This window comes from Bufo bufo, chromosome 2 (genome assembly GCF_905171765.1).
Source record: "Bufo bufo chromosome 2, aBufBuf1.1, whole genome shotgun sequence".
Taxonomy (NCBI): Eukaryota; Metazoa; Chordata; class Amphibia; order Anura; family Bufonidae; genus Bufo; species Bufo bufo.
In genome coordinates, this window is record NC_053390.1 from 107,458,221 (window position 1) to 108,034,936 (window position 576,716).

The window sequence follows — 576,716 nt, forward strand, 5'->3', positions numbered from 1 at the left end:
CCTCCAAAAATCAATGAAGACCCAAGGACGAAAAAACGGTCACGGATCACGGACCTACGGACCCCATTTTTGCGGACCTTAAAAAAAAACGGTCGTGTGCATGAGGCCTTAAGCACATTATCTAATGGAGCAGAAGATATCAAGACCGGCGTACAAAATACTGGTCTTGATAAATCACCCCCATTGTGTCTTTTTCAACCACAGCATGACCATTGCCTATTGAATTGAAGCTGTTTTGCGGACAGTCAGATGCGGATCGCGGACCCCATTCAAGTGAATGGGTCCGCGATCCGAATGCGACAGCCCCATGGTCGGTGCTCGTGCATTGCGGACTGCAATTTGCGGTCCGCGGTACAGGCCTGGCCGGCACGCGTTTATGTGCATGAGGCCTTAGACAGTTCTATACAAGAGAACTAAACTCATGGGGTAAAGGACATACATTGTATATGGAATTTACATTCATTTTTAGAGATATTATTGAATCAAATGGATTGATTTGTTTAAAGTTCAAAAAACTAGGGTGCTTAAAAGTGGATATCAAGTTTAAAAGGGGTGTCCGGCCAATAAGCAGGCAACCTCAGTGGTCATAACCCGTGTCCAAAAGTAAAAAAACAACTCACCAGTCCATGGTCATGTGGCTCTGCCCTGTTCCTGGTCACCTCCTTTCCCTGCCAGAAAGGGAAGGAACTGTAGAAAGGTTACAACCAGGATTTAGGGTGCATTCAAATGAACGTTTGCATTTTGCGGATCCACATAAAATACAGATGACGTCCGTGTTGCATCCGCTTTTTTTTTTGCAGATCCACCGTAACAATGCCTATCCTTGTCCACAAAATATACGGGTTTACTACAACAATACACAGGGTAGTGCAGAACATCTGAGAGTCCCAAAAATGTCCCAGAGCCATAATCGCAGCACCAACTATCCGGGCAGAATTAGTAGTAGTATGCCACAGTTGTCCCTGCTGGCTTCGGAAAGGCGCAACATTATAGTTGAGGAGAAAAAGGATAAGATTGTAGATTGGATGACTCACTCTTCTCAGTTGCAGCAGGATGACGTGGAGATGACTTCAGAGCCAGGAGCCATGGAGCCAGGGGTCACAGCGTTCCTCCTGCTCCTCCTCCTTGCAGCCCCAAAGAAGGCTTTTAGTGGAGTCCTCCCAGTCTTCACTGCCCCTTCCTAGAAGGGCACCTTCCTTTTTCCTAAGAAGTGGCAAGAAAACCCCACCAAGCCTTATGGCAGATAGTCAAGACAGTCTCCCTGTTGATGACTTGAGTGAGAGCAGTTAGCATTTGTGCTGCCCTGAGGAGGAGGTGGAGGCTTCAGACACCAGGCATAGTCATGTTGGTGGTGATAGTAGTGACCCCCATAGCGACGCTATTGGCATTGGGGGCAGTGACAGTGGCAGTCTGGGAAGAGCAGGGGAGTGGGCCAAAGAACCCACCATGGTATCCCATAATCTGATAAAAGAGAAAGGAAGGGTGAGGACTCCAATGACGATTGTGTGCTGGACATGACCTGGGAGACGGATTAGGGTGCTCTTATAGGCAGGGACAGTACATGTCTTTCACGGCCCCCTGGGTCAATGTTTTTTTCTGGCAGCTGCGAAGGAGCACCCCGGCAATGACACCAGGTCCTTTTGACCCCCCTTCCCCCCCACCAATTGCGTTATCCTGGCTCCAACAACAGAGACTTATCTGCCTCCTCCTCCATGGATATGTTCCTGTCCCCAACAGCAGATGGGCACAGGGTTGCTCGCACTCCCTCTCCTTCCTATCACATGTGTCAGGTCAAGCTTTGCCACGCCGTGTTGGACGTGATCGGCCTGGGAAAGAGTAGCCACACCAGGTGAGCAGTTGCTCAAGTACATCAAGCAGCAAACATCTCGCTGGATGTCACCCCACCGACTCCAACTGGGCAACGTGGTCAGCGACAATGGGCGCAACATCATGGCCTCCCTGAACCTGGGCAAAATAACACATGCTTCCTGCATGGTGCATGTCATCAATCTAGTGGTGCAGTGCTTTCTAAATAAATACACTGGTTTGCACAAGGTGCTAGGCAATTCAGCCACTCTTACGTGGTGAGGGACGCTCTCCCGGACCTGTAGCGACATACGGCCTGCTGCTACATCACTTAATCCACGACATGACATCTCGCTGGAATTCATCATTGCACATGCTCGAATGTCTGTACCGAGCAACGGAAAGCCGTGAATGATTTTGTCATGCACCAGACAGCCTCAGCAGCAGGGTGCAAGAAAGAAGTGGCGCCTTGGGCACGCTGGCCAGAATGGCGACCTGTATGCTTGCTTGCTTATACAGTGACCGGCGTATTGTTAACATGAAGCAGTCTGATGATGACTGGATAGCCATGCTTTTAGACCCTTGTTACCAAGGCAAAATGGGGGAATGTTTTCCTCTGGTAGAAAGGGAGGACAAATTACATTACTACCAGCAAACACTGTGTACGCAGCTTGCCATAGCTGCAGCCTGCATGTCGGAAAGGGAGCCCCCCTCCGGCACTCACAGTCACCCCCCTCCCCTCCCACCACCACAAGCAACAGAAGCTGCAGCAGGCATTTCAATCTCCTCAACATGATGGAGCAGTTTTTCCACGTGCCGCACCAGCCAAAGGACAGTCAGCAAGCCAACAGCTCCAGTCTCAATGCCCAGGCTCAGGCCTACCAAATCTATGGCCAGTCTGTCACATACTCTGTTCCCTGACCCTATGGATTTCTGGGCAGGTGGACTGGAACAGTGGGCCAAACTGGCATGGCATGCTCTCTATCTTCTTTCTTGCCAAGCATCCAGTGTAATGTCAGAGAAGGTTTTCAGTGCCGCGAGAGGCGTGGTAACACCCAAACGGACCAAGTTATCCCTTGCTAGTGTCCAAAACATCACTCTTGTCAAAATGAACCAAGCATGGATTCAGGAGGATTTTCACACTCCTCCGGCTAATTCTGATGAATAGACCTTGCAACGTGCCAGACCGCAGGGGCGATATGTGAGTGTAACGATGTGCCGAATGGGTGTAGTAGTTGTACTCACTTTTGCCGTAGCTAACTGGGCCGGCCTTGCAGTGGAGGGGAAGACAGCACTCTCTGTTTCAGGGAACACCAGCCAGATGGAAGTTGAGTTGCCCTTGATGGTAGTGGGTATGCTTAGGGTGCTTTGGTGGCTGGGCCCCTGTGTTGTTCGTGACGCCAGCACCATTAGTTGAACCAAACTACTATAGTATAGCAGCACTTTGTCATAAATACAGATGGTAAAGCTGTAAATTCCAAAAACAGGCTGAGTGAGGTGGTGTATGTAGGTTTCCAGCTCAACTGTGTAGGAGTGATGATCTTACTTGCACTTGGTTCCTGATCTTGCTCTGGTTACTCAGCCTTTCAATAATAGTTTGGATCCTCTGTAAGTTCTATTCCACAATTCAGCAATATTCAGTGATTCAGTAATTCAGCAACCCAAGGGCGGTCTCCCTCATGGCAGGCAAACTCTCTGCTCCATTCTTTGAAAAGATTGCACAAGATACAGCAATTATTCTCTTAATCCCTGGAAGGGGTATTAAAGTAAAGGATCAATAAGTCCTTGGACTACAAAGGTTGCAGTACTATGGTCCCCTTGGCTAGGCCCAGGAGAGCAGAGACAAGTCTGTCTCCTCTCCTCCTAACTCCTCACTCCTAATCTCCCCCTAACTTCCTGTGGCTGACCTATATAAATGGTGTTAAAGTGACACCTAGAGGTGGATAGGTGTAGTGCATTGAACCAGCCTGAAATGAGAATTTAACAGCATTGACAAAGGAAAATACAATAAATAGTGCAAAATGACATAGGATGGCACAAACAATTTTGGAGTGTTCCCATCCACCTGGAGTGGGACACTACAACCTCGCCTTGCTGGCGGTGCCCCTTCTTACCACTGTTATTGTCTGCCTGCCTACCATCATGTTCTGCTGTGGCCTGCATCATGCAACTTTCTAACCATCACGGTCTGTACGGCTGCTGCTGTGGCCTGCATCATGCCACTAATGCTACTTTTCAACCATCACATTCTGTACAACTGCTGTGGCCTGCATCATGATACTTATACCGCTTTACAACCATCACGTTCTGTATGGCTGCTGCCTCCATCATGCCACTGCCACCATCTTGCCACTGTTGTGACCTGCTGACCATCACTTTCCGTAAGGCTGCTGCTGCCTCCATCATGCTGCTACCTTTCTGTCAACATGTACCATATGGCTGCTGCTGCTCCTCGCTATTAATCGCCTACTGCCACCACCACTACTATTGCCATTACTGCCCATAGACAGCCTTGTATGTTCCATGCTATACTGTTCCTGCTGCTGCCACTATTGCGGCCGCATGCCACTATATCTGTACCATACCCTATCCACTTTCATACTGCACTGCTGCTGCTCCCAGTTAGGCCTCTTGCACATGAACATTATGCATACATTCTGTGTATTGGGGAACGCAATTTGCGAGCTGGGGAGGTTCGGCGTGAAGCAGCAGCTAAGCTGGGCAAGTATGCCCATAATGCAGCCCCAACCCCAGCAAAAAATATCTGCGATAACAGGCACAATCCTCCCACAGATGACGGCCCTGATTCGGAGGAAGAAGATACTGCTGTAGGCGCTGCAGCCAGGCGTGTCTCTGCCATAAGTGAACCACTGCTGACCTATAAGGCCAGAGCTGAGATGGATGCTTTGGATCCAGAGCCAGAGGAACCTACTCTTAAGGATGTCCTGCGAGCCATCACTAAATATGCAGTAAGTCCTTAACTGCTCTTACAATGCAAGTGGGTACTATTAAAGAGGACGTGTCTATAGTGCGCCATGATTTAAAACGGTTGGCGGAACGTACCACTGCTCTAGAAGGCCGCATGGGGGATCTGGAAGACGCCATACCACCTCTCAGAAGGGAAACGAGTGAGCATGCCCGCAAGCTAGATGTTATTGTGGCTAAACAGGATGATTTGGAGAACCGCCTACGCAGAAATAATGTGCGAATTGTGGGAGTACCGAAAAAAGTGGAGGAGCCGAACCCTACTGATTTCTTTGAAAATTGAATTAACCACCTCAGCCCCCAGTGCTTAAACACCCTGAAAGACCAGGCCACTTTTTACACTTCTGACCTACACTACTTTCACCGTTTATTGCTCGGTCATGCAACTTACCACCCAAATGAATTTTACCTCCTTTTCTTCTCACTAATAGAGCTTTCATTTGGTGGTATTTCATTGCTGCTGACATTTTTACTTTTTTTGTTATGAATCGAAATTTAACGATTTTTTTGCAAAAAAATGACATTTTTCACTTTCAGTTGTAAAATTTTGCAAAAAAAACGACATCCATATATAAATTTTGCTCTAAATTTATTGTTCTACATGTCTTTGATTAAAAAAAAATGTTTGGGTAAAAAAAAAATGGTTTGGGTAAAAGTTATAGCGTTTACAAACTATGGTACAAAAATGTGAATTTCCGCTTTTTGAAGCAGCTCTGACTTTCTGAGCACCTGTCATGTTTCCTGAGGTTCTACAATGGCCAGACAGTACAAACACCCCACAAATGACCCCATTTCGGAAAATACACACCCTAAGGTATTCGCTGATGGGCATAGTGAGTTCATAGAACTTTTTATTTTTTGTCACAAGTTAGCGGAAAATGATGATTTTTTTCTTTTTTTTTTTTTTTCTTACAAAGTCTCATATTCCACTAACTTGTGACAAAAAATAAAAACTTCCATGAACTCACTATGCCCATCACGAAATACCTTGGGGTCTCTTCTTTCCAAAATGGGGTCACTTGTGGGGTAGTTATACTGCCCTGGCATTCTAGGGGCCCAAATGTGTGGTAAGGAGTTTGAAATCAAATTCTGTAAAAAATGACGAGTGAAATCCGAAAGGTGCTCTTTGGAATGTGGGCCCCTTTGCCCACCTAGGCTGCAAAAAAGTGTCACACATCTGGTATCTCCGTATTCAGTAGAAGTTGGGGAATGTGTTTTGGGGTGTCTTTTTACATATACCCATGCTGGGTGAGATAAATATCTTGGTCAAATGCCAACTTTGTATAAAAAAATGGGAAAAGTTGTCTTTTGCCAAGATATTTCTCTCACCCAGCATGGGTATATGTAAAAAGACACCCCAAAACACATTCCCCACCTTCTCCTGAGTACGGAGATACCAGATGTGTGACACTTTTTTGCAGCCTAGATGGGCAAAGGGGCCCACATTCCAAAGAGCACCTTTCGAATTTCACTCGTCATTTTTTACAGAATTTGATTTCAAACTCCTTACCACACATTTGGGCCCCTAGAATGCCAGGGCAGTATAACTACACCACAAGTGACCCCATTTTGGAAAGAAGAGACCCCAGGGTATTCGCTGATGGGCATAGTGAGTTCATGGAAGTTTTTATTTTTTGTCACAAGTTAGTGGAATATGAGACTTTGTATGAAAAAAAAATAAAAAAAAAAAATCATCATTTTCCACTAACTTGTGACAAAAAATAAAAAATTCTAGGAACTCGCCATGCCCCTCAAGGAATACCTTGGGGTGTCTTCTTTCCAAAATGGGGTCACTTGTGGGGTAGTTATACTGCCCTGGCATTTTCCAGGGGCCCTAATGTGTGGTAAGTAGGTAAATGACCAGTGAAATCCGAAAGGTGCTCTTTGGAATGTGGGCCCCTTTGCCCACCTAGGCTGCAAAAAAGTGTCACACATCTGGTATCGCCGTATTCAGGAGACGTTGGGGAATGTGTTTTGGGGTGTCTTTTTACATATACCCATGCTGGGTGAGAGAAATATCTTGGCAAAAGACAACTTTTTCCATTTTTTTATACAAAGTTGGCATTTGACCAAGATATTTATCTCACCCAGCATGGGTATATGTAAAATGACACCCCAAAACACATTCCCCAACTTCTCCTGAGTACGGCGATACCAGATGTGTGACACTTTTTTGCAGCCTAGATGCGCAAAGGGGCCCAAATTCCTTTTAGGAGGGCATTTTTAGACATTTGGATACCAGACTTCTTCTCACGCTTTGGGGCCCCTAGAATGCCAGGGCAGTATAAATACCCCACATGTGACCCCATTTTGGAAAGAAGACACCCCAAGGTATTCAATGAGGGGCATGGCGAGTTCATAGAAATTTTTTTTTTTTGGCACAAGTTAGCGGAAATTGATATTTTTTATTTTTTTCTCACAAAGTCTCCCGTTCCACTAACTTGGGACAAAAATTTCAATCTTTCATGGACTCAATATGCCCCTCACGGAATACCTGGGGGTGTCTTCTTTCCGAAATGGGGTCACATGTGGGGTATTTATACTGCCCTGGCATTCTAGGGGCCCTAAAGCGTGAGAAGAAGTCTGGAATATAAATGTCTAAAAAATTTTACGCATTTGGATTCCGTGAGGGGTATGGTGAGTTCATGTGAGATTTTATTTTTTGTCACAAGTTAGTGGAATATGTGACTTTGTAAGAAAAAAAAAAAAATTCCGCTAACTTGGGCCAAAAAAAAGACTGAATGCAGCCTTACAGAGGGGGGGGGGGGATCAATGACAGGGGGGTGATCAATGACAGGGGGGGTAATCAATGACAGGGGGGTGATCAGGGAGTCTATATGGGGTGATCACCCAACTGTCATTGATCACCCCCCTGTAAGGCTGCATTCAGACGTCCGTATGATTTTTACGGATCCGATCAGTCTATCAGTGGATCCGTAAAAATCATGCGGACATCTGAATGGAGCTTTACAGGGGGGTGATCAATGACAGAGGGGTAATCAATGACAGGGGGGTGATCAGGGAGTCTATATGGGGTGATCACCACAGTCATTGATCACTCCCCTGTAAGGCTGCATTCAGACGTCCGTATGATTTTTACGGATCCGATCAGTCTATCAGTGGATCCGTAAAAATCATGCGGACATCTGAATGGAGCTTTACAGGGGGGTGATCAATGACAGAGGGGTAATCAATGACAGGGGGGTGATCAGGGAGTCTATATGGGGTGATCACCACAGTCATTGATCACTCCCCTGTAAGGCTGCATTCAGACGTCCGTATGATTTTTACGGATCCGATCAGTCTATCAGTGGATCCGTAAAAATCATGCGGACATCTGAATGGAGCTTTACAGGGGGGTGATCAATGACAGAGGGGTAATCAATGACAGGGGGGTGATCAGGGAGTCTATATGGGGTGATCACCACAGTCATTGATCACTCCCCTGTAAGGCTGCATTCAGACGTCCGTATGATTTTTACGGATCCGATCAGTCTATCAGTGGATCCGTAAAAATCATGCGGACATCTGAATGGAGCTTTACAGGGGGGTGATCAATGACAGGGGGGTAATCAATGACAGGGGGGTGATCAGGGAGTCTATATGGGGTGATCACCACAGTCATTGATCACTCCCCTGTAAGGCTCCATTCAGACGTCCGTATGATTTTTACGGATCCGATCAGTCTATCAGTGGATCCGTAAAAATCATGCGGACATCTGAATGGAGCTTTACAGGGGGGTGATCAATGACAGAGGGGTAATCAATGACAGGGGGGTGATCAGGGAGTCTATATGGGGTGATCACCACAGTCATTGATCACTCCCCTGTAAGGCTGCATTCAGACGTCCGTATGATTTTTACGGATCCGATCAGTCTATCAGTGGATCCGTAAAAATCATGCGGACATCTGAATGGAGCTTTACAGGGGGGTGATCAATGACAGGGGGGTAATCAATGACAGGGGGGTGATCAGGGAGTCTATATGGGGTGATCAGGGGTGATCAAGGGCTAATAAGGGGTTAATAAGTGACGGGGGGGGGTGTAGTGTAGTGGTGCTTGGTGCAACATATTACTGAGCTGCCTGTGTCCTCTGGTGGTCGATCCAAACAAAGGGGACCACCAGAGGACCAGGTAGCAGGTATATTAGACGCTGTTATCAAAACAGCGTCTAATATACCTGTTAGGGGTTAAAAAAAATCACATCTCCAGCCTGCCAGCGAACGATCGCCGCTGGCAGGCTGGAGATCCACTCGCTTACCTTCCGATCCTGTGAACGCGCGCGCCTGTGTGCGCGCGTTCACAGGAAATCTCGCGTCTCGCGAGAGGACGCACCGGCGCGTCCACCCAGAACAACAGGACCGCCGCAAAGACGCAATCCTGCGTACGGCGGTCCTGAGGTGGTTAAAGAGCAATTTGGGACAGAATCATTGACTCCACTTTTCGCAATACACTGCGTGCAGAATTATTAGGCAAATGAGTATTTTGACCACATCATCCTCTTTATGCATGTTGTCTTACTCCAAGCTGTATAGGCTCGAAAGCCTACTACCAATTAAGCATATTAGGTGATGTGCATCTCTGTAATGAGAAGGGGTGTGGTCTAATGACATCAACACCCTATATTAGGTGTGCATAATTATTAGGCAACTTCCTTTCCTTTGGCAAAATGGGTCAAAAGAAGGACTTGACAGGCTCAGAAAAGTCAAAAATAGTGAGATATCTTGCAGAGGGATGCAGCACTCTTAAAATTGCAAAGCTTCTGAAGCGTGATCATCGAACAATCAAGCGTTTCATTCAAAATAGTCAACAGGGTCGCAAGAAGCGTGGGGAAAAACCAAGGCACAAAATAACTGCCCATGAACTGAGAAAAGTCAAGCGTGCAGCTGCCAAGATGCCACTTGCCACCAGTTTGGCCATATTTCAGAGCTGCAACATCACTGGAGTGCCCAAAAGCACAAGGTGTGCAATACTCAGAGACATGGCCAAGGTAAGAAAGGCTGAAAGAAGACCACCACTGAACAAGACACACAAGCTGAAACGTCAAGACTGGGCCAAGAAATATCTCAAGACTGATTTTTCTAAGGTTTTATGGACTGATGAAATGAGAGTGAGTCTTGATGGGCCAGATGGATGGGCCCGTGGCTGGATTGGTAAAGGGCAGAGAGCTCCAGTCCGACTCAGACGCCAGCAAGGTGGAGGTGGAGTACTGGTTTCGGCTGGTATCATCAAAGATGAGCTTGTGGGGCCTTTTCGGGTTGAGGATGGAGTCAAGCTCAACTCCCAGTCCTACTGCCAGTTTCTGGAAGACACCTTCTTCAAGCAGTGGTACAGGAAGAAGTCTGCATCCTTCAAGAAAAACATGATTTTCATGCAGGACAATGCTCCATCACACGCGTCCAAGTACTCCACAGCGTGGCTGGCAAGAAAGGGTATAAAAGAAGAAAATCTAATGACATGGCCTCCTTGTTCACCTGATCTGAACCCCATTGAGAACCTGTGGTCCATCATCAAATGTGAGATTTACAAGGAGGGAAAACAGTACACCTCTCTGAACAGTGTCTGGGAGGCTGTGGTTGCTGCTGCACGCAATGTTGATGGTGAACAGATCAAAACACTGACAGAATCCATGGATGGCAGGCTTTTGAGTGTCCTTGCAAAGAAAGGTGGCTATATTGGTCACTGATTTGTTTTTGTTTTGTTTTTGAATATCAGAAATGTATATTTGAGAATGTTGAGATGTTATATTGGTTTCACTGGTAAAAATAAATAATTGAAATGGGTATATATTTGTTTTTTGTTAAGTTGCCTAATATTTATACACAGTAATAGTCACCTGCACACACAGATATCCCCCTAAAATAGCTAAAACAAAAAACAAACTAAAAACTACTTCCAAAAATATTCAGCTTTGATATTAATGAGTCTTTTGGGTTCATTGAGAACATGGTTGTTGTTCAATAATAAAATTAATCCTCAAAAATACAACTTGCCTAATAATTCTGCACTCCCTGTAGAAAGAGCGCACCGGGTTCCGACCCGCCCTTACCACCAGGTGCTCCACCCAGACCTGTGCTTATGAAAATACTTCACTATAAAGACCGAGACATTATCCTCAGAAAAACTTGTGAAATGCCTGCAATGTCCATCAACGGCCAGAAGGTGTCACTCTTTCCTGATTATTCTCTGGATGTTCAGAAAAGAAGGGGGAAATTCCTGGATATAAAGCGCCGCCTGCGAGGTCTCAGCGTGTCTTACGCTACTTTCACACTGGCGTTTCTGGGTCCGCCTGTGAGATCCGTTTCAAGGCTCTCACAAGCGGCCCCAAACGGATCAGTTTAGCCCCAATGCATTCTGAATGGAGGCGTTCCGCCTCCATTCTGCTCTGGCAGTGCGGAGCCAAACGGATCCGTCCTGACTTACAATGTAAGTCAATGGGGACGGATCCGTTTACAGTGACACAAATATGGTGCAATTGTAAACGGATCCGTTCCCCATTGACTTTCAATGTAAAGTCAGGACGGATCCGTTTGACTTACACTTAGATTTTTTTTTTTTACGAAGTTATGCAGACGGATCCATACTGAACGGATACCAACGTTTGCATTTATAGGTGCGGATCCGTCTGTGCTGATACCAGACGGATCCGCACCTTACGCAGGTGTGAAAGTAGCCATATTCGATGCTCTATCTGGCAAAATTGAGAGTAGTTGCCTTTGGGACTACAAAATTTTTTGAAGACCCAAGAGAAGCGATGTAATGGCTGGATCGTCATGAGCGACAACTCCGTGCGACGGAACCACAGGCAGACGGGGATTGACTCATCTCTTCTTCTGATTGCAGCTGAATACTTGAGAATATTGTACTGAAAGCATGCATGAGAATGTGTTCCTGAATGTTTATGCTGCTGTGTACTACAGTTTCCATTTTGATTGCACTGTTTTCCCTTCCTAACAAAAGATATAAGGGATCCATAGAAGATATATGATATAGCTGGTTTGAGATTATTTTGAAATTGCATAGTCCGAGGGGGTGATAGCGGTGTGTCCAAGGACTCTACAGGCCCTGTGGCGAAACCAACCTCGCCACTGGGTGCTGGAGAAGCCTGGTTGCCAGCCTCTTGCCCCAGGATTATGGGCCCTCTCATCACCCATGCTAAACTTAAACCTCATGGCGATTTGACTATGTTTGTGGCATCTGAGCGCTGTTTGGATATATTGAGCGCTCAGATCCAAGCCATCTGGGGATAAGTTGAATGTGGGGGTTCTGTTCAGTTTGATAGGAGTTATGTATTTTTGTGTAGTTTTGCTGTTGTGAATAGAGGTATTTTCTGTACCTAGTTGGCTTACCACACCCAGTTAAGCTAATTATCTCACACAGCCTAAGGCTGAGTTCACATGGGCGAGATTTCCACGCGGGTGCAATGCGGGAGGTGAACGCATTGCACCCGCACTTAATCTGGACCCATTAATTTCTATGGGACTGTGCACATGAGCTGTGATTTTCACGCATCACTTATGCATTGCGTGAAAATCGCAGCAAGCTCTATATTGTGCGTTTATCACGCAACGCAGGCCCCATAGAAGTGAATGGGGCTTAGTGAAAATCGCAAGCATCCGCAATCAAGTGCGGATGCGGTGCAATTTTCACGCATGGTTGCTAGGATGAAATTCTATTCACTGTATTATTTTCCCTTATAACATGGTCATAAGGGAAAATAATAGCATTCTTTAATACAGAATGCATAGTAGGTGATCAATTGAGGGTTAAAAAAAATAAAATAATTAACTCACCTTCTCCTCTTGATCGCGTAGCTGCCGGTCTCTTCTTACTTCTTTAATCATGAGCTGCCGGCTAAAGGACCTGTGGTGACATCATATCACATGGTCCAATCACATGGTCAATCAGTTAAATATTCTTCTGTCTTTTATGGTCTTTTGCTACCATGTAGCTAATGGAGTTTTGCCTCTGCCCTTGGAGATAAATTGGATTACTTCCCAATTATCTCTAGGACAGAAGACATTGTGTAAAACTGTGTATTCTCCTGCCTGTGATAATTACATTAACCCATTGTGTAAGGTAATTGTGTCACAGGAGAGGGGAGGATTTTGTGTGGGAGTGTTTATTGGTTGTTTTTACAAAACCCTGTGGGTGGTACTAATGTGTAAGAATGTGTATATAAGAACAATAAACACACAGCTCTGGCTGTCCACTGCTTTACCCTCAACACGGAGCTTGGTCTCGTTCTTGGGGGGATTCACTGTATGCTGTTAGAGACTGATTGCTAGGAGTGTAAGCCGCTTGGGTGCGTTTCCTATTTGTCTGCTAGCAGCTATTCGTGAGGTTCCGTTCGGAGTTTAGAGCATTCCCTTGTATGCCGTTACAGGCCCCAATGATTGTGGATTCTATTTTCATTGTTTCGTGTTACATGGTTCAGGGTTTGCTTTTGTATTTTACTACCACTCCCCTCACAGGGTAGCTAACTTTGGGGCTGGGCCCGGTGGTGCTGACAGGTTTTTGTTATTGACCCCGCGGTCCTGTCATGGGAGTTTTTGCGGGGACCTGTTGGTGCGGCCGGTATCTGTCCTTTGGTTCCAGTTGTTTACATGGGGTAGGGGTATGGGGGGTTCCAAGGGTCGTGGTCAGGGAAGATTGGGTTCCTAAGAGGTACGCTCTAACTAGATATTTGATGACTATGGCTATCTCCGTAAATCTTCTGAGCTGGAATGTGAGGGGGATTAAGGACGCCAACAAAAGAAAAGCAGTTTTAGACAGTGTACGACAACACCAGCCCTTAATATGTTGTTTGCAGTAAACACACTTGCTCCCCTCTGACACTCATTTGCTCACTCCTTCCTGGGCTGGGCATAGCTTCCACGCCACATACTCGTCATACGCCAGGGGAGTGAGCATTGTGGTTCATAAAAATATTCAGTTTACCTGCATCACCAAACGAATTGATGAGGAATGGAGGTATATATGTAACATCCCAGAGTTATGTTACTAAACTCTTTCCCGCTACTATTTGTTGGTAACATGTGCCTTGTCATCTAATGTGATTTTATTTAATATCCCTCACAAATGTGCATTTTCTAAGCCTGTTACATGTATTTGCTGTAATTTCCATGTACACCAGCAGGTGGCAGCAACGTTACCAGGGCCTTAGTAACAGTTTAGCATATCTAGACTGGAATAGTACATTCCAGTTTAGCTCCCCCCTCTTTGAGCAGAGTGGGCTCACCCATGTCCTGCCTCATGGGGAGAGAAGGAAGTTAGTGTGAGTGTGCCAGCCACCCCGGCTAGGGGAAGGCTGTGCTGGTAGGAGCTCCCAGAAATAGGGATCCCAAACCAGGATCGTGTCTCGGTTGAGACCAAAGATCACCCTTCCCAGTCTGAGCCCTTCAGCCTTAACTGGTGACCAGCAAGCAGCCACCTCCAGAACTCCAGGAAGAGCCATTCCCTGTGAGCTAACTATGAGTACTATCCAGAGACCAGGAGAAGCCAAATTCCTCCTCAGCTAGTCAGTCCCATACACAGCAGAAGATAGACAGAGCAGAAGATACAGATTCCTGCCACATATTACAGAGCCATAAGCAGACGACTAATCCTGCGAGAAAACTCCAGGCACATGATAGAAGCAGAAGAGATATTGATCCCTGCCATACATTGCCAATACCTGCTGGGACCCAAGACTATTGCTGTAACTCATATGGATTAATGCTGCCTCCAGTAAAGACGAGTTGAATTATATTCCAAGTCTGGATCTCATTTACTGCTACCAAAACCCTCAATTACTCCTACTAGCAACACTCATTTATTGCAAGTGAGCCAGGATCCAGGAGTCCAGCCGTACCCAGGTAGGAGACACCGTTGACACTATTACTACTACCACACAGAGACATTACACCACTCTGACATTCCTCACCTGGTACGTGAGTTGCAACACTTTAAAGGGCCCTGAGACTGTACCCTGCGCACGCTGCAATTGGCGTCACGAACAAAAACTATAGACTTCTATACCCATATCCGGACCCATTGCATTTTCGGCGTCCGTGTAACCGTACCACGGTCCGGCTCATTGCATATATACTTGCACTGCACTTTATTTAATGTTGAATGCGTTCTTATGGGGATCTATATCCCTCCACCCTATTCACCATTGCTGATAAGGAAGATGATTTCCTTTATTGCAGACTTGCCACAGGTTCCCACCTTACTTTTTGGTGACTTTAATACTGTACCCTGTCAAAAATTGGGCAAGCTCAGCCGGTCCTCTAGTGTGATCAATGAGGGTATTACTCCCTTTAGATGTTTAATACAGGAGGCGGCGCTCTTTGATTTCCGGAGAATGAGAAATCCAGATGTACGGCAGTATTCCTGCCATTCTAGCTCGTATGGCTCATTATCCAGAATTGATTTGGTGTTAGGAAATGAAGCTATGGGCCGCTTTGTACGTGATATTGCACACCTCCCCAGGAGGTTGTCTGATCACTCTCCGCTATTGACAATTGTTACTTTGCAGCCGCGCTTGAAGCAGGGAGATAGGTGTTGGAAATTCAACCTGAATTGGCTACATATACTAGTAGATGTAGCGGATGTTAAGGAACAACTAACTGCATTTTTTCGCTTTTAATTTACCTACTGCCTCGCGGATGATAGTTTGGGACGCGTTGAAAGCCTTTCTACGCGGCCTCCTAATAGCGAGGGTTAATGGGAGGATAAAGGAGAGTAGAGAAAAAGTGAGAAGGCTGACACAAGAAGTAGCGGAAACAGATGCTGAGTTTATATTAAGTCCACCTGTAGATTCTGAAAATAAATGGAAAGAGGCCCAAAGGGCGCTGAATGATAGATTATTGGTGAATGCGCAGAATAGGAGATTTTTTCAACGGTACTATGAGGAGGGAGAAAAGACAGGGAGACTATTGGATCTTTTAACCAAGGCCCAATATCAGTCCAGCTTTATACCAGCTCTGCGTAATTCAGATGGGTTGATATGTACTTCCCCGGAGCAGGTGGTAGAGGTCATGTATTCCTTTTATTCCAATTTATACTCCTCAAAAATGACTGCCTCTGAAGCTCAGATGGAGGACTTTCTTGCCCCACTTAGTCTCCCTGCTATTACACAAGATCAGCAATCCCAATTGGATGCCCCCATTTCCCTTATGGAATTGGAAATAGCGCTGCGAGACATGTCCAATAATAAAGCACCTGGGGGGGATGGACTACCAGCTGAAATATACAAAACTTACTCCTCAGTACTCCTGCCCCAGTTGTTAGAGGTATTTAAGGAGGCTCAAACTAGAAATGCCCTTCCAGCTTCTATGAATAAGGCCATTATTGTGGTTATCCCAAAACCAAGGAAAGACGTCCTAGAGGCAGAATCTTACCGACCCATTTCCTTGTTGCAGGTGAACGTCAAACTGTTAGCGAAGGTATTGGCTAACCGCTTGAACTCTGTGATCAAGTCCGTGATCCACTCTGATCAAGCTGGATTCATACCTAACATGTCGACGGCGGTGAATATTAGACGACTGTACCTGAATATTCAGGTGGGCCAAATCCATGCGTCGGATGCGTCTTTGGACGTGGCCAGAGCATTCGATAGTGTGGAGTGGCAATACCTCATTACTGTACTAAAGGCCATGGGATTCGGATCAGGGTTTATTAATTGGATCCAGTTATTGTATGCACGCCCTACTGCTAGACTACAGGTGAATGGCAATCTTTCTGACTCCTTTGAACTGCACAGGGGGACTAGGCAAGGGTGTCCTCTTTCACCACTATTGTTCGCAATCGCGGTGGAACCTTTGGCAGAGGCTCTCCGGAGGGCAGAGGCGGTGAGGGGTATCACTTGTGGGTCGGTAACAGAGAAGGTCACTCTCTATGCGGACAAAATTTTGCTGTTTCTCGATAACTGGACTTCCTCTCTACCGGCAGCTATGCAAATTATTAATGCTTTTGGGCATCTCTCTGGCTTGACCATTAATTGGGAAAAGTCAATGCTAATGCCTTTGGGAAGTGCGGGATTGCAGATAGTATCCTCCTTTAAGTATCTGGGTATTCAGGTATCGACGGATCCTCAGGATTTTATCCGTTTGAATTTATTGCCGCTATTGGATACGTTTAGACGGAAGATACAAGTGTGGATTAAGCTCCCCTTGTCGCTTATTGGCCGCACCAATTTGTTGAAAATGATTCTTATGCCACAACTCTTGTACATGTTACATAACTCCCCGTCCTGGATCCCCTTACAAATATTTCATACTATTAACGCAATATTTCGAGACCTCATCTGGAAGAAAAAAATACCTCAAATTAAACTTGCGGTGTTGTGTAGATCCAAAACCCAAGGGGGGCTGAGCGTCCCTGACCCACGGATGTATTATATGGCGGCCCAATTGCAACACCTTCGGGGATGGGGAGAGGTAGATAAGTTGAGCACTGCTGGGCAAGTTGTGCAGCAACTTATACATACTAAGAATATAATGGCGGCTCTGGAGGGCGGAGTTTTTTATGATAAGGGTAGGCAATATGGTATTCTGCGTACTATGCACACAGTACAGGGAGTGCAGAATTATTAGGCAAGTTGTATTTTTGAGGATTAATTTTATTATTGAACAACAACCATGTTCTCAATGAACCCAAAAAACTCATTAATATCAAAGCTGAATATTTTTGGAAGTAGTTTTTAGTTTGTTTTTAGTTTTAGCTATTTTAGGGGGATATCTGTGTGTGCAGGTGACTATTACTGTGCATAATTATTAGGCAACTTAACAAAAAACAAATATATACCCATTTCAATTATTTATTTTTACCAGTGAAACCAATATAACATCTCAACATTCACAAATATACATTTCTGACATTCAAAAACAAAACAAAAACAAATCAGTGACCAATATAGCCACCTTTCTTTGCAAGGACACTCAAAAGCCTGCCATCCATGGATTCTGTCAGTGTTTTGATCTGTTCGCCATCAACATTGCGTGCAGCAGCAACCACAGCCTCTCAGACACTGTTCAGAGAGGTGTACTGTTTTCCCTCCTTGTAAATCTCACATTTGATGATGGACCACAGGTTCTCAATGGGGTTCAGATCAGGTGAACAAGGAGGCCATGTCATTAGATTTTCTTCTTTTATACCCTTTCTTGCCAGCCACGCTGTGGAGTACTTGGACGCTTGTGATGGAGCATTGTCCTGCATGAAAATCATGTTTTTCTTGAAGGATGCAGACTTCTTCCTGTACCACTGCTTGAAGAAGGTGTCTTCCAGAAACTGGCAGTAGGACTGGGAGTTGAGCTTGACTCCATCCTCAACCCGAAAAGGCCCCACAAGCTCATCTTTGATGATACCAGCCCAAACCAGTACTCCACCTCCACCTTGCTGGCGTCTGAGTCGGACTGGAGCTCTCTGCCCTTTACCAATCCAGCCACGGGCCCATCCATCTGCCCCATCAAGACTCACTCTCATTTCATCAGTCCATAAAACCTTAGAGAAATCAGTCTTGAGATATTTCTTGGCCCAGTCTTGACGTTTCAGCTTGTGTGTCTTGTTCAGTGGTGGTCGTCTTTCAGCCTTTCTTACCTTGGCCATGTCTCTGAGTATTGCACACCTTGTGCTTTTGGGCACTCCAGTGATGTTGCAGCTCTGAAATATGGCCAAACTGGTGGCAAGTGGCATCTTGGCAGCTGCACGCTTGACTTTTCTCAGTTCATTGGCAGTTATTTTGCGCCTTGGTTTTTCCACACGCTTCTTGCGACCCTGTTGACTATTTTGAATGAAACGCTTGATTGTTCGATGATCACGCTTCAGAAGCTTTGCAATTTTAAGAGTGCTGCATCCCTCTGCAAGATATCTCACTATTTTAGACTTTTCTGAGCCTGTCAAGTCATTCTTTTGACCCATTTTGCCTAATAATTATGCACACCTGATATAGGGTGTTGATGTCATTAGACCACACCCCTTCTCATTACAGAGATGCACATCACCTAATATGCTTAATTGGTAGTAGGCTTTCGAGCCTATACAGCTTGGAGTAAGACAACATGCATAAAGAGGATGATGTGGTCAAAATACTCATTTGCCTAATAATTCTGCACGCAGTGTATGGTGGAAGGCTAAAGAGATTGTAGGAATTCAAGGGCATACACAATTTACCCCAATCTGGCCTAACTATCTGTATAAGGAGCTAAACACGGTAACTAACGCGAAACTTTGGGGCGTCTATGGTCTTAATCGAATGTGTCAGCTATATGAGAATAACTTAAGTCCTTCAATATGCTACAGCAAGAGTTTGGATTGCCTAAAACGTTATTTTATGTCTACCTTAAGGTACGACATGCTGTGTAAATACAGGACCGTAAGGAGAAAATAGTCCCTGCTGATACGCATTTGATTATCACTCATACGGCCTCCCTGGGGGATACAAGGGGTGTGATCTCCTCGTTATATCTGAGCTTAATAGAGGCATTGCACAAGACCCATCCGCTGCAGTTATATTCCAAATGGCAGCAAGATATCGCTGACTTAACAACGGAACAATGGGAGGAGGTCTTGGAGGATTTCCCTGTGGTATCGGTGAGTGAGACCCATAGAGTTCCCAGGGTTCTGGCCTCCCCCCGGAGCAAGGCCGCTCTGCTGGGGTTACCCCTGTCTCATGGGTATCAGTCATTTCCGTAGCAGGCCACAGTGCAGGGAAACCCGGGAAGTCTCTCCCGATTATAAGTTCGTAGTGTAAGTTTGCGGCAACTGCCACTTTGTGAGTCCACCTGCCGGCCCCCTTGGTTAGAGACACCAGGGCGGTGAGATAGTCTTTTAAGTCCCCATGAATGCACATAACCCCGACTTTCAGGCCAGTATACTCAGCGGACCATACCAGGGGAGCCCTTACTAGGGACACCAGACTCCCTGAGTCCAGCAGGGCCTCCGCTGGAGTGTCTCCCACTTCCACCTGGAACAAGTGATTTAGAGATTCTGGGGTACCCGCTGCACACAGCTTCCTAGCATAAATAACGACTGACGGAAGCCATAGTTCGTGTCCATGGGTTCCACCTGATGTGGACAGTCAGCTCGTACATGGCCAGACTCCCGACACCGCCAGCAGACTATCGGAGCCGGGTCGACACGGGGTACATCCCGGGCGGATTTGGTTGGCATAAGTCGCCGGGTCTGGGGTGGCGATTTACGGGATTTCACTGCCCCCTCCCAAAAGAACCCCCCTGTAGATTCCGGGTAGCCTCATAGCGTTCCACTAGGTCGACCATCTCAAGGTCATTTCCTGGAGAGAGCTGGCGGATCCATTGCTGAGAGGGGGTGGCAAAGCCCTCCAGAACATATCAGCCAATATTCTGTCCAGCATAGCCATGGGACTCAGCACATCAGGCTGTAGCCACTTTTGCAAAAAGTAGAGTAAGTCATAATACCGGGGTCTCGCGGGCTCAGCCGGCTTAAACCTCCACTGATGTACCCGATGGGCCTGGACCAACACATTCATCCCCAGTCTTGCCAAAATCTCACCCTTTACTTTGTGGCAGTCGACCGCTTGATCGTCCGGCAAATCGAAATACACCCGCTGGGAATCGGATGCCAGAAACTGAGCGACAACCTCAGCCCACTGGTCTCGGGGTAGCTTCTCCCTTATGGCCACTTTCTCGTACATCGCCAGGTAGGTTTCGATGTCGTCTGTGGGTGTCATCTTAGGAATTGCCGCACGGACTGCCTTCCGGGCATCGTGGACGCTCGGGGTTGCTCCTGCTGTCTGCAAAGCCATCACGTGTTGTAGCAGCAACTGGTTGGTCTCTTGCTGCTGCTTGTTAGCCTCCCGTTGTTGCAGGTTTGTCTCTCGCTGCTGGAGATTAGCCTCCATGAGGGCCTTCACAACAGCCTCCATTTTGTCGTGGGACATGGGTTGTAATACCGCTAGTTTGATGTATGACATACAACCGTGCCCAAAAATGCAAACCAAAAAATATTTTGGCGTTCACGCCAGCCACACTACTCTTGCTCACAGGGTCGTTGCTAGAGTCTCAAAAGATCTGGGGCCCAAGCCCCAATGCATATGGCCCAATTCTCTGAGTCGACCGACCGCCCCATACACTAACACTGAAGACATTTTACTGTATTTGCTATACAGCTATACAACAGCACATACCTGTTACATCAAGTGCCTCCAGGTGACATCTCCATTGATCTTCTCTGTCATCATCTTCTCCATTCGGTCCGGATAACTTCTCTCAGCCGCACCTCGTCTCTGCAGAGTGTGACACACAGACATCTTGGCTTCCTCACTTTTCTGTACCCCCAAATACTATACTGAAGAAAAATGAGTGCCCCCCATAGTAACAGTACTCCTCATAGTTCCACCAATAGTAATTCCCTTCTAGAATGCCCTCATTAGTAATACTGCCCTCTACAGTGTCCCAACAGTGATAGTGCTCCCCAAGAGTGCCCTCCAGTATTAATAATGCCCTTACAGAGCCCCCAGTAGAAAAAGGGCCCCTATTGTTTCCTCACTGGTAATAAAGCTCTCTACAGACCCCTCAGTAGTAATAAGTCCCCCATAGTGCTCTTAGTAGAAATAATGCAGATCTATAAGTCCCTCCTATAGAACCCCAGGTAATAATAAGAATGCCTAATGTCCCCTGGATTTAAAATGCCCCAAGTATTTATAATGCTCCCTACTGTTATAATGCCCCCACAGTGCCGCCAGTATTTATATTGCCTCTGTAACGGCACCCCGTGCATAAAAGTTGTTAAAACCTACGGGCACACAGTAGGGCGTAGAGGGAAAGGTGCGCCGTATGGTTTTTGGAAGCCAGATTTTGCTGGACTGGTTTTTTGACACCATGTCCCATTTGAAGCCCCCCTGATGCACCCCTAGAGTAGAAACTCCATAAAAGTGACCCCATCTAAGAAACTACACCCCTCAAGGTATTCAAAACTGATTTTACAAACTTTGTTAACCCTTTAGGTGTTGCACAAGATTTCATGGAAAATAGAGATACAATTTCAAAATTTCACTTTTTTGGCAGATTTTCCATTTAATTATTTTTTTTCAAGTTACAAAGCAAGGGTTAACAGCCAAACAAAACTCATTATTTATGGCCCTGATTCTGTAGTTTACAGAAACACCCCATATGTGGTCGTAAACTGCTGTACGGGCACACGGCAGGGCGCAGAAGGAAAGGAATGCCATACGGTTTTTGGAAGGCAGATTTTGCTGGACTGTTTTTTTTTACACCATGTCCCATTTGAAGCCCCCATGATGCACCCCTAGAGTAGAAACTCCAAAAAAGTGACCCCATTTTAGAAACTATGGGATAGGGTGGCAGTTTTGTTGGTACTAGTTTAGGGTACATATGATTTTTGGTTGCTCTATATTACACTTTTTGTGAGGCAAGGTAACAAGAAATAGCTTTTTTGGCACCGTTTTTTTTTTGTTATTTACAACATTCATCTGACAGGTTAGATCATGTGGTATTTTTATAGAGCAGGTTGTCACGGACGCGGCGATACCTAATATGTATACAATTTTTTTATTTATGTAAGTTTTACACAATGATTTCATTTTTGAAACAAAAAAAATCATGTTTTAGTGTCTCCATAGTCTGAGAGCCATAGTTTTTTCAGTTTTTGGGCGATTATCTTAGGTAGGGTCTCATTTTTTGTGGGATGAGATGACGGTTTGATTGGCACTATTTTGGGGTGCGTGTGACTTTTTGATCGCTTGCTATTACACTTTTTGTGACGTAAGATGACAAAAAATTGCTTTTTTTACACCGTTTTTTTTTTTTTTTTTTTACGGTGGTCACCTGAGGGGTTAGGTCATGTGATATTTTTATAGAGTCGGTCGATACGGACACGGTGATACCTAATGTGTATACTTTTTTTTATTTATGAAAGTTTTACACAATGATTTCATTTTTGAAACAAAAAAATCATGTTTTAGTGTTTCCATAGTCTAAGAGCCATAGTTTTTTAAATTTTTGGGCGATTATCTTGGGTAGGGTATGATTTTTGCGGGATGAGATGACGGTTTGATTGGTACTATTTTGGCGTACATGCAACTTTTTTGATCACTTTTATTACCTTTTTTGGGAAGTAAGGTGGGCAAAATTTAAATTTCCTCATAGTTTTTATTTTTTTATTTTTATGGCGTTCACCGTGCGGGGAAAGTAACATGACCGTTTTATAGATCAGGTCGTTACGGACGCGGCAATACCTAATATGTGTAGTGTATTTTATTTTTTTTATTTTTATTTAGTGATAAATGTGTTTTTATCTTTACTTTTTTCACTTTTTTTTGACCCAGACCCACTTGGTTCTTGAAGATCCAGTGGGTCTGATGTCTGTATAATAAAGTACAGTACACTATATAGTGTATTGTACTGTATTTTACTTAAATTTTGTCTGAACAGATCTATGCCTTTAGCACAGATCTGTTCAGCACCATGGACAGCAGGATGCCTGAGAAGGCGTCCTGTTGCCATGGGAACCTTCCCCGTCTGCTCAGTTGTGGCCACAACTGAGCAAACGGGGAAGGGTAAGGAGGGGGGCTCCCTCCCTCTGTGACCCCATCCTATCTGGGGGCTGCAAAGGCACAGCAGAGGGAGGGAGCTCCCTGACTGTTAACCTTTTCCATACAGCGGTCCGTACGAACCGCGGTATGGAAAGGGTTAAACGGCTGACATCACAGCACAGATGTCAGCCGTTTTGTATACCAGAGTGTCAGCAATGTGCTGACACTCTGGTATAACCACTGGACGCCAATGAATATTCAAGAGGAGGCGGGCGGGGGATCGCGATCCCGTCTGCCGCACCGCCTGCAACCCCCCCCTCCTGCACCACCCGCAGGCATAAAATCATTCAGGGGTGCAGGGGGGGGTGTAAAATCTATATTTTCGGCATGTTAAAGTTTCTGATCCCCGCGATCATAAACTGCAGAAAACGCAGCAAACCGCAGGTCTGAATTGACCTGTGGTTTGCTGCGATCGCCGACACGACCCCCCCGCGCATTTAGCCGAGGTGCCTGCTCAATGATTTGAGCAGGCACCTTGTTCCGATCACCGCCCGCCGGGCGGCAGTGATCGGAACAACACATGTGTCCTTGATAGGTAATCAATATTTGATTGGTGGGCGCCGGACACCCGCCTATCAGCTGTATCAGAAGGCACTGGCTCTCCTAGGAGTATTGCGGCTCACCATCCACAGCACCGTACACTGTGTAGCGGCTGTGCTTGGTATCACAGCTCAGTCCCATTCACTTGAACGGGACTGAGCTGCGTCTAGGCCATGTGACCGATGAACGCAACATCACAGGCCTAGGGTAAGTTGCAAGAAGGCCGCAGCACTCACAGGAGTAGCGGTGCCCTCTCAAACAGCTAATAGGGATCCTGGGTGTTAGACCTCCACCGATACTTAGTTAAAAGTGTCAGAAAACCCCCTTTAATAGGCAAAAAACATATCCCTTGCATAAGCTACCAAGTTTCAGAAAGGTGGGAGTCCAAACTCCAGGAACACCACCAGAGCACTACGCCCCCTTCATTGCTTACACTTCTCGTAGTGGTTGCGCCTGGTATTGCAGCTTCATCCCATTCACTTGGATTGAACTGAGCTGCAGCAAATTGCAATACCAGACACGGCCACTACAAAATGTATGGCGCTGTGCCTCCTATGCTGGAGTGCCATGGCCCCTTCCATCAACTAATGGGTGAGGATACAGGGAGACGGATCCTCATTGATATTTCGTTGATGGCCTATCCTACAAATAGATCATCAACATAATAGTCCCAGAAAACCATCTATAGAAAAATCATATTGTCGCTAGCGGTACATTAGTCAGTGATGCTCATCTGGGTGTGGCCGGCCTTCCACAATTTCATAAAGTGACCTGTAAATCACGTGGATAAAATCTGTGGCCTTACACACATCGTTGCATGTTCAAGCTGGACCTCTGCTCTTTTTTCGGGACTTTGTCTTCACGCTATGTTCCCGGCGTGCTCCGTGCTTCCGCCATTATTCATAGCCAGGTGAGCGCACCTCCATATACCATGCAATCTTGTGCATAGAGAGGAACTCCACATCTTTTCCTCGCAGGCCTCCTTGCCAAATGCTTTTTTTTTTTTTTTTTTGTGAGTGGGGAGAATTTTTACCAAAAATGGCAACAACAAAAAAAAAATCACAGGTATTATAGGCCCCACTGTTTCAGCCCTGCTCTCCACTTCCTGTCCTGGCGACTCAGCACACAGGAAATGCCTGCCACCCAATCACAGGTAGAGGCGGGTGACCTGACCTCTTCAGTCTAAGCCATTTTCGGCATGTCGGCCCCGGATCAAGAAGTAGAGAGCGGCGGTAACCAGGGCAGCAGTGACGATGAACTAGTGAAGTGTGTAATGATTATTACCTTTTTTTTCCAACCGTTTCTGGAGCCCCCCCCCCCCCCCCTACAAACTTCTTCCTATTTGTCACAGCAGGATGGTAGTTATCCATTTGTTTTTTTGAGGCAGATCCATTGTAACAATGCCTGTCCTTGTCCACAAAACGGACGTTCTATTTTTTTGCGGAACGGACTTGCAGACCTATGGATACTGAATGCACAAGTCAACCCTGGATCCCAGTGGTTTAACCGCCTAGATTTCACGGTCAATGCTGACTGTGGCATCTAAATGTTTAGTGAAAGTACCCTAAGGCCCCTTGCGGCAATGTGATCTCATGGTGCCGAGGGGTTGCCCCTGGGGCTGTCATGTACAGGTGCCAATTAGGGCCTACCTTTGGCAGCCTGTCAGTATGCAGTATGGGTGAGCAGAGGTTGGTGGGGTCAAGTGTAAAAAAAAAAGTACATTAAAAAAAACAAAAAATACATTCTTATAAATGGCTTTATTTACATGAAAAAAACTATACATAATTGATGTTTCGGTGTAACGGCTCATGTTCTGTCCTCATTATGTGTGAGTGGGGCATAAGTTTACGTGAATAAGGACAATTTGTCCTGCAAAAGATAAGCCCTCATATGGCGACAGAAAATGTATAAACGCAGTGCCCGGGATTTTGATGGCATATCCTGAGGATCTGATTGGAGGGGTCCGACACCCTGCTCCCCCCCGGTCAGCTGCTCTGCAGTAGCACCCCTGTCCACTGTGTAGGGGCCGGTTACTGCAGCACTGACCCCACTGAAGTCACCGGCGCCCTCCGCTGCACAGTGATCTGAGCCATGGACCTCACGTGCCGGAGCTGCTGCAGAACGGCTGATCGTGAATCATACCGCCACTGATCTGATATTGATGGCCAATCCTGAGGGTCGGACATCAATATCAAAATCCTGGTCAATCCCTTTTAAGGGGGTTAATAAATTCATAGACTGATGGCATATGAAGGGAAAACCACTGAAGGGGACACCGTTCTACCCCTCATTCTTAGGAGCAGTGCGGGTCTGAAAGGGCACCCATATCTCCCTGCTGAACATTGCACCCAGAATCCCCAGTCCATGCAGAGCATTGCATCCCAATGTGCCCAGTGCCCCCATAGCATTACATCCTGGTGCACCCAGTCCATGCAGAGCATCGCATCCCAATGTGCCCAGTGCCCCCATAGCATTACATCCTGGTGCACCCAGTCCATGCAGAGCAGAGCATTGCAACAAATTGCACCCAAAGTCCCCAGCCATACAGAGCATTGCATCCCAATGTGCCCAATCCACCCAGAGCATTACATCCTGGTGCACCAAGTCCAGGCAGAGCATTGCAACAAGGTGCACCTACAGTCCCCAGTCGATGCAGAGCATTGCATTCCAATGTGCCCAGTCCCTCCATACCGTCCCTCCATACCATTACATCCTGGCGCACCCACAGCCCCCAGTCCACGCAGAGCATTGCATCCCAATGTGCCCAGTGCCCCCATAGCATTACATCCTAGTGCACCCAGTCCATGCAGAGCACTGCATCCCAATGTGCCACCCCAGAACATTACATCCCAGTGCCTCTAATCCATGCAGAGCATTACACGTCTCCTCCTGCTGATGACAGCGTACAGACTAGTGCACGGCTCCAGCAGCTGCTCAGAAACCGTCCAGCTTCCCAGCATTGCTCCGCCCCCAGGAAAGCCTGGTCACATGGGCATGACGTCATCTCAGGTCCTTTAGCTCCCCAGGAAATAGAATCTACCGGCTGTAAACCCCGGAGCCAGGAGACCCTGTGCGGAGAACCGCCGCTATGTTCCGGTGGCTGCTGGGCAGCAGAGAGCCGCAGGCCGGGGCCGAGGTAATATGGCTGTAGTGCTGGTGTGTGCTGGGAGTGATATCATGTGTGTGTGTATATATATATATATATATATACCTACCTGTCTCTGTGTATGTGTATATTATGTATCTGTCTCTGTGTGTATTTATGTGTCTATATATGTGTGTTTTGTGCGTTTTTTGTATTGTGTGTGTATATGCATTTTTTGCATGTTTTCTCATACATTTTTTTACCTGTGGTTTTTTTTTGTTTTTTTTTTTACATCTTTTTTTAAGTAATGTTTTTTTAATGCGAAACTGCATTTTTTTTAGCTTGAGGGTTTTGGTGCAGATCTGCGCCAAATAATACATGGACACACGGAGAAAGTGCTGCTTCCCACTGAGATGAATGGGAGTCTGGTTTGAGGCAGAAACGCTCCAAAATCAGCACCAAAAAACTCAGTGTGAACTGGCCTTTAGGAAGCTGAAGTCTTATTCACATGATTTGTATTTTTTGGTTCTCGTTAATGAATTATGGGAACATTTCTCCAGTAATGAAATACGTTGCACTGGGCTGTCCTGACGTAATATCAGTTGAGGTCGGCATGAAAACAGAAAGGACTGGCGCACAAATGGGCATCAATGTGTGCAAGAAAAAGTGTGATTTAAAGGGTTAAATGAATTCTGGCCACTGATCTTACCATGTCAACCTCAAGAACTGGCGCCATAGTGGTCAGACAGCCCGTGACCAGGCATGTCCCTCCTCACTCTGTCCAATCAGCGCTCTGATTGTGGGACTGATGTGCAAGTTCGGACCTGGCGAAATTTGCCTCGCTGCAGCACATACATTTTAATGCTGTGTGGAAACAGGTCTCCGTACAGCGTGAGAACGGATCAGCTTGGGATCTTGGATCCGCAGCTCAGTTTGCCCACCCCTGACGTGCAGCGTTGTGTCATTGTACCCCTTGCCTCAGAAATACAATGTTTCCTTTTTTTGTAGAAGTCGGCCATATTAAACATCGGCGAGGAGCAGAGCCAGAATCCATATACAGAGCTTACAGCCCTAAAAGCCCACACGGACATTGTGCGCTTCCTAGTGCAAGTAGACGACAACAGGTGAGAGGACGCCTAGCATATAAAAACCAATATTAATATATTTGGGGGGGGGGGGGGGGGCTCATGTACTAACATTTAACACCATGTTTTGGTGAAAGTGCTGTTTTGTGACGAAATGTGTAACTTTCTGGCCTCTTGTGGCACTTTTTCAAAAAGTTGTTGGGATATGGTCATTAGGAGGTGGCCCTTTAACAACGACTCCTTTAACAACATGCATGCCCGAAAACTGGCACACAGTACATCGCCTCCTGACTGGCAGAGGATGCAACCAGTTTCTTAAGAGGCATGCATGCATGCGACTGGTTGGATCTTACATCAGCAGGGTCTTTTTTTTTTGTTTGTTTTTTCCTAAGACCGATATGTGAAGCATTGGTCTTTAGTCTCCCATTGTTTTATTTGACTGAACGGTATGTTTGATGCCAACGTGCTCTTTTTGACAACATACACTTATGATGGCCACACTCCAAGCAGCCCATTGGTCAGTGTTGACTTCTAGCATGACTTGCAGATGTTCATGGCATCCTTCAGGAAAAAAAACAGACCTCAGCTTTTAAAAAAATCGAAGATAACATATTGGCCTATACAGTTTTTATCACATGGATCCATATTAGCTTTGAGTTGCCAGGGGTGTGGAAACTTAAAAAAATAAAAATATATACTTGTCGAAGGACTAAAGCGGGGGCTCGATCTACTTGTCCTGATACAAAAAATAATTTTAAATCAAAACCCTATTTCAATGCACCGCCGCGCTTCCTTATGCCGGGAGGTGGCCGGCTTGCGTTCCAGTCTTTGTGGTGTGAAATGACTCCTAAGTTCAGTCCTCGTTCACACCAGAGGATTCTGTCCAGAATGCGCTACATGGCGGCCGGCTCACTATGTTGCAGGGCAGGAGGGGGCGTGACGATCCATTGAAGTGAATGGCACCGTAGCCACAGCCGCAGGCGATCGGATGCACGGGATCGCAAGGCACAATTATGCCTGAGGTGCGATCACAAGGCTGCTCGCAGCGTTTTGTTTGGACTGGACCGCAGGCATAATGTGCCTTGCCATCCTGTGCAGCCGATCGCATTGAAGCCGTTGGGCATGCTTGCAGCAGGGCTAAGCTACTGAACAAACTACCTGCCCGGCGCCCGGAACTGCATGTCCCAGGCGTCGGGCGATACGATTTCCACACCCCTGGTTCTTAAATGCTGTTGTACCATGCATTGTGCATAGTGTCAACCATGTACTGAATGTGTCCAGGGACCCTTGGGCAAAAAATAACCATAGAGAAATGGTATCTAATCTACTCCCAGTACCACACAAAATGTCCAAAATCATATAAATATATACACACAGTTTTGAGGCTGGCACAAATTTTGGTTTTCACAAAGTTTGCTGTTTCCGTATTTTTAGATCCTTTTTGTCGGATGTTTCAATAGTATTGTGTTCCACAGGTAATTATAGACCAGTAAGCTTAAGGCCTCATACACACGACTGTGCCGTTGTTTTTTTTGTGGTCCGCAAAAACAGAAGCAGCCGTGTGCCTTCCGCAATTTGCGGAACGGGCGGCCCATTGTAGAAAGGCCTATTCTTGTCCGCAAAACCGACAAGAATAGGACATGCTATTTATTTATTTTTTTGCGGGGCCTCGGAACGGAGCAACGGATGCGGACGCCACACGGAGTGCTGTTCACATCTTTTGCGGCCCCATTGAAGTGAATGGGTCCGCATCCGAGCCACAGAAACTGCGGCTCGGATGCGGACCATAACTACGGTCATGTGCATGAGGCCTAACTACTGTTGTGGGGAAAAATGTTTGAAGGACTCTTAGGTCCCTTTCACACGGGCGAGTTTTCCGCGCGTGTGCAATGCTTGACCCGCACTGAATCCGGACCCATTCATTTCAGTGGGGCTGTGTACATGAGCGAAGTTTTTCACACATCACTTGTGCGTTTGCGTGAAAATTGCAGCATGTTCTATATTCTGCGTTTTTCACGCAACGCAGGCCCCATAGAAATGAATGGGGCTGCGTGAAAATCGCATAGCATCCGCAAGCAACTGCAGATGCAATGTGGTTTTCACGGATGGTTGCTAAAGAGATGATGTTAATAAATAGGGATGAGCCCCGGGACCCCATTAAAGTCCATAGCCTTCATTTTTTTCCCCATTATAACATGGTTATAATGGAAAATAATAGCATTCTTAATACAGAATGCATAGTAAAATGTCCATCGAGGGTTAAAAAATAATAAAAAAATTACTCACCTTATCCACTTGATCGCGCAGCCGTTATCGTCTTCTTTCGTCTATCTTCATTCAGCAGGACCTGCGCTGACTTCACCACGTGGTGAGCGCGATGACGTCAGCGCAGGTCCTGACGATAACGGCTGCGCGATCAAGTGGATGAGGTGAGTAATTTTTTATTATTTTTTAACCCTCAATGGACATTTTACTAAGCATTCTGTATTAAGAATTTAACCATGTTATAATGGGAAAAAAAAAAAATCTACAGAGCACCAAACCCGAACTTCAGTGAAGAGGTTCGGGTCTGGGTACCACATTCAGTTTTTTATCACGCGTGCAAAACACATTAAAACACTTTGCACTTGCGCTGAAAAAAACGGAACAACGCAATCGCAGACAAATTGCGTGCAAACTCCTTTTTTTTTTTTTTTCCCATTTCTACATTCACTATATGGGATATTTTTATATTTTAATAGTACGGGTGTTTTCGGGCACAGCGATGCCTATGATGTTTACTTAAAATTTTTTTTTTTTTTTTTTTAAGGGAAAGGGGGTGATCTGAATTTTTATTTTTTTATAAAATTAAAAAAATATTTTGGCTTTTCTTAACGCCTTCACGAAATCTGCCTGAGCGGCGCCAACGCCATAGCCACCAGGTGTGGACATTTAACCCATCAGATGCCGTGGTCAAATGTGACCACAGCCTCTGAGAGGGCTAAAACCGAGAAGCATGCACTGCCAGGTGAGGAATGGCTGCTCCCGGAGATTGGGAAAGGCGCTCCATGTAAGTAATGAGCATGTGTCTGTACTAGGCTTGCAAGCTCATTACTTGTATATTACAGTTCAGGCCAGCAGGTGGCAGCACTGAACTGTAATATAGTGATTTCTGTGTAGAATAATGGAGCAAGTTCCATTAGTCTATACAAATTGCAATCTGATAATTGCAAGTTGTGGTCCAATTGGGGACCTAACAAAAAGTGGGGGGGAAAAAAGTTTGAAAAAAAAGTTTTGAAAAATATAAAAAGATATAATAATTCAAATCACCCCAATTTCCCCAAATTAAAATAAAAAACAATTAAAAAAATAACATCATGGACATCGCCGCGTGCAAAAACAACCATACTATTAAAATATAAAAAAACAAAAACATATGGTGAATGGTGCAATAGAAAAAAAAATGTCTGATTCGCCGTTTTTTTTCATCACTTTACTGCTCAAGAAAATTCAATAAAAAGTGATCAAAAAGTCATACACATCAGTATTAGCAAAAACTACAGACCTTACCACAAAAATTAGCCCTCAAACTTCTCCATAGACAAAACTATAGAAAACTTATGGGGGTCAGAACACGGTGATGACAAGAAAAAAATTATTTTTTCAAGTTTTTAATTTTTTTTTCTGTATTAAAAGGCAAGAAAAACAAAGTATACAAGTGTGATATCGCCGTAATAGTATTGACCTGGAGAATGAAGAGCACAAGTCAGTTTTACCGCATAGTGAACAACGTAATAACCAAGCCCATGAAACTGTGTCGGAATTAGGTTTTTTTCCAATTCCAACCCATTTGGAAATTTATTTCCAGCTTCCATCTACAATGTATGCCATAATCAATGATAGTTACTTGTCCCGCAAAAAACAAGCCCTCATACGGCTATGTGAATGGAAAAATAAAAAGATTACGAATGCAGGGAGCGAAAAACAAAAACCGAAAATCGCTGCGTCAGGAAGGGGTTAAGTCCTTCATTAGATTGCATCTTGTAATTTGTAATTCATATCCATGTATTACAGAGTACAATATTCAGTATGTTCCTATGCTATGCTGTGCTGCCACCTGCAGGCCGCCATCGTCTGAACATACTACTAATCGGCCTCTAAGCCTTGTACAAGCTTAGGCCTATTACTAGTACGGGCCACCTTCCTCGCTGTCAGCCAGTGGAAGGCACACTGATCCGGAAAGAGCAGAGTTCCCCGTTTTAGCGCTTCCAGATTCCATGAGCAAGCTCTCCACTGGTGTTAAGCCTATCCCATAGCTGAATCCTCCTTATGAGACAATCTTATTACTTGCTGGACTTTCTTGGGCACCCTGAAGCCTTCTTTACAGCAATTGAACCTCTCTCCTTAAGTTCTTGATGATCGATCGGATCAGTGGTTAATTTATACAAGAAATGTCATTGCCTGTGAAGGCCTTTTGATGCAAAATAATGATGACTGCATGTGTTTCCTTGGAGGTAACCATGGTTAACAGAAGAAGACAATGATTACAAGCACTCCTCCCCCTTTTTAAAGCAACCAGTCTGCTCTTTTAATTCAGTCTGCATGTCGGTGATAACAGCAGCCTTGTCCTTGTTAACTCTTTCTCCTGAGCTAACGAGATCACTGAAATGATGTATGCAGGTCATTTTGTGGCAGGGTTGAAATGCAAGGGAAATGGGGATTTTGTGATTAAATTAATATTCATGTCAAACAATGACTTTGCACTTGGTTACAATTCATCTGGTCATAAAAATCTAGAGTTAAGGGCTCATTCAGACGGCGGTATGCTGTTTACCAGCCGACTCCTTCACTTCTATGGGGCCCTTTTTCTTCCATTTTATTTTTCCGCAAAACAAATAAAACATGTCCTATGCTTGTCAGTGAAAATCGGGACGTGGCCCCATTGAAGTCCGTGGGTCCACAAAAGTGCGGAATGCAATCAGTTTTTTTTGTGGACATGCTGAACTGTCTGCAAAAAAAAAACGGATCCGCATCTGAATGAGCCTTAATGCCAATTGCCACCATAAAAACAACATTTTTGTCAGCGACTGGACCACGTCACTGATGCCTCATCTTTGTATGTGCACCTCTGCTTCAGCCTACATAATTTTAAAATGTAAAGTGCCTGCACCCAGTCCCAGTGTGGAATTGCTAAGTACTGCTGGAGTGATCTTGCCTCTGTAGGTTAGAAACAATAGAATTATCAGAAGTAGCTGCTCGAGATAGTGTTTTATAGGAAAAGATTCAGTTCTGAGCTTAAGGGCTCATGCACACAAACGTATTTTTTTTCTGTTTCTGTTCGTTTTTGTTTTTTTTGCAGCCCGTATGCCGAGCCATTCACTTTAATCTGCCCGCAAAAATAAAAGGAAATTACTTCATGTGCATTCCGTTTTCGTATGTCCGCATGACCGTTCCGCAAAAAAGATAGAACATTTTCTATTCTTATCCATTTTGCGGACAAGGATAGGCATTGTTACAATGGATCCGCCAAAAGAAAACGGATGAAATAGGGATGTCACACAGACGTCATCTGTATTTTTGCGCGTCTTTGTTTTGCGCACCGCAAAATACATACGGTTGTGTGCATGAGTCCTTAACATCATACAGGCTGGTTTATCAGTGATTGACATCTTTGTCTGTCTGTCCATCTATCTGTATACAGAGATGTCAGTCACCGGATGACTGCCCACAGGACTCAAAATCCCAGAATCTGCAGAGATTTAAAAGTATAAATCACAAGTTTTACTGAATCTTTTCCCATAAAACGATTCCTGCTCATCTCTTCCTGCTCTATAACATGCTGCCTGCAGATTGTACTGCATTTTTATCGTGACAGGTCCCGTTTAATGACTAGCTAAATATTCTGATTTTTAACTCGTTACATTTCATAACTTTTTTTTTTCATTTCATTTTTTAAAAAATCTTCTGGTTATTATGGTCATATAGATGCTTAAACTGGTTGTGTCACGTTCAGGATAGGGGATAAGTGACTGATCACAGGATCTGACTGCTGGGACCCCTACCGATCTTAAGAATAGGGTTCAGGTTCCCTTGATCCAATAGAGCAGTTGGTGTGGGTATGCTGGAGATAGACTGTATGTAGCGGCAGGGCGCATGCCCGACCTACCAATCAATCAGATCAAGGGGAACAGGAACCCGTACTTGGGATCCCAGAGATAACCCTTTCTTCCCCCACTCAGCCTCTCTGAGTTGATCATCGGAGCATTTCATAGTCTGATGCTCCCCCTTGCCCTGCACTGCACTGCATTTTGCAGTGCAAGGGCTGTTTGTTTAGCTTTTTACACTGCTAGGCAGAGACTTCTGCCTAGCAGTGATCCCGAAGATATCACTGGCACTAATGGGTGGCCTGTTTTACAAGCTAGGGCAGTGCTAAAGAGCACCCATTAGTGCAGGTGACGTCACCGGGATCACTGCTAGGCGGAAGCCTCTGCCTAGCCTGGCACAGTACGTCACCGGATCTTAAGAAAAAGCCCTTTCTATACAGCGCAGGGCAAGAGAGCATCGAAGGGACTGAATGGGGAAAGAAGGGGTTATGTCCGGGTACAACTCCTTAAACTGATCCCTGGGACCCCAACCGATTCCAAGAATGGGTTCCCGTTCCCTTTGATGATGGAGTGGTAGGTCGGGCATGCGTGGATAGGCGATAACTTCTAAACTTGGCGCAACCCCTTTAATTAGGGTAGGTATTTTATTTTTATGTAATGTATGCACAAGAAATTATTTATTTTTTATGTCCTATCATTTGTTTTGTGTATTATTATTATTATTATTATTATTATTTAATTTTTTTACATTTTTAAGGATTTACTATTTGAGATCTTTAGTTTATACTTATAATGTATTCGCAACCGAGGGTCTTTTCGAGGTTCCCACTTATGGCTTTGGAAAACCTGGATAACACATTTTAGCCACAGCAAGTATTATAATAGTTATTATTTTATTATTTCTGACTTGGGTAGTTTGTCTCGAGCGGCGATGAATGAGTCAAGCCTGTTCAATATGTACACTAGTGTGTTTTCGTCAGCCTCTGTAAATGGTTTCATGCTTCAAGTGCTTTGATAATATCTTATTGCGAGCTTTGAAAAGGGATTTTCATGTTCTCATTGTAGACGGGTAAAAAAGTCAGTGATTGGAACATTTACTTTGATTGGTTTTCAAGATACTAAATGAATCCTGTGCAAAACTTTACAATGACATCTTTTTGTCTCACGACTTCTGTCGCCAGACATTACAAAGGTCAGAATGACTGTGTGGCCCATTATAATTGTATCGACAACAAAAAAATCCAATGATAATTAAAGTATAACTAAACTTTTGAATATACTTTATGTGAAAAACCAAATCTAAATGTCCGACAATGAGTTTTTGTAATATACTTTATATTTTTCACCCGTTTTCCTAGCACTTTGGAATTTGTACGTTTTGTAAAACACTCCAGAAAAACTGCAAAAGTGCAGAAAAGCACTAGCAAAAACCTACGTGTGAAAGCATCCTAATGGTGGATTTAGACAAACCGATAATCTGGCCATCTAAATGTGCCGCTGATTACCCGATAAAGGAGAAAAGCGCTCGATCATTAGGTGATCCTGTCGTTAGTGCAGGTACATCGATCATCATCATTTTTGGGCAGCAGATCACGTGGTCTAAACAGTGATCTGCTGACCGGAAACAGTGCAGCTGTATCAGGACAAGCTATGGCAATAGCAATCCCTCTTCCTCATACTGTGGTGGAGATCGATGCATATAAATGCAGTGATTTCCTTCACTGGACGAGCAGCCGACTGTTCCTTCCCGACAATCAGCCGCTCCATCTGTCAAAACCTTCCTTAAGGGTCTATGTACACGGTGGGTATTACACGTGGACTTTCCACACAGTTCTGTACGAAAAATCTGCAGCATATGGGCTCATGCACGCGAACATGTGCGCCCCGTGCTGCAGACCACAGATGGTGGTCCGCAATGCACAAGCACCAGCCGTGTGACCCCCCCCCGTTTGCAGATGTGGACCCATTCACTCAAATGGGTCTGCGATCTGCAAGATTCAGTCCACACTGCAAAAAAATAGAACATATATAATATATTTTTTTCAGTGACATGGACCGCAATCCCACGGAAGCGCAGCGTAGGGATTCCGTGGGCTTCTGCTGTGTTCCTCCACACCATCTTACGGATTGCTGACCCTTTCACGTGAATGGGTCCACATCCATGATGCGGACTCGCCGCACATGTTCGTATGCATGAGCCCTAATACAGTACCAGCTAAATAGGAGAGACTTTCAAAATCTCATGTACACAGTATGCAAAGAGTGAGATCTCGGGCAAATCAAGCAAGATTTTGGTGTGGAAATGCATGGAAAACCGCACAAAAAAATTGCATAAACTACACTGCTGTGTGCATGTAACCTTAAGGTTGATTCTGTGAATGTCCTTTCATCTCTCTAGCTTTGAGAAATGTTTCCAGAATAAATGCTGATTTATGGAAGGCATAGACGGGATGCACAACAAGGTGTGACTGTAACCTACTTGTAGACCACATCATACGCTTGGCAATGGATTTTAGGAAACATATCCATCTTTCTAAGCAGCAAATCCAATAAGAGTTGATTCACTACACCAGGTTCTGGCTGCCACCTTGACAAATGTGGACGCTGACAAACAAAAATAGGCTTTTTTTTCCCCCCGTTTTGTGAAAACTGCAAATTTAGTGTAGAGAATAGCTGTTTTTCAAAAGAAAAAAGCAATTACAAAGGCTTAAAAGATCAATAGAAATGATGCCGGCGTGCAAAAGAAAATGCAAAATATGGAGACTTGCGTTCTTGCAGCCCTCACCTGTCAATCCAGGAGTAAACGAGGAAATCAATAGCCGGGAGAGAAGGCATTAGGAGGTGTACTTCCAGCGAGCAATGTGTATCATCAGCACTGCTTCTGCTTTTAATAGGAGCAGAAAGGGGATATGATAAAAGCAATCCTATTCCCTGAGGGCGGCCACGGCCAGAACAGAGAGAAAATGACATGCTTCACCGATCCTTAACCACTGCCCCCCATAGCCGTCTAATCAGATCAAAATGACCTGGAATAGGGGTCGCCGATAATGGATTCATAGTATGGGTTTAACGGGCTCAATAACTTGGAAAACTGTACACAGATGTGGCAGCAAAGCCACTCTCAGCCAGTTACACCGTGGTTAACCCTTGTAGGGATTTGCTCTGGTAGGCAGGGTAAGCAGACGCAGTACGGAGGCAAGAACACGGAAATAAAGCAAAAGTTCAGTGTTTATTCACACAAGAAGCAATAAAGCAAAAACAACACTGTGCAGAGTCCTTGTGTTAATTCACACCACATAAAGTCCACAGCACAAACGTGTCACCTGGCGGACTGTTTTGTCCATGGCAATCCACAGCCGTCCACAGCAGGCTTTAGGGCGCCTGATTTTCAGCATGCGGCTCTCCAGCACACTACCAACTGGTAGGAACCCAAGACCACAGTATTTCACCGATCCAGCTGTGACTTCTGGCTGGGTTTTTATTCCCAGCCCAAACCCTGGCCTGGAACGTGGGGAACAGCCACCCACCCTGCTCTTTGGCTGCTCCCAATAAGAACTGGCCCGGATCGGCTTTACAGCCACACTAAGTAAAAACACCGTGTCAGCCAGCCTAGCTGCTGCTGACACACTAAACTACCGGTTCCTATCTCACCGGGGCCAGGAACCTCGGGGACACGTACCTTCCGTCAATGACGGACCCCTGCACCTTCCTACACCCTTAATGTGTTTAATATAAAGCTCTGTAATGTGATTGTTCTAGGTTTACAAATGTTATTCTCCACCATTGCCCCGCACTTTCATCATAGCTGCTGTGGTCCATAGAGGGAATACATACCACGTCAGCAGAATCCTCTATTAGGGTTGTTGTACATGTAGGTATTTTATTTTATTTTTTTTAGCAAATGACGTGGCCAAATGTTATGCCCTACATAGTAAGGTTTTTTTTTTTTTTCTAGTCGTGGTGTTTCCTGCCATTTTTGGTCCCTTGCATTTTTAGTTTTACTATTTTCCTGTAGACCTCTTTTTAAGGAAACAAAACACAAAATGTTGTGACTAAAAAGCACCACCCCAAACAAGCCTGTAAAAAAAAAAAAAAAAAACTATATACGGTAGTAAGCAATTCTGATTATGATTCCCCAATATAATAGATAATGTGGCTCCAAACCGGAGTTTCCCTTTACATTTCAATTTCGTGGAATTTCAGAGGCTCAGAAGCAAAAGGATTTTGCAATTCCTTATGACGGACAAGGGTATGGGCAAAGGAGGAAGCTGGTGACATGGCGTAGAGATCTGTGTGGACAGGACATTCTTCTTATGTTGAGTCACTTTCTTTCTCTTCTAGGTTTGCTTCAGCTTGTGATGATGGCTCCGTCATTGTATGGGATGTTCAGGTAGGAGACCTCTATATGTTGTTATTATTTTTAATGGGAATAATGTAATGTAGTAAACCAGCTCTGTCCATGGCACAGAATAGGTGATTGGTGGGGAGTGCATTGTGTGCTCTGTAATCTATTCTCCAACTATCTATCCATTACTGTGTGTATTAGCATAAAGTTGGGTTTGTTTGTCTGCTACCATGGAGACACATAGGTCTGTATAGGAACTGTAGAAACAAAACGGCAGGACATTTTTTATTAAGGCCTATTGTAAAGTTGCTTCATTCTTCGTTTGGTTGGGCCAAAAGGTGCTACCGCTCCTGAAACCCCCATGCATTTACATGCTCGGCCAAGTATGTATGGGTTTTTAATTTGAAGACATATGGAAGCAGCTGCTAGTCACCTCAGAGGCTTAACTCGCAGGAAAACAAAAGGTTCTGGCATTGAAATTTGGGGGAAGAGTAGAGTGTCCTCTTGTCCCACCTAAAATAGGCCTGTTTCCTTTACTTGTACAGCAGATGTCAGGTCTTTAAAGGGGTTGTCTCACTTCAGCAAACGGCATTTGTCATGTAGAGACAGTTAATACAAGGCACTTACTAATGTATTGTGATTCTCCATATTGCCTCCTTTGCTGGCTAAGCTCATTTTTCCATCAAATTATACACGGCTTGTTTCCATGGTTACGACCACCCTGCAGTCTATCAGTGGTGGTCGTGTTTAACACTATAGAAAAAGCACTGGCCACTCTGGTGGCCGGGACCATAGAAGTGCACATAGGCCAGCACTTTTTCCTATAGTGTGCAAGCTAGGGTTGTTGCGTTACCAAAATTTTTATTCGATTTTCGATATCATAAAAAAATAAAACTCCAGAAAAGCAGCGTGCATTCCGGATTTTATGGAACGACCGGCCCATAATCAAACAGTCCGATCCTATTTTTTGGGGGGACAAGGTGACCAAAAAATGGCATATCGCGCAGTTTTTATTTATTTTATTTTAGGAGATTTTTTTTTTTATATTTTAATAGTTCGCACTTTTTTGGGCGTGGCGATTTATGGAATATGTTTATTTATTGTTTATCTATTTTATATGTAAAATTGGGAAAGGGGGTGATTTAAACTTTTTAATATTTTTTATTTTTTTAATTTAATAACTATTAGCCCGCTTAGGTGCTAGAACCATTGTCCTGTTCACCCGAATAGAGCTCTATTAGGGTGAATAGGACTTCACACTCTCCCTGCTGTTCTGTGCATAGTACACACAGCAGCAGGGAGATTACCATGGCAGCCAGGGCTTCATCAGAAGCTACCACTGCACCACCAGCGAATGAAGAGAAGGGGACCCTGTGGCCCCTGCCACCAATGATTATAATACTGGGGGGGTTGGGGGGCGCTCTGCGCCACCAATGTTTTTAGTACTGGGGGAAGGGGAGGGGCGCACTGCGCCACCAATAAAGATAAGTAACCTTTTAATACAAATACAGGAGGCATGTTCCGGCGGCAGAATCGCATAGCCGACACCCAGCTTCTATGACAGGGCGCTGCGATCCACGGCAGTTAACCCCTCAGGTGCCACACTGATGCTGGATTTATGGGGAAATGATTGCTGCTGGAAAGAGGAGGGAGAGTCAGTGGAACTGCAGCTTCCAGCCTGTACTTGATATCAGTTCATGTTGAAGTTGAAGAAACCTTTACTGTCGAACGTCTTTCTTTCAGACTGGTGAAGTGCTTTTCGAGCTTCATGGACACACACAGAAGATCACCGCTATCATTGTGTTTCCAAGCAATGAAATGCACGGCGAAAGGGTTGACCTAATGCTGACGGCGTCTTCTGATAGGACCGTCATTGTATCCTTATGTTGTGATGTCTTCATACCACAGAATAGTCAATCAATCGGCTGCAGACCACATTGCAGCAATGTGTATTAGGCTACTTTCACACTCGCGTTTTGGCTTTCCGTTTGCGGTCCAAAACGGATCAGTTTTGCCCTAATGCCTTCTGAATGGAAAAGGATCTGCTCAGAATGCAGCAGTTTGTCTCCAATCGGTCTCCACTCTGCTCTGGAGGCGGACACCAGAACACTGTCTGCAGCGTTTTGCTGTCCGCTGTTTCCATTCCGTTTTTTTTTTTTGTTTGTTTTGTTTTTTTTCTTTACAGGTCCTTATACAGAACCCCCATGGGGGCTTGAATAAATGGAAATGACTGAATGTGCTTTCCGTGTCCATATGTCCGTTACGCAAAAAAATAGAACTCGTCCTATTCTTGTCTGTTTTGCGGACGTGGACAGACATTGTTACATTGGAACCACAAAAAAAATATGGATGCAACACGGATTTCACACTGATGTCATCTATTTATTTTTAAATTTTTTTGCCGTTCCCATAGTAATATTGTGACTTCTATTTCACACACTTGCATGGTAAATTATTTTCCAAAGTTGTCTACAGAATTGTTCCTTAATAGCTGAAGTTAGGCTTGGGATTGTGAAAGCGGCCAGGTAGTTTATAAAGCCTCCGACTTCCTCTCTACTGTAAAGGTACAAACTAGCCGTACTTGTTTTCTGCACACGCCCTTAAAGTGGTGTCCATCTCCTACGTTAGTGGCATTTCGCTAGGCTGAGATGTGAATATCCCTTTAAACCAAAGTCTATACTTAATTATGTTTTATTTTCTCCTTTTAAAGGTATTTTGTCGCCAGAATTAAACTAGCTGACATTAGTGATGTGCTAATGTCTGCTGAACCTATTTAGCCTATTCCTACTGTTATCTATGCCCCCGTTACTCCAGAAATCTAACGTTTATAATATGCTAATTAGCCTCTAGGTGCAGGGGGGGCGTGGCCCCTGCTCCTAGCGGCTCCGTTCTCCAACCTCTGGCCTCGCCCTGCTACACTAGATTGACAGGGCCAGGCAGACTTCACCTCCAACTGCCAGCCCTGTGCGCTGGGGAAATCTAGCGTCGTTCCGTATTCGGCGCAGGTGCAGTGAGGAAGCCAGCGAGTGCCCTTCACTCACTGCGCCGAATACTGAACGGGGCGGCGCAGGCGCGAGATTTACACGGCAGACAGGGCCGGCAGTATGAGACCAACGCTGCCTGGCCCTGTCATAGATAAAAGTAGGAATTAGCTAGTTAGGTTCAGCTGACATTAGCACATCGCTAATGTCGGCTAGTTTAATAGGGTTAATTCTGGTGACAGAAACCCTTTAATAACAATATTTATATAGGGATACAAGATTGGAGGTCGTCATATGTTAAAGATGGCGGGTATTTTTATTTTTTTACTTCACATGACAATCTGATCACTTATCTGTGGACTTGCCTAGAACTGTAGTTACATCTGCGGAGTTAGGTTGGCCATATACCGTATATTCCCCTACCCCACATACACATGCACACTCTGTTCTGGACAGATGAGTGGATGCACCACCAAGGTACAGACAACCATTGCCCCATATGTATAGTGCACTGTGTTGCTCTGCCCTTCCCTCCAAATGAAATAAATGCGCCGGCGCGTGTACGCCATGGCTGCAACACATTAGGAGACACACAATGCAACAGCACTGTGCAAGCATTGAATATATGGTTTTTGAATTGTATTACTGATCTATTCATTCTACACATAAATTTGAGGTTCTTATTGCACATTTTGATCAAAGTGTTAGAGCCCACGTGTCCCATCAAGCTGACCTCTTACAGATGGGACCCTACACTAAATCGACTTGCCTGTCTTGGGCCTAGACCTCCAAATGAAATCACACACTTTGATCAAAATATACACTAAGATCCTCAACTTTTCATGTATAATGAATATATCAGTCCTGCGATTCAGAATCCATATCATCAGTGTTTGCAGAGCTAGAATCCTAGTTTCCCCCATTTTGGCAGATGTTGAAGGGGTTGTCTCACTCCAGCAAATTACATTTATCATGTAGAGAAAGTTAATACAAGGCACTTACTAATGTTTTGTGATTGTCCATGTTGTCTCCTTTGTTGACTGGATTCATTTTTCCATCAAATTATACACGGCTCGTTTCCATGGTTACGAGCACACTGTAATCCAGCCGCAGTGGTTGTGCTTGCACACTATAGGAATAGGCATCGGCTTATGCGCACTCCCGAGGTCCCGGCCACCTGTGCTTTTTTCCTGTAATGTGCAAGCACAACCAACGCTGCTGGATTGTGGGGTGGTCATAACCGCTCGAAACGAGCAGCAAAGAAGGTAATATGGACAATCACATTACATTAGTAAGGGCCTTGTATTAACTTTCTCTACATGATACATGCCATTTGCTGAGGTGAGACAACTCCTTTAACCCATAGGATCCTAGCGCTGTATATGTATGGCACTCTGATCAGGCGGGTGCAGAAGCTGCGCTCGCTCAATCAGCAGCAGGGGTCTGGCTATTACAGACAGCCGGGCCCCTGCTGTAAATGCCGTATTAACCCTTTGTATGCCGCAGTCAGCGCTGTGGTGACTGGGACCAAATGGCAGGAATGGCAGTTCAATGCTGTACGCAGGCATCAGGCTTCCGTAGGAGGCAAGCCCTATGGTCGGCTCTATAAAAAAAAATTACATGATCCACCCAATCAGGTGTACACCATAAATAAATTTAAAAAAAGTGTGCCAAAACCTTGCCTCAAAAAATTTCCTATGTACCCCAAAATGGTACCTGTCAAACCGTCACTTCATCCTGCAAGAAATGAGCCCCTACATAAGACAATCACTCAAAAAATAAATAAGAAATGGCTTTCAGAAAATGGCAACACAAAACAAGATATTTTCTTTTCAAAAATGCTTTTAAAATGTGTGTGTGTGTATATGTGTATATATGTATGTATGTATGTGTGTATATATATATATATATATATATATATATATTGTACCAAAACGGCCATTTTTTGGTCACTTTGCCCAAAAAAAGTGTAATATTGAATAATCAAACAATCATATGTACCCAAAAATGGTACTATTAAAAATGTCCCCACTGCTCCCACAAAAAATGAGCCCCTACATAAAATGATCAACAGAAAAAAAAAATATGGCTTTCAAAAAATGGAGACCCAAAAACATGATTTTTTTTCAAAAATACATTTTAAGAAGTTGACATATTCGGTATCGCTGCATCCGTAACGACCTGCTATATAAAAATATAGCTTGATCTACCCCCTCAGATGAATGCTGTAAAAACAATAAAAGAAAAACCGCCAAAACTGCCATATTTTATTTTTTGTCACTTTGCCCCAAAAAGTGTAATATTAAACAATCAAAAAAATCCAAGTACCCCAAAATAGTACCAATAAAACTGTCACCTTATCCTGTAGTTTCCAAAATAGGGTTTTTAATTATTGTGGAACACCTAAAGGGTTAACAAAGTTTGTAAAATCTATTTTGAATAACTTGAGGGGTGTAGTTTCTAAAATGGGGTCATTGATGAGCGGTTTCTACTATTCAAGCCCCGCAAAGTGACTTCATAACTGAACCGGTCCTTTAAAAAAGTGGGTTTTGGAAATTTTCTTTTACGAATTCCTTCTAATGTCGTAAAAAATTATAAAATCACATTTACAAAATTATGCAAACATAAAGTAGACCTATGGTAAATGTAAAGTAAATATCTGCCTTAGCAGATAAATTCAGATTTCGAAAATTGTGCATTTTTTTCCAAATTTTCTGTAAAAATTATTATTATTTTTTTTAAATAAATAAATTGAATAAAGGTAAAACATATTGACTCAGATTTGTCACTAACATGAAGTACAATGTGTCACGAGAAAACGGTCTCAGAACGGCTTGGATAAGTAAAAACTTTCCAAAGTAATTACCAGATAAAGTGAGACGTCAGATTAGCAAAAATCAGCCTGGAATTTAAAAGTAAAAAATGGCTTGTTACTGAAGGGGTTAATCTAACATGTATAGGCAGCAAAACTCTGCATTGAGCTCCTGTCATCTCCACTTATAAATGTAGGTCACGTAACAGAGGAAATACTGGTTTAATATTACCATAGCATTATTTCAATTCAAAATCTATTATAAGTACAATTCCCCATGTTAAAGGGGTGGCTACCAGATATAGGGGTACATTGATTAAGACTGGCGTTTTAGACGCCTGTCATAATTAAGCACCTATGCTGGCGGTGGATCCGCTGGAGTTATGAAGAGGCGCAGGCCTCTCCATAACTTCGGTGGATCCTCCACCAGTTCTACATGTAAGACCGCTTCCGAGCTGTTACATTTAGAGTTTTTTTTCTACGCCTAAAACAGGCATAGAAAATGTTAAATGAGATGGGCCTGCCCGTCCCCACCCACAATTTTAGACCTGGCATCAGCGGGGCAAAGTTGCAGATAGCAGCGCCACCTTCTGCTCCTGAAATACGCCTAGTTTAGGTGTATTTCAGATTAGTAAATGACCCCGATAGTGTACATGAAAAAGGTGTTATAAATAATTGTACAGAAATAACTTACTATGGCCTAATGCAGATTTCCATCTGCCCAAAATGGACAAATGCATACGGACGGCCACACAGAATGTCATAAGCGGGACTTTTATTTTATTTTTTTCCTGCACCCATACACTTTAATAAATGAGTCCTGAATAGAAAAGTCTTGACCACAGCCAGACCATGTGCAGTACGTGTTGTCATGATGCAGCGGATACAGGTTATTAGAAATGACTTCTCGTACACACGCCATCACTAGTGGTAAATTCTGACAAAGCAGCAGCTTCTATTCTGTTGACCACCTGTCTTTATTTTTATTTTTTTCTTATTTGATGGTCTTTCTCTTGTTTGACAGAATCTAATAGTCCTTCAGAGCTTAGATGTCTGGCTCTCCGGCGGAGGAGAGATCCGTATATGGAGTCGTGATTTTAAGGTTCTGGGTGAGATTGGCTCCTTTTCTGATGGAGGTGAGTTAGAGAAATAGATGTTATCTTCTGTAATTGAAAGTATATGTATACTATACTGTGTGTGTATATATGTGTGTGTGTGTGTATATATATATATATATATATATATATATATAATATATACTCGAGTATAAGCAGAGGCCCCTAATTTTACAAAAAAATGGGAAAAATTATTGACTCGAGTATAAGACTAGGGTGGGAAATGCAGCTATAATGCAGAGTGTATGTGTATATAATGCACACACTCTACATTATATACACACATCTGCAAGAGGGTGACTCAGATTGATGGGAGTCTGACTCCCTGTATTTAATGAAGTGTGTGTGCATTATATACACACACACTCTGCATTAAATACAGGGAGTCAGACTCCCATCAACTGGGCATTTATTTATTAATTAATTATTTTTTAGTTTTTTTATATTTATCAGGTTGTTTATTTTTTATTTCCCCCCCCCCCCCCCCCCTCCGTTCTTCATACTTGGCCAGGGAGGGGGGGGGATGTCCAGGGGGAGGGGAGGCTGTGCAGGGGCCGGTACTTACTGCCGGTGTAAATCTCGCGGTCTGCTCCCAGTCTAAATCTCGCGGCCCGTGTGTCTCGCGAGATTTACACTGGGAGCTTAACAGAGGTGCCGCGCGGACGTGCTGGGAGCTGACCGGAGCAGCTGTAAAGGTAAGTAACAGCTTCTCCGGCCCCCAACATGTCATGGTCTGTATTATGGCAATGTAAGTTGCCATAATACAGACCTAGACTCGAGTATAAGACGAGTCTAAAAAAAAAAGTCGCCACCAAAAAAAGCCTTTAGCTTTGATTACGGCACGCATTCGCTGTGGCATTGTTTCGATAAGCTTCTGCAATGTCACAAGATTTATTTCCATCCAGTGTTGCATTATTTTTTCACCAAGATCTTGCATTGATGATGGTAGAGTCTGACTGCTGCACAAAGCCTTCGCCAGCACATCCCAAAGATTCTCAATGGGGTTCAGGTCTGGACTCTGTGGTGGCCAATCCATGTGTGAAAATTATGTCTCATGCTCCCTGAACCACTCTTTCACAATTTGAGCCCGATGAATCCTGACATTGTCATCTTGGAATATGCATGTGCCATCAGGGAAGTACAAACCCATTGATGGAATAACCTGGTAATTCAATATGTTCATGTAGTCAGCTGACCTCATTCTTGGAGCACATACTGTTGCTGAACCTAGACCTGACCAACGCAACCCCAGATCATAGCACTGCCCCCACAGGCTTGTACAGTAGGCACTAGGTATGACGGGTGCATCACTTCATCTGCCTCTCTTCTTACCCTGATGCGCCCATCACTCTGGAACAGGGTAAATCTGGACTCATCAGACCACATGACCTTCCTCCATTGCTCCAGAGTCCAATCTTTATGCTCCCTAGCAAAATTGAAGCCTTTTTTTCTGGTTTGCCTCACTGATTAGTGGTTTTCTTACGGCTACACAGCTGTTCAGTCCCAACCCCTTGAGTTCCCTTCACATTGTGCGTGTGGAAATTCTCTTACTTTCACTATTAAACATAGCCCTGAGTTCTACTGTTGTTTTTCTTCGATTTGATTTCACCAAACGTTTAAGTGATCACCGATCACGATCATTCAGGATTTTTTTCCTGCCACATTTGTTCCTCGAATACGATGGGTCCCCACTATCCTTCCTGTTTTTAATAATGCGTTGGACAGTTCTTAACCCAATTTTAGTAGTTTCTGCAATCTCCTTAGATGTTTTCTCTGCTTGATGCATGCCAATGATTTGACCCTTCTCAAACAGACTAACATATTTTCCAAGACCACGAGATGTGTCTTTCGACATGGTTGTTTAACCACCTCAGCCCCCAGTGCTTAAACACCCTGAAAGACCAGGCCACTTTTTACACTTCTGACCTACACTACTTTCACCGTTTATTGCTCGGTCATGCAACTTACCACCCAAATGAATTTTACCTCCTTTTCTTCTCACTAATAGAGCTTTCATTTGGTGGTATTTCATTGCTGCTGACATTTTTACTTTTTTTGTTATTAATCGAAATTTAACGATTTTTTTGCAAAAAAATGACATTTTTCACTTTCAGTTGTAAAATTTTGCAAAAAAAACGACATCCATATAGAAATTTTGCTCTAAATTTATAGTTCTACATGTCTTTGATAAAAAAAAAATGTTTGGGTAAAAAAAAAATGGTTTGGGTAAAAGTTATAGCGTTTACAAACTATGGTACAAAAATGTGAATTTCCGCTTTTTGAAGCAGCTCTGACTTTCTGAGCACCTGTCATGTTTCCTGAGGTTCTGCAATGCCCAGACAGTACAAACACCCCACAAATGATCCCATTTCGGAAAGTACACACCCTAAGGTATTCGCTGATGGGCATAGTGAGTTCATAGAACTTTTTATTTTTTGTCACAAGTTAGCGGAAAATGATGATTTTTTTTTTTTTTTTTTTTTTTTTTTCTTACAAAGTCTCATATTCCACTAACTTGTGACAAAAAATAAAAACTTCTATGAACTCACTATGCCCATAACGAAATACCTTGGGGTCTCTTCTTTCCAAAATGGGGTCACTTGTGGGGTAGTTATACTGCCCTGGCATTCTAGGGGCCCAAATGTGTGGTAAGGAGTTTGAAATCAAATTCTGAAAAAAATGACCTGTCAAATCCGAAAGGTGCTCTTTGGAATATGGGCCCCTTTGCCCACCTAGGCTGCAAAAAAGTGTCACACATCTGGTATCTCCGTACTCAGGAGAAGGTGGGGAATGTGTTTTGGGGTGTCATTTTATATATACCCATGCTGGGTGAGAGAAATATCTTGGCAAAAGACAACTTTGTATAAAAAAATGGGAAAAGTTGTCTTTTGCCAAGATATTTATCTCACCCAGCATGGGTATATATAAAATGACACCCCAAAACACATTCCCCACCTTCTCCTGAGTACGGAGATACCAGATGTGTGACACTTTTTTGCAGCCTAGGTGGGCAAAGGGGCCCATATTCCAAAGAGCACCTTTCGGATTTCACTCATCATTTTTTACAGAATTTGATTTCAAACTCCTTACCACACATTTGGGCCCCTAGAATGACAGGGCAGTATAACTACCCCACAAGTGACCCCATTTTGGAAAGAAGACACCCCAAGGTATTCCGTGAGGGGCATGGCGAGTTCCTAGAATTTTTTATTTTTTGTCACAAGTTAGTGGAAAATTATGATTTTTTTTTTTTTTTTTTTTTTTTCATACAAAGTCTCATATTCCACTAACTTGTGACAAAAAATAAAAACTTCCATGAACTCACTATGCCCATCAGCGAATACCTTGGGGTCTCTTCTTTCCAAAATGGGGTCACTTGTGGGGTAGTTATACTGCCCTGGCATTCTAGGGGCCCAAATGTGTGGTAAGGAGTTTGAAATCAAATTCAGTAAAAAATGACCTATGAAATCCAAAAGGTGCTCTTTGGAATGTGGGCCCCTTTGCCCACCTAGGCTGCAAAAAAGTGTCACACATCTGGTATCCCCGTACTCAGGAGAAGTTGAGGAATGTGTTTTGGGGTGTCTTTTTACATATACCCATGCTGGGTGAGATAAATATCTTGGTCAAATGCCAACTTTGTATAAAAAAATGGGAAAAGTTGTCTTTTGCCAAGATATTTCTCTCACCCAGCATGGGTATATGTAAAATGACACCCCAAAACACATTCCCCACCTTCTCCTGAGTACGGAGATACCAGATGTGTGACACTTTTTTGCAGCCTAGGTGGGCAAAGGGGCCCATATTCCAAAGAGCACCTTTCGGATTTGACAGGTCATTTTTTTCAGAATTTGATTTCAAACTCCTTACCACACATTTGGGCCCCTAGAATGCCAGGGCAGTATAACTACCCCACAAGTGACCCCATTTTGGAAAGAAGACACCCCAAGGTATTCGCTGATGGGCATAGTGAGTTCATGGAAGTTTTTATTTTTTGTCACAAGTTAGTGGAATATGAGACTTTGTATGAAAAAAAAAAAAAAAAAAAAAATCATCATTTTCCACTAACTTGTGACAAAAAATAAAAAATTCTAGGAACTTGCCATGCCCCTCACGGAATACCTTGGGGTGTCTTCTTTCCAAAATGGGGTCACTTGTGGGGTAGTTATACTGCCCTGGCATTCTAGGGGCCCAAATGTGTGGTAAGGAGTTTGAAATCAAATTCTGAAAAAAATGACCTGTCAAATCCGAAAGGTGCTCTTTGGAATATGGGCCCCTTTGCCCACCTAGGCTGCAAAAAAGTGTCACACATCTGGTATCTCCGTACTCAGGAGAAGGTGGGGAATGTGTTTTGGGGTGTCATTTTACATATACCCATGCTGGGTGAGAGAAATATCTTGGCAAAAGACAACTTTTCCCATTTTTTTATACAAAGTTGGCATTTGACCAAGATATTTATCTCACCCAGCATGGGTATATGTAAAAAGACACCCCAAAACACATTCCTCAACTTCTCCTGAGTACGGGGATACCAGATGTGTGACACTTTTTTGCAGCCTAGGTGGGCAAAGGGGCCCACATTCCAAAGAGCACCTTTTGGATTTCATAGGTCATTTTTTACTGAATTTGATTTCAAACTCCTTACCACACATTTGGGCCCCTAGAATGCCAGGGCAGTATAACTACCCCACAAGTGACCCCATTTTGGAAAGAAGAGACCCCAAGGTATTCGCTGATAGGCATAGTGAGTTCATGGAAATTTTTATTTTTTGTCACAAGTTAGTGGAATATGAGACTTTGTATGAAAAAAAAATAAAAAATAAAAATCATCATTTTCCACTAACTTGTGACAAAAAATAAAAAATTCTAGGAACTTGCCATGCCCCTCACGGAATACCTTGGGGTGTCTTCTTTCCAAAATGGGGTCACTTGTGGGGTAGTTATACTGCCCTGGCATTTTCCAGGGGCCCTAATGTCTGGTAAGTAGGTAAATGACCTGTGAAATCCGAAAGGTGCTCTTTGGAATGTGGGCCCCTTTGCCCACCTAGGCTGCAAAAAAGTGTCACACATCTGGTATCTCCGTACTCAGGAGAAGGTGGGGAATGTGTTTTGGGGTGTCTTTTTACATATACCCATGCTGGGTGAGAGAAATATCTTGGCAAAAGACAACTTTTCCCATTTTTTTTATACAAAGTTGGCATTTGACCAAGATATTTATCTCACCCAGCATGGGTATATGTAAAATGACACCCCAAAACATATTCCCCAACTTCTGCTGAATACGGAGATACCACATGTGTGACACTTTTTTGCAGCCTAGGTGGGCAAAGGTGCCCAAATTCCTTTTAGGAGGGCATTTTTAGACATTTGGATACCAGACTTCTTCTCACGCTTTGGGGCCCCTAAAATGCCAGGGCAGTATAAATACCCCACATGTGACCCCATTTTGGAAAGAAGACACCCCAAGGTATTCAATGAGGGGCATGGCGAGTTCATTGAAAAAAAAAAAATTTGGCACAAGTTAGCGGAAATTGATTTTTTTGATTTTGTTCTCACAAAGTCTCCCTTTCCGCTAACTTGGGACAAAAATTTCAATCTTTCATGGACTCAATATGCCCCTCAGCGAATACCTTGGGGTGTCTTCTTTCCAAAATGGTGTTATTTGTGGGGTGTTTGTACTGCCCTGGCATTTGAGGGTCTCCGCAATCATTACATGTATGCCCAGCATTAGGAGTTTCTGCTATTCTCCTTATATTGAGCATACGGGTAATGAGATTTTTTTTTTCCGTTCAGCCTCTGGGCTGAAAGAAAAAAATGAACGGCACAGATTTCTTCATTCGCATCGATCAATGTGGATGAAAAAATCTCTGCCAAAAAAAGAAAAAGGAGGGGAAAGGCGTCTGCCAGGACATAGGAGCTCCGCCCAACATCCATACCCACTTCAGCTCGTATGCCCTGGCAAACCAGATTTCTCCATTCACATCAATCGATGTGGATGAATAAATCATTGCCGGGATTTTTTTTTTATATATACAAAGTGTTTGCCAAAGTATATGAACACCGCCACCTCCTCAGCTCATATGCCTCGGCAAACGTATCTTTTACTGCAGAGGAGAAATCTCGTCTTGCAGCGCCGCATACACCGACTTGCGTGTAATCTGACAGCAGCGCAATGCTTCTGTCCGAATGCACATCAGTGCTGCAGCTAGTCGATCGGTTGGTCCACCTGAAAGGTAAAAAAAACAAAACAAAAAAGAAAAAACCAGGCCGCAAAGCAATAACTTTATTAACTGTTGAACAGAACATAGAAACTTTTTTTAAACTTTTTTAACTGAACATTTAACTTTTTTACTTACCGGTATTTTTTTTTTTGTTTAGTTTTTTTTACCTTTTATAGAACAAACCTCTCCTTCCCCATGGGACAATGTGCAAAGCGCAAATCGCCCAAAGATGTGGCGAAGTACATTATGCACTTTATCCCAGGTGAAAGGAGAGGTTTGCAGCAGCTGTGAGTGAATGGGCCCTAATAGCCCTGTGTGCCTGTCCTGGTGAGATGTGATCCCTATGCTAAGTGTACCTGTGTGTGGTACTTCCGGAAACACTCTCCATAGCATAGGGCAGGGTGGTCAGCACAGTCAGGACAGAAATAGCGGGTGTCACGCCTTATTCCACTCCTGCTACAGACACGACATCTTTTTCGGGGTGACGGTTGGGTTGAGGTACCAGGAACGACACTGGGGAAATGTCGCTCGTGTAGACGGCTAACTACACTGGTGGATGGGGCCACGGAACCTCCTGGGTAAAGGAGGTTCTCGATGATCTCTTCCTGGAATTTGAGGAAGGATCCTGTTCTCCCAGCCTTACTGTAGAGAACAAAACTATTGTAGAGCGCCAATTGAATTAAATATACAGACACCTTCTTATACCAGCGTCTGGTTCTGCGGGAAACTAAATACGGAGACAACATCTGGTCATTGAAGTCCACCGCTCCCATGAGCGCATTATAGTCGTGGACACAGAGGGGCTTTTCAATGACACGGGTTGCTCGCTCAATTTGGATTGTCGTGTCTGCGTGAATGGAGGAGAGCATGTAAACGTCACGCTTGTCTCTCCATTTCACCGCGAGCAGTTCTTCGTTACACAAGGCAGCCCTCTGCCCCCTTGCAAGACGGGTGGTTACAAGCCGTTGGGGGAAGCCCACGCGACTAGTTCGCATGGTGCCACAGGCGCAAATCCGTTCTAGAAACAAATGCCTAAAGAGGGCCACACTTGTGTAGAAATTGTCCACATAAAGATGGTACCCCTTGCCGAATAAGGGTGACACCAAGTCCCAGACTGTCTTCCCACTGCTCCCCAGGTAGTCAGGGCAACCGACCGGCTCCAGGGTCTGATCTTTTCCCTCATAGATCCGAAATTTGTGGGTATAGCCTGTGGCCCTTTCCCAGAGCTTATACAATTTGACCCCATACCGGGCACGCTTGCTTGGGATGTATTGTTTGAAGCCAAGGCGCCCGGTAAAATGTATTAGGGACTCGTCTACGCAGATGTTTTGCTCAGGGGTATACAAATCTGCAAATTTCAGGTTGAAATGGTCTATGAGGGGCCGAATTTTGTGGAGCCGGTCAAAAGCAGGGTGGCCTCTGGGACGGGAGGTGGTATTGTCGCTAAAATGCAGAAAACGTAGGATGGTCTCAAATCGTGTCCTGGACATAGCAGCAGAGAACATGGGCATGTGATGAATTGGGTGCGTTGACCAATATGACCGCAATTCATGCTTTTTTGTCAGGCCCATGTTGAGGAGAAGGCCCAAAAAAATTTTAAGCTCGGAAACTTGGACTGGTTTCCACCGGAAAGGCTGGGCATAATAGCTTCCCGGGTTAGCGGTTATAAATTGTGTGGCATACTGGTTGGTCTCTGCCACGACTAAGTCCAAGAGCTCCGCAGTCAAGAACAGCTCAAAAAATCCCAGGGCCGAACCGATTTGAGCCGTCTCAACCCGAACTCCAGACTGGGCGGTGAAAGGGGGAACTACTGGTGCGGCTGAAGTTGGTGACTGCCAATCAGGATTTGCCAGCACCTCAGGGACTCTAGGGGCTCTACGGGCCCGTCTTTGCGGTGGCTGCGACGGGGTAACTATTGCACGTGCCACCGTACCAGCTTCAACTGCCCTTCTGGTGCTCGCTACTTCACCAGGTTGTACGGCAGTGCTGGTACTAGGTCCAGGAAGGGCTGCGCTGCTGGTGTATGCCTCACCACGTGATCCGGCAGCGACAGCCCCACTCTGCTGCTCTTGAAGCGGATCCTGCGTAACCTGTGGTCTAGCGACATGGGGCCGGGTACGCCTGGTGCTGCCAGGGACCTCCACCTCCTCGTCCGAACTTTGGGTCAGAGAGCCACTGCTTTCCACAGGTTCATATTCTGACCCGCTAGATTCGTCAGATGAGGGTTCCCACTCCTCATCCGACTGGGTCAGAATCCTGTAGGCCTCTTCAGAAGAATACCCCCTGTTTGACATTTTGGACTACTAAATTTAGGGGTATTCCCTGAGACTACCCAAGAAAAAAAGCAAACCTGTCTTACAAAGGGGAGGCTAGCGAAGTACCGGAGGCTGCTGCGGTTGATAAAAAATATCAAAACTGATTTTTTTATCGCCGCAGTGCGTGTAAAATGAATGTGCAGTGATCAAAAAATAATAATTTTTTGTCACTGCGGTGGGGCGGGCGTGGGTGAACGCACGTGTGGGCGACCGATCAGGCCTGATCGGGCAAACACTGCGTTTTGGGTGGAGGGCGAGCTAAGGTGACACTAATACTATTATAGATCTGACCGTGATCAGTTTTGATCACTTACAGATACTATAAAAGTACAAATGCTGATTAGCGATACGCTAAACAGCGAATAAAAGTGACTGCGGTGCGGTGGGGTGGGCGCTAACTGACGCTAACTACCTAACCAAGGGGCCTAAACTATCCCTAAAACCTAACAGCCAATACCAGTGAAAAAAAAAAAGTGACAGTTTACACTGATCACTTTTTTTCCTTTCACTAGTGATTGACAGGGGCGATCAAAGGGGTGATCAAAGGGTTAATTGGGGTGCAGGTGGGTGATCTGGGGCTAAGGTGTAGTGTTTGGTGTACTCACAGTTCAGTCTGCTCCTGTGCTGGATCCAACCGACGAAAAGGACCAGCACAGGAGCAGACAAGCCATATAACAGATCATATTTACTAATATGATCTGTTATATGACTTTGGATTGGATTTTTTGAAAATCGCCAGCCTGCCAGCCAATGATCGTTGCTGGCAGGCTGGTGACGAAATACTTCTTTTAATTTTGCCGGCCCGCGATGCGCATGCGCGGGCCGGCTTTGAGCGAAATCTCGCGTCTCGCGAGATGACGCGTATATGCGTGACTCTGCGCAGCGCTGCCACCTCCGGAACGCAATCCTGCGTTAGGCGGTCCGGAGGTGGTTAAGAAATGAGAAGCAACTCATTGCACCAGTTGGGGTTAAATAACTTATTGCCAGCTGAAAGATAAATCGCCCATGCAGTAATTATCCAATAGGAGGCTCATAACTATTTGCTTAGTTAAATCCAGGTGGAGACTTTTTTTTTTGGACAGGCAGTGTATATATATAATATATATATGTGTGTGTGTATGTGTAAAAATAAATAGTAACTTATTGGTGCATAAATTATCTAGAATGGTTTTCAGGCAATGCTTTTCTTTAAAAAAATAAATAAGGCAAAATGGCTTAACCACTTCCCGCAACTGTAACGCCGAAAGGCGTCATTGCGGCGGCTCCCCCAGGCTACGCTAACGCCAATAGGCGTCATCTCGCGTGAGCCGAGATTTCCTGTGAACGCGCGCACACAGGCGCGCGCGCTCACAGGAACGGAAGGTAAGAGAGTTGATCTCCAGCCTGCCAGCGGCGATCGTTCGCTGGCAGGCTGGAGATGTGTTTTTTTTAACCCCTAACAGGTATATTAGACGCTGTTTTGATAACAGCGTCTAATATACCTGCTACCTGGTCCTCTGGTGGTCCCCTTTGTTTGGATCGACCACCAGAGGACACAGGTAGCTCAGTAAAGTAGCACCAAGCACCACTACACTACACTACACCCCCCCCCCGTCACTTATTAACCCCTTATTAGCCCCTGATCACCCCTGATCACCCCCCTGTCATTGATCACCCCCCTGTCATTGATCACCCCCCTGTAAAGCTCCATTCAGACGTCCGCATGATTTTTACGGATCCACTGATAGATGGATCGGATCCGCAAAACGCATCCGGACGTCTGAATGAAGCCTTACAGGGGCATGATCAATGACTGTGGTGATCACCCCATATAGACTCCCTGATCACCCCCCTGTCATTGATTACCCCCCTGTAAAGCTCCATTCAGATGTCCGCATGATTTTTACGGATGCACTGATAGATGGATCGGATCCGCAAAACGCATACGGACGTCTGAATGAAGCCTTACAGGGGCATGATCAATGACTGTGGTGATCACCCCATATAGACTCCCTGATCACCCCCCTGTCATTGATCACCCCCCCTGTCATTGATCACCCCTCTGTAAGGCTCCATTCAGACATTTTTTTGGCCCAAGTTAGCGGAATTATTATTTTTTTTTCTTACAAAGTCTCATATTCCACTAACTTGTGTCAAAAAATAAAATCTCACATGAACTCACCATACCCCTCAAGGAAAACCAAATGCGTAAAAATTTTTAGACATTTATATTCCAGACTTCTTCTCACGCTTTAGGGCCCCTAGAATGCCAGGGCAGTATAAATACCCCACATGTGACCCCATTTCGGAAAGAAGACACCCCCAGGTATTCCGTGAGGGGCATATTGAGTCCATGAAAGATTGAAATTTTTGTCCCAAGTTAGCGGAACGGGAGACTTTGTGAGAAAAAAATTAAAAATATCAATTTCCGCTAACTTGTGCCAAAAAAAAAAAATTTCTATGAACTCGCCATGCCCCTCATTGAATACCTTGGGGTGTCTTCTTTCCAAAATGGGGTCACATGTGGGGTATTTATACTGCCCTGGCATTCTAGGGGCCCCAAAGCGTGAGAAGAAGTCTGGTATCCAAATGTCTAAAAATGCCCTCCTAAAAGGAATTTGGGCACCTTTGCGCATCTAGGCTGCAATAAAGTGTCACACATCTGGTATCGCCGTACTCAGGAGAAGTTGGGGAATGTGTTTTGGGGTGTCATTTTACATATACCCATGCTGGGTGAGAGAAATATCTTGGTCAAATGCCAACTTTGTATAAAAAAATGGTAAAAGTTGTCTTTTGCCAAGATATTTCTCTCACCCAGCAAGGGTATATGTAAAATGACACCCCAAAACACATTCCCCAACTTCTCCTGAATACGGCGATACCACATGTGTGACACTTTTTTGCAGCCTAGGTGGGCAAAGGGGCCCATATTCCAAAGAGCACCTTTAGGATTTCACAGGTCATTTACCTACTTACCACACATTAGGGCCCCTGGAAAATGCCAGGGCAGTATAACTACCCCACAAGTGACCCCATTTTGGAAAGAAGACACCCCAAGGTATTCCGTGAGGGGCATGGCAAGTTCCTAGAATTTTTTATTTTTTGTCACAAGTTAGTGGAAAATGCTGATTTTTTTTTTTTTTTTTTTTTTTTCATACAAAGTCTCATATTCCACTAACTTGTGACAAAAAATAAAAACTTCCATGAACTCACTATGCCCATCAGCGAATACCTTGGGGTCTCTTCTTTCCAAAATGGGGTCACTTGTGGGGTAGTTATACTGCCCTGGCATTCTAGGGGCCCAAATGTGTGGTAAGGAGTTTGAAATCAAATTCTGTAAAAAATGACCTGTGAAATCCGAAAGGTGCTCTTTGGAATATGGGCCCCTTTGCCCACCTAGGCTGCAAAAAAGTGTCACACATCTGGTATCCCCGTACTCAGGAGAAGGTGGGGAATGTGTTTTGGGGTGTCTTTTTACATATACCCCTGCTGGGTGAGAGAAATATCTTGGCAAAAGACAACTTTTCCCATTTTTTTATACAAAGTTGGCATTTGACCAAGATATTTATCTCACCCAGCATGGGTATATGTAAAAAGACACCCCAAAACACATTCCTCAACTTCTCCTGAATACAGAGATACCAGATGTGTGACACTTTTTTGCAGCCTAGGTGGGCAAAGGGGCCCATATTCCAAAGAGCACCTTTCGGATTTCACAGGTCATTTTTTACAGAATTTGATTTCAAACTCCTTACCACACATTTGGGCCCCTAGAATGCCAGGGCAGTATAACTACCCCACAAGTGACCCCATTTTGGAAAGAAGAGACCCCAAGGTATTTCGTGATGGGCATAGTGAGTTCATAGAAGTTTTTATTTTTTGTCACAAGTTAGTGGAATATGAGACTTTGTAGGAAAAAAAATAAAATAAAAAAAAATCATCATTTTCCGCTAACTTGTGACAAAAAATAAAAAGTTCTATGAACTCACTATGCCCATCAGCGAATACCTTAGGGTGTCTACTTTCTAAAATGGGGTCATTTGTGGGGTGTTTGTACTGTCTGGGCATTGTAGAACCTCAGGAAACATGACAGGTGCTCAGAAAGTCAGAGCTGCTTCAAAAAGCGGAAATTCACATTTTTGTACCATAGTTTGTAAACGCTATAACTTTTACCCAAACCATTTTTTTTTTACCCAAACATTTTTTTTTTATCAAAGACATGTAGAACTATAAATTTAGAGCAAAATTTCTATATGGATCTCGTTTTTTTTGCAAAATTTTACAACTGAAAGTGAAAAATGTCATTTTTTTGCAAAAAAATCGTTAAATTTCGATTAATAACAAAAAAAGTAAAAATGTCAGCAGCAATGAAATACCACCAAATGAAAGCTCTATTAGTGAGAAGAAAAGGAGGTAAAATTCATTTGGGTGGTAAGTTGCATGACCGAGCAATAAATGGTGAAAGTAGTGTAGTGCCGATTTGTAAAAAAGGGCCTGGTCTTTAGGGGGGTATAAACCTGTGGTCCTTAAGTGGTTAAAATGGACAAAAAAAATCTATATTTATCTGCACCGATCCACTGCCATTGCAACACTGCATATGTCCCCACTGCTCTCCCTGTCCTGTTTCTGGGCTCGACACACAGGAAATGGCTTGGTCTGCCTTCTCAAGTAGTCACTGACGGAAGCGGGTCACCACTGCAGCCAGTGATTGGCTGGGCAGGTAGCTCAAGCCATTTCTTGTGTGTTGAGCCCTGGACCATGAGGTGGAGCTGAGCCGGTACTGGAGCAGCATCCGAATGGCAGCGTCAAAACATCAATGGAGGGGGAGTTGTGATTGTTTTCTAATTTTAACCCATTCTGTCCCATTTTATAAAGAAAAAGTAGTCCCTGGAAAACCCCTTTCAATCTAGAGATCAGTTTATGGTAATTAGACCAAATACCCAGACACAGTATATGTGCACCTTTAATCTCTGTATTTTTGTGGGTTGTTTGTTTCATTTAACAATACTGTAAGTTTTATTACATGGTTTAAATACCAAATTTATACAATTATTAAATGGATCTGTTTTTCTTTTAAGGCATTGCAGCACTGGTTGAACTACCTAAGAACTGCGTGGCTGCCGCAGTCGGAAGAGATTTGCGTAAGTTCATCCTTCTTATCACTAAGTAAGAGCTGTCTTTATAACTATATCCTTCTATAGGAAAGCCACAACTACAGAAGAATTTTTCTATCTAATAGAAATGTATTGAATTCTAAATTATTAATTAAACAGAAAAGCCAAGGGTGTCAACAGGGGGGTAAACGGGTTACTAAAGGTGTTTTCTGGGTGTAAAAGGTCATCAACATCAGATTGATGGGAGTCTGACTCCCGACACCCCTGCAATCAGCTATTTGAAGATGCTGCAATGCTTTGGTGAGCACCGCAACCATTTCTTAGGCCAATGATGTCACAATCATTGGTCACATGACCGCTCATTCCCATTCAAGTGAATGGGCCTGGGCTGTAATAAGTGCAGCCACTATACGATGTACGCTGCAAGGAGGCTGCACAGCTTGTCCAAGCGCTGCATCCCTTTCAAAAAGCTGATCGGTGGGGGTTTGGACTCCCACCGATCTGATATGGTTGACCTATCCTAAGGATAGGCCATCAATATGGTACTCCTGGAAAAACCCTTTAAAGCAGGAATCTAAGTACTGGCACCCCCACTGATCAGCTGTTCCAGGGAGCCACCAGAGCTCTCGTGAGTGTGGCGGGCTACACGCAGCTCACCAAGAACAGCACCATACATGGCAGTTATGCTTGGTATTGTAGCTGCAACTAGGTCATGTGACCAATGTACTGTGACAGGTGATCGGTGGAGGTCTCGGGTTTTGGAACCCCACCAATCTGATATTGACCTCCTATCCTGAGGATAGTTCATCGATCTTTTTTCCATGCATCCTGGCCACCTAGTTGTCCAGAGAACTTCAGCCTGTCCTATTCCCTTGACTAGAGCTGTAGTGCTGTAGCCTTATACAGCGGGTGACGAAGATGCTGCCACTCAGGGAAACAATAGATCTAGGCCGCAGTGCTGATTCTTAGGATTGTGGGGGGCCAGAGGTTGGAATAACCATTTCACTGCTGGTTTTGCTTTTAATAGGCATCTATAAACTTGGTGCAGGAGCTGCAGGGTCTGACAAGTGGAGCATTTCTGAAGTCAGATGTCTTTCTACTCACCAAGATGTTATTCGAACACTTGCAAATGTGAACGGTAAGAATTGTGTCCTATTTAGGTGTCTTTTCTTTAGACTGCTGTATGTTTGACTTTCTGATTGAAGAAACTCTCAGGCATGATTTATGCATTCATATAGATGTGTACTTATTTGAATTGCAAATTCAGTGCACAGAAAAATGACCCAAATGAACATCGCTGCTTAAAAATATACAATCCTATCTGCTACTATTTATATCAATTACTAAAATATGGAATTCACTTTTTCACTGAAATGTATTTTATATAATGTTTGTTTCTTTTAAATGGTTATGTCCATCGTGGGCATTTATGGCAGTGTTCAGCTATTCCCATAGACAATGGAGAGAGCCTCATGTAAGTTTGGCCCACCTTTTGATCCCCTGTGGATATGCTGTAAATGCCCACGATAAATATACCAACGTTTACTGGTTTATTGGGAATTGTGGTAGAAGCAGTTATTTATTGCACATAGATTGTGGTACTTTAAAGGCTATATTTTTTATTATTGCATTCTACTAATTTTGGGCTCAGTCATTTTTTTGAATTGGTCTTTATTAAAAGATTTCAGCAGTTTTTCTTCTATAGCCTTTAATTTCAGTGCATTTGCAGACTAGCAGGCTTTCTGTTTTACACTGAATCCATCAGAGAGCTGCTATGACAGCTCAATCTGTAGCCCTTATCTCTGAACTTCTGACAGCTCATAAACACTCATTTAGCTATCCTGATAAGAATTTAGCTAGAATGAGTGTTTGAGCTGTTACGAGATCAGACAGAACAGTTCCCTTGAAGCAGAGACCAAAAGTTTGCCAACATACAGTAACTGAAAGCTGTAGGGAAAAAAAAAAAAATTGAAAATTTAGAAGAAATACTAATTGAATGCAATAATAAAAATTGCCCCAAAGGTGTCCATAGCCTTTAAATCCCTCCCTTAATAGTAGAGTATAAGCAGGGGAATTTCAGTTCAAAACTGGCGCTATTCGCAGAATACAGATGACTTGTATGGATCCGGTTTTTCCTGTGTCCAGGGAGAAGCTGCTCGATATCTAAATTCCTGTTCATAAAGGGATTGCTGTTCCTGCACTTGTCCTATATATTCAAGTGACTCCAAAGCTTTACTTGCGTATTTCAAACTATTTTCCTACAAAATTGGTCTCCATTGTGCAATAGGGATCGGTCCATGTTTATGTGCAGCCCATTCGTGTCTATAATCTGTGCTGAATAGTTAACATTTTATAGTCACCCAAAATATATTTGTGCAATAGCGACTTTACCAGCAAGCACAGTGCGTTAATATATTATGCAAACATTTATGCACTAATAAAGCATAAATTTTATGGAAGCACCATTAACGGACAAGAGCAATCAAGTTACGTTGTAAAATCTTTCAGGTAATATAGAGTAAGCGTGACAGGATATTATCGTGATTAGTGACTAGTAGTAAAGTTTCGCCCAGCGTTTCCAGAGTGTCAGAAGTATCCGTTGCAGTTAAATGTGCGCTTTATTTCAAGAGGAGGACTTAAAGGAGGCCTAGAATTGCTGCAAATAAAAGGACACTATTACCACAAAACATTGTAAAAATGTTTTTTTAAACCATTTTTCTGCAGGAATCATTTTTTATTGTGTTTTGTATTTCGTGGAGTCTTTTTGTGTAAACGGATGAAATTCTGTAGTTTTCACATTCGCCACTAGATGTCGCTACCACAAATTGGTAAGATAGGATTTTTTTGTACTTGCCTGTAAAATCCTATTCTTGCTGAGTTCATTGGGGGACACAGAAGTCCATGGGTATAGCTGCTGTCACTAGGAGGCGTCACTAAGCAAAAAAGTGTTAGCTCCTCCTCTCAGCTATACCCCTCCTGCAGACACTGAGCTGATCAGTTTGTACAAAAGCAGTAGAAGCAGCCAGGAGAAGCCAACAGAACACAATAAAAAGGAAGAAAACCGCAGATGGGTCATCAAGAACCAGAAGGACCCATATAGGAGAACCAGCAATGTACATACAGGGTGGGAGCTGTGTCCCCCAATGAACTCGGCGAGAAAAGGATTTTACAGGTGAGCACAAAAAATCCTATTTTCTCGCTCGTATCATTGGGGGACACAGAAGACCATGGAATGTTAAAGAGCAGTACCATGGGGAGGGAACAAGAACAGAACGAATCCCAGGCCGGTCATAAGGCCCCGCACAGAAATGCAGGGGAAAGACACACCAGGAACCCTGAAAAGGGACAGGAAGACTCATTCCCCGGAAGGCCAGCCATAGAGCGGCTGAATACGCAGAGGCTCTGGCTGGGCAGAAGAAAGAACAGCCTAGTGAATATAAGTCATGGCTTAGAACACTTCAGAAGAAGTGGAGAGAACGCAGAATATCCACAAGGTGGACAAGAATGAAAACAAGACGGTCACCAAAAGCAACTGAGCGATTGTGGAAGATACAGCAGATAATTACGTAGCCTGGATCCAGAGGATGAAGACGAACTGAAAATGGCATCTGGATATAAAGGGCCAAAGAACTGCAGATGTAACAAAACTTGCCCCCCATGGGGGAAAAAGTAGAGGTGCCCGAAGGCAAAGGCCCCACACACCATACTGGACTGCCAGAAGAGAAGAACACTCCAGCGGGACCATGACGAACAAGTCGGTGCTAGAGAACCTGGAAGTCAGGCATGAGAATGGCCCACAAGAAAAATTCCAGAACAAGCTAGGAGAGAAGGCTGCCTGAACTGGCAGACCTAATCAGAAGCTGCAGACAGGAACCAGAGATAGGAAAAATATTGCGCCAGGAAGGGAGTGTGGACCCCGAACGCCACAAAGTCCCATAAAAAAAAGCTGGTAACAGAACCAACACCACCCGCGCAGGCATATGAAAACCCAATGGCTATGAACACTGGCCGAGCAGGCAGTAACAGTATGTGGGGGAGCGCAACTACTTGCCCTAAGGAAGGGGAGACGTAGAAGCAGCCGATGCAGCTTAGTAAAAAAACAGCACTTAGGGGCAGTACGACCGGTCGACCCGGTGAGGGGAGCCATGTAGACAACTCGCATATGCAAACTGAATAAGTGCATGCCCAAACTCCACACGGAGGGAACGCTGATGCTGTCACCGTAGTAGATTGTAGAGGCAATGCGATACATGTAAAGGGAACAAGGCACTAAGCCAGCACCATAGAAATCAGTAGGTTATACCAGGTACAGAAAACGTCCAGCAGAAGTAAGCAAACCCCTTAGCCACAGGGTGTAATGGCAGAACATAATCAAAGTGCCCCCTGTGGAAGAAGGAAATGTAGACACGATCACAACTACATCTAGCGAGAAGGCACCAGGAGGAGTGCTGTGTAGATGCCGCCGGAATGCCAGGGCCGATGCTCCACATGGAGGAAGGGGATGAGGAGAAAACCATAAATGTAGTGTCCCCGCCCATGCGTCATGTAAGCCGCAGTTGAAGGATGAATGCAAAAATTCCCCCTGGGAAGGATTCACGCAGTAGTAGCCATGGAACCGGAGTAGCCAGAATATCTATGGGCATCGCAAAGACTGCCTCACAGGGGGGAGGCGATAGCAACAACCATGGCCTCTAGGGTCAGAGGAGAGACAACAACCTGAAAATGAGGACAACTGCAATAGCCACCAAGAATTGGTGCTAGCGCAACACTCCACCTGAGAAGGAAGAAAAATGGCAATCGGAGCAGACGTTCCACCTACGGAAGGAGTGTGGACGCCGGGCATGCCAATGACAATCAACCAAATGAGATTGCCCCCCACAGGGACTCAAGGCACCAGAAAAGGTATGAGGTACGCCAACGCCCTGTTTGAGCTACAGGCTGTCCTGGAAGACCAAGGCTGCCACATAGGCGCCAGACACCAATCCAAACTAAGACTACCTGAGGAAGAGGGTAGTGTGAAGCAGTCACCGTATCCAGCAGTAGTGCCAAAATACCACCTATGACGTGGGATAAGGCTATTGTAGGTACGGTATCTAGCCAATAGGCCACCCATGCAACAAGGAACAAATGAGAGTAGTCGCAGTAGACCATGTTGAAGCAATTACTCTACCCGAGAAAGACAGACTGATAATATAATAGGAGGAACAGTTTCCAGTGGTAGTGTAATTACTCCGATGACGTAAAGAGGGGAACTGAAAAGATGTACAGGGTTCACTGGTAGTGCAATCACTACTGGTTGTGTAACTACTCTGTCAATGGGGGGAGGGTAATGCTACAGGATCTCTACTACGCAATTGTGGTGCAACTAATTCCCCAATAGAAGGGGGAAAACAGGCAGGACAGATGATATCCAGTATGAGAGTAATTACTCCGCCTGCGGAGGGGGTTAATGCAACCGGACGTATGGTATCCAATGGAAGTGCAATACTCCACCTAAGTAATAAGGGTAATGCAACAGTCTGTCCAGGATCCAGTGATTTGTGCAATTTACTCTATAGAAGCAGCGGGATAATGCTACAGGATATACAGTATGCGACTGCGGTGCAACGAAACCACTTATATAAGGGGGAAAACCGACAGGACGGATGACATCCAGCATTAATGCAATCACTCCACCTGTGTAGAGAGCAATGCAACAGGACGTATAGTATCTGGTGGAAGTGCAATTACTCCGTCTAAGGAAGAAGGGTAATTCAATCGTCTGTACAGGATCCAGTGGTAGTGCAATTACTCTGGGTACTGTACATTCTGTAGCATTACCCTCCTTCTATAGAGTAAGTGCAAATACAATAAATATTCCGCCCATGGAAAGAGGGCAATGCTACCGGACGTATAGGAACCAATGGGATGTAAACACTCCGCCGATAGGATTGATCTGCCCATAGAAAGAAGATAATGCTACGAGCCATACAGTACCCAGTGGAAGTTCAATTACTTCGCCTAAGGAAGGAGGGCAATGCTACAGGCCATACAGAACCCAGCGGGGGTGCAATTACTCCTCCTACAGAAGGAAGGTAATGGCATAGTCTGTACAGTATCCAGTGATAGAGCAGGTACCCCGCCTATGGAAGGGGGGTAATGCTACAGTCTTTACGGTATCCAGAGCAAGGGCAATTACTCCGCCTGTGGAAGGAGGGTAATGCTACAGGCCGTATGGTATCCATTGCAAGGGCAATTACTCCGCCTGTGGAAGGAGGGTATGCTACAGAATGTATGGGATCCAGTGCAAGGGCAATTATTCCACCTATGGAAGTAGGGTAATGCTACAGGCTGTATGGGATCAAGTGCAAGGGCAATTATTCCGCCTATGGAAGGAGGGTATGCTACAGAATGTACAAGGACCAGTGGTGAGCGCACATATTCTGCCTTGGAGGGAAGGGGATGTGACGGGACTCACGGAATTCAGTGGTGGTGTAACTACTCCGCCTATAGAAGGAGGGTAAGCTACAGAGAGTGCGGTATCCAGCGGTAGTGCCAGGATAGCTTACGCTATAGGACGTATCTATCCAGCGGTAAGGTAAAGAAACTTTGCCTACAGAATGGCGTGGGAACTAGGTTCAGAAGGACCAGATGGCTCCAAGGGTTAATAATATATGTGTGTGTATGTGTGTGTATATATATATATATATATATATAATATTTTTTTTTTTAGCTCGATTCTAACAAAACAGAGCTAGGGAAACTGCACCCACATCCACCTGTACTAATGACCAGCACTGTAAGCCTCAGCAGAGAGCCCAGTAAGCACTTTCCTCAGCACAGTAGTACTGAGGCAAGGAAGGGGTTAAGCAGAAAGCAGGGGCGGAGCTTATTGGGCAGCTGGTGGGGATTAAAGGGATTCTGTCACCAGGATTAACGATATAGCGATATTTATATGTGCCCATTAGTCTCCATGCAGTGTTTAAAATGATCCCACTGTTTATGCTCTGTGTGTGTTAGATTCTTGTAAAAATCGATCTTATTGATATGTAAATCACCTCTGTCAGGAGCCCAAGAGGTTGTCCCACGATCTCCTGGAGCCCAGCCGCACCCATCGATCCGGAGCCCAGCACCGCCTACCACTTAATTTATTCACTGCACTATCCCTGACGTCAGTTCTCCGCACGGGTGCAGACTACAGTGTCCACTGCGCCTGCGCTATATTAGGGCACTGAGAAGAACTGACGTCAGGGATAGTGCAGTGAATAAATTAAGTGGTAGGTGGTGCTTGGCTCCAGGAGATCGTGGGACAACCCCTTGGGCTCCTGACAGAGGTGATTTACATATCAATAAGATCTATTTTTACAAGAATCTAACACACACACAGCATAAACAGAGGGATCATTTTAAACACTGCATGGAGACGAATGGGCACATATAAATATCGCTATATCGTTAATCCTGGTGACACAGAATCCCTTTAAAGAAAAGCCAGGGGTATTTTTTTTTTTTGTTGTTGTTTTTTTTCTTAATGCATGTGCAATGTTTCAGCTGAGTAGCCTTTTTCCTACAGCTACTCCAATGGCTTTTGAGGTCCTGCCTCTCCATACCAAGGGGGTGAGTTGGACCAAGCCCTCAGAAGGCGCTCACACAATTATGCTACCTTCTGTTTACATCTCTGGGAGTAAGCAGAAGGTGGCCTGACATGAAGTCTCCCCTCCGGGGGAGGGACGCCTGCTGAAACTAAAGCCTCAGGTGGAGGTAAGCAGGCCTCCTTGGGGAATATTCACATGGGAAAACCTGAGAAGGGGAATTGGAGGAATGGAGCCTTGGGCACTGAGAGAATACTCAACCGTCTGGTGTTTTCTGACCTCTGGTTTCAGCCAGGTCACCAGCTTCCGTGTGTTACCCCTTGGTGAGGATAACTCCACCGGTAACAGAGGGGACTTGGCGGAGGCCGGACCTGGTGACCCGAAAGCTGGCGGGATACAGAGAGTTTAGGAACCTCTGGTCCATTCCCTTTCAGAATCTCCCCAGGTCCCACTTCTGGCACCTCCTGCAGTGGTGGCCATATAGGTGAATGGCCGTCCATGCAATACAAGGACAATTTAGAGCGTCTCTCCATTCTAGCTCATAGCGTTCCTGCACAGAGCGTATAGAAAGGGGCGGTCATCATAAGATAAGTTCTTTTTAACCATTTTGAATGAGCTGAGTATAGTCTTTTTTAGCGGTAAGAATATTTTTGTCTGTGTAGAAACGTTTAGCTCCCATTTTACTACTACTTTCCATCTAATTAATTGCAGATCATTTTTTAGTTGCTGAAAATACTACTCTTGGCCATTAAAACCATATAGCATGGTCTCCTAAAGGCTGGTGACCTTCAGCATTCCAACAAAACTCCACCAAGAGTGGTGCTCCGCAATGAAAGACTGGCGCAAACCTAAGGCAAAGATCCCAGGGTTGCTGCTTGTTGTCTATGATGTCTTTGCATATATAATTATGTATGCCACTTCTGTAAATTCTGAGGAAAATAATGCATGTGTTTGTTTCCCTCCCACTTTAGAGGTAACGTTTGTAAGCGGCTCCCATGCTGGGGAATTGATCGTGTGGGATGCTTTAGATTGGTCGGTTCAAGCTTTTGAAAGGAATCTTTCTTGCGTTGCTTCACCACAAGATGTGCCCCCAGAGAATAACCTTCTGCCTCTGCAAGAGGAGGTTTCAATCCAGTGCATTGCATCGGATGGAGAGGTGGGTAGTCTACAAACAATCAGTGGGTTTTTGTATGCCAGGCATAATCGGAAGTGGCTAGGAGCTGGCATAGATTTGTTCTATGATTTGCATCAACTATGGCATAAATTATAATAACTCTGTCAAGCAGTGGGAAGTCCCACCCCATCCTGCTCAGCGGCATCATGGCCATAGTGGTGTAACGATGAAAAAAAAATCTGGTGGGAGCCAAAATCTGTTACTTTTAATCTGATACTGGTAGCATTATATATTCCCCCGCCGTTTGCGTCGACCCTGTTGAGAGTGATCCTTGAGTTTGTGGTAGAATATCCTGGAATTCCGTGGATGCTAGTGGGAGACTACAACTGTACACCAGATGACCGGATGGATAGATGTAGAGTGGAGGGATCTGGTAGATCCCAAGGAAGTTTGGCGTTCTATAACATTACGACAGAGATGGGTTTAATGGATGTATGGAGATTGAGGCACCCGACAGAACGGAAATACTCTTGTAGCTCGTCCACGTATTGTTCTCTATCTCGAATAAATTTAGCACTGGTGAACGATGGAATGTTTAATTCCTCCGATTTATCTTCCCAGGTCGATATCAGACCATTCCATACTAAAGATAAAGCTGGACATGGGGAGGGCTAGAGTGGGGCCGAAATTATGGAAGTGCAATGCAATTTTGTTACAAATTCTGGGGGACCTGACAAGCCCTCAAAGAATATTTTACTTAAAATACTGGTACGACTTCTCCCCATGCCCTCTGGGATGCTATGAAAGCATATCTAAGGGGGCTACTGATAAAGTCTATTAGTGTATATAAAACTAACGTCGGATGTTAAGTTGTTAGTCTTTTTGCCAGAACCTTGGCTATCTAAGGCCATACTCGGCATAATCCACCCAGACCAAACGGGCTTTATGCCTCAAAAATCGACAGCTATTCACATTCGTAGAGTATATACCAGCTTACAAATCCCAGCAGATAATTGGTGGGCATAGGGCCGTTCTGTCGATAGATGCTGCTAAGGCCTTTGACAGTGTGGAGGGGGTGTATCTCTGGGGTACATTGAGATGTATGGGCTTTGGTCAGCGGTTCATTAAGTGGGTGCAGGTCCTGTACACTAATCCAAGGGCGCATATTAGAGCCAATGGGAGTGTGTCTAACTACATCCAGCTAGCTAGGGGAACTAGGCAGGGGTGTCCATTATCCCCCCTCCTCTTTGCTATAGCTATTGAGTCTTTAGCGGCAGCAGTGCATAAGTCCCCAGACATTAAGGGTTTCCAATACGGGCAGATAAATAACAAAATTGCGCTATACCCTGATGATACTCTTCTTTTTCTGGGGGATACGACATCTTCCCTATCGGCAGCTATGTCTCCGATGAACAAGTTTGGCAGTTTGTCGGGCCTCACTGTTAATTGGCAAAAATCAGCGACAATGCCTATTGATGGTCGATACGGGCTAACTATCAGATCCTACTGCTGGGACCCCCACTGATTACTTATCTCATGGCTCCTCTTCTCATGGAGACCTGAGATTTGCTTATAAGGTTCCATCAGGATAACAAGTCTATGTAAAAAATTGTCACCCCAGTCCTGCTCCCTCATGGAGTGTAACACCCCGTAGTTTAACTTGGAGCTTGTAAGTAGTGAAAGTGCGGTTGGATAAATTTAAATTGCCACAAGCTTGAGAGAACTGAAGTCCTGTACTTATGGGGCAGTCAGCTGGGTCTTTTACCATTGATATGCACTGTAGTACCCATTTATGGAAGACATGACGCGCTCTAGTTTTTGTACTTTGGTTTGATGCACATATTTTGAATATATAAATCCAGATTTTCATAGATGTAAATTTATATCCAGTATTTGTTGTTTTATCCTTTCCAGTGTGTCTTTGTGGCTGTATGTAGAAGTATTTGTGTGTACAACCTGCAAACAAAGCGAGTGATTGCTTATCATAAGAACGCCCATGATTCTGATATTCAGCACATGGCAACTCTTCCTAACAGGTAACTTTTCTAAATCCTATATTTTAGGGTTCCCCTACAGCCCTGGTAATGTGTTGTCCATCTTTTGTGTGATGGTAGAGCTACCTTTCATTGAATAACACAGTAGGACATTTTTAGGCCAAGACTTATCAGGCATTTTCTCCTGGCTCAGCAAAACCATAGTAATGTTTGACATTCACTAGCAAGTACCTTCTTGCCCAGGAGTGATGCGGGAAACTTTGTGTCCCATAGCGCCAGCTTCAGTGCCTCCATTGTCTTTTCCATGCTCTTGCTTCTTCTGCTAAGTAGTTGTAAGAAGTTACAAGTACACTTCCCCCTCACTTGTAACGTTGTGTTAGGCCTCTTGCACACGACCATATGCCCAACCGTGACATACGGTCCCGAAGCGGCATTGATCGGGAGCACACAGCATCATAGATTACAATGATGCTGTGGACGTCGGGCCACCCGCGGGACTATTGTCCCGCACTCATAAGATCATGAATGCGGGACAATAGTCCCGCAGGCGGCCCGACGTCCACAGCATCATTGTAATCTATGATGCTGTGCGCTCCCGTACGCACTATCAATGCCGCGCCGGGACATATGGCCCGCTCATGAACCATATGTCACGGAGGGCATACCGTCGTGTGAGAGAGGCCTTAGTTTGCATTGGAGAATGACCTCATGGCTGAAGATTTGTGATCTTTTATGTTGGGAAAACATCCTCAAACATATGAGTGTCATGGTATCTTTTATCAAGGGCTAGAAAGTGCTTTACACCATTTGTTTTTCCTAGAAGTGTAAATTTTAAAGCATTTTTGTTTCCTGGAAATATATATTGATGACCTATCCTCATGCTTAGGTCATCAATAAATGATCCGACTCTCTGCACCCCACAGATCCTCTGTTTGAATAGGCAGCTGCTCTTGGACGAGAGCAGCGAAGTGAAGTGAAAAGGGCGCAGCAGTTGCAGAAAGAGCTGAGCCTCTAGGAGTAACAGCAACGCCCCCGTTGCGCCTAGAGGCTCATTTGCCTATATTAAAACATTTTTCAAAGCAATGCGGGCATATATGTAACATGTCAGCCAGTTTCCTAGGTACAAATCTGCTGACAGGTGCCCTTTAAGTGTCTCTATGGATGTGCCTTAGCTATAAATGAGTGTGCTGGGCTTTGTGTTCACTAATATGCAGTTTATCAGGAATCAGCATTTGACACTTTGTCTTCCAGACAGTTGGTGTCGTGCTCAGAAGATGGTAGCGTTCGCATTTGGGAGTTAAGGTCAAAACCACAATTTCAGGCGGAGTCTGTTGCTGCAGGTAAGCACAGCATATGGATTATTTCTCTAACCTGTTCTGCATCTAATTTAGGGCTCATTCAAACATAGTGTTTTGCAGTCCGCAAACAGCAGGTCCGCAAAACACGGACACCGGCCGTGTGTGTGTGTGTGTGTGTTCCGCATTTTGCGGACCGCACATGGCCGGCACTATGATAGAAATTACTATTCTTGTCCAATTGCAGACAAGAATAGGACATGCTCTATCTTTCTTGCAGGGCCGGATTGAAATGAATGTGTCCGCATCTGTTCTGCAAAATTGCGGGACTGATGCGGACCCATTCTTACGGTCGTCTGAATGAGCCCTAAAGGTCAAGCTATAGGTATCCTAGGTTCAGACTGGCCCACAGGGGAACAAAAGAAGTCCCCGGTGTGCCACTAGTCCACCCTCCCCCCGGCACAAGTGGCACATGGCACAGTACACTGACTGCACAACATACAGAATCTCAACAAGCCCATGTTCATTTCAAAACTGGGCAGATTATCTAACAGACTACCTAGTTCATTATAGACACATTGGGTGGCTGAGACGTTTTCTAGGCACAGAAGGAAGTCAGCCAGTATTCTCCTTCATCAGGGACCGGCCTTCTTGAAATCGCACCTGTGTGTCCATCACACGATGAGGACAGATATTGGTCGAATAGAAGTAAACATTGAAAGTTTCTATTGAGGAATTGATACAGAAATGATATTTGAAAATTGCATAAAAGCACATTGACAATGTAGGACTAGTTCAGCTGAAACTAATGGTACTTTTCACTTGTTGATATGTTGGCTCATTCTGGAAGAAAAGTACTTTTAATCCATATGCAAGTGAGCAGTTAAGTGCACCGAGGGTGTGCCCAGTACAATCTGTGCACCCTTGCTCCTCCTCCTTACTCTGCCAGCCCCTCCCACTCAATTGACAGGGCCAGGTTCCTGCACAGTCTTCTTGTTTGGCCCTGTCGATCAAGAAAGAGAGGTAGCGGCTGGCAGATGAAGCAGGAGGAGCAATGGTGCACAGAATACATTGGGCCTGCTTTCAGTGCACTTAACTGTTCATTTGCATATGAATGAAAAGTAAATTTTCTCCAGAATGAAGCAATGGACCAATCTCGCCACATTGCATTGGAGAAGCCTGGTTGCCCGCCTTCTTCCTTTAGACAATGGCCCCATGTTGAAACGCTTGATTTTCCCCTGCAAAGACATGAAAGCCGGGTCATTTGGTACTTGCCCTATTTGCATATGCCATGGAGCCCATTCGGATAACGAAAGACTATGTGAAAGACTTTGGCTCCATGGCGATTCTACTGTATTAGTTTAGTCTGAGTGCCATTCACCTAATAATATGCGCTCAGATCCAAGCTATCTGGGGATATGTTAAACGTCTATGTTTTATGCAATAGCTGCACAGTTAAATATTATTATGTCTTTTATTGTCTTTTGCTACCATGTGGCTAATGGGGCTTTGCCTCTGCCCTTGGAGATAAATTGGATTACTTCCCAATTATCTCTAGGACAGAAGACATTGTGTAAAACTGTGTATTCTCCTGCCTGTGATAATTACATTAACCCATTGTGTAAGGTAATTGTATCACAGGCAGAGGGGAGGATTTTGTGTGGGAGTGTCTGAGTGTATTGTACGTGGTTATTGGTTGTTTTACAAAACCCTGTGGGTGGTACTAATGTGTAAGAATGTGTATATAAGAACAATAATCCCACAGCTCTGGCTGTCCACTGCTTTACCCTCAACGCAGAGCTTGGTCTCGTTCTTGGGGGGGATTTATTGTATGCTGTTCCAGTTCCAGTGCTGTTCATATGGTTTTTCCTATTTGGCTGTATGCAGCATTCATTTCGTTTCCAGTTCGGGAGATTGGTGTCTTTAGTAGCATTTACCTTTGCATCTGGAAAGGGAATATCTCTTAAACGGCTTTTACCCCCTTTTATGCCCGGGGTGCCGTTACAATTACATTTTTGTGCTAGTCAATCAGTGCACAGCTTTTAAATAGTCGCCATGATAGGTTATCCAATATACTGTAGTATCTGACCCACACCTAAAGGGTCCAAATAAGAGCAAAGCAAACATTATACATTAGAACAGTGAGGATTCCCATGGGGTATTACTTATTTTGTCTTAACCAGAAGATGGCTGGTGCAAAACAAGCAGTTTAACCATGTATTCCAGTCCTATTTTCTCATAGCTTAGGCCCTCACTCTTTGTTTGTCTCTGTCTGTACATGAAGTGCTGCGGAATATGTTATTGATACATTAATAAAGATAATTCTGGAAGGTGTTTTCCAGCACTTAAATATTGATGGTCTATGCTCAGAATGTGTCCATGCTCTGTATTGCAGCTCAGTCCTATTCACTTGAATGGGACAGAGCTGCAGGAAGGGTGCGTGACCAATGGACATGACGTCACAGGCTGGGGAAGAGGCCACAGCGCTCGCTCAAGCACCGCATCTCCTACCAACAGCTGATTGGCGGGTATTAGCAATCACGCCACCAATCTGATATTTATGACCTATCCTTAGGACAGTATAATAAAGCACTCTTCCAATTCATGTGATTTATTTAATAATCTCCATCAAACATGGCATTGCATAGCCATGTTTGATGCAGATTGAATAAATCGCATGAATTGGAAGAGCGCTGCAGATTTCCTTTATTATACTGTCTGGGATTCCAAGCCAGAAATCAAAGGCTGCGTGCACCAGGCTATCCCATTCCTGGCCCATAACAAGTTTGGTAATACGTTGTGCTGCTTGTTCTCCTATCCTTAGGACAGGTCATCAATTTCTAAGTCCTGGGAAACCCCTTTAATTCTGCCCAAAAGTCTCAAAATATATTTCACCTATAGATCCAGAGATGGAATTAGCTTGTCTGCATATTTGGTATTTCACAATTTTTTTTTTTTATTTTTTTTTTAAATTCTACTCCTTGTATTAGGCTTCTTCAGTATGTGGGCATTTGGGAAACCAAGCAAACAGTCTAATCATACAGCGAAGAGGGCTGCAGAAAGTGGAATTATAGCCTCGCTGGAGCTCATCGGTGATCTGATTGGACATTCTTCTTCTGTACAGGTAAAGGCAGATGTTGTCAATTTAGGGAAGGCAGCGACGTGTAGGGTACTGTTTGGTATATAAAAGCTAAAATGCAATAGAGGAGATTTATTAATACGGTCTTAAATTTAGACCGTATAAATCTTGATGAGAGGCAGAAACTATTGTACATTTGTCACATTTGGTGAATGCTGCTAGACTTATCCTCTGGATTAGGTCTTCATCAATATCAGATCGGGACACCCGGGACCCCTTCTTTCTAGGCCATGTGACATCACCATACATGGGTCACATGTCCTAGTTGCAGCTCAGCCCCGTTCAAGTCAATGGGGCTGAGCTGCAATACCAAGAACTGCCTCTATAAAGTGTGCGGTGCTGTGCTTGGTGAGCTGCCGGGAGCGGACTGCGCTTAGCAGAGCACCTGTCTGTGAAGGGACTCTCTGAAACAGATGATTGGCGGGGGTGCTGGGACTCGGGCCCACAACTTTCTGAATAATTCCCTGATCATCAGGGAGGTGAGAGCTGCATTTACAGGCAGTAATCATCTCCTCTGTATGGGACAAACAGTCACTACAGCAATTGAGTCTTTGTTTCTGGGCAGCAGATCCCTCTTTACACAGGACAATCCGCCGCACAGAAATAATGATTTTAGATCTATAAATGAGCGATTTAAACCAGAGTTTTGGAGTGTTTTACTTAGTAAATCTCCATCCATATGGTACTTTTTATGCCTTGTAGAAATAGGGGATCTAATTCTAGACTGAGCCCTTTAAGGCTAGGTTCACATCTGCTGCAGAATTCCAGCTTTCTGTTCTGGCATATGAACAAAAAATCGGAATCGCTGGATCTGGTATACACCAGACACCACCGGCGCCCAACAGATCCCATTGACTATAATGGAGTCCATTGGTTCTCTGGCATTCTGCTAGACAGCTGTACTTTATCCTGGTACTGCATTTAAAAACTTTAAGGTGGTAACAAAACATGGTGGACAAATTTGCCACACGCAAATCCGCATCATATCTGTCCCACGTGGACATACCTTAAATTGTCTAGCTAGACATATAAGACATGCTGTCTGAATGCTATACTTTTCAACAAAAAAACACCCACAAAAAACGCTACACAAACTTAACAATGCAGATTGTGTTTGCGCCGTTATCTTAGGACTTTATGGACTGATACTATGATTCCCTCTAAAACTTAAAAAAAAAAAAAAATACTTATTTGAAATAAAGGAGCAATGTGCAGGAAGAGCCCAAGTACTGATATTCCACTTCTAATGCCAGGGCTCAGGTGCTTTCTGCTGACATTGTGATTTTCTGCAAGCATTCACTCAGTCTGCTGATCCGGTCTTCGGTGTACGCAGCCTAACATTTAGTAAATAGTCTGTAGAGAATATCAGGGCCCATGATCGTGAAAATAAAATAATTCAGGATATTTTTGTAATAAAAACATTGAAAAGAAAAACTTAAAGGGGTTCTGCAGGCCTATTCTCCCACCCACTGAGATTGCACTGCGTTCTGAGCAGAAGAGTTGTCCAATCCCGGCGCGTATCGCGCTCTGGTCCCGTTCTGATGGAGACCTGTGGACGATACTTGCTGGGCGATGAATCTCGGAACTGGAGGGAGATTCTGCCTGCACAACCTCTTTGAAAATTATTTTGGCATAAAATTTGGTTTCAGTGGTAATATTTTAGCAACCGATATTTACATGTGAGCATATGATCTAAAAACGGTTCATGTTTTGTGTCTATAACTAGATAATTTGCTTCTCTTTCTCCATTCAGCTTTTTTTTATTGTTTCCTGCTACGTTTTATTTTTTTCTAGATGTTTCTGTATCTTCAAGATCATGGTCTGGTGACGTGTTCTGCTGATCACCTAATTATCCTTTGGAAGGAGGGAAAGCGAGAGTCCAGACTGCGCAGCCTGATGCTCTTTCAAAAACTGGAACAAAATGGAGACTTACAGGCGAGGCTCTCCCTACACTAAACCATGTAGTTACTGTGTCGCCCAGTGTGGAGCAAAGAGCAAAGCTTGTTTTTATTTTCAGTGTTAATTTATTTTAAAAAAAAGAACTTCTTAAAGGCTGGTTTCACACAGGCATTGCGGGAAAAGGTGCGGGTGTGTTGCGGGAACATGCGCGATTTTTCCGCGCGAGTCCAGAACATTGTAATGCGTTTTGCACTCGCGTGAGAAAAATCACGCATGTTTGGTACCCAAACCTGAACTTCTTCACAGAAGTTCGGGCTTGGGATCGGTGTTCTGTAGACTGTGTTCTGTTCTGTAACATGGTTATAAGGGAAAATAATAGCATTCTGAATACAGAATGCATAGTAAAATTGCGCTGGAGGGGTTAAAAAATAAATAAATTATTTAACTCCCCTTAATCCACTTGCTCGCGCAGCCGGGCATCTCTTCTGTCTTCTTCTTAGCTGTGTGCAGCAACAGGACCTGTGGTGACGTCACTCTGGTCATCACATGGTCCGTCACATGATCTTTTACCATGGTGACGGACCATGTGATGACCGGAGTGACGTCACCACAGGTCCTTTTCCTGCACACAGCTAAGATTAAGACAGAAGAGATGCCGGCTGCGCGAGCAAGTGGATTAAGGTGAGTTAAATAATTTTTATTTTTTTAAACCCCTCCAGCGCTATTGTACTATGCATTCTGTATTCAGAATGCTATTATTTTCCCTTATAACCATGTTATAAGGGAAAATAATAATGATCGGGTCTCCATCCCGATCGTCTCCTAGCAACCGCGCGTGAAAATCGCACCGCATCCGCACTTGCTTGCGGATGCTTGAGATTTTCACGCAGCCCTATTCATTTCCATTGGGCCTGCGTTGCGTGAAAAACGCAGAATATAGAACATGCTGCGATTTTCACGCAAAGCACAAGTGATGCGTGAAAATCACCGCTCGTGTGCACAGCCCCATAGAAATGAATGGGTCCGGATTCAGTGCGAGTGCAATGCGTTCACCTCACGCATCGCATCCGCGCGGAATACTCGCCCGTGTGAAAGAGGCCAAAGGCATTCTCTGGAGCTTTGACTAAATTCTAGCTTTCAGACAACCTGTGATGGGAGATTCTTTCACAGTTACTTTCAGATTTTGTGGTCTGAGCTGTGCTCACGTCACCACCTGACTGGCAGCGGGCTCTTAGGGATCATTCATATGGCCTTATGAATGAGTCCGCATCCGTTCCGCAATTTTGCGGAACGGGTGCGGACCCATTAATTTCAATCGAGCTGCAAAAGATGCAGACAACACACCGTGTTCCGTTCTGCGGCCCCGCAAAGAAAAATAATAAAGCATGTCCTATTTTTGTCCGCAATTGCAGACAAGAATAGGTATTTTCTATTATAGTTGCGGTCATGTGCAGTCCGCAAATTGCAAAAAGCACATGGCCGGTATCCGTGCTTTGCGGATCCGCAAAACACTAGTTGTGTGAATGCGCCCTTACACTGATGCCTCGACCGCATCTTCTCATGTGCCTTCCTGTTCAGCTGCATATACCATATACATTGACCAAGAAGACAAAGGATCGTATCTGGTTGAGACATTAGTGGAAGAGCCGCCAGTCAGGGGGTGACGGGCGTACAGCCCAGACTGCAGAATCCGCATTGTAACAGAATGGGAAGTAATCCTTTCACATATTGCCTGAAGGTTAGAATTTAGTCAAAGCCGCGGAGAACCCCTTTGGGATTAGAAGATGATGCTGCCAATGAAGGCCTTGGGCATTTGGCTTTCGCAATAATTTTATTTAGATAAAAGTATTTTATTTTTTACCTTTTTTCTGTTAAAGGGGTTGTCTTTCTCCAGTAAATGACATTTATCATGTAGACAAAGTTAATACAAGGCTCTTACTAATGTATTGTCATTTAAATTTTTCCATCGTATTGTACACTGGAGTGATGGCCACCGCTGCAGCGTAGATACCACCGGAGCTGCTGCGCATGCGTCCCTATGTGCACTCCCATGGTCTTGGCTACTAGAGACCAGCTCTCTTTTCCATAGTGTACAAGCACGACCACCACCAATGGATTACAGGGTGGTTATAAGCCCTGGAAACTAGCACTGTATAATGTGATGGAAAATGAATCCAGCCAGCAAAGGAGGCAATATGGACAATCACAATACATTAGTAAGTGCCTTGTATTAACTTTGTCTACGTGATAAAAGCAATTTGCTGTGAGACATTCCCTTTAAAATTTGTTTTTGATTGTATAATGCTATTACACTGTAGCTACAATGTCCGTAACCAGCGTAGAATGAGTGGAAAGTGTGCAGTCTGAGGCTATTTTCTCATTTGCATTGTGTTTTTTTATTAGGGCAACAAGTGCAATGCAGTATGTGACACGTATGTGAACACAGTCTTACATCTGCTTTTGGCCCTGGTTAAGCCCTGATTCTTCTTGTAGAATAAAGAGAGCCTTAGGCCTCATGCACACGACCATAGTTCTGGTCCGCATCCGAGCCGCAGTTTTTGCAGCTCAGGTGCAGACCCATTCACTTCAATGGGGCCGCAAAAGATGCGGACAGCACCCCGTGTGCTGTCCGAATCCGTTGCTCCGTTCCGTGGCCCTGCAAAAAAAATAGAACATGTCTGTTTTGCGGACAAGAATAGGCATTTCTACAATGGGCCACCCGTTCCGCGAATTGCAGAAGGCACATAGGATGCCTCCGTTTTTTTAGGATCCGCGATTTGCGGAACGCAAAAAACGGAACGGTTGTGTGCATGAGGCCTTAGGGAGATGTCCTGCCATGGTTGAGAAATACAGCCAGAAAACTTTCCAACAGCTAATGGAAGTTACAGGAGATCAAATAGTCTGATGGTATAACACCAATTTATTATGTTCAATATGACACAGAGCTGTGCGACCTGAGCATTAAATATGAAAGGACAACTGCAGCCAAATCTAAAGTTACCCCAATACACCAGTCCACAAAACTAAGATTTAGGCCTCGTTCACACTTCAGTGACTTGGTCAGTTTCACAACAGGTCAATTTCCACACAGGTACAATCTGTGTGAAAACGCACGCTTTGCTGGTACAGTATTACTCTGTGGTTTTTCTGCACAAGAACCCACATGGTAAAAATGTGCGTAATCCAACACGTGTGCAGATACCCTTTAGGTGTGTTTAGATGGAGGATTTTTGTCCCCTTTGTGTTCCATGGCAGAAACCGCTGTGCTGTTCTGCGGGTTCTGTCATAGATTTTCATGTGGTCCCTCTGTAGGTTTAGCTCCATTCAAAACAATGGCAAGTGGTTTTGGTGCAGATCCTGCCCAGTTTTCAGCGCCGAATTTGCGCAAAAAAATACAGTGTCTGAACATACCCTTAGGGTGATCTTGTCATTGATCTGATGGTGCACCATCTAGTGGTTTCAAAAGAGCATTACAATATTATTAGAACAACCTGTATGGAATACTTACCAAATGCCACTGTCGACCTTATCCACTCCAGTGTTTTTTTCAAAAATGATCAGCATAAAGCATACATGAGGCATACCCACAGGCTCCAATGCAGTCTCTTCTGTATATAAATCTTGTTTTAGGAGTCGAGGTATAGTCATCAGCTTTGTAGCTTTACCTACATTTTATGTTTGTTCTAAAGAGGAACATTTTTACATGTATGCACTGCTGATAACCACTCATTCTCTATGTGCCACATGTTCTTGTGATAAATTCATTAATGTATTAATGCTTCCACATTTCAGTGGTTTCTGACAAGTGGGGTTTTCTGTTTCAGATGTCCTTATGCTCATTTTACTGATATGTGACATTGAATTAAATCTTTTTTTACAAAAATCCTTGTCTGGTTTGTGTGCCACTATTAATTACCTATACATAATATAACTTGATATACAGTACACATAACAGCACATTTCTGTGTGCTATAGGTTCTGTCAGTGGAGTCTCCGGAGTGGTGGGTGTTTTCAGATTTCAGATCCAGTATTAGGCCGAATGCACACGGCCGTGTTCCGCGGCCGAGAGTGGTCCGTAGTATGCCGGGCTGGATTCCTGTTCAGAGCAGGAGCGCACGGCGTCATTGGTTGCTATGACGCCGTGCGCTTCATGCCGCCGTTGCTGTACAGTAATACACTCTTATAGATCATACGAGTGTATTACTGTACAGCAGCGGCGGCATGAAGCGCACAGCGTCATAGCAACCAATGACGCCGTGCGCTCCTGCTCTGAACAGGAATCCAGCCCGGCATACCACGGACCGTTCTCGGCCGCGGAACACGGCCGTGTGCATTCGGCCTTATACAATGTCTATGGTCACAGCTGCTTCAGAAAGCCTCCATAGTTCAATACCCACCCTTCCAGGAGATTTAAAGAGTCATTGTACTTTCACACAATTTCATTTAATAGAGAATGGTGTAATTAGCACCATTCTCTATTTAAAAAAATAAATAATCTGCCTGCATCCACCTGAAAAAGCTGTAAAATAGTGGCCCCCTAGGGGTCTCACTTCCACCTAACTTGTAGTCCACTACGTGTTGACAGGCAAGATCCGTCCCTAGTGACAGAGACACAGAGGAGAAACCTCAGCCGTATACAACAACTGCTTCTAAAGATCACAGGAGCCTCCCATTCTTAATAACGAATGCTAAGTAAATTTAGGGATGGAGGGGTTAAAAAATAATAAACAAATTTAACTCACCCCATCCACTTGGTCGCGTATCGGATCTCCTCTTCTTTCTTCAGGACCTGGGTAAAGGACCTTTGATGACGTCACTGCGCTAATCACATGGTCCATCACCATGGTGATGGACCATGTGATGAGCGCAGTGATGTCACCACAGGTCCTTTTCCTCCTGGTCAACAAAGAAGACAATAGAGAAGCCGGGCTGCACAAACAAGTGGATGAGGTGAGTTAAATTATTATTTATTTTTTAACCCCTCCATCCCTATTTTACTATGCATTCTGTATTAAGAATGCTATTATTTTCCCTTTATAACCATGTTATACGGGAAAATAATAAAATCTACACAACACCTAACCCAAACCCAAACTTCTGTGAATTTTTCTCACGCGTGCGCAAAACGCATTAAAATGCTTTGCACTCACACGGAAAAATTGTGCATTTTCCCGAGACGCACCCGCATCTCATCCGGCCCTCACACGCGACGCCCGTATGAAAGAGGCCCAAGTGTTTGACGGGTCTCCTGTGCAAAGGGGAGCAGGGGCACAACTCTCACAAAACGGCCATGCTCCTGATCCAACGGCCCAGAACGGCAGGAGCGCCGATCTGGGCCATTTAACCCCTTACATGCTGTTATCGCCAGCAGTATGTAAGCGGTTACAGAGGGAACGGATTCCCTCTGTCTCCCATCAGCACCCTTCAAATGAGATTGCGGGGTGATGATGACAGTGCAGGCAGACCAGGTCCTAGTGAAAACCTCAGGCCTGACTCTAGAGTGTCCCAGCATGTGGCGCAGCCTGCTGGTGATTGGCACTGTAGCACCGACATTAAAATACGCGTACTACAGGAATTGTAAAAGTAAAAAAATAAATAGAATTCCAAGTAAAGAAAAAACAAACAAACCTTTTTTTTTCCATTGAAAAAGCGCTTTTCAATGAAAAAAATTGCAAAAATAAAATCTCCACTACGGAGTTATGTAATTTATCCTGTATGGTGAATGCAGTAAATAAATAAATAAATGAATTCCTGCTTTTTGCTTATTCACTTCCTAAAAAACTGAATAAAAGTGATAAAAAAATGTTATGTAACCCAATATGATACCAATGAAAACTATAAGACGTGCCACAAAATAAAGTCCCCATACAGCTCCATAGAAAGAAAGATAAAAAAATTGTGGTTCTTGGGATGTGGCAATGCAAATACTATTTTTAAAACTTTGTGCAAAAGTTGTAAAAAATAAAAACAAAACTATTTATTTGGTGTCACTAATTGAATTGACACAGAGATTAAAGCCATTGTGTTATTGAAAAATGTTTGCCGCAAAATTTATCACGTAAAAACTTAGTGGCAGTATAGCTGTTTTATCCTATCCCCCTTCCTAGAAAGAGTTTAATAAAATCTGTAAGTTATGTGTACCTCCAAAATGGCAGCATTAAAAACTACAACTTGTTCCACAAAAAAAAATGCCTTCATACAGCTACATCGATGGTAAAATAAAAATGTTATAGGTCTTGGAAGGTGATGATGAAAAACTGAAAATACAAATCGCCTGGTCATTAAGGCACAAAACAGGTCACTAAGGGGTTAAACAGTTAGGTCCTGTTCACACAGCTGGTAGAGGAATCCAGAGAAGCAAAGATGCACAAAGCGTCTTGGGTCCGCCCTTCGTGCACTTAAAGGGATTGCCCCTCAAAAAATATTGTACAGTTTTGAAATCAGCACCTGGATCTGAATACTTTTGTAATTGCATGTAATAAAAAAAATGTGTATAGCTACTGAGTTATTCAATAATATTTATCTGTATAGTTCACCCTGCTGTATGTTCTTTTTCTTATTTTTCTGTCCTGCTCACTGAGAAGGCCGCACATGCTCAGTTTCATCCATCAACTGCCTCCTGAGCTGTGATAGGGCAAGAGCTCCAGCAGAAAGGACACGCTCCCTGAGCTGCAGCAATAAAGACACTCCCCTTGAGCTGTCAGCTTGATATAAATCTAGCAGAGCAATGAATGGGGAGATCTCTGGATACAGGTGAGGTACAGGGCTGCTTCTAGCTTTGTTTGAAAGAGATTGTCATGTACTATATTATATAGAATTTTCATTTTTTACAGTAATAATGGGATAACCCCTTTAACTACTCATCAGCTCAATGATTTTAGTTAGACTTGTGTAATGGTTCATTTTACCTTAGGTGGCGCTGCAAGGTAATGGAACACCTGCTGCACACATCATCCAACAGATTACAGCTGAATGCCTAGCAGCAGGTCACATTGTGATCAGGAACCCCTTCTGGTTCACAGTAAAAATGTAACTGTACATACAGCAAAAATATAGTTAATCTACCTGTTGCCCTCCACTGTAATGTTGCTGTTGTGGTTAGCCCTGTTCTCAGTCCCGTCTTCATGTATGTAAAACGGCCACCACTCTCAGACTACCCTATGCACAATGTGCTTTAGTAGTCTGATGCATGCCCCTGCTCAGGTACATTCTATACAGATACATATTGTAAATATACACTCACCTAAAGAATTATTAGGAACACCTGTTCTATTTCTCATTAATGCAATTATCTAGTCAACCAATCACATGGCAGTTGCTTCAATGCATTTAGGGGGGTGGTCCTGGTCAAGACAATCTCCTGAACTCCAAACTGAATGTCAGAATGGGAAAGAAAGGTGATTTAAGCAATTTTGAGCGTGGCATGGTTGTTGGTGACAGACGGGCCGGTCTGAGTATTTTTTACAATCTGCTCAGTTACTGGGATTTTCACGCACAACCATTTCTAGGGTTTACAAAGAATGGTGTGAAAAGGGAAAAAACATCCAGTATGCGGCAGTCCTGTGGACAAAAATGCCTTGTGGATGCTAGAGGTCAGAGGAGAATGGGCCGACTGATTCAAGCTGATAGAAGAGCAACGTTTCTGAAATAACCACTCGTTACAACCGAGGTATGCAGCAAAGCATTTGTGAAGCCACAACACGCACAACCTTGAGGCGGATGGGCTACAACAGCAGAAGACCCCACCGGGTACCACTCATCTCCACTACAAATAGGAAAAAGAGGCTACAATTTGCACGAGCTCACCAAAATTGGACTGTTGAAGACTGGAAAAATGTTGCCTGGTCTGATGAGTCTCTATTTCTGTTGAGACATTCAAATGGTAGAGTCCGAATTTGGCGTAAACAGAATGAGAACATGTATCCATCATGCCTTGTTACCACTGTGCAGGCTGGTGGTGGTGGTGTAATGGTGTGGGGGATGTTTTCTGGGCACACTTTAGGCCCCTTAGTGCCAATTGGGCATCGTTTAAATGCCACGGGCTACCTGAGCATTGTTTCTGACCATGTCCATCCCTTCATGACCACCATGTACCCATCCTCTGACGGCTACTTCCAGCAGGATAATGCACCATGTCACAAAGCTCGAATCATTTCAAATTGGTTTCTTGAACATGACAATGAGTTCACTGTACTAAAATGGCCCCCACAGTCACCAGATCTCAACCCAATAGAGCATCTTTGGGATGTGGTGGAACGGGAGCTTCGTGCCCTGGATGTGCATCCATCAAATCTCCATCAACTGCAAGATGCTATCCTATCAATATGGGCCAACATTTCTAAAGAATGCTATCAGCACCTTGTGGAATCAATGCCACGTAGAATTAAGGCAGTTCTGAAAGCAAAAGGGGGTCCAACACCGTATTAGTATGGTGTTCCTAATAATTCTTTAGGTGAGTGTGTGTGTGTATATATGTATATATATATATATATATATATATATATATATATATATATATATAGTAACTTGAAATAATATTCATACCCCTTGAACTTTTCTACATTTTCTCACGTTATACACACAAACATTTTAACTTTGTGGCTATAACGTGAAAAAATGTAGAAAAGTTGGGATTTTATGTGATAGACCTGTGATGGCTAACCTCTGGCACTCCAGCTGTGGTACAACTACGACTCCTAAGATTTACATTTGCTTGGCTGTTCTCCATAGAAATGAATGGAGCATGCTGGGAGTCGTAGTTTCATCACAGCTGGAGTGCTGGAGGTTAGCCATCACTGTAACAGACCAACACAAAGTATCAAGTATGTGTGAAGTGAAAAGAAAAAGATACATGGTTTTCAAAGTTTTAAACGAATAAAAAATCTGAAATCCTCCAGATTGACCATGAGCCTCTTGGCTGTTTCTCGAATTAGTGTTCTCATTGCCTGAGCTGTTAGTTTAGCTGGACGGCTATGTCTTGGTAGGTTTGCAGTTGTGCCATACTCCTTCCATTTTCGGATGATGGATTGAACAGTGATCCGTGAGATGCTCAGATGGTCAGAGCTTGGGATATTTTTTTTTATAACCTAACCCTGCTTTACACTTCTCCACAACTTTATCCATAACCTTTCTGGTGTGTTCCTTGGTTTTCATGATGCTATTTGATCACTAATGTTCTCTAAGAAACTTCTAAGGCCTTCACAGAACAGCTGTAGTTATAGGGAGAATAAATTACACACAGATGGACTCTATTTACTAATTTAAGTGACTTCTGAAGTCAATTGTTCACACTGGATTTTATTTAGGGGTATTAGAGTACAGGGGGCTGAATACAAATACACACCACACTTTTCAGATTCTTATTTATTAAAAATTTTGAAAACCATGTATCGTTTTCTTTTCACTTTACACATACTATTTTGTGTTGGTCTATCACATAAAATCCCAATAAAATACATTTAAGTTTGTGGGTGTACAGTAAAAAAAAAAAAAAGTGGAAAAGTTGAAGGGGTATGAATATTTTTTCAAAGCACTAAGTATAGTGAAACTCTTAGGCCTCTTTCACACGGGCGTTGCGGGAAAAGGTGCGGGTGCGTTGCGGGAACATGCACGATTTTTCAGCGCGAGTGCAAAACATTGTAATGCATTTTGCACTCGCGTGAGAAAAATCGCGCATGTTTGGTACCCAAACCTGAACTTCTTCACAGAAGTTCGGGCTTGGGATCGGTGTTCTATAGATTGTATCGTTTTCCCTTATAACATGGTTATAAGGGAAAATAATAGCATTCTGAATACAGAATGCATAATAAAATAGCACTGGAGGGGTTAATTTTTTTTATTATTATTATTATTTAACTCACCTTGGCATCTCTTCTGTCTTCATCTTAGCTGTGTGCAGGAAAAGGACCTGTGGTGACGTCACTCCGGTCATCACATGGTCTTTTACCATGGTGATGGATCATGTGATGACCGGAGTGACGTCACCACAGGTCCTTTTCCTGCACAAAGCTAAGATAAAGACAGAAGAGATGCCGGCTGCGCGAGCAAGTGGATTAAGGTGAGTTAAATTATAATTTATTTATTTTTAACCCCTCCAGCGCTATTTTACTATGCATTCTCTATTCAGAATGCTATTATCTTCCCTTATAACCATGTTATAAGGGAAAATAATAATGATCGGGTCCCCATCCCGATCGTCTCCTAGCAACCATGCGTGAAAATCGCACCGCATCCGCACTTGCTTGCGATTTTCACGCAACCCCATTAATTTCTATGGGGCCTGCGTTACGTGAAAAACGCACAAAGAAGAGCATGCTGCGATTTTCACACAACGCACAAGTGATGCTTGAAAATCACCGCTCGTGTGCACAGCCCATAGAAATGAATGGGTTGGTATTCAGTGCGGGTGCAATGCGTTCAACTCACGCATCACATCCGCGCGGAATACTCGCCCGTGTGAAAGGGGCCTTACTGTTAACCAGAGGGTTGCTTCAGAGTTAAATTGACCTATTAAAATAAGTACTCCTGGGGTTAAGACTACTTATTTTTAAATATGTGTTTGAAAGACATCCCCCATCCAATAAAAAAAATAAAAAATTATATATATATATATATATATATATATATATATATATATAATTTTTATTTATTTTTTTTATATATATATATATATATATTTTTTTTTAATTCCGCGGCACTTCCAAATGGTGAAAAAATGTGTAGTCCTTTATTCACCCGTGCGACATTTCAGTCCGCTTACTGGGACCGTTCTCAAGCAGATGAATACAGAATTGTACTGCATATATAAGGGGTATCAAAACATTTGCATACTTAATCATCAATCAACAATTGTATAAAATATTATATTTCATCATGTATAAAACACATTGCAAAAGTAAATTTCATATTCACATATTGCACTTTATACTTATGTGAACATGAAATTTACGTTTACAATTAGAGATGAGCGAATTTCTCAAAAATTCGGTCAGTTCGCCAAATTCTCTGAAACAATTCGATCCAAATAAATTTGTGGCGAATCGCTTTAAAAAAAAACAGCTCTTTCCTGGCTGCAGAGATCCTTTATAGTGGTGTAGAACACTGTGCCTTGCAGCAACACGCATAGTGAGTCTGCTGTGGTAATAAAACAATACTGTGAGTCAGTATGACATGCAGATGACTGGCGTCGCAATCACTGCACACTTCACTTCTTTGGGGAGTTACGGGGCCAAAACTGACCAAATAACTCAAGTGTGAACTCAGCCTTACAGGTTGATGTTAAGGTCAGGTATAAAGAACCGTGCAGAGGCCCAGGATCCTACTATAGTGTGAAAAAGCGCACTTCTTTTACACCGTCGTCAGCTGAATTCACATAGATGTCTACAGAACCTGTTCTATTAAACGCTTATACAAGTAGAGCTCCCCCGACAGAGTGGAGAGGGTGTCAGCAGTAAGTTTGTGTAGACGTCACTGATTATTTTGCCCTTCATCTGATCCATCAGAACAATAATCCCCAAAAAAACGGATCCTGTCTGTTGAGCATCCACCTTTTCTCGTTCAGCATTTGGTCAGTAATCCATCAGTATTGCTAATGCCAAAAAAACAGGAGATGACACATGAATATTTGCATGTCTTCTGTGTTTTGTACCCGCTCCTGCTTTTGGCTACCAAATCATAAGCCAATTCTGATGGGACCATGCAGGCCTTACAGCTGCTACACAGACAGGATCCGTTGGGCGTCTCATTTTTCCTTCCTTCTGACAGAAGGGTCAAATAAATAATGATGTCAACCAGGCCAAAAAGTCAAAATAGTGGCCCAGTCATGGAGTGGGGAGGGTGGGAACAGCATGAGAAGTAAGCAGAGTGGCCCAATGACATAGTGTGGAGGTGGCAGAAGCATCAGGAGACCACAGAGTGGCAAGGTGACATAGTGTGGAGGCATAGGCGTCGCTACAGGGGGGAAAGGGGGGGCAATTACCCCCTGCTGATGCTGGCTGATGCTTGGGTGACGGTCTGTACTAGTAACAGTAGTTAGGGTGGCCACAGCAACTCTTGGCGATGGCGAGACTACTGTAAGGTAAAGGGCACTTTAAGTATACTCACGTGATCCGAAGTCACTGTACAGAGCGCACTGACATCACACGCTGTCTGCAGATTCCCCTGGCCCCTCCACAAGTTCTTCTCTTTCCTCCACCCGTTACCCTCCCCCATAACAGTATCATCAACAGATCCCTCATAACGGTGTCATCCGCAGATCCCCCATAACAGTGTCATCCGCAGATCCCCCATAACAGTGTCATCCGCAGATCCCCATAACAGTGTCATCCACAGATCCCTCATAAGAGTGTGTCATCCACAGATCCCCCATAAGAGTGTGTCATCCACAGATCCCCCATAAGAGTGTCATCCACAGATCCCCCATAAGAGTGTCACCCACAGATCCCCCATAACAGTGTGTCATCCACAGATTCCCCATAACAGTGTGTCATCCACAGATTCCCCATAACAGTGTGTCATCCACAGATCCCCCATAACAGTGTCATCCACAGATCCCCCATAACAGTGTGTCATCCACAGATCCCCCATAAAAGTGTGTCATCCACTGATCCCCCATAACAGTGTGTCATCCACAGATCCCCCATAACAGTGTGTCATCCACAGATGCCCATAACAGTGTCATCCACAGATCCCCCATAACAGTGTCATCCACTGATGCCCATAACAGTGTCATCTACTGATGCCCATACCAGTGTCATCTACTGATGCCCATACCAGTGTCATCCACTGATGCCCATACCAGTGTCATCCACTGATGCCCATACCAGTGTCATCCACTGATGCCCATACCAGTGTCATCCACTGATGCCCATACCAGTGTCATCCACTGATGCCCATACCAGTATCATCCACTGATGCCTATACCAGTGTCATCCACTGATGCCCATACCAGTGTCACCCACAGATCCCCATACCAGTCCAGTGTCATCCACAGATCCCCCATAACAGTGTGTCATCCAGAGATCCCCCATAAGTGTGTCATCCACAGATCCCCCATAAGTGTGTCATCCACAGATCCCCCATAACAGTGTGTCATCCACAGATCCCCCATAACAGTGTGTCATCCACAGATCCCCCATAACAGTGTGTCATCCACAGATCCCCCATAACAGTGTGTCATCCACAGATCCCCCTTAAGTGTGTCATCCACAGATCCCCCATAACAGTGTGTCATCCACAGGTCACCCATACCAGTGTGTCATCCACAGATACCCCATAACAGTGTCATCCACAGATGCCCATAACATTGTGAAATACACAGATACCCCATAACAGTGTCATCCACAGATACCCCATAACAGTGTGTCATCCACAGATACCCCATAACAGTGTGTCATCCACAGATACCCCATAACAGTGTCATTCACAGAAGTCCCATAACAGTGTCATCCACAGAAGCCCCATAACAGTGTCATCCACAGATGCCCATAACATTGTCATCCACAGATACCCCATAACAGTGTGTCATCCACAGATGCCCAGAGGAGAGACAGAAAGGAGGGGAAAGAATCAGCGGAAGCAAGCAGAGGACTGAATAGCTTCTTTTGTAAGTAAATTGTTTTATTATAAATGTAGTTTAATGTCTGTTTTTGTCTTTTACCATATTCTGGCTTTTGCTTAGAGGGAAAGTAAAACATGTTTTTTTGTTTGTTATGTATGATGCATTTTGATAATAAATGTAAATGTAGTGGTGCTATAATAATGTCCTGCAGGCTGGGCTGGCGCTGTGGCAGCATACGGTTTTTAGTGCCCCCCCATTTTGGACTGTGGTATCTTATGTGCCCCCCCCCCTATATATTGTTCCTAGAATCGCCACCGTGTGGAAATGGCAGTAGCATCAGAAGAACACAGAGTGGCAAGGTGACATAGTGTGGAGGTGGCAGCAGCATCAGGAGACCATAGAGTGGCAAGGTGACATAGTGTTGAGGTAGCAGCAGCATCAGAAGACCACAGAGTGCCAAGGAGACATAGTTTGGAGTTAGCAGCATCAGGAGACCACAGAGTGGCAAAGTAACATGGTGTGGAGGTGGCATCAGCATCAGGAGACCACAGAGTGGCAAGGTGACATAGTGTGGAGGTGGCAGCAGCATGAGGAGGCCACAGAGTGGCACAATGACAAAGTGTAGATGTGGAAGCAGCATCAGGAGACCACAGAGTCGCAAGGTGACATAGTGTGGAGGTGGCAGCAGGATCAGGAGACCAGAGTGACCCGGTGACAGAGTGGGGAGGTGGGTGGCACTAACAGTACCAGCTGACAATGGTGGGTGTAAGAAGGAGCACTTGGCATCAGATTTGTGGTATCAGGTGGGTGGCAGCATCAGAATAGTAGCCAGAAGAAACCGGTCTCTTTTGTCAAAGTGTTGGTGTGGCACCATGTAAGATCTAGTCTGATGCATCAGGCATTGGTGGGTGGAAATCCTGGCTGATCCGCGCCTGATTCATCTTGACAAAGGTCAGTCTCTCCACATTTTGGGTGGACAGGCAAGTTCTTGTTGGGATAACTATGGTCCCCGCCGCACTAAACACCCGCTCTGATACCACACTACTGGCCGGGTTGGACAGCTTTTCCAGGGCAAACTCGGCCAGTTGCAGCCACAAATCCAGTTTGGCTGCCCAGTAGTCCAGCGGATCTTCAATGACGGCTGGCAGGGTGCACTCCAAGTATGCCACCACCTGCTGGTTCAGGTTCTGCTCTATGTCTAGCTGCTGGTGAGTAGTTTTTTCACTATGCCGGTGAAGAAAGCTGCTCATCAGCGACTCTAGACTCAGGCTGCTGCTGATGGAGCTGGTACTGCTCCTGCCACCCCCCCATCCTCCAGCAGCCATGACAGTGGAACAGTGGAACGTGAGCGCAGAGGGCCCCCCAGTCAGACATGCGAGAGGATGGATGATGGCGCAGATGGGCAGCGGCTAACTGACTACATAGGATGTCTCTAGTAGTTCAGTTTGTCCTCAGCGGTTGTAAAAAAAAGGTCCCCATTTTGGACTGGTAGCAAGGGTCTAACATGGTGGAGAGCCAGTAGACATTCCTCTGCCGAATGTTGACAATTCGGCTGTCACTACACAAGCAAGTGAGCATGCATTGGGCCATTTGCGCAAGTGACTCGGAGGGATTCCCTGCCTCCATCTCCACTGCATAACTGCCACGGTGTGTCTAGGTCATCTGCCTCATCTTCCTTATCTCCCTCTTGCTCCTCCGGCTGCTCCTCCTCTCCTATCACCTGTGTAGAAAAACCACCCATTTCGCTACACATTGCTTGTGCTCCAATGTGCTCCTCCTCCTCCAGTTCAGCCCCCACAGGGCTCATGTGGCCGTGAGATGTAGGCGCCACGTCTCCAGTCCCCTGACCAGCCAGATTTACCAGCATCTTTTCCAGGATATGAATCAGTGGAATGAAGTTGTCCTGGCGACTGACAAATAAAGTGGCCTCCTTAAAGGGCATGAGCAAACGGCAGGTGTCACGCATGAGCTGCCACTGGCTAACATCGAAGTTACACAGGGGAGTGCATCTGTCCGCCTGTATCATCAAGAAATTGTTTATGGCCTTTCTTTGTTCGTACAGTCGGTTCAACATATGGAGGGTGGAATTCCAAAGGGTGGAAACGTCGCAAATCAGCCTATGTTGGGGGATGCCGTTCTGCCGCTGTAGCTCAAGGAGGGTGTGGCAGTGTAGGAGTTGCTGAAGTGCATGCAAAGTTTCCTGATTATTTTTAGGATGTCTTGCAGATGGGTGGAAGACTTCAGGAAACGTTTGACAACCAGATTGAACACGTGCGCCATACAGGGCGCATGGCTCAGCCCTCCTTGACGCAGTGCTGACACCATGTTCTTCCCGTTATCAGTCACCATGGTTCCGATTCTGAATTGTCGCGGAGAAAGCCAGGATTCGATTTCTTGATGAAGGACGCGGAGCAGTTCCCTGTGTGACTCAGTTCGCCCAGGCAAACTAGGTGCAGAACAGCGTGACACTGCCGTGCCTTGCACATGTAGTATGCTGGTGGGGCACTGTGAATTGTCCCTGCAGTGGAGGCTGAGGACAAGGTGGAGGATGAGGAGGCAGAGGCGGACATTGTCGCAGGACCAACAGCGTGAGAACGTAGAGGCGGAAGCAGCGTCACCTGGCCAAGTTTCTGGTTTGGCTGGGCAGGAACCACATTTACCCAGTGGACCGTAAAGGACATATATTGTCCTTGACCAAAGTTACAGCTCCACATGTCGGCGCTGCCATGCACTTTGGCAGACACTGACAGGCTCAAGGACTGGCCCACCTTCTGTTCTACATATGTGCGCAGGTCTGGTACTGCCTTTTTGGCAAATGAATGACTGCTTGGGACTCTCCACCTCTGCTCGGCACAAGCCATCAGTTCTCTGAAAAGTGCAGAGTCTACCACTTGGAAAGGGAGGGACTGCAGTACCAGCAACTTGGCCAGGAGCACGTTCAGCTTCTGCGCCTTTGGATAAGTGCTTTGGTGATCGATTGCTGACGGAATGACTGACTAGGAGGAGGAGGAGCAGGAGCATCAGGACCAGCAGATGATGGTAAGGACAGACAGCTTCCTTCGGCAGAAGTGGTGGAGCCTTGACTTCCTGAAATCAGGTGCGTGCCACTGGGTGATGTAGCAGTTGATGCGGCAGGCTAGACCACCACATTGGAGCCACGATTTTCCCAGGCCACTTTATGGTGATGCTGCATATGTTGATGCATCCTGGCCACGCTTCACCTTCTGCCCACAGATTCGACAAATGGCCATGTTCACCTCCTCCGGCGGCTTAACAAAAAGCTGCTACACCGCTGAGTAGGTGATTTTTACCCCCAACATTTCGCACTGACTGACTGCTACCGTCACTGCCTCCGTGAACCCCTGCACTACTAATTTCTGGGCCCGTAGGCTCCTGCGAAGTGGGTGGTCTACCCCGGGCACGTTTGGCTCCCGACCTCCCACTGCTGCCACCCTGCTGACTCCCGGCCATGCTACCGACTTGCTGGCTCCACCGCTGCCTCACGCGCAAGCTGCCACCCTCTTCTCCAGATGATGATGAAGCCCCTGTGTCATCCGGCTCCCAATTGCGATCGGCTACATCATCATCGAGTACTGTCTGCACGTCACTAATGTCCTCCTCAATGGTCTCTGAGCCAGGAGCCTCACTGCTCGCAACACCAGCTCCCACGCCACTCTCCTCATCACTACTTGCCCGCCTACCGGAGGAAGCGTTGGATGTCTCCTCCGGATCTTGGCTGGGCAGTAGCTGCTGACTGTCCTCTAGTAGCTCATCCTTGCTGTATAGTGGAGCTGAGCCCACAGCATATAATACTTCTCTGGCTGAGGGAACAGAAAAGGACAGAGGCAGGTTGAGGACAGGTGAGGGCACAGGGCCTGCTCCCTGGCCATGCCAACTAAGGGTTGTGTCTGATGAACCCACTGACTCTTGACTGGGGGGTGTCTGATGTCACTTGTGACGAAGTCCAATATTGAGTCAACCATTCAAGAACCGCTGGGTTGCTGGTCAAGAAATGACCGCTAGCTGACACTGGGAGCTGAGACCTCTCGAAGTGACCCCTGCTGCCACGCCCCCTGACTCTGCTGCGACCTGTGCCTGCACCAGAAACATTTAGGCCTGTGCCCCTCCCCTATGCAGGGCCTGGCACTTCTCTGTCTGACATACTGTTAGATCAAATAATTAAGTAAAAAGGAAATTAATACACGCCAAAAAAAAAAGGCTTTAGAACATATAACTACGAACGTGAACAGCAAATAAAGTTTTTTTTTGCCACTAATACACGCCAAAAAGGGCTTTCATTTTCTCACTTCACCACACAACGGTTAATAAGCCCTTTTTCTTTTTCCCCCACTAATAAACGCCAAAAAAAGCTTTAGAACATATAACTGCGGCCGTGAACGGCAAATAATACTTTTTTTTGCCACTAATACACGCCAAAAAGGGCTGTAATTTTCTCACTTCACCACACAATGGCTAATAAGCCATTGTTCTTTTTCCCGACTAATACACGCCAAAAAAGTGTCTTTAGAACATATAACTGCGGCCGTCAATGGGTATAATAATACTTTTTCTTCCCACTAATACATGCCAAAAAGGGCTTTAATTTTCTCACTTCACCACACAACAGGTAATAAGCCCTTTTTCTTTCCCCCCACTAATACACACCAAAAAAAGGCTTTAGAACATATACAGTTGCAAGAAAAAGTATGTGAACCCTTTGGAATGATATGGATTTCTGCACAAATTGGTCATAAAATGAGATCTAATCTTTATCTAAGTCACAACAATAGACAATCACAGTCTGCTTAAACTAATAACACACAAAGAATTAAATGTTACCATGTTTTTATTGAACACACCATGTAAACACTCACAGTGCCGGTGGAAAAAGTATGTGAACCCCTAGACTAATGACATCTCCAAGAGCTAATTGGAGTGAGGTGTCAGCCAACTGGAGTCCTATCAATGAGATGAGATTGGAGAACTGGTGTGTGCCCTGCCCTATAAAAAACACACACCAGTTCTCTGTTTGCTTTTCACAAGAAGCATTGCCTAATGTGAATGATGCCTCGCACAAAAGAGCTCTCAGAAGACCTACGATTAAGAATTGTTGACTTGCATAAAGCTGGAAAGGGTTATAAAAGTACCTCCAAAAGCCTTGCCTATTCTGTGGACAGATGAAACCAAAGTTGAGTTGTTTGGAAGAAACACACAACACTAGGTGTGGAGAAAAAGAGGCACAGCACACCAACATCAAAACCTCATCCCAACTGTGAAGTATGTTGGTGGGGGCATCATGGTTTGGGGCTGCTTTGCTGCATCAGGGCCTGGACGGATTGCTATCATCGAAGGAAAAATGAATTCCCAAGTTTATCAAGACATTTTGCAGGAGAACTTAAGGCCATCTGTCCACCAGCTGAAGCTCAACAGAAGATGGGTGCTGCAACAGGACAACGACCCAAAGCATAGAAGTAAATCAACAACAGAATGGCTTAAACAGAAGAAAATACACCTTCTGGAGTGGCCCAGTCAGAGTCCTGACCTCAACCCGATTGAGATGCTGTGGCATGACCTCAAGAAAGTGCACACCAGACATCCCAAGAATATTGCTGAACTGAAACAGTTCTGTAAAGAGGAATGGTCAAGAATTACTCCTGACCGTTGTGCACGTCTGATCTGCAACTACAGGAAACGTTTGGTTGAAGTTATTGCTGCCAAAGGAGGTTCAACCAGTTATTAAATCCAAGGGTTCACATACTTTTTCCACCTGCACTGTGAATGTTTAGATGGTGTGTTTAATAAAAACATGGCAACATTTAATTCTTTGTGTGTTATTAGTTTAAGCAGACTGTGATTGTCTATTGTTGTGACTTAGATGAAGATCAGATCACATTTTATGACCAATTTGTGAAGAAATCCATATCATTCCAAAAGGGTTCACATACTTTTTCTTGCAACTGTATATAACTGCACCGCACAAGGGCTAATAAGTAGAGATGGCCTTGCGGTTCGCCCGGCGGTCGTTTCGCGGCAAACTTTGCGTGTTCGCGATTCGCCGAACATGCGAACATATGGAGAAATTCGCGCCCGCCATATTCTTTTACATTATGAAGAACTTTGACCCATGACACATCCATCAGGTGGTACAGGACAGCCAATTCAGACATTTCAGCACATGGACATACCCCCTACCTTATAAATAATCCTGATCTGGCCGCCATTTTACATTCAGTGTTTTGCCAGTGTAGAGAGAGGTTGCTGTGTGGAGCAGGGACAGGCTGTTAGGGACACCAAACGCTATCTAATAGGGCCACAAAAGTCCTTTTAAGGACTGGTATAGGTGTGCTATCGATAGGTGTGATACACAGAGGGGTGCGATATACTTATACTTTTATAATGAGTCAAAAACACATAGCTCTATATAGTGATCACCTGGAAGTCAGGGGGCTAGGAGCTTACTAGGGCCATTTTTATATAGGGTAAGGTTCCGGACGGGGTTGCTCTTATCAGGGCGGGTGGTCTGTGGTTAGGCTATCAGGGCCAGAATAGCACCCCCCTGTAGGGCAATATCAGGGACAGTTCTTTGCCCACCCTGTCCTTCAATACCACATCATCATCTAGCCCAGGGATAGATGGTTTTTGCTTTCCCTCCGGGATTCATGGATGTGCACTGGAACCCCCCGGATTGTGGTAGGACATATGGTTTCTGATTTGCCGCCGAGCACTTGTTATTGCCTACCACATCTATGCTTTTTGCTTAAAGGGGTTCTGCACTTTGTTTTAACTGATGGGATAGATCATCAGTTAAAACAAAGTGCAGAAGCCTTTAACTTTAATAATTTATTTTCTTTTCATTTTGAGGGATATCTTTTCCATTCACACGTCCGAAAAATGGGTCCTCATCCGTTCCGCAATTTTGCGGAACGGGTGCAGACCAATTCATGTTCAATGGGGCCGGAATGTGCTGTCCGCATCCGCATTTGCGGATCCGCACTTCCGCATCTGTGCTTCCGTTTCCGTAAAAAAATAGAACATGTCCTTTTCTTGTCCACAATTGCAGACAAGATTAGGCATTTTCAATTATAGTGCCGGCGATGTGTGGTCCACAAATTGCGGAATGCACATTGCTGGTGTCCGTGTTTTGCGGATCCGCAAAACACTTACGGACGTGTGAATGGACCCTCATAGTAACATTATTAAAGGTTACGTTTTATCTTTATGTATATTCTAATGGATTGCCTTCCTTGTACAATGTTATAATATACTTTCTATGTTAGAAAGTATATTATAGTGCATTTGTATTGTGCGGCAGTTGTGTGCGGTTCTGCTGCGATACTGCAGGTATATAGAGGGACAAGCGTTATTGGAACAAATAATTTCTACTGGTGCGATATACCAGTTGTCCCCCCCAAAAACTGATTGAAGCGGGGTGTTATATACCAATATACTTTCTTTATAGTGCATTTGGGTACTGTATAGTGCATTTGCGCATGCGCGTACGCGAAAAATATATTGCCGATATTTTGCATTGAAAAAAATAATAAATGGAGATCGCAAATTCGAATAATACATCTGGTATGTCACTGTCCATGTTGTGGGACTATTTGTGCACTTCTGGTAATTATTTCTTGGCTGCAAATGTGAGCTGAAGGTTTTTCAGGTTCGCCTGCCATTAAAATAAACTTGCGGTTCGCGAACATTTGATCGCGTTCGCGAACCGTCCCGGCAGATGTTCGTCCATCACTACTAAGACCCCAATAACAAGAACGGTTTGCTGGAATTACAGAGGTATTGCAAACCTGAAATGAGCAGCAGTATAATGGCAATTTGGATCCCCAGTCAGTGAAGCAAGGTGTAATAGGATTGCTCTTATTACCCAGGCTGTAAACACCCCTATTGGACCCTGTTCTGCTTCAATACTGTGGAATAGTTCCTCCCTATCCTTTCCCTACACTTTTAATGCTCTTTCCTTGAACTTCTATTGAGCAAAATATAAGTTTTCAAGTCTTTCCTAGCACTGTCCTTAGCGCCTGCTGACGTCTCTCCCTACACTAAGTACACTGGAAAATGGCTGAATCCAAGATGGCTGAGGCTATTTATAGGGCTGTGACATCACAGCGCTGGCTGCTGATTGGCTGCATGCATGGCATTGTGGGTGATCCCTCGTTCTCAGAGTTCCTTGCTCCATGTCCTAACATGTGCAGCAGCCATTTTAGGAAAAAATGCGATTCGTTACCACAAAGTGTGAGGAAATTTAGATTCGGTGCGAATCTAATAATTCCTGAAATTCAGGTTGAATTCCACTTCGTCAGCTTTGATTCGCTCATCTCTATTTACAATGTGTTTTATACATTATGAAATATCATATTTTATACAATTGTTGATTGATGATTAAGTATGCAAATATTTTGATACCCCTTAGGCCTCTTTCACACGGGCGTGTCCGGATGCGTCCCGGTGCATTGCGGAAAACCCGCGCGAGTACGAACGCAATTGCAGTCAGTTTTGACTGCGATTGCGTTCCGATGTTCAGTTTTTATCGCACGGGTGCAATGTGTAACATGGTTATAAGGGAAAATAATAGCATTCTGAATACAGAATGCATAGTACAATAGGGCTGGAGGAAGAGGTCTGAGACCTTAAAACGCGTATAGCGGATGAGATCCTTATAACTGAAAAGACACCTTACTACACTGGAAAGATCAGCTGATTAATACGAAAAGTTACGGAAAAGTAACGAAAAATCGCATAGACGGGAGTTGACACCACCCCCGATTCATTACAGGAACTCTAAACCAATCAAAGAAACCTCAGGTCACAAGGGTTCCTCTGACGTCCTGATCACGTGGAACGCTGGTAAGACGCAGAACGCCAGCAACACGTGGGACATACATCTGAAAGTCGCAAGGAGGTTGTCAACCACTATAGCGGTATCGCAAAATTTCAGTACCGGAGGGTACTCGCTATTAAACAAAAGAAGTCGGGTGAGTGCACTGACTTGTGGTGGGACGCCGCCACAGGCAGAGACAAGCAGACCGGACTCCAAACAGTGAGTACAATCAAATCACTGCAACCCACTGATGCACTATAGGATTTAGACTGTGGATCATATTACCTCATAGTGAATATCACGTCTGAGACTTTTTCCAACACAAGCGCTTATGATATCATACGGGAATTATATAGAATAATTTTAAAGGATTGAATATATGAATGTATGTTATCACCTATGAATATTCATAGGCAGATTGCACTATTATAGGAATATAGGATTTGATTTGAAGTGCATTGTTTTAGATTCATTATGTTGATTGTTGAAGAAATGTGTTGTAACAATACGCTGTATACTTGATGTGTAGCGCCAGATACTGAGTGCCCACTATATAATTTTACACAGTCTCTGGGAATACTCCCTAAATTTAGTTGACCAAATGGCAAGGAAGGGGTATTCTTCTGAAGAGGCCTACAGGCTTCTGACCCAGTCGGATGAGGAATGGGAACCCTCATCTGACGAATCCAGCGGGTCAGAATACGAACCTGTAGAAAGCAGTGGCAGTCTGACCCAAAGTTCGGACGATGAGGTTGAGGTCCCTGATACCACCAGGCGTACCCGGCCCCGTGTTGCTAGACCACAGGTTGCGCAGGATCCGCTTCAAGGGCAGCAGAGTGGGGCTGTCGGATTACGTGGCGAGGCATACACCAGCAGCGCAGCCCATCCTGGACCTAGTACCAGCACTGCCGTAGAACATGGTGAAGTGGCGAGCATCAGAAGGGCAGTTGAAGCTGGTACGGTGGCACGTGCAGTAGTTCCCCCGTCACAGCCACCGCACAGACAGGCCCGTAGAGCCCCTAGAGTCCCTGAGGTGCTGGCAAACCCTGATTGGCAGCCCCATCTTCAGCCGCACCAGTAGTTCCCCCTTTCACCGCCCAGTCTGGAGTTTGGGTTGACATCTCAGATCGGTTCGGCACTGGGGTTTTTTGAGCTGTTCTTCACTGCGGAGCTCTTTGACTTAGTCGTGGCAGAAACAAACCGGTATGCCACTCAATTTATAGCCGCCAACTCGGGAAGCTTTTATGCCTAGTCTTTCCGGTGGAAACCCGTCCAAGTTTCCGAACTTAAGACTTTTCTTGGCCTTCTCCTCAACATGGGCCTGACAAAAAAGCATGAATTGTGGTCATATTGGTCCACGAACCCAATTCATCACATGCCCATGTTCTCTGCTGCCATGTCCAGGACACGATTTGAGACCATCCTGGGTTTCCTGCACTTTAGTGATAACAGCACCTCTCGTCCCAGAGGCCACCCAGCTTTTGACCGGCTCCACAAAATTCGGCCCCTCATAGACCACTTTAACACCAAATTTGCAGATTTGTATACCCCTGAGCAAAACATCTGCATAGACCAGTCCCTGATACATTTTACCGGGCGCCTTAGCTTCAAACAATACATCCCAAGCAAGCGCGCCCGGTATGGGGTCAAATTGTATAAGCTCTGTGAAAGGGCCACAGGCTATACGCACAAATTTTGTGTCTATGAGGGTAAAGATCAGACCCTGGAGCCGGTCGGTTGCCCTGACTACCTGGGGAGCAGTGGGAAGACAGTCTGGGACTTGGTGTCACCCTTATTTGGCAAGGGGTACCACCTTTATGTGGACAATTTCTATACAAGTGTGCCCCTCTTCAGGCATTTGTTTCTAGAACAGATTGGCTGCTGTGGCACCGCGCAACCTAGTCGCCAGGGCTTCACCCAATGGCTCGTTACCACCCGTCTTGCAAGGGGGAGAGGGCTGCCTTGTGTAACGAAGAACTGCTCGCGGTGAAATGGAGAGACAAGCGTGACGTTTACATGCTCCCCTCCATTCACGCAGACACGACGATCATTGAAAAGCCCCTCTCGGTCCACGACTTTAATTTGCTCATGGGAGGGGTGGACTTCAATGACCAGATGTTGGCTCCTTATTTACTCTCCCGCAGGACCAGATGCTTGTATAAGAAGGTGTCTGTATACATAATTCAATTGGCTATGTACAATAGTTTTGTTCTCTACAGTAAGGCTGGGAGAACAGGATCCTTCCTCAAATTTCAGGACGAGATCATCGAGAACCTCCTGTATCCAGAAGGTTCCGTGGCCCCAACCACCAGTGTAGTGAGCCGTCTACACGAGCGACATTTCCCCAATGTCGTTGCTGGTACCTCAAACCAAGCGTCACCCCGAAAAAGATGTCGTGTCTGTAGCAGGAGTGGAATAAGGCGTGACAACCGCTATTTCTGTCCTGACTGCCCTGACCACCCTGCCCTATGCACAGGTACACAGGTAAACTGCTGGCTGCTGGCACTCCTTTCTTTGGTTAATGATCGTGCTGCCCTGGACTTTGTATACATATACACTACTCACAAAAAGATATTTGGCTTTCGGGTGATAATACGACCTCGATGAGCTGGCGCAGTGTCTTCCATGAAGATGAAATGAGGCCTGTGTTGTTCATGCAGACACACAATGACTGGATTAATGATGCTATTCAAGTAGTATGGGCTTGTCACTGGACCATTCACAAAGTGTACGGCAGTTCTGTCCACCTGCCCACACTGTAACTCCACCACCACTAAAGGCTCATCTGGTGACAACAGTGGCTGATGCATAGTACTTTCTGCTCAGCGTGAATCGTCTTTCATCAGTGAACAGCACTGAGGCCCACTGGTCCCTGGTCCAGCGTAGATGCTCCCTCGCCCATGTAAGACAATGACGCCTGTGGTCACGTACCCTTGCAGGATGTCTAGCACTCAAACCACTCTGTTGTAAACGGTTTCAAATGGTCTGACATGACACTTGGGTGCCTCTCTCTCTTAAATGTGCCTGGAGTTGTGTGGCATACATCATTTGGTTTCGCAGGGCATTGTTCACAATAAATCAGTGTGGGATGTGGCCAAAGGATGTCCAGTTCCATGCCTTTCTGTGACTCTTCCAGTCTTTCTGTATCTCTGTTGCAACCTGCTGATGACAATCAAGTTCAGTGGTCATTTCCATCTGAGAACATCCTGCTTGAAGCCTCGCAAAGCCGAGGTACTGTTGATCAATTTGGTCTCATGATGTCAAAATGTGAACAGCATGATGAGGAGGACTGTTTAAATACCAATTCTAATTGAACCAGGAAATGTATTGGGCGATTCATGGATCAAACACCTGTGGTGAATTTTGCCGTTAGGCTCCTTGTTACAGAACAGGAAGTTGTGCAGAAAGTACTGAAACATTGAACAGTTGGACACGTGCATGCAAAAGTTTAGAGAAGGTCACATTAAGTTCACCTTCATCACTAACTTTTTGTGAGTAGTGTGTGTCTGTGTATATATATATATATATATATATATATAACCCTGGATTAAATAAAGCTGAATATCCTGACTACACACTGGTGATTGCCGCTACTTTCTTCTGTTCTACATTACCTCGTATATATATATATATAACCATTACATCTCCTCAAGAGTTTGCTTACCTGATTATATAATAGGTCCATGTAGCCTTCTGTATTTATTTTTTTGTATTGGATACCAATACAGACATTTAATTAAGTGGATCAAATGAACACTAAACATAGAGAATCCTTTTCCTTGAACCTAATTGTCTCATATAACATGGACAGAAATGTAAAGAAAACTATGGGTCCTAGGAGATGATCCTTGTCCTCCCTCGTCTATCCTGTGACAAGCTGTAAGACAAACGGCTGGAGAAGGAGCCTTCTGGCTGCATTTTATTTGTAATAGGGAAAAAAAATATTATTCTCCAGTAATTAACCCTTAGAGGATGTTGTGATTTTCCATTTTTGCTTTTCACTCCCCGCGTTCCCAGAGTCTTTACTTTTTTATTTCTCCATTCACATAGCCTTATGAAGGCTTATTTTTTGCAGGACAAGTTGTACATTCTAATGGCACCTTTTAGGGTTGCATACAATGTAGTGGGAAGCGGGAATAAAATTCCAAATGGGGTGGAATTGGGAAAAAACACAATTCTGACAGAGGTTTTTTTGTTTGTTTTTTTTTTTTTTTAACACCGTTCACTATGCGGTAAAGTTGATCTGTGACCTTTATTCTCCAGGTCAGTATGATTACAACAATACCACACTTGTATAGTTTTTCTTGTGCTTTAATACAGATTTTTTTTTTTTTTTAAAGCCTTGAGAAAAATACTAATTTTCATCACCATATTCTGACCCCTATAACTTTTTTGTAGTTATGTGTACGGAGCTGTGTGAGATGGCTAATTTTTTGTGGGGCGATCTGTATATTTCAGTGATAGCATTTTGAAGTTTGTGTGACTTTATGATCACTTTTTATAAAAAATTATTGGAGAGTTGAATTGACATAAAATGGAGAACTGGCTGTTTTTTTTATTTTTTTATTTCCCATTACGCCATTGTTATATTTTAATTGTATGGGCATTTTCACATGAAGCGATGTCCATGATGTTTATTTTTTTATTTGTTAAGTATTTTTATTTTAAGGAAAGTGGGGTAATTTAAACTTTTATATATATAATATATATAATATTTTTTTTTTTGTCCATTGTGTTCATTGATGGCTGCATAGCCATCATTGAACACTTTATTTTCAATATAACAATACAGTGCTGCCACCTAGTGGCCTGTATTGGTATATTCCTCTATTAGCCGCCGAAGCCTGCTTTGATCTCAGACGTGGAACGCTGTTACCCGGCGGCTATGGCACCAACTGCACGTGCGAGCGGGCGCAATGTCTAAAGACACGACTTCCGCTGTACATGTGCGGTGGAGGTCATGAAGGGGTCAAGATTCATAGACTTTCTATTGAGTCCATCTTGTTTCTATATCAGCACTTCTCTCTCCTTGTTCTAGTGATTCATTGACGTCTCAGAGCTCGGACCCCCACTGTTCAAAACTTTTAATATGTTTCCATGACATATCAAACATTTACAAAAAAATGAGTGACTCTTTAAGCCGCATCCCTTGGCTAAGCCCTACCCTCTCATTTGGTCTCTATCCAAAGATGGAACAGATCAGCAGGATTTCTACAAGACAAAAATACATCGATTACTCTTACCGGTAATACGTTTTCCATGAGCCCATGACAGCACCTGTGAGAGATCCTCCCCCTTCCAGACAGGAAACAGGAACTTCCCGGATCTTTAAAAGGGTCCTCTGTATTCCACTGCTCAGTTTGTGACAAGATTCTTAGGACCGCCAAAACACCTGTATACAGTGAAACTTAGTACATCATACATAAATATCCTAAATATATGCGCCTTCAGCATATCTCTTCTTTAAGATAACCTCTATGAAACTAAATATATATGTAAGTATACAGTCAGGTCCATAAATATTGGGACATGTGGGAGGTACATATGCAAACTGTTGTAATTCCTACACTGTTCACCAGATTTGGATGTAAATACCCTCAAATTAAAGCTGACAGTCTGCAGGTAAAGCACATCTTGTTCGTTTCATTTCAAATCCATTGTGGTGGTGTATAGAGCCAAAAATGTTAGACTTGTGTCCATGTCCCAATATTTATGGACCTGACATATATATATATATATATAAAATTATTATTTTTTTTTTTTTGGGAGGGGAATAATGTAGGTGTTGTCATGTGCTCATGGAAAACGTATTACCAGTAAAAGTAATCGATGTACAGGTGAAACTCGAAAAATTAGAATATCATCCAAAAGTCCATTTATTTCAGTAATGCAAAGTAAAAAAATGCATTAATGCAGCTTAAAATTAGAATTTTGTGAAAAGGTTCAATATTCTAGGCTCAAAGTGTCACACTCTAGTCAGCTAATTAATCCATATCCCCTGAGCAAAGGGGACCTCAAAATTGTGACTTTGAGGTTTCATAAGCTTTAAGCCACAATCATCCAAATTATAACAAATAAAGGCTTGAAATATCTCGCTTTGCATGTAATGTGTCTCTTATATGTTATATTAAAAAAAGAAGAAATGAATCGCACATCCTGCTACTATGCTTAGATCTCATCCCTGCTACTTTAGCAGAAGACAGCACTAAATAGCGCATGTGTACCGCCTCCTATGCAACATGCTAAATGAGCCATTAGTGTACATTTTGATCAAAAGTTTGTTAGTTTCACCTTTTAAGTTGCATTACTGAAATAAATGAACTTTTCTAATTTTTCGAGTTTCACCTGTATTTCCATTACGCCCCATGACAGCACTTGTCAGAGATTAGACTAGATAATTTTAGGGTAGGACTACCGCAGGGCCATTTCTACAGCCGGGCGAAGGGTGCGACCGCACGGGGCGCATCACTCAGGACAGAAGAGGGGGGTGCCGTCAGCAGGGCCCAGCACCGGAGGGGGGCCCTTTCTGTCCGGAGTGGAGATGAGCGCTTTCATTGTGGAAGCGCTCATCTCCATATTCATCTGTATCGCCGTCCTCAGGACAGCGATACAGATGAACGGTGCGGAGCAGGGGAGAGGCGTCTCCCTTGCCCGTTCCTCTAATAGGCTGCAGGCCTAGTGCCTGCAGCCTATCAGAGGCCAGTGCAGGTGGTGCGATGATGTCATCGCGCCGCCTGAGCCGTACAGCGCGGGACACAGGCCGGAAGAGGCCTGCATCGCATCACTGACAGCAGCATAAGGTAAGTATATGTGTTTATGGAGTATATGTGTCTATGGAGAAGAGGGGGAAGCACTATGGGGGCCCTATATACTGCCACAATATGCGGGGGGCACTATAGAGAAGAGGGGAAGCACTATGGGGGCCCTATATACTGCCAAAATATGGGGGGGCACTATGGGGGCCCTATATACTGCCACAATATGGAGGGGCACTATGGAGAAGAGGGGGAAGCACTTTGGGGGCCACTATGGAGAAAAGGGGAAGCACTATGGGGGCCCTATATACTGGCACAATATGGGGGGGCACTATGGAGAAGAAGGGAAGCACTATGGGGGCCACTATGGAGAAGAGGGGAAGCACTATGGTGGCCCTATATACTGGCACAATATGGGGGGGGGGCACTATGGAGAAGAGGGAAAGCACTATGGGGGCCCTATATACTGCCAAAATATGGGGGGGCACCATGGAGATGAGGGGGAAGCACTATGGGGGCCCTATATACTGGCACATTATAGGGGGCACTATGGGGTCCCTATATACTGGCACATTATGGGGGGCACTTTGGAGAAGAGGGAAAGGAGCACTATGGGGGCATCTACTGGGGGCCCTATGTACTGGCACGCATTATTGGGGGCTCTATGGAGGGGTGGGGGGAAAAGGAGAACTATGGGGGCATTTACTGGGGTACCTATTTACTGGCACGCATTATGGGGGGAACTATGGAGAAGTGGGGGAGAAGAGCACTATGGGGGCAATATATAGGGGCATTTAATACTGGCACCCATTTTGGTGCCACTATGGGGAAGGGGGGGAGAGGAGCATTATGAAGGCATATATGTGGGGCAGTCTATAGGGGCATTTTATACTGGTACATTATGGAGGACACTATGGGGACGGGGGAGGAGCACTATGGGGCATCTTCTGTGGGCAGTATATAGGAGTATTTTATACTGGCACAAATTATAGGGGCACTATGGGCACCTAAGCTTAACTGGGAGCACTAAGTGTTTTTATCTAGTGGCACACAGTACGGGTCATTGGAACACATGAGAGCATTCTGGGGACATTGGCTCTACTGGGGGCATTAAGAGATTTATTAATTTTTTTACTGACACACAACGGGGCATTTTTTTGTACTGGCGCACACTATACGGGGGTGTTTTTCTACTGTCACACATTATAAAGAGAATTATTACTACCAGGGGCATTATGGTGGGCTTTATTACAACTGGAGGACTATGGGAGCATTATTACCATACTTCTGGGACACAATTACTGTTGGGGGCACTGTAGGAGCACTATTAGTACTAAGTGCACTCTGGCACAGAATTATTACTATTGTTGGGATTTTGGGGAGCACTATTACTGTGGGGGCACCCTGGCACAGCATATTACCAGTAAGAGTAATCAATGTATTTCCATTACGCCCCAGGACAGCACCTGTTAGAGATTAAACTAGATAATTTTAGGGCGGGAATACCACAGGGCCGTTTCTACAGCCGGGCGAAGGGTGCGACCGCACGGGGGGCTCCGTCAGCAGGGCCCAGTGCCAGAGGGGGGCCCTTTCTGTCCGGAGGAAGCAGGAGTGGAGATGAGCGCTTCCATTGTGGAAGCGCTCATCTCTATAGTCATCTGTATCGCCGTCCTCAGGACAGCGATACAGATAAGTTGTGCGGGGCAGGGGAGAGGCGTCTCCCTTGCCCGTTCCTCTGATAGGCTGCAGGCACTAGGCCTGTAGCCTATCAGAGGCCAGTGCAGGGGCCCTATGTACTGGCATGCATTATTGGGGGGCTCTATGGAGAAGTGGGGGGGGGGAAAGGAGAACTATGGGGGCATCTACTGGGGGCCCTATATACTGTCACTCATTATGGGGGGCTCTATGGAGAAGTGGGGGGTAAAGGAGCACTATGGGGCATTATATAGGGGCATTTAATACTGGCTCCCATTTTGGTGCCACTAAGGGGCGTTTTTCTACTGTCACACATTATAAAGAGAATTATTACTGCCGGAAGCATTATGGTGGGCTTTATTACAACTGGGGGACTATGAGAGCATTATTACCATACTTCTGGGACACAATTACTGTTGGGGGCACTGTATGAGCACTATTACTACTAAGTGCACTCTGGCACAGAATTACTACTATTGTTGGGATTTTGGGGAGCACTATTACTGTGGGGGCACTGTGGCACAGTATCAGCTTAGCACAGTTATTTTTGGGAGACATTATGGTTACACTATTAGTTTCAGGGACACTATTTGCTGGGTGCAGTTATTTTTTAGAGTATTGTGTTCCAATAATTATTGAAGGGGGCGCTGTCACGGATGATGTTGCAGATAGCTGGAACTTATGAATAAACGTCCGACTGGCTTGATCCCAAACTAAGGAGCATATAGGTGAGCCCTATAAAACCCTAAGAGCTCTCCCTGACTGCTATGCCCATGCAAGGGTCTCAATGGTAGACGATTGTATGCCCGACGTACCTAAGACTGTGTGACACCTGAAAACCCTATAATAGTGAGGGGACACGACCACTGGCTCCCTGCACTTAATACAGACGGAGTCAGGGTCACCTAGAATCAAGCCAGCAAGGAAACACAATACATGAAAAGACTTATCTGAGTAAACAGCAGCAGCAGCCTCCAGCAGTGAACACTTCATCCAGGAAGTAGTATAAACCGCAAAGTGAGGCAGTATGGGAGGGAATATAAAGGGAGACGATTAGTCTAAATAGGTGACACCTGGGAGAAGGAAAGGAGATGACAAAGTGAAACCAAAACAAAGAACATCATGCAAAAGGTAGAGAAGGATGTCTGTCAGACCTTCTCACAGAACTGGCGGTGACAGTACCCCTCCCTCTACGGGTGGACTCCGGACACTCAGAGACCGCCTTCTCAGGATGAGACCTATGGAATGCCCTGATGAGACGAGTGGCCTTAATATCCGCCACTGGGACCCACATCCTCTCCTCAGGACCATAACCCTCCCAATGAACGAGGTACTGGAGAGAACCGCGGATAATGCGAGAATCCACAATCCTAGAGACCTGAAATTCAAGATTACCATCAGCAACAATCGGAGGAGGAGGCAAAGAGGAGGGTACAGTGGGTTGGACATAAGGTTTTAATAGGGACCTGTGAAAAACATTATGGATCTTCCAAGTCTGAGGAAGATCAAGACAGAAGACAACGGGATTGATGACGGACAAGATCTTGTAAGGCCCAATAAACTTAGGACCCAATTTACAGGAGGGAACCTTCAGTTTGATATTCTTTGTAGACAACCACACCAGGTTCGGACCAGGCACACGTCTCTTATCCGCCACACGCTTATATCTCTCACTCATCCTCTTCAGATTACCCTGAATCTTTTGCCAAATAAATGACAAAGACGAGGAAAATCTCTCCTCATCAGGTAAACCAGAAGACCCCTCTCCAGAGAATGTTCCAAACTGCGGATGAAACCCATATGCACCAAAAATGGTGACTTATCAGAGGACTTCTGGCGACGGTTATTTAAAGCAAACTCAGCAAGGGACAAAAAAGAATACCAATCCTCCTGATTCTCCGCCACAAAACAGTGCAGATATGTCTCCAGATTCTGATTGACGCGTTCGGTCTGACCATTGGACTGCGGGTGAAAAGCAGAAGAGAACGACAACCGAATCCCCAAGCGAGAACAGAAAGCCTTCCAGAATCTGGAAACAAATTGTGTGCCCCTATCAGAAACGATGTCTGAAGGAATGCCATGCAATTTAACAATGTGATCAACAAACGCTTGCGCCAACGTCTTAGCATTGGATAACCCAGGAAAGGGAATGAAATGCTCCATTTTGCTAAAACAGTCCACTACCACCAGAATCACAGTCTTCCAAAAGGAACGGGGCAGGTCCGTAATGAAGTCCATGGACAGATGCGTCCAAGGACGGGAAGGAATGGGTAACGTGAGGAGAGAACCCGATGGCCGTGAATGAGGGACCTTGGCACGAGCGCAGGTCTCGCAGGCTGCCACAAAACCCTCAACTGTCTTACGAAGAGCCGGCCACCAGAATCTCCGAGCAATGAGATCCACTGTGGCTCTACTCCCCGGGTGCCCAGCAAGGACAGTATCGTGGTGCTCCTTAAAAACCTTGTGTCGTAAAGCGAGAGGCACAAACAAAGATCAGGAGCCTCTGCCTGGGCTGCCTGAACCTCTGCCTCCAAATCAGGATAAAGAGCAGAGACGACCATCCCTTCAGCCAAAATGGGACCCGGGTCTTCAAAGTTCCCCCCTCCCGGAAAACAACGTGACAGGGCATCCGCCTTCACATTTTTAACCCCAGGGTGGAACGTGACAACAAAATTAAACCATCTGGCCTGTCTCGGGTTCAGACGCTTGGCCGATTCCAAGTAGGCCAGATTCTTATGGTCGGTAAACACGGGAATAGGGGGTCTGGCTCCCTCTAACCAATGGCGCCATTCCTCAAAAGCTAATTTGATGGCCAACAACTCCCTATCTCCCACATCGTAATTTCTTTCTGCAGAGGAGAGTTTCCTTGAGAAAAAGGCACACGGTCGCCATTTGGCTGGAGAGGGACCCTGAGATAAGACCGCAACCACTTCCACCTCAGAAGCGTCCACCTCAACAATAAAAGGTAGAGAGACATCAGGTTGTACCAAAATGGGAGCGGAAGCAAAACTCTCTTTGATACTAGAAAAGGCTTTAAGCGCATCTACCGACCATGAGGAAAAATCTACCCCCTTTTTAGTCATATCAGTGAGTGGCTTAACAGAGGAATAATTCAAAATTAACTTTCTGTAATAATTGGCAAAACCCAAAAACCACATCAGCGCCTTCTGATTCTCAGGAAGCTCCCAATCAAGCACAGCGCGGACCTTCTCAGAGTCCATGCGAAAACCAGAAGCGGAGAAAAGAAAACCAAGAAATTGAATCTCCGGAACCACAAGCACACATTTTTCCAGTTTAGCGTACAATTTATTCTCCCGCAGAATCAGCAAGACCTGACGTAGGTGGTCCCGATGAGTCTTGAAATCAGGAGAAAAAATCAAAATGTCATCTAGATACACCAGAACAAATTTCCCCATTAAATGATAAAAAAAATGCTGTTCACAGAATGTTGGAAGACGGCCGGAGCATTCATCAAACCAAAGGGCATAACCAAATTCTCGAAATGACCCTCAGGGGTATTGAAGGCCGTCTTCCATTCGTCCCCTTCCCTGACCCTGACTAGGTTGTATGCCCCTCTTAAATCCAGCTTAGAAAAAACTTTAGCCCCAACCATCTGGTTAAACAGGTCTGGGATCAGAGGAAGCGGATATGGGTCACAAATTGTGATACGGTTACGCTCCCTGAAATCCAGACATGGTCTTAAAGAACCATCTTTTTTCTTAACAAAAAAAAAAACTGCGGCAACAGGTGACTTCGAGGGTCGGATGTGTCCCTTTCTCAGGCTCTCAGAGATATAAGTACGCATAGCGACTCTTTCAGGTTGGGAGAGATTGTATAAACGTGATTTTGGCAGCTTGGCGCCTGGGATGAGATTAATAGGGCAGTCGTACTCCCGGTGAGGGGGCAACTCCTGGACACCACTCTCAGAAAACACATCTGAAAATTCAGAGAGAAAAGATGGTACAGTCTTGGTAGAAACCTCTAAAAAAGACGCCGTGAGGCAATTCTCTCTGCAAAACTCACTCCAACCATTTATTTGCCTTGCTTGCCAATCAGTGGTCGGTTTATGTTTAGTGAGCCAGGGTAGCCCCAACACTAGAGGAGTAGGTAATCCGCTTAGGACGAAACATGACATATCCTCAACATGAGCGTCACCCACAGTCAAACGGATATTGTGAACTATGCCCTTTAACGATCTTTGAGAAAGTGGAGCAGAATCGATAGCAAAAACAGGTATATCCTTTTCCAAAGTGCATACCTGGAAACCATGCGTTATTGCAAATTGATTATCAATGAGATTGACAGCTGCTCCACTATCTACAAAAATCTCACAAACAATGTTCTTGCTGTCTAGCGCCACCCTGGCAGGTAGGATAAAACGGGAACTACAAGCAAACGGCAAACCTTCAATTCACGCATCAACCTTGCCAATAGTAGCAAATGGAAAGTTTTTAGAGGGATTTTTTCTTCTTTTTTTTTTTTATTACCCTCAGAAAACTCCATGAATCTCCTAGAGGGGCAAACATTAGCCAAATGATTTATACCCCCACAACAGAAACAAACCCTCCTCTGAGAGCTGAATCCTCTACTATCAGAGGCAAGCAAACCCAGCTGCATGGCCTCCTCCTCAGAGGGGATTGAGAGTGACTGAGACCCCTGCGCACTGAATGAGACAGCCCCACTGTCCTTGGGCTGTATATGACAGGAAGGAGTAGACTCCTCTCTCTCTCTCTAAGACGCCTGTCAATACGAACAGCTAGAGACATGGCAGATTCTAACGAGGCTGGTCTCTCATGAAAAGCAAATGCATCTTTCAATCTTTCCGAAAGACCATGGCAAAATTGACTTCGGAGTGCAGCATCATTCCAACCAGTATCAGCTGCCCATCTCCGAAATTCAGAACAATATATCTCTGCGGACTGTTTACCCTGGCATAAAAGACGATCCGGGTCATCATATATCTGCCCCAGGGATTCAAAAATTCATCCACCGATAGGAGGGGCCGTGCCCCCACCGGCAGCGAAAAGGCCCAAGACTGAGCGTTATCCCTGAGCAGCGAGATGATGATCCCCACACTCTGCTCCTCATCACCAGAGGAATGGGGAAGTAGGCGAAAATGGAGTTTGCAAGCCTCTCTAAAGCGAACAAAATTCTCACTACCCCCGGAGAACGTATCCGGAAGCGAGATCTTAGGCTCGGAACGAACTCCATGAACACCAGCAGAACCGGTCACCTGAAACTGTGACACAGTTTTACGGAGATCTGCTACCTCCAGCGAAAGATCTTGCATGCGGTCAATCAAGGCTGAAACCAGATCCATGCTTAAAACGGTTATGGCGGTTTATAATGTCACGGATGATGTTGCAGATAGCTGGAACTTATGAATAAACGTCCGACTGGCTTGATCCCAAACTAAGAAGCATATAGGTGAGCCCTATAAAACCCTAAGAGCTCTCCCTGACTGCTATGCCCATGCAAGGGTCTCAGTGGTAGATGATTGCATGCCCCACGTACCTAAGACTGTGTGACACCCGAAAACCCTATAATAGTGAGGGGACACGACCACTGGCTCCCTGCACTTAATACGGACGGAGTCAGGGTCACCTAGAATCAAGCCAGCAAGGAAACACAATACATGAAAAGACTTATCTGAGTAAACAGCAGCAGCAGCAGCCTCCAGCAGTGAACACTTCATCCAGGAAGTAGTATAAACCGCAAAGTGAGGCAGTATGGGAGGGAATATAAAGGGAGACGATTAGTCTAAATAGGTGACACCTGGGAGAAGGAAAGGAGATGACAAAGTGAAACCAAAACAAAGAACATCATGCAAGAGGTAGAGAAGGACGTCTGCCAGACCTTCTCACAGAACTGGCGGTGACAGGCGCTATCTGTGTGTAACTAGTATTTTCAGGGGGTTTATCTGTTTCTGCAGTATAGTTTTGGGGGTGCATGATGGGATGTTGAGAAGGTGGGAGGATGATGGAAAAGTAGGAAACTAAGATGTCTGTCAAACTGCAGAGAGAAAAGATGGCTGAAAGAAATCATCATGGCGGTCTGGTCTGAATGGAGAAGATAAAGAGAACATCTACATCAAAGGAGACGTCACTGGATGTAAGAGGTATGTGGCACTGTATTAGGCTACTTTCACAACTGCGTTAGTGATTCTGGCAGGCTGTTCCAGCAGAGAACAGCCTGCCAGAATTCACTGGATCTGGCACTGCTGAATGCTCGCCGCCCCCATGATTTACAATGGGGTACGGCAGAAATCCTATTTTGGATTTTGATGTTAGCCCTGTTGGTAATTTTCTCTAGAAACTGCCCTGGACTACTGCCTGTAGCACCTTTCTCCCAAAGGACAGGTCCTGAACAGACAATAAGTCAAATCTGTAATGTTTGTAAAACGTGGGCGGAGAGCTCCAAGTTGCAGCTCTACAAATTTGGTCAATAGTAGCGCATCCCTTCTCTGCCCAAGATGAAGCTACTGCTCTCATAGAATGTGCCGAGAATCCCGTAGGAACCCGGAGACCTGCTAGAGAATAGACCTAGACCCTGAAACTGAACAAAAAGTTGGAGAGGCTTTCCTACATTCCCTCATTGACTCTAAGTATCTACAGACACATCTCCTCACATCAAGTGTATGAAAAGTCTCCTGCCCTTCATTTTTAGGATTTTGACAAAAAGAGGGGGGAACTATTTCCTGGGATCAATGCAAATCAGAGACAACTTTTGGCAGAAAAGCATGATCTGGTTTAAACACTATCCTATCTTCTAGTACCAAGGTGTAAGGTGGAGAGGCAGATAAGGCGGAAAGTTCCCCTACTTGTCTAGCAGATGTAACCGCTACCAGAAATGCAGTTTTGTAAGACAACATATTCAAGGAAATAGAATCTAGGGTCTCAAATGGACTTTTGGTTAACATAGCCAGTACTAAATTAAGATCCCAGGGAGCTACCTTGGCCTTAACAGAAGGAAATAACCTGGATGACTCCTTAAAGCGAACCTTTCACCTCATTTTCACTTTATAAACTAGCCACAGTACCTTATAGATTATATTGAATGTGTTGTTATCCATGTTAGTGCCGCTTTCCTGCGCTTTTTATTCATAAAAAAACCGTCTTATAAAGTTCTGATTTCTGCTCCAACAGTCAGGCAACAAGTCAAGGGGGTAGCCCTTCCCTCTCCTCTGGCCGTACCTCCCCTGCCCTAACGCCGCCTCTATGCTTTGTGATTGACAGCCGGCTCAGTCGCCGGGACGGCGCTTCTGAATCCTGCGCATGCGCCGTCCTCCTCATTCGCCGCGCGATCCCGTCTTTCTGGCGGACAGAAGCGCGACCATGTAACAGGATCGCGCATGCGCCGTACGCGATGCCTGCCTGTCTGCTCTCCCTCCCGTGCGCTCCACTATCTTCAGGCTCCAAGTGCCCCACGTGATCACTGTAGACTTGCAGCAGATTGCAAGCCAGTGATCATCGTGAGCGCCAGAAAGACGGGATCGCGCGGCGAATGAGGAGGACGGCGCATGCGCAGGATTCAGAAGCGCCGTCCCGGCGACTGAGCCGGCTGTCAATCACAAAGCATAGAGGCGGCGTTAGGGCAGGGGAGGTACGGCCAGAGGAGAGGGAAGGGCTACCCCCTTGACTTGTTGCCTGACTGTTGGAGCAGAAATCAGAACTTTATAAGACGTTTTTTTTATGAATAAAAAGCGCAGGAAAGCGGCACTAACATGGATAACAACACATTCAATATAATCTATAAGGTACTGTGGCTAGTTTATAAAGTGAAAATGAGGTGAAAGGTTCGCTTTAAGACTCCTTTTAACCCAGGGATGGGTAGCCAACCTGCAGTCAAGTAGCGCACTGAAGGCAGAGATCTGGACTTTTAAAGTGCTGGGTTTTAATTTCTTGTTGAGACCCTTTAGTAGAAAATCTAAAATAATGGAATTTTGGGCGAGCCCAGATCTAGGCCTGAACCTGCAAATTGAATAAAGGTCTTACAAACCCTCAAATAAATGTTAGAGGTAACCTTCTTTCTACTAGCTAGTAGAGTTTCTACCACTTGTTCTGATAGACCCCTGGCCTTAAAGAATTGCCTCTCAAAATCTAGGCCGTTAATGTGTAACTTCTTCACTTCTGGATGACGTAGAGGGCCCTGATATAGAAAGTCCTCCCTCTCTTGCAGTATCCATGGATCCGAAAGAGAGAGCCTCCTTAATCAGGCAAACCATACTCTTTTTGGCCAGAATGGAGCTATTAAGATCACTGTTGCCTCCTCACTCCTGATCTTCCAAATTACTCTGGGTAACAGGCCGAGAGGCGGAAAAGCATAAACCAGATCCCTGCCCCAAGGTTGAGACAGGGCATCTATCCCCAAGGACTGATCTGACCGACTGAGAGAAATTTTTTTTTTGGCATTTCTTGTTTTCTCTGGATGCAAAAAGGTCCAGTGTTGGGGATCCCCACAGAGCTTCTATCTGATGAAACACTTCCTGGTTTAGACACCAGTTCCCTTGGCTGAATTTGTGCCTGCTCAGAAAGTCCGCTTTGCAGTTCTCTGAGCCTTTCAGGTGTACTGCTGAGAAGGATAGAATCTTCCCCTCCATCAGTTGGAAAATTAAGGATGTTAGCCTCAATAGTTGAGGAGACCTTGTCCCCCCTTGCCTGTTGATATAGGCCACCCCCGTCCCGCTGTCGGATAAGATTCTGATGTGTCTGCGTATTAGAAAGGGAAGACTCTCCCTCAAGGTACAAAGAACTGCCCTCAGTTCTCTGGAGTTTTTGGATTGTAGACTCTGAGATTTTGACCACTGACCTTGGAAAAAACCCAAAACTAAGTGGGCACCCCACCCCTTGGGGCTGGCGTCTGTCGTAATTATTAAAGGATCTTCTTTCACCCATTCTACTCCTTGATTCAAGTTCCTCTCCTTCATTCACCATATAAGGGAATTCGTCACTGATCTGGGGATTACACATTTGGCATCTAGGGATGACATTCCCCTGTCCCAATGCGAATGTATGACTGCAGTATTCTGGACCTGAACTGGGCCCACTTCACCGCTGGTACACATGCCGTCATTAGACCTAAAAGGGACATGGCCTCTCTCAGTGTAGATATTCTGGTTTTGCTGAACTTCCTCATCCTCTGTAGTAATGCCAGTCTCTTTTCTACAGGAAGAAAGGATTTTTGGGCTAGTGAATCTAGTTGGATTCCTAGAAAAACACAGCAGTGAGTTGGTGTTAGACATGACTTGTCCCAATTTATGATCCAACCTAGTTTTGTCAGAGTCTCCAACACTTCCTGTATTTGGCTCATCGAGACCTCTGGCGACTGCCCTACTATTAGGAGGTGGTCTAGATAAGGGATTATGATAATGTCCAAACTCCTTACTTGTGCCATCACCTCTGCGATTAGCTTTGTTAATACTCTTGGCGCTTGTGATATTCCAAATGGGAGTGCTCTGAATTACAGATAAATTATCGATTCCCCTATCCTTACTGCCACCATGAGAAATTTTTGAGATGAAGGATGAATGGGTACATGATAATAGGCGTCATTTATGTCTATAGAGGCCATCACGCAGTTGGGGAACAGGTGAAGTACTTTAGATGATATTGATTCCATTCTGAATTTTTGGTATGTTAAATACTGATTGAGTTCTTTTAGATTTATTATCGTCCGATAAGTCCCGTTGGGTTTGGGAACCAGGAAGAGAGTTGAGTAAAATCCTTCCCCTATCTCTTCTGCGGGAACCGGTACTAGAGCCGACCTGTTTAGTAGATTTTTCACTTCTTCTATCAATGCTGCTTGCTTTGGTGAGTGTTGATTTAAAGTAGTGATTTTTAATCTTTTTGGTCAAAGCTTTTTGAAATCTAGGCGGTAACCCTCCTTTATAATATTTTTTACCCAGGCACTTGATGTAATAATTTGCCAGACTTGAGAAAATAAAGAAAAACAACCGCCCACCTGAGGCCTGGTGTCATTGCTGAGACACATTTGGGGTCTGAGGCTTGGATTTGAACAATAGACTTTTTGATTTTTTACTTTTCCAATCGTTACCTTTCTTTTGATCTCCAAAGCCCCTTCTCTCCACCTCGAAATGGCTTTCTTTGTTTGGGAAAGGCTGGTACCGGAAAACCCTTTTTCTTATCCGACGCCTTGTCCAGTATGTCATCCAGAGCTGACCTGAACAAGAAATTTCCCCGAGAAGGGAAGGCGCATAACTTAGATTTGGATGCTACATCACCCTCCCATCCTTTCAACCATAGGGATCTTCTGGCAGAGTTAGATAATGCGGCTGCTCTGGCTGGCAACCTTAGTGCATCCGCCGAGGCGTCAGAAATAGAATCTACAGCCTTTAGCATGGTAGGTATCGCCTCCAGTAACTGCTCTCTTGGGGTTTTATTTGCTATATGTGATTCTAATTCTCCTACCCATACTTTAAGCGATCTTGCCACAGAGGTCGTTGCAATATTAGGTTTAAAGGATGACATGGATGCCTCCCAATTTTTCCTTAGATAGGTGTCCGCTCTCTTATCCATCGGATCTTCAAGGGACCCTAGATCTTCAAATGGAAGTGCAGATTTTTTATTTACTTTTGCCACTGGGGCATCTACCCTAGGGACATCCTGCCAGACCGCAATATCTTCATCGTTAAATGAGTATTTTCTCTTAACAGCTCTAGGTATAAAAAAAGTTTTATCTGGTTTATCCCATTCACGTTTAACCACTGTATTTTTCGCCCCATAAGGCGCACTCCCCCCCCCCCCCCCCCCCCCGAAAGTGGGGGGAAAATGCCCCTGCTTCTTATGGGGCGAATGCTTCCATTTTACATTGCAGACTGCGATGTATGAGCCGAGAGAGAGGAGGGGCTGGAGTCCGGAACTAGGGGCGGGGCCCGGTGCAGTCACTGTCCTCTTACACCGGGCCCCGCCGCTCACCGCAGTATTTATAAACATGAATCCTTATCTTGTTAATAAGTTTAACTAACGCTGCGCTCTCCCCTGTTCCCCTGTATCCCCTGTATCCCTACAGCACTTACGAACAAGCTTCCATAGCAGGCAGAGCGGACGGCAGCAGTAACGTCACTCACTGACGTTGTGCGCCTGCTCCTCCCACTTTATGAATGAAGCAGGCGTGCAATGTCAGTGAGTGACGTTACTGCTGCCGTCCGCTCTGCCTGCTATGGAAGCTTGTTCATAAGTGCTGTACTGATACAGAGGATACAGAGGAACAGGGGAGAGCGCAGCTTTAGTTAAACTTATTAACAGGATAAGAAATTTATGTTTATAAATACTGCGGTGAGCAGAGGGCCGGTGTATTGGGGGACACTGTTATGAGGGGGATCTGTGGATGACATATAGCAGTGTCATCCACAGATCCCCCACCCCATAACAATGCCATCCACAGATCCCCCACCCTATAACAATGCCATCCACAGATCCCCCACCCTATAACAATGCCATCCACAGATCCCCCACCCCATAGCAGTATCATCCATAGATGCCCCATAACAGTGCCATCCACAGATCCCCCATAACAGTGCCATCCACAGATCCCCCATAACAGTGCCATCCACAGATCCCCCATAACAGTGCCATCCACAGATCCCCCATAACAGTGCCATCCACAGATCCCCCATAACAGTGCCATCCACAGATCCCCCATAACAGTGCCATCCACAGATCCCTTATAACAGTGCTATCCACAGGTCCCCCATAACAGTGCCATACACAGATCCCCCACATGACAGTGCGTCATCCACAGATCCCCCCATAATAGTATCATGCACAGACCACCATTAATTCAAAACCCACCAAAAGCACACCTTTTGGTTAAAATTTTTTTTTTCTTATTTTCCTCCTCAAAAACCGTGCGTCTTATAGGGCAAGAAATACGGTAAATCTTTAATACAATCCTGAATGGGAAATACTCTTGCTTTTCTCGGCCTCAGACTGTCAAACATAAGTTCTTGTCTGGATCTAGCCTCTTTCTCTTCCTCTACCTCCATTGTGGATCTTACTGCTTTTAGTAATAAATCCATGTCCTCCACTTTCAACAAGTGCTTCCCCGTTAGATCTTCAGAGGAAGAATCTGAGCTTGTAACTGCCCCTTCTTCTTCTGACTCGGACTCAGTAGTGTTACCTTCAATTACCTGAGCCTTTCTATATCTGGATGAGCCTGGAAGTGACTTTTTAAAATGTTCCACAGAGGAACGAACCTCAATTTTGACTAACTCCTGAATATTTTGGAATAAGGATGGGGATTCCTCCGCTATAAATTTATCCAGACAGGGTTGGCAACAAGTTTTGGGGTAAGATGGGTTCAATTTTCTTTTGAAAATTCCACATTCACGGACCATAGTCTTGGCGGTAGCTTTTCTTGGGGCTTCCTTAACCTGCATTAACACATAGCCCAAAATCAGTTACCAAAAGGAGAAAAATAATCTCCTAAAAAGGAAATAGTGGGGATAACCCCTCTTACCCCCAGGAGTACCATGCTGGATTCGGAGTGTAGCACCTGTCTCTCCGTGCGCTGTTGCATCTCCCCTTCTTGCATTTTGTATGCCTTCAGGGGGTATAGAGGGAAGATCTGGCCGTCCTGTCAAAATCTGCTGCTGTGCTGCTGCTGCTCCCTCCATGTTGGCTGGCCGGCGTCCCCCCTTGAATAGGCCGCGCACCGCCTGCCATGTTTCTTAGCTCCTCCCCTTCCTGTTTGGGTGGAATGCAGGCGTCACTTCCGGCGTGTGCGCCCCGGAACAGGCCTGCCGATAGCACGAGGAGAGGATGACTCCTCCCCGTGCCGAACTTTGCCGGCCGCAGACCAAAGGGTACGAGGTGGCCACCAGGGATCCCCCCCATAGCTTACGTGATGAGGGAACGACCGGGATTTACTTCAGCTCCTAGTGGAGACTTACGCCGACAAGTACCTCCAATAGGTTTTTAGGCAATTACCCTAGAGGTCCTGCAGCCCCCTCATAGACCTGGGAAAGAACCATCCCCCTGTCCTACAGACAGGAAACAGAAAGAAACAGAGCAGTGGAATACAGAGAACCCTTTTAAAGATCCGGGAAATTCCTGTTTCCTGTCCGGAAGGGGGAGGATCTCTCACAGGTGCTGTCATGGGGCGTAATGGAAAAAGTGATGTAGACAAGAAGTGAGCTACATGATCAATATTTTACTGTTTATGTTTTTCATTTCTAGGTTTAGTTAGTTTGTTTTTAAGGGATTGTCCAGGATCATCTAGTCCATGGATAATGCCTGATGATGTCTAGTACTGTAGCTAAGCTCTATTCACTTCATTTGGGACGAGCTACAGTACCAGAAATAGCCATGGGGCAAGAGTGGCAAAAAACAAACAAAAAATAAAAAACAGCAAACTTTTTTTGCAATCTCAGACAATCCCTTTAAAGCCTCATTCACACGTCAGTGCTCCACGGACAGCACATGTCCCCATTCATTTAAATGTGTGTATTCAGAGATCAGTGTGTCATCACGGTACCGTGTTTTTTTCGCACGGATGTATGCTAATTTTTTCGTGTTCATGGATCCATTATTGTCTATGGGTTTGTGAAAGCCACGGATGCAAAACAGATGCCATCCGTGTTGCATCCATGTGTCACAGATCATTAGGAAGAGATGCTTTGAAAATCATTTTTCAACTGTGCAGTGTCAGTGAAACACAGATGGCACATGGACAGCAAAAACTTCACACACAGACCACATACAGATTCTTTACGGACAGCTTCACGGATGCATTACTGACCACCTTCTCACGGATTTGAGCGCGGACAGACGTGTGAATGAGGCTTAAGGCTTTAAGCAGATGGCAATGATAACATAAAAATGTGTTGTTAAATGTCAGGGGCATAGCTATAGGGGGTACAGAGGTAGCAGTCGCTACCGGGTCCAGGAGCCTGAGGGGGCCCAAAGACCCTTGTGCCGCATAAGAAGACACCGGTATTATAGAAAGTGCTTGCTGGTCAAGTTACACCTCTGGCTGGAGGGAAGGGGTTAGGTCAAGAATTTGGATTGGGGGGGGGGGGGGGGGGGTGATGTTTCAATTTTTGCCTCAGACAGCACAAAGGCAATGTGCTTCCCTGCCCCTGGCCACAAAGCACTGAGGGAAGGGGCCCAAGCTGAACTCTTGCACCAGGGCCCATGAACCTTTAGCTACACCCCTGCCTGAGAGGCCCATGTTTCTTCCTGGTTTAGTGAATTGCAGACCATGCACTGACTATACTGACAACACAATCCAGTAAATGAGAGAAAAGAATCTTTATATTCATACTTTTAAGATTTTACGTTTATGGTGCAGCTGGAAAAATTGTTCATAATAAATGTTTAGCCCTTATAACACTGAATACAGATTATGTGTCCTCCATATAGAAAACCACACCGTAGGGTGGCGTATACATCTATACTAGCAAGCGTAACAATGTCAGTCCCTGCAAAAAGAATCCAGAAAGGCTCTAGAATTTTACAGGTCACTGTGACAATATAAATGGAGCTCTAGATTTTGCCAGGAAAATAAACATTAGCTTAAATATATCTATATATACTGCAATCTTCCCTCTACAAAACTAAAGTAAAGGTACATTTTTACAAAAAAAATTGACCTCAGCAGTCCCATGGGGAAACGTAGTCTAGTAACCAGATTGAATGTTGTTTTCATGGTATAATGATCTGTAATGATATAATATACCTCTCATCACATTAAACTAACCTATAAGGATTATTTGCTGTAGAATCAGCAATGGCATTGACAGTAAAGTCATATTTCACATCCTTTTGAATTTATTAATTAAAGCCTAACTCTATTAAAAAATGTGACATTTCAGGTCAGGTGCTACTAGCTCCACTATCCTGCTCCATCCCCTACATGTATAGTAGGCTAGAAAGCTTAGCTATAGGAGCTGATTTACAGGGTGGCTTGCTGGACTGCCTGTGAGGGGCTATGGGATATTCTGGGTAACTGCGGCCACATCTAACTGGGGATGTATGGGGAGTTTTTGTAGCACTACTTTCCAATTTTTAACTACTGAGTGACAACTGCACAACGCCGATTGCAGCGAGTTTCTTGCAGCATAAAGTATTCCACTGTACTGCTACAAAAATTCTCCATGCCGCCGCTTTCAGCAGGGCGTAGATTAAAGGGGTTGGCCACTTTATCATTATTTTCACCGAAGTGTTAGAAACCCACTCACTAATATAATGTTACATCAGCCTCACTATCCTCTGAGCCCCTTGTTTAGTGCCGATTGCTGCAGGACTGCACAGCGCTCTAGTTCTTAACATGGCTGCTGATGAACAAGTAAGTAACCAGACTGGTCCATCAGTGGCCTCCATGAATAATGCTGTGCACTGCCTCAGTGGAGGCCGCCGATGGATGAGTAAACTGCAATCCACTGTACTAAACAAGGGGATGGCTCTTATCATTGGAGAGCAATGGGACAGATGTGTGGGACAGTACTTCTGTGAAAATAAAGGTGAGATAGATGTCTGGCTAACAGCAATTTAAAGTGTATGGCCAGCCTGAAAGGGGTTGTGTCATCTCAAACATTGGTGGCATATCGTGTCACTTTGCAGGCTCCATTTAAGAGGTGGGACCCACAACTATCAGTTATTGGAGGCATATCCTAGCCATATGTCACCGATGCTTGAGATGGCACATCCTCCTTAAGGTCCCCCCATACACATTAAACTATCTTCTCCCGCAAATGCCATTTTCGGTGGGACCGTCCGACCAACTAGGAATGCCTTTACATGTACATTTTGGTGCAGAAATTTCTGGGACTGAAAATCAGTTCCATTCATCAGAAGGAGGCTTGCAGAAATCCATGTGCTTGATGGCAAAGCAACCCTATTCAGATGACTAGAACTGATTTTCAGCCACAGAGCTTTCCACAACAAAATCTTTCGTATGTGAAGGCACCCTAATGAGTAGGGGAAACTCTGACACTTCCGATATGATGAATTTCAACATCTGATCTGTCTGTTCTCTGGGGAGATAATCTGCTACCAGAGATGTATGTCAGCAGCTTTCTTCTCTCCTCCCCATTGAAAACACATACTGTACATGCTCAACCGGAGAGTCGGGGGATATTGTGAATGAACGAGCATTTGGCCTACAGCTATTGAAGGTGTTTAGGCACCTTGTAGTGAACAAAGAATTAAATTGATAAGAAAATAGAGAGTGAACTCATGGCTCCCATATGGCAAGTGTAAGAAGTCTTCCTGAGTCACGGATTACACCCCTGAATATAGACCTGTACAAACACAGTAGATCAGAAGTAATTCAGGAAAACATCACACATTTTTCCTTTCTCCATGATATATATGTAGCAACAGCTGGCATTAAAAAAATCTGAATGAAGTAGTCTTTAGTTCTTGTCCAATGTAATATCCCTTAATAATTAGTCAACAATAAAGCAATAAAAATGCAACTGGGTAGTCCAAAAGTGATGATAAGCTGGTGAAGATGTCAAAAGGATGGCAGTTAACGTAGATGTTGGTGCCGGTGTCAAATCCTAGAGAACAGCTTGGCTTCCAATGTTTGTCAGTATTTCCCTTTTATTTGATGTCCATGTCATCATGTGGTCAACCATTAGCATGTCTGTTGTACGTGCTTCATCCAGTCTTCAGAATACAGCTTTCCCTTATTCTGGATTACACCACCAGTAAATGGGTCACAGTGCAGGTAGGTCGGGAGGTCACCGATCGCCCGTTATTTGTTGATGTCAGATGAGTACCTGAGGCTCTTGCAATTTAAATCATCTAACGATTTCCAATACTTGTAGTTTTCAGTCAGGTGTTGTATAAGGTTGGGCAAATGTGCGAAAGCTGAAAACAAGCAGGACACCATTAGTGGGGAGGCTAGAAGCTGGATGAGATGTTATGAGCACCCTACTCCTTGACACCATATGCTCTATAGATCGAAGATTATAATAGAACACATTCAAGCTTTCCTATTATAGGAGAATGTAGCGTCTTCCGCTCCTTCTGGCAGCCTTTAGTTACTGTCTCCTTGTCTACAGGCTCTGTGTAAAGCCAGGTTCACACAAGCGTATTCAGTCCCGGAAACATGCTTTGTGGGGGATTGAACACTGCTTCTCTGAAGTAAACTTGCAGTATCATAATGATTTATGATGCTATGAATTCCTGTCTCACCATGGGTCTACAGTACTGTAGTCACACATCATGTGAGTGAAATTCAGTAGACCCATGATGAGATGGGAATTCACAGCATTATAACTCATTATGATGCTGCGAGTTCACTTCAGAGGAGCAGTATTCAGTTCGGTAAATACAGCTCCCACAAAAAAATGTGTTTCCCAGGCTGAGTATGCTTGTATGAAACTGGCCTAAATGTTCAGAAACATTCTCAGTCTTCAAAAATCCATCTAGTGTAATACAGTAAATGCTAGAGAGGGAGGAGGGGGATGTAGCTGCAGTATTTCTACCTCAATTTTATTAGTGAATCGGCTTGGGGAGTTCTGGCTGTACGACATCTAATATGTTTTTACAGATGCCTAGAGAATTATAGTAATTGTTTTGTAATGACAAGTACCTGTTAAAGAAACAGTGCCACACCTGTCCACAGGTTGTGTCTAGCATTGTAGCTCGACTCCATTAAGATGAACGGGGTTCAGCTGCAATACTGCATACAACCTGTGGACAAGTCTTGTAAGCAGGAGACACATTCTAAGTGTTGCCAACCTTTCTGATCCTTTGGAGGAGGAGGACACTTTATAATCGGCTCTCATAGTTAAGGGACCCTTCTAAAAAGTAGGGTTAACTCATTGTGGAAAACCTCATTAAAGGGGTTTTCCGAGTGTTTCATACTGATTGATTGGTGGAGGTCCAACTCCCTGCACCCTGGTCGATCAGCTCTTTGAAGAGGCCTCAGTACTCTGGTGAGTACAGCTGCCTCTTCGCAGCTTATCAAGCACAGAGCCGTCCATTGGATAGTGGCTGTGCTTGGTAATTCAGCTCATCCCCATTCATTTGAATGGGACTGAGCATAGGCCACGTAACCAATGAACATGACATCACTGGCCTAGGTTAAGCTGCGAGGAAGCCACGGCATTCACAGGAGCACTCCAGCCTCTCTGAGCAGCTGATTGGTGGGGGTGCTCAACGTGAAATCCCCATTGATTAGATCCTGATGATAGGTCATCATTATGAAACACTCAGAAAACACCTTTAAGCTAAAGAACCTGTAGAAGTATATTTTACATGCAGAATACATATATTATAGTCTCTGTTCTTACCGTCCCATGCATCAAACATGTCTGTGATAAAATAGTCTATGAATGATATTTGAGATTTTGGTATGCTACATGTGTTCCGGTCGAATACTGGCATGACTACTGGCAAACATTGTCTCTTCTCTTCATCGGTCTGTAAAAAAATGACATAATTTATCAGGAACGTTGTTTAGTTCTATGTACACAGAAACCTACCCGTTAACTTTTTAACTAATTATGAAAGAATAGATTCCTAGATTTTATAGCAGGCACTCTGCAATCAACGTGATTGTGTTTACTGATACATAATAAGAAACCCCAAGCAGTAAGGAGTATTAGGTCTTATGGGTTTTAGGTGGAAGCAAGAATCGTGAAAATCGTGAGGACTTTAAAACACCAGGGCAGACATACTAAGGCCTCCTGCACACGACCGTTGTGTGCACCCGTGGCCGTTGTGCCGTTTTCCCAGGCAGCAGGGGGAAGACCCCCCCCCCCTCCCCAGTTTGAATATCATTGATGGCCAGTGCGGCCCCCCCCCTCTATTGTAATTATTCGTTGGTGGCACAGTGTGCGCCCCCCCCTCCCTCCCTCCCTCCCTCCCTCCCTCTATTGTAATAATTCGTTGGTGGCACAGTGTGCGCCCCCCATCGGCCCCCCCTCCCTCTATAGCATTAACAATATTGGTGGCCAGTGTGCGGCCTCCCATCTCCCCCCCCCCCCCCATCATCATTGGTGGCAGCGGAGTTCCGATCGGAGTCCCAGTTTAATCGCTGGGGCTCCGATCGGTAACCATGGCAACCAGGACGCTACTACAGTCCTGGTTGCCATGGTTACATAGCAATAGTACAATAGTAGAAGATTCATACTTACCGGCTGCTGCGATGTTCGTGTCCGGCCGGGAGCTCCACCTACTGGTAAGTGACAGCCTCAGGTCTGTGCGGCGCATTGCTAAATGAACTGTCACTTACCAGTAGGAGGAGCTCCCGGCCGGACACGAACATCGCAGCTCCCAGGTAAGTATGAATCTTTTACTATTGTACTATTGCTAGTAACCCGCTGCCACCAATGATCGGGGGGGGGGGAGATGGGAGGCCGCACACTGGCCACCAATGTTGTTAATGCTATAGAGGGAGGGGGGGGGGGCGATGGGGGGCGCACACTGTGCCACCAACGATTTATTACAATAGAGGGAGGAAGGGGGGGGCGGGGGGGCGCACACTGTGCCACCAACGATTTATTACAATAGAGGGAGGAGGGGGGGGGGGGGCGGGGGGGCGCACACTGTGCCACCAACGATTTATTACAATAGAGGGAGGAAGGGGGGGGGGGGGGCGCACACTGCCACCAACGAATTATTACAATAGAGGGAGGAAGGGGGGGGGGGGGCGCACTGGCCACCAATGATATTCAAACTGGGGAGGGGGGGGGGGGGTCTGCCCCCGGCTGCCTGGCAGCCCTGATCTCTTACAGGGGGATATGATAGTACAATTAACCCCTTCAGGTGCGGCACTTGAGGGGTTAATTGTGCTGATCACGGCCCCCTGTAAGAGATCGGATGCTGCTAGGCAGCAGGGGGCAGTCATGTACACAGTTTGTAGTATATTCTAACTAGAAGCGTCCCCATCACCATGGGAACGCCTCTGTGTTAGAATATACTGTCGGAAATGAGGTTTCACGATCTAACTCATATCCGACAGTATATTCTAACATAGGGGCGTTCCCATGGTGATGGGGACGCTTCAAGTTAAAATATACCATCGGATTGGAGAAAACTCCGATCCGATGGTATAAAAGGGACTCCAGACTTTACATTGAAAGTCAATAGGGACGGATCCGTTTGAAATGGCACCATATTGTGTCAACGTCAAACGGATCCGTCCCCATTGACTTGCATTGTAATTCAGGACGGATCCGTTTGGCTCCGCACGGCCAGGCGGACACCAAAACGACTTTTTTTTCATGTCCGTGGATCCTCCAAAAATCAAGGAAGACCCACGGATGAAAAAACGGTCACGGATCACGGAAAAACGGGACCCGTCTTTGCGGACCGCAAAAAAATACGTTCGTGTGCAGGAGGCCTAAGACTGGTGTTAGAAATGGCAGTGGAAGCCCCATCCATGAGAGAAGTGGCAAATTACGGCACAAATATGGTGTGCTCTATAATTTCCGACTTTTTAAGAGCCAGAATGCTGGACTCCATTATTACAATTCCCACTGCCTCATAATGGCTTGCCCACCGTAATGGAGTCTAAATGGGGGGTCCAACAATGAAGGCTCCATTCCATGGAGGGAATTTATCACATCCTGCACCTCAGAATTCTGGCTTTACAAAGTCATGAAATAAGAACTATGACTTTTTTGGGTTACTTGTGCAAATGTTTTTTAAACTAATTTTTATTTTTATGACACTTATTCCAGTTTTAAAGTGGTTTGCTATGTTAATTAGTTTCACTCCAGATTTATCACAGAAAAAAAAAATATATATACAAACTGACTCCAGTAGTGGGGTGGTGCAGAAAATCTGGTGCAACAGTTGGACCTTTGATCAACACAAACTCACATGAAAATTACTTCAAATATTACTTTCATGATAAATTCTCCCCTCTTTACCATGTGTGTCAAAATAGCAAGATATTCTCCCTTTCTAGGAATGCTTTTACAGGACAATACATCTGTACATCTATGAAGCATGGCACCAGTTTCGGACTGGGCTGTCTAGGGCCCACCAGTAAAATTTATTTTGGGGGCCCACCATACAGATACATCCAAATATTACCTGCTCACACAGCAGCAGAAAGCAGCAAAACGCCACATAATAATTGATTATGGAGTCCCTGCAGTAACTTTGAGAGTGCAGGTCCCTGAAAAAGGAGTAGACTGGCTGTCCTGCCTCTGTACCTACAGTATAAGTCATCTCAGCCACATGATCATGTCTATAATAAACTGGGTAGCTTCTTAAATATTCTACCCAGTTTTTTACATGAACTTAGGCTGGTTGAGGTGCTGTACACTGCCTATCTATATGTAGTGCATTAGGTCTACTGTGTGCCACTTGTGCAGGGGGTGGGAGACTAGGGGCCCACCTTGCTCAGGGTACCACCGGGGGATTCACCAGTACCCCTGTGGGCCAGTCCAAGCCTACATGGCACAATATTTTTTTCTGGCAGATTTTGAAAATCAGAATTAAAGTGCCGGGCTCCTGCACCTCTATGGCAGCCCTGTAATACAGCTGTTGTGCGCAAGCCTTAATGCAAGTATGATTCATTCTTATAACTCAGAAGCAGATGATTCCACATGTTGACACTGTTTTCTTGAGGTATTATACCTGAGCAAAATACTCCTCTGAGATCCTTCCAGCCCATTCAATGCACAAATCCAATGGACGACAAGGGTTGGCCACATCTGCACATTTTATCAGCATGCGTTTGATAAGGATGCGATTCTCTGGTGAATTTTTGATACTGGGGGAACACTCGCAGTCACTGCCTTCACTCTGCAGAAAAATCATGAGAAACCTTAGGAAATACATTGAAAAAAAGATTACCATAATTCCATCTCTGGGACATAGCCAATAGAGATGAGCGAAGTTTCGGAAAATTTCACGAAGCAAATATTTTGTAGCGGGTGCAATGACAGGGAGCTGCGATAGCTCCGCTCCCCATCATTGTACCCCTTAGATGCCGTGTTCATACATGAACGAGGCATCTGAGAGTAATAATTCAGTGTAAAATTAACATAAAAAAAAAATTCAATCATACTTACCTCCTCCATTTGCTCGCAACGGGCCAGCCGCTGCCATCTTGCTTGAAGATCTTGCATGAAATCTCGCGCGGCCCGAGATGACGTTGTCGCGCTGGCCAGCTTGGTGATCACGCATGGCCCGTCGCGAGCAAATGGAGGAGGTAAGTATGATTTTTTTTTTTTTTTTTTTACACTATTTCAGGTTAAATCGATTCGCTACCACAAAGCGCAAGGAAATTTAATTTATCCTGAAATTTGGATCGAATTCCACTTCGTTGGATTCGATTCGCTCAACTCTAATAGCCAATTTTATTTTTTTTCTTCCCATAGGCCACAGCCAGCTATTTTGGCATACCAAAAGTATGCCCTAAAGCCAGCACTACAAATGAGATTAAAGCTGGATGAAATGTCCCATCGTGGCCCAACACTGTTTGAAAAACTGTTGTTGGTAATATCAGATGAAAATGTGATCAGACAAAATGTAAAATTTTTGCCGTTGTTGGCCGAAACTACTTCTGTATGGCATGATTGGCGAAATTCAGCTGTCACTGGCTTTGTACTCAAGGGTGATATATCTACAGTGTTGAACAGAGTCAATCACTTGCAGTATAGACCCCAAGGACAAAATGAGGCAAAAAGAGCGCCAAACCCCGTTTCAAAGTACAGTTAGAAATGTAGAAGAAGGGGAATTGTTGTCCCTGAAACGCGTCGAGCCACATATGTGTATTAAAGGTAATTGATCAGAAGCACAGGATTTTTGCTGCCTTCCATCACTAAGACTCTACATGCGATCCCGGCCGGGGGGGTTCAAGTCACAGGTGTTTTATGCTTATCCTGATGACTACCCCCCAGTGAAGTGAGTGTTATTTGTGTGAAATTGCCCTGAGGGGCACTTCACATTTTTATCATTACTAACTATACCATCTATATTATTTTTATTATTTCTATATAGTTCTAGTCGGTCCTTTCTCTATAGCTGTGTGTATTCAGGGTCTTCTACCCAGAGTACCCACTATTTTTACTCCACGCTATTGTTTTATGATACATTTTGTGCAATATAGTAGTTATCACTGCGAGTGGTGCTTTCTATTCCAATTCTATTTAATTTCTAACTGTACTTTGAAACGGGGTTTGACGCTCTTTTTCCCTCATTTTGTCCTTGGGGTCTATACTGCAAGTGATTGACTTTGTTCAACACTGTAGATATATCACCCTGCACACTTATATACTATCCTGTTAAGTGTCTGTAATCACAAACACTTCTTGGAGCTGCCTCCCCCTCCCTTCTTTCTTCTCTCTTCTTTTCCTTATCCCAACCACCCCTGTCGGCGCCCAGATTTTTTCATTCCTTTGGGATACGTCGTGATCCCTACGGGTCTGAATTAACTTCCGCTTTTTTTCTCTGTTCTATATTTGTACTCAAAGACCAGGGAGTCCGTTTTTGTGATTAGCAAGTTTAGTCTGCCATGGTGATGATGGTCCCACGGATGACACAATGCGGCAGACCACTGTCTCATGGTTGGCCCGCTTAACAATATCTGTTTTAATATGGCCCTGGGGCCATTTCTTAGGCCTTAGCTGTTGCTATTTGGGGGTTCAAAGTAGGAAGACAAGCAAAGCCACTGAGGTTTCTCCAATCCCAGCTGTTACTGCAGCAGTGTACCTAAAAATCACAGCTACTGTACTCAAGGATAACTGCGTGGTTATTTAGGCTATTTGCTTGCCTCACCTTACATCAGAACATTTAGAGGTTTGCTCATCCCCAATGTTTCTTGGCAGTGGCAATATCAGACACGTGTATACATTACGTCTCATCATCACCACACTTCACCATATTACAGGATTTGCAGTTTATTAGTCCGGTGTGTAAAAACAAGAAGTGTCACATAATGAACTGCCGACCTCAATATCATCTTATATAAAGATTATTAATAGTGTTGTCATTATTATCTTACATTTGAGTTGTTCTCTTCAGCAGCAATGGGCTTGTTGATACTATTCACAAACTTGTTCACATGCTCAAAGTGTCTGGTCATCTCCGTGGCTAAAACCATATCAATTATGGCTTGACGAAGGGTTCGATACTGAGTTCTGAAGAAGGGTAAAGAAGAGCGGTATTCAAAAGAGTGCACCTTGACAAAATGATGGAGCTCACTACCCCAGCACATCAGACTCCCCCCCCCCCCCCCCCACCACCACCATCCAAACTTTCAAAAGCAACCTAATAACCCACCTCTACAGGAAAACCTACCACCTGCAATAAGCCTGCTGTCAGTACACTATGAAATAAGCAGCCTTGTAGATTGTAAGACCTTTCTGCAAGGTGTTCTGCTCTATAATAGTCTGTTTTGTATTACGTATGTAAACCCTTTTTATCGATTCCTGCAATATTCCCATCCACTGCAATGGTAAACCACAGCACCCTAATAATTGCATGTTCAAACCCCCTGAAGGAGAGGTGGGAGCGGATCTAAACAAAGTTTTAAAAAATATTAAGAAAAAAAAGAATAACATAAAAGTGATCAAAAAGTGGTATCCATAAAAATAGCTTACCAGCAAAAAAAAAAAAAGCGTCCTCACACAGCTCAGTAAATGGATTTTTTTTTTACCAATTCCAACCCATTCATAATTTTCTCAGTCCCTCATAAGCCATGTTTTGGTCTGCGGCTCATCCATGAGCATATTTGGGGTCAGGGTTCTCATAACACACATCTTTAGTGTGAAAGTGAATATTAAAGGGAGTTTTCATAAAGCTTTTGATATGTCATAGAGACATATCAAAACTTCTCCGCGAGGGTGCTGAGAACCTCACTGATCACTAGAACGAGAGAGAAGCGCTCGTATATCGTACTCCCTCTCCTCGCTGTAGGAGACGCCCTGATAGAAGTCTGTGAGCCTGTCTCAATTCCATCCTCTGCAGTGAGGAGAGCGTGTGATTTGGAGCATTTCTTTCTCCTCGTTCTTGTGATCAGTGGAGCACTCAGACCCCCCCGAACAAAACTTTTGATATGTTTCTATGACATATCAAACATTTTTTGGAAAACTCAAGGAGTCTTTAATAGTTTTGAACCTCTCTTTGTGTTGATTTATGACATCTATAACAAAATATTTTGTATTTCTTTGCATTTATGCTTGAGGTTGTTCAATTCTAAACACTTATCCCACCCATTTCACCCTTTCTTGTAAATGCACATTTTCTTGAACATGGGGACAGTTGGGTACTTAGGTTGGTCAGCAATATTGTATGTAGCTTTTGAGCTTCAGGTCGACAGTGATTGCAGTTCTTGCTCAGTTTCGGTTTATACATGCAAAACACAGTAACATATAGAGTAACATACCGATCCATGTTCTTGAAAATATTGCTTTTGCCGTCTTTTGCTGTGAGCTGGAATGCTAATGCAGAGTGATGACTTTCTAAGACAGCGGTGTCATTGTAAAGAAGGGCTAATTCACTGCCGGCATTGCAAAGAAAAGAGTTGGTGCGACCGGGGTGATCAATATCATGAACCGTGGCAGCAATTAAAGCAGCTACATTGTCCAGTTCATCAAGATTTGCCTAGGAAGAAGCATGAAGAGTCAGATGAATAAAAATTTAAAATCGGCCATTTAGATTTTTTTCCGTTATGGCATTCACCACATTTATACACTGCTCAAAAAAATAAAGGGAACACAAAAATAACACATCCTAGATCTGAGTTAATTAAATATTCTTCTGAAATACTTTGTTCTTTACATAGTTGAATGTGCTGACAACAAAATCACACAGAAATAAAAAAATGGAAATCAAATTTTTTAACCCATGGAGGTCTGCATTTGGAGTCAAACTCAAAATTAAAGTGGAAGAACACACTGCAGGCTGATCCAACTTTGATGTAATGTTCTTAAAACAAGTCAAAATGAGGCTCAGTAGTGTGTGTGGCCTCCACGTGCCTGTATGACCTCCCTGCAACGCCTGTGCATGCTCCTGATGAGGTGGCTAACGGTCTCCTGAGGGATCTCCTCCCAGACCTGGACTAAAGCATCTGCCAACTCCTGGACAGTCTGTGGTGCAACGTGACGTTGGTGGATAGAGCGAGACATGATGTCCCAGATGTGCTCAATTGGATTCAGGTCTGGGGAATGGGCGGGCCAGTCCATAGCATCATTGCCTTTGTCTTGCAGGAACTGCTGACACACTCCAGCCACATGAGGTCTAGCATTGTCTTGCATTAGGAGGAACCCAGGGCCAACCGCACCAGCATATGGTCTCACAAGGGGTCTGAGGATCTCATCTCGGTACCTAATGGCAGTCAGGCTACCTCTGGCGAGCACATGGAGGGCTGTGCGGCCCTCCAAAGAAATGCCACCCTAAACCATTACTGACCCAATGCCAAACCGGTCATGCTGGAGGATGTTGCAGGCAGCAGAACGTTCTCCACGGCGTCTCCAGACTCTGTCATGTCTGTCACATGTGCTCAGTGTGAACCTGCTTTCATCTGTGAAGAGCACAGGGCGCCAGTGGCGAATTTGCCAATTTCGGTGTTCTCTGTCAAATGCCAAACGTCCTGCACAGTGTTGGGCTGTAAGCACAACCCCCACCTGTGGACATCGGGCCCTCATATCACCCTCATGGAGTCTGTTTCTGACAGTTTGAGCAGACACATGCACATTTGCGGCCTGCTGGAGGTCATTTTGCAGGGTTCTGGCAGTGCTCCTCCTGTTCCTCCTTGCACAAAGGCGGAGGTAGCGGTCCTGCTGCTGGGTTGTTGCCCTCCTATGGCCTCCTCCACGTCTCCTGATGTACTGGCCTGTCTCCTGGTAGCGCCTCCATGCTCTGGACACTACACTGACAGACACAGCAAACCTTCTTGCCACAGCTCGCATTGATGTGCCATCCTGGATAAGCTGCACTACCTGAGCCACTTGTGTGGGTTGTAGACTCCGTCTCATGCTACCACTAGAGTGAAATCACCGCCAGCATTCAATAGTGACCAAAACATCAGCCAGGAAGCATAGGAACTAAGAAGTGATCTGTGGTCACCACATCCAGAACCACTCCTTTATTGGGGGTGTCTTGCTAATTGCCTATAATTTCCACCTGTTGTCTATCCCATTTGCACAACAGCATGTGAAATTGATTCTCACTCAGTGTTGCTTCCTAAGTGGACAGTTTGATTTCACAGAAGTGTGATTGACTTGGAGTTACATTGTGTTGTTTAAGTGTTCCCTTTATTTTTTTGAGCAGTGTATTTTAATAGTATGGGTGTTTGCAACATGGAGATACCTATGATTTTTTTTTATTCTAATTTTTAATATGGCAAAAAAGGGGCTGATTTTAATTTTTATATATTTTTAAACATTTATTTTACACTTATTTTAAAGTCTCCCTAGGGGACCTGAACATGCAATCGTCTGATCGTTTGTCCCATAGACTGCAATAAATTATTATTGCAGTGTATGTTAGATTCAGTGCATTCCTATGGTGTCCTACCGCAGGGAATGAACAGCTCCCCCAAGTTCAGTGTCGGGGGAGCCATTCGGGCCCTGAGTGCACTGTTCTATCAGGGAATAGCCTCTCAGATCTATGGGGCTATGTGTCTGTGATCAGCCAATCACAGTCATTGGCTCTGGCTGTCTGCTGTGTAAAAGAGAAGGCACCCGGCGGCTATGCTGCCCAATCAGCTTCTAAGTTGACGCCATGTTTACTTACAGGAATTCCGCTGTACATGCATGGCGGAGGTCTGGAAAGGGTTAAAATATGTATATAATATAACAATTTTGTATCATTACCACTTGTAGGAAGTCACATGATTAGTGTTTATTTTCTCCTGGTACTCTGTGCTGGGGTTTCCCAACCCGGGTTCCCAGGAATCCTGGGGTTCCTTGAGCGCTGATCAGGGGATCCCCAGAACATAGCAACAATAAGACCCATCACCTTTACAATGGGGAAAGTAAACTGATTTCAGCATCTCAAAGACAGGAAACATATCTTAGCCAAATTATAGTATTGGACTTCTTTGAGACAGGCTTGGCACTAGGGGTTCCCCAGTAGTGGAAACATTTTTCATGGGTTCTCCATTGTAATAAGGTTTGGAATCACTTCTGTCACTGCTCTCGGATCTTCTTTGGTCACGCCCCTCCCACAGTACTATTTTAGGGCCACACAATCAGACTGAAGACAATACCGCTTGAAATCTAAATACCTTCACGTTCTCTTGCTGAAGGAAATAGGCCGTGGCATGAAGAACATCAGCTGCGTGGGTAGAGTTGTGGTAGGCATTAGACGCATGATAGTTGGCCTCAATTATTTGGAGCCAGGAGCGCAGAGTGGCTTCTGAGCAGTTCAGAAATTCACAGACACCAAAACAAGCAAATATTTTCAGACCAAGGTAAACTAGTGGCCTAAAAAAGCATAAAAAGATATATAAAACATTTTGTTATATCACGCAACTTATAATTTAAAGGGCATCTGTCAGCAGATGAAAACTATGAAACTCGTTGACGTGTTACATGTGCTTTTGGCAGCTGAAGGCATCTGTGTTGGCCCCATGTTCATATGTGCCTGCATTACTGAGAAAAGTGAAGTTTTAATATATGCAAATGAGACTCTAGGAGCAATGGGGGCGTTACCATTACACCTAGAGGCTCTGATCTCTCTGCAACTGGTGCGCCCTCTGCACTTTGAGTGACATGGCCAGGCGATGTTTTCACTGTCTGTCAATCAGAGGCTGCAGCTGTTGCAGAGAGAGAGATGCATATATTATATCAAACAGGTACAAATCTGCTGACAGATGCCTTTTAAAGACAATGACTCAGATCTACTATGAGTTAGACATCTAGACAGGGAGTCTTTAAATGCACAATTATCACAGTGGCTCAGGCTGTATGATAAATCTGGTGCAGCTTTAACCACTTCCCGCAACTGTAACGCCGAAAGGCGTCATTGCGGCGGCTCCCCCAGGCTACGCTAACGCCAATAGGCGTCATCTCGCGTGAGCCGAGATTTCCTGTGAACGCGCGCACACAGGCGCGCGCGCTCACAGGAACGGAAGGTAGGAGAGTTGATCTCCAGCCTGCCAGCGGCGATCGTTCGCTGGCAGGCTGGAGATGTGTTTTTTTTAACCCCTAACAGGTATATTAGACGCTGTTTTGATAACAGCGTCTAATATACCTGCTACCTGGTCCTCTGGTGGTCCCCTTTGTTTGGATCGACCACCAGAGGACACAGGTAGCTCAGTAAAGTAGCACCAAGCACCACTACACTACACTACACCCCCCCCCCCGTCACTTATTAACCCCTTATTAGCCCTTGATCACCCCTGATCACCCCATATAGACTCCCTGATCACCCCCCTGTCATTGATCACCCCCCTGTCATTGATCACCCCCCTGTAAAGCTCCATTCAGACATCCGCATGATTTTTACGGATCCACTGATAGATGGATCGGATCCGCAAAACGCATCCGGACGTCTGAATGAAGCCTTACAGGGGCGTGATCAATGACTGTGGTGATCACCCCATATAGACTCCCTGATCACCCCCCTGTCATTGATTACCCCCCTGTCATTGATCACCCCCCTGTAAAGCTCCATTCAGACGTCCGCATGATTTTTACGGATCCACTGATAGATGGATCGGATCCGCAAAACGCATCCGGACGTCTGAATGAAGCCTTACAGGGGCATGATCAATGACTGTGGTGATCACCCCATATAGACTCCCTGATCACCCCCCTGTAAAGCTCCATTCAGATGTCCGCATGATTTTTACGGATGCACTGATAGATGGATCGGATCCGCAAAACGCATCCGGACGTCTGAATGAAGCCTTACAGGGGCATGATCAATGATTGTGGTGATCACCCCATATAGACTCCCTGATCACCCCCCTGTCATTGATCACCCCCCTGTAAAGCTCCATTCAGATGTCCGCATGATTTTTACGGATGCACTGATAGATGGATCGGATCCGCAAAACGCATACGGACGTCTGAATGAAGCCTTACAGGGGCATGATCAATGACTGTGGTGATCACCCCCCTGTCATTGATTACCCCCCTGTAAAGCTCCATTCAGATGTCCGCATGATTTTTACGGATGCACTGATAGATGGATCGGATCCGCAAAACGCATCCGGACGTCTGAATGAAGCCTTACAGGGGCATGATCAATGACTGTGGTGATCACCCCCCTGTCATTGATTACCCCCCTGTAAAGCTCCATTCAGATGTCCGCATGATTTTTACGGATGCACTGATAGATGGATCGGATCCGCAAAACGCATCCGGACGTCTGAATGAAGCCTTACAGGGGCATGATCAATGACTGTGGTGATCACCCCCCTGTCATTGATTACCCCCCTGTAAAGCTCCATTCAGATGTCCGCATGATTTTTACGGATGCACTGATAGATGGATCGGATCCGCAAAACGCATCCGGACGTCTGAATGAAGCCTTACAGGGGCGTGATCAATGACTGTGGTTATCACCCCATATAGACTCCCTGATCACCCCCCTGTCATTGATTACACCCCTGTCATTGATCACCCCCCTGTAAAGCTCCATTCAGATGTCCGCATGATTTTTACGGATCCACTGATAGATGGATCGGATCCGCAAAACGCATCCGGACGTCTGAATGAAGCCTTACAGGGGCGTGATCAATGACTGTGGTGATCACCCCATATAGACTCCCTGATCACCCCCCTGTCATTGATTACCCCCCTGTCATTGATTACCCCCCTGTAAAGCTCCATTCAGACGTCCGCATGATTTTTACGGATCCACTGATAGATGGATCGGATCCGCAAAACGCATCCGGACGTCTGAATGAAGCCTTACAGGGGCATGATCAATGACTGTGGTGATCACCCCATATAGACTCCCTGATCACCCCCCTGTCATTGATTACCCCCCTGTAAAGCTCCATTCAGATGTCCGCATGATTTTTACGGATGCACTGATAGATGGATCGGATCCGCAAAACGCATACGGACGTCTGAATGAAGCCTTACACGGGCGTGATCAATGACTGTGGTTATCACCCCATATAGACTCCCTGATCACCCCCCTGTCATTGATCACCCCCCCTGTCATTGATCACCCCCCCTGTCATTGATCACCCCTCTGTAAGGCTCCATTCAGACATTTTTTTGGCCCAAGTTAGCGGAATTATTATTTTTTTTTTCTTACAAAGTCTCATATTCCACTAACTTGTGTCAAAAAATAAAATCTCACATGAACTCACCATACCCCTCACGGAAACCAAATGCGTAAATTTTTTTAGACATTTATATTCCAGACTTCTTCTCACGCTTTAGGGCCCCTAGAATGCCAGGGCAGTATAAATACCCCACATGTGACCCCATTTCGGAAAGAAGACACCCCCAGGTATTCCGTGAGGGGCATATTGAGTCCATGAAAGATTGAAATTTTTGTCCCAAGTTAGCGGAACGGGAGACTTTGTGAGAAAAAAATTAAAAATATCAATTTCCGCTAACTTGTGCCAAAAAAAAAAAATTCTATGAACTCGCCATGCCCCTCATTGAATACCTTGGGGTGTCTTCTTTCCAAAATGGGGTCACATGTGGGGTATTTATACTGCCCTGGCATTCTAGGGGCCCCAAAGCGTGAGAAGAAGCCTGGTATCCAAATGTCTAAAAATGCCCTCCTAAAAGGAATTTGGGCACCTTTGCGCATCTAGGCTGCAATAAAGTGTCACACATCTGGTATCGCCGTACTCAGGTGAAGTTGGGGAATGTGTTTTGGGGTGTCATTTTACATATACCCATGCTGGGTGAGAGAAATATCTTGGTCAAATGCCAACTTTGTATAAAAAAATGGTAAAAGTTGTCTTTTGCCAAGATATTTCTCTCACCCAGCAAGGGTATATGTAAAATGACACCCCAAAACACATTCCCCAACTTCTCCTGAATACGGCGATACCACATGTGTGACACTTTTTTGCAGCCTAGGTGGGCAAAGGGGCCCATATTCCAAAGAGCACCTTTAGGATTTCACAGGTCATTTACCTACTTACCACACATTAGGGCCCCTGGAAAATGCCAGGGCAGTATAACTACCCCACAAGTGACCCCATTTTGGAAAGAAGACACCCCAAGTTATTCCGTGAGGGGCATGGCAAGTTCCTAGAATTTTTTATTTTTTGTCACAAGTTAGTGGAAAATGCTGATTTTTTTTTTTTTTTTTTTTTTTTTTTTCATACAAAGTCTCATATTCCACTAACTTGTGACAAAAAATAAAAACTTCCATGAACTCACTATGCCCATCAGCGAATACCTTGGGGTCTCTTCTTTCCAAAATGGGGTCACTTGTGGGGTAGTTATACTGCCCTGGCATTCTAGGGGCCCAAATGTGTGGTAAGGAGTTTGAAATCAAATTCTGTAAAAAATGACCTGTGAAATCCGAAAGGTGCTCTTTGGAATATGGGCCCCTTTGCCCACCTAGGCTGCAAAAAAGTGTCACACATCTGGTATCCCCGTACTCAGGAGAAGGTGGGGAATGTGTTTTGGGGTGTCATTTTACATATACCCCTGCTGGGTGAGAGAAATATCTTGGCAAAAGACAACTTTTCCCATTTCTTTATACAAAGTTGGCATTTGACCAAGATATTTATCTCACCCAGCATGGGTATATGTAAAAAGACACCCCAAAACACATTACTCAACTTCTCCTGAATACAGAGATACCAGATGTGTGACACTTTTTTGCAGCCTAGGTGGGCAAAGGGGCCCATATTCCAAAGAGCACCTTTCGGATTTCACAGGTCATTTTTTACAGAATTTGATTTCAAACTCCTTACCACACATTCGGGCCCCTAGAATGCCAGGGCAGTATAACTACCCCACAAGTGACCCCATTTTGGAAAGAAGAGACCCCAAGGTATTCGCTGATGGGCATAGTGAGTTCATGGAAGTTTTTATTTTTTGTCACAAGTTAGTGGAATATGAGACTTTGTATGAAAAAAAAAAAAAAATAATAAAATCATCATTTTCCACTAACTTGTGACAAAAAATAAAAAATTCTGGGAACTTGCCATGCCCCTCACGGAATACCTTGGGGTGTCTTCTTTCCAAAATGGGGTCACTTGTGGGGTAGTTATACTGCCCTGGCATTCTAGGGGCCCGAATGTGTGGTAAGGAGTTTGAAATCAAATTCTGTAAAAAATGACCTGTGAAATCCGAAAGGTGCTCTTTAGAATATGGGCCCCTTTGCCCACCTAGGCTGCAAAAAAGTGTCACACATCTGGTATTGCCGTACTCAGGAGAAGGTGGGGAATGTGTTTTGGGGTGTCATTTTACATATACCCATGCTGGGTGAGAGAAATATCTTGGCAAAAGACAACTTTTCCCATTTTTTTATACAAAGTTGGCATTTGACCAAGATATTTATCTCACCCAGCATGGGTATATGTAAAATGACACCCCAAAACACATTCCTCAACTTCTCCTGAGTACGTAGATACCAGATGTGTGACACTTTTTTGCAGCCTAGGTGGGCAAAGGGGCCCACATTCCAAAAGCACCTTTCGGATTTCACTGGTCATTTTTTACAGAATTTGATTTCAAACTCCTTACCACACATTTGGGCCCCTAGAATGCCAGGGCAGTATAACTACCCCACAAGTGACCCCATTTTGGAAAGAAGAGACCCCAAGGTATTTCGTGATGGGCATAGTGAGTTCATAGAAGTTTTTATTTTTTGTCACAAGTTAGTGGAATATGAGACTTTGTAGGAAAAAAAATAAAATAAAAAAAAATCATCATTTTCCGCTAACTTGTGACAAAAAATAAAAAGTTCTATGAACTCACTATGCCCATCAGCGAATACCTTAGGGTGTGTACTTTCCGAAATGGGGTCATTTGTGGGGTGTTTGTACTGTCTGGGCATTGTAGAACCTCAGGAAACATGACAGGTGCTCAGAAAGTCAGAGCTGCTTCAAAAAGCGGAAATTCACATTTTTGTACCATAGTTTGTAAACGCTATAACTTTTACCCAAACCATTTTTTTTTTACCCAAACATTTTTTTTTTATCAAAGACATGTAGAACTATAAATTTAGAGCAAAATTTCTATATGGATCTCGTTTTTTTTGCAAAATTTTACAACTGAAAGTGAAAAATGTCATTTTTTTGCAAAAAAATCGTTAAATTTCGATTAATAACAAAAAAAGTAAAAATGTCAGCAGCAATGAAATACCACCAAATGAAAGCTCTATTAGTGAGAAGAAAAGGAGGTAAAATTCATTTGGGTGGTAAGTTGCATGACCGAGCAATAAACGGTGAAAGTAGTGTAGTGCCGATTTGTAAAAAAGGGCCTGGTCTTTAGGGGGGTATAAACCTGTGGTCCTTAAGTGGATAAACTACCTTTTTAAAAGTTTACATCAACTTTTATCCCTTGGTTGAGCTTGGTAGACATATGTCTTTTTACAGCCATATTATGTACTTTGTTTTGCATCTTGACAACAGAAATTCTGGTGTATTTTGGTGCAAAGAGTCACATTTTAAATCTACCAAGCCCTAACCCTGATCAAGCATGGCAAAAAACTGCCTAAAACATCAGACGCAACATTTTGCAACGATATGCAAGAAAATGTTGCAGAGTCAGTAATGAATCTGGGTCAATGAATCTGAAGTCAGTGCCAGACTTTACCAGCATCTAAACCGAACAAATGCTTGGTGCCTCAGACATCAGGGGCTCCCCTGTTGGCCACAAGCTGCTGGCTGAAAAAAACAAAGGAGCAGACACACCACCTGCACAGGGACCCAGCTGTAGAGCAATAGCAGAACTGCCCATCCCTGAAGCAAGAGGGTCAGCGCTGGTCAGCACCATGGACAGTATGAACGTGTGCAGGGTTCCTACTGTCCACAGGAGCATGGGAGGAGGGAGAAGAATTTTAGGCTGTCCTGTTACTTTGATGGTATAGTGCAGGGGTACTCAACTGGCGGACCGCGGTCCAAATACGGACCGCGGTCCAAATACGGACCGCGGCCGCCAGTTGTCCGGACCCCGGCCATCCTTCAGAGCGCTCCTCCTCTCCTGCACACTGTACCGTGCAGGAGGAGGAGCTTACCGGCACACTTCCTCCTGTCCCACTCCCAGAGCGCTGAGCGCAGTGAGACATGTAGCGCTCCTCCTCTCCTGCACACTCTGGTACATGCAGGAGGAGGAGCTTACCGGCGCACTTCCTCCTTCCCAGGGGCGCAGTGAGAGACGGCTCCCTCCACATGCAGGCACCGGCGCTTTCATCCGGCACCTGCAGGTGGAGGGAGCTTTCTCCCTCAGTGCGCTCACAGGTCCCTCCTCCCTTGCAGCAGCGGCAGCACATAAGGGAGCTTCAAGCTCCAACGGACATTTACGTGCTGCTGGAGAGGGGAGGGACATCACCGCTGCCACCAATTAAATAAATGTCACATTTGGGAAGGAAGGGGGGCGTGGAGAGGGCTACAGAGAGGTGGGAACACGTCACTGACTGCAGGAAAGGACTCCAGTCAGTGTCGTGTTCCCATCTCTCTTGGGCCATCTTCTTTAAAATTAAAGGTAACCTGATTAAATAAAGTGATTAAGCCCCATCAAACCATGATAGTTTTGTTCCGCATCCAATTCCCATTATTGGGGCATTGGATGCGGACCCCTTAGTTTCAATGGAGCGGAAAAAGATGCAGACAGCACACAGTGTGCTGTCTGCATCTCTTGTGGCCCCATTGTAATTAAGGGGCCGCATCTAATCCCCCAATAATGGGAATTGGATGCGGAACAAAACTATCATATGTCTGTTCTGTGGCTTGGGTTGCCACCCGGCCAGTAGTTCACCAGCAAGGCTGGTATTTTAGTTCCCTTTCCTGTAAGGACTGTTAGACTACTTTCACACTTGCGGCAGGACGGATCCGACAGGCTGTTCACCCTGTCAGATCCATCCTGCCGCTATTTCGCCGGACTGCCACTCCCCATTGACTATAGCGGGAGTGGAGCTAGGGTGCAGCATGGCAGTGCACGGCGTGAGGCCGCCAGACGAAAAAGTCGGACATGTAGTACTTTTAGTCTGGCGGCCTCTCACCGTGCTGCGCCGTAGATTTGCCCCCATCCCCATTATAGTCGATGGGCACAGAGCAGCGGCACGGCAAAGTAGTGGCAAGATGGATCTGACAGGGTGAGCAGCCTGTCGGATCCGTCCTGCTGCAAGTGTGAAAGTACCCTTACTAATGAGCGCTTCCATCATGGAACGCCCATTAGTACAGCCTTTACCTCCACCGCTACTTGTGCTAGTAAAAAAATAAATAAAATTACGGTACCTCCACCTCCATTTGCTCACGCTGTGGAGAGCACTCCCTGCTGACTAGAAGCTCAGGACAGGACCTACAAGACGCCATCACGTTAGAGCACCGGTCCTGAGCTTGCAGTCAGCAGCGAATGTTCACCGCAGCCAGGTGAATGCTAATTTTTTTTAATTTTTTTTGCAAAAGCAGAGAAGGGGGGCACTAATGGGGGCATTACTCTCACTGGGGGCACTAATGGGGACATTATTCTTACTGGGGGCATTATTCTTACTGGCCACTAATGTGGCCATTACTAATTCTGGGACTTACCCGGGGCGCTCCACTATAACTTCAGAGCGCCCCACGCGCATGGATCACATGATCGCATGGCATCTTTACTATTGGCGTTCAGCTCGGACCTTCACCTGACTGCAGACCCAGGTATGTGGACCTTTAATAAAACTAGTTGAGTACCCCTGGTATAGTGGCTTGAACTGGCACCAGATGTGGTCTAATTTTGTTCTTGCTGTGGGGTTCCTGCTCCCCTATGTTTATCCACCAAGTAAATGAATAACTATATATATATAATTTTTTTTTTGTGAAGTATAATAAAATTATGTTGTGATAATTCAGCCCAAATGTTCAACTTGCACAGATTCCTTGACAAACAGACTTAGGGCTCATGCACACAAACGTATTTTCTTTCTGCTTCCGTTCCGTTTTTCCGTTCCGTATGCAGAACCATTCACTTCAATGGGGCTGTAGAAAATACAAAAGTTACTCCGTGTGCATTCCGTCGACGTTTGTCCGCTCCGCAAAAAAGTAGTGCATGTCCTATTATTGTCCGCAAATCACGGTCCGAGGCCCCATTCAAGTTAATGGGTCCGCAAAAAATACAGAACGCACACGGAACACATCTGTATGTCATCCGTATTTTCCGGATCCATACTGTAGAAATGCTATGCCCAGCCCATATTGCTCATGTATTTGATGATTAATAAGTTACTATTTCTGTATACGATACGCAATAAAAACTGCTCAAATACGGAAACCATACAGATATGTTTTGTGCAGTAACGGAACGGAAGAGGACTTAAATCAGAGAGAAAAAAAAACTCAGATACGGAACAACGTATCCGTGAAGAACGGACCGCAAAACAACAACGGTCGTGTGCATGAGCCCTAAGTCACATGTCTGTGACCGTGCTGACAAGATGGTCAGTGTTTCATGCGTGAAGATGACTATAAAGGGTCGGTTGTTGGTCTGTGTGTTTATTTCCGAGCATTTCATACCAACGGTTAGTGGGAAAACACTGACAGAACACAGATGCATGTTCACATTGTACACACGTTCTGTCAGTGTTTTTCAAGGACCCTTAGACTTCAATGTTTGGTCCGCATCATGGGCCAAAACAGTCCATATGATTCTTTCACTGACTCCCTGTCAGTGAAAAAATCAGTGATGTGTAAATAAACACATTAAAATCTATGGATCTATGCTCCATGATTTACTGATGTGTGTAAAAAGTGAGTCATTTCTAATTGTTTTATTATATCTATCTAGGTACAGATTACGTCAATGATGTGTTGCTACCATTTACCTTTTATGTGTAACAGCTTCTAATTCCAATATGTTAAAGTCCCAGGAATCCTCATTGTCCAGTAACTGTGCTATTCGAGGAGGAATGTCATTAATGGTTATCGGCAAAGAAAGGTGACTATGGCTGTGGTGGATATCTGGAACAGTGAAGAGAAGAAGTAAAACTTGGTAAAACTATTATGTATCTAAAGCATGTGTATTTTTATTTATAAATATGATACAGTGTTTATAAATATGATAAATTGTACACCTGATACTACAAATATAGCGCTATTCTGCACTGATTCATTATCAGTTCATTAAAGGCTATGTACACCTTCGGGGGCAATTTTTCTATGATTGGATTTAACTTATTTTTGGCTAAAGATCTTTTTTTTCAATTGGTCTTTATTAAAAATATTGAGCTGTTCTGTCACAAAGGGTTTAAAAAATGTTCTAGCTGTGTGAATTGTTCTTTTGTACTTTGTGCTAATAACCCTTCTCTCTAAATGACTAAAAAGTCATAAACACTTATTTAAGCCACATTGTTATAAGTAAGATAATAACTGAGCTATAATGAGTGTTTATAAGGTCAAATATCAGAGATAAGGAGCCTGTCAGCTGAGCTGCCTGATGGTACAGAGAGAAAATTCAGATCCTGCTACTAGAGAAACTCAAGGCTGCACATTGAAAGTGACTCAATATTTTTAATAAAGACCAAATGAAAAAACAAGATTTTTTAGCTCAAAATGGGTATAGTGCTATAATATTTTTTTTTTAAAATGCCCCCAAAGGTGTACATAGCCTTTACATTACCCTGCTTAATAATCAGAATGTATATATATCAGCTACAGCAGAACACTTCTGAAAAAGGGAAACTGTAGATCACTAAAGCCTCCTATTCTTTCCAGGGCATTTTTTTATCATCAGAAATGGCATATACAGTATAATACGTATATAGCACCAGTTGCTGCAAAACTTCGAAACACAGCAGAATATGTTTGAAGTGTTCTGCAGAAGCTGTGTATTCTACAGTACATTTTTCCTTAGAGTCCTGTTTAAAATTTTCCACTGAACTCCTTGGTGACCTAATATTTTTCTCATTTACAGAAGCGATCGCATGCTGAGCATAATCCCTAAATATATAAATTCCTGTTTCTGTGCTTATCTTTTAACTGACCACTAGGTGGCACAGTTGCTTTCTGCCATGAAGTGCTTCTTAGATTCTAGCTCGGCGCCCAGCCAAAATACAGCCCCATGCAAAACTTACTTTTTGAGAAAACGTATTCATTTTCTGATAGTCTTCGCAAACCATCCTGAAATAATCAAATGTTTCAATTATTGCACATTTACATCCGTTGTGATAAGTTCTATAGCCATGATTTATCAAATGGGTTTTGTCTTTATTTTGGAATAAATTGCAACTTTCCTGTCATTTTACTTGAAAGACACTTTTATCAATAGCCTGCAACAGACCAAAGTTATTTCTTTGCTCCTGCTTAAGTGAACTTCAGGAATCCAGCTGTTTGTGGGCGCTGGCCTCTTCGAAACTTCGGCATATCCAGCGCTGGTCTAAATGTAAGACAGCTTCCTTTCTATGCCTAAAACACGCGTAGAAAACGATGAATAAGACAGGCCTGACGGCCCGTCCCCTTCCTCGCCCACTTTTTTTAGACTTGATGTGAGCAGGGAAGAGTCGCAATCTGGGCCAGAAATATGCCTGATATAGGTGTATTTCTGATTGTAAATGACCCCCTATGTATTCACATTCTTAAAGGCATTGTGTCATGAAAGATATTCTAAATTTTTCAAACCAGCATCTGGACCTGAATAGTTTTGTAATTGTATGTAATTAAAAATGTAGTATAGTCAGTGAGCTATTCAGTAAAATGTTTCTGTATAGCGCCGCCTGCTAATTGTTCTCCTTATTTTTTGTCCATCTCACTGAGCTGGTCGTATGCGCTCAGTTTGAATCTTCAACTGTCATCAGCTATATGTTCTGTCAGAAGCTCTGGCTGTTACAGGGAGAGAGCTGCAGCAGAAAGGACATGCCCCCTGTGCTGCCAGGCTGAAGATAATCTATTAGAGCAATCGGAGCAGTGAATGTGGAGAATGTGCAGAGCAGGGCTGGTTCTATCATTGTTAGGGCTCTATCAGAATACCATATATTTGTGTCCTCATCCGTTCCTCTATTTTGCGAAACAGATGCGGACCCATTCATTTCAATGGTGCCACAAAAGATGCAGACAGCACACCATGTGCTGTCCGCATCCGTACCTCCGTTCCATAACCACACAAAAAGATGTCCTATTCTTGTCTGCAATTCCGTACAAGAATACGCATTTCTGTCATAGGTCTGTTGGTTCCATTCTACAAAATGCGGAACACACACGGCCGGTATCCATGTTTTACGGATCCGCAATATGTGGACCGAAAAACAGATACAGACTGAGTGAGACCTTAGAAAGAGACGGTCATGTACTATATAATGTCTGATTTTAATTATTTGCATCAATCATGGAATAACCCCTTTAAGTAAAACATTCTTTGTGAGCTGACCGTACAAGGGCCTGAACATAGAGTACGGGCTGTGCATGGGGATTGAGGAAGGCAATGAACTCTACATACAGACATCAGACCTCCTACAAGGTCACTGGTGTGGGGATCTTCGTCTTTGGTTCCCAGCTGTGGAGAATAGAGCTCTGTTGTCCTCAGTATTTCTAAAACTCTGTCCAAGGCCTCTGCCACAGTCACAGGACTGTTCTCCTGAGCCGCGTTTATTATATTGATGACCTGTAAAGCAAAAGCAGATAGGAAGATGCTATATTTCCTTACCTGTCAGTATATTATTCTTCATTACTAGGTTCAGCATGTCAATGTCATGACATATATGTCAACATACTATAATGACCTTGTGTCATGGGCCCACAGATCACTATCCCTTGCCAAGATAATGGACCTTTCTTCATCCACCTTACTTCAATGATTGGCATCTACTCTAGCACCTTCACGTCAAAACTCTTGATCTTTTTTTTTAACAGTAAAAGATGATTATTTTTGGTTATACTGAAAATCTAGATAAATTTCCATTTTTTTACATCAGTTCCTCAAGATTTTCAAGATCCCTACTAGCTATCATTCACGGACACATAGGTGCACAGAGCGTTACAAGACAATCCCCGATCACTGTAACAAGAAACCACACTATACTAAACTATATTTTATATATATATATATATATATATATATATATATATATAAAATAAAACAGGAAATGTGGGCAGCACCACTATCTGTATAGTACAGTCGGAGTGCCAGCGGCTGAGTAGGCGATCCACCTCCAAAAAATGTAGAATAAAAGAAATCCGCAGCACATCCAAGTAGTGAAAAAGTAAAAGAAGCTTTAATCACCAAGCATGCGACGTTTCAATCCTCTCAATGGGATTTTTCTCAAGCAGTGACATAGTGGGCAGTGCATTGTACATATTTAAACACATTGACATAGTTAAACAATCAATGGGTGAATTACATTCATTTAGGATAATACATTAAAAATCGTAATACCAGCAGTGCTATCGATACAATCATCTCATGTCCCAGAACTACGTGCAGTGTTACAGTGCAAATAATACCCATAACCGATCCGACATACAATGTACAAAGAAAAATACTTTATTAACAATCATAATTGATTCAGGTGTCTATCATCCCAAATAACCAGAGTGTGCAGGTGTACCTCAGTAGAATGATGAACTGGATCACAGGAGTGTGCGATGGAGTCCATGCACATGGGTCCCGGCGTCTCAGACATACCAATGCGCATGTCAAAGGACCTTCTTGGGGAATCAATTATGATTGTTAATAAAGTATTTTTCTTTGTACATTGTATGTCGGATCGGTTATGGGTATTATTTGCACTGTAACACTGCACGTAGTTCTGAGACATGAGATGATTGTATCGATAGCACTGCTGGTATTACGATTTTTAATGTATTATCCTAAATGAATGTAATTTACCCATTGATTGTTTAACTATGTCAATGTGTTTAAATATGTACCCACTGGGGGGCGTGGCCTGGTCGGGCATGTGAGCGGACGTGCCTGAGGGGAGCTCCTGACCTGCCGCCGGCTATCCTGAGGAATCCTGTCTCTGCAGCAAGCACAGCTGCTTTAACTCTTACTGGGGGGCTCAGCAGAGTGTGCGGGCCGTGTACAGAGCGCCATGACTCGTACCGGCAGAAAGGAGAGGGAGCTGAAGGAGGCCGGCATGTCCACGCCGGTCAAGCAAGATGGCGCCGCATCGGAGGTGCGGTCCGCAGACCTGGCGACCCGCTTGGGCAAATATGCCCGCTCAGCCACAAGCCTACCTCCATCTGAGACGCCTGCATCGTCCACAGATACATCAGGGCAGACAGATGAGAGGCTGAATGCCTCAGAATGGCCGACACTGGGACAAAATCGCAAGCAGTTACACTTACAAGCAGAGGAGATTGCTGGAGCTGCAGCCTCTGATCCAACAGCTCCACCTAGTGGCCTTGCATCGCTATGTCCTCAGCCTACACAGTTGGGACAGCCTGATGAACTTACTGGTGAGCCTACTTTTAAAGATATATTCAAGGCAGTCCAGCAAAGCAATAACTCACTTGCTCTTCTCACCGCTAACATGGGAAGTTTGCAAGAAAGTGTCTCCTTTCTCCGCCAAGACCTTAAAAAAGTCACGGATAGGATGACTGAGGTTGAAGCCAGAGTGAGCACAGTGGAGGATCAACTGCCTCCTGTTAAAAGAGATCTGGGCAAGGTTATTCACAATATAACCCTGTTGATGTCAAAAGCGGACGACCTAGAGAATCGTTCAAGAAGGAACAATCTCCGGTTGGTGGGGGTCCCCGAGAAAGCTGAAGGTCCTGATCCAGTATCCTTTTTTGAAGATTGGATTACAATTAAATTTGGCAAGGACTTGTTGTCCAGGATGTTTGCTATTGAAAGGGCGCACAGAGTGCCGTTTCGCGCTCCGCCACCAGGGGCCCCACCGCGTCCAGTTCTAATGAAGCTGCTACACTTCAGGGACAGGGACACTATCCTTAAAAAAGCAAGAGATCATCCGGAGCTACTGATCAATGGAAGCAAAATTTCAATTTATCCAGACTTCTCGGCAGAGGTCCAACGGAAGAGAGTCAAGTTCATGGATGTGAAAAGACGCCTTCGGAATCTACAAATCCCGTACTCCATGATGTATCCGGCCAAGCTTCGTGTAGTGGCGCATGGAGAAGTTTGCTTCTTTGACACCCCCCTGGAGGCGGCGCAGTGGATTGATACCAATGAGCCTTTGTTGAAGAACTCTGCATCTGTGGGATGAGCGTCCTGCTTATTCTAGTGTTGGAGCACGTGAGATATGCCAGATGTGTTTAGGGACATGTTTGATATGTTCTGTATATCAATGCTTTGTGTAATGGTCGATCCTTATTACTATCTACTGTTATTATGACCATCTGTTTATACTATCTGAGTTTTATCTGTAGGGTCCGCGGATCCTTACGTTACTATGGTGACGAGTTGCGGGTGTCGCCGTAAAATGTTTAACTATGTCTATGCACTTTGGTTATGTTCAATAAGCTGCAGATTCACCTACATATGGGCAGGTCAGCGTAGGTGACCCGTTCTGTGTGTACATACTTACACGGGTTTTCCTGTGGCAATTATTCCGCCATATATATGGCCGACCGTAGGGAAATTTTTTCGCCCTGCCGGTGGGTTTTTGCTGGGTAGGGATTATGTCCTTGCCGCTAGTTGTTTTGTTTTGGGGTTAGTTTTAGGGGGTGGGATGGGGTGGGCTAAGCGATGGAGTGGGGTCCGAATACTTCTATGGTGTACAGGAAGCAAAGAGCAAATGTGGGTGATGGCTGCGGTGTACATGGATGGTAAATACACTATATGGTATTATGGCAAATAATCTTAAGATAATAGGATGGAATGTTAGGGGTTTAGGTGATTCAAATAAACGCACTGCGATGTTTATGGCACTACAACACTTTCATCCTGCTATAATTTGTCTGTCAGAGACTCATTTATCTACTAACACTATTTCGGTCTTGCAAAGGCCGTGGATTGGTCAGGCATTTCACTCCATATTCTCTTCTCATTCCAGGGGTGTAAGTGTTCTAGTGCATAAATCTCTGCCATTTATGTGTCATTCGTCTCGCTTAGACGATAGTGGAAGATATGTTTGTCTCCATTGTACTTGTTATCATTGGACCTTTATATTAGTGGCGGTATACATTCCCCCTCCCTACAGTAGTGAGGTATTAAAGGAAATTATGAGATATGTTGAGGATCAGCCTCAGTGCCCTATCCTGATCATAGGTGATTTTAATACCTGCCCTTCAGTGACACTGGATAGGGGAGGGATGACGGCAACTAATAGGGACTCTAACTTTGCAAGTGTACTGCGGGAGCTGGACCTACATGACATTTGGCGGGTGAGGAATCCGAGTGCGCGTCAGTTTTCGTGTTTCTCTAGTTCTCATCATTCACTGTCACGGATTGATCTAGCGATAGGTTCGCCTGATGTGTTGTCGTTGGTAGCGGAAATTAAATACTTACCTAGAAGTCTCTCCGACCATTCCCCGATTTTTATAGAATTACATCCGAGCACTAGGCGCCTCCCTGGGATCGGGATGTGGAAACTTAACCCGTTTTGGCTACAATTAGTGGATGGGGAGAATGGCATGGTGGAGGAATTAAAAGAGTTCTACGCGCAAAATGCTGGGTCGGCAAGTGTGGGTGTGGTGTGGGATACTTGCAAAGCGTACGTTAGAGGCCTATATATTCAGAAAATTAGCAGACATAAAACTAAATCTCGCGAAACCTTGAGAAAGTTGCAAGCGGTAGTAGTGGAGGCGGAGGAAAGGTTTGTGGTTGCTCCTGACAGGGCAAGTGAGGACTCCCTTATAGCAGCTCAGGCGGGATTGAAGCAGCATTTAATGAAAACGGCAGAAAATCGTAGGTTTTTTGTAAAACAAAAATACTTTGAGGCGGGGGAAAGTTCTGGCAGGCTACTGGCAAGGGTTATTAGAGCCCAGGAGGGACCGTCCAAAATCTTATCTATTCAGAGGGCTGATGGTTCTCTGGCCACGGCAGATGAGGAGATTCTGTCAGTTTTCCACACTTACTATGAATCCCTGTATAGCACTAAATTAAAGGTGGATTCTACTAATATAGCTGAGTATCTTGCAGAGATTGAGGTTCCGAGACTATCCGCGACGTGTGCAGCAGGGCTAGAAGGTCCTTTAACACTCAAGGAGATGGAATTAGCTTTACAATCATTTCCCAATGAGAAAGCTCCAGGGGTAGACGGTTTACCGATGGAATTTTTTAAAAAGTATAGTAGTGTCTTAATGCCCCACTTAATGTCAGTCTTTACTGAATCCCTTCAAACAGGAAACCTTCCCGCTTCTATGAAAGAGGCTATTGTAGTGGTACTGCCCAAACCTGGTAAGGATCCCAAATCCCCTGACTCGTACAGACCAATTTCACTGTTAACCTCTGATATTAAGATTCTGGCGAAGGTTTTAGCGAATCGTCTGCAGTCTGTCATTTCCACTATTATTCATAGTGATCAGGCGGGTTTCATGCCGGACAAATCTACTTCGGTGAATCTTAGACGCCTTTTTCTTAATACTCAGAGAAGAGATGAGTCTGTCGGAGGGCGTGTCATCCTCTCACTGGATGCGGCTAAAGCCTTTGATAGTGTTGAATGGTGTTATCTATGGGAGGTGTCGCGAGTCATGGGGTTTGGGAAGACCTTTATCTCCTGGGTTCGATTGTTATATAATGGCCCCACTGCTAGGATACGGGCGAATGGGGGAACGTCGGATTCGTTCAGTCTGGGTAGAGGGACTCGTCAGGGGTGCCCATTGTCTCCCCTTCTGTTCGCTATCGCGATTGAGCCGCTTGCCTGCGTATTGCGCTCATCTGACAAGATTGTGGGATTTCCCTGCGGGACTTGGGAGGAGAGGGTGTCCCTTTACGCTGATGACATGTTAATATATTTGGGCAATGTGAAACAGTCATTAGGTCCTGTCATGGCACTTATACGGGAGTTTGGGGATAGGTCTGGTCTCCGTATCAATTGGGACAAATCTACTCTCCTACCGATGGATGAATCTGCTGTAACTCTTGTCCCGAATTCTTGTCCATTGCAGATTGTGCATCAGGTCAAATATCTGGGGATAGTGGTTACAGCACATCCTAACAGTTATATTAAACTGAATGTTGAGCCGTTATTAATCGCAATGTTGGATAAAATCAAGGCATGGTGCAAGCTACCGCTATCTGAAATTGGGAGGAGTAACCTTCTTAAAATGATTCTCATGCCCAAACTCATGTATATATTACATAATTCCCCGGTATGGATTCCTCGCAGAATATTCATAAGGATTGATAGGTTGTTTAGAGATTTGATTTGGCGCCATAAAAAAGCACGGATTGGGCTGGACACTCTGCAGAGGGGAAAAGAGGAGGGAGGTCTAGCAGTACCGAATGCATGGTTGTATTACATCTCGGCCCAGCTGCAACAGTTGAGGGGATGGGGGAGAACTCCTGGAGATGTTGCCTCGGCCAGATTGGTGGCACATATTATTGGGCACAGTTCTCCGGTGGCTCTATTGGAAAATAGCGGAATTGTAGGTAAGCTGTCGGGGCACCCCACACTTTTTATGATGTATAAGGTTTGGCAAAAAACCCGGGCGCTGTTATCAGTACAGGGGTTTACACAGTTTTCTCCTATCTGGAGGAATCCGCACCTTCCTGAAATATTCCAGTTAGATGGCTTTTCACCCTGGGAGCGCAAAGGAGTGAGATATCTATGTCAACTTCAGAGTGCTGCTGTTTTCAAGTCCTTTGAACAGCTGAGAAATGAATTTGGTCTCCCGCATTCGGCCTTCTATCAATTTTTACAACTTCGTCATGCCTTTCAGACACAGGCTAAATCTGTGTCGTTGAAATGCACTGTGGTCCCGTTGTTTCAGCAACTCCTCACAAACAGCTCCTCGAGCGGTCTGATATCCTCTATCTATAGGAACTTGTATGTGAAGTCATTGAAGCAAGGGGTCTTAGCAGTCAAATCTAAATGGGAAAGGGAGGTCGGGCCGATCTCAGAAGAGCAGTGGAAATCGCTTTTGGCGCTCACTCCACAATTGTCAGTTTGTGAGGGGCAGCGTATGTCCCAGTTGTTTTTAATACACCGGGTGTATAGGACGCCAGAGTTTTTATGTCGGATAGGTGTTCGGGAAGGCGCGGATTGTCCTAGATGTGGCAGGAGTCCTGCATCCTTGTTACACATGTTCTGGGATTGTGCGGAGCTCAGGAACTTTTGGTCCGCGGTTTTAGCCCTAATAAAAGACGCATATAATATTGCAGTCCCGCCTGGTCCGAGAACGTGTGTGGTCGGGATATTAGACATCAAAAATCGTCATCATCGTTTGGGAGTACAGCGTCTACTATTTCAAGCTAGGAAACTCATAGCTAGATTTTGGCTTAGACCTCAATCTCCGACTAGGGGAGAATTCCTCAATAGAATGTCAGAGATATTACGCTTAGAGAAAAGTGTGTATGTTAAAAGAAACTGTGCTGGGAAGTATGACAAAATATGGGATAACTGGGAGAAATGCAGGCTACAGTGTCCGGTTTAGCCTTTCCTCGAAGTTGGACTACGGGGTAGGAAGAGGCGCAGTATTGGTTTGGGTAGGCTCTCTATCTCCTCTATCCTAATTTACTCTGGATGTATGCTGTATGCTGTATGAAGGTGTGTAGTACTATGCAGGTCGGGTGTGCAGAGGTCTGATACACAGACAGGAGGTGTACACCAATGGATGTGCCTTTGACATGTTAAAAAGATGTCCAATCTTGGAGTTTGGACCCGCTCCATCGCTTGGGTAGGGAGGGGGGGGGGTACTGGGCTTTAGTTGGGTAGGGAGGGTGGGTTTCCTGTTGATAAATTATTGAATGGGAAATGTGGTTCTGTACCAGATATACTTTGTAACCAGAATACGTGATTTTATGTGCTTCTTGTATCATGGTTTATGTTACTTGTGATACTTATGTAAGTAACTATCTGTCCGATCGTGTAATGCTATGGTATTTTTGTCATCTACTGTTGCATATATGCTATACAGACTGTCTTCCTTTGTTTTGTTATGATTTTTTGAAAAACCAAATAAAAATTATCTGATTCAAAAAAAAAAAAAAATATGTACCCACTGCCCACTATGTCACTGCTTGAGAAAAATCCCATTGAGAGGATTGAAACGTCGCATGCTTGGTGATTAAAGCTTCTTTTACTTTTTCACTACTTGGATGTGCTGCGGATTTCTTTTATTCTATATATATATATATATATATATATATATATAACTATGCTATATATAACTATACTATATATATATATATATATATATATATATATACAGTACAGATCAAAGGTTTGGACACACCTTCTCATTCAAAGAGTTTTCTTTATTTTTATGACTATGAAGGCATCAAAACTATGAATTAACACATGTGGAATTATATACATAACAAACAAGTGTGAAACAACTGAAAATATGTCATATTCTAGGTTCTTCAAAGTAGCCACCTTTTGCTTTGATTACTGCTTTGCACACTCCTGGCATTCTCTTGATGAGTTTCAAGAGGTAGTCCCCTGAAATGGTCTTCCAACAGTCTTGAAGGAGTTCCCAGAGATGCTTAGCACTTGTTGGCCCTTTTGCCTTCACTCTGCGGTCCAGCTCACCCCAAACCATCTCGATTGGGTTCAGGTCCGGTGACTGTGGAGGCCAGGTCATCTGGCGCAGCACCCCATCACTCTCCTTCATGGTCAAATAGCCCTTACTTTCAAAGTTTTCCCAATTTTTCGGCTGACTGACTGACCTTCATTTCTTAAAGTAATGATGGCCACTCGTTTTTCTTTACTTAGCTGCTTTTTTCTTGCCATAATACCAATTCTAACAGTCTATTCAGTAGGACTATCAGCTGTGTATCCACCTGACTTCTCCTCAACGCAACTGATGGTCCCAACCCCATTTATAAGGCAAGAAATCCCACTTATTAAACCTGACAGGGCACACCTGTGAAGTGAAAACCATTTCAGGGGACTACCTCTTGAAGCTCATCAAGAGAATGCCAAGAGTGTGCAAAACAGTAATCAAAGCAAAAGGTGGCTACTTTGAAGAACCTAGAATATGACATATTTTCAGTTGTTTCACACTTGTTTATGTATATAATTCCACATGTTAATTCATAGTTTTGATGCCTTCAGTGTGAATCTACAATTTTCATAGTCATGAAAATAAAGAAAACTCTTTGAATGAGAAGGTGTGTCCAAACTTTTGGTCTGTACTGTATATATATATACTAGCTGAAGGACCCGGCTTCGCTCGGGATCTATTTCATTTAATGTTTGTGTGTGTCGTTAAAATATATCAACACTATCCACTATAACAGTGACATCTACAGCCCCCCACCCCTTAACACTGACCCCCCCACAGTTCCCTGTCCCTTAAAATTGGACCTCCGCAGCAGCCCACCCCCTTAACTTTGACCTTTACAGCAGCCTTCCCCTTTAACAGTGACTTTCACAGCATACCACCCCCTTGACAGTGACCTCCACAGGGGCACGCCCCCTTAACAGTGGCCTTTACTGGATCGGGGGCGTATCCTTTTGAACAGCTCACTCTAAGACAGCAGCACTGTATTGTCTGAGTGTGAGCTGCAGGGAGAAAGTCACCCTCCCTCCCTCCCTCGCAGCTGACAGAAGTTGATTTTGACCTTCATTTTTTCATTTCCCGTCGGCCTTAGGAGTGGGAGGGGGCATGGCCTAACCAGATCAAGGGCGTGGCTTAGCGGACCTGGGGGTGGGGTTTTAAGTCTTTTGAGGGTGGACACATTGTGGCAGGGGGCGTGTCTGGGCTCCTTCCTGCAAGAGTGACACCCCTCTGGGCACCTTACTGGCTCATTTGCATGTCAAATAAACTGGATTTTCAGAGGATAAAAACATCTATTGCTGGAACAAAGGCAGATCTGGGAATAAGGTACCAAGTGCTATTAGGCCATGGCTTTACTTCAATAGCAATTATCCTGGTGACAGATTTCCTTTAAAGAGGACCTTTCATGGGTCCGAACATTGCACGATAACTATCTGGACATGTAGAGCGGCGCCCAGGAATCTCACTGCACTTACTATTATCCCTGGGCGCCACTCCGTTCGCCCGCTGTGGCCCCATTACCTTCTCCCGCACTGTATGGTAATTGCTACTATCAGTAAACCAGGGAGGAGTCTGCCCTGTTTCTCCCTGGCTGTAGCGCTGTCCAATCGCAACGCAGAGCTCACAGCCATGGAGAATAAAACCTCCCAAACTATAATATATATAACACACTATACCTTTTTTTGTTTAATACTTATTTATAACATTTTTCACTTTTTGCGGACTTGTTTAATTATTCTCCACTGTGGTCTATGGGTGCGATGTGAAGTCTATTACATATTTTTTACTTGACAATGGAGCATGTACAGAATTACCTTTGTTATTGGAGCCTCTATGGTCATGGTGTGAATCCGCGCCATTGAGGAGTATCTGTTATTCTGTAAACTTGCTGCTGTAAGATGTAAAATGTAAAGGTTAGTATGAGATATACTGTAGTATAATATAATGCATACAGCGTAATTCATTCTGCCTTTAGCTATTAGACAACAATGGTCTACTGGGGAGGGGAGATTTATCAAAACTGGTGTAAAAGAAAACTGGCCTAGTTGCCCCTAGCAACCAATCAAATTCCACCTTTCATTTTACAAAGGCTCTCTGAAAAATGAAAGGTGGAATCTGATTGGTTTATATGGGAAACTAGGCCAGTTTTCCTTTACACCAGTTTTGATAAATCAAAGCCAAGGTATTTTTTAGGACAACTTTTGCACTAAATTTTTGTCTGTGCCTTTTTTTGGCACAGTTTTCGTTTTAGAGTCAAAAACTGATTGGTTGCTATGGGCAAATAAGCCACTTTTCCTTTACTCCAGTTTTGATAAATCTACCCCATTGTGTCGCATCTTCCCTTCATCACTTTGTAAAACAAACCACAGAGTTAGGCCTCTTTTCACACTACCGTATGGCTATTTCAGTGTTTTGCGGTCCGTTTTTCACGGATCCATTGTTCCATTTCTTGGTTTCCGTTTGCGTTCCGTTTTTCCGTTCCGTTTTTTCCGTATGGCATATACAGTATACAGTAATTACATACAAAAATTGGGCTGGGCATAACATTTTCAATAGATGGTTCCGCAAAAACAGAACGGATACGGAAGACATACGGATGCATTTCCGTATGTGTTCTGTTTTTTTTGTGGACCTATTGACTTGAATGGAGCCACGGAACAAGATTTGAAGGCAATAATAAGACATGTTCTATCTTTCGGAAAAACGGAAAGCATACGGAGTACATTCCGTTTTTGTGGCGGAACCATTGAAATGAATGGTTCCGTATACGGACCGTATACGGAACGCAAAAAATGGCCCGCAAAACGGAAAGAAAACCCGGTAGTGTGAAAGAGGCCTTAGTGGGGGAAGAAATACAAATTAGCTCTTAACAAGCTTTGCCTCTAATGCCAGCAGATGTAAGGCAGCTATCCTATACGTCAATGTTCAGCTCTTAAAATCAGCCTTGAGACATGACTTGGCTTAACTGGGTAGGAAGCCTGTGTCCGAGCAAGGGGGGAACTAACTCTCCTTAGGGAGAGAGCACCTTAATCAGTGTGAGGAGACTTATAGGCCATACATGCTCCTCTGGATTTCTGGGACGGAAGAAATGCAAATGAGCTCTTAACAAGCTTTGCTCATGAGAGGCCTTAGTGACATGGAACAATACCAATCATATATTTGGTGCAAAATACACCTATCTTAATATATCTGCTCCATTATCTTTATGTCAAATTACTATTGCTAATTTTATCAGTTTTCCTCTTAATAAGAATACTTTGGGAGATTTAAAATATATTTTAGTACACATTGAAAAACACTTTCCTGGTTTAAAGGGCTTCTGTCACCCCACAAAAGTCTTCTTTTTTTTTTTTTTGGATAGTTACATTCCTTATAGCGCGATATAGGAGAATATAATCTTGTCACTTACTTTCATGCGGCCGTTTCTTTAGAAAACGAAGTTTTATAATATGTAAATCCGGTCTCTACCAGCAAGTAGGGCGTCTACTTGCTGGTAGCCGCAGCAGAAAACCGCCCCCTCGCCGTGTTGATTGACAGGGCCAGCCGTGATCTCCTCCTCCGGCCGGCCCTGTCAGTATTTCAAAAATCGCGAGCCTCTGTTCATTCGGCGCAGGCGCTCTGAGATGAGGAGGCTCGTCTCCTCAGAACTCCCTCAGTGCGCCTGCGCCGATGACGTCTTCTCTTTCGGTGATGTCATCGCGCAGGCGCACTGAGGGAGTTCTGAGGAGACGAGCCTCCTCATCTCAGAGCGCCTGTGCCGAATGAACAGAGGCGCGCGATTTTTGAAATACTGACAGGGCCGGCCGGAGGAGGAGATCACGGCTGGCCCTGTCAATCAACACGGCGAGGGGGCGGTTTTCTGCTGCGGCTACCAGCAAGTAGACGCCCTACTTGCTGGTAGAGCCCTCATTTACATATTATAAAACTTTGTTTTCTAAAGAAACGGCCGCATGAAAGTAAGTGACAAGATTATATTCTCCTATATCGCGCTATAAGGAATGTAACTATCAAAAAAAAAAAAAAAAGACTTTTGTGGGGTGACAGAAGCCCTTTAAGCATTTATACAATTTACAAATACAGGGGTAAATTTATGAAGACTGGTGCCACCATGCGCAATGCCAGCATAGTGTTCCTTCTCTGTGCTGGCATCAGCCTCAGGGAAGGAACTGCGCATGCGCGAGCTTGCACATCGCGAGATTACTGCAATCTGACTTTGTGAGCAAGGAGGAGATTCGTGGATACAGGCGGTGCTGGGCTCCTTCACAGGGGGGCATGGCTGGGCTCCAGAACGGTTAGTGCAGCCCCTTGGGCTCCTTACTAGGCTGATTTACATATAAATATAAAACCACTCAGAGATATGGGACAGGTTTATTGCGGACATGTTAGCGGCGATCTAGCCGTGCATATCCGCTTCTCTATAGGGTAAAAAGAGGTGACAGAATCCCTTTAAGTCATTTTCTAAGCCAAAAACAGTCGCAGAAAATGATAAATGAGACAGGCCGATCTGCCCCCTTCCTCACCCACACCACGCCCCCCTTTTCCTGCCACCTCGGAAAAGTGGCACAAGTGGGGAAAAGTTGCAGACTCCGCCGCAAATGCGACCGAATCTGCGACAAAACTACTCCAAAAAGTGGCGTACTTCGCTTCATAAATGACCCACTATATCTGTATTCCGCCTATAATGCAAAACAGTGAATGCAGCTCTGAACTATAATGCAGGCTAAAACAGTCCAAGTAATACAACATATTTATAAAGTGATTCCGCCTTCCGTGTAGATTATATCTATATATATATGTATGTATGTATGGTAAAGGTAAATTGTGTTCCACCGTGACAATGCCCTTTAAGAGAACTATAGGTTTTCTTGCAAGACCGATTAAAATCTCCATACACTACGAAATGAGTGACATTTTATATTTCTTACCATCACTGCTTCGTGACGTGATTGACCTTACATCTACTGACTCTTTCCTTCTATTTTTATGCCTGAAGGAATGAGAATGGGACTCTGCAAGAGAATGTTAAGAGCACTTTAATAGAAAGCCGCCATCAGTGATAAGCAGACACTCAGTTTATTCCTAGACGCTGGGTATTATTATAACGGCCTGTATACATTTCTCAGAAACGCGCAGAAGATTCTCCAGCATCTTAAGAAGTTGTATACAGAACTGATAAAAAATGATTGTCTGGCAGATAACCTGTAAGTGCATTGTCTCCTGGGAATTTTTCATCTCGACTTATCTTGTATATCTGAAAATATACAAAAGAGAACCTTGAATCAGTACAAGGGCATGTGATGCTCTCGCAGCCCTTGCATTCACACAACACAGAATTCATATAATTTGCATCCACACATGTTAACAATGAATTTCACAGAAGCAGAACACGAATGTGTGAAGAAGACCTTGTAGAAGGAAATAAAAAATTTACATTAACTGGGGAATGAACAGAACACTTTCCGGTGACCTCCTTTTTTCTTTTTCTTTTTTTGAAAATCGGCTAATGCTAGGGCTCCTCTTCCGCCATCCAAGAGGGCTGAACCGCTTCTCAGACTACCTGATACACTGTGCACCAGTAGCCCAAGACACCTCCTACTTGTCCAGCCCTGCTCTTGGATTGGCCAGCATTGTTCACATGAGCAATGCTGGCCAATCCAAGAGCAGCAAGAATTGTTTTGGTCTGTAAAATGCGCACTATACTACAAGGAAATTTAGACTAGCACATTCATAAAGGTGTACATCCATAAAGCAAACAAAAAACTTGTGGCAGCACACCATTAAACATGCAAACAATAAAACTGGGTAGAATGAATTATTCTGAATTAATATGGTATTATACCTACTATACATGAAAAAAATAGAAGCTCTTTGTGCACATTTTCTATCAAACGTGGGTCAGGCAGTTCTGTTAGTGTTAGGTACCCACCTGCAGAAGCCACCTTGACGCTGGTAGATGGGCCCAACAAACGTTTGATAAAAAATGTGCGCAAAGAGCTTCTATTTTTTCATGCATAGTAGGTATAATACCACTTTAATTCGGAATAATCCCTATTCCCAGTTTTATTGTTTGTATGAGTAATGTTATGCTGTCAAAATGCACACTATGCAACAGGTGGTCAGTGCGGCAATCTTGGATGGCAGAAGAGGAGCCAGGAAACTGGCAGATCTGCAGCTTAAGACAAAAATGAGGGTCCCCATATAAGTGTTCTGTACGTTCCCCTGATTTTTTTTTCTTGAACTGGAGGGTCGCATTAACATTTTATTTACTTTCTCAGGAAGTCTCCGAAAGGTCTAAAATAGTTGTGTGATAGCAGATTGCAAACATTTGGTGGTGGAACTATTTTAGAGCAATTATTTGGCTGTAAAAACACAGTAAAGATTCAGAAGAGTCATAGGCAAATAGCCTGAGAATTGCACTGTAGTCTACAATGGAAAAGCCGCATGCGACTTGCAATAGGCGATTAAAAAAACAACAGTATTGGATTTTTGTGGGATGTCACTCATTGCCTCATAACCCTATTGACAATCATTAGGTGCATGGTTGCAATACGCCGTGTAGCCCCAGCCTATTTCCTTCTAACAACATGTACATGGGTGGCCTGCCTCTATGACATTACGATTTATAGTGGCTAGGCAACAGGGATGTCTGTAGTCTGTAGACTGAATGAAATACATGCTACACATTTACTTTATGCACTAATATATCGGGGTGAATACACCGAATTAGGAACCATTCCACATTTTGCAGCTAGAATACATTCGAATACTCCATAAAACTACAAGATAACTGATTCTTCCCAGAACTCCAGAAGAGTATGTATGGCCTATAAGTCTCCTCACGCCGATTAAGGCGCTCTCCCCAAGGTGAGATAGTACCCCCAAAATCCTAGGCCTCTTACCCAGTTAAGCCTCTGCTCTGCACTGATTTGGGGCAATCACCTCGAAACAGCTGTCTGCAGATGAGGTTCTGGCTTATTTAAAGGGCTTCTGTCACCCCACTAAAGTGATATTTTTTTTTTGGGCTAGTTAAATTAGTTATATAGCGATATATTAAAATATAATAGTGTTCCTTACTTTGATCCAGCAGTTTAGTCAAAAAACGAAGTTTTATCATATGCAAATCCGGTCTCTACCAGCAAGTAGGGCGTCTACTTGCTGGTAGCTACTGCAGAAATCCGCCCCCTCCTCTTGTTGATTGACAGGGCCAGCCGGGATCTCCTCCTCCGGCCAGCCCTGTTGGCATTTCAAAAATCGCGCGCCCGTGTTGAATCTGCGCAGGCGCTCTGAGATGAGGAGGCTCGTCTCCTCTGAACTCCCTCAGTGCGCCTGCGCCGATGACGTCTTCTATTTCGATGATGCAGTACCTGTTTATTGTTGTCAGAAGAACTGCACAGCTTCTTGATAGACACAAAATGTCTAATTTTCCTAGTAACATAAAGACATGCAATAATTAACCAACCATATCAATCACTTCTCAAAACACCAAATATGCAATATAGACAAAATACATTTAAATTTTATTTATGTATGTCTACAATACAGTAAGACCCTCATATCTGCTTGGGAATAGGTTCCAAGCCCCCCCCCTCCCCAACAGGGGCCTGAAACCACGGATAGTAGTGAACGCCATCTGCTGTACATATCGATGATAAAGGAACTTTTTTTTGCCACATCAATATTGCCAGCACCACTGCTCTTCAACTTTTGGGCCTTTATTTAGGGCTAATGCACACAACCGTATGTAATTTGCGGTCCGCAAAAAACGGATGACGTCCATGTGCATTCCGTATTTTGCGGAATGGAACAGCTGTCCCCTAATAGAACAGTCCTATCCTTGTCAGTAATGTGGACCATAATAGGACATGTTCTATTTTTTTGCGGAACGGAAATATGGATATACTGAAACGGAATTAACACCGAGTGCGGAACCATTCACTTCAATGGGTCCGCCAAAAAAAACGGAAGTTACTTTGTGTGCATTCCGTTTTCGTATGCCCGCATGTCCATTCCGGAAAAAATAGAACATGTCCTATTATTGTCCGAATTACGGACAAGGATAGTACTGTTCTATTAGGGGCCAGCTGTTCCGTTCTGCAAAATAAGGAATGCACACGGACGTCATCCGTATTTTTTACATACGGTCGTGTGCATGAGCCCTAGGAGTGTGGATACACTGATTGACATCCTGGGTGGGACCGCATGAGATTCTGTCAGGGTACTGGTACACAGCACATCATTTAAATTCTTCATGTCTATGGAATGGCAGTCAACATGGTTAAGTAAAACCAAGGAAATTGAATCAGAGGATATGGGGGTCTTACTATGCAATATGCCTGAAGGGATTCTTTGAAATTAGAAATAAGGATTCATTCATAGGAAAGCTCGTTCCTGATAATTGACCTGTGTTAAGGTGCCGTTGACACCTGACAAACAAGCAAACAATTTATTGGGTGATCGCATCTTTTATATGACACCAAATATCTCATTTGTGGGCAGCAAACAGGGGGTGGGCTTCTGACAATATGCTAATTGAACGGGGGACAAACAATTGTAATAAAGATAATTCATCATCCTTTCACTATGTGTATGATAAGCCCTTTAAACGAGCAATGATTTGTATGTTGTCAATCAGTGCTTGTTATTGGCCCAGAAGCAGGACCCCAAGATTCCTTATAGTGTATGGACACCTTTGGGGCACGTTTTAGTGCATTGGTTGTATTATGGGATTTAAAAAAACAAAGCAAAACTTTTTCAACTGTATTTTTATAAAAAAATAATTGTTCCATACATTTCAGGCTCCTCAGTCCCATCCAGTGTGAAATCCATCAAACAAGCTCTCTGACAATTCAGTCAGCCCCTCTCTCTGTTTCCTTCAACTAACATCCATTTTGATTTAAAGTGTGCATAAAAGTTTAAACATATTTTTAAACTGTTACAAATGCCCAAAAATTAAAGGGGTTGTGCAGCCTGCTTGTATTGATGACCTCCAGCACCCCCACCAATGAGCTGTTTGAAGAGGAGGTGGCGCTCGATGAGAGCACTGCTTCCTGCCCGTCCTCTCGGAAGCGCAGTGTCATTACAAGGGAAGGTAGCGCGTGCTTGTAATTACACTACGCTGCCACTGCTACGGGGGAGACGACGCATAGTATAATGAAGACGAAGTAGCGCTCAAATGGAGCTCTGCCTCTTTTTCAAACAGCTGAATGGCGGAGGTCCCAGGTGTCAGACCCTGCCGATCAGATATTGATGATCTACCCTGAGGATAAACAGGGCGCCAAGCCCCTTAAATTTCTGTAATATATTTTATTTATAGATTATATTGTTTTACTAGCAAAAGAGGCCCCTGAAGTGTGGTCTTTTAACTGTAGCGAATACAGAATCTGTACAAAGTAGCCATATATGGCGTGTACATTTTATGGATGTGCTGCAGTGTAGTGCACTGTACTGGCAGGAGGACACATCACTGCTTCTTCCTGTGCCCGCTCCGCTGAAACATCAACATAGCACGTACAGTACAGACCAAAAGTTTGGACACACCTTCTCATTCAAAGAGTTTTCTTTATTTTCATGACTATGAAAATTGTAGATTCACACTGAAGGCATAAAAACTATGAATTAACACATGTGGAATTATATACATAGCAAACAAGTGTGAAACAACTGAAAATATGTCATATTCTAGGTTCTTCAAAGTAGACACCTTTTGCTTTGATTACTGCTTTGCACACTCTTGGCATTCTCTTGATGAGCTTCAAGAGGTAGTCCCCTGAAATGGTTTTCACTTCACAGGTGTGCCCTGTCAGGTTTAATAAGTGGGATTTCTTGCCTTATAAATGGGGTTGGGACCATCAGTTGCGTTGAGGAGAAGTCAGGTGGATACACAGCTGATAGTCCTACTGAATAGACTGTTAGAATTGGTATTATGGCAAGAAAAAAGCAGCTAAGTAAAGAAAAACGAGTGGCCATCATTACTTTAAGAAATGAAGGTCAGTCAGCCGAAAAATTGGGAAAACTTTGAAAGTAAGGGCTATTTGACCATGAAGGAGAGTGATGGGGTGCTGCGCCAGATGACCTGGCCTCCACAGTCACCGGACCTGAACCCAATCAAGATGGTTTGGGGTGAGCTGGACCGCAGAGTGAAGGCAAAAGGGCCAACAAGTGCTAAGCATCTCTGGGAACTCCTTCAAGACTGTTGGAACACCATTTCAGGGGACTACCTCTTGAAGCTCATCAAGAGAATGGCAAGAGTGTGCAAAGCAGTAATCAAAGCAAAAGGTGGCTACTTTGAAGAACCTAGAATATGACATATTTTCAGTTGTTTCACACTTGTTTGTTATGTATATAATTCCACATGTGTTAATTCATAGTTTTGATGCCTTCATAGTCATGAAAATAAAGAAAACTCTTTGAATGAGAAGGTGTGTCCAAACTTTTGGTCTGTACTGTAGTTGCAGGATATGTGATGGTGAATTACCAGTGCAGTCCTCGGAGATTCTCGGAGTTAAAAGTCTGTAATTGATGTTATCGCCGATTACAGACTTTACCTCCAGGTGTCTACTGTGCAAAAGAGCAGGCACCCAGGGTGCATGGCGCCCAGTCAGCATATGAACATGCATCATCTTTAAAGACCCGACATGCGCCATACATATACGCCAAATGTTAGGAAGAAACAGCACCTGGACAGAAACCTCAATAGCTGAAAAAAACACTTCCGTTTTTGTCCCCATCATTGTCAATGGGGACAAAACGTAACTGAACAGAACGGAATGCTCCAAAATGCATTCCGTTCCGTTCTCATACCGGAGAGCAGCATGCTGCGGTTTGCTTCCCGTCCTGGGATGCGGAGCAAGATGGATCCCACAATGCAAGTCATGGGGGACGGATCCGTTTTCTCTGACACAATCTGACACAATAGAAAACTGATCCGCCCCCCATTGACTTTCAATGGAGTTCATGACGGATCCCTCCTTGCTATGTTAAAGATAATACAACCGGATCCGTTCATAACGGATGCAGATGGTTGTATTATCAGTAATGGAAGCGCTTTTGCTGAACTCTGCTGGATCCAGCAAAAACGCTAGTGTGAAAGTAGCCTAATAAAAGTTTCCAACCTGTCATTTCTGAAAATTAACCTAGGAAAAATTTGGATTTTCAAATGTCATTTTTACTGATGATATTGTATGTAGCAAAAATTGTGCAGTACCATGTTAGCCAGAATTTTTTTTGGGATGTAGAATACTTTTGTGTTAATGAATACAAAAGCATTATATGAGTGATACTTTTAATAGCTAACAAGAAAAAATCATATTGCAAGCACAGCATTTAGAGGCTGTTATATCAAGATATGCATAGGGAGTAGCATAATTAAGATAATTTTTACTGTAACTCTAGTCAACACATTTAGAAGCACTTTGGAAGTGACTCCTGAAATGTAAAGGTTCTTGTACTCACCCCCCTTGTCCAATAACAGGAGTGACTTTCACATGTTGCTGGATACTGTCTCCTGATTTCCTTCTTGCATAATATATTCCTTGCCATTCCTTTAATTGAGAAAATAAAACATATCAGCATAAGGCCTTATGCACACAACCGTGCAGTTTTTTGGCGGCTCGGATGCGGACCCAAACAACGGTCATGTGCATGAGGCCTAAACTGAATAGAACCTGGAATGTCCCTGGACTAGAAATTGCTATAATATAAAAGAGTATTCATCGTTCCAAAAAAATCACAATTAGTTAAAGAAGTATGTTTGATGTAGTAACATAGTAACATAGTACATAAGGCCGAAAAAAGACATTTGTAGTGAAGCCATTTAACCTACAGACTGTGCATTGTATCCTTTCCTATGCTGTTTTTTGAAAATTAACAGTTTTTCTTGGGCTCTTCCTGAAATGAATTATTCACTGTGCTCAGGTCCTGATATGATGTATCCACTGTGCTCAGGTCCTGATATGATGTATTTGCTGTGCTCAGGTCCTGATATGATGTATTTGCTGTGCTCAGGTCCTGATATGATGTATTTGCTGTTCTCAGGTCCTGATATGATGTATCTACGGTGCTCAGGTCCTGATATGATGTATCTACGGTGCTCAGGTCCTGATATGATGTATTTGCTGTGCTCAGGTCCTGATATGATGTATCCACTGTGCTCAGGTCCTGATATGATGTATTTGCTGTGCTCATGTCCTGATATGATGTATCCACTGTGCTCAGGTCCTGATATGATGTATCCACTGTGCTCAGGTCCTGATATGATGTATTTGTTGTGCTCAGGTCTAGTGCTGCTATGCAGTGTACAAAAAACGATACCATACAGTGCCTATATATTGTACAGTGCCCTACTGTGTCAAAATCACATTTTAATACAAATGTCTAAATAACTATACAGTTCCGCTTCCGCAACACACTGCAAAGTTAAACTAATCTGAGTATTTTACTAATATAAGGCAAAAAAATATACACCCCTCCCAACAATTCAGTCAAGGAGACCATGGTAAAGTTTAGTTCAACTTTTTAAGTCAGAGAGTTATATATTAGAAATTGCAAACGAACACAAAAAAACCTGGAATGTTCAGTACCTTTCCCTTTTTGATACAAGTGTTGATCGTGTCTAATAGATCTGCACGGTTTTTGTCACTTTTTGGAAAGTCTGTGAGTTCCTTGCCCAGGAGTTCTTCCTTGTGGTAGCCCATCATCCGCTCGAAAGCTGGATTAACATACTGACAAGTTAAAAGTAGTTAGAACTGTGAGGTTATTCCCAGATTATCAAAAATACCAAAATAATATTACCAAATATCCCAAAAAAACTAGTCACTAATGAAATAGGTGCTATTTTGCATCAATCTGAAGTTATCTCATGTTTTATTCTCTATTCTTATATACAGCTGCTTAGATCTCACTGTGTGACTGTGATATGAGCGCCATTGGATATGATAACATGTTTTTCAAGAGAAGATATTTCCTTTATATTATTGAAAGCAAATCTCCAAGCAAAAACTTGCAGCTCTTTAAATGTGAAACCTTTAACTCTCATTTAGGACTAAGTTAATTTTTATTTCTAAAAAGGTTGTCCCTCGAAAAATATTCCAGTTTTTAAAACCTGCACCTAGATCTGAATACTTTTATAATTACATGTAATTAAAAATTTAATATAACCACTGAGTTATTCAAAGCAATCTATCTGTCACGATCTCTCCCGTAACAGGGGTCAGAAGATCTAAGAGACTGGCTGCATGTGATGTGATCTGACAGCCTCTTTGGTTTCCCTTGTTTCTGTGTTGTTGATGGTTATGACCACACCTCTTGTCTCAGGTGTAGCTTAAGTGGTCATTCCAACTCCTCTATTTAGTCTGGTCTCACCTATCATGCTATGCGGTTGATAGCTCCTTTCTGGTTGTGGAAGTGCTGGTGTTTGGTTCTCCTCTGAGTTCCTGCTCATCCATGTACTTCGGCGTTAAGTGTCTTTTTCCTATTTCTAGTTTGTTGTATTCCCCTATCTTTTGGTATTAGGCCTGAGGGAGTTTCCTGTTCCTTAAGCTGGGAAGGAACAGGTCATCTTTTGTCCTGACACTATTTCCAGGGCCCTTTATGGTCAGATAGGGCTCTAGGTTCCTGCGTATGAACATTCCTACCATCTGCTCATACTAATAGTAATCAGGGCTCAGTTTAGGGATTCACTAGGTGGTGACTTTCCCCTTTCCCTAGTTTCCAGGCCTAGTACCTTTTCCCTTCCCTCCTGTGTTCGGTGTAGAGTTCACCACCCACACCGCGCCGTGACATTATCAACCGCCACAAACCGTCATTTCTTTTTGTGTCAGTGAGGCTATGGATCCAATCGCTGCACTGGCTAGACAATTGCAGGGTCTGTCTATAGAGGTAGCTGACCTTTGCACGCAGATCCAGGCATCACAGGCTGCTGGTGCCAGTAGTAGTTACCAGGCCTGTCCTGAACCTAAGGTTGCACTTCCGGACAGATTTTCAGGGGGGAAGCGATAATTTCTTTCGGTTCAGAGAGTCGTGTAAATTGTACGTCCGCTCTCATCTGGGGTTGAGACTCAAAGAATGGGTATTATCTTGTCGGTGCTTAAAGAGGACGCTCAGTCTTGGGCTTTTTCTCTACCGACCAGATCACAGTCCCTCCGGTCGGTAGATGATTTTTTTAGAGCTCTGGGTCTTATCTATGATGACCCGGATCTCCCTGGCCGAGACCAAGTTACGTGGTTTACAACAGGGAGAACGTTCTGCGGAGATCTATTGCTCTGAATTTAGGAGATGGGCTACGGATACGGAGTTGAATGATCCAGCTCTCCGTAGCCAATTCTGTCAGGGATTATCCAAAAGGCTAAAGGACGCGTTCTGAGTCATTGGAAGTGGCTATGTCCCTTGCTGTACGTATGGATAGACGCCTGAGAGAGAGAGATCTAAGGTCCCTCACTCTCAGGGCAAACTATCATATAACGTGGCGGCTTCCTCTGACACCTTGGGTGGAGAGACTCCTAAGTTTATGCCTGGTGACGAACCTTTGCAGCTAGGGGGAGCTACCCCTAGGCCTGCTTGCAAGAGTTTTAGTCATAAGAAGGGAGTATGTTTTTTCCTGTGGAAAAACAGGACATTTTGTTAATGTTTGTCCTTACTTTCAGCGTCAAGGTGAAAACAAAACAAAAAATCCCATCTTACTCTTGGTGGTGTGAGTTGGGAGTCAGAGAACTTACTTTTGTCATTTACTGGTAGTACCAGATTTCTCCTGTCTGCTTTGGTGGCGCTAGAGTCCAAAACTGTGGGAATTGAGGTGTTTATTGACAGTGGGGCAGGGGTTTACCTAGTTGATGGTCAGTTCGTTCGTTTTCATGGGTTAACAACAAGTTCATTAGAGAAAAATATTTCGGTGTTTGCAATAGACTCCGCACCACTTACTCAGAAATGTTTGTCACAGATGGTGCAGGACATCCGTCTAAGAGTGGGTGATTTTCATCAGGAATCCATTTCGTGCTTTGTGCTGCAGGGTCTGCCTGCTCCGTTGGTTCTGGGTTTACCATGGTTGAGCAAACATAATCCTACCATTGACTGGCAAGTGAGACAGATTCTCGATTGGAGTGATTATTGCATGGACAACTGTCTTAATACATCTCTTTCTGTCTTGACCACTAAAGCTGTTCCCACTTTAATTTCAGATTTTTCTGATGTATTTTCTGAGAGTGGTTGCCAGGGTTTACCTCCACACCGGGAATAGGATTGTCCTATCAATCTCATTTCCGGAGCGAAGTTGCCCAAATCTAGGTTATATAACCTTTCTGAACCCGAAAGAGCAAGAGAGTTTTGCTAAGGGACATATTAGACCTTCCAAGTCCCCAGTGGCAGCAGGGTTTTTCTTTGTAAAGAAGAAAGACGGAACTCTTAGGCCATGTCTGGACTTCCATGAGCTCAATCGGATTACGGTGCATGATCCTTACCCCCTTCCTTTGATTCCTGACTTGTTTAATCAGATTGTTTGTGTCAAGGTGTTCTCCAAGTTAGACCTAAGGGGGGAATATAATCTGGTCAGGATCAAGGAAGGGGATGAATGGAAGATGGCGTTTAATACCCCAAAGGGGCCTTTTGAGAGTCTGGTCATGCCGTTTGAGTTAACTAATGCTCCTGTGGTTTTCCAGCATTTTGTTAATGATACCTTTCATCATCTGGTGGGGAGGTTTGTTGCTGTGTATCTGCATGACATCCTAATTTATTCTCCAGATATGGAAACTCATCAGGATCACGTGAGACAGGTGTTACAGATCCTAAGAGAGAATAAATTGTATGCTAAGATGGAGAAATGTGTATTTGCAGTTCAGGAAGTGCAATTCCTGTGTTACCTACTCTCATCTTCAGGTTTTGGTATGGATCCAGAGAAGGTCCGTGCTGTGTTTGACTGGGATCGACCCAAAAATCTGAAAGCGCTTATGCGTTTTTTGGGGTTCCCCAACTACTACTGTAAATTCATTTTTGAACTACTTGACTGTGGTTAAACCTTTAACGGACATGACTAGGCAAGGTTTGGTTGTCTCAGTCTGGTCTGATGCGGCATTATAAACTTTTTCTACGGTGAAGGAATGTTTTTCTTCTGTTCCTATACTGGTGCAACCGGATGTGTCACAGCCATTCATTGTGGAAATTGACGCATCCGATGTAGGGGTAGGAGCAGTCTTGTCGCAGGGTCCTTCACCTAGTAAATGGCGCCCATGTGCATTCTTCTCTAAGAAAATCTCAGCTGCAGAAAGGAATTATGACGTAGGTAATAGAGATTTGGTGGCCATTAAGTTGGCTTTTGAGGAGTGGCGTCATTGGTTGGAAGCAGCAATTCATCCTATTACTGTGCTTACTGATCACAAAAATCTGGCTCACCTGGAGTCGGCTAAATGACCGATCCCAAGGCAGGTCAGATGGTCATTTTTTTACCAGATTTAATTTCATCGTCACCTATCGCCCTGGGGTTAAGAACATCAAGGCTGATGCTTTGTCGCATACAGTAGCTTTCCTGGGGGGGTGATTCGGAAGATCCTGGTCCGATATTGTCTGAAAGGGTAGTTATATCCGCCCTATATCCTGACCTTGAGGCAGAGGTGTTGGAGGCCTAGGGAGATGCACTGGATTCTTGTCCTCCAGGGAAGTTGTTTGTTCCTTCTAAATTACATCACAAGGTGTTCGAGGAATATCACTGTACGGTTCTCACAGGACACCCTGGGAGCAGATCAACTGTCGATCTTATCTCTCTTAGATTCTGGTGGCCGGAGTTGCGTAAGTGTGTTGAGGACTATGTGTCTGCTTGTAATACTTGTGCACGTGCTAAGGTGACACATACTCGGTCTTCCGGATCTTTACTCTTGTTGCCCATCCCGGCCCGACCTTGGACTCATTTAATCATGAATTTTATCACAAATTTACCTTATTCTTCAGGAAAAACTGATTTTGGTGTTTGTTGATCGCTTTAGTAAGATGGCTCACTTTATAGCATTGCCAGGTCTACCTAATGCTAAAACTCTTGCATAAGTGTTTGTCGATAACATCGTGAAATTACATGGTATTCCTTCTGATGTGGTGTCTGATAGGGGGACTCAGTTTGTTTCCAAATTCTGGAAGGCATTCTTTTGATTGGAAGCAATGGTCAACTGAACAGCATGCAAGCGCTGAAGGTCCCGTGAGAATCGAAGAAGTTAAGACTGAGAGACATTTAAAAGGTGAATCTTTTTTTTAAAATTTATTTCATACAGGCCCCTGCTCTCTGTCACTTAAATAAATCTTACACAACACCTTCAAAAAAAAATTCTTTTACTACACAATAACTGATGGACATGAAATAAAAACTTTCTATATACTTATCTTACAGTTTCTCATCTGTTCGCATCGGGAGGATGCTCTCTATATACCATTATGCATTGTGCCTATTAAAGCCCCCTTTACACAGGCTGACACAACAGGCAATTATCAGAAACGATCTGTTAGTTCCTGAGAATTTGCCTGTTGCCAGGAGAGGTAAGAACTGCATTTACAAGCAGCAATCACCTCCGATTTATGGGGATAAGGGATTGCTGCTGCGATTGCTCATCCCCATGAAGAATCATCATTTCTGGGCAGCAGATCCCTGTTTGCAAAGGACAATCTGCTGTTCAGAAATGATGACTTAGGGGACTGCACCAGTAATACTTTCACCTGATGAACAAGCGTTTGGTCATTGATCAGGTAATTGGTGGTGCCTTTACACAGGGCAATTATTGGGAACATGCATTCCTAGGAATGCTCCTTCCTGATAATTGCCCAAAAAATTGACCCATGTAAAGAGGACTTTACTTCTCAACCTGTAGGCTACTTTATCTGTCCTCATGCTGTGAATTTAATGCATTGAAATGTGTATGATCACCGCCGTGGGGGTTCTTTCTTATCACTGAGTAAAGCGAACGTGGACTACTGGCATAGTCCACAGTGATAAATCACTTGATTGTAACAGCCAGACAAGCAGACCATTTTATATGGGGACTGTGACAAATGACGAGCAGAGGTGCAGGAACAGGCAAGAATCAGTAAAGTCATACTTTTGCTTAAATGGCTTCTGTCACCCCACTAAACTCATATATATTTTTTTGTGTACTTATAATCCCTATCCTGCGATATATCTATACATTATGTTATTAATCATTTTCGTTCAGTAGATATGTCAAAAAACGGACTTTTATAATATGCTAATTACCTGTCTACCAGCAAGTAGACGCCCTACTTGCTGGTAGCAGCCGCAAAAAAACACCCCTCCTCCTGTTGATTGACAGGGCCAGCCGCGATCTCCTCCTCCGACTGGCCCTGTCAGCATTTCAAAAATCGCGCGCCTGTGTTGATTCGGCGCAGGCGCTCTGAGATAAGGAGGCTCGCCTCCTCAGCACTGAAATGCTGACAGGGCCAGTCGGAGGAGGAGAAGATCGCAGGCTGGCCCTGTCAATCAACAGGAGGAGAGGCAGTTTTTTGCGGCTTCTATCAGCAAGTACGTTTTTTGACATATCTACTGAACGAAAATGATTAATAACATAATGTATAGATATATCGCAGGATAGGGATTATAAGTACACAAAAAAAAATTAAAATGAGTTTAGTGGGGTGACAGAAGCCCTTTAAGCAATTGAGGCCTATACAGAGGTTACTGCTGGATGTCTCGTTACACTCCATCCACTAATTACACTTCCTTATGGAGGGACAAGCTGATGCCGATCTAGCTGCTGAACGTGGACAATCACAATGATACTATAAGCACATTAATATCTAGAAAGGAATCTGTTGTCTGTACCTGGATGATATGTTCTTCACTTGTGATTTCTATGGCTTCCTGACAATGATCCAGCGCTGTAAATATTGAATTGCAGGATCTGCAACACATCCGTATAAAAGGGACATATGCTGTCAAATAGCTGCAGAAAGGTGGATGCAGAAGGCTCCAGGGGGCCGAATGCACTCAGTCACAATTCACTTAAGCATAGATCAATGATAGTTCAGTTTTAGAATAAACGGCCGTAGGGACAAGTAATGGCACTTAATTTGAGGCAGTTTATATTGTCTCGTTCTAGCTGATTGATGTTCAGTACGAATCATTACTCAGACTTCACAGCGGCACAATGTCAACCACAGTAGCATTATATAATCATAGGAAACATAATAGTAATAATACAAATAAATGTATTCTATCTATGTCTGCACACAGGGATGACTCCAAACATGTGGACCCATTCACTTCAATGGGGCACCAAAAGATTCGGACAGCACACCCATGTTCCACGGCCCAGCAAGAAACAGAACATGTCCTATTCTTGTCTGTTTTACGGACAAGGATAGGACAGTTCTATAGAGGGCAGGATGTTCCGGAAAATGCGGAACATGTGCCTGGTATCCGTGTTTTGCAGATCCGCAATTTGCAGCCTGCAAAACATGGTACGGCCGTGTACATGAGGCCTAAGAGTCTTTTTACTTTAGCCCCTTTCAGGCTGTAACGACTGCCGATCTAAGCTATGGCAAGTCAATAAGCACTCATTTAAAGGGTCTTATACACAGTCCGTCCACAATGTATGGGGTATTGGGGGGCATCATATCCCTCTCCACGGGAGAAATATGCTGCAGACAAAGGTTTATTCTTATGTGAACATAAAATATGTCATCAGCTTAAAAACTTAAGTTTGTCTCTCATCGTTGGGCTGTTTAGAGGGTCTGATGATCGGCCGAGCCAACATCGTATGCCATAAAATTAATTAGCTCAATCCGTTACTAAGAGGCTGATGATAATGTAATGGTGGCACTGTTTGCTGATTGGGACTCTATGTAATCACATGAATTGCACATATGTTATAACTTCTTTTCATGCCAATATGAAAACCCTATTAAAGGCTATGAACACCTTCAGGGGGGTGTTGTGTAATTTTTTTTATGATTGCATTTTACTGATTTTGGGATTAAAAAAAACTTTTTTTTTTACATGGTCTTTATTAAAAATTGTCAGCAGTTTTTGTCATAAAGGGTTAACTCTCTGCCCACCTGTGAACATCTAATTTTCACTTTCACTCTGAGCGGTTATCTGCCTGCTATGTAAATCCCTTATGTGGCGAAACTAACCTCGCCACTGGGTTTTGGAGGGGCCTGGTTGCCAGCCTCTTGCCCAAGGATTATGGGCCCTCTCATCAGCCCATGCTAAACTAAAACCCCATGGCGATTTGACTGTGTTTGTGGCATCTGAGTGCTGTTTGGATATTTTGAGCGCTCAGATCCAAGCCATCTGGGGATATGTTAAATGTCTATGTTACTGTAATGGTTGGGACATTGTATATTTAAATAGTGATGTCTGTCCTATTGTCCCCACGTGTGTATTTCCTTTTGTCCTGAGAGATAATTGAATTACTCCTCGGTTGTCTCCAGGACAGAAGACATTGTGTATTCTCCTGCCTGTGATAATTACATCAACCCATTGTGTAAGGTAATTGTATAATAGTCAGAGGGGAGGATTTTGTGTGGGAGTGTTTTACTGTATTGTACGTGTTTATTGGTTGTTTTTGCAAAACCCTGTGGGTGGTACTGATGTGTACCAATGTTATATAAGATCAATAAACGCACAGCTCTGGGTGACCACTGCTTGACCCTCAACACGGAGCCTCGTCTCGTTCTTGGGGGGATTCACTGTATGCTGTTAGAGACTGATTGCTAGGAGTGTAAGCCGCTTGGGTGCGTTTCCTATTCGTCTGCTAGCAGCTATTCGTGAGGTTCCGTTCGGAGTTTGGGACATTCCCTTGTATGCCGTTACACCTTATCTACTAACAGCTCATAAACACTTATGTAAGCCATATTCTTATCAGTAAGGTAAGAATTGAGCTACAATGAGTGTTTATGAGGTCAGGAGACCAGAGAAAGGAGGGAAACAGTATAAACATAGATCCTGGTACCAGAGAATCTCATGTCTGTACAGAGTATGTAAGGGGCTATAATTTTTTTAATAAAGGCCAATTAAAACAAACAGTTAATTTTAAGTTCAAAATGAGTACAATAATAAATAAATAAATAAACATCTCCCTCACAGGTATCCATAGCCTTAGATTTACATACTAGTTCTAGTTAAACCTGAGCACAGAAAAGAATAGGGACTGGCGCTGCTGCATGAGAGGGTGAATTTCAGATTGAGTACATTTCTCTTGATCTCAGTTGAGGACTGGATCAGTCCTTTCGTCAGGACAGTACATCCAACAAGTCTTCCGATCCCTCATGCAGCAGCTCCGGCTAATAGAACCCCCTTTCATTTCTTCCTGACAGAGATGTCCCATGAAGCCCTATCCCTTTTTTTCTCCTTAAAGGGGTTGTCCGACCCCCTAACTAAAATGAATTACTGCCAGGAATATGGGCAAAATAAAGAAATAAAAGCCACTCACCTCTTTAAAGCATCTCCATTCCAGCGACGAGGGTCCCAGTCAGAGGTTTGATGTCCTGTCCATGGTCATGTGCACTGCTGCAGCCATTTACTGGCCTCAGTGGTGATCTGTCCCTTTAGTGGCACATGATCACTGAGCCTCTGCGGTTATGGACAGCTCGGGAACATGTCACTGCTGGGAGTGTAGATGACCACAGATGAGACGCCACACTTCCAGCCAACAGGGGACTGTCAGCAGAGGGAATAGGAACAAGATTCAAGAGGTGAGTGGCTGTTTTCTTTATTTTACACACATTCCCAGTGGTCATTTATTTTGGTTTGAGGGCTGGACAAGCAATACATTATGTAAACACACTGCAGCCATTAGTTAGTAGTATTTGGCTAGAGATTGCTGATTGAACAGACCAGAACATAAAGGTGGATTTAGACAGGCCGACTGATTGTCGGGAAGGAAGCGTTCCTTTCCGACACTCGGCTGCTTGTTCAACGCAGTGATCTCCTTCACTGTATGAAGACAAGGGATAGCTATAGCGATCCCTCGTCCTCATACAGAATCATGGCTTCTGAGCAGCAGATCGCTGTTTAGACCACACAATCTGCTGCCCAGAAACTATGATCGATGGTGCCTGGATGAACGACAGGATCACTAGATGAACAAGCGTTTCACTCATTCATCAGGTGATCGGCGGCACATTTAGACGGCCAGATGATCGGGAACGACTGATAATTTGGACAATTATTGGCACGTCTAAATGCAGCTTAACCCCACATTGCCATTTTTGTTTGATACTATTGAACAGCTATTAGTCTCAAAAATGAAGTAAATTCATTCACCTACCTTAGCTTGAACTGAGATCGCACCTCTCCATGCTCTATCTGGATTAATTCATTGTAACAAGCAATCATACTAAAATTCTCCATAAATCTCTGAAAAATATATAGTATGCCTATCAGTCCACAGGCAAATGTTGGCTTTCATGAGCTCATGATCCTATTGTTTTGCTGGGAGGGTAGAAGGTGGCTGGCAGCGCCAAGCATTCAGAGCAGAACACATACACACAGTCGCTATATTGGTCTGCAACTCTGAATGCTGTAATTAACTTGTTATTACTTCCATCATTTTCATTCATTTAAAAGAGCTGTCTCTCTAGGACAGTGATGGGGAACCTTGTAGAGGCCGAGTGCCCAAACTGCAACCCAAATCCCACTTATTTATCGCAAAGTGCCAACACAGCAATTTAACCTGAATATTACAATCCAATATAGTATATCTTCCATGTACTTTATCATTTAGTTATAATATCCTGCCGACATCCAATGCGCTGTCTGTGCTGTTCATAGCGCGCCCTACGCTGATGAATGGCAGGGAAAGTCTAAGGCATATTTGTACACCATAGTCTTTTTTCAGAGTGTGGGTGCCAACAGAGAGGGCTCTGAGTGCCACCTCTGCCATAGGTTTGCAACCACTGCTCTAGGACAATCCCATCTATGTTCCCTATCAGGGACTTCATAGAGAGGAGTCTTCTGCATGGGACCCCAATATAAGCCACATCAGAGAGCTACTGTCACCCCTCCTGACATGTCTGAGTAACTACACGCATTCCCCATGTAATAACAATTCCAGAGAATCTACTGTACTGACTCTATGTTGTGTTGTTCCTTTGTTATTCCTGCCAGAAGTTTAGGAATAAATTGCCAGCAGCCTGTGTGTCTCTGCACAGTCTGCCACTGGCAGCACCGACTGGATAGTGTCCGACTGTGCAGGATAACACCCAGCTGGATCATTATAGCAGAGTGCTGACAAACTTCTAACATGAATAATTGAGGAATGACACAAAATAGAGTAATTAGAGTAGATTCTACATAATTGTTATTACATAGAGAATGCAAGTTGTTACTAAAACAGACATGTCAGGAGAGGTGACAGGTCCTCTTTAAGAGTGGGCACCATGTAACACCAAATCTCTCCTGTAGTGGCCGCCCTCAGCTTCTGGGCTCCATCCGGGGCCTCTGTCACAGAGTTTGTCAAAAATAGTGGAGAGAAAAGTCCTGCTGCAGGACTTTTTTTTTCCTCTACGAAAACGTTCTCTTAAAGGGAGTCTGTCACCAGATTTTGACCTTATAGACCGCTTACATAGCGCTCTAGCATAGCAGTCTATGATTCTAATGGTACCCTTGATGTTTTCTTCTGAAGTTCCCCCAAGGCAAAAACAGACTTTTATTCATATGTAAATTAGGGCTCGCAAGTGCCCAGGGGCGGCGTTCACCTCGTTGGTGCCCAGGCTGTTCTGCCTCTTTTCGTCATATCCCCGCCCCAGCCTCTTCCTCTGCCCGCCCCGCTCTTCCTTTGCGTCCTTCTTCTCTGCAGCGAGATCCCGCGCCTGCGATATCCATTGCTTGGCCGGGGCATGCGCACTGCGATGCCCATTGTGGGTGTCTCTGGTCCGCCTCATCGCGGCTGTTTCTCACCGTTGGCTGGCGCATGCGCAGTATCTACTGCGATGCCGTGCCCACAATGGGCATCGCAGTGCGCATGCCCCGGCCAAGCAATGGATAGCGCAGGCGCGGGATCTTGCTGCAGAGAAGGAGGACGCAAAGGAAGAGCGAACTTGCGAGCCCAAATTTACATATGAATAAAAGTCCGTTTTTGCCTTGGGGGACTTCACAAGAAAACATCAAAGGTACCATTAGAATCATAGACTGCTATGCTAGAGCGCTATGTAAGCGGTCTATAAGGTCAAAATCTGGTGACAAAATGGATCCCATTATAGTCAATAGGATCTGTTAGGCTCCGCTCCTGTCAGTTATGGGCCGAATCCACGACTTCCGTCATTTTCGTTAGAAGTAGAAGAACAGAAATAATAAGCGCTGATGTAAAAGTGCCCTTACCCTATTGAATCCTGCATGGAGAATAGGGAGGACTGACATCTCCTCTTGATCGAGTCCCCTGAGGTAAAACACAGATATCATTGTCATATTACTACATACTTTCATATATATTGGGAGTTAGGAGGGGGAGGGGCACACACTTGGCTAGATTCTCGATGTGTGCAGCATGTAATCGAGAATTTGTACTTTTCTAGAAAAATCCATCACCATCCACTTCATCATTGCAATTCTGAATCATTTTGGAGCATATATTCTGTAACAGGCTCCATTCAATTGTATGTGGATGACTGAAATATTTATAGCAATCTGTTCTCCACAAAAATACAAAATTTAACCCAAAAAGGAAATTAAATGGTGGCTAATTTGGAAAAAGTAGATGACAGGCAGATAGATAGAAAGGATTGTCACTTGGAAAAAGGGATTTGAAACAGATTTGAAACTCACCTATCAGAAGAATGAATGGGTCACGATCATTAAAGTGGTTGGCCACCTCATGGACAGGCCTGCAAAGGGAAGCATACTTACCTGCTCCCCGCCACTTTTACTCCCCGGCCTCGGCTGCCTCGCCAGACTCCCCCACAGTCGCTATCTGCTTTATTTGACCAACTGACATGATGCAAGGCGAGCAGGTCACTGGTAAGCAGGTAAGTATGCTTCCTTTGTAGGTCTGCCCAGGAGGAACGGTTGCCAAAAAACCCAAAAAGATGGCTAACCGCTTTAAAGGTGTCCAGATGTTGAGACCAGGTTCACTGTCCAGATGTTGAGACCAGGGGCGGACACAGACAGCAGAGAGCCCCTGTGCAAGGAATGTACCTGGGCCTCCCAACCCCCCGCCCCCTTCCCCAAAACAGTAGGTTTACGGTATGTATATATATTTTTCATACTACACCATGCCTCTAACTTTGCCCAAAGCATAACTGTACACACTCAGTCCCCTTAATGCCCCCACATAGTAATTATTCCCCCTTTGTACCTTCACATAGTAGTAATGCCCAAATGTGCCCCCTTCACAGTAGTTATGCCAAGAGATGCCCACTTCACAACAGTTATGCCCAGATATGTGCCCCTTCACAGTAGTTATGCCCAATGATGTGCCCCTTCACAGTAGTTATGCCTAATTATGTGCCTCCTTCACAGCACTTATGCCCAGATATGCGCCCCTTCACAGCAGTTATGCACAAATCTGTGCCCATTTCACAGCAGTTATGCCCAGATATGTGCCCCTTCACAGTAGCTGTGCTCAGATGTGCCCCTTCACAGTAGTTATGCCCAGATATGCCCCTCCACAGTATCTATGCCCAGATATGTTCCCCTTTACAGTAGCTATGCCCAGATATGTGCCCCCTTCACAGTAGCTATGCACAGATATGTGCCCCCTTCACAGTAGCTATGCCAAGATATGTGCCCCTTCACAGTAGTTATGCCCAATGATGTGCCCCTTCACAGTAGTTATGCCTAATTATGTGCCTCCTTCACAATAGTTTTGTCAAGATATGTGCTCCCTTCACAATAGTTATGTCCAGATATGCGCCCACTTCACAGTAGTTATGTCCAGATATGTGCCCATTTCACAGTAGCTATGCCCAGATATTGTCCCCGCTTCACAGTAGCAGTGTGATGTTTGACACTACATCGTGCTGCTGCTGTGGAGCCAGGGCCATATTTAGATATTATACTGCCTTAGGCACTTTAGAGCCGGCTCCCCCCCCCCCCCCCCCCACTGAAGTCCATATTTTTTAAATAGCGGATGGTAAATTGCTCCCTAGGCCTTCAGCTATCCCTCAGGACTCCCTCATAAGCTTGCACAATTAAAGGGCTCACCTGTTCCATGTGCGCTTGGCAGCTGAAGACATCTGTGTTGGTCCCATGTTCATATGTTCCCGCATTGCTGAGAAAAATGATGTTTTATTATATGCAAACAAGGGCGTTACGATTACTCCTAGAGGCTCCGCTCTCTCTGTAGCTGCCACGCCCCTCTGCACTTTGACATGACCAGTTGTGATGACATTTTCACTGCCAGGCCCTGTCAAAGTAGACAGGGAGCGGCAGTTGAAAATAAATCAGATCCTCTAGGTGTAATGGCAACACCCCTGTTGCTCCTAGAGGATCATTTGCATAAATGAAAACATCATTTTTCTCAGCAATGCGGGCACATATGAACATGGGACCAACACAGATGTCTTCATCTGCCAAGCACACATGGAACAAGTCAGACAGTTTTGTAGGTTCAAAACTGATGACAGATGCCCTTTAAAGCAGCTGTCTGGGTTCAGAGCTGAACCCGGACATATCTCCTTCTCCCCCCACTCAGCCCCTCTGACATTTCATACTCTGATGCTCTCCCTTGGCCTGTGCTGTAAAGCATAGGACAAGGGCTGTTTTGTTTACAGCCCTAGCAGTGTTCCCGGTACCCCTACAGTGCCCTCAGTACTAATAAAGCACCCCTAATAGAAATAAGACCAATCTATAAGGCACTCATATGGAGCCCTCAGTACTAAGGCCCGCCACCACTGCCCATAGTATTTGTAATGTTCCCTGCAGTGCCCCCTATAATTATTATGCCTTCTGCAGTACCCCCTGGAGTTATAATCTTCTCTGTAGTGCCTCCATAAATTATAATGACTGTCCTCTCTCTACAGTCTTCTATACAATACAGTGCCATGTAAATAACATCACTCCTCTCCCTCCAGTCTTCTATACCATGCAGTCCCATGTAAATAACACCAGTCCTCTCCCACCAGTCTTCTATATGATACAGTCCCATGTAAATAACCTCTCTTCCTTACAGTCTTCCGTAATATACAGTCCCATTTAAATAACACCAGTCCTCTCCCTCCAGTCCCATGTAAATAATCTCTTCCTTATAGTCTTCTATAACATATAGTCCCATGTAAATAAGTTAAATCCCCTCTTTCATCCCCTCCAACACATAGTCCCATATAAATAACATTACTCCTTATCCTCAAGTCCTCTCTAATATTCAGTCCCATGTAAATAACACCAGTCATCTCCCCCTAATCATCTGTAACATACAGTCCCATGTAAATAACACCCATCCCCTCCCTTCAGCCCCAGGCCAGTTAAATAACATATTTCCCTCCCACTAAGCAGGGAGGAGGTTTAATAGGGGAGAACCACATCTCCCAGCATTTCACAGGTCTCCACTGCTGAGCGCTGCCTTTTTCTGTACTGGTCACATGATGGTGACCTCATCACAGGTCCTATCACCACTTCCAGTGTTGAAAATATCACATGACTATGATGTCATCACAGGTCCTTCAGCTATGGAGTATAGGCAGAACAGGCAGCAGATTCACAGTAAGTCCTAATCAGGGCCCCCCCTCCCTCTCTGGGCCCCTGTGCAGCTGAACCAGCTACATAGGCGATATAAAAGCGAGGATCCTGACCTTATCAAGAGTTGTCCTGATTATACTGCCCCTTAAGAATATATTATATACAATGCATAGTCTTTCTTCACTGAAGAGTGAATACTTCTTTAACATTTGTTGTAGACTAAATGTATAAGTAACCATTAAAAATGGTGTTCAAATGCTGACACAATTTGCCTGATACATCATCAGGCCTTGTCCAGTGATCATTAACACCTTTCTCTAGATAAAACCATATTCATTTTGGATCCTGTTTTCTCAGGTAAATGCAAAAAAAAATATTAAATAAAATGTAAAATCTAAACCACGTTTAGTAACTTACACACGTGGAACCACAGCCAGGATTGTAGTGTGCTCTGATGGCTTTGTAGCTCGTATTGACCTGTCAAAAGAGGACAATAAAAAAACTCAAATGTTGGGTGCACACAGCAGAGGGATACAGATTAAAAATTACTACAAATGTTAATAATGATAATAGTAAGGTACTTAAATACCCCCTGGACTTACTGTAGAATAGTCACAAGAATTATATTCTAAAGCATGTATTAACTCTGGCAGGCCGAAATATATAGAGATAAACTCAGTAGTAGATGACAGGAACCAAATGAGGATTCACAGCCACTGCCCCAAACAATGTCAGTAAACAGGAGAAGATGAGACAATGGGAAAGCCCTGATGTCTGCAACATAATTCTCCCTTCAGGACTGGCAGAAGAGGTCTTAATCCTGAATTTACCTGGATTTGTTGCATAAATGGCTCTTATCAATCTCTCAGCACAGATGTTTCTACAGGAGCTGTTACCCAGAACTTTCCTTCAACCCTTTCATTGAACAAGTTACTCAAGGATCTTCTGAACTACATACTACAACCTTGTTCACCTTTCCATGTCTGCTTGATATTTGTGGAAAATACATCCATAGTTCAATCCCTAAAAAAAAAAATCGGTGTTTTGCCCGTGTGTCCGTTTTTTGCCTTTGCTGAAAATTAATTTCCAGAGCATCTCTTACTAATTGTCCATGAAAAACCACTGCCAGAACATGGATTGTGTCAGTGGTTTTTCATGGACCCATAAACTCCAATGGGCGTGTTTAGACAGCATCACAGACCAAAGTCTAATGTATGAACAAACACATTAAGTCAATGGGTATATGTGCTGTCTGTAGGGAACATGGACTGCACATGTCTGAGTCAACTGAAGTGTGAACGAAGCCTGAGGCTGACCAGAGACAAGAACAGGTTGGATATCTATGAACAGACCTTAAAGGGAGACACATGCTTAAAATGGGAACAATTAAAGACAAATCCAACATAAAAAAATAAAAAATTGTATTTTGAAAGGGCCATAAACCGAGAACCCAACTTTCCACATATTTTTCTCGTGCTGGGTTCACATCTACATTTGATTTTCTGTTTTTATTTTCTGGCTCAGGGACAGAAAAACAGAAAATAATGTTTCCAAAGACAACATTACATGAGCAGAAAGCACCTTCATTGCAACTAGTGGGTTCAGGTTGTACAGTGTGTCTGGAATGAGAACTCTTTATGTTTCATTTATATCCTTCGGAAACACATTTCGGGAAGAGGAGGGGGGGAGTTAATTAAATGAAAAAATAATTAACATAATTAAAAAAACACAATTTGGTGCGTTAAAACCGGAACAAAAAGGATGTAAACCGAAACAAATTTGTCCATTTTTTTGCCTGGTCCGTCAAAAAACAGATGTAAGGGTACTTTCACACTAGCGGCAAGGAACTCCGGCAGGCTGTTCCGGCGGGTAAACAGCCTGTCGGATCCGTGCTGCTGCTAGTGCACGCGTGCCCCCAGACTACCGCTCCGGCCCCATTGACTATAATGGGGGCGGGCCGGAGTTCCGGCGTACTTGTATTCCGTCCGCCTCTCGGCATGTTTGCCGTGCTGCCGCCGGAACTACGGCCCGCCCCCATTATATTCCATGGGGTCGGAGCGGTAGTCCGGGGTCACACGTGCACTAGCGGCAACACGGATCCGACAGGCTGTAAACCCGCCGAAACAGCCTGCCGGAGTTCCTTGCCGCTAGTGTAAAACTAGCCTAAAATTAATACTTTGATCAGTTAAAACACTGGATAATGTCCATCCATTTAGACGGATCCTGAAAAAAACCAGATAATGTCCATCTGTTTAAATCCTTTTTAAGCTTTACGGTGTAAAAAAAAACCCCACTAAACTGATCTGTTTAAAACGAATCTGTCAGCGCAGATGTGAACCCAGCCTTATTAGCCTGATGTTCTTGGTAGACAACCACTCTTAGCTCCTACATGTATCTCCTACTTTAAACTTATGTGGCCGTGGTGGAGATCGGACTTGAATTTAGAACAAACAGCAGTTGGGCTTACAGCCCCATGGACCTTCCTCCGACTTTGGCTTCTTGATCCTCTCTCTGAATTTCAAAAACCCAGAAACTGAAGATGCTTTGGAATGAAAACCACAATTACAAAATAATAGAGACATTAGTAGATGCACGACACGTTATTAGAAGCAAACTCTGCCCACAGCAGCAACTGAGACTAATCAATACTGGAGATATTGCATTAATGGTTCATTTACTAAATCTGACTGTTAGTCTGTGGGTGATACAGTAAGTGGCGGACAAGTAAAGTGCAATACTTAAATGAACACACAAAACTTTCCAAAACTTAACTACAAACTGTGTACAATACTGTCAGTCATAATGTTTTCTCTGGTATACCATAAATTCTCTGCACTTGTTAGCCTGCATATCAGCAGAGGATAATCCAGACAAAGGCATAAGTCACATTTGTGGCCCATGCTTTCTCCTTCCCACTCTCCCCTGGGGGGCTGCTTTATTAACCTGTCTTCTCCACTGGTCCGGACCTGCCATTTATCTTCTGCACCCTTGCAGCGGGCCCAGTCACCTGAGTCATCTCAGCAGGCAGCAGTCTGCTTCTTGCTGCAAGGCCTGTATTGTGCTTCTTGGCTACTAAAGGGCCAGTGCACGTGCATTCTAATTCACACCAGCCAATGGCTGGTCACCTTTGGGTACTAAGGCGGTTTATCGGATTGCTCATACTCTGCCTGCCCTGATCTTGGCCTGTCCCTGACTACAGTTTTGCCTGATCACTTGGTGTCCCCCTGGGTCAGGTGTCAGTCATACAAATAATGCTCCAGGAGATAGCGGCCTGGAGGCTCGCTTGCAGCAAAGTCCAGATCCCTTTATAAGGATTAAAGGGTGAATACTAGGGCACTGCCAGGATAACGCCCTTAGGCTAAACCCAAAGCCAAACCTGTTTAACATACTCACTGCTGAACTTGTCAACAACTACCTAAATTGTATCTCGGCCCCTGATTTGGGCAACTTAACAATAAAGTCCATTAATGTGTGCATCAATGGTCCCTTGGGGTCTTAAGTAACCAAAGGGTAAGGCCACAATTACCACCTTGGTACCACCTTACCACCTTGGTGTCTTATTCCCGTCTTTCCTCATGGCTGGCCACCAAACAGATCAAGATCAGGTCTTATACATCTTAGAGATACCTAGATCACCAGCCATCTTGCTACCATGACATTCTAAAACAACAGGGGACTTAATATTTGTAGGAACAAACAACACTTGAGATACTGTCTCTGGAGGTGCCTAAGACTTGGCCTGAAAGAGTAAATCAGAAATGTCCTGCATTAACCCACAATCCACAATTTTATCAGGAGTAATGAGAGGAAAAGGTACAGGAGTCTCCACATGGTGTTGCAGAAAACTTTGAGAAAGGGTGCCAGCTTTTCGGTTTTTGAAACCTGGATTTAAGGTAATGACAAAATCAAAACTGGCCAAGCCTGGCTCACTGTTTGGAACAGGGATTCCAGATAACGAATGCACTCTCTTCAAAACTTAAAGGGGTTATCCGACTTAAATAAATCTATTCTAATTGCATTTATTGTAGACCAGTGAAAGATTCTTAAAATCACTTTCATCACCTATCTATCACTGTTTGGCCAGTTCAGTTCAGGGTCATGTTACACCTGACGTCCCGTTTACAAGCGTCTCTCTGCTTGAGGGAGTGTCCAGGCTGTGTAAACGGAACGTCAGAGCCTCTGGTGCCCTTCCCCCTCCAGCTCTTGTCACCGCCTCAGCTCTGCTATGCGATCGAGGCAGTACAAACCAGAGGTGATCTCCAGCAGCACAGGGTATGTTTGTCCCTCCTGCATTCACTGGGGCTAGAGGTGGCAGTTTGTAAACGTTCCCCTCTGCATCTGGGGATCGTTATTACAGCCCTGGGTCGTCCCCGTACCCCCCCACACTAGTACACATTCAACACCCCCTGGGAAATATAAATAAATTATTGGCCATCATTATTATCATCATCATCATCATTATTCAGCTATATAAAATCCTTATCTGCCACCAATATATGGATTTATCTAAGCAATATCCATATTGAATATATATTTGAATAATATAGATATTGCTTAGATACAGATAATGCTAATGATATTTTCACACTAGTGGCAGGACGTATCCGACAGGCTGTTCACCCTGTCGGATCCGCCCTGCCGCTATTTGACGGTGCCGCTGGACGGATCCGTTATTGCAATTCATTTCTAGACGGATCCGCACCTGGATCCGTCTACAAATGCTGTCAGTTGTCACACTGATTGGCGGATCCAGCAGGCACACAGCTCCGATGACGGAGATGCCGTGCGGATCCGGCGTTGCAAAACAACTGAAGGACGGATCCGCCCTTCCGGTCTGCGCATGCGCAGAACATGAAAAATGAGGGATCCGTCCATCCGCATGACAAGCGGATAGACGGATCCGTTATTGCAATGCATTTCTAGACGGATCCGCACCTGGATCCGTCTACAAATGCTGTCAGTTGTCACACTGAATGGCGGATCCGGCGGGCTGCTCCGACGATGGAACTGCCTGCCGGATCACACTAACGCTAGTGTGAAAGTACCATAAAAAGTCGAAAATCCATAGCTCCACCACCGTCCCCTTTATAGTCAATGGGGACAGAGCGGCAGTCCAGCGGCACGGCAAAATAGCAGCAGGGCAGATCCGACAGGGTGAACAGCCTGTTGGATAGATCCTGCCTCTAGTGTGAAAGTAGCCTTAGGCTCCATTCACACATCCGCAAATGGGTCCGCATTTGTTCTGCAATTTTGCGGAACGGGTGCGGACCCATTCATTTTCTATGGTGACGGAATTTGGAATTAGTGCAAATACGTCCTCCTTGATATACTGTAATAACAGAAAGAAAATTTTTAGACTAGAAACAAAACCAAACATGAAAGAAATGTATGTAAAATAACATAACTGTGCAGCTGCAATGTGACAGGAAGATCTTCTGCCCTGTGTGTGTATTTATTTATTTTTATGCAAAGTGCAGAGCAGGGGGCGGGGAAGGTCAGGTTGTTCACGCCCAGAAATATTCATGAGGCAGAGCTCAGGCTTTGTTGGTACACGCCCCCTCAGCATGTACTGCAGCATGTAAACAAACAATGACAGGACCATGAAAAGGTGCAAATATGGGTTTTAACTTGATGAAATCAAGCTTAACCAAATTATATGTATATCCTGATGGATTTTAAGTGTTTTTTTTATTTTTTTTATTAACTCGGATAACCCCTTTAATAAATGCTAAGAATAAAAATATACTGACACTCAAGTAACCCACAGCATCAATCTATAATACTAATTTATTTAAAAAAAACTAATCACTGTCTAAGACAATCATCCAAATAAAACCCACAATAAAACATTGAAAACATACATTTTCTAAATTGTATGGTCCTGGTCTGGTCAATTCATTCATATGTTGTGTGCCGCACAAGATGCTTATACTCTGTATGTTTATAAGTGGGACACACCAGCTGGATACATTTATATACAGCTATGCAATTTGCTACTGTTTCAAATCATCAGAGACCTGATCAATATAATGGCAGTAACTCACTAGTGACTTTATGTTGGACATGGTGGGGTGCTATCTCTACTTGGGGAGAGAGCGCCTTAAACGGCGTGAGGAGACTTATAGGCCATACATGCTCCTCTGGGAAGAAAGGAATGCAAATGAGCTCTTAACAAGCTCTGCCTCTAATGCCACCAGATGTTTTATGGTGGACACAAACGCATCAGGTGTGAATTAAGGTTTAGTGTGCACTTGAGGGCCCCACGGCATACAATATATGTAGCAGTGATAAAAACATAGCAGTGAGTTTAAAAAAGCAAATCTCAAAATCATTATAATAACTTTTATTTCCATAAATGTAAATTGCACTGGAAATACTACACAAACCCAAATCAAAACAGAAACACAATTTGTCCAGTAGCAGTGCCAGCGTTTTTCTTTAAAAACTAAAAAATTATTGTATAAACTGGCCTAACCATTGTTTCTGAGAACTGCTTGACATCTGTGTTGAATGAAGTTGGCCAACTTCTGGCACTTCTGAACAGGTTTTTCAGTCCAGGACAATTGGACACTTACTGGTGTGTTTTGGGTCATTGATGTGTTGAAACATCTATTTCAAGGGCGTTTCTTCTTTGGCATAGGGCAACATGATCTCCTCAAGTATTTTGCTATATTGAAACTCATCCATGATCCCTCGTATGACATAAATAGGCCCAACACTATGGTATGAGAAACATCCCCATATAACATCTGTATATATGTATACATCAGTACATCTGGAAATACTTCTGATTGGATGCAAACTGTATTTCGTTACCCTGTATTATACATGATGACAATAAAGTTGAATCAAATCAAAATAATAATTTTTGCACCAGCATGCTTTACTGTCTTCACGGTGTATTGCGGCTTGAATTCAGTGTTTGGGGGTCATCTGACATACTATCTGCAGCCACTAGACCCAAAAAGAACAATTTTGCTTTCATCAGTCCACAACATGTTGCTCCATTTCTCTTTGGGTAAGTCAATGTGTACCGTGGTAAATTTTAACCTGTTCAACAATGGGACTTTGCGGGGAGCTCTTGCTGGTAACAGATTGTAACAGAACTCACTGGTAACTTCAGATCTTTGATCTTTCTGGAGGTGCTCATTGGCTGAGCCTTTGCCATTTTGGCTTTTCTTTGATCCACTCGAACTGTAGTGCCCCCGCTTTCTTCCACCTCTTTCAGGCTTTGGTTGCCACTTCAAGACATTTGAGAGCATTTTAGCAGAGCAACCTATAATTTGCTGCACTCCCCTATATGTTTTTCCCTGTTGTGACACAGTGAGGGGAATGGTCTGGGAAAACAGCTATTTTCCTCCCAGCATGTGCTGCTGGGCTGATTTGCAGCCAGGTGTGGTCAAATACCGGACTGGATTTTAATTGCCGGTCCGGGTTTTTGGCAGCACCTGGCTGTCCTTAAATAGGCAGCTGGGCTCAGCAGAGATGTCTCTGTGTTGGGATCTGAGGCTTGGTGCCAGGTTGGAGGGCTGAGACCCATGGGCCGAGGAAACAGGCCCCTAAAGCTTGCCGTGGACTGCTGGAGGCAGAACTGACATCAAGGTGACTTGTCTTATATTAACTTTCCAATTTGTGTGAAGTAAAACCAAGGTGTACTTTCCATTGTGTGTGAAGTAAACACCAAGACTGCAAAGTAAAGCATTGTTTTGTGCATTTGCCTCAAATGTGAATGAACACTGAAGTTTTGCGTTAAGAACTTGTCTTTTGCCTCTGTACTGCGTCCGCTTACCCTATCTACCAGAGTGAAACCCCATAATTAGTGTCCATGGGCTCAACCCGATGAGGACAGTCAGCCCTTACATGGCCAGGCTCCTGACACTGCCAGCCAGGTGCTGCCAAAAACCCAGACCAGCAAATAAAATCCAGTCCGGTATTTGACCCCACCTGGCTGCAAATCAGTCCAGCAGCACACGCTGAGAGGAAAATACCTGTTTTCCCAGACCATTACTCTCACTGTGTCACACTGTCCAATCAAATTTTTAATCAGAGATGTTCTTCATCAGAAAAATGTCTGGAACAACCCATTTTCTCCAGTATTTCAAAAAGAAAATAACTATAACCAACATGGGCAACATTTGCCATCATCTTACCTTAACCCTTTTACTACCAGCGCTGTACATGTACGGCGCTGGAGCAATAGGCAAACGCTGTGCCGGCTCGCTCGTGCAGCGGGCGTCACGGCCGACATGTCTCTGCTGTATTGCCAGTCGCGGTAATTAAAGGCTTTAGATGCCATGATCAAGTGAGATCACGGCATCTAAAGTATCAAAAACTAGGAAGTAGTGTTACCGACATTCCCTGCGGCCAATGGGGACGTTGGTAATTGCTTTGACGAGACCCAGAACATTCATGCTGCAATTCTTATTTTAGCCACCAGATGGCAGGCCAACATAAGAAATAAGCAATAGACAGTAATAAACTCATTTTAAAAATACATGATTGTTCAAAATGAGAAATTAAAAAACATTTTATAGGCTCATATATGAGCTTCAAAATCATTACAAAAAATGTAAAAAAAAGTTTAAAAATATATAAGTTTAAATCACCCCCCTTTCAGTATAATAAAAAAATAAATACCTAAAAAACAAAAAATATAAACATGATGGGTATCACCGCGACCAAAAACGCCCGTACTATTAAAATATAAAAATATTTTTCCAATATGGAAAATGGTGTAATGGAAAAAAGGGTCAAAATGGCCAATTTGCCATGTTTTCATTGCTTCTCTTACCTAAATTTTTTTTATAAAATGTTATCAAAAAGTCACACACACTCCAAAATGGTATCAATAAAAACTCCACATTGTCCTGCGAACAATGAGTCCCCACACAGCTTAGTACATATAACTATAGAAAAAGTTATGGGGGTCAGAATATGGTGATGTAAAAAAAATATGTTCATTTTTTAAAGTTTAGCCCCTTCTAACTTATGACGTAATAGTACGTCATGGCGGCAAGTGACTTGCCGCATTTTGACGTACTATTACGTCATGGTGATCGGGCGTGCCGAGCCCCTGCTGTATCCGCCGGCATCTCTGTAAAAGCAGATGCCGGCGGATTAACCCCTTCTATGCTGCGGTCAGCACTGACCGCGGCATAGAAGGTGCATGCGGCGGGAGAGAGAGCCCATTGTGTCCCCTCGTGCTGTAGCGGGGACCCGATGGGTGACAAGGCAGCCCGATGCCATGCACAGGCTGTCCAATGTCTTGCACGGCATTGGGACCTGCCTTCTACGGGGGTCGAGGAGATCCATCCCCAGGAGGCGTCTCCTAGGCAACCTGTTAGTGTATTACTCAGTGTAATACACTAACAGGCAATGCATTACAATACAGATGTATTGTAATGCATTGCAGAGGGGATCAGACACTCAAAAGTTGAAGTTCCAGAGTGGGACAGAAATAAAGTAAAAAAAAAAAGGGGTTTTAATTAAAAAAAAAGTAAAGTTTCAAGTAAAAAAAAACCAAAAAAAAGCTGTCATCGGGCCCCCGAAGCCATGGGGCCAAAGCTGTCATCGGGCCCCCGAAGCCATGGGGCCGAAGCTGTCATCGGGCCCCCGAAGCCATGGGCCGAAGCTGTCATCGGGCCCCCGAAGCCATGGGGCCGAAGCTGTCATTGGGCCCCCGAAGCCATGGGGCCGAAGCTGTCATCGGGCCCCCGAAGCCATGGGGCCGAAGCTGTCATCGGGCCCCCGAAGCCATGGGGCCGAAGCTGTCATCGGGCCCCTGAAGCAATGCGGCTGAAGCTGTCATCGGGCCCCGAAGCCATGGGGCCAAATCTGTCATCGGGCCCCCGAAGCCATGGGGCTGAATCTGTCATCGGGCCCCCGAAGCCATGGGGCCGATTTTTATTTTATTTTATGAAGAATTATAACTATAATAAGTTATAATTTAATAAGGTGCAGGTGAAATTAAACCATGAGCCTGACCGATGTGGCAGGCGATACCTAAGATAAACTACGTGGCCTGAATAACATGCAAGGCAAAATATTGTTAGGAACAAGACCTGACCGACGTGGAAGGTGACCCCCAACATGAGTTCAACTGCATGACCTGAAAAGACGAAGGGAAACGTGACAGAAAATGGAGATAATAACGGACATTAACTAAAATGAAACCTAAATAACATAAGCTGGCAAGCAGGTAAAGATGTGAGTCATTCAAAACCAAAAGCATAGCTGCACAGGTGGACAGACAACCATTGGTCGGACCCCTGAAGCCATGGGGCCGAAGCAACCACCAGGGGCCCATGGGGCCGGGCAGCCGCCGGGATGCGAACCTTAAGAATTATGGACGGCTGGGGAAAAGATTGGGGCTTAACCCAACGGGTTTAGTAATCAACCAGGACTCGATAACCTAGAAAGACAAAGACATGGGGTAAAGCTTCTTAATGAAATGAGGCTGAAATGAACCGCAAGTACTAATCTGTAAAATATAAATGAACAAAAGAAAACTTCTGAAAGGTGTGCCATGGAAAATAGTATCAGATGGCCTTATGACCTACCAATGTCAATGACAATTGTGAAATCCTCTAAGCCAAGAGCCCCTCCAGCAAGCCTCTTATGGCGGAGCCATGCGTGCGAGGCTCTTACGGCGGAGCCATGCGTGCGAGGCTCTTACGGCGGAGCCATGCGTGCGAGGCTCTTACGGCGGAGCCATGCGTGCGAGTCCCTTATGGCGGGAGCCATGCGTGCGAGCCTCTTATGGCGGGAGCCATGCGTGCGAGTCTCTTATGGCGGGAGCCATGCGTGCGAGTCTCTTATGGCGGGAGCCATGCGTGCGAGTCTCTTATGGCGGGAGCCATGCGTGCGAGCCTCTTATGGCGGAACAAGTATGAGATGACCATGCGAACTACGAATGACGATGCCAGTCGTGAGGTCCTATAAGCGAAGAGCCACTCGTGCGAGCCTCTTATGATAAATTTTTTTTTTTTTTTAAATAAACCACTTATGCAGCACCAGAATGCCTTGGGGACTCGCATAACCATGACCCCCTCCAACAGCAAAGCTGGAAAACTAACCAGCCTACAACCATGTCGTACCCCTAACAAACAAAACATGAAAAACGGTCATGGGGCCCTCGGAGCCATGAGGCTGGATCAGTCATAGGGCCCCCGAAGCCAGAGGGATGACGTTGCGGTGACGATAAGTAATTAAAATGTAAGCCGGACCTGATGGGATATGCAGCGACTTGAATGATTAGATTGGCTAGAAGGTGGCCTAAGGAACATAACTGCCAACAGGTGTTGAAAATATAGACATTAGTAATCTGAAGCACGTGCATACATAAAACACTAACCACCGCAAACCATAAAACGTAAACATGAAATTGAAACAGAGATGGGAGAAAAACAAGAGCCTGAGGCATTGCAAGTTTGCTAAGAGAAGTCTCTTATCGTGACAAACAAATGAACAGCTTGTGAAAACATAGCAGGAAACTTACTCCTATTGGCCCACTGACCTCCGCTGAGGAGCTGTTTGGTGAACTGAGGCAGGAGACCAATCTGAGTGAATACGAACCAGAAGTAAAAGGAGACCAGTCTTAATGATTATGAACCAGGATTAAACAGAAAAGTAGGCCTATGGAATGTAACAGACCACAGAGGAAGGGAACGTAAGCCTGAAAAGAACGCAGTTATGTTTGTCGGGAGAGAGGTACCAGAGCGGTGGGTGCAGACTGCCCCGGTGAGATTATTGAGTAAAACCATGACGTAGAAATGAACAGGAGAAAGGAAAAAAACCACATGTATTAAGGCTGATTTCAGCCTGTATTTGTGGGCAGGGCGTTAGCTCCCTATATATACCTGCCAATTCCTTCCCTCAGGTGGTGTGTCTCACTTGCATCTGTAGGAAGAGCCACACCTAGCTGCCCAGCAAGCCTTACGTCTGTTTTTTTCTCTTCAGTACGATTCTCTGCACAGTGCGACATTCCTGAGAGAAGTTTTCGTTCTCAAGAGGAGCCACATCCAGCTGCCGGCACGTGCAAGCATCACGGTTGTTTCAAAAGTTTCGGTTCGCTACACGGTATAGTGCAATACTTAAACTGTTTTTCCGGTCTGTCACCAGGTAAGTACTTGTCCAATGGAGCGTGCCGTATACTTGCGGCCACGGGTCGGTCTCCCCTTCTCGCGGATGGCGTGCGGTTCACGGTGGAACGCACACGTGACCGCCGGGCCTCCACAGGCATGTTCAGCCGAGCGCCGAAGAAATGACCCTCCTGTACACGTCCACCGCTCGCTCTGCCTTCCGGAGCTCCTACGGTGGCAGGAAATGGGCAGTCGGGGGTAGCTATGTTTAGTTAGGGAAAGAGTACAAGTCTAGGTTCCCCTTGAAAGGCACACACGTCCGTCCACTCCAGGCTCGCACTTGGGGACCGCACATCCCAGTCCTAGCAGGGTCGCAGGCACGGGGGTCCCCCTTCCCCTCCCTGCAGCGGCCATGAGCGCGCCACATGTCCATTCGGAAATATCCGCCCCAGTTTAAAAAAAAAAAAAAAAAGGGATAATTAAATCATTGCCCCAGCAGAGACGCTATATAGCAGAGGCGGCACAGGTGGGAAGCAGTGGGCATTGTTGCCGGCGTTACGCCAAGCTGCGGCAGCCCAGCTTCCAGCCTGTGTCAGGGGCAATTTTGGTGTGCGTATTTACATATATTAATCAACAGCACATGGGCCAGTAAGCTACTTGGTCCCTGCAGGTCAGAATTGTGTCTCGGCATGGAGGCAGGGATTCACTCTGCCAGCAGGTGCCAGGGGTACAAAATTGCGCGTGGCAGGCTCCCCGTTTTCCAGACGCAGATTTGGCTGGGAAGATTCGTCAGTGGCGCGCGATCAGTTTAGTTACCACATATACTGCGTAATTAAATTATCTGTCGCCTGGACCACTCAGGCCAAGATCAATGTTGTACGTCACCTGGATCGTCCAGGCCGTGTTTAATGTTGTATGTCACCTGGATCGTCCAGGCCGTGTTTAATGTTGTATGTCACCTGGATCGTCCAGGCCAACTTTAGCGTTGTATGTCACCTGGATCGTCCAGGCCAACTTTAGCGTTGTATGTCACCTGGATCGTCCAGGCCAACTTTAGCGTTGTATGTCACCTGGATCGTCCAGGCCGAGTTTAACGTTGTATGTCACCTGGATCGTCCAGGCCGAGTTTAACGTTGTATGTCACCTGGATCGTCCAGGCCGAGTTTAACGTTGTATGTCACCTGGATCGTCCAGGCCGAGTTCAGTGTTGTATGTCACCTGGATCGTCCAGGCCGAGTTTAACGTTGTATGTCACCTGGATCGTCCAGGCCGAGTTCAGTGTTGTATGTCACCTGGATCGTCCAGGCCAACTTAACAGTGTATGTCACCTAGATCGTCCAGGTTCAGCTACCACTGATACCATGTCACATCATTTATCTTGCCTCTGGGTCCCGCCAGGATGAGCCAAATGCTGGGCGACAACTGGACCTTCAATTTAGCCATTGTTGTTTCCACGCCATATGTCATATTGAGTCCGCCACACCCCACTCCAGGCCATCCGGGCTCGGTTCTTAGTTAGGAGTCTCCCGGATGGTCAAGGGGTCTCACGGTCCTTATCCTATCCCCACGGGTACGTTATTCAGTTTACTTTATGTTTCCCCCAGATTCCTAGAAGCGTCTCCGGCCATTATCATTCTAAAAGCAGGCAAAGCCCCGCAAGGAGATGCCCGACGCGGACCCCACGGGTGCCACAATCCCAGCATACAACACCCCAGTGATGGATTAGAATCTCTGATCTCAACAGCAAAACACCTCATAACACAATCATTAGCCCCAAATATGTCCAGGAATTATAAAGCGGGGTTGAAAGCGTTTGAGAGATTTAGACTTCTCTATTCTCAGGGCGGCCGCGACGAAATATCTTACTTACTGGCGTTCATAGCCTTCTGCCATTCCCAACAAAAGCTCTCATATAATACTATCAAATTATACCTAGCAGGCCTTCAACTCCATTTTATGCTCAGTAATCCGGGTTGTTCTTCTATCTTGTCCAACCAGGTCATCAAGGCGGCCCTCAGGGGAATACAGGAAAATGCAAAACAGGCTGCCACCCGCAGACAGCCGGTGTTCGGCAAGCTGTTCAGGGATTTGTCTTCTGCCCTGGACGGCGATCCTTTTTGGCCCTTGACCAGCACGGTCATCCAAGCGGCCATGTTCTAAGTTTTTACGGCTTCCTCCTGCCAGGAGAGTTCACTGGCAGCTCTCCGAGACCCGGCGGTCTTCGCAAAGAACAACTGTCGTGGCACTATAACTATTATGTACTCAGCATTCCGTCAACCAAAACAAACCAGACAGGGCCATCCACGGAAATTAAATATTTCCCTACCCGGAATAATTGGTGTCCAGTCCAGATCCTCAATAAATTATTGTCCCTGTTGCAGACAGCGCCTCCTGACAGTCTGCTCCTGCCCTTCAAGAACAAACCCCTCACTTCAAACCAATTCACGTCCCACATCCGCTCTCTGGCGGCAGGTCTGGGGTACGACCCAGGAGCCATTTCGGGTCACTCGTTCCGTATTGGGACGGCATCGTCAGCTTCGAAACACCAAGTCCCCGCTCACGTTATTCGATCCATGGGGCGCTGGAGGTCATCTTGCTTCAACAGATACATTCCGAATCCACACCGGGAAATTTCTCAAGCTTTTCAGTCGTTGGCGTTATAGGTCATGCGGGCTGGAAGAATATGAATAAACCAGTGTAGACAACATAGCGTACTTGTCTTTTTGCCCTCTCCAGGCTTACCCACGCCCGTGGCTTCCGGCACAACTCAGCCATAGTTCAGGTTCGGCATGCCTTACCCACGTCCAAGACGCATTTAGCCCTGCCCATAAGTATTAAGGCTGATTTCAGCCTGTATTTGTGGGCAGGGCGTTAGCTCCCTATATATACCTGCCAATTCCTTCCCTCAGGTGGTGTGTCTCACTTGCCCCTCCCTCCCACCCCTTTTTTCACACACTCCAATAGGGTACGCCCTCTCCAGGCTTACCCACGCCCGTGGCTTCCGGCACAACTCAGCCATAGTTCAGGTTCGGCATGCCTTACCCACGTCCAAGATGCATTTAGCCCTGCCCATAAGTATTAGTTATCACCGGGTCCGTAACGACCGGCTCTAAAAATATATCACATGATCCACCCCGTCTGATAAAAAGTGCAACACCAAGCGATCAAAAAGGCATATGTCCCACAAAATGGTACCAATAAAACCGTCACCTCATCCCGCAAAAAATGAGCCCCTAAATAAGAAAATCGCTCAAAAAAAGAAAAAAAACTATAACTCTCAGAACATGGAGACACAAACATTTTTTGTTTCAAATATGCTATTATTGTGTTAAGTGAAATAAATAAATAAAAAGTAGACATATTGCCGCTCTATAAAAATATGACATAACCTAACCCCTCAGATGAACTCCCTAAAAAAATAAAATAAAAACAGTGCCAAAAAAGCCATTTTTTGTCACCTAACATCACATAAAGTGCAACACGAAGCAATCAAAAAGGCATATGCCCCCCAAGATAGTACCAATCAAAATGTCACCTCATCCCACAAAAAATTAGACCCTACCTAAGAATCTGTAAAAAAAATAAAAAAGCTATGGCTCTCAAACAATAGAGATACATAGTTTTTTGGTTTCAAAAATGCTATTACAGTATTTTGTAAAACTTTCACACTTGCGTTTGGTGCGGATCCAACATGGATCTGCACAGACGGATCAGTTCAGATAATACAACCGTCTGCATCCGTTCAGAACGGATACGTTTGTATTATCTTTAACATAGCCAAGACGGATACGTCTTGAACACCATTGAAAGTCAATGGAGGACGGATCCGTTTTCTATCGTGCCAGATTGTGTCATAGAAAGAGGAAAGCCAGTGTGAAAACAAGTTAGGAAAAAGTATACATATTAGGTTTTGCCACATCCGTAATGATCTGCTCTATAAAAACGTCACATGACCTAACCCCTCAGGTGAACGCTGTGAAAATAAATAAATAAAAACTGTGCCAAAAAAGTGTAATAATGAATAATAAAAAAAATCATATGTACCCAAAAATGGTACCAATAAAAAACGTCAACTCTTCCTTAAAAAAACGAGCCCCCGCACAAGGCGATGGGCAGAAAAATAAAAAATATATAATTTTTTTAAATGCTTTATTATGCAAAACTGAAACAAACAAACAAAAGTAGACATATTTGATATCATTGCGTCCATAACAACCTGCTCTATAAAAGTAGCACATGATCTACCCTGTCAGATGAATGTTGTAAAAAATAAAAACAATGCAAAAATGGTGCAATTTTTTGGTTACCTTGCCTCACAAAAAACTTAATATAGAGCAATAAAAAATCATATGTAGCCCAAAATAGTACCAATAAAACTGACACCTTATCCCCTAGTTTCCAAAATGGGGTCACTTTTTGGGAGTTTCTACTGTAGGGGTGCATCAGGGGGGCTTCAAATGGGACATGGCATCTAAAAGCCAGTCCAGCAAAATCTGCCTTCCAAAAACCATATGGCGCTCCTTTTCTTCTGCGCCCTGCCGTGTGCCCTTACATTAGTTTATGACCACAAATGGGGTGTTTCTGTAAACCGCAGAATCAGGGTCATAAATATTGACTTTTGTTTGGCTGTTAACACTTGATGTGTTAAAGAAAAAAATGGATTAAAATGGTAAATTTGCCCAAAAAGTTAAATTTAGAAATTTCATCTCCATTTCCCTTTAATTCTTGTGAAACACCTAAAGGGTTAACAAAGTTTGTAAAATAAGTTTTAAGTAACTTGCGGGGTGTAGTTTCTACAATGGGGTAAGTTATGGGGGGTTTCCACTATGTAAGCCCCACAAAGTGACTTCAGACCGGAATTGATCCTTAAAAAGTGGATTTTGGAAATTTTCTTAAAAATTTTAAGAACTGCTTCTAAAATGCTAAACCTTCTAATGTCCTAAAAATAAAATGACATTTACAAAATGATGCCAACATGAAGTAGACATATGGGGAATGTTAAGTAATAAATATTTTATGAGGTATCACTTTCTGTTTTCAAAAGCAGAGAAATTAAAATTGAGAATTGCAAATTTTTCAAACTTTTTGGTAAATTTGGGATTTTTTCATAAATAAAGGTGAAATATATTGACTCAAATTTATGACCATCATGAAGTACATTGTGTCACGAGAAAACAATCTCAGAATGGCTTGGATAAATAAAAGTGTTCCAAAGCTATTACCACATAAAGTGACACATGTCAGATTTGCAAAAAATGGCCTGGGCAGAAGGGTGAAAACTGGCCCGGGGTAGAAGGGGTTAAATTTATTTTTACACTATTTAGACATTAAAAAACTATACGTATGTGGTATCGTTGTAATTGCAATGACCCAGAGAATGAAGGTCATCGGTCAGTTTTGCTGCAAACGAAATGTTGTGGGAACAAAACCGGGGTTACTTTAGTGCCAGCTCATTTTTTATTCTTAATGACAAATAAGCCTAGCCTGCCTGGAGTTACAGGAAATGTGTCCCCAAAATTTTTATCTGCTAGTTAAACCCAGATAGCGACACACATCCTTTTTTCTAATCTGTTTTATTTTCTGATTGCAGGTTATGTCCTGAACATGATTATGGGGTGGCCATCTTGCCTGAGCTGTTCTTAATAGCATATACACAGCATTAAAAAAATTGCTTTACGGCAGTCCCATGGTCTATAGACACAATGGTCAGAAGGAGATCTCTGTGACCTGTGCAGAGGTCATTGTACAAGGGAAGAAAACATTTTACAATCACCTACTGTGAATGGTGGATCCTGTCTTATCTATACACAGTATGTGTGTGATATCATTACAGGTAGGATTAGAATGACTGATAAGCAGATAACTGCAGTAAAGCGATCTGTACAGACAAGAAGTGACGCCTATTATTAGGCTTAATTGTCAGTGTGAATACTGCAGGATTTTAAGGTTTTTAACTATATATGTTGCCATGGAAAATTAAAAAAATTAAAATAAATATTTAACAATATATTAAACAAAACATGACTTAAACAATAGGTCATTTTCTGATGACATTCCCTTTAAGCCTCCTAGTAGACTCTATATACAAAAGGTTCTTATGCTCTGCATACACAATAATTAAGAACTTGGCTCCCTCTAACCAGTGCCTCCAATCTTCAAAAACCCATTTTATTGCCAATAACTCATGATTACCCACATTGTAATTTAATTCAATAGTAGAAAACTTCTGGGAGAAGGAGGCACATGGATGTAACTTATGGTCCGTCCTGAGGAAGCTCTTGTGAAAGTATAGCCCCTGGGTCCGAATTAGAGGTGTTCACCTCAACAATAAAGGTGGATTTAGTCGAGCAGATAATCGTTACGATTACGATTCAAACGCGAGCGATGAAAGATCGATGAGAATCGTGGCATGTAAATGATTGAGTGATCTGACCAAAAACACTTGTTCAACGTCTGTGAAATTGTTCATGCGAACAAGTACAATCATCGTTTGCCGTTAATGAATTGCGTTATGTAAATGTGTATCATGTACATTCTTGACGATAGAGAGCCCTGCGTAGGCAGGCATATCAACGATTACACGGTTGCTACGGTAGTTGCCTGCTAGAAAGTTTGGTCAGTAGCCACTCGAACGTTTGGCCAGTAGCCGCTTGTGTCGGTGATCGCTTAAACAATTGTTTGCTTGTCTAAATTGCGGCCAGCAAACAGTGTGTCCGCAATATGCGGGCACCGGCCGCTTGCTCCCCGCATCAAGGATGCGGACCCATTCACTTGAACGGAGGCATGGAACCCCACGGAAGCACTACAGAGGGCTTCTGTGGTGTTTCTGTCCGTGCCTCCGCACCTCAAAAAAATAAAACATGTTCTATTTTTTTACGGTGCGGACGGATCACGGACCCATTCAAGTTCAATGGGTCTCAATCTGTCCTAGTCGCCGCACGGATGTTGCCCGTGCATTGGGGACCATAAATTGCGGTCGCACAACAACCGTGTGCATGAGGCCTCAAGCTGCTGTTTTGAGGACAGAAAATGCCTTAACAGCTTCAGGAGACAAATCTGCTGGATTGGCCTCATTTTACGCTGGGTTCACACCAGAGCGTACTAAACGTATGCTCTGTATGCGCAATTGTATGGGCGTTTACAATCTCGCCGCGGAGACAAGCAAACGCTCATTGTCGCGCGTTCCCGGAAGTCTATGTACGGGAACGCACGACACTACGCCCCAAAGAAGCTCCTGAACTTCTTGGGGCGTCGGGCGTTTTACAGCGCGATCGTACGCGCTGTAAAACGCCCAGGTGAGAACCATGCCGATAGGGAAGCATTGGTTTCTCCTTGTTGAGCGTTTTACAGCGCGTAGGAACGCTCTGTAAAACGCTCAGGTCTGAACCGGCTGTTATAGCTGTCATGGGAGCCGCTATAGAAGAAAAGGATTTAATAATCTCCTCTAGTAATTGGCAAATCCTAAAAATATCTGCAGTCTTGACAGTAGGAAGTAGGAGTAGGAACTGGATACACAGAAAACCCTTTAAAGGAAATGATGTCCCCCCTAAGGCCTCACGTACTTTTGTGCATCCTGCAAAACATGGATGACGTCCGTATGATGTCAGTTTTTTTTTTTTTTGCTGACCCATTGACTACAATGGGTCCGTGGTCTGCATTATACAGCCAAGTATAGGACATGTTCTATCTTTTTGCAGAACCGACATATGGATGCCGAAAGGACAAGGATGATCAACGCATTCTCCCCCTCCCCTAATGGATCAATTACTATATGTACTATGTAATGATTAATACTTGGTGCATGAGATTGTATTATAGTTGTTCCCTGAACTATCTATTCATGATCTATCAGTCTAAGAACATTAAAGGGTATTCTGGTTGTTAAAAGTTATTCCCTATCCAGAGGATATGGGATAACCATTACATTGGTGGGGGTACCCTGTATACCTTGGAGCCCCCCAAAATGAACGGAGCAGCAGGTCGGGCATACAAACTGACGCTCCATTCATCTCTATGGGAGTTCCGGAAACAGCTGTTGTACGTGGCTATCTTCAGAACTCCCATAGAGACGAATAGAGCAGCAGTGTGCCTCCCGACCTGCCACTCCGCTCATTTTGAGGGGCTCCAAAGGGTGCGGGGTACCCATTTTCATGATCAGTGGGTGTCCTAGCCTTTGGATAGGGGATCATTTTTGACAACTGGAATACCCCTTTAATCAGTATAGCTGAAGTGCTTTGTTTTGCAACATTAGGTTTGTATGTTTGAAAATAATATTTACACATTTGGAAACATATTCATTTGTACATATACCGTGGGATGTCAGGGCATAATTATACCTGTAGTTCTATAAGAGCTGCAATTTGTGTATTGTGATGTCATTACCCTGTCCGCTTGTGCTATCTATAAACATGCAACCTATGTTGCACGTCATGAAGGTTCGAGAAAGACTCAAGTTGACGATTATGCAATGCAGCAGTGGCATCCCTTGAATGGAGACAGACCACGCGACTACAAGCGGCCAGCTTTGTGGTCTGTTATGGGAAGCAGTGATTTAGAGTTGTATGGTGGAGATCTATCAATGTATGTATGCCAGTTTTCTGATATACAGTACCATATTTTGAAGCACCTGTTCCACTTTTTATGATGAAGAAGTTGGATACCTTGGGTGAGGCCGAGGACGACTTATTTATATTGCATTTTATCTTTTTAATAGTTTTCAATTAAAATTTCTTCGGCAGAATCAGCGCTGATTTTCCCATTCAAATTAACGGGAAGCAGAAAAAAAAACCGCACCATTTGAGATGTGCACATATGTGTTTTTGGGCGAAAAAAAAGTGGACCAATATAGTCTTGTGGGAAAAGTACTATAGAATTTAATAAAGGCAAAAATCTGCCTGTAAAACGCTTTACAAAAAAAGTGTAAAAAAATGCGCATAATTTTGAGGCGTAAAAATCTGCTAGCATTCATGTATTTTGAAAATCAGCTGTGTGAACTGACCCTTACACGGTCACATTGAAATGAATGGGTATCCAGTAGAGTCAACAGACTTTCTCTTTACAGCAACTCCTTGCTCAGAGTAAGGCTTCCTGCACACGACCGTAGGTGTTCCGTTGCCGTATTTCAGACCGCATTTGAAGATACGCAATACATGGGCACCTTTCCGTGTGCATTCCGCATCACGGATGCGGACCCATTCACTTCAATGGGTCCGCAAATCCGGAGATGCGGAACGGGAGCACGGAACGGAACCCTACGAAAGCACTACGGAGTGCTTCCGTGGGGTTTCGTCCCGTACTTCCGTTCCGCAAAAAGATAGAACATGTCCAATCTTTTTGCGGAACGGCCGGATCGCGGACCCATTAAAGTGAATGGGTCCGCGATCCGCTGCAGCTGCCCCATGGACGGTGTTCGTGCATTGCGGCCTCTTTCACATGGTCAGTATTTTGCATCAGTATTTGTAAGCCAAAAACAGGAGTGGGTCCAAAAGAGAGATAAAATGTAATGGAAATATTTGTATCTCATCTGTGTTTTGAACCCACTCCTGCTTTTAGCTTACAAATTCTGATCAAATACTGATGCAAAATACTGACCAAATACTGACTGTGTGAAACAGGCCTAAGGGTAATTCTATACAGAAAGTGTCCATCATGGATCTCATAAATCTGCAGAAAGATTTGCATATGTTACATTCGGATTGCACTGTGGATTCACTGCAGATTTCTCATTTGCTACTTTTAAAGTGCAAAATCCTGTTCATTTTTGAGCACGAATAAAGCAGCAGCATGCGTATGAGGTTTGTAAAATGTTATCTATTAGTGTGGTACTGTAGTCAAGTGTGGAATCCACCATATCTGAATTCACCCTAAGGCTACATGCACACGACCGTGCCGTTTTTTGCGGCCCATTCTTGTCCGCAAAACGGACAAGAATGGGACATGCTATATTTTTTTTGCGGGGCCTTGGAACGGAGCAACGGATGCGGACATCACACGGAGTGCTGTCCGCATCTTTTGCGGCCACACTGAAGTGAATGGGTCCGCACCCGAGCCGCAAACACTGCGGCTCGGATGTGGACCTGAAAAACGGTCGTGTGCATGAGGCCTAACAGTTGTGTCCGGAAATTAGTCCATCAGCTCAAAAAACCATGGACAATATACAATGTGAGAACAGAAACATCATACTGTATATTATAAGAATGAAAGAACAATAAAAAAGTACCAATAGCTTTTTATACCTATGTATAATACATACACCAGTCACAACATTAAAACCACCTGCCTGATATTGTGTAGGTCGCCCGCAGCTCTGTCTCAACAAGGCACAGACTCTACAAGACCTCTGAAGGTGTCCTGTGGTACCCAGCACTGAGATGTTAGCAGCAGAACCTGTGTGAATTGAGGCTTCCACAGATTGGAGTTGGTTTTCACAAAGTCTGGATAACGTGGACTCCAATAACTTGAACTCTTTGTCATGTTCCTCAAACTATTCCCGAAGGATTTTTGCAGTGAGGCTGTGAGGTTGTTTAGCCATTGTCATATCCTCATGCTTGCTCATTTTTTTTTTTTTATGTTTCTAACACTTCAACTTCAAGAATTTAAAGTTCAATCCCATCCCACCCCTTGACAGGTGCCAGTGTCACATGCTAACCAATGGTATTCACTTCACCATGGTGGCCAGTGTTTTTTACGTTGATTGATCAATGTATCTTATTTTTCTCCCAAATCCAAAGAAATAACATGGCATCAAGTAAAAAAACATTGGATAAAAAACAATGAAAGAACACCAAGGAAACCCCTGACGTACCTGCATACACTCTCGGCATCAAGGTATCTGGGGTATCGGTGGTCTATGACAATGATTTCATGGTGTTTATCGAGGAAGCACTCCAGTGCTGATTCTGGTGTGCACGCAATATTACACCTGTACCCAGCTCGATCACAGGCCCACCAGAACCCATCACTCTGACTGTCTTCTTTAGAAAACACTAGCAGCACCTTTACATGAAACAACAAGGCATGTAAGAGAAACCGCTATGGATTATTAGTCACTTCATTTAAATATACGTATCTCTATGACTGGTTTTTTGCAGACAAAATAAATTCAGTTTACAATATGAGGACGAGGGATTGCTATTGCTTGGCCTCATTCATTTGCTTTGTTTTTGGGAGCAGATCGCTGTTTAGGCAGCACAATCTGCTGCCTAGAAACAATAATTTAGGTGCCTGCACAGTTGTAATGCCCTCTTTGTGCCCCCTTCATAGTAATAATCCCCATTGTGCCCTCTGCATAGTAATTGTGCCCCCTTTAAAGTAATAATACCCACTGTGCCCCCTTCATATTAATAATTCCCATTGTGCCCACTTCATAGAAATAATCCCCATTGTGCCCCCTTCGCAGTAATAATGCCAATTGTGCCCCCTTAATAGTAGTAATGCCCACTGTGCTAGTAATGCCCCCTGTGCCCCCTCCATAGTAGAAATCCCCATTGTGCCCCCTTCACAGTAATAATGCCCACTGTGCCCCCTTCATTGTAGTAATGCCCCCTGGCTCTGTGCCCCCTCCATAGTAGAAATGCCCATTGTTCCCCTCCAGAGAACCCAGGACTCAGCACTCCAGCAATGAGCGCTTCCATCTGTATTGATGTAAGTGTTCATTGCTTCTGGCACCCCCCTGAGAGCGGGCACCCGGGGCGGACCGCCCCCTCCTCCCCCCCCCCTTAGCACTCCACTGACTACAGTCTATTTCTTTGAATCAAACTCTATTAGACTGTATCGATGGTATAGGGCAGGCATGCTCAACCTGTGGCCCTCCAGCTGTTGTAAAACTACAACTCCCACAATGCCCTGCTGTAGGCTGATAGCTGTAGGTTGTTCAGGCATGCTGGGAGTTGTAGTTTTGCAACAGCTGGGGGGCAGCAGGTTGAGCATGCCTGGTATAGGGGCTGGGTCCTGAGAATACTTTTCTCTGGTAGACCCAAGGAACCCAAGTCTGACCCTGGTTTTGCCACAACAGTGGCGTAAAAAGCATAAAAGAATTGTCCAGGATTTATTTTTATTTTAAATTACTCCCACTTTGCAGGGCCGGTAAAGAGGCTTCGCTGGGTCCCCGCCTGTAAACTTCTTGCACAGACAGGGTCACGTGCCCTACTGAAACCACTGATTGGCTGCAGAGGCGCCCATGACCCTGTATGTGCAGTAAGTTTACAGGCAGGGCTGGAAGTCTGGTGAAGACAGCCTTGGGACCACAGGGCCCAAACCAAGCAGCAGGGAGAAGGTAAGTGGAAAGTATAGTCTCTTTACAGGTCCCACTGGGTGGAGTATGTACATTGATATCTACCTGAATTGTGTCCTAGAAGGTAACCATGAATCTAATGCACAATTCATCTTATATGTAAGTAGAGGAATACATACCTGTATAGGATCCTGTGTTAGTCTCATAGGTCCAAGCCACAGTTCTGTTGATGATACCTGCTAATAGAAAAGAAGGCTATTTAATCTTGTTGAGTACATTGTATATACATACACAGTGCACACATCAACTACATTATATGATTGCAACTATTTTTTTGCTTACACAAGGAGAACATGTGACCACATGAAACATTTGTCAGATATAGTATTATTGGTCCCTGCCATTATACTCACCTTTCCCCAGTGTGTAATTTCCCTTTCACGACCTGTAGGCTATCGGTAAATGTTCAGAAACTTCCTCAGCAAAAAATCCATCTTAGGCCTCTTTCACACGAGCGTGATGGATTGGCTCCGGATGCGTTCAGGGTGCGTTCTGTGAAACCCGCACCATTTTGCAAGCAAGTTCAGTGAGTTTCGTCTGCGATTGTGTTCAGTTGTTAATTATTTTTTTTTCGTGCGGGTGCAATGCGTTTTGATGCGTTTTTCACGCGTGTGATAAAAAACTGAAGGTTTACAAACAACATCTCTCAGCAACCATCAGTGAAAAACACACTGCATCCGCACTTGCTTCCCCATTCACTTCTGTGTGGCCACGCAGAATATAGAACAATGAATGGGTTAGGATTCAGTGCGGGTGCTATGCGTTCACATCACGCATTGCCCCTGCGCGGAAAACTCGCTCATATGAAAGGGGCCTAAGGTAGAGTTCCCATCCATGTTATTTTTTCTATTCTTCTGATCCATCAGAACAGAACAACAAAAAAACGGATCCTGTGCTTCAGTTAGGCCCCTTTCACACGAGCGAGTTTTCCGCGTGGGTGCGATGCGTGATGTGAATGCATAGCACCCGCACTGAATCCTGACCCATAAATTTTTTTTTTCACGCATTAGTTCTGTGTTGCGTGAAAAAACGCAGCATGTTCTATATTCTGCGTTTTTCACGCAGCCCTGGACCCATAGAAGTGAATAGGGCTTTAGTGAAAAACGCATTGCATCCGAAAGCAGATGCGGATGCAATGCGTATTTCACTGATGGTTGCTAAGAGATGTATTTTGCAAACCTTCAGTTTTTTATCACGCGCGTAAAATGCGTGAAAAAATTTAATGCAATCCCAGACAAAACTGACTGAACTTGCTTGCAAAATGGTGCGCGTTTCACTAAACGCACCCTGAACACATCCGGACCTAATCCGTATCGTTCGTGTGAAAGAGGCCTTATGCACATTTTACATCCATTTGAGTAATTTACGTCTGAGATCCATTTTTTTAGACTAAAAAAGTATTGTATGCGGGGCTTTTTGTCCGTCTAAAAATAACGGATCTCAGATGGAAATGGCTCAAACGGATGCAAAATGTGCATAACTGATGTACAGGATCCTTTTTTTTCCCTTTAATTTGTGTTCTTCTGACGGATCAGAAGAACCAAAAATAATGGTGATGTGAACTCTCCCTCAACAGTAAACAGGGAGGAAGGATGAGAAAGAGAAGAATATTTCCCTCAATATCTGCCACAAGCTGTTAGAGAGTAAGAGGACAAGGAACCATGTTACAGTCACTCTGACTTTTGCTGTGACAGGGTAGGGGGGGAGGTGACATCTGATTGATTAGGTCACAGTTGGTCAGATCACACCAAGTAGAGTACACTGGCTCAGCAACCACAGATAGATAAAACAGACATTTACAGAAAGCAAAGTAGAGAAGAAAAATATCCAGATAAGACTAAACATTTTTGTACATTCAATACACATTGAGATCTGGAATTTAATGTGATTTTTCTTTTGGATACTATAGGTATTCTATAACTAAATAAGCAGTGATTTGGTAATTTATAAAAAAAACTGCTGTAGGTGCCTACAGCAGATTTCTCCAAAATAGTCCAAACCATGTACTTTCCTTTAGCGCTATCCAGAAACAGCTGTGTGTGGTTGGTATGATGGGATGTCTTCATAGCTTGGAGATTCTGAACACCAGAGGCAGTTTGACAGTCAGGGTGCAATTTCTCAAAGTAAATTAAAGGGGGTATATTCAGTTTTAAGAATAGGTGGGTATTGTGCCCTAGTTATGAGATCTCCTTTCCCTTTATCTCTGTATAGGAGAAGGTAACAGATCAGTGTTTTGACCTACATGATTTTCCTTGCAAGCCCCAACCTTTTGGTTCCACACATAATGTGACATTCACAGATTACTCTAAGTAGGAAGGACTGCTATTTAGTTGAAGTGGTCCTTTAAATACAAAGGTAATTTGGGACAGCAAAAAGAAATGACCTTCATGAAAACATCTCTGGTTCTTGGACGGGAGAACCTATTAGGCATCTAGGGCTTACTGTGTTTTTCAGATGATTCTGTTCAAGGATTTGTAAAACTACAGCATCACTAGAGCACTATGGAAATGGGAAAGCAGTAATAAAACTGTACGTCACAGAACCCTCAAGTAACAGTTCAGGAGTTCAGCTTTTCACAGCTACTGTATCTGAAGATGTTTGTAGCTTTGTTTAAGAAAAACAAAAAAATGATGACGTGTTTGCATTAACCTGTAAAAGATTACGTCTTCAGACTGAATTTACGTACTGGTGGGAAAAGTCTCGAATTCGCCTGGTAGACAACTGTAAAAAACTGTTAAAGGGGAACTCCAGAAATATGGTTTAGAGAACCGACTACTAAGAAAGCTAAAAAACTTCTGTGTAAGCTGAAACATCATTTTTTTTTGTACTCCCTGCCTAAATAAGGCTTCATGCACACAAATGATCCGTATTTCAGTCTGCAAACCACTGATCCACCAAATATGGATACTTACAGTGTGCATTCTGCATTTTTCTCACTCAAATCAATATAAATGACTATTCTCATCCTTTCTTAGCTTAGCTGCCTTAGAGGCCTTGGTGTCTTGGGGTGGAGGGTACTTTTTCTTCTTATGGAGAGTGCTTGAGTATGTGTAAGGAGTATTGTAGGCCAGACAATGCTCTTCTGGGTTTCTGGGAAAAATGTATGCCAATTAGGACATCTTGCATCTGCTTGCATCAGAGAAGCTTAGCTTTCTTTATTTTTTTGAAAAAGAGCTAATTTGAATATCTTTCCCAGAAACCCATTAATGTGCAAATTAGCTTTCCTTCCAAAGGAAAAGAAAGCTAAGCCTCTCTGATGCAAGCAGAGGAAAGACATGCTAATTTGCATATATTTTCCCAGAAACCAAGAGGAGCATTGTCTGGCCTACAATACTCCTCACACCCTGCATAAGGAGAAATAGTACCCCCCTGGATCTCAACCAATGCCTCTGAGGCAGCTAATCTAATTGTTCTGCTCAGCTATAATAAAAAAGAGCTATGTGCTGGTATGAGACACTCATTTATTAAGACCCAATAATTATACGCCAGTCCTGATTCTGCCCTGCCTCTGGATGCAGCAAAGTTATGTAAAGGTGCAGGCCTCTACATAACTTTGGCTCTTACTGCCTGCTGTGTGACGTGCTTTAAACTACAATAAACAATAAAATAAAGTCTCTCAAACGTTGTAGGGTACTTATCGGCGCTGCAGATCCACCGCGTGACGTGGGCCAAGTTCACATAAAGTTCAGGAAAATAGATAATGGTGGTCGCGCTGCCCAGTAATGGAGGTCCGTCAGGTAAAGGTATCTCGGGTTATCAAGCTCTTCACAATGCAGACACACAATGGAATTCAGGGGTAGGCGCACCAAGGACATCCAAACCGTTGTAATGTAAATTGGCGCAAAATAGTGAAGCTTCACAAGGATACATTTCCCAAGGATTTTTATTATACTCACAGAATAGTGAATTAAAACAGCATAAAACAATTCGTTCTTTCCTCATGCGTCCGCCCGACCTAGGTTTTACCGGTCAGCTTCGTCAGGGGCGATAATTTAAGGGCAATGCATAAAGCACGCCCCCTTTTTTTTTGAGGCTACAACGTATTCTTTATAAAAACATTACAACTCTTTTACAGCAATATCATACAATTCATAAGTATATATTCAGCACATACAATATCAATCCCAATTTAGTAGAACCTATAATCTTAGATGTGACAATAAATCACACCCCTTTTTTTTTTTCCTTTTCATACGTTATAGACCAGAGGGAGTCAATCTCTCTACCTCTCCTTAACGAGTTACCGGCCTTTCCCATTCATAAAAAAAATCACATGACCGAACCTCCGATCACATGATAATATTCTTCCAATGATATTTTACAACTGCTATTACTCTTATCACATGGTCCATAGGTTAAGACCGCTTTCCATTCATAAGGAGGTCACATGTCCAAACACTCCGATCATTTGTCAATTTGCATCCAATAACATCTTACACCTGCTTAACTAGCCGAATGCCGCATTAAATCTCCCCCTCTGTTGAATTTATATTGCATCAAATGTCGATCAACTCCCTACTTACCAGAGCGTCAGTACACAAGAAACGGTCCACATAACTTAACTAGCCAACCAAGCAGTTTACATTACAGCGGTTTGGATGTCCTTGGTGCACCTACCCCTGAATTCCATTGTGTGGCTGCATTGTGAAGAGCTTGATAATCCGAGATACCTTTACTTAAAGGACCTCCATTACTGGGCAGCGCGACCACCATTATCTATTTTCCTTTGCTTTAAACTACGGCAGCTCCCTTGCCGGCATAGTTTAAGGCTATTTTCCATGCCATAAACTGACGTAGAAAATGATGAATGAGACGGCCTGGCCGGTCCGCCCTCTTGCCTGCTCACACCACGCCCCCTTTTTTTAACCACTTCACAAAAGTAGAGTGAGCGGGGTAAAGCTAATGGCGTAAAATCAGATAACAAATGACCGCCTCGGTTTTCTTTTCCTTTTGGAAGAAGGACTAGTTTGTACATCTCCATTCCAGAGGAATATTACGCCTTTCTCCGATTTGCCAGAAAGAAATCTCAAGAAATTTTGATTTGTTAGAATCTAAATTGTTTTAAATTCAGGACAAATTCCACATCACTAGTATCAATTTTCTGATCTCTATGTTGGATGATAAATCTGGTACATCTTTAGACTATCTAGTTTATACCACCCATTTGTTGGCTTCGTGTTTGCCAAAGATTTGTCCAGATCCTAAAAATCTGTCAGTATGCACCAAAAGTCTATCCACCAAAAACTTTACACCAACTCTAAAACTTGGTCTAATCTGTACCACTTTTACACAAATATTGTGGATTTCAGCTTCATAAATGGATCTCGAAGGTAGACAAAAGCTGGTGTAAAAACGAACAATGTCAAGGATGTCGGAAAAAGTCAAACTTTTTGGTGCCTCTGAATAATAAATGTGTCTAAAATGAGATGCGTCAAAATTTGGGCGCAAACAACGCAGCACACTTAGCATAGCAAATGTGGGCCAGTTCTTTACAGCGCAAAGTTTTGTCGGTGATTTACAGGTAATATTTAACTAGAATGGGAGAAGAAAGACTTAACCCTGCCCATAGCAAAAGAAAGCCCTTCACTTTCCAGAATGGTATTTCCCTTTGATTCAACAATGACATGCTATCATTGGAAGAAATACAACACACTTTACACAAAGCAGAGTTTTACTACTTATCAGAGAAAATTTTGCGATGTGTAAATCCAGCCTTATATAATGTTAGTTTAACATGAGTCATAATGACTTATCATAGACTTATAATTACTTATCGTAGTTTCCCTGCACCCAACAATGGTATGGATAGATATTGAGGGCAATCGGAATTTTGCAATGCACACATTTCTATACAATATAGCTGGCACACAAAACATGTCCTTAAAATGTACAGATAGCGAATGTCACAGGCAATGAAAGATCGACTATACATAACACACTCAGTGTCCTTATTGTACAGATGTCCTCTGATTGCAAAAGTCAACTGTATTTGGTTAATAGGGGAAGTAAGTAATAATGTATTTCTTCAGGTACAGTAACATACAGTAACATTCTACAGAAGGGATCAGCAACCTTCAGCACTCCAGCTGCTGTTAGACTACAACTCCCAACATGCACACTTGCTCAGCTGTTCTTATAAATCCCATAGAAGTGAAAAGAGGATTCTGGGAGTTGTAGTCTAAGATGTGCCAGAGGTTGCTAATACCTGTTCTACAGAGCAAGAAGAGTAGAAATAGAAAAGAAAACTTAGGCCCCTTTCACACGAGCGAGTTTTTCACGCGGACGCAATGCATGATGCGAACGCATTGCGCCCGCACTAAATCCGGACCCATTCATTTCAATAGGTCTGTGTACATGAGCGTTGTTTTTCACGCATCACTTGTGCGTTGCGTGAAAATCTCAGCATGTTCTATGTTCTGCGTTTTTCACGCAACGCTGGCCCCATAGAAGTGAATGGGGCTGAGTGAAAATAGCATCGCATCCGCAAGCAAGTGCGGATGCGGTGCGTTTTTCACTGATGGTTGCTAAGAGATGTTGTTTGTAAACCTTCCGTTTTTTATCACGCGTGTGAAAAAACGCATCAATGCGCATTGCACCCGCGCGATAAAAGCTGAACAACTGAACGCAATCGCAGGCAAAACTAAGTGAACTGGCTTGCGAAATCACGCATTTTTGACTGAACACATGCGGACCTAATCCGTATCGCTCGTCTGCAAGGGGCCTTACTGAAGCACTAGAAAATGTGACAATATTATAGCAACAGCAAACATGTATAGCATAGTGCTCATTAGATACTGGGTTGTGGAGTCTAAAGCTGCATTTACATGAGCCAATAATCGTCCAGATTATCAGGATGGTCGTTCCCGACAATCTGCTCATGTAAATGTGCTGCCAATCATCCGATGAACTCATTCATCGGGTGATCTGTTGTTCATGCATGTGCATTCCGTATTTTGCGGAACAGCTGGCCCCTAATAAAACAGTCCTATCCTTGTCTGTAATGCGGACAATAAGACATGTTCAATTTTTTGGTGTAACAGCCATGCGGACATAAGGAAACGGAATTCACACAGAGTCTTTTTTTTTGCGGCCCCATTGAAGAAGTGAATGGTTCCACATACAGACCGCACAAAAACTAGAACGGACAAAGACTAAAAATATGTTCATCTGCACGAGCCCTGAGACTGATGATTTAGATTTTTCCAGAACAAGAGTTGGAGATCCAGAAGTGTTGGCTTGAATTGTGTGTCAACAAATCATAGACACAAGACCATGTAGTCCCTGCCAATTTATTTTTCCAGTAAGCGGAAAGGATGAAATAGGGTCAAAACTAGAAAAGTGTGAGTTTAAGGCACGACAAATGAGATTGAGGTATCCGGAACTTGGTCTGCATTTGGTGGTTTCCATCATTTTTAGGGAAATAGCCGAGCATCATGCAGTGCTACTTTTGCTTTTAAAGCACACTTTGACAGAAACCGATCAGCCATTGTTTGGATCCAAAGGATCTTGTACAACATTATGACTTATAGTAGAAGCCATGAGGGAGTCCTTGTCTTCACTCTTTACCCTCTCATGGAAGTATGGATTTTGTTTGAATAGTCTCCATCAACAATAACAGCTTTGTAGACTGCAGAAAGATAGAGAATTATGAGATAGTCCTCTCACTTGAAAGGTAATTAGGAAGAATAAAGAGTGGAGAACTAGAAGGTCACAGCAAGATATCAACACCCTTTTAGAGCAGCTCATTGAGCTAAACCAACAGCATCATGAGCTAAGACACTATATACAGCCACAGTTGAGTTTAATATTATAAACAAGGGACAAGATATTCTAAGCACAGGCCCTTGAAAGGGGTTTACTGGGAGTAAAACATTGATGACTTTACCATAAGGATAGGTCATCAATATCTGAAAGGTGGGAGTCCAACTCCCGGCAACCCTGCTAATCAGCTGTTTGAAGAGGCCATGAGTCTTCAGTAAGCACTGTGGCCTCTTCCTAGGCCAGTGACGTCAAGTTCATTGGTCAGATGGCCAAGGAAGAGCTCAGTTCCATTCAAGTGATTGGGCCACAGCTACAATACCAAGTACAGCTGCTGTACAATGAACAGAGCTGTGCTTGGTATGCTGTGAAAAGGCCACATCATTTACTGGAGCACCGCAACCTCTTCAAACAGCTGATCTACTGTAGGCACTTGGAAGTCAGATTCCTACAATCAACTCTCCTAGGCGAGGTACATGCCATCAGTACAGTCCGTCTCCTCAGTCCATACAAATATAGCGCCTACACTTTCTGAATTTAATCATCCGTGCTCCTAATATTTACTGGAATTGTACCTGCTGAAATTCATGCTGCGAGAATTAGACTGTATGCCAGGAATTTGATTAAAGCCAGTATGGCAGTTTTCTACCATGTACCAGTCACAATTTTTAGCACTAGCAGCATATAAAAGCAAGAATTTTCCATTCTTAATAAATCCCCGCTCCCATTGCTTTTTAGTATCCAGTATAAACATTGTACGCTTCCAACTTTGTGGGTACAGTCTGGGAAAGGCACTTTTGTTTTCCAGCGTGGCTGTGCCCCAATGCACAAAACTAGGTCCATAAAGGAATGGTTTGACAAACCCAAGCCCTGACTTCCACCCCAAACATCTTTGGGATGTCCTGGAAAAGTGATTATGAAAAAAATGTGGCAAACATTCCCACAGATACACTCCAAAATCTTATGGAAAACCTTCACAAATGAGTGGAGGTTACTCTATTCTCTAAATGGGTCCAACTATATTTTAAAGGGGTTGTGCAACTTTGGAGGGAAAGGGGTTTGGCAAACCACTCCTCTTGGGCAGACGTGTGAAGGGAAGCATGCTTACCAGCTCCTTCACTCCTCAGCCTCAGCTACTTTGCTCGGGTCCCTCGTTATAAATATCCAGTTTGACACTGCTGCAGCCGAGTCGCTGGCTACAGCGGTGACCTGCTCCCCTTGCAGCATGACAAATGGTCACGTGACACAAGGGGAGCAGCAGAGTCAAACAGGAAGTTTACAGCCAGGGTGCCCAGCAGAGCAGCAGAGGCAAGGGGACGAAGAAGCTAGGAGCAGGTAGGTATGCTTCCCTTCGCAGTTCTGCCCAAGGGAGAAGGGTTGCCAAAGTGTTCACATACTTTTTGCCATATGGTGTACTATACGTTGAGAAGCTTTTGTACAACTATTGTAAAGCTATCCAGACACAGTAGATTTATGTATGTTGTAAGGGCTCTCTCTCTCATAGGGTGTCGCAATCACAGACTTCTCCTCTGACAACAGGGTTCAAGTCCAAAAGGTGCTTCATTTCGGCACTTTAGCATCATCACACAGATAAACATCAAAAATAAACACCTGCCCATCTGGGCTCTACCTAATACACTTGTTGTCTCTAACTCACCTATAGAGTGCCGTTCACAAACAGGATTAGATCCGGCTTCCTCTGCCATATATACGGTCCAGCAGCCACCAGGCTGTGACCACACCAACACCCTTGGGGGGAGATGGTCCAGAAGTCCTCCCGACTCTGACCGTGTGCCCTCTTTCCGTAGGCGCCCCAAACTTCTGTGGCCACTCAGCGCTCCTGGCTGAGACCACACAGAGCCTCTCAGGCTCCCCTCTCTCTCAGGCTTCCTCAGCCTTTCTCCCTTCAAGTCATACACAGGGGGTTGTTTTATTCTTGATTACAGCAGCAGGCCTCACCTGCGATCACCACCGGCAAAAGACAATACATGTAGTGGAAGGGTGTGGACTGGCAGATCTCACTAGCAAACCTATCCCCCAGTCCATATGAAATCCAGCCCAGAACAACATCTAGACAAAACTGTTTCAGCAAACTACACTTTTCTGAAATCACTGCAGTTTTCTGGATTTCAGTTATCTCACCCAGCTGAGGTATCTGGATGGGATATACACGCCTCCCAGCACTTATACTGTACACATCACCACAATGTATATAGGGCCTTCCGACTCTTTCCTGACGGCTGATGTTGGAGAAAGGATTGGGCATGTTGTTTTTCAACTGCTGATCCTTTTGTTCTCAAAGCGGCTTTCTCCCCTCTCCCCATTCACTACATATGCATGCTTGGCAGAGGATGCATATGTATGTGAGGATCGTAAGAGACAGCTGTCATTCATCTGGCAGTTATCTTATATCTATGACCAGCCTATATCATGGGGCACATTTATCCATACTTTTAAACAACAATGGTGGCATATAAAAAATTGCAGATTGCGACACGTCATATTTACACCGTAATTTATGACTTTTTTGACCTTCTTGACACTTTTTATTAGCGTTAAGAAAATGGGCAGTGCTTTGCGGGACGGGGCAGCAACTCCTGGGGTCCATCAGATTTACTATAATTTATGCTGACATAATTACAATTTCTCACGGATGGAAAGCCAGAATATGTGCCAAATTTATTAGAAAGCCTATGCCTCTTAATAAATCTGGTGTATCTTCTCCAAAGACTGGCATAGGAAATACCAATTTTAGTAAATCTGCCCCATAGAACAGTAACAAAAAAAACTGCATTCCTAAATGGGATCCATTGATAGTAAAGAATGATATGGATTTTCCCACATGTGCAAACAAAGAAGCCGTAGAAAGGAAGTCCTGTCACAGAACCTCCAGGCATAACTAATGGAAAAGCGGCTGGGATAGCAGCCAAATGAGTTAACTGATAAGACATAACGCCTGAAAATATAATTTTATTGAGTTAGCTTTCACGAACATCGAGTGTCAGCAGTGAAAAAGCAGCACTTCTCTGTATCCTCCTCCTGCCCCTTCTGGCAGTGCTGCTCCACGCCCCCCACTCCTCTTTCTCTTCTTCCTCCCCGCCCACTACTCCAGCTCAGCCCAATAGCTACACCCATTGCATCATCATTCAGAGCCCAGTACTCCAGGGAGCATGCTCAGTTTGTTTCCATGTACTAGACAGTACACTTCCTTCTTGCCAGTACTCGAGCTGTGTTTTCTCCTCCTCCAGAGCTGTATTACAGTGATACACAGAGCACTATTCCAATCACAGACATGTTAATCATGATTATGTTAGCAGATATTTCTTATTTTCACTAGTAAGTAGGGATGAGTGAACCCGGTGAAGTTCGGGTTCGGCCAAACTTCAGGTCAAAGTTTGGGTTCGGGACCCGAACTTGACCCGAAAACCAAACCCAGACCCCATTAAAGTCAATGGGGACTCGAACTTCACTTTATCATTTTCTGTTATAACATGGTTATAACGAAAAATAATAGCATTCTTAAGGTAGAATGCTAAATAAAATGGCCATTGAGGGGTTAAAAATGATTTAAAAAAACTCACCTCATCCACTTCATCGCGCAGCCGGTATCCTCTTCTTTCTTCAGGACCTGCAAAAGAACCCACGATGAAGTCACCACGCTCACCACGTGGTGAGCGCGGTGACGTCATCGCAGGTCCTTTTGCGGGTCCTGAAGAAAGAAGAGGATACCGGCTGCACGATCAAGTGGATCTGGTGAGTTTTTTTTAATTATTTTTAACCCATCAATGGCTATTTTATTTAGCATTCTATCTTAAGAATGCTATTATTTTCCGTTATAACCATGTTATAACAGAAAAAATTTAAATCACCCGAACACCGTGTCTGGGTCCGGGTACCTGAACTCGCAAAGTTCGGTACGAACCCGAACTTTGCAGTTTGGGTTTGCTCAACCCTACTAGTAAGGCTTTTGCATAGTAATATAGCGTTATGAAGTAAATTATACATGCACATATGCTATACAGACTATATACACTCACCTAAAGAATTATTAGGAACAGCTGTTCTATTTCTCATTAATGCCATTATCTAGTCAACCAATCACATGGCAGTTGCTTCAATGCATTTAGGGGTGTGGTCCTGGTCAAGACAATCTCCTGAACTCCAAACTGAATGTCAGAGTGGGAAAGAAAGGTGATTTAAGCAATTTTGAGCGTGGCATGGTTGTTGGTGCCAGATGGGCCGGTCTGAGTATTTCACAATCTGCTCAGTTACTGGGATTTTCACGCACAACCATTTCTAGGGTTTACAAAGAATGGTGTGAAAAGGGAAAAACATCCAGTATGCGGCAGTCCTGTGGGCAAAAATGCCTTGTGGATGCTAGAGGTCAGAGGAGAATGGGCCGACTGATTCAAGCTGATAGAAGAGCAACGTTGACTGAAATAACCACTCGTTACAACCGAGGTATGCAGCAAAGCATTTGTGAAGCCACAACACGCACAACCTTGAGGTGGATGGGCTACAACAGCAGAAGACCCCACCGGGTACCACTCATCTCCACTACAAATGGGAAAAAGAGGCTACAATTTGCACGAGCTCACCAAAATTGGACTGTTGAAGACTGGAAAAATGTTGCCTGGTCTGTTGAGTCTCGATTTCTGTTGAGACATTCAAATGGTAGAGTCCGAATTTGGCGTAAACGGAATGAGAACATGTATCCATCCTCTGATGGCTACTTCCAGCAGGATAATGCACCATGTCACAAAGCTCGAATCATTTCAAATTGGTTTCTTGAACATGACAATGAGTTCACTGTACTAAAATGGCTCCCAAAATCACCAGATCTCAACCCAATAGAGCATCTTTGGGATGTGGTGGAACGGGAGCTTCGTGCCCTGGATGTGCATCCCTCAAATCTCCATCAACTGCAAGATGCTATCCTATCAATATGGGCCAACATTTCTAAAGAATGCTATCAGCACCTTGTTGAATCAATGCCACGTAGAATTAAGGCAGTTCTGAAGGCAAAAGGGGGTCCAACACTGCATTAGTATGGTGTTCCTAATAATTCTTTAGGTGAGTGTATGTGTATGTGTATACATGTTATATACCTTATTTTTGTGCAAATAGATATTTAGCATTGTGTCTATATAATATATGTGTGTCTATGGCTGGGTATTCTGTGTCTCTAGCAAGGTATTGTCTGTTAGAACATTGAGCTACACACTTCTTTTTGCACACCTTTTATGCTACAAATGGTTGGATACACACTAATCTCTGCTATCCCTCAGTGAATCACAGTAATCAAAGTGATCTAATGCACATTAGACTATGCTATCCTATTGTATATCACTTTTTATTGATATCACAACATTCAGATCCACACTTGTCTCTGGTATAGCTGTTAGTTTCAGGTATTTTCTTTAATAATGGCGCTCTTTCTTGCATTTATTTGGGGATCACTTGAAATTGGAGTATTTATTGATGTTGGAGTCATATTGTATAATTATGTATTATTACTGTTTATAATTTTTTTGCGTTGGATTATTGATTTATATTGTATTTATTTGATGGCCTAATAGATATGAGGCCATAACAATCTCTAGTCCTTTTCTCGTGGTATTACCTGGCCAATTTTACAATTCTGAGGTTGGACACATCCCATGCATGTGCTAGGGCGGCCACATCACACGGTGCTCCGCTTGTATCGTCCCCATGGTGACAGACGGGGGCAGAGCCTGGCACCACAAGTGATCTATTTTCAGGATGCACGTTTTGTGTGCGCAGTCACGCCGGGCGCCGGTCACGTGTGGACGCTATGGCGCGCTGTGAGGATGATGGCGCCCTAATCATGCTGGAGATGCGACCTATATTAATCTCAGCTTATGTAGTATACAGTATATACCCCTCTTTTCTTTACTTCATCCTTCCCTCCTGACGAAGCCAGTGGGTTGGCAAAACACACGTTGTGGCAGTAGCGGTGTCAGGTGCACCGGGCCACACATCCAATATGGGTAATTAATTATCTCTCTATCTTTATGTACTTCGCCCTATTTGGCTGCTTTTGTTATGTGAACCATGTTTCATATGATGCATGTAATATTTTTTTTATGGAGTTTATATTACAGTGATTGGTATCCCTTTTTGTGACCTATATGTATTGTTCTGCATACATGTGATTCAGGTTCACAGTTGATACCTTAATATTTAGAGGGTATTTATTTTTACTTTTGTTATTATCTTGACTTAACTTTGATAGTATGAGAAACTATTTTATATATTAGATCTTATCTATGTGACTATGTGATCTCCCATACGAGGTGTGTCCCGGGTTTGCACCTGCACTCTGTACTGCAGGGATCTGGTGGGGGACTGTTCCAAATGATCCAAATGATCCCCATACTGTTTTTCACCTTTAATATATATACTGTATGTATATATATAAATATATATATATATATATATATATATTTTTTTTTTATGTGATCATGTTTCAATAAAATTTTTTGATATATTTTATATTATACTAAGTGTATTCTATTTGGGCTATGCATTTTGATCTAGTGTAGGAGTATTTTAATGTTTCTATTAGGCTCTCTTTATATTTGGCATAATTTCCTGAGGTACTGTTTGGATTTATATATGTTTTTCCCCGGCTATATGTCAGATTCACACTTGCCTCCGGTATAGCAGTGTTTCCCCGGCTATATGATGATTTTCTTACTGTCCGATACACACTTAGCTCTAGGCAACCAGACTGAAAGAGCGTGCCCTTACTTTACACACAACCATATGGTCACCTTGCCCATGTTGTAGACCACAAATAGTGGTCCTCAAAACATGGGCAGCAGCAGTGTGAACTTCATATCAGGTTATGGATCCATTGATTTCATTGGGTCTACCCTGCACAAAATAGGGCAAAAGATAGGACGCCATATCTTTTGCAGTGCAGAGATACAGACCCAAAAGCACACAGAAGTGCTTCTGGGTGTTTCTATGGGCCCGCCAAACAACTGTCTCAAGACGCCATGGTGCTCCAGAAAGCACTGCATTCTGTTCACAGCGCACCAAGCACAGCACGGTACTTTGTATAACGGCTATACATGGTATTGCAGCCCCATTTATGTCTATGTGGGTGAGCTGCCCCTAGGTCAGGTGACCAATAAACATGCCGTCACTGGCCCAGGCTAAGCTACAATCATGTTGTCTTTTCAAACGAATGCAAAGGAATCAATTTTTTACAAGATAATTTTTCCTCTTTTTCTGACAGAACAGAGGAACGAAAAAAGAAACTGTGATGTAAACTCCCCCTTAGGCCTCATACACATGGGTGTTGGCTGTCCGTGCCCATATTATGGGATGCAAACGGTCTGTCCGCATATACGGGGATGCTGATTCAGGGCTCATGCATACGGCCGTAGTTGGCTGGTGCCCGTATTGCAGCCTGCAAACAGCAGGTCCGCAATATAGAGGCGCAGGACGTTTTTGCACTACATCACAGATGCAGACCCATTCACTTGTTCTATTTTCACATATTCTATATTTTTTTACAGTGTGGACGGATCACAGACCCATTCAAATTGAATGGGTCTGCGTCCTTTAGCACAGGCCATACAGACGGTGTCCGTGCATTGGGGACCGCAAATTGCGATACCTAATGCACAGAGTGGGCAGCACACTTGTGTGCATGCACCCTCACTTGAATGGGTCTGCAAACCACAGTATATGGAGCACATAGCAGTGTAAAGTGAAGGCACATAGCAGAAGGCCACAGAAACACTATAAAGTGCTTACATCGCATTTCGGACAATGCATCCGCAACCCAAAAAAGTAGCACATGCACTGCCTTTTTGCAGTGCAGATGGATCGTGGAACCATACTAGTCAAATGGGTCTGCATCCACAAGCGCAGCCCACACAGACAGTGCATATGCATTGGGGACCGCAAATTCACAGGCATGGCGGCACACGTTAATTTGCATGAAGCCATGTATGGGCACCAGCTGTGTGCGCCCCATGGTACAAATGTGGACCCATTGACTTGCATAGGTCCGCAATCCTCAAGATGCATAGCGGAGTCATGTATTGGAAGCACTACGAAGCACTTCCGTGGGATTTCACTCTGTGCCTGCACACCGCCAAAAAACAGAAAATCTGTACTTATTTGCTGTGACTTGCAGATCACTTGCGATCCCTCCCATTAAAATGAATGGGTCGGCTTAGGTGTATTTTTCTAATTTTCAACAAAATTTCCCAAACCATTTTTTAAGCACCAGTTCAGTTATAAAGTAATTTTGAGGGGTTTACGTAATGGAAACCACCTATAAATGACCCCATTTTAGAAACTAGACCACCCAAATAATGTTACAAACTTTGCTGACCCTTGAGGTGTTCCACAAGAATTTCGGAAAATGGAGGTTAAATGGAGGTGAAATTTCAAAATTTCACTTTTTTGGTAGATTTTTTATGTTAATACATTTTTTCTTGCAACACAGCAAGGGTTAACAGCAAAATAAACCTCAATATATATTACTCTGATTCTGCAGTTTACATAAATATCCCATATGTGACGGTAAACTGCTCTATGGGCATGTGGCAGTGGTGAGAAGGAAAGGAGCGCCATATGGATTTTGGAGGCAGATTTTGCTAGAATGGTTTTTAGGCACCATTTTGTATTTGAAGAGACCCTGACGTACCCCTACAGTGGAATCCCTCAAAAATGAACTCAATTTTGGAAACTACACCCCTTAAAGAATATATTAAAGGGGGATGCTGACCACTTTCATTTTACGGAGTTTGGAAACACTTGGCTGTGAAAATGAAAAGTTTAATTTCTTCCAATAAAATGTTGCTTTAGCCGCAAATTTTTCATTTTCAAAATAGGTCACAGGAGAAAAATCACCCTATAATTTGTTACCCATGTTCTCCTGAATCCAGCAACACCCCATATGTGGTGGTAAACTGCTGTGGGGGCACATGGCAGGATTTAGAATGGAAGGAGCGCCATATGGCTTTTGCAGCCAGATTTTGATGGATAGGTTTACGGGTGCCATTGGTTTTTATTTTTTGATTGATTGTCTTATGTGGGTGCTCATTTTTTGTGGGATGAGGTGAGGTTTTCATTGGTACCATTTTGGGGTACATAAGACTTTTTGATCGCTTAGTATTACTTTTTTTGTGAGGCAAGGTGAAAAAAATGGCTGTTTTGGCATAGTTTTGAAATATCTTTTTTACAACAATCACCTGAGGGGCCATCTCATGTGATATTTTTATACAGCAGGTTGTTATGGATGCGGGGTTACCCAATATGTCTATTATTTTTATAATTTTTAATTAAAATCTTGTTTTTGTGTTGCCATTTTCTGAGAGCCGTATTTTTTTCATTTTTTGCGGGATGAGATGACGGTTTAATTGGTACCATTTTGGGGTACATAAGACTTTTTGATCGCTTGGTATTACACTTTTTGTGAGGCAAGGTGACCAGAGAATGGCTGTTTTGGCACTGTTTTTATAAAAAATATTACGGCGTTCGCCTGATGGGGTGGATCATGTGATATTTTATAGAGCAGATTGATACGGATTCAGCGAAACCTAATATGTCTACTTTTCTCTTTTTACCTATTTTTTACATTTTTTTTACTTTATTTTGAGAAACGGACGCTCTAATCTTTATTTGAATTTTTTTTTTAACATTTTTTTCTTTTATTTATTTATTTTTTACACTTTTTGGACCCATACCCACTTGGTTCTTTCAGATCCAGTGGGTCTGATGGCTCTTCAATACACTGCAGTACACTGTATAGCGTACTGCAGTGTATTGTCATTTACACTTAGCCTGATCAGGCTCAGATATATGATGGCAAGCGGGATGCCTGTAAAGGCATTCAGTTGCCATGATAACTATAGGGATGCTGCCACTACAGCTCAGCGGCCCAATGGGGCAGGGAGGAAGCTCCCTCTTTTTACCCCCAAGCCTCGGGCTGCTGGGGTGTGGATTGGGGCTGTGAAGGGGGGGGGGGGCGCTTGGCCATCCTGAACATGAATGGGGTGGGGGTGGGAGGGTGACGGGGTGGCACGGACAGAATGGATGTCAAGTGGGACTGTGGGGGGGGGGGGCGCTTGGACATCCTGAACATGAATGGGGGGAGGTGTGCAGGGACAGAAGGGATGTGGAGTGGGACTGTGGGGGGACGCTTGGCTATCCTGAACATGAATGGGGGGGGGGGTGCACGGACAGAAGGGATGGGGGAGGGGACACTTGGCTATACAAAAGCTAAATGGGGCGGGCGCTCGGCCATCCAGAAGATTGAGGGGAAAGGGATGTGGAGTGAGGCAGCCGGCTGGGCCATTCACAAGCTAAATGTCTCTGGCTTGGGGAAGGGGGTGTGACAATATACACTGCTGCAGTGCGCTTGCGCTTACATTCCCTCTGATGCAGGTGCACTGTGGATGGAGAGTCCATGAACATGTCATCAGTGCTTGATTGACATGTTCATGGTAGGTGGTACAGAAGCTCCAGGAACATGTGCACAATGAACGGCACATGTTCTTGGAGCAAGGAAGAAGTGCAGGGAGGGCACCACGTGGCCAGGTTGCTGAGCTCAGCCCTGGTAGGAAATTTTTAATAAAAGTGATTTTAACATTTGCAAAAAATAGAATAGAAAAGTTTAATGTCAGAATAACCCTTTAATATATTGCTCTCTTGGTTGGTTCTGCTATGTTTGGGTTAAATATTTAGGCATTTAATTGGGAATAACAGGGTAGAACCTGGGTCTTTTTGCAATCTACAATCTGTCATCACAAAGACAACCCCCAATACCAGTAATGCTGTATACTATCCACTTTGATACCTGTGATAATTCAATTAGCAAGCAGCCAAGTGTTAAATAAGAATAGGGCGAGGGCAGGGGTGCACCGCCAATGAGGCGAGGTGAGGCGACTGCCTCAGGCAACCCCTGGTAGGGACAAGTGGGGGTCAGCGGAAAGGTCTTGGGCAATGAGTGCTTTCATTGTGAAAGGGTTCATCTCTGCATATTCAACTGTATCGCTGTTCTCAGGACAGTGATATAGTTGATTGCTGCGACGTGTATGGGAGTGATGTCTCTACTGTTCACTCTAATAGGATTTATTTCTAGTGCCTGTAGCCTATTAGAGGCTGTGTTATCATCATCTCACTTCCGGAGCTGGGCTGCATACAGCACAGGGCACAGACCAGAAGAGGACTGTCTCCTGCACCACATTTCTGAAAGCAGAATGGAGGGAAGTATTTGAGTTTATTATTTGTATTTGGAAGTATGCTGTTGGGCCACAATGTGGGCGGGGCATTATTTGGTAACTGGGGGAAGCACTATGAGGACATTGGGGGCTCTTAAAAAAGGGGATGTTTGTACTGGAACCAGAGGCGTATCTAGTGAAAATGGTGCCTATGGCAAGCACTGAAACTGCGCCCCTGTCAAAATATTTTAAACCCATCTTTCAGATAACCTTAACAAAAAAAAAAACAGCTGACAAATCTTCAAGTCAAACTCTTTAATCTTCCAATTAAAGTTTTTGTTGCCTAAAATTAATGTTTGTAAGGTAGAAAAACAGAATAGTGTAATGATTCTGTTAAAAAACGAGTAAATACTTATTAAATTCCTTCATCTATATCACCTCCGGCGTTCTAGTTTCTGTTCTCTCATTCACTTCCTGGCTTGCGGCGCTCGTTCATGTAAGAACTACATTTCCCAGTATGCATTGCAGCACGCATAGTAATTCACATCTCCTTGATGTCTCTAACACGTAGAGAGCGTCCTGCCACACAGATGTAGTTCCCAGGAGGGGGTAGGAACAGTGTACACACTGATTCGAAAGCGCCACTGCCCATTGAAATCAATGGGCAGCGCCGCCGAACCGCCAGCAATGCACCGCTGCAAGCTGCATTTTGCGGGCGGTTTTAACCCTTTTTGGGCAGCTAGTGGAAGCTCAAAGTCCTGCGAGCCGCATATTTGAGGCGCCCTGCTAGCGGCTGAATAGCGCCGCAAAAACTACAGTAAAGCGCCGCTCAAATAGCGACGCTTTACCGCCAATAGCGCAACGCCCCAGTGTGACAATAGCCTAAGCCTGGCATCATGACAGTCTCAAACAGAAGCAAGCAGCCCATCCAATATAGTGCTTGCACAATATGGATTAAATTAATTATAATTATGCATAGCCATAGATATAAATAAAGTGATTTGTGCAACAGCAGGTACAACTTGCACAAATCACTTTATTTAGGATATCTATGCATAATTCTAATTTATTTATTCCATATATTTAGCAGCACTATATTAGGTATTTAGCAAGGTTACATTTATTAGGTTGCCTGCAGTGCTTGGCAGATTGCAGAATGTCAGTACATCATTATACAGTGTGATCATGATGTGTGTGTGTACCGTAGCAGACTAGCAGTGCTGCCTGGCTGGGGGTCCAATCGTCCAACTTCTCACAGTTCTTCTCCTCACTTCACCTCAGTGCAGTCAGTCACGGTGACTGAGTCACCTCACGAGTGACACGCTTGGATAAATGAAGCTACGATACGCAGAGGAGGGTAGGCGGAGCTTGAGGCGGAGCTGGAGGCGGAGCCTCTGCAAGTTAGCAGATACACGGACGGACTGGGCGATCCCATTCATAGAAAATCATGGGGGCGCCTGTCTTTCTCCTACATGCCAGCCCTCAGTCCAGACTGTCCAGCCAAGGTAAAAGTACTTTCCAAGTTAATTTGCGTGCCGCCGCCAGCGCTGGGGCTAAAGGAGGTGGCTGCAGAATGGGTGGGAATTTTTTTTTCATGATATTTTTTTTTTTTGTCGCCCCCCCCGCTTGGCGCCTATGGCACTAGCCATGGCTGCCATAGCTTGGATACGCCACTGACTGGAACACATTATTAGGGGCTACTATGGGGGCATTCGTTTTACTGGGGGAACTAAAAGGGAGTATTTTTTGTACTGGCACACATTATAAGGGAGGATTTTGGTACTGTCACACATTGTAAGGGGGTATATTTTGTACAAGCACACATTATGGAGGGAATTATTACTACTGGGGGACTACCAGGAACATTATTACTAGCTTGGGCACTATGGGTCATTACTTCTGGGGCAAAATAAGTGACATTATTACTATTGGGGGCACTGTTACCACATTGCACTTTGGCAGAGAATTATTACTATTGGAGGACTGTTATAGCGGGGGGCACCCTGGCACAGTATCATCTTAGCACAATTATTCTTGGAGGAGACTGTTTACTATAAGTTCACTAAGTCTCAGGGGCAGTATTTGTTGGGCACTATTAATTTTCAAGGCGCTATGTGCCAATAATTAGAGAAGGGAGCCCTATCTGTGTGGTACTAGTATTTTCAGGGAGACTGTTTCTGCAGTATAGTATTGGGGAGCACAGTTGGCATAGTATTAGAGGAGGCAGGATGGGGTGTTCAGAAGGTGGGAGGATGATGGAAAAGTAGGAAACTAAGATGTCTGTGTGCCAAACTCTGCAGAGACAAGAGAAGGCTGAAAGGTGTGATAAACTCTGCAGAGACAAGTGATGGCTGAAAGAAATCATCATAGCGGTCTGGTCTGAATGGAGAGGATAAGAAAAGAGAACGTCTACATCAGAGGAGACGTCACTGGATGTAAGGGGTATGTTACACTATATTATATTATATGTTTTATAACGCTATATGGAATGTTTTCCAAGTATGTCTTTAACAGTAGGGCTGGAGGGAAGGGGTTAGGTTGAGAATTTGGCATGGGGGGGGGGGGTAATATCATTTCAGTTTTCGCCTCAGGCAACAGTAAGGCTAGATGCACCCCTTAGGCGAGGGGTGACCTTACCAGGTGCATCTTTCCACTGGAAATGTTTATAGCAAACAATATGTACTTGTGCAGTGGAGACTATATCCAAAACTTGTCCTCCGCACTATTGTGGACTATTGTGTATTCCCAGGGAATGAATAGCTTTTATAAAGAGAAGGATATGGATTGTTGGGACAGATTGCAGGGTGGGGCTGGGGAAGACCCGGTGGTCATGGTACACATTGGCACCAATGACAAAGTTAGGGGGAGATGGAAGGTCCTTAAAAATGATTTTAGGGAGCTAGGAAAAAAGCTTAAGTCCAGGACCTCCAAGGTAGTGTTTTCAGAAATACTATCAGTGCCACGAACGTCACCAGAGAGGCAAGTAGCTTAGGGAGTTAAATAAGTGGCTCAGAAGCTGGTGCAGGAAGGAAGGGTTTGGGTTCATGGAGAACTGGGCCGACTTCTCTGTCGGGTACAGGCTCTACAGTAGGGACGGGCTGCACCTTAATGGGGGAGGGTGCAACTGCTCTCGGGGGAAAAAATGGTTAGATGGCAGGAGGAGCTATTAAACTAGGATCTTGGGGGAGGGTGGGGGGTCATACTATTAAGGGGGTAGATAGTGTAGATAGAGAGTGGGATATAGGAGGGGGCAGGGGGGATTTAGTGGGGGCTGGGGTTAGTGAGGAAAGTAGGGAGAAGACTAGGCTGAACTGTACACCGATGAAAAATTGAGCTACTGGTAACAAGAACCTGTTACATACAAACATCAACCAAGGTAACAAAACAATCATGGATATATTAACTTTATAGGTAATAGTAATTTTTAATGTATTTTTACAAATGCCAGAAGTCTATCTAGCAAAATGGTGGAGCTGGAGGCTATGGTACTAGAAGAACACATAGATGTAGTTGGTGTGGCTGAGACATGGTTGGACTCTTCGCATGACTGGGCTGTTAATATTGAGGGTTTTACACTATTTAGCAAAGACAGGATCAATAGAAAAGGCAGTGGCGTGTGCCTGTATGTGAGAAGTCATCTGAAGACAAGTGTGAAAGAGGCAATTGTGGGTGCGGATGGTGAGGATGTTGAAACCTTATGGGTGGAAGTTCAAAATATTATAAACACTGAAAAAATAATACTTGGTGTAATCTATAGACCCCCTAACATCACAGAGGAGATAGAAGCTCAACTGTATAACCAAATAGAGTGGGATGAACAGGCTGGTACAGTGGTCATAATGGGAGATTTTAACTTCCCAGACATTGACATGCTTCTGCCTCAACCGCAAAGGGGAGAAAATTCCTCAACTTCCTGCAGGACAACTTTATGGGCCAGTTTATAGAAGCTCCCACTAGGGGCAATGCTCTGTTGGATCTGGTAATTTCTAATGATGCAGAGCTTGTTGGAAATGTTACTGTTCGAGAAACACTAGGTAATAGTGACCACAATATAATTATATTACCCCTAAACTATAAGAAGTAAGCTCTGTCAGCCAGAGCAAAAACACTGAATTTTAAAAAGGCTAATTTCCCTGGTTTGAGGGCAGCATTTCAGGGCATAGACTGGGAGCAGCTACTGTCACTTAATAATACTGAGGATAAATGGAAGAGCTTTAAATCCACATTGAGTAACTGCACTAAAAAATGTATTCCTTCAGGTAACAAGTATAAACGGCTAAAATTAAACCCCCCATGGCTTAAAGCTACTGTAAAAAGGGAAATAAAAGAAAAAATAGGGCATTTAAAAAATACTAATCTGAGGGGTCAGATGTAGCCTTTGAAGGTTACAAAGGGCTTAACAAAATCTGTAAAAAGGAGATAAAATTTTCAAAAATACAAAATGAACAGAAGGTGGCAAAAGAGAGCAAAACAAATCCCCAAAAATTCTTTACATATATAAATGCTAAAAAACCAAGGTCTGAGCAGGTAGGTCCCCTAAATAATGGTAAAGGAGGGTTAGTCACTGAAGAGAAGGAAAAGGCAGTTACTAAATGGGTTTTTAGCTCTGTATATACAAAAGAAGAGAAAGGATCTGATATCTGTGGTGATGGGGCTGTTAGTACATCCAGTAATATACTCAAATGGCTAACTGTAAATAGGGTCCAAGCTAAGTTAAATAAGGTAAATGTGAACAAGGCTCTGGGTCCACATGGATTACACACACAAATTCTTAAAGAGCTCAGTTCAATCATTGATGTGCCCCTGTTTATAATTTTTAAAGATTCTCTAAGTACTGGTACAGTGCCAAGTGATTGGTACAAGGCAAATGTGGTGCCCAAATTTAAAAGGATCTAGGTCCTCCACAGGTAATTATAGACCAGTTAGTTAAACTTCTGTTGTAGGAAAAATGTTTGAAGGACTTTTAAGGGACTATATACAGGAGTATGTGACTATAAATAATATTATAAGTTATAACCAGCATGGGTTTACCAAGGACAGAACCTGTCAGACTAACCTGATTTGTTTTTATAAGGAGGTGAGTAGAAGCCTGGACAGAAGGGCGGCTGTGGATGTAGTGGGGTAAGTAGAAGCCTGGACAGGGAGGCGGCTGTGGATGTAGTTAGGTAAGTAGAAGTCTGGATAGAGGGGCGGCTGTGGATGTAGTGTTTCTGGATTTTGCAAAGGCTTTTAATACTGTCCCTCATAGACGTTTAATAGGTAAAGTAAGGTCTATAGCAGTGATGGTGAACCTCTTAGAGACCAAGTGCCCAAACTGCAACCCAAAACCCACTTATTTATCGCAAAGTGTCAACACGGCAATTTAACCTGAACACCAATATCATATATTTTCCATGTACTTTATCATTTAGCTATAATAACCTGCCTACATTCAATGTGCTGCCTGTGCTGTTCATAGCATGTCCTGCACTGATGAATGGCAGGAAAAGTCTAAGGCATATTGGTATGCCTTAGACTTTTTTCAGGGTGCAGGTGCCCACAGAGAGGGCTCTGAGTGCCGCCTCTGGCACCCGTGCCATAGGTTCGCCATCACTGGTCTATAGGCTTGGAAAGTATAGTTTGTAATTGGATTGAAAACTGGTTGAAGGACCATGTACAGAGAGTTGTGGTCAATGATTCCTATTCGGAATGGTCCCGGCTTATAAGTAGTGTACCCCAAGGTTCAGAGCTGGGTCCTCTATTATTGAATTTATTTATTAATGATATCGAGGACGGGATTAATAGCACCATTTCTATTTTTGCAGATAACACTAAGCTATGTAGTACTGTGCAGTCAATGGAAGATGTCCATAAACTACAAGCTGACTTGAACACTCTGAGTGATTGGGCATCAACTTGGCAAATGAGGTTCAATGTGGATAAATGTAAAGTTATGCATCTTGGTAGTAATAATCTCCGTGCATCATATCTCCTAGAAGATGTAACACTGGGGGAGTCACTTATAGAGAAGGATTTGGGTGTCCTTGTAGATGGTAGATTAAATAACAGCATACAATGTCAATCAGCTGCTTCTAAGGCTACCAGGATATTGTCATTAGTGATGAGCGGCAGGGGTCATATTCGAAATCGCGATATTTCGCGAATATTTTGTAGAATATTCAGCGAATATTCGCAAATTCGAATATTCGTTATATTCTACGAATTTTTTTTACTCAAAAAAATCAACAAGGTAATGATCACGTAATATGCAAATTTTCAATTGCTGAGCAAAAACATGATCCCTCCCTGCTTCTTCCTTGTGGGCCAATGAGTCATAGCACTATATCGAATATATTTGTTTATTTGAATATTCGTAATATTCTAAAACAAGAATATATAGCAATACAGCGAATATTAAAAAAACAAATGTACAGCTATTTAGCTAATATAGTGCTATAATCTTTTTTTTCAATAGTTGAAATTTTTTTCCAATCTGAACTTCAGATGAGAAAAAAATTACAATTATTAGACAAAGAAGATTATAGCACTATATTAGCTAAATTGCTCTATATTCGTTTTTTCCCCCCGAATATTCGCTATATTGCTATATATTCTTGTTTTAGAATATTACGAATATTCTAAAAAATGAATATATTCCTTTTTTCGAATATTCGTAATATTCTAAAACAAGAATATATAGCAATATAGCGAATATTCTGAAAAAAAATACAAATATAGAGCAATTTAGCTAATATAGTGCTATAATCTTTTTTTTCAAAAGTAAAAATTTTTTTCCAATCTGAACTTCAGATGAGAAAAAAATTACAACTATTGAAAAAATAGATTATAGCAGTATATTAACTAAATTGCTCTATATTAGTTTTTTTCGAATATTCGCTATATTGCTATATATTCTTGTTTTAGAATATTACAAATATTCGAAAAAACAAATATATTCGATCATTTAAAGTCATGATTCCTCCCTGCTTCTTGCTTGTGGGCCAATGAGTCATTGGCCCACAAGCAAGAAGCAGGGAGGAATCATGTTTTTACTCGGCAATTGAAAAATTCGCGATAAAAAAAATCTCGAATATTCGAAATTACGAATATATCACTATATTCTAAATATTCGTGAATTTTCAAAGTTTCTATATTCGCGATAAAAATTCGTAATTCGAATATTCGTGATCAACACTAATTGTCATGCATTAAACGAGGCATGGACTCGTGGGGCAGGGATGTAATACTACCACTTTACAAAGGGTTGGTGCGGCCTCATCTGGAATATGCAGTTCAGTTCCGGGCACCAGTCCATAGAAAGAACGCTCTGCAGCTGGAAAAAGTACAGAGGAGAGCGACTAAACTGATAAGGGGCATGGAGTGTCTTAGTTATGAAGAACGATTAAAACAATTACATTTATTTAGTCTTGAGAAGAGACGTCTAAGGGGGGACATGATTAACCTATACAAATATATAAATGGGCCATACAAAAAATAGGGTGAAAAACTGTTCTATGTCAAATGCCGTCCAAAGACAAGGGGGTACTGCCTCCGAATGGAGAAGAAAAAGTTCAGTCTCCAGAAGCGTCAAAGCTTCTTTACTGTAAGAACGGTGAAGCTGTGGAATAGACTTCCTCAGGACGTGGTCACAGCAGGAACAGTCGACAGTTTCAAAAAGGGTTTAGATGAATTCTTAAAAGTAAATGACATTAATGCTTATGAAAATGTGTTGAAATCTGAGTCTCACTTCCTTCTGGGATTCGCGTCCCCACCTATCCCTTGGTTGAACTTGATGGACTTATGTCTTTTTCAACCGTATTAACTACAGGGAGTGCAGAATTATTAGGCAAATGAGTATTTTGACCACATCATCCTCTTTATGCATGTTGTCTTACTCCAAGCTGTATAGGCTCGAAAGCCTACTACCAATTAAGCATATTAGGTGATGTGCATCTCTGTAATGAGAAGGGGTGTGGTCTAATGACATCAACACCCTATATCAGGTGTGCATAATTATTAGGCAAAATCCTTTCCTTTGGCAAAATGGGTCAAAAGAAGGACTTGACAGGCTCAGAAACGTCAAAAATAGTGAGATATCTTGCAGAGGGATGCAGCACTCTTAAAATTGCAAAGCTTCTGAAGCGTGATCATCGAACAATCAAGCGTTTCATTCAAAATAGTCAACAGGGTCGCAAGAAGCGTGTGGAAAAACCAAGGCGCAAAATAACTGCCCATGAACTGAGAAAAGTCAAGCGTGCAGCTGCCAAGATGCCACTTGCCACCAGTTTGGCCATATTTCAGAGCTGCAACATCACTGGAGTGCCCAAAAGCACAAGGTGTGCAATACTCAGAGACATGGCCAAGGTAAGAAAGGCTGAAAGACGACCACCACTGAAGAAGACACACAAGCTGAAACGTCAAGACTGGGCCAAGAAATATCTCAAGACTGATTTTTCTAAGGTTTTATGGACTGATGAAATGAGAGTGAGTCTTGATGGGCCAGATGGATGGGCCCGTGGCTGGATTGGTAAAGGGCAGAGAGCTCCAGTCCGACTCAGACGCCAGCAAGGTGGAGGTGGAGTACTGGTTTGGGCTGGTATCATCAAAGATGAGCTTGTGGGGCCTTTTCGGGTTGAGGATGGAGTCAAGCTCAACTCCCAGTCCTACTGCCAGTTTCTGGAAGACACCTTCTTCAAGCAGTGGTACAGGAAGAAGTCTGCATCCTTCAAGAAAAACATGATTTTCATGCAGGACAATGCTCCATCACACGCGTCCAAGTACTCCACAGCGTGGCTGGCAAGAAAGGGTATAAAAGAAGAAAATCTAATGACATGGCCTCCTTGTTCACCTGATCTGAACCCCATTGAGAACCTGTGGTCCATCATCAAATGTGAGATTTACAAGGAGGGAAAACAGTACACCTCTCTGAACAGTGTCTGGGAGGCTGTGGTTGCTGCTGCACGCAATGTTGATGGTGAACAGATCAAAACACTGACAGAATCCATGGATGGCAGGCTTTTGAGTGTCCTTGCAAAGAAAGGTGGCTATATTGGTCACTGATTTGTTTTTGTTTTGTTTTTGAATGTCAGAAATGTATATTTGTGAATGTTGAGATGTTATATTGGTTTCACTGGTAAAAATAAATAATTGAAATGTGTATATATTTGTTTTTTGTTAAGTTGCCTAATAATTATGCACAGTAATAGTCACCTGCACACACAGATATCCCCCTAAAATAGCTAAAACTAAAAACAAACTAAAAACTACTTCCAAAAATATTCAGCTTTGATATTAATGAGTTTTTTGGGTTCATTGAGAACATGGTTGTTGTTCAATAATAAAATTAATCCTCAAAAATACAACTTGCCTAATAATTCTGCACTCCCTGTATATAATTAACTATGGATTTTATTAGGAGGAAACCATATTAGTGCAATTAATCAAATGCTCAGTCCATGTCATGTAACAAGCATCATATTCAGGAGTGGGTTGGCCATATACCATACAGGGAAACTTCCTGGTGTACCTATGCCCAGGGAACTACCCAAGCCCTCCTCGTGTCCAATGGCCAGGTACATAACAATCTAATGCTCTCAGCATTAATTAATGCTAGGAGCATTAGGCCAGCTGCCACAGATGCCCTCCTGAATGCAATTGTATCGCTGTCCTTGGTAAGTATTTTGTGTTGCACTGTCTTATTTGGTTTTGCTGGGGCGGTATTTTGTGCTGCACTACAGTATTGCTGGTACTGTACTTTTGTTGTCCTTACCTACTTGTGGCTTTCTTGTCCCTGCCTTCTTGTGCTGCCCCGCCTTCTGTCAATTTGGACTTGTCTACAACTTGGGGCCACTTTTAGTTTTTTTTTTTCAGGGGCACTTTATGTTCCTAATCCACCCCTAGACATATTCCATCAATACTCATGCCACAATGATTTTTACACCAGCCTAGATGAATAACAAAAAGCATCTGGAAAATGTTTTCCAAAAAAAATCTAAATAGGGGTTGTTCCTACAAGTCAGGCCAAGGCCCAAACAAGTATGGTAATACAAGTCAATTTACTGCTTTGGACTGCGATGTACCTTAAAATCCATTAAAAGTGCTACAAAAAGTCTAGATGTATCGACTACCTTATCAAGTATCTCCCAGATTCCAGTTTCTCCAAACAGCAGGCTGGGTTTACAAGTCATCATGGCGGTCTGGGTCGAATGAAAAAAGATTAGAAAAAGGAACGTCTACATCAGAGGAGACTTCACAGGTTGTAATAGGTATGTAGTGCTGTATTCTACTGTATGTTTGGTAGCGCTGAAAGACTGTCTTGTAGTTCACATCTGTCCCGTCCTCCATATCTTAATAAGAGATCACAGGAGGAGGACAGACATTGGCAACTTGCGATAGCCACTACAAATAGGCATCTTCTGAGACAGTATATTGTGCTGCACTGTGCTATTTGGTTCTGCCGGGGCAGTATATTGTGCTGCACTGTGCTGTTTGGTTCTGCTGGGGCAGTATATTGTGCTGCACTGTGCTGTTTGGTTCTGCCGGGGCAGTATATTGTGCTGCACTGTGCTGTTTGGTTCTGCCGGGGCAGTATATTGTGCTGCACTGTGCTGTTTGGTTCTGCTGGGGCAGTAAATTGTGCTGCACTGTGCTGTTTGGTTCTGCTGGGGCAGTATATTGTGCTGCACTGTGCTATTTGGTTCTGCTGGGGCAGTAAATTGTGCTGCACTGTGATATTTGGTTTGGCTTGGGCAGTATATTGTGCTGCACTGTGCTGTTTGGTTCTGCCGGGGCAGTATATTGTGCTGCACTGTGCTGTTTGGTTCTGCCGGGGCAGTATATTGTGCTGCACTGTGCTGTTTGGTTCTGCTGGGGCAGTAAATTGTGCTGCACTGTGCTGTTTGGTTCTGCTGGGGCAGTATATTGTGCTGCACTGTGCTGTTTGGTTCTGCCGGGGCAGTATATTGTGCTGCACTGTGCTGTTTGGTTCTGCCGGGGCAGTATATTGTGCTGAACTGTGCTGTTTGGTTCTGCTGGGGCAGTAAATTGTGCTGCACTGTGCTATTTGGTTCTGCTGGGGCAGTAAATTGTGCTGCACTGTGCTGTTTGGTTCTGCCGGGGCAGTATATTGTGCTGCACTGTGCTGTTTGGTTCTGCCGGGGCAGTATATTGTGCTGCACTGTGCTGTTTGGTTCTGCCGGGGCAGTAAATTGTGCTGCACTGTGCTATTTGGTTCTGCTGGGGCAGTAAATTGTGCTGCACTGTGCTGTTTGGTTCTGCTGGGGCAGTATATTGTGCTGCACTGTGCTGTTTGGTTCTGCTGGGGCAGTAAATTGTGCTGCACTGTGGTATTTGGTTCTTTTGGTGCAATATGTTCTGCTGCACTGTGTTATTTGGTTCTGCTAGGGCAGTATAATTGTGCTGCACTTTGGTCTTTGGTTCTGCTAGGAGGGGGGACAGCTATAACTATCAAAAGGAAGTTTATTCTGACTACTGAGGAGGGGGATTAAAGCCTCACACATTCTAGATTGCTGTATGTGCAGCAACTATTCCTATCTTGGGTTGCACGGACCTGGACCTACATTGAGTAGTAGTATTTCTAGGTTTAGTAGCTTGTGCTTGACTTGATAATGATTCATGACATAAAATGCATATGTATGATTACTTTAAAATATTTTCAAACATTTATTCTTGTGCAGAGTGGAGGGACTGTAGCACGCAGACTATTTCAGATTGTTTAATAGATATGATACATATTACATACATAGAGAGAGAGCATATTATAATATTAACATAAAAAGACTCCGATACACAAATATCCAAAGTAAACTACAGAAGTTCTGATAGGCCACCTATGGCAGCAGCCAGCCCATCTGTCCTTGTAGGTGCCTTAAGATGGAAAAGCTAGTTGCTTGAGCTGCTCACAGTTGTTTCTTTCACATGAACTCAGTGAACCTGGTGCTTATTCCTAGAGACCTGAATAGAAACTACTCAGGGTGTAGAATATGTTGTTAAAATTCCCATGTCCTACTTTCCTTGTCATTAGGGCCACACGGCCAATTAGGCGAGGTGAGGCGATCGCCCTGGAGATGAGTGGGGGGCAATGGCAGAGCTGAAGGAAATGAGTAGTGATGAGCGGCAGGGGCAATATTCGAATTTGCAATATTTCACGAATATTTTGTAGAATATTCGTCAGATATTTGCGATTTCGAGATTATATTCTTGATTGCGAAAATCGTCAATGTATTATTTGCGTAATGCGCGCGACATACCGGCGTGGGTCACTTATGCTACATTTTTCAAGCTGGTATAAGTTTCCTGAGACTGGACAAAATGGTTGGCACGGCAGAACATTAGAATAGCTTTATATGCAGATAGAGTGCTCCAATATATTTGCGCTTGCGAATTTTCGGCAATTAATGATGCGCATATGTTTTCACAATACGTGCAAATTGTGACATCACAGCACTATGTCTGTAGCATGTATGTATGGACAGCAGACCCTATCACACTGCCTAACACCCTGCACTGGAACCTATAAGCCACTATAGATCAATCTAACCTACACTGACTATCTCCCCCTAACTATCTGAAATATATATATATATATACAGTACAGACCAAAAGTTTGGACACACCTTCTCATTCAAAGAGTTTTCTTTATTTTCATGACTATGAAAATTGTAGATTCACACTGAAGGCCTCAAAACTATGAATTAACACATGTGGAATTATATACATAACAAACAAGTGTGAAACAACTGAAAATATGTCATATTCTAGGTTCTTCAAAGTAGCCACCTTTTGCTTTGATTACTGCTTTGCACACTCTTGGCATTCTCTTGATTAGCTTCAAGAGGTAGTCCCCTGAAATGGTTTTCACTTCACAGGTGTGCCCTGTCAGGTTTAATAAGTGGGATTTCTTGCCTTATAAATGGGGTTGGGACCATCAGTTGCGTTGAGGAGAAGTCAGGTGGATACACAGCTGATAGTCCTACTGAATAGACTGTTAGAATTTGTATTATGGCAAGAAAAAAGCAGCTAAGTAAAGAAAAACGAGTGGCCATCATTACTTTAAGAAATGAAGGTCAGTCAGTCAGCCGAAAAATTGGGAAAACTTTGAAAGTAAGGGCTATTTGAACATGAAGGAGAGTGATGGGGTGCTGCGCCAGATGACCTGGCCTCCACAGTCACCGGACCTGAACCCAATCGAGATGGTTTGGGGTAAGCTGGACCGCAGAGTGAAGGCAAAAGGGCCAACAAGTGCTAAGCATCTCTGGGAACTCCTTCAAGACTGTTGGAAGACCATTTCAGGGGACTACCTCTTGAAGCTCATCAAGAGAATGCCAAGAGTGTGCAAAGCAGTAATCAAAGCAAAAGGTGGCTATTTTGAAGAACTTAGAATATGATATATTTTCAGTTGTTTCACACTTGTTTGTTATGTATATAATTTTCACCTGAGGCAACAGAAAGGCTAGGTGCACCTCTGCTTGTCATACAGATATTTGATTTCTACTAGACCCAATCTGGGTGACAAATACGCTACTTCTTCCTTTACCAGTAGGCCTTCTAACTCCATTTTCCAGCATTTACTGTTTTTCAATTTATTACACTATATTAATTCAGCAGTAAGACTGATCCTTCTGTCTAAGCTACTAGCTCTGTGTTCTGTATTTTTAAACCAGATCCTCATCTACAATGCCCCAGTCTCCACCAGGCTGCACCTTCCTACACCTCACTATTCCCTGTTTACCAACCTACCTGGTTTCTCCATTCCACCAATGACAGCTATGTAGCTCCATATTAAAGGAGTTTTTTTTTGTCTCAGATACTTGTAGACATGAATGGTGAGAGCCACATATTCATGCCCTCTCTCCAACCGGTCTCTGCCTGGCTGTGGCCACTATGAGGAACAGATGACTCATGCTCTTCTAATAGGTAGGGATCCTGCCGATCTATTATGGTAGCTTGCTGTAATTCTCAACCTGAGGTACATTGGGATTCTGAATTAGTAACTTGCTCCACAGTCTCTGCAGAAAGAGTGAAATGGAGAGAATTACAAATGATAAGAGTTGGTTTGGTGGGTAAGCCCCCTCTGTGCAAACTATTTCTTAACAGATGGGCTATTTCTGACTCTTCTGAAGTAAAAGAGGTCTTTTGTTAGTCCTTATTTAACCCCTTCCCGACATATGACGTAATAGTACATCAGGGCGGCAGGTGACTTGCCGCAATTTGACGTACTATTACGTCATGGTGATCACTGCATGGGCCCGGCTGCAGTGATCACCATGACGTAATAGTACGTCAAAATGCAGGAAGTCATTTGCCGCCATTACGTACTATTACATCATATGTCGGGAAGGGGTTAACTAAGGACTAACAAAAGGCCTTTTTTACTTTAGAAGAGTCAGAAATAGCCCATCTGTATTTGCCGGCATCGCTGTAAAAGCCGCGGCGGGTGAGGGAGCCCATCGGGTCTCCGCGCTGCTGTGGCGGGGACCCAATGGGTGACAAGGCAGCCCGATGTCATGCACAAGCTGCCCAATGCCTTGCACGGCATCAGGACCTGCCTTCTACGGGGGCTTCTAGGCAACCTGTTAGTGTATTACTCTGTGTAATACACTAACAGGCAATGCATTACAATACAGATGACAAATGATATTACCGACCAGACATTGAAAAATTTGCAATTTTAAGTAATGGACGCAGTGTATCTACTGCTTTATGTTAATTAAAGCAGATCAGGAAGGTGAGGTTTTATGTTCCCAAAACACTACTCTCCTCTAAATTAGCTCTACTGAAAGCAGAGCTTTCCTTACCATAGGACAGACCTTCAATTATATTACAAATACTAGAAGAGCTCATTGCCCGAAAATTTCCTGAATTCCTTAAAACAGTAATCTGTTCAGTCCAGAATTTGTTCATAAGGTAAGAATGCATTAAAGAGCTCACAAGTGTTTTGCTGAATGTAAAAAACCCTGAACACTTTAAAAAAGTCCTTTCGTTCAGAGGGGTGCTCACAAAGGTCCTAAGGGAAGACTCGAGTCTTTTAGGGACAATCCTGGAAACCTACCTCAGACTTAAACACTTCAAACATCAACCTGTTAGAACTCAGAGCAGCCGAACTGGGTTTAAAGAAATAATATCCCTGTCACCCCACCACCATTTGGTCATACTACAAATGGACAACAAAACGGATTATGTTGGCTGATACTGCTTGTTTTCCTTGAGTTCACCTTCTGTTTTAAATTTCCCCACAGATAAAAATTGCATCTGGACAAGTTTGGGGAACGTGGTGGCCATAACCCTTTGCTCACAGTTCGCTCCCCAGTAAACAGTTCATGAACCCATGCCAGTGAGTCCCGTGAGGTGTGGCATGTTCCCCATCTTGCTGGAAAAAGCAGGACATTTTTTCTTCTGCAGCGTCACTGTTGTAGAGCTTCAAGCAGTATCAGCCAACATAATCCCACATGCCCAAAGATGCATAGACTTGAATGGGGACCATCTTTTGTGGGGAATCAATCCACTTGCTCATTTATCTTGTCATAATATCGCTGGAGACCGGCTACTTTTCCGTGGGCCACTCTGTATATTCCCAGTTTAAAAATCGGATGGATCGCTCAGACTAGTCCTAAATATACTGCAAAGGCTTTAAACAAATTTTTAAAGCCAAAGAAGTTTATATGGAAAATATGACAGGCGGAACTTTAGAGTATAGTTCATCTACCTTTTCCAGTCCCCTGTCCTTTGAGGCCAGAAAAGCCAGACGTCATCACAACTTTAAACGCATCTCTAATAGGACGGGGAGCCGTTTCACAGCAGACAGCAATAAGAGGCAAATGGAAGGCTTCAGAGAGGAACCTTCACATCAACTTGTTAGAGCTCACAGCAGCAAAACTGGGTTTAAAGAAATAATCGCCCTGTCACCCCACCACCGGTCATGGTACAAATGGAGAACAAAAACCAGAAGCATATGTAATCAAAATAGGGGGTACAAAATAAATAAATCTCTGCAAAGAGGCACAATAGTTATGGAAATGGGCTTTAGATCACAACCTCGATCTAGAGATGAGCGAATCGAATCCCACAAATTCGATCTGAATTTCAGGAATTATTCGATTCACCTAGAAGCCAAATTTCCTAGTGCTTCGTGTCAGCGAATCGATTAATCCTGAAATTTAAACTTACTGCCTCCATTTGCGTGCGAAGGGCCGCCAGCCTCCATCTTGCTTGAAGATCTTGGCCGAAATCCCGTGTGGTGCTATGACGTAATCTCGCGATGCACGTGATTTCGGCTAAAATATTCAAGCAAGATGGCGGCCGGCACATCGCGCGCAAATGGACGCGGTAAGTTTGATGTAATGTTTTTTTTTTATGTTAATTTCACACGGTTTGTACACTCAGATGCCGCGATCATGTATGAACGTGGCATCTGAGGGGTACAATGACAGGGGCGGCGCTATCGCAGCTCCCTGTCATTGCACCTGCTACTTACAAAAAAAATGCGCTTCGTGGCAAAGTAATTCGTCACAAAGCAAATTTTTTTGTGAAATTCTGCGAATATTTAGGATCTACAAGCACAAAATGTTCCCAGATATTCCAATGAAATTGTGAATTCACTGTCCAGGGAAATTCTTTTGTTAAGGGTCCATTCAGACGTCCGTAACGTGTTTTGAGGATCCGCAAAACACAGACACGGCAATGTGAGTTCCGCATTTTGCTGACCACACATCGCCGGCACTAATAGAATATGCCTATTCTTGTCCGCAATTGCGGACAAGAATAGGACATGTTCTATTTTTTTCAGGAACGGAATTACGGACCCGCAAAATGCGGAACGAAATTGCGGACGTGTGAATGGGGCCTAAGGATGGTACAACCCAAACTACACCTATTCACAAAAATAATCCAGACATCTGGTACCAGATAGATCTATTTGCATCAACAATCTCAGCTCAGACAACGAAATTCAAAGTGTGGACATGGTCCCAAGGAGTTTGGAGAGTGAACGCCTTCTCCTTTCTTTCAAACAATTTGAGGATCCTGTATGCATTTCCTTCCACATCCCTTCTCTCCCAAATAATCTCGAAAATTCAGGAGTCCAACACATAGTGATTGTTTGTCCAGTATGGCCTTCCAAGCCATGGTATTCAATGATCAACAAATTGATCAAGGACTAGAAAATTCCATTGGGAATAACGGTGCATTGCTTTCAAGGGTTGAAGAACTATTACTACAGCTCCCTCAATTAATGTGTATAGAAGCTCTGGTTGGCTATTTTCCTTCCTTCTCCTCTTACAACACACAAATGAGCTTTATGTTGCCTTAAGACCCAGAACTAGGAACAGCGTACCAGCTTTTTAGATATGAAATTTCCATCTTGTTCATAACTTTGAGACCCCCAAATACTATTAGAGCGTGGGTCCTTTTGGCCTTGAAGAACTCAGGCATAGACAGTACAACATTTAAGGCCCACTCTATGACAGCAGCGGTTTCATCTTGAAGTGCTGCTAAAGCGGTTCCTTTGCAGACCATACTTAAAGGAGCTAGATGGTCCTCCGAACAGACCTTCGTTAAATTTTACTGGTGTCCATCAGAGATGGAACATGTACAATTCATGAGATTTACCATCGATGTGTGTTACTCTACCCAATAGCTGGTGTTAGGTGGCTGTCCTCCCGATGAAAAAAACAAAGCTTGCAAATGTTTTTTATTCAAGAAAGAGGGACAGCCATCTGACAATAGCGGCCCACCCCATAACTCAACCTTGTAATTTCCTAGGGGTAGCAGAGCATACAAATATGTCAGGTGATTTATCAAACTGGTGTAAAGTAGAGCTGGCTTAGTTGCCCATAGCAACCAATCAGATTACACCTTTCATTTTTGACCGCTCCTTTCGAAAAAAAGAAAGCTGTAATCTGATTGGTGGCAACTAACCCAGTTCTACTTTACAACAGTTTGATAAATAACCCTATTGAGCTCTATATATTTCCTAGGTCTACAAAAGACTCAGAAGCTCAGTTCACGGGATTCAAAGAAGTCAGAGAAACAAGACTTTTCAGCTAATCCCCCCTCCTTCTGAGTTGTCAGCTTTCGACTTACATACTTAAAAAACTCTGTAATTCATGATTATACACTTTGACCTAAACAGTGTGGTGCAGTTTTCTGAATTGAGCCATTAAACTGTTAAATTGTTCAAGCCTAGTTGGGTTTCTTCTTCACACCATCTATGATCTCAGGTTGACTGGGAAAGGGCATAGGTCACCACGCCACTTAGGGAAAAATTCTCAGGGAAAGTCTACTATCTTGCAAGAATTTCCCCTGCACTATCTTGCTCGAGTGCTCACAAGATCTTGCTCACTTTCAAACGCCAAATGGAGGCGGGCGCCAGCACCCAATAGCTGTTGCTAGGTGACTGTCCTTCTCCCTTGAAGAAAATACATTTGAAAGTCATAGATTTCTGCAAATTGTGTTTTTTTCTTCTTCTTACTATTGATGTGTCTATAGAGAAGAATGTCCTTATGGGTTCCTGCTACCAAATAGCAAAGGATATGCGATCAACCATGACTTGACTTTCTCTCTCTTTAGAGGCCTCATAGCAATCCTCATGGGCTGCCTCTACGCCACACATGGGTTTGTCAGAAATACCGTAATACAAATGTATACCCACTGAAAATTATAATCATCAGCAACCTCTGACATTCCAGACGTTGTAAAAATACAACTCCCAGCATACCTCATTGATTTATGTGAGATTTCTGAGAACAGGTAAACAATTGTCTGCATCTTGGGAGTTGTAGCGCTGTAGTGCCTGAGGTTGCTGACCATTCAATTTATCTGGCCATTAACAAGAGGCTATCTAAAATATCAAAGAAATATCATGTCTTACTAAAGTTATGGACTGCAGTTGAGACACAATATCCTAATTTCCAGATACGTGTAGCCTTCAGGACATATATAAAAACCATACTTGTGCACAGTTTTTACATATCAGTCATCACACAGTATGCAGTATTTATGAGTAAGATTTTCCCAGTAAATTCATTTAGCATTTTTTTGACCATAACAAAGGGGATGTTTATACAGTACATAACCGGAGGTCTGAAGTCAGCACCAGGGAGCAATTTTAGTGGATTTTCTTCTTTGCTTCCTAAACAATGGATTAAAGGGGCTGAGGGAACATGTTAGGAACATGCGTGGGGAGCTGCTGAGGTTTAACTATTACATACTTAAAAGATTTTCATGGGTTGAAATTCTTTTAGCCATTTCATTATATTTTCAGACTGCCAACCCTCAGAAAGACTGAGATTTACTTCTTATAGTGACGCAAAAAAGCAAGCTATAGACTGCTATCTTATAATGCTGCTCATACTTTTGGGTACACAAGTTAAAATGTTATTACATCTGTAGAAACCTAGAAAGTTCTGAAAAATGTACCAATAATTTCAAATTCATGTGGCTTTTTATTTTATTCTAATTAGCCCCTGGGTGTGATGTGGGAGGTGTTTCTGCAACTCGCTGCACCTGAGGCTCCACTCCTTTTCCTTCCCAGCCGTACCCCCACCACTTTGACAGGGTCAGGCAGTGAAGACGTACACACACCCCTGGCCCTGAAGTCTATCAAAGTCTCAGGTTGCTTGTTCGCTTCACTGTTTGGCGCAGGTGCAGCAGAGAACCTGAATCAGCTAGCAAGCTTCTGTAATGTACTGCGACTGCCCTGGACAGTGAAGCAAATGAGCAATCGCAACACTTTGGGAGACTTCAAGGCCTGGAATGAGGGTGTCTTCACAGACTAGCCATGCCAATCAAAGTGGTGGGGGCATGGCCCAGAAGAAAAAGAAGCGGAGCCTCGGGTGCAGTGTGGTAGAATGGTTTTGCCCTCTTGGGAATCAGGGCTAATAAGCATAAAATAAAAAGCCTAAATTCTCTACAATTGGGCCATCGATGAAAATAAGACCAACACCATTAGAATGTGTCGACAAGTACGCATCTGCAGTGTTCTCACTGCAAGTGAATGAAGCATCAATTTGACTATGTTTCATGCATTACATGTCCCAAGGTAATCTATGTAGTGAGAGTTCCCTAGTGGCTGGGCAGGGCTGGCACTTCGCCTTACTCTCTAGGAGGAAGTTACTTTTAGTCTAGTGCAGACAATTTCACAGCAAGAAAGCAGTGCTGCACAATTCATGTGCCAGCCCTTGGAAGAGCAAAGGTAGTGCAAAAGTGGTCACATCAAAAGATGATCACGGATAATTTGTCAGAGAAAGGTAAATGCACCTACATTGAGGCTATGGACATCTCTGCATGTGGTGGAGTGATAAGCTTCAGGTTTCCCACCATAGTAAAAATACCTCAGTATCCTCAGTATTTAAATATACTGAGGATACTGGGGTATTTAAATATACTGAGAGATAGAGACAGAGCAAGTCTTAGGTTGAAAAAGTTAAGTTTGAGTACATCATGCGAAAAGGAATTATCCCTCTATCTTCCATACACAACCTTGGAAGTTGCCTATGTCATCTAAAAGAAACTGCACTGAATGTATAAATGACTTGTGTGGACTATTACCTGAATAGTAAAGTACAGTGGATTGAGTGGACCAAGACCTGGCTTCATCATTGTTCCGCATCGCACTACCATTCCCATCATTATATCAGTGCATGGCCTTGGGGGTATAAGGAAAGCAGCGATTGTGATAACTACAACTCCCATGTGCACTACCACTCCTGTCCTCTCCACCTTCCCACTTGGTCGCTGGCATAATGGTTTCATAGCGACCATGATGGTCATAGCGATCTGTGTGGTGACCGATTCCCTTTAAACGGAACCAAGGCCACTTACAAATAGGCTTAGCTTACCAGAAGAAAACGCTCTCTTTATTTAGCAAGACCAGAGTTTCTCCTGGGATGAAAACAAGGCTTTATTTTTTGTTCTGAAATGAATTGTGCATGCACTAATATATGTTCTCACAGTCTTTACACGAGAAGACAGGGGCAGGCTAGATGATAATGTAAAGTAGAACATGTCCTATGCTTATCCACAATTGTGGACAAAAATAGGCATTTCTATTATAGGGTGGGATGTTCCAATCTGCAAAATGTGGAATGCACACGGCTGATATCCATATTTTGCGGATCTGTAATTTGCAGATCGCATAAATGGATACAGTCATCTGAATGAGCCCTTATTGAATCTTGTCATGACCGTAGAATGGGAGGCACACTCACACGGTGAGATCTAGGTGGAACCTAACCCGCTGTCCCTGCCTACTTGCAGAGCAAGCCCTAAGGGGCGAGTCCACAAATGGTCGACCGTCCCTATACTGGTAAACGCAGAGAGCCAAACCACACCGGCGGTAAAAATTTAAGGGACCTGTTCAATCACAACAGAAAACAAAACTGACAAACACACAGAGAAGGGACGTACAGAAATAGGGCAAAGCCGGGAAGTTAATACAGTACCAAATCACAGACAGGAGGGTAGTCTCAAATAGCCAAGGCAAGGGTCAAAACCGGACGGGAAACAGGGTACAAAATCTCAGAGCAGAGAGATCAAAATCAAGCCGAAGTCAAATCCACATCAATGCAAAAACGCACAGTAGCAACAGGAGCACAGCATAGGAAAAACCTATAACTGGCAAGGGTGTATTGCCAGCAGGTGGTTTAAATAGAGCACGGAGTCCTTAGATCAGAACATAATAGGTCCAGGGACTCAGCGCCCCATTGGAGTGGAAAACAAGCAGTCCTGAGATAGGCAGGCTGAGCAGTCACTCGGCCTACATCACAAACATACATGGGTGATACAAATAACGACTTATCTCCCCTAGCCAGCATGTGCGCTCACATCACCAAGGGGCGTGGACTAGGCAGCACATTACCAGGGGGGCACAGCCTGGCAGCATGTCTGACACCACTCTACAGTGCCCGGGCCCCAGACTGCAGCGCTGGAGCTCGTACAGGTAAGTTGGTGACACCTCTCCTGCAGTTTACAGCACAGCGTGTGGCGCCGGCAGAAGAAGACCAGGGAGTGGTAAGTACAGCCAGCACAAGGAGCGCTGTATTCACCACTCCCGGTTCTACTGTAATAATAAACACTTGCAATGTGGAAGTGTTCATTAATATTTACCCTATAAGACACAGTAACATTTCCCCCCCACTTTTGCATCTTATAGCACCAAAAATACAGTAATTTACTAAATAAAGACAGTATTTTCTTCAGGTAAGCTAAGCCTATTTGTCAGTGGCCTTGGATTATTATGCATGCTCCTAATGACAGACCCTCTAATTTTTATTTATTTTTTACTTGTAGTGAATGCATTGACAAGAATCTTGGTGGCTGTGTCTGAGGTTTGAATGAGAATCATTAATGCATTAAAGGTTACCTGTCAGCATGAAATGCAGTGCAATCCAAATTAAGTAGTACTCTTAAAGAGGCAGTGCTCCGTAAGAGACTGTGGATCTGCACCGTGTTAAGGCCTCATGCACACGACCGTGCCGTTTTTTGAGGTCCGCAAACCGCGGATCCGCAAAAAACGGAAGCCGCCCGTGTGCCTTCCGCAATTTGCGGAACGGAACGGGCGGCCCATTGTAGACATGCCTATATTTGTCCGCAAAACAGACAAGAATAGGACATACTATATTTTTTTTGCGGGGCCTCGGAACGGAGCAACGGATGCAGACAGCACACAGAGTGCTGTCCGCATCTTTTGCGGCCCCATTGAAGTGAATGGGTCCGCATCCGAGCCGCAAAAACTGCGGCTCTGATGTGGACCATAACTACGGTCGTGTGCATGAGACCTAAGAAAGGACTATTCTCTGTTGGTTAAAAAGAACAACTGGTGTGCAAAGACACACCCAGGGCTGGTCAGGTTCACCAAAACCTGTTCACCCAAAAGACACTGTTTGAGTGTTTTAAACTCTTCTTCTGCTCAAGAAACTGTGCCACGGGTGTTAGTAACCACAAATCTCTGTACCTCAGCTAGAGACTGTAACCATTATGTTTGGTGTAAAAGCAGCTTTAAAGTGACAGTAGGTGATATAAAAAGATTACTGTGCAAGAAAAATAGTTATTATTCTTTGTAGTAAAAAATGTCTACAATAATCCAGAATCCAGCAAGGTACAATGCACCCCTGTCAAATTTCTACAGGATCCATCATGGATAAGCAGGATCTGCTTTGATCACTTTTAAACCTATCATGATAATTCCCTTTGACTTTGCTATTCTTCGCCTCAAGGACAATGGCACCCCATTATAAGTACGACGCTTTATGCTATATTTACATCAACATCATCAGTACTCATTATGATAGATTCCCTAAGAACAACCCAGACACAGCTATCACCAGGAAAGAAACAATACTCCAGTAATGAGTAATATTTATCTAGAAGCAGGAGTAGATTTGCAGCATACGGGTAGGTTACCCGACACTGCTAGGTTTTATGTGTATTTCTCTTTAAGGAAGTTAGGCCTGCAGCAGGCAATGCAGATTCCAGTCAGCAGAGGGAGCTCCCAGTTCAGTATAAATAGGCAGGGCCTAGCCTAGGAAGGGAGTTCAGTTCAGAAGTTTCTAGAGTCTGAGGAAGCTGAGAGAGAGACAGAGGCAAAGCTCAGAAAAGCAAGAGGTACTCAAGACAACAGAGGAGGTACTTGATAAAGATAAAACCAAGGATATACGCCAGAGCTAGGGTATTGGGCCTTGGAGAAGATTTTCTATGTCCCAGGATCAGTCAGGAATAGAGTGCAAGCTCCTGTACTGCAAGTCCTGTGTTTAACACTCTGAAGTCACCTTGCTATGTCTATATTGCCTGCATCAAATGTACTGCAACAAACTGTCTGCAAAGGAACTGCGTTTCCAGCTATGCCCATGTATGATGACTACTAAAGTTTGAGTTCTGCTTTAACATCACGTGGTTCCTCAGTTATTCCTGCTATCAGCAAACGGCGTGCCACCGTTTAATTGGCACTGGCGTCACGAACATTTCCTATCATCACCTGCCCTTGCAGAGAGTCAGCCGTCTCAGGTTAGTGTCTATTGCACTACAACACCCAGGAACACATTTCTAAACACAACTTGAGTACGCTGCACCTCTCTTTTGGCGTCACGAACAGGATACGCACGCTTTCTAGTGCAAGAAGCGTGAACTTTGTGCCTTATACAGTTGCCCTGTGACCAAAGTGACAAATTGCCTGTTTATTTAAAGTGGACTTTGTGGACTGAAAATCATACCAAAAGTGTTCCTAAAACCTCTAAAAAGCGCTGTGCAGTGTTGCGCTACCAAGAGGAAGAAAATCGCCACATTGGAGTGTGGTTTTGTGGACTTTTTACAATCCTGCTTGCTGTCAGTGAATGGACAGCGTTTTGCTAAAGATGGCCACCGGCCGCCTGGAGTAAAGTTTCCCGCGCTGCTGAGGACCTTCGTGGGCGGATCCCTGCAAAGACACAGAGAATCCCGCCCCTCGTCATCATCGCACCGCCGCGGCCCTGCTTCTTCTACGTCACCGCGTACTCAGGACGTCCGGAATCTCTCGAGACTTGGACTGCGCAAACCCGGCGATACCGGTAAGAACTTGTAACCGGAGGGAAGGGGATTGTTCCGGCCCCTTTAGTCGCCAGCGGCCATATCTCAATAGACTACCATGTCAGAACCGGGAGTGCCTGAGCAGCCGGCCCCGGGAGAGCTTGCGGCTCCTAATCATCCTACAGCCCCCAGCATGATGCCCTTTACCATGCCTTACTATTTCGGGGCCCCATGGTTCCCCCGCTACAGAGGAGAGACCCATACCCTAAGGCTCTTTAAAGAAAAGTTGCTGGCATTATTCAAACTGTACCCCATAAATGCCGACCAGCAAATGGAAATCCTGCTAGTGCAGCCGGAGGGAGCTGCCCGCAGGGAGGTATTATCCTGGCCTGCTACTGAGCGGAGTACTCTAGAACAGATATTCACCCGCCTCAGGGCCACTTTTGAAACTAGGACTGCCTCAGAGATAAAGATGCACTTCTTTGGCAAGAAACAGAAGTCCGGTGAGTCCCTCCGTGACTATGCCCTATCACTTCAGGAGGCTTTAGGGGCTGTAATTCAGATAGATCCCAAAGAGGCTGATAACCAGGACCAGACCCTGAGGGAACAATTTATCAACGGGGTGTCTAGTGAACAAATAAGGACCCAATTAAAGATGCTGTCCGCCCAGCACCCTAACAGTACCTTTCTGGACTTTAAAGAACTGGCGATAAAAATTCTGGGGTCCGCAGTATCTCCTGAGTTGAGCACCCCACCTGAATCATCAGCCTGCAGGCCAAAACCGCTTATCACTAACCGAGCTGAGGCCGGCCAAGCTGTTCAAGTGTCAGCTACCGATACTATTGCCATGCTGACAGAGCAGGTAAATCACCTCACTAAAAGTCTAGAGAAAGTGTGCAGAAAAATAGAGGAATGGGAAAAACCCATAATGACAGAAGAAGAATTCCTGTCACCTCCTAGGCCGTTCCCACCTCCATACCAAGAGACTCACCCCAGGGATCCTGGGAGGCGTAATAGAGATCGCAAGCGGCCCGTGTGTACATACTGCAAAAAGCTGGGACACACAGAATCCACGTGCTGGCAGTTAAACGGGCAACCCCTGAGGCTGAGGACCACCCCTCGGGAGGTAGAACACTAGGTCCAGAGGATCCAAATTGGATGCCACGCTATGTAGGATCCCATCCTAAAATCAATATAGAGATCAACGGGGTCCCCTTTGAAGCCCTATTAGATACTGGGTCTCAAGTCACTACTATTCAGCTGCCTGCATTTGAAAAGTTCTGGGACACCAACCAATTGACCCAGCCGCCTAAATCCTGGGTGGAGATTATCGCCAGCAATGGCAAACCAGTAAAGATTCATGGATACTGGGAACCCACCCTGCAGGTGGGAGAAGTAACCTTACCGCAACAGGGGGTGATAGTAGTACAGGCCGGCGACAGAGGAGGACATCCTGTCATTCTAGGCACCAATGTCTTCAAAAACTGTTATTCAGAAATACTTGCCGTATTACACCAGACTTTGCCCACTGCTTCCTCTGCATCTAAGAGGGTGATTCAAAAGACTATTACTGTGTTAAGTGCCCAGCAGAGGTTTGCTAATGGGAAAGGAGAAATTTGTACTGCCAGGATTCGTGATATTAAGCCTGTGACTTTGCCTCCTAATTCTCAAACTCTTTTATGGTGTCATGCTGTCCTGGGAGTCCAAGGCCGAGATTATCCAGCCCTGGTGGAACCAATCCAGATGGAGGATTACCCTTATGTGAGAGCTGCCAAGTGTCTGGTGAACGTCTCCCAAGGTAAAGTATCTGTCCGTCTGATTAACCTGAGTGATCATCCTGTTGCGCTTACTAAGCATTGCCGTGTTGCCCAGCTGTCCCAGGTGTCCTTCCAAGACATCATTCGTCTTCCAGTGACAGAAAAGCCACCAGCTGCAGTCAGCGGACGTCCGTCGGTGACCCAGCCACAAGTGCCCTGGTGGGAAGAGCTCCATGTGGGGGACGAGACTACCCCCCAACAACAACAAGAAGGGATTATACAGCTTGTCAAAGAGTACCACCAGGCCTTCAGTAAGCATGCTACTGATTATGGAGAGGTGAGTGCCATACAACACACCATACCTACTGGCTCTCATCCTCCTATCAAGGAGAGATACAGACCCTTACCGCCTACTTCATATCAGACTGTAAAAGAAATGATCCAAGAGATGAAAGACTCTAATGTAATCCGGGACAGCCGTAGTCCGTGGGCTGCACCCCTGGTCCTTGTAAAGAAGAAGGGTGGTGGTATCCGTTTCTGTGTGGATTATAGGAAAATTAATCAAATAACCCACAAAGATGCATACCCACTGCCCCGCATTGAGGAGTCACTAACTGCTCTGGGCTCCTCTGCCTATTTCTCCACATTGGACTTGACCAGTGGCTACTGGCAAGTACCCATGGCCCCTGCAGATAGGGAAAAGACTGCTTTCACTACTCCCATGGGCCTGTTCGAATTCAATTGTATGCCGTTCGGGCTATGTAATGCCCCAGGAACTTTCCAGAGACTAATGGAACGGTGTTTGGGTCACAAAAACTTCGAAACAGTGCTGCTGTATCTAGATGACGTCATTGTGTACTCAAAAACATATGAAGACCATCTGAAACATTTGGCAGAAGTATTTGAAATCCTTATCAAATATGGCTTGAAGGTAAAGCCATCCAAGTGTCACCTGCTCAAACCTGCAGTAAGATACCTGGGGCATGTGGTAAGCGGAGAGGACGTGCAACCTGACCCTGATAAGTTAGCGGCTGTCCGTAATTGGCCGGTTCCTACTACTGTCAAGGAAGTGAGGGGTTTCCTTGGTTTTGCCGGCTACTATAGACGTTTTATCCCCCATTTTGCTCAAATAGCTGATCCTATCCAGGAACTTCTGAGGGGACAACCCAAGAAAAGTCCTAGAACTCCTGTGCCCATTGAGTGGAATGAGGAAAGAGAGATAGCGTTCCAATTGCTAAAAAAGAGACTGACCGAGCCTCCAGTGTTAGGTTATCCAGATTATAGCAAGCCTTTCCATCTTTATACCGATGCTAGCAAGCGAGGCCTGGGAGCTGTGTTAGCCCAAATCCAAGAGGGAAAAGAGAGAGTGATAGCATATGCAAGCCGCTCCCTGAAAGGAGCTGAGAAAAATGACCAGAATTATAGTTCCTTCAAACTAGAGTTCCTGGCATTAGTGTGGGCGGTGACAGAAAAATTCAAGGATTATCTAGCCGCCACCCCGTTCATTGCATTCACTGACAATAACCCTCTGGCACATCTAAATACAGCTAAATTAGGGGCCTTGGAGCAGAGATGGGCCTCTCGCCTCGCCAACTATGATTTCTCTGTAAAATATCGTGCTGGACGTACTAATGATAATGCTGATGCTTTATCCAGGCTTCCCACAGAGACAGCTCCTGATGATGTGCGAGATGCTTGGGAAGATGTAGAGATGCCGGCTTTCTATAACAAATTTGCTCAACAGGACCAGGCTCGAGCTACCAATGACAGAGCTGCAGTTCCTTCACCCTCCAGTAGGCCTGAACCTAAAGAAGAAAGGTGGGTGAAACTACAGTCTGAAAGTAGAGTGCTGGGTGAGTTGTTGGACTTCATTACTAGTGGCAGAGCCCCTGAGAGGATTCGGCGTAAGAGTGCAGATCCTGAGCTCATCAAACTGTGGAGACAGCGCCATCAACTCTTCATACAAAAGGGCCTATTGCTACGGAGAAGCCTAGACCCAGTGTCCAACGAAAGAGTACACCAGATTCTCATACCCCGACGAGATGCAGGTATGGTGTTGGAGATGTACCACAATCAATCCGGGCACTTTGGGGTCCAAAAGACTGAGGCTACTATCCGCCAGCGGTTTTACTAAGTGGGCATGAGAGAAGACATGGAGAAGTGGTGTCGGGAGTGTGTAGCCTGTGCCTTAAAACGAAGTGAGCACCATGATCAGAGGGCACCACTGAGACCCATTGTAAGTACTCGTCCTCTTGAACTTGTCGCCATCGACCATGTGAAACTGCAGCCTAGTCGCTCAGGGTATGCTTATGCCATGACTATTATTGACCATTTCACTAAGTTTGTTGTAGCGGTGCCTGTGAGAGACCAGACAGCCAAGACTAAAGCCGAAATGTTCTGGAAGCACTTCCTCCTGCCCTATGGATGTCCAGAAAAGATCCTCACCGACCAAGGACCTGCTTTTGAGTCCCATCTGTTCCATGAACTGTGCCGCTTACACAACTGTAAGAAGATCCGGACAACGGCCTACCATCCTCAAGGTAATGGATTATGTGAAAAAATGAATCAGACCTTGATAGAGATGCTGAGGGCCGTGCCTCCTGAAACCAGAGGAGATTGGCCTAATCTGTTGCCACAGCTCATGTTCACATACAATCATACCATACATTGTTCCACCGGGTATACCCCCTTTTATTTGATGTTTGGGCGCCAAGGGACATTGCCTGCTGATCATTCATTGGACATACACGTACCTGATTGCATTAACCCATTACCTAACACCGACTGGGTTGCTGAACATCAAAGGCGATTGAATACAGCCAAAGCCATTGTTCAGGAGCGTATGGACTATGCTAGGGACCGACAGCAGAGAGACTATGATCAAGCAGCCCATGCAGAACCCTTGACAATAGGGGCCGTGGTATGGTTAAAAAATAACCGCCGTACCAGTAAATTGGACAGTAAATGGGAGCGAAGTCCCTATGTTGTCACTGCAATCCCAAATGTTGGAACTCACACTTATGAGATCACCCGGGAAGACAAGGGATCCCAAATTGTACACCGAAACCGGTTGAAGCTCTGCCTGACACCAGAACCTAGTGCCGAGAGTTCTGGATCTGAATATCCTGTGTCAGAGTCAGCAATACAGCCCGAGGATCCTATGCAGGCTGTTAGTAATCTGAGGTATGACGCTGATCCCATGCATTGGCTTCTGACACCTTGGTTGAACTTGCTGGTGCCTACTCCGGCACCTACTGTAGCTTTACCTCCGGAAGAGCTGGTTCAAGATGCCCCGGATCCAGTTCCCCCTCTAGTGGATCTAATTGTTCCTGTTGTTCCAGTTGTTCCTGTTGTTCCTGACCAAGATCTCCCTGATGGAGACCCTCCTGTTGCTCCTCTCTCTTCTACCTCGTTGCTAAGGGAAGAGGAGACCCCTGTTTTGAGAAGGTCTGCCCGGATGACCAGGGGACGCCCGCCAGTCCGTTTAGGAGACTTTGACTATTCTGGCGGTGTCTCCTCCCAAACAGTTGCTACTGGTAATACCTTGCTGGACATTTGTGCGCAAGAATGGACTCCTCCACGTGAGCCCTTGCCTGTGATACACCCACAGGAAACCCCTGGGTAGTTCTGTTATTATACTGCCACCAAAGACAAATGGACTCACCTGGTTCACCCCAAGTCCGCTGTGCCAGGTCAGCGGCCGTGCCTAAGAAGCAAGAAGACGCCCCTTTCCCTTGCTTCACTTATTTATGAAGTTACCAATGTTATGTTTTTTATGTGTGAAACAATTATTTATCATATTATAATGTAATGCTTAATGTTATGTACCATGTTATGCCGATTCAGGAAGGTGAGTGTGAGTACGAGGCCTTACTCACGTTAAAGTCTGGGGGTGTGCAGCATACGGGTAGGTTACCCGACACTGCTAGGTTTTATGTGTATTTCTCTTTAAGGAAGTTAGGCCTGCAGCAGGCAATGCAGATTCCAGTCAGCAGAGGGAGCTCCCAGTTCAGTATAAATAGGCAGGGCCTAGCCTAGGAAGGGAGTTCAGTTCAGAAGTTTCTAGAGTCTGAGGAAGCTGAGAGAGAGACAGAGGCAAAGCTCAGAAAAGCAAGAGGTACTCAAGACAACAGAGGAGGTACTTGATAAAGATAAAACCAAGGATATACGCCAGAGCTAGGGTATTGGGCCTTGGAGAAGATTTTCTATGTCCCAGGATCAGTCAGGAATAGAGTGCAAGCTCCTGTACTGCAAGTCCTGTGTTTAACACTCTGAAGTCACCTTGCTATGTCTATATTGCCTGCATCAAATGTACTGCAACAAACTGTCTGCAAAGGAACTGCGTTTCCAGCTATGCCCATGTATGATGACTACTAAAGTTTGAGTTCTGCTTTAACATCACGTGGTTCCTCAGTTATTCCTGCTATCAGCAAACGGCGTGCCACCGTTTAATTGGCACTGGCGTCACGAACATTTCCTATCATCACCTGCCCTTGCAGAGAGTCAGCCGTCTCAGGTTAGTGTCTATTGCACTACAACACCCAGGAACACATTTCTAAACACAACTTGAGTACGTTGCAGATTTGTAACATATTCCTGCAGCCGCTCTTCTCTACTACCTCAAATAACAACATCATGGTAGGGGTATGCTGATAGTAATTGCGGGTTTACACTGCACAATGTTGCAGTCGATTGTCGGGAAGAAGGCGTTCCTTCCCGACAGTCGGCTGCTCATTCAGTGGAGGAGACCGCTGCATTTTCTTGCAGTGATCTCCTTCACAGTATGAGGACAAGGGATCGCTATTGATATCCCTCATCCCCATACAGAATCATAGTTTCTGGGCAGCAGATCTGAGATGGGAATACCCCTTTAAAGGGGTTTTCTGGGATTACGATGTTATTTACTGTGCCTTGAAAAAGTATTCATACCCCTTGTACTTTTCCAAAATTTTTAATGTTATGCCCATAAAGTTAAATGTATTTTTTTAGGATTTTATGTGTTGGACCAACACAAAGCACCAAATATGTGTGAAGTAAAAAAAATGATATGCGTTTTCAAAATGTTTAACCCCTTAGGGACCCATGACGTATCGGTACGGCATGGTTCCCGAGTCCTTAAGGATTAATGACGTACCGGTACGTCATGCGTTGCTCCGATCACCGGCGGGCGGTGATCGGAACAAGGTGCCTGCTCAAATCATTGAGCAGGCACCTCGGCTAAATGCGCGGGGGGGGGGGTTGCGATCGCCGCAAACCGCAGGTCAATTCAGAACTGCGGTTTGCGGCTTTTCTAAGTTGCGGCGGCGGTGGTGCCATCGGGTCCCCATGGGACTGTGGGGGGGACCCGATGGCATGGAAGGCAGCGCGATGTCTAAGGAAGGCATCGCGCTGCCTTCCGGTGACGAGCCTGTGAGATCCAGCCCCCTGGATCTCACAGGCTGGAAGCTGTATGAGGAATACACACAGTATTACTCATACAGCCAATGCATTCCAATACAGAAGTATTGGAATGCATTGTAAAGGAATATACCCCCAAAGTTCAAGTCCCAAAGTGGAAAAAAAAGTTTAAAAAATAAAGTTTTCCACCCAAAAAAATTAAAGTTTCAAGTAAAAATAAACAAAAACGTCATTTTCCCCTAATAAAGTAAAAAAAAAATGGTAAAAAATAGGGGGGGGGGGGGGGGGGGAGTATACATATTAGGTATCGCCGCGTCCGTATCGACCGGCTCTATAAACATATCACATGACCTAACCCCTCAGGTGAACACCGTAAAAAATTAAAAATAAAAACTGTGCTAAATAAACAATTTTTTGTCACCTTACATCACAAAAAGTGTAATAGCAAGCGATCAAAAAGTCACACACACCCCAAAATAGTGCCAATAAAACCATCATCTCATCCCGCAAAAATAATACCCTACCCAAGGTAATCGCTCAAAAACTGAAAAAAATTATGGCTCTCAGACTATGGAAACACTAAAACATGATTTTTTTTGTTTTAAAAAAGAAATCATTGTGTAAAACTTACATAAATAAAAAAAAAGTATACATATTAGGTATCGCCGCATCCGTGACAATCTGGTCTATAAAAATATCACATGATCTAACCTGTCAGATGAATGTTGTAAATAACAAAAATTAAAAACGGTGCCAAAACAGCTATTTCTTGTTACCTTGCCTCACAAAAAGTGTAATATAGAGCAACCAAAAATCCAAATGTATACTAAACTAGTACCAACAAAACTGCCACCCTATCCCGTAGTTTCTAAAATGGGTTTAGGTGCCCTTGATGTTAGGGGTGCTTAGGGTGCTTGTTGTGGCTGAGTCTCTTGATGGTATTTGTCGTGACGCCAGTACCGTTAATGGTGGTACAACCATTTGTAGTAATAATGAGGTAGACAGTGGTAAGGTACCATTGTCTCTTTTTTTCCTCTAGGTCTTTGCCATGGCAGCGTGCACCTGCGCACTGGGAGGTGCTGACTAACCCCCTTTTTTTTGCAGATTTACTATGCTGGAGATGTGGCACTCCAGCGAGTCGTGCACTCCTGATTAGCCTGTCTACCCCATAGGCTGATTTTAATTATTTTCAGTATAAAGCTGTAGCCTGCTCTCACTACATTCATTGGAAGCTGTCTAGCACCAGGAAGGGTATAGAGTGGGCTCAGCATGCATGTTGGTACCTGCATCCCTTGTAATGGAGGCCATTTTGGCACAAAAAAATGGAAAAAGGCAGAGTGGATCCAACATGCATGTGGGTCCAACACTCCCTGAATTTTATGGCGGTCATTATGGCGCATAACAGGTAGTATTTAGTGTTAGGACCCGTCTAACAGAGATCGCCTTGACGTTCGGCAGACGGGCTTAGATGGTTTTGTACAAAATGCATTGTCCAAGCATCTCGCTTTTATAAATAAGCTTAGTATTAGCACCATAATTTTTGTAAGCATTGTTGTACTTTGTCTGATTTGCAGAGTGCTGCTGCATTGTCTCTTTTTTTCCTCTAGGTCTTTGCCATGGCAGCGTGCACCTGCGCACTGGGAGGTGCTGACTAACCCCCTTTTTTTTGCAGATTTACAATGCTGGAGATGTGGCACTCCAGCGAGTCGTGCACTCCTGATTAGCCTGTCTGCCCCATAGGCTGATTTTAATTATTTTCAGTATAAAGCTGTAGCCTGCTCTCACTACCTTCATTGGAAGCTGTTTAGCACCAGGAAGGGTATAGAGTGGGCTCAGCATGCATGTTGGTACCTGCATCCCTTGTAATGGAGGCCATTTTGGCACAAAAAAATGGAAAAAGGCAGAGTGGATCCAACATGCATGTGGGTCCAACACTCCCTGAATTTTATGGCGGTCATTATGGCGCATAACAGGTAGTATTTTGTGTTAGGACCCGTCTAACAGAGATCGCCTTGACGTTCGGCAGACGGGCTTAGATAGTTTTGTACAAAATGCATTGTCCAAGCATCTCGCTTTTATAAATAAGCGTAGTATTAGCACCATAATTTTTGTAAGCATTGTTGTACTTTGTCTGATTTGCAGAGTGCTGCTGCATTATCTCTTTTTTTTCCTCTAGGTCTTTGCCATGGCAGCGTGCACCTGCGCACTGGGAGGTGCTGACTAACCCCCTTTTTTTTGCAAAGGTACAACTCACAACTTTTACTGATGTTGGCTTTGGCTGCAGCAGTACAGAATACAGTCTCTCTTTGGTATTAGAGTTAATCTGCGAATCCACTGTTCCTAGGCTTTATTGGCTGGATTTAGCTTAGCCAGAAATTTCTGTATCAGTGTAATTTGGTGAGGTTGCCGGAGGCTATGGGATCCCTCACCTGAATATCCAAAGGTCTTTAATGCCTGGTTGATGGCTTTTATCCTTTGGCTGTTAATCCTTTCCTTCCTTTGTCCCTTTCAGGGACTGAACTTTCATTGAGTAGAAGTGCTAGATCTGCCTTCCTTCAAACTCAGCAGAGTAACTTGAGATCAATGGATTATCCTGTCTGATCTTCACACACTGACTCTCTCTTCAACTAACTAGGCCTGAACTAGGTATATATAGAACCTAAGTTTTATCCCCATCTAGTGGTGGGATGTATAAATTACACCAGACCAGCCTATGAACAGGGATACCACAGGTATTGCAGTGGAAAATAACAGACAATATAAAAATGCAGTTTTAAAGCTATTTTGCAGTTCCCACGTGACCACAGCCCAGAACATCTCGTATCTTCACAGCATAGACAATTGCCTTCAGATGACCCCAAAGATAAAAGTCTAAGAAGGTCAGATCGGGAGACCTTGGGGGCCATTCAACTGGCACATGACGACCAATCCACTTTCCAGGAAACTGTTAGGAATGCTCGGACCTGACACCCATAATGTGGTGGTGCACCATCACATTATGGGTGTCAGGTCCGAGCATTCCTAGATGAACAGTTTCCTGGAAAGTGGATTGGTCATCGTGGGCCAGTTGAATGGCCCCCAAGGTCTCCCGATCTGACCCCCTTAGACTTTTATCTTTGGGGTCATCTGAAGGCAATTGTCTATGCTGTGAAGATACGAGATGTGCAGCACCTGAAACTACGGATACTGGAAGCCTGTGCTATCATTTCTCCTGCGGTGTTGCTATCACTGTGTGAAGAGTGGGAGAAGAGGGTTGCATTGACAATCCAACACAATGGGCAGCACATTGAACACATTTTATAAGTGGTCAGAAACTTGTAAATAACTCATGAAAGAATAAAGTTACGTTAAAACCAAGAACACCATTGTTTTTCTTGTGAAATTCCCAATAAGTTTGATGTGTCACATGACCCTCTTTCTATTGAAAAAACAAAAGTTGGATTCAAAATGCCCGACTTCAAAATGGCCGCCATGGTCACCACCCATCTTAAAAAGTTTCCCCCCTCACATATACTAATGTGCCACAAACAGGAAGTTAATATCACCAACCATTCCCATTTTATTAAGGTGTATCAATATAAATGGCCCACCCTGTATATCTACAGTATCACTCATGTATTACAGCAGATAACCCCTTTAAAGGGGTTTTCTGACTTTTTATACTGATGACCTATCCTCTATGTGACTCACTTTTCTGTACTTCTTTTTACTTTTGGAGCTTTATACACTGTTTGGCTGATTTTGACTCGACCCATCAGTGACTATATGTACTATTGTATGTTATAACTGGGGGGGAACTGTATAAATCTCATGTTTATCTTATGTTTTCATTTTTTATCCTATTTTGGTCTATTTAATAAAGATAACATTTACAGCTAATGTTTAGCTAATTGTTTGGGTGTGCACAGTTTTACGTGTAACTGGGGTTTCTCCATGTATTGCTTGTATTCACATGTATGTAACACATATGGTAGCTGTACCCATCTAACCAAACTTTTTGTAACTGATTTATCATCGACACAGCTTTTATTTCCTTGTATATAGCACCGGCATCTCCAAAACTGCCAGTCTGGTAGGGTGCTCCTGGTTGGAACATCTGTGTGATGTACTGGAAAAAAGTATGACCCATGGAGGCCGCACCTCACTACTTACAGGACTTAAAGAATCTGCTGCCAAAATCTCACAGGAGTCAACTATGTCGGCTGGTAGTCTTAATGCCATGGTTGATGCTATAGCTGATAACATAAGTACCTTTAACTCTTTCAATATCTCAGAACATCATTATCATTAGTATGTATGGCCTTTTTCAATGTTACCTATGATAGAGAGGTTACCACTTTGGCTCAGAAAATAAACTGCATCAACAACTGCACTAAAAACTGCAAGGAAACCCGGTATGAATCCTCCATTAACCATGCGTGCTCTCATAAACGGAAGAGAATATTTTTGCATTAACTCAGTCCTGTTCCTGTACTCAAACACAGATACAATCATATGACCCTACTTGAGCGAGCGGGGATAAAAGGGCTGGATTGTTCCTATCTGTTTTTTTTTTTTATACATTTAGAACGGACTGAAAATAGATTTGCTTGTGGCAATGGGTGGGCGATTATACAAGAACAGGAGTGCATTTCATAAATTAACATATCACTGTAATCTACTCAGTGAATATATACAAAGCAATGCAATGATATGGAGGAAATGGACAAAGATTAAGATCTCTGCCGTCTAAGGGCCCATTTACATGGCCTGATACTCAGGGCAATGATCGGGAACAAACCATTCATTCCTGATCATTGCACGCTCGTTCAGCTGCATTGACTTGAACAATCGCTGACACGATCTTTCATCCCTATATTGTTTGTTGGCAGCACATCCTTGTTTGCAGACGTATAAAACGATGCAGTAATTAAAGGGGTTTTCTGAGACTTTTATACAGTCACATGGCTTAGGCGTAGTTCAGTCCCATTGAAGTGAATGGGACTGAGCTGCCATACTAAGCACAGCCGCTACACAGTGTACGGTGCTGTGGATGGTGAGCCGAGAGAAGGACATGGGGCTTCCTTTTCAGGAAAGCCTACCATCTACAATGAGCATGCTGCCACCACACAGCTACATGAGCAGCCTATACCATCACCTACTGTGTTCTCCCCTTCCCTTCTAGATTGTAAGCTCTTGCGGGCAGGGTCCTCTACTCCTCTGCACCAGTCTGTTAACAGTTTCTTTTTTATTGTATTTGTGTAACCCAAGCTGGATGTGCTGTGCCATGGAATTAATGGCACTTTAAAATAAATAATAATAATACCGCCAGCGCCGGTGGCTTATTCTCTGGGTCAGTACGATTACAGCGATACCAAATACGCTTTAATACTTTTGTTCAATAAAACCCCTTTTTGCATCGCCACTTCCCAAGTTTTGTGCAGGCTTGATTTTTGCAGGATGACTCGTAGCTTTCATTGGTATCATTTTGGAGCAAAGGACGCTTTTTGATGGCCCATTATTAAGTTTTTTCAGTGGCAATTAAGTATAAATTAGCAATTCTGTGGATTTTTTTTTTTTACAGTGTTCACCGTAGGAGATAATTTGCATTATATTTATGTAGTGTGGGTTGTTATGGACGATACCAAACATATGGGGGGTATTTATTTTTTTGCGATTTGTTTAATTGAAAAGCGTATTTTCAATAGAAAAAAAAAAGTGTATTTTTTTTTACTGGAATTTTATTATTTTAATAAATGTGTTTTCCCCCCTTTTTTTTTACCACTTAATTGTTCCACAAGGGGACAATAACATACATTATTTTGATTGACAATGCAATATCCCTATAGTGCATTGCATTTTAATGTAAGTGCTTTACTGACCTTGACCAGCAGGCTGCGCCAGAGAGACACAGCCTGCTGGAAAATACTCAAGGCTGGTTTGGGGCCTATATCAGACCCCAGCCAGCCTTTACACACATTGACACCCCACGTTCACATTTGTGGGCTGCCGATGGAAGACAGAGGGAGTCCGCTCCCTCTGTCAGCACTGTACATGCAGTGGGCGCCATTGCCCACTGTATGTAAAGCGTTAAACAGCAGGAGCACGGCTCTTATGTGAGAGCTGGGCCCCCGCTCCCCGCTGCATGGGGGACCCATGCAGCACTTAGACTGCCTAAGGCATATGGGTGGTCATTAAGAGGTTTCCATGGGAAAACATGCAATTCATAGGGTATGTTATTGAATTTCATTAGCACTGTCTAATGAAGCGCGGTACTGTCTTATGAAGCTCCATACTGCCTAATTAAGTTCTGTACTGTCTCAAAGTTTTATACTGCCTAATAATGCTCTGTACTGTCCCATAAAGCTCTGTACTGTGTAATAAAGCTCTATAATGCCTAATGAAGTGCTGTGCTGTCTCATGAGACTTTGTGCTGTCTCATTAGTCCCTGTACTGTCTCCTGATGTTCTGAAGTGTCTAATGAAGCACTGGACTGTCTCATGATCCTCTGTAGTAATGAAGCTCTGTACTGCCTAATGGAGTTTTGTACTGTCTCATAAAGCTCTATAATGCCTAATGAAGCTCTGTACTCTCATGATGTTCTGTATTGTCTAATGAAGCTCGGAACTGTCTCATGAAGCTCTGGACTGTCTCGTGAGTCTGTACTGTCTAATGAAGCTCTTTACTGTCTCATGAGTCTCTGTACTTTTTAATGAAGCTCTGTATTGTTGAATGAAGCTCTGTACTGTCTCACGAGTCTCTGTACTGTCTCACGAGTCTCTGCACTGTCTCACGAGTCTCTGTACTGTCTCATGAAGCTATGCACTGTCTAATGAAGGTTGCATACACTTATGATGTTCATCAGGACACCATATGTATAGCGCAAAAACATACTGAATAGTTAAGTCTTCAGTGACCTGGTATATGTCTGGAGCAAGAAAATCACATTGTCACTGGCCCTGGGAGAGGAAAAATATTTCATTAATATATTAATGAAGAATGACATGTAATATTCAGTCATTGTAAATGATCTAATTGGATCAGACACCGCACATCTATGAAAAAATAAATGTCAAAGAAAATATCCCAACTACTAATAGTAGCCGTTCCATTATAAAATTGTGTATTCTTCTTGCCTATGCACAGATATGACCACTCATTGCCAGGAGGACGTGGATAAGAATCAATGCTCACCTCTTGGTCGCTTGACCCTTCTGATTAGCCAGAGGACTCATTGTCAGGCATGTAATGCCATTGGCACAATGTGATTGATACGTTACAGAGGCTCTCTGGGACTCAAGTATTAATGACATTCTCAGGATAGGTCAATATCTGATCGGTGGGGGTCTTTCTCCTGGCAGGCACCCCCCATCGATCAGCTGTTAGAAGAAGCCTCTTCCCAGGCCTGTGCATTCATGTTCATCAGTAGGACATTCCGCAGCTCAGGCTGATTCAAGCGAATGGTAGCAAAACCAAGCACAACTATATGGCGCTGTGCTTGGTATGCAAAGAAGAGGTCATAATGTGCATCTGGGCACCATGGCCCCTTCAAACTTCTGATTGGCAAGGATGCCAGGAGTCAAACCCCATCAATGTCATATTGATGACCTAACCTGAGGATAGGATCCATATATGAGTCCTGGACAACACTTTTAAATCTTTTATGGAGATATCTGCATTAGGGCTCATTCAGACGGCCGTATGCTGTCCACAAAAATGCGGATCCATTTTTAGATGCAGACCTATTCACTTCTATGGGGCCCTTTTCTACCATTCTACGGCTCCGCAAAACAAAGAAAACATGTCCTATACTTGCCAGTGAAAAGTAGGACGTGGCCCCCCATTGAAGTCTATGGGTCTGCAAAAATGTGGAATGCAATCCGTTTTTTTTTGCGGACATGCTGAACTGTCCGAAAAAAGCGGATCCGCGTTTCTGCACACAGCATACATTCGTCTGAATGAGCTCTTATTGTGTGTGTGCATGGAGGGGGGAATTTACATCCATATCCATACTGGCTTCTTATGGATGTGATGTGATCTACAGATAGGAAACAGATTATATAACAGGATCACCTTTCTGAACAGGTGTAATCAGTAGGAGCCCATTGATAGTAGGTTCCTGGGACAGTGTATGTTACATGAATGTGCTCCTGGCCAGTATGCAGAAGTATACCATTTTCCTTTGTACGGAGTAGCAGAGTAGACTATGCTGTTTTACATGAAGGCAAACAGTAAAAAACTCAACATATACACATCCATATCCAATATATCCATTGTTATCATAGATCAGCTAGAGCTAAATGGAGCTACTTCACAACAATGAGAGTGAACATAAGTAGTGTTGAGCGAACTTCTGTTTTAAGTTCGGCGTCTAAAGTTCGGCTTCCGGTTAGCGGAGAATCCCGATATGGATTCCGAATTCCGTTGTGGTCCGTGGTAGCGGAATCAATAATGGCCGATTATTGATTCCGCTACCACGGACCACAACGGATTTCGGAATCCATATCGGGATTCTCCGCTAACCGGAAGCCGAACTTTAGACGCCGAACTTAAAACAGAAGTTCGCTCAACACTAAACATAAGTTGTCAGAGATCCAGCAGTCACGGTGTTTCCCTATTAGAATTTAGGTAACAATGCTTTTCTATTTTAAAATTATGTAATAATGTAATTTGGGAAATATTATTATTTCACAATTTTTTTATTTATTTTTTTACTTTCAGGTGCAATGTCTTTTTTATGTTCCTTGCAATATATATTTGGATCAGACCTAAAAGGGTTTTCCAAGACTTTAATTCTGATCGGTGGGGGTCCGACACCCAGAACCACCACTGATCAGCTGCTTGAGAAGCCGTTGGTGCTCCTGTGAGTGCAGCAGCCTTCTTGCAGCTTACCAAGCACAGCGCCGTACATTGTGTAGTGGCTGTGCTTGGTATTGCAGATCAGCCCCATTCACTTCAATGGGCATGAGCTGCGCCGAGGCCACGTGACTCATGAACGCGACGTCACATGGCCTAGGGAAAGTTGAGAGAAGGCCGCGACACTACTGTGAGCACAGTTGCCTTCTCGAACAGCTGATCGACAGGGGTCCCAGGTTTCGGACCCTCACCCAACAGATAGTAATGACCGATCTGGAGGATAGATCATCAGTATTAATGTCTCGGAAAATCCCTTTAAGGTGGCCATACACATTAATCAAAAGTTTATAAAACTGGGCAATTTGAACCCAAACTAATGTGCATCGGTTGAAATTTAACAATGAACGAGTGTTTTAGCTGACCAGTGACAGACAATTATCTTAAAATTTTTTATCAGACAAAAGATATTTTGTTCAAAGAAAGATTGTTTGTGAACGAAACAGTGGGGGAGATTTATCAAACTGGTGTAAAGTAGAACTGGCCTAGTTGCCCATAGCAACCAATCAGATTCCACCTTTCATTTTTCACAGCTCCTTTGGAAAATGAAAGGTGGAATCTGATTGGTTGCTATGGGCAACTAAGCCAGTTCTACTTTACACCAGTTTGATAAATCTCCCCCAGTGTTCCCAGAAAGGTCCTTCGTCCATCGCCCGGTTTCACTGAACATGTATGGGAGTTTGAACAACTGAAACGGCCAATGTGGACTACAATATGTATGGTTGTGTCTGCAAAAGTAACGTTCATCAGATGTTTGTTTGTTCAACCATCGGCAAACTTCTGTCTTATGGCCACCTTTAGATCTACTCCCATTACAATATGGGACTAGCAGCTTGTACAGAGACACTGGTAAATACATAAACTGGTAAATATCACATCCGAATAACTTACGTCACTGTACGAGTGTGTTCACAATTAAGAATACTCTGTGGACCCAGAAGAGGAACCAATGTCTCCACTTTATTGGTCCCAAGGAGAAGCAGCTCTAACAGATGTTATCTTCCTCTTCTATACCCCTGAGGACAGTTTCTAGCTCTACCCCTGCATCATCTCTGTTGTAGTCTCTGTTCTACTTTCTCATCTACATTTCCTCTCTACAATGAAGTGTAATGTTCATATGGAAACCTCATATTATAATATTCTAGTGGTTCTATGGGAAAAATTATGTTTCTGGCATAGATTACCATAATGATGCATACTGTTCTACTACTTTAAATGGGGTTCTGCATCAATTACTACTAATAACCAATAATCCATTCTGGACAGGTCTTTTGTCACTGTTTATCTTAAATGGGGAACTACAAAACTGATGACTTGAATAATTTTTTTTTTTTTTTGGGGGGGGGGGGCTTAACAATGGGCATAATGAGTTACAAAATAAGAAGATAGAAGCATTACTCACGGATCCCTCTCTACTGCCTTTCCAATGCTGATCTCTTCCACCCTACTTGCCACTTCCTATTCCCACCTCGACACACAGGAGATGGTTGGAGATGCCCCTTTTTGTGTTAGAACCAACAGATATTTCTACTGACCCCCCCCATACACATGCATGCATGATTCGGCCAAGCATGCATGTGTTCTCAATAAGGTGAGGCAGTAAGAAGTAAGTTACAGCCAAACACTTCTGGTGGTGGCTCATCCTACCTGAAAATACAAAAATTCTTCTCTCCTCTGACATTTTCCATTGGGACAGAGTTGGGAGACCCCCCATACACATTAGATATTCAATCGATATTAATGTATATAGCTACCTTCATGTTCATGTGTTATTTTGGAGACAAGCAGGCTCGGACTGGCCCTCAGGGGAACAGGTGAATCCCCCGGTGGGCCCCTGGTCTCCCACCCCCTGCACAAGTGGCACATAACACATTAGACTTACTGCACTGTATACATATATTCAGTGTACAGCACCTCAACGAGCCTATGTTCATATAAAAAACTTGTTAGATTATTTATTATATTTGAATGTACTTGTACGGTGGGCCCTGGGCACCTCAGTCCGACCCTGGAGACAAGTAAGTGACATACAGTGGCGTAGCTATAGGGGTCGCAGCGGTCGCAGTTGCGACCGGGCCCCTAAGTCAGGGGGGCCCACAGGGCCCCCCAGGAGAGACGGAGTGAAGCCCTGGCCCCTGATTTACAGTACTTGCCCGCGGCTAACTTCACAGGGGGCGCGGAGGCAGAGCCGTGCGTGCAGCCGTGGAGAGGGAGTGGTCGCGTCTGGCAGTACGGGCCGGAAGTGGAGCGGCGGAGGAGAAGATGCGTGCCGCCCGAGTGAGTGAGGTGAGGGCGGCTGTGGCGACGTGACTAGCAGAGACTCGGAGACAGTCTCTGCTCTGGCAGTTGGGTGCTTTCTAGTAGCTAGAGTACACTAGCATCACATAGGATAGCAGTAGAGGGTCCTCTTACTAGTACCGTTCTAGCCACATGTGCAGCTGCAAATAAGCTCTGCAAGTAAGAGGACCCACTACTGCTATCCTACAAGTACTGGTAGATGTCACAGCAGAGTCCTATAAATCATGTGATGGTCTATGGCCCATAGAACATCACATTCATAGCACAAGCGGCAGCCATATCATCATCATCATCAATGCTTCATCATATGCCAGCAGGGTTATTAACATCGCCGCCAAGCCCGCCATTATTGCTCACACAGGGCTGGTCAGCACTGGAAATATGGGATTGCAACTGCAACCCCTATGGGAGCAGTGACTGTCACCATATTGCCGTGAGTGACTGATTCCAGCACAAGCGGCAGCTATATCATCAGTCACTCACGGCAATATGGTGACAGTCACTGCACCCATAGGGGTTGCAGTTGCAATCCCATATTTCCAGTGCTGACCAGCCCTGTGTGAGCAATAATGGCAGGCTTGGCGGCGATGTTAATAGCCCTGCTGGCATATGATGAAGCAAACTGAAAGGATAAGTGAAGGAAAATTAAGAACTATGTACCCCCCATGCTGCAGAATGACACATATAGGCCGAATGCACACGGCCGTGTTCCACGGCCGTAAACGGTCCGTGGTATCCCGGCCTGGATTCCTGCTGACAGCAGGAGCGCACAGCGTCATTGGTTGCTATGACGCCGTGCGCTTCATGCCGCCGCTGCACTACAGTAATACACTAGTATGATCTATACAAGGCCATAGACTGATTCCAGCACAAGCGGCAGCTATATCGTCATCATCAATATGGGCATGGGCACGGTGGGCGTGCAGGGGTCTGGTGGTGTTAGGAAATGGTATTGAGGGTAGGGGGGCCCAAACTGAATTCTTGCACCAGGGCCAATGAGCCTATAGCTACGCCCCTGGTGACATAAGAACATAACATTCATGTATATGTTATAGAACCTGTTAAATGCACGGAATATGCCTTTGTCTGTGCCTAAGAAACATCTCCCGGGCAGCGACCTTAAAGGGCTACTGATGGATAGCCTTGCGTGCTCTACCCTTTACACTTCTATACCACTGAAGTACTCTCACTTTCAATCTGAAGTTGTCTTATGATCCATGAACGGCACCATATTTTCAAGGCAAATAAACCAATTGAAGGCCATGCATAAAAGTGTGAAAATAATGGATGTGACTTTCCAGACGTTATTTGAATCCACGGGTGTATATAGTCCACCTTTGATAACTACACCTGCGTACAAGGCTGAAAGTATGCATGGTGCAAAGAGGTAATAGTAGAGGCAATCACTTTAACATTTTCCATAAGGAGACTCAAAAGGAATATTTTATAGTACAATAGTCTTTCTACTACAGAAAATGCTATCCTCAAAGTAGGAATCCCTTGCACCTGTTAAAGGGAACCTGTCATGTTGAACATATGGTCTGGGCTGCAGCCACAATGCCATTGAGCAGGAGGAGCTGAGCAGATCGATATATGGTTTTATGGGAAAAAAACTTGTATTTTATTCATTTAATTTCCTGCTCATTCTGGGCTTTAAAGTCAAGGAGGTGGTCCTATCAGTGATTTAAAGCTAGCTCAGTATATACAGTCATAGAGGGCAGGCTGTCAATCACTGATAGGACCGCCTCCTGGACTTCAAGGTCCAGAATGAGCAGGAATTTAAATGAATGAAATACAACTTATACTGAATCTTTTCCCATGGTGACGGGACGCTTGCCTGGGGGTTAGAATATACCATCGAATCAGAGTTTTCACGCTCTCAGTGAGATCGTGAAAACTCAAATCCCATGGTGACAGGGACGCTTGCCTGGGGGTTAGAATATACAGGGCCACGCCGCTCACAGGAGTACATTTATAAACTAATCAGTAACTTTAATCATTGCTCATTGCTGATCTCTTTACTTGGATTATTTGGATACCTTACTCTGTCTTAGCTCCGGTAATAGCAGGCAGTGCGGGGGGCGGCGCTCACTCACTGACGTCACGTGCCTGCTCCTCCCACTAGGCGGCGCAGGCGCATGACATCAGTGAGTGAGCGCCGCCCGCCCGCACTTACTGCTATTACCGGAGCTAAGACAGAGTAAGGTATCCAAGTTAAGAGATTAGCAATGATTAAAGTTAAAGTTACTGATTAGTTTATAAATGTACTCCTGTGAGCGTCGGGGAGGGGGATCTGTGGATGGCACTATTTAGGGGAGGGGGGATCTGTGGATGGCACTGTTTAGGGGAGGGGGATCTGTGGATGGCACTGTTTAGGGGAGGGGGGATCTGTGGATGGCACTGTTTAGGGGAGGGGGATCTGTGGATGGCACTGTTTAGGGGAGGGGGATCTGTGGATGGCACTATTTAGGGGAGGGGGATCTGTGGATGGCACTGTTTAGGGGAGGGGGATCTGTGGATGGCACTGTTTAGGGGAGGGGGATCTGTGGATGGCACTATTTAGGGGAGGGGGATCTGTGGATGGCAGTGTTTAGGGGAGGGGGATCTGTGGATGGCACTGTTTAGGGGAGGGGGATCTGTGGATGGCACTGTTTAGGGGAGGGGGATCTGTGGATGGCACTGTTTAGGGGTGGGGGGATCTGTGGATGGCACTGTTTAGGGGAGAGGGGATCTGTGGATGGCACTGTTTAGGGGAGGGGGATCTGTGGATGGCACTGTTTAGGGGAGGGGGATCTGTGGATGGCACTGTTTAGGGGAGGGGAACTGTGGATGGCACTGTTTAGGGGAGGGGGGATCTGTGGATGGCACTGTTTGGGGGAGGGGGATCTGTGGATGGCACTATTTAGGGGAGGGGGGATCTGTGGATGGCACTGTTTAGGGGAGGGGGATCTGTGGATGGCACTGTTTAGGGGAGGGGGATCTGTGGATGGCACTGTTTAGGGGAGGGGGATCTGTAGATGGCACTGTTTAGGGGAGGGGGATCTGTGGATGGCACTGTTTAGGGGAGGGGGATCTGTGGATGGCACTGTTTAGGGGAGGGGGGATCTGTGGATGGCACTGTTTAGGGGATGGGGGATCTGTGGATGGCACTGTTTAGGGGAGGGGGATCTGTGGATGGCACTGTTTAGGGGAGGGGGGATCTGTGAATGGCACTGTTTAGGGGAGGGGGATCTGTGGATGGCACTATTTAGGGGAGCCGCATCTGTGGATGGCACTGTTTAGGGGAGGGGGATCTGTGGATGGCACTGTTTAGGGGAGGGGGGATCTGTGGATGGCACTGTTTAGGGGAGGGGGATCTGTGGATGGCACTGTTTAGGGGAGGTTGATCTGTGGATGGCACTGTTTAGGGGAGGGGGATCTGTGGATGGCACTGTTTAGGGGAGGGGGATCTGTGGATGGCACTGTTTAGGGGAGGGGGATCTGTGGATGGCACCGTTTAGGGGAGGGGGATCTGTGGATGGCACCGTTTAGGGGAGGGGGATCTGTGGATGGCACTGTTTAGGGGAGGGGGATCTGTGGATGGCACCGTTTAGGGGAGGGGGATCTGTGGATGGCTCCGTTTAGGGGAGGGGGATCTGTGGATGGCACTGTTTAGGGGAGGGGGATCTGGATGATGATTAATAACAAACATACATATCTAAATGGCGGGGGGGGGGGGGGGGGGGGGGCGCACTTGGGCAGCTCAGCCTCTGTTGGTGGTGGACCTTGTCCCAGCCCTGGTGCTGGGTTCCAAAGTGACATGGCTGGCAGGTGTTGGAAGCCATATATTCCAGCATGGTAGTAACAGGGAGATATGCTCTCGGAGAAGTAGAATAAGACTGTAATGTACGCACATTAACACGTTTCCTTTCTCAAGAGATCATTCATTAATCCCCGCGGGGTTAGAATGTGACCACTTCAGATATTATTCTCTTTCAAATCAATAGAAATAACAGATAGTGAAGGCTCAAACCCCCTTAAACCATCGGATGAATTGGCCCAATGTAGTTTTCCTAGAAAAACATTATATAAATAAACCTGATAACCTTATGAGACTGCACAAAAATATTCTCCTTTCAAGCCTTGATGTTACTATGCACGTGGTTTATGCTTTGCCTTTAACCCCTTGAGTCCCAGAGGATTTTTTTTTTTTTGCATTTTAATTTTACTTCCCTGCCTTCCCAAAGCCATACCTTAAAGGGGTTTTCCGAGTTACCCATACCCACATTTAGGCAGCCCCCTAATATTAGCATCAAAGCATTTCATGCTCCAATGCTCTCCCTTGCCCCGCGCTGTATCGTGCAGTGTTGCTGATGGCGTCACCGGCACCATTTTACAGGCCATTAGTGCCGGTGATGTCACCAGGCTCACTGCTAGGCAGAAGCCTCTGCCTAGCTTTACCCATGGAGAGCCCGGTACGTCACCGTATCTCCATAAAATGCCTTTATCCTGTGAGATTCAGTTCCGATGCTCATAACAGGGGGGGCTGCCTGGGTGAAAATGTGGGTATGTTCGGGTTCAGCTCTGAACCCAGACAACTCCTTTAAGAGGACTTGTCTTTTGCACCAGGTCTTTTGCAGAGGACTTGTGCTTTCTAGTGGCACTATTTAATATTGCATACAATGTAGTGGGTAGGGTTGCACTGGGTATCGAATTATCAATACCCAAATGATACTTTTGTACCCGGATCGATTTGATACCGGGATTTGCCATTTACCGATACTAGGCATGCACTACTGTACAGCCTAGTATGAGAGAACGGGGCACTCCATGTTCTCCTCGGTAGCAGTGGAGGAGTCCCTCCCTCCCTGCTGCACCGCTGCCACCAATGAGAGGATAGTACTAACCTTTTAATACAAATACAGTATAGGCGGCGGGTGCCGGCGGCAGTATCACATACCTGGCACCCGGCCTCTTTGACAGGGCGCTGCGATCCCGTCAATTAACCCCTCAGGTGCCGCACATGAGGGTTAATTGACGGGGATCGCAGCGACCTGTCATAGAAGCTGGGTGCCGGGTATGTGATAGTGCTACCGGCACCCGCTGCCTATATTTGTATTAAAAGGTTAGTTATCTTCGTTGGTGGCGCAGTGACCCTCCGCAACCCCAGTATTTTAAACTATAATCATTGGTGGCAGTAGCCACAGGGTCCCCTCCTCATTGGTGGCAGTGGTAGTGGTAGGGATAGTGTAAGATCCCATTCACCCTAATAGATCTCTATTAGGGCCCTTGCACACAACCATATGCCCTCCGAGACATACGGTCCGTGAGCGCGCCATATGTCCCGGATCGGTATTGATCGTGCGCATGGGAGCACACAGCATCATAGATTACAATACTGTGCACGTCGGGCCGCCGCGGTGCTATTGTCCTGCACTCAATAAGATCCTATGAGACAATAGTCCCGCGGGTGGTTTCGGAGGGCATACGGTCGTGTGCAAGGGCCCGTTGAGTGAATAGGACAAGGGATTAATAGATCCCAGGTTCTAGCCCCTAAGGAGGTTTATGGTCATTAAATAATAAGTTAAAAAAAACAACACCAAAATATTAAGTTTACATATCGCCACGTCTAAAAAGTCCAAACTATTCATATATTAAAAACTATATCCTATGCTGTGAACGCAGTAACATAAAAAAATATATAAACCGCACGATTTGCCATTTTTTAAATCACCTTGTCCCCCCCAAAAATAGGATAGGACTGTTCTATTATGGGCAGGACGTTCCATAAAATGTGGAATGCACACAGCTTTTCTGGTGTTTTATTTTTTCCACGTGGTATCGAATGGTATCGAGTATTGCAATATTTTTTTATTGCATTGAAATCGAATCAACCCTAGTAGTTGGAAGCTAGAATAAATTCCGAATGGGGTAGAATTGGAAAAAAAATGCAATAACTCCACAGGTTTTGTCTCTAGGGTGTTCCCTAGGCAGTAAAACTGATCTGTGACCTTCATTCTCTGGATCAGTAAGATTACAACAATATCACATTTATATAGTTTTTCATGTGTTTTAATACTGGAAAAAAATTATTGAAAATAAATATTTTTTTCTCTTTTCTGACTCCCATAACTTTTTTTATAGTTAAGTCTACAGAGCAATACGGGGCTGTAGTTTTTATTGATACCAGTCTGGAGTGTGTGTGACATTTGATCATATTTTAGTCCATTTTTTTTATTAAGTGAAGCAATGTAAAAATGGCTTATCGTTATCGGCCATTTAGATTTTTTTCCTGTTACGCTATATGGGATAAATATTTTTAGATTTTAATAGTTCAGATGTTTTGGGATGTCGCAATACCTATAAACTTTAATTTTTCGATTTTTTAAAACTTTTCCAAATTTTTTTTTATCCCCCCCCCTCTCCCAGGAGGCTAGAATACGCAATCTTCAGACCACTTTGACCTCAAATTGTGGTTTAATAGAACTACAATGTAAGCTCCATTTGCTGTTATCCGATGGAGCCCTGCCACCTGCAGCCTCTGTAGGAACTACAGCTCTCAGACACTGGGTCTCTTCAGAAAGACCCAGAACATCAGAGTGAAGGAATGGCTGCCCTAATCGCTGCATAGGGGAGCCGTTTCTGCCCGGAAGTGTGCGCTTCCGATTTTCCAGCATTAAGTGTTCAAATGTGACTACAGCATCTAAAAGGTAAAATGTCTGCAATCTGCGCTAACACTGGTCGCAGACATTATTGCTGGGTCACTGCTGTTTGAAAGCAGGCACCATATTTAAAACCCCATCTTCAGCCGTACATGTTCAGTGCTGGGACTCTAGGGGTTAAGTACTATTACACCTGAAAAGACATAACTTTTTTATATTTCAGTCTACAGAGCTGTATGATGGCTTGTTTTTTGCAGAACAAACTGAAGTTTTTATTGGTACCATTTTTGTGGTATGTACTACTTTTTGATCACTGTTGACTAAATAAAGAAGGGTAATTTAAACTTTTAATATTTTGGTTAATATTTTTGGTTAATTTTTTTTTAACCCTTTTCTCTACCAGCGCTGTACATGTACGGCGCTGGAACAATAGGCAAACATGGTGCCCGCTGGCCGCTTGGAACAGCAGAGACCCACGGCTAATTACCGAGGATAGGTCATCAATTTTAAAATCCTGGAAAACTTTTTTACTTATTCAGGAAACACTACACTTTACACAAATGCAATGTGGCACACCGTTCTCCTCCCCAGTAAAGAGGTCAGTGCCGTACGTCAATACACAAAAGGTTAATCACAGTTAAAGGCTTTCTCCACCTGCAGAAACATGAGCTTGTGACTGAAAGGTCATCCCTAGCCCCTGCAGTGTGTTTAGACTTTCTGCTAAGTTACACTATGTAATATGTAAACTGAATTCAAACCTAAACTGCAAGATGAAGGACTATCAAAAAGTTGAAAACATTTTTCTTGCAATTATTCAATGGGGAGGGTTTTTTTTTCTACCCACGTTTGGTTCGCTGCTTGCTTGTCTAGGCTGCTGCTTAAAGGGGTTGTCATTTTTGTTAAAAGAATCCATTGATTGTAAGCAGATCACAGGGGGGTCACATAAATTGCTTGAAGAAAGGAATCATGACATGTTTTAGGCTACTTTCACACCTGACACATGCTATATTATGGCTGCACCATATGGTATGGCAGAACATGGAGTGCTTAAGGGTCTGTTGTAATACAAACCTATAAGCCTTGCTGCCTTGTCGTGTGCATGGACATTAAAGGTGTTGGTTAGAGTCAGAACTAGTGACTTGTTGGCTTTGTATGACAGCGCCACATCAAATGTCACTGAGCACAATAGTATTACCCAATCTACTTCTAATTTTTATCTATGCATATTTGATTTAATTGAATATATGCACCTGGAAAGGCGGCCTTACACCTTAGATGGCTGTTGGCCCAATGCTTGCTTGGCCAACAGTTATTCCTTTCGACCTTTCCATACAGATGCTCACCTCAGCATATGTTCTCTATAGGAAGAGGGAAATATGCTGCTGCTAGACACCTCTAGCAGCTTATTTCCCTAGAAAACAAAGGGTTGGGCATGTTGCCCAGGCCTTCTTTCACACACCTACAATATGATGCCCATTTTTGAATTTTTTTTTTTTCAGGGCTACTTTAATATTCCAATCTGCTTCTGTCCTCCCAGCCCAGGTGGAGAGGGGACAGGAGAGATAGTGGTGGTGAGGATATGAGTGGTAGTAGTCATGATAGCAGTCCTCACTCTGGTGCTCCCTGGGCTGTGCAGTGAAGGGAGGGGACCACTCTTTCTTCTGCTCATGGCACACCCTGGTTTGGAGTCTCCTTCCTGGTGGTGGGTGGGGTCCCCTTGGTGTTAGTGCATTTTAGGGTGCAAGGTAGGGCTTCCTCGGAATACTGGAGAGGAGAGACAATGTGACTAAGCAGGGCAATAGTGCTAGGTAATGATGAGGCCAGATTTAGGGGTCACAAGTCCACTGTTCTTTACTGCAGAAATGTAGGCAGATTATACACACTAAGACCATACCCCAAATACATTTCTTAGTCACTTCCCCACTTAATCCAAGCAAACTTCCCAACTCAGCCAAGGGCCAAGTCTCTGTTACAATAAATTCTCACTCGCAAGGTAACACTACAAAATCGAGCTGCGGAGTGTAGTCTTTAACAGATGGCCAGTCTGTCTCAAAAATAAGGTAGGGCATCTAAGGCTCTTCCCCCAAACAAATGCAGTAAAGTCCACAGTCTAAAACTATGTATTACCTTCATTGATGTGCTTGTACATGCAGCGTCCCCTTTATAATGGCTTTCAACCTTCAGTAAGTTCAATGCTCTTTCTTTCACAAGCCGACACTGGTTTGGGGCTGCTATATGACAGCTCGCATGGTCGATGTATCCCTGTTACCAGCTTCTCTCTCTAGCACCAGTTCTCACTGTACACAGTAGCTCCTCTCACATTGGATGCTGGCTGCACACTCACTAGCTAGAGCTCCTGGCCTGAGGGAGTAGGACTAGGCCACACCCAGCAACTCTCTCTAAGAGGCCCTCTAGCTACCTGTATTCAGCCTTTGAGATGCAAGCATTGTATACAGCACAGTTTAACCCCTTAAGCAAAGAACTAACCTGCAGTTACAAACCCTCTCATTTATAGATTGACCTTATAGATACATTTAGATTTACTTTTTATTGTTTGCTGCATAGATTTTTCTGTTGCAGTTTTCTATTATTTTCAGGCTCAATTTTCACCAAATAAAAGTAAACCTAAATCATTCATTTTCTGGTTCTCATTTCTCAAACTGCATCGTATAACACATGGACATATGCCTGCAAAAAAGTGGCCATATATTAATGTCACTACGGATTGTACAGTCCCATTGATTTGGTGTAATACAAGCAGCTGCATAAACATGCACTAGATTCTAATAAGACAAAAGGTTTTAGATCATTCTAGATAATACTACCAATGTTATACTCGTCTTGGCATCAGATTTTCATTCTTTTTTGTGCAGAGTATTTATTTATTTATTTTTTAAACGGGATTCATTAAAGGGGTTCTCCCCATTATCCCTCGACACTACAGTAGCCCCAGATCACAAATTGCCCAACTGCTAGGGCTCCCAGCAATCACCAGCCATCTGTGTGGAAAGCTGGCAGTAAGTGTTCAATTTCCCTGCAGCGCCACCCAATGGAAAAGAAAAAATGACACAGTGTCCATTCACATCAGTAGATAGTCTGTGTAAGGCAGGACAGCACAGATCCTCCAGAGTGAGAGACACTTTCTATAGCCAATCTACACTCTGGCCAAGAGATGAAGTTCCCCGTGCGTTAACTCAGAACTGGCTGGCAGGATATATGAAAATGGGCTTACTAACTTGAACCACCCCTTTAATGTTATGGTCAATGAAGAATGGCTTAGAAAAATATATCCATGACTTTAATGAAGAAGTCATGGTGATCAGCAATAATCGAGTATATGTGTCTGCACAATTTCCCTGCAGCGGCCCCTTCAGGACAAGAGGAGTAGTGCTGCATGGTGTCCATTCAAATCAACAAGCCATTATTAAATTATTGCTCGCATTGCATCCCCCTGAGCGGGGTCAGCTCTTTACAGCAGCTCTGGATTGTAGTTAACAGACAGGGGTCGTGAAGAGGGAAATAAGAAACGTCACAACTCCCCTTCCCCCTCCACCTACCACAAAAAACCTTGGCAGAGTCCATTTAAATATTATTAATTACTAATGTAATTACTATGGTCTTGTTGCAGACAATAGCAATTACACCAGCATTGATTTTTCCATCTTACTGCCCTGTTTTCATTGTTCCCTGTGTGCTTAGATACAGTTAATTAGCTCTGCTCTCTGATCTTATTATGGATAATAGAGGGAAGAACGTCCTTCAAGACTGGTCGATTTCACCATGTAACTGCATCTATATTTTAGTTGATAGTTTGAGCATCTAATTGTTAGCATTTCTATTATTTCATCGTCAATACTAAAGGCAATAATGGCAATTCATCATTTCAGATTTTATATTTACATGCCTATGATTTGCATTGTCTTGTATAACTAAAATGATATTCTAGACCAAGCTGAAATGATCACAACCCTGGTGACCAGGCATTGCTATAGGCACTAGGGATGTCTGGCAGCCTCTAGTTTTTATCAACTGATTGGAAAATTAAAAAAATTTATCATAAAGAATCTAAGTCGTTTATGCATAAAATCTAGAACACTTATTGTAAACATATTAGAAAAATCACTGTAGATCTATCTAATTATCTATCTGTCTATCGATATATCTATCTATCTGTCTATCAATCATCTTTATAACAAAATATGACAAAATACAATGACAGGGTCAAGTATGAACAAGGGTTCATAAGAAGATGCAATAACAATCTAAAAAGAAAAAAAATAGTAACTCCTATGTTAGACTGAACCCCCCCCCCCCAGATTAAATTCACTTATTCAATGGCTAAATAGCAAGTGTGATCTAGAAGGGCCTTGTGCGCACAGTGCAGTTTATATAACATTTATTTTAATTTTTTTCTTAATTGTCAGCTGACACATGGAGTGTACTTATGGGAAAAGTTCTTGGAATCAGACAAAAAAAAATTTGTGGAAAACTGCATGAGAAAGGGTCCATAAAAGTAACAAAAGACACATGTTCTTCCTCTCACCAGTCACCTCATGGGGATAAGCTTGTCTAGTTGCACGTCCCCATTTATTCTGAGAGTATCAGTTACACAAAATAATATGCTTTATTTCCTCCGAAAAATTATAATTGAGTAACATCAAGGGATTTTGCAGTCAAGCACATATTCTTCCAAAGATTAAGCTGAAAGATGATAGAAATCTTGGAAACGTTGGCCCTACAAGTTAAACACATGGTAGATCAGCGGAGGACATGTAAACTCCCTGAGAATGCTTGACAGCGAATTTCAAAGAGAAACTTGCCCCTCGAGGTAAAGATGATGATCATAGTTTAAAGGGAATTTTAGATCAATGCCGTGCCCGTCCTTTTCATCAGCCAGAGATAAATTTAGCATCATCCATCTCTATGTTGGGTCATTTCCTAAGGCCCCTTTAATAAGGCCCGAAGGAGCAGATGATTGCCAGGAAGAAAGGGTTCCGTCCTGACAATCACCTGCTCGTCAGTGGAGGAGATGGCTGCATTTCCATGCCTAATATGTCTGATGTCCAGGTCAAGAATAATTGATGTGATTATGGAACCCATGGAAAGCTGCTTCTGGTTGTTTTAAAACTGCCGTGTGTGCAGAAGCTGGTACAAGTTACTGGTTTGTGGGCACAACACAAAGGGGGTCATTTGTTATCCTGAAATATGCCTATATTAGGCATATTTCAGGCGCAGATTGTGGCGCAGCGGTTAGTTGCGCCGCAATCTGCAAATTTTCCCCGCTCACGCCAGGTCTAAAAAGGTGGTCGGGGAAGGGGCAGGTCAGCAGGCCCGTCTCATTTATCATTTCCTGCGCCTGTTTTAGCTGTAGAAAATGGTCTAAATGTAAGCCAGACCATTGTTGTGGTCAGCATCCGAGCCGCATCTTTTGCTGCTCGGGTGCGGACCCATTCACTTCAATGGGGCCGCAAAAGATGCGGACAGCACTCTGTGTGCTGTCCGCATCCGTTGCTCCGTTACGTAGCCCCGCAAAAAAAATATAGCATGTCCTATTCTTGTCCGTTTTGTGGACAAGAATAGGCATTTCTACAATGGGCCGCCCATTCCGTTCAGCAAATTGCGGAAGGCACAAGGGCGGCCTCCGATTTTTGCGGATCCGCAGTTTGTGGACCGCAAAAAAAGGAACGGTCGTGTGCTCGAGGCCTTAGAAGTGGCGCTAGATGTGCTGAAGTTATGTAGAAGCCGGCGCCTTTACAAAACAATAATAAATGACCCCCAGTGTTTAGGGGGGCTCCGCACAAAGAATTCTTAAGTTTGTGCAAGCAGCTACTACACATTAGAGCAGGGATGCTCAACCTGCGGCCCTCCAGCTGTTGTAAAACTACAACTCCTAGCATGTCCTAATAGCTGTAGGCTGTCCAGGCATGCTGGGAGTTGTAGTTTTGCAACAGCTGGAGGGCCGCAGGTTGAGCATCCCTGCATTAGAGCAATGGTCCTTGTTAGGCAGCTCCTTTCCATATATCCTGTTAGATAGACGAGGATCCCAATTCAAGACCCTCTTTAACCAAGTGAGAGAAAACAGCTCTCTTGATGTCATGCAAGGCCATCCTTAGGGCTTCCCTGCTTATATAGGCACCACCAAAGACCTGGCACCACCAATCTAAACATTCCATAGCATCATGCTTCAGACACTGGATAGCCTTGTTATTATTTTATGTAAGAAGCTGTTACTTGATCACTGTGCATTGGTATTATTTGAGCACTGTATGCAGGTATTTTCTTAGGTATTGTGCGCAACGGCTACTTAAAGGGGTATTTCAGTTGGTACAAGTAATCTCCTATCCACAGGATAGGGTATAACTTTAAGATCGATGAGGGTCCTACCACTGGGACTTCCGACAATCATGAGAACGGAGGCCTCGTAACCCTCACAGGCAAGTACTACCTTCAAGTACTACATTAAGTACAGTAAAGAGATATTGCAGGAGATAGTCAGGAGGTAGGCTGGAAGGTGGAAACAATACAAAAAAAAAGGTAAGATTTGTTTGATTTAAATTTACATTTTTATTTATTTTTTTCTCTCCTCTTTAAAATGGCAGACTTGGTTCAGTGCAGGAATTGTTGTGCATTTATTTCATGTTCCACTCTTTGGAGATTCGGATGCTGTCAGATCTGTAGACAGTTCTCCTTACTGCAGCAGGAAATTGCATTTTTGAAATCTGAAATATTTAAATTATCTGTTAAACAGACTCCAGCTAGGACTGCTGCAATGCCACTGCCACAGAGGACCCCAGAAATGGCAGATGGGTTACTGTAGGTTCGGGAAGTCTTAGAGTGGTGATAGAAGACATGTCCCACAGTCGGTGGTTCTCCATAATTCATTTGCAGCACTCTCAGATTGTAAGGACAACATGGATATGGACTCAAGCACAGAGGGTGAGAAACCATCGACTCCTATGTCTAATGTATGCAACAAAAAAGATAAAGTGAAGTCTCAAAGGAAGCAGCTGTTGCTGGGTGATTCAATCATAAGAAGTGTGTAGCTTAAAGAAAATGGTTTTGTGAGATGTCTCCCTGGGGCTACTGCTAGAAGAGATAGAAGACGTATTATTAATATTGTTAAGCAAGCAAAGCAGGAAGGGGACGTGGATGTTCTTGTCCATCTAGGGACAAATGACCTGGCTTGCAATGAAGTGTCAGAGGTGAAAAAATCTTTTATCACACTTGGTAATGACGTACAGGATTTTGCATCCACCATTTCATTTTCTGAAGTTCTGCCTGTGCATAATGTTTAGAATGATAGGCAGAGGCGCATAAAGGAGTTCAACATATGGCTTGGCAAATGGTGTCAAGAGCAAGGATTTGGCTTTGTTTCTCATGATAGCTCTACTTGGAATAGAAAGGAACTGTACAAAAAAGATGGTTTGCATCTTTCTCTCAAAGGAACAAATGTACTTAGTGAACAACTCCAAGAATTTGCGAAAGAGTATTTAAACTAGGAAGGGGGGGGGGGCAAAAGAGTGAAAATAAAAGAGTCCAATTGCCCCCCGAAACAATGTCAGAACAGGTCAGAAGCACAGAGGTTAAGAAATGATAAGCTCAGAGTCCTGTCTACAAATGCTCGCAGTTTAGGTAAAAAAATCAATGAACTTGGGTCAATAATGGCATCTGAGAATGTAGACTTAGTGGCTGTTACGGAGACATGGTTTAATGAAAGAAATGACTGGGACATAACCATACCAGGGTACTCTTTATACAGAAGAGACAGAGAAGGCAAGAAAGGAGGAGGAGTGGCCCTGTATGTGAAAGATAGCATTAAATCTAACCTAATACAAGTTGGTGATGCCAACATAGAGTCAGTTTGGGTTACGTTGCAGTTTGCTAACCATGCAGTAACTCGTGTAGGTGTGATATATAGACCACCTGGTCAAGTTAAAGAACTAGATGATCTACTAGTTGAAGAAATAGCTAAAATGACAATGAAAGGAGAAGTTATCATTATGGGAGATTTCAATCTTCCAGATATAAACTGGAAAACCAAAATAGCAAGTTCTACCAGGAGTACAGATATTCTAAATTCCCTACTGGGGTTATCTCTACAACAAGTGGTTGAGGAGTTAACCCGGAGGGAGGCCATTTTGGATTTGGTATTTACAAATGGGGATTCGTATATGATGTCATTGTAGGCGAAACCTTGGGATCTAGTGATCACCAGTCAGTGTGGTTTAATATAAGAACTGTGAAAGAGTCCCACCACACAAAAACAAAAGTTTTAGATTTTAGAAAAACAGACTTTTCAAAAATGAAATTAGTCATAAATGAGTCCTTATCAGACTGGAACGGATTACATGGAGTCCAGGAGAAATGGGACTACTTAAAAGGTGCATTATTGAAGGCAACAGAAAATTGCATTAGACTTGTCATTAAAAGCAAAAAAAGGAAGAGACCACTGTGGTACTCAGCAGAAGTGGCCCAAATCATTAAAAATAAAAAGCTAGCATTTTGTAATTATAAAAAAACCCAGAGCAATGAAGATAAGGAAATCTACAAGATTAGGCAGAAAGAGGCCAAGCAAGTTATAAGAACTTCTAAAGCGCAGGCAGAAGAACAACTAGCTCAGTCTATGAAAAAAGGGGATAAGACATTCTTCAGATATATAAATGAAAAAAGGAAATTAAAACAAGGAATAACTAAATTAAAAACAAAGGACGGAAGGTATGTAGAAGAGAATAAAGGGCTAGCCGACTGCCTTAATGAATACTTCTGTTCAGTTTTTACAAAAGAAAAAGGAGAAGGACCTCCACTAGAAAGGGTGACTAATAAATCGTTTGATGCATGTATCTTTACAGAGGAAGATGTTCTAAGTTTGCTGTCTAAGGTGAAGACAAATAAGTCACAGGGGCCTGATGAGATACACCCAAAATTATTAAAAGAGCTTAGTGGTGAGCTGGCAAAACCGTCAACAGATTTATTTAACCAATCATTAGTAACAGGAGTCGTCCCGGAAGATTGGAAATTGGCAAATGTCATGCCCATTCACAAGAAAGGTAGTAGGGAGGAATCGAGCAACTATAGACCAGTGAGTCTGACATCAATAGTAGGCAAATTAATGGAAACCCTATTAAAGGATAGGATTGTGGAACATCTAAAATCCCATGGATTGCAAGATGAAAAACAACATGGGTTTACTTCAGGGAGATCATGTCAAACAAATCTTATAGATTTTTTTGACTGGGTGACTAAAATAATAGACGGTGGAGGTGCAGTAGACATCGCATATCTAGATTTTAGTAAGGCTTTTGACACTGTCCCACATAGAAGACTTATCAATAAACTGCAGTCATTGAGCATGGACTCCCATATTGTTGAGTGGATTAGGCAGTGGCTGAGTGACAGACAACAGAGGGTTGTAGTCAATGGAGAACATTCAAAACAAGGTCATGTTACCAGTGGGGTTCCACAGGGATCTGTACTGGGACCAATTTTGTTTAATATCTTCATAAGTGATATTGCAAAAGGCCTCGATGGTAAGGTTTGTCTTTTTGCTGATGACACAAAGATATGTAACAGGGTTGATGTTCCTGGAGGGAAACGCCAAATGGAAAAGGATTTAGGAAAACTAGAAGAATGGTCAGAACTCTGGCAACTGAAATTTAATGTGGATAAGTGCAAGATAATGCACCTGGGGCGTAAAAACCCAAGGGCAGAATATAGAATATTTGACACAGTCCTGACCTCAGTATCTGAGGAAAGGGATTTAGGAGTAATTATTTCAGAAGACTTAAAGGTGGGAAGACAATGTAATAGAGCAGCACGAAATGCCAGCAGAATGCTTGGATGTATAGGGAGAGGTATAAGCAGTAGAAAGAGTGAAGTGCTTATGCCGCTGTACAGAACACTGGTGAGACCTCACTTGGAGTATTGTGCGCAGTACTGGAGGCCATATCTCTAGAAGGATATAGATACTCTAGAGAGAGTTCAGAGAAGAGCTACTAAACTAGTACATGGATTGCAGGATAAAACTTACCAGGAAAGGTTAAAGGACCTTAATATGTATAGCTTGGAAGAAAGAAGAGACAGAGGGGATATGATAGAAACTTTTAAATACATAAAGGGAATCAACTCGGTAAAGGAGGAGAGCATATTTAAAAGAAGAAAAACTACTACAAGAGGACACAGTTTTAAATTAGAGGGGCAAAGGTTTAAAAGTAATATAAGGAAGTATTACTTTACTGAGAGAGTAGTGGATGCATGGAATAGCCTTCCTGCAGAAGTGGTAGCTGCAAATACAGTGAAGGGGTTTAAGCATGCATGGGATAGGCATAAGGCTATCCTTCATATAAGATAGGGCCAGGGACTATTCATAGGATTCAGATATATTGGGCAGACTAGATGGGCCAAATGGTTCTTATCTGCCGACACATTCTATGTTTCTATGTTTCTATGTTTCTACAGGCCCCTTCGAGCTCCCCTAAAATGACCTGACCGACCGGCCGCTCCATTCATTTCTATGGGAGTTCTGGAGGTAGGTGAGCACTGTACGCGGCTATCTCCGGAACTCCCATAGAAATGAATGAAACAGCCGCGCACATGTGCGTCCGGCCACGCGGGTCATTTTAGGGGGCCTGCAGTGGGTACGGGCCCCCCATCTCATGATTGGTGGGGGTCCCAGCAGTAGGACACCCGCCGATCTTAAAGTTGTCCCCTATCCTGTAGATAGGGGTTGACTTGTACCAACCGGAATACCCTTTTAAAGAGTTATTCCCATTTGGGAAGATATGCCATAAATGTCTGATAGATGTATGTCTCACCTCTGGGACCGGCACCTATTTTAAGAAGAGGGCCCCACGTCACGGCTACTGTGAATGGAGAGTAAGCACTATTTACATAACTCCCATAGAAATGAATGGAGAGAGCCCCGCCTATGTGGCCACCTCTCTATTCACAGTGGTCGTAGGTATCAAGATAGGTACTAGTCCCATAGGTAGGACCGGCACCTACTGGACATTTATGACATATCCAATATCCAGCTGGAAATACCCCTTTAAACACTGTACAGGATATTATTTGTTGTGTACAGGGATGGCTGTACAAAATTATTTAGACTACTATACAATGCAAGTGTTAGTTGGAGAACGTATAGCACTGTTATTTGAGCACAGTCCCACATGATGCTGATCTATAGAGATCCATAGAGGCACCAACAGAAGGGTCTGCACAGGGCACCATCCATTATAAGACGGCCAGTTGCCAAGCACTTCCAACAGCTGAATGCAGGACTTCCCAGCTGAGCTCACACAAACGAGATTGTCTATAGCGGACAACCATGCGTTAGCGTTATGTTAACCCCTTACTGCCATGCTTGTAATTGCGTAGAATAACAGTGGTTCAATTTTTACAATGTAACCTAATCTATGACAATGTGTTTCCAGACTAAGCATCCAACCATCATCTTCATTCTATTATCTGCGCTCCCTGGGGTCTACTTACTAAGCCACAAAGTATGGAAGAATTGGAGAGGCAGCCATGTGATTAATACCAAATAAGCTATATGTCTGCGGCAGTGTCATGTATCCGTTCTGGTCTGAACCATTGCTGAAATACCCATCTCGCGCCTATGTTATCCATATCTGCACCAAGTACCTCTGCCAAACTACGGGAACATCAAGAATAACTGTTATTGTCCTTAATGGGTAATGTGCAAATGATTGTGGGACACAGTAAGGGTCCATTCACACGTCCGTAGAATGTGTCCGCATCCGTTCCGCAATTATCCGGAATGGGTGCGGACCCATTCTTTCTGTATGGGGCAGGAATGGATGCATCCGCATTTCCGGAGTGCGGCCTCGAACTTCTGGTCCACGGCTCCTGAAAAAAATAGAACATGTCCTATTCTTGTCCGCAATTGCGGACAAGAATAGGCAGTTCTATGGGGGTGCCGGCCGGGTGTATTGCGGATCCGCAATACACTATGAACGCGTGAATGGACCCTAAGGCCTCTTTCACACTACCGTTTTTTTTTTCCGTTTTGCGGTCCGTTTTTTGTGGTCCGTATACGGTCCGTATACGGAACCATTCATTTCAATGGTTCCGCAAAAAAAACGGAATGTGTTCCGTATGTATTCCGTTTCCGTATTTCCGTTTTTCCGTTCCGTTGAAAGATAGAACATGTCCTATATTTGGCCGCAAATCACGTTCCGTGGCTCCATTAAAGTCAATGGGTCCGCAAAAAAAAAACGGAACACATAAGGAAATGCATCCGTATGTGTTCCGTTTCCGTTCCGTTTTTTTCTGAACCATCTATTGAAAATGTTATGCCCAGCCCAATTTTCTCTATGAAATTACTGTATACTGTATATGCCATACGGAAAAACGGAACGGAAAAACGGAACCGAAACGGAAACACAACGGAAACAAAAAAACGGAAAAACGGATCCGTGGAAAACGGAACGCAAAACACTGAAATGGACATACTGTAGTGTGAAAGAGGCCTAAATGTCATATTGTACCCTGGTATACAGACAGGGACGTAGCTATAGGTGGTGCAGAGGTAGCAGTCTCTACCGGGCCCAGGAGCCTGAGGGGGCCCAAAGACCCTTTTGAAGGTGTGCATAGGAAAACACCAGTGTTATAGGAAGTGCATGCTGGTCAAGTTACATCTCTGGCTGGAGGAAAGGGGGGGGGGGGGGGTGTTTGCCGGTTCAATTTTTGCCGCAAGCAGCATGAAGGCTATGTGCTTCCCTGCCCCTGGCCACAAAGCACTGAAGGAAGGGGGGCCCAAGCTGAACTCTTGCACCAGGGCCCATGAGCCTTTAGCGCGGTCCTTGTATACAGAACATCTAGCTAAAAAGAAAGAAAGTTCCCTGCCAGACAACCATTAATTGACTCAAAAGACAACTTTCGCTTTAAAAAGAGCTTCTGCAGCAGCTGGGATCTAAATATCACAGTACTGTACCCCAGCTGCTGCTGAATCTTTTTGTAAAGAAATAGGGAAGCTTCATGTCAGCCACTGATTGACATGAGGCTCACCTTTATGCAGCAATTGAGGTTTGTATTATGTACAGTACTGCGCCCCAGCTGCTGAAAAAATGATGCTAAATGGTGCCAGCAACAATACACCCATATGGTGGCAACCATGGTTTTGTCCAGTTAGTGCATTAAATTGGTGTGAAAGATAAATACTAAATTGGAGCTTCTGATGAGCAAGCTAGTGGCAGTAGGTAACCTATGTATGCTGCAGCAATGGATTGAAAACTCCATTGATTTCAATTGCCCTTTATCTCACAAGCACAACATAACAATGAAATCGATAGCTTTTCCTATCTGACACAGCATTGGAGACCATGAGTTATGGAATCCTCTGCAGAGCAGTGCAGGTGGTATATATTCTTTATATATACATACAGTGAGGAACAGAAGTATTTGAACACCCTGCGATTTTGCAAGTTCTTCCACTTAGAAATCATCGAGGGGTCTGAAATTCACATTGTAGGTGCATTCCCACTCAGAGACAGAATAAAAAAAAAATTCAGGAAATCAAATTGTATGATTTTTAAAGAATTTATTTGTCTTGCACTGCTGAACATAAGTATTTGAACACCTGAGAAACAGCACTAATTCTGGCTCTCAAACACCTGTTACTCTGCCTTTAAAAAGTCCACCTCTAATCCACTCATTATTCTAACTTAGTAGCACCTGTCTGAGCTCTTTAAAGACACCTGTTCACCCCACAGTCAGTCAGACGCGAACTACTACCATGGGCAAGACTAAAGAGCTGTTAAAAGACACCAGAGACAAAATTGTGGACCTCCACAAGGCTGGAAAGGGCTACGGGGCAATTGCCAAGCAGCTTGGTGAAAATAGATCAACTGTTGGAGCAATTGTTAGAAAATGGAAGAGGCTAAAGATGACTGTCAGTCTCCCTCGGATTGGGGCTCCATGCAAGATCTCACCTCGTGGGGTATCACTGATAAGAAAGGTGAGGATACAGCCCAGAATTACAATGGAGGAGCTGGTCAATGACATGAAGAGAGCTGGGACCACAGTTTCAAAGGTCACTGTCGGTACAACACTACACAGTCATGGTTTCAAATCATGCATTGCACGGAAGGTTCCCCTGCTCAAGTCATCACATGTCCAGGCCGTCTGAAGTTTGCCAATGACCTTCTGGATGATCCAGAGGAGGCATGGGAGAAAGTCATGTGGTCAGATGAGACCAAAGTAGAACTTTTTGGTCTAAACTTCACTCGTCGTGTTTGGAGGAAAAAGAAGGATGAGTTGCATTCCAAGAACACCATTCCTACTGTGAAGCATGGGGGTGGTAACATCATGCTGTGGGGGTGCTTTTCTGCGAAGGGGACAGGATGACTACACTGTATTAAGGAAAGGATGAATGGGGCCATTTATTGTGAGATTTTGAGCAAGAACCTCCTTCCCTCAGTCAGAGCATTGAAAATGGGTCGTGGCTGGGTCTTCCAACATGACAACGACCCGAAGCACACAGCCAGGATAACCAAGGAGTGGCTCTGTAAGAAGCATATTAAGGTTCTGGAGTGGCCTAGCCAGTCTCCAGACCTAAATCCAATAGAACATGTTTGGAAGGAGCTGAAACTCTGTGTTGCTCAGCGACAGCCCTGAAACCTGACCGATCTAGAGGAGATCTGTGTGGAGGAGTGGGCCAAAATCACTGTTGCAGCGTGTGCAAACCTGCTCAAGAACTACAGGAAACAATTGACCTCTGTAATTGCAAAAAAAGGCTTCTGTACCAAATATTAACACCGATTTTCTCAGGTGTTCAAAAACTTGTGTTCAGCAGTGCAAGACAAATAAATTCTTTAAAATTCATACAATGTGATTTCCTGAAAAAAAAAAGTTTTATTCTGTCTCAGAGTGGGATTGCACCTACAATGTGAATTTCAGACCCCTCCATGATTCTAAGTGGGAGAACTTGCAAAATTGCAGAATGTTCAAACACTTCTGTTCCTCACTGTGTGTGGTGGTGGTGGTCTCAAAACCAGCAGCTTTAGACATAGCAACCATTCAGGTCACATTGGAATACATCTGCCATGGACTTCTGTGGGAAACTGGCATTTGCTGTCTGATTTAATATTTTTTTTTTACAAGGCACATGATCAAGTTCCCAGAGCCTTAATTGTGGAGTCAAGAAGTCACAAACATTTGCAACTTTTTGCCATTCTCCGCCACGCTCGCCGCTTTGGAGTGCCATGGCCTAAGCTGCCCAACACAGTTACCAAGTTTTCTGCCACAAGTAACACCTGAAATCCATGCCAGCTCCCAGTTGGCACAAATGTCAGTTATTTAGGCATATGCCTCTTAGTAATTTAGGAGCTCTTCATGCTATCTCAAAGTACATCAAGATTCGGAACGTCAGTCTTGATAAATCTCCCCCAATATTTTTCTACCTTGAAACCTAAAATAAGGTAGGCCTCCTAACTCATATAACCTAGGCAGGGAACTAAAAGCTGATGTGTTGCTATGGGAAACCTCATTATTCTAATTATTTGTAGCATTTGTATAGTTTTTACCCAAAGGTTATTCATATATTTTGGACAATAAAACAATGTCATCCAAATCCTGCTCATCTAGACTCTGCAGAGGATCTCACCGGCTGTGATAACATTATCTAGCCCCGTTCATGAAGTCATTGAGGAGCTGCTTTGGCCCGAGCTAATTACACCTAGACAGTAGTCAAGAATTAGCCCGAAAGCATCTGATATCCCTCATTACACGCAGTGCGTCTGACAAGACAAACATGAAATGTGATCTCCCGGTATCACACAACCTCAGGGACCAAACGGTTCTCTAAGGCTGCAATTATTTCACTACAAAGAGTGGCTGATAGATGCTAATTACCTGCAAATACTCTCCATACCCCCAGGCTCCATCGTAACTCAGTAACCATTACCACAAATTAACTAATAAGTTTATTATTACAGTAAAAGCCTTTAAACTGGACAGTGCTCTGGAAATCCTGATAATCCAGCCACAATAACAATCGCTGACTTCATCATGATCTCCAGGACCTGCCAAGAAGCAGATAAATATATACACTATATGGACTAAAGTATTAAGACACCTACACATTACACCAGCAGGAGCTTTTATGACATCCCATTCTAAATTAATAGTTATTAAAGAGGTTGGCCTCCAATGTCTGATAGGCGCAGGGTCCCATCTCTGGGACCTGTAACTATCTTCAGAACAGAGCCCACAAAGTAAAGGTGAGTGCACCGGGCTTGCATGGCCGCCCTCCATTTATTTTTATGAAAGTGCCAAAAAAGAATAGAAGCGTGCTAGGCTATTTTCGTAAGTCCCATTGAAATTAATAGAAAACACACCACCCAAGCACGGCCACCGCACCATTCACTTCCATGTGCTGACGGAAATAGCCGAGCCGTGGCTATTTTCAGTAGTCCCATACAAATGAATGGAGGGCAGCCGTGCATGAGCAGTTCGCCCTCCTTAGCTTTGCGGGCTCTGTTCTAAACCGTTCCCACCTCTGGAACCTGCACCTATCAGACATTGGGGGCATATCCCAGTGATTTGCCCCCAATGAACAAGATGGGCCAATCCCTTTAATATGGAGTTGGTTCCCCTTTTCAAGCTAAAATCACTTCCATCCTTCGGGGAAGACTTTCTACAAGATTTTGGAATGTGCCTGTCGGAATTTTTGCCCGTTCATCCAGAAGACCGTTTGGGAGGTCAGACACTGATGATGGACGACAGGATCTGGACTGTACTCTCCATTCTAGTTCATCCCAAAGGTGTTCAATGGGATTGAGGTCAGGGCTCTGAGAGGGCCAGTCAAAATTATTCACACCAAACTCACTCGACCATGGCTTTCCGGACCTTGCATTGTTCACTGGGGCAAGTCATGCTGGAACAGAAAAGGGTCAGGAGGACTCCAGGTGCATATGCTGAATGTATCCAAGGGCCCCATTGACCCCTTACATGGTGAAACAGTGTTCTTTTGCCAAACATCAGGGAGATGTGTGTTGGATATATTTTTAACAATTTTGAATACTGTAGCTGCTCAGAGGGGCGGCTGAGGCACCCACTCTGCCTCAGCCAACTGTATCCCGACCGCGGCGGTCCAGGCCGCCGGCGCGCCTTAGCCCAGAACTTGCCTCCCCTCGGGCTCAGCGCCGAAGACGGAGCCCTGCTTCCCAGGACCCTTCACGCCTGCAGGCGCCGGGTGCCGCTCCTGCCCATGCGCCCGTGCGCCCAGGCGTAGAAGGAATCCGGCCAGTAGGCGGAGCCCTCGTGCAGGCCACAGGAGGACTCTTCAGCAGCCCAGCAGCGCTACCTTGTGTTCAGGACCAGGTACGGTGGGCCCTCTCTAGGATCTGGATGTGGATAAGGCCCCTCAGCTGGATCAGTATCCCAGAGCGCACGGGGCTGCTGCGGACCACGGCAGCAGGCCCTCGTCGGCCAGGCAAGTTGATGATGAAGGTTTCGCCGCGCAAGAGGTATCCAGGGAAGATCCGGAAGATTACGTCCTTGGTCCCAGCCCAGCCAGGGGACATCCATGGGAACTCGCTGTGCCAGGACCGTCGCAGAGGACCGAGCGCCAGGATCCAGGACCTTCGGCTGATTGGGTCACAGCACCCAGGCAGCCAGGTGAGACACCATGGGGACCTTTATGTCAGTTAGTGTCTGGGGGGCTGGGGGGCCCCAGTCAGACTTAAGTAAGGGGCTGGGCCAGTTTTTGGGGGGTTTGGTGGGGTTGCTAGCGAATTTGGGGGCGGCAGGGAATCCTGCATTGCCGTTGGGGGGCCTGGGGGGGCATCGGCGGGTCGGTAGCGTCAGGGCCATTGCCGGCGTGGGGGTGGCCGCGGGGGGGCCGCCAGCTTCGGGTACACCCATGGTGGTTTCAAGTGGTACTTCGGCGTCGGTGCAGACGAAGGCAGGTGGGTCCGCACAGGAGGATATAATGAGGTTAGACGATAGGGCAAAGGGTGAAGTCTAAGTTTGTTTTGAGGGCCCGTTGGGGGCACATTTGAAGCATGAGGTTAGGGAGCGCATCTGGAAAGGGGAGTATGTGGACATATTTTCCCTTTTCCCTTTGGACAAATTCAATTTGGATAGGGCGCAAAAGGATGAGGGCAAGAGGGAGGACGAAGAGAAGCGTAGGTACCGACTGATACCGCGGACGTTCCCTAACTGGTTGCAGGCGTTCGTGATATTGGCCAGTGTGATAGGGGAAAAAGCGCCGAAGTGCTGCTCCGCGCTTTTTTGTTACCTGGATGCCATCGGGGAAGCTTACCGTGTATATGGGGGTATGGCCTGGCTGCGTTACGACGAGCAGTTTAGGCAGCGGAAGGCGGTACGCCCTAATATAAAATGGGACCACAAAGATATCGCTTTGTGGCTAAAAGTGACGGCGCCGATTAGGTCAGGCCAGCCCTTTCGGAGCGAATCAGGGGCGGGGGGACAATCCGGATTCACGGCAGCATCCGCGAAGGGATTGTGCTTTCTATTCAATGAAGGGGGGTGTAAATTTGGAGCCAAGTGCAAATTCAAGCACGAATGTTCCAATTGTGGCGGGTCCCACGGAGCCGCGCAGTGTTTTAGAGGGGCCAAGCAGAAGGGGAGTGAGGGTTCTGGAAAAGGGGGAGACACCGGTGCATCTGCAAGAGATGGACCGATTTCTCGCTAGATATCCGGATAGGGGGGCTGCGCAATTGTTGCGGGAAGGTTTTTCGGGGGGATTTAAAATTCTGTTTATTTTATCTGGGCCTGTATTGCTTAGGAAGAACTTGCAGTCGGCGAGGGAGCACACAGATGTAGTTACAAAAAAGTTAGAAAAGGAAGTTGGACTGGGAAGGATGGCTGGCCCGTTTTTGGAACCACCTTTGCAGAACTTGCGTTTGTCGCCACTGGCGGTGGTCCCAAAGAAGGAGGCGAATACGTTTCGCCTGATTCAACATCTATCCTTTCCAAAGGGATCGTCGGTCAACGACGGTGGGTTAAGAAGTTCGGGAGGGGGGCATTGATGGCGAAAACGGATATCGAGTCAGCATTTAGACTGTTGCCGATGCATCCGGATAGCCTGCATTTGTTGGGATCTTTTTGGGAGGGAAAAATTTTTGTTGATCGTTGTTTACAATGGGGTGTTCTTTATCATGCGCGTATTTTGAGAAGTTCAGCTCTTTTCTAGAATTGAGCTTCCTGGGCATAGTAATTGACTCAGTGAAGATGGAATGTAGGCTGCCCATGGACAAGGTTGAGGACCTAAAAAAGGAAGTGGACAGGGCGCGGCGACTGCACAAAATTCAATTGCGAAGCCTACAGTCACTCCTGGGGAAGCTAAATTTCGCTTGTCGGATCATCCCCATGGGTAGAGTATTTAGTAGGCATTTGGCGGCGGCAATGGCGGGGGTGGCGGCACCACACCACTTCATTAGGCTGGGAAAAGAGCTGAAAGCGGATCTGCAAGTTTGGGCATCGTTTCTGGAACGTTATAATGGCAGGGGACTGTTTATGGGTGACGTGGTGGACACCTTTGATTTCGACCTTTTCTCTGACGCTGCGGGGGGAGGCGGTTATGAGGTCTACTGTGGGGGTCAATGGTGTGCGGGGGGTTGGTCCGATACCTGGGTGGAGAGAGGCTGGGTCAAGTATTTAGCGTTGCTGGAGCTGTTCCCCATTGTAGTGGCGGTAATGCTATGGGGGAGGGATTTTAGGAACAAGAAGGTCAGTTTCCACTGTGACAACATGGGGGTAGTGCAGGCGATTAACGGGTTGTCGGCTTCTTCACCGTTAGTGGTGCGTCTATTACAGAGGCTAGTCTTGGAGTGTTTGTCACTCAATGCTTGGGTGGTAGCAGTGCACGTACCAGGGGTTGATAACTGTATTGCTGATGCTCTCTCTCGTTCACAGTGGGAGCGTTTCCGCCAGCCGGCCCCAGAGGCAGAGGAACGCGGGCTGGACTGCCCGAGTTGCCTGTGGGAACTACTGGAGACACTGTAGCGGGTCTCATACGGGCTTCACTCGCACCCGGTACGTGGGAGACATACAATAGGGCATGGCAATGCTGGGAGGAATGGAAGACCAGGTTGGGCGTTGAGACAGATGACTTCGAAATTCCCATGCTGTTGTTCATTGGGCATTGTAGAGAGGAGGGGTGGTCTATCTCTAGAATTAATAGTTGCGTTTCGGCTTTGGCTTTCGGTTTTCGTCTCAGGAATTTGCCGGGCGTCACCAAGTCTTTTCTGGTGGTGAGGGCTTTAAATGGTTGGCGGCGTTCTCAGTCGGGGGAGGATGATCGTAGGCCAGTGTCTTTTGCTTTGCTGTTAAGGTTGGGAGAGCAATTAGTCGACGTCTGTGCCTCGTCATGGGAGTTGCGTTTGTTTCAGTTGGCTTTTTCGCTAGCTTTTTTCGGGGCATTGCGTTTGGGCAAGTTGGTTTGTCCGTCGGTTAAGAGACAGGGAGGCCTGTTCAGGGATGACGTGGACCTCTTTCCGGATAGGGTGGAATTTCGTATTAGAAGATCAAAAACTGATGGGGATGGAAGAGGTCCCAAAGTTGTTCTTTTCGCGGTCCCGGGTTGCGCAATGTGTCCGGTATACTGCTTGAGGGAGTACGGGGTGGAGGTGAAGGGGACAACTTCCCCTCTTTTGGTGCATGCGGACGGGTCTTTCCTTTCCCGTTTCCAATTCACAGCGGTCTTCAAACGGTGTCTAGGGCAGTTGGGCATAGAGCTAGGGGGTTACTCTAGCCACTCTTTTAGAATCGGGGCAGCGACGGAGGCGGCTAGACGGGGGCTGGGGCAGGACGTGATAAAGCGTATAGGGAGGTGGGAATCGATTCGTTTTAGATCATATATACGCCCAGATCGTTTGATACTGCATTGTACTTTGTTTCATCCCGTATGGGATGCTTCTTTGATCTTATTATTTCGTTACAGATTCGGACCCAGCGCTAATCTGGATAATGGGTCACTCGTACGTTTTTTGGGGAGCCATCCGGGCAGCGGTTCGGCCAGATGGGCAACAGTTGGGGTTTGATCGGTCGGTAGCGCTGGTAAGATGGTTGGGGCGTAGGGGAATGGTGTGTGGGGGGGGGGGTGTTGCCTGAGGTCCTCAAGTTTGTTAGGTTGGACTGGGCGCCGAATTTGTTGGTGTTGCACGTGGGGGGCAACGATTTTGGAGTGCGGCCGTTGAGGGAATTAGTGAAGGATGTTAAGTTCGACTTACTTCGGTTGTGGGCGTTGTTCCCGGGTTTAATTTCCGTTTGGTCGGACATTGTTCCCCGCAAAGTGTGGAGGGGAGCACGATCTGTGGAAGGGATAAATAAGGCTAGGATAAAAGCTAACCGGGCCATAGGGCGGTTCATGGCAAGGAATTGGGCAGTGGTAGTAAGGCATACCGAACTGGAGAAAGGGGTCGGGGCTTTTTGGCGGTCTGACGGCGTTCACTTGAACGCAGTGGGGATAGACGTGGTGTCTGGCGATACAGAAGGGCATTGAGACAGCTCTACGGATGTGGAGGGACGCACAGGCTTAAGGTGTCAAGCATGTGCGTTTGTGGCGGTGGGAGGTCCTTGAAGTTGGAGAGATTCAGGTGACGAGGAAAGAGCCGGACTGGGGGGCGTAGCCTTGGGGCGAGGCGAGCATGACGGGGGGCTGGTTTGAGGGAGCCCCCTGGGAAGCCGATTGGCTAGTTTAAGCGATGGGGGGGCGTGGAGCGAGGGGTTAAATGGGCGAGGGTCTGGGGAAGAAGGAGGCCATTTTATGATGAAACGGAGCTCCCGCCCACCCACCCTTCTTTCCTTTTCCGTTGTCTGGAAAGAGGATGTGGAGGGGAGGGAGGGTGTGGGGATCATGGGTCTAAATTTGTCACGGCAGCTGTGGCGGTGGGAGGTCCTTGAAGTTGGAGAGATTCAGGTGACGAGGACGGTTGGGGCTGGACTCCTATGGCTGGTGGTCGGTTGTGGCGGAATTTGGGCGAGCCATCAGTGGTGCTTCAGTGTTACTATGGCAGCCAGGACGCTATTAAAGTCCTGGTTGCCATAGTAGGAGCGGGGAGCGGGGGAGCGGTATACTTACAGTCCGTGCGGCTCCCGGGGCGCTCCAGAATGACGTCAGAGCGCCCCATGAGCATGGATGACGTGATCCATGTGATCACGTGATCCATGCGCTTGGGGCGCCCTGACGTCACTCTGAAGCGCCCCGGGAGCCGCACGGACTGTAAGTATACTGCTCCCCCGCTCCCCGCTACACTTTACCATGGCTGCCAGGACTTTAGCGTCCCGGCAGCCATGGTAACCATTCAGAAAAAGCTAAACGTCGGGTCCGGCAATGCGCCGAAACGACGTTTAGCTTAAGGCCGGATCCGGATCAATGCCTTTCAATGGGCATTAATTCCGGATCCGTCGATGCGGCAAGTGTTCCGGATTTTTGCCCGGAGCAAAAAGCGCAGCATGCTGCGGTATTTTCTCCGGCCAAAAAACATTCCGTTCCGGAACTGAAGACATCCTGATGCATCCTGAACGGATTTCTCTCCATTCAGAATGCATTAGGATAATCCTGATCAGGATTCTTCTGGCATAAAGCCCCGGAACTCTATGCCGGAAGAAAAGAACGCAAGTGTGAAAGAGCCCTTAGTTGGATATATCTTAAGGTTATGTTTTGTGGAAAATAAAAGGTTATTTATTCATGTATGTGTTTGCAATAAACGGCTGCTGTGGCCGATATAATCCAACTTGGTGTCCGTGTCTTATTGGGGTTCTGACAAGGCCAGTTTAGGGGGATCGGGCTGGGGGTGGGGGTAGTCAGGGGTTAGTAAGTGACGGATCAAGAAGGGCGAGTGGAGAATAACCAATACCCCGTCATGTCATTATTGGTTGTCACCTTAGGAAATCCAGAAAACTAAGAAGTCTTTTTCATAGATGTCCTGCAAATTCCTGACTTATATAGAATATGGTTAATTTTGGACATTGTTGGTTCAAATGAGTTTTGTGGACGCTCGTCACCTGTGAAGTCTGTAGCTTTATAGTCAATGAATCTCATAGTAGAGGATTGTTGACTGCTCGCCAAATTCCCAAGAACTTACGCGTTTTATAACCAGTAAACATTTTGAACACGTCAGATACATGTTCCTTACTGTGTAAAGGATTTCAGCTGCTTAGATCCTATTGTGTCAGCAGCACAGTGGGATCATTGATATTACATGGGCTTATTATTAACTGAACAGCAAACTGAAGTCCTATTTGTCTACAGGCCTGGAATGTCTGTGAGATATTTCATACTTCTTCCATACATCGCAGCTATCGAAATACCCAGTACTCTGCTGATGCCTGACAACAGTATGGCTGCCTTTAGGTTGGCACTGTGCCTGTATTCTTGGGGACAATGGGGGAGATTTATCAAACTGGTGTAAAGTAGAACTGACTTAGTTGCCCAATGAATCAGATTCCACCTTTCATTTTCCAAAGGAGCTGTGAGAAATGAAAGGTGGAATCTGATTGGATGCCATGGGCAACTAAGCTAGGTCTACTTTACATCAGTTTGATAAATCTCCCCCAATGTGTTTTTGGGCCTCAACTGCTTTCACTATGGAGGCATTGTAGGTGCCATTGTGTAGGTTTGTAGGTAACATTATAAGTCACTGTAGATGCTGTGATGAGGGTATTTTGGATTTCATTATGAGTGCACGGTGGCTTTTTGTAGAACTGTGAAACTATTCCTCTCATTTTTGACATGACGGAATAATGACAGCAATCATGTGCATTCCCTTTGCGTTCTCTATGGGGGTCATTTATCAAAATGGTGTAAAGTAGAACTGGCTTAGTTGCCCATAGCAACCACTAAGATTCCACCTTTCATTTTGGACAGATCCTTTAGAAAATGAAAGGTGGAATCTGATTGGTTGCTATGGGCAACTAAGCCAGTTATTCTACCTTGAGGATATCCATTTGTGTCTGCTAATTGCCTAATTTAATAATGTAAGTATGGCAGTCTATAGATATATACATTTGTTCTGGACATGAAAAACATTCCAAATACAATTTTTGGCAATTTTAAAGGGGTTGTCCATTTCCTGATATTGATCATCTATGCTCTACAATGTCGATGGCACGCAGAAGCGCTGCGTTCTCTACAAACAATTGATCGGCGGGAGTGCCGGAAGACAGCTCCTCCATCCCATTCACTTCAATTGGAAGGAACAGTTGTAGTTACACTCCGCCGCATTCAAGTGATGGAAGTTTCTGGTGGAGCTGTAATTACACTGATCGCCGCTGCAGTCTTGATGGCGAGCAGGTGAACAATGAAGAGAAGGCATTGCTTGCAGATGCACTGCTTTCTCTTCAAATAGCTGATCTACCTGAGGATAGATCATCACTACTGGAAACCAGGATCATCTATACTGGAAACCGGATAACCCTTTTAAGACTCGTTGAAGGGGGCACAAAAGGACATTCATGTTTCGCTACAGAAAATCATTCTCACTTGTCATTTTTAGGACAATATTAACGTAAGGTCCCTTTACATGGACCTCAGCGGAGGTGGAAACTGTATTTATATGCAGCAATTATTACCTCTGTATGGGCCATGAACAATCACTGCTGCGATTGCTTCTCCCCACAGAGGATCATTGCTTCTGGGCAGCTGATCGCTGTTTACACAGGACGATATTCTGCCCAAAAGTGATGATTTTGGGTGTCGCATCAACAATGCTTTAAGCCAATGAATGAGCATTTGGGGAAGGAGTGGTCCTAGGAATGCTCCTTCCCAATAATTGCTCTGATTGTTGGCCCTTGTAAAGGGACCCTTAGGCCCCTTTCACACGGGCGAGTATTCCGCGGGGATGCGATGCGTGAGTTGAACGCATTGCACCCGCACTGAATCCTGACCCATTCATTTCTATGGGGCTGTGCACACGAGCAGTGATTTTCACGCATCACTTGTGCGTTGCGTGAAAATCGCAGCACGCTCCTCTTTGTGCATTTTTTGCGTAACGCAGGCCCTATAGAAATAAGTGGGGTTGCGTGAAAATCGCAAGCATCCGCAAGCAAGTGCGGATGCGGTGCGATTTTCACGCACAGTTGCTAGGAGACGATCGGGATGGGGACCAGATCATTATTATTTTCCCTTATAACATGGTTATAAGGGAAAATAATAGCATTCTGAATACAGAATGCATAGTAAAATAGCGCTGGAGGGGTTAAAAAAATAAAATAAAATTAAACTCACCTTAATCCACTTGCTCGTGCAGCCCGGCTTCTCTTCTGTCTTCTTTTTTGCTGTGTGCAGGAAAAGGACCTGTGGTGACGTCAATTCGGTCATCACATGGTCCGTCACATGATCTTTTACCATGGTGATGGATCATGTGATGGACCATGTGATGACCGGAGTGACGTCACCACAGGTCCTTTTCCTGCACACAGCAAAAAAGAAGACAGAAGAGATGCCGGGCTGCACGAGCAAGTGGATTAAGGTGAGTTAAATTTATTTTTTATTTTTTTAACCCCTCCAGCGCTATTGTACTATGCATGGTGTATTCAGAATGCTATTATTTTCCCTTATAACCATGTTATAAGGGAAAATAATACAATCTACAGAACACCGATCCCAAGCCCGAACTTCTGTGAAGAAGTTCGGGTTTGGGTACCAAACATGCGCGATTTTTCTCACGCGAGTGCAAAACGCATTACAATGTTTTGCACTCGCACGGAAAAATCACGCATGTTCCCGCAACGCACCCGCACCTTTTCCCGCAACACCCGTGTGAAAGAGGCCTTAGAGATGTCAAAGAGCTTGTTCATATGACTGTATTTGTCTTCCATGCCCTATCAGCACAGCACATGAACCCATACATGTCAATGAGCAATTCACTCATCAAGAAACTCACCACATGTCCTATTGTGGTCCGTTTTTGAGGATCAGAATAGTCATTTTTCATGGATATGCCTTTTTTGTGGATGGAAATCGGACACAGTAGTGCTGAAATTGTGGGGCTGTGATATCTGATGGTCGGGCTTCAGTAGAAAACCTTTTCATGTGCTGCAGCTTTCTCCCTAAAGGTATTTCTTAAAACTAGACAGTATAGAAAGCATTTATCTTCTGATATAAAGGAACTACAAGGCCCTCTCCTGACACGATCACAGCCATTATCTCAATGACATAAATGTATGCAGTGCAGGCAAGTAAAGACCAATGAATCAGATCATCACAGTGGGGGAGATTTATCAAAACTGGTGTAAAGTAGAACTGGCTTAGTTGCCCATAGCAACCAATCAGATTCCACCTTTCATTTTTCAGAGTGCCTTTGGAAAATGAATGATAGAATCTGATTAATTGCTATGGGCAACTAAGCCAGTTGTCCTTTATATCACTTTTGATAAATCTCTGCCTTTGAGTAGAACATGAAGGACCGGATCATGTACTCAGAAACACCAAGAACATCTGGTGGTGACACTCACCTTCACACTGTTATGGCTGGTCTGTGTCTCGGCCTCTATGCGCCTGTGTGGCCCAGTCTCCTTGCGCTCCTTGCGGGAGCCGGTGTGGGCTGCTGATGGGTAGCGACTCTGGTAGGCGAGCACAGAAGGGATGGTATCAGCAGCGTCGGTTTTGATGAAGAGCCCGTGTAAGGTGGCAGCTGTTCCCTGGGAAATGGTGGTGGTCTGGTGTGGGGAGTTGGACTCATCTGAGTCCCTGCAGTAAATCACCCCGCTCTGTGATACGTGGATACTGGGAGCGCAGCCCATACCTGTGCCAGGGCGCAGTGGTTGGCACTGAGGCACCCTATAGAGGGATGATGTACCCTTCACTAAGGCTGTGGGTAGTCTACAGAATGCCCCATGGAAGAGCCATAACGACAATGTACTTAGCGCTGCCCCACAGATTTATCCAGTCACGCAGAATGCCAGACCTATCATGTACCTGGCGCTGCCACACCGATTCATTCATCAGACTATCATTTATAGTACACAGGTAAACCAACCAATCTAATAAAAACTCATTGCTAACCATGAGAAATAATGGCAGCCTTAATCATTACAACCGGTGCCACTAACAAAGTAAAAACAGGACTTCCTAGAATGCACGTGGGATCCCTGCCAGCAGATTAAAGATCACAATGCCCTCTTCTAACACAAACCCTTCTGTCATCTCACTGCTATAGTCTTGCATGCCAGCCCAAAACATGTGCCAACGCAGCTGAGCTCAGGATCATTATGGCCTATTACCCAGACAGGTGTCTCATCCGTCAGCACCAGCGCCTTCCTCCCACCAGTTGCACAATCAGAAAAAGAAAAAGATGAATGAAATGAGGAGGGATTCCCTGAGATGGTGATACCTTGTGTGCCAGGCTGGCATGGACAAAATGCTTTCTTCCGCTCAGCAAGCAACAGTTATCCCCAGCATGTTCCTACCTCTGCAATGCATGGACATGACGGAAGCCTTGCGCACTCTTACAAGCCTTGCCTTGCATGCTCATACTCCTCCATCCAACATCAGATCACAGCACCAGATGCATGCCACCCAGCTGCCTTCCCCAGCTCACCAGTGGTGCCAGTGCCTCTCCAGTACTGCAGTGATTATACACATCCCCTGATCTGTCTGGTCAGAGCATATCATAGATCCCAGGGTACTGATGACAGTGGAGAATCCCTTGCTGGTGACTGCAGATCCTCTTCATGCACAGCTCAAGATCTGCCTCCTCATGAGCCCTCCCAGCCCTGTCACTACTGCTGCTGCTGCTTTCTCCTCCTCTTGCTGGAAAGCAACAAGGCGTTGTCCCATTTACACATCATTTTCACCCCTTCTAGTACAGTGGTGGGTGGCAGGAGCCCACTTCTCTGGCTCCTGCAGTCAGGCTGTCATTCAGCTTGCAATAGGAAGACTGCAACACACGCAACTGATGAGGAGCTGCTCTTCTCCCATCTGCTGGAATGTACAGGAATCTCTAATGAGCTGCCCAGGACGGACAGAACTGGCAGGCGGAACCAATAGGATCAGTCAAGAGAAGGGCAAAACGACCTGATCTAAGTCCCAAAAATGTATACAGAGATCATTTGCAAAAGTCCCTGGAAACTAATCCTGGAGGTAATGGTGATGATCAAAAAAGCAATCTTTGCATTAGGTCTCACGCACACGAACGTATTTTGTTTCCGTTTTTTTTTTTTTTGCGCATAGGATGCGGACCCATTTATTTCAATGCAGACACTGTGTGCTGTCCGCATCCGTATGTCCGTTCTGTAGCCCCGCAGAAAAGATAGCACTCGTCTACTTCTTGTCCATTTTGCGGACAAAGATCTAGGCATTGTTACAATGGATCCGCAAAAAATGCCCGAATGCAATACAGATGGCACACAGATGTCATCCGTATTTTTTGAGGATCTGTGTTTTGCAGACCGCAAAATACATACGGTCGTGTGCGAGAGCCCTTAAGGGGGTCCGCATCCGTTCCGTAATTTTGCGGAACGGGTGCAGACCCATTCATTTTCAATGGGGCTTGGAATGTGCTGTCCACATCCGCAAATTTGCGGATCCGCACTGCCGCATCCGTGCTTCCGTTTCCGCCCAAAAAATAGAACATGTCCTATTCTTGGCCGCAATTGCGGACAAGATTAGGCATTTTCTATTATAGTGCCGGCGATGTGCAGTCTGCAAATTGCAGAATGCACATTGCCGGTGTCCGTGTTTTGCGGATCCGCAAAACACCTACGGACGTGTGAATAGACCCTAATGGAATGTATTTCCAGAATACAATTCCTGTAAGATGATGATATTATGAATGCGGTATCATTACGTCTCATACAGTTACACCAGTCATGTGCTCTAAACCAAAGAGAGGTGCAGTAAGGCTGCCTTCACACGCTGCAGAGTTTGTTACAGAATTTTTTCGTGACTGAAAATCTGTTCCATTCACTTGAATGAGGCAGCAAGCACAAAATCTGCAGTGTGTAAAAGCATCCTTAGGGATCATTTACACGACGGTGCAATATATTTTTTCTGCATCCGATCCACATTTTTTGCAGGTCAGATGCGGACAGATTCACTTCAATGGATTCAATGGACAGCATAACTTGCGCTGTCCACATCCGTTTGACTGTTCTGCTGCACCTGCAAAAAAATAAAAAATAAAAATGTCCTATTCTTGTCCATTTTACTTACAAGGATAGGACTGTTCTATAAAGGGCAGGATTTTCCATTCCGCAAAATGCAAAACACAAAAGTCCGGTATCTGTGTTTTGCGGATCCGCAATTTGCGGACCTCAAAACAGGTTACAGTCGTTACGGGCCGCAAAAAACACGGAACCGCAGATCAATTGAAACAATGCCTATCCTTGTCCGAAAAACGGACAAGAATAGGACGTGTTCTCTCTTTTTATCGGAATGGCCATGTGGACATACGGAATGCACACTGAGTCATTTTAGTTTTTTTGGAGACCCTTTCAAGTGAATAGTTCCGCATATGGGCCGAAAAAATAAACCTGGAACGGACACGGAAAGAAAATACGTTTGTGTGCATGAGCCCTTATACAGCAAAGCAGACTTAGGATTTATGCACAATGGCCCTGTAGCTTATACGGGTTTTCTTGCAGTTTTCACTGCAATTCCACACCAAAATCCGCCTGTGTTAGGCCTCTTGCACACAAACGTTTTTTTCCCCCGTTTATGTTCCGTTTTTTGCGTTCCGTATACGAAACCATTCATTGTAATGGATCTGCAAAAAAAACGGAAGGTATTCCGTATGCCTTCCATTTTTGTATTTCAGTTCCGTTCAAAGATAGAACATGTCCTATTATCGTCCGCATAACTGACAAGGATAGTAATGTTCTATCAGGGACCAGATGTTCCGTTCTGCTAAATGCACACGGACGTCATCCGAATTTTTTGCGGACCGCAAAATACTGGAAACGCCATACGGTCATGTGCAAGAGGCCTTACTTTCAGATTTTATCTTTGATTTTGATGTGGATTGGCACCAGATTTCTACTTGGGCACTGCAAAGGGTGAAATCTGCACCGAAAATCTGCACAAACAGCTTACATGCTGCAGATTTCAAAATCGGCACCCATGGTCAATGTCAGGAAAATCTTGGGACCGTGTATGTGAGATTTTGAAAATCTCATCTACTTAGCTGCTGCTTAGTACTGTATTACGCTGTGAATGTTTCGCGCGGGCTTTCGTAATACGCATCATGTGCATATACCCTTACAAGACAGGATTCTCACCAGTTCAAGCTGTGAGACATTTTTAAAGGAGATCATTGGACAGTACAGGACACACTGGGACTTATAGTGTATGTTACAAACTTTGGGGTTTTAAAGGTACATTCACATGTATTTTTTTCAGCAGAAATTAGTTTCATATATCAGAATGTGGTTTGTAAAAATCCATGTTGCAGAAACAACTTTCTCTTATATATATATATATATATATATATATATATATATATACTGTATATGGATTAGCTCTTTTTCAGAGGTCATTCTCACAATTATCTTCACAACAGCCGGATTGCAGGTCTAAACGTGAGGTTCATTTTCACAGCAACAAAACATAAATTAAACAAAACAAACCCCTAATCACCTGCCCGTCTAGGCACTTGCTAATACAAAAATACAAGCCCTGACTCACCTCGATCGAGCGCTGTTCACATGTGGAACATAAATGCAGCTTTCTCCAGCCATACAGTTCATGTGATTCTTCAACACTTTTTGGGGGGATTGTGGCCCAGTAGTCCTCCCCACTTTGGGCTCCTGACCCTTGTTCCCAGGCATCACGGCGTACCCCAACGTCCCGGCTAGCACCTAGCCCCGTGGCCCATCAGCCAGCCCGGCTGAGACTACTCATACAGAGCCCACAGCAGGACTATGTTTCACAAAGACTCTCTCTCCCCTGACTGACAGTCTGGGCTGGGCTCTTATTCCAGACTGATTGTGGCCCCTGGTGCTGCCTCAGACCTGATGACTGACGGGGAAGACACAGAAACCCCTGCCATAAATCTCCCCTAGCAGCTATGAGGCCTGTCACTGCCTCACAATATATATATAGGTGGAGATTTATCAAACTGGTGTAAAGTAGAAGTGGCCCATATCAACCAATCAGATTCCACCATTCATTTTCCCCAGCTCCTTTGGAAAATGAAAGGTGGAATCTGATTGGTTGCTAGGGGCAACTAAGGGTACTTTCACACTTGAGGCAGAGTGATCCGGCAAGCAGTTCCGTTGACGGAACTGCCTGCTGGATCCGTCAAAACGTATGCCAACTGATGGCATTTGTAAGACTGATCAGGATCCTGATCCGTCTTACAAATGCATTGAAATGCCGGATCCGTCTTTCCGGTGTCATGCGTATTTTGAATGCCGGATCCGACACTAATATATTCCTATGGAAAAAAATGTTGCATCCGGCATTCAGGCGATTGTTCCGTTTTTTGGGCCGGAGATAAAACCGTAGCATGCTGCGGTATTATCTCTGTCCTGATCAGTCAAAAAGACTTAACTAAAGACATCCTGATGCATCCTGAACGGATTTCTCTCCATTCAGGATGCATAAAAATGATCAGTTCTGAACGTACCCTAAGCCAGTTCTACTTTACACTAGTTTGATAAATCTCCCCCGTAGTGTATAATGTAGAAATGTCTGCTGGAACGCCTGTATGCAGCTCCTATGAGCGACGCTCAGTATGTTCAGTCTTATGCACACAATGTTACATACAGGTCGTGGCAATAAACAGGATCATATTAATGTCAATCTGAGCACTTCGTTCCTTTAAGCAGGAGCCTCTGTGTCAGGGGGGTTGCCATGGCAACTCTGTGACAACTTCCTCCATCAGAGTGCGGCAGGTGTTCCTGCAAAGTGTCCTTACACTGCCATGTTTTTCTTTATTAGGAGCAGCATGACGCGAGGCTCACTGGGGGCATTTATTACACATTAACTATTGATGTAATGTCGTATTGCATACATTGTAATAATCTGATCGATTGGAGGAGAGTTTCTCTTTCTACAGGCTATATGCCACATAAGGGTCCATCATAGTTTTCACAAAACCGATGAACAATGCAGTGGATTTAAAAAAATAATTGCTTTTTTTCCCACAAACTTATGCACTTGCTTCACCTTTAAAACTCATGGCCAAAATACAATACGCTAGCTGTGGATTCGCCATTGCTGATTTTAGTGCGGCATCATTGTATAGTACCAGCACAGTGGATGAGATTTTAAGGCTGAGTTCGCACAGTGTTCTGAAAAAAAGAAATAACGCGGAATCTGCTTCAATTATTATTTTTTTTTATGCTGTTTTTTTTTTTTACTTGTTTTTTGATCCTACCCATTTCAAGGGGAACTTTGGATGTGGATTTGGTACGGAATCCATAAGGGTGAACATCCGTTGTGCAGATTTGAAATTTGCAGCATGTCAATTTATGCTGGGGATCTCCATCGCGGATTTCACTTTTTGCAATAGAGAGCAGGGGCGTAACTATAGGGGAAGGAGGGGAAGCTGCTGCTTTGGGGCCCTGACCCAGAAGGGGCCCATCCTGGAGGAGGAGGACTAAAAGATTTGGTCAGGGCCCCCTCAACAGTATTACACAATGAAATTATATACAGTGACAGTATAGACAGTGTATAAAACGGATGGAACAGCTGCTGTCCCTGGTCTGAGAGAGAGATCTTTACTAGCCACAGGAATGGGGGCGGCATGAAAGGATGGGGTTGTGAAAAAATTACTGGAGGAGGGGGGCCCCATTCAAAAATTTGCTGTGGGGCCCAGTCATTTCTAGCTATGCCACTGATGGAGAGGGTGAAATCCACAGCCATTTTCACTCCAAAAACCACATGCAATACATGCAGTTTTTTCAGTGGGTTAGTTGACTTTTCCACTGCATTTTCATTGTCGCATGTGGACATAGCCTTAAAGGGGTTGTGTCACTTCAGCAAATAGCATTTATTATGTAGAGAAAGTTAATACAAAAAACTTACTAATGTATTGTGATTGTCCATATTGCCTCCTTTGCTGGGTGGATTCATTTTTCCATCACATTATAAACTGCTCGTTTCCATGGTTACGACCACGCTGCAATCCATCAGCTGTGGCCATGCTTGCATGCTATAGAAAAAAGCAGCAGCCTATGTGCAATCCCACGGTCCTGGCCACCAGACAGACCGTCACTTTTTTATATAGTGTGCAAGCACGGCCACCGCTGACGGATTGCAGGGTGGCCGTAACCATGGAAACAACAGGCAGTGAATAATGCGATGAAAAAATGAATCAAGCCAGCAAAGGAAGCAATATGGACAATCTCAATACATTAGTAAGTGGCTTGTATTAACTTTCTCTACATGATAAATGCCACTTGCTAAAGTGAGACAACCCCTTTAAGGATACAGTCAGGTCCATAAATATTGGGACATCAACACAATTCTAACATTTTTGGCTCTATACACCACCACAAACAAGATGTGCTTTAACTGCAGACTGTCAGCTTTAATTTGAGGCTATTTACATCAAAATCAGGTGAACGGTGTAGGAATTACAACAGTTTGCATATGTGCCTCCCACTTAAGGTATTGGGACAGAATAATAATCATAAATCAAACTTTCACTTTTTAATACTTGGTTGCAAATCCTTTGCAGTCAATTACAGCCTGAAGTCTGGAACCCATATGTAACATCCCAGAGTATGTCACTAAACTCTGTCACCCAGCTTCATTATGTTAAGATGTGAATGTGTTAATATCCTATGTAATCTCAATGTGCATTGCCATGTCTATGTCTGTATTTTATATATTTGCTGTAATTTCCATGTACACCAGCAGGTGGCAGCAGTATGTAGCAGATAGTCTGTAGGAAAGTTAGTATACCTAGACTGGAATATACCATTCCAGGCTAGCTTCCCCCATCTGAGGAGGAGTGGAATGTTCCCACTCTTACTTCAGAGGGAGGACAGAAAGTTCTAGGCAGTGTACCAGCCACCCCCTGTTGGGGAAGGCTGTGTGAATAGGAGCTCCCAGAAACAGGGATCCCAACCAAGGATTCAGGCCTAAACTGAGGCCTAAAGCAACCTTCCCAGCCTGAGTTCCTTACCTCAGCTGGATGAACAAAGAAAGCAGCAATTTCAGAACTTCTAGATCTCCAGGACAAAACCACCATTCCCTGCGAGCAGTCCTGTAAGTACAGATTACAGAAACAAGGAGAAGATAAGTACCTCCATAGCTAGTCAGGCCCAAACCAAAGCAGAACCCAAGACAGAGCAGAAGACAGATACCTGCCAGATCTATAGGCGTATGTTCAGATGCAGAATAGATATATATTATTCCTGCCACATATTGCCAACGCCTGCTGGGACCTCAAGACTATTGCTGTATGATTGTATGGATCTAAAGCTGCCACTTATAACATCAAGTAAAGACAAGTTGGACCCTCTTTTCTGTGTGGAATTCCATCATTCCTCCGTTACTCCTATTTACAGCACTCAAATTTGTTGCATGTGAGCCAGGATACAGGAGTCCAGCCGTACTACAGGTAGGAGACACCGTTGACACAATACAGAGACAATATCCCCCTCTGGCATTCCTCACCTAGTACATGAGCTATACCATCTTAAAGGGCCCTTCTACAGTACCTGCGCAAGCTGCAACTGGCGCCACGAACTTAGTTACACCTAAATCTGACCCACTGCATGGCAGCCCCAATGACCCAGCTTATTGCATCAAGTGGCGTCACGAACAGGATCGGATTGAAATTGTGTGTCCATCCCTAAACAGCAGAATCGCATCTAATTGCGCTAAAAAACGGACTTAAACCGCATGCTACACAGTATAATAAAAAGGGCTGAAGATTGCACCAAAACCGCTTAGAAAGTGAACTGCTTACTTGCATTGCTGTGCCAAGGAAAGCGCTGCACGTGCGCTGCAGCATTTAAAGAGTTAATTCGGCATTGTGAAGATTCGCCATATTCGTTCTAAAATGGCGCGGCATCTTCAAGCTGAAAGACAAAGAAATCAAGAAACGCCCTCCCAGGAGCGCAAAAATGTGGAATACGCCCCCCAGAAGTGGGAAAATGTGACTACACTCCCTCAGGGAAGGCGCGAAGATAGCGAATACGCCCCCTCAAGAGCGGGAAAAATCGAGCCTGCCCCCCTTGAACTTTCTATTGTGCACCAAGGTGATAAAGTCTCCACCCCTTGGGCTGCACCCTCAGAACCTACTACTTGCTGTCACGGAACCATGAACCAGACGTACAACAAGAGATAAGTGAAAATAAGAAGGCTTTATTGAAAATAAAGCTGTAAAGCAAAAGTCCAAACGGATGGTGAAACCGAGCAGAGTCTTTGCGAAGCCAGAGGTCAGGAACCAGAAGGGTAGTCAGACGAAGCCAGGATCAGGAACCAGCAGGGTAGTCAGACGAAGCCAGGATCAGGAACCAGCAGGGTAGTCAGACAAAGCCAGGATCAGGAACCAGCAGGGTAGTCAGACGAAGCCAGGATCAGGAACCAGAAGCAGCAGCAGTCTTAGAAGCATGTGAACACAAGAGGACCAAGCAAGGAACTGAAGCCACAGACCTCCTATATATATGAGCTAGGCATCCAGCTCCTCCCAGGGGAAGGAGGAGCCGCAGGGTGGAAGGCTACAAGAAACCCAGGACCCAAGATGGCCGCCAGCACATGTCAAACGAAGGAGAGCAGCAAGCAGGTAAGACCATGACAGTACCTCCCCCTCAAGGGCCCCTCCTCCGCGGAGCACAAAACGGTCTCTGAGGGAAGCGTGCGTGGAAGGCTCGGAGCAAGGCAGGAGCATGGACATCTGCGGAGGGAACCCAGGAACGCTCCTCTGGACCATAACCACGCCAATGGACCAAAAACTGCAACCGACCGCGGACCAGGCGTGAGTCCAGGATATTGCTCACCTCATATTCCTCACGATTGCCCACTTGGACCGGACGAGGCCGAGGAACCGAGGAAGTGAAACGATTACACACCAGTGGCTTCAACAGGGAGACATGAAACACGTTGGAGATCCGCATGCCAGGAGGAAGCGCAAGGGCATAGGCTACCGGGTTTACCCTGCGAAGCACTCGGAAGGGACCAACAAAGCGAGGCGCCAGCTTGGGAGTGGGCACTCGAAGGTTGAGGTTGCGGGTGGACAACCATACACGGTCTCCGACCTGGTAGGAAGGAGCAGGCGCTCGTCTGCGATCAGCCTGGAATCTCTGGCGCTGCGCAGAGACCTCAAGGGACTTCTGGATCTGTACCCAAGAAGCACGTAGGACGGAAAGGTGATCCTCCACAGCCGGAATATCCTGGGGAGAGAATACCTCCGGTAACACGGCAGGTTGGAACCCATAATTGGCCATGAAGGGAGACGTCCCAGAGGAAGAGTTCACCGCCGTGTTCCTGGCAAACTCAGCCCAAGGCAGGAGTTCAACCCAATTGTCTTGGTGATCGGAGACATAGCAACGAAGGAATTGCTCCAAGGCCTGATTGGATCGTTCTGCGGCCCCATTGGACTGAGGGTGGTAGGCCGAGGAGAAGGAGAGATGAATCCCCAACTGGGAGCAAAAGGCGCGCCAGAACCTGGACACAAACTGACTCCCCCGATCCGACACAATCTCCTTAGGCAAACCGTGCAACCGGAAGACCTCCCTGGCAAAAATCGTGGCCAACTCTTGTGCAGAGGGTAACTTCTTGAGAGGAACACAGTGGCACATTTTGGAAAACCGATCCACAATCATGAGAATGACCGTATGGCCTCGGGATGCAGGGAGGTCCACAATGAAATCCATCCCCAGGTGTGACCATGGGCGCTCCCCGGTGGCTATGGGTTGCAGAAGGCCCAACGGAAGGTGCCGAGGGGACTTACTCTGGGCACAAACGGAGCATGCCGCTACATATGCGGCGATGTCGGAACGTAGGGAAGGCCACCAGAACAGACGTGAAACAGCCCAGGACAGCTGATTCTTTCCAGGATGCCCCGCGGTCTTGGAGTTATGGTAGGTTCGCAACAACCGAGTGCGCAACTCCTCAGGCACAAAACATCTGCCGTTGGGTCTCCCAGAGGGAGCACCAGATTGAGCCGCCAAAATCTGCTCACCCAGGGGAGAGGTCAGGCTGGTGCGAATGGCGGCCAGGATCTGATTCGGAGGTATGACCGAAGTCGGAATCGACTCCTCCCTGGACAGCTCGGAGTACTGCCGTGATAAGGCATCCGCCCTGATGTTCTTGGAACCGGGTAGGTAGGAGACCACGTAATTAAAACGTGACAAGAACAGAGCCCATCTGGCCTGACGTGGTGTCAATCTCTTGGCCTCAGAAAGGTAGGTCAGATTCTTGTGGTCCGTCAGGATGAGAACCGGAACCACCGAACCCTCGAGCAAGTGCCTCCATTCTTTAAGGGCCTGCACGATGGCCAATAACTCCCTGTCACCAATCTGATAGTTGCACTCCGCGGAAGACAGTTTCCGGGAGTAAAACCCACAAGGAAGCAGAGGACCCTCTGGTGTTCTACGCTGAGACAGAAGGGCGCCTACTCCCGTCTCAGACGCGTCCACCTCGAGGACAAAGGGCAACCCAGGGTTGGGATGCGACAGAATCGGAGCCGACACAAAGGCGGACTTTAGGGCCTCAAAAGCTCGGATGGCCTCGAGCGGCCAGACCTGGGAATTACTGCCCTTCCTGGTCAGATCCGTGAGAGGCTTGGCCAGCATGGAAAAGTCCCTGATGAACTTCCGATAATAATTGGCGAAGCCCAAAAAGCGCTGCAGGGAACGAAGACCACTGGGCTGGGGCCACTGTAAGACAGCCGAAACCTTCTCAGGATCCATGGAGAACCCCTCAGCGGAAATGATGTAACCTAAGAAGGTTACCTGGGATCGGTGAAATTCGCATTTCTCAAGCTTACCGAACAGCTTGTTCTCTCGTAACCGTTGCAACACTCGTCTGACATCCAGAATGTGGGCCTCCATGGATTCAGAATATACCAAGATGTCATCCAAATAGACTACCACACACTGCTGCAACAGGTCACGGAAAACATCGTTGATGAATTCCTGAAAGACTGCGGGCGCATTGCACAACCCAAAGGGCATAACCAAGGATTCGTAATGACCGGTCCTGGTGTTAAACGCGGTCTTCCACTCATCGCCCGCCTTGATCCTTACCAGGTTATATGCCGCCCTCAGGTCGAGTTTGGTAAAGACCGTGGCCCCTTTAAGGCGATCGAACAGCTCGGAAATCAAGGGTATCGGGTAAGCGTTCTTGATCGTGATGCGATTGAGACCCCTGTAATCGATGCAAGGCCTCAACTCACCGCCCTTCTTTTTCACAAAGAAAAATCCAGCCCCTGCCGGGGACGAAGATTTGCGAATGTGTCCGCGTGAAAGCGCCTCCCTCACGTACTCCTCCATGGCCTCATTCTCCGCTACCGACAGTGGATAGACTTTGCCACGAGGAGGAACGGCACCAGATTGTAACTCTATGGCACAATCGTATGGGCGGTGCGGAGGTAGGGCAACCGCGCGCACCTTATCGAATACATCCCGGTACTCCTCGTATTCAGGAGGCAACAGAGAGTCCGAGGAAGTACACAGCAACTTGACAGACCCATGGATGCAACTAGCCCCACACTGCGGTGACCACGAGAGGATCTTGACCGATCTCCAATCGAAAGTCGGATTATGCTTCTGGAGCCAGGGGTACCCCAAGACCACCGAGTAGTGTGGAGACGAAATAACCTGGAGGCAGACCGACTCTCTGTGAACGGCACCAATGGCTATCCCCACTGGAAGGGTCTCATGAGTCACGTGTGGCGGCAGAAGGGGTCTGCCGTCTATCGCCTCAAGAGCCAGTGGGGAACCTCGAGCCTGCAGAGGAATGGAATTGGCGGCAGCGAACACACTATCAATGAACAAACCACCAGCACCAGAGTCCACCAACGCCTGGGTCGTCACCGAGCCCCCGACCCAGGAGAGGACAACAGTGATCAGTGGTTTGTCAACACGGGAAACCGGGGACGAGGAGACTCCACCCAAGATCTGCCCCCGACAGGATCTCAGGGTACGAGCGTTTCCCGGACGGTTCGGACATGCCAACCGAAAATGCCCACCGAGACCACAGTACATGCATCGGCCCTCGCGTCTCCGGAGTGCCCTCTCCCCCTCGGACAGGCGAGCAAACCCCAGCTGCATGGGTTCACCCCCAGACAAGTCATCCCCAGGAGGCGTGGGAGGAGAGGGAGGCACGGGTGGGACAGCAAACGTAGGCACCAATCTGTTAGAAGACCTCCGCAGGTTCTCCTTAAAGGAAGGTCTCTCCCTGAGTCTGGTGTCAATCAAAATCAGGAAAGAAATAAGAGACTCGAGCTCAACTGGTAGGTCCTTAGCTGCAACCTCATCCTTCAAGGCATCCGAGAGACCATGAGAGAAAGCAGCGACCAGAGCCTCATTATTCCAGCCCACCTCTGCTGCCAGGGTACGAAACTCAATGGCGTATTCAGCTACGGATCGTGAACCCTGTCTGATGGACATAAGGAGCTTCGCAGCAGAGGCAGCACGAGCCGGCACATCGAATACCTTCCGAAGAGAAGCAACAAAACCGGAAAACTCGGCAACCACCGGATTGTTGTTCTCCCATAAAGGGCTGGCCCAGGCCAAGGCCTTGTCCGAGAGCAGCGAGATCAAGAAGCCCACCTTTGATCTCTCAGTAGGAAAGGCATGTGGCAGCAACTCGAAATAAATGCCCACCTGGTTAAGGAAACCTCGGCACTGAGTTGGCTCTCCCCCAAAGCGCTGTGGAAGAGGGGCAGAACCGGTCATACCCCGAAACACCGCAGGCGCAACAACAGGTGTCGGGGTAGACTCTGGCGCAACAACCGGAGCGGCAGTAGGAGCGAGCCCAGGAGCGACAACCGACCCATCGGCAACGGGAGCGAAATGAGCCGTGCGTTCAAGCAGGGTTTGCAACGCCACAGCGAACCGACCCAACAGGTGATCCTGCTGATCAAGTCTGGCAACCAGCGTGGGTAGCGAGGATGGCCCTGTACCGTCAGAATTCATGGCTTGGTCCTAATGTCACGGAACCATGAACCAGACGTACAACAAGAGATAAGTGAAAATAAGAAGGCTTTATTGAAAATAAAGCTGTAAAGCAAAAGTCCAAACGGATGGTGAAACCGAGCAGAGTCTTTGCGAAGCCAGAGGTCAGGAACCAGAAGGGTAGTCAGACGAAGCCAGGATCAGGAACCAGCAGGGTAGTCAGACGAAGCCAGGATCAGGAACCAGCAGGGTAGTCAGACGAAGCCAGGATCAGGAACCAGAAGCAGCAGCAGTCTTAGAAGCATGTGAACACAAGAGGACCAAGCAAGGAACTGAAGCCACAGACCTCCTATATATATGAGCTAGGCATCCAGCTCCTCCCAGGGGAAGGAGGAGCCGCAGGGTGGAAGGCTACAAGAAACCCAGGACCCAAGATGGCCGCCAGCACATGTCAAACGAAGGAGAGCAGCAAGCAGGTAAGACCATGACACTTGCAAAGACAAGAAGGAGGACAAGATGGCGTTTCCGCAGCCAAGATGGAATCAAATGGCCATCTGTGGAGAAGCCGTTTATGAGGAGCATCCACCGGAGATCCATGTCTCTCAAATAACGAGAAAAGGTGGGCCCTCGATATTCGCTACCTTGCTGGAGGCTGTGGATTCCTCCCAGGCCAAGGCCGAAACACCCCTCACCTTACCTAGCATTCCGGAGGAAACTGCTAGGTAAGTACCTGCGCAAGCTGCAACTAGCGTCACAAACTTAGTTACACCTAAATCCGACCCACTGCATGGCAGCCCCAATGACCCAGTGTCCTGCTCATTGCACATAGACATCACCAGACGCTGGGTTTCATCCCTGGTGATGCTCTGCCAGGCCTCTACTGCAACTGTCTTCAGTTCCTGCTTGTTCTTGGGGCATTTTCCCTTCAGTTTTGTCTTCAGCAAGTGAAATGCATGCTCAATCGGATTCAGGTCAGGTGATTGACTTGGCCATTGCATAACATTCCACTTCTTTCCCTTAAAAAACTCTTTGGTTGCTTTTGCAGTATGCTTTGGGTCATTGTCCATCTGCACTGTGAAGCGCCTTCCAATGAGTTCTGAAGCATTTGGCTGAATATGAGCAGATAATATTGCCTGAAACACTTCAGAATTCATCCTGCTACTTTTGTCAGCAGTCACATCATCAATAAATACAAGAGAACCAGTTCCATTGGTAGCCATACATGCCCACGCCATGACACTACCACCACCATGCTTCATTGATGAGGTGGTATGCTTAGGCTCATGAGCAGTTCCTTTCCTTCTCCATACTCTTCTCTTTCCATCACTCTGGTACAAGTTGATCTTGGTCTCATCTGTCCATAGGATGTTGTTCCAGAACTGTGAAGGCTTTTTTAGATGTCGTTTGGCAAACTCTAATCTGGCCTTCCTGTTTTTGAGGCTCACCAATGGTTTACATCTTGTGGCGAACCCTCTCTATTCACTCTGGTGAAGTCTTCTCTTGATTGTTGACTTTGACACACATACACCTACCGCCTGGAGAGTGTTCTTGATCTGGCCAACTGTTGTGAAGGGTGTTTTCTTCACCAGGGAAATAATTGTTCGGTCACCCACCACAGTTGTTTTCCATGGTCTCACGGGTCTTTTGGTGTTGCTGAGCTCACTGGTGCATTCCTTCTTTTTAAGAATGTTCCAAACAGTTGTTTTGGCCACGCCTAATGTTTTTTGCTATCTCTCTGATGGGTTTGTTTAGTTTTTTCAGCCTAATGATGGCTTGCTTCACTGATAGTGACAGCTCTTTGGATCTCATCTTGAGAGTTGACAGCAACAGATTCCAAATGCAAATAGCACACTTGAAATGAACTCTGGACCTTTTATCTGCTCATTGTAATTGGGATAATGAGGGAATAACACACACCTGGCCATGGAACAGCTGAGAAGCAAATTGTCCCATTACTTTTGGTCTCTTAACACGTAAGAGGCACATATGCAAACTGTTGTAATTCCTACACAGTTCACCGGATTTGGATGTAAATACCCTCAAATTAAAGCTGTCAGTCTGCAGTTAAAGCACATCTTAGTCATTTAATTTCAAATCCATGGAGGTGGTGTATAGAGCCAAAAATGTTAGAATTGTGTTGACGTCCCAATATTTATGGACCTGACTGTATCTTTTATTCCACTGGGGTTGTGGATTTGATAAGGGTTTTGGCACAGATTCTGCTCTGAAATCTGCAAGCAAGTGAATAGGTTTAATTGTACTAGAATAAAATCTGCATAGATTTTTGTACACACTGTGATAAAGAAAAACTACATGTTTATTCTTCATGTAGAATCCGCAAATTATCCTTAGCAGAGCCTCTAAAATCTGCAAAAATACTCAATAGGGCTAAAAACATGTGGATTTGCCTCAGGAACCATGGTGGATGTCCATGTCCTGAACACTCAAATGTGCCAGTGCATCAGTAACTGCACAGATACCTTGTCTGTGGGTTATCCTTAAAGGGGTTGTTCGAGTTATTTTTTTGTTCTTTGTATGTTTCTAACTACCGTATTTTTCGCCCTATAAGACGCACCTAGGTTTTAGAGGGGGACAATAAGAAACAAATATTTTTCATTATACCTCAGGTCAGACCACCAATCAGAGCCCCAATGTTAATCAAACCTCAGCTAACAGCCCCAATAAGATCCCCAATGTTAATAAGACCCCAATAAGACCTCAGATCAGACCCCCAATCAGACCTCAGCTCAGACCCCAATATGAATGACTCCCTATCAGACCTCAGATAAGAGCCCCATGCCTCTCATCAGCCCCCAGTAACCTCATATCAGCCCCTATTAGCCTCATAGCAGCCCCCATTAGCCTCATAACAGCCCCCAGTAGCCTTATAGCAGCCCCTAGTAGCCTCATAGCGGCCCCCAGTAGCCTTATAGCAGCCCCCAGTAGCCTTATAGCAGCTCCCATTAGCCTCATAGCAGCCCCCAGTAGCCTTATAGCATCCCCCAGTAGCCTCTCATCAGCCCCCAGCAGCCTCTCCATCAGCCCCAGTGCCTCTCACCAGCCCCCAGAAGTGTCCATCAGCCTCATAAAACTAAAATAAAAAAACACTTACCTCACCCGCTCCTCTCCTACAGCGCTATCTGCATCCTCCTGCTGTCGGCTGTGCTGTGAAGGCTGCGCACAGCGTGACATCACAGAGCGCCTCATGCTGTGCGCAGCTCTGCACAGCTGACAGCCGAGGACCAGGAAGCAGTGAGTACAAAGCCTTCACCACTTCCCGGTCCTACGGTACTAATGAGCACTTCGATAATGGAAGCGCCTTATTAGTATTCGCCCCATATGACGCTGGGGCATTTCCCTCCCCCCAAAAAAAATGCATCTTATGGGGCGAAAAATACGGTAATCAAATGTAACAGCTTTACCATGCACTTACTGCATCTGTAGTTGCTCCTTTCTCAGATTTCACTGAGGGTCACATGACCTGTGATGTCAGCTTCTCTCCCTGCTCTAATGATGTTTCCTGCACAAGCCTGAGAGAGCAGATATAAGTCTGTACACGAGATGTCACTGTGCTGGCCACGCCCCCCTGCACTGACAGCTGCTGCTTATTGCTCTCTCCCTGGATTCTTAACCTCTTCAGCAGAACAGACTCAGGGCTGAAGGCTTTACTGAGTAGCTACAGGTAGTGAAGAGACAAATGCTGGGCACAGGAGCTGACAGAGGAATTCTGCAGAGCATTGCACAACAGGTAGGGGGAAGATCTTGTGTGTATCAGCAGTGTCATTGTAAAGCTGGGACCTGTAGTCCTACACATACAACATGCTGCTAAGTATCCCAGCAGTCAGACATGTCACTTGGGACAGACTTATTCACTCCCTTTGCAGAGCAGGGGGAGGGGCAGAGATTGCTATTGCATGTAAACAAAGGGCCAGAAGAGAACCAGGAAAATTAGGAAATAGAAGGTTTTTTTTTCAGATTTACAGTACTTATATATTTTTTTCATTACTCGGACAACCCCTTTAAAGGGGATGTCTGGGCTACAGGTATAGATAACCTATATGCAATATTGCAGCATCAGAAGCTAGACTGTGCATGGAGCTGGAAGCAGAAGGCTCCATATACAGTGTCCCACTGCAGAGAAGCAGTACACTTCCAAAAGGGTTAAGAAATTACTTTATTGTTGTATATGCATTTATTGCATGAGTTGCACAGAAGGTCTTAATAGGCTGTATTCATTAAATGGGGCTGGTGTCAACCTCTCTATTTAGAGAGCAGATCAGACTAGTCCAGACAAGTCCTGTGTCAGAGCAGAAAAGGAGAGAAAACACATGCTAAGTGCAGGAGCTGAAAATGAAGCACACCTAGAACAGGTACCATCCAGAGCTAGGCCAAAACATGAACTTTATCTACTTAAAAAAGCATGCCAGAAGTTAAAGAAGGAGATGTAGGAAAGAAGGTTTTGGAGAATTGCTATATGAAAAGGACCTCTTAGACTCCATAGCCACGTGTCTTCTGGTGCCTGGACACACAAAAAAGCAGCTTGATCACCTGCGTAAGTAAAATTTCCACATCTTGCAGTGGACATTAGGGACTTGTACGCGGTCTTTGGGGTACGGTAACCTGTTCAAAAAAGATGCAGTGCATAGTGTGATGTTAGGGTCCGCCCTGAGGTTGCATTGTAGAAAGAGAAGTGTTACACACCTTGCCTGGATGCTTGTGAAAGAGTCAGCTAGAGAAGTAGTGTGGCCTATTAACTACCTTTAAAATATGAAGCTCTTCAGTCACCTGTAGCAAATACAAATCCAGACCGGGAGCTCTGCTTAATCCAGCACTGACAGTCTTTCAAACTTGCAGACTTGAGTGTTCTTTTTACCTCATTGCGCCAATATTTTAAGTGAGTGAGCAATAGAAGTCATAATAACAAGTTGCTGGTACAAAACCTTGTGTTTATTTTATATCTTTACTTAATTCCAATATAAAATGGTACATCATGAGTAAGGGGGCGTGTTCTCCCGAAACGTCACGTGGAGGGGAGGAGGTGTGAACGATGTCTGTCTCAGCGTCCCTCATGATGTACCATTTTATATTGGAATGAAGTAAAGAAATAAAAAGAAACAAAAGGTTTTGTACCAGCAACTTGTGAGTATGACTTCTATTGCTCACTCACATATAATATTGGCGCAATGAGGTAAAAAGAACACACAAGTCTTCAAGTTTGAAAGACTATTAACTACCTTAGCAGCCATGAAACCTGTAATATCTGTGGAAAGTGCATCTGTGTACCAATTGCCAGCCCATGCATGCTGACAACTATGCTGATGTGCTTGTATTAGAATTTTCAGTAAAGAGTCGTTTGCTTTAACGTGGCTTCCACAGCTGCACCACGGGACCCAGCCTTCCTTTTACTGGAAACGGAGCTCAGCTGCGGTACGCTGGCATGGTCGCTACAAAGTTTATGAAGCCTTCTGCTTCCAGCTCTGTATACTGCATAGTTTCCAGCACCAGTGGCTGCCTGAAATAGCGGATCTGTGGGGGTGGCAGGCATTGCCAGGACCAGGGATAGACTGGGAACGTAAATTGGCCCTGGAAAAAAATTGGCCCCATTTTGTAGTCGGGTCCAAACTGACAGAAGGCAGGGCCAGCAATATCATATTGTGGCACATTATACCACCCAGCAGAACCAAAAACTACAGTGCATCTCAATATACTGCATCAGCAGCACAAAATACATCCCTAAAGACTGCCACTGGTGGCCAAAAGGAGAGTTCAGGAAGCCCCATGTGCATCGGCCCATGGGGAAGTTTCCCTGTATTTGGCCAATCCGTCCCTGCCCAGGACCTATTGGGTAGATAGGTCATTAATATCTGTAGCCTGGACAGATTAAACTGCTGCTTTCCTGCAAAAAAGTTGAAAACAAAAACAATTACTTGAAAATCGTAGGTTGGCTCAGTGTTCACCTGATTAGGAGCTGTACATGGGGCAGTACTTTTAACCATGACCTGCTGGGATAGGACTTGAGGACACTGATTTAGAGTTCTTACGGCTCATTCCTATGAGCATTTTTCAAGTGCATGTTCGGTCCAAGTGTAGAACAGCGCACAGACTGAATGGGCCTATAGTCAATGGGCCCAGGGCCGTCTTTAACAAGGGGCAAAAGGGGCAGCTGCCCCGGGCCCAGTTGCTCCTGCGGGCCCAAGGCAGCTGCCTCTTGAGCCCTGCTAGCCACTGCCCCGGGTGTCAGGCTGTCTGCTACACAGGGGGTGCTGCCATGCCATGCCTGCCGGCACTCCAGGCAGTGTACTGTGAGAGCTGTGATTCTCTAGGACCTTAGATGACATCATCACCATGTGACCAGTAACCTAGCAATATTACTGGTCACATGGCTATAAGGTCATCAAGGTCCTACCAGGAGTGTTGCTGTAGAAGTTTCCCTTAACTGTGGAGCTTTTTTTGTGAAGATTACATCAGAAAAAGGTGACAGGGGCTGTTATGCTAATATACTGTAAACTACTGTATAGTGGGGTGCTGTATACTGTGGGGGCCTGTATACTGTGGGGGGCTGTATAGTGTGGGGGCCTGTATACTGTGGGGGCCTGTATAGTGTGGGGGCCTGTATAGTGTGGGGGCCTGTATAGTGTGGGGGGCTGTATACTGTATACTGTAGGTGCTGTATATTGTGGAGTGCTATACTGCTGTACTGTATACTGTGGGGGGCTGTATACTGTGGGGGGCTGTATACTGTGGGGGGCTGTATACTGTGGGGGGCTGTATACTGTATACTGTGGGTGCTGTATATTGTGGAGTGATATACTTCTGTACTGTATAGTGTGGGGGGCTGTATAGTGTGGGGTGCTGTATACTGTGGGGGCTGTATACTGTATACTGTGGGTGCTGTATATTGTGGAGTGCTATACTGCTGTACTGTATAGTGTGGGGGGCTGTATAGTGTGGGGTGCTGTATACTGTGGGGGGCTGTATACTGTATACTGTGGGTGCTGTATATTATGGAGTGCTATACTGCTGTACTGTATAGTGTGGGGGGCTGTATACTGTATACTGTGGGTGCTGTATATTGTGGAGTGCTATACTGCTGTACTGTATAGTGTGGGGGGCTGTATACTGTATACTGTGGGTGCTGTATATTGTGGAGTGCTATACTGCTCTACTGTATACTGTGGGGGCCTGTATACTATGGGGGCTGCATACTGTATACTGTGGGTGCTGTATATTGTGGAGTGCTATACTGCTGTACTGTATAGTGTGGGGGGCTGTATAGTGTGGGTGCTGTATCGTGTATAGTTTGGGGTGCTGTATACGGTGAGGTGCTATACTGCTCTACTTTATACTGTGAGGTGTTGTATACTGTGGGGTGCTGTATACTGTGGGCTGCTATACTGCTCTACTATATACTGTGGGGTACTGTATAGTGTGGGGTGCTATACTGCATACTGTGTGGTGCTGTATACTATAGGGTGCTATACTGCATACTGTGGGTTGCTGTATACTATAGGGTGCTATGCTGCATACTGTGGGGTGCACTGTAACACTAGGGTGAGCCAAGCCCTGGTCTCCTTCCTGCAGAGCGGTGCCCACTTCCAGCCTGAGCCCAGCTGCCCAGAGTCACTGATCCTGAGCCGCTGGAGTCTTCAGAACTGAAAGTATTTACAGTCATTCACTGTACTTTACCAGATGTGTGGATTTTTTGTGTGTGTGTTGTGGTGGAGGGCGTGATTGCCTGCTAAGGTGTGGGAAGGTGGGATCCAGGGGGCCCAAGTAAATTTTTGCCCAGGGTCCAATCAATATTAAAGACGGCCCTGAATGGGCCAATTCACATTTGTGATTTTATCAGAAAATCGCAGCATGCACTATTTAGGTCCAAGTTTCCTGCATTTAAGTAAATGGGTGCACAAGAAAAACGGAGAGCAGACAGATGCCATCGGACAACTTTCATATCATACTTCTGAAAGCTCCCCAATTCCACCGATCCATATCTCTGCAGATCTTATAGTCTAATCTCCCTACTACAGACATTCAATAGCATGCAAATTTGATGTCACGTAGATGGCCCCCAACTGAATCTGTCCCCTCCCCATCCATCAATTACTCAGCGTATGAATCAGCATCATTATGGTTGCTTCAAGTCTTCTGCAGCACACAAGAGGGCTGAATTTACACGCTGTTCATGTTCAGAGCAGGAACGTTCCCTGAAACCCAGCGCAGAGTATTACTGTGCATGCAGATTTTATGAAGGTTGCGATTCATAGCCATGACCCTCAGTGATCTCCTTTAGCCAATTCCCTGTGTGACACATTTCGTTTCGAGAACAGTCTGTCCAGGGACTTGTGTGAACAGAGACGGAACTTATCTCATGTGAATAATGGAGGAAATCCTGATGTTCTCTGTATTTTTTATTTATTATTTTGCTATTAGTGATCTCTATGTATGGACCACGTGCTTACTGACCGCTAAATAAATGCACAGGAAAATTCCATACTTATGTCAGATTAGTAAATATCCTGGATTATCGGACAGTGATAGAAAAGGATGTAAAACTCATTTGTACGGGGAGTAAACCTTTAGGAATGCAGTCCAATGATGATAGCACTGCTATAACTTTGAGCAGAAGAATTTCCAAATTGTTTATCCTCAGTCTCCTGCTTCTGGTTATGAGATACTCCATATTAGGCCCCATTCACACGTCCGCAATTTCGTTCCGCATTTTGCGAAACGGAATTGCGGACCCATTCATTTCTAGGCGGCCTCACGATGTGCGGCCCGGATCCGGAAATGCGGACTCGCACTTCCAGGTCCGCATTTCCGTTCACCAAAAAAATAGAACATGTCCTATTCTTGTCCGCAATTGCGAACAAGAATATGCATATTCTATCAGTGCCGGCGATGTGCGGTCCGCAAAATGCAGAACGCACATTGCCGGTGTCCGTGTTTTGCGGATCCTTGGATCCGCAAAACACACACAGACGTCTGAAGAGCCTCATACTGCATTTAGTTATGGCCGGACTGGGGCGCAGGGCCTTTAGGGGTGGCCAGCATGACGGGGATTCGGTTCAGGGAGACCCCAGGGGGTGGGATAAGTCAGTTTGGTTAAAGGGGTGGTTCTGAGGAGACCCTGGGGGGTAGGGATTGGCTAATTTTACTGTAGGAGTGTGGATTAAGAGGTTAAATTGTTGAGGCAGGGAGAAGAAGGGGGCTATTTTAGGTGGATCAGAAAGAGCTAAGACGCGTCAGGTTGTAGCGCAGGTCTTACCCATAATGGACCAGTTTGAAGAGATCATCAGACAGCTGAGGTTCGGGGGCCGGAATGGATCCAGGAGCAGGCGCAGGAGATGTTACGGGGGACGGTTGAGGCATCAGTTTCGCCTCAGCCCATCGCTATCCGCCGCGGCGGGCTAGGCCGCCGGTGCGCTTCAGCCCACAGTCTTCCACCCCACGGGCTCAGCCTGAATGAGGAGCCCTTCCGAGGACCCTTCACGCTGGGGAGCGGCGGGGAAAGCTTCCTCCCACACAGCCCGGCGTGGAAGGAATCTGAAAAGTAGGCGGAGCCCAAGGGGTGGCCGGGCCTGGTCACCTCCGTCTTCTTCTGGAAGCGGCATGGGAATGGGACCAGGAGCGGCGGGGGCCTTCACATGTCCTGGAGGTGAGGGTGCCCGCCTTCCCGCGAGATCATCTTGCCTGTTGGGAGTCCAGAGGCAGCGAGCAGCACGCCCCCATTGCCAGATCAACAGCAGAGTAGAAGCTCCGCCCCCTCTGATTCCTCATGTGAAGGGAGCAGCACTATCGTACCTGCCATGTGCTCTGGCAGGGGACAGAATGGAGGGATGTCTTCAGGGCCCTGGGCAAAAATTTACTTGGGCCCCCTGGATCCCGCCCTCCCACACCTTAGCAGGCAATCACGCCCTCCACCACAACACACACACAAAAAATCCACAACATCTGGTAGAGTACAGTGAATGACTGTAAATACTTCCAGTTCTGAAGACTCCAGCGGCTCAGGATCAGTGCTCGGGGCAGCTGTGCTCAGGCTGGAAGTGGGCACCGCTCTGCAGGAAGGAGACCAGGGCTCGGCTCACCCTAGTGTTACAGTGCACCCCAGCACCCCACAGTATGCAGTATAGCACCCTATAGTATACAGCAACCCACAGTATGCAGTATAGCACCCTATAGTATACAGCACCACACAGTATGCAGTATAGCACCCCACACTATACAGTACCCCACAGTATATAGTAGAGCAGTATAGTAGCCCACAGTATACAACACCTCACAGTATACAGTAGAGCAGTATAGCACCTCACCGTATACAGCACCCCAAACTATACACGATACAGCACCCCACACTATACAGTACAGCAGTATAGCACTCCACAATATACAGCACCCACAGTATACAGTATACAGCCCCCCACAGTATACAGCCCCCCACAGTATACAGTACAGCAGTATAGCACTCTACAATATACAGCACCCACAGTATACAGCCCCTCACACGATACAGTACAGCAGTATAGCACTCCACAATATACAGCACCCACAGTATACAGTATACAGCCCCCCACAGTATACAGGCCCCCACAGTATACAGCACCCCACTATACAGTAGTTTACAGTATATTAGCATAACAGCCTCTGTCACCTTTTTCTGATGTAATCTTCACAAAAAAAGCTCCACATTAAGGCAAACTTCTACAGCAACACTCCTGGTAGAAAGGACCTTGATGACCTCATAGCCATGTGACCAGTAATATTGCTAGGTTACTGGTCACATGGTGATGATGTCATCTAAGGTCCTAGAGAATCACAGCTCTCACAGTACGCTGCCTGGAATGCCGGCAGGCATGGCATCACCCCCTGTGTAGCTGACAGCCTGACACCCGGGGCAGTGGCTAGCAGGGCTCAAGAGGCAGCTGCCTTGGGCCCCCCAGGAGCAACTGGGCCCGGGGCAGCTGCCCCTTTTGTCCCTTGTTAAAGACGGCCCTGGACGTCTTCACCTGAAAAAAGAAGATCAGCGCAGAGGACTGGACAGCGGGATGCAGGATCTTCGGCTGATGGGGTCAAAGCACCCAGGCAGCCAGGTGAGATTTCATGGGGACCCTTAGCGGAGTTAGCGGCGGGTAATGGGGGCGGCGGGGGACTCCCCATTGACTTGGGCAGAGGTTTAGGCCAGTTGTTGGGGTTAGCGAGCTTATTAGCAGGTTGGACATGGATAAAAAGAAGCCAGATGAACCTCTTCTGTGGGCGCTGCCAAGGATACCATGAAAGTCGAGCGTATAGTTCCAAAATCTTTTTTTTGTCTACGCGTTTCAGGGGTGAATAACCTCCTTCGTCAGGACAGTGATACACATATAACAGACAACATACATATATATATATATATATATATATATATATATATATACAGGGAGTGCAGAATTATTAGGCAAGTTGTATTTTTGAGGATTAATTTTATTATTGAACAACAACCATGTTCTCAATGAACCCAAAAAACTCATTAATATCAAAGCTGAATATTTTTGGAAGTAGTTTTTAGTTTGTTTTTAGTTTTAGCTATTTTAGGGGGATATCTGTGTGTGCAGGTGACTATTACTGTGCATAATTATTAGGCAACTTAACAAAAAACAAATATATACCCATTTCAATTATTTATTTTTACAAGTGAAACCAATATAACATCTCAACATTCACAAATATACATTTCTGACATTCAAAAACAAAACAAAAACAAATCAGTGACCAATATAGCCACCTTTCTTTGCAAGGACACTCAAAAGCCTGCCATCCATGGATTCTGTTAGTGTTTTGATCTGTTCACCATCAACATTGCGTGCAGCAGCAACCACAGCCTCCCAGACACTGTTCAGAGAGGTGTACTGTTTTCCCTCCTTGTAAATCTCACATTTGATGATGGACCACAGGTTTTCAATGGGGTTCAGATCAGGTGAACAAGGAGGCCATGTCATTAGATTTTCTTCTTTTATACCCTTTCTTGCCAGCCACGCTGTGGAGTACTTGGACGCGTGTGATGGAGCATTGTCCTGCATGAAAATCATGTTTTTCTTGAAGGATGCAGACTACTTCCTGTACCACTGCTTGAAGAAGGTGTCTTCCAGAAACTGGCAGTAGGACTGGGAGTTGAGCTTGACTCCATCCTCAACCCGAAAAGGCCCCACAAGCTCATTTTTGATGATACCAGCCCAAACCAGTACTCCACCTCCACCTTGCTGGGGTCTGAGTCGGACTGGAGCTCTCTGCCCTTTACCAATCCAGCCACGGGCCCATCCATCTGGCCCATCAAGACTCACTCTCATTTCATCAGTCCATAAAACCTTAGAAAAATCAGTCTTGAGATATTTCTTGGCCCAGTCTTGACGTTTCAGCTTGTGTGTCTTGTTCAGTGGTGGTCGTCTTTCAGCCTTTCTTACCTTGGCCATGTCTCTGAGTATTGCACACCTTGTGCTTTTGGGCACTCCAGTGATGTTGCAGCTCTGAAATATGGCCAAACTGGTGGCAAGTGGCATCTTGGCAGCTGCACGCTTGACTTTTCTCAGTTCATGGGCAGTTATTTTGCGCCTTGGTTTTTCCACACGCTTCTTGCGACCCTGTTGACTATTTTGAATGAAACGCTTGATTGTTCGATGATCACGCTTCAGAAGCTTTGCAATTTTAAGAGTGCTGCATCCCTCTGCAAGATATCTCACTATTTTTGATTTTTCTGAGCCTGTCAAGTCATTCTTTTGACCCATTTTGCCAAAGGAAAGGAAGTTGCCTAATAATTATGCACACCTAATATAGGGTGTTGATGTCATTAGACCACACCCCTTCTCATTACAGAGATGCACATCACCTAATATGCTTAATTGGTAGTAGGCTTTCGAGCCTATACAGCTTGGAGTAAGACAACATGCATAAAGAGGATGATGTGGTCAAAATACTCATTTGCCTAATAATTCTGCACGCAGTGTATATATATATATACAGGGAGTGCAGAATTATTAGGCAAGTTGTATTTTTGAGGATTAATTTTATTATTGAACAACAACCATGTTCTCAATGAACCCAAAAAACTCATTAATATCAAAGCTGAATATTTTTGGAAGTAGTTTTTAGTTTGTTTTTAGTTTTAGCTATTTTAGGGGGATATCTGTGTGTGCAGGTGACTATTACTGTGCATAATTATTAGGCAACTTAACAAAAAACAAATTTATACCCATTTCAATTATTTATTTTTACCAGTGAAACCAATATAACATCTCAACATTCACAAATATACATTTCTGACATTCAAAAACAAAACAAAAACAAATCAGTGACCAATATAGCCACCTTTCTTTGCAAGGACACTCAAAAGCCTGCCATCCATAGATTCTGTCAGTGTTTTGATCTGTTCACCATCAACATTGCGTGCAGCAGCAACCACAGCCTCCCAGACACTGTTCAGAGAGGTGTACTGTTTTCCCTCCTTGTAAATCTCACATTTGATGATGGACCACAGGTTCTCAATGGGGTTCAGATCAGGGGAACAAGGAGGCCATGTCATTAGATTTTCTTCTTTTATACCCTTTCTTGCCAGCCATGCTGTGGAGTACTTGGACGCGTGTGATGGAGCATTGTCCTGCATGAAAATCATGTTTTTCTTGAAGGATGCAGACTTCTTCCTGTACCACTGCTTGAAGAAGGTGTCTTCCAGAAACTGGCAGTAGGACTGGGAGTTGAGCTTGACTCCATCCTCAACCCGAAAAGGCCCCACAAGCTCATCTTTGATGATACCAGCCCAAACCAGTACTCCACCTCCACCTTGCTGGCGTCTGAGTCGGACTGGAGCTCTCTGCCCTTTACCAATCCAGCCACGGGCCCATCCATCTGGCCCATCAAGACTCACTCTCATTTTATCAGTCCATAAAACCTTAGAAAAATCAGTCTTGACGTTTCAGCTTGTGTGTCTTGTTCAGTGGTGGTCGTCTTTCAGCCTTTCTTACCTTGGCCATGTCTCTGAGTATTGCACACCTTGTGCTTTTGGGCACTCCAGTGATGTTGCAGCTCTGAAATATGGCCAAACTGGTGGCAAGTGGCATCTTGGCAGCTGCACGCTTGACTTTTCTCAGTTCATGGGCAGTTATTTTGCGCCTTGGTTTTTCCACACGCTTCTTGCGACCCTGTTGACTATTTTGAATAAAACTCTTGATTGTTCGATGATCACGCTTCAGAAGCTTTGCAATTTTAAGAGTGCTGCATCCCTCTGCAAGATATCTCACTATTTTTGACTTTTCTGAGCCTGTCAAGTCCTTCTTTTGACCCATTTTGCCAAAGGAAAGGAAGTTGCCTAATAATTATGCACACCTAATATAGGGTGTTGATGTCATTAGACCACACCCCTTCTCATTACAGAGATGCACATCACCTAATATGCTTAATTGGTAGTAGGCTTTCGAGCCTATACAGCTTGGAGTAAGACAACATGCATAAAGAGGATGATGTGGTCAAAATACTCATTTGCCTAATAATTCTGCACGCAGTGTATATATATATATAGAGTGTTTGTGGCTGTTTTTTGGCGCCAACATTTTGGGGGGTGTCTGCAGGAGGGGCACCCTTCACTGGTGCCGGAGTAGCCACGCCCCTGTCTTCTGTTTTGGGCTCACCGTGCGCTCGCTGTGCTGACCGGGACAAGCTACGATCCAGCAACAAGAGCGGGTACTACATGTTACAGAGGCGTAGTTCGTGCCTCAAGTTCTGGCTGTATCTTGAATCCACGGTGGCTATATATGGTTATTTATATATACAATATGCCTTAAAGGGCTTATCCCACTTCGCATTTTCATACCTACCTTGATTGAAGTCTTCTCCCGGCCGGGCCGTGCGCTGGACTGAATGCGCACACCGCCGTGCATGCGCCATGGTGACTTATTCCTGGCCAGTATAGTACAGAGCCGGCGTGCGCGTTCGCGGCTCTGTACTATTCTGGCCAGGAAGAAGTCACCATCGCGCATGCGTGGCGGCGTGCGCATGAAGATCAGATCACATTTTATGACCAATTTGTGCAGAAATCCATATAATTTCAAAGGGTTCACATACTTTTTCTCGCAACTGTACAGTGTCTGGACAAACTATGTTTGGTATAGTGTCTTTGGATGTTATACCGATGCTGGTTTATGCGACAATGTAGGGGTTGTGTGGTGCGACCAACGTATTATAGGCCGCAGCCACATTCAATGAGGTAGATGACATAATTTGCTTGGCATGTCAAGCGTTGTTTAATAGGGAATGTTGTACCATTAGGTTTAGACGTAATGGTGGTTTGATTATGTGTGATTACCTTACAGCACAGGCACCTGTTTGCTTCACATCTAAAAGTTCCTAGCCTTGGGGGTTTGCATATTGATGTCTTTCCCGTATTTTGTCTTTTTTTGTGCTGTTTTGGTTTGCTAGGGGCCAGAATGCTCTTAATGGTTGGTGCCCACCTATATGTAATCCTGTGTGTTTTTGTTAGATGTTTCGTTAGATGTGGATCTTGTAGCAATATGTGCCAGTGTTTCCTGAGGGCTGCCTGTATATGTTTGTTTGAGGTACTGTATTGGGTGATAAAGATTATATGGTCAGGTCCCTCTCGTTTTTTTGGGGCTGTATCTAGATGTTCTTTTTGTGTGTTTAACATACACTTATCTACTGCATTTTTGATCAGTTGTTTTGGGTACCCTTTATCTAAGAATCTTTTTTTAAATATTTGGGCCCGTGTCAGAAAATCATCATTGTTAGTGCAATTCTTCACCGGATTCTCTTATACTGGCTGTAAGGGATGTTCTGTAGCCATTTTGTGTGATGAAAACTGGTGAAGTGTATATAACTGTTGGTGTTGACTGATTTAAAATAGGTTTTGGTAAGTATAGAGTTGTTGTTGTTTGTGACCGTAATGTCTAAAAATTTTATTTCCTTTCTGTTAAAGATGGGGGTGAAAGTGATCCCCCAATCTGTATTATTCAAGGACTCACTGAAAAATTTAGCCGACACTTCGTCTCCAGCCCAAATAATAAAGATATCGTCTATGTATATTTTAAAGTAAATTATTTGGTCTTTATATGTCGGATGGTTGGCTATATGTTTTTTTTTTTATTCCCCCATAAATAGATTAGCAACAGATGGCGCTACTTGCGTCCTCATAGCGGTACCTTTACATTGGTGGTATGTGGCGTTATTATATAAGAAATAATTGTTTTCCAAAACAAATCTTAGGCTGTCAAGCAGAAATTGGGTTTGTGGTAGTTTTAGCGTGATGTCTTGTTCAAATATTGTCTTGATGCAATTGATCCCTAGTTCGTGCTGAATATTCGAGTATAATGCTGTGACATCTAGGGTGAGGAAGGCATAGGAGTCCTGCCATTCAATTGTGTAAAATTCCCTAATCAGTTGACTTAAATCATGCAGATAGCTAGGTAGGGCTTTTACATACATTTGGAGGTATAAATTGACATAGTGCGATAGATTGCTAGTGGCACACCTGGTGTTGGATACAATTGGTCGGCCCGGAGGATTGATTAAGCTCTTATGTTTTTTGGGGAGGTGGTAGAAATAAGGGTTACAGGGGATACGTGGTAGTAGGAAATTTTTTATTTTTTTTATTTATATATTGTTTTTCATAAGCAGACTTAATTCAATTATTTAACTTTTTATTAACCTCCGGGAATGGGTTATGTGCGACCTTAGTATAATAAGATGCATCACTAAGGATACTCTGGGCCTCAGTTTTGTAGTCATTGTAATTCTGGATTATAATGCCACCCCCTTTATCTGCAGGGCGGATAATTAATTAATCGTTATTCTTTAGGTCTTGGAGTGCTTTTTGTTCATATTTTGTGATATTTCCTATATATTGGAGCACATTAGGCTCATTAGGAACCTTTTTTAGATCTGTAGTCACGAGATCGAAGAACGTGGGGATTCAGTGGCCCTGGCTCTGTACTGGGAACAAATTTGATTTGGGGTGGACTTCCTGATGTCTATATTCCTCCCTATCTGTAGGTGATGGGTTCTGAATATTACCGGATTCCAACTCAAAGTGTCTCTTTATGGTGAGATTGCGTCTAAATTTCTGAATATCAACGGACAACTCAAAGGGGTTAACTTTATTATATGGGCAAAACGAGAGACCTTTCTGTAGTAGACTATTTTCAGATGAAGTGAGTTTATGACTAGATAGAATGAATTTTTTTTCGGTTTGCATGAGGTCTTTTGTCTCGGATTGTGGGCCTTCATCTAAGTGTTTAGTGAAAAACTTTCGTCTAGCTTTCCTTTTTTGTTTTCCTCCCCTTGTTCCACGAGTTCTAGTTTTCTTTTTTGTGGCATTGATTTGAAGTATTGCGTTATCCGTGGGTATTCTTTTATTGGGGGGGTTCTTTTATCCTGTTGGGCACTAAAAAATGAGTCCCTGTGGGCAGGGGGTTGGGGGTTCTACTCTTGGTTATTTGATTCAAAAAGGGTACGAGTCCCTCCGCACCAGATTCCGTATTGTCAATAGTAGTAATTTTTTTATTTTTATTTGTATAGTCCTTCTTATGAGGTGTTATATTACTTTGCGTTGGATAGATGGTCCCCTGCACCCAGTTTCCCCCCATACCCTCCACCCCATGCCATATTTGAGTTCACTCCTTTCCCCTAAGTCGCCTACGTGTTTTTTATTATTTTTATTTTTTATCATTATATATTTTTTTATCATCTTGATTTTGCGTATTTTATTATATTCGCTCTTTTAACATATGTCATAAATAAGGTGTTTTCTGCTTTTAGCCAAAGACTTTTGGCTTGAGTCATATTGTATATATAATAATAACCATACCAATCACTGTATATGGTCATGTTTATATGCCAATATATATATATACACGTCATAAATAAAGTGTTCTTAACTGTATCCTTTGTCCCAGAATTCGGACTTAAACGATCATATTAGGCACCCTAGATGCCACAGTAGAGCTTAAGGTACCAATTTATACATTCCAAAATATATTTGCCATTATGTATACATATGTAATAATGTTCATAATGCTTATAATTTCAAAAATGGTGTGTTTGAGAACCCTGTTTTTTTGCCCTAGATCTAAGGGATACTGTATATATCTTAGCCCTAGACTTAAGGCATACTGTATATATATATATATATATAAATAACCATATATAGCCACCCTAGATTCGAGATATAGCCACCCTACAGATTCTACAGCAAAACTTGAGGCACGAACTACGCCTCTGTAACATGTAGTACCCGCTCTTGTTGCTGGATCGTAGCTTGTCCCGGTCAGCACAGCGAGCGCACGGTGAGCCCGAAACACAAGACAGGGGCGTAGCTACTCCGGCACCAGTGAAGGAAGAGCGACCTATCGCACTGATCCTGACGAGAGGCCGGACCCTGAACCATGCCCCCTGACTCGCCGAGTGCTTCATGGCGCTCTGCATTTCAAGGAGTAAACACAGAGTGGTGCGATCTGCATCATGAGCACCCCGACCAGCTCTGTCACTCCTAGGGTACCCCCCCCCCCCCCAAATGCTGGTGTCAAAAAAACAGCCACAAACACTATACATATATACATATATATATATATATTGTCTGTTATATGTGTATCACTGTCCTGATGAAGGGGGTTATTCACCCCTGAAACGCGTAGACAATAAAGATTTTGGAACTATACGCTCGACTTTGATGGTATCCTTGGCAGCTCCCACAGAAGAGGTTCATCTGGTTTCTTTTTACCCACGTCCTACTTCAGCTCCAGCACCCGTATTTTTGGGCGCAAGCAGGAACCCAGGCTGTTGCCAAGTCCCCGTGTGCTGGTCGGGATATACACCAGCAGGAGCCTGTATAGCTGTTGTGACTACCTCACAACAGACTCTGGTAAGCAAACTATTTATTTGTATACGATAATACTTTCAAGCAACATCACACATAAGACGCTGTCCTCTCTCTTCTTTTTTTCTCTTGCCTTATTAGCAGGTTGGGGCATGGGGGGAACATCCCCGTTGCCAGCTTGGGGGGTGGCAGAGCCACCTGGTTGGTCCGGTATACTTGGGGGTGGCAAGTTAGGCATAGGGAGTAATTGTCACCGCTAGCTCTGTGAGAAGGTCTGTTAGACGTTCTTCGCTACCTCTTGCATGAAGTTCTTTGTTTTAGTTTCACTTTGTCATCTCCTTTCCTTCTCCCAGCTGTCATCTATTTGCACTGATTGTCTCCCTTTATATTCCCTCCCATACTGCCTCACTTTGCGGTTTATACTTCTTCCTGGATGAGTTGTTCACTGCTGGATGCTCCTGATTCCTCAGATAAGTCTGTTTCCTATATTTGTGTTTACTTTCTGGCTTGATTGTAGGTGACCCTGACTCCGTCCGTATTAAGTGCAGGGAGCCGGTGGTCGTGTCCCCTCACTATTATAGGGTTTTCAGGTGTCAAATAGTATAAGGTATGTGGACATGCATTCATAGCAGTCAGGGAGAGCTCTAGGGGTTTTATATGGCTCACCCATATGCTCCTTAGTTTGGGATCAAGCCAGTCGGATGTTTATTTATAAGTTCCAGCTTTCTGCAACACCATCCGTGACAGTAATGTGGTGTCTGTGCAAACTCAGGCGGGTGGTGCAGCAGAGGAAGAAACGAAAAGGAGAATATGTTAAGATTTTGTCTCTGCTCCTGTTGGAGAAGTTTAATCTGGATAGGGTACGGAGGGATGAGAATAAAAAAAGAGGAGGAAGAAAAGCGGAGATATAGTTTAATACCGCGAACGTTCTCTAATTAGTTGCAGGCGTTTGCGATATTTACGAGCGTGATAGGGGAGAAGGCACCGGAGTGCTGTTCGGCACTGTTCTGCTACCTGGACGCAATCGGTGAAGCGTATCGGGGAAAAGAGTGGTTGCGGTATGATGAGTAGTTTAGACAGCGGAAGGCGATGATTCCAGAAATGAGGTGGGATCACAAGGGTATAGCTTTGTGGTTGAAGGTGACCGCACCTATTAGGTCGGGTCAGTCCTTTCGTGGGGAATTGGGAGGTGGGGGTCAACCCAATGTCACGGTAGCATCCGCAAAGAGATTATGCTTCTCATTTAACGACGGGAGCTGTAAATTCGGGACTAAGTGCAAGTTTAAGCATGAATGCTCCGTATGTGGAGGGTCCTATGGGGCAGTGCGATGTTTCAGGAGAAATAGGCAAAAAGGGGGGATTATTTTAACAAAGGGGGAGACGCCGGTCCGTCTGGAAAGGATGGAGCCGTTCCTCGCTAGATATCCGAATAAAGAGGTGGCAATTTTGTTAAATGAATGAATGATGTTCCAGCACTCACGATTTCTTGGTAGCTAAAATCCTCGTCTTTATTCAGGCAATAGAAAATAATGTACAGGACATCCACCACTAGTGCAGCAACATTAGCAATGGCAATTTTGTTGCGGGAAGGGTTTTTGTGGGGTTTTAAAATTCAGTTCGTTCCAGTGGAGGCGGTGTTGTTAAAAAGGAACTTGAGATTGGCTAGGGAACATCCAGAGGTAGTGGCAGAAAAACATAAAAAAAGAGATCTTGCTAGGTAGGATGGCGGGTCAATTTTTAGAACCGCCGTTAGGGTAATTGCGGCGCTGGGGGTGGTTCCAAAGAAGGAGAGGAATAAGTTTAGGCTTATTCATCATTTGTCATTTCCTAGGGGATCGTCAGTCAATGACGGTATTGATTCAGACTTCATTTGATGCGGCAGTGGAGTGAAGCGTTTAGCTCGTTTTTATAATAGGCGGTGGCGGATGTGTCAGGTTGTGAATCCATCATTCACTAGTTGGACGACTTCCTGTGTATTGGGCCCCCAGACTCGCATGTTTGTGCACTGTTGTTGCACACGTTAGGTACGTTGTTTGGGGCGTTTGGAGTTCAATTGGCAGAGGAAAGTGGGGCCGGTCACTGAATTTAGTATTTTGGGAATAGTGATTGACATGATTAGGATGGAATGTAGACCGCCTATAGATAAGTTGGTGGATTTAAAATGGGAGGTAGCGAGGACTAGTCGATTAAAAAATATAAAATTGCATGAGCTTCAGTCACTTCTTGGAAAACTCAATTTTGCGTGCCGGATTATGCCTGGGGAGGGTTTTTAGCAGACGGTTAGTGGGGACGACGGCCAGCGTGGATGCACCACATCATTACGTTCGTTTGGGTAAGGAATTGAGAGCGAACTTGAGAGTTTGGAGTTTCTTTTTGAAAAATTATAACGGTCGCTCGCTATTCATGGGTGAGGCAGTGAATGCTTTTGATTTTGAGTTACTTTCAGATGCGGCGGGGGGTTGTGGTTTTGGTGTGTACTGCGTGGGTCAATGGTGTGCGGGGGGTTGGCCACATAGTTGGGTGTAAAAGGGATGGGTTAAAAATTTTACATTGTTGGAGCTCTTTCCCATAGTAGTGGCGGTTATGTTGTGGGGGAAAGTTTTCAGGGATAAAAAAGTTTGATTCCACTGTGATAACTTGGGAGTGGTTCAGGCGATAAACCGGTTGTCGGCCTCATCGCCATTAGTGGTACGGCTGCTACAGCGGCATGTTTTGGAGTGCCTGTCGCTTAATAACTGGGTGTGGCAGTACATGTACCAGGGGTTGACAACTGTGTTGCTGATGCTCTCTCTCGTTCGCAATGGGATCGGTTCCGGCAGCTGGCTCCAGAGGCAGAAGAGTTTGGGAGGGAGTGCCCGAGTTGTCTGTAGGATCTTCTGGAGGGACCGTAGCAGGGCTCATTCAGGCATCATTGGCGCCCGGTACGTGGGAGACTTATTTAAAAGTGTGGCAGTATTGGGAGGACTGGTGTGTTAGATTGGGTGTTGGAAATGAAGAGTTGGAGGTTCCGTTGTTATTGTTTGTAGGTCATTGTAGAGAAGAGGGTTGGTCAGTGGGTAAAATAAATAGTTGTATAGCAGGGTTGGCCTTTGGGTTCAAGTTGAGGAAAATGACTGACTTTAAAAAGTCCTTTTTGGTCATGAGGGCGTTAAAAGGATGGCGTCGTTTAGGGGTAGGTGAAGATAGTAGCAGGCCGGTGTAGTTTGTGTTGCTTTTGGAGTTGGGTGAACAGTTAAAGGGTTTATCCCATCTTAGACATTGAGGGCACTGCGCATGCGCAGCCGCCCTCCGTTCATTTCTATGGAGCTGCCAAAAATAGGCGAGTGCTGGCTCGGATATTTCCCTCGGCCCCATAGAAATCAATAGGAGCGGTGGCCGCGCATGCGCGGTGCACTCCCATTCACTTTAATAGGAGAGGCGGGGAGCTGCGCCTGGTGGTGGATGGACCCCGGGAAACCCGGGGTCCTCCAGCCACAACTCTCCCCGGCTCTGTTCTTCTTGTAGGTGTAACCCACACCTATCAGACAATGGGGGCATATCCTAGCAATATGCCTCCATTGTCTAAGATGGGATAACCCCTTTAAAGGAGGTTTGTAGTTTCGGCCTGGGAGGAGCGGTTATTTATGTTAGCTTTTTCTATAGCATTTTTTGGGGCGTTACGCTTAGGGGAATTGGCCTGTCCAACGGTTAGTTGGGTGGTAGGGTTGCTCAGGGAGGACATGGATTTGTTTCACGATAGGGTGGAATTCATCATTCGTCGCTCAAAGACGGATGTGGAGGGTAGAGGGCAGAGAGTAGTGCTGTTCGGCATTCCGGGTTGTGCTATGTGCCCTGTGCAATGTATGAGGGAATATGGGTCGGAAATGAGGATGGGGGTTTTACCATTGTTAGTGCATAATGGATGGGTTGTTTTTATCTCATTTCCAGTTTGCTGCAGTTTTTTCAAAATATTTAAAGAGGTTGGGACTGGGTCTAGGGGGGTATTCAAGTCAGTCATTTTGGATTGGAGCGGTGACAAAGGCGGCCCGTTGGGGGTTAAGTGATGAGGTTATCAAGCGCATTGGGAGTCGTTTCAGGTCGGCTTAATAGGGGTTGTGGGTTTGTCATCAGGATTGTTCTTTGTGTTGTTTTCTCGATACAGGTGCAGTTCCAGCCCTAGTGTGGATTCTTGGACATTTATATGTCTTTTGGGGGGCTGTCCGGGCAGTGGTTCAGCCAGAAGGTCAGCAATTGGTAAGGTGGTTGGGGCGCAGGGGTATGGTTTGGGCTGGGGTGGGATGATAGAGGTGCATCGTTTTGTCAGGCAGAATAGAGCACCTGACGTGTTAGTGCTGCATGTGGGCGGTAACGATTTAGCAGCACGGTCATTTCGGGAACTACTTCGGGATGTTAAGTTTGACCTGTTGCGGTTATGGGCTTTGTTTCTGAGGTTGGTGACCGTTTGGTCCGATATAGTCCCAAGGAGGGTTTGGAGGGGTGCCAGATCAGTGGAGGATGTGAATAGGGCAAGGATTAAGGTGAATAGGGCCATGGGTCGATTTATGGCCAGGGATGGGGCAGTAGCGGTGAGGCATATGGAGCTTGAGAAAGGTGTTGTTTTTTGAAGGGCTGATTGAGTGCATTTGAATGCAGTTGGTCTAGATTTGTGGAGTTTGGAGTTACAGGAGGGAATTGAGACAGCTTTGAATTTATGGAGGGACGCAGATACCTAAGGGGTGAAGTCTGTGCGTTTTTGGCGGGGGGAGGTCCTTGAAGTTAGTTATGTTCACAGATGAGGATGATGGGAGGGCTCCTTGATCAGGGCTAGACTCCCAGTTGCAGCGAAATTAGAATGGGCCATTCAGTGGTGCTTCTGAGCTGGTGGGCAACGGCTGGAGGCAAAATGGCTCAGCCCGGTGGGGTAATTTCAGTTATTTGTGGCTTCAAGGAGCTCCCCCTGGGTGTATTTGTTATTAAAGTGTTATGATTTATATATATATTTGTTGTATGTTAATAAATCGGCTGCTGTGGCTGATTCATTCCAGATTGGTGTCCGAGTTTTTATTAAAGGTTATGGGTAGGTCAGATCAGTGGGCTGGGAATGTAGTGGTGGGGTTGAGGGCCAGATGAGAGGCAAGTAAGTATTACGGGTCAGACGAAAGGTAACCAATACCTCCGTCATGATGCTGGAAACAAGCGCTCAATCGTCAGATTTGTAGATTATTAAATGCTGTCATGTCCCATGTTTGAGGTTATATGCACTTGTATACGGTATGTCTTATTGCTGTTATTGCAGTGTGTTTTTACATTTGGAGCTTGTCCCTGCTATGTCCCTGTAGCCAGGCACAGTTATAATCAGCCCCTCCATTCTGGCTGCCTGACTGTTAACATCTCTTGTTGAATCGTGGAAACAACAAAAAAACTTTCCCCCTTCTGTTTGTGCATAATTGCAAGGATTCAGCCTGGAAAAAACCTCTTCTGGATTCTTCATACATGTCTTAAGGTGGATTTAAATGTGCTGATGAGCAGCAGATTCAGTTGGCTGCTCGTTCAGTGGGTGTGAAGCGCTGCATTTACATGCGATCACCTTGCTATTGCGATCACTCATCCTCATACAGCTGCACTGTCTCTGGGCAGCAGATCGCAGTTTAGACAGCACGGGACCAACAACAGGACCACCCGACGAATGAGCGTTTCGCTCATTCATCGGGCAATCTCCTGCAGCTGTACACGGGCAGATTGTGGGGAACGAGATTTCACAGGAACGTTCATTCCCGATAATCTGCCCATATCACGTCTGATATGGCAGGTAACAGACGTGTGGTGCAGAGGCGAGGGAAGGAGAGTTCCCTTTCACTAGGGAGAGGGAGGAGTGGTGACCCCTAACTCACCTGGCACTGGCACCTGGCTGCCCTAACGTCCCTAGACGGGCTGCTAACCCATACGCCGATCACATGCCCCATCCCTGGCTTACCCTGAAATAAGTCCTAGGTAGTGAGTAGGGCGGTGGGAGCACTAGTCCTCACCACTGACACCTAGGGTAACAACAGGGAAGAAACAAACACCACAAACAATTCCAGAAGGGAGACAACAAACAGGAGAGAACTGGAGATCCGACAGCACCAGTTCCAACAGATCCACAGCAACTCCAGCTCCACCAGAGGCCAGAATAGAAGATCTGGAAAGAAGGTCTATATCTGGGAACAAGGGAAGCAGAAAAGGAGAATATATAGTAGCTAGGAGTGGCTGACAGAGAACAGCTGAAAGGAAAACCTACAGATTCCTAAATGGGACAAAAAGGATCGCAAACCTAAGCTGTAAAACCTGGACCGGAATCCATTCCCACCACTGGGTCATGGAGCGATCTCTTGAAACCGAGCAGCGAGTAGCCACCCGCTGCGACCTTCTGACCCCAGGCACAACAGGGTCAGCGATAGGTTGTGAAACCCTCGTGATAGCCCAATTATCTAGCCATCTAAATCTATCTTTACAGTGGTGTTGGACATTGTCTGCTAGATATTAGGGGAAGTAGTGGGCAATGCAGACACGCATATCCATACTGTCCATGAGCAGGGACGAACTGGGAACTTAAAGTGGCCTTAGGAAAAAACTCTCAAGTGGCTCTGTTGTAAGTGGGTGCAAATTGATAGATGTGGGGCAACACAAGTAGGCGGTGTCATCCATACCATATCGTAAAATACTGTCCCATAAGAACCATATATTACAGTGTAGCACAATATATTACTGCGTGGTGACCATCAATAAATGCCATTTTTCTGTCTGGAGCGAGGGTTTAGCAGGTATGGGCCACAGCAATTGAATTCAACAAGGCATGTGCAGTTGCTGGACGGCTACATGAGTACCTGATTCTCACAGTCTTATTACCGCCCAGAGCTCATCATATAAAGGGCCAGTGGCAGAGAGGAGGGCTTGGGCAGCCCTCTGGGCATCGGCCCACTGAAAAATTTCCCTGTCAGGTCTATGGCCAATCCACCTCTGCTCATGAGCCTCCCAGTTAGGTACTGAGTCAGAACAGATGCCAGATTAAAAGTGTCTTTCTATATATATACAATAAACATAAGAACCATACACCATAACATTATAACCATTGAAGACACTGGGCCACATTTCCTAATGTGATTGTGGCTAGCATGTGGCATAAAATGCACCAACATTTGGGGCGCTCCTGGTGCAAAATGTTGCATCGCATTTTAGACATACGAAGGGTGCTCAATAAGTTATCTACTTGAATATGAAAACATACACTTATTCCACTCCGCCTCCAGTGGTCAGATGCCCTCAAAATAGTAGGAGACTTCTTGCTGCTGCTGGAACCCTGTTACCACCTCTTTGACTGCATTATCATCAGGAAATCGTTGCCCACACAGAAATTTCTTCAGGTTCCGAAAGAGAAAGTAATCACTAGGAGTCAGGTCTGGGCTGTGGGGTGGATGGTTAAGCTCTATTGTTTCACATAATGCCTTCACTGTTGAAGTATAGACGTCTCCAGTAATTGTTGTCTTGTGAGGCATGAATTCTAGTAATAAAACACCTTCTGTATCCCCAAAAACTGTTGCCATGATCTTTGCAGTTGACTGCTGCATGCAAAAGTTCTTTGGAGTTGGTGTACTCTTGTGCTTCTATTGCATGGACTCTTGTTTGTTCAGGATCATGGTGGTGGACCCATGTTTCATTACCCAGAATATTTCGAGAATAGAAGTCTCCTGGATAAATTCTCTTGGGTAAATTGCTGGCGACAAGTTTTTTGCTCAGGTGTCAACATTCATGGCACCCACCAAGAACTGACCATTGACATCATCAAAACATCATGAATGATACTGGAAACGGTGTCAACTGAAATGCCTAATTCAGGAGCTATAACAGTGACTTTGATCTGACGATCTTCCAAAATCATGCCCTCCACTTTACAGAACATTTCCTCTGAAGATGCTACGACAAGTTGCTCTGAACAAGGGTCATCTTTAATTTATTTCCTACCACATTTAAACTGTTTGGTCCAAAAGTTTACTTGGTAGTAGGAAGGTGCATCATCACCATATACAGCAATCATCCTTTCATTGATTTCTTTAGGCTTCCTAAGGTAAGGAATGTAATCACAGAACAAAGCTCCAGATCCCTCACTTTATTTGTAAACCTCCGTTGTACTGCAGTTGCCATCCTGTCACTTCCAGTGCTCTCATCAAACTGAATTTATAATGTGTGTGCTGCATGTCCAGACAAGTCTCAACCTGCACAGACAAGCTCAGCTCTCGAATACTGACAGAACATGCTGGGGTAGATAACCTATTGAACACCCCTCGTATAAATGGATAATCCATTGCACCTTGCTCAATGAAGAAGTGTGGATTAGTGGGAAAATGGGCATGACATAGCAGAAAGGGGCATTTTGGCACAAAATCAATTGCAAAGTAAGTCAACTACGGGTGTTAAAGTTAGACAAAAGTGGCTATCTATGCTCCAAATTTATTACACCGCCCGAGTCACTGTGTTAAATTTGGTGGAGCTTTAGGCAACCAACAGATATCCCCCATACACATACACGTTTGGTTTGGCTGAACATGTATCTGTATACTATGGGAAGAGTGGAGAAAGCCACTGACAAACACTTCTAGCAGTGGCTTATCTCCCTAGAGAACAAAATGATCAGGCGAAAATATTCTACGTGGGAGACGCTGAGAACGAGTAGTTTATTATTATATTAAGCGGCCAGACTACGTGAGTGCGTTGGTGAGAGAAACACTCCACTCCGGCGCCATAGATTACTTCACTCCATTTCGGCCCCAAGGATTAAAGCATGGTTATACCTTACCTGCATTGCGCACCACCATCTGCTCTCAGATAGGTGGAGGTGGTAAGATACTCTGCAGAGCGACGTACTTAAACTGATATATATTTGAGCACTTTTCATGAATAAATATCCTATGAACTTACCAGTAACTGATATATATATGAAACAGAGTTATACATTTGGACTCACTAACAACTAATTATTGATCTACTACCAATATTGGATTAATCTCTTGGTATATCTACTATGACAACATAGTTGCTATAAAGGATCCATAAAGATAAATGATCACAGGACTCGTGTTTATTTTACATTATTATTATTATTATTATTATTATTATTATTAATAGGATACAACATTTTTTATAATAGCAAGGGCACTGCTATGATATTAGTGTATTCTGTTGTTGTATTTTATTGTTTAGTAAATAACTTATTTTATAATATATATTTGTGACTGAGAATTTTATCCAGATTTGGATGTGCCTACTATGTTAAATTTTTTCAATCCTTCTCTCCCTCCAACATCATCTGTCAGGGGAGAGGAGAGAGTATCCACGCCATTCTCCACTGTACACTAATGTGTACGGGGCCTCAAGTTTATGCTGTTTACATTTTAGCCAGGATATGTAAATATGCCCCACTGTGTGTAAAGGTTGTCCAGAATTAGAAAAATAAGAAGAACCAGGAAAAAACAAAAAACATGCCTTTCTGACCTTGGGAAAAAAAGAAGCCTTAGGCTACATTCACACGTCAGTATTTTTCTATATCCCGATTTTCGGTCTGTTTTTTTCGGATCCGTTGTTCCTGAAAATGTTTCCGTATGTCATCCGTATGTCATCCGTTTTTTGCGGATCCGCAAAAAACGGAAACATGTATAAATTTCAATAAGCAAATAAAGTTGTTTCGATTTCTTTGAAAAAAAAAAATATAATAATAATAATTTAAATGTAATTTCCAGGAACGGAATCCGCATAAAATGGATGACATACGTAATGACATCCGAAGGTCTTCCGTTTTTTGCGGATCCATTGACTTTGTATTGTACCAGGATCCGAATTTTGCGGAAAAGAATAGGACATGTTTTATATTTGAACGGACATGCGGAACGGAACAACGGAAACGGAAACACATTGTGCTGTCCGATTTTTTCCAGGACCCATTGAAAATGAATGGGTCCAGATCTGTTCCGCAAAAAACGGAACAGATCAGGAAATAAAAAACGGACGTGTGAATGGACCCTTAGAGGTGATCTTATTTACATGTTAAATTAATGTATGGTCAGTACAAAGAACTGGCATATGATTTATTCATTCTAAGGACTTTACAAAGGACAAGGGGACATTCTTTACTTGTGAAGGAAAGCTGATTTGGATATCAATACAGGAAGGGTTTTATTTGTTTTTTTGCAGTATAATAAAATAAAACAGTAGATACATCCTAAGCATCCAATATAAAAGCAAAAATAAAACTACACATGCAACAATGTACAGTAAATCTAAAAAGTCTACACACCCCTGTTAAAATGTCTGTTTCTGTGATGTAAAAGAAATGAGACAAACATAAATAATTTCAGAACTTTTTCCACCTTTAATGTGACCTATAAACTGTACAACTCAATTGAAAAACAAACTAAAATCTTTTAGGTAGAGGGAAGAAAAAATATTAAAATAAAATAATATGGTTGCATAAGTGTGCACACCCTTAAACTCATACTTTGTTGAAGCACCTTTTGATTTTATTACAGCACTCAGTCTTTTTGGGTATGAGTCTATCAGCATGGCACATTTTGACCTGGCAAGATTTGCCCACTCTTCTTTGCAAAAACACTCCAAATCTGTCAGATTGCGAGGGCATCTCCTGTGCACAGCCCTCTTCAGATCACCCCACAGATTTTCAATCGGATTCCGGTCTGGGCTCTGGCTGGGCCATTCCAAAACTTTAATCTTCTTCTGGTGAAGCCATTCCTTTGTTGATTTGGATGTATGCTTTGGGTCGTTGTCATGCTGAAAGATGAAGTTCCTCTTCATGTTCAGCTTTCTAGCAGAAGCCTGAAGGTTTTGTGCCAATATTGACTGGTAGTTGGAACTGTTCATAAATCCCTCTAGCTTAACTAAGGCCCCAGTTCCAGCTGAAGAAAAACAGCCCTAAAGCATGATGCTGTCACCACCATGCTTCACTGTGGGGATGGTGTTCTTTTGGTGATGTGCAGTGTTGTTTTTGCACCAAACATATCTTTTGGAATTATGGCCAAAAAGTTCAGCCTTTCATCAGACCATAAAACCTTTTCCCACATGCTTTTGGGAGACTTCAGATGTGTTTTTGCAAAATGTAGCCTGGCTTGGATGTTTTTCTTTGTAAGAAAAGGCTTTCGTCTTGCCACTCTACCCCATAGCCCAGACATATGAAAAATACAGAAGATTGTTGTCACATGTACCACACAGCCAGCACTTGCCAGATATTCCTGCAGCTCCTTTAATGTTGCTGTAGGCCTCTTGGTAGCGTCCCAGACTAGTTTTCTTCTCGTCTTTTCATCAATTTTGGAGGGACGTCCAGTTCTTGGTAATGTCACTGTTGTGCCATATTTTCTCCACTTGATGATGGAGTTCCATGGTATATCCATGACGTCATAGTGCTTCAAGCAACAGGCGCAGTGGAGATGTCTGAGCAGGGAAGCGGTCAGACATTCACTGCGCATGCGCCGAATACAGCCGCGCACGGCGCATGCGCGAGAATTCGTCCGCTACGTCACACGGAGGATCGCATTCAGCAGGAGATGGGCGGGCTGGAGGGACGCGCTGGGCGGTGGCTGTGTATGAAGGTAGACGGAGCCTCTAGGTGCTAATGACGCCCACATAGCACCTAGAGGCTCATTAGCATATTTATAAAAGTTATTTTTTTTTTGCAAAACGGCTGCCCCAAAAGCTGTTATATTAGGATGGTTGGCCAGAGCAGACACTAGCGGATCGCTAGTGTCTGAGAGCTAATTATGTCATACGAAGTGATAGAAACCCTTTAAGGACCAGGCCATTTTTTGCAAATCTGACCAGTGTCACTTTATGTGGTGATAACTTTAAAACGCTTTGACTTATTCAGGCCATTCTGAGACAGTTTTTTCGTCACAAATTGTACTTCATGACACTGGTAAAATGGACTCAAAAAAAATCATTTTTATTAATAAAAAAAACTAAATTTGGCAAAAATGTTGAAAAATTAGCAAATTTCCAAGTTTCAATTTCTCTAGTTCTATAATACATAGTAATATCTAAAAAAAATAGCTATTACTTTACATTCCTCATATGTCTACTTCATGTTTGGATCATTTTGGGAATGACATTTTATTTTTTGGGGATGTTACAAGGCTTAGAAGTTTAGAAGCAAATCTTGAAATTTTTCAGAAATTTTCAAAAACCCACTTTTCAAGGACCAGTTCAGATCTGAAGTCACTTTGCGAGGCTTACATAATAGAAACCACCCAAAAATGACCCCATTCTAGAAAAGACCCCTCAAGGTATTTAAAACTGATTTTTACAAACTTTGTAAACCCTTTAGGTATTCCACAAGAATTAATGGAAAATAGAGATACAATTTCAAAATTTCACTTTTTGGCAGATTTTCCATTTTAATAATTTTTTTCCAGTTACAAAGCAAGGGTTAACAGCCAAACCAAACTTAATATTTATGGCTCTGATTCAGTAGTTTACAGAAACACCCCATATGTGGTCGTAAACCGCTGTACGGGCACACGGCAGGGCGCAGAAGGAAAGGAATGCCATACGGTTTTTGGAAGGCAGATTTTTCTGGACTGGTTTCTTGACACCATGTCCCATTTGAAGCCCCCCTGATGCACCCCTAGAGTAGAAACTCCAAAAAAGTGACCCCATTTTAGAAACTATGGGATAGGGTGGATAGGGTACATTTGGATTTTTGGTTGCTCTATATTACACTTTTTGTGAGGCAAGGTAACAAGAAATAGCTGTTTTGGCACCGTTTTTATTTTTTGTTATTTACAACATTCATCTGACAGGTTAGATCATGTGGTATTTTTATAGACCAGATTGTCACAGACGCGGCGATACCTAATATGTATATTTTTTTATTTATTTATGTAAGTTTTACACAATAATATCATTTTTGAAATAAAAAAAAATCATATTTTAGTGTCTCTATATTCTGAGAGCCATATTTTTTTTTATTTTTTGGGCGATTATCTTAGGTAGGGTCTCATTTTTTGTGGGATGAGATGATGGTTTTATTGGCACTATTTTGGGGTGCATATTACTTTTTGATCGCTTGCTATTACACTTTTTGTGATGTAAGGTGACAAAAAATGGTTTATTTAGCACAGTTTTATTTTTAATTTTTTACGGTGTTCATCTGAGGGGTTAGGTCATGGGATATTTTTATAGAGCCGGTCGATACGGACACGGTGATACCTAATATTTTTTTCCCCCCTATTTTTTACCTATTTTTTTTTACTTTATTTGGGGAAAATGACGTTTTTGTTTATTTTTACTTGAAACTTTTAATTTCTGGGGGGCAAATTTTTATTTTTTTCAACTTTTTTTCACTTTATTTTTTGTCCCACTTTGGGACTTCAACTTTTGGGGGTCTAATCCTTTACAATGCATTCCAATACTTCTGTATTGGAATGCATTGCTGTATGAGTAATACAGTGACTATTACTCATACAGCTTCCCATGTAAATAACATTGCCCCCTAAACATTCAGTCCCATGTAAATAACATAACTCCCTCCCACAGCTGCCGTCAACATACAGTCCCATGTAAATAACATGACCCCCTCCCAAGCCACATCCAACACACAGTCCCATGTAAATAACATCCCTCCCTTCAGCCCTAACATACAGTCCCAGTTAAATAACCACAACTTCCAGCATTTTTCTGCCTCTCCCTTCACCTACCTCTTCTCATGTAGCAGACCTCACCACAGCTTCTTCCCCCGGGTCTTCTCCTCTTCACTGCTGTCCTCTCCTGCACTGGTCACATGATGGTGACATAATCGCAGGTACTTCTCAACCACTCTCTGTTTTGCTGGTCCCATGACCTGTGATGTTACCACAGGTCCTTCAGATCTTCCAGTGTATTAGATTGAATTGTATTGCTGTCCTGAGGATGGCAATACAGTTGTATCTAGCAGGCAGGCAGGATATTCGGGGCCTGGAACAAAACATCAGGGGCCCAGGCCCCGAATGTTTTAACCTAGCAATGCCCCTGCCTCCAGCCCTCAGATAATATATGTCTTCTAAAGTCCACCCATCCACTTAGTATATCTTGCCCCACCTCTGTCTCTCTTAACTGTTTTGCCCAAACTTTGTAGATTGATTGAATGCCCACTGACTGTATCTTGGATCTAAGGAAAGACATTTTGATTAGGTGACATCTCCCCACTAAGTTAAGTGGAATTTGGGCCAATCTTCGTACATCTGCAAATATCCTATCCAATAGGGGCTTATAGTTTAGGTTGTACAGAGAGGTTTTTATTCCCAGGTATTTAATACATTTACCTGGGGGCGATATGCCATATGTCTTGTGTAACAGGATACCCCTCCCCGTATTCCCACTTAGATCCAGCACCTCACATTTGGAGAGATTCACTCTATAACCAGAGTATAAACCGAATTTTGCCAGGGTGGACAATATTTTAGGGACATACATGAGAGGGTTCTCCAGAAATAAAATTACATTGTCGGCAAACAATGTTATGTTGACCTCCTGATTTCCCACCTTAATTCCTTTGAATACATCAGATGTTAAGAGATAATGGGCCAAGGGCTCAGTGGCAATGTTGAATAGTAGGGGTGAAGGAGGACATCCCTGTTTGGTCCCCTTCTGCAATTCAAATGGAGCCATCAAGTATCCGCCTGTGTGTAACCTAGCCTGAGGGCATTTATAAATATGACTTAGAAGTGTACGAAAAGACCCTTCACATCCCATTATGTCCAACACCAGTCCCAGACAGTTCCATCTTACATTATCAAAAGCTTTCTCTGCATCCTGTGTCAGCAAAGCCGATGACTCTCCCTGACGGGGCTGGTGCTGAACCCTATCCAAGGGATGTTGGTCACCGCTGCTCTACTGTACGTTGGATAATTCCCACCTGTGCTGGGCTAATCAGAGATGGCATAAAGGTTCCCAATCTATCAGCCATTATTTTTGACAGTATTTTCACATCTACATAAATTAAATATATAGGCCTGTAAGAGCCTGGTTGTAGTGAGTCTTTGTCTGGTTTGAGCAGGAGCTTTATATATGCTAAGGAGGTCGACTGCGGAAGCCCTCCCTCTCCCTGACCGCTGTTATATATCGTGGTCAGGGTGTTCCCTATTTGATCCTTCAGTTTTCTGTATAATTCTCCTGATAGCCCATCTGGGCCAGAGGCCTTTGAAGCCTTTAAAGACCCTATAACTCCCAATACCTCCTTCTCCGTTATCGGGGCATTATTCCCTAATCTTTATCTGCAAGTCTGGGTTGACATGCCGACCACATGGGTTGTCGCTCTAGACCAATCAGCTGAGAAGGCCACTTTATGTACATGGCCTGCTTTGTAGAGAAGTTCTTGAAGACACTCTGTAGGAGAAGCCTCCTGACATGAGCTTCCTAAGTCACCTATTAGACATCGTAAATTATAGGGACCTATCATAGTTGCCGATTATTAAACAGAAAATTATACCAATGAGTACACGAAAAATATCCATTTATAGCAGAAACCACAAGACAGTGCTGGATCCATAGTATGGAGCACCCCATTGGTGCCCAATATATCCCATCAACTTATAGTGCGGTCTGCCAGGGAGTCCACTACGGAGTTCAATGTTTAGATAGGAGAATAAGGCTGCATGCAGTGCTATATCTCCCTTTAAGTCTGATGGGATCAGAAACAGAGCTTTTGAAGTAGATATATATTGGACCTAAACATTTTAGAAGTGGTATACATGGAGGACCGTTTTTGAATGAGGTTTGACAGAACTGTAAATAGAGAGGTGCCTTAGTGTTCTTCTCTGTCAATCAGTGCAGTGCTCAAAATTATATCAAAAACATAGGTTCTGACTCCCCCCGAAAAAATGGAGGCAAACCTACTAAGGAGGAGACGGCCGTGTTTCTCAAGCGGCATCTCCCTCTCCCTATGAGCTGCCCAATTGCAGAGGAGCGTGTCACAGCCAGGAAGAAGGTGATTTGTTTTTCTCCCTGGATGTGACGCTCTCCGCTGCAATCGGGCAGTTCACAGCCAGGAAGAAGGAGACTCCCCTTGAGAAACATGGCCATCTCCTCCTCCCTGTACCTATGCTATTAATTAGCATACAGGGCAGCAAAAGAGAACAAAAGGGGACACAGCGGGGGAACGCTGATAAAAAGCGCCCTGATATCTACTAATAATGCCCTACACTGCCAGGTACTATTATTGTAACATCAAGACCAGTGAAAGGTCCTTTTTAATATGTAATTGGTGAGGATCCAATACCCTGCACCTTCACCAATCAGCTGTTCCCTGCAGCCTCTGGTGCTGGAATAGTACATTGACTGGAACAGGGAGGACAGCTCTATTCAAAGTGCATTGGCAATGTCAGGTTACTGCAGCTCAGCTTCCATTCACTTCAGTGTAAGATGAGCTGCAGTAACCCGGCACGGCCACTACACTTTGAACGGAGCTATTCTTTCTGTTCCATTAAAGGGCTAGTATAGGTCCCAGAGGCAGCAGGGGACAGCTGCTTGGTGGGGGTGCAGGATGTCAGACCCTCACTGTTGGGATATTGATAACTTATCCTGAGGACAGATCATCAATATCAGGAGCCCTGAAAACCCCTTTAAAAGTTGCCCTTTCAGAATAGATCCAGTTATAATGTCAGTCTATCAGAGCTTTTCTGTTTAACACAAGGTCCCTGAAAATACATGACCAGATGGCCGTCCTATTTTAAGTCGATGCTGCCTACGGCATGTACACAGCTTGTTTTAACTTCCAGTGAAAGGAATGACAAATGTTTTAGTGTTCGAATCAGAAAACCAGAAATGTTTTGCTCTCAATAGCGGATCTGCAGATGGTGCACGAGTATGTGGGAATTAACGTGTATAAAAACAGTCTCAGCGAAGTCACTTCTTAGCATTACTTGGAAAGACACCAAACATTTGGAACATTGTCCGGGGTATGAGAAACAGGAAATAGAAAAGTAGCAGAGGACTTCAGCATCAGACATATCCTCTTATCTCTGGCTTCTTTTACTCTCACTTTTATAGATAATTCTCCCATAGTGTTGGCTGGGTAATTGTGCTATTATGTAGTATACCTCTGTGGTTTGCACAGAGGTCCTCATCTTTCACAGTCTCCTAAACTAAAGCTTATTATATCATGAAAATGCCGTTTTAAAAAAATATATTTTCCATTTCAGTTCCTTACCGTTTGCAAATTCTTTGCTTGCTTTAAGTGATTCAGAGATGGAAAACCTGGCTGTAGCTGAACTGCAAAGCCCAGAAACAAACACATAGCTGCTGTTTGATTTAGGTCCCTGAGGTCATCCCATCACCAATCATACATTAGTGGTAAAATATCAAATAGAAAATCAGCATTACCTCTTATAATATAAAGTAAACAGAGGAAAAAGCTATAAACATTTGAGGTATACAGTGTATTATAGCTCTTTCTTATCTACAGCTATATTGACAATTCTGCTAACCATGGCTGTCTTTAATGTGGGGCAAAAGGGGCAGCTGCCCCGGACCCAGTTGCTCCTAGGGGGCCGAAGGCAGCTGCCTCTTGAGCTCCGCTGGCCACTGGAGGACCTTTCATGGGTCCATACTTTATTAACTAAGTAGCAGGACATGTAGGGCATACACGGGGGATGTCCCTGCCCTTACTATTATTTCTGGGTGCCGCTCCGTTGCACCGCTGTGGCCCCCGTTACATTCTCCCGCGCTATATGCTAAGTAACAGCATCGGAACACCTGGGAGGAGACATCAGCTTTTCTCCCTGAGCGTTCCTTCTCCCTGGCTGTAGCGCTGTCCAATCGCAGCGCAGAAAGTCACAGCCAGGGCGAAGGTGAGTTGTTTTTTTTCTCCCACAGAGAAAAGCTGATGTCTCCTCCCTTGTGTTCGGATGCTGTTACTTAGCATACAGCACCGGAGAATGTAACGGGGGCCACAGCGCCGCAACAGAGTGGCGCCCAGAAATAATAGTAAGTGCAGGGAGATCCCCCATGTATGCCCTACATGTCATGCTACTTAGTTAATAAAGTATAGACCCATGAATGTGGCAGCGGCACTTGTGTTCTCCCTCTTGCCCAGGGTCCAATCAATATTAAAGACGGCCCTGCTGCTGACAGTAGTGTTTATATACCTCAGTGAATACAGCAATACTGTACTGACCCTATATGAATTCCACCCGGCAAATCAGCCAAGACAATACAACAATGCAGTAAGAAAGACCTTAGAACTACAAATCCTATCATACACAGAAAACATATGTAACACCCCAGAGTAACACTCCTCTACCCCGCTACTATCTGTTAAGAGCCTTTACATTTGTCATCTGACATAATTTGTATTATGTCATTCACAAATGTGCATAAACCATGTTAAAGAGGACCTTTCACTACAATAAAAAATGTAAACTAACTATACAGACATGGAGAGCGGCGCCCAGGGATCTCCCTGCACTTACTATTATCCCTGGGCGCCGCTCCGTTCTCCCGGTATAGGCTCCGGTATCTTCATATGTTCGGCTCAACTGGGTGGAGCCTGTCGGCGTCTCCTTCTCCCAGGCTGTAGCGCTGGCCAATCGCAGCGCTCAGCTCATAGCCTGAGAGTTTTTTTTCCTCTCAGGCTATGAGCTGAGCGCTGCGATTGGCCAGCGCTACAGCCTGGGAGAAGGAGACGCCGGCAGGCTCCACCCAGTTGAGCCGCAAATATGAAGATACCGGAGCCTATACCGGGAGAACGGAGCGGCGCCCAGGTATAATAGTAAGTGCAGGGAGATCCCTGGGCGCCGCTCTCCATGTCTGTATACTTAGTTTACATTTTTTTATTGTAGTGAAAGGTCCTCTTAAATGTAAATTATTGTTGTAGTTTTACATGTTCACCAGCAGGTGGCAGCAATGTGTTGGTAAGGAGCTAGGTTCAGTTTAGTACATCTAATTTGAAATAGTTCATTCCAGCTTAGCTCTCCCTCTGTGGAGGTGTGGACTATTCCCACAGCCTACACCCTGGGTGGAGAAGGAAGTTAGTGAGGAGTGCAGCCCCAAGCAGGGGAAGGATGTGTGTGTTAGGAGCTCCCATATATAGGGAAGAAAGCCAGGATCTTGTCTCGGCTGACACATTGATCAAATCCCCAGCCTGAGCCCTGCAGCCTCAGCTGGATGAAACAGCAGACAACCTCCAGTTCCAGGAAGAAAGCATACCCTGAGAAGATAACTGTGAGTAAAGTCCAGAGACCCAGGAGAAGTCATATTCCTTCTCAACTGGTCAATCCCCATACAGCAGAAGATAGAAGGTGCAGAAGCCAAATTCCTGCCACAGTATAGAGCTACAAAGCAGACGACCTTTCCTGCAAGCTCCAGGTTGATAGAGCAGAAGAAAAAATTCCTGCCAACCATTGCTAAAAGCCTGCTGGGACCTAAGACCAAAGCTGTACCTTGCTTGGATGAAAGTTACCCTCAGTAAAGACGAGTTTGAACTTTACCCAAGGTCTGGATCTCAATTACTGCTGCCAAATCCCTCTATTACTCCTCCTATCACTACACTCCATTTTATTGCAAGTGAGCCAGGAGTCCAGCCGTACCCAAGTAGGAGACACCGTTGACACCATTACCACTACCATACAGAGTAATTACACCACTCTGGCATTCCTAACCTGGGACGTGAGTTATAACATCCTTAACCACCTCAGCCCCCAGTGCTTAACCACCCCAGGACCGCCGTACGCAGGATTGCGTCTTTGCGGCGGTCCTGTTGTTCTGGGTGGACGCGCCGGTGCGTCCTCTCGCGAGACGCGAGATTTCCTGTGAACGCGCGCACACAGGCGCGCGCGTTCACAGGATCGGAAGGTAAGGGAGTGGATCTCCAGCCTGCCAGCGTCGATCGTTCGCTGGCAGGTTGGAGATGTGATTTTTTTAACCCCTAACAGGTATATTAGACGCTGTTTTGATAACAGCGTCTAATATACCTGCTACCTGGTCCTCTGGTGGTCCCCTTTGTTTGGATCGACCACCAGAGGACACAGGTAGCTCAGTAATATGTTGCACCAAGCACCACTACACTACACCCCCCCCCTGTCACTTATTAACCCCTTATTCACCCTTGATCACCCCTGATCACCCCATATAGACTCCCTAATCACCCCCCTGTCATTGATTACCCCCCTGTCATTGATCACCCCCCTGTAAAGCTCCATTCAGATGTCCGCATGATTTTTACGGATCCACTGATAGACTGATCGGATCCGTAAAAATCATACGGACGTCTGAATGCAGCCTTACAGGGGAGTGATCAATGACTGTGGTGATCACCCCATATAGACTCCCTGATCACCCCCCTGTCATTGATTACCCCCCTGTAAAGCTCCATTCAGATGTCCGCATGATTTTTACGGATGCACTGATAGATGGATCGGATCCGCAAAACGCATCCGGACGTCTGAATGAAGCCTTACAGTGGGGTGATCAATGACTGTGGTGATCACCCCATATAGACTCCCTGATCACCCCCCTGTCATTGATTACACCCCTGTCATTGATCAACCCCCTGTAAAGCTCCATTCAGATGTCCGCATGATTTTTACGGATGCACTGATAGATGGATCCGATCCGCAAAACGCATCCGGACGTCTGAATGAAGCCTTACAGGGGCATGGTCAATGACTGTGGTGATCACCCCATATAGACTCCCTGATCACCCCCCTGTCATTGATTACCCCCCTGTCATTGATCAACCCCCTGTAAAGCTCCATTCAGATGTCCGCATGATTTTTACGGATGCACTGATAGATGGATCAGATCCGCAAAACGCATCCGGACGTCTGAATGAAGCCTTACAGGGGCATGATCAATGACTGTGGTTATCACCCCATATAGACTTCCTGATCACCCCCCTGTCATTGATTACACCCCTGTCATTGATCAACCCCCTGTAAAGCTCCATTCAGATGTCCGCATGATTTTTACGGATGCACTGATAGATGGATCCGATCCGCAAAACGCATCCGGACGTCTGAATGAAGCCTTACAGGGGCATGATCAATAACTGTGGTGATCACCCCATATAGACTCCCTGATCACCCCCCTGTCATTGATTACACCCCTGTCATTGATCAACCCCCTGTAAAGCTTCATTCAGATGTCCGCATGATTTTTACGGATGCACTGATAGATGGATCAGATCCGCAAACGCATCCGGACGTCTGAATGAAGCCTTACAGGGGCGTGATCAATGACTGTGGTTATCACCCCATATAGACTTCCTGATCACCCCCCTGTCATTGATTACACCCCTGTCATTGATCAACTGTAAAGCTCCATTCAGATGTCCGCATGATTTTTACGGATGCACTGATAGATGGATCCGATCCGCAAAACGCATCCGGACGTCTGAATGAAGCCTTACAGGGGCATGATCAATGACTGTGGTGATCACCCCATATAGACTCCCTGATCACCCCCCCTGTCATTGATCACCCCCCCCCTGTCATTGATCACCCCCCCTGTCATTGATCACCCTCTGTAAGGCTCCATTCAGACATTTTTTTGGCCCAAGTTAGCGGAATTTTTTTTTTTTTCTTACAAAGTCTCATATTCCACTAACTTGTGTCAAAAAATAAAATCTCACATGAACTCACCATACCCCTCACGGAAACCAAATGCGTAAAATTTTTTAGACATTTATATTCCAGACTTCTTCTCACGCTTTAGGGCCCCTAGAATGCCAGGGCAGTATAAATACCCCACATGTGACCCCATTTCGGAAAGAAGACACCCCCAGGTATTCCGTGAGGGGCATATTGAGTCCATGAAAGATTGAAATTTTTGTCCTAAGTTAGCGGAACGGGAGACTTTGTGAGAAAAAAATTAAAAATATCAATTTCCGCTAACTTGTGCCAAAAAAAAAAAAATTCTATGAACTCGCCATGCCTCTCATTGAATACCTTGGGGTGTCTTCTTTCCAAAATGGGGTCACATGTGGGGTATTTATACTGCCCTGGCATTCTAGGGGCCCCAAAGCGTGAGAAGAAGTCTGGTATCCAAATGTCTAAAAATGCCCTCCTAAAAGGAATTTGGGCACCTTTGCGCATCTAGGCTGCAAAAAAGTGTCACACATCTGGTATCTCCGTATTCAGGAGAAGTTGGGGAATGTGTTTTGGGGTGTCATTTTACATATACCCATGCTGGGTGAGAGAAATATCTTGGTCAAATGCCAACTTTGTATAAAAAAAATGGGAAAAGTTGTCTTTTGCCAAGATATTTCTCTCACCCAGCATGGGTATATGTAAAATGACACACCAAAACACATTCCCCAACTTCTTTTGAATACGGCGATACCACATGTGTGACACTTTTTTGCAGCCTAGGTGGGCAAAGGGGCCCATATTCCAAAGAGCACCTTTAGGATTTCACAGGTCATTTACCTACTTACCACACATTAGGGCCCCTGGAAAATGCCAGGGCAGTATAACTACCCCACAAGTGACCCCATTTTGGAAAGAAGACACCCCAAGGTATTCCGTGAGGGGCATGGCGAGTTCCTAGAATTTTTTATTTTTTGTCACAAGTTAGTGGAAAATGATGATTTTTTTTTTTTTTTTTTTTTTTTTCATACAAAGTCTCATATTCCACTAACTTGTGACAAAAAATAAAAACTTCCATGAACTCACTATGCCCATCAGCGAATACCTTGGGGTCTCTTCTTTCCAAAATGGGGTCACTTGTGGGGTAGTTATACTGCCCTGGCATTCTAGGGGCCCAAATGTGTGGTAAGGAGTTTGAAATCCAAATTCTGTAAAAAATGACCTGTGAAATCCGAAAGGTGCTCTTTGGAATATGGGCCCCTTTGCCCACCTAGGCTGCAAAAAAGTGTCACACATCTGGTATCTCCGTATTCAGGAGAAGGTGGGGAATGTGTTTTGGGGTGTCATTTTACATATACCCATGCTGGGTGAGAGAAATATCTTGGCAAAAGACAACTTTTCCCATTTTTTTATACAAAGTTGGCATTTGACCAAGATATTTATCTCACCCAGCATGGGTATATGTAAAAAGACACCCCAAAACACATTCCCCACCTTCTCCTGAGTACGGAGATACCAGATGTGTGACACTTTTTTGCAGCCAAGGTGGGCAAAGGGGCCCATATTCCAAAGAGCACCTTTCGGATTTCACAGGTCATTTTTTACAGAATTTGATTTCAAACTCCTTACCACACATTTGGGCACCTAGAATGCCAGGGCAGTATAACTACCCCACAAGTGACCCCATTTTGGAAAGAAGAGACCCCAAGGTATTTCGTGATGGGCATAGTGAGTTCATAGAAGTTTTTATTTTTTGTCACAAGTTAGTGGAATATGAGACTTTGTAAGGAAAAAAAAAAAAAAAAATCATCATTTTCCACTAACTTGTGACAAAAAATAAAAAGTTCTATGAACTCACTATGCCCATCAGCGAATACCTTAGGGTGTGTACTTTCCGAAATGGGGTCATTTGTGGGGTGTTTGTACTGTCTGGGCATTGTAGAACCTCAGGAAACATGACAGGTGCTCAGAAAGTCAGAGCTGCTTCAAAAAGCGGAAATTCACATTTTTGTACCATAGTTTGTAAACGCTATAACTTTTACCCAAACATTTTTTTTTTATCAAAGACATGTAGAACAATAAATTTAGAGCAAAATTTATATATGGATGTCGTTTTTTTTGCAAAATTTTACAACTGAAAGTAAAAAATGTCATTTTTTTGCAAAAAAATCGTTAAATTTCGATTAATAACAAAAAAAGTAAAAATGTCAGCAGCAATGAAATACCACCAAATGAAAGCTCTATTAGTGAGAAGAAAAGGAGGTAAAATTCATTTGGGTGGTAAGTTGCATGACCGAACAATAAACGGTGAAAGTAGTGTAGGTCAGAAGTGTAAAAAGTGGCCTGGTCTTTCAGGGTGTTTAAGCACTGGGGGCTGAGGTGGTTAAACACCCTGAAAGACCAGGCCACTTTTTACACTTCTGACCTACACTACTTTCACCATTTATTGCTCGGTCATGCAACTTACCACCCAAATGAATTTTACCTCCTTTTCTTCTCACTAATAGAGCTTTCATTTGGTGGTATTTCATTGCTGCTGACATTTTTACTTTTTTTGTTATTAATCGAAATTTAACGATTTTTTTGCAAAAAAATGACATTTTTCACTTTCAGTTGTAAAATTTTGCAAAAAAAACGACATCCATATATAAATTTTGCTCTAAATTTATTGTTCTACATGTCTTTGATAAAAAAAAAATGTTTGGGTAAAAAAAAAATGGTTTGGGTAAAAGTTATAGCGTTTACAAACTATGGTACAAAAATGTGAATTTCCGCTTTTTGAAGCAGCTCTGACTTTCTGAGCACCTGTCATGTTTCCTGAGGTTCTACAATGCCCAGACAGTACAAACACCCCACAAATGACCCCATTTCGGAAAGTACACACCCTAAGGTATTCGCTGATGGGCATAGTGAGTTCATAGAACTTTTTATTTTTTGTCACAAGTTAGCGGAAAATGATGATTTTTTTTTTTTTTTCCTTACAAAGTCTCATATTCCACTATGTTGTGACAAAAAATAAAAACTTCTATGAACTCACTATGCCCATCACGAAATACCTTGGGGTCTCTTCTTTCCAAAATAGGGTCACTTGTGGGGTGGTTATACTGCCCTGGCATTCTAGGGGCCCAAATGTGTGGTAAGGAGTTTGAAATCAAATTCTGTAAAAAATGACCTGTGAAATCCGAAAGGTGCTCTTTGGAATATGGGCCCCTTTGCCCACCTAGGCTGCAAAAAAGTGTCACACATCTGGTATCTCCGTACTCAGAAGAAGGTGGGGAATGTGTTTTGGGGTGTCATTTTATATATACCCATGCTGGGTGAGAGAAATATCTTGGTCAAATGCCAACTTTGTATAAAAAAAATGGGAAAAGTTGTCTTTTGCCAAGATATTTCTCTCACCCAGCATGGGTATATGTAAAATGACACCCCAAAACACATTCCCCAACTTCTCCTGAGTACGGAGATACCAGATGTGTGACACTTTTTTGCAGCCTAGGTGGGCAAAGGGGCCCATATTCCAAAGAGCACCTTTCGGATTTCACAGGTCATTTTTTACAGAATTTGATTTCAAACTCCTTACCACACATTTGGGCCCCTAGAATGCCAGGGCAGTATAACTACCCCACAAGTGACCCCATTTTGGAAAGAAGACACCCCAAGGTATTCCGTGAGGGGCATGGCAAGTTCCTAGAATTTTTTATTTTTTGTCACAAGTTAGTGGAAAATGATGATTTTTTTTTTTTTTTCATACAAAGTCTCATATTCCACTAACTTGTGACAAAAAATAAAAACTTCCATGAACTCACTATGCCCATCAGCGAATACCTTGGGGTCTCTTCTTTCCAAAATGGGGTCATTTGTGGGGTAGTTATACTGCCCTGGCATTCTAGGGGCCCAAATGTGTGGTAAGGAGTTTGAAATCAAATTCTGTAAAAAATGACCTGTGAAATCCAAAAAGTGCTCTTTGGAATATGGGCCCCTTTGCCCACCTAGGCTGCAAAAAAGTGTCACACATCTGGTATCTCTGTATTCAGGAGAAGTTGAGGAATGTGTTTTGGGGTGTCTTTTTACATATACACATGCTGGGTGAGATAAATATCTTGGTCAAATGCCAACTTTGTATAAAAAAATGGGAAAAGTTGTCTTTTGCCAAGATATTTCTCTCACCCAGCATGGGTATATGTAAAATGACACCCCAAAACACATTCCCCAACTTCTCCTGAGTACGGAGATACCAGATGTGTGACACTTTTTTGCAGCCTAGGTGGGCAAAGGGGCCCATATTCCAAAGAGCACCTTTTGGATTTCACAGGTCATTTTTTACAGAATTTGATTTCAAACTCCTTACCACACATTTGGGCCCCTAGAATGCCAGGGCAGTATAACTACCCCACAAGTGACCCCATTTTGGAAAGAAGAGACCCCAAGGTATTCGCTGATGGGCATAGTGAGTTCATGGAAGTTTTTATTTTTTGTCACAAGTTAGTGGAATATGAAACTTTGTATGAAAAAAAAAACAAAAAAAAAACAAACAGCATTTTCCACTAACTTGTGACAAAAAATAAAAAATTCTAGGAACTCGCCATGCCCCTCACGGAATACCTTGGGGTGTCTTCTTTCCAAAATGGGGTCACTTGTGGGGTAGTTATACTGCCCTGGCATTTTCCAGGGGCCCTAATGTGTGGTAAGTAGGTAAATGACCTGTGAAATCCTAAAGGTGCTCTTTGGAATATGGGCCCCTTTGCCCACCTAGGCTGCAAAAATGTGTCACACATGTGGTATCGCCGTATTCAGGAGAAGTTGGGGGAATGTGTTTTGGGGTGTCATTTTACATATACCCTTGCTGGGTGAGAGAAATATCTTGACAAAAGACAACTTTTCCCATTTTTTTTTACAAAGTTGGCATTTGACCAAGATATTTCTCTCACCCAGCATGGGTATATGTAAAATGACACCCCAATACACATTCCTCAACTTCTCCTGAGTACGGAGATACCAGATGTGTGACACTTTTTTGCAGCCTAGATGCGCAAAGGTGCCCAAATTCCTTTTAGGAGGGCATTTTTAGACATTTGGATACCAGACTTCTTCTCACGCTTTGGGGCCCCTAGAATGCCAGGGCAGTATAAATACCCCACATGTGACCCCATTTTGGAAAGAAGACACCCCAAGGTATTCAATGAGGGGCATGGCGAGTTCATAGAAATTTTTTTTTTTTGGCACAAGTTAGCGGAAATTGATATTTTTAATTTTTTTCTCACAAAGTCTCCCGTTCCGCTAACTTGGGACAAAAATTTCAATCTTTCATGGACTCAATATGCCCCTCACGGAATACCTGGGGGTGTCTTCTTTCCGAAATGGGGTCACATGTGGGGTATTTATACTGCCCTGGCATTCTAGGGGCCCTAAAGCGTGAGAAGAAGTCTGGAATATAAATGTCTAAAAAATTTTACGCATTTGGATTCCGTGAGGGGTATGGTGAGTTCATGTGAGATTTTATTTTTTGACACAAGTTAGTGGAATATGAGACTTTGTAAGAAAAAAAAAAAAAAAATTCCGCTAACTTGGGCCAAAAAAATGTCTGGAGCCTTACAGAGGGGTGATCAATGACAGGGGGGGTGATCAATGACAGGGGGGGTGATCAATGACAGGGGGGGTAATCAATGACAGGGGGTGATCAGGGAGTCTATATGGGGTGATCACCACAGTCATTGATCACGCCCCTGTAAGGCTTCATTCAGACGTCCGGATGCGTTTTGCGGATCCGATCCATCTATCAGTGCATCCGTAAAAATCATGCAGACATCTGAATGGAGCTTTACAGGGGGGTGATCAATGACAGGGGTGTAATCAATGACAGGGGGGTGATCAGGGAGTCTATATGGGGTGATCACCACAGTCATTGATCATGCCCCTGTAAGGCTTCTTCATTCAGACGTCCGTATGCGTTTTGCGGATCCGATCCATCTATCAGTGGATCCGTAAAAATCATGCGGACGTCTGAATGGAGCTTTACAGGGGGGTAATCAATGACAGGGGGGGTAATCAATGACAGGGGGGTGATCAGGGAGTCTATATGGGGTGATCACCACAGTCATTGATCACGCCCCTGTAAGGCTTCATTCAGACGTCCGGATGCGTTTTGCGGATCCGATCCATCTATCAGTGCATCCGTAAAAATCATGCAGACATCTGAATGGAGCTTTACAGGGGGGTGATCAATGACAGGGGGGTGATCAATGACAGGGGGGAAATCAATGACAGGGGGGTGATCAGGGAGTCTATATGGGGTGATCACCACAGTCATTGATCACGCCCCTGTAAGGCTTCATTCAGACGTCCGGATGCGTTTTGCGGATCCGATCCATCTATCAGTGGATCCGTAAAAATCATGCGGACGTCTGAATGGAGCTTTACAGGGGGGTGATCAATGACAGGGGGGTGATCAATGACAGGGGGGAAATCAATGACAGGGGGGTGATCAGGGAGTCTATATGGGGTGATCAGGGGCTAATAAGGGGTTAATAAGTGACCGGGGGGGGGGGGGGGTGTAGTGTAGTGTAGTGGTGCTTGGTGCTACTTTACTGAGCTACCTGTGTCCTCTGGTGGTCGATCCAAACAAAGGGGACCATCAGAGGACCAGGTAGCAGGTATATTAGACGCTGTTATCAAAACAGCGTCTAATATACCTGTTAGGGGTTAAAAAAAACACATCTCCAGCCTGCCAGCGAACGATCGCCGCTGGCAGGCTGGAGATCAACTCTCTTACCTTCCGTTCCTGTGAGCGCGCGCGCCTGTGTGCGCGCGTTCACAGGAAATCTCGCGTCTCGCGAGATGACGCGTATATGCGTCCAGGCGGAATGAATCAACCACCTCCAGGACGCGTCTGTGCGTACAGCGGTCCGGAGGTGGTTAAAAGGCCCTGTGATAGTACCCTGCTCACGCTGCAATTGGCGTCACGAACAACTACAAAACATAGACTATAATTTGCACCTGACCCAGACATTGCATAAATTAGCGTCAGTGTGTATACCCCGTATCCTGCTCATTGCAAATTCTAGAGCAGAACAAGATACAATCGTGGAACTACGGATACCAGAATACAAAACAACAGGGTTCATTTACTATTACTATCCAGACATACGCCTATACTAGGCTTATTTCTAGTGCAGATTACTGTGCAAAGGTTATTTGCGCCTGCCTCATTATTCATTTTATAACGTCTCTTTTAGGTATAGAAAATGGTCTAAATGTAAGCCAGCAAGGAAGCTAGCTTACATTTAGACAGGTGGTGGATATGCCAAAGTTTTTTAGTGGCTGGCACCTCTACATAACCGCTAGTGCAGGGGCTTATTAAGACCAGCGTCTAAAATGACCCCCAAAGTAAATAATATCTAGATGGGAATGTACTTAGCAAACACTATACCCAGCAACCAGAATGGAGTGAGGGCTGGATATAGAAAGGCTTAACAATCAGCAAATGCACCCTAATCAACCAGACAAGGCTAAATAATAACCAAGCCCAGATTAAGATGCAAGGTAGTCGCATAACAACTGACAAAAAGTGGTGAATTGTATAGCGATACTTTCTCAGCCCAAACAGTCCAGTAGCCTCCAGGCTGTGACTACAACAACATCAGTACCTTTAGGGGATTGTGGCCCATAAGTCCGCCTGACTCTGGCTGTGCGACCCTCTCTCCGCAGGCATCGCTAGGTCCCCCAAACTCAGGCTTCCTCAGCATTTCTCTCTCATGCTCAGGCCTCCTCAGCCTTTCCTTACCAAAGGGTTGGTTTTATGCTTCGTTGATTAGAGCAGGCCTCACCTGCGATCACCTCAGGTGAAAGGGAATACCTGTGCCAGAAGGGTGTGGACTGGCAGATCCCACTACCAAACCTATCCGCCAATCCAAGTAAAATCGAGCCCAGAAGAAAATGTATACAAAATGTGTGTGTATATATATATATATATATATATACATACACTCACCTAAAGAATTATTAGGAACACCATACTAATACGGTGTTGGACCCCCTTTTACCTTCAGAACTGCCTTAATTCTACGTGGCATTGATTTAAGAAGGTGCTGATAGCATTCTTTAGAAATGTTGGCCCATATTGATAGGATAGCATCTTGCAGTTGATGGAAATTTGAGGGATGCACATCCAGGGCACGAAGCTCCCGTTCCACCACATCCCAAAGATGCTCTATTGGGTTGAGATCTGGTGACTGTGGGCGCCATTTTAGTACAGTGAACTCATTGTCATGTTCAAGAAACCAATTTGAAATGATTCGAGCTTTGTGACATGGTGCATTATCCTGCTGGAAGTAGCCATCAGAGGATGGATACATGTTCTCATTCTGTTTACGCCAAATTCGGACTCTACCATTTGAATGTCTCAACAGAAATCGAGACTCATCAGACCAGGCAACATTTTTCCAGTCTTCAACAGTCCAATTTTGGTGAGCTCGTGCAAATTGTAGCCTCTTTTTCCTATTTGTAGTAGAGATGAGTGGTACCTGGTGGGGTCTTCTGCTGTTGTAGCCCATCCGCCTCAAGGTTGTGCGTGTTGTGGCTTCACAAATGCTTTGCTGCATACCTCGGTTGTAACGAATGGTTATTTCAGTCAATGTTGTTCTTCTATCAGCTTGAATCAGTCGGCCCATTCTACTCTGACCTCTAGCATCCACAAGGCATTTTTGCCCACAGGACTGCCGCATACTGGGTGTTTTTCCCTTTTCACACCATTCTTTGTAAACCCTAGAAATGGTTGTACGTGAAAATCCCAGTAACTGAGCAGATTGTGAAATACTCAGACCGGCCCGTCTGGCACCAACAACCATGCCACGCTCAAAATTGCTTAAATCCCCTTTATTTCCCATTCTGACATTCAGTTTGGAGTTCAGGAGATTGTCTTGACCAGGACCACACCCCTAAATGCATTGAAGCAACTGCCATGTGATTGGTTGACTAGATAATTGCATTAATGAGAAATAGAACAGGTGTTCCTAATAATTCTTTAGGTGAGTGTGTATATATATATATATATATATATATTTTTTTTTTTTTTGAAGTAAATAAGTAATAGAGCTTGAATGGCCAAATAAGGAGTCCCTACAGATATTCTGTTCCTTCATATATAGTGGATTAATTTTTATACATTATTTATTACATTATACATTATTTATGTATTATTTTTATACATTCAAGCAAATTTTTCATCCATTTTTGTTTGGTAGAATTAATATACTCTTTTTTTTACAGGGTAATCTTCTGCCAATAAAACTGCACTACCAAAACAGGTCCAGGCTTAATTATGCTGCCATAGTTGGCAGGGTGCCACAGTCGAGAGGCATAGATTTGTTTCTATGCTGCATACAATCTGCCTGAAGTTTTAATTCCACGTGTAGTCATGCAATCCTCCTACAGGAGCTCCAGTTTCATCCACAAGTCCAAAGCAAACAAGAGAATTTGCTTCTTAAAATTGCAATACATCATGATACTGTAAGTTCAGGAGAAGCACCGAATAAATTCTAGTGCTGGTCAACGTCTCAAAACAGAAATCTCCTCAGTGACTGTCCAGTTACTTCTTTTAAGTCACACTTGATTATTTTTTCTGCAATCTGATCTTTGCAATATTGTGAATATTACATACATGTTTGTTTTTTCTTTTGGGGGTCAAAATGAACATTAGGGAGCTAGAGCTTGCCAACTTTGTTTTTCAACCTTTCTATAGAAACCTGTTAATTACAATAGTTTCCATATTTTTGTGCCGAGTTTGTCACATAGTCACCAAGTTTATTTGAACTTTAAAGATCCACCATGTTGACATGACGTTATGTAATAACTTGGTGACAGTTATCACCTATCACTATCTCAGCATGAGGCCATACTTCCATTTTCATTTGTTTCTTATTTTGTAAATCATTGCAAGCTACTTAAGCATTTTGAGATGATGAGCAAAGACAGACCAAGATCAGATGACACATGTCTGATTCTCATAGTTACCACAGTATATACGTAGCTGGGTACTTGGAAAGCCAATTATCCTGATAAAGGGGTTTTCCGGGAGTACAATATAGATGGCCTATCCTTAGGATAGGTTACAAATATTTGATCAGTGGGGGTCCAAATCCTGCCATCACAACTAGAGATGAGGGAATCGATTCGCAACAAATGAGAATTTCCTAGTGCTTCGTGGTAACGGATCTCAATTTTCCTAAAATGATGGCTACACGTGTGAGGACTGATGACATAGGGCAAGAAACTCTGGGAAGGCGGGATCACCCAGATTGACATGCCTGCATGCAACCAATCAGCAGCCAGCCAGCCCTGTGATGTCACAGCCCTATAAATACGGCAGCCATTTTAGGTTCTGCCATTTTCCAGTCTTCAGAGTGCAGGGACAGTCGTGTGAAGGCTCTCGTGGAAAAACGATTGTGGAAAAAAAAGACAGAAAAAACGATTTATAAATGCAGGGAAAGGATAGGAATCATTTCACAGCATCTTAGTGCAGGGAGAGACGTCAGAAGGCGCTAGGGACATTGAAAGGAAAGTGATTTACAAGTGCAGGAAACGATTATTTGGGGATCCAAATAGTCATTAGACAGCTCTGTCATTTCAGGTTTTTGTTATTGGGCTGCAAGTGTTATGTTGAAAAGCCTTTAGTGGCTTATATCTTAGTATCTTATTTAGTATGACAAGAAAAATATATACACATTTCACTTTTGCAGTTATTTCTGTTTAACCACCTCAGCCCCCAGTGCTTAAACACCCTGAAAGACCAGGCCACTTTTTACACTTCTGACATACACTACTTTCACCGTTTATTGCTCGGTCATGCAACTTACCACCCAAATGAATTTTACCTCCTTTTCTTCTCACTAATAGAGCTTTCATTTGGTGGTATTTCATTGCTGCTGACATTTTTACTTTTTTTGTTATTAATCGAAATTTAACGATTTTTTTGCAAAAAAATGACATTTTTCACTTTCAGTTGTAAAATTTTGCAAAAAAAAAACGACATCCATATAGAAATTTCTCTCTAAATTTATTGTTCTACATGTCTTTGATAAAAAAAAAATGTTTGGGTAAAAAAAAAAAATGGTTTGGGTAAAAGTTATAGCGTTTACAAACTGGTACAAAAATGTGAATTTCCGCTTTTTGAAGCAGCTCTGACTTTCTGAGCACCTGTCATGTTTCCTGAGGTTCTACAATGCCCAGACAGTACAAACACCCCACAAATGACCCCATTTCAGAAAGTAGACACCCTAAGGTATTCGCTGATGGGCATAGTGAGTTCATAGAACTTTTTATTTTTTGTCACAAGTTAGTGGAAAATGATGATTTTTTTTTTTCTTACAAAGTCTCATATTCCACTAACTTGTGACAAAAAATAAAAAATTCTAGGAACTCGCCATGCCCCTCACGGAATACCTTGGGGTGTCTTCTTTCCAAAATGGGGTCACTTGTGGGGTAGTTATACTGCCCTGGCATTCTAGGGGCCCAAATGTGTGGTAAGTAGTTTGAAATCCAAATGTGTAAAAAATGGCAGGTGAAATCCGAAAGGTGCTATTTGGAATTTGGGCCCCTTTGCCCACCTAGGCTGCAAAAAAGTGTCACACATGTGGTATCTCCGTACTCAGGAGAAGTTGGGCAATGTGTTTTGGGGTGTCATTTTACATATACCCATGCTGGGTGAGAGAAATATCTCGGCAAAAGACAACTTTTCCCATTTTTTTATACAAAGTTGGCATTTGACCAAGATATTTCTCTCACCCAGCATGGGTATATGTAAAATGACACCCCAAAACACATTCCCCAACTTCTCCTGAGTACGGCGATACCACATGTGTGACACTTTTTTGCAGCCTAGATGCGCAAAGGTGCCCAAATTCCTTTTAGGAGGGCATTTTTAGACATTTGGATACCAGACTTCTTCTCACGCTTTGGGGCCCCTAAAATGCCAGGGCAGTATAAATACCCCACATGTGACCCCATTTTGGAAAGAAGACACCCCAAGGTATTCAATGAGGGGCATGGCGAGTTCATAGAAAAAAAATTTTTGGCACAAGTTAGCGGAAATTGATTTTTTTTGTTTTTTTCTCACAAAGTCTCCCTTTCCGCTAACTTGGGGCAAAAATTTCAATCTTTCATGGACTCAATATGCCCCTTAGCGAATACCTTGGGGTGTCTTCTTTCCAAAATGGTGTTATTTGTGGTGTGTTTGTACTGCCCTGGCATTTGAGGGTCTCCGCAATCATTACATGTATGCCCAGCATTAGGAGTTTCTGCTATTCTCCTTATATTGAGCATACGGGTAATGAGAATTTTTTTTTCTGTTCAGCCTCTGGGCTGAAAGAAAAAAATGAACGGCACAGATTTCTTCATTCGCATCGATCAATGTGGATGAAAAAATCTCTGCCAAAAAAAGAAAAAGGAGGGGAAAGGCGTCTGCCAGGACATAGGAGCTCCGCCCAACATCCATACCCACTTAGCTCGTATGCCCTGGCAAACCAGATTTATCCATTCACATCAATCGATGTGGATGAATAAATCATTGCCGGGATTTTTATATTTTTTTATATATGCAAAGTGTTTGCCAAAGCATATGAACACCGCCACCTCCTCAGCTCATATGCCTCGGCAAACATATCTTTTACTGCAGAGGAGAAATCTCGTCTTGCAGCGCCGCATACACCGACTTGTGTGTAATCTGACAGCAGCACAATGCTTCTGTCAGAATGCACATCAGTGCTACAGCTGGTTCATGGGTTGGTCCACCTGGAAGGTAAAAAAAAAAAAAAAAAAAAAGAAAAAACCAGGCCGCAACACAATAAATTTTATTAACTTTATAATAACTTTTGAACAGAACATATAAACTTTTTTTTAACTTTTTGAACTGAAGTTAACTTTTTTGCTTACCTTTTTTTTTTTATTTTTACCTTTTTATAGGACAAACCTGTTGAGGAACGGTTGAGACGTATGCATATATCCATGCATGCCTGCAAACACGTGCGGGCATGTATGGTATATATGTGCATACCTTAACCACAGCATCATGGGACGATGTGCGCAGATGTGCCCAGCATCTGCGCACGTCTGCCCATGGTGATCCCCAGGGGCTCATGTTGGCCCCTGTGGGAAATATGTGTCCCCTGGGAGCCGTGCCCCCTGATAATGTAGGGGCTTGTGCCCCCTGATAATGTAGGGGCTTGTGCCCCCTGATAATGTAGGGGCTTGTGCCCCCTTCATGTGGCCCCTGTGGGAGATCTGTGCCCCCTTATAGGATGTAACTATGTCCCTTACATCCCCCTTCATAATGTATATGATCAATGTATACATGTGTATGGATGTGCCCCTAGCATTCATGCACATGTATATCATATATATATATATATTATACCCCCCCATCTCCATAGGCTGTAACCAGGTGCATCGGTGTGAATGGGCCCCAAGCATTCACACCGATGCAATCTGGCTAATTGCATCAGAATGACCGGACAAGGGTCCGGTCATCCTGATGGATACAAAGAGCTCAGATTCAACAGAATCTGAGCCCTTTGATATAATTGTCACCAGCGCCGCTGGAGACAATTATACATGATAGGAGAAGGGGAGAAGCCTCCCCTCCTTCTATTATGTGCATTCCGGCAGCGAAATTAACATCTCGCTGGCCGGAATGCAGAGTGCCACAGGCGGGAGATCAAAGGCTTCTCCCGCCTGGTGTGCAGCGCGTCCCCGATGTGCGGGCCGGCGCAGTGACGTCATATCACTGCGCCGGCCCACGTGGATGATGGGCGCACGCGTGCGCCCCCTAGTGCATGGCGCGGGAGTGCGGGCCGCCGGGGATAAATATCCGGCGGCCCCTGCACTCAGTAGTTAGGGTCTGGGCCCCCACCTGATAGGAGAGCGCATCGGCGCTCAGGACAGCCTGACCGGACCCCTGCCGTCCCTACCCCACCATGAAGAGGAGCGCGTCCTGCGCTCCGGACGAAAGAGCGGTGCGGGACCCCCCCCTGCCGCCCCCACGTGGAGGAGAGCGCGTCCTGCGCTCAGAGCAGAGCGCCCGACCGGACCCCCCCTTCAGATAGGAGAGCGCGATCGGCGCTCAAGGCTGCCCTCCCCAGGAGGAGAAAGGATCGGGACCCCCCCTGGACGAACGAGCAGAACCCTAAGTATCACCCCCTTATATCTACCCCAACCCCACCAACGATATCCCTGATCCCCTAACTCTTACACCCCTGAGCCCAAACCCCTATCCCACCAACGATCCTACACCACCTCCCCTTATTAACCCCTGGGTTACCCCTACCCCTGGTAGATAACCCCTGGTTTCCCTGTGTGCCATATCCCTGGTCCCTGACCCAGCACCACCTCCCCTGATTAACCCTTTCCCTGCCAGGCATAACCCCTGGCAGTTAACCCCTGGTTTACCCTGGTCCCTGTGTGCTGGTAACCCCTGCTCAAACCCTGCCACACCCCCCCCTCACTGTACACTTGCAGGGTATTTACCCTTGCATTGCTGTACAGTTCTGTTATTATCCCCATTGTTAACCCTTTGTGTTTGTGGTCGGCTTACACCCCTGTAAGGCCACCGTTAACCCTCGGCGTACCCCATAGGGATAGTATAGGACTAGGTGGGTTATTGTTAATATACTTGTATGAGTGAACTGTATAGTTAGTTGATGGGTGGAATTGGGAATGTGTAGTGTAGTTTAGGATTGTATATTTAGTGCTGTATTGTTAGTGTATTGCGTGCGTAGTGTATTAGGTTGTAATAAATACCGTTGTATTTGTACCCTTTGTGTAGCGTGTATTTATTGGCGATAGTTAGTTCAGTAAGGCGCATGCAGCTAGCGTAGCGATCAGTGTAAAGCATAGCGAAAGTGTTGTTATATAAAGGCATAAATAGGCGGAGTTATCACTAGACGGCTCCTCCTATTTATGAATATTAATTATTGATATTTGCATAAATATTGGTGATTAATATTCCCCCTTTACAAAACCTCTCCTTCCCCATGGGACAATGTGCAAAGCGCAAATCGCCCAAAGATTTGGCGAAGTACATTATGCACTTTATCCCAGGTGAAAGGAGAGGTTTGCAGTAGCTGTGAGTGTAAGGGCCCTAATACCCCTGTGTGCCTGTCCTGTGAGATGCAATCCCTATGCTAAGTGTACCTGTGTGTGGTACTTCCGGAAACACTCTCCAAAGCATAGGGCAGGGTGGTCAGGACAGTCAGGACAGAAATAGCGGGTGTCACGCCTTATTCCACTCCTGCTACAGACACAACATCTTTTTCGGGGTGACGGTTGGGTTGAGGTACCAGGAACGACACTGGGGAAATATCGCTCGTGTAGACGGCTAACTACACTTGTGGATGGGGCCACGGAACCTTCTGGATACAGGAAGTTCTCGATGATCTCTTCCTGAAATTTGAGGAAGGATCGTGTTCTCCCAGCCTTACTGTAGAGAACAAAACTATTGTACAGAGCCAATTGAATTAAATATACAGACGCTTTCTTATACCAGCGTCTGGTGCGTCGGGAAACTAAATACGGAGACAACATCTGGTCATTGAAGTCCACCCCTCCCATGAGCAAATTATAGTCATGGACACAGAGGGGCTTTTCAATGACACGGGTTGCTCGCTCAATTTGGATTGTCGTGTCTGCGTGAATGGAGGAGAGCATGTAAACGTCACGCTTGTCTCTCCATTTCACCGCGAGCAGTTCTTCGTTACACAAGGCAGCCCTCTCCCCCCTTGCAAGACGGGTGGTAACGAGCCGTTGGGGGAAGCCCACGCGGTGCCACAGGCGCAAATCTGTTCTAGAAACAAATGCCTAAAGAGGGCCACACTTGTGTAGAAATTGTCCACATAAAGATGGTACCCCTTGCCGAATAAGGGTGACACCAAGTCCCAGACTGTCTTCCCACTGCTCCCCAGGTAGTCAGGGCAACCGACCGGCTCCAGGGTCTGATCTTTTCCCTCATAGATCCGAAATTTGTGGGTATGGCCTGTGGCCCTTTCACAGAGCTTATACAATTTGACCCCATACCGGGAACGCTTGCTTGGGATGTATTGTTTGAAGCCAAGGCGCCCGGTAAAATGTATTAGGGACTCATCTACGCAGATGTTTTGCTCTGGGGTATACAAATCTGCAAATTTCTGGTTGAAGTGGTCTATGAGGGGCCGAATTTTGTGGAGCCGGTCAAAAGCTGGATGGCCTCTGGGACGGGAGGTGGTGTTGTCGCTAAAATGCAGGAAACGCAGGATGGCCTCAAATCGTGCCCTGGACATAGCAGCAGAGAACATGGGCATGTGATGAATCAGGTTCGTGGACCAATATGACCGCAATTCATGCTTTTTAGTTAGACCCATGTTGAGGAGAAGGCCCAGAAAAATGTTAATTTCGGAAACTTGGACTGGTTTCCACCGGAAAGGCTGGGCATAATAGCTTCCCGGGTTGGCGGATATAAATTGTGTGGCATACCGGTTTGTCTCTGCCACGACTAAGTCCAAGAGCTCCGCAGTCAAGAACAGCTCAAAAAATCCCAGGGCCGAACCGATCTGAGCCGTCTCAACCCGAACTCCAGACTGGGCGGTGAAAGGGGGAACTAATGGTGCGGCTGAAGTTGGTGACTGCCAATCAGGGTTTGGCAGCACCTCAGGGATTCTAGGGGCTCTACGGGCCTGTCTGTGCGGTGGCTGCGACGGGGTTACTACTGCACGTGCCACCGTACCAGCTTCAACTGCCCTTCTGGTGCTCGCCACTTCACCATGTTGTACGGCAGTGCTGGTACTAGGTCCAGGGAGGGCTGCGCTGCTGGTGTATGCCTCACCACGTGATCCAACAGCGCCAGCCCCACTCTGCTGCTCTTGAAGCGGATCCTGCGTAACCTGTGGTCTAGCGACATGGGGCCGGGTACGCCTGGTGCTATCAGGGACCTCCACCTCCTCGTCCGAACTTTGGGTCAGAGTGCCACTGCTTTCTACAGGTTCATATTCTGACCCGCTAGATTCGTCATATGAGGGTTCCCATTCCTCATCCGACTGGGTCAGAATCCTGTAGGCCTCTTGAGAAGAATACCCCCTGTTTGACATTTGGACTACTAAATTTAGGGGTATTCCCTGAGACTACCCAAGAAAAAAAGCAAGCCTGTCTTACAAAGGGGAGGCTAGCGAAGTACCGGAGGCCGCTGCGGTTGATAAAAAATATCAAAACTGATTTTTTTTATCGCCGCAGCGCTTGGAAAGTGATTGCACAGTGATCAAAAAAAAATATATTTTTTTGTCACTGCGGTGGGGCGGGTGTGGGTGAACGCACGTGTGGGCGACCGATCAGGCCTGATCGGGCAAACACTGCGTTTTGGGTGGAGGGCGAACTAAGGTGACACTAATACAATTATAGATCTGACTGTGATCAGTTTTGATCACTTACAGATACTATAAATGTACAAATGCTGATTAGCGATACGCTAAACAGCGAATAAGTGACTGCGGTGCGGTGGGCTGGGCGCTAAACAATCGCTAAACTACCTAACCAAGGGGCCTAAACTATCCTAAAACCTAACAGTCAATACCAGTGGAAAAAAAAAGTGACAGTTTACACTGATCTCTTTTTTCCTTTCACTAGGTGATTGACAGGGGCGATCAAGGGGTGATCAAGGGGTTAATTCGGGTGATGGGGGTGATCTGGGGCTAAGGTGTAGTGTTGGTGGGTACTCACAGTGATCTCTGCTCCTCTGCTGGAACCAACCGACGAAAAGGACCAGCAGAGGAGCAGACAAGCCATATAACAGATCAATTTACTAATATGATCTGTTATATGGCTTGTGATTTGTTTTTTTGAAAATCGCCAACCTGCCAGCCAATGATCGTGGCTGGCAGGCTGGTGACGAACTTGTCCTCTAACTTTTGCCGGCCCGCGATGCGCATGCGCGGGCCGGCTTTGAGCGAAATCTCGCGTCTCGCGAGATGACGCGTATATGCGTGACTCTGCGCAGCGCTGCCGCCTCCGGAACGCGATCCTGAGTTAGGCGGTCCGGAGGCGGTTAAAGCATATAGGGGCGTATTACAGTAAAAAAAGAAAAATATATACGCACTGCACTGTTGCAGCTATTTCTGGTGAAAGTGTATAGTGGCCTATTTCAGTCCAACAAGAAAAATATATTCTCAGTTCCCTTCTGCAGTTATTTCTGTTGAAAGCGTATAGGGGTGTATTACAGTAAAAAAAGAAAAATATATACGCACTGCACTGTTGCAGTTATTTTTGTTTAAAGCGTATACGGGCAAATTACAGTAAAAAAAGAAGAATATATATGCACTGCACTGTTGCAGTTATTTCTGGTCAAAGCATATAGGGTTGTATTCCAGTACAACAAGAAAAATATATTTTTAGTGCATTTCTGCAGTTAATTCTGGTGAAAGCGTATAGTGATATAACCTTTGCAAAGACAGGTGCACTCTGCAGTCTTACTTAACCCTCATACTGATGTTAAAATTGAGAGATTAGCCAACATATGCTACTGTGGAGGACATGTCTGAGCACAAGCACCGCGCCAAGGTTTCTCAAGTAGCTCGGGACCTAACACTCACCTACCTGTGCTGTATGGGCAATACCAGGAGCCAGTGGGTGAATTACAGGAGCGTAAGGTCCGACTCATAGCCAACTCACCAGTACCTCCAGCATGTAGCCATGCTTGCAATGGGAGGAGGGAGGAGTGTGCGAGTCCCACTTAAGACTGACTGATATGGCCCAGGCCTCGCAGGTGCACGTAAACGTAGCCTGTGGATGGAAAACAGGCACATTTAAATTGGAGTTTATACACCTCCAAGCATCTCTATATACAAACCAACAGAAAAAATGGCGTGGTGTTAAACAGGCAGGAAGTGCTCAAACCCATATGCAGTTGTGCATGTGTATACAGGGGAGCAAATCCTGCACTTGTAGCCCGTTGCTAATGGCGATCCCCAGCAAAAATGCATACAGTGGAGGATGCCCGCAGCGAACCACAAGTACCACAATAGACATCCTACACAAGATAGCAGTTATGTGGATGTGATAACCAATATAACAATATAATAACATTTGCAAAAACAGGTGCACTCTGCGGTCTTACTAAACCCTCATACTGATGCTAAAATTGAGAACACCAACACATCCTACTGTGGAGGACATGTTTGAGCCCGAGCACCGTGCCAAGGTTTCTCAAGTAGCTCGGGACCTAACACTCGCTTACCTGTGCCGTATGGACAATACCAAGAGCCAGTGGGCGAATTACAGGACCGTAAGGTCCGACTCATAGCCAACTCACCAGTTACCAGGCTACATGCTGGAGGTAACTGGTGAGTTGGCTATGAGTCGGACCTTATGCTCCTGTAATTCGCCCACTGGTTCTTGGTATTGACCATACGGCACAGGTAGGTGAGTGTTAGGTCCCGAGCTACTTGAGAAACCTTGGCGCGATGCTCGGGCTCAGACATGTCCTCCACAGTAGGATATGTTGGCTAATCTCTCAATTTTAACATTAGTATGAGGGTTTAGTAAGACCGCAGAGTGCACCTGCCTTTGCAAATGTTATTATATTGTTATATTGGTTATCACATCCACATAATTGCTATCTTGTGTAGGATGTCTATTGTGGTACTTGTGGTCCGCTGCGGGCATCCTCCACTGTAAGCATTTTTGCTGGCCCGGGGTAGAGCACCTGCTTCGCAGCAGCCTACCTACCCGGGAAGTAGTGGTGCAGGGGTTCACTGAAGTAGCGGCAGTAGCAGTCAGTCAGTGCGGCGGTTATATGTGGTAAAATCTTTATTGAAGTATTTTGTCGAAAAACAAAATTTATTCAGCGGTCAGCGCTGCGGTTATATGTGGTACAATCTTCATGATGTCTCCATGATAAATCTGCAGCATGGGGGCTCCGGGTAGCTTCAACACACTTTCAAAATCATCCTTCAGCGGAGCGAATACATGCCGGATGACCGGGACGCTCCCTGACCTTCCCAGGAGCTGCTGTCGGGAGCAGCGGTTCATTTCTGAGACGTTCGTATAGTGGGGGGGGAGGGGGGGAATCCGAACACCCTCTCCATCTCCGTGCTCCGTTATATGCATTAAAATCCTTTGTGACTTATTTCGGCGTGAAAACAAATTTTATTCAGCGTTCAGCGCTGCAGTTCTATGTGGTAAAAAATGTTGTGACTTATTTTGGTGGAAAAAAATAATTTTATTCAGTGTTCAGCGCTGTAGTAATATGTGGTAAAATCTTTATTGAAGTATGTCGGTCGAAAAACAAAATTAATTCAGTGTTCCATGCTGCGGTTATATGTGGTAAAATCTTTATTGAAGTATTTCGGTTGAAAAACCAAATTTATTCTGCGGTCAGCGCTGCGGTTATATGCGGTAAAATCTTTAGTGACGTATCTTGATGAACTTCGCGACTCTTCCCGGCTCAAAGCTATCTTGACGCTTTGGCTTGTCATTGTCTGTAGCTACTAGAGGCCTGTTCATGCCAGGCAGGTTCCCCCCAGAAGTATCTTGGTCTATTGACACTCTGTCATTGTGCCATTCTGTGGCTTCCTCATGCTGCTGCCTCCTCCACACTCTGTCATTGTACTGCTCTGTGGTCTCCTCCTGATGTTGCAGTCGCCACCTCTAAACTCTGTCGTTGTGCCACTCTGTGGCCTATTCATGCTGCTGCCACCTCCAGACTTGGTCATTGTGCCACTCTGTGGCCTACTCATACTGCTTCTGTAACATCCCAGAGTTATGTTACGAAACTCTTTTACCCCTCTACAACCTGTTAAGTGTATTTGTACGGTCATCTAATGTGATTTATCTTATATCCTCACAAATGTAATATATATTGCTGTAATTTTTATGTTCACCAGCAGGTGGCAGCAATGTGTTTAGCAGGGCCTTAGTAACAGTTTAGCATTTCTAGACTGGAATAGTACATTCCAGTTTAGCTCCCCCGTCTGTGAGGAGGTGTGGAATGTTCCCACATCCTGCCTCATTGGGAGGGAAGGAAGTTACAGTTAGTGTGCCAGCCACCCCGGCTAGGGGAAGGCTGTGCTGGTAGGAACTCCCAGTTCTAGGGATCCCAACCCACGATCTTGTCTCGGCTGAGACCAAAGATCATTCCCAGCCTGAGCCTTCAGCCTCAGCTGGTAGAAAGCAAGCAGCCACCTCCAGAACTCCAGGAAGAACAATACCCTGTGAGCATAACTGTGAGTACCGTCCAGAGACCAGGAGAAGCCAAATTCCTCCCCAGCTAGTCAGTCCCCAATACAGCAGAAGATAGCGCAGAAGATAGTAATTCCTGCCATATTACAGAGCCACAAGCAGACGACTTATCCTGCAAGAGAGCTCCAGGCACATGATAGAAGCAGAAGATAGATTCCTGCCATACATTGCCAATACCTGCTGGGACTTCAGACTATTGCTGTATCTCACATGGATTACTGCTGCATCAAGTAAAGACCAGTTTGAATTATATTCCAAGTCTGGATCTTATTTACTACTACTAAATCCCTCAATTACTTCTACTAGCAACGCACTCATTTTATTGCAAGTGAGCCAGGATCCAGGAGTCCAGCCGTACCAAGGTAGGAGACACCGTTGACACTATTGCCATTGTCAAACGGAGACATTATACCACTCTGGCATTCCTAACCTGGTACGTGAGTTGCAACACCTTAAAGGGCCCTGTGACTGTACCTGCGCACGCTGCAATTGGCGTCACGAACAAAAAACTCTTATGTAAAGGTCGCGTACACACACACACAGGGGGGAGGGAAGTGACCACTGCGCTCCACCCTTACCCCTGTCCCTGCCTACTTGCCTCGCGAGTCCTAATGACAGGGGACAACTGGACAGCAATCCCTAGCTTGGACTAAGTGCAGGGATGACAGACAGACAAACAACAGAACGTGAACGGACCGAGTCAATACCAGGAAAGCTACAAAGTACAAAAGGAGCAAGCAGAGAATTGTCAGGAGAAGCCGGGGTCATAAATACCAGGAGAGTCGTGTAGTACCAAAGGAGTCAGCAGAGGATCGTCAGGAGGAGGCCGGGGTCAGAATACCAGGAGACCAGCAAAGTACACAAGGAGCAAGCAGAGAATCGTCAGGAATTCAGCAGGAGGTAAGTACGCCAGGAAAGACAAAACCACAGGTGGAACCTAAATTAACAGGCAACCTGTGGCCAGCAGGCTGCCTGTATTTATAGTGGGGAGTGAGGGTCATGTGACGTGGCCAGCGTCACATGACCGACAGACCAACCAGTCGAGCACCAAGTGATCAGCTCGGCGCTCAAGGCAGACTTAGGAGCAGGGAACCACCCAGCTAGTAAAGCCGCCCTGGGAACGAGGTCAAACACAGATCCTCGCTCCCGAAGCTAAGCAGCAGGTCTGCGGCTAATGGGGGACCGAGTGCACCTACGGAACCCTGTTACATCTTAACTATCATTTACACCTGACCCAGTCATTGCATATTATAGCGTCAGTGTTTTATGTTCACCTGTTCATACCATTCCTGTCATTGACCCATTGTGCCTCTGGTGCGGTGGTACTGTATTGTTACTCAGGTTTTCCGGCAGTTTCATTTTGCTCCTTAATAAAGCCGGCTTTTGCTTCAGTCTCCTTGTCCGCTGTACTGTACTTGAATCCTGTTTTGCGGTCTCTCTCTCCTCTGGCCGCTACAATTACATGACCTATGTGCAGATCAGTCCCATTCCAGTGAATGGTCCTGGGCTGTAATACCAAGCACAGCCACTCTAAAATGTATGGTGCTGTGCTTGGTAAGCTGTGAGGAAGCTGCTCTTCAAGCAGTTGATTGTGGGGATGCTCGGAGATGGACCTCCACAATTAGACATTGAAAACCTCTCAGGAGTATAGATCATCAATATTGTATGTTCGAAATACAAAAGCCACTGAAAAATTCTGAATAAATGCGGTATGTATCCACTTATAAACTAAAACTCACTGCCTAAAAAGGATTCTAAAACTAAAATAATAAACACTTTATTTAGATAATAGTTAAAAAACTACTTGTGGTGCTTGTTCCCCTAGGTATCACAGGCATATAACTTGGTGGAATCACAGTCAGGTGTGGAGAGGTCAAGGTAAGTATACCCCCACACCTTATTTCCGATTGGAGATATACTGAAAGGAGTACTGCGCGAATGTCCCCAGCAGGGGCGTAACGATCGCGGTCGCAGGGAGTGCGACTGCGACCGGGCCCGGCGGGGGGAGGGGGCCCGCTGTACTAACATGTAATGAAGCGCTGTGAAGGGGCCCGGCATGAAGTACAGTGACAATGCCGGGCCCCGTCAGGGCGCTCCATTACATGTTTAATATGAGGCAAGGTGGGGGAGGTTTGCGCAGAGGGGGTGGGAGGAAGAGGGAGGACGCGCGCACTCACTCACATACAGTCGGCCCGGCAGTTCTTGTCACTGCCGGGCTGTCTCCAGATCATCAGTGAAGCAGGAGCTCTAGCGCTCCCTCTGCTGGCCGCACATCGGGCTGCTGGCTGTGGGAGGAGCTCTGAAGGCCCGGGAAACTGCCTTTAGTACAGCCAGCAGCGCGATGTGAGTGTGGCAGCGCAACATCAGGGAAGAGGGTAAGTATGTGTTTTTTTTTTATTTTCCTAACACTGCAGACTGGGGGCAAAGGGGAAGGGGGGGGGGGGGGTTGATGGGCACAACTAGAGTGAGGGGGCACAAAAGTGGGCATCTCTACTGAGGGGGCACCTAATCTGCCATAACTACTGTGAGGGGGGCACATAATCTGGCATAACCACTGTGAGGGGCACATATGTGGGCATATCTAATGTGAGGGGCACATAATCTGGCATAACCACTGTAGGGGGGCACATATCTGGCATAACTACTGTGAGGGGGGCACATATAAAGGCATAACTATGAGATGGCACATATAAAGGCATAACTACTGTGAGGGGGGCACATAATCTGGCATAACCACTGTGAGGGGCACATATGTGGGCATATTTAATGTGAGGGGCACATAATATGGCATAACCACTGTAGGGGGCACATATCTGGTCATAACTACTGTGAGGGGCACATAGTCTGGCATAACTACTGTGAGGGGGAACATATCTGGCCATATCCACTGTGAGGGGCACATATCTGGGCATAACTACTGTGAGTGGGCACATATCTGGGCATAACCACTGTGAGCGGGCACATATCTGGGCATATCCACTGTGAGGGGCACATATCTGGGCATATCCACTGTGAGGGGCACATATCTGGCATAAATACCGTGAGGGGGCATATATTTGGCATAACTACTGTTAGGGGGCACATATTTGGCATAACTACTGTGAGGGGCACATATCTGGGCATAACTACTGTGACAGGAACAAAGGTGGGCATAACTGCTGTGAGGGGCCACAAGAAGGACATAACTTTTGTGAAGGGACCACAAGGTGGGCTTAATTACTGTGAAAGGCCACAAGATGGGCATTACTACTGTGAGGGGCCACAATGTGGACATTAGTACTGTGTGGTAGCACTTAGGGGAAATGTCCTAAATTACCCTGCTATACATTGGCATAGCTCAGTCTACCAGGCCAGCAGAGCGCCCCCAGCTGGTAGTTTCACAGGGGTAGTCACCATCCCTTCCTTATGTGATTATTCTTTTTTTTTCTATCACCACAGGGACCTTGTTCTGGATCCAGCGGACATCACACCGACGCCAGCGACACCCTGGATGAGGTAGGACCAGATTTTATTAGGATTGGGTGAGTGTAGCCATGCATTGGGCTCTTTCACACGAGCGGATCCCGTGTGGCTAATCTGCTGTGTGAAAGAGAGCCAAGCCCCGCTCCGGACAGCAGAGACACGTAGCAGTAACATAATTGATAATGCTCTGTGCCTCTCTATGATCGTTTTGCTACAAAATCACGGTGACCACTTTATCTCCCTGTGATTTTTTAGTAAAAAGGTCACAGAGAGGCACGGAGCATTATCAATCGCGTTACTGCTCCGTGTCTCTGCTGTCCGGAATGGGGCTTGGCCCTCATTCACGCAGCGGACTAGCCACACGGGAAAGCCATTAGTAAGAAAATCTGCCGCTTCTTTATAAAAATCGGGGGGTAGGGGGGCCCCGATACAAAGTTTGCACTGGGGCCCATAACACTCTAGTTACGCCACTGGTCCCCAGGGTACTGAAATATTAACCCCGGGTTCACTCTGCATGACAAAAGAGTTGGCTCCCTAGGTGTGCTCTACGCATTTCATCAGGATTGCCCTAAATCTTCAGGAGCCTATGAAGCGATAATAGATAGAATGAAGATGTGAACATATAACCGATGGACCATCATTCTACTCAGGCAGTTTTATGTCTGAAATACCCCTCTTAACCACCTCCGGACCGCTGTACGCACAGACGCGTCCTGGAGGTGGTTGTTTAATTCCTCCTGGACGCGCCGGCGCGTCCTCTCGCGAGACGCGAGATTTCGGTCACAGCCGGCCCGCGCATGCGCATCGCGGGCCGGCAAAAGTTAAAGGACTATTGCATCAGCAACCTGCCAGCCAATGATCGTCGCTGGCAGGTTGCTGATTTTTAAAAAATCGAATCACAAGCCAGATAACAGATCATATTAGTAAATATGATCTGTTATATGGCTTCTCTGCTCCTCTGCTGGTCCTTTTCGTCGGTTGGATCCAGCAGAGAAGCAGACATCACTGTGAGTACACACCAAACACTGCCCTTAGCCCCTGATCACCATCCATCACCATCCATCACCCCCATCATCCAAATTAACCCCTTGATCGCCCCCTGTCAATCACTTAGTGAAAGACAAAAAGTGATCAGTGTAAACTGACACTTTTTTTTTTCACTAGTATTGGCTGTTAGGTTTTAGGGATAGTTTAGGCCCCTTGGTTAGGTAGTTAGCATCAGTTAGCGCCCACCCCACCGCACCGCAGTCACTTTTATTCGCTGTTTAGCGTATCGCTAATCAGCATTTGTACTTTTATAGTATCTGTAAGTGATCAAAACTGATCACGGTCAGATCTATAATAGTATTAGTGTCACTTTAGTTTCCCCTCCACCCAAAACGCAGTGTTTGCCAGATCAGGCCTGATCGGTCGCCCACACGTGCGTTCACCCACGCCCGCCCCACCGCAGTGACAAAAAATAATTTTTTTTTGATCACTGCACATTCACTTTACACGCTCTGCGGCGATAAAAAAATCAGTTTTGATATTTTTTATCAACCGCAGCGGCCTCCGGTACTTCGCTAGCCTCCCCTTTGTAAGACAGGCTTGCTTTTTTTCTTGGGTAGTCTCAGGGAATACCCCTAAATTTAGTAGTCCAAATGTCAAACAGGGGGTATTCTTCTGAAGAGGCCTACAGGATTCTGACCCAGTCGGATGAGGAGTGGGAACCCTCATCTGACGAATCTAGTGGGTCAGAATATGAACCTGTAGAAAGCAGTGGCTCTCTGACCCAAAGTTCGGACGAGGAGGTTGAGGTCCCTGGCAGCACCAGGCGTACCCGGCCCCGTGTCGCTAGACCACAGGTTATGCAGGATCCGCTTCAAGAGCAGCAGAGTGGGGCTGTCGCTGCCGGATCACGTGGTGAGGCATACACCAGCAGCGCAGCCCTTCCTGGATCTAGTACCAGCACTGCCGTACAACCTGGTGAAGTAGCGAGCACCAGAAGGGCAGTTGAAGCTGGTACGGTGGCACGTGCACTAGTTACCCCGTCGCAGCCACCGCACAGACAGGCCCGTAGAGCCCCTAGAATCCCTGAGGTGCTGGCAAACCCTGATTGGCAGTCACCAACTTCAGCCGCACCAGTAGTTCCCCCTTTCACCGCCCAGTCTGGAGTTTGGGTTGAGACGGCTCAGATCAGTACGGCCCTGGGATTTTTTGAGCTGTTCTTGACTGCGGAGCTCTTGGACTTAGTCGTGGCAGAGACCAACCAATATGCCACACAATTTATAACCGCAAACTCGGGAAGCTTTTATGCCCAGCCTTTCCGGTGGAAACCAGTCCAAGTTTCCGAACTTAACATTTTTCTGGGCCTTCTCCTCAACATGGGCCTGACAAAAAAGCATGAATTGCGGTCATATTGGTCAACGCACGCAATTCATCACATGCCCATGTTCTCTGCTGCTATGTCCAGGACACGATTTGAGGCCATCCTGCGTTTCCTGCACTTTAGCGACAACACCACCTCCCGTCCCAGAGGCCACCCAGCTTTTGACCGGCTCCACAAAATTCGGCCCCTCATAGACCATTTCAACCAGAAATTTGCAGATTTGTATACCCCTGAGCAAAACATCTGCGTAGACGAGTCCCTAATACATTTTACCGGGCGCCTTGGCTTCAAACAATACATCCCAAGCAAGCGTGCCCGGTATGGGGTCAAATTGTATAAGCTCTGTGAAAGGGCCACAGGCTATACCCACAAATTTCGGATCTATGAGGGAAAAGATCAGACCCTGGAGCCGGTCGGTTGCCCTGACTACCTGGGGAGCAGTGGGAAGACAGTCTGGGACTTGGTGTCACCCTTATTCGGCAAGGGGTACCATCTTTATGTGGACAATTTTTACACAAGTGTGGCCCTCTTTAGGCATTTGTTTCTAGAACGGATTTGCGCCTGTGGCACCGCGCGAACTAGTCGCGTGGGCTTCCCCCAACGGCTTGTAACCACCCGTCTTGCAAGGGGGGAGAGGGCTGCCTTGTGTAACGAAGAACTGCTCGCGGTGAAATGGAGAGACAAGCGTGACGTTTACATGCTCTCCTCCATTCACGCAGACACGACAATACAAATTCAAAGGGCAACCCGTGTCATTGAAAAGCCCCTCTCAGTCCACGACTATAATTTGCTCATGGGAGGGGTGGACTTCAATGACCAGATGTTGGCTCCCTATTTAGTTTCCCGCAGAACCAGACGCTGGTATAAGAAGGTGTCTGTATATTTAATTCAATTGGCACTCTACAATAGTTTTGTTCTCTACAGTAAGGCTGGGAGAACACGATCCTTCCTCAAATTCCAGGAAGAGATCATCGAGAACCTCCTTTACCCAGGAGGTTCCGTGGCCCCATCCACCAGTGTAGTTAGCCGTCTACACGAGCGACATTTCCCCAGTGTCGTTGCTGGTACCTCAACCCAACCGCCACCCCGAAAAAAATGTCGTGTCTGTAGCAGGAGTGGAATAAGGCGTGACACCCGCTATTTCTGTCCTGACTGTCCGGACCACCCTGCCCTATGCTTAGGAGAGTGTTTCCGGAAGTACCACACACAGGTACACCTAGCATAGGGATCACATCTCACCAGGACAGGCACACAGGGCTATTAGGGCCCTTTCTCTCACAGCTGCTGCAAACCTCTCCTTTCACCTGGGATAAAGTGCATAACGTACTTCGCCACATCTTTGGGCGATTTGCGCTTTGCACATTGTCCCATGGGGAAGGAGAGGTTTGTTCTATAAAGGTAAAAAAAACAAAACAAAAAAAAAATTACCGGTAAGTAACATAGTAACATAGTACATAAGGCCGAAAAAAGACATTTGTCCATCCAGTTCGGCCTGTCATCCTACAAGTTGATCCAGAGGAAGGCAAAAAAAACCCTGTGAGGTAGAAGCCAATTTTCCTCACTTTAGGGGAATAAAAAATTCCTTCCCGACTCCAATCAGGCAATCAGAATAACTCCCTGGATCAACGACCCCTCTCTAGTAGCTATAGCCTGTAATATTATTACACTCCAGAAATACATCCAGGCCCCTCTTGAATTCCTTTATTGTACTCACCATCACCACCTCCTCAGGCAGAGAGTTCCATAGTCTCACTGCTCTTACCGTAAAGAACCCTTTTCTATGTTTGTGTACAAACCTTCTTTCCTCCAAACGCAGAGGATGTCCCCTCGTCACAGTCACAGTCCTGGGGATAAATAGATGATGGGATAGATCTCTGTACTGCCCCCTGATATATTTATACATAGTAATTAGATCTCCCCTCAGTCGTCTTTTTTCTAACGTGAATAACCCTAATTTTGATAATCTTTCAGGGTACTGTAGTTGCCCCATTCCAGTTATTACTTTAGTTGCCCTCCTCTGGACCCTCTCCAGCTCTGCTATGTCTGCCTTGTTTACAGGAGCCCAGAACTGTACACAGTACTCCATGTGTGGTCTGACCAGTGATTTGTAAAGTAGTAGGAATATGTTCTCATCACGGGCATCTATGCCCCTTTTGATGCAACCCATTATCTTATTGGCCTTGGCAGCCGCTGCCTGACACTGTTTTTTGCAGCTTAGTTTGCTGTTTATTAAAATTCCTAGATCCTTTTCCATGTCAGTGTTACCGAGTGTTTTACCATTTAGTATGTACGGGTGACTTGCATTATTCCTTCCCATGTGCATAACTTTACATTTGTCAGTGTTAAACCTCATCTGCCACTTATCTGCCCAAGCCTCCAATCTATCCAGACCCCTCTGTAGTAGTATACTGTCCTCTTCAGTGTTAATTACTTTACACAGTTTAGTGTCATCTGCGAAAATTGATATTTTACTATGCAAGCCTTCTACAAGATCATTAATAAATATATTGAAGAGAATAGGGCCCAATACTGACCCCTGAGGTACTCCACTAGTGACAGTGACCCAATCTGAGTATGTACCGTTAATAACCACCCTCTGTTTTCTATCATTGAGCCAGTTACTTACCCACTTACAGACGTTTTCTCCGAGTCCGAGCATTCTCATTTTATATACTAACCTTTTATGAGGTACAGTGTCAAATGCTTTGGAGAAGTCCAGATACACGACATCCATTGATTTGCCGCTGTCAAGTCTAGTACTTACCTCCTCATAGAAACTGATTAAATTAGTTTGACATGACCGATCCCTCACGAAGCCATGCTGATATGGCGTTATTTGCTTATTTCCCATAAGATGCTCTAACATAGCATCTCTCAGAAAACCTTCAAACAGTTTACCCACAACAGATGTTAAACTTACCGGCCTATAGTTTCCAGGCTCTGTTTTTGGACCCTTTTTGAATATTGGCACCACATTTGCCATGCGCCAATCCTGTGGGACATTCCCTGTTAGTACAGAGTCCGCAAATATCAGAAATAAGGGTCTGGCTATGACATTACTTAATTCCCTTAGGATACGGGGGTGTATGCCATCCGGTCCTGGCGATTTGTCTATTTTGATTTTTTTAAGTCGCTGTTGTACTTCTTCCTGGGTCAGACAGGACACTTTTAATGGCGAATTTATTTCAGCATTCAGCATTTCATCTGACAGTTTATTTTCCTCAGTGAATACATTGGAGAAAAAAATATTTAACAGCTTTGCTTTCTCCTCGTCGCTCTCTGCGACTCCCCCCTCATTACTCTTTAAAGGGCCGACACCTTCAGATTTATACTTTTTAACATTTATATAATTGAAGAACATTTTAGGGTTAGTTTTACTCTGTTTGGCAATTAATCTCTCGGTCTCTAGTTTGGCCGCTTTTATTTGTTTTTTACATGTTCTGTTTTTTTCCTTATAGTTTTTCAGTGCTTCCGTGCTACCCTCCTGTTTTAGGGTTTTATATGCTTTCTTTTTGTCATTTATTGCTTTCTTTACAGTTCTGTTTATCCACATTGGTTTCTTTTTGTTCCTTAACCTTTTATTCCCATACGGTATGTACCTCTCACAATGAGATTTTAGGATGTTTTTAAAGATATCCCATTTTTTGGCTGTATTTTTATTTTTGAGGACTTTGTCCCAGTTAGTTAGGCCTATGGCCTCTCTTAGTTGGCTAAATTTAGCTTTTTTGAAGTTTGGTATTTTTGTTTCTCCCTGTAGAAACGCTCTTTTGAATGATAATTGGAAGGTTATTACTTTATGGTCACTATTTCCCAGGTGTCCCCCAACCTGCACGTCTGTTGTTCTGTCAGGTCTATTGGTTAATATTAAGTCCAGTATGGCCGTCCCTCTAGTCGGGTCCTGAACCAGTTGGGAGAGATAATGGTCTTTGGTTATTGCCAAGAATCTGTTTCCTTTATGAGATATACAAGTTTCAGTTTCCCAGTCTATATCTGGGTAGTTGAAGTCCCCCATAATAACCACCTCATTATGATTTGCCGCCTTGTCTATCTCGTTTAGTAGTAGATTTTCTGTGGACTCTGGTATATTAGGTGGTTTATAGTAGACTCCTATTAGTAATTTATTGTTGTTTTTAGCTCCATGTATCTCTACCCACAGTGACTCCACATGTTCATGTCCCTCACTTATATCTTCACGGAGTGTGGGCTTTAGACAAGATTTTACATAAAGGCAGACCCCTCCACCTCTCCGGTTTTGACGATCCTTTCTAAACAGACTGTAACCTTGTACATTAACTGCCCAGTCATAGCTATCATCCAGCCATGTCTCAGTTATTCCCACTATGTCATAGTCCTCCTCACACATCACTAATTCCAGTTCACCAGTTTTATTAGTCAGACTTCTGGCATTAGTATACATACATATGAGAGGTTTATGTATATTTTTTACCCTACACCTTTCCTTCTGAACTGTTCTTGTCCCTCCTTCCATTTCTCCCCCAGTCCCACTACCTTGCCCCCGGTCTCTATCTGCACTATCTTCCCCTTCTATAGTGTAATTACCCTCCCCCCCAGTCCCTAGTTTAAACACTCCTCCAACCTTCTAGCCATCTTCTTCCCCAACACAGCTGCTCCTTCCCCATTGAGGTGCAGCCCGTCCCTACGATAGAGGCTGTAGCCGACAGCGAAGTCGGCCCAGTTCTCCAGGAACCCAAACCCCTCCATCCTACACCAGTTCTTGAGCCACTTGTTAATTTCCCTAATCTCCCGCTGCCTTTCTTGTGTGGCCCGTGGTACCGGTAGTATTTCGGAAAATACTACCTTTGAGGTCCTTGCCCTAAGCTTTTGCCCTAAATCCCTGAAATCATTTTTAAGGACTCTCCACCTACCCCTAACTTTGTTATTGGGTCCGATATGGACCATGACCGCTGGATCTTCTCCAGCCCCTCCCAGTAATCTGTCAACCCGATCCGCGATATGTCGAACTCTAGCGCCAGGAAGACAGCACACTGTTCGGCGATCACGGTCTTTGTGACAGATTTCCCTATCTGTTCCCCTAATAATTGAGTCTCCCACTACCAGCACCTGTCTGGCCTGCCCTGCTCTCCTGGTCCCCTGCTTACCGGAGCTGACATTCCCCTGACTGGCAGAGGAAGTGTCCGGCTGCGGCAGTGCCGTCCCTGGACTGACATCCCCCTCATCTGCCAAACGTGCAAACTTGTTGGGGTGTGTCAGATCAGGGCTAGCCTCCCTGGCACTCTTCCCTCTACCCCGCTTTCTAAATGTTACCCAGCTAGCTACCTCACTTTCCTCAGCCTCCTCTCTGTCACCCTCTCCCTCATCTACCCCAAAGAGTGCTTGCTCGGTGAGAAGCAAACTTTTTTGCAAATTGTCAATGCCTCTCAGTGTTGCAACTTGCCCATTTAGAGACTCGATTAGCGATTCCAAACGGGTAATTTGCTCACATCTTGAACAAAGAAATTCACCCTGGAACGGCTGTTCCAGGACTGCATACATCATGCAAGATGTGCACTGGACTGCGTTGTCAATTGTGCAACACATACTAAATGGGGATTACACCACAAAAGAAAAAAATACAATACAATGTAGTAATAATATACAGGCTAATTGCAGTCCCCCTCTGAAGTCCCTGAATCTAAAGTCACTTAATCTTAAGTCACACACTTACACAACCACACTTAATCAACCACGTGTCGCGGTCAAACTCGCGTTATATATCTGCTTATATTAATATAAATGCAGCTCACTGCACCAGCCTGGTTTGCTTCCCCTCTGGAATCAAAAAGGCTGTGCTGTTCTTACTGCTGAGTTTTTAAAGTCTCCTAATTAGACAGCCACACCCTAATTAAACAGCCACACCCTAATTGCTCACCTGTGCAACCCCTGGAGAAAGAAAAAAAAAAGTGTTATCACAGCACAAAATACAGTCAAACACAGCCACTCATCAATGTCCACAAATTATTTAGCTCTCAGATACTCCCTCACTTAATCTTAAGTCACACACTTACACAACCACACTTAATCAACCACGCGTCGCGGTCAAACTCGCGTTATATATCTGCTTATATTAATATAAATGCAGCTCACTGCACCAGCCTGGGTTGCTTCCCCTCTGGAATCAAAAAGGCTGTGCTGTTCTTACTGCTGAGTTTTTAAAGTCTCCTAATTAGACAGCCACACCCTAATTAAACAGCCACACCCTAATTGCTCACCTGTGCAACCCCTGGAGAAAGAAAAAAAAAAGTGTTATCACAGCACAAAATACAGTCAAACACAGCCACTCATCAATGTCCACAAATTATTTAGCTCTCAGATACTCCCTCACTTAATCTTAAGTCACACACTTACACAACCACACTTAATCAACCACGCGTCGCGGTCAAACTCGCGTTATATATCTGCTTATATTAATATAAATGCAGCTCACTGCACCAGCCTGGGTTGCTTCCCCTCTGGAATCAAAAAGGCTGTGCTGTTCTTACTGCTGAGTTTTTAAAGTCTCCTAATTAGACAGCCACACCCTAATTAAACAGCCACACCCTAATTGCTCACCTGTGCAACCCCTGGAGAAAGAAAAAAAAAAGTGTTATCACAGCACAAAATACAGTCAAACACAGCCACTCATCAATGTCCACAAATTATTTAGCTCTCAGATACTCCCTCACTTAATCTTAAGTCACACACTTACACAACCACACTTAATCAACCACGCGTCGCGGTCAAACTCGCGTTATATATCTGCTTATATTAATATAAATGCAGCTCACTGCACCAGCCTGGTTTGCTTCCCCTCTGGAATCAAAAAGGCTGTGCTGTTCTTACTGCTGAGTTTTTAAAGTCTCCTAATTAGACAGCCACACCCTAATTAAACAGCCACACCCTAATTGCTCACCTGTGCAACCCCTGGAGAAAGAAAAAAAAAAGTGTTATCACAGCACAAAATACAGTCAAACACAGCCACTCATCAATGTCCACAAATTATTTAGCTCTCAGATACTCCCTCACTTAATCTTAAGTCACACACTTAATCAACCACACTTAATCAACCACGCGTCGCGGTCAAACTCGCGTTATATATCTGCTTATATTAATATAAATGCAGCTCACTGCACCAGCCTGGTTTGCTTCCCCTCTGGAATCAAAAAGGCTGTGCTGTTCTTACTGCTGAGTTTTTAAAGTCTCCTAATTAGACAGCCACACCCTAATTAGACAGCCACACCCTAATTAAACAGCCACACCCTAATTGCTCACCTGTGCAACCCCTGGAGAAAGAAAAAAAAAAGTGTTATCACAGCACAAAATACAGTCAAACACAGCCACTCATCAATGTCCACAAATTATTTAGCTCTCAGATACTCCCTCACTTAATCTTAAGTCACACACTTAATCAACCACACTTAATCAACCACGCGTCGCGGTCAAACTCGCGTTATATATCTGCTTATATTAATATAAATGCAGCTCACTGCACCAGCCTGGTTTGCTTCCCCTCTGGAATCAAAAAGGCTGTGCTGTTCTTACTGCTGAGTTTTTAAAGTCTCCTAATTAGACAGCCACACCCTAATTAAACAGCCACACCCTAATTGCTCACCTGTGCAACCCCTGGAGAAAGAAAAAAAAAAGTGTTATCACAGCACAAAATACAGTCAAACACAGCCACTCATCAATGTCCACAAATTATTTAGCTCTCAGATACTCCCTCACTTAATCTTAAGTCACACACTTAATCAACCACACTTAATCAACCACGCGTCGCGGTCAAACTCGCGTTATATATCTGCTTATATTAATATAAATGCAGCTCACTGCACCAGCCTGGTTTGCTTCCCCTCTGGAATCAAAAAGTAAAAAAGTTTAAAAAGTTTAAAAAAGTTAATATGTTCTGTTCTAAAGTTAATAAAGTTATTGCTTTGCGGCCTGGTTTTTTCTTTTTTGTTTTGTTTTTTTTACCTTCCAGGTGGACCAACCGATCGACCAGCTGCAGCACTGATGTGCATTCGGACAGAAGCATTGCGCTGCTGTCAGATTACACGCAAGTCGGTGTATGCGGCGCTGCAAGACGAGATTTCTCCTCTGCAGTAAAAGATATGTTTGCCGAGGCATATGAGCTGAGGAGGTGGCGGTGTTCATATACTTTGGCAAACACTTTGTATATATAAAAAAAAAAATCCCGGCAATGATTTATTCATCCACATCGATTGATGTGAATGGAGAAATCTGGTTTGCCAGGGCATACGAGCTGAAGTGGGTATGGATGTTGGGGCGGAGCTCCTATGTCCTGGCAGACGCCTTTCCCCTCCTTTTTCTTTTTTTGGCAGAGATTTTTTCATCCACATTGATCGATGCGAATGAAGAAATCTGTGCCGTTCATTTTTTTCTTTCAGCCCAGAGGCTGAACGGAAAAAAAAAATCTCATTACCTGTATGCTCAATATAAGGAGAATAGCAGAAACTCCTAATGCTGGGCATACATGTAATGATTGCGGAGACCCTCAAATGCCAGGGCAGTACAAACACCCCACAAATAACACCATTTTGGAAAAAAGACACCCCAAGGTGTTCGCTGAGGAGCATATTGAGTCCATGAAAGATTGAAATTTTTGTCCCAAGTTAGCGGAAAGGGAGACTTTGTGAGAACAAAATCAAAAAAATCAATTTCCGCTAACTTGTGCCAAAAATTTTTTTTTTAAATGAACTCGCCATTCCCCTCATTGAATACCTTGGGGTGTCTTCTTTCCAAAATGGGGTCACATGTGGGGTATTTATACTGCCCTGGCATTTTAGGGGCCCCAAAGCGTGAGAAGAAGTCTGGTATCCAAATGTCTAAAAATGCCCTCCTAAAAGGAATTTGGGCCCCTTTGCCCACCTAGGCTGCAAAAAAGTGTCACACATCTGGTATCTCCGTACTCAGGAGAAGTTGAGGAATGTGTTTTGGGGTGTCTTTTTACATATACCCATGCTGGGTGAGATAAATATCTTGGTCAAATGCCAACTTTGTATAAAAAAATGGGAAAAGTTGTCTTTTGCCAAGATATTTCTCTCACCCAGCATGGGTATATGTAAAATGACACCACAAAACACATTCCCCACCTTCTCCTGAGTACGGAGATACCAGATGTGTGACACTTTTTTGCAGCCTAGGTGGGCAAAGGGGCCCACATTCCAAAGAGCACCTTTCGGATTTCACAGGTCATTTACCTACTTACCACACATTAGGGCCCCTGTAAAATGCCAGGGCAGTATAACTACCCCACAAGTGACCCCATTTTGGAAAGAAGACACCCCAAGGTATTCCGTGAGGGGCATGGCAAGTTCCTAGAATTTTTAATTTTTAGTCACAAGTTAGTGGAAAATGATGATTTTTTTTTTTTTTCATACAAAGTCTCATATTCCACTAACTTGTGACAAAAAATAAAAACTTCCATGAACTCACTATGCCCATCAGCGAATACCTTGGGGTCTCTTCTTTCCAAAATGGGGTCACTTGTGGGGTAGTTATACTGCCCTGGCATTCTAGGGGCCCAAATGTGTGGTACGGAGTTTGAAATCAAATTCTGTAAAAAATGACCTGTGAAATCCGAAAGGTGCTCTTTGGAATATGGGCCCCTTTGCCCACCTAGGCTGCAAAAAAGTGTCACACATCTGGTATCTCCGTACTCAGGAGAAGGTGGGGAATGTGTTTTGGGGTGTCATTTTATATATACCCATGCTGGGTGAGAGAAATATCTTGGCAAAAGACAACTTTTCCCATTTTTTTATACAAAGTTGGCATTTGACCAAGATATTTATCTCACCCAGCATGGGTATATGTAAAAAGACACCCCAAAACACATTCCTCAACTTCTCCTGAATACAGAGATACCAGATGTGTGACACTTTTTTGCAGCCTAGGTGGGCAAAGGGGCCCATATTCCAAAGAGCACCTTTCGGATTTCACAGGTCATTTTTTACTGAATTTGATTTCAAACTCCTTACCACACATTTGGGCCCCTAGAATGCCAGGGCAGTATAACTACCCCACAAGTGACCCCATTTTGGAAAGAAGACACCCCAAGGTATTCCGTGAGGGGCATGGCGAGTTCCTAGAATTTTTTATTTTTTGTCACAAGTTAGTGGAAAATGATGATTTTTTTTTTTTTTTTCCATACAAAGTCTCATATTCCACTAACTTGTGACAAAAAATAAAAACTTTCATGAACTCACTATGCCCATCAGCGAATACCTTGGGGTCTCTTCTTTCCAAAATGGGGTCACTTGTGGGGTAGTTATACTGCCCTGGCATTCTAGGGGCCCAAATGTGTGGTAAGGAGTTTGAAATCAAATTCTGTAAAAAATGACCTGTGAAATCCGAAAGGTGCTCTTTGGAATATGGGCCCCTTTGCCCACCTAGGCTGCAAAAAAGTGTCACACATCTGGTATCTCCGTACTCAGGAGAAGGTGGGGAATGTGTTTTGGGGTGTCATTTTACATATACCCATGCTGGGTGAGAGAAATATCTTGGCAAAAGACAACTTTTCCCATTTTTTTATACAAAGTTGGCATTTGACCAAGATATTTATCTCACCCAGCATGGGTATATGTAAAAAGACACCCCAAAACACATTCCTCAACTTCTCCTGAGTACGGAAATACCAGATGTGTGACACTTTTTTGCAGCCTAGGTGGGCAAAGGGGCCCACATTCCAAAGAGCACCTTTCGGATTTCACAGGTCATTTTTTACAGAATTTGATTTCAAACTCCTTACCACACATTTGGGCCCCTAGAATGCCAGGGCAGTATAACTACCCCACAAGTGACCCCATTTTGGAAAGAAGAGACCCCAAGGTATTCGCTGATGGGCATAGTGAGTTCATGGAAGTTTTTATTTTTTGTCACAAGTTAGTGGAATATGAGACTTTGTATGGAAAAAAAAAAAAAAAAAAAAATCATCATTTTCCACTAACTTGTGACAAAAAATAAAAAATTCTAGGAACTCGCCATGCCCCTCACGGAATACCTTGGGGTGTGTACTTTCCGAAATGGGGTCATTTGTGGGGTGTTTGTACTGTCTGGGCATTGTAGAACCTCAGGAAACATGACAGGTGCTCAGAAAGTCAGAGCTGCTTCAAAAAGCAGAAATTCACATTTTTGTACCATAGTTTGTAAACGCTATAACTTTTACCCAAACCATTTTTTTTTTTACCCAAACATTTTTTTTTTTATCAAAGACATGTAGAACAATGAATTTAGAGCAAAATTTATATATGGATTTCGTTTTTTTTTGCAAAATTTTACAACTGAAAGTGAAAAATGTCATTTTTTTGCAAAAAAATCGTTAAATTTCGATTAATAACAAAAAAAGTAAAAATGTCAGCAGCAAAGAAATACCACCAAATGAAAGCTCTATTAGTGAGAAGAAAAGGAGGTAAAATTCATTTGGGTGGTAAGTTGCATGACCGAGCAATAAACGGTGAAAGTAGTGTAGGTCAGAAGTGTAAAAAGTGGCCTGGTCTTTCAGGGTGTTTAAGCACTGGGGGCTGAGGTGGTTAAAAGGTCCAAACCAAGATATAAACTTATGTCCTATCCACACGATATACAGTGCCTTCCAAAAGTATTCACCCCCTTTACTTTCTTTGTATTTTGGTACATTACAGCCTTAGGTTCTATCTTTTGTTAATCTGAATTTTATGTGATGGATCAGAACACAATAGTCTAAGTTGGTGAAGTGAAATAAGAAAAATATATAAATAAAACTGTTGTTTAGAAATAGAAAACAGAAAATTGGCATGTGCGTATTGTGGGGATCAGCTCAATTAGTGACTTCAGGTGTCATTTAAACAATAGTCTTTTATTTTGTTCAACACAGACTTAACAAATGTTTGCTTACTTCAGCGGGTAAACACAAAGAAACACAGTCCATATAAAATGGTACAACTCACAGTCCTCTGTAGTTCCAGAGTTCCACCATTCGCTGGAGAGGGGGGAAAAGAGTAGGCAACGGCAGGCTTATCCACAGCAACACACCACACAGCTTTACTCCTAGTCTGTTACACTTCCAGACTAGGAACCACACACCCCAGCTCTCCTGGGATTCCTGGCTTAAATAGGCCAGCCCACACCTGGCCTGGATACATGGGAGTAGTCATCCCACCCTGCTATTTGACTACTCCAATGAAACCCGGCCCGGATCATCTGCAGCTAGCAGCTAAACTACTTCTAGCAACTGTCAGTAACCTAGGGTTACTGACGAAACATTACCGGTTCATTTCACTGAGGCCAGGCACCTCAGTGACACGTATCTATCATCTATTATGGCACCTTGTGCCTTCTCACATATCCCCCCCTCTGTCCAAAGCCTGGGGCTTGGACATCTTTAGCCCCCAGACTGTGTACCCTTGACAGGGCGTCTGCATTCCCTTGTATCTTGCCTGGCCTGTGTTCTACTAAGAAGTAGAAATCTTGAAGTGCAAGGAACCAGCGGGTAACTCGGGCATTATTCCCCCTCTTCTCTCGCATCCACCTTAGGGGAGCATGGTCTGACACTAACCTAAACCTCCTTCCTAGTAAATAGTACCTAAGGGAGTCTAGTGCCCATTTTATGGCCAGACACTCCTTCTCAACGATGGCATATTTCCTTTCTGCTGGGGACAGTTTTCTACTCAGGTACATCACTGGGTGCTCTTCTCCATTCACTACCTGAGACATGACTGCACCCAGACCTACATCGGAGGCATCGTTCTGGACCACAAACTCACGGGAGAAATCTGGGGCTATCAACACTGGTTGCTTACACAGGGCCTGTTTAAGCTCTTGAAAGGCCCTTTCCGCTTCTGGGGACCACCTCACCATAGCAGACTTTGTGCCCTTTGTCAGGTCAGTCAGAGGAACCGCTATTTCTGAGAACCTGGGGACAAACCGCCTATAGTAGCCCACAATACCCAGAAATGCCTTGATCTGCTTCTTAGTTAGTGGACGGGGCCAATTCTGAATGGCTTCTACCTTGTTAAGCTGGGGTTTAATCTCCCCTCTCCCCACTACGTAGCCCAGGTATCTGGTTTCCTCCATGCCTAGGGCACATTTGGCTGGGTTTATCGTAATCCCCGCCTTCCTTAGAGCATCAAGGATGGCCTGAACTTTTCTGAGATGGCTTTCCCAATCGCGACTAAAAATGACAATGTCATCTAAGTATGCTGCGGCATACTCCTTATGGGGCCGTAGTACTTGGTCCATAGCCCTTTGGAAGGTGGCAGGGGCCCCCTGCAAGCCAAACGGCATTCTTACATAATGAAAAGACCCCTCAGGTGTAGAGAACGCAGTCTTCTCCTTAGCCTCTTGCGACAGTGGGATCTGCCAGTATCCTTTAGTGAGATCTAAGGTGCTAATATACCTTGCGGGGCCTAGCCGTTCGACCAGCTCATCTACCCTGGGCATAGGGTATCAACTGTGGACACTACATTAAGCTTGCAGTATCTCCACTCCCCGTTTGGTTTTGGCACTAACACTATGGGGCTGGACTAGCCACTTTTAGACCTTTCAATCACCCCTAGCTCCATCATCCTCCTAACCTCTTTGGAAATCAGGTCCCGGCGGGCTTCAGGGATCCTATAGGGTTTTAAGTTCACCCTCACTTGGGGATCTGTGAGGATCTCATGTACTATCACATTGGTACGGCCAGGCGTTTCTGTGAAGAGATCCGTATTCCTCTGCAGCAGTTCCCTAAACTGTTGTTTTTGGGAGGGGGATAGGGTCTCTGAAATTTTAACAGCTTCGATGGTGGACCCCTGTTGAGCCACCAGGCAAGAAGCTTCAGGTGGGTCTCTCTCCTTCCAGAGTTTGATCAGATTGACATGGTATATCTGGTAGGGTATTCTCTTCCTTGGCTGGTGTACCCTATAGTTGACCTCTCCCACTTTTTCCACTATCTCATAGGGACCCTGCCATTTGGCTAGGAATTTGCTTTCGACAGTAGGGACTAACACTAACACCTGATCTCCCGGATTAAACTGTCTTAGACAAGCGGACCTATTATATACCCGGGCCTGTGCCTCCTGAGCCTGAAGCATATGTTCCTTTACAATAGGCATCACCCTCGCCATCCTCTCTTGCATCTGTGCTACATACTTTACTACACTTTTGTAGGGAGTGGCCTCACTTTCCCACGTTTCCTTCGCCACATCCAAGAGACCTCTGGGGTGTCTGCCATATAGTAATTCAAAGGGTGAAAAACCTGTGGAGGACTGGGGCACTTCTCTAATATAGAACAGTAGGTATTGTAACAGACAATCCCAGTCCCGCCCTTCCTTCTCTACCACCTTCCTCAGCATGGCCTTTAGGGTCTTATTAAAACACTCCACAAGGCCATCCGTCTGAGGATGGTATACGGAGGTTCGCAGCTGAGTGACTCTTAAAACTTTGCACAGTTCCCTCATCACTTTTGACATAAACGGGGTCCCCTGATTTGTAAGAATCTCTTTGGGAATACCCATTCGGGAGAAGACATGGAACAACTCCCGGGCAATATTTTTGGATGTGGGGTTCCGTAGGGGAACAGCCTCGGGGTACCGGGTAGAGTAATCAGCGATTACGAGGGTGTACTGATGCCCCCTAGCGGACTTCACCAATGGGCCTACCAGGTCCATTGCTATCCTTTCAAAGGGGACCTCAATGATTGGTAAGGGGACGAGAGGGCTACGGAAGTGTGCTACCGGGGAAGTGACCTGACAAACTGGACACGATTGACAGAATTCCCTAATCTCTCGGTAACACCCCGGCCAATAAAATCGTTGTAGGACCCTCTCAAGTGTTTTGTCTGCACCCATGTGACCACCTAACACATGGGAATGGGCCATGTCCATAACCATACGTCGATATGATCCCAGGACTAGTAGCTGCTCTATCACTTTGTCCCATATCTTGGTCACCCGGTATAATAGGTCCTGATTCAGGGCAAAGTGTGGAAACCGTTGGTCGACCCTGGGCTCTTGCGGAACCCCATTAAGGACCTCCACATTCTCTAGTGCCCTTTTAAGGTCAAATCTCGAAGTTGGGCCGTACCAAACTTTCCCCGGGATTCATCCAAGTCGGGGACATTTTCCTCTGTGGTATCCTCTTCCTCATTGTCTCCTAGCAGGACAGTCAGAGGAAACTCCTGGGTCGCCTCTGGACTCCCACCCACAGGGTTGCATGGGCCTGCGAGGTGATTCGGCATAGCAACCTTTGCCCACAGGTCCCAGAACAGGGGGCAGTCACGACCAATAATAATCTCATGCAGTAAGCATTTCACTACTCCCACATGGTGGGTCAGGGCAGCCCAGCCCGTCTCCAGAGTCACCTGGGCCACCGGGTAAACTCTGGTGTCCCCATGAATACACGTGGCCCCCAGATTTTTCCCAGGGACCAACACATGAGGAAGAGAGGCCGAGATCAGGGTGATCAAGCTCCCTGAGTCCAACAGTCCTGAGACCAGAGTTCCATTAACGGTTAGTGTACACATCTGGAGTCCCTCCCCCCCTGTGGGTATGGCGCTGCAAGCTGGCTGCGCAAAGAGGGAACTGCGCCGGCCCAAAGAACAGTCCATGGGCCACCATGTGACCTGGGGCCCGACATCTCCAGCAAATGATTTCCCGGGAGATTCCTCTGGGTACGGGTACGGGCATCCCCCTAGCCTTGACACGACCCTCTCGAGTAGGCTTGGCCCCTAGTCTCTGACTATCTGAGTCCTTCGGGGCCCCCCAATATGTTGATTTCAGGTTCCCTGGACTGCCCAGGGACTTCTCCATGGCATGGAATCTCTCCACTAGTCCCACCAGGTCATCTGCTGTCTGGGGGTCACCCTGTGTAACCCAGCACTGAATGGGGTGAGGAAGGGAGTGCATGTACCGGTCCATGACTACACGCTCCACCATTTCAGCAGGGGAGCAAACCTCTGGCTGCAACCACTTTTGCACCAGATGTAGCAAGTCAAATAGCTGGGACCTCGGAGTTTTGTCCAGGCTATAGATCCAGTACTGTACCCTTTGGGCTCGCACCGCCAAAGTAACACCCAGCAGTGCCAGGATCTCGACTGTTAATTTGGGGTACTCTTTAGCGTCCTGCAGGGCAAGATCATATTAGGCCTTTTGGGGCTCCCCAATTAAATATGGGGCCAGGACTTCAGCCCACTGATCCGATAGTAGCTTTTCCCGATCAGCCACCCGCTCGAACACCGTGAGGAAAGCCTCAACGTCATCCTCCAGGGTCATCTTTTGTAAAAGCTTCCCTCACAGTCCTCCTGACACGATGACCATCATTTGGAGTGGGAGGAGTTGAACTCTCCTGGGTGCGAACGGCGTCGGTCAGAACGGCCATCTGCTGGATGAGCAGCTTGTTGGTCTCTTGCTGGGCTTGTATAGCGTCCGTATGTGCTTTCTGTTGCTGCAAGTTTGCCTGCACCAGGTGCTTAATCACTTCCTCCATAGCAGCTGGTGTGGGTTGGCTCTGTGTTGCAGCTTTGACCCAGGACATGTAATTCGACCGCGGGTTTATGCCCGCATCCGACACCACTTGTGGGGATCAGCTCAAACAGTGACTTCAGGTGTCATTTAAACAATAGTCTTTTATTTTGTTCAACACACACTTAACAAATCTTCGCTTACTTCAGCGGGTAAACACAAAGAAACACAGTCCATATGAAATGGTACAACTCACAGTCCTCTGTAGTTCCAGAGTTCCACCACCCGCTGGAGAGGGGGGAAAAGAGTAGGCAACGGCAGGCTTATCCACAGCAACACACCACACAGCTTTACTCCTAGTCTGTTACACTTCCAGACTAGGAACCACACACCCCAGCTCTCCTGGGATTCCTGGCTTAAATAGGCCAGCCCACACCTGGCCTGGATACGTGGGAGTAGTCATCCCACCCTGCTCTTTGACTACTCCAATGAAACCCGGCCCGGATCAGCTGCAGCTAGCAGCTAAACTACTTCTAGCAACTGTCAGTAACCTAGGGTTACTGACAAAACATTACCGGTTCATTTCACTGAGGCCAGGCAACTCGGTGACACATATCTATCATCTATTATGGCACCTTGTGACTTCTCACAGTATGTAGGAAGCCCATAATAGGCTCTGGTACAACCAATTACCTTCAGAAGTCACATAATTAGTGAAATGATGTCCACCTGTGTGCAATCTAAGTGTCACATGATCTGTCATTACATATACACACATTTTTTGAAAGGCCCCAGAGGCTGCAACACCTGAGCAAGAGGCATCACTAACCAAACACTTGGTCATGAAGACCAAGGAACTCTCCAAACAAGTAAGGGACAATGTTGTTTAGAAGTACAAGTCAGGGTTAGGTTATAAAAAAAAATCTAAATCTTTGATGATCCCCAGGAGCACCATCAAATCTATCATAACCAAATGGAAAGAACATGGCACAACAGCAAACTTGCCAAGAGACGGCCGCCTACCAAAACTCACGGACCGGCATGCTGTGAGGATGTTTTTCAGCTGCCGGGACTGGGAAACTGGTCAGAGATGAGGGAAAGACCTGTACCACTTTGTGCATGATTTGAGGCTAGGATGGAGGTTCACCTTCCAGCAGGACAATGACCCCAAACACACTGGTAAAGCAACACTTGAGTGGTTTAAGGGGAAACATGTAAATATGTTGGAATGGCCTAGTCACAGCCCAGATATCAATCCAATAGAAAATCTGTGGTCAGACTTAAAGATTGCTGTTCACAAGCGCAAACCATCCAACTTGAAGGATCTTCAAAGTTGTGGGCATGTTCTGTAAATTAAATGATGCAAATCCTCAAACAATCCATGTTAATTCCAGGTTGTGAGGCACCAAAATACAAAAAAAAGTCAATGGGGGTCAATACTTTTGCAAGGCACTGTAGGTACGCATCTGTTCCAAGTTCTGGGACCCACACAATCCTGAGAACAGAGGTTCCTAGTCCCCTTAATGAATGGAATGGCGGTCATGCATGTATGCTGCCGCTTCATTTGCTCAATGGCCGGAGACAGCTCATTTCAGTCCTCAGTTATCTTGAGCAGACCCAAGGAGAATGAAAACGTATCCCCCACTGCACTCATTCAGGGCACTCAGACTCCCCCTTACTTGGGGTCTGAGTAACTGGATCCCCCACTGATCAGATACTTATCCTGTGAATAGGGGATAAGTTTATATCATAGTACAAGCCCGTTAAAGTCAGCCACTTCTTTGAGATGTTTATGAAGAAAGGCATACATTATTTGAGTACAAGATTATAATATTGGTGTGTAACAGAAAACAGATGGTTATAGTGCACCACACAGTAACAGTGCCATCTTTTGTGCCCTCACAAAGTTATAATGCTCACTTCTGTTCCACTTACATAGTATTTATGCACCCCTTGTGCCCTCTAGACAGTAAAAATGACCCTTTTGTATCCCCAAGATAAGTAACCCTGGGAGTGCCCTAGGAAGTAACATTCCCTCTTTTTGCCCCTAGAAAGTAATAGTGTCTTGTTGAGGAAGGGTTGAGACGTATGCATATATATCCATGCATGCCTGCAAACACGTGCGGGCATGTATGGTATATACAGGGAGTGCAGAATTATTAGGCAAGTTGTATTTTTGAGGATTAATTTTATTATTGAACAACAACCATGTTCTCAATGAACCCAAAAAACTCATTAATATCAAAGCTGAATATTTTTGGAAGTAGTTTTTAGTTTGTTTTTAGTTTTAGCTATTTTAGGGGGATATCTGTGTGTGCAGGTGACTATTACTGTGCATAATTATTAGGCAACTTAACAAAAAACAAATATATACCCATTTCAATTATTTATTTTTACCAGTGAAACCAATATAACATCTCAACATTCACAAATATACATTTCTGACATTCAAAAACAAAACAAAAACAAATCAGTGACCAATATAGCCACCTTTCTTTGCAAGGACACTCAAAAGCCTGCCATCCATGGATTCTGTCAGTGTTTTCCCTCCTTGTAAATCTCACATTTGATGATGGACCACAGGTTCTCAATGGGGTTCAGATCAGGTGAACAAGGAGGCCATGTCATTAGATTGTCTTCTTTTATACCCTTTCTTGCCAGCCACGCTGTGGAGTACTTGGACGCGTGTGATGGAGCATTGTCCTGCATGAAAATCATGTTTTTCTTGAAGGATGCAGACTTCTTCCTGTACCACTGCTTGAAGAAGGTGTCTTCCAGAAACTGGCAGTAGGACTGGGAGTTAAGCTTGACTCCATCCTCAACCCGAAAAGGCCCCACAAGCTCATCTTTGATGATACCAGCCCAAACCAGTACTCCACCTCCACCTTGCTGGCGTCTGAGTCGGACTGGAGCTCTCTGCCCTTTACCAATCCAGCCACGGGCCCATCCATCTGGCCCATCAAGACTCACTCTCATTTCATCAGTCCATAAAACCTTAGAAAAATCAGTCTAGAGATATTTCTTGGCCCAGTCTTGACGTGTCAGCTTGTGTGTCTTGTTCAGTGGTGGTCGTCTTTCAGCCTTTCTTACCTTGGCCATGTCTCTGAGTATTGCACACCTTGTGCTTTTGGGCACTCCAGTGATGTTGCAGCTCTGAAATATGGTCAAACTGGTGGCAAGTGGCATCTTGGCAGCTGCACGCTTGACTTTTCTCAGTTCATGGGCAGTTATTTTGCGCTTTGGTTTTTCCACACGCTTCTTGCGACCCTGTTGACTATTTTGAATGAAACGCTTGATTGTTCGATGATCACGCTTCAGAAGCTTTGCAATTTTAAGAGTGCTGCATCCCTCTGCAAGATATCTCACTATTTTTGACTTTTCTGAGCCTGTCAAGTCCTTCTTTTGACCCATTTTGCCAAAGGAAAGGAAGTTGCCTAATAATTATGCACACCTAATATAGGGTGTTGATGTCATTAGACCACACCCCTTCTCATTACAGAGATGCACATCACCTAATATGCTTAATTGGTAGTAGGCTTTCGAGCCTATACAGCTTGGAGTAAGACAACATGCATAAAGAGGATGATGTGGTCAAAATACTCATTTGCCTAATAATTCTGCACGCAGTGTATATGCATACATTAACCACCGCATCATGGGGTGATGTGCGCAGATGTGCCCAGCATCTGCGCACGTCTGCTCATGGTGGCCCCTGTGGGAAATATGTGGTCCCTGGAAGCTGTGCTCCCTTATAATCCCCCTTATATTAGTATATATATGTGCCCCCTTATATGTATCCCCTTATAGTTAGTATATATTTCCTGTATGACCGTGTATATATTGGCCCTGTATGGCAAGTGGGGACATATGCATGTCCCCTGTATGTGATGCCCCAGATATATGCGAGGGTGTGTGTATATATAGATATGTGTGTATGTATTTGCACACGTGTCTATGTATATACACTTATGTCAGCATGACAGTATGTATGTGGGCTTATTGCTGCCCATTCATACCCCCAGTTTTGTATGTGTATGTGTTTATAGATGTGATATATGCAATTCCAACTCCTATCAACAGAGTTGTTTAGAGAAAAACTTGTGCTGATAGCCTGTAGGAATACAGCTGATTAGCATCTAGTCCCCTTTTGTTCAGGCCCAAAGCAATCAGACTCTTTGACACCGTATGTGAGGGGACTTTCTAACCAGAGACATCAAGAACCTGTTTTTCCACACCTCTGCCCATGGCTAAAACTCCATGCCCCTACTCCCAGCATTTTTGGGACTAGGGGGGGGAGGACTCTGGGGATTGTAGGCAGGCATACGTCACAGTGACACTATGATGTCACATCCCTGAGGAAGGAGGAGGGGGGCTGGTTTTGGGCTATAAAGCCCCAAACAGAGCAGAGGTGCGGCCTCTTGCAACCAGACTAGATTCAGAGACACATGGGAGAGAGCGGCTCCATGATGACCGCCTGGAAAAGCCCTACTAACGCTGGAAGGATTAAGTATATATCTGTGTAGCCCCTACCTACCCCTCACATCCCCTTATTATATTCCCTGACCCCCTGATCAACCCCTATCCTACCAACGATTAACCCTTTCCCTGCCAGGCATTACCCCTGGTAGTTACCCTGGTCCCTGTGTGCTGGTAACCCCTGATGGACCCTGGTCCCTGCCTACTGTGCACCCTGGCCCATGATCTTACCCTTGCCCCTGAAACCCCTGATATACCCTTTTCCTACCCTGATTAACCCCTGGTGGTAACCCCTGCTTAAACCCTGCCACACACCCCCCCTCACTGTACACTTGCAGGGTATTTAGCCTCTGCATTGCTGTACAGTTCTGATATTATCCCCATTGTTAACCCTTTGTGTTTGTGGTCGGCTTACACCCCTGTAAGGCCACCGTTAACCCTCGGCGTACCCCATAGGGATAGTATAGAACTAGATGGGTGGGCTGTTAATATTGTATGTGTGAACTGTATAGTTAGTTGATGGGTGGAATTGGGAATGTGTAGTGTAGTTTAGGATTGTATATTTAGTGCTGTATTGTTAGTATTGCGTGCGTAGTGTATTGTTAGTAATAAATACTGTTGTAACTATCTGTGTAACGTGTAGTTATTGGCGATAGTTAGTTAGTAAGGCGCATGCAGCTAGCATAGTGATTAGTGTAAAGTATAGCAAAGGTATTGTATTATTATATAAAGGCATAAATGGGCGGAGTTATCACTAGACGGCTCCTCTCATTTAGGAATATTAATTATTGATATTTGCATAAATATTGGTGATTAATATTCCCCCCTTTACATGTCTCATAAGTGCCCCCTAAAAAAATAATGCCCACTGAGCATTCTCTAAAAGGAAATAATGCCACGTCAATGCCCACTTTAAAGCAATAATACCCTTAACAATGAATAATACCCATGTACCTCCTTATTTTGTAATAATGCCCCCTGAATAAATAACATTGCCCTTTGCCCCTGAATAAATAATAATGCCCCTTGTGACCCCTAAATAATAGTGATCCTGTACCCATGAATAACTTATGATGCCCCTATGCCTCTGAAAAAATAATGATGCTACTGTTCCGCTGAATAAATAATAAAGCCAAAATTAGCATCTTAAAAAAATAAACCTTGCACTCAACTGACGTCGATCCCCCAATGAGAGTGACGAGTTCTTTTTGCACATCTAGTGTCCCAGTGCAGGTAGTACAATGCAGTGATGTCATCTAGATGCTGGTGGCCTGTGCATGGCCCTATTTCTTGTAGGACAATGGTTCACTATTGTACCAGAGGCTGCAACTATTAGTGATGGACGAACATCTGCCGGAACGCGATCAAATGTTCGCGAACGCGATCAAATGTTCGCGAACCGCAAGTTCACGGCAGGTCCCATTCATTTTAATGGCAGGTGTTGAGGAAGGGTTGAGACATATGCATATATATATATATATGCATGCAAACACGTGCATGCATGTATAATATATACGCATACATAAATGGGATGGAGGATTATAGGATGATGTGCGCAGATGTGCCCAGCATCTGCGCACATATGCCTTTAATATTCCACAGGGGCTCATTGTGGCCCCTGTGGGGAATACGTGCCCCCTTATACATGTGCCCCCATATATTCCACAGGGGCTCATTGTGGCCCCTGTGGGGAATACGTGCCCCCTTATACATGTGCCCCCATATATGTGTCCCCTTATAGTGTGTCCCCTTATAGTAAATCATATACCCCCCTATATCCATAGGCCCCTTTATATACCTACCTGAAGCCAGGTGCATCAGTGTGAATGTGCCCCAAGCATTCACACTGATGCAATCTGGTTGATTGCATCAGAATGACCGGACAAGGGATCTGAGTCCTTTGTTTTAATTATCTCCAGTGCTGCTGGAAATAATTATGCATGATAGAAGGAAGGGAGAAACTTCCCCTCCTTCCTTCTATTATGCGCATTCCGGCGCATCCAGAATGATAGATCATCAGTTAAAACAAAGTGCAGAACCCCTTTAAGCAAAAAGCATAGATGTGGTAGGCAATAACAAGTGCTCGGCGGCAAATCAGAAACCATATGTCCTACCACAATCCAGGGGTTTCCAGTGCACATCCATGAATCCTGGAGGGAAAGCAAAAACCATCTATCCCTGGGCTAGATGATGATATGGTATTGAAGGACAGGGTGGGCAAAGAACTGTCCCTGATATTGCCCTACAGGGGGGTGCTATTCTGGCCCTGATAGCCTAACCACAGACCACCTGCCCTGATAAGAGCGACCCCATCCGGAACCTTACCCTATATAAAAATGGCCCTAGTAAGCCCCTAGCCCCCTGACTTCCAAGTAATCACTATATAGATCTATGTGTTTTTGACTCATTATAAAAGTATAAGTATATCGCACCCCTCTGTGTATCACACATATAGATAGCACACCTATACTAGTCCTTAAAAGGACTTTTGTGGCCCTATTAGCTAGCTTTTGGTGTCCCTAACAGCCTGTCCCTGCTCCACACAGCAACCTCTCCCTACACTGGCAAAACACTGCATGTAAAATGGCGGCCAGATCAGGTTTATTTATAAGGTAGGGGGTATGACCATGTGCTAAAATGTCTCAATTGGCTGTCCTGTACCACCTGATGGATGTGTCAAACTCATGGGTCAAAGTTCTTCATAATGTAAAAGAATATGGCGGATGCAAATTTCTCCATATGTTCTCTTGTTCAGCGAATCGCGAACACGCAAAGTTCACGCGAAACGACCGTCTGGCGAACCGCAAGGCCATCTCTAGCAACTATATTGGCATTCTTCGGGTCTGTGTCTGCCCCCTTCCCCCCCGATTTCCACCAGCTGATATGTCATAGAAATGTTTTATAGAGAAGTATCACTTTAGTGGTAGATTTGTTGATCATACACCTACAGGACTGCAAAGGAATATTTAAACAATGGGTGAACCCTGCATTATGTGCTGCCTCATTTTATTAGGCAGCATATAATGGAACACTTCAAGTAATTTCTGAATATACATTATTCTAGTAAGTTAACTAAATGTGGACTCTTTGTTAGCCATTGAGTGTAAGAGCTATCCCTGTTAGAAGAAAGCATTGGATGTTTGCCCAGAGGAATTTATGGCCGTGCTGGACTGAGACAGTAAGGTAAACACACGTTTGTAGCAACAGACTTTACTGCATGTGGAAAGGATTAACTGCACTGGTCATAAGACTGGCCATCCATTGAAAGACTATACCCCTCAACTGCAGAAAGCATTTTGAGAGTAATTGCACGCCTGTGGTCATTTGGGAAGACTGCATGGGATATCTAGAAAGAGACATAGAGGTGGGCATTGCACTGCCAATCCCTAACACAGACCCTTTTGGAGAACTACTGTCTTGTGAAGTACTGGAAACTGTGTCTGCTACTTGTAATTGCATTGTGATACCCATCATCCTCTTGGTAAGGAGACTTTATTTGAGCAAACCAAGGGGACCTGGTTACTGCCTCCACCATCCACGATCCCTTGCTCCAGTCCTCCTGCCTTGCACCCTGCCAGACATCTACCATCAAGCCCAGAGTGTGCCCGAAGGGAAGAGTTTTGCCTCTCTATGGGGTTTTGCCATGATTTAGGGGAGAATTGGAGTCACCCTCAATTGCCTCAGCCACCACTTTCGTCCTTTCCAACCTATCCACCACGCATAAATATATATATATATATATATATATATATATATATATATTGTATGTGTTTTGGTTGAAGCTCACCAAGTGCAGGCTAATTTTTACACATAGAAACATGTGTCGGCAGATAAGAACCATTTGGCCCATCTAGTCTGCCCAATATACTTAATACTATGAATAGCCCCTGGCCCTATCTTATCTGAAGGATGGCCTTATGCCTATCCTATGCATGCTTAAACTCCTTCACTGTATTTGCAGCTACCACTTCTGCAGGAAGGTTATTCCATGCATCCACTACTCTCTCAGTAAAGTAATACTTCCTGATATTACTTTTAAACCTTTGCCCCTCTAATTTAAAACTATGTCCTCTTGTAGCAGTTTTTCTTCTTTTAAATATTCTCTCCTCTTTTACCTTGTTGATTCCCTTTATGTATTTAACAGTTTCTATCATATCCCCTCTGTCTCGTCTTTCTTCCAAGCTATACATGTTAAGGTCCTTTAATCTTTCCTGGTAAGTTTTATCCTGCAATCCATGTACCAGTTTAGTAGCTCTTCTCTGAACTGTCTCCAAAGTATCAATATCCTTCTGGAGATATGGTCTCCAGTACTGCGCACAATACTCCAAATGAGGTCTCACTAGTGCTCTGTAGAGCGGCATGAGCAGCTCCCTCTTTCTACTGGTAATGCCTCTCCCTATACACCCAAGCATTCTGCTAGCATTTCTTGCTGCTCTATGACATTGTCTGCCTACCTTTAAAGGGAGTCTCTGACCAGTATATGACCATATACAACACTTACATGGCGCTGTAGCACACTTATACAGGATTCTAATGGTACCTTTGTTATTTTCTTTAGACATCCAGAAGCAGGAAAAACTACGTTTATTTCATATGCAAATGAGCACTCGCAAGTGCCCAGGGGCGGCGTTCAGTGTGTAGGTGCCCAGGCTGCTCTGCCTTTTTAACCGTTACTCCTCCCCCAGCCTCTTCCTTTGCCCGCCCTCCTATTCCCTTGTATCATCCCTAGGTCCGGCCGAGATCCAGCGCCTGCGCACTGCTTCTCCGGGCTATCTTTTTGTTTTTAATGATTTTGGCCACTTTTGCTGAGTACCACAGTGGTCTCTTCCTTTTTTTTGCTTTTACTGACAAGCCTAATGCAATTTTCTGTTAATGTCATGGGTGAAGTTTTCAGATATCTGGAACTTATAAATAAACGAGCGACTGGCTTGACCCCAAACTAAGGACCTAATAGGTAAGCCCTATAAAACCCTAAGCCCTAACCCTCTCCCTGACTGCTATGCACATGCAAGGGTCTCGATGGTTGACGATTGCATGCCCACGTACCTAAGTCTGTGTGACACCTGAAAACCCTATAATAGTGAGGGGACACGACCACCGGCTCCGTGCACTTAATACGAAGGGAGTCAGGGTCACCTAGAATCAAGCCAGCAAGGAAACACAATAAAGTAAAGGACTTATCTGAGCAAACAGCAGAAGCAGCCTCCAGCAGTGAACACTTCATCCAGGAAGTAGTATAAACCGCAAAGTGAGGCAGTATGGGAGGGAATATAAAGGAAGACGATTAGTCTAAATAAGTGACACCTGGCAGAAGGAAAGGAGATGACAAAGTGAAACCAAAACAAAGATCATCATACAAGAGGTAGAGAAGAACGTCTGCCAGACCTTCTCACAGAACTGGCGGTGACAGTTGCCTTCAATAGTGCCACTTTTAAGTAGTTCCATTTCTCCTGGACTCCATTGAAACTGTTCCAATCTGATAGGGATTCGTATACCACTAATCTAATTTTAGAAAAGTCAGTTTTTCTAAAACTTTAGTTTTTCTGTGGTGTGACTCAGTCACTGTACTTATATAACCACACTGATGGTGATCACTAGATCCCAAGCTTTCCCCTACAGTAATATCAGATACAAAATTACCATTTGTGAATACTAAATCTAGTGCATTTAAGATGGCAATGGCGGATCAGAACATTCACCGAACACATCTATACTTTATGTGGCAAATGATTTATTGCCTTGTAACAAGTGGCTACATTTTGTTAACATATCAATGTGAGTTACCAGTGTGTTATGCCTGGAGATCAACATTAATGTAGCAACATAGCTTCTACAGATATAAATCCATACATATTACAGGGCTACACACAGTCTATTTTTAGAAAACATAACCATTTTTACCCACCGACCGTAAAAGTAACCCTAACGGGTATGTGCCAACTATATTTTTTTTAACCAAAATTAGATTATGTTTTTATTGGTTCTAGATTTTTTTTTCATTCTACATATTTCCCGGGCATAATTATGGGGGCAGCCATCTTGCCTGGGCTGCTGTTAACAGAATAAAAAAATAGGATTTAAAGCAGCTACCATTGGCCGTAGACACAATAGACAAGATATGATTCGATGACTTCTATGGTTAATGCTGCATAAAAGAACGTGGATGATTGGGTGAACGAACATTCATTCTCAATCTATCGGCCCACCTAAAATGGGCCTAAAGGACTAGGGAGATAGGTAAAGATTCTGTTATACCAGCGGTCCAAACTCAGCGCCTCACTCCTCCCAGCGGGTACGTCCGCCTGAGTACTCACTTGCTCTTTCCTGCTGATTCTCCAGTGGTCTGGCAATATTGCTTCCCTCCTGACAGTCCCAGAGTGACACTGCATTGTCCATCCCATGCAGGATGAGGCCTGCCTCTTGCTTCCTCCACCCCTCACTGCCCATAGGGCACGTATGTGCTCCTTCTAGCTCTTAACCACCTCCGGACCGCCTAACGCAGATTTGCGTTCCGGAGGTGGCAGCGCTGCGCACAATCACGCATATACGCGCCATCTCGCGAGACGCGAGATTTCCTGTGAACGCGCGCACACAGGCGCCCGTGCTCACAGGAACGGAAGGTAAGAGAGTTGATCTCCAGCCTGCCAGCGGCGATCGTTCGCTGGCAGGCTGGAGATGTGTTTTTTTTAACCCCTAACAGGTATATTAGACGCTGTTTTGATAACAGCGTCTAACATACCTGCTACCTGGTCCTCTGGTGGTCCCCTTTGTTTGGATCGACCACCAGAGGACACAGGTAGCTCAGTAATATGCTGCACCAAGCACCACTACACTACACCCCCCCCTGTCACTTATTAACCCCTTATTCACCCTTGATCACCCCTGATCACCCCATATAGACTCCCTGATCACCCCCCTGTCATTGATCACCCCCCTGTCATTGATCACCCCCTGTAAGGCTGCATTCAGAGGTCCGTATGAATTTTACGGATCCACTGATAGATAGATCGGATCCGCAAAACACATACGGACGTCTGAATGCAGCCTTACAGGGGAGTGATCAATGACGGAGGTGATCACCCCATATAGACTCCCTGATCACCCCCCTGTCATTGATAACCCCCTGTAAAGCTCAATTCAGATGTCCGCATGATTTTTACGGATCCACTGATAGATGGATCGGATCCGCAAAACGCATACGGACGTCTGAATGGAGCCTTAAAGGGGCGTGATCAATGACTGTGGCGATCACCCCATATAGACTCCCTGATCACCCCCCTGTCATTGATTACACCCCCGTCATTGATCAACCCCCTGTAAAGCTCCATTCAGATGTCCGCATGATTTTTACGGATCCACTGATAGATGGATCGGATCCGCAAAACGCATACGGACGTCTGAATGGAGCCTTACAGGGGCGTGATCAATGACTGTGGTGATCACTCAATATAGACTCCCTGATCACCCCCCTGTCATTGATTACCCCCCTGTCATTGATCAACCCCCTGTAAAGCTCCATTCAGATGTCCGCATGATTTTTACAGATCCACTGATAGATGGATCGGATCCGCAAAACGCATACGGACGTCTGAATGGAGCCTTACAGGGGCGTGATCAATGACTGTGGTGATCACCCCATATAGACTCCCTGATCACCCCCCTGTCATTGATTACCCCCCTGTCATTGATCAACCCCCTGTAAAGCTCCATTCAGATGTCCGCATGATTTTTACAGATCCACTGATAGATGGATCGGATCCGCAAAACGCATACGGACGTCTGAATGGAGCCTTACAGGGGCGTGATCAATGACTGTGGTGATCACCCCATATAGACTCCCTGATCACCCCCCTGTCATTGATCACCCCCCTGTCATTGATCACCCCCCTGTAAAGCTCCATTCAGATGTCCGCATGATTTTTACGGATCCACTGATAGATGGATCGGATCCGCAAAACACATACAGGCGTCTCCCTGGAGCCTTCCAGGGGGGGTGATCACCCCATATAGACTCCCTGATCACCCCCCTGTCATTGATTACCCCCCTGTCATTGATCACCCCCCTGTCAGGCTGCATTCAGATGTCCGTATGATTTTTACGGATCCACGGATACATGGATCGGATCCGCAAAACACATACGGACATCTGAATGGAGCCTTACAGGGGGGTAATCAATGACAGGGGGGTGATCACCCCATATAGACTCCCTGATCACCCCCCTGTCATTGATCACCCCCTGTCATTGATCACCCCCCCTGTCATTGATCACCCCCCTGTCATTGATCACCCCCCTGTCATTGATCACCCCTCTGTAAGGCTCCATTCAGACATTTTTTTGGCCCAAGTTAGCGGAATTATTTTTTTTTTTTCTTACAAAGTCTCATATTCCACTAACCTGTGTCAAAAAATAAAATCTCACATGAACTCACCATACCCCTCACGGAATCCAAATACGTAAAATTTTTTAGACATTTATATTCCAGACTTCTTCTCACGCTTTAGGGCCCCTAGAATGCCAGGGCAGTATAAATACCCCACATGTGACCCCATTTCGGAAAGAAGACACCCCCAGGTATTCCGTGAGGGGCATATTGAGTCCATGAAAGATTGAAATTTTTGTCCTAAGTTAGCGGAAAGGGAGACTTTGTGAGAAAAAAATAAAAAATATCAATTTCCGCTAACTTGTGCCAAAAAAAAAAAATTTCTATGAACTCGCCATGCCCCTCATTGAATACCTTGGGATGTCTTCTTTCCAAAATGGGGTCACATGTGGGGTATTTATACTGCCCTGGCATTCTAGGGGCCCCAAAGCGTGAGAAGAAGTCTGGTATCCAAATGTCTAAAAATGCCCTCATAAAATGAATGTGGGACCCTTTGCGCATCTAGGCTGCAAAAAAGTGTCACACATCTGGTATCGCCGTACTCAGGAGAAGTTGGGGAATGTGTTTTGGGGTGTCCTTTTACATATACCCATGCTGGGTGAGAGAAATATCTTGGTCAAATGCCAACTTTGTATAAAAAAAATGGGAAAAGTTGTCTTTTGCCAAGATATTCTCCTGAATACGGCGATACCACATGTGTGACACTTTTTTGCAGCCTAGGTGGGCAAAGGGGCCCATATTCCAAAGAGCACCTTTAGGATTTCACAGGTCATTTACCTACTTACCACACATTAGGGCCCCTGGAAAATGCCAGGGCAGTATAACTACCCCACAAGTGACCCCATTTTGGAAAGAAGACACCCCAAGGTATTCCGTGAGGGGCATGGCGAGTTCCTAGAATTTTTTATTTTTTGTCACAAGTTAGTGGAATATGAGACTTTGTAAGAAAAAAAAAAAAATCATCATTTTCCACTAACTTGTAACTTTTTGTCACAAGTTAGTGGAAAATGATGATTTTTTTTTTTTTTTTCTTACAAAGTCTCATATTCCACTAACTTGTGACAAAAAATAAAAAATTCTAGGAACTCGCCATGCCCCTCACGGAATACCTTGGGGTGTCTTCTTTCCAAAATGGGGTCACTTGTGGGGTAGTTATACTGCCCTGGCATTCTAGGGGCCCAAATGTGTGGTAAGGAGTTTGAAATCAAATTCTGTAAAAAATGACCAGTTAAATCCGAAAGGTGCTCTTTGGAATATGGGCCCCTTTGCCCACCTAGGCTGCAAAAAAGTGTCACACATCTGGTATCTCCGTATTCAGGAGAAGTTGGGGAATGTGTTTTGGGGTGTCATTTTACATATACCCATGCTGGGTGAGAGAAATATCTTGGCAAAAGACAACTTTTACCATTTTTTTATACAAAGTTGGCATTTGACCAAGATATTTATCTCACCCAGCATGGGTATATGTAAAATGACACCCCAAAACACATTCCCCAACTTCTCCTGAATACGGAGATACCAGATGTGTGACACTTTTTTGCAGCCTAGGTGGGCAAAGGGGCCCATATTCCAAAGAGCACCTTTAGGATTTCACATGTCATTTACCTACTTACCACACATTAGGGCCCCTGGAAAATGCCAGGGCAGTATAACTACCCCACAAGTGACCCCATTTTGTAAATAAGACACCCCAAGGTATTCTGTGAGGGGCATGGCGAGTTCCTAGAATTTTTTATTTTTTGTCACAAGTTAGTGGAATATGAGACTTTGTAAGAAAAAAAATAAATAAATAAATCATCATTTTCCACTAACTTGTGACAAAAAATAAAAAATTCTAGGAACTCGCCATGCCCCTCACGGAATACCTTGGGGTGTCTTCTTTCCAAAATGGGGTCACTTGTGGGGTAGTTATACTGCCCTGGCATTCTAGGGGCCTAAATGTGTGGTAAGGAGTTTGAAATCAAATTCTGTAAAAAATGACCAGTGAAATCCGAAAGGTGCTCTTTAGAATATGGGCCCCTTTGCCCACCTAGGCTGCAAAAAAGTGTCACACATCTGGTATCTCCGTATTCAGGAGAAGTTGGGGAATGTGTTTTGGGGTGTCATTTTACATATACCAATGCTGGGTGAGATAAATATCTTGGTCAAATGCCAACTTTGTATAAAAAAATGGTAAAAGTTGTCTTTTGCCAAGATATTTATCTCACCCAGCATGGGTATATGTAAAATGACACCCCAAAACACATTCCCCAACTTCTCCTGAATACGGAGATACCAGATGTGTGACACTTTTTTGCAGCCTAGGTGGGCAAAGGGGCCCATATTCCAAAGAGCACCTTTCGGATTTCACTGGCCATTTTTTACAGAATTTGATTTCAAACTCCTTACCACACATTTGGGCCCCTAGAATGCCAGGGCAGTATAACTACCCCACAAGTGACCCCATTTTGGAAAGAAGACACCCCAAGGTATTCCGTGAGGGGCATGGCGAGTTCCTAGAATTTTTTTTTTTTTGTCACAAGTTAGTGGAATATAAGACTTTGTAAAAAAAAAAAAAAAAAATCATCATTTTCCGCTAACTTGTGACAAAAAATAAAAAGTTCTATGAACTCACTATGCCCATCAGCGAATACCTTAGGGCGTCTACTTTCCGAAATGGGGTCATTTGTGGGGTGTTTGTACTGTCTGGGCATTGTAGAACCTCAGGAAACATGACAGGTGCTCAGAAAGTCAGAGCTGCTGCAAAAAGCGGAAATTCACATTTTTGTACCATAGTTTGTAAACGCTATAACTTTTACCCAAACCATTTTTTTTTTACCCAAACATTTTTTTTTTATCAAAGACATGTAGAACAATAAATTTAGAGCAAAATTTATATATGGATGTCGTTTTTTTTGCAAAATTTTACAACTGAAAGTGAAAAATGTCATTTTTTTGCAAAAAAATCGTTAATTTTCGATTAATAACAAAAAAAAGAAAAAATGTCAGCAGCAATGAAATACCACCAAATGAAAGCTCTATTAGTGAGAAGAAAAGGAGGTAAAATTCATTTGGGTGGTAAGTTGCATGACCGAGCAATAAACGGTGAAAGTAGTGTAGGTCAGAAGTGTAAAAAGTGGCCTGGTCTTTCAGGGTGTTTAAGCACTGGGGGCTGAGGTGGTTAAAAGGCCAGGCACACCTTAATCTTCCTTAGCCTATGGCTGGCCACCTCAGGGTATTTAAGGCACCTTCTCAAATGCGGGGGGGTCTGAGCAATAGGTTTTAATATTCTAGTTTCCTACTATTGTTGTTTGCCTAGCTGTGTGCTGACCTCTGCCTGTCTCTAGAGTTGACACTTTGATGGCTGACCCGACCTCTGCCTTTTCCTTGTACTGACCATGAGCTGCCTGCCCTGTTCTTTGGTCATCAATGTCTAAGTCCCGGAAAACCCCATTAAAGTGTAACTATTGTTTCATTGTTTTTTTTTTTTTTATAAATGAACACTGCAAGCGAATGTAAGAAATTTTGTAATATATCTCACCAGCTCAATGCATATGGAATCACACAGCTATTACTCAATGCAATGGGAGCTGTAAAAATCTCTTTGCAGTGAGTGCCCCCTGTGGTGGATTCAGGAAAAGCTACAACGTCACAGGGGCAAGTTAGACCTATCCTTTTACCAAGGGACCCACAGCAATTGTGTTCATGTCTATGGCAGGTATGCCACTGCCTACAGAAGAGCTGTCTGTGCCCGGATTCCTGCCCCACCTCCCTGTACCAGTGGAACTAACGACGCTGCTATACCTGAGTACATAAACAAAGCTAAAGTAGTTATCAGACGAGATATGCCAGAAATAGTTGACCGCTTACAATGTTTTCCTACAAGAGGAAGTTCTGCGATACAAGTTAAATAAAGGTTTCATTAGACGCGTGTTATTTCCAGACGGGTAACCAGAGCCAATTAGGGAAGATTTGTCAGAACCAGTAGTTGCCTATAACAACCTATTGGATTCCAGCTGAAATTTAGTTACTTTGGACAACTCTACTTTTGATACATATCCCCCAGTGGCTTGTAAACATCTGCAATATTTACATATGATTTATAATAAGTCGTCATGGAAATAGCTGATGCAATTATAGGGACAAAAAGTTCTCATTTGATGCCTAACATGGTGCAATATTTTATTGAGTCCCTAGTCATTATTACATTTCCACAGTATTCAAAGAGGTAATCTGGTTCAGAAAACAAATTCTCTGATACGATATCTCTCCCGCTACATGAACCAATAAAGTTACTTTTACACTGGCGTTTTGGCTTTCCGTTTGTGATATCCGTTCAGGGCTCTCACAAGCGGTCCAAAACGGATCAGTTTTGCCCTAATGCATGCTGAATGGAAAAGGATCCGCTCAGAATGCATCAGTTTGCCTCCGTTCCGTCTCCATTCTCTCTGAAGGCGGACACCAGAACGCTGCCTGCAGCATTTTGGTGTCCGTCTGATGAAACTGAGCCAAACGGATCCGTCCTGGCACGCAATGTAAGTCAATGGGGACGGATCTGTTTTCTTTGATACAATCAATCCTTCATTGACTTTCAATGGTGCTCAAGACGGATCCATCTTTGCTATGTTAAAGATAATACAAACGGATCCGTTCTGAACGGATGCAGGCGGTTGTATTATCTGAACGGATCAGTCTGTGCAGATCCGTGACGGATCTGCACCAAATGCGACTGTGAAAGTAGCTTAAGTTAAAGGGGTAATCCAACCCCTATAATGTCTCCCCCAATGCCCGGGGCGTCATATAGGTTATACTTACCCCACTCCCCAGCCACGGCATCTACCCGTTGCCCAGATCAAAACTTCAGGCAACTGGGGACCAGGGGTTGCCAACAGCAGGCCGTGACGGTGACAAGCGGGTGACGCTAGGGAGGCCCGTCCCCATCGCGGCCTGCTATTGGCTGCACCCCCTGTCGCCGGATGTTTTGATCCACGCGACGGGGAGATGCAGCGGTGGCCGTACAAGGATCAGGAGTGACGCGGGTGCTGGGGAGCAGAGTAAGTATCACCTATGGGCTTTGGGGGGATCATTATAAGGGTTGGATAACCCCTTTAGGGATTGCATATATTGCATGATTTCCATGTTATCTGTGCAATACTCCATTTGCCCTGTGGTGGCGCAGCAGCAGAATTGTACGCATTACGCCAGGTTCCTTCAAATATTACAGATGATCAGAAGGGATCTCTGCAGCAGGACATCCTGTGATCAATTTATGACTTAGTGACCCTTCTAACCTAAATCATTTCTCCATAGCCGTAATGGAATTCCTCCCTAGATCTAGTAGATCCCTTCTGGCTCTGTCAGGGTTAAGTGCTTTGATTGCATGCCTTCACCTGCAGCAGAAAGTGATGTGTGTTGCGGCTTTATACTCTGAGCTTGTATGCCATGGACTTTGCTATGACTAATAATATATATTTACCTGTCCCAAACATGTAAGCTTCTCCTGGCTGGATTCTTAAGTTTTTAACCCATCAGTGACCACTAGGGTTGCCACCCGGCCAGTATCTCACCAGTAATTTAGTGGCCCTGCTGGTAATTTTTTTCTACCGGTATTTAACAGTGCGGACTGCTATTAATGAGCGCTTCCATTGTGGAGCGCGTATTAGTGCAGCCTTTACCCCACCCCGCCCGTGTTAATAAAAAAAATAAAAAAGCACTCACCTCCTCCATTTGCTCGCGCTGCTGACTGGATGTCTAGGACAGGAACTGCGAAACATCATCACGCTGGAGTGCAGGTCCTGTCCTGAGCTTCCAGTCAGCAGGGGGCATTCACCGCAGCACAAGCAAATGGAGGAGGTGGGTACTTATTTTTTTGCAGAAGCAAACTGGGGGCACTAATGGGGGGCATTATTCCTCCTGAGGGGCACTAATCTGGGCATTATACTTCCTAGGGGGGCACTAATGGGGGCATTATTCTTCCTGGGGGGCACTAATAAGGGCATTATTCTTCAAGGGGGCACAAATGGGGGGCATTATTCTTCCTGGGTGGCACTAATGGGGGCATTATTCTTCCTGGGGGCACAAATGGGGGGCATTATTTTTCCTGGGGGGCACTAATGTGGGCATTATTCTTCCTGGGGGCACAAATAGGGGGCATTACTCTTACTGGGGGGCACTAATGGGGCCATTACTCTTACTGGGGGGGCACTAATAGGGCCATTACTCTTACTGGGGAGCACTAATGGGGGGCATTAATTCTGGGGTGCACTAATGGGGGCATTACTCTTACTGGGGGGCACTAATGGGGCCATTACTCTTACTGGGGGGGCACTAATAGGGCCATTACTCTTACTGGGGAGCACTAATGGGGGGCATTAATTCTGGGGTGCACTAATGGGGGCATTACTATTACTGGGGGCACTAATGTGGGCATTATTAATACTGGGGGCACTAAAAGGGGCATTAATATTGGGAGCCACAGTATGATAGCGACTTAACACCCCGTGTTAAGCCACACCCCACAACCACCCCCCCTTGGGGTGTGGCTTAAATTGGCCAGTATTTTTTGTTGGGAAAGGTGGCAACCCCCAGTGACCACCAATATGCCTTTTTACGGTGGTCACTTAAGGGGCCTTTGGCTGGGCAATAGTGCTCACGGCATGTAAGCAGTTACACAGGGAGCGGACTCCCATTGGCACTCCACAAATGAGATGCCAGGGTGCCAATGTAAGTTTAGGCAGGTTAGGGCCTATTGAAGACCCCAGGCATACCTCTAGCTCAGGGGTCAGCAATCTCCGGCACTCCAGCTGTGGTGAAACTACAATTCTCAGCATGCACACTTGCTTGACTGTTCTCAGGACTCCCATAGAAGTAAATGGAGCATGCTGGGAGCTGTAGTTTCACCACAGCTGGAGTGCCGGAGGTTGCTGGCCCCTGCTCTAGCATGTCCAAACAGGCTGCTACTCTCTGGTGCAGCCTGCTGGTGAATGTCAGTATAGCACTAACATTAAAATACATCGTACTACAGGAATAATGCAATGTATTTTGGAAGCGATCAAAAGATTGCCTATTATAGTCTAATTGTGGGACTATAAAATGTTTATAAAAAAAATAATTACATTAAAAAAATTCCAACAAAAAATACATCTTTTTTTCCATTGAAAAAGCGCTTTCAATGGAAAAAGATTGCAAAAATAAAATCACCTCCATATATATGGTATTACTGCGTCCGTAACGACCTTCACTATGCAATTATCATGTAACTGATCCCATATGGTGAACACTGTAGAAAACAACAAAAATGTGCCAGAATTGCTGCTTTTTGCATATTCACCACCAAAAAAAGGAATAAAAAGCCATGAAAAAAGTGTTATGTACCCCAAAATGATAACAATGAAAACTACAAAATGTCCTGCAAAAATCAAGCCCTCACACAGCTCCATAGAAAGTAAAATAAAAAAAGTTATGGGAGTCTAGGGGTGCAACGATTCAAAAACATTTTCTTCTTTAGAAAAAAAAGGCTTCTATTGTGCAAAAGTGGTAAAACATTTAAAAAAAATATATATGTATTTGGTATTGTTGTAATTGTAGTGACCCAGAGAGTAATGTTATTGTGTTATTTGTGCTGAAAAATAAACACAGCATTGCTGTTTTTCCTATCTCCCTCCTAGAAAGAGTTAATAAGAATTAATCTGTAAGTTATGTGTACCCCAAAATGTCACCAAAACAAACCCTCATACAGCTACATAGACGGAAAAACAGAAAAGTTACAGCTCTTAGAAGGCAACGATGCAAAAATAAAATAATAAAATCGCCTGGTCATTAAGGCCTAAAACTGACTGGTCACTAAGGGGTTAATGATATGGCAATAGAATTTCGATGTTTTATCTTGTGCTGGAATGACTTTACATTGGTACCTGTTCTGCCCCAGGTTATACATCCCCCTGCATGTATGTCTTGTGTGTTGTATTGTCTGGAGTGGTGCGGTGACTATACCCTTTTTCTCTTCTTGTATATGCAGTACTCCAGTACAGGGGATCACTCTCTCAGACCAGGCCCGACAGCCACCCCATCGGTTTCCTACACAGATATGTATGTCATGCCACTGTATATAGTTACTGTATATAATGTCATTGTATAATGCTGTTATGGGGGCCCTGACAATAAACTCCTTTAGTCTGCCTCCAGGGTGGGCCCCTTTTGCGTTTGGGCCCCGCAGCAGCGAAAATTCCGCGACTGAAAATCAGTTCCATTCAACTTAGGGCGCATGCACACAACCGTATGTATTTAGCAGTCCGTAAAAATCGGATCCGAAAAAACAAAACAAATTACATCCGTTTTTTTTTTTTGCTGATCCATTGTAACAATGCATGTCCAATGGACTTGTGGACATACGGATATGGAATGCTCAAGTCATTTCACATTTTTTTTGCGGCCCCATTAAAATCAATGGTTCCGCATATGGGCCGGAAAAAAAAAAAACGTTTGTGTGCATGAGTTGTTAATGGGGCTTGCAGAAATCCATGTGCTTACTGTCCCATTCAAATGAATGGAACTGACTGTAGGTCATGGAATTTCCTGCCACAAAATCTGCCACTTGTGAAGGCACACTTAGGCCTCAGCATCCAGAGACTAACTGATCTAACCGAAAGATATTGCTTCTGCTTCAGCATGAAAAAAGAACTTAGAATCTGCATGGCCAAGCATGGAAGTCAGCAAGGTAACTTGCAACTACAGCTTAATAGATTTTGCTGCTTGTGAGGGATTACAGTTAAGACACCCACACATCACACTTAACCACGTCCTGGCCAGACATGCCTGTAAAGAATTGTATCCCCCAGTGGACACTTTAGCTATAATTGTCAGATTACAGTTACCAGCTAGAGATTGTAGTTACAGAAACTTTAGCAAGATAGCATATCAAGAGTCCCATTATCTGTGTCACGAACCAGCGGGTGTGAACCCATTGTGCCACGGGTTCTACCTCATCTAAGTGCGTTGTCTAAATGAACCCCTCGTTCTTCACAGTACCCCTGATGGTGAGGATAGGCTTTCCCGAGAGGAACACCAGGTCGCTACCTCTTGAGAAGGTTTGGCACACGAGGCAGCTGGTCCAGGTGGACCAGGAGGTACCAGAGTCAGAGTAAAGGGAGCCGTAGAGAAGCGATTAAGAACTACTTGTTTCAGTAAGGACACGTGGAAGGCATTAGGAATCCACAGAGAGAGAGGCAGACGTAACTTATATGTCCAAGGAACCTAGGAGCAAACTTGAAACTGGGAATCCTTAAGTGGATATTTTCAGATCAGAGCCATACCTTATCTCCAGATGAGAACTGAGGCAGTCTTCTTCTTATCATGTCTGCATTCGTTTTCATGCGAATCACCGCTTTGTTGATGCAGTCCTTGGTGTCACGCCAAATCTTCAAAAAAATCCCTAAAAGAGGAATCTGCAGCTGGCACCCCAGATGATGTAGGAATAGGGAGAGGAGTACGAGGGTATTGTCCATAAACAACAAAGAATAAAGAGGATCCAGTAGACTCACTAGAGTAGTTGTTATAGGAGAACTCAGCCCAAGGTAGCAATTGTACCCATTTGTGATGTTGGGCCGAAACAAAATGCCGGAGATAGTTCATTAATATTTGATTGACCCGCTCTACTTGCCCATTGGTCTGGCGATGATAACGTGAAGAGAAGTCTGAAGTCCCACTCCGTGATAGTCATGGGGACCTGTATAACTTTGGGCATATGCATTATACCATGTCATTGTATTTCTGTATATAGCTGTAATTCCTTAAAACAGGCTGTTTTAGATGTGCATGTCATTACATCCATTTACCCCTAGGTGGTGCTGGCACCACATATATATATACACTCACCTAAAGAATTATTAGGAACACCATACTAATACGGTGTTGGACCCCCTTTTGCCTTCAGAACTGCCTTAATTCTACGTGGCATTGATTCAACAAGGTGCTGATGGCATTCTTTAGAAATGTTGGCCCATATTGATAGGATAGCATCTTGCAGTTGATGGAGATTTGAGGGATGCACATCAAGGGCACGAAGCTCCCGTTCCACCACATCCCAAAGATGCTCTATTGGGTTGTTGAGATCTGGTGACTGTGGGGGCCATGTTAGTACAGTGAAATCATTGTCATGTTCAAGAAACCAATTTGAAATGATTCAAGCTTTGTGACATGGTGCATTATCCTGCTGGAAGTAGCCATCAGAGGATGGATACATGTTCTCGTTCTGTTTACGCCAAATTCAGACTCTACCATTTGAATGTCTCAACAGAAATCAAGACTCATCAGACCAGGCAACATTTTTCCAGTCTTCAACAGTCCAATTTTGGTGAGCTCGTGCAAATTGTAGCCTCTTTTTCCTATTTGTAGTGGAGATGAGTGGTACCCGGTGGGGCCTTCTGCTGTTGTAGCCCATCCGCCTCAAGGTTGTGCGTGTTGTGGCTTCACAAATGCTTTGCTGCATACCTCGGTTGTAACGAGTGGTTATTTCAGTCAACGTTGCTCTTCTATCAGCTTGAATCAGTCGGCCCATTCTCCTCTGACCTCTAGCATCCACAAGGCATTTTTGCACACAGGACTGCCGCATACTGGATGTTTTTCCCTTTTCACACCATTCTTTGTAAACCCTAGAAATGGTTGTGCGTGAAAATCCCAGTAACTGAGCAGATTGTGAAATACTCAGACCGGCCCGTCTGGCACCAACAACCATGCCACGCTCAAAATTGCTTAAATCCCCTTTCTTTCCCATTCTGACATTCAGTTTGGAGTTCAGGAGATTGTCTTGACCAAGACCACCCCCTAAATGCATTGAAGCAACTGCCATGTGATTGGTTGACTAGATGATTGCATTAATGAGAAATAGAACAGGTGTTCCTAATAATTCTTTAGGTGAGTGTATATCTGAGGGTGTGCTAAGGCAGAGGAAGAAGGAAGGAAGTTAGCTGAGAAGTAAGGAGAGAGGTAGTGATGTGTGAGGAGCAGGAGAAGCAAAGTCCAGTATGTAGCTGCCATTTTAGCCCCTTGGCCCTGGCCAAGTTGAGGGAGCATGGAAACCAGGCTTACAGCTACCTAGCACAGACCAGAAGTGGATTATGGATATAGAGTAAGTCTAGTGGAGATAAAAGCAGCATTAGCTTATGGACACCACAGCACCAGTGACCGGGAGAAGCCTAAAAGCACCTGGACACAACCGGACGACTAGGCGCAAGGTTGTCCATTGCCACATACCTCTATGGATATTGTGGATCAGTGTTTCTGAAAGCAACCAGTGCAAATAATGGAACAGAGGATTCATGCCTGCCGTTAGGGAGACCACCCTGTGGTTTGCTAATTACAAGTAAGAAGTTATTATATCCAGTACCTGGCTGCTAGAGTGTAGACATAGTGTAGACAGATATAAGAAGAAAACTCTCCAACCTGCTAAAGGAAAATCTCAATGCACCTATTGCCAAGCCTGTTACAGGGATTACAGCTGAACCAATATTTGGAGTATTACTTTTGCTCTATAGATGTACTGCACTAACTACCCCGAGACAATTGAGCAAGTAAAAGTTCCATTGTTTACAACCATTGACTCCTCATCCTTTCTACCACCTTCCTTTGCACTTAACGGTGCTGGCATCATGAACAACATAAACCCTGCCTCCACGGCATCTTAAACCATTCCACCAAGGGCACCTAAACCACCATCTGTCGGGAGTCCCTGGACAACAGAGTGTGCCACGAAGGAACTGGTGCTGTCCTTCCATTCACTGCATGCCGGCCCAGGGAGCACTGCTAACCGTGAGTAAAACTGCTACTAACCCTATCGGCCCAGCATAACTCACACATATTGCCCCAGCTGAATTTTCTCTCCATAGCTTAGAGGTAAACTGTATTCCGCAATCGAAAACAATATGCCAAGCTAGTCCATGCAAGTGGAATATGTGTTTCACGAACAGTTTAGCAAGTTCAGCAGCCGAGGGCCATCCAGCCAAAGGAACGAAGTCCGCCATCTTGGAGAACCGGTCCACAACCATCCAGATAGCTGTACATCCAGCAGAAGAGGGCAGATTGGTAACAAAGTCCATGGCAATGTGTTGCCATCGGGCATCAGGAATAGGAAGAGGTAACAACAGCCCGGGTGGTTTGGTCCTGGACACTTTATTCTCAGCAGGCAGACACATAATCATGCACATCCTTAGGCAGTGTGGGACACCAGTAGTGGGGAGACAAAAGTTCTAAGGTCTTGTGGATCCCTGGGTAACCAGACAGTTTGGAGTTGTGCCACCAAGCTAAAATACGTTTTCTCTTGGCAGACGGCACGAATGTCTTCCCGGGAGGGATATCTTTGACTAGGACAGGAGCAATTGTGATCAAGCGAGCAGGATCTACGGATGGAGTAGAGTTAACACTCCTGTTTTATAAGATTTCTGAGATGTGTTATCTAATCTAAGCAAACACCTTCAATTGCTTTTCAATGGCTTTTGTCTCAAGATAACGCGATGAGTTAAAAAATTAAAGTTAAGAGCTGGAGTGCTAACCCTGCTACATCTGTACAATGTACTGGGGCTCCTCCTGCTGGTCAAATGACCGAGACAGAACATCCTCCTTGATGTTTTTCTCGACTGGGCAAAAGTGAATCTCATAATTAAACGGGAGAAGAAGAGTGCCCATCTGGCTTGGCGAGGATTCAGACGCTGTGCCGTCTGCAAATATGTAAGGTTCTTGTGGTCGGTGAAGATTATCACTGGATGCTGGACTCCCTCCGATAGATAACGCCACTCCTCCAAGGCTAGTTTTATGGCCAGAAGTTCTCTATCTCCTATACAGTAATTCCTCTCATCAGGGGAGAAGAGCTTGGAGAAAAGTCCATATGTAAACATCTTGCCCTTGGAACCTTTCTGTAGTAAAACAGCACCGGCCCCTAAGGAGGAGGCGTCCACTTCTAAAAAGATATGGCAGGAGACATTGGGATGACGCAGAACAGGTGCAGAAGCAAAGGACCTCTTTAATTGCATGAAAGCGGCTTAGTCCTCAGGAGTCCAGATTCTGGCATTCACTCCTTTCTTAGTAAGAGCGTAGATTGGAGATGTAAGAGATGAAAAATTTGGGATGAACTGACAATAGAAATTAGCAAATCCAAAGAAGGGCTGTATGGTACGAAGATCCTGTGGGCTGGGCCAGTCCATTACCAAATTCAATTTTTCAGGATCCATCTGCAATCCCACATCCGAGATGATGTATCCAAGGACCGGTACGGTGGATTCTCGATTCTCTCTCAACTGCTGTAAAATTAAATTTACATGCCTCCGGTGAGTGGTCAGATCTGGAGAATAGATCAGTATGTTGTCCAGGTACACTATCAAGCAGACATAGAGCAGGTCCCGGAAGATATCGTTTACCAACTCCTGGAATACCACAGGAGCATTGCACAGACCGAAAGGCATAACGAGATACTCGTAGTGACCGTCCCGAGTGTTGAAAGCAGTCTTCCACTCATCGTCCTTTCGAATGCGGATAAGGTTGTATGCACCGCGCAGGTCTAATTTAGGTAAGACCTTAACTCCCCGAATCCTGTCAAAGAGTTCGGAGATTAGCGGAAGAGGGTATCGATTCTTCACTGTAACCTTATTCAGACCTCGATAGTCGATACAGGGCAGTAAGGATCTATCTTTCTTCTGTACAAAGAAGAACCCAGCACCGGTTGGCGAAGTAGATTTCTGGATAAACCCCCTCTTGAGATTCTCTTTGATGTCATCAGACATCGCTTGGGTCTCAGGAAGCGAGAGTGAGTAGAATCAACGATGAAGAGGAGTGGCACCAGGCAGAAGCTCAATCGGACAATCATATGGACGGTGAGGAGGCAAGGTCTTGGCCTCTTTCTTACTGAAGACATCTGCAAAACTGGCATACTGCTGCGGAAGTCCAGGCAGGTCTTCAGGTACTGTGCGCGAAGAAGCAGGTCGGACCTCCGATAAGCAGGTGGACTGACAGGATGATCCCCAATGCAAAATCTGACTGGAGTGCCAGTCCAGAACTGGAGTATGCTGATGCAGCCAGTGTAGGCCAAGGTTAACTGGATTCACGGACGCTGGCAGCACATAGAAGGAGATCATCTCTAAATGCAGAACCCCTATTTGCAACCTAAGGGGCATAGTAACAGAAAGCACAGGTTCAGTGTGGCAAGTGGCAGTTCATTTACGGAAGCCACTGACAGAGGCCTTTCTAGACGGATGGTAGGGAGCCGGTACTGATCTTGCTGAATGAAGTTACCGACTGACCCAGAGTCCAAAAATGCAGGCACAGACAGTGTGACTCCTTTGTGAGAGAGAGTCCCCGGTACTGAAAGTTTCGGAAAGGAATTCTCCTTGTCTAGGACCTCCTCTCCAACTGATCCTAGACATTGGCGTTTCCTGGCTTCTGTGGACAATTATGCACAAAGTGGGCATTACCTCGACAATACAGACACAGGTTCTCCACTTTGCGGCGTAGACGTTCCTGGTCAGACAATCGAAGGCGCTCTATTTGCATGGGCTCTTGAGATGGGGTGGACACTAGAGGAAAAACCGGTCTCTGGAAGTATAGAGCCAAACGAGGTGGTCTTCTGGTGCATACGACCTCATTAGAACTTTCCCTGAAATGCATATCTATTCTTGTGGCCAAGGTAATCAGGTCATTCAGAGTGGATGGACGGTCGCAACCAGCTAATTCATCCTTAATACGATCAGAAAGGCCCTCACAGAACACTGCCAGTTGAGCCTCATTGTTCGGCAGCCAGGGTACGAAACTGGATGGCGTACTGACCCACAGACAAGGAACCCTGTCGTAGACGCAGCCGAGCTGATGCAGCAGTGGACGTGCGGCCTGGCTCTTCAAAGACCAGCAGGAAGGTAGCCAGGAAAGACTGCAGATTAGTGGTCTCTGATCCTCCATGTTCCCAAATAGGATTTGCCCAAGCAAGGGCCTCATCTGACAGCAGGGACACAATGAAGGCAACCTTGGACCGCTCAGTGGGAAACTTCTGCTCATGCAACTCAAAGTGGATCAGGCACTGGTTCAGGAAGCCACAACAGATTTTTGGATCTCCAACATAGCGTGATGGCAGAGAGAGATGCACACCAGCGGCACACAAATTCGGATTCACCGGTATGGGTATTTCAGGGGTAGCAGCGACTGGAAACCCTGCAGTAGCTGGAGGAGAGATGGTATCCAGATGAGCAGTGACATTTTGAATAAACTGCATCATGACATTGTGACATTCGCTCTGACGCCTCACTTCATGTAACAATTCCTGAACGACAGGTTTGGGGTGACCAGCGGGGTCCATGGCCTGAGTGTACTGTCATGAACCAGCGGGTGTGAACCCACTGTGCTATGCGTTCTACCTCCTCTAAGGGTGTTGTCTAAGTGAACCCCTCGTTCTTCGCAGTACCCCTGATGGTGGGGATAGGCTTTCCCAAGAGGAACATCAGGTCGCTACCTCATCAGAAGGATTGGAACACAAGGCAGCTTGTCCAGGCGGACCATGAGGTACCAGAGCAAGGTACCAGAGGTACAGATGTAGTCAGCAGGCCGAGTCGTAACCAGGAGCAACAGTGCAGGACCGAAGGATGAGGCAGAGGCAAAGTCAAACAAGCAATAGGTCAGGGCAGGCGGCACAGGTCAGGCAGTCGAAATCGGCAATAGGAGAGTCAAGGCAAGCAGGCAGGGATCAAACAGGTAGCAGAGTCCAGAAACACAAGCACGGGTCAGATACCCAGGAACACAAGCAGAGAAATCAGCAACCTTTGCAGGACACAAGGACCTTGACACTCAGGCATCTGGGAAGGGGGCTGAGCCACTTATATACATGCAGGAGGGCTAGGATTGGTCAGCGAGGTCACATGATCTAACCCATAAAGCACAGAAAGTGACATGTGATGGCCCTTAAGGAAGTGCTGCAGGGAAGAAGCAGCAAGCATGCTGTGGCCAGGGCTGAAAGGAAACTGTGGAGCGGATCCCAGAACAAACAGTACCTGCAAGGACAGAGTCCAGGACTGCAGCAGTGAATAGGGAAGCACAGATAGAAGATCACCACTGAACACGGCGCCCAGGACCGCGGAGGTAAGCAGGAGAACAGTGGCGCACAGCAGCCGCTGTTACAATCTGCCACTCTGTCACCTCCATACTTCACCAAGGGAGAAAAGGATTTGCACTGTATACAGATTGTTGTTGGATACACTACAACTTCTATTTTGCACTGAAGTAAAAAGAAATGTTTATTCTTCCATCTCTGGCCTGGTTTCCTGACTCAAACCATACTTTGGGCATTGCATTACTGCACTTCCTGCCAGGCACCCATACAGCCACTAACATCAAGAGCACCCGAACAACCATCAGGCAGTAACCCCACCTACAGGGGAGAAAGGTTACACCCTGCTCTTGCAGCACCAGCCCTAGGGAGCTATGGCCTGAGGGATACCACTGTGACTCATTCTATAGTCAGAGCCACTGCTTGCTGCATATGGTTGTGTAGTTTCTTACCTCATTGTACATCTTCCAAATTTCCAAATGCTTTCTTATCAATTTGGACTCATCTAAACCATCTGAACTGCCATTCGGTTTATAGACACTACCCTACCACTGCCCCTAAAAAACACCCAGACGGTTTATAGCTCCTTTCACCTATCTAGTTACCTAGACACTCCCTTAACACTGTCCCTATATGGACATGACATCACAGGAAATAAGAAAGAGTTGCATGGACATGGTCATGTGACCACAGCACAAAATAAAAGATAAAAGCAATAAATGTAAAATAAATACAGTCAGGTCCATAAATATTGGGACATCGACACAATTCTAAAATTTTTGGCTCTATACACCACCACAATGGATTTGAAATCAAACAAACAAGATATGCTTTAACTGCAGACTGTCAGCTTTAATTTGAGGGTATTTACATCCAGATCAGGTGAACAGTGTAGGAATTACAACAGTTTGCATATATCCCTCCCCTTGTTAAGGGACCAAAAGTAATGGGACAGAATAATAATCATGAATCAAACTTTCACTTTTTAATACTTGGTTGCAAATCCTTTGCAGTCAATTACAGCCTGAAATATGGAACGCATAGACATCACCAGACGCTGGGTTTCATCCCTGGTGATGCTCTGCCAGGCGTCTACTGCAACTGTCTTCAGTTCCTGCTTGTTCTTGGGGCATTTTCCCTTCAGTTTTGTCTTCAGCAAGTGAAATGCATGCTCAATCGGATTCAGGTCAGGTGATTGACTTGGCCATTGCATAACATTCCACTTATTTCCCTTAAAAAAACTCTTTGGTTGCTTTTGCAGTATGCTTTGGGTCATTGTCCATCTGCACTGTGAAGCGCCGTCCAATGAGTTCTGAAGCATTTGGCTGAATATGAGCAGATAATATTGCCTGAAACACTTCAGAATTCATCCCGCTGCTTTTGTCAGCAGTCACATCATCAATAAATACAAGAGAACCAGTTCCATTGGCAGCCATACATGCCCACGTCATGACATTACCACCACCATGCTTCATTGATGAGGTGGTATGCTTAGGCTCATGAGCAGTTCCTTTCCTTCTCCATACTCTTCTCCTCCCATCACTCTGGTACAAGTTGATCTTGGTCTCATCTATCCATAGGATGCTGTTCCAGAACTGTAAAGGATTTTTTAGATGTAGTTTGGCAAACTCTAATCTGGCCTTCCTATTTTTGAGGCTCACCAATGGTTTATAGCTTGTGGTGAACCCTCTGTATTCACTCTTGTGAAGTCTTCTCTTGATTTTTGACTTTGACATACATACACCTACCTCCTGGAGAGTGTTCTTGATCTGGCCAACTGTTGTGAAGGGTGTTTTCTTCACCAGGGAAATAATTATTCGGTCATCCACCACAGTTGTTTTCCGTGGTCTTCTGGGTCTTTTGGTGTTGTTGAGCTCATTGGTGCATTCCTTCTTTTTAAGAATGTTCCAAACAGTTGATTTTGCCATGCCTAATGTTTTTACTATCTCTCTGATGGATTTGTTTCGTTTTTTCAGCCTAATGATGGCATGCTTCACTGATAGTGATCGCTCTTTGGATCTCATCTTGAGAGTTGACACCAACAGATTCCAAATGTGAATAGCACACTTGAAATGAACTCTGGACCTTTTATCTGCTTATTGTAATTGGGATAATGAGGGAATAACACACATCTGGCCATGGGACAGCTGAGAAGCCAATTGTCCCATTACTTTTGGTCCCTTAACAAGTGGGAGGCACATATGCAAACTGTTGTAATTCCTACACCGTTCACCTGATTTGGATGTAAATACCCTCAAATTAAAGCTGACAGTCTGCAGTTAAAGCACATCTTGTTCGTTTCATTTCAAATCCATTGTGGTTGTGTATAGAGGCAAAAATGTTAGAATTGTGTCGATGTCCCAATATTTATGGACCTGACTGTACATGTACTGGGATCCAACCTGATTTTGTGACGTATAAACTTTAATACCCGTGTTTAATTACTGCAGATCCCTTGGCCATCCCACAATACATCAGCTCATCAGTCTAAATCCTCCATAAATTATTTTTTTAAATCGGCCTGACTAAGTGTATTTGCATAGCAAACAGGTGAACAGAGTTAAACATCCCATGGTCCATTTCAGGAGAAGGCGACAATGCCGCTCACTATGGGAGTATTTTCTTTGCTAAATTTCTATGACGTTCAACACCGGTCTACAGAGAGTAAACCTCTTAACCCCAACAGTGGTCAATGGAGTGAAGGACCATCAAAGACGTAAGCAGGAAGAAGAAGAAAGGGGGTAGGGAAAATAAATGCAGCATGTACTTGAAGGAAGAAAAGGTATAGATGTGGCATCTTTACTGTGCTTGGCTTTACGTGAATAGCTTCATGGCGCCAATATAAATGAAAAAAAAATACATGCGTCACCTCAGTAGTGGCACATCATTATTTAGGGATGACGGAGGGAAAAGGACTTTAGGAAACAACAGTTTCCATACCTCAGCGTGATCAAAGGGATCTTTCAGAAAAGTGCGCACATAGTGTGACTACAAATTATACTGTATGTGGTGAATAATAATAATAGAGTAGGACTAATGCAAATGTCTTTTATCCTCTACTCAAATATGTGGAAATGTAAATTAAATACATTGCCCTTTAAAGGCTATGGAAACCTTTGTGCATAAAAAAGGAATAAACACATGCCTCACTTATTTGCAGTAGAAAATAAAAGTGCACCTATTAGTTTTTTGGATTCACCTTCACTTTTCATGCACTCAGCAATGCTCATACACGGCTTTCAAGCAGCTCTCTATTCTCAATCCAGGCTCAGTGGGCGTTCCCTCAGCACTGGTCACATGTTCTCTCGGTGAACAGGATCCTTCTTTTCACTCACTGTGCTGTAATCTGCCTTTGAAATGAGAATTTAGGCTATGTCCACATCAGCAGCAGGCAATCCTGGTTTTCTGTTCAGGGTACGTGCATACCCTATTACAATACTGCTGCCCCCTTTCAGTACTGCTGCCCCTTTAGTGCCCCCTGTCAATACTGTTGCCTCCTTTGTCTACTGCTACTCCTTTCAGTACTGCTCTCTCCTTTTGTGCCTCCTTACAGTACTGCTGTCCCCTTAGTGCCCCTTTACAGTAATGCTGCCCCCTTAGTGCCCTCTTTCAGTACTACTGTCCCCTTTCCAGTACTGCTGCCCTTATTGCCCTCTTTCAATACTGTTGCCCCCTTAGTGCCCCCTTTTAGTACTGCTGCCCCCATAGTCAGGGGAGGATTGGGAACTCAAAGTGGGTCTGAAAAAAAAGAAATAGAAGTGGCCCCATGTTGTAGGCGGAGCCAAACTAACACAAGGTGTGGTCAAACAAAGTAGGCAGGTTTTTTGCGGGGACAATAAATTCATTTTCAATATATAAAATTTTGCAATATGCCTTATTGATAATTTTTTATTTTGATTTTTGCAAGATGAAGCAACAGGAAAACGGCAAATCTGTAGTTTTGATTTTTTTTCCATTATGGAGTTCACCATATCGTATAAATACAATTATATTTTAATAGTACAGGCATTTTTTCTGCTACAATGACAATGATCTTTATTTTTTTTATTGTTTATCTTTGTTCTTAATATGGGAAAAGGGGATGATTTGAATTTCTATGCATGTTTAATTTTTTTATAGTTTTAAAAACTTTTTTTTCATTTATTTTAAGTCATCCCAGGGGACTTGCAGTAGAGAGCTAAAATCTGTTTGTTAATTATTTTGCTCCATTACATTTGTGTGATTACTAAATAAATACATACAAAACTTATTTTACTCCAGAGCATTTGTGTCATTACTAAATCAGTCTTTTGCTGCTACTCCAGGACTTGAATTCATGAGTTTTGTGTAGGAAACTACTACATTACCTGGTGTGCTACAGAGAATTTTTATTATGTTTCTGAATAAAATGTACCGGTAGATAGAGCATTGTACAGGAATACTAATAAAGGTTTTAGTTAGAGAAATTCTTCTCCACACTAGCAGTGTACCCTGTAGCACATTGGTAAGGTGCTGGTTTTCTTTATGCAAGGTTTGTGGGTTTGAATTCTGAGATAACCACATGAGTCTATTATATTTAGTAATCACCATAGTATAATGGAGCAAAATAAATTACAATATACAATATATTGCATACAATATTGAATATATACAGTCAGGTCCATAAATATTGCGACATCAACACAATTCTAACATTTTTGGCTCTATACACCACCTCAGTGGATTTGAAATGAAACAAGATGTGCTTTAACTGCAGACTGTCAGCTTTAATTTGAGTGTATTTACATCCAAATCAGGTGAACGGTGTAGGAATTACAATTACAATGAGCAGATAAAAGGTCCAGAGTTCATTTCAAGTGTGCTATTTGCATTTAGAATCTGTTGCTGTCAACTCTCAAGATGAGATCCAAAGAGCGATCACTATCAGTGAAGCAAGCCATCATTAGGCTGAAAATACAAAACAAACCCATCAGAGAGATAGCAAAAACATTAGGCGTGGCCAAAACAACAGTTTGGAACATTTTTAAAAAGAAGGAACGCATCGGTGAGCTCAGCAACACCAAAAGACCCGGAAGACCCCGGAAAACAACTGTGGTGGATGACGAATAATTATTTGCCTGGTGAAGAAAACACCCTTCACAACAGTTGGCCATATCAAGAACACTCTCCAGGAGGTAGGTGTATGTGTGTCAACGTCAACAATCAAGAGAAGACTTCATCAGAGTGAATACAGAGGGTTGACCACAAGATGTAAACCATTGGTGAGCCTCAAAAACAGGAAGGCCAGATTAGAGTTTGCTAAATGACATCTAAAAAATCCTTTACAGTTCTGGAACAACATCCTATGGACAGATGAGACCAAGATCAACTTGTACCAGAGTGATGGGAAGAGAAGAGTATGGAAAAAGAAAAGGAACTGCTCATGATCCTAAGCATACCACCTCATCAATGAAGCATGGTGGTTGTAGTGTCATGGCATGGGCATGTATGGCTGCCAATGGAACTGTCTCTCTTGTATTTATTGATGACGTGACTGCTGACAAAAGCAGCATGATGAATTCTGAAGTGTTTTGGGCAATATTATCTGCTCATATTCAGCCAAATACTTCAGAACTCATTGGACGGCGCTTCACAGTGCAGATGGACAATGACCCAAAGCATACTGCAAAACCAAGCAAAGAGTTTTTTAAGGGAAAGAAGTGGAATGTTATGCAATTGCCAAGTCAATCCCCTGACCTGAATCCGATTGAACATCCATTTCAATTGCTGAAGACAAAACTGAAGGGAAAATGCCCCAAGAACAAGCAGGAACTGAAGACGGTTGCAGTAGAGGCCTGGCAGAGCATCACCAGGGATGAAACCCAGTGTCTGATGATGTCTATGCGTTCCAGACTTCAGGCTGTAATTGACTGCAAGGATTTGCAACCAAGTATTAAAAAGTAAAAGTTTAATTTATGATTATTATTCTGTTCCATTACTTTTGGTCCCTTAACAAGTTGGAGGCACATATGCAAACTGTTGTAATTCCTACACCGTTCACCTGATTTGGATGTAAATACCCTCAAATTAAAGCTGACAGTCTGCAGTTAAAGCACATCTTGTTCGTTTCATTTCAAATCCATTGTGGTGGTGCATAGAGCCAAAAATGTTAGAATTGTGTCGATGTCCCAATATTTATGGACCTGACTGTATATATATATATATATGTATACACTGCCTGTCCCCAAAAAAAGTCGCCACCAACAAAAAGCCTTTGGCTTTGATTACGGCACGCATTCGCTGTGGCATTGTTTCGATAAGCTTCTGCAATGTAACAAGATTTATTTCCATCCAGTGTTGCATGAATTTTACACCAAAATCTTGCATTGATGATGGTAGAGTCTGACTGCTGCGCAAAGCCTTCGCCAGCACATCCCAAAGATTCTCAATGGGGTTAAGGTCTGGACTCTGTGGGGGCCAATCCATGTGTGAAAATGATGTCTCATGCTCCCTGAAACCACTCTTTCACAATTGAGCCCGATAAATCCTTGTCATCTTGGAATATGCCTGTGCCATCAGGGAAGAACAAATCCATTGATGGAATAACCTGGTCATTCAGTATGTTCAGGTAGTCAGCTGACCTCATTCTTGGAGCACATACTGTTGCTGAACCTAGACCTGACCAACTGCAGCAAGCCCAGATCATAGCACTGCCCCCACAGGCTTGTACAATAGGCACTAGGCATGATGGGTGCATCACTTCATCTGCCTCTCTTCTTACCCTGCTGCGCCCATCACTCTGGAACAGGGTAAATCTGGACTCATCAGACCACATGACCTTCTTCCATTGCTCCAGAGTCCAATCTTTATGCTCCCTAGCAAATTGAAGCCTTTTTTTTCTGGTTTGCCTCACTGATTAGTGGTTTTCTTATTGCTACACAGCTGTTCAGTCCCAATCCTTTGAGTTCCCTTCGCATTATGCGTGTGGAAATGCTCTTACTTTCACTATTAAACATAGCCCTGAGTTCTACTGTTGTTTTTCTTCGATTTGATTTCACCAAACGTTTAAGTGATCGCCGATCACGATCATTCAGGATTTTTTTCCCGCCACATTTCTTCCTCGAATACGAAGGGCCCCAGTATCCTTCCAGTTTTTAATAATGCGTTGGACAGTTCTTAACCGAATTTTAGTAGTTTCTGCAATCTCCTTAGATGTTTTCTCTGCTTGATGCATGCAAATGATTTACCCTTCTCAAACAGACTAACATCTTTTCCACGACCACGAGATGTGTCTTTCGACATGGTTGTTGAAGAAATGAGAAGCAACTCATTGCACCATTTGGGGTTGAATAACTTATTGCCAGCTGGAAGATAATCGCCCATGCAGTAATTATCCAATAGGAGGCTCATAACTATTTGCTTAGTTAGATCTAGGTGGCGACTTTTTTTTTGGACAGCAGTGTATATACACTATATATATATATACAAACCGGATTCCAAAAAAGTTGGGACACTAAACAAATTGTGAATAAAAACTGAATGCAATGATGTGGAGATGGCAAATGTCAATATTTTATTTGTAATAGAACGTAGATGACAGATCAAACGTTTAATCCGAGTAAATGTATCATTTTAATGGAAAAATACGTTGATTCAAAATTTCACGGTGTCAACAAATCCCCAAAAAGTTGGGACAAGTAGCAATAAGAGGCTGGAAAAAGTAAATTTGAGCATAACGAAGAGCTGAAAGACCAATTAACACTAATTAGGTCAATTGGCAACATGATTGGGTATAAAAAGAGCTTCTCAGAGTGGCAGTGTCTCTCAGAAGCCAAGATGGGTAGAGGATCACCAGTTCCCACAATGTTGCGCAGAAAGATAGTGGAGCAATATCAGAAAGGTGTTACCCAGCGAAAAATTGCAAAGACTTTGCATCTATCATCATCAACTGTGCATAACATCATCCATAGATTCAGAGAATCTGGAACAATCTCTGTGCGTAAGGGTCAAGGCCGTAAAACCATACTGGATGCCCGTGATCTCCGGGCCCTTAAACGACACTGCACCACAAACAGGAATACTACTGTAAAGGAAATCACAGAATGGGCTCAGGAATACTTCCAGAAACCATTGTCAGTGAACACAATCCACCGTGCCATCCGCCGTTGCCAGCTGAAACTGTACAGTGCAAAGAAGAAGCCATTTCTAAGCAAGATCCACAAGCTCAGGTGTTTTCACTGGGCCAGGGATCATTTAAAATGGAGTGTGGCAAAATGGAAGACTGTTCTGTGGTCAGACGAGTCACGATTCAAAGTTCTTTTTGGAAATCTGGGACACCATGTCATCCGGACCAAAGAGGACAAGGACAACCCAAGTTGTTATCAACGCTCAGTTCAGAAGCCTGCATCTCTGATGGTATGGGGTTGCATGAGTGCGTGTGGCATGGGCAGCTTGCATGTCTGGAAAGGCACCATCAATGCAGAAAAATATATTCAGGTTCTAGAACAACATATGCTCCCATCCAGACGTCATCTCTTTCAGGGAAGACCCTGCATTTTTCAACAAGATAATGCCAGACCACATTCTGCATCAATCACAACATCATGGCTGCGTAGGAGAAGGATCCGGGTACTGAAATGGCCAGTCTGCAGTCCAGATCTTTCACCTATAGAGAACATTTGGCGCATCATAAAGAGGAAGGTGCAACAAAGAAGGCCCAAGACGATTGAACAGTTAGAGGCCTGTATTAGACAAGAATGGTCGAGCATTCCTATTTCTAAACTTGAGAAACTGGTCTCCTCGGTCCCCAGACGTCTGTTGAGTGTTGTAAGAAGAAGGGGAGATGCCACACAGTGGTGAAAATGGCCTTGTCCCAACTTTTTTGGGATTTGTTGACACCATGAAATTCTGATTCAACATATTTTTCCCTTAAAATGGTACATTTTCTCAGTTTAAACTTTTGTTCCGTCATTTATGTTCTATTCTGAATAGAATATTAGAAGTTGGCACCTCCACATCATTGCATTCAGTTTTTATTAACGATTTGTATAGTGTCCCAACTTTTTTAGAATCCGGTTTGTACTTTGTGTATATCCCTAACCCTGCTTTACACATCTTTACAACTTTATCCCTGACCTGTCTGGCCTGTTCCTTTTCATGATGCTATTTGAACATAAATGTTCTCTAACAAACCTCTGGGGCCTTCACAGAACTGCTGTAGTTACACTGAGAATAAATTACATACAGGTGGACTTGATTTATTAATTTGGTGACTTCTGAAGGCAATTGGTCACACTGGATTTTATTTAGTTGTATCAGAGTACAGGGGGCTGAATACAAATGCATTTCACACTATCCAGATTTGTATTTATTTTTAAAAAAAAGTATAATTTTCTTTTCACTTCACACATACTTGCTACTTTGTGTTGGTCTTTCACTCGAAATCTTAATAAAATACATTTAAGTGTATGGGTAGAGTTGAGCGGACACCTGGATGTTCGGGTTCGACAAGTTCGGCCGAACTTGAAAAAAAAGTTCGGGTTCGGGACCCGAACTTGACCCCGAACCCCATTGAAGTCAATGGGGACCCGAACTGATGTGGCGGTGTAGGTGGAAGCGGCGGTGAAGGAGGAATAGGTAGCCAACACTGATTAGAACAATAGAACAGAGGATTTTGAGAGATTTAGGCCCATGTCACCCAGGCACAGCAGGGGTTTATTCACGGCAAAAGGGGGTTCATGTCACCCAGCAAAAGAACAGACGATTTTGAGAGATTTAGGCCCCTGTCACCCAGGCACAGCAGGGGTTCATTCACGGCAAAAGGGGGATCTTGTCACCCATCAATATAACAGAGGATTTTGAGAGATTTAGGCCCCTGTCAACCAGGGACAGCAGGGTTTTATTTACAGCAAAAGGGGGTTCATGTCACCCAGCAATAGAACAGAGGATTTTGAGAGATTTAGGCCCCTGTCACCCAGGCACAGCAGGGGTTTATTCATGGCAAAAGGGGGTTCATGTCACCCAGCAATACAACAGACGATTTTGAGAGATTTAGGCCCCTGTCACCCAGGCACAGCAGGGGTTTATTCTCGGCAAAAGGGAGTTCATGTCACCCAGCAATAGAACAGAGGATTTTGAGAGATTTAGGCCCCTGTCACCCAGGCACAGCAGGGGTTTATTCACGGCAAAAGGGGGTTCATGTCACCCAGCAATAGAACAGAGGATTTTGAGAGATTTAGGCCCCTGTCACCCAGGCTCAGCAGGGGTTTGTATACGCCAAAAATGGTAAAATGTCACCCAACAATTGAAAATAAGATTTTTTTCAATTTAGGCATTTTTTTGCATTAAATTGGCTATAAAATAGTCCTTGAAAAGGCTAGAGGGATGTAAAAGGCAGTAAAATGTGCTTAAGAGCATGGCAACTGCTCTGCAAACAAATGTGGATAGGGAAATAACTTAAAATAAAATAAAATAACTTAAAATTACAAATTATTAACCTGCAACTCAGAGAAGGAGGTGGATATGGAGTCGGAGGTTGAGGAGGCGGTGAATGTGGTGTTGTAGGTGGAGGCAGCAATGGAGGAGGAGGAGGTAGCCAACAATGTTTTTTTTTTTTTTTTTTATTGGGGTAAATAGCCCCCAAAATATTGTGACAAATAAAAAAAACAAAAACAAAGAATCAATGCACTTGACTTGAGTACAAGAATGTATGTTTGATGGTGGTATAAATGTCTATTCTGCACAAGGTACAGACAAGTCTTGTGGGATCCAAGCCTGGTTCATTTTAATGAACGTGAGCTTGTCCACATTGGCTGTGGACAGGCGGCTGCGCTTGTCTGTGATGACGCCCCCTGCCGTGCTAAACACACGTTCAGATAATACACTGGCTGCAGGGCAGGCCAGCACCTCCGAGGCATAAAGGGCAAGCTCAGGCCATGTGCCCAATTTGGAGACCCAGAAGTTGAAGGGGGCAGACCCGTCATTCAGTACGTGTAGGCGTGTGCACACATACTGCTCCACCATGTTGGTGAAATGCTGCCTCCTGCTAAGACGTTCCATATCAGCTGGTGATGCTGGTTGTTGTGGCGTGCTGACAAAGCTTTTCCACATTCCGGCCATGCTAACCCTGCCTTCTGAGGTGCTGGCGGTGCCCCAGCTGCGTTGGCGACCTCTTCCTCGTCCTCTGCCTTCGCCTTGTGCTTCCACTGTGCCCCCGCTGTCAGGTGGGAATGCCACCAGCAGCGTGTCTACCAGCGTGCGCTTGTACTCGCGCATCTTACGATCAGTGACGGAATGACGGAATTAAGGACGGTACGTTGTCCTTGTAACGGGGATCCAGCAGCGTGGCCACCCAGTAATCAGCACAAGTTAGAATGTTGGCAACTCTGTGGTCGTTGCAGAGACACTGCAGCATGTAATCGCTCATGTGTGCAAGGCTGCCCAGAGGCAACGAAAAGCTGTCCTCTGTGGGAGGTGTATCGTCTGTGTCCTCTGTATCCTCCCATCGACGCACCAGTGATGGCCATGAGCTGGTCCGGGTGCCACCCTGCTGTGAACATGGTTCCTCCTCCTGCATCTCCTCCTCTTCATCCTCCACCTCCTCATCCTCCAGAACTGTGCCCTGGCTGGACAATTGTGTACCTTGGGTTTGTGGGTGCAGGAACCCACCCTCGGAGCCACTTGGGAATGACTGGCCGGAAACCCTACGAAATGATCCCTCTTCCTCCTCCCCCTCTTCCTGTGCCACATTCTCTATCATCGCCAGGAGCATTTTTTCAAGGAGACATAGAAGTGGTATTATAACGCTGATAGCGGCGTTATCGGCACTGGCCATGTTGGTGGAGTACTCGAAACAGCGCAACAAGGAACACAGGTCTCGCATGGAGGCCCAGTCATTGGTGGTGAAGTGGTGCTGTTCCGCCGAGCGACTCACCCGTGCGTGCTGCAGCTAAAACTCCACTATCGCCTGCTGCTGCTCGCACAGTCTGGCCAGCATGTGCAAGGTGGAGTTCCACCTTGTGGGCACGTCGCATATGAGGCAGTGAGCGGGAAGGCCGAAGTTACGCCCTGACAGGCGAGCAGCAGCAGGGTGAGAACGCCGAAAGCGCGCACAGACGGCCCGCACTTTATGCAGCAGCTCTGACATGTTGGGGTAATATTTAAGGAATCTCTGCACCACCAAATTCAGCACATGCGCCAGGCAAGGGATGTGCGGCAAACCGACTAGTCCCAGAGATGCTACAAGATTTCGCCCATTATCGCACACCACCAGGCCGGGCTTGAGGCTGACTGGCACAAACCACTCATCGGTCTGTTGTTCAAGGCCCGTCCACAGCCCCTGCGCGGTGTGTGGTTTGTCCCCCAAACAGATAAGTTTTAAAACTGCCTGCTGTCGTTTACCCCTGGCTGTGCTGAAGTTGGTGGTGACGGTGGTACGCTGACCGGATGAGGAGCTTGTAGAGGATGAGGAAGCAGAGTAGGAGGAGGAAGCAACAGGAGGCAAACTGAAGGGCCCTGCAATCCTCGGTGGTGGAAGGCCATGCGCCAAACTGCTATCCGCCTCCGGCCCAGCCGCCACTGCATTTACCCAGTGTGCTGTTATGGAGATATAACATCCTGACTACGTATCCGTAGTCAGGTGCACCTTGTCACAGATGGCGTTGCGCAGTGCACACCTGATTTTGTCCCCTACTTGGTTGTGAAGGGAAGGGATGGCTCGCCTTGAAAAGTAGTGGCGGCTGGGCACGACGTACTGTGGGACAGCCACCGCCATAAGGCCTTTAAAACTATCCGTCTCCACCAGACGGAATGACAGCATTTCAAAGGCAAGTAATTTAGAAATGCTGGCATTCAGGGCTAGGGATCGCGGGTGGGTAGGGGGGCACTTCCTCTTCCTCTCCAGCGTTTGGGATATGGAGAGCTGAACGCTTCTGTGTGACATTGTGGAGATGCTTGGTGACCCAGGTGTTGGTGTTGCTGGCAGATCCTCTGTTTGTGGGGTGCCACCTGTGGGGTGCCAGGTGGCACTGTCACTCCAGAGGTGGATGAAGAGGCCGCGACTGCAGCAGAAGAGGAAGCAGGAGGAGCCAGAGACCTTTCTTGGTTTTTGAGGTGTCTACTCCACTGCAGCTCATGCTTTGCACTTAAATGCCTGGTCATGCAGGTTGTGCTCAGGTTGAGAACGCTTTTGCCTCGCTTCAGGCACTGATTGCACAGCGTGCAAACCACTCGTGTCTTGTCGTCAGCACATTGTCTGAAGAACTGCCACGCCTGGGAACTCCTCGGAGCTGGCTTTGGTGTGCTCGGTCCCTTGCTGCGGTGGGCAGTAGGAGGACGGCCACTCCGCTTTTGCACCCTGCTCCCTCTTCTGCTGTGCTGGTGGCTCTGTGCGACCACCGCCTCTTCATCCGAACTACATCGGTCACTCGCATGACCTTGATTCCATGTGGGGTCGAGGACCTCATCGTCCTCCACATCATCTTCCACCCAGTCCTGGATGGAATATGGATGGTAATATATTTTCCTCAAAAAGCATTTTATATTAAAAAAAATCTGATTTAAATTTTAAAAAAAATCTGATTTAAATTAAAAAAATCTGATATTATTTTTTTTTTAAATCATTGATTTTTATCCACCCTGCCATATCCTGACCCACTGCATAATTTGGCGTCCGTGTAACCGTACCACGGTCCTGCTCATTGCAGATGTGTGTGCCATCTCTGGGACGAGAATCTATCTCAAGAATTGTGCCCTTTTGCTGATGACAGTATACAGAAAGGTGGCTGCACCTTTCTGTATACTTTTATAGCTTATTCTGTATACTTTTATATCTTATTCTGTGGACATACCATAAACATCTGAGATGGGACTGTCCCTTTAACCTTTCTACTTTCTTTTATAAGGATGTCTGCTCCACTGAAGGTTTAAAAACTGTCAGACAACCCTTTTAAACTCAATTGCTTGCACAATATGCACATGACAGTTTTAACGGCAATTTTCACACTTTTTGCTAAATTTCCTATGTTAAAATCACAAATGAAATTTGCCTGCATTTGTGCCTTATTGACGGCAACTGTCAAGTACGAAACTCTCCATGTAGCTCCAACATTACCCTTGATATAAGTAAATGACCAATATGTTATGGGTGTCAGTCTTAGGCCCCTTTCACACGGGCGAGTATTCCGCGCGGATGCGATGCGTGAGTTGAACACATTGCACCCGCACTGAATCATGACCCATTCATTTCTATGGGGCTGTGCACACGAGCAGTGATTTTCATGCATCACTTGTGCGTTGCGTGAAAATCGCAGCATGTTCTATATTCGCAACGCAGGCCCCATGGTGATGGATCATGTGATGGACCATGTGATGAACGCAGTGACATCATCAAAGGACCTATTGATCACAGTTAAAGACAGAAGAGATGCCGGCTGCGCGAACAAGTGGATTAAGGTGAGTTAAATATTTTTTTTATTTTTTTTTAACCCCTCCAGCGCTATTGTACTATGCATTCTGTATTCAGAATGCTATTATTTTCCCTTATAACCATGTTATAAGGGAAAATAATACAATCGACAAAACACCGATCCCAAGCCCGAACTTCTGTGAAGAAGTTCGGGTACCAAACATGCGCGATTTTTCTCACGCGCGTGCAAAACGCATTACAATGTTTTGCACTCGCGCGGAAAAATCGCGCATGTTCCCGCAATGCACCCGCACCTTTTCCCGCAACGCCCGTGTGAAACCAGCCTTAGGGCTGTTTCACACGAGTGAGTCTATTGCGGGAATCACGCTCCGTGTGTGAGTGTGATCCTCTGCTCTGGGCTTGCAGGAGCGCACGGCATTATCATGATTTATAATGCTATGTGTCTCTGCGTGGCCTTTTTTCCACAGAATCATAGTGACATAAAGCGGTCACTATGATTCTGTAGAAATAAGGCCATGCAGAGACACATAGCATTATAAATCATGATAATGCCGTGCGCTCCTGCAAGTCCAGAGCAGAGGATCACACTCACACACGGAGCATGATTCCCGCAATGGACTCGCTCGTGTGAAACAGCCCTTATGAGGTTGTTCTTAAAGAGTAATTAAGCCTTTATCTAAACTTTTAATATGTTCTCCCTAATGCCCTAATAAAACGATTTCTAACATACTTTATTAATGAATTTTCTATTTTTACTATACTTTTTGCCACCTAAAGCGCATCATTCACTGGTGCACTTAAAACTCAGATCTCCGTACACTGCTGACAGCTCAGCGGAGTACGAAGTACACACTTTATGAATGGGCAGCAGCAGCGCTGTGAGTACGGGCAGGAGCGCATACTGCTGCTCCTGCCCGTGCTCCCTGGACTACTCTGTACCCATGTACTATGCCAGGAGTTAGTAATCTTCTGGGGGGCACAGGTAGGAGCGCATATTGCTCCGTACTCACAGTGCTGCTGCGGCCCCATTGATAAAATGTAGTCTGTACTCCGGTGTACAGAGAACAGAGTTTGAAGCACAGAGTGAATGGTGCGCATTAGGTAGCAAAAAGTGTAGTAAGAATAGGAAATTCATTAATAAAGTATGTTAGAAATAGTTTTGTTAGGGCATTAGGGATAAAACATATTAAAAGTTTAGATAAAGGTTTAGTTACTCTTTAAGGATATACCACGATGAAACACTGAACTTTAAATATAAGGAGAACTTTACCTTTTAATGGGTTGTGCAAAAATGGGGGAGGAAGTTGGGAATGCAATAAAACGGAACGGAATGCATTCTGTTGAATTCCGTTCTCTTCAGTTCAGTTTTGTCCCCATTGACAATGAATTAGCGTTTTCAACCTCTATTTTAGACAACTATTTCCTACAACATTATTTTCTTACACATGCATGCTTGGCTCAATGGAGTATGCATGTGTTGTGAATGGGAAGAGGGGGGAGGCCACTGCCAGCCACTTCTGGCAGCAACTTACTTTCCCTATGAGCCCAAGGACTTAGCATGTTGAAATCCAATTGCCGATCCGTCGGGAGGCCTCCATACACATTAGATAGTCATCAGCAAATTAGGAGTCTCAGACAGCATTCATCTAAGGCCTGATTTGCATTTGTGGTAAGTAGATCTGCCAGGCTGTTTTGGCTGGGAAAAGCCTGCCAGATCCGTGAATACTAGGTGCTACCGTGCACTGCCGAGATACCGTCCAGCCCCATTCACTATAATGGGGATTGGCAGAGATTCGGCCGCTAACCGGTAAATATGCCGAGAAGCAGCCAGACGATAACTGGTAACTCGGCAGCGCCCGGTAGTGCCCGATATTCACAGATCCGGTAGGCTGTTTCCGGCCGGGACAGCCTGCCTGATCTGTTTACCGCAAATGCGAAACAAGCAACGTGTATGGCCAAATTAAGAAACAGCTAGCGATACCACATTAATAAATGAAGTTCCATGCTGAGGCAGGTCCTCTAAAGTAAAGCTCTGACTAGGAACCACTATAGCCCTGCAGGTGTAGTCCATTACCTGTTCTGAGGCTGTGTTCACATTTGCCATTTTGTTTATTTATCTAATTATTTTTTTTTAAAGAAAAATGATAATAAATGCAGTTCATGTATAATGTGGCAATTTGCCGACAAAATTACAGCTCTTGGGGAGGCTTGAATAAGATCCAAATAATGTTCAGAGCAAAGCCATTTTTGTGTATTTCGAAAAAACTCAGGTACCCTTTAAAGGGAACCCGTCATCAACTTTATGCTAACCTCACTGAGGGCAGCATAAATTAGTGACAGAAATGCTGATGTCAGCGATGTGTCACTCAGGTAAGTGAGCTAAAAGTAAGTGGTTGCTGAGAACCAGCTTCATAATAATTGCAGCCCAGGCCTTGAGAAGAGTCACATCTATCTGAGAAGAGTCCTGGTTATTCCTAATCTCCTGCTCTCTCATCCATCTGCTGATGATTGGCAGTTCTCTTCTAAGGAGAAAACTAGGTAGAAGCCTGTCAGTCATCAGTATGTGGGCGGGAGAGCAGGACTTCATGAATAACCAGGACTCTTCTCAGGTGGCCGGGACTCTTTTCCAGGCCCGGTCTGCAATGATTGTGATGTTGGTTCTCGGCAACCACTAACTTTTAAATGACAGACCGCTGAAAACAACTTACCTATCTCTACTTTATACTGCTGTTAGTACGAGCAGCATAAAGTTGATGACAGGTTCCCTTTAAGGCAGTGTAGTTGGAAGTCACTGACGAAACACTGATCAAATACGGACTGTGTAAAAGTGGCTTAACCGTATTTAAAAACAAAAACATAGAAAAAAGAAAGAAAATGCAACAAAACATCCTATCTGCATATAGTCTGAATTTCTGTGCGATGCAGTTACAGCATGTCGCATGTCACACTGTGACACCATAGACTATCATTACAAAAAATGTTGTGTGACATTACTGCAACATAATGTCGTGTAAGGTTACTTTCACATTAGCGTTTTTTGCGGATCCGTCATGGATCTGCCAAAACGTTTCCGTTACCATAATACAACCGCATGCATCCGTCATGAACGAATCCGGTTGTATTATGTCTTCTATAGCCATGACGGATCCGTCATGAAGACCATTGAAAGTTAATGGAGGATCCATTTTCTATTGTGTTAGATTGTGTCAGAGAAAATGGTTCCGTCCCCATTGACTTACATTGTGTGTCAGGACGGATCCGTTTTGCTCCGCACCACATCGCGGACAGAAAAACTCTGCTTGCAACCAAACAGAACGGAATGCATTTTAGTGCACTCCGTTTCGTCAGTTCAGTTTTGTCCCCATTGACAATGAATGGGGACAAAACGGAAGCGTTTTCTTCCGTTATTGAGATCCTATGACAGATCTCAATAGCGGAATTGAAAACGCTGATGTGAAAGTGGCCTAACACATGTCGCAATGTAGTTGTATTTTTTTTGTCGCTCAAGTTATTGTCTCATGACAAATGTCGTTGTGTAGCCGTACCCTAAAATAAAAGCGACATCTTAAACTCCTTGGTACTACCAATGCATTTCTGTTTCCTCAAGTGTGACTTCTTCTAAGCAGTACTCCATTCAAATAAATGACAATTTGCTTACAATTCAGAGTCACATTTTGAGTAACAGGAAAAGGGGTTTGAGCGCTCAGTAAGACCTTGTCATCCCGGAAATCAGAAGTGACCCGAGAAAACTTCACCAATGTGATCTTGTCACAAGTATATAACATGAGAGGGTCATTTCACATGTAGTGTCCCCAGACCGGACCTTCACTTCAACTAAATGTTTACATAAAAAACAGCAAGCGCAGCATGAATAAGAAAAGAAATCCCCAAGTGGAGGCGACACATAATAATATACCATACAAGCCATAGAAAACAATAGTGACTGCTGAACAACAATTGTGAACAGCTACAGTAAATGCATAAAACAACCACATCCAAATGTCCTCAGATCCCACGTCCGATTGTACCGTTCAGCCAGCAGTTACTGCTATCCTTGTCATGCTGGGCTGGAGATTCAGTCTGTATGCAATGTTTGCCCAGGAAAGCATGAGGCACTTAAGAATGTATACGCCACTGCTAACACATACAGAAGTAGCAGAGCTGAGATTGTCTTGTGTATTTACAAAGGACTGCAGGTAAACCTTCATAGTACACAATAATGCGCCCGCACTGTATTACATTACCACTGCAATACAGACAACCCTCAAAGTCATGGTACTGATAGATAGATAGATAGATAGATAGATAGATAGATAGATAGATAGATAGATAGATAGATAGATATGAGATAGACAGATAGACAGATAGATAGATAGATATATAATAGACAGATAGATATGAGACAGATAGATAGATAGATAGATACTGTAGATAGATAGATAGATAGATAGATAGATAGATAGGAGATAGATAAATAGATAGATAGATAGATAGATAATAGATAGATAGATGATAGATAGATAGATATGAGATAGATAGATAGATAGATAGATAGATATGAGATAGATAGATATATAATAGACAGATAGATATGAGATAGATAGATATATAATAGACAGATAGATATGAGATAGAGATAGATAGATAGATAGATAGATAGATAGATAGATAGATAGATATGAGATATATAATAGATATGAGGTAGATAGAGATATAATAGATAGATAGATAATAGATAGATATGAGATAGATGGGAGATAGATAGATAGATAGATAGATAGATAGATAGATAGGAGATAGATAAATAGATAGATAGATAGATAATAGATAGATAGATGATAGATAGATAGATATGAGATAGATAGATAGATAGATAGATATGAGATAGATAGATATATAATAGACAGATAGATATGAGATAGATAGATATATAATAGACAGATAGATATGAGATAGAGATAGATAGATAGATAGATAGATAGATAGATAGATAGATATGAGATATATAATAGATATGAGGTAGATAGAGATATAATAGATAGATAGATAATAGATAGATATGAGATAGATGGGAGATAGATAGATAGATAGATAGATAGATAGATAGATAGATAGATAGATAATAGATAGATATGAGATAGATAGATAGATAGATGATAGATAGATAGATAATAGATAGATAGATAGATAGATAGATAGATAGATAGATAGATAGATAGATAGATAGATAGATAATATATATAGAAAGATGATAGATAGATAGATAGATAGATAGATAGATAATATATATGAGATAGAGATATATATAATAGATAGATAGATAGATAATAGATAATAGATAGATAGATAGATAGATAGATAGATAGATAGATAGATAGATTCATATGAGACATTCCTATAGTGCAAATCTCTACTACTTACATAAATACATAAGGTATGAAGTTGGTGGAGACACTTACATGGTCCAGCTCCTGGCAGCAGCTTTCCAGGCTCATGGTCATGCAGTCCCACTTGTCCCTCTCATGCAGTTCATGAAATGCATGTAGTCAGTGCATGGCTAATAAGCCCCCAGTGCGGCCAGCAGTCACCTCTGTTTTCCCAGCAGGAGACTGGTGACACCTTTTCATAAGCCATGTGCCCTCCCACTCTGCCAGTGACAACTCCTCCCAGCACTGGGAACTACTGGGGCTGTGTGTTGGCTCCTGAGCACTTGTCTTGTATCTGCGGCTGCCAAGTTCTGTGAAGGAAGCAGGTTACATAATGTCACATCACTTTTACTGGCCACAATGTCTGCACCTCAGCCTGAACCTGGCATAGCCTTTGGAGGTGAAACATCCACATTTCCCTATAAGACACAGTACATCTCATTGGGGAAATATTAATATCTGGGGGGAAAAAATGCATGAAGATCCTTGACTTAAAGGGGTTCTCCTCTTATCTTATATTGATGACGGTAGATCCTATTGGAGATTGGACGTAGTGTGTGTGGGGGCTTTAAAAGTATGTTCAGATGTGGCAGATTTGTTGCACAAATTTCTGAAAATCAGTTCCTTGCATCTAAATGGAGTCACGATGTGCGAGGAACTCTGCAATAGTAGCAATTTCGTAGCAATTTCTGCAAAAAATCTGCCGCGTATGATAGTGCACTTAATGCTATGCATTCTTTGCTATGAAATAGCAGTACAGTTCATTTTGTGCCTCGCAGGTCTACCCTGGTGACATGACGCACAGGTTAATATATGGCAGCCCTATTGGCATGGAGAGAAATGCTCATGTGCTGCCACCTCCACCTTCCTGGTCAGGGACAATTGGGCCCTGTTCTTGAGATAGGAGCTGGCCTAGAGGTGAGACCTGCAGCTATCGGACATTTATGGCATATCTGGTGGATATGCCATAAATGCCCCACATGCGGGGGCGTAACTACCATAGCGGCAGACCATGCGACTGCTATGGGACCCAGGGCAAGAGGGGGCCCAGTCTTAGTTGGGATTATCTCCTCTTCTACTGGAGGCTAAACTTGGTCAGGACTCTACCCTCTAAAGGAACAACTTTTAGCAAATGAGGCAGTGGAAAAATGGCCCAAGAGTCATTGAAAAGGGTTTAGGCGAGGGTTTGATCCTTGCTATGGGGCCCTTACTTCTCTATCCTACAAAGTGAAAAAAAATCTATATATCTGGAGTAAGGCAGAGCAAATCAATTTGTAGTGAACTGGGTTTGTTACGAATTTCACAAAAATTTGGCCCCAAACTAAAAACTCTTTGTGATTCCTTGAGAGCAAGAGAGCCTAGTATGCTACTCTGGGTTTCTCTTCAATATTAATTCATTCTCTGAGGAGGGAAGGGGGGGGGGGGGGGGGGGGGGTTCTCTTTCTCATTATGGTGAGTGCCAGCTGAGTTAAGTTGAACATACTAATTTGCATATATTTTCCCATAAATCAAGAGAAGAATTGCCTATCCTACAATAGTCATCACATATACGCAGTGGTCTCCATATTAGAAATAGTACTCATACAGAGGTGCCCCCAAGGCCTCTATCTGGAGTAATGCATACAATTATTTTAACTATTCTGATGCAGGAAACGCTGCTGTCCTGTATAAGAGCACTACAGGCCACTGTTTATTCTAACAGTCACCCCTTCACTGCCCTAGACCACCAGAGATGTAGACAATTATCTTTACCGCACCAGACATGTTTAGTACTATTTGCCTATATGCTATGTGACCCTGTATATTTTCCTGCTGGATGGGGAATTATTAGGCTGCTGCACATCAATATATATTTAATTCTGTTCAGTATTGCCCAGTTTTGAGGAAACAGTGCTCAGGTCCCAAACAACCCCCATTCATTAGCTCCAAAGGCTGAGAGGCTAAATGTTAAAGGGGTTATCTGAGAGTATAAAAATCCCCCCCATATGCTGGGCCCCCACACTGAAAATAGCTGCCAACCCCCCCCCCCCCCCCCCCCCTTTACCCACCGACACCGGATATTTTCATCCGCACACGGGGAGAAGCAGCAGCGGTGGTGCGGGGACCAGGAGCAGCGCAGGGAGCGGGGTAAGTAAATTCAGTGGGGAATGCCCGGCATATGGGGGGCTTTTTATACTCTCGGATAACCCCTTTAAAGGGGTTGTCTCACCTCAGCAAATGGCATTTATCATGTAGAGACAGTTAATGCAAGGCACTTACTAATGTATTGTGATTCTCCATATTGCTTCCTTTGCTGGCTTGATGTATTTTTCCATTGCATTGTACGCTGCTCGTTTTCAGGGGTTACGACCACTGCTGCATCTCATCTCAGATACGAGGTGGCCAGGATGAGACCTGCTGCGCATGCATGCATGCCTATGCACTCTCCAGTGGTCACGGCCACCAGAGAGGCTGGAGCTTTGTCCTATAATGTACAAGCATGACCACCCCTGCTGGATTACAGGGTGCTAGTAATGCCTGGAAACGAGCAGTGTAAAATGTAATAGAAAAATGAATCAATATGAACAATCACAATACATTAGTAAGTGCCTTGTAGTAACTTTCTCTACGCGATAAATGCCACTTGCTGAGGTGAGACAACCCATTTCAGTGCGCTGTCTGAATTAAAGCGATGGGCTCCCTTTCAGTAACACTACCTCAGTCTCCCTGGACACATGGTATCCTGCCCTTCATTTTTGTTCCCCCACAGAATATTTTTGCGGTCCTGGCTGCTAGGACATGTCGTGTGCTGTGTAGGAGGGATGGATTAGACAGAATTAGGGCATGCCTTTCTAGTAAGGGTGAGCTAAAAAAAATGACAAGTTACCGTTTGCTGCCATGGATGCCAGTGACCTTAGCTGAATTATTAGCTATTGCTAGGGTGTAAAAATTGCTTACTTTATTAAAAGCCCTTGATCATATGAGATGGCAGCCGGTTTTATTTGCTTGGGGATAGAAAACATCCTTGGATATATGCTAGCAGATCAACAGGTGGCCTTCATGCCTACCGGGCCCTTGTAGCAACAATCACGCAGCAGTGTCAGAAGTCAGAATAACTTTACTGCTCATATGAACTGACATCTAGACATGATTTTTGATCTCAGACAAATGAGACATTTACTACAAGGTTGAAAGTGATGTGTGTAGGGGGGTGGCAGTACCCACCTTACAAACTATTATGTTCTTTGTGTTCAACTTATTTTGTGTGATTTCCCCCCCCCCCCCCCCCCTTTTAGGGTGTACTGTCTTTGGTGGGAAGGGTTTATTCTCCAGCAATAATAAATGGGCATTTATTACTTATTTCTGTAATGACGGTTCTTCACCCAGTCTGATGTCGGAGTCCATAGCATAGGTCGTGACGCCACTATGAGGTGCAGCTGCACTGGAGCTGTTTTTATAAGGGGTGTCTCCAGTTAAATAGGGGGATTACAGTAAAGTACAGAACAGGACACTGCGTCAAGTTGAAGCTAGTGGAACTGCAATACTGTGGCTGGAGTAGCGATGCCCTGGTTGAGGAACAGAGGTGTGAGTCTGCACTGCATTTCCTGGAGAAGTGGTCAGCCAGAGAGATGGACAGTTGGCCTGGAGTGAAAGACCTGGAGAATTGTCACCTCAGATGTTTCAGGGCAGGGAATCCCTGCAACACCCCAGTTAGCGAGGTGTTGAGGGTCCAGAACACCAGGTGGGATGGCCCCAGTTGAGCCCTGTGCTTCTTGAGCCCAGGACCAAAGGTGAAAGACATCTGTTTGCTTGGAGAACTGTAACATATAAGCTTGAAACAATCTTGTCCAACAATCTGTGCAGGTTTTCTTGCAATCCGACCAGTTCTGGACTTGGCATTTGGTGAAAGCGCCATAACTGATATCTGCCAAGACCTGTAAACAGCTCCTACATGTTTTATGCTGCACATCTTCTTCTCTAGTGTACTCCTAGTCAGCACATACAGTAGAATAATGCAAACTCATTTTATCCAAGGTAGGTAAAAATGACTGCTTCCACATCTTGTGAGTATGGGAGACCTACTCTTCTATACCGCCACAGTAGGATTTTTTCCTTCATATTTTAACCCTCACCCCACCCTCAGGACTAGGATAATAATTTTTTTACCATTATGATGTCAAAGATATTGTCACACCCTGCCCTGTGAGAGGCCTGAGAAGATCTGAAGGACTTGCTACACGTGAGTCTATCTAACAGATTGTTCTGTTTCTCTTTGTTGTGGTTTTGGGCAGGATCCCACCTCCCCACAGGTTCTGGTCATTAGCTATTTAGTGGTGCTATTTATACCTGCCTCTCACTATAGCCCTTGCGGTTTATATTTGCTTCTGGAGTTTTCATCTGGTGTTTGGTGGATCTCCTGCTCCCCGTCCGTCTTAAGCTAAGTCCTACTCCTTCCCTTTTGTTGTGTGTTCTGGCTAGGCCTCAGGAAGATGCTGGTTTCTGCACCAAGCTCTAGGAACCGGTTGTCTTATCTCCAGCTCCCTAGCTGAGGGTTTGTTTCAGTTTCAGCTAGGCTTAGGTTCCAGCGCATGAGCACTTCCACCTTAAGGATTTGCTCATGTTGTCAGCAGTCAGGGAACGGCTCAGGGATTGTCAGGTGGTGATCTTTCCCTGTTCCCTTGCTTTGGGGCCTAGACTGGTGTTTTGTTGCTTTTGTTTTATTTGGTTTGCTTCCCTTCCCTCTTTTACCGTGACAGATATTTGGACATTTTTTGCCTCTGGTAGCCAGGACAATTTTTGCAGTGTTGACATGTACAAATAAAACCTCAATTACAAAAAACAAATCATTCTAACCCCCCCACCCCCCTCTTAACCATGTGTAAGGGTCAGCCCCTAGAAACACCAAGTTACATTGCTAGTGATTAGGTTTCACACAGGCTGTGATGCCTTCCTCCAGCCACAAGAGGTCGCTATGTCGCTGAGTAAGAGCGAAATGAAGTTGTTGGTTCCAGAGGATGTAGGAGGAGTGCAAGTTCCCGGACTTGGAGATTTGGAGTGCGGAGTCCTTGCTGATGTGAGCAGAGAGCCTGGCTGCTGTGGGACAGATCAACAGAGACTGTAAAGTGATTCTTCCTGGCTGCTGTGGAACAGATCAACAGATACTGTAAAGTGATTCTTCCTGGCTGCTGTGGGGCAGATCAACAGAGACTGTAAAGTGTGTCCGAGAGGAGTAATATCGTTCAATTCAGAGATCCGCTACAGGATGGGTTACTCCTGCCAGAGCCGAACTATGTGGATGCCTGTACCTGCTATCTAGACAGATAGAGGAAAAAAACAGGCAGGCACATTCGAGGGAGGTGAGAGGCACCCAAGTGACCATTTGAAACAATTTACATCAGCATGGTCTGTGTGCTAGCCAACCTGCAAGGATACCTGACCACAGGCATCATCGTCTTGCATGGATCATAGACCATCTACTCTGGATGGCAGACCAGTGGGCTTCAGTGCTGTTCACTGATGAAAGTCAATTCACACTGAGCGGAAATAATGGCCGCCAGAGATGTTGGAGACGTCAAGGAAAACACTATGCATCAGCCACTGTTGTCACCAGATAAGCCTTTGGTGGTGGTGGTGTTACAGTGTGGGCAGGTGTGTCAATACAGAACTGTCTACACTTTGTAAATGGTACAGTGACAAGCCCATACTACTTGAAAAACATAATTAATCCAGTCATTGTGACTCTGCATGAACAATACAGGCCTAATTTCATCTTCATGAACGACAATGTGCCAGCTCATTGAGGTTGCTTCATTAGGGAGCAACTGCTGGAGATTGGGGTACCTCAAATGGAGTGGCCTGCACTTTCTCCAGACCTGAATGCCATGACTCAGCAGATAATAAGTCGACTTGTGAACAGAATGAGACGTCGTTGTCAAGCTGTAATTGATGCTCAAGGCCACATGACACATTTTTGAGACATTTTGTGTGGGGGTATACCCACCACTCTTGTTGGCTTTTGTTTCAATAAATTGTTTGAGATGAGGAAATCACAATTGCATCTACTTAAATGCCCTACTTTCCTGATATAATATCAATGTAGCGTGAAATGTTTACATTTTCCATAAATTTCTCCCGAAAGCCAAATATCCCTAACTTTTTGTGAGTAGTGTATATATACACTCACCTAAAGAATTATTAGGAACACCATACTAATACGGTGTTGGACCCCCTTTTGCCTTCAGAACTGCCTAAATTCTACGTGGCATTGATTCAACAAGGTGCTGATAACATTCTTTAGAAATGTTGGCCCATATTGATAGGATAGCATCTTGCAGTTGATGGAGATTTGAGGGATGCACATCCAGGGCACGAAGCTCCCGTTCCACCACATCCCAAAGATGCTCTATTGGGTTGAGATCTGGTGACTGTGGGGGCCATTTTAGTACAGTGAACTCATTGTCATGTTCAAGAAACCAATTTGAAATTATTCGAGCTTTGTGACATGGTGCATTATCCTGCTGGAAGTAGCCATCAGAGGATGGATACATGTTCTCATTCTGTTTACGCCAAATTCGAACTCTACCATTTAAATGTCTCAACAGAAATCGAGACTCATCAGACCAGGCAACATTTTTCCAGTCTTCAACAGTCCAATTTTGGTGAGCTCGTGCAAATTGTAACCTCTTTTTCCTATTTGTAGTGGAGATGAGTGGTACCCGGTGGGGTCTTCTGCTGTTGTAGCCCATCCGCCTCAAGGTTGTGCGTGTTGTGGCTTCACAAATGCTTTGCTGCATACCTCGGTTGTAACGAGTGGTTATTTCAGTCAACCTTGCTCTTCTATCAGCTTGAATCAGTCGGCCCATTCTCCTCTGACCTCTAGCATCCACAAGGCATTTTTGCCCACAGGACTGCCGCATACTGGATGTTTTTCCCTTTTCACACCATTCTTTGTAAACCCTAGAAATCTTTCTCATTTTGACATTCAGTTTGGAGTTCAGGAGATTGTCTTGACCAGGACCACACCCCTAAATGCATTGAAGCAACTGCCATGTGATTGGTTGACTAGATAATTGCATTAATGAGAAATAGAACAGGTGTTCCTAATAATTCTTTAGGTGAGTGTATATATATATATATATATATACAGTACAGACCAAAAGTTTGGACACACCTTCTCATTCAAAGAGTTTTCTTTATTTTCATGACTATGAAAGCATCAAAACTATGAATTAACACATGTGGAATTATATACATAACAAACAAGTGTGAAACAACTGAAAATATGTCATATTCTAGGTTCTTCAAAGTAGCCACCTTTTGCTTTGATTACTGCTTTGCACACTCTTGGCATTCTCTTGATGAGATTCAAGAGGTAGTCCCCTGAAATGGTCTTCCAACAGTCTTGAAGGAGTTCCCAGAGATGTTTAGCACTTGTTGGCCCTTTTGCCTTTACTCTCCGGTCCAGCTCACCCCAAACCATCTCGATTGGGTTCAGGTCCGGTGACTGTGGAGGCCAGGTCATCTGGCGCAGCACCCCATCACTCTCCTTCATGGTCAAATAGCCCTTACTTTCAAAGTTTTCCCAATTTTTCGGCTGACTGACTGACCTTCATTTCTTAAAGTAATGATGGCCACTAGTTTTTCTTTACTTAGCTGCTTTTTTCTTGCCATAATACAAATTCTAACAGTCTATTCAGTAGGACTATCAGCTGTGTATCCACCTGACTTGTCCTCAACGCAACTGATGGTCCCAACCCCATTTATAAGGCAAGAAATCCCACTTATTAAACCTGACAGGGAACACCTGTGAAGTGAAAACCATTTCAGGGGACTACCTCTTGAAGCTCATCAAGAGAATGCCAAGAGTGTGCAAAGCAGTAATCAAAGCAAAAGGTGGCTACTTTGAAGAACCTAGAATATGACATATTTTCAGTTGTTTCGCACTTGTTTGTTATGTATATAATTCCACATGTGGTAATTCATAGTTTTGATGCCTTCATAGTCATGAAAATAAAGAAAACTCTTTGAATGAGAAGGTGTGTCCAAACTTTTGGTCTGTACTGTATATATATATATATATATATATATATATATGTGTTATATATAATTACAATCATAAAATAAAAAAAATAAAAAAATCTATAATCAGAAAATAAAAACAGATTAGAAAAATGAATGAATCAGCCTCAGATCAGACCCTCCCAGCCTCTATCAGCACAGGAAATACTGTGTTATGACTTTAAATATAGGCTGTAAGCTAACCATGGGTTAATCCAGCCCCTAAGATGGAGGTCACCCGTAGAAGGGGGGGGGGGGTACTGTCACACCTGTGACAGGTGTTAGAAGGTCTGAAAGACTGACTGCACATGATTGATCTGACAGCCTCTTTTGGTTTCACTTTGTGTGTTGCTGGTATGTCCACACCACCTGTTCAGGTGTGGATCATGTGACCTTTACCTCTCCCTGTTTAGTCTGACTTTACCCATCACTCCTTGCTCAGGATAGCTTCATTTGGTTTTGGAAGAGCTGAAGTGTGGTTCTTGTTGAAGTCCTGTTCATCCATCATCCTCAGAAGTTAAGTGTTCCGCTTGTTGTGTTTTGTAATCCCCCCACCCCCCGGTTGTTTACAAGGCCTCAGTGAGTCGCTGGTTCCTTTACCAGGGAAGGAACGGTTTGTCTCTGCCCTGTCATTACCTTTAGGGCATCCGAGGGTCACCAGGGTTTTCTAGGTTACTGTGTATGGGCATCTCTACTATCGAGAAGTGTCCATACGGATAGGAGTTAGGGCCAGGAGGAGGGTTTTATAGGTGTTGACTCTTTTCCTTCCTTAGCGGTGAGGCCTGCGATTTCCATTATTCTGACTTTGGAGTATAATGTCATCCACTTGTGTTCCTGTTAGGGAACCTGGCATTTTACCAGACAAAATAGCACCGCATGACCTTGTTTCGCCTGAACTCTGCCATCAGGGGAGAGTTGGGAAAGTTTGAACATGTTCGGCCAGTCCTGCTGAAATTGTCCAGCTTGACCAACATTCATCTCTTGTTGGGTTGTCCGAGTGTTTAATATTGATGACCTATCAGTATGTAATTCGTGGGAGGGTTCAACTTCGAGAACTTCAGCCAAGCAGCTGTTTGAAGAGATCTCTTCCTAAGAGCTGGGGGTACTTGCAAATGATTTTTTTCTCTAATGTACAGTATGTCATGTTACCTAATGCCATTTATTATGATTTACTGTTGTGTATACCCAGTATGTTTGTAGATGGATGTAACGTAGTTAACCAACTCCCCTACAGGACATTTGGGCGTGGATTCTGGATCTGCCCCAGCTCAGTCTAATAAGTGAGTGGACTAAAGTTGAAGACAATCATCTTCTCTGAATATTATCTACTGGGAAAAGGATAAAGAAAGAAAAGAAAGAAAAGAAAGAAAAGAAAGAAAAGAAAGAAAAGAAAGAAAAGAAAGAAAAGAAAGAAAAGAAAGAAAGAAATTGGGATGGCCAAGCATGGGATAGGTAATCAGTATTAAACACTCAGGCAACCTCTTGAATTTAGCGGTACTGATTACACAATAACATACGGTAGGTGAAATAGTTGCCAATATCTACAGCACATGCAGTTTTACTGCCCCACGTGACACATCACAAAAGGGCTCACTGGGACTCTTTTGCCCAAGGGTTAACATAATCATGGAGCGGGCGATGCCTACTGCTGCCACTTTTTGTTGCCCTGGAAAACCCATTTAATTCAATGAAGTCACAACACAGAACTTATGCACACAATGATGTTACAATAGTGGGATAATATGTACAGTGATTTACAGGGATAATGCACACAATGATATCACAACAGAGGGATATTGCACAGTGAAGTCACAATATTGAGATATAGCACAGAACAGGGATAATGCACCGTGATGTCACAATGTTGCGATATTTCACAATAAAATGACAGAACAGGGACAATGCACATATTCTTGTCACAGTACTGACAATTTTCTTATGTAGTTTAATGCTATGTATGAATAGCGCAGTAAATGGATAGAAGCAAAAAAGAAATATACTCAATTTTTTTGTCCTAGTACATAGAAAAAAAATGAAATGACTTTTGTTACCAAGTAAATGTATTATCAGGCAGGTGGCGGAGACAAATAATTTTATTCTGGAAAAATTGATGGTTTGTGAACAGTTCTGAGTAGAACTATATCACATTGTCCCATTTTTACTTTATTTTACAAGGTGATTGAAAATAGGAAAGGAAATGCTAGAAGCAAAGAGGTACAGAGTCTTATGCTCATTGATAACAGGACATTTCTAGTTTCTTGCAGAAATATAATGGAATAATCACTTCTAGACTTCACAATGCCTATAGATTGTGATACTTAAAGGGTTTGTCCGAGTTATTTAAAAAGAAACCAAAAGCCACTAAATGAGATAAGATAAAAAACTAAAGAAAAAAAGATTTTATGGAGGGCGATTCTGCTACCGCAAATAATGAGGATTGGATGCGGACTGAAAATACGGTTAAGTAAATGAGCAATATAACAAAACAATAACAAAGACAGGTGCACTCTGCAGTCTCACTAAACCCTCAAACTGATTTTAAAATTGAGAGATTAGTCAACATGTCCTACGGTGTAGAACATGTCTAAGCCCGGGCACCACGCCAAGGTTTCTCAAGTAGCCCGGGACCTAACACTTTCCTACCTGAGCCGTATGGGCAATACCAGAAGCCAGTGGGCAAATTACAGGAGCATAAGGCCGACTCACAAACAGCTCACCAGTTACCTCCAGCATGTAGCCATGCTTGCAATGGGAGGAGGGAGGAGTCTGCGAGTCCCACTCAAGACTGGCTGATATGTCCCAGGCCTCACAGGTGCACCTAAATGTGGCCTGTAGATGGAAAACAGGCACATTTAAATTGGAGTTTATACACCTCCAGGAATCTATATATACAAACTAAAAAGACAGGGTGGCATTAGCAGGAGGTGCTCAAACCCACATGCAGTCGTGCATATATACAGGGGAGAAAATCCTGCACTTGTGGCCCGTTGCTAATGGCGATCCCCAGCAAAATGCATACGGTGGAGGATGCCCGCGGCGAACCACAAGTACCACAATAGACATCACATGCAAAGTAGCAAGCGCGGATGTCATAATCAATATAACAATATAACAAAACAATAACAAAGACAGGTGCACTCTGCAGTCTCACTAAACCCTCAAACTGATTTTAAAATTGAGAGATTAGTCAACATGTCCTACGGTGTAGAACATGTCTAAGCCCGGGCACCACGCCCAGGTTTCTCAAGTAGCCCGGGACCTAACACTCTCCTACCTGAGCCGTATGGGCAATACCAGGAGCCAGTGGGAAAATTACAGGAGCATAAGGCCGACTCACAAACAGCTCACCAGTTACCTCCAGTATGTAGCCATGCTTGCAATGGGAGGAGGGAGGAGTCTGCGAGTCCCACTCAAGACTGGCTATGTCCCAGGCCTCACAGGTGCACCTAAATGTGGCCTGTAGATGGAAAACAGGCACATTTAAATTGGGGTTTATACACCTCCAGGAATCTATATATACAACTAAAAAGACAGGGTGGCATTAGCAGGAGGTGCTCAAACCCACATGCAGTCGTGCATATATACAGGGGAGAAAATCCTGCACTTGTGGCCCGTTGCTAATGGCGATACCCAGCAAAATGCATACGGTGGAGGATGCCCGCGGCGAACCACAAGTACCACAATAGACATCACATGCAAAGTAGCAAGCGCGGATGTCATAATCAATATAACAATATAAAAAAACAATAACAAAGACAGGTGCACTTTGCAGTCTCACTAAACCCTCAAACTGATTTTAAAATTGAGAGATTAGTCAACATGTCCTACGGTGTAGAACATGTCTAAGCCCGGGCACCACGCCAAGGTTTCTCAAGTAGCCCGGGACCTAACACTCTCCTACCTGAGCCGTATGGAAAATACCAGGAGCCAGTGGGCAAATTACAGGAGCATAAGGCCGACTCACAAACAGCTCACCAGTTACCTCCAGCATGTAGCCATGCTTGCAATGGGAGGAGGGAGGAGTCTGCGAGTCCCACTCAAGACTGGCTGATATGTCCCAGGCCTCACAGGTGCACCTAAATGTGGCCTGTAGATGTAAAACAGGCACATTTAAATTGGAGTTTATACACCTCCAGGAATCTATATATACAAACTAAAAAGACAGGGTGGCATTAGCAGGAGGTGCTCAAACCCACATGCAGTCGTGCATATATACAGGGGAGCAAATCCTGCACTTGTGGCCCGTTGCTAATAGCGATCCCCAGCAAAATGCATACGGTGGAGGATGCCCGCGGCGAACCACAAGTACCACAATAGACATCACACGCAAAGTAGCAGTCTGTGCAGCGATCCTGCAGACAACATCGAAACCTACCTGGCGATGTACAAGAAAGTTGCCACCAGGGAAAAGCTTCCCCGAGACCAGTGGGCTGAGGTCGTCGCTCCTTTCCTGGCATCACAGTCCCAGCGGGTGTATTTCGACTTGCCGTACGATCAAGCAGCCGACTACCCGAAGGTAAAGGGTGAGATTTTGGCAAGAATGGGGGTGAATGTGTTGGTCCGGGCCCAGCGGGTACATCACTGCGGGTTTTAGCCAGCTGAGCCTGCGAGACCCCAGTATGACTTACTCCACCTTTTGCAAAAGTGGCTACAGCCTGATGTGCTGAGACCCACGGCTATGCTGGATAGACTATTGGCTGACATATTCTGGAGGGTGCTGCGACCCCCTCTCCAGCATTGGATCGGCCGGGTATATCCTGGAAATACCCTGGAAATGGTGGACCTGGTGGAACGCTATGAGGCCACCAAAAATCTCAAGGGGGGTTCTTTTGGGAGGAGGGCAGGCAAACTCCAGAACTCCCCACCCCAGGCCCACCGGTATGAGCTAATGAAACCCCCCCGAGAGGTTCCCCCTATGGGCCAGACCCAATTAATCTGCTGGCGGTGTCAGGAACCTGACCACACCAGGGCTGAGTGTCCTCATCGGGTTGAGCCCATGGAGATTGGCCTTGTCCAGGGGGACGGCCAGAACCCTGGGTACCTGAGGCCGAAGGGCCAGCAGTAGGGGTGACCCTTCCACCGCCACTTCGGTGGAAGAGGGGGAGACAACCCTGCATAGGGTAATGGTGGGAGATGTGGAGGAGTTGCCACCGGGTCCTGGGTTGGCAGACCTCAAGATCTCCGGGAGAATTTCGATACAGCCCAACACCGAGACCCAACCCTATCCTGGGTCTGGGAGAATGTGGTAATACTTGATGGTGTACCCAACAACCTGGGGCAGAGTCGATGTTTCCCTGTTAATATGCTATATCGGGTAAACCAGCTGCAAGGTGAACCTGTTGAGCAGTTGGTGGTGCCCGGGGCCTATCGAAAACCCATGTTAGAGTTACCCCACCAACATGTTCTCGGAAGTCATCTGGGACTGCAGAAGACAACGGTTTTACTGGCCCAGTGTCTTTGTTAAAAATGATGTTAAAACGAGTAGTAGCTAAGAATGGAAAGGACTAGGACCTCCTTCTGCCCTATCTTATGTTCGCAGTGCGAGAAGTGCTCCAGGCCTTTACTGAGTTCTCGACCTTCGAACTACTATATGGCAGACATCTACGTGGTCTGTTGGACGTAGCCAAAGAGGCGTGGGAGCAACAACCCACACCATATAAAAGTGTTATTGAATACGTCACCCAGATGCAGGAACGTATGGAAACTGTGTTGGGCACAGACTGCCCTCAATAGTACAATACCCCCAATAGCAACCCCATTAGTAGTAATGCCCTCCATATTGTGACCAATAATAATGCTCCCACAGCACCTTCAATATTAATAATGCCCCTAGAGCATTAAAGCCCGTTATGGTGCCCACAGCAGTAACAAGGCCCTTCTATAAGGCACCCCTTTAGAGCCCCAGGAGTAATAAAACCTTCATAGTGTCCCCAGTATTTATAATGCCCCCTGTAGTAGCTCCAGTAGTTATAAAGCCCTAATGCAGTGCCCCTCATGGTTATAATGACCTCCTGCAGTGTACCCTGTGTAACGGAACACCTAGCACCCCGACCGGGTACCTCCGTTGATAGGTGCTCCTAGTGCTTTCCGAGGACTCCAAGCACTCCACTTGACACCGTACGCACTGCAGACCCCACGAACCGCCGAAGCTTGGTTGAGGTCTCACCATCTCCTACCCACCCTGGACCTATGACAAGGCTCCAGGCTCCAGTGGGTGAACCTCTCCTAAAACCAGAGAGCAGGAACAGCTCTTAAAAGAGCTAGTAGTTATAGCCAGGGGAGTATAGCAAATCTCCCAGCGTATAGCAATCCCCCAGTGTTGATCAGTTACCCAAACACCAGCCTCAACATGATGAAGGATAAAACAGGCACTCTTTATTGAGGGCTACCCGCCCGTATTTATGCAGGTCCCCATCTGGTGGACACGCCCCTAGGGGACCAGAAGAAAGACTGTACACAGACACAACACATCCCTACAATGCATCATGGTTTCCTCCTCTCTGCCCTGGAGACACCCGAGGAGCAATTCAATTATCTCTCAGGACAAAGGGAAATCGCCAATACACATGTGGAGACAACAGGACAGAAATCACCACCCAAACACACAATGTCACACCCCCACAGCAAACACAGACATTTAACATAAAATACAATTCCAAAGACAGATTTAAGCTGTGTGGCTGGTCTGTCTTCTCCTTTAAAGTTAGTATGGGCCATAATCCTGAGGCAAGAGGCTGGTAAACAGACCTCTCCAAAACGCAGTGGCGAGGTTGGTTTCGCCACACATCTCCCCTCCCAGGGAAGACTAACCAGATATCTGACCTCATGCCGGTCGGTATCTGAGTTAGTCTGGCAGTCCACCCCACAACCCAATACTGGACCTGTTGAATTTTGGGGCCTGGCTCTGTTCTGTATGTCCCCAGCTGTTGAGGGGGCATTTGCTACTCCTTGCTTCCTTGTTGCTCTCTAGCTTGGAGCTGTAGGTACTTGGTGGGCAGAGGCTGACTGCGCTCTGCCCCGATGCCAGCTCTTCCGCTGGGGTAGCCTGTGGGAAGTCCGGCTCTGGAGAAGAGGATAGGGGAGGGCAGATGCCGACTGCGCTCGGCCCAGATGCCAGCGCTTCCGCTGGGGTAGCCTGTAGAAAGTCAGCCTCTGGAGAAGAGGATAGAGGAGGGCAGAGGCCAACTGCGCTCTGCCCAGATGCCAGCTCTTCTGCTGGGGTAGCCTGTGGAAAGTCAGCCTCTGGAGAAGAGGATAGAGGACGGCAGAGGCCAACTGCGCTCTGCCCAGATTCCAGCTCTTCCGCTGGGGTAGCCTGTGGGATGTCCGGCTCTGGAGAAGAGGATAGGGGAGGGCAGAGGCTGACTGCGCTCTGCCCAGATGCCAGATCTTCTGCTGGGGTAGCCTGTGGGGAGTCAGGCTCTGGATAAGAGGATAGGGGGGGGCAGAGGCCGACTGCGCTCTGCCCAGATGCCAGCGCTTCCGCTGGGGTAGCCTGTGGAAAGTCAGCCTCTGGAGAAGCGGATAGGGGAGGGCAGAGGCCGACTGCGCTCTGCCCAGATGCCAGCTCTTCCGCTGGGATGTGGTCATGGAATCCTATCCCCAGGACCTTGTTGCAGATCGGCTGTGGAGAGGAGGAATCGCTTACCTCCTCCTCCTGGCATTCCTGCGGGGTTGGTGGGGGATCTGTACCGGCCGTCCAGTATCCCGGTAGGCCTGGTGCAGAGACTGCGGTCCCATCTGCACCATTGGAGTTAGGGGTGCTGTCCCCCTGTGGTTGGGGAGAGAGACCGGTTGTCTCCTCTCCCTTCAAAGTACGCTGCCGCTGGGGCATGGAGACAATGCTCTCCTCTCCCTGCAAAACATACTGCCGCTGGGGAGCAGGACCAACTGTCCCTACTCCCTGAAACTCTGGCTGCCGTTGGGGATCTGGGCCGACTGCCCAGCATCCCTGTAGGGCCGTTGGAGAGATCTCGGTCCCATCTCCACCTGCCATATGGGTTTCCAACCAGGACCAGTCTATAAGGTCCCCTACCTCTGTAGCTGGTACTGAAGCAGGGGATACTTCAGTCGGGTCCTCCCAGTACACCTCCATAATATCCTCCCAGCTGAAGGGCTCTGGACCTGGGTCTGACACTCTGCTCTCTCGCTGAGCCCTCTCAATGGAGTGGAAGAGATCTCGGTAGTCCTGCTCCAGTTCCCACTCCAGGGTTGCTAGGTGAGCCAGGTCTTTCTCTACCTCGTGGGGGTCATCCCAATCCAGCCTAGCCTCCCTCTCGTAAAAAATGTTCTGAAGTCTGGACTGTGCAGGGCTCCCGAAGTCAGGCTCTGCAAAGGACTCCCATAACAAGCCAGGACCATGAAACTCCTCTCCCTCTGGCTTGTCATGCTCAGCTGCCCAGGGGGAATGTTGAATGACATGCCACCTTAGGGCCTGGTAAGCGTCCTCTAGCCAAAGCTCCTTACCAGGCTCTGGGGCTCTGTTACCCAGTCATCCAGGGACTGCTCTCCCAAGAGACCCATCCGCATCGCCACACGCTTCTGTAGCTGCTGCTCATAACTGGGGAGACTCTCACCTCGCCGCCGCTGGGCATTTTCCAGGGCATCATACCACACTTCCTTTCTGTCTGCATCCCTGTAGTCTGCGGCTGCCTCCTCCTCCTCGTCATAGAACGCTGTCCGAAGACTAGTTGATTCCATCCTGCTGCTGTAGCGAGGGGCGCTGTACGGATACTGGCGTTGCCCTCAATATACTCCACGAACGCCTAGCACCCCGATCGGGTACCTCCGTTGATAGGTGCTCCTAGTGCTTTCCGAGGACTCCAAGCACTCCACTTGACACCGTACGCACTGCAGACCCCACGAACCGCCGAAGCTTGGTTGAGGTCTCACCGTCTCCTACCCACCCTGGACCTACGACAAGGCTCCAGGCTCCAGTGGGTGAACCTCTCCTAAAACCAGAGAGCAGGAACAGCTCTTAAAAGAGCTAGTAGTTATAGTCAGGGGAGTATAGCAAATCTCCCAGCGTATAGCAATCCCCCAGTGTTGATCAGTTACCCAAACACCAGCCTCAACATGATGAAGGATAAAACAGGCACTCTTTATTGAGGGCTACCCGCCCGTATTTATGCAGGTCCCCATCTGGTGGACACGCCCCTAGGGGACCAGAAGAAAGACTGTGACACAGGACAGATACGTAGCAACTCAGGATACACAGACACAACACATCCCTACAATGCATCATGGTTTCCTCCTCTCTGCCCTGGAGACACCAGAGGAGCAATTCAATTATCTCTCAGGACAAAGGGAAATCGCCAATACACATGTGTAGACAACAGGACAGAAATCACCACCCAAACACACAATGTCACACCCCCACAGCAAACACAGACATTTAACATAAAATACAATTCCAAAGACAGATTTAAGCTGTGCGGCCGGTCTGTCTTCTCCTTTAAAGTTAGTATGGGCCATAATCCTGAGGCAAGAGGCTGGTAAACAGGCCTCTCCAAAACCCAGTGGCGAGGTTGGTTTCGCCACACCCTGTATTATAATGTCCCTTGTGGTGCCATTAGATCTAATACGTCCATTTGTAAACTGCCCCCTGTATTATAATCTCACCTCTAGTGCTCCGGCCTGTATTATAATGTGCCTCTGTAGTGGTCTGGCCTGTATTGTACTTACCCCTGTATTATAATCTTCCCTGTAGTGGTCTGGCCTGTATCATAATGCCCCCATAGTGCCCACTGCAGTATAGTGCTCCAATGGAGTGCTAGTATGTATAATGCTCTCAACTTCACCCCTTAGTCCCCCTGTAGTATAATGCCCCCCCCTGTGGTGCTAGTATGCATAATGGTTTCATCAACCCCCCTCCTGGAATTATAATACCCCCTTGTAGTGGTAGGATATATCATGTTCTCCACTATAGTATAATGCCCCCATATATATAATGCTCCCCCTGTAGTATTCCCCATTTATATAATGCTTTCCCCCTGTAGTGTAATGTCTTCATATTATATAATGCTTGCCCCCTGTAGTGTAATGCCCCCATATTATATAATACTCTCCATTCTGTAGTATAATGCCCCCGTATATATAATGCTCCCCCTGTAGTATAATGCCTTTGTTTATATAATTCTCTCCCTCCCGTAGTACAATGCACTCCTTCCATAGTAAAATGCCCCTGCATAAATAATGCTTCCCCCATAGTATAATTCCCCTGTATATGTAATGCTCCCCCTGTAGTATAATGCCTCTGTTTATATAATGCCTCCAAATAAATTCTACACAAATCTAAATTGGCATATGACAAACTGGTGCCTCCTAGAACTTAGATTTTTTTAATTTCTTTTGTTATCTCTTATTATTTTTTTTTTAAATCATGATTTTTTGGTCTTACCTCCTCCCCCTTTTAGGCTCTTGATGCAACAACAATAGCAAATAATGTGACTTTGACATATATAGCTATGGGTAAATGCATGTTTGCCAGTATTAAACAGCATATTTAAAAACACACTTCGGGTCGCATGTGTTATGCTTTTTCACTTAGAAAACCTTCAAAAAATTGTCCCTTATTGGGGTCAGATGGGGTTTAAACATACATAGTGTTATCGGAAAAAACTTGTAACGGGACGCCGAAGGCGCACTCGGTCTCCCATCAGCCGCAGACCTGCTGCTTAGCTTCAGGAGCGAGGATCTGTGTTTGGCCTCGTTCCCAGGGCGGCTTTGCTAGCTGGGAGGCTCCCTGCTCCTATGTCTGCCTTGAGCGCCGAGCTGATCATTAGGTGCTTGTCTGTCTGTCGGTCATGTGACGCTGGCCACGTCACATGACCCTCACTCCCCACTATAAATACAGGCGGCCTGCTGGCTACAGGTTGCCTGTGATTTTCGTCCTATAGGCTGTGTACTTTATTGTTATTTAGCTACCTCTGGAATTGAACCTCGATCTGCCTCTTGACACCTCTTCTGCCTGCTCCTTGTACAAGTAGGCAGGGACAGGGGACCGGGTGGCAGCTCAGGGGGTGCACCTCCGCTCTATCTTGATTCCCGTGACTATACCCGTGTCAGAATCACAGGCAACCTGTAGCCAGCAGGCCGCCTGTGTTTATAGTGGGGAGTGAGGGCCATGTGACGTGGCCAGCGTCACATGACCGACAGACAGACAAGTCGAGCACCGTGTGATCAGCTCAGTGCTCAAGGCAGACCTAGGAGCAGGGAGCCTCCCAGCTAGCAAAGCCGCCCTGGGAACGAGGTCAAACACAGATCCTCGCTGCTGAAGCTAAGCAGCAGGTCTGCAGCTGATGGGAGACCGAGTGCGCCTTCGGCGTCCTGTTACAGTACCACCAGATTCCCCTTGTCTTAGCTCTGTAGACCTCTTTTTCCAGGCGTTAGGGGTTCTTTATGATGAACCTGACCGAGCCTCTGTGGCAGAATCTAATCTTAAGGCCCTCACTCAGGGATATTGTCCCGTGGAGGATTATTGTACGCAGTTTCGCAAGTGGTGCGTTCCTTCGGGCTGGAACGAACCCGCGCTCAAATGTCAATTTAGGGCAGGCTTGACTGAAAAGCTAAAGGATATGTTAGTTTGTTATCCCTGTCCTGACTCTTTAGAGGAGACCATGACGCTAGCCATCAGACTAGATAGACGGATCAGAGAGAGACAGCGGGAGCATTTGTTTTCTCCTCATACCCTTCTTCAACCTGAGACTCCCCCCCTTGAACCCAGGAGGGAAGCCAACTTGGACGAGCCCATGCAACTCGGGATGATGCGAAGAGAACTACGTTGTCGTCGCGGCTCTTGTTTTTATTGTGGGGATCCCGAACACTGGATCCGTCGGTGTCCTAAACCTCCGCCTTCTGGAAAATCATCCAAGTCTGAGGGATTCAAGGACAAGGTACTCCCGGAGGTGGTAAGAAGTAAACTATTGCTGCCGGTTTCTATTACCTTTGGGGTCTTAAAGGGGTCAGGAAATGCCTTTGTGGATTCAGGGTCAGCTTTTAGTTTTATTGATTACAAATTCGTTGATCAGATGGGAATTCCTATACTAGAATTACCCACCCCGATCCAGGTTGTCGCTATCGATTCTACCCGCTGCTAGGGGGCACAGTAAAACTCTGTACTCCGGAGGTTACTCTATCTGTAGGGATCTGCCACTCTGAGAAATGTTCCTTCTTTGTTTTAGAGAATCTTCCAGTTCAGGTAGTCCTTGGTATGCCCTGGCTTCAGCAACACAATCGGGTCATTAACTGGAGTTCGGGCGAGTTAGAGAGATGGGGGCCTAAGGGCTCATGCACACGACAGTATTTTGCGTTCAGTATACTGGACGTTTTTTGAGTTCAGTATACGGTACATATACTGAACCATTCATTTCAATGGTTCAGCAAAAAATACTGAAGTGTCTCCGTGTGCATTCCGTTTCAGTATTTCCGTATTTCCGTACCGTGAAAAGATAGAACATCTATTCTTGTCCGCAAATCACGGTGCTTGGCTCCATTCAAGTCAATGGGTCCGCAAAAAAACCGGAACACATACGGAAATGCATCCGTATGTCTTTCGTATCCGTTCCGTTTTTGCTGAACCATCTATTGAAAATGTTATGCCCAGCCCAATTTTTTCTATGTAATTACTGTATACTGTATATGGCATACGGAAAAATGGAACGGAAAAACGGAAAGGAAATGGAAACACAACGGAAACATAAAATGGAACAACGGATCCGTAAAAAACGGACTGCAAAACACTGAAAAAGCCATACTGTCGTGTGCATGAGCCCTAACTGTAATTCTTGCTTGACCGTAGTTCAAGCTGGGGTCTCATCAGATATTCCTCATTTTATTGCTAATTATTCAGATTTTTTTCCACCACTGAGACAGATACTCTCCCTCTCCATAGGTCTTATGACTGTGTTATTGACTTGATACCTGAGTCCAAATTTCCTTAAGGACGGATTTATAATCTGTCCGGTCCTGAGCGCAAGTCCATGAAAGACTACATCCAGGAGAGTCTCAAGAAGGGACATATTAGACCCTCCACCTCTTCCCTGGAAGCAGGATTCTTTTTCGTTAAAAAGAAATACGGTGGTCTCAGGCCCAGCATTGACTACAGAAATTTGAATAAAATTACTATTAGGAATCCGTATTCCATCCCGTTGATTCCTGGTTTGTTTAACCAGATTTTGGGTGCTTCTTGGTTTTCTAAATTTGATTTGAGAGGAGCTTATAACCTAGTTCGTATTAAGGAGGGAGATGAGTGGAAAACTGCTTTTAATACTCCAGAGGACACTTTGAGTATCTGGTCATGCCATTCGGTCTTTGCAATGCCCCAGCTGTGTTTCAGAATTTCATGAATATTTTTAGAGAACTTATTGGCAAAGTTATGATTGTTTATCTCGATCAGTGGCGTAAATACCGGGGAAGCGGCTGCTTCGGGGCCTGGGCTGCCAAGGGGCCCGGCGGCCCGGCAGCGTGTGTGACAGTTTTCAAGTTAGTTAAATATGATCGATTCTTGTTGTTCAGGCCCCCTCGCTAATGTGATCTAATATTACTGTCTCCTTAAGTGTCTGGGATTCGAACCCACAACCTCCATGTACCATGTATCAGAGGCAAAGCATTTACCCACACAACCATAAGGGCTGCATTGCTACTGATTGAAAAAATATGAGACTTCTACTGTTATAGCTGGTTAAGTGTACATCTATACACATGACAGCTGCCCCAACACACCCAGCACTGCTATATCTCTATATGACAGCTGTCCCAGCACACTCAGCTCTGCTATATCTCTATATATGATAGCGGCCCCAGCTCTGCTACATCTAATACACATGACAGCTGCACCAGCACACGCAGCTCTACTATATCTCTATATATGACAGCTGCCCCAGTAAACCCAGCTCTGCTACATCTATACACATGACAGCTGCCCAAACACACCCAGCACTGCTACATCTATACACATGACAGCTGCCCCAGCACACTCAGCTTTGCTATATCTCTATATATATATCTACTGTATAGCAATACTTAGAGATAAATAGATGTAGCAGAGCTGGGTGTGCTGGGGCAGCTGTCATAGATAGAGATATAGTAGAGCTGAGTGTGCTGGTGCAGCTGTCATGTGTATTAGATGTAGCAGAGCTGGGTGTGCTGGGGCAGCTATCATATATAGAGATATAGCAGAGCTGAGTGTGCTGGGACAGCTGTCATATAGAGATATAGCAGTGCTGGGTGTGTTGGGGCAGCTGGGTGTGTTATGTATAGATGTAGACTTAGCCAGCTATAACAGTAGAAGTCTCATATTTTTTCAGTCAGCAGCAAGGCAGCTCTTATGGCCGTGTGGTTAGGTGCTTTACCTTTGATACAGAAGGTTGTGGGTTCGAATCCCAGCAGAAACTTTTCTGAAATACAAGCACTGACTCCATATATGGACATACAGGAAGAGGCTGATATGGAGGTAAGTATAAGTGTTTATTATATTTTTTTTAATACCCGACTGTTACTGCCATGAAGGGAGCGGGAGGCACTTGATACTGGCTCATGGGGGGAGGGGGGTTGGCACCTGATACTGGCACATGGGGGGGGGGGGTTGGCGCCTGATACTGGCACATGGGGGGGAGAGAGGCACCTGATACTGGCACATGGGGGGGAGAGGGTTTGGCTGGCACCTGATACTGACACATGGGGGGGGGAGAGGCACTTGATACTGGCACTTTTTTTTTTTGGGGGGGGGGAGATGGCACTATGATACTGGGACATGGGGGGGAGGAGAGAGGCACTTGATACTGGCATGTGGGAGGGGGGTTTGGCACTTGATATTGGCACATGGGTGGGTTTGGCACTATGATACTGGCACATGGGGGGGAGAGAGGCACTTGATACTGGCACTTTTTTGGGGGGGAGATGTCACTATGATACTGGGACATGGGGGGAGAGAGGCACTTGATACTGGCACGTGTGGGGGGGGGTTGGCACTTGATACTTGCACATGGGTGGGTTTGGCACTATGATACTGGCACATGGGGGGAGAGGCACTTGATACTGCCACATTCTTTGGGGGGGAGATAGCACTATGATACTGGGACATAGGGGGGAAGAGAGAGGCACTTGATACTGGCACATGGGGGGGTTTGGCACTATGATACTGGCACATGGGGGGTGGGAAGGAGAGAAGCACTTGATACTGGCACATTGGGGGGATGCGAGATGGCACTATGATACTGGGACATGTGGGGGGGAGGAGAGAGGCACTTGATACTGGCACATGATGGGGGGGCATCTATGGGGACACTTACTGGCACATTATTGGGGGGCATTATGGGGGACACTAGGCTGGCAGCCTATCAGAGGCCGGACACTGAGAGGCATCTACTGGGCACTATATATTGGACATTCTATACTGATACATTATGGAGGGCACTAGCAGGAAGGGGGGAGAGGAGCACTATGGGGGAATTTACTAGGGGCACTATATAGGGGTATTTTATACTGGGACATTATGGGGGCACTATGGGAACATTAGCTCAACTTGGGGCATTACAAGGGGGTATTTTTGCACTGTCACATTATAAGGAGAATTATTTCTACTGGGGGGGCATTATGGTGGGCTTTATTACTCCCCCATGGTATGAGCCCCTAGTAGCAGCACCAGCCTCTCCCTGCTCTGCTATCCCTCTGTCCCTTCTCCAAATCCTTATTATGAAATCTCTCATTAGGATAAAGCACAACATCAGCTCCACCGAGCCCCCGACCAAAGTGTGGAAGATCCCCAAGGGCCAAGTCAAGTAACTGTAAGTTTTCATATGAAATATGTTTATGTTATACACATATAGCCTACACTGTGCCACACAATGTACAGTATACCGCTACACTGTGCCCCACAATATACAGTATACCGCTATACTGTGCCAAAGGAGTGGGGTTTACACAGGAGGAGGGAGGTGCGAAGCGCGCTGGTGGGGGCCCTTACAAATATTTGCTGTGGGGCCCAGTCACTTCTAGTTACGCCCCTGATCTCGATGATATTCTTGTCTTTTCACCTGACTGGGATTCTCATGTGTCTCACATCAGATTGGTTCTTAAAATCCTCAGGGAGAACCATTTGTCTGTTAAATTAGAGAAATGTGTATTTGGAGTTCAAGAGATCCCCTATCTTGGCTATATTCTTACTCCTCATTCATTTAAAATGGATCCCAGTAAGGTTTAGGCTATCCAAGACTGGGTAAGACCATCCTCCTTAAAGGCACTCCAACTTTTTTTAGGATTCGCCAATTTTTGCCATAAATTTATAAAGAATTTTTCTGTTATTGCCAAACCCCTCACGGATCTAACTAAAAAAGGTTCGGATCTGGTTAACTGGTCGTTGGAGGCCTGTCGAGCCTTTGATACCCTAAAAAATTGTTTCCAAATGGCTCCAGTCTTGGTTCAGCCCGATACCGAGGAATCTTTTGTGGTGGAGGTTGATGCCTCAGAGGATGGTGTGGGGGCCATCCTTTCACAGGGGTCCTCTAACCTCACTAATTTAAGGCCATGCGCCTTCTTCTCTTGCAAGTTTTCTCCTTCAGAGAGAAATTACGATATTGGAAACCGCGAGTTACTTACTGGCCATAAAATGGGCATTTAAGGAATGGAGGCATTTTTTAGAAGGGGCTAGACACCGTATTACTGTTCTCACTGATCATAAGAACTTAGTGTTTCTTGAGGCGGCCAAACGCCTTAATCCTAGACAAGCCAGATGGGCCCTGTTTTTTACTCATTTTAACTTTTCTGTTACTTTCAGACCAGGAAGTAAAAATGTTAAGGCAGATGCGTTGTCCCAGAGTTTTAATGCCGTCCAACCTCCTGATACCCCCCGGAACCCATCTTGCCGACAAGCGTCTTTGTGTCAGCAGTTTCTGCGGATCTTTCCTCTGAGATTCAACAGGCTCAGCAACTTGCTCCTCCACAAACACCGGCAGATAAGTTGCTTGTTCCTGAATGCTTTCGTGTTCAATTATTGCGTGAATGTCATGACTCCGTGCTGTGTGGTCATCCAGGTATTGCTGCCACTAAGGAATTACTGCTGAGGTCTTTCTGGTGGCCCACTTTGTCTAAAGATGTACGGTCTTATGTTTTAGCTTGCGATGTTTGTGCCCGGTCTAAGACCCCAAGAACACCTCTCGCTGGTAAACTACAACCACTACCCATTCCTTGTAAGCCATGGTCTCACATCTCCATGGATTTTATTTCTGATCTGCCCCTCTCTCCGGGGAAGTCAGTAGTGTGGGTAGTGGTTGACCGTTTTAGCAAGATGGTGCACTTTGTTCCTTTAAGTAAGCTCCCTGATGCAAAGACCTTAGCATCCTTGTTCATTGAACATGTGGTACGTCTGTATGGTGTCCCTGAGAATATCATCTCTGATAGAGGCGTTGTCACGGATGATGTTGCAGATAGCTGGAAGTTATAAATAAACGTCCGACTGGCTTGATCCCAAACTAAGGAGTATATAGGTGACCCCTATAAAACCCTAAGAGCTCACCCTGACTGCTAAGCACATACAAGGGTCTCAAAGGTAGACGATTGTATGCCCACGTACCTAAGACTGTGTGACACCTGAAAACCCTATAATAGTGAGGGGACACGACCACCGGCTCCCTGCACTTCATACGGAGGGAGTCAGTGTCACCTAGAATAAAGCCAGCAAGGAAACACAATACATGAAAGTACTTATCTGAACAAGCAGCAGCAGAAGCCTCCAGCAGTGAACACTTCATCCAGGAAGTAGTATAAACCGCAAAGTGAGGCAGGGAGGGAATATAAAGGAAAGAGGATTAGTCTAAATAGGTGACACCTGGGAGAAGGAAATGAGATGAGAAAGTGAAACCAAAACAAAGAACATCATGCAAGAGGTAGAGAAGGACGTCTGTCAGACCTTCTCACAGAACTGGCGGTGACAGGCGTTTAGTTTGTTTCTAGCTTTTGGAGGGCTTTTTGTAGAAGATGCGACATAACTTTGTCCTTTTCGTCTGCTTTTCATCCACAGACTAATGGGCAGACGGAACGGTTAAATCAGGCAGTGGAGCTTTTTCTAAGGTGCTATGTATCACATAATCAACTCCTATGGGTGAGATACCTCCCGTTGGCAGAATTCGCTATCAACAATTGGGTTAATTCTTCCACCGGGGTGTCTCCATTTTTTTGTAACAGTGGTTTACATCCTCGCTTTAGTTTTAATCCCTCTGTATCCTCACCCAACCCACAGGCAGATTCTTTTACCTCTAGACTGTGCACAGTCTGGGCACAGGTTCAATCAAACATGTAAAAGGCCCAGGAAACCCAGTGTAAACATGCCAATAAGAGACGTTCCAAGGGGGTAAATTTTGTACTCAGCGATAAGGTGTGGTTGTCGACTAAAAATCTTGCTTTGAAACAATATTCTAAGAAATTCTCGCCGCGTTTCATTGGACCATACAATATTATTGAGCTTATTAACCCAGTATCTTTTAGACTTAAGTAACGACTTATGGAACACATCATGTATACGGAGGGGGTCGGGTAGCTTAAGAAATATGTGTCACCAGTGGTTCCGGTTAAAAAACCTCCTCCACCTGTCGAAGTTGAGGGTCAGGAGGAATTAATTATTTCTAAAATAATAGATGTCCGAAAAATTTGAAATTCCCTTCAATACCTGGTCCACTGGAAAGGTTTTGGACCTGAAAGAGGTCCTGGATACCTATGTCTAGGATGCATGCTTCCAGGTTAATTACTAAATTTCACCGGGAACACCCTGAGAAACCTCGTCCACAATGCTTGGGTCCGGTGGCCCCTCGTAAAAGGGGGTGTACTATAATGGGACACCGAAGGCGCACTCGGTCTCCCATCAGCCGCAGACCTGCTGCTTAGCTTCGGGAGCGAGGATCTGTGTTTGGCCTCGTTCCCAGGGCGGCTTTGCTAGCTGGGAGGCTCCCTGCTCCTAGGTCTGCCTTGAGCGCCGAGCTGATCACTCGGTGCTCGACTTGTCTGTCTGTCGGTCATGTGAGGCTGGCCACATCACATGACCCTCACTCCCTACTATAAATACAGGCGACCTGCTGGCTACAGGTTTCCGTCCTATAGGCTGTGTACTTTATTGTTATTTAGCTACCTCTGGAATTGAACCTCGATCCGCCTCTTGACACATCTTCTGCCTGCTCCTTGTACCTTGACGCTACCTCTCGGATTTTGACCTCGACTTGTTTGCGGATTTGTCTTTGCCTCTTCCCTTGTTCTGACATGACCTCCTGGACTGACCTCGGCTAGTTGACCCGCCTCACCTTCCCCTTTTATTCTACCTCTTGTCCACTTATTGTAACTTCTCAGTGGCTGTCCTCTTCCCTGCTGTCTCTTTCTCTCTGCTTGCACTTAGTAGGTTAGGGACTGTCGCCCAGTTGCGCTCCGTTACCTAGGGTGGGTGGTGCAAGTAGGCAGGGACAGGGGGCTGGGTGGCAGCTCAGGGGGTGCACCTCCGCTCTATATTGATTGCCGTGACTCTACCCGTGACAAAACTGTTGTTTGTTGGTACCAAGCATCCAAAAATTCTGCCTTAATGGGGACAGATCCTTGCCCCTGTTTATACACGCACAAGGTAATGTCATAAGAATCAGAGACTTGGTCTCCACAAGCATCCAAAGTTTTTGCCTTAACGGGGGCAGATCCTTGCCCCTGTTTATACACACACAAGGTAATGTCATAAGAAACAGAGACTTGCTCTGCACAAGCAGCCAAAAATGTTTGTGTTAACGTGGGAAGAATGCCTGCCCATATTGATACATGAACAAGTGTTAACTGTCAGAACAAATAGTGGTTTGTTCTGAACGACCCTGGAAAAATTCTCCCTTTAATTGGGAGCATCAGTAGTACAGTGTGGATGTGGAATGGGTAATTTGTATATGGGTAATAACTGGCAGCAAGCAGTAGCCGCATAACATGCATCAGAAAAGGCAGTAGATATGTGTGCGGCTGTGTTGGGGTAGTAGTGGCAACTGAGTAGCGGTAATGGCAGTTGGTTTAGGGGTAAAGGAAGTAGCAGTAGAGGTTTTTACCCGCAGGGAGTAAAAGCTACAGTGGTGGTGGCAACAGACGCAGCAGCCATAGGGTAAGGAACATGATGGTAGGCAGGCAGACAGTGGCAGTGCCACGATGGGGAACCACTGGCGGAAAACAACTTTGTCCGTCTGTGATGACACCACCTGCCCTCTCTGAGATGACACTGGAGTCTGGATAAGAGAGTGCAGAGAGAACAAACTGGGCCAGTTCCATCCACTGTTCCTATCTGCCTGCCCAGAAGTTCATGTGGTCAGAGAAAGTCCAGAGTCCAGGTAGGACTGAACCTGGTTGTTCAGGCTGTATGTCTCTGTTTGCTGATTTACCTCAGCCTTGTGCAGCTGATGAAAAAATTGCTCCATCATGTTGATGCTACTGAACTGGCTGCTGCAGCTTCTACTGCTTATAGTGGCAGAGACGATGAGAGGTGGGTGACTCGGTGGGCGGCATAGAGGGGGTCGTCTGGCCAGAAAAGTGGGTGGCAGGCATCTGCTCTCTGAAAGCTGCGGCAAGCTGTGTACATAGTGTATCCTGGTAATAAAGTAATTTGACCTTACTTTTGGGCAAGAGGAAACCATTCCCCCATTTGCTTAGATAGTGAGGGTCTAAAAGCATGGCTAGACAGAAATGCTTGTCATTACATAAGCACAGTGGCCAAGTTTGGGGTAGCCCCAACACTACGCATGTGTTGCTGCTCTCCAGAAGGGATGGTAAGGTGTGGTGCACTCCAATGGGAAATAAGTTCAGAGATGGGTCTGCAGTAGACCAGTGAAGCTCTCTCTCTCAGGCTGGTACCCTGGCCAAAGACAAGTTGCCCAGGGTCTGTGGCTAAGTTGTCTGGCTGGCTCTCTGCTCACAGGACTGTTGCCCTAGGATTTGTGGCTCAGCATCCCAATATCAGCATCTTCTTCTGGTCACCCATGCAGTCTGGCAGAGTCTTTCCTACTAAACACTGGTCCCTATCTGCATACCACTAGGGGCTCTGACTGCTCTTTTATACAACTGGTAACTGAACTAAAATCTTCTAGTGGGAGAGGTGGAGGAGAGAAGCACAACCTAAGCAGAAACTGTTATAATTTTAGTCTGCAATACACTTGTATAGCATTTCAATGCAAGTCTATGGGAAGGAGTAGGCAGTCTTTCCAGACATAAGTCTTTAGACATAAACAACAAAGGTAAACCAGCCCAAAGGTCAGAGTGTCTGTTTTTTGCCCTACAAAACTTTGCATAGGTAGAAAGTCATAAAGTCTCTCGGTATAAACTGACTGTCACTTTCCACAGTGCAGTGTAGATATAGTGCAATAACAGTTCAAATTAACAGGATATATTACAATAAACATATAACACGGAGTCCAAAAATATAAAACAGTATTAGTGCACACAACAGCATAAATCACAGTGCAAGTTAAACCTTCAAAGTGCAATAAAGTAGTGAGTTGATAACCTGCGTAGTATCAATGGGGTCAAATGTTCACAAACCTCCAAAGTCCACTCCAAAGTACCCTTGCTCCAGGGCACTACATAAGCAAGCAAGCATACAGTTTTCCATTTTTTCCAGTGTGCCCAAAGGCTCTGTCTCCCCCCCCCCCACCCACTGATATGATTGCTCATCATGGCCAGTGTCATTGTCATCATCATCATCAGCCTTCTGCTCCTTCACCAGTGACTACTCCTCAGTGATAGCTCCTCCTCCTCCTCTTCCTCCTCCATGGAACTTCCCCCGTGTGGATCCCCAACAGCAAGATGTCCCGTCACTTGTTGAGTCAGTGTGAGTGTCTCTCCTAAGATAAATATCAGGGGGATGACATTTTTATGTCACGCTTTACAGTCACTGCAAGTCCGAAAGGGCATTCTTGCCACATAAGACATGGTCATCTACTTCTGCAAGCCACATTACTTTTTCAAAAAAGCATTTCACAACTAGATTTATCACATGTGCCATGTAGAGAGCATGTGTCATGTCCAGCAAATACAGCACATCCAAGATGTTCCTGCCATTGTCACGGACCACCTTGCCCAGCTGGAGTTGGCCGGGAGACAGCCAGCGGGATGTTTGCTGCTTGATGCACTTTAGCAACTGATTGTTTGTGTGAGTACTCTCGTTAAGACCGATCAGCTCTAACACTGCATAGCAACACTTCACTTTACAAATATGATAGGAGAGGGAGTGGGAGAGATGCTCCGCCCTACTTCTGTTGGGGACGGGAGAATGTCCATGGAAGAGGAAGTGAAGGCGGCAGATAAGCACCTGGTGTGGGAGCCAGACTAACACAAATGTGGAGGTGTCAGTAGGACCTGGCCTTCTTGCTGCAGTGCTACCTCACTGCTGCCACAAAAAACATTGACCCAGTGGGCAGTGAAAGACACGTACTGTTCCTGCCTTAACAGAAGCTCTTAGTGTCCTTGACGCACAGCAAGAATTGCAAGGAGCAGCCTATGTTCTCTGACACGTGAGAATACAAGGCAGGGTTGGCTTTTTTGGAGAAATAATGTCAGTATTTTTCAGAGAGGCTGAGCATACGCATCAGAATACACTTAGTGGCATTGCAGCGACTACACCGCCGAACTTGGCCAGGTGGGAGTTAAGCGTGTGCACCAGCACGTACAGTTGTTTCCTGGCAGCCTGGGTGCCACAAATGAGACCAGGAGAAGGAGGACACTCTTGTTGAGCTAGCTGGCATCCATTTCTATTTTCCCAGGAACTGGTAATGCTGGTTCATGTTCTCCAATGGAACCCTGATGCCTACATGTGTGTTTGATTGCCCACAGGCGATGCTTCTGTCTTCTGGCACTGTGGAGAAAAACTGCCTGATGAGACATACTTGCCCAGCGCTAGCGACACTATAGGTCTGGCACATTTGAACCTGAGCTAACAGTATCAGCAGCTTCACGTATAGGTAAAACTTTGTGGCACTCCGCCATTGGTAGAAACTCCAGCAATGAGATTGCAAAAGTGTAGATGTTTATTAAGAAGTGCAGCTCTACAATATACGTGAGGTTTCGGCCACACACTGGCCTTTCTCAAACTACAGCGAAAAAGGCAAAATACAAAGGAATGGCTTCACCAGAAGAAGATTAAAGTTTCGGAATGGCCCAGCCAGAGCCCAGACCTGAAACCGATTGAAAAATCTGTGGAGCGATCTGAAGAGGGCTGTGCACAGGAGATGCCCTCACAATCTGACAGATTTGGAATGTTTTTGCAAAGAAGAGTGGGCAAATCTTGCCATGCTGATAGACTCATACCCAAAAAGACTGAGTGCTGTAATAAAATCTAAAGGTGCTTCAACAAAGTATTAGTTTAAGGGTGTGCACACTTATGCAACCATATTATTTTATTTTTATATTTTTTCTTCCCTCCACCTAAAAGATTTCAGTTTGTTTTTCAATTGAGTTGTACAGTTTATGGGTCACATTAAAGGTGGAAAAAGTTCTGAAATGATTTATCTTTGTCCAATTTTTTTACAGCACAGAAACCTGACATTTTAACAGGGGTGTGTAGACTTTTTATATCCACTGTATATATATATATATATATATATATGTACATACATGCATACACACGTGCGTGCGGTGTGTGTGTGTTGGTGCTTTAGGGTGCACACCCTAATACAATAGGCTGCACTCGCCTATGTCACTCATAGAGTACTCGGTTACCAAGTGTTGTTACACATGATAGCCTGTCAGTGTGTGCAAGTATGTCAAAAGCATAAATCCTATAATGCTCTAATATAGAGGGGCCATCTTGTGTATCATCAGATTAAACCTTGAATCTCATACTCCCTATTTAATCTTTTTGGTTCTAGGCTGTCAAGTTTATATATCCAATATGCTTCTCTAGTTTTCAGTAGTTTCACCCTGTTGCCTCCCCTTCTGCAAGGTGTCACCTGTTCGATCACTTGGTATTTAAGTTGTGAGAAATTATGACCCGCTGAATCAAAGTGCGCCGTTACTGGAAGCAGTAAATTATTTCGTCTTCTACTGGATTTGTGTTGGCATATGCGGTTCCATACCTTTTAAGTTGTCTCACCTACATATACCTTGCCACAGGGGCATTTTAGTAGATACACTACAAAGGTAGAATCACACGTGAAAAAGCCGCGAATAGGAAAGCTTTTCCCTGACTTTGGGTGGTAAAAGTGGGATCCTTTCAGAACGTTCGAACATTGAAGACAGTGTACACAAGGAAATGTACCTGTCTTCTGTTTATGTAGAAAGGTTTGTCTTGGGATGATCTTGGAGGGACCTATATCAGCCTTCACTAGTAAATCCTGTAAATTCTTGGGGCGACGTGTGCAGGATAATATGGGTTTCTTAAATTCAGCGATGCCTGGATAGGCTTTCTGTAGGATGGACCAATGGCTCCTAATGCTGTTGATTATTTTATTAGCGCTTGGGTGAAAAGTGCACCCTGCAAAGGGGATCCTATTGGTTTTATCTGTAGGTTTCGGAGATCTCTATCAGAATTGTGGAGAAGGTGTTGTGGTTAACCCCGTTCCAGGAATCGTTGTTTCATTTCTGATAATCTTAATTGACGAAGGGAGTCTGTTTTGACTATGTGTCGTATATGCTCAAGTTGGGTGTATGGAAGTGATTTTTTTTCGTATTTTGCGAGTGGAAACTGGAAAAGTGTAGCAGGTTGTTACGGTCAGTCCGTTTTCTGTATAAATAGTTGGTAAGGGTATCGGATGGTTGTTTTGTCACCATGGTGTCAAGAAAGTTGATTGAATTAGGATTGTGGTGAATAGTAAATTGTAGCTCGGGATAAATAGAGTTTAGGAACATGTGAAATTGTAGCAAGGAGTCCAATGTGCCCTCCCATATGCAAAAGGTGTCGTCAATGTAACACTTCCACACCAATATCTGTGTTTGATAATGTGTGGTTGGTCCCCTCTCAATTCCCTACTCTATATTTTCCTTGAGTTCCACTTTCGCTATCACTGCCCCTACTACTACCCCTGTGGCTACAAGTGCCACTGCTATCTCCACCACCAGCAACACAGCTACAGCTGGACACTGACACAAATTTTGTTTTTATTACCTGTTTACTAAAACATATTCAAGTTATATTTATATAATGGACATGCACATAAAGTCCAGACTTTTAGCTTTTATCTGAGGGTATCCACATTAAAATTGGAAGAAGGGTTTAGAAGTTTCAGCTCCTTTACATGTAGCACCCTGTTTTAAAGGGACCAAAAGTAATTGGACAATTGCCTCAGATGCTGCTTCATGGGCAGGTGTGGGCAATTCCTTAATTATTTCATTCTCAATTAAGCACATAAAAGGCCTGGAGTTGATTTGAGATGTGGTGCTTGCATTGTGAAGATTTTGCTGAGAAGTAAACATGTGGTCAAAGAAGCTCTCCATGCAGGTGAAGCAAGCTCTCCTTCATCTGCGAACACAGAAAAAACCCATCTGAAAAAATTGCTACACTATTAGGAGTGGCAAAATCTACAGTTTGGTACTTCCTGAGAAAGAAAGCACTGGTGACCTCAACAATGCAAAAAGACCTAGACGCCCACGAAAGACAACAGTGGTGGATAATCACAGAATAATTACTGTGGTAAAGAGAAACCCCTTCACAACAGCCAACCAAGTGAACAACACTCTACAGGATATAGGCATATCACTATCCAAATCTACTATAAAGAAAAGACTGAATGAAGTAAATACAGGGGGTTTGCTGCATGGTGCAAACCACTCATAAGCCTCAAGAATAAGAAAGCTAGATTGGACTTTGCTCTAAAACATCTTAAAAAACCAGCACACTTCTGGAAGAACATTCTTTGGACAGATGAAACCAAGATCAACCTCTACCAGAATGATGGAAAGAAAAAAGTATGGGGAAGGCATGGTACAGCCCATGATCCAAAGCATACCACATCATCTGTAAAACACGGCGGGGGTAGTGTTATGGCTTGGGAAGGCATGGCTGCCAGTGGCACTGGGTCCCTCGTGTTTATTGATCATGAGACACAGGACAGAAGCTGCCGGATGAATTCTGCGGTTTTCAGTGACATACTGTGTGCTCAAATCCAGCCAAATGCAGTCAAACTGATTGGTCGGTATTTCATAATACAGATACACAATGACCCAAAACATAAAGCCAAAGCAACCCAGGGGTTTATTAAAGCAAAGCAGTGGAATATTCTTGAATGGCCAAGTCAGTCACCTGATCTGAACCCATAGAGCATGCATTTCACTTATTAAAGACTAAGCTTCAGACAGAAAGGCCCACAAGCAAACAGCAACTGAAAACAGCTGCAGTAAAGGCCTGGCCGAGCATTAAAAAGGAGGAAACACAGCGTCTGGTGATATCCATGAGTTCAAGACTTCAGGCAGTCATTGCCTACAAAGGGTTTTCAACCAAGTATTAGAAATTAACATTTTATTTACAAATAAAGGGATTGAGTTTAAAGAATGCTTTAGTTCATCACATTTTTATGCAATCATTTTGTTCAACCCAGTGAATTAAAGCTGAAAGTCTGAACTTCAACTGCATTAAAATTGTTTTGTTCAAAATCCATTGTGGTAATGTACAGAACAAAAATTAGAAAAACTTTGTCTCTGTCCAAATATATATGGACCTAACTGTATGCATGGGGACCCGGTTCTCCTAATGGCATTCCAAATACTGACTTTTCTCACACAAGTCGTCAACAAGGGGATTCTCTTTGGTATCTTCCATAGCATGTGGTGGGGTTTTGTTGTTTCTTCTTAAGAAAAAAGAAAGAGCCCCAATAGGAGGAGGCAGTGAAGACAGAGAGGATGCAGTGAGCATGAGAAATGCTGTGACCCCTGGCTCCAAGGCTTAGTGTCAGACTGAGATGTGACCTCCACATCATCCTGCTGTGACTTAGAGGAGGATTGAGCCATCCAGTCCACAATATCATCCTCTTTGTCCTCAATAATAATCTACTGCCCATCAAAAGTCAGGGAGAACTGTGGCCTACTACTACTACTGGCCAAATGGCTGATGCTGTTACGATCAACATTTATAACTCTTGGATGACGAATCTTTCATTTTGCACTCTTCCATTTTCCAGACATTTTATTATGAGGCCTATAAATGAAAAGTCACTGGTTTCCTGGAAATAAAAAGTTATGGTTTAGTACATAAATTATTTAATGGTACTAGAAAACATGCACTTTGTACAGAGACCCAATTAAATGTCCCTCCCCTTCAAAAACACACTGGTATTGACAATATACTTTGGTAATAATGGATTTTTTGCAGTATAATGTGCTTCAACTACACAGTACAATGCAGTAATGCATTACCTATCATGGGTATAAGAATGCAAGTTCTGCAGTAAAATGTCTTTGAACTACACAGTCTCTAGCAGTAATGTGTTCACTAACACTGATATAACAATGCAATTTTTGCAGTAAAATGTCTTTGAACTACATGGTATGATGGTGTAATGCATTTACTAACAATGTTATAAGTGCAATTTTTGCAGTAAAACATCTTTGATTTACATGGTATTATTCAGTAATACATATTCTAACATGGGTATAACAATGCAATTTCCCCAGAAAACGTTTGAACTACAAGGTCTCTTGCAATAATGCATTCACTAACACAGGTATGAGAATGCTGTTGTTCCAGTAAAATGTCTTTGAACTATACGGTATGATGCAGGAATTCACTAACACAGGTATAACATTGCAATTTTTGCGATGAAGTGCCTTGAACTGCACAGTCTGTTGCGGTAATACGTTCACTAACACGGGTATAAGAATGCAATTGTTACAGTAAAATGTATTTGAACTACATGCTCTGTTGCAATAATGTGTTCAATAACATGGGTATAGCAATTTTTGCAGTAAAAGATCTTTGAACTACATGGTATGATGCAGTAAAGCATTCACTACCATGGGTATAACAATGCAATTTTGGCAGTAATATATCTGTGAACTACACTGTATAATGAAATGAATGGTGCTTTAATAATAAATAATAATAATGCAGTAATGCGTTTACTAACACAGGTATTAGATTGCAATTTTAGCAGTAAAATGTCTTTGAACTACACAGTCTGTTGTAGTTATGCTTTCCCTAGCATGGGTATAAGAATCCCATTTTTGCTGAAAATTGTCTTAGAACTACACAGTTTATTGTGTTAATGCATTCACTAATACTGGTATAAGAACTACATGCTCTGTTGCAGTAATGTGTTCCTTAACACGAGTATATGAATACAATTTTTGCAGTAAAATATCTTTGAGTTACACGGTCAGATGCAGTAATGCATTCACTAATATGGGTGTCATAATGCAATTTTTAGAGTAAAGTTTCTTTGAACTATATGTTTTGATGCATTATCACACTCACTAACACAGGTGTAAGAATGTAATTTTATGCTGTAAAATGTCATTAAACTACACAGTTGAAATAATGAATTCACTAACACAGGTATAAGAATGAAATTTTTTTGATAGAATGTCTTTAACTACATGGTCTGTTGTAGCTATGTGTTCACTAACACGGGTATGATAAATTGCATTACTGCAGTAAAATACATTTGCTGTAACTACCCATTATTTTGCAGTAATGTACAATGCATTCAGTAACACTGGTATAATGCATTGAAATGCACAATTACAAATGGTAAATTTAAGCTGGTTTGTAGAAAAATAGATGCACAATTGCTTAGTGTTTGCAGCCGAATACTATTGGGTGCTGGCAATAAGTCTATGAACTGTGCAAACAAAACAAAACACAAAAAAAAGCTGATTGCCTATTCATGCAGAAATTTTTTATTTTTTTTGCAGGAATTTGTAATGCATAACTAGCTGCCAGCAATCTGTATGAAACACACAACTCTGAGTGACCAGTCCCTCATACCCTCACTCTCTTTATATGCTTTCCATGGTAAAAGTCCCTAAATATACCCAATTATAGTGTCTCTATTACACCGAACACATAGCGATATTCGTGCGCTCGGCCGAGCACCCGAGTATAATGGAAGTCAATGGGAGACAACCAGGCACCCCCTGCTCGGATTAGGGGAGGGTGCCTGGACCATAGGAAAAGGTCTGAAAGTGATGGAAACACCTCTGAAATCGATCAGGAACAGCAGGGGGACCATGTCTGCATGCATCTTGAACTCCAATGTCGCTGCTGGGAACCATGTTGTACGCCACTTTTACAGACCGACAAAAAAACGCCCAAAACCCCGCCCCCCCTAAAAAGAAACTTTTTAGAGGAAAAATTGTTAGAAAACATTCTTTCCTGTATATTAAATTGTATATACAGTGTAAGTGCTGCCAAAAATTACAAGGAAGAAGCACTCTGATACAACCTGTATATCACATAAAGGAGGGCCTCATTCACATGGTGCTACAATTGTTCAGGTAGTGGGACTGTTACACTCCTAAAGCCTATGCACTAAGTGAAAGGGCTGCCAAATATTACAAGGAACCGGCACTCCAATACACCCTTTTATTACACATAAAGGAGGGCATCATACTGTCACGGCGGGGAGTGGGGGAAACCCCCCACCGTGCGGTGTCAAAGGGTAAAGGGGATCAGCCTGGCCAAAAGGAGTGATAAGGGAGCAGGTGACCTCCTACCGCATCCCTAATCCTCTCCCTGACTCCTCACCGTATGAGCAGACCCCGATGGTAGGTCGGCTCATACACGGGATACCTAATATCCTGAGTCGCCCTGGAAATCCCTCACATAGGAGCAGGGGAGAGACTACCTGTTCATCCTCAACACGGAGGAACAGGAGTCTCTAACTAAGGCCAGGCTGCAAGCAGAGGGGAACACATACAGCATATGGAGATGGCAGGTAAGTGAAACCAGACACACTGACTGGAACCCATGCACAAGTGCTAGTGTCCACACCAACATCAAAGGACACAGCACACACCACGAACCACACAGGGACCCAGGACACTCATAGCGGCAATAAATGTGAAACAGGGGAATGTCTAAACAACATGCTGGACACCAAACACTACCAGACATGTAACACCAAAAATAGACATACCAACACCCTGATCAAAACCCACTCCATACACAAAGGGACAGGAAGGGAAGGAGACACCGTGATAACATTGATGACCACAAGGGTGGCCCTCACTGGACAGATGGAACAGAGAACCACCAGCATGCACCAAGGCTGGAGGAACACTCGGCTTCAAGCATCCAGCAGAGACTAAATAGCCCAAGCAGCCACACACACATAAACCCAGTATTCACAAGACACTAGGAAGGGAGTTAACCCTTCCAACACCAGACAAGGGAAGGCTACAACTTAAAGGCGAAGTGCACACACAAGCATACTAAACCACATGTTACCACCGGCAACAGCATGCATGGCAACCATGTCACGGCAATCACCCAGAGGGCCAAGACACTGCCACCGCATGCTCTCACACGTTGCCGCGGGCAACCGCAAGTGTGGCAACAGTGTCACAGCGTAAACCAAAGGCCGTGACACATACACACCCTTTAAAAATTATCCTTGATGGCCTGCTGGTGACCCTCCAAAACATTCGGGCATGCTGGTGACCCTATAAAAAATTAGGGGCGAGTGCCTGCTGTTTAGCTGACCTTCTAAAACATTATATTTGAGGGCCTGATGTTCAGCTGATGCTCTAAAACATTATATGTGAGGGCCTTGAGGTGAGCAGACCGCATAAAACATTACAGGTGAGGGCCTACAGGTGAGCAGACCGTATAAAACATTGGAGGTGAGGGCCTGAAGGTGAACGGATCCTATAAAACATTGTATTGAGGGCATATATACTGTATGGAAAAGGAGGAGGAGGATGAGAAAGCAAGATTCAAACATATACCCTTTTTTTGCAGTGAAAAGGGTGCATCTGAATCTTGTGGATTGAGTACACTGTAAAGCATACATTTAAATTGCGTTTTTGTTCCTCATGAGCTCAGCTTTCCTCTGGTGGAGTAGAGAAGTCAAGGGTAATCCAGGCCTTGTTCATTTTTATCTGAGTCAACCTGTCAGCATTGTCAGTGGACAAGCAGATACGCTTATCTGTTATAATGCCACCAGCAGCACTAAATACACGCTCAGACAATACGCTGGCGGCAGGGTAGGCCAGCACCTCCAAGGCATAGAGCGCAAGTTCGTGCCACATGTCCAGCTTGGACACCCAGTAGTTGTAAGGCACCGAGGGATCATTCAGGACGCTGACACTGTCTGCTATGTATTCCTTCACCATCTTCCAAAACTTTTCCCTCCTTGGGACAGTAGGCCACGCTTCAGGGTGCGGTTGCTGGCGGGGTGTCATGAAAGTGCTCCATGCCTTGGACAGTGTTGCCCTGCCTTTGTTGGAACTGGAGTGTGTTCCCCTTTGTCTGCCTTCCTCGTTTGCCTAAGGAAGTACGGACTCTGCCACCAGCTTTGTCAGATGGATATATTTGGAGCAATCCCTCAACAAGGACCTTCTGGCATTGCACCATTTTACTTGCCCTCTCCACCACAGGAATGAGAGATGAGAAGTTTTCTTTGTAGCGGGGGTCGAGAAGGGTGAACACCCAGTAATCTGTGTTATCTAAAATGCATATAACGCGAGGGTCGCGGGAAAGGCAGCCTAACATGAAGTCAGCCATGTGTGCCAGAGTACCAACAGGCAAGACGTCTATGTCGACGTCAGGATGACTCTCCATCCCCACATCCTCCTCCTCATCCCCTTGTGCCTATCCACGTCGAACAGATGGAATTAAAGTTCCATGGGTACTACTCTCTGTAGCAGAGGCAACTGTCTCCAGCTCCTCCTCCTCATGGTCCAATTCACGCTGAGAAGATGAAATGTGGGTGGTCTGGCTATCACCCTGTGTAATGTCCTCCGCCATTTCCACGTCTGCCACATTCAGAGCGTCGCCCTTAATTGTAAGCAGCGATCGTTTGAGTAGACACAGAAGTGGGATGCTTACGCTAGTGTTATTGCCACTAACCATCTGTGTGGATTCATCAAAGTTTCTTAAAATCTCACAGAGGTCTGCCATCCATGCCCACTCCTCGCTTGTGAATAGTGGAAGTTGACTTGAAAGGCGACGACCATGTTGCAGCTGGTATTCCACAACTGCCCTCTGCTGCTCACAAAGCCTGGACAACATGTAGAACGTAGAGTTCCAGCGCGTGCTCACGTTGCACAACAGTCAGTGAGCTGGAAGCCCCAAGCGCTGCTGCAGCGTTGACAGAGTGGCTGAAGCTGTGGACGACTTGCAGAAATGGGCACCCAGCCTTTACTAGTAGCTCTGTCAAATTTGGGTATGTTTTAATAAACTGCTGAACCACTAAGTTGAATACGTGCGCTAGGCATGGCACGTGCATCAGGTTGCTGAGCTCCAAAGCCGCCACCAAGTTATGGCCATTATCAGACACAACCATGCCTGGTTGTAGGTTGAGTGGCGACAGCCACAGCTCAGTCTGGTCCCTTATACCCTTCCACAGCTCTGCGGCGGTGTGCTGTTTGTCCCCTAGGCAGATCAGCTTCAGCACGGCCTGTTGACGTTTCCCCACAGCAGTGCTACACTGCTTCCAGCTACCGACTGCTGGCTGACTGCTGGGGGTAAAAGTGGTGGAGTAGTTAAATGTGTCCCAAATACAAATTATTATCTTCTGGAATACTGTATATATACGGTTGCGGCCTAAACGCACACACAGATGTGCCTAAAACTAGTTAAATTTGTCCCTAATTAAATGTATTCTCTGCTGGAATACTGTATTTAACGTTTGTGGATTGAACGCACACATATATGTGCCTAAAAGTAGTTAAATTTGTCCCAAATACAAATAATTCTCTGCTGTAATACTGTATATATGGTTGCGGCCTAAACGCGCACACAGATGTGCCCAAAACTAGTTAAATTTGCCCAAAATATAAATAATTCTCTGCTGGAGTACTGAATATAACGGTTGCAGATTTCCCCAGAAGTTTTTTTTTATCTGGTGGCGCAGTGTATATCTCACTTGCAGGCACACTCTAGTGAATAAGCCTTTTTTTATAATGTCTGCTAAACGCACTGCTTTCTGATGGCATACTATAGATCTCACGAATATTAAATCTTTCTGTCTTTTAAAAGCTATTGGGTACTTAAAAAAGCGATTTTCCAGCCCTGCACTATCTGTCCCTTCCTGAAGACGCCTGTCCCTGATACTGCTGAATTTAACCCCTGGTAAAAAAATAAATAAAATGGTGCTGCACTGCTGTTAAACACACACTGTAGTCCTTAAGAGGACTGTTTGGTCTTTCAATAGTTTTTTGGGAGTTAAATCTGTGTTAAACACTTTCTGCCCCTGTCTACTGTCTTCTCTCCCTGACGCTGAATGATCTGAGCGTGGGACATCGGCTCCTATATAAACTGGTATCACGTGTTCCGGCCAGCCAATCAGTGTAAGGCTTATAGCTAACATGGCTATGGCATTACACTGAAGGGAATTACTTACCTGAACGCTGATTGGCTGCTTAGGAGGCGGCAAACGTGCAGGGAGGACAGTCGAGCAATACGACGAGCACATGTGGTATTCGGCCGAGTACCGCCACGTGCCGAGCATAGCGATGCTCGAGCCGAATTGGTACTCGGCCGAGCATGCTCGCTCATCACTATACAGCATCATTAGACGCCCCCCCCTCATAGTGAACAGCCTGCTTAGAAACAGTAAAAACAGCAGAATGCTCCCTTTAAACAGTGTCAGCTGAATCTCACACAACAGTGCCAGCAAAGTGCTCACCAAACTCAAGGATTGAGCACTGGTTTGCAGATACAGAGCTAAAAAGATTTATAACCAATCAGACCATTGATGAAATTGATCTGAGTTGGCCTATTTTGTTAGGATAGAATATAGAAACAATTCTAATTTTCCGTCTCCGCCGTAAAAACCTCTTTCTATGTCTTATAAGGGTACGACCACACAGCACAGTCGAACTGCGGTCATGAGCCGCGCGGCCAATTAGCCCATAGCTGGATTTAACTTAACTAATGAAGGCCGCACTGTTTGGTCGGTCTTTATTGTTAATGGGCAAGCAGTATTGAAGTTGCCGCGCAGCCATCAACAATGAAGACCGACTATACAGTGTGGTCTTCATTAGTTAAATGAAAGCAAGCTGCGGGATAATTGGCCGCATGGTTCTTGACCGCAGCACGGCCGCAACCCGACCGCAGCATGACCGTGCCGTGCGATGGTACCCTAAAGGAGTTGTCTTGCAGATGCTGTTTACATACTATAATCATACTGAATGGAAAATGTTTTTATGAGTGTCACATTAGTTTTCTGGCAGATGAGACAGATGTCAGTCAGACCAATAAGCTATTAAGGGTCCTTTTATACAGACCGATGACCTCTCAGATTATGACGTTCATTCCTGATAATCTGCCAGTGTAAGACATCTTTTAGACGGGCGTCCCGGATTTGCTCCGGATGCGTCCTGGGTGCATTGCGGGAAACCCGCGCGAGTGCGCACACAATTTGTCAGTTTTGCGTTGTTCAGTTTTTATCTCGCGGGTGCAATGCGTTTTGCACGCGCGTGATAAAAAACTGAATGTGGTACCCAGACACGAACTTCTTCACTGAAGTTCGGGTTTAAGTTAGGTGTTGTGTAGATGTTATTATTTTCCCTTATAACATGGTTATACGGGAAAATAATAGCATTCCAAATACAGAATGCTTAGTAAAATGTTGCTTGAGGGGTTAAAAAATAAAAACAATCAACTCACCTCATCCACTTGATCGCGCAGCCGGCATCGTCTTCTTTCTGCTTCTTTGAGGACCTGCAAAAGGACCTTTGATGACGCGGTGACGTCAGCGCAGGTCCTGATGTCATTCCGCAGGACCTGCGCTGACGCCACCGCACTCACCACGTGGTGAGCGCGATTAGGTCATCAAAGGTCCTTTTGCAGGTCCTCAAAAAAGAAGAAGAAAGAAGACGATGCTGGCTGCGCGATCAAGTGGATGAGGTGAGTTAATTGTTTTTATTTTTTAAACCCTCAAGCAACATTTTACTTAGCATTCTGTATTAAGAATGCTATTATTTTCCTGTATTACCATGTTATAAGGGAAAATAATACAGTAAATTGACTTTAAGCAATTCACTAACATCATCTCCTAGCAACCATGCGCGAAAATCGCATTGCATCCGCACTTGCTTGCGGATGCTATGCGATTTTCACGAAGACCCATTCATTTCTATTTGGCCTGCGTTGCGTGAAAAAAGCAGAATATAGAACATGCTGCGATTTTCACGCAACGCGCAAGTGATGCGTGAAAATCACTGCTCATCTGAACAGCCCCATTGAAGTGAATGGGTCCGGATTCAGTGCGGGTGCAATGCGTTCACCTCACGCATTGCACCCGCGTGGAATTCTCGCCCGTGTGAAAGGGGCCTAAAAGGTGTCAGCAATAGTGTCTTCTGGGAGGAACAGAAAATCATCATTCCTGAGCAGCAGATGATAGAGATACAGTAGAGATGATTGCTGCATTTAAATCTCCACTGATGATCTGACGGTCTTCTTCATTCCTGATAATCTGGCAGATCATTGGTCCAAGTATAAGAACTCTTATGATTACAACTTTATTTACAAAGGATGCATTCAAAAAATAAATAAATAAAACAGATACCCTAGCGGATATCGCCAAATGAAAGCCGATGGAGCCGTTTAACTTATGTACTGGAAGCTTTTTCGGAGAAGACCCCTACCTTCCAACTAGAAGTATGTGCACAGCAATGTAACAGAAAATATAATACTAATTATTTTCAAATATTTAATATTTTAGGAAGATTTTAATTTTTGTTATATTTTATGTGTGGGTTTTCTTTTTAATGTACAAGCCCATTCATCAGAAAGCTGAATACATGACTGATGTTATGAAGGGGAAAACACATTTCTCACATCTTCTGTACTCATAGCCTTTGATGACTGCGCTGTTTTCATACAATTGCTAGTAAATAGATGTAAAATTGAATAGTTTAATTTAGACTTTAAAGTGTTTGTGGATAGTTTGAAAGGAGCCCATGTGGGCCAGAGAGCATAGTCACTAATGCATCTGGAGGCTGGATGAATGAACGCTTATTATGGGACTAGGCAAAGCATTCTATAACTCTATAGGTATGGCAGGGAAGCAATGGCTGGGGGCAGGAATATAGGGGGAGGAAAGTATGTGCTGTAGATGACTATGTAGGAGGTAGAAGAAGACAGAGCTTTTTAAAGCAATGTTGAAGGCAGTAGAGCATGTGACCTCCAAACCTCACCGAAAGAGAGGAAATATCTAACATAAGATGTGCCCTTTATACGTAGTATACCAGCTCACTGATTTTAGAATATAATTTTAATTAAATTCAAAATTTTATCATTTTGGCGCATTGTACGCCAAAGAGAGCCAACTTAATCATTTCTCCAATTTCCGCTCACAGTCTGATTCCTAGCTGTACGTCATTATGGGTCCGATCCCTAACATGGCGCCAGCTCGCGTGTGCAGCGGGTGCCTTAGCCGCGGGGTCTCTGCTATTTTAAATAGCAGAGACCCGCGGCACATGTATACGATCAGCATAAGCATACATCTTACCTTTCAGATGCGGTGGTCAAATGTGACCATGGCATCTGCGTAGACTGGAACTGGAAGTTGCGCGCTTCCGGTCCGGTAACAGAGTTCCCCGGCTGAGATCGGGGAATCTGTTACCTCGATCTAATTGACTGAAGCCGGCTTCAGAGTCAATAAGATGTATATATCAATACAGGCTACTAGGTGGCAGCCTTGTATTGATATAGTGCAAATGAAGACTTCAATGATGGCTATTTAGCGATCACTGAATACTATGGGCAATCGAATGATTGCCAGTTATTGTCACCCAAGGTGACTTTAAAAAAGTTTAAAAAAAAGTAAAAAAAAGTTTTTACAAATATAAAAAATAAAAAAGCCTAAAAGTTCAAATCACCCCCCTTTCCTTAAAAAAAAATAAAAAAATACTTAACCAATAAAAAAATAAACATCATGGGAAAATGGCCATACTATTACAATATAACAATATTAATGGCATACGGCAAATGGCGTAGCGGAAAAAAAAAATAAAAACAGCCAATTTGCAATTTTTTGTCACTTCAACTACCCAATAATTTTTTTATAAAAAGTGATCAAAAAGTGTCACACACTTAAAATTAGTATCACTGAAAAGAACAGATCATCCCGCAAAAAATATGAGCCCTCACACAGCCCCGTACACATAGCTACAAAAAAGTTTTAGGGGTCAGAATGTGGTTATGAAAAAAAAAAAGTTTTTCCCTCAAAGGTTTTAATTTTTTTTTCAGTATTAAAACGCAAGAACCGTACTATTGGAACCATACTGACCTGGAGAATGAAGATAATAGGTAAATTTTACCGCATAGTGTACAGTGTAAAAAAAATATAAATAAATAAACCTTTAGCAGAATTGCGTTTTTTTCCCAATTCTACCCCATTTGGAATTTTTTTCCCGCTCCCTACTACATGGTATGCAACCGTAAATGGTGCCATTAGAAAGTACAACTTGTCCCGCAAAAAATACGATCTCCTAAGGCTATGTGAATGGAAAAATAAAAAAGTTAGGACTATGGGAAGGCGGAGTGAGTGAAAAGCGAAAACGCAAAAATGGAAAATCCCAGGGTCCTTAAGCGGTAAAAAACAAAAGGAATGAGGGCCCTGCTCACAACAGCTTACCATCTATGAGGCGATGGGAGTGACACAAATGATTACAGAATAGGTAAAAAGTGCTTGTTTTAAATGGTCCAGTCATCTTAACACAATAGGGGAGGCATGAACCAGTCACCAGCCGACATATGCAGTGCTTCTGAGTTCATGGAGTGTGGTGGATATCTGACGATGGATCAGGTTCCAAAGACTGATTCTGAAGTGGGGGAAGGGGAGTGAATGGAGGAAAGTTGGATTTGGGGATGTAATAGGCTAACCTAAAAAGATGTGTTTTTAAGGAGACCTTAAAACTGTGGATGTTATGAATCAACCTAATTGCTTGTGATAGAGCATTCCAGAGAAATGGTGCAGTTCGGGAGAAGTCTTGGAGACGGGAGTGAGAGGTTCGGATTATGGTGGATGTCAGTCGTAATCATTGGTTGAACAGAGGTCACGGGTAGGGTGTTAGACAGGAATGAGGGAGGAGAGGTAGGAGGTGCAGCACTCTGAAGAGCTTTGTGGAGGAGAATGAGGACTTTACATTGAATCCTGTACTGTATGGATAACCAGTGCAATGATTGGCACAGGGCGGAGGCATCGGAGTAGCGGCTAGACAAATAGGTGACCACGGCTGCTGCATTCAGGATAGATTGGAGAGGATAGTCTAATGAGGGGGAGACCAATTAGTAATGAGTTACAGTAATCGAGACGGGAATGGCTAAAGTCAACAAGGCAGATGTACTATATAGCGCCCAAATAACCATACTATACAGCAGAGATCCCCAACTTTTTGTAGCCTACAAGGCACATTCAGCTTTGTGCGAGTGTTTACGAGCCATATCAAATTCAAGAAAGGAAGCAAGCAAAATTTATTAACAATTGAGGAATAAATCAGGAAATTGCAAAGATTTGCGCATATTTTAGCGTAAAATTGACACACTGGTATCATACCATTTTCTGCCATTGAAATTGCCACTGTTCACAGATTAGGATAAGTCTACAATATTGTCAGAGTGGATGTTATATTGTGAACATTGTTTAAAGATATAACTATGTGGGCACATACGGCGAGCCATAAGTGGTTTCCAAGCACAGTGTATACATTTCTTGGAATCTCCCTAATTTCATTTCACAGAAGTGGGAAATAAAACCGTAAGACATTCGTACTGTGCATTTTGTATTTAGTTTTTTTTTATATGTCATATGGGATCATAAGGCTGGGTTCACACGGGCGTTGCGGGAAAATGTGCGGGTGCGTTGCGGGAACACCCGCGATTTTTCCGCGCGAGTGCAAAACATTGTAATGCGTTTTGCACTCGCGTGAGAAAAATCGTGCATGTTCGGTACCCAAACCCGAACTTCTTCACAGAAGTTCGGGCTTGGTATCGGTGTTCTGTAGATTGTATTATTTCCCCTTATAACATAGTTATAAGGGAAAATAATAGCATTCTGAATACAGACTGCATAGTAAACTAGCGCTGGAGGGGTTTTCACGCAGCCCCATTCACTTCTATGGGGCCTGCGTTGCGTGAAAAACGCAGAATATAGAGCATGCTGCGATTTTCACGCAACGCACAAGTGATGTGTGAAAATCACAGCTCATGTGAACAGCCCCATAGAAATGAATGGGTCGGTATTCAGTGCGGGTGCAATGCGTTCACCTCACGCATCGCATCCGCGCGGAATACTCGCCCGTGTGAAAGGGGCCTAATAGTAATAGAGCATATCGGCAGCCTGGCATATCTGCCAATTGACTACCCTGACATGCTGTCAGAGAGGTGAGAATCAAATGAGTCCTAATTTGGGGAATCAATTTATTTTAGGGTGCACAAGAACAAGGGTCCTCTCTTAAGAAGTTCTGGGTGGGGGAGCCTGATATGAACCCTCCATTCCTCCCTCTATGGACACATGATGCCGTATAAATTTTCCAAGTATGAATATGTGAGTTCCGCATTTAAAGAGATTCCTTCCTACTCTTCAGCATTATTAATAGAGCTGCTTTCTGTACAGAGATCCCAAACCATGCAGCAGTTATTTATAGGGGTTATAATCCAATATACGTGACCTCATACTTTTTCTATGTGACACTAGACAAGCTGCTACATCTCTCAATGACTCAAGCACAGAATGAAGTCATAACGCTATTATTACCATCATACACAAGGTCCGGCTATGACTTCTGCTACATGGGTTGGCGTGATTGACTTATGTAACATAGCTGAGCTAGTACTGTAATATTAACTGCTAGTTTTCATCCTTTCTTGTACGCCTGATATTACGCTCTTAATTTTTAAAATCTACAAAAGCAAATGAAACCCTAATGTGTTACAGTCAGTTAGTGACTATGGTCAGAGTATTCCCTGTCAAAATGTATTCCTGCTGTCGATTACATCCCTCTAGCTATAGATGTTCTAGATGACAGATTATTTTAGTAGTTTTTATTTTTCATACCCTGGATAATGTGAAAAAAAGGAAAAAATAGTCAGTTTTTGAAACATTTTTTTAAATTTTTTTAATAACACAAGGTGAGTGTGCTCCGGCGTGGGTGTTGTCACCCCATGCAAGATGTGCAAGCATTGTTGGCTTTATTTCAACTCTTTTTACTTAGAGAGGCACACACACTCAGTGGTTACAGTCTCTTTAACAGTAGCTGTACACTTTACAATCTATAGTGAGGTCTAATAGGCTACACCCAAGATCATGTCTCTTTGTGGGTACTCCATGGGGCTCCTTCTTTGTCATATCATTTCTTTGGAAACCAAACAATGCTTACAAACTAGCTCACTGTACTCAGTACAGGGGCCTCTGGTATCAACAAATGAGAGCTTACTTCCTGCTTACGGCCCTTATTTCTAATATATAGAGCTACATCCCCATCTAATGGCAACCAATAACATTACAGGCATAAATTCAGTGCATTGGATTAATACAAACACAGCCAATAGGGAGCACATTTACTTTGACATACACAGTTACACAATTGGCCAGTGGCAAATGTGCCACGTGCATTGCACCCTGTTATATACAAGTCATTGTGCAGGGAGGGGGTTGATAAGTTGTGACATCACCTACTGTGACTGGTGGGTCTTGTGTTATCTATTGTAAGAGATCACCCTTCTTTCAGAGGGTCGCAACCACATACTTCTTCAGGACACCAGGATTAAGGTCCAAACAACGCTTTTATTTGGCACCAGCACAAACACAAATTATACAAAATAAACACCTGCCCGTCTAGGCACTTGCTAATACAAAATAATGCATCCCTGACTCACCTAAAGCGCCCTGTTCATACACGGAAATCAAATGCTGCTTTCCTCAGCCAAACAGTCCAGCAGCCTCCAGGCTGTGACAACTCTAGTACCTTTTGGGGAGATTATGGCACAGTAGTCCTCCTGTCTCTGGCCGTGTGACCCTCGCTCCACAGGCGTCGCTGGGGCCCCAAACATCAGGCTATCATGTAGCCTCGTGGCCCCTCAACCTTCCTGGTCTCTGTTCCAAATCACTCTCTCCTAACTGACACCCTGGGAGGTGCTTTATCCCAGTCTGATTATCGCAGACCTCACCTGCGATCCTCTCTGGACCAAGGGAACACCTGTCCTGGAAAGTTGTGGATTGGCAGATCCCACTTCCAGTCCTATCTGCCAATCCAACTAAAATCCAGCCCAGAATATACCAAAAACAACCTTGTCTCAGCAACTTACATGCTGCTGAGACTATTGCATCCCGGATTTTAGCTATCCCACCCAGCTGAGGTATCTGAGTGGGATATACACACCTTCCTACACTGTCCACCTTATCACACTATATATAGGTATTATCTGTTATTGGAATCCTGCCTGTGATGATAATGGATGCTATTTTGGTGTAAAGAATCTGTTGTATCATGGATCCAAAGGATGATCACCTACTGACTTGTAATGGGGTCCATCATGCTCCGTCAAGTTTTCCAAACTACTGCAGTGTCTGTCATTTATTTACTATGTATATATGGCACAAACATGATAGATCAGGGGTCCATACTGTGCCTTATATAAAGACCGCACATAGAAAAAATTTCCAGTTGACGGGCTATGTGAATTTCACATACAATACATGTGTCACATTCACCGCCCCGAGCTTCACCTCAGTTGGCTACACCTGGGAATGACGTTAAGAGCTTCCCTAGTGGTGAGCACTGTGCAGGAGCGGATTGGGAACTTAAAGTGGCCCAGGAAAAAAAACTAAAAGTGGCCCCATGTTGTAGGTGGGTTCAAACTGAACCCACCTACAACATGCTTATGCCTTTTGATCAAAAGGTACACTAATGCCTCTTGTACAGCATGCAGTATGGGGGGCTGTACACTTTAATATAGCGCTGAGAAGCGAGTTAGATCAAAGCATAGCATTGTGGACGTGCGATCCAGTTCTGTTCTTCTCCCCCAGATAACTATTTGAATCTTTCTTCTTTATTACTGGTATCAGCACTCCTCCCATTCGGCACAGGTGGTTTTAATCACAGAAGTCTGCATATAAGTGGTCATTGACCTGTAGCTCCTGATAGCAATGGACATGTTGTGTTAGACAACTGTTCACATGGTGCAGTACTGCATGGTGGCCTTTGTTTTTGTGGTGCTGTGCTGGTGGGTTGGTGGGACCCAGTGCCATGGGTGGCATTGTCATACAGCAGAGGTGCTGTTTGACTCCTGGGTCCCGCCGGCTACTAGAGCAGTGGCGCTTTGTCACCGCATTGTCACTGCACCTTTTTGTAAGAGTAGGTCCCACTCAAAGAGGCGACCTTGGCGTGGTGAGTGGGTTTATGCCTTTTGATCAAAATGTACCCTAATGCCTCTTGTACAGCATGCAGTATGGGGGGCTGTACACTTTAATATAGCGCTGAGAAGCGAGTTAGATCAAAGCATAGCATTGTGGATGTGCGATCCAGTTCTGTTCTTCTCCCCCAGATAACAAACTGACAGAAGACGGGCCCAAAACAAGTAGGCGGGGACAACCGAAGTAGGCAGGGCCTGCAATTCCGTAGTGCAGCGCAGAATACCGCCCCAGCAGAACCAAATACCACAGGACAGCACAAAATACTGCTGCCCTCACCACAGTATTCAACTATATCACCACCTTGAGGTAATACAGTTGAGTTCAGGTGGGCACCTGCGGGCGTTGACCATCCAATCAATGTGTACTTGGACTGCAGGAATCAAGAGGGCTTGAGTGGCCCCCTGGGCATTGGCCCACAGAGGAATTTCCCTGTAGGGTCTATGGCCAATCCGCCCCTGGCACTGTGTGAGTAGAGAGGTATCACTACTTTTTTGTAGTATTCTAGTTTCTATTATCAGTTTGGAAAAATACATTTTACATGGCTGGACAACCCCTTCTTAATACAGACACCTGATGAGCCCCTTAATACAGACTCCCGGACCAGACACCAGAAATAATAAAGACTCCCAGACCAGACCCTAAAATTAATACAGACCCCCAAATTCATACAGCCTCCAGATTAAACCCCAAATCCGCCCCCAAATTCATACAAACCCCAGGTCTACTCACAAATGTATACACTCCAAATTCATACAGACCCCAAATTTATACACACCCCAGAGCAGACCCCAATTACAACCCAGTCAGACTCCATATTAGACTACAAAGTACACTGTAAGGATAGTGCAGCGCCAGTGCTTAGTGAAGAGGACCAGGGAGTGGTGATTAATGCCAGTGCATTGTTAGCGGCAGGGGTGTAACCAGTGGCGTAACTATAGTGTTATGGGCCACAGTGCAAACTTTGTATTGGGCCCCCCCCCATTTTTACAAAGAAGCAGCAGATTTTCTTACTAAGGGCTCTTTCCGTGCAGCTAATCCGCTGCGTGACTGAGTGCTAAGCCCCATTCTGGACAGCAGAAACACGGAGCAGTAACATGATTGACTGTGATCTTTTTTACTACAAAATCACGGTAACAACTTTATCTCACTGTGATTTTGTCATAAAAAGGTCACAGAGAGGCACGGAGCATTATCAATCATGTTAATGCTCCGTGTCTCTGCTGTCCGGAACGGGGCTTGGCTGTCTTTCACAAGGCGGGTTACCCGCACGGGATCTGCTCGCGTTAAAGAGCCCTAAGCCCAATGCATGGCTACACTCACCCAGTCTTATAAAATCTGGTCCTACCTCATCCAGGGTGTCACTGGTATCGGCGTGATGTCCGCTGGATCCAGAACAAGGTCCCTGTGGTGAGAAAAAAAGAATAATCACATAAGGAAGGGATGGTGACTGACCCAGTGAAATCACCAGTAGGGGCTGGCCTGTAAGACTGAGCCATGCCAATGTATAGCAGGGTAATCTAGGACATTTCACCTAAGTGCAACCACACAGTACTAATGCCCACCTTGTGGCCCCTCACAGTAGTTATGCCCACCTTTGTTCCTGTCACAGTAGTTATGCCCAGATATGTGCCTCCCTCACAGTACTAATGCCAGATTATGTGTCCCCTCACAGTAGTAATGCCCAGTTATGTGCCCCCTTACAGTAGTAAAGCCAAGAATGTGCCCCCTCACAGTAGTAATGCCCAGATATGTGCCCCCTTACAGTTGTAATGCCCAGATGATGTGCCTCTCACAGTAGTAATGCCAGATTATGTGTCCCCCCACAGTAGTGATGCCAGATTATGTCTCCCCTGACAGTAGTTATGCCAGATTATGTGTCCCCTCACAGTAGTTATGCCAGATTATGTGTCCCCTCACAGTAGTAATGCCAGATTATGTGCCACTCACAGTAGTTATGCCAGATTATGTGTCCCCTCACAGTAGTTATGCCAGAATATGTGCCCCTCACAGTAGTAATGCCAGAATATGTGCCCCTCACAGTAGTAATGCCAGATTATGTGCCCCCTTACAGTATTTATGCCCAGTTATGTGCCCCCTCAAAGTAGATATGCCCAGATATGTGCCCCCTCAGAGTGGTTATGCCAGATTATGTGCCCCTCACATTAGATATGACCAGATATGTGCCCCTCACAGTGGTTATGCCAGATTACGTGCCCCCTCACAGTAGTTTTGCCTTCATATGTGCCCCCTCATAGTTATGCCTTCATATGTGCCCCCCTCACAGTAGTTATGCCAGATTAGGTGCCCCATCAAATTAGTTATAGCAGATTAGGTGCCCCTCAGTAGAGATGCCCACTTTTGTGCCCCATTACTCTAGTTGTGCCCATCAAACCCCCCCCCCCCCCCCCCCGTTGCCCCCAGTTGGCAGCATTAGAAAAATAAAACCACATACTTACGTTCTTCCCTGATGACAGGCTCCCACACTCATCCCGCTGCAGGCTATGCTGAAGGCAGATTTCCGGGCTTTAAGCTCTCTTCCCACAGCCAGCAGCGCAATGTGGGGCCAACAGGGGGAGCTCCTGAGCTCTGAAGATCAGCGAAGCAGGGAGCAGAGAGGTTTCCTTGCTTCACGATGGAAATTAACTGCCTGGCCGTTATTATGCATGTAATGGAGGCATGGAACGCTCTAATGGGGCCCAAAATTGCCACTGTACTTTATGCCAGGCCCCATCAGAGCTCTCAATTACATGTGAGTACAGCGGGGCCCCTGCCAGCGGCCGTTTTTTAACATGCTTTAGGGCGGCCTGGGGGGGGGGGTCCACAGGCGGCCGGGCCCCCTGGAGTGCCGGGCCCAGTCACAACTGCGACCCCTATATGTACGCCAGTGGGCGTAACTACCATAGCGGCAGACTATGCGACTGCTGGGATCATCTCCTCTTCTACTGGGGTGAAAACTTGGTCAGGACTCTACCCTCTAAAGAAACAACTTTTAGCAAATGAGGCAGTGGAAAAAATAGTCCAAGGGTCACTGAAAGGGGTTTAGGTGGAAACCCCTCTGTCCTTGCTATGGAGCCCTTACTTCTCTATGTACGTGACTGGTTAGCGGTGCCATATTCACTACTCCCTGGGCCTTCTGTTATGTACTACTTTTTGCAATACGGTGTTCTTAGGTTAGTGTGACAAGATAACATAAACAAACATACAAAGAATATGTAATGAAAAAAAATCCTATTGATATGATGATGTTATTTGTCATAGGCATCACAGTTATATGAAAGTTTTTCTACAGTGTATGGTTCTGGCCAGTTACATGCAGGCAGAAAAGATGGAATGCACAAGCGGATGAATGGTCACACATTGTTTAGGACATCCATTAAAAAAATATCACACATTAACAACCTACAGTGGGGGAAATAATTATTTGACCCCTCACTGATTTTGTAAGTTTGTCCAATGACAAAGAAATGAAAAGTCTCAGAACAGTATCATTTCAATGGTAGGTTTATTGTAACAGTGGCAGATAGCACATCAAAAGGAAAATCGAAAAAATAACTTTAAATAAAAGATAGCAACTGATTTGCATTTCATTGAGTGAAATAAGTATTTGAACCCCTACCAACCATTAAGAGTTCTGGCTCCCACAGAGTGGTTAGACACTTCTACTCAATTAGTCACCCTCATTAAGGACACCTGTCTAAACTAGTCACCTGTATAAAAGACACCTGTCCACAGAATCAATCAATCAAGCAGACTCCAAACTCTCCAACATGGGAAAGACCAAAGAGCTGTCCAAGGATGTCAGAGACAAAATTGTAGACCTGCACAAGGCTGGAATGGGCTACAAAACCATTAGCAAGAAGCTGGGAGAGAAGGTGACAACTGTTGGTGCGATTGTTCGAAAATGGAAGGAGCACAAAATGACCATCAATCGACCTCGCTCTGGGGCTCCACGCAAGATCTCACCTCGTGGGGTGTCAATGGTTCTGAGAAAGGTGAAAAAGCATCCTAGAACTACACGGGAGGAGTTAGTTAATGACCTCAAATTAGCAGGGACCACAGTCACCAAGAAAACCATTGGAAACACATTACACCGCAATGGATTAAAATCCTGCAGGGCTCGCAAGGTCCCCCTGCTCAGGAAGGCACATGTGCAGGCCCGTCTGAAGTTTGCCAATGAACACCTGAATGATTCAGAGAGTGACTGGGAGAAGGTGCTGTGGTCTGATGAGACCAAAATAGAGCTCTTTGGCATTAACTCAACTCGCTGTGTTTGGAGGAAGAAAAATGCTGCCTATGACCCCCAAAACACCGTCCCCACCGTCAAGCATGGGGGTGGAAACATTTTGCTTTGGGGGTGTTTTTCTGCTAAGGGCACAGGACAACTTATTCGCATAAACGGGAAAATGGACGGAGCCATGTATCGTGAAATCCTGAGCGACAACCTCCTTCCCTCTGCCAGGAAACTGAAAATGGGTCGTGGATGGGTGTTCCAGCACGACAATGACCCAAAACATACAGCAAAGGCAACAAAGGAGTGGCTCAAGAAGAAGCACATTAAGGTCATGGAGTGGCCTAGTCAGTCTCCGGACCTTAATCCAATCGAAAACCTATGGAGGGAGCTCAAGCTCAGAGTTGCACAGAGACAGCCTCGAAACCTTAGGGATTTAGAGATGATCTGCAAAGAGGAGTGGACCAACATTCCTCCTAAAATGTGCGCAAACTTGGTCATCAATTACAAGAAACGTTTGACCTCTGTGCTTGCAAACAAGGGTTTTTCCACCAAGTATTAAGTCTTTTTTTGTTAGAGGGTTCAAATAATTATTTCACTCAATGAAATGCAAATCAGTTGCTATCTTTTATTTAAAGTTATTTTTTCGATTTTCCTTTTGATGTGCTATCTGCCACTGTTACAATAAACCTACCATTGAAATGATACTGTTCTGAGACTTTTCATTTCTTTGTCATTGGACAAACTTACAAAATCAGTGAGGGGTCAAATAATTATTTCCCCCACTGTATATGTAGTTAATGTGTACAATAAAGCATAATGTGGGTGTTATCAGTTGGTGTTATTCATAAACTTCCAGCAGGAATAGCATAGGAATAGTACAACATAAACTTGTATTAAAAGAAGCTCCAGAATTGTTATTACATGTGGAATGCAATTTTTACTAAGACAGCCATGTCAGGAAAGTTGTTAGGTCTTCTTTAAGGAAAGTATAAATCCTCCTTTCAGAACTGACCAGACAATGATGAGTACAGTTGTACTGTACATTACGTATAGCCACTTTCCCCCTAACTAACATAGTGCACTGTCTGCTCTCTTGCCTTCAGGCCCTTTTTAGTATTTGTACCACAAACAGAATTTAACGGATACTCACATTGGTTTCCAAGTTATGTCACTTCTTGATGATACTTCAGGCATTTCCTTGATTATTCTGAGAATACATTAATTAGAATTTGTCTCGCTCTGCCTTTCTGGCAGTCTTCCCATTTTTCGTTTTCAAATAAAGGAGGGCATTGACAAGGACACATTCATCAATGGTGTTGCAAGAAAAATGAAAATAGTGTCTAATCTTTCAAAATGGTACTGAATGCACTGCTGCATACCTGCAAGTCCATAATAAATTTGTTGAAACTACACTGCCTGTCCAAAAAATAAGTCGCCACAAAAAAAAAAAAGATTCTCAATGGGGTTAAGGTCTGGACTCTGTGGTGGCCAATCCATGTGTGAAAATGATGTCTCAATTTGAGCTTGATGAATCCTGGCATTGTCATCTTGGAATATGCCCGTGCCATCAGGGAAGAACAAATCCATTGATGGAATAACCTGGTCATTCAATATGTTCAGGTTGTCAGCTGACCTCATTCTTGGAGCACATACTGTTGCTGAACCTAGACCTGACCAACTGCAGCAACCCCAGATCATGGCACTGCCCCCACAGGCTTGTACAGTAGGAACTAGGCATGATGGGTGCATCACTTCATCTGCCTCTCTTCTTACCCTGATGCGCCCATCACTCTGGAACAGGGTAAATCTGGACTCATCAGACCACATGACCTTCTTCCATTGCTCCAGAGTCCAATCTTTATGCTCCCTAGCAAATTGAAGCCTTTTTTTCTGGTTTGCCTCACTGATTACTGGTTTTCTTACGGCTACACAGCTGTTCAGTCCCAATCCCTTGAGTTCCCTTCGCATTGTGCGTGTGGAAATGCTCTTACTTTCATTATTAAACATAGCCCTGAGTTCTACTGTTGTTTTTCTTCTATTTGATTTCACCAAACGTTTAAGTGATCGCTGATCACGATTATTTAGGATTTTTTTCCCGCCACATTTCTTCCTCGAATACAATGGGTCCCCACTATCCTTCCAGTTTTTAATAATGTAGTTTCTGCAATCTCCTTAGATGTTTTCTCTGCTTGATGCATGCCAATGATTGGACCCTTCTCAAACAGACTAACATCTTTTCCACGACCACGAGATGTGTCTTTCGACATGGTTGTTTAAGAAATGAGAAGCAACTCATTGCACCAGTTGGGGTTAAATAACATGTTGCCATCTGAAAGATAATCGCCCATGCAATAGGAGGCTCATACCTATTTGCTTAGCTAAATCCAGGTGGCGACCTTTTTTTTGGACAGGCAGTGTATTTGGAATCATAGGACCACAATCCTTTCTTTGACACACAGTTTTTTATTTTTTTTTACATTGCTTGTAGAAAAAATGCCAAGAATTGCAATGTTTTCCATAGCAATTTTTACAAGCCTTTTTTTGTTATTTTGTAACATTTAAAATGTTTTTTTTTTTCTGGTGTTTCTTCATCTGCCGAAACTTTTCCTCTTGAGCTCGGCATTCATATGTATAGAAGGATCATGAGAGATCGCTACCAGCCAACAGTTATCTCATGTGATTTGCCACCTTAAGGTGGTTGTCCCACTAAGGTTGAGTTCACACTTCACTTATTTGGACAGTTATTTCCATCAGTTATTGTGAGCCAAAACCAGTAGTGAAGCCTACTTAGAGATCAGGTGCAATGATTTGATTTGCACCTGTTCTGTGTTTTTGACCAACACCTGGTTTTGGCTCATAATAACTGATGGAAATAACTTAAGTGTGAACTCATCCTAAGGCTGGGTTCAGACGGGCGTTGCGGGTGACGTGCGGGAACAGATGCGGGTGCGTTGCGGGAACATGCACGATTTTTCCCCCGCGAGTGCAAAGCGTTTTAATGCATTTTGCACGCGCGTGAGAAAAATGTATATGTTTGGTACCCAGACCTGAACCCGGACTTCTTCACAGAAGTTCGGGTTTGGGTTCAGTATTCTGTAAATTTTATTATTTTCCCTTATAACATGGTTATAAGGGAAAATAATAGCATTTATTAATACAGAATGCTTAGTAGAAGGTCAATTGAGGGTTAAAAAATATAAATAAAATTAACTCACCTCCTCCAATTGATTGCGTAGCTGCTGGTCTCCTGTTCTTTCTTCAGGACCTGTCAAAGGACCTATGGTGACTTCACTGAGCTCATCACATGGTCCATCACTATAGTGATGTATCATGTGATGAGCACAGTGATGTCACCACAGGTCCTTTGACAGGTCCTGAAGAAATCACAGGAGACCGGCAGCTACGCGATCAATTGGTGGAGGTGAGTTAATTTATTTTATTTTTTTTAACCCTCAATTGACCTTCTAATAAGAATTCTGTATTAAAGAATGCTATTTTTTTCCCTTATAACCATGGTTTCATCCTAGCAACCATGCGTGAAATCACACCGCATCCGCACTTGCTTGCGGATGCTTGCGATTTCCACGCATCCCCATTCACTTCTACAGGGCCTGCGTTTGCGGGAAAAACGCACAATGCTGCGATTTTCACGCAACGCACAAGTGATGCGTTAAAATCACCGCTCATGTGCCCAGCCCCAGAAATGAATGGGTCCGGATTCAGTGCGGGTGCAATACGTTCACCTCACGCATTGCACCCGCGTGGAAAACTCGCCCGTGTGAAAGGGGCCTAAGACAATTTATCCACATAAAGCAGTGGCATAACTAGAAATGACTGGGCCCCCCAGTAACTTGTTTACAACCCGCTACTTCCATGCAACCTCCGCTCCTGTGGCTAGTCAACATCGCTCTCTCAGACAAAGCCCAGCATCCGTTTTGTCCATTACCTACAGTGTCTCTGTGTATGTTATTTTATAATACTGTAGAGGGGGCCCTGACAATAAAATCTTTTTGTCCTCTTCCTGGGTGGGCCCCTTTTGAGTTCGGGCCTCAAAGCAGCCACTTCCCCTATAGCTATGCCCCTGTGAGAGGGGATAAGTGGGGCTGCTCCCAATCATAAGAAAGGGGGCCCATGCTCTTTAGTTGAATGGAGTGACAGATGAGCACACATGGTTGTCCACCACTCCATTCGACTATATGGGACTGTTGGAGCAGCCCCATAGAGCTGAATGGATTGGCAGCACATTTGCATGCCCCCCCTTTCCATTAAAATGGAGCACAGGCCCCCATTCTCTCGGCAGGAGACCCAGTGGTCAAACTGCCTGCTGATCAAACACTTATCCTTTAAATTTGCACTTAGACAGTTTTAGTAAATCTACCTTTGCGTATGTTGACTTTTCAACTACAATGCAAAAAAAAAAAAAATAATTAAAATAAGGAAACACTTAAGCATCACAGTACAACCTCAAATCACTTAACCTTCAAGAATATGTTCAGTTAGGGTACAGTCACATGGTTAGGTTTCCAAAATCAGCAGTGGTTCATAAAAGGAGAGAAAGTATATAGGACGACTAGAGCTTCTCCTCTTGTTTGAATTCACTCTGTTTTTGGCTTCCAAAACCGAATAAAAAAATCTGACCTTGTGGCAGCACCCTTAGGATTGTGCGACAAGAACCTTGTGTGACACTCAACATTTGTTCTTATGTTTATCAATGGTGTTGCAATTCCACACACTGTGACAGCAAAACGACAGTCGCAAAAAGTCCGAACATGTTGGATTTTTGGATCGCATGTCGCATACAACTTTTCTACCATTGGCTTTAATGGAAGTCAACAGCCAAAACACAGTTCTAAAATAGTGGCACAAGAGCAAGTTGCAGACAAGTCATAGACAATTACTCTTTCCTGCTGAGTCCAGTTGCATATTTAAGGACAGCTAGGTGCTGCCAAAACCCGGACCAGCACTTGAACTCCGGTCTGGTATTTGACATCACCTGACTGGAAACCAGCCCAGCCGCACATGCTGGGAGGAAAATACCTGCCTTGCCAGACACAACCCCTCACTGTGTCACAGCACTTGGGCATTTTTTGTAAATCTACCTTTGTTTATGTTGACTTTTCAACTACACTGCTCAAAAACATCATCTAGAATCAGGGCCGTCTTTAATATTGATTGGACCCTGGGCAAGAATTTACTCGGGCCCCCTGGATCCCGCCTTCCCACATAAAACAAGTAATATATATAGATATAATATAACTTACAGTGAATTACTGTAAATACTTACAGTTCTGAAGACTCCAGCAGGCTCCGGATAAGTTCTCCGGCAGCTGGGCTCAGGGCGGAAAGTGGGCACCGCTCTGCAGTTCAGGAAGGAGACCGCGGCTCACCCTAGCGTTGCAGTGCCTCTACTTGACGTCACGGCGTGTGGCGTACGCAAAGGGCAGGGGAGGTCGGGAGGAGGAGCAAGCAAGTACCGTATTTTTCGCTTTATAAGACGCACCTGATGATAAGACACACCTAGGTTTTTGAGAAGGAAAAGAAGAAAAAAAATATTTTGAACCAAAAGGTGTGCTTTTGGTGGGTTTTGAACTAATGGTGGTCTGTGAATGACACTATTATGGGGGATCTGTGGATGACACTGTTATGGAGGGGATCTGTGGATGACGCACTGTTATGGGGGCATCTGTGGATGACTCACTGTAATGGAGGCATCTGTGGATGACACTGTTATGGGGATATCTGTGGATGACACTGTTATGGGGATATCTGTGGATGACACTGTTATAGGGGCATCTGTGTATGACGTACTGTTATGGGGGACCTGTGGATGACACTGTTATGGGGATCTGTGGATGGCACTGTTATGGGCACATCTGTGGATGACGCACTGTTATGGGGGCATCTGTGGATGATGCACTGTTATAGGGATATCTGTGGATGGTACTGTTAGGGGGGCATCTGTGGATGACGCACTGTTATGGGAGGGATCTGTGGATGACGCACTGTTATGGGGATATGTAATAGAGCAGGAACAGGTATACTGACGCCACTTATGCAGTGAATCAGGATATGGGTGGTTAATAGTCTATAGTTTGTTCGTGACGTCAATTGCAGCGTGCGCAGGGTACTATCACAGGGTCCTCCCAAAGTGTTATAACGCACGTCCCAGGTCAGGAATGCCAGAGTGGTGTAATGGCCTATAATCTCTCTACAGGTGGTGATAATTGTGTCAACGGTGTCTCCTACCTGGGTACGGCTGGACTCCTGGCTCACTTGCAATAAATTTGAGTGTAGTGATAGTAGGAGTAATAGAGGAATTTTGCAGCAAAAATGATGTCCAGACCTTTAGATGAAGTTCAAACTTTTCTTTACTGAAGATAACTTGTATCCAAGCAGTATACAGCTTTGGTCTTTGGTCCCAGCAGGTTTTAACAATCATTGGCAGGGATAAATCTTCTGCACTTTAAATGTGAGCTTGCAGGATAATTCATCTGCTTGGTAGCTCTGTACTTGTGGCAGGAACTATGCAGCGTACTCAAGTTAGGTTTAGAAATGTTCCTGGATGTTGTAGTGCAATAGACACTAACCTGAGACGGCTGACTCTCTGCAAGGGCAGGTGATGATGAGAAATGTTCGTGACGCCAGTGCCAATTAAACGGTGGCACGCCGTTTGCTGATAGCAGGAATAACTGAGGAACCACGTGATGTTAAAACAGAATTCAAACTTTAGTAGTCATCATATAGGGACATTGACGGAAGCGCAGTTCCTTTGAGGACAGTTGATTTTCAATACAGTTGATGCAGGGAATATATATACAGGGAGTGCAGAACTATTAGGCAAGTTGTATTTTTGAGGATTAATTTTATTATTGAACAACAACCATGTTCTCAATGAACCCAAAAAACTCATTAATATCAAAGCTGAATATTTTTGGAAGTAGTTTTTAGTTTGTTTTTAGTTTTAGCTATTTTAGGGGGATATCTGTGTGTGCAGGTGACTATTACTGTGCATAATTATTAGGCAACGTAACAAAAAACAAATATATACCCATTTCAATTATTTATTTTTACCAGTGAAACCAATATGACATCTCAACATTCACAAATATACATTTCTGACATTCAAAAACAAAACAAAAACAAATCAGTGACCAATATAGCCACCTTTCTTTGCAAGGACACTCAAAAGCCTGCCATCCATGGATTCTGTCAGTGTTTTGATCTGTTCACCATCAACATTGCGTGCAGCAGCAACCACAGCCTCCCAGACAATGTTCAGAGAGTTGTACTGTTTTCCCTCCTTGTAAATCTCACATTTGATGATGGAAAACAGGTTCTCAATGGGGTTCAGATCAGGTGAACAAGGAGGCCATGTCATTAGATTTTCTTCTTTTGTACCCTTTCTTGCCAGCCACGCTGTGGAGTACTTGGACGCGTGTGATGGAGCATTGTCCTGCATGAAAATCATGTTTTTCTTGAAGAATGCAGACTTCTTCCTGTACCACTGCTTGAAGAAGGTGTCTTCCAGAAACTGGCAGTAGGACTGGGAGTTGAGCTTGACTCCATCCTCAACCCGAAAAGGCCCCACAAGCTCATCTTTGATGATACCAGCCCAAACCAGTACTCCACCTCCACCTTGCTGGCGTCTGAGTCGGACTGGAGCTCTCTGCCCTTTACCAATCCAGCCACGGGCCCATCCATCTGGCCCATCAAGACTCACTCTCATTTCATCAGTCCATAAAACCTTAGAAAAATCAGTCTTGAGATATTTCTTGGCCCAGTCTTGACGTTTCAGCTTGTGTGTCTTGTTCAGTGGTGGTCGTCTTTCAGCCTTTCTTACCTTGGCCATGTCTCTGAGTATTGCACACCTTGTGCTTTTGGGCACTCCAGTGATGTTGCAGCTCGGAAATATGGCCAAACTGGTGGCAAGTGGCATCTTGGCAGCTGCACGCTTGACTTTTCTCAGTTCATGGGCAGTTATTTTGCGCCTTGGTTTTTCCACACGCTTCTTGCGACCCTGTTGACTATTTTGAATGAAGCGCTTGATTGTTCGATGATCACGCTTCAGAAGCTTTGCAATTTTAAGAGTGCTGCATCCCTCTGCAAGATATCTCACTATTTTTGACTTTTCTGAGCCTGTCAAGTCCTTCTTTTGACCCATTTTGCCAAAGGAAAGGAAGTTGCCTAATAATTATGCACACCTAATATAGGGTGTTGATGTCATTAGACCACACCCATTCTCATTACAGAGATGCACATCACCTAATATGCTTAATTGGTAGTAGGCTTTCGAGCCTATACAGCTTGGAGTAAGACAACATGCATAAAGAGGATGATGTGATCAAAATACTCATTTGCCTAATAATTCTGCACGCAGTGTATATATAGCAAGGTGACTTTAGAGTGTTAAACACAGGACTTGCAGTACAGGCAGCTTGCACTCTATTCCTGACTGATCCTGGAACATAGAAACTCTTCTCCAAGGTCCAATGCCCTAGCTCTGGCGTATATCCTTGGTTTTATCTCTATCAAGTACCTCCTCTGTAGTCTTGAGTACCTCTTGCTTTTCTTGACATGCCTCTGTCTCTCTCTCAGTTTCCTCAGGCTCTAGAAACTTCTGAACTCTCTTCCCAGGCTAGGCCCTGCCTATTTATACTGAACTGGGGGGCTCCCTCTGCTGGCTGGAATAAAGATTGCCTGCACCAGGCCTAACTGGCTTAAAGGGAAACACACATTACATTCTAGCAGTGTCGGGTAACCTACCCGTATGCTGCACACCCCCAGACTTTAACGTGAGTAAGGCCTCGTACTCACACTCGCCTTCCTGAACCGGCATACCATGATACATAACATTGGCATTACATTATAATATGATAAATAATTATTTCACACATAAAAAACATAACATTGGTAACTTCATGAACAAATGACACAAGGGAAAGGGGCGTCTTCTTACTTCTTAGGCATGGCCGCTGACCTGGCACAGCGGACTTAGGGTGAACCAGGTTAGTCCATTTTTCTTTGGTGGCAGTATAATAACAGAACTACCCAGGGGTTTCCTGTGGATGTATCACAGGCAAGGGCTCACGTGGGGGAGTCCATTCTTGCGCACAAATGTCCAGCAAGGTATTTCCAGTAGCAACTGTTTGGGAGGAGACACCACCAGAATAGTCAAAGTCTCCTAAACGGACTGGCGGACGTCCCCTGGTCATCCGGGTGGACCTTCTCAACACAGAGGTCTCCTCTTCCCTTAGCAACGAGGTAGAAGAAAGAGGAGCAACAGGAGGGTCTCCATCAGTGAGACCTTGGTCAGGAACAACAGGAACAACTGGAACAACAGGAACAACTGGAACAACAGGAACAACTAGATCCACTAGAGGGGGAACTGGATCCAGGGCATCTTGAACCGGCTCTTCTGGAGGTGAAGCTACAGTAGGTGCCGGAGCAGGCACCAGCAAGTTCAACCATGGTGTCAGAAGCCAATGCATGGGATCAGCGTCATACCTTAGATTACTGACAGCCTGCATAGGATCCTCGGGCTGTATTGCTGACTCTGACACAGGATATTCAGATCCAGAACTCTCGGCACTGGGTTCTGGTGTCAGGCAGAGCTTCAACCGGTTTCGGTGTACAATTTGGGATCCCTTGCCTTCCCGGGTGATCTCATAAGTGTGAGTTCCAACATTTGGGATTGCAGTGACAACATAGGGACTTCGCTCCCATTTACTGTCCAGTTTACTGGTACGGCGGTTATTCTTTAACCATACCACGGCCCCTATTGTCAAGGGTTCTGCATGGGCTGCTTGATCATAGTCTCTCTGCTGTCGGTCCCTAGCATAGTCCATACGTTCCTGAACAATGGCTTTGGCTGTATTCAATCGCCTTTGATGTTCAGCAACCCAGTCGGTGTTAGGTAATGGGTTAATGCAATCAGGTACGTGTATGTCCAATGAATGATCAGCAGGCAATGTCCCTTGGCGCCCAAACATCAAGTAAAAAGGGGTATACCCGGTGGAACAATGTATGGTATGATTGTATGTGAACATGAGCTGTGGCAACAGATTAGGCCAATCTCCTCTGGTTTCAGGAGGCACGGCCCTCAGCATCTCTATCAAGGTCTGATTCATTTTTTCACATAATCCATTACCTTGAGGATGGTAGGCCGTTGTCCGGATCTTCTTACAGTTGTGTAAGCGGCACAGTTCATGGAACAGATGGGACTCAAAAGCAGGTCCTTGATCGGTGAGGATCTTTTCTGGACATCCATAGGGCAGGAGGAAGTGCTTCCAGAACAGTTCGGCTGTAGTCTTGGCTGTCTGGTCGCTCACAGGCACCGCTACAACAAACTTAGTGAAATGGTCAATAATAGTCATGGCATAAGCATACCCTGAGCGACTAGGCTCCAGTTTCACATGGTCGATGGCGACCAGTTCAAGAGGACGGGTACTTACAATGGGTCTCAGTGGTGCCCTCTGATCATGGTGCTCACTTCGTTTTAAGGCACAGGCTACACACTCCTGACACCACTTTTCCATGTCTTCTCTCATGCCCACCCAGTAAAACCGCTGGCGGATAGTAGCCTCAGTCTTTTGGACCCCAAAGTGACCGGATTGATTGTGGTACATCTCCAACACCATACCTGCATCTCGTCGGGGTATGAGAATCTGGTGCACTCTCTCGTTGGACACTGGGTCTAGGCTTCTCCGTAGCAATAGGCCCTTTTGTATGAAGAGTTGATGGCGCTGTCTCCACAGTTTGATGAGCTCAGGATCTGCACTCTTACGCCGAATCCTCTCAGGGGCTCTGCCACTAGTAATGAAGTCCAACAACTCACCCAGCACTCTACTTTCAGACTGTAGTTTCACCCACCTTTCTTCTTTAGGATCAGGCCTACTGGAGGGTGAAGGAACTGCAGCTCTGTCATTGGTAGCTCGAGCCTGATCCTGTTGAGCAAATTTGTTATAGAAAGCCGGCATCTCTACATCTTCCCAAGCATCTCGCACATCATCAGGAGCTGTCTCTGTGGGAAGCCTGGATAAAGCATCAGCATTATCATTAGTACGTCCAGCACGATATTTTACAGAGAAATCATAGTTGGCGAGGCGAGAGGCCCATCTCTGCTCCAAGGCCCCCAATTTAGCTGTATTTAGATGTGCCAGAGGGTTATTGTCAGTGAATGCAATGAATAGGGTAGCGGCTAGATAATCTTTGAATTTTTCCGTCACTGCCCACACTAATGCCAGGAACTCTAGTTTGAAGGAACTATAATTCTGGTCATTTTTCTCAGCTCCTTTCAGGGAGCGGCTTGCATAAGCTATCACTCTTTCTTTTCCCTCTTGGATCTGGGCTAACACAGCTCCCAGGCCTCGCTTGCTAGCATCGGTATAAAGATGGAAAGGCTTGCTATAATCTGGATAACCTAACACAGGAGGCTCGGTCAGTTTCTTTTTTAGCAATTGGAACGCTATCTCTCTTTCCTCATTCCACTCAATGGGCACAGGAGTTCTAGGACTTTTCTTGGGTTGCCCCCTCAAGAGTTCCTGGATAGGATCAGCTATTTGAGCAAAATGGGGGATAAACCGTCTATAGTAGCCTGCAAAACCAAGGAAACCCCTCACTTCCTTGACAGTAGTAGGAACCGGCCAATTACGTACAGCCGCTAGCTTATCAGGGTCAGGTTGCACGCCCTCTCCGCTTACCACATGCCCCAGGTATCTTACTGCAGGTTTGAGCAAGTGACACTTGGATGGCTTTACCTTCAAGCCATATTTGATAAGGATTTCAAATACTTCTGCTAAATGTTTCAGATGGTCTTCATATGTTTTTGAGTACACAATGACGTCATCTAGATACAGCAGCACTGTTTCGAAGTTCTTGTGACCCAAACACCGCTCCATTAGTCTCTGGAAAGTTCCTGGGGCATTACATAACCCGAACGGCATACAATTGAATTCATACAGGCCCATGGGAGTGGTGAAAGCAGTCTTTTCCCTATCTGCAGGGGCCATGGGTACTTGCCAGTAGCCACTGGTCAAGTCCAAGGTGGAGAAATAGGCAGAGGAGCCCAGAGCAGTTAGTGACTCCTCAATGTGGGGCAGTGGGTATGCATCCTTGTGGGTTATTTGATTAATTTTCCTATAATCCACACAGAAACGGATACCACCGTCCTTCTTCTTTACAAGGACCAGGGGTGCAGCCCACGGACTACGGCTGTCCCGGATTACGTTAGAGTCTTTCATCTCTTGGATCATTTCCTTTACAGTCTGATATGAAGTAGGCGGTAAAGGTCTGTATCTCTCCTTGATAGGAGGATGAGAGCCAGTAGGTATGGTGTGTTGTACGGCACTAACCTCTCCATAGTCAGTAGCATGCTTACTGAAGGCCTGGTGGTGCTCTTTGACAAGCTGTATAATCCCTTCTTGTTGTTGTTGGGGGGTAGTCTCGTCCCCCACATGGAGCTCTTCCCACCAGGGCACTTGTGGCTGGGTCACCGACGGACGTCCGCTGACTGCAGCTGGCGGCTTTTCTGTCACTGGAAGACGAATGATGTCTTGGAAGGACACCTGGGACAGCTGGGCAACACGGCAATGCTTAGTAAGCGCAACAGGATGATCACTCAGGTTAATCAGACGGACAGGTACTTTACCTTGGGAGACGTTCACCAGGCACTTGGCAGCTCTCACATAAGGGTAATCCTCCATCTGGATTGGTTCTACCAGGGCTGGATAATCTCGGCCTTGGACTCCCAGGACAGCACGACACCATAAAAGAGTTTGAGAATTAGGAGGCAAAGTCACAGGCTTAATATCACTAATCCTGGCAGTACAAATTTCTCCTTTCCCATTAGCAAACCTCTGCTGGGCACTTAACACAGTAATAGTCTTTTGAATCACCCTCTTGGATGCAGAGGAAGCAGTGGGCAAAGTCTGATGTAATACGGCAAGTATTTCTGAATAACAGTTTTTGAAGACATTGGTGCCTAGAATGACAGGATGTCCTCCTCTGTCGCCGGCCTGTACTACTATCACCCCCTGTTGTGGTAAGGTTACTTCTCCCACCTGCAGGGTGGGTTCCCAGTATCCATGAATCTTTACTGGTTTGCCATTGCTGGCGATAATTTCCACCCAGGATTCAGGCGGCTGGGTCAATTGGTTGGTGTCCCAGAATCTTTCAAAGGCGGGCAGCTGCATAGTAGTGACCTGAGACCCAGTATCTAATAGGGCTTCAAAGGGGACCCCGTTGATCTCTATATTGATTTTAGGATGGGATCCTACATAACGTGGCATCCAATTTGGATCCTCTGGACCTAGTGTTCTACCTCCCGAGGGGTGGTCCTCAGCCTCAGGGGTTGCCCGTTTAACTGCCAGCACGTGGATTCTGTGTGTCCCAGCTTTTTGCAGTATGTACACACGGGCCTCTTGCGATCTCTATTACGCCTCCCAGGATCCCTGGGGTGAGTCTCTTGGTAAGGAGGTGGGAACGGCCTAGGAGGTGACAGGAACTCTTCTTCTGACATTATGGGTTTTTCCCATTCCTCTATTTTTCTGCACACTTTCTCTAGACTTTTAGTGAGGTGATTTACTTGCTCTGTCAGCATGGCAATAGTATCGGTAGCTGACACTTGAACAGCTTGACCGGCCTCAGCTCGGTTAGTGATAAGCGGTTTTGGCCTGCAGGCTGATGACTCAGGTGGGGTGCTCAACTCCGGAGATACTGATGACCCCAGAATTTTTATCGCCAGTTCTTTAAAGTCCAGAAAGGTACTGTTAGGGTGCTGGGCGGACAGCATCTTTAATTGGGTCCTTATTTGTTCACTAGACACCCCGTTGATAAATTGTTCCCTCAGGGTCTGATCCTGGTTATCAGCCTCTTTGGGATCTATCTGAATTATAGCCCCTAAAGCCTCTTGAAGTGATAGTGCATAGTCACGGAGGGACTCACCGGACTTCTGTTTCTTGCCAAAGAAGTGCATCTTTATCTCTGAGGCAGTCCTAGTTTCAAAAGTGGCCCTGAGGCGGGTGAATATCTGTTCTAGAGTACTCCGCTCAGTAGCAGGCCAGGATAATACCTCCCTGTGGGCAGCTCCCTCCAGCTGCGCTAGCAGGATTTCCATTTGTTGGTCGGCATTTATAGGGTACAGTCTGAATAATGCCAGCAACTTTTCTTTAAAGTCTCTTAGGGTATGGGTCTCTCCTCTATAGCGGGGAAACCATGGGGCCCCGAAATAGTAAGGCATGGTAAAGGGCATCATGCTGGGGGCTATAGAATAATTAGGAGCCGCAAGCTCTCCCGGGGCCGGCTGCTCGGGAACTCCCGGTTCTGACATGTTAGCTTATTGCGATGTGGCCGCTGGTGACTAAAGGGGCCGGAACAATCCCCTTCCCTCCGGTTACAAGTCCTTACCGGTATCGCCGGGTTTGCGCAGTCCAAGTCTCGAGAGATTCCGGACGTCCTGAGTACGCGATGACGTAGAAGAAACCGGGCCGCGGCGGTGCGATGATGACGAGGGGCGGGATTTTCTGTGTCTTTGAAGGGATCCGCCCACGAAGGTCCTCAGCAGCGCGGGAAACTTTACTCCAGGCGGCCGGTGGCCATCTTTTAGCAAGAAACGCTGTCTATTCACTGACAGCAAGCAGGATGGTAAAAAGTCCATAAAACCACACTCCGATGTGGCGATTTCTTTCCTCTTGATAGCGCAACACTGCACAGCGCTTTTTGGAGGTTTTAGGTACACTTTGGGTATGTTTTTCAGTCCACTGTAATAAAACAGACAATTTGTCACTTTGGTCACAGGGCAACTGTATAAGGCACAAAGTTCACGCTTCTTGCACTATAAAGCGTGCGTATCCTGTTCGTGGACGCCAAAAGAGAGGTGCAGCGTACTCAAGTTAGGTTTAGAAATGTTCCTGGGTGTTGTAGTGCAATAGACACTAACCTGAGACGGCTGACTCTCTGCAAGGGCAGGTGATGATGAGAAATGTTCGTGACGCCAGTGCCAATTAAACGGTGGCACGCCGTTTGCTGATAGCAGGAATAACTGAGGAACCACGTGATGTTAAAACAGAATTCAAACTTTAGTAGTCATCATATAGGGACATTGACGGAAGCGCAGTTCCTTTGAGGACAGTTGATTTTCAATACAGTTGATGCAGGGAATATATATATATATAGCAAGGTGACTTTAGAGTGTTAAACACAGGACTTGCAGTACAGGCAGCTTGCACTCTATTCCTGACTGATCCTGGAACATAGAAACTCTTCTCCAAGGTCCAATGCCCTAGCTCTGGCGTATATCCTTGGTTTTATCTCTATCAAGTACCTCCTCTGTAGTCTTGAGTACCTCTTGCTTTTCTTGACATGCCTCTGTCTCTCTCTCAGTTTCCTCAGGCTCTAGAAACTTCTGAACTCTCTTCCCAGGCTAGGCCCTGCCTATTTATACTGAACTGGGGGGCTCCCTCTGCTGGCTGGAATAAAGATTGCCTGCACCAGGCCTAACTGGCTTAAAGGGAAACACACATTACATTCTAGCAGTGTCGGGTAACCTACCCGTATGCTGCAACTAATCTTAAAAAACTTGGAGATGGCGGCTCACCTAGGAGACCCCTATGGATCGGTGCACTCCTCAAAGATCACCCAGGTCCAAGAGGTATGTAAATATAGTATATGGAGGGGCACTTAAATAATGGGGGGCCCCAGACAACAAAGTGGATATAAAAATATAGACAAAATTGTCATTTAATGAACAACAATAAAACCTAAATAAGGCACATGTACATAAAAATAAAAATGAAAAATAAATATAAAAATAAGAATAAAATAGCTAAAAGCATGCGCAATGGTGCACCACACATAGAGTTCCGTTCTATAGCCAGAAATAGTAATTGAGTGGCTAGTAGGTCCCTATGGATCAGGATAGGTGACGAATCACCTAATATGGGGACACAATGAGCAGAAATCCCATATGCAGGTGGATCCAGAAATGTCACTTGAGTCCGTAGCACCTATGGTGTGACCTAGGAAAGGACTCATGCAATGTGCATATTAAAGTTGAAAAGATAAAAAAATTAAAAAATGCCACTTATGGTCGTGTCATCCAGACAATCTCTCTTGTAAAGTGGATGTGTCCAAATCATTTATGGTGCGACCATATCTTAGCAAAGGTATATGGTATAAACGTTATACATTACCACCTGGTGATTAGTCAAATTCTTATTCGGGCTGTTAGCTGAGGTCTGATTAACATTGGGGGTCTGATTGGTGGTCTGACCTGAGGTGTAATGAAATGTTTTTTTTTTCCGGAGCAGCTTGGAGAAAAAGGCCTCAGTCTCCCACACTCCTTCTGCCCGGCCAAGCCTGCCAGCACCCCTGAGGCCAAGCCTGTCAGCAGCCCTGAGGCCAAGCCTGTCAGCACCCCTGAGGCCAAGCAAGCCAGCACCCCTGAGGCCAAGCCTGTCAGCACCCTTGAGGCTAAGCCTGTCAGCACCCCTGAGTCTTCAGAACTGTAAGTAAATTATATATAAGGGGAGCTTATAATATGAAAGAGATGAATTATGTCAGAGCGGCTCTTCACCTACACGTGTATCAGCACTAGATATATACCCCTTACTCTCCCTAATACCCAAACTACACAAGATACATATCCCTACCTTCTGTCTAATACACATACACACCCCACGATATGTTCTTTCACCTTCTTGTGTTACAGACCCCTGTACAATGTAACAATCTTCTTTAACACACAGACATTTAGATTCATACATTTCCTACACTGGCACAAATGCGTTGGCGAGGTCCGAGAGGTATGTGGGGGTGGGAGATCCGGGGGAGGGGGGGGGGGCCATAACATTTATTTGCTATGGGGCCTAGTCATTTCTAGCTACGCCCCTGATCTGACGGCACAAGTAATGTCACAGACTGACCTGTGAAAACAGATTACCCAAAGGCATGAACTTCTGTGTGCTTCCAGGTCCATGCAGACCTATAGAAGTCAATGGGTCCACCCCACAATGTAGAGTGCACACGGATGGTGTCTGTCTTTTGTGTATATGAGGTTTGTGGTCTGCAAAACTGAGACGGTCGTGTGAATATAACCTTATACAGAGAACAATCTCTGACCTACACCTTGCACTGCCAGAAGGAGTCTTAGAAGGGATGCCTCAAATATTGCTTCAAATACAGTAGGTTATTTCAACATGCTAGCCCCTTATTACATGGAAGCTAATGGTGTTCAGCCAATCTGTAGGTCCGGCTCATGACAGCCCCAGTTATCAGCTCATATCCCTTGAGTAATGTCACGCTTTAATGTGGGAGGGAAACCCCACACTGAACATAGGAGGGAAAGGGGAAAAGAAATAAGGCCTGAGAACTAGGGAAGGAAGATGGACACTTCCTTGTGAAAACACTAACCAAAGCCCTGACTGGCTACCAGTATAAACAGACCCCAAAGGTACGTAGGTGAGTTCATACACAAGAAAACCTAAAGTCCTATCTAACCCTAAAGGACCCTGGTACTAATAACAGGAATGAGACAACCTGTTCCTCCAAAAGGAAGGATAAACGGGAGTCTCCCTGAGACCTAATACAAAACAACAAGGAAATGCAACACACAGAAAAGCAAAAATAAAATACAAAAGGGAAATGTAACTTCCAAGCGGCTATGGCAGCACCAGGAACTCAGTTGAGATCCAAACACCAGCTATCCACAGGTCCAACTGAAGCTAAAAACTGCAGAGAATTGTGGGAGAAACATCTATAAATAAGGGAAAGCTAAATGACCACAATAGCAACACCTGGAAGTTAAGCGTGTGGCCAGTGTAAACATGTCAAATCAAACCATGTGTTGCCAGTCTCAAAAATCTCCTGCCAATGACTGTCGCGGGGACGTCTGTTTATCTTGGTACTTCCGTGACAGTACCCCCCATCTATGGGTGACCTCCGGGCACCGAGGTGAGACCTGTGAAAAGCTTTCACCAAGCGACTGGCATTCATGTCAGATGCTGGTACCCACATCCTCTCCTCAGGTCCATAACCCTTCCAGTGAACAAGATACTGAAGAGATCTACGGAGAGCTCGAGAGTCAATTATCTTGGTGATCTGGAATTGCAAACTACCGTCCACCATGACAGGAGCGGGTGGCAAGGAAGGCTCCAAAGGTTCAACATATCACTTCAACAAAGATTTATGAAACACATTATGCATTTTTAGAACCTGAGGAAGTTCAAGATGAAAAGCTACAGAATTAATAATGGCAGTGATTTTATATTGACCAATAAACCTTGGAACTTCCAAGACGGTACCTTCAACTTAATGTTTCTTGTGGACAGCCACACAAATCACCCACTCTTATGTCCGGACCCTTCATACGTGTTATGTAAGCGGGTGTAGACCCACTGCGCCACTGACTGGCTTTACTCTGGAAGGGCATGACTACGCAACTACCTGGTCTTCACTAGAGCCTCTGATGGTGAGGATTTGCATGGACCGTTAGGCTAATTGCCAGGTGCCACTCCTGAGCAGTCCCTGAGTCAGTGGCAGATGACCAGGGGGTCAGAGATACCGGTGCAAGCACTGAGAGGAAGTACATGGTCAGGGCAGGCAGACATCAAGCAAGGTCCGTAAATGAAGTCCGAGGTCAGAGGCAGGCGGCAAATAAGCAAGGTCCGTAAACAAAGTTTGAGGTCAGAAACAGGCGGCAAACAGGCAAAATCCGATAATTCCAAAAGCAGGGTCCGGTACACAGCAAAGCAGAACTTGAAAAACACCTTCACACTTGGAACTAGGCTAACTAGTGACCATGAGTTGCTCAAGCATCTTCCTGTGGTAGGAAGCGCTTTTAAATACTTCCTGCAATCCAACCATAGGCTGGTGAGACAGAGGGAGTGTACGTGCTGTCTCACAAGTGAGGAAAGACACACCCATGCAAGCCCTAACAACAGTACAGGTCTCCAGCAGGAAGTAAACTCTGGCATGGAGCACAGATGCAACAGTTAAGCTACCTGATGCCTGCACTTGTCAGCACAACGCGGGGCAGCAAGAAGGAAAGAGGGAGCTCTGCGCCCATGCCTCAGATAGGGGCAGCAGCGCCGGCATGGACCACTGGGCTAACAGTACCTTATCCCCTTACGCCCCCTCTCCTCAGGACTGGCCCTAGACAAAAAAAAATTCAGAAGAATTGGGGCATTGATGTTCTCTCTTGGTTCCCAAGATCTTTCCTCAGGATCAAACCCCTTCCAATCCACAAGAAACAGGGTTTTACCTCTACTCTTTTTCATCCCCAGAATAACTTTTACATCATAGATGTTTTCATTACTGACCACAACAGGAGCTGAGACAGGTTTTTTGAAAAAACGATTCAGGATGACAGGTTTCAGCAGGGAGACGTGGAAGGAATTCGGTACCCGGAGAGAGGCCGGCAGTTTAAGCTTGTAAGAAACATCATTAATTTGCTCAAGAATCTCAAATGGACCGATGAAGCAAGGACCCAATTTGTAAGAGGGTATTTTGAGCCTGATGTATTTGGAGGCAAGCCACACCTTATCACCAGGACAGAACTTAGGAGAACTCTACGTCTTTTATCAGCAGCCTCCTTCATGCGCACAGAAGCCTCTTTCAGAGCTCCCCTGGTCTCCTCCCAGATTTTAGAAAACTCTCTTGAAGTTGCATCTGCAGCAGGGATACCAAAAGTAGAAGACACCGGGAGTGGGATATTAGGTTGTTGACCATAATCAACCAAAAATTTTGATTTCTTGAAAGACACGCTGACATGATTGTTGTACGAAAACTCAGCCCAGGACAATAGTTGAACCCAGTTGTCGTGATGAATATTAGTGAAGTGGCGCAAAAAATTTGTAAGAATTTGGTTGACGCGCTCCACTTGACCGTTGGACTGTGGATGATACACAGAAGAGAAGTCCAGGGATACATTCAGTAGCTCGCAGAGAGCTCTCCAGAATTTTGACATGAACTGTACACCTCTATCGGACACAATACGAAGTGGGAAGCCATAGAGACGGAAAATGTGCTCGATAAATTTCTTGGCCAGTTGGTGAGCAGAAGGGAGTCCAGGCAGAGGAACGAAATGCGCCATTTTAGAGAAGCGGTCTACCACTACCCAAATTACAGAACAACCAGAGGAAGTGGGTGGATCCGTAATAAAGTCCTTGGCTATTTGTTGCCAGGGAACCTCAGGAACAGGAAGAGGAAGCAGAAGGCCAGCTGGACGTTGTTTGGAAGTGTTATTTTGCACACAGGACGGACAAGCAGCGACAAATTCTTGGATGTCATGTCACATGGACGGCCACCAGTACCACTGCGCAATGAATCTGAAGGTCTTTCGCTGACTGGCATGACCCGCCACTTTAGATGAATGGCCCCATAATAAGACCTGCTTTCTGAGAGATTCTTCAACAAATGTCTTTTCAGAAGGAATCTTGGATAGCTTGACAGGACAGGCAGATATTTTAGTGGGATCGATGATTAACGATGATGTGTTGAGGCTCCTCCTCCCAATCAGTAGCATCAAAGGACCTCGAGAGAGCATCTGCTTTGATATTCTTCTCTGCGGCATGGACATGAAGAATGAAGTCAAAACTAGCAAAGAATAAGGACCATCTGGCTTGACGAGGAGTCAGTCTTTGTGTGGACTGCAAATAGGTCAGATTTTTGTGGTCGGTGTAGATCACCACAGGATGAGATGCTTCCTCTAGAACAGTGATGGCTAACCTTGGCACTCCAGCTGTGGTAAAACTACAACTCCCAAGATGCCCCCCTTGCTTGGCTGCTCTCAGAACTCTATAGAAATAAATGGAGCATGCTAGGAGTCGTAGTTTCACCACAGCTGGAGTGCCAAGGTTAGCCATCACTGCTCTAGAAGATAAGGCCATTCCTCCAGTGCCATTTTGATGGACAATAACTCCATGTCCCCAATTGAATAGTTGTGCGTAGGAGCAGAGAAGGCCCTGGAGAAGAAACCTCAGGTTACCATCTTACCGGAGGAAGCTTTTTGTGAAAGCACCGCCCCAGCTCCAAGAGACGATGCATCCACCTCCAGGTAGAATTGCTTGTTAGCATCAGGGCGATGGAGAACCGAAGCCGCAAAAAAGGCCTGCTTCAAAGCTTGGAAGGCTGATTCAGCCCCAGCTGTCCAATTCTTAGGATTTGCTCCCTTACGGGTCAAGGTGGAGATGGGAGCAGTCAAGGACGAGAAGTGCGGCACGAACTGGCGATAGTAGTTGGCGAACCCACTGGATTTCTTTTAAACCTGAAGGACGAGGACACTTTAAAATTACTGACAGCTTCTCGGGATCCATCTGCAGGCCAGTATCGGATATTATGTATCCTAGGAATGGAAGAGAGGACTGCTCAAAGGAACATATCTCGAACTTGGCATACAGACGATTTTCTCTAAGCCTTTGAAGAACCAGACGAACCTGCTTCTGGTGAGTAGCCAAATCTGGAGAAAAAGCAAGGATATCATCTAGATACACTACAACACAGGAATACAGCAAGTCTCTGAATATGTCGTTAACAAATTCTTGGAACACTGCAGGGGCATTGCTTAGTCCAAAAGGCATTACCACTATTCATAGTGATCATCACGGGTGTTGAAGGTGGTCTTCCACTTATCCCCCTGGCGAATCCTGATCAGGTTGTAGGCCCCACGTAGATCTAATCTGGAGAAAATTTTAGCTCCCCTGAGGCGATCAAGCAATTTAGGAATTGGGGGAAGAGGGTACTTATTTTTTACTGTTATCTTGTTAAGAGCCCTGTAGTCGATGCATGGACGTAGGGAGCCATCTTTCTTCTTCACAAAGAACACCTGGAAGTTAAGGGTGTGGCCAGTACAAGAAACAACATAGGCGCCTATTGATTCACAAGGTAAGCATGTCAAATCAAAACACGTGTTGCAAGTCTCAAAGATCTCCTGCCACTCACTGTCGAGGGGATGTCCGTATGTCTCGGTACGTCCATGACAGGTAAGTGGTGGAAATTAACAGGTGACCTGGTAATATACAGCAGGATGAAGCTTTAGAGCAGAACCTGCTCCTTCTCATCATCTCTCTAGTAGAATAACCCACTCCATGATTTCCATATGTCTAATGGGGCATGGAAAAAAATTATTTGGCACAACATATAACTATTCAAAAAGTAAGGGATCAACCACTGTGAATACTGTAGCAGTGTGTACTTTACAGTACATCTTCACACAGAGGTCTTTGTGTGCTCTCTTCTGTTTGCTAAAACATTAGCTTGGCAAAACTTGAAGAGTATTTCAGAAAATCAGGTCAAAACTAGAAACATTTTAGAAAAGCTATTCTCAGAAGAGTCCAGGAAGTGCCAACAATTTCTTAAAAAAAATGTTTGCATCGACCAATCAACCAAGTTTTTACATATACAGGTGAAACTCGAAAAATTAGAATATCGTGCAAAAGTCCATTTATTTCAGTAATGCAAATTAAAAGGAATTGCATTAATGCAGCTTAAAATTAGAATTTTGTGAAAAGGTTCAATATTCTAGGCTCAAAGTATCACCCTCTAATCAGGTAATTAATCCATACCCCCTGAGCAAAGGGTACCTCAAAATTGTGACTTTGGGGTTTTATAAGCTGTAAGCCATAATCATCTAAATTATAACAAATAAAGGCTTGAAATATCTTGCTGTGCATGTAATGAGTCTATCTCATATTTTAGTTTCACCTTTTAAGTTTAACTTTGCACAATATTCTAATTCTGTAACTGTAAGAATTATAACTGTCCAGTGTCATCACTGTGTGCATTTTCAGTGGTGGAAGTATATGAGGTTCTTCACATAACAGGATACCAGAATTACTAACTTTAGGGTTCCTGGCATTTATACCAGCACAAAGACACCAGGCTTTCATACATAATGAAGGCAACAGTCTGCTGTTGAAATGCGTTATTTTTTATTTATTATTTTTAATAAACTTCAGCCTTATCTAGTGCAGCGGCCTGAGAATCCTTTTGGACTTTCAGGTCCTGTGAGGACATCTGTTGAGGTAATTTTGCCTATAGACAGTGTTGTTCCTGGTATAGCACGTTGTGCAGATCTTTGCTATTTAGAGTAATACACTAGGGGAGTGCCCTAGTATCATAAATTAGATATCAGATATTATCCCTGTACTGTGACATCGCTGTGTTTATTATGTCTGTACTATGACATCACTGTGTTTATTATCCTTGTACTGGAACTGCACAGAAACAGTATCTGAGCACTGCAGGAGCAAAGACGGGCATTTGTCACTGCCGGATGAAATCTGATTACTTGCTATGGGCAACATCACTGCTTTTCTTTACACCAGTTTTCTTTTTTATTACTCCCATTGTGCTCTTTGAGCTGAGTGCCAGAATTCAGGCTATGCAAACTCATCGCCAGGGCATGCTCGCTAAAAGTTGTGGGCAAGTATCTGTGTGTGGGCTGAATGTCTTATCTTTAGCTCCCAGTTATTATAAAGCGTTAAGCACTTTCTATAACTAATAGTTCCCTGTTTATTATGGCAGTGACCTTATGATGTTTTATTTTAGTAAACTTTTGTCGCATTGCATCAATTTATTCCCTACATAAAATGTGTGTCACATCCTGCAACCTGCTCAAGTGGAGATACTCTATATGGCTGCTTCTGCCCACAGACTATGTCAGCATACTGTAATTCTACATAATGCTACGTCGAAGCAGTCCATTTCTGGAACATAATCTCTGAAAGTCGTCAGAAAACAGGAAACTAATATAACAAAACGTCATTTTATAATAAGCTCTTATTTTTGCTTATAGGGCTTTTCTGAGACCCAGGTAAATGTTGAAAGATCTGTATTGGATATAAGAAAATAAAAGTCCTATTAAACGAATTCTTACATTGATTATGACATCATGCCATTTAGACATCTAGAGATGAGCAAAGTTTTGAAAAATTTTATTCTGACGATTCGCCGAACTTTGTCAAGAAATTTGATTCATTTGTCACGAATCGCAATAAATCTGGTATACCCAGGCCACTCTGCCTAATCATATTCATCCCACTTGGTGGCCTAATATCAGTGTTAAGGCTTGTAACTTAACCTGCAGGGAGAGTGCAGGGAGAGGGTATCCTTGTGTGCATTACGTTCATGTGCACCCACATTTATAGTTAATCCGTTCTGTAGGTACTGTGCCATCAGTATTACAGGCAGTTGTAATTTATCACCGTCTATATCACTGTGCAGGTCACCAAGATTCATAGCTAATCGCTTCTGTTAGCTGTCAAATTACTGTGCGTCAGTATTACAAATCAATAAAATCGTCAGGTCTAATTTATTGTCGTGGACCTAACTGTGCAGTGCAACAAGATTCAACTCGTCAGCAGCAAAGGCAATAACAGCGTGCACCAAAATTCATAGCTAATCCCTTCTGTTAAACAAAAAAAAGCATACAGCAGCCTTCAGTAAAGCAAAAAAAAAAAAACTGCACGCCCCTGCTGGAGCTGTGTCCAAATGGCTCCTTAGTGGAACACAGAAATGGAAGCAGTGCAAATAAAGTAGTAGAGAAAAAATAATTTCTTTTAATGTATGTTGTGGCAGTCCAAACACATTCTTTTTAATCCATTCCGTTAGCTGTCGAATCACCATGTGTCAGTATTACAGGTCAATGTTAGCGTCAGGTCTAATTTATCACCATGGACTTAACTGTTCAGTGCCCCAATATTCAAGTAGTGGCCCCATGACAGAGTGGGGACGGTGGCAGCAACAGTAGTGGCCCCATGATAGAGTGGAGACAGTGGCAGCAGCAATAGTGGCCCCATGACAGAGTGGGGATGGTGGCAGCAGCAGTAGTGGCCTCATGATAGAGTGGGGACAGTGGCAGCAGCAGTAGTGGCCCCATGATAGAGTGGGGACAGTGGACAGTAGCAGCAGCAGTAACCGTGACAATAGTGGCCCAATGACAGAGTGGAGATGGTGGTGGCAGCAGTGGCAGTAACCGTGACAGTAGTGGCCCCATGACAGAGTGGGGACTGTGGCTGCAACAGTAGTGGTCCCATGACAGAGTGGGGATGGTGACAGCTGCAGTAGTGGCCCCATGACAGAGTAGGGATGGTGGTGGCAGCAGCAGTGGCAGTAGTGGTTCCATGACAGAGTGGGGAACGTGGCAGCAGCAGTGGAAGTAATGTTGTGTTAACATCACTGTTTATTTTTTCGTTCTTCTGATCCGTCAGAAGAACAGAAAACTAAAAAGAAAAACGAATCCTGTATTTTGAGCATCCATAAAGCCTCTTTCAATATTTGTAAGCCAAAAACAGGAGTGAGTCCAACATTATGACATGCACTCACTGCTGGGCAGTTGGGTTGGAAACCTTCATAAATGGCTGATGTTACTGCATTAGGCCTCTGCACACGTTGTGGAATACGTGCGTTATTTTTCTGTGCGGATTCCTGTGCGGAAAAACCACATTGTATTACAGTACACTAATCTCTTGTACACTTAGCAGATTCTTTCTGTGTGGAAATTGACCTGATGTGCGGTTTTCAAATTAGAGTGTCAGTGTCAGTGCAATTATATTTGCGGTTTTAACTGCAGATTTCACCCTTTTAAGTGGAAGGGTGAGATCTGTGCCAAAACCACATCAAATCCGCACCAAAAACCACCTTTAGAATTTGCAGATTTTGGTGCCGGTATGGAAGATCTTACGTGCGTTCAACTGCACTTGTGAGCAAAGTAGTGTTGATCGAACACCAAAGTGCTCGGGTGTTCCGGTGCTCGGGTCGAACACCTCAGGATGCTTGGGTGCTCTACCGAGCACCCGAGCACAATGGAAGTCAATGGGAGAACCCGAGCATTAAACCAGGCACCCTGTTCTGAAGAGGGGAGGGTGTCTGGTTCATAGGAAAACGTCAGAAATTGATGGAAACACCACCTAAATGGTTCGGGAACACCATGGGGAGGATGTCTGGATGCATCTTGGACTCCCAGATCGCTGCTGGGAATGATGTTGTCCGAGTAGTACGCCACTTTTACAGACTGACAATAATACACACAAAAACCGAAGATAAAATCGGTTTCAGAGGAAAAATTGCTAGGAAACATTCTTTCCTGTATACAGTACAGACCAAAAGTTTGGACACACCTTCTCATTCAAAGAGTTTTCTTTATTTTCATGACTATGAAGGCATCAAAACTATGAATTAACACATGTGGAATTATATACATAACAAACAAGTGTGAAACAACTGAAAATATGTCATATTCTAGGTTCTTCAAAGTAGCCACCTTTTGCTTTGATTACTGCTTTGCACACTCTTGGCATTCTCTTGATGAGATTCATAAAGCCTAAGTGAAAGGGCTTCCATCAATTACAAGGAACCGGCACTCCAATACTCCCTTTATTACAGATAAAGGAGGGCATCATACGCCCTTGAAAAATTATGATTGATGGCCTGCTGGTGACCCTCAAAAACATTAGGAGCAAGGGCCTGCTGGTGACCCTCTAAAACATTACGGGCGAGGGCCTACTGCTGAGCTGACCATCTAAAACATTAGGGGTGAGGGTCTGCTGCAGAACTGAGCATCGAAAAAATGATGGGCGAGTGCCTGCTGCTTAGCTAACCATTGAAAATATTATGGGTGAGGGCCTGCTGGTGAACTGACCCTGTAAAACATTATGGTTGAGGGCCTGCTGGTCAGCTGACCCTCTAAAACATTACATGTGAGGGCCTGCTGTTGAGCTGACCTTCTAAAACATTATATGCGAGGGCCTGCAGGTGAGCTGACCCTCTACAACATTAGGAGCGAGGGCAGACTAATAAGCATGTTGATATGATGGAAGAGGAGGAGGAGGATGAGAAAAGGAAGATTAAACCATATACCCTTTTTTGTGGTGGAAGGGGTGCATGGGAATACTGTGTATTCAGTACATTATATAAAACACATTTAGAGTGCATTTATGTTCAGCTGCTTTCCTCTGGTAGAGTAGAGAAGTCAGGGGCAATCCGGGCCTTGTTCATTTTTATAAGAGTCAACCTGTCAGCATTTTCAGTTGACAGCCGGATACGCTTATCAGTTATTATGCCCCCAGCAGCACTAAATACCCGCTCTGACAAAACGCTGGCGGCAGGGCAGTCCAGCACCTCCAAGGCATAGAGCGCCAGTTCGTGCCACATGTCCAGCTTGGACACCCAGTAGTTGTAAGGCACAGAGGGATCATTGAGGACCCTGACACGGTCTGCTACATACTCCTTTACCATCTTCCAAAATTTTTATTACGGTGCTTTGATTCCATGTAACTAATCATGCTGGTGGTGGTGAGGTTGCTAGTGTTCATGCCCCTGCTCATTTTTGTATGGCACAGGTTACAAATTACAATTCTTTTGTCATCTGCACTTTCCTCAAAAAAGCACCAGACTGCGGAACACCTACCCCTTGGAAAGGGAGATTTCAACAAGGGTGTGCTCTGGGGAACAGTTGCGGGCCTGTTTGGTGTGGCCCGCCTTCTCCCTTTTGCCACCCCACTACCTCTTCCAGCCTGTTGCAGTGCTGCGGATCCCTCCCCCTGTGTACTGCTGTCCTCGCTCGGCTTGCCACCTTCCCAGATTGGGTCAGTGACTTCATCGTCCACCACCTGCTCTTCCACTTCCTCACTCTGCTCATCCTCCTGACTTGTTGACCTAACAACAACCTCAGTTATTGACAACTGTGTCTCATCCTCATCAACCTCTTGAGATACTAATTGACGTTGACTTATTGGCAACTGTGTCTCATCATCATCATCCACCTCGTGAAACACTAATTGACGTTCCCCACGTCATCTTCTTGTGACTGTGGATGCTCAAGAGTTTGGGAATCAGGGCACAAGATCTCATGTCCCTCTTCAAGCGGGCTTGTCGAGAGGCCCAAATGAAGGAATGGCGCTGAAAAGAGCTCCTCGGAATATCTGAGTGTGGGATCACTTGTTTGGCAAGACTCTCCATGGTGGAAGGAAGGAGGATCAGGGTGAGGATTGTGTTGACCAGACTCTTGGCTACTGATACTGAACTTGGTGGAAGACAGGGTGGTGCTTAACCGACTGGAAGCATTATCTGCTTCAATCCAACCGACCATCTGGTCGCACTTGTCGGACTTCGAGAGCGTTGTCCTGCTCCGCCCTGCAAACTGGGACATGAAGCTAGGTATCGTGGATGATTGTTTTTCTTGTGCTCTGGCAGCAGGCACAGTTTCACTGCGCCCAGGGCCACGGCCTCTGCATGCACCATCAGCATCACGGCCACTTCACTGTCCCTTACTGCTCGCCTTCTTCATATTAAATGTTATATATGCTTGAAAGTATGTCACACGTACAGTAGCGTAGGATTTGTAAGTGTATGCGCAAAAAAATTAAAAGAGTATTAAAAGTATTTGGGATGTGGAAACATCACACAGGAGATATAACGCATATAATGTCGCTGATGTCAGTAGCGGCTAGTAAAAAATTACAGGGAATGTCACAGGTATTTGGGATGTGGAAACGTTACACAGGAGAAATACCGCAGATAATGTCTCTGATGTCAGCAGCAGCTAATATAAAATTACAGGGAATGTCACAGGTAATTGGGATGTGGAAACGTTACACAGGAGAAATACAGCAGATAAAGTCGCTGATGTCACCAGCTGCTAATAAAACATTACAGGGAATGTCACAGGTATTTGGGATGTGGAAACGTTACACAGGAGATGTACCCCAGGTAATGTCACTGTCCGCAGCGGACACCATCTATGGAAAAAGTACACTGGATGTCACTGATATTTTTTGGATGTGCACACATTACACAGGAGATGTAGCGCAGATAATGTCACTATCCGCAGCGGACACCGTCTACGGAAAAAAAAGTACACTGGATGTCACAGATATTTTTGAGATGCGCACACATTACACAAGAGATGGTAGTGCAGATAATATCGATGTCTGCAGCTGACTAACTATTGCACGCTATTTAGCACAGGACACGCTAAAAATAGATATTGCTGCCACACACAATAGTCCTTAGAAGGTCTGAAAATGTTTTTCAATTTAGCGAAGGTTGCGCTAAAAATATATATTGCTGCTGCCACACAAAACAATAGTCCTTATAAGTACTTTTGGTTCTCCGACAAGTTTTTCAACTTAAAAATTTATTTTTTTACTCTCTACACTATCTTTCCCTTCTTCAGCACAGCTCTTCCTGACTAACACTGAGCCGAACATGTGTCATCGGGTGCTATATATAGCATCCGATAGCGCGTTCCGGCCAGCCAATCACTGTAATGCCAGTAACTAACATGGCTACGGCATTACAGTGAAGGGAAGTACTTACCTGCACGTTTATTGGCAGCCGAGCATCGAGTTTCAAGATGCTCGAGCTGAACTGGTGTTCGGCTGAGCATGCTCGATCAACACTAGTGCAGAGGTATAATGCAGTGACGTATTAAAGTGTGTGCAGTGAGCAATAAAGTCAATGTCATACATCACACCCAGAATGTAACCATCATCTGCCAGTCTCAGCACCTGAACCTCGCTGCCTCCAAGAGATTGATATTGAACTTTAACAGGGGGAAAGTAGAGGAGCGAATTACAACTTCCAGCATGTCCAGGCTATTAGATGATATCAGAGGACAATACAGCACGTCTAAGCTATTAGGTGATGACATTACAGGGAGGAGGTATAAGGGGAAAGAACTACAACTCTCAGCATTTCACTAGCTCTCACATTGAATCCATCACTCCCACCCCCAAATCCCTCCCCCACATATCACATGACATCCTCATAGGTCCTACACACCTATTTCTCACCACTCCTACTCTCCACTTCTAAGCTCCGCCCCTTCTGATTTCATCACAGGTCCTTCACCTCAATTTCTGGTCTTCACTGGTCACATGATAGTGACATCATCACAGGTCTTTTACCACCCTATCTACTGTACACTATTGAGACCCGCCCCCTTGTGATGTCATTGCAGGGCCTATAGTTTTTGCTCTTGAGGTGGAAGTACGTGCCCTCTGGTGCCTAATTATAACTACAGCTCTGCCTGAGATGTATTTATTCATTTTTTATTTATTTTATGCACTTATATAGCGCTACTATATTCTGCAGCACTTTACAGATATTAGCACTAAGCTGTCCCCAACGGGGCTCACAATCTAAGTTCCCTATCAGTATGTCTTTGTAGTGTGGGAGGAAACCGGAGTACCCAGAGGAAACCCACGCAAATACAGGGAGAACATATAAACTCCATGCAGATGTTGTTCTTGGTCGGATTCTAACCCAGGACTGCAGCGCTGCAAGGCACCAGTGCTAACCACTGAGCCACCGTGCTGCTATCCCACAAAATTAAGGTTGCCACCCGTCCGGTATCTCATCGGCGAAGCTGGTGCCGGTAATTTTTCTCTGGGCTGCACTAATGGGGGCAATGTTAATAGAGAGCAAATGGAGGAGGTGAGTGCTTTTTTTTTTGCAGAAGCAAACCTGGGGGCATTAATGAGGGCATTATTCTAACTGGGAGCATTAATGGGTGGCATTATTCTAACTGGACGCGCTAATGGGTGGCATTATTCTTCCTGGGGGCACTAATGGGTGGCATTATTCTTCCTGGGGGCACTAATAGGTGGCATTATTCTTCCTGGGGGCACTAATAGGTGGCATTATTCTTCCTGGGGGCACTAATAGGGGCATTATTCTTCCTGGGGGCAGAAATGGGGGGCATTATTCTTCCTGGGGGGCACTAATTGGGCCATTACTCTTACTGGGGGGCACTAATGGGGGCATTAATTCTGGGGGGCACTAATGTGGACAGTATTAATTCTGGGGGGTGCTGATGGGGGCATTGCTATTACTGGGGGCACTAATGGGGGCATTATTAATTCTGGGGGGTTCTAATGGAGGCATTAATATTACTGGGGGCACTAATGTGGGCATTATTAATTCTGGGGGCATTAATATTATTGGGAGCCACAGCATAATATGTTAAGCCACGCCCAGTGTGGCTTAACTTGGCCGGTATTTTTTATTGGGAAAGGTGGCAAGCCTACATAAAATGCCCCCCAAAACAGCATGATCTGGAACTGCAGACACCCCAATAACACAGCTCTGACAGGAGGGGACAATACTGCAGAGGGAAATTCATGTCAATTTTCACTGTAAGGCAACCATAGAATCTGCCTGCAGTGCGCACAGTGCTGTTCTGGCTGTAGAAGAGCGGAAGGATGTCATTCATCCAATACTTCCTCCTTAACCTCTGATTGATGAGAGCATTTGATTAGTTAGTTTGTTTGACTGACAAATATTTCTCACAGAATGCCATTTTGTCGCACAGAATGTCATTGTGTTGCACACAGGGGCGTAACTACCATAGTGGCAGACCATGTGACTGCTATAGGGCCCAGGGCAAGAGGAAATATTTTAGCAGGGTCATTGAAAAGGGTTTAGGCAGAAACCCTTCTGTCCTATGGGGGGGGGGGGGGGGCCTGGTTTTATCTTTGCTATGGGGCCCTAACTTCTCTATGTAAGCCACTGGTTGCACAAAATGTAATTTTTTTTACATAGAATTCTACAAAATGCACTGTGAACAAATGATGCCCCATATAAAAGAGTGGGTATGGGGGACAACAGCAGTGGCAGTAACAGAGACAATAGTGGCCCCATGACAGAGCGGGGGGGGGGGGGGGAGGCAACAGCAGTGGCATACAAGACAAGATGGTGGAAGATCACAGTAGTAGCAGAACCCAACAACAGCAGTGTGATAGCAAGGCCCAGTGGCATGCATTGCCTTTTAAAAAAATGTAACATGTACATATCAGTAGGCCAAGAAGCCCCATCGTAGGAATGGCAATAGAGGCAGCAGGCAGGTGACATCAGGTGGGTGGCAGCATCAAAATGGTGGCAGCAGTATGTGGCCAGAAGTAATGGCCCTTTTTGCAGAATGGCAGCACACTACAGTATGATCATTAGTGGCAGGCACCGGTGTCTGGAAATCCTGGTTGATCCACGCCTGATTCATCTTTATGAAAACTAGTCTCTCAACATTTTGGGAGGAAAGGCGAGTTCTCTTAGGGGTAACTATGCCCCCCACAGCACTGAACACCCGCTCTGATACCACACTACTGGCCGGGCAAGAAAGCATGCCCATGGCAAACTTGTCCACTTACAGCCACACTTCAAGTTTGCATGTCCAGTAGTCCAGGGGATCTTGGATCATGAGTGACAGGGTGCAGTCCAAGTATGCCACCACTTGCTGGTTGAGGATCTGCTACATGTCCTGCTGCTGCTGGGTGGTTTCTTCAGTACACAGCTAAAGAAAACTGCTCATTATAGACTCCAGAATGAAGTTGCTGCATATGGAGCTGGTGCTGCTCCTGCCCCCCCTTCCCCTTGCCCCAGTCATGGCAGTTGAGCGTGAGCGTAAAGTGTCCTCTCGGTCAGACCTTCGTGAGAACGGGCGATGCTGTTCATAGGAAAGTCACTGTGGTAGTCAATTTTTGCATCCCTCTCAGAAGGTCTCAAAATGCCTCCATTTTTGACCGGTAGTGAGGGTCTTACAATGTGGATAGCTAGTAGTCATCCCTCTGCCGAATCATGACAATGCGGCTGTCACTACACAAACATGATAGCATGCATCTGGCCATTTGCACAAGGGACTCGGATGGCCTCCCTGCCTCCATCTTCATTGCATACTGTCACAGTCTGTAGGAGTCATCTGCATTGTCTTCGTTGTTTCCCTCGTGCTCCTCCTGCTCCTCTCCTGTCGCTTGGGCAGATAAACCACCTAGTTGTGTATAGAATTCCTGGGTGTTTATGTCCTCCACCTTGTCCTCATCCTCCTTAGGGCTCATGTGGTTATGAGATGTAGGTGCCATGTCTTCTGTTCCCTCACCAATCAGATTTGTCAGCATCCCCTCCAGGACGTGAAGGAGTGGAATGACATCATTCATCCCGTAGTTCTGCCGACAAATAAGGTGGCCTCCTCAAAGGGCCTGAGCAAACTGCCACATATGAGTTGCCACTGAGCTTCTAACATGGAAGTTACACCGGGAAGTAGACCTGTAGCATCAAGAAATCGTTGACCACCTTCTTGAGCTCGTACAGGCAGTCTAACATATGTAGTGTGGAGTTCCAATAGGTGAAAACATCGCATATCAGGCAATATTGGGGAAGAACATTTTGCATTTGCAGCTCCAGGAGGGTGTGTTTTGCAGGGTAAAAGTGGCTGAAGTGCATGCACAGTTTCCTGGACATTTTTAACAGCTCTTGCAGTTCAGTGGAAGACTTAACCCCTTAAGGACCGGGCTCATTTTCACCTTAAGGACCAGGCCATTTTTTGGAAATCTGACCAGTGTCACTTTAAGTGCTCATAACTTTAAAACGCTTTGACTTACCCAGGCCGTTCTGAGATTGTTTTTTCGTCACATATTGTACTTCATGTCACTGCTAAAATTGGGTCAAAAAAATTAATTTTTTTGCATAAAAAAATAAAATTTTTACCAAAAATTTTGAAAAATTAGCAAATTTCAAACTTTCAGTTTCTCTACTTCTGTAATACATAGTAATACCCCCAAAAATTGTGATTATTTTACATTCCCCATATGTCTACTTCATGTTTGTAGCATTTTGGGAATGATATTTTATTTTTTGGGGATGTTACAAGGCTTAGAAGTTTAGAAGCAAATTTTGAAATTTTCAGAAATCTTCAAAATCCCACTTTTTATGGACCAGTTCAGGTTTGAAGTCACTTTGTGAGGCTTAGATAATAGAAACCTCCCAAAAATGACCCCATTCTAGAAACTACACCCCTCAAGGTATTCAAAACTGTTTTTTCAAACTTTATTAACCCTTTAGGTCTTCCACAAGAGTTAATGGCAGATGGAGAAACAATTTTGAAATTTCTATTTTTTGGAAAATTTTCCAATATAATCCATTTTTTCCAGGAGTAAAACAAGGGTTAACTGCCAAACAACACTCAAAATGGGTTGCCCTGATTCTGTAGTTTGCAAAAACACCCCATATGTGGTCGTAAACTACTGTTTGGCCGAACGGTAGCACATAGAAGGAGGGGAACACCATATGGGTTTTGGAAGGCAGATTTGGCAGGACTGGTTTTGTTTATACCATGTCCCATTTGAAGCCCCCTGTTGCACCCCTAGAATAGAAATTTCAAAAAAGTGACTCCATCTAAGAAAGTACACCCCTCAAGGTATTCAAAACTGGGTTTACAAACTTTGTTAACCCTTTAGGTGTTCCACAAGAGTTAATGGCAGATGGAGAAACAATTTTGAAATTTCTATTTTTTGGAAAAGTTTCCAATATAATCAATTTTTTCCAGGAGTAAAACAAGGGTTAACTGCCAAACAACACTCAAAATGGGTTGCCCTGATTCTGTAGTTTGCAAAAACACCCCATATGTGGTCGTAAACTACTGTTTGGCCGAACGGTAGCACATAGAAGGAGGGGAACGCCATATGGGTTTTGGAAGGCAGATTTGGCAGGACTGGTTTTGTTTATACCATGTCCCATTTGAAGCCCCCTGTTGCACCCCTAGAATAGAAATTTAAAAAAAGTGACTCCATCTAAGAAAGTACACCCCTCAAGGTATTCAAAACTGGGTTTACAAACTTTGTTAACCCTTTAGGTGTTCCACAAGAGTTAATGGCAGATGGAGAAACAATTTTGAAATTTCTATTTTTTGGAAAAGTTTCCAATATAATCAATTTTTTCCAGGAGTAAAACAAGGGTTAACTGCCAAACAACACTCAAAATGGGTTGCCCTGATTCTGTAGTTTGCAAAAACACCCCATATGTGGTCGTAAACTACTGTTTGGCCGAACGGTAGCACATAGAAGGAGGGGAACGCCATATGGGTTTTGGAAGGCAGATTTGGCAGGACTGGTTTTGTTTATACCATGTCCCATTTGAAGCCCCCTGTTGCACCCCTAGAATAGAAATTTCAAAAAAGTGACTCCATCTAAGAAAGTACACCCCTCAAGGTATTCAAAACTGGGTTTACAAACTTTGTTAACCCTTTAGGTGTTCCACAAGAGTTAATGGCAGATGGAGAAACAATTTTGAAATTTCTATTTTTTGGAAAAGTTTCCAATATAATCAATTTTTTCCAGGAGTAAAACAAGGGTTAACTGCCAAACAACACTCAAAATGGGTTGCCCTGATTCTGTAGTTTGCAAAAACACCCCATATGTGGTCGTAAACTACTGTTTGGCCGAACGGTAGCACATAGAAGGAGGGGAACGCCATATGGGTTTTGGAAGGCAGATTTGGCAGGACTGGTTTTGTTTATACCATGTCCCATTTGAAGCCCCCTGTTGCACCCCTAGAATAGAAATTTCAAAAAAGTGACTCCATCTAAGAAAGTACACCCCTCAAGGTATTCAAAACTGGGTTTACAAACTTTGTTAACCCTTTAGGTGTTCCACAAGAGTTAATGGCAGATGGAGAAACAATTTTGAAATTTCTATTTTTTGGAAAATTTTCCAATATAATCAATTTTTTCCAGGAGTAAAACAAGGGTTAACTGCCAAACAACACTCAAAATGGGTTGCCCTGATTCTGTAGTTTGCAAAAACACCCCATATGTGGTCGTAAACTACTGTTTGGCTAAACGGCAGGACATAGAAGAAGGGGAATGTCATATGGTTTTTGGAAGGCAGATTTTGCTGGACTGGTTTATTGACACCATGTACCCTTTCAAGCCCCCTGATGCACCCCTAGAGTATAAACTCCATAAAAGTGACCCCATCTAGGAAACTACGGGATAAGGTGGTTGTTGTTTTGGGACTATTTTAGGGGTAAATTAGATTTTTGGTTGCTCTATTTTACTCTTTTTGAGGCAATGTAACAAAAAAATTAAATTCTAAAATTGTTTCTACATTCGCTATTTAGTTTTGTGGAACACCTAAAGGGTTAACATAGTTTGTAAAGTAACTTTTGAATACCTTGAGGGGTGTAGTTTCTTAGATGGGGTCACTTTTTTGGAGTTTCTAGTCTAGGCTACATCAGGGGGGGCTTCTAATGGGACATGGTGTCAAAAAAAAAACTGTCCATCAAAATCTGCCTTCCAGAAACCATATGGAGTTCCCTTCGTTCTATGCCCTGCCGTGCGGCTATATAGCCATTTACGACCACATATGGGGTGTTTCTGCAAACTACAGAATCAGGGCCATAAATATTGAGTTTTGTTTGGCTGTTAACCCTAGCTTTATTACCGGCAAAAAGGATTCAAATGGAAATTTTGCCCAAAAATGGGTGTTTTGGCACCGTTTTTATTTTATATTTTTAACACCGTTCATCCGAGGCGTTTGGGCAAAAGTTATTTTTATAGCGACGACTTTTACGCACGCGACGATGCCCAATATGTATGGCTCTCAGACTTTGGAGACACTAAGCAGGCATCCTAAAAACTGCGGCCCTCCAGATGTTGTAAAACTACAATTCCCACCATGCCCTGCTGATGGCTGTGGGTTGTCTGGGCATGCTGGGAGTTATAGTTTTACAACATCTGGAGGGCCGCAGTTTGAGGATGCCTGCACTAAAACTAATATTTTTTGGGGAAAAAAAAAATGTTTCCGTGTCTCCAAAGTCTGAGAGCCATAGTTTTTTATGTTCTCTAGTGGACTGTTGGGGATTATAAAAATTTAGTACTCCATGGAAGTGTGATACTCCCTGAAGCAATCGATAATGCAGAGGCCCGGATGATCGGGGCACGTGTCACACTGAGTGGTGGTGTCCTTCCGTATCCCCCTCTTGTGACACACTCTGCACTTTTTTTGGGTTCGTCCCTTCTTTCCAGTATGGGGGACCACACCTGGAAAGTGTTGGCCAGGGACGATCCGGGCGCCTCCAATTCCCGAGGTACTCCGGCCTGCTCTTTCCCGGTCCGAAAAGATCAGGGCCTTGAGGACTGCCTCATAGAATTGGAGGAATGTCCCTGTGCTGCCAGCGCTTCGGGATAGTACAAAAGAGTTGTACATGGCAACCTGCACCAAGTAGACCGCAACTTTTTTGTACCATGCCCGGGTTTTGCGCATGGCGTTATATGGCTTGAGGACTTGATCAGAGAGATCAACTCCTCCCATATACCGATTGTAGTCGACGATACAATCGGGCTTGAGGACCGTTGCCGCGGTACCTCGCACAGGGACTGGGGTGGTGCTGTTACTGTGGATTGTGGACAGCATAAGGACATCCCTCTTGTCCTTATACCGGACCAGCAACAGGTTTCCACTGGTAAGGGCACAGGTCTCACCCCTGGGGATAGGTACCTGGAGGGGGTAGGCAGGGAGGCCGCGTTGATTTTTCCGCACGGTCCCACAAGCGAACGTGGATCTGGCGGCAAGGGACCTGAACAAGGGGATACTGGTATAAAAGTTGTCCACGTACAAGTGGTAACCGTTATCCAGCAGTGGGTACATAAGGTCCCACACGAGTTTCCCGGTAACACCCAGAGTGGGGGGACATTCTGGGGGTTGAATACGGGAATCTCGCCCCTCGTACACACGAAATTTGTAAGTGTACCCTGAGGTACTCTCACAAATTTTGTATAGCTTCACGCCATACCTCGCCCGCTTTGTGGGAATGTATTGGCGGAAACTGAGTCTCCCCTTGAACGCAACGAGAGACTCATCAACCGCGACCTCCCTTCCAGGTACGTAGGCCTCCATGAATTTGGCCCCAAAGTGATCGATGACCGGCCGTATCTTATACAGCCGGTCATAGGCAGGATCACCTCGGGGTGGACATGCTGCATTATCGGAATAATGCAGACATTTCCGGACGGCCTCAAACCGGGAGCGTGTCATGACCATACTGTACAGTGGGGTCTGGTATAGGACGTCCCCACTCCAGTATTGCCTGACACTGGGTTTTTGGACTAGACCCATATGCAGCACGAGGCCCCAAAATGTCCTCATCTCGGCTGCACTGACCGGCGTCCAGCCACCGGGTCTAGCCAAAAATGAGCCTGGGTTTTGAGCGACGAACTGTTGGGCATACAGATTCGTCTGCTCCACCATCAGATTCACCAGTGGGTTACTGAAAAAAAAACTAAAATAGTCAATTTCAGTAAACCCCACTGTGGGAATCTGGATTCCAGGATTGCCAGCAAAATCCGGAATCTCAGGCTCAAAGTCCACTGGGGGACACCAACTAAGTTCATCGGCAGGGGGCTCCGGTGGACTTATTTGGTGGGCCGGGAAACCAGTACGAACCCCAGGGCGGCTCGTACTAGGGTGGGCCACAGGATCCCTAGCATGTGGGGCCCCTGGCTCCGCCTGGCGGCGTCTCCGCCGCCTTGGTGGCTCATCGTCATCCGATGATGATGAGGAGGATGCGGATGACAAAAGGAACGTGGGGTCATCCTCATCCTCACTGGGGCTCTCAGATTCGGAGGCAATCTGGGCGTATGCCTCCTCGGCCGAGAACATCCGGCGGGCCATGGGTGTGTGTGCGTGTATGTGTGCGTGTGTGGAAACCTTTATTATATGTGCGTGTGTGTGGGGGCAACGGGTGTTCACGTACTAAAAAAGGCAAAAAAAGAAAGGGCAAGTGTTAGGAAAAAAAAAGTTCAAATTTGCTGATCAGCGGTACAACGCTGATCAGCGGTCGGTGGGGTGGTGCGGTGGTGGGGTGGGCGATGCGCTAACAGTGGACGGACGCTAAAAAGTGCCGGCCAGTCAGCGCACGCAGAAAAAAAAAAAAAAAAGAAAAAAGTGGTGGTGAGGGGAAGGGGGGCTGGTGGGGGGTGGGGGAAGGGGGGCTGGTGGGGGAAGGGGGGCTGGTGGGGGGTGGGGGGGTGAGGGGCTGGTGGGTGTGGGGGGGGTGCGGGGCTGGTGGGGGGGCACAAGTGGCAGGGGGGGGTCTGGGGTCTGATGGATCAAAAAAAGTTTTGAAATAAAAGAACTTTTTTTTTTTTCTAACTTTTCCCTTCTTTCCCTGCCTAACGGTGCCTCTCCCTCACTGACCCTAACCTACCTGGGTGGCGATGGGTGCAGGAGGGTGATGGATGGCGATTAGGGGGACGCAGGAGCTGGTGCCGAACGGTGCTGCACGGTCAGGGTGCTGGACAGGAAGAGGAGGGGAGAGAGGAGCGCAGGAAGTTTGAATCTCGCGCCTCTCTCCCCTGCTCCAATCAGCACCCTGGACAGCGGCGTTCAGCACCAGGGCCAGCAACGCCTCTCCAAATCCTCGGACTGCGATAGGTGGTGTATAATTACGCCACCGATCGCAGTCTTTTTCCGGTTCATCGGGTCACAGGACACCCGAATGGACCGGAAACGCAGAAAACCGCAGGTCTGAATTGACCTGCGGTTTTCTGCGATCGTCGATACGGGGGGGTCAAATGACCCCCCCCCTGCATTGTTACGGGATGCCGGCTGAATGATTTCAGCCGGCATCCCGTTCCGATTAACCCCCGCGGCGCCGGAATGCTGATTTTAAGTCAGGACGTACCGGTACGTCCTGTGTCCTTAAGGACTCGGGAAATAGGGCGTACCGGTACGTCCTATGTCCTTAAGGGGTTAAGGAACCGTTTGACAATGAGATTGAAGATGTGCGCCATGAAGTGCGCATGGGTCAGCACTCCCTGACACACACTGACAAAATGTTCTTCCCGTAACCACGGTTCCTATCTCCAGTTGGCGAGGAGAAAGACAGTGTTCGATTTCCTAATTTCTGACGCTTAGCAGTTCCTCCCCTGGTGTGGTTTCTTCGTTCGCCCAGGCTGACCAGATGCAGAACCGTGTGTCAACGCCTAGTTTGGCATAGGTGATATGCTGGTGGACCACTGTTAACTGTTCCTACATTGGAGGGTGAGGACAAGGTGGAGGATGAGGAGGCAGAGGAGGACATTGGCACAGAAATATCAGCATTACAACGCAGAGGCGGCATTGCCATCATTTGGCCAAATTGCTAATGTGCCTGGTCTGGAACCAAGTTTACCTAGTGGGCTGTGAACAACATATATTGTCCTTGACCATAGTTGCAAATACATACATCAGCTCTAACTTGAACTCTATCAGACACCGAGAGGCCCAAGGAATGGCCCACCTTCTGCTCAACGTACGAGTGCAGGGCTGGTATAGCTTTTTTTTTAAAGTTATGTCGGCTTGGGACTCTCCACCTTGGCACAAGCCATCAGTTCTCTGAAATGTGCAGTCAACTAAATGGAAAGGGAGGGACTGAAGTACCAGCAACTTGGCCAGGTGCACGTTCAGCTTCTGCGCAGTTGGATAAGTGCACGCATACTGCTGTCTTTTAGCAACCGCCTCGGTGATCAATTTCTGTTAAAACAAGTGATGAGAAGTAGGAGGAAGAGCATCAGGATCTATAGATGACGTTGAACTTGATGGGAAGGAATGACAGCTTCCTTCTGCTGACAATGCCGAGCCCTGACTGCTGGAGAGGGGTTGCGGTCCGATGGGTTGCTGCATCAGGCTGTAACACTAAATGAGTGGCACGGTTTTTCCATGCCACTTTATGGTGACGCTCCATGTGTTGATGTGGGGCTGTTGTGGTAACATTAGGTGGCTGCACCTCACCTTCTGCCCACACATCCTGCATACTGCCACGCTAATGTCCCCCAGAGACTTGCTGAAAAATTCCCACCACAGTATAGCTTTCTCCCTCCACCACACATGGTGCCTGCCGCTGCTTTTATGAACCTGTGCACTGCTAGTGAGTTCCTCACAGGTAGCCTCCTGAGTAGCAGACGGTGTACCCCTCCCGCGTTTGGATGCAGATCTCCCACTGCTTCCACCCTGCTGTCTCACGGGCACGCTGCCACCCTCGCCCTTGATGATGATGCCCCCTCTTCACCCAGCTCCCATGTGCAATCGGCTACATCATCATCTACATTGGTTTCTTCCTCACTAATATCACCCTCATCTGTCTCTTGCGCATGTCCCTGACCTCTCGCAATATGTGCTCCCACCCGACTGTCATTATCGGTAGTTGCACACCTAGATATTAGACTGCACTTTAATACTGAGGCACAGTAATTCTATGTATAAAGTAACAGATTAACTGGGATTGTGGCAGCAGGTGAACAAGATGCACAGGGCGATTACACTCAATCTGCACTCTTTGCAGTCTCCCTATGCTCTCCCTACCGTGTCTAAAAACTCTTCCTAAGATCTCCTTACACTGTCCATGTACTGTCCCTATCCAATATTTTACAATTAAAAGCTTTCTGCAACCCTGTCCCTAGCGCATAAGCGCTAGTCAGGTTTCTCTCCCTAAGCTCAGCTCACAGTGATATGGCGGAGACCACGTGGAATGAGGCTTTTATAGGGTTGTGACAAGTGATGGCTATCTCCAGATTGGCTGGCTGCACAGCATCATGGGTGATCTCGCGTTCCCAGGCTTCTTACATTTACTTTGTAGCATGTGCAGCAGCCATTTAAAAAAAAAAATCTGATTTGTTATCACAAAGCACGAGGAAATTCGGATTCGTGGCAAATCAAGGTTTTCCTAAACCGGATCGAATTCCACTTAGGCCTCTTTCACACGGGCGTTGCTGAAAAATGCGCGGGTGCGTTGCGGGAACACCCGCGATTTTTCCGCGCGAGTGCAATACATTGTAATGCGTTTTGCATTCGCGTGAGAAAAATCGTGCGTGTTTGGTACCCAAACCCGAACTTCTTCACAGAAGTTCGGGCTTGGGATCGGTGTTCTGTGGATTGTATTATTTTCCCTTATAACATGGTTATAAGGGAAAATAATAGCATTCTGAATACAGAATGAAAAGTAAAATAGCACTGGAGGGGTTAAAAAAAATAAAAAATAATTTAACTCACCTTAATCCACTTGATAGCGCAGCCGGCATCTGCTTCTGTATTCTTTTCTTTAGGACCTGGCTAAAGGACCTTCGATGACGTCACTCCGGTCATCACATGGTACGTCACATGATCTTTTACCATGGTGAATCACCATGGTAAAAGATCATGTGACGTACCATGTGATGACCGGAGTGACGTCATCCCAGGTCCTTAAACTATAGTTAATGCTCTCCACAGGTCCTATACAGTAAAAGAGTCAGACGGAGATGCCGGGCATCGCGAGCAAGTGGATTAAGGTGAGTTAAATGATTTTTATTTTTTTTTAACCCCTCCAGCCCTGTTTTACTTAGCATTCTGTATTCAGAATGCTATTATTTTCCCTTATAACCATGTTATAAGGGAAAATAATAAGGTTCGGGTCTCCATCCCGATCGTCTCCTAGCAACCGTGCGTGAAAATCGCACCGCATCCGCACTTGTTTGCGGATGCTTGCGATTTTCACGCAACCCCATTCATTTCTATGGGGCCTGCGTTACGTGAAAAACGCACAAAGAGGAGCATGCTGCGATTTTCACGCAACGCAAAAGTGATGCGTGAAAATCACCGCTCGTGTGCACAGCCCCATAGAAATGAATGGGTCGGTATTCAGTGCGGGTGCAATGCGTTCACCTCCCGCATCGCATCCGCGCGGAATACTCGCTCGTGTGAAAGGGGCCTTAGGATGCTTTGATTCGCTCAACACTAGAGACATGACATGACTAGGGTAGCCAATAATGGTTGTAAATCATATTAATTATTTCTGACTGTTTTGGGTCTACAGCTCCTATGTGTCTTCATGGTTATATATTAAACAAACCCTGCACTGCTAGATACGACTGCTGCATGTGATTCCAGCCTTATGCCTTAGGCCTCTTTCACACGACCATATGGCTTTTTCAGTGTTTAGCGGTCAGTTTTTCACGGATCCGTTGTTCCTTTTTTTGTTTCCATTGTGTTTCTGTTCCGTTCCATTTTTCCGTATGGCATATACAGTATACAGTAATTACATTAAAAAAATTGGGCTGGGCATAAAATTTTCAATAGATGGTTCCGCAAAAACGGAACGGATACGGAAGACATACAGATGCATTTCCGTATGTGTTCAGTTTTTTGCGGATGCATTGACTTGAATGGAGCCACGGAACGTGATTTGCGGGCAATAATAGGACATGTTCTATCTTTCAACGGAACGGAAAAAATGGAAATATGGAAACGGAATGCATAGAGTACATTCATTTTTTTTTGCGGAACCATCGAAATGAATGGTTCTGTATACGGACCGTATACAGAATGCAAAAAATGGCCTGTAAACGGAAAAAAAAAATGGTCGTGTGAAAGAGGCCTTATTCACACAGTCAGGCCTCATGCACACGGCCGTGTTCCGCGGCCGAGAGCGGTCCGTGGTAACCCGGCCGGGATTCCTGCTGACAGCAGGAGCGCATGGCGTCATTGGTTGCTATGACGCCGTGCGCTTCATGCAGCCGCTGCTGTACAGTAATACACTTGTATAGATCATACAAGTGTATCACTGTACAGCAGCGGCTGCATGAAGCGCACGGCGTCATAGCAACCAATGACGCCGTGCGCTCCTGCTGTCAGCAGGAATCCCGGCCGGGTTACCACGGACCGCTCTCGGCCGCGGAACACGGCCGTCTGCATGAGGCCTCAGTGTTTGGTCAGTGATTTCCAACAGTGATTTTTAGCCAAAGGTGAGGCTTTAAACACAGAACAGGTGCAGATCTTTCCCTTAGGCCTCTTTCACACAAACGTATTCGTTCCATGGCCGTATTGCGGGCCGCATCCGGCAGTTCCGCAATACACGGGTCACCAGCCGCGTGCATTCCGCATCATGGATGCGGACCTATTCACTACAATGGGTCCGCAAATCCTGAGATGCGGTGCAGAACGAAAGCACGGAACGGAACCCCACGGAAGCACTACGGAGTGCTTCCGTACCGCAAAAATATAGAACTTGTTCTATCGTTTTGCAAAACGGACGGATCGCGGACCCCATTCAAGAGAATGGGTTCGCGATCCGCATGAGGCTGCCCAACGGTCGGTGCCCGTGCATTGCAATTTGCAGTTCGCAGCACGGGCCCGGCCAGCACATGGCCGTGTGAAATAGGCTTTATACCTTACCTCTGTATAGGCTCCAATCCTGGTTTTGGCTCACAATCACTGATGTAAAACACTGACCGAACACTGATTGTGTGACTAAGTACAGATACAGTATGTACCATGTTCTCTGCTGACCCCTTGAGGAGAAAAGGTAATAAGCAACAATTCATGTTCTATTTTAGATTTTATGTGAAATTCACATTGAAATCACTGGAACGCATTTTGTCAGTGGATATCATTTTTTCCTCTGAAAATATGCCTTATGAACAGACCCTAATAGCAATAGCACAGTATGAGTACAGCCACACAGTCAGGTTTCCTGATGCACTTTTGAAATTCAAAATCAGAAGTGGATCATAAAAAGGAAGTAATAAAGGACAGATACAACTTCTCTTGTTTGAACTCACCCCTAGTTTTGGCTTCCAAAACTGCATCAGGAAACCTGACTGTGTGGTCCTACCCTATGTTTTACACACTATATAATACCTATAGTACATCAGTGTGGCACAACAGATGATATGCTTACATATTTCTACATTGTTTGGAAGCCACATTGATCGGCTGGGGTTACGCTTTTTAGGGTGAATTCACAAGCAGTAGATTTGTTGCAGAAATTTCTGTGAATTAAAATTTGTTCCATATCTCTGAATGGTAGCATAGGCGTGGATGTGTGCAAACCCCTTTCAGAAGAATGAGACAGTTGCAGAAATTTCTGAAATCTGTCTTGTGTGGACATACCCTTAGAATTACAGGACGTGCAACTTGTATTTTTTTTATCATATAGAACACCGTTATATAATATGCATCATTATATAGGATGCCCTTATATATCCATCATCATGTAGATCATCTTTATATAATATCCATCATCATATAGAACACCCTTATATAATATCCATCATCATGTAGAAAACTCTTATATAAGTTCATCATCATATAGAACACCCTTATATAATATCCATCATCATCATAGAATACCCTTATATATCCATCATCATATAGAACACCCTTATATAATATCCATCATAATAGAACACCCTTATATAATATCCATCATCGTCATAGTATACACTTATATAATATCCATCATCATCATATAAAACACCCTTATATAATATCCATCATCATCATATAGAACACCCTTATAAATGTCACGGATGGTGTACAGGAAACAAGACAATACCATATAAACAATGTCTCTCTGGATCCACAACTAAGGAACAAAGGGAGACCCCTGCAATAGAGCTGCCGCTCTCCCTCACTGCTCAGCCTATGCGAACACCCCAAAGGTGGATGGCCGCATATCCACGTTCCTCGGCTATCTATTACCTGAAGACCCTACAATAGTGAAGGGACACGACCACCGGCTCCCTACACTGACACGGAGGGAGTCAGGGTCACCTGGATCCAGAAAAGACAAAAACATAAATACATAAACAGCACTTATCTGCAGACGACTGAGGAATGAGGACTGAGGACTGAGGACTGGGAACTGGGAACTGGGAACAGCATGCACACACACTCCAGGAAGTTGTATCAGCCGCACACTACTGCATTATGGGGAGGAACTTAAAGGGTAGCGATCAGTCTGACTGCATGACAGCTGAGATAGACTAACGAGATGAGAAACTAAACCAAAACAAAGAAATTCAAGGAGGAGGATCTGAGAAGCTCCTGTGAGCGCTTCTCAGCTGTCTGGCTGTGACAATATAATATCCATCATCATCATCATCATATAGAACACCCTTATATAATATCCATCATCATAGAACACCCTTATATAATATCCATCATCGTCATAGTATACACTTATATAATATCCATCATCATCATATAGAACACCCTTATATAATATCTATCATCATAGAACACCCTTATATAATATCCATCATCATCATAGAACACCCTTATATAGTATCCATCATCATCATCATATAGAACACCCTTATATAATATCCATCATCATCATCTAGAACACCCTTATATAATATCCATCATCATAGAACACCCTTATATAATATCCATCATCGTCATAGTATACACTTATATAATATCCATCATCATCATATAGAACACCCTTATATAATATCCATCATCATAGAACACCTTTATATAATATCCATCATCATCATAGAACACCCTTATATAGTATCCATCATCATCATCATATAGAACACCCTTATATAAGTCCATCATTATATAGAACACCCTTATATAATATCCATCATCATAGAATACCCTTATATAATATCCATCATCATCATAGAACACCCTTATATAATATTCATCATCATATAGAACACCCTTATATAATATCTATCATCATAGAACACCCTTATATGATATCCATCATCATCATATAGAACACCCTTATATAATATCCATCATCATCATCATATAGAACACCTTTATATAATATCCATCATCATCATATAGAACACCCTTATATAATATGCATCATCATATAAAACACCCTTATATAATATCTATCATCATAGAACACCCTTATATGATATCCATCATCATCATATAGAACACCCTTATATAATATCCATCATCATCATATACAAATTCTTTGGACACATATTAAGTCCAGCATTTGGGCTACATGCACATAACAGTGAAAAAAATGACCATTAAAAACGGACACACTGTCATTTTTTCAAGGCCATTTTTCAACCATTTGTGCATTCATTTTCTGGACGTCTAGCCATTTTTAATGCCATTTTACATCTGTTTTGCATCTGTTTTTCAAGGCCATTAAAAATGGCAGTAAAAAAATTATTAATTGAATTGCCTGTTTTGAGTAATGTCCCCATAATGGCCCCCAGCGGTAATAATGTCCCCCATAGTGGCCCATGTCCCCCATAATGGTCCCCAGCTGTAATAATGTCCCCCACAGGGGCCCCAACAGTAATAATGTCCCCCACAGGGGCCCCAACAGTAATAATGTCCTCTACAGTGGCCCATAATGTCCCACATAGTGTCTATAATGTTCCCCATAGTGGTCCCCAATGTCCCCCATAGTGGTCCTCAGCTGTAATGTTTATTTTTAGCAGAAAAAAAAAATCCCTCACGTCATCCACTTGCATGCGCAGAGACGGCCGCTCCTCTCTTGATTGTGAAGGACCTGCTAAATGACTTGCACTAAGTGTGATGACGTCACCACGTGCTCCCAGCATGATCGGCAGGTTCTTCATAATTAAAAGAGGAATGATTGCCTCTGTGTGTGCAAATGGACGAGGTGAGCGATTTTTTTTTTTACCCCCTAAAAGGCCATATTGAACTGTTAAAAACGGTGACTTTAATGGGGACATGTCCTATTTTTGACGGACGCTATTCACTGGCCCTAAAAATAAACGTGTCACGGCTTGGAGGTTGTTTGTCGTGACACTTTCGCCGCGCATGCTGGTTGCCGGTGGCAACGTGTGTCTGTTTATGCATGTGTGTGAGCTTTCCCTTTAAGACTGTTTCTCTTCCCTTCTGGTGAGCACGGGGTTAAGGTGTGTGCTAGGTGGAGCTGGGTGTGGTCTCTTGGCTTTTATAGTCTTGGTGTTGAGAGCCTGAGGTCAGATTCACTTCAGCCTTTTTTGGGGCTCCTTTTTGGGCATTTCCAGCTGCCCTGTTCTTTTGGGCCACCTTGTGGGACATCGAGGTCCTTGCCTATGTCTACTCTTCCCCATTGATGTTATGTGTGGTGCTGCACTTATGGGTTGATGTTTGTCTAGTTGTTTGTTCCATGTGTGGTTTGTCTATGGTGTGGTTGATCCCGCATGGTTACTAGACATGTCCTGTTTGTTGTACCTCCGAGAGGGAGTCCCTGGGGTTCCCCCGAGGGGAAACTACAAGACAGCAAGCTGTGGCTTCCAGTAAGTGATCTTGTCATTCTGTTGCCTGTGGTCATCTGGCCACATGACACTTACCTGCTGTTCTGTTGTTGCTTGCTGTCTCCTCCTTGTTACTAGGCCTGTGGGAGACTCAGATTAATCCGTGTCGTGGATTAATCAGCCGTCTCTTATTCCTGACTTCCATATTGCAGGGACCGATAGGGTCAGTAGGGCCCAGGTTCGAGAGTATGAGCCCCCCTACCATACAGGCCTAGTTGTTCCTTAATTTCAGGCTTTGGACGGTGGGGAGTTTTCCCCACTCCCCACCGTGACAAAACGGCTATGTCAATAGCCACATAGACTTGGTGCTAAAAATGGCCGTGTGACGACTTCAGGTTGCCCTACTCCCTGAGGCTGAGTGGTATATGTAAGTTTGGGTTCACATATGTGTTATATATTCCGTTATACCATTCCATTATAACAGGCTTGTAACGGAATAGAATGGAATTTAAGAACGGAATGCAAAACGAAACCCTTTAGAGACATTTCGTTTTGATCCGTCCTAATAGAGTTCTATGGGTACAAATAACGGTTCTGTCTTGTTCCATTATGTAAGAGGGAAAAAAAAGTCCTGTAACGGAATGGTAAAACGGAATATATAACGCATATGTGAACCCACCCTAAACTGTACTGCAATTCCACCAATGATGTTTTGATTTTTTTCACCATGCCGTATAAAGCCTCATTTACACGTCAGAATTTTGATCAGTGATTTCCATCAGTGATTTTCAGCCAAAATCAGGTGCGGATCTAAACACAGAACAGGACCAGATCTTTCCCTTATACATTATTTCCATGGAGTCTCCAATCCTAGTTTTGGCTCACAATCACTGATGGAAATCCCTGACTAAGGGCTCTTTCACACCTGCGTTATTGTCTTCCGGCATAGAGTTCCGTCGTCGGGGCTCTATGCCGGATAAATCCTGATCAGGATTATCCTAATGCATTCTGAATGGAGAGTAATCCGTTCAGGATGCATCAGGATGTCTTCAGTTCCGGTACGGAACGTTTGTTGGCCGGAGAAAATACCGCAGCATGCTGCGCTTTTTGCTCCGGCCAAAAATCCGGAACACTTGCCGCAAGGCCAGATCCGGAATTAATGCCCATTGGAAGGCATTGATCCGGATCCGGCCTTAAGCTAAACGTCGTTTCGGCGCATTGCTGGAGCCGACATTTAGCTTTTTCAGAGTGGTTACCATGGCTGCCGGGACGCTAAGGTCCTGGCAGCCATGGTAAAGTGTAGTGAGGAGCGGGGGAGCAGTATACTTACCGTCTGTGCGGCTCCCCGGGCGCTCCAGAGTGACGTCAGGGCGCCCCAAGCGCATGAATCACGTGATCGCATGGATCACGTCATCCATGCGCATGGGGCGCTCTGACGTCATTCTGGAGCGCCCCGGGAGCCGCACGGACTGTAAGTATACTGCTCCCCCGCTCCCCGCTCCTACTATGGCAACCAGGACTTTAATAGCGTCCTGGGTGCCATAGTAACACTGAAAGCATTTGGAAGACGGTTCCGTCTTCGAATGCTTTCAGTACACTTGCGTTTTTCCGGATCCGGCAGGCACCTCCGGCAACGGAAGTGCATGCCGGATCCCAACAACGCAAGTGTGAAAGAGGCCTAAACACTGACGTGTGAATGAGATTTAAATGACAAGTATACTGTACTCTGCAGGTCAGCACAACTACAGCAATTACAAATGTATATAGTGTTTTACAGTTTACTACTTTTGAGCCATAACCTTTTTATGTCTCCATCAACCAAGCAGTGTGAGGGGGAGGTTTGCTTTTTGTGGAATGAGCTGCAGTTTTCATTGATACCATTTTTGGGTACATAAGACATTTGGATCACTTTTTGTTTCATTTTATGGAAAGCGAGGTGACCCAAAAAATCAGAAGTGGCATTATTTTAATGCATTCTTCTTTTTATTCCAATAAAGCCTCATTCACACAACCATATTGTTGGTCTGCATCTGATCTGCATTTTTTGCGGACTGGAAGCGGACCCATTCATTTCCGCATCTGTGTGCTGTCCACATCTGTATGTCCATTCCGCAGGTACGCAAAGAAGATAGAATATTGTCCTATTCTTGTCTGTTTTGCAGACAGGTATAGGCATTGTTATAATGGATCCGCAAAAAAATGGATGCAAAATGGATATCACAGGGACATTATCCGTATTTTTAGCTAGCGGACAGCAAAATAAATGTGGTTTTGTGAATGAACCCTAAAACATGACCGAATAGTGGGAAAAGATGATTCTTGGAACTTAAATAAATCATTTTATCTCTTTAAAAACTTTTTTCCATGGTAATTTAATACTCTGATGTGTGTGTATGGTAGATGGGGGTGGGGTTAGCAGTTACAGAGATTTTCCCTGAACAGTTTTGGGGATATAAATCAAATGCTTTATATATATATTAAAAAAAACAAATGGATCAAAATAAAAACGAAGTTGACATATAGACACCTCAAAAAGAGTTCTATCGAGAACCTAATTATTTTGTGCAATCAGTAAGAACAGGGTATAAGCATCTATGCAAAAATATAAATCATTTATTATACAATAATTTAGAATACAATAAAAAATGTATCAATGTACCGTAAATTTCAATGAAATACAATAATATGCAGTACCCAGAATTCGCCACTATATGGTACCAAAAAAACACAAAACACTACTCAACCAACACAAAAAAATTAAAAGAGATATATCAATCAATTGATATTCACAGAAATTCAATTAAGAAAATGACATACGAGCCCCTGCTCTGCCAAACCTTATGACCAAACTCGGATAATGGTAATATTGCAATAAAACTTATAAATTATCAGCTTGATATCAAACTAGGCAATATAAAGATTCCCAACAGAGAAGCTCTCTTATTATCAATATCAGATCTTGTATTCAGTGATATGCATTTTCACTGAATGCCGCCAACATTGATGTAGTACTAACACTATACACTCACCTAAAGAATTATTAGGAACACCATACTAATATGGTGTTGGACCCCCTTTTGCCTTCAGAACTGCCTTAATTCTACGTGGCATTGATTCAACAAGGTGCTGATAGCATTCTTTAGAAATGTTGGCCCATATTGATAGGATAGCATCTTGCAGTTGATGGAGATTTGAGGGATGCACATCCAGGGCACGAAGCTCCCGTTCCACCACATCCCAAAGATGCTCTATTGGGTTGAAATCTGGTGACTGTGGGGGCCATTTTAGTACAGTGAACTCATTGTCATGTTCAAGAAACCAATTTGAAATGATTCGAGCATTGTGACATGGTGCATTATCCTGCTGGAAGTAGCCATCAGAGGATGGATACATGTTCTCATTCTGTTTACGCCAAATTCGGACTCTACCATTTGAATGTCTCAACAGAAATCGAGACTCATCAGACCAGGCAACATTTTTCCAGTCTTCAACAGTCCAATTTTGGTGAGCTCGTGCAAATTGTAGCCTCTTTTTCCTATTTGTAGTGGAGATGAGTGGTACCCGGTGGGGTCTTCTGCTGTTGTAGCCCATCCGCCTCAAGGTTGTGCGTGTTGTGGCTTCACAAATGCTTTGCTGCATACCTCGGTTGTAACGAGTGGTTATTTCAGAAACGTTGCTCTTCTATCAGCTTGAATAAGTCGGCCCATTCTCCTCTGACCTCTAGCATCCACAAGGCATTTTCGCCCACAGGACTGCCGCATACTGGATGTTTTTCCCTTTTCACACCTTTCTTTGTAAACCCTAGAAATGGTTGTGCGTGAAAATCCCAGTAACTGAGCAGATTGTGAAATACTCAGACCGCCCCGTCTGGCACCGACAACCATGCCACGCTCAAAATTGCTTAAATCACCTTTCTTTCCCATTCTGACATTTCGTTTGGAGTTCAGGAGATTGTCTTGACCAGGACCACCCCCCTAAATGCATTGAAGCAACTGCCATGTGATTGGTTGACTAGATAATTGCATTAATGAGAAATAGAACAGGTGTTCCTAATAATTCTTTAGGTGAGTGTACGTCCGCAATAAGTGGGGGTTGGCTAAGTTTCAAGCCAATTAATTTATATCAATACTACATAAAACAAAATTATACATTACCCAAGGGTCAAGTGATGTGCAGAGTCTCGGGGAAGTCAGCTCAAGAGTTTTTCTGATAATCCAAATCTTTCTCCCCGCTCCATTTCTTTGTTTTCTCTTCTTCTTTCTTTTTTCTTTCCCATTTTCTTTTTTCTCTCTTTGGTATGTGGTTTCTTAACCAAAAACTTATCAGATATGCACACCTTCCTAGTTTGGAACTTTCCAATCACAGTCGGATAGGCATGTACATTGATAAGGAATGTGATGTCATAACACTACCCAGAATGCATTTTTGCTACTGGTGTAGTATTACCTACTCATACCTAGGTGGCACTGTTGTGTAAGCTATAAGCATCATACCATTAAGGGTTAACTCATACATGCCTGACATCTTCAACACTACACATACCTGACACTTGGAGGCCTTATCTCAGAGCTGAGGGACAAACTTTGATACATGAATATATACTTTGAGGAACATCTAGACAATTCTCACACTGTGGAATTCATGTTCAGATAAGAAATACAATGAAGCCTCTACTTCTGCAGATGTTGTGTATCTTCTAACTGTCTAAATGTATAATTCATACAAAATAGTGAACATAAACCAACATTGCTCTTAAAGGCAATGAATATCCATTATAACTAGAATAAGTAAATATAACTGTTTACACTTCTGAAAAGGCATAACAACAGGGATGACCATAATAAGCTTGTAGTGCAGTGTCAGATCTCATAGATAAAGCCTCTGTATATGAGATCTGACCGTGAGATGCTATAACTGAGACATATGAGTAAATCACAGTATGTGACTGCTAACCCCCAACAGCTATCAGCACTGTGAGTGTGGTTTAAAGGTTTACCTTTCATTTTCTGCAGATTTCCTGCAGTTGCCGGGTTTCAGGTGGCCCCCCAATGCAATGCTGGGTCCCCCGGACACCACTGAATTGACGCAATGTCTAGATGCTCTCCGGATGAGATGGTAAGGCATGGTTTATCCCAGTGGTTTAGAGAGTCAGGGTCTGTAGTTAATCAGTGTGCTTCTTTACTGGAGGAACTCAAGAGCAAAACAATCCAGGCAATGCACTGAGCTGACTTCTCCAGTCTCCCCTCTGGCAGAGGAAGGTTCTGTGCTGAGGAAAGTGTGGAGCTAGATGTCCCTCTTTTTCTTAGAAGGCTAAAACAAAATTATCTAAGGTAATTTCGGTTACTTGGCTTGGGACAGCCCCCAACCTCCCTGGCAGCTGTTTAGTGATCCTCCAGCCAGTGGAGAGGTGACCACATATGACTGTGGTCCTTACTTTTGAAGTACCTGGCTTGGACTATTACATCTTCACAGATCGCAACAACTAAGTTCCAACATTTAGCCTTAGCGATGGCAGACAATTAAACATTTTACAAATCCCAGATTATAAGTGATGGCAGGATATCAGTATGAATTACACAGAGACCATCTGGGACTACATCTGAGAACAATTTTGGAGGAGGACTGTCTCATACGTGTTGATGCTGACATAAAGATTATGGATGACATGGAGTGGAGATCATAAGTGATCTGGCAGGAACCCTCCATCTTGGATACTGTATATAATCAATGGAACAATGGGAGAATGTATCATTCATTAAAAAGTTGCAAATTTTAGTGCTAGTCCTATTTTGTGCTAAAATTTTAGACTTACCCCCTTTTTCCAACACTCTATAAATTTTTGGAAACAGTAGGCGGGGTGTGGGAGGGGTCGGCTTCAGTGTCCTGATACATTTACCAATATGTGTGCCAGAAAACTGGTGCACATTACACCAAAAATCTATGCCAGCTCCTTGCTGATCTAGGATTCATATTCTAATACATAGACCCCCTGAGGATGCGTCAAAATTACTTGGACTTTATCTGTATAGATAAGTGCAATATTACATTTTATGGGAAATTCTAGAGATGAGAAGACATGTTCTGAGGTATATAATATAAGTGCTATGTGTGTTTAGTGAAAATCTTATGTCTAACCACCATTCCTAAGAACACCTGTCACCAGGACTAACACTATTAAAGCAGCCACAACGCCTGTTAGGGCTGTCCCAGCGATAATACGCTACCTTCCTCACCCAGATTTGTTGTGGAATTATTAAGAAATTTATGGGGTCATTTATTAAACTGGTGTAAAGTAGAACTGGCTTAGTTGCCCATAGCAACCAATCAGATTCCACCTTTCATTTTCCAAAGGAGCTGTCAAAAATGAAAGGTGGAATCTGATTGTTTGCTATGGGTAACTAAGCCAGTTCTACACAGTTTGATAAATGACCCCATTAATCTTAGACAATTATGCAAATGAGGCCTAAAGTGCACTGAGCACAGGCCCTTGCTGCCCATTAGCTCCTCCCATCTGCAGTGATAGACTCGCCTTCCTCTACTTGATTGACAGGGCCAGGCATAATCTCGCCTAGCCATTTAAGGGTCCATTCACATGTCTGCAAAATGGATCCGGATCCGTTCCGCAGATCTCATTGTCCTAGCCCTGCTTCATAGAAGACTACTGTGCATGCGCCAAATGTGTACTGTATGGTGGTGGCATGTGATTGACCTCTTACCATTAGGGTTAACCCAGTATGACCAGTAGTGTTCACTTAGCTATGGGATATAATATCAAGGATAGAACACACAGACCAGGCAAGATTTTTAACCGCCTAACGCAGGATCGCGTTCCGGAGGCGGCAGCTGCAGGCAGAGTCACGCATATAAGCGTCATCTCGGGAGACGCGAGATTTCCTGTGAACGCGCGCACACAGGCGCGCGCGTTCACAGGATCGGAAGGTAAGCGAGTGGATCTCCAGCCTGCCAGCGGCGATCGTTCGCTGGCAGGCTGGAGATGCGATTTTTTTTTTAACCCCTAACAGGTATATTAGACGCTGTTTTGATAACAGCGTCTAATATACCTGCTAACTGGTCCTCTGGTGGTCCCTTTTGCTTGGATCGACCACCAGAGGACACAGGCAGCTCAGTAATAAGTAGCACCAAACACCACTACACTACACCCCCCCCTGTCACTTATTAACCCCTGATCACCCCATATAGACTCCCTGATCACCCCCCTGTCATTGATCACCCCCTTGTAAGGCTCTATTCAGACGTCCATATGTTTTTTACGGATACATGGATCGGATCCGCAAAATGCATACGGACGTCTGAATGGAGCCTTACATGGGGGTGATCAATGACAGGGGGGTGATCACCCCATATAGACTCCCTGATCACCCCCCTGTCATTGATCACCCCCCTGTAAGGCTCCATTCAGACGTCCGTATGTTTTTTACGGATCCACGGATACATGGATCGGATCCGCAAAACACATACAGACGTCTGAATGGAGCCTTACAGGGGGGTGATCAATGACAGGGGGGTGATAACCCCATATACACTCCCTGATCACCCCCCTGTCATTGATCACCCCCCTGTCATTGATCACCCCCCTGTAAGGCTCCATTCAGACGTCCGTATGTTTTTTACGGATCCATGGATACATGGATCGGATCCGCAAAACACATACGGACGTCTGAATGGAGCCTTACAGGGGGGTGATCAATGACGGGGGTGATCACCCCATATAGACTCCCTGATCACCCCCCTGTCATTGATCACCCCCCTGTCATTGATCACCCCCCTGTAAGGCTCCATTCAGACGTCCGTATGTTTTCTACGGATCCACGGATACATGGATTGGATCCGCAAAACACATACGGACGTCTGTATGGAGCCTTACAGGGGGGTGATCAATGACAGGGGGTGATCACCCCATATAGACTCCCTGATCACCCCCCTGTCATTGATCACCCCCCTGTCATTGATCACCCCCCTGTAAGGCTCCATTCAGACGTCCGTATGTTTTTTACGGATCCACGGATACATGGATCGGATCCGCAAAACACATACGGACATCTGAATGGAGCCTTACAGGGGGGGTGATCAATGACAGGGGGGTGATCACACAATATAGACTCCCTGATAACCCCCCTGTCATTGATTCCCCCCCCCCTGTCATTGATCACCCCCCTGTAAGGCTCCATTCAGACGTCCGTATGTGTTTTGTGGATCCGCAAAACACGGACACCGCGGATCCGCAAAACACATACGGACGTCTGAATGGAGCCTTACAAGGGGGGTGATCAATGACAGGGGGGTGATAACCCCATATACACTCCCTGATCACCCCCCTGTCATTGATCACCCCCCTGTAAGGCTCCATTCAGACTTTTTTTGGCCCAAGTTAGCGGAAATTTTTTATTTTATTTTTTTCTTACAAAGTCTCATATTCCACTAACTTGTGTCAAAAAATAAAATCTCACATGAACTCACCATACCCCTCACGGAATCCAAATGCGTAAAATTTTTTAGACATTTTTATTCCAGACTTCTTCTCACGTTTTAGGGCCCCTAAAATGCCAGGGCAGTATAAATACCCCACATGTGACCCCATTTCGGAAAGAAGACACCCCAAGGTATTCCGTGAGGGGCATACTGAGTCCATGAAAGATGGGACAAAAATTTCAAAGTTAGCGGAAAGGGAGACTTTGTGAGAAAAAAATAAAATAAAAACAATTTCCGCTAACTTGTGCCAAAAAAAAAATATTTCGATGAACTCACCATGCTCCTCATTGAATACCTTGGGGTGTCTTCTTTCCAAAATGGGGTCACATGTGGGGTATTTATACTGTCCTGGCATTTTAGGGGCCCTAAAGCGTGAGAAGAAGTCTGGGATCCAAATGTCTAAAAATGCCCTCATAAAAGGAATTTGGGCCCCTTTGCGCATCTAGGCTGCAAAAAAGTGTCACACATGTGGTATCTCCGTACTCAGGAGAAGTTGGGCAATGTGTTTTGGGGTGTCATTTTACATATACCCATGCTGGGTGAGATAAATATCTTGGTCAAATGCCAACTTTGTATAAAAAAAATTGGAAAAGTTGTCTTTTGCCGAGATATTTCTCTCACCCAGCATGGGTATATGTAAAAAGACACCCCAAAACACATTGCCCAACTTCTCCTGAGTACGGCGATACCAGATGTGTGACACTTTTTTGCAGCCTAGGTGGGCAAAGGGGCCCACATTCCAAAGAGCACCTTTAGGATTTCACAGGTCATTTTTTACACATTTTGATTTCAAAATACTTCCCACACATTAGGGCCCCTAAATTGCCAGGGCAGTATAACTACCCCCCAAGTGACCCCATTTTGGAAAGAAGACACCCCAAGGTATTCCGTGAGGGGCATGGCGAGTTCTTACAAAGTCTCATATTCCACTAACTTGTGACAAAAAATAAAAACTTCCATGAACTCACTATGCCCATCACGAAATACCTTGGGGTGTCTTCTTTCCAAAATGGTGTCACTTGTGGGGTAGTTATACTGCCCTGGCATTCTAGGGGCCCTAATGTGTGGTAAGTAGTTTGAAATCAAAATGTGTAAAAAATGACCTGTGAAATCCTAAAGGTGCTCTTTGGAATATGGGCCCCTTTGCCCACCTAGGTTGCAAAAAAGTGTCACACATCTGGTATCTCCGTACTCAGGAGAAGTTGGGCAATGTGTTTTGGGGTGTCATTTTACATATACCCATGCTGGGTGAGAGAAATATCTCGGCAAAAGACAACTTTTCCCATTTTTTTATACAAAGTTGTCTTTTGCCGAGATATTTCTCTCACCCAGCATGGGTATATGTAAAAAGACACCCCAAAACACATTGCCCAACTTCTCCTGAGTACGGCGATACCAGATGTGTGACACTTTTTTGCAGCCTAGGTGGGCAAAGGGGCCCACATTCCAAAGAGCACCTTTAGGATTTCACAGGTCATTTTTTACACATTTTGATTTCAAAATACTTCCCACACATTAGGGCCCCTAAATTGCCAGGGCAGTATAACTACCCCACAAGTGACCCCATTTTGGAAAGAAGACACCCCAAGGTATTCCATGAGGGGCATGGCGAGTTCCTAGAATTTATTTATTTTTTGTCACAAGTTAGTGGAATATGAGACTTTGTAAGGAAAAAAAAAAATCATCATTTTCCGCTAACTTGTGACAAAAAATAAAAAGTTCTATGAACTCACTATGCCCATCAGCGAATACCTTAGGGTGTCTACTTTCCGAAATGGGGTCATTTGTGGGGTGTTTGTACTGTCTGGCCATTGTAGAACCTCAGGAAACATGACAGGTGCTCAGAAAGTCAGAGCTGCTTCAAAAAGCGGAAATTCACATTTTTGTACCATAGTTTGTAAACGCTATAACTTTTACCCAAACCATTTTTTTTACCCAAACATTTTTTTTTATCAAAGACATGTAGAACAATAAATTTAGAGAGAAATTTATAAATGGATGTCGTCTTTTTTAAAAAAAAAATTACAACTGAAAGTGAAAAATGACATTTTTTGGCAAAAATTTCGTTAAATTTCGATTAATAACAAAAAAAGTAAAAATGGCAGCAGCAATAAAATACCACCAAATGAAAGCTCTATTAGTGAGAAGAAAAGGAGGTAAAATTCATTTGGGTGGTAAGTTGCATGACCGAGCAAGAAACGGTGAAAGTAGTGTAGTGCAGAAGTGTAAAAAGTGGCCTGGTCATTAAGGGTGTTTAAGCTAGGGGGGCTGAGGTGGTTAATTTAATTATATATATATTTTTTAACCCCTTAGTGACCAAGCCTGTTTGGGCCTTAATGACCAAGCCAAATTTTGGAAATCTGACATGTGTCATTTTAGCTTAGAATAACTTTGTAACGGTTTTGCACATCAAAGTAATTCTGACATTGTTTTCTCGTCACATATTGTACTTTACTTAGGTGGTAAAATTATACCGATAAAATATGCGTATCTGTGAAAAGTGAAAATTTCTGAAAATTTGTAAAAATTGGCACATTTTCCTATTTTAAACTGCAATATTTCATATACATACATAAATACTATTCAATATTTTTTTATCAGAAATATATTTCCACATGTTTACTTTATTTTGGCTGCACTCACAATTTTTTTTTATTTTTTATTTAGGAGACTTTACATTTTAACATAAATTTTAACATTTTTGAAGTACATATTTTTTCCTGCAACAAGCCAAGTTTGCAGAGGCTTATAAGTGTCAGAATAATAGAACGCCCCCAAAAGTGAACCTATTTTAAAAACTAGGCCCCTTAACGTATTTATCTATGGGTGTAATGAGTTTTTTGACCCACTAGTTTTTTAAAGAAATTAATGCTAAGAAGGTGAAAATAAATGTAATTTTCATTTTTTACACAAAAGTGTCAATTGAAAGACAGATTTTTTTCTACAGAGCACATGAAAATGAAGATGTACACTCCAAAATGTATCACCCCGTTTCTCCTGTCTTCAGAAATACCCCCATTGTGGCCCTAATCTTATGTCTTGACAAACGGCAGGGCCCAAACATAAAGGAACACCCAGTTGTTTTCAGAACACAAAATTTGCTTGAAAATGGTTCAGGCCCCATTGCACACTTGTAATGGCGTTGAGCTGCCAAAACAATAGAAAACCCCCATAATGGACCCCATTTTGAAAACTAGACCCCCTAAGGTATTCACCTAGGGGTGTAGTGAGCATTTAGACCCCCTAGTTTTTTGTAGAAATTTATGCAAAGCAAATCAGAAAAGGTAAAATTTATTCCAATGTCTCTACGACCCATCCCAAAGGGATCCCTCCCTCCCTGGAAAGCCCACAAACTAAACAGAAAATGAGAATAAATTGAATTCCTGAACCCCCCCCCCGTTCTTTTTGGTATTAATTAAATAAAATTAATAATTCGCAACCGTATGGTATGTTTCAAAGCAGGGGTAATTACAGAGGCCTGGTTGTGATGGGCAACTGGAGCAGTAAATCCGGGTGTCCCTCCTCCTTCCATGTTTGCTACACACCCGGCATCTTTTCTGGGGATACGTTTTGCTGGTAGTGGCAGGGACGGGGTGAGGGAAATGGCGTTCTGAAAGCCTTCGAACGTCCTCCGATTCGAAGGTTTGCCTAGGGGCGGGGAACTCAAACAGGAGACTCTCAATCACCTTCTCCTGGTACTCTAGGAAGTTGAGGTTTCCCTGGGACTTTTTAAATAAAATAAAACTATTGTAGGTAGCAATCTGGATGAGGTAGACTGCTACCTTTTTATACCAGGCCCTGTTTTTTCGCTTCACCAGGTAGGGGTGAAGCGCCTGGTCCGAGAGGTCTACACCTCCCATAAATTTATTATAGTCTGTCACACAGACTGGTTTGTGCTTGTCCGCCGTAGCCCCCCTCTCCCTAACTGCCACTGTGGTGTCTGCATGCAAGGTGGTCAGCATGTAGACATCCCTCCTGTCCTTCCACTTCACAGCAAGCAGCTGGTCACTTGCGAGGGCGAAGGATGTTCCTTTCTCCAAACGTTTGGAGACCAGCGGTTGTGGGTATCCCACTCTATTTTTGCGGACTGTCCCACAAGCCCCTGTGTTTGCAGCATGGAGGGATTTATAAAGGGGTATACTAGTGTAAAAATTATCGGTGTACACGTGGTACCCTTTGTGCAGGAATGGCGCCAATAAATCCCACACAATTTTTCCTGATGTCCCAATATTTTCAGGGCAGCCTGGGGGGTTAAGTTGGGAGTCTCTGCCCTCATAAATAGCCAGACCACAGGTGTAGCCGGTTGTGCTCTCGCACACCTTATATAATTTTATCCCATATCTGGCACGCTTGGAGGGAATATATTGACGGAAGGAAAGGCGGCCTTTAAAACTAAAAAGGGATTCGTCAACGGATACATTTTTCTCAGGGGTATATAATTTCAAGAATAAATCTGTAAGGAGAGAAATAAGGGGTCTCAATTTATTTAGGCGGTCGAAGGCTGGGTCAGTTCTGGGGGGGACTTGGGAATTGTCTGAAAAATGCATGAACCGCATTAGAACTTCATAGCGGTTACGGGACATAACTGCTGCAAACACAGGGGTTGAGTGGACAGTACTCGCAGCCCAATAGGATCGGACAGAGGTTTTTTTTACAATGCCCATGTTCAGGGTAAGCCCCAAAAAATTTTTTATTTCAGGGACACTTGTGGGGGTCCACCGTCTTACATAAATAGACGTGGGCTTTTGTACAGCAAACTGTGTGGCGTACAAATTAGTTTGCTGCACAATTAACTCAAGGACGTTATCGTCCAAAAATAAATGAAAAAAATCATAAGGGGTACAATTGCCGACATCCACATTAATTTGGGGAGTGGATAAAAATTGGGGTACTTGGGGGGAAAATGAAGTGGCAGGAACCCACGTAGCAGAAGGGACGGGACCGCTGGGTGGAGAATGAGAGGAGGTGGTGACTTCTACCACCATAGGGCTATGGGGTCTGGGGATGGAATCTGAGTCCCCGCTATCTGAAAATATTTCCGCCTCTGAAGCGGTGCCAGATTCAGAGTGGTCAGAGCAGAGAAATTCGTAGGCCTGCTCCGCACTTAACAATCTCCGAGCCATTTTTTATTTTTTTTCTGTACAGCTCAGAAATAACTGACCGTCCCTAAAACTGATTGACACCCACCGACTGATTGACACCCACTGACAGAGTGACACCCACCGACTGACGGAGTGACACCCAACAACTCACTGACACCCACCGACTGACTGACACTGACTGACCGCCAGTAACAGACGGACACAGGGTCCCTAATAAAAATAATTGACCGTAACTAATAGACGTCTAATGACGGACGCCTAATCACGGACATCCACTGACCGCCAGTTACTGACGGACAGTTTATAATTTGATTTTTTTTCTTTTTCTTTTCACAGTAAGTATTCACAGAGCCAGGACAGAAGTCTGATCTCTCTCTCCTCACAGAACAACTGCGCTGAGGGGAGAGAGAAGCACAGCCCCTGTCCTGGCCATGTTTTGTAAATATAATGGATCTGATCTCCATGATAGGTTTATCATGGAGACCACATGATCAGGGACCATTATTATTGGTCCCTGATGGTTACTGTGATGAAGGCAGATCTTCAGCACAGTAACCAGTGCGCATGTCTGTGGTTTTTTTTTTTTTTATTATGGGGGGGGGGGCGCCCTAATAACTTTATTATTACATATCTTGGGGCCATATTGCCCCCGATCGGGGTGCTGGGGGACCCGATCGGGGCATAATTCAAACTTCTCTCTCCTCTCCTGAGGAGAGAGACCTTACAGAGAGCGGCGGCGGCCGGCTTTAAGTCTGCGCATGCGCCGGGCCGCCGCCGCCATCTTCCTTGAGGGTAAGGGGGGGGTGGGGGTGAGGATCGGGACCCAGCTTAGGACCTGCAGCGCTGGGGGACCCGATCCTAGCACCGGAGACTTTCTCCCTCCTCTCTTACATGAGAGGAGGGAGAAAGTTTAGTGCGGGTAGATCCGCTGCCGGCATTTTCGGTGATCGCCGTGATAAAGTGTATCACGGCGATCACGTGATCAGAGACCGCTTGTCACGGTCTCTGATCACTGCCCCGAGCCCTCAGCTACCTCCGGTAGCTGCGGGAACGGAGCTACAGAGCTTGATTTTAGCGCTAACTTGGGCTAAAGTGCCGCCGTAAAAAGGCGGCGCTCCAGCCCAAGGCCCCTTAGTGACCGCCGTAAAAACACGTATGGGTGGTCACTAAGGGGTTAAGATAATATGGTGTTACCGTGCATGTTTTTGATCTTCTTGACCTTGATGGTATTGGTCTTCTCAGCCATGATATTTCTAGTCTTCTTGACCTTGATGTTGGTGGTCAACTTGGCCATGATGCTTTTAGCCTTTTTAGAGGGACGAAGATGGTGGTGAGCGTTAAGAGATTGTGCGTATACTTCTGATATCCTGGGGTGTGGTGGAAATATTCAGATGCAATAGATCAGGCATGCACAACCTGGCCCTCCAGCTGTTGCAAAACTATTCAGGATGAAATTTAAGACTAGAAGTGGAAAAAAAAAAAATTTAAAAAAAATTCTAGGAAAACAAAAAGTAATGGTTTATAAATGACAAGATGTGGGGCATTGAAGTCCATATCAGAGTCCCGGGCTTTCATATAAAATAACATCCCCCACTCCCACTTGCTTATCATTTCGTTCCTGAGCTTTATTATGGGTCCAGAGTAAGTATGAGTGAATCAATTCTAAACTAATCATATTTGTTATGAATTTCACAAAATGTTGTCTGCAAAACTAATCCAAAGATTTTTTTTTTGTTTCGGACAAATTACATAAAACGGTTTGCATCTCCATTTTACGGTCGATGTTGGTGGGCAAAAACATGAGGGAGGAAAAAAGCCTCAGAGGCTGACAAACAGCCTAGATCAGCCAATCAGGGGGCTGCAGGCAGAGAACTGCCTGTGCAGAAAGAGCTGAACGCCATTCTGGATTGTACTTGTGATCTAGAAAGATGATACAGTCCTGATCAAAAGTTTAAGACCACTTGAAAAATGGCAAAAAATCATATTTAGCATGGCTGGATCTTAACAAGGTTCCAAGTAGAGCTTCAACATGCAACAAGAAGAAATAGGAGTGAGACAAAACATTTTTTGAGCATTCAATTTAATGAAAACAACGAATAAACTGAAACAGGCTGTTTTTCAGCTGATCAAAAGTTTAGGACCACATGCCTTTAAAAGGCCAAATCTGTGCAAAGATGTGGATTCATTGTCATTTTCTGTCAGGTAGTCACACGTTGTGATGGCAAAAAAACTCCCTTTTTGAACGTGGTAGGGTTGTTGAACTGCATAAGCAGGGTCTCTCACAGCGGGCCATCGCTGCTGAGGTGGGACGCAGTAAGACAGTCATTTGGAATTTCTTAAATGATCCTGAGGGTTATAGAACAAAAAAGTCAAGTGGAAGACCCAAAAAAATTCATCAGCACTGAGCCAGAGGATCCAATTGGCTGTCCGTCAAGACACTGGACGATCCTCGACCCAAATTAAGGCCCTTACTGGTGCTGACTGCAGCCCCATAACCATCAGACGGCATCTGAGACTGAAGGGCTTCAAAAACAAAAAACATCTTCAAAGACCTCGTCTCCTTGAACTCCACAGAACTGCTCGTTTGGACTTGGGACATTCAAAGGTGGAAGAAAGTTTTATTCTCTGATGAGAAAAAATTTAACCTTGATGGTCCTGATGGTTTCTAACGTTACTGGCACGACAAGCAGATCCCACCTGAGATGTTTTCTACACGCCACAATGGAGGGGGCGCCATAATGGTCTGGGGTGCTTTTTCCTTCAGTGGAACAATGGAGCTTCAGGAAGTGCAGGGGCGTTAAACGGCCGATGGCTATGTCCAGATGTTGCAGAGAGCATTCCTCATGACTGAGGGCCCTCGTCTGTGTGGTAGCAACTGGGTTTTTCAACAGGACAACGCTACAGTACACAATGCCTGCAGGACAAGGGACTTCTTCCAGGAAAATAACATCACTCTTTTGGCCCATCCTGCGTGTTCCCCTGATCTAAATCCAATTGAGAACCTTTGGGGATGGATGGCAAGAGAAGTTTACAAAAATGGACAACAGTTCCAGACAGTAGATGGCCTTCGTGCGGCCGTCTTCACCACTTGGAGAAATGTTCCCACTCACCTCATGGAAACGCTTGCATCAAGCATGCCGAAACGAATTTTGGAAGTGATAAACAATAACGGCGGAGCTACTCATTACTGAGTTCATGTTTGGAAGTTGGATTTCTGTTTTGGGGGGTTTAGTTTTTTTTTGGAGGTGTGGTCCTAAACTTTTGATCAGCTGAAAAACAGCATGTTTCAGTTTATTCGTTGTTTTCATTAAATTGAATGCTCAAAAAATGTTGTCTCACTCCCATTTCTTCTTGTTGCATGTTGAAGCTCTACTTGGAACCTTGTTAAGATCCAGCCATACTAAATATGATTTTTGGCCATTTTTCAAGTGGTCTTAAACTTTTGATCAGGACTGTATGATGTGGCTCTGTCTGCTAAAGGAATGATAGGGGCAGTATAAGAAGTATAAGAATATTATAGGGAGAGGATAGGATATATATTTTGGAATTTGGCCTATTAGAGGCGTTATCCCATGAGTAATGTCAAACATTAAAATCAGACATTGTATAGTACATAACAATCTCTTTCCAACAAAGCTAGAACCAGCCCTGTACCTCACATGGATCCAGAAATCTTCCCATTCTCTGCTCTGCTTGATTTATATCAAGCTGACAGCTCAAGGGGAGTGTCTCTTCTGCTACAGCTAAGGGGGCGTGTCTCAGCTCTCCCTATCACAATTCAGGGGGCAATTGAAAGATGAAACTGAGCATGTGCGGCCATCTCGGTGAGCAGGAATAAAAAAAATGAGCAGCAGGCAGCGCAATACAGATACTTTTATTGAATAACTCAGTGGCTATGCAAAATGTTCTATTATATGTGATTACGAAAGAGTTCAGACCCAGATGATGCTTTGAAAACTGTAGAATATTTTTTGTGGGACAACCCCTTTAAGGGGTAAAATCAGGGAAAGAGAGAGTGGGTGAATGTTGGTCGCTACCAGGTGTTTTTGCTGGCAGGCTACCGTCAGCTCAGCCTAGTTCTATATTATAGATTCCTGTTTCTTTCTACACTTCCATACAAATGACATACTTGCAAGCACTGAGGAATTGCCTCTTTTATTTTTAGAAACCAGTTTATATTTACCATTCGTAATTGGACATTTCAATGCGTAATAGCTGTGTTACTGAATATGCAAACTATAACCGTGTTAATAAGGCAACTGCGTTACACGTCTAGTTCAGAAGATGTCTCACATCACTGCAAAAAAATTGTATTGTCAATAGTGATGGACGAACATCGGCCGAGAGGGTTTGCCAACGCGATCGTGAAAACGCGATCAAATGTTCACGAACCGCAAGTTCGCGGTGGGCCCCATTCACTTGAATGGCAGACGAACCTGAAAAACCTTCAGCTCATATTTGCAGCCACCAAATACTTACGAGAAGTGCACAAATCGTCCCACAACATGGACAGTGACATACCAGAGGGGGATCAATGACAAAAATTCAGACAAAAAATATGTATTTTAGTCAAGGGCCATTTTTATGGGTCTTAAATTGAAACTCTCAAAAATGTGCCATGCTGGAGCCTAGAATTTTTTTATTTTAGGCCACAGGAGTACAGGCCCCAAACATTAGGCATTCACCGGACAGAAAACATCAAGTGATTATGTGGCTGGAGGTATATTAGACGGTCATTAGATATCAATTTTACTGCAGGCCAGTGGAGTACAGGCCCCAAAAATTATTCATTCAATGTACAGAAAAGAACAAGCTTTGTCTTCTTCTCATTGTCTGTCGCTAGTAGAGGCCTAAGCCTGGCAGGCAGGTTCCCCTAGAAGTATCCTGCTGGATGAGCAGCCAATACTGCACTTGCATCAATCTTGACAGGATTCGGCTCCAGGTGGAGAGGAATTGTTTTTTGGAATGCTTTCTCCATTGCAACACCCTCCATGTCGTTGAATAAACTGAAGACTGGGCGATTCTCTCCTAAGAATTTTTTTTAATGTTATTATTAAATTTATTAAACATTTTATTATTTAATTAATTCCATATATATTATAAAATTTGGTGTCTCCATGATAAATCGGCAGCGTGGGGGTCCCACACGGGTTCTACATACTTCCTAAATAAAGTGGGGTGAATAGATGACGGATGATCTTCCCAGGAGCTGCTTTTGGAAGCCGGGGTTCATTTCTGAGACGTCTGTGTGGAAATCGGAAGACCATCTCCATCTCCGTGCACCATAGAATGTCCTCCTCCTGTGTTAGGAAAAATGTAATTTTTATTATAAAATTTATAAAAAATTGTATTATTAAATGTATTAAATATAATAAGGATGCCCTCCTTTCCATTCCATGATGACTGGGAACCCCTGACAAGGAGACCACACCCGTACATACTAAATGGTAAAACACTGGGTAACACTGACATGGAAAAGGATCTAGGAATTTTAATAAACAGCAAACTAAGCTGCCAAAACCAGTGTCAGGCAGCTGCTGCCAAGGCCACTAAGATAATGGGTTGCATCAAAAGGGGCATAGATGCCCGTGATAAGAACATAGTCCTACCACTTTACAAATCACTAGTCAGACCACACATGGAGTACTGTGTACAGTTCTGGGCTCCTGTGAACAAGGCAGACATAGCAGAGCTGGAGAGGGTCCAGAGGAGGGCAACTAAAGTAATAACTGGAATGGGGCAACTACAGTACCCTGAAAGATTATCAAAATTAGGGTTATTCACTTTAGAAAAAAGACGACTGAGGGGAGATCTAATTACTATGTATAAATATATCAGGGGTCCGTACAGAGATCTATCCCATCATCTATTTATCCCCAGGACTGTGATGAGGGGACATCCTCTGCGTCTGTACACAAACATAGAAAAGGATTCTTTACGGTAAGAGCAGTGAGACTATGGAACTCTCTGCCTTAGGAGGTGGTGATGGTGAGTACAATAAAGGAATTTAAGAGGGGCCTGGATGTATTTCTGGAGCGTAATAATATTACAGGCTATGGCTACTAGAGGGGGGTCATTGATCCAGGGAGTTATTCTGATTGCCTGATTGGAGTCGGGAAGGAATTTTTTATTCCCCTAATGTAGGGAAAATTGGCTTCTACCTCACAGGGTTTTTTTTTGCCTTCCTCTGGATCAACTTGCAGGATAACAGGCCGAACTGGATGGACAAATGTCTTTTTTCGGCCTTATGTACTATGTTACTATGTTAGACCGGGCCCTAGTTGGTTTGAATCGTGATTAAATTCGCAACTCTTCCGGGCTCCAAGCAATCTTGAAGCTTTGTCTTCTTCTCATTGTCTGTCGCTAGTAGAGGTCTAAGCCTGGCAGGCAGGTTCCCCCAGAAGTATCTTGCTGGATGAGCAGCCAATACTGCATCAATCTTGACAGGATTCAGCTCCAGGTGTAGAGCAATTGTTTTTTTTAGAATGCTTTCTCCATCGCAACACCAAGTCGTTGAATAAACAGAAGACTGGCCGATTCTCTCCTGTCTTACGCAACATTTAATTTTTATTATTAAATTTATTAAATATTTTAACATTAATTTTATTAAACCAAAACTTGATTAAAATTATAAGAAAGTATACTTGCCAAACCTGGCCTAATAACTTAAGTATGAACTCTGCCTTATAGGTCGATGTTAGTGTCAAGAAGAAGTGCACTCCTTTTACACCGTCGTCAGCTGATTCCACATAGATGTCTACAGAACCTGTTCAATTACACACTTATACAAGTAGAGCCCCCCCTGACAGAGTGGAGAGGATGTCAGCAGTAAGTTTGTGTTGACGTCACTGATTAATTTGCCCTTCCTCTGATCCGTCAGAACAATAACCCACAAAAAACGGATCCTGTCTTTGGAGCATACGCCTTCACTGGGTCAGGATTTGCTCAGTATTGCTAATGCCAATAAAAACAGGAGTGGATCTAAAACAGAGATGACACATGAATGGAATATTTGCATATCTTCTGTGTTCTGTACCCACTCCTGCTTTTGGCTACCAAATCATAAGCCAATTCTGATGGGACCATACTGGCCTTACAACTGCTACACAGACAGGATCTGTTGTGCGTCTCATTTTTCTTTCCTTCTGACAGATCAGAAAAAAGGTCAAATAAATGATGATGTCAGCCAGGCCGAAAGCCAAAATAGTGGCCCAGTCATGAAGTTGGGAGGGTGTGAACAGCATGTGAAGTCCACAGAGTGTCCCTATGACAGAGTTGTGAGGTGGAAGCAGTATGAGGAGACCACACAGTGGCCCAATGACAAAGTTTGGAGGTGGCGGCAGCATCAGAAGGCCACAGATTTACACAATGACAGTGTGGAGGTGGCAGCAGTATAAGGAGGTCACTGAGTGGCACAATCACAGAGTATGTAGTTGGCAGCAGTATGTGGAGGCCAGCGAGTGGCCAGGTTACATAGTGTGGAGATGGCAGCAGCAGCATGATACAACAGAGTGGCACTGTGACATAGTGTGGACATGGCAGCGGCAGCAGCATGATACAACAGAGTGGCACTGTGACATAGTGTGGACATGGCAGCACCAGGAGGCCTCGGAGTGGCAAGGTGACATAGTGGACATGGCAGCATCAGTAGGCCACAGAGTGGCAAGATGACAGTGTGGAGGTGGGTGGCAATACTAGTACTCGCTGAAGATGGTGGGTGAAAGAAGGAGCACTTGGCATCAGATGTTTGGCATCAGGCGGGTAACAGCATCAGAATAGTAGCTGAGGCAGGTAGCCAGAAGAAAACCATCTCTTTTGTCAAAATGTTGGTGTGGCACCATGGATGATCTAGTTTGATGCATCAGGCATTGGTGTGTTGAAATCCTGGCTGATCCACGCCTGATTCTTGCTAAATGTCATATCAAGTGTATTGTGGTATCATGCTGTAGTTCCCTTTAACAGGCAGGCAGTGTCATTTACCTTTATTCGCTCCTAGGTGGTGCAGGAACCACTTAGATATATAGCTGGGGGGGGGGGGGGGGTAAAGTTAGTGTGTCCAATGTTTCTGAAGTGAACGGGACATAGCAGAAGAAGTAGGTCCGCGCTGGAAGAGCGAGATGCGGACCTCGTGCGGTTTCTGTGCTGCAGAAAAGTCCCCGTAGTGTCCAGTAAGCAATACCATAGATAGTATGGTGTGTAGCTGGTGTGAATTATTTCACATTTTTGTGCATGGTTAGTCCATAGTGTATTCTCCTGTATTGGTGCGCCGCTCTTATGGACATCGTCACGTAAGTGCGCAGTGTGTGAAACGTAAATTCAAAATTTTAACACAACGTAATTCAGTCCATACCGCAAAATGGACTTTTCCACATATAACTGCACCACTAACCGCTGAATATATCTTGATTTTTGTACAGAAATACGCCACTAAAGGCTTTACCTAATATAACTGCAACAGTGAAAGCTGAATATATATATATATTTTTTTTTTACTGATATACGTCAATAAATGTTTTCCAAGATATAAGTGCAGCAGCGAATTGCGAATGTATATTTTTTTTTGTACTGCTATACATGAATAACGTTTTTTCAAGATATACCGTATTTTTCGCCCTATAAGACGCACTTTCCCCCAAAAGTGGGAGGAAAATGTCAGTACGTCTTATGGGGCGAATGCTGCTGTTTACACTGATACGCCGCCGACTGCATGCTGCACAGCGCGGCCGGCGGTGTATCAGTGGGGAGGGAGGCCGGCATCTAGTTTTGTAATGGCAGCGGGGCCCGGTGCAGTCACTGTATTCTATTGCACCGGGCCCCGCTCACTGTACTAATCAGATCTATGGTAACTGCAGGCAATGTTTAACTATAGAATATGTTCGATCAAGTAGCCTGTACTTACGACGGCAGGAGGCTGGGCGGGCGGGCACTGGTAGCGTAACTTCCTACGTCACGTGCCTGCTCCGCCCACTTTATGAATAAAGCAGGCAGCACGGGCACGTGACAGAGTAAGTTACGCTGCCAGCAGGGGCGGACTGAGAACCCTCAGGGCCCCCGGGCAAAATAAATCAAGGGCCCCCTTACAGGCCCCACCCATGTTCTGCTGCAAGCCCCACTCTTGCCCCGCCTCCATGCCCCGCCTCCAGCCACACCCTACACAATCTTTAATAAGATTTCAAAGTTAAAGTGACACAAAAGGCACCCAGACCACTTCAGCTCATTGAAGTGGTCTGGGTACAGTGTCCCTTTTGAAAATCGAGCTGCAATGTTCAAGAGAAACTGCATTGTTTACGTTCCAGCAATAAGTCAGCCTCTAGTCGCTGGCAGCCACCTGAGGGCTTCCTGGAGTAAAACAGACCTTTGGTCCGGTATCTGACGCTGGACGTCCTCACAGTGGCGGATCCGGAGCCTGGTGTCGGGAGGGGCACTTTCAGATTTTTTTCTGTCCGCCGCCACAAAACAATGGTGCTTATAGAACAGACTACACAGTGTAGGCTATATGTGTATAACAAACATATTTCACATGAAAACTTACAATTACTTGGCTAGGCCCTTGGGGATCTCGGACACCACTTCAACACTTGGCTCGGGGGCTCGGCGGAGCTGATGTTGTGTTTTATCCTAATGAGAAGGATTTCATAATAAGGATTTGGAGAAGGGGCAGAGGGATAGCAGAGCAGGGAGAGGTTGGTGCTGCTACTAGGGGGTCATACCATGTGGGAGTAATAAAGCCCACCCCCAGTAGAAATAATTCTCCTTATAATGTGACAGTGCAAAAAATACCCCCTTGTAATGCCCCCAGTTGAGCTAATGTCCCCATAATGTCCCAGTATAAAATACCCCTATATAGTGCCCCCAGTAAATGCCCCCATAGTGCTCCACACCCTCCTTCCTCCTAGTGTCCCCCATAATGTACCAGTATAAAATGCTCCAGTAGATGCCCTCAGTGTCCCCCATAATTTTCAAGTATAAAATACCCCTTCTTAGTGCCCCCCGTAGATGATCCCATAGTACTCCTCTCCCCCCAGTATTAATAACAGCCCCCCATGTGCCAGTATTAATAACAGCCCCCCTGTGCCAGCAATAACAGCCCCCCCCCTGTGCCAGTAATAACAGCCCCCCCCCCTGTGCCAGTAATAACAGCCCCCCTGTGTTAGTAATAACAGCCCCCCTGTGCCAGTAATAACAGCCCCCCCCCCTGTGCCAGTAATAACAGCCCCCCTGTGCCAGTAATAACACCCCCCCCCCCCGTGTTAGTAATAACAGCCCCCCTGTGCCAGTAATAACAGCCCCTCTGTGCCAGTAATAACAGCCCCCCTGTGCCAGTAATAACAGCCCCCCTGTGCCAATAATAACAGCCCCCTGTGCCAGTAATAACAGCCCCCTGTGCCAGTAATAACAGCCCCCCTGTGCCAGTAATAACGGCCCCCCTGTGCCAGTAATAACAGCCCCCCTGTGCCAGTAATAACAGCCCCCCTGTGCCAGTAATAACGGCCCCCCTGTGCCAGTAATAACGGCCCCCCTGTGCCAGTAATAACGGCCCCCCTGTGCCAGTAATAACGGCCCCCCTGTGCCAGTAATAACAGCCCCCCTGTGCCAGTAATAACAGCCCCCCTGTGCCAGTAATAACGGCCCCCCTGTGCCAGTAATAACAGCCCCCCTGTGCCAGTAATAACAGACCCCCTGCCAGTAATAACAGCCCCCCCCGCCAGTAATAACATCCCCTCTGTGCCAGTAATAACAGCCCCCCCGCCAGTAATAACAGCCCCCCCGCCAGTAATAACAGCCCCCCCACCAGTAATAACAGCCCCTCTGTGCCAGTAATAACAGCCCCCCTGCCAGTAATAACAGCCCCCCTGCCAGTAATAAAAGCCCCCCCCCTGCCAGTAATAACAGCCCCCCCCCCTGCCAGTAATAACAGCCCCCCCCTGGCAGTAATAACAGCCCCCCCCCCGCCCCCCGCCAGTAATCCTGCGCCAGTAATAACAGTATTGTATATATTAAAAAAAAACAAAAAAAACACATACTTACCTCCATGTCAGCGATGCGATGCAGGCCTCTTCTGGCCTGTGTCCTGCGCTGTATGGCTCAGGCGGCGGGATGACGTCATCGCAGGCGCCTGCGCCGGCCTCTGATAGGCTGCCGGCCTAGTGCCTGCAGCCTATCAGAGGAAGGGAAAGGGACACGCCTCTCCCTCCCCTGCCGCAGCACAGGCATCTGAGACTGTATTGCTGTCCTGAGTACGGCGATAGAGATGACTGGAGATGAGCGCTTCCACAATGGAAGCGCTCATCTCCCTGTGCTCCGCCGCCGCCGCCAGCTGGCAAAAAACTGAATGTAAAATGGCGGCCAGATCAGGTTTATTTATAAGGTAGGGGGTATGTCCATGTGCTGAAATGTCTCAATTGGCTGTCCTGTACCACCTGATGGATGTGTCATGGGTCAAAGTTCTTCACAATGTAAAATAATATGGCGGGCCGCGAATATCGCCATATGTTCTCCTGTTCGGCGAACAGCGAACGAGCAAAGTTCGCCGCGAAACGACCGCCGGGCGAACCGCAAGGCCATCTCTAATTGTCACACCCGAGTTTTAGTGAAGGGCCAGTATTACTGCATCAGAGCCTGCAGCTCAAACACATTTCCCTGCACAAATTGCATTATTACCATTGTAAATTGTCAACACCAGTGCGGAGTGTGTTTGTGGAAGGGGAGGGATTCGGGGTAATTAATTTGCACCTGTATTTAACTTACAGAAAAAAACATCTAAGAGTCTGAATGTGTTTAGTAGTAGCACCAGCCAAGTAGAAGGGGCACTTGTAGCCACTGTGGTGGCGATAGGGGCAGCAGTAGCAACAGTGATACTCAGGGCAAATACAGAGAAGGGAATCAGGAGGGAGGCCAAGGATCCCACAATGACATATCACAGTCTGATAAAAGTTGCTGGGAGAGTGAGAACGATGACAGAGATTGTGTGTTGGACAGGACCTGGGAGCCAGATCTGGGTGGTGAGGACGAGGTCAAATTAGGAGAGCAGTGGGCACAGAGGCAATAAAGAGC

At 44.7% G+C, this 576,716-nt stretch overlaps 2 protein-coding genes across 5 annotated transcripts; one reads left to right on the forward strand and one right to left on the reverse strand.

The window, feature by feature from the left end:
* Positions 1–26,930: 26,930 nt before the first annotated feature.
* Positions 26,931–77,395, forward strand: WDR41 (WD repeat domain 41). Its single transcript, XM_040421394.1, has 14 exons — positions 26,931–27,044; positions 28,002–28,117; positions 38,503–38,551; positions 40,250–40,381; positions 41,008–41,070; positions 45,324–45,435; positions 59,005–59,067; positions 60,068–60,178; positions 67,583–67,767; positions 69,640–69,761; positions 70,971–71,059; positions 74,005–74,138; positions 75,948–76,205; positions 77,157–77,395. Exons 1-13 carry the CDS (start codon positions 26,997–26,999, stop codon positions 76,107–76,109), a joined length of 1,386 nt encoding a protein of 461 aa, XP_040277328.1. The 5' UTR covers positions 26,931–26,996; the 3' UTR covers positions 76,110–76,205; positions 77,157–77,395.
* A 43,836-nt stretch (positions 77,396–121,231) lies between these two features.
* PDE8B (phosphodiesterase 8B) lies at positions 121,232–448,692 on the reverse strand. 4 transcript variants are annotated; one of them, XM_040421398.1, is made up of 22 exons: positions 448,575–448,692; positions 207,556–207,612; positions 205,949–206,139; positions 183,482–183,541; positions 179,771–179,828; positions 177,720–177,808; positions 174,269–174,347; positions 168,045–168,185; positions 166,918–167,006; positions 162,831–162,891; positions 160,666–160,717; positions 160,392–160,475; positions 157,281–157,357; positions 147,335–147,499; positions 145,977–146,022; positions 144,729–144,864; positions 135,055–135,253; positions 132,211–132,428; positions 130,828–130,963; positions 128,457–128,624; positions 125,156–125,285; positions 121,232–123,725 (listed from the first exon to the last, which is right to left on the reverse strand). In XM_040421398.1, exons 1-22 carry the CDS (start codon positions 448,614–448,616, stop codon positions 123,610–123,612), a joined length of 2,394 nt encoding a protein of 797 aa, XP_040277332.1. In that variant the 5' UTR covers positions 448,617–448,692; the 3' UTR covers positions 121,232–123,609. The 4 variants fall into 4 exon arrangements, with proteins under 4 accessions (XP_040277332.1, XP_040277331.1, XP_040277330.1 ...); XM_040421397.1 differs by having other exon boundaries at positions 207,556–207,615; positions 448,575–448,682; XM_040421396.1 differs by lacking the exon at positions 448,575–448,692 and adding an exon at positions 302,330–303,535.
* Between the last annotated feature and the right edge of the window lie 128,024 nt (positions 448,693–576,716).

Coding starts and splice junctions, on each gene's coding strand:
- WDR41 (XM_040421394.1), top strand. CDS start 26,997: ATGTTCCGGTGGCTGCTGGGCAGCAGAGAGCCGCAGGCCGGGGCCGAG. Junction 38,552..40,249: donor TCATTGTATGGGATGTTCAG/GTAGGAGACCTC, acceptor TCTTTCTTTCAG/ACTGGTGAAGTGCTTTTCGA. Junction 59,068..60,067: donor CGCAGTCGGAAGAGATTTGC/GTAAGTTCATCC, acceptor TGCTTTTAATAG/GCATCTATAAACTTGGTGCA.
- PDE8B (XM_040421395.1), bottom strand. CDS start 302,617: ATGGGCTGCGCTCCCAGTATCCACGTATCACAGAGCGGGGTGATTTAC. Junction 168,186..174,268: donor GTGAAGAACATATCATCCAG/GTACAGACAACA, acceptor TTAACTTGTCAG/TATGTTAATCCAGCTTTCGA. Junction 157,358..160,391: donor CACGTCACGAAGCAGTGATG/GTAAGAAATATA, acceptor TACATCTTACAG/CAGCAAGTTTACAGAATAAC.